The sequence below is a fragment of the Trichosurus vulpecula genome, chromosome 8, assembly GCF_011100635.1.
Source record: "Trichosurus vulpecula isolate mTriVul1 chromosome 8, mTriVul1.pri, whole genome shotgun sequence".
Classification (NCBI taxonomy): domain Eukaryota; kingdom Metazoa; phylum Chordata; class Mammalia; order Diprotodontia; family Phalangeridae; genus Trichosurus; species Trichosurus vulpecula.
In genome coordinates, this window is record NC_050580.1 from 82726297 (window position 1) to 83257039 (window position 530743).

The 530743-nt window shown below is 38.6% G+C and overlaps 5 protein-coding genes, 1 long non-coding RNA gene and 1 pseudogene across 11 annotated transcripts; 2 read left to right on the forward strand and 5 right to left on the reverse strand.

The window, feature by feature from the left end:
* Positions 1–47825: 47825 nt before the first annotated feature.
* Positions 47826–48788, reverse strand: LOC118830058 (annotated as a pseudogene).
* A 28555-nt stretch (positions 48789–77343) lies between these two features.
* On the reverse strand, positions 77344–81304 carry LOC118828947 (cytochrome P450 26A1). The gene is made up of 7 exons (XM_036735853.1): positions 81116–81304; positions 80651–80875; positions 80189–80479; positions 79921–80082; positions 79093–79227; positions 78305–78457; positions 77344–78067 (listed from the first exon to the last, which is right to left on the reverse strand). The coding sequence occupies exons 1-7, from the start codon at positions 81302–81304 to the stop codon at positions 77726–77728; spliced, it is 1497 nt and encodes a 498-aa protein (XP_036591748.1). The 3' UTR covers positions 77344–77725.
* An 8514-nt stretch (positions 81305–89818) lies between these two features.
* Positions 89819–102973, reverse strand: LOC118830178 (cytochrome P450 26C1). Its single transcript, XM_036737083.1, has 6 exons — positions 102755–102973; positions 102161–102385; positions 101530–101805; positions 99257–99412; positions 91142–91699; positions 89819–90193 (listed from the first exon to the last, which is right to left on the reverse strand). The coding sequence occupies exons 1-6, from the start codon at positions 102956–102958 to the stop codon at positions 89819–89821; spliced, it is 1794 nt and encodes a 597-aa protein (XP_036592978.1). The 5' UTR covers positions 102959–102973.
* Positions 102974–104958: 1985 nt separating this feature from the next.
* EXOC6 (exocyst complex component 6) lies at positions 104959–331623 on the reverse strand. 6 transcript variants are annotated; one of them, XM_036735134.1, is made up of 24 exons: positions 331476–331576; positions 267431–267602; positions 266084–266131; positions 265904–265994; positions 262632–262677; positions 251297–251501; positions 245645–245800; positions 238165–238233; positions 219411–219494; positions 219264–219310; positions 219022–219142; positions 217374–217445; positions 215582–215679; positions 214889–214994; positions 212727–212836; positions 198709–198820; positions 198012–198146; positions 187325–187504; positions 172396–172425; positions 163651–163792; positions 156857–156930; positions 107343–107455; positions 106532–106543; positions 104959–106210 (listed from the first exon to the last, which is right to left on the reverse strand). In XM_036735134.1, exons 1-24 carry the CDS (start codon positions 331574–331576, stop codon positions 106078–106080), a joined length of 2457 nt encoding a protein of 818 aa, XP_036591029.1. In that variant the 3' UTR covers positions 104959–106077. The 6 variants fall into 6 exon arrangements, with proteins under 6 accessions (XP_036591029.1, XP_036591031.1, XP_036591030.1 ...); XM_036735136.1 differs by lacking the exon at positions 172396–172425 and having other exon boundaries at positions 331476–331623; XM_036735135.1 differs by lacking the exon at positions 106532–106543.
* Positions 331624–377356: 45733 nt separating this feature from the next.
* Positions 377357–382385, forward strand: LOC118829567 (40S ribosomal protein S20-like). Its single transcript, XM_036736536.1, has 2 exons — positions 377357–377418; positions 381995–382385. The coding sequence occupies exons 1-2, from the start codon at positions 377357–377359 to the stop codon at positions 382383–382385; spliced, it is 453 nt and encodes a 150-aa protein (XP_036592431.1).
* Positions 382386–500441: 118056 nt separating this feature from the next.
* On the reverse strand, positions 500442–507993 carry HHEX (hematopoietically expressed homeobox). Its single transcript, XM_036736897.1, has 4 exons — positions 507531–507993; positions 504411–504589; positions 503642–503692; positions 500442–501540 (listed from the first exon to the last, which is right to left on the reverse strand). Exons 1-4 carry the CDS (start codon positions 507907–507909, stop codon positions 501316–501318), a joined length of 834 nt encoding a protein of 277 aa, XP_036592792.1. The 5' UTR covers positions 507910–507993; the 3' UTR covers positions 500442–501315.
* Positions 507994–508160: 167 nt separating this feature from the next.
* LOC118830026 lies at positions 508161–520916 on the forward strand. Its single transcript, XR_005009001.1, has 3 exons — positions 508161–508217; positions 510686–510749; positions 520876–520916. It is a non-coding gene; the product is annotated as an uncharacterized LOC118830026 (long non-coding RNA).
* Positions 520917–530743: the final 9827 nt, after the last annotated feature.

A 530743-nucleotide genomic window follows, 5' to 3' on the forward strand; every position in this document is an offset into this window, starting at 1 on the left:
TGAAAGGCCCAAATGCAGATGAAATGTTGAGTGAGGTTTATATGTGATGTTCTTTACAAGGCCAGATCTGTGAGGAAATTGGCTGCCTCTCCCATGGAAGGTGTAATGATTGCCCCTGTCCACCAATCTTGGAAAATCTAGATGGATTGTGCATTACTCTATAACTGTCTCAACAGTTTCACAAACAGATTTTTTTAAAAAAAATGCTTTGCTGGCTTTTAAAAAATAAAATTATTCTATTTAATGGGACTAACAGAAAGAAATAAACAAATGTGATGTTCTGATCAAATTTGGGTTATTCTTATACATTGGACAATAATACAAATTACTTAGCCTTTGACATGACAAGGTGATCTAGGCAAGAATCAAACCACCCTCTTCCAAAGGTAACTTAGATTGTAAATTCCTTGAGGGCAGGGATTCTTGCCTCTTTTTATAACCCCAGCATTTAGAACAGTGCCTGGCTCATAGTAGGTGCTTAATAAATGTTTATTGACCGCCTGACAGAGCTTTCCTAAACGGAAGCTGCAGGGTTTATAATCCAAAATGTCACCACAGTAGCCAGCATTTCCCAGTGATGACAGCTCCTCTGAAGGAACTTGATGGCAATGTCCCCAGTGGACAAGACTTTACCCCATGGTGTGAGGTAGCTTCTATTTGAGCATTTAGGACTTATGTGACTTACTGGGTCAGTAAGGCAAGATGACTGAGATCTTGGCAATCTTTCTGGAAAAAGTCATTCCATGAGGGAATGCTGATCTCATCACAATATCAGAGATGGATCTTGCTGACTATATCCACCAGAAAGAAGTATAATCAGGGCTTTTCTGGGCATGCCCAATTCTAATGTGGACAAGCCCTTGAATGGCCTTTTGAGCATGCCCAGTTTGCCTAACAGGGAGCCCACTTGCAGCCCCTACCACAGGGGTGGAGGTAGCTTCATTTGATTGAATGCCTGAATCTTTACAGCTGGCAAGGCTGAACTGTTCACTCTCTTTTCCACCATCTTTTTTGGCTGTACCCTTTTTGGCAACTCCACTATGCCCAATGTAGACACTGTCAACTGAACCAGTAAAGGGGAAAGACTTACTTCCCCTGCTCCCTGTAGTTTATCCCAGCTTCAAAATAAATTTTTTTAAAAAATGGGCCTGGGGAATGTTTGTTGCTGTTGTGTATTGTTTGTTCTCCTCAGTTTCAGGCATTGGAGCATGGGACTCAAGAGTTTAAGCCATGCTAACTCCAGCCTTGGAGCCAGGATAGCAAGCAAGGTGATCTGTATTACATTTAACAAATGAAAAGTTCACAAAATTATATCTTTAACAGTAAAGCAGTGGCCATTGTGATGCTCACCACTTGAAGGCCAGATGTATTAGATTTGATTATGTCCACCATGGTTCTCTGGGACCCTGAAAGAAGATTGGGGGAGGGGTATCTAGGCTCTCAGTAAATTGCTCCAGCCTTCACCAAGGGTCTTCCTTCCAACTGGAGGAGGTGGTCTCCTGTAGCCCAGTTACATAAGCCACTAACAGTTGGCTTTGCTTTCACACAGAAATATTTACTTCAGTAATCATAAATATACAAACTTACTCCCCCAACACATGGGAAGCTTAATCCCCTTCTCTTCAGGAGATTAGGTTCATAGCTTAGCTCTGTTCCTATAGAGCACAGTCCCAGTTCCAAATCTGAAACCCTTTGGCTTTAGTCTCAGACACTCTGGCTTCTCATGGATCCCATATTGGGCTGGCTTACTACAACTACCCTGACTATAATCCTACCTCCAAAGTTGAAGTCAGCTCCTGGGTCTTGTGCTCCAGCATCTGAAACTGAGGAACACAAACAACACAGAACAGAAACAAATACCCCCAGGCCCATTTCTTGGAAAATCAGGTGAAAAGAGAGGGAGCTCCCACACTTTGTTTCATGGTGTCTGTCCCCGGTGAGAGCAGCATATAGGAATTACTAAAAAGAGCACAACCAAAAATGATGGTGGGAAAGAGAATGAAAGGCTCAGTCCTGCTAGTTTTAAAGATGCAGGCAACCAATTAAAGGAAGTTACCTCCACCCCTATGGTAGGAGATGCAGGGGGCTCCATGTTTGGCAAACTGGGCATGCTCAAAAGGGCCCTCAAGGGCATCTCCGTGTTAGAATTTGGTGTGCCCAGAGAAGCCTGGGTTACAGAAGGAAGCAAGAAGAAATAAACATTTATTACGCTATAAATAAATAAATAAACAAACAAATAAATAGATAGGTAAGCATATATTATTACTCTGTGCCAAGTGCTGAGGATACAAAGACCACCAAAAAAGAAGACAGTCCCTGCCTTCCAGGAACTTAGATTCTGAGGGAGGGAAACTAACTTAAAACCAGAGTTAACCAGACTAACTTAAAAGCGAGTAATGGTGATCCTGAACCCAGGAATTTTAATGAAACTCTGATCATCCTAAAATCAAACCAAGAAACTTTAGCAGATTCCAGCCTGTCCCAGGAGGTTAGCCCATCTCCATACTCTCTGACAGCAGCCTGGGAGGGTACAAAGTGATTGACAGTTTTCTTTACCCTCATAAGTTTTCTCCAGGTAGTTTCTATCCCCTTCTCCACTTTAGGGTTTTACTCATTGATGTATGGAGCAGAAAATGGCTACTACCTGGTTTTCTCCTATTATTTAAAATTTTAATGTATTCTATACATTCTTTCCCTATTGGAGGGAGGGATGGAGCAGAGGTCAGACAGTTTCTATCATAAGATCAACAGGCATCCTCTGGTTGACTGTGAAGTAGATCACCCCAATTACATGGAACTATGAGATATTGTTTCTCTACAGGAAATATTTTACAACCCCTCTTAGTTCTAGTGCCTCCTTTTAATTATTTCCTATTTATCCTATATACAGCTTGTTTTTACATATTTGTTTGCTTGTTGTCTCCCGACACATTAGCTCCTTGGAGACAGCGATTATCTTTTGCCTCTTTTTGTATCCCCAGGGCTTAGCACAGTGCCTGGCAGATAGTAGATGTCTGATAAATGCTTATTGACTGATTGATTGACTGTCTCAGTCTGGACAACATTCCTTCCTATTTTCTGAAGACTAACTTGAACCCCAGACCCAGAACTCACTGACTATATACTTCCATGTTAACTGACTGTCTTGTTACCTGCAGGCCATACTCTTTGCCATGCCCCCACCTCATGGCCTCTTCCACCCCTCTGCCACACACATCCTGGGCTTGACCAGGAGAGGAACATCTGTTCTAAATATTCTGAATATTTTCTCCCTCCCTACTTTCACATAGGTTCTTAATCTTGAAAAAGTCTGTACTTGACCCTTTTATCCCCTTTAAATACAATCTGGCTTTCATCCCCCACATCTTCCCCACAGGATATTTGGACTCCACCCTGGGTTCCGTGAGTTGAGGTTTTTCTTTATTTTGCTCCAAAACCAAGCTTCCAACTCACTTTTAAGGGAGAACTACCCCACTCCTTTCCAGCTGTACTTTATGTTTTGTACTGCCCCACTGAATATAAGCTCCTTGAGGGTAGATCCATTAGCTTATATTTTTTTCCCCGGGACTCAACCCTGTGCTTGACTAGTGTTGTTGTTCAGTGGTGTCCAACTCTTCATGACCCCACAGACCACTGCATGCTAAATACTGTCCAAGGGGTTTCCTTGACAAAGATGTGGGAGTGGTTTGCCATTTCCTTCTCCAGTGGATTAAGGCAAACAGAAATTAAGGGATGTGCCCAGGGTCATGCAGCTAGTAAGTATCTGAGGTCAGGTTTGAACTCAGGCCTTCCTGACTCCAGATCTAGCACTCTATCCACTGAGCCATCTAGCTACTTGGCTAGCAGTAAATGCTTAATAAAAATTTTATCTATCTATCTATCAAATGTGACCTCCAGGCCACAGGTTCCCCACCAAGATCTATCTAATCTCCTTTTAACTACCAAATTTCCTATATGCATAATTAGCACCCATTATCTTTATGGCCTCATGGTTCACTCAATCCTTAACCTCTTGAAGTCTGACTTCTTCCCCCACTGCTCTACTGAACAAATCCTCTCAACACCAAAGGGGCCCTTTCTCGACATAATCAAGGGACTCCTATCAGACCTCATTTTCCTCTCTTTCTCTCTTTCTTTTCCTTTCTCTCAGCAGCATGGGATACCACAGGCCATCTACACTCCCCTCTGGCCTTACAAACCAGTGTATTTTATGTTTCTCTTCTTCTCTGATGACCCACCTCAGTCTTATCTGCTGGCTCCATTCTGTCTGGCACGTACCAAAATTTGGTTCCTATTCTCTTGAACTCCGCCATTCTTCAAAGTAACTCTGGGGGAAAGAGGCAGGTCCAAGTATTCACAACAGCTTGGGAAATGTCTCAGACTCAACAAGCCTAAAGTCAACTGAAGAATGGTCTGAATTATGGAGAAGGCAATTTGGCCCAGTGGAGAGAGTGCTGGATTTGGGAGAAGAGGGCCTGGCTCCATATCCTGGCTCTGTTACTACCTGCGAGATCTTGGGAAAGTTATTTAACTTCTCTGGGCCCCAGTTTCTCCTCATCTGTAAAATAAGGGGAGATTGGAAGAAAGGACCTCCAAGATCCTTCCTACTTCTAAGTCTATGATTCTTTTCCTAATGCCCTATTATGGGCATTTTCCAGACCCAGCCCTGAGTACTCAGTTCTCCAAATGCTCTCTCTTAAAGAAATCATCTTTTTTGTGGTTTATTATATTGTGCTTCATTTAATCTAACATACACTCACACACACACACACACACATATACACACACACATACTCATACACACATACATTATGTATGTATGTATATTTCACCTCTTATGCTCAAGGTACTAGAGACAAAAAGGTAAATAGACACCAATCCCAGGGTGGGGGGCTGGAGGAGTGGGAATGGGCGGGGAGGGAGGGCAGAATTCAACAGTTACACAATTAAATACAGTGTCCTTGTATTTACAGCTTTAGTAGATTTAAACTTCAAGCTACTATGTATCTTAACTAGCTGTTATGTATCCTAAGAAGTGGAAGGTAGAGTATTAGAGTATCAAGTTCAATGATTAGCTTACAGTCCAGTTTTGCTGGAATGTAGAATTCACAAAGGGAAGTAAGGCTAGAAATGTAGGTAGAAAACAGACTGTGGAGAGCCTTAAATATAAAGCAAATGAGTTTGCATTTTATCCTAGAAGTCAATGAAGCCTTTTTTATATATATAGATATAGATAGATATATAGATATGTTTCTTTATTTTTTATATTTTTTTGAATATTGGTTTTATTTTATTTAATATTTTAGTTTTCAACATTGATTTCCACAAGATTTTGAGTTACAGATTTTCTCCCCATTTCTACCCTCCCCCCCATTCCAAGATGGCATATATTCTGACTGCCTCGTCCCCCAGTCAGCCCTCCCCTCTTTCACCCCACTCCTCCCCCATCCCCTTTCCCCTTACTTTCCTGTAGGGCAGGATAGATTTCTACACCCCATTCTCTATATAACTTGTTTCCCAGCTGTATGCAAAAAAAAGAAAAAAACAACCTTTTTTTTAAGCATCTGCTTTTAAAACTTTGAGTTCCAAATTCTCTCCCCTCTTGCCTTCCCACCAACCCTCCCTAGGAAGACAAGCAATTCAACATAGATCACACATGTAAAACACTTCCACGATGCTCATGTTGTGAAAGGCTAACTATATTTTCTTCCATGCTATCCTGTCCCCCTTTATTCAGTTTTCTCCCTTGACCCTGTCCCTTTTCAAAGGTGTTTGCTTTTGATTACCTCCTCCCCCATCTGCCCTCCCTTCTATCATCCCCCTTTTTTTATCCCCTTCCCCTTACTTTCCTATGGAGTAAGATACCCAATTGAGTGTGTATGTTATTCCCTCCTCAAGTTGAATCTGATGAGAGTAAGATTCACTCATTCCCCCTCACTTGCCCCCTCTTCTCTTCCAACAGAACTGCTTTTTCTTGCCACTTTTATATGAGATAATTTACCCCATTCTATTTCTCCCTTTCTCCCTCTCTCAATATATTCCTCTCTCACCCCTTAAATTTATTTCAGTTTTTAAGATATCATCCCTTTATATTCAACTCATCCTGTGCCCTCTGTCTATATTCCCTTCAACTCCCCTAGTACTGAGAAAGGTCTCCTGAATGACACATATCATCTTTCCATGTAGGAACGTAAACATAACAGTTCAACTTTAGTAAGTCCCTTATAAATTCTCTTTCTTGTTTACCTTTTCATGCTTCTCTTGATTCTTGTATTTGAAAGTCAAATTTTCTATTCAGCTCTGGTCTTTTCATGGAGAAAGCTTGAAAGTCTATTTTATTGAAAGTCTATATTTTGCCTTGGAGCATTATACTCAGTTTTGCTGGGTAGGTGATTCTTAGTTTTAATCCTAGCTCCATTGACCTCTGGAATATCATATTCCAAGCCCTTTGATCCCTTAATGTAGAAGCTGCTAGATCTTGTGTTATTCTGGTTGTGTTTCCATAATATTCAAATTATTTCTTTCTGGCTGCTTGCAGTATTTTCTCCTTGACCTGGAAACTCTGGAATTTGGCAACAATATTCCCAGGAGTTTTCTTTTAGGGATATTTTTCAGGAGGCAATCGGTAGATTCTTTCAATTTCTATTTTACCCTCTTGTTCTAGAACATCAGGACAGTTTTCCTTGATAATTTCTTGAAAGATGATATCTGGGCTCTTTTTTTGATCATGGCTTTCAGATAGTCCGATAATTTTTACATTATCTGTCCTGGATCTATTCTCCAGGTCAGTGGTTTTTCCAATGACATATTTCACATTGTCTTCCATTTTTTCATTCCTTTGCTTCTGTTTTATAATATCTTAGTTTCTCAGAAAGCCATTAGCTTCCACTTGCTCCAATCTGATTTTTAAGGTGGTATTTTCTTCAGTGGTCTTTTGGACCTCCTTTTCCATTTGTCTAATTCTGCCTTTCAAGATATCCTTCTCCTCATTGGCTTTTTGGAGCTCTTTTGCCATTTGGGTTAGTCTATTTTTAAGGTGTTATTTTCTTCAGTATTTTTTTGGGTCTTCTTTAGCAAGTCGTAGACTTGTTTTTCATGGTTTTCTTGCATCATTCTCATTTCTCTTCCCAATTTTTCCTCTACTTCTCTTACTCGCTTTTCCAAACACTTTTGAGCTCTTTCATGGCCTGAGCCCAGTTCATATTTTCCTTGGAGGCTTTTGATGTAGGCTCTTTGACTTTGTTGACTTCTTCTGGCTGTATGTTTTGGTCTTCTTTGTCACCAAAAAAGGAATCTAGAGTTTGAGTTTGTGATTCCTCATGGCACTTGGTACAGTACTCAAACTACATGAAATAAAATTATTATAATGAACCATGCCTATAAAAGGCTTCCCACTCCATGGAGAAAATGATACTCTCACCTCATAAATATGCAACATAAATAAATAGGCTACTTAGGGAACAAATTACAGTCATACTACTATACAAGGGGATGGAAATAAGCATTTATATAATACCTACTATGTGCCAGGGTACCATGCTAAGTGATTTTTACAAATTTTAATCTTATTTCGTCCTCACAATTGCCCTGTAAAATAAGTTCTATTTTTATCTTCATTTTGCAGGTGAGCAAACTGAGGCAAATAGAAGTTAAGTGAATTGCTCAAGATTACATAGCTAGTAAGTCTCTAAGGTAGGATTTGAACTCAGATCTTCCTGATTCCATGCCCAGCACTCTATCCACTGCATCACTTAGCTGCCTCTCTCATGCTGTTTCTAAGGATCAACTATAATCTCCTTGAGAGTAAAGACTGTTTCAGTTTTATAAACCCCAGTACCTAGTACAACGTTTTGCACATAGTAGGTGCTTAATAAATGCCTGTCAAATTAATTTGGAGTCACCTCCCTCTCTGGGTAAAAATAAAAGTCTGTCCCAGAGCCATGGAGGCTAAGAATCCAACCCAGTTCTTGGGGAATGGTACAAAGAGAACAAATATCCCATGCTTGGATGTTTATTTGCAGTTCTATTCACAACCCTCTCACAGATTAAAAGGGAAGGTTCAGTACCAGGAGACAGCAAGCTTCTCCAAGCTCTGTGAACCGCCCCGATCACCTGGGAGACAGAAACTAGTAAGCATCTTCTAACTTGGTTACACTATAGGTAAATTCATCCACTTCCACTGAAGGCACAAGATGGCCTAACCGAAGGGGAAAGGGGAAAAGGAAAGGGGATCGCAGGAGCATCTCAGACACTCTTCTTTCTTTTTTATTTTAATAAATTTATTTTTTATTTTTAGTATATAACACTCAGTTCCACAAGTTTTGGGGTTCCAAATTTTCACTCCTTCCCTCTTCTTCCCCCTCCCCCCAAGATGGCATGTAATCCAATGTAGGTTCTACATATACCTTCACATTGAAATTATTTACATAATAGTCCAGTTGTAAAGAAGAATTATAACCAATGGAATGAATCATGAGAAAGAAGAAATGAAACCGAAAAAGAAGAAAAAAAAAGAGAGCAAAAAGTTTGCCTCCATCAGCATTCAGATTCCATAATTCTTTTTCTGGCTGTGAGATGCTCCTCTTTCACTCTTTCTCTTTTGCTATGGACAAAGGAAGAATAGGTGCTAATGGCAGAAGAATCCAAGTGTTAGTTATGTAGCTAGGTGGCACAGTGGGTAGGGTGCTGGACTTAGAATTAAGATGACACGTAGGGGCAGCTAGGTGGCCCAGTGGATATAGGCCCTAGAGTCAGGAGGATCTGAGTTCAAATGTGACCTCAGATCTGGGCAAGTCACTTAACCCCAGGTGCTCTCCCTCCCTCACCCCAAAGACATGTGTTTAAATCCTGCCTCACATACTCACCAGCTACGTAATCTTGGGCAAGTTTAACCTCTCTGAGCTTCAGTAAAATGGAGGTAGTAATAATACTTCATTCTCAGGGCTGTGATGAGGATCAGTGAGATAGCATATGTACAGCATTTACATATAAGCTATAGAAATGCCATATAAAGCATTTTTAAAGGCCTATATAAATATTCCCACGAGGCCTGCCCTGATCATGATCTGAACCCACTCAGCACAATGCGGAGGACCAAAGGGTCCTTCTTCTTCTAACCTTTCCTATAGGTCATATAGATCTTTCTTCTAACCTCATATATGTACATGTAACTGGTCACATGTACTTCTTTTCTAATTCTTATTACAATTATCTGCAAACATGTCCGATCTCCCCTCTTAGACTGTAATCTCCATAATGACACACCCTGGATTCTAATCATCTTTGTAAACTCCACCCCGATGTTTAACACAGTGCCTTCCTTGCTAATTCTCTTAATTTTATTTTATTAAAATTCACCTACTTCAGTTACGTTGTCAATTTTATTGGCATATTATTGGGTGAAATAGTTTCTCCTAATATCCTTTATTTCTTCTTCATTTGTTGGTATTTCTTCATTTGATTTTCCTTTTGAAAATGAAAGTAGGCTTTCTTGAAATGAAAATTTATTGTTACATATTTTGAATCCTCTCTTATGGTCTGCTATGCACATGGCATGCTTTTTTTCCTTTCTTACTTTGTATTTAAGTTTCAATATTTAAGTTTATGATATGTTTTTGTTTCTTTTCTCTATTCTGTATTTGTGTTCTGGTAAAATAAATTTTTAAAAATCAAAAAAAAAAAAGAAAATGAGATTGGCTAATTTCCCTTCCCCACCCCGCCCCCCAAAAAAACCCGGCTTCTAGTTTTACTCAATACCTTGCATGCAAATATTTGTTGGTTTTTATTCTCAGAGTAAATGCTAGACAGCTCCTCTCTATTTTAATATCCTAACACTACATGCAGGGAGCCATCCTGGGTCATCCATCCTTGGATAGGACAACTTAGTGTTATGATACCAGGATTATGTAGAATGTAGAATTCTTTGAGGGCAGGGACCATGTCCATTTTTGTGTTTGTATCACCCATGCCTTCCAGATACATTCAGGCCTTTAACAAATGTCCTGCTGGATTGTTTGTTGAACTGAATGCAAATAAAGGCACAGAACTACAAAAGAAGAAAGAAACCATCTAGTAAGAGATAGAAAAAAGAGAGGCAGTGGGTGAGTCAGCACTTCCCCCAAGGTTACAATTTGATGAGCAAAGAAAAGTTAGAAAAGAAGGGAAATGAAAACTATAGAAATGCAGACACAATCTCTGGGTGGTTTTTATCATTCTGAATAGTGGTGAATCTGCTTCCATTTCTCAGACTGACTCATTCAATTTGATTTTAATACAACAATATTCAGCTTCTAACAAATACGAACAGTCTAGTTGTTTTAGCAATCAAAACAACTGACGCATTTTGCAATTGGTCCAGTCTTTCCCAGTCCAGCTTAATTCTGGTGCCTTCTCTCTTCTGATTATCCTCAGTTTATCTTGTATATAACTCAGCACTTGGCACAGCGCCTAGCTCATAGTAGGTGCTTAATGTTTATTGATTGGCTGATCGATTATACATAGTTCATTGCATGTCATCTCCCCCCCCACCTCCCCATCAGACTATGAGTTCCTTGAGAACAGAGAATGTCATTTACCTTGCCTGGCACACAGTAGGGACTCGTTAATTTTAATTGACTGTCTGACAGTCAATTGTTCAACATTCCCTTTCAGCGCATTTATGGATAAATAAATATTTATTTAATTCCTTCTATGTTCAAGGCACGGTACCAGCTACTAGGGAGAGTTGGAAGACAGAGGATTAAGACAGGAAACTCGTTCTCAAAGAGTTTAAAATCTCCTTGGGAAGACATAGCACAAACTCATAGAAAGTGAGATTAAAACAAGTTAAATGATTGCGAGAATCTGCCCAAAGCACTGCATAGCTAATTGCCAAATGAGACAAAACCTGCAACGAATGGGGAGTGCTCCAAGAAGGGAGAAGTTACTAGAGTCTGCCTAAAGGCAGCATAGTCCATTAGAATATCGGCTCCTTGAGGTCAGGGATTGTCTTTAATGATCCTTGTATACCCAAGCTTAGCACAATGGGGGCCACAGAGAAAGTGGATAGAGTACTCGACTGAGAGATGGCAAGAGCAGAATTCAAATTCTCTCTCTGACTTTTACCATGTCACTACCCTGGGAAAGAAGACACTTCACTCCTTTAGCCTCATTTCCTTATCTAAAATGATGATAGTAACAGCCACTACCTTGCAAGGTTGTGGTACAGATCTAATGAAACAGTACGCATAGCATTTTGTAAATCTTTAAACACTATATAAATGTCAGCTATTATTATTAATTAATGCTTATTGTTGATTGATGGTTGAAAGCACACTGGATTTGGAATCAGAGGACCTGGGTTCAAATCCCACCTCTGATATTTATTGCCTCTGGGACCTTGGGCTTCACTTAAACTCCCTGGGCCATTTGTAAAATGAAGGAACTGAAGAAGATGACTTCTGAGATCCCTTCTTCCTCTAGCTCTGTGATCTTATGACTAATAGTACAATGGTAAGAACATTGGCTTTGAACTAAGAAGACAGGGACTCAAATCCCAGCTCTACCACTTACTAACTGTGCAACCTTACACAAATCACTCCCTCTCTCTGGGACTCAGTTTCCACACCTATACAATAGTGTCATTGGACTAGGTGATCTCACGAATCCTTTCCAGGGGTTGTTAATTCTTTAAGTATGACCTCAGAATTTCTTGGAAAAGATAAAGTTTTAGCCAGGCTTTGAAGGAGGGGAAAAATTTTCTTGGGTGGAGAAGAAAAAGGAGGGAATTACAGGTAAGATGAATGATATATCTGAAAGAATACACACGCCTGGTTCTGAGAACAGTGAGCTGACTGATGTCTGGCTGCAAGCATAGGTTTTTATAGGATATGAGAAAGGGACAAGTTTGGAAGAGTTTACTGGGATCACAATGTGGAGCCCCTCGATTGGCAGGCTAGAGTCCATGCCTTTTTCCCCCCTACCTTCGGTGTGACACAGTCCCAACAATCATTCCAATCAGAGCTCTCCTCAGCTGTTAAAGCCCAGACTAACAGCGTTCCAGAACTGTTGGTTGCTCAAATCCCATCGCTGTGTAAATGTCTTGGGCTTCCTGGTTTCTTTGATTCAGAAAGGTTCTAAGGACCTTTTGTTCACAAAGCATATAGAGAGCCTAGTCACCCGACAACATGACTACACACATGGCTTATAATAAGCACGTCTTAGGGAGGCAACCTTGTGTGGGACTTGGAGTTGTTAAGATCTGGTTACCGACCTTGTCCCAGACACTTAGTATGCTACCACCCACAAGTGGCTTGTTCGACCTGAGCATCAGTACCTTCTTTCACAAAACAGAGATTATTATACTTGTAGTTCAGGGCAGCTAGGTGGTAGAGATGATAGAGTACCCCGCCTAAAGTCAGGAAGACTCAACTTGAGTTCAAATCTGGCCTCAGACACTTGTTAAGCTGTGTGACCCTGGGCAGGTCACTTAACCCTGTTTGGTTCAGTTCTTCAACTGTAAAATGATCTGGAGAAGGAAATGGCAAACCACTCCAAGTACCCTTGCCAAGAATGGGGTCACAAAGGGGGTGACAAAGAGACAGACATGACTGAAGACTGAAATGATTGAACAACCACAAGTACCTAGCTCCCAGGGTTGTTGTGAGAATCAAATAAGATAATAAATTCAAAGCACTTTGGAAACTTTAAAAGACAATAAACACGTCAATTGCTGCTATTACATGTGCTAGACCAGTCTGAGCCTATGCAAGAAAAGTTTTCCCAGGTAGAGTTGACTGAATCAGATGACCTAAAAATTATCGAGCAAGCACTTCAGGAGAGTGGGCTCCTGCATTAGAGGAACCTGCGTGTGAATCCTGATTTGGACCCTTGTTATCTGTGTGATGCTGGGCAAGCTGGTCCTTGGGTTTCTCACCTGTAAAATAAAGAGATTAAATTGACCTCTACATCCCTTCTGGCTCTAAATCTATAACTCAATTCAGGCTCCTGGAGCCAATTAGATTGCTGTTTGCAGAAATAGTTACCTTTTAAGAAAAACACCATAAGATTAAAAAAAAACCACTCAACCAAGGAGAATGTTATAAGCATTCTTAGATTTCTTTAATGAAGATGAATGAGCCAATACCAACAGACAAAACTGGGCAACGGTTTAGAAGATTTTTCTGAATGCAAAGCATGGGATGCCCAGCTGGATTGTGAAAAAATAACCCACCCTAGAAGTGGGTTTGGTGCATAGCAGAGCACAAAGGTTTCCCCTTCATCTTGCTATAACTTACCAGATTGTTTGCAGTGCATAAGGCATGTGACAATGTGTTTTCTTTAGTTAATATTTAAATGCAAAATGTGCAGGGTTCTACTCTTCAATTTACACTTCCTCCCAGACACATTCAGCTGGTTAAGTATAGGCCACAGTTAATTGGGAGCTGCTGCAGACTAGTTCATCTCTTTCCTTTATAAAGGAGCCACCACCCCAACTCTCCCCCCACCCCATCCTCAACTAGGAAGGCAGACTGGCGGTCCTCCGACCCTGCGAGTGATCATCAGCCTTTAATAACAGCTTGTCTGCCTTAGGAAAATCTGCAGGCCAGGGCAGGCCCGAGTTCTGTGTTTGCTCATGACTTTCCTTCCCCTAACCAAACAGGCTTCATCTTATAACCCTCCACACTAGGCAAATAGCAGACACATAATGGTTTCCTTTTAATGAAACGAAGGGCAGCCTTCTCTCGGGTGCTAGAGCACATATGTTTAAAGGTTTTTTTAAATGAATCTTATTTTTATTGATTTTTTTTCATTTCACATCCCTTACCCAGTAACCTCCCCTTTGTAACAAAGATTTAAAAAAACAACAATTCTGCAAAACCAAACAGCACAGTACGTGCAATAGTCCATACATATAGGCCCCCATCTCTGCAAAGAGGGGAGCGAATCACATTTTCCCAACTCTTCTCTGGGGTCAAGCAGGTTCCTTATAATTATACATCATTCAGGTTGGAGTTTTTGTTCTTTCAATTTATATTTTTGTGATCATTGTGTATGTTGTTTTCCTGGTTCCACTTACATCATTCTGTATCAGTTAGAGTATATCTTCCCATGCTTCTCAGAATTTCTCATAGTTGTGATTTTTTTTATGGCACAGCGATATTCCCTTCTATTCACATACCACGTGGCTTTGTTTCACCATTCTCCAATCAGTGCACACCTACTTTGTTTTAAATTCTTGGCTACCACAGAAAGGACTGTTATGAATATATTGATATATATGGGATTTTTCTTCCTTCTGTTGGCCTCCTTGCAGTATATGTCTAGCAGGAATACCTATTACTTTTCCAAAGTATTTTTCCCTTTGCAGTAGAATTGCTCAACCTATGCCAAGCTTTGCCTCTAGCCCATGGTTCTCTCAAATCTCCATTCTTCAAGTGCTCAGGTTCAATGCTGGTCCTTATTGACAGACATACCATGAGCTCCTGCTGAGACCAATGGGAGCTATTCCAGTCTGTGGAAGAGAGATCAGGACCAGACTTTGAAGCCATTAAAAACAGCATACCACAAGTCTTGAAACCAGCAGGGGTTGTCTTTATGTGAGATATGAGAGTTGAGCCTGACCATTTATTATACAAAGTGCTGCTGTTTTTTAGGACTGGGAGAGGGGGTCGGTTGTGGGTAAAGAATGCACACATGTTGTCAGTTGCATCCATAGAGGGTAGTGTTTCACCGATCAAAATTCTCATCTACCAGCAGGATTTATGATCGCTGCATGTTAGTCAAAGACATAAGCCCTGTAGGGTCACCGACAAATAGACAAATAATTTTCTACATGAAGGCCCCCTAGTGGCAAGGCAAACCCAGTCTACTTAGCTGCTGTACCTCATCTTCAAGGAGAGCAGCAATGTTATATAGGCTTACCTTATTTTATTGTGCTTCACTATATGGCACTTCTCAGATATTGTGGGGTTTTTTTTTCTTTACAAATTGAGGTTTGTGGCAATCCTGCATTGGGCAAATCTATTGGTGCCATTTTTCCAACAGCATGTCTCTGTGTCACATTTTGGTAATTCTTACCGTATTTCAAACCTTTTCATTATTATTATATCTGTTATGGCAAACCGTGAGATCAGTGATCTTTGATGCTGTTATTATAATTGTTTCGGGACACCATGAACCGTGCCCGCGTAAGGTAGCGAACTTAATCGATAAATATTGTAAGTGTGCTGACTGCTTCACAACCAGCCTTACTCATCTCTTTCCTCCTCCCTGTTTCCCAAGATACAACAATATCAAAATTAGGCCAGTTAAAAACCCTACAACGGCCTCTAAGTGTTGAAGTGAAGAGAAGAGTCAATTAATGTGGCAAATTTCATTGTCTAATTATTTTAAGAAATTGCCACATTCACCCCAAACTTCAGCAACCACTACCCTGATCAGGCAGCAGCCATCGACATTGAGGCAAGACCCTCCACCAAGAGGGCAATTACTACTCACTGAAGGCTTAGATGATGGTCAGCATTTTTTTTAGCAATTTTTAAATTAAGGAATGTACATTTTTTTCAGACATGATACTATTGTCTGACTACAGCATAGAGTAAAGAATTTTCATATGTACTGGGAAACCAAAAAATTTATGCAATTCACTTTATTACAATATTTACATCATTGCGATCATCTGGAACCAGCCCTGGGAATATAGGAAGTTTATAAAATCACAAAATCCTCCCATTTGACAGAGGAATAAACTGAAGCCAATGACCCCCACAAGATCACAGAGATATAGTAAATGGTAGACTCAGAATTTGAATCCAGGTTCATTGACTCCAAAATCCACTGGCGTTTATTTCTGCTGTTAGTTCCATGTCTCTCAGAGGCCCTGGGGGAAAGAGGCAAGTCCAAGGGTTCTTGTAGGTTCTTCTGAAAGAGAGCTGTGTGTAGTCTACTGGACATTGGGGCAGAGGCCTGAGATAAGGAACTCCTCCTCCAGCCCAACTTTGTGTTTTGTTAAGCTCTACCCTGAGAAATGCAAATATCTTAAACCTGCTGGAATGGCCAGAATAGCTGGGAAAGCGACAAACTTCCAAGTTGATGGGGCAATGGAGGAATCAGGGCCCCAGGGCAGCTGGAAAGGATCTCAGAGGCTGGGGTCCAGCCCCTTATTTTATGGATGAAAAAACCGAGGCACAGAGAGGTTCAGTGATTCACCCAAGGTCACACAGGTAGTCAAGAAGCATTTGTTAAGCCCCTACTATGTGCCAGGCAACATGCCAAGCACTGGGAATAGCAGAAAGGAAAGAGATAGTCGCTGCCCTCAAAAAGCATACAACCTAATGGGGGAGATGACAAGCAAAGGACTATGTGCAAACAAGCCATAGATAAGACAAAAAGTGGGAAATGGGAAATATTTAATGGAGGGAAAGCACAAAAATTAAGAGGGATTAGGAAAGGCAAGATCTTATTGGGATATGAAAGAAGCTAGAGAAGCCAGGAGGTAGAGCTGAGGAGGTAGTTAATGTCAGAGCCAAGATTCAAACTCGGCCTCCTTTCACTCCAAATCTAGCATTCTTTCCCTATGGCCTCTGGCATTTAAAAAAAGAAGCTGGCACAGAGCCCTTTAAAGTTTGCACAACATTGCATTTTCTCCTCACACCACCTCACAAGCTAAGTGATATTATTATCCCTCATTTTATAGACAAGTAAACTGAGGCTTCTATTTGCCCACAGTCACTTAGCTAGTAAGGATGTGAGACAGGATCTGAACCCAGCACTTCCTGACTCCAAGTCTAAGTCCTCCACCTTGCCGGCTTTAGGTAGAAGTGCATGAAAATACTCAAGGATGGGAGTAGAAGGTCCATGTGGAAACATCAGGGAGAAGGTAGCGGGGGACAAGAACAGCTGGCATCCAAAGCAGTAAAAAGGGCAGCACTAGCCTCAGTGGAGGAGAACTGAATCAGGCAGGCATTGGGCCTGCTTCACTTGGTCTTGCCTAAGGCCAGCCCTGCCCCCCCAGCCCCCCACCCACCCCCGACTCCTCAGAAGGTTCAATAAGGCTCAGGAGGCCAACAAAAGACATTTCCTGGAAGCCTGGGAGCTGAGACACCTCTGTTGTTTCTCCTTTATTGGCAGTTACATCTGCTGGCTTTGAAATTCCCCCCACTGTATGCTTTGGTCCCCTGAAGAATTTGCCTTTAACTGCAGTAGGATATTTCACTTCTGAGCCTCCTTATTCCTCAAATGAACCCAAATGCATTGCTTTTCTTTTTGAGGAAAGAGCATAAAACATAAAAGGTGAGGCATTTTCCAAGGTGCTAGAGCATTACAAAAAGAACACACGTGTGTGAACTTTTCCCCTTGGCCGGCAAGCCAATCTATTCCGATGAGTCACTTTGACATCCCTATGAAAGGTAGGGCGCCGGCAGACCAAGGAAATTGCCTCTGAGGAAGGGAAAAAGGGGAAAGGATGTGGAATGTCTTTTTTCGGGAGCACCTCACACATGTTAATAGCAGTCATGAAAATGGCAAGGCCCCTGACTTTTCTCACTCAGAGGGAGAAGAGCCTTTTACCTCCCAGATCTGGGAAGAGCGGGGGGGGGGGGGGGGGGGGGGGGGGGGGGGGGGGGGGGTAGTCCCGAGGCAGGGGTTCTGTTTGATGTGGGGGCTCCCAGGCTGCAAGGCGAAAGCCCTGAGGTGCTTACAGCAGGAAGGCTCAAAAGCTATGTAATAGTGCTTATCCCATTGTCTGGACTTTTACTGGGAAAAGCAAAAGTGTCATTTGTCTGTGGTTTTCTGCTATCCAAACCAAAGGAAAACCACCAAAGGAAACTCCAAGGCTTTGGGATGGTAGCACAGGTAAATCTCTCCCAGGAGCCAAAGATCTTGCTGAAGCTTGAGAAAACCCAGAAGGACTTTGGGGGGGGGGGGGTTATTCTGCTTCTTCCACTGTAAAAATGTCACTGATATATTTGGAATCTTATAGCTTACCGGATTTCAACAGAAGCCAAGGAATTAGCAGTCCTAATACTAAGTACAGAAAGAGAAAATGTCAAAATCTAAATAAGGATTTGAATTTTGAATATTGAAGAGCTCTGAACTTCTACTATAAATATATATGGTATGTATATGTACATACATACAGTACTATGTATACCTAAAATATACTTTTACTATAGATACTATATTTCTACTATATATGCTATAAATATATACCACATTTCCATACATATATACAATTTATATATGTATATATAAATATATACATTTATAGCTAATATATTTATATATAATTTATATAAAAGTTATATCCACCATATTATAGGCTAAGGCTGTGATTTCACTGGCAAAACCAATATCCTCTTCTCATTTGGAGGACTGAAAAGAAAAAAAAAAGACCTTTCAAACCCAGAAATTGCCTTTTTTTAGATTTTACTAGCAGACGATGAAAAATTCATATTTTCAAGAAAAAACAACCTGTTCCACACCTGAGGTTATAGAATAGAATGAATACCAGGAAACAAAAGAAAATAGCTGACTGAAGTCCACCAGCCAGTTACTAATCTTAATTTAGTGTTGTTGAGTTGTATCCGACTCTTTGTTACCCTGGGGTTTTCTCGGTAAAGATGTTGGAGCGATTTGCCATTTCCTTCTCCAGCTCATTTTCACATATGAGGAAACTGAGGCAAATTGGTAAGTGACTTGCCCAGGGTCACACAGCTAGTATCTGAGCCAGATTTGAACTCAGGAAGATGAGTTTTTCTGCTTCCAAGGCCAGTGTTCTATTCACTGTGCCATCTGACTCTTTGACCAAATTCAAGTGTTAGAGTGTTTTAGGGGTACAGTCTTCATGAAACAGGTAACAATTAAATAATTCAGACTAATGACCTATCATTTTCATCTACTTAACACTAAACATGGTGGGGGGGGGGGAGAGACTGGAGGGGCGGTGTTGCCAATAGTCTGAATAATCCTGATGAAAACAGGCAAATGTGAAAAATTCAACTTAACCATCAAGAATTTTTGTCTACAAGATACCAAACAAACTTTGCGAGCCTGTATGTGTTGAGTATGTGTATTTTCACAGAACTGACATACTTTTATTGAACTCATTCACTATTTGCTCTGGTACCATATCCATGAGAACATGGTATCTGTTTTTGAAATTAGATTATCTCCAAGACCCCTTCCAGCTGTCATATCCTCCATTATCTGTTCTATGATTCTAATATATACACACATATGTATATAAACATACATAAATGTCTATATATACATGCATATATAGACATACACATATGTATATACATCTATGTACATATATACATGTGTATATATGTATATGTGTATACATACATACACAGACATATATAAAATTTTAAACCCTGCTGTTTTTTTTTGGTTAAGTTGAAATCACTGCTTCAAGAATCAGTGATTTTCTTCTACCTCTAAGAAAGGCAACTCAACAAAATACCTCAGTGAAATATACCTCAGACCAAACAAATAAGCATTTTAAAGTTCTGCTCCTATATGTTAATTACCAGGGGGACAAAGACAAAACAAAAACAAAAAAAAAACCCAGTCCTTGTCCTCAAGAGGCTTACCTTGGGGGAAGAAAACAGTCAGTCAACTGACTATGTGCCAGGCATAGATGGACAGACAGATAGACAGTTAGAAAGAGATCAACAGATGAATGAATGAGTAAACAAATGTGCATATATACATGCGTGCGTTCGTGTGAGTGTGCACGTGTGTGTGCATGTGCGTGTGTGTGTGTGTGTGTGTATGTATGTATATGTAAGGCTTCCCCCAGGACGTAGCGTATGAGCTAAGTGTTGAAGAAAGTTAGAAAATGTTAGAAATGAAGGTGGGGAGGGAATGCTTTCCAGGCCTTTCGAAAAGTGCAGAGACAGAACAGCAAGTAAACCATTTTAGCTCTACCAAAGTGAGCAAGTATGCAGAAAACAGTAATAATTTGTGATTATTACAATTACTTTGAATTGGCTCCATCTTTCCCCTCACCACCACTGCCACCTTTTCTCCAAAGAACATGTATTTCCCATCCTTAGAAGAATCCGATCCATTTCAGAAACAGACTCAGACTAATAATACAAAAAGCAAAGCTATGCTCATATTCCATAATTCTTATTCTCCCAACCAATAAAACACAAGGTCAGGATTCATAAAAGCCTCTTCAGTTTGACAACCTGGGTTTTATTTCTTTTTATTTTAGTTTGACCTTACTTCCTGTCATTGGTGAGGATGAAGCCGCTTTTATTCACTCTAATAGCCATATAGTATAACCCTTGCTGGGAACAACTGCTACATATGCCTTTCTTTGTAGACAGCTACAATCTTGGGAAGTCGTATGTCTGGTTTGAAAAGGGTCATTTACAACCTGTTGTTTGACCTAAGGGATGAAGGAGCCCATCCTTTCTGCCTTATATACTGTATTTCCTTCCTGGATTTTTCTCATGTTTAGCACTGCACAGGTGGTTCTGGGTTTCAAAACCAGGTGTCTAAAGTTAAAGCTATTTGCTGAAATATTTACCTCCTTATGATTTTTGGTTTGGAATTCAATGCTCATAAACTACAGAGACAGTATTGGCTTAACTTAATTTTTATTATATTTTTTTTACTGTTCTTTCCAATTTTTCGCCCTATGGTTTTATTTACTCCCTAAAAGTGCTGTAAAATCCCTACAGCTTGTCCACAAATGGTGCCTCAAAGAGGAAGGATATACAACACAAACAAGTGGGCTGTTTTACAGTTGGTTGGAATTTTTTTTTTCTTTTCAACTACTCACAGCACAATGGAGCTGGTTTGGTTATTTGGGTGGCTCCAAGGTAATCAGACCACATAGATTTCATCGAGGATTTGGCAACTAGCTGTTCCTACAGAAATCACAGATAGTTTAATTTGGCCACCCAATTCAATTCAACACATTTATATTAAGCTCCTGTACATATAACGCATGATGGAAGGCACTGCTCGTGTTAAACAGACACAGCGAAAATATCACCGCCCATTCCCACCAAACTATTTTGTGACTCCAAATAGAGACACTTGAGAAGAATCCAAAGTGAGGTCTTCAAATGAGAAAACATCTATGTAAAATGACCCCCTTCTTTGTGTTTTATGTCCCTCCTCTTTGAGGCATCATTTCTGAACAAGCTATAGGGATTTTGTAGCACTTTAGGGAGTAAATAAAACCATAGGGAGGAAAATTGGTAAGGAGAATAGTAAAAAAAAAAAGTAACAAAAATAAATTAAGAACCTTGCAAATGATTTAGTCCAGATAAATAAGCATTTTTAAGTGCTCCTCCTATATGTTAGATACTGAGGGTACAAAGACAAAACAAAAACAAAAAAAAAAACTAGTCCTTGTCCTCAAGAAGCTTACCTTCTATGGGGGGGGAAGAGTATAGTCAGTTAGTGGGCTATATGGCATAGAGAGACAGACAGATAGATGATAGGTAGATAGATAGATAGATAACATAGATAAGCAAAGAGATCAATAGATGAATGAATGAGTAAATAAAAAATTAAATGTGTGTGTGTGTGTGTGTGTGTGTGTGTGTATAAGGTTTCTCCCAGTACATAGCATATGAGCTAAGTCTCAAAGAAAGTTAGAAAATATTAGAAATGAAGGTGGGGAGGGAATGCATTCCAGGCCTTTCGAAAAGCACAGATAGGAAATGGAAGGATATATCTGAGGAACAGCAAGTAAGCCATTCTGGCTCTACCATAGTGAGTAAAAGAGAGTAATGTACAATAAATCTGGATAGGTAGGCTGAAGCAGATTGTGAAGGGTTTTAAATGCCAAGCAGATAAGTTGGTATTTTTATCTTCAATTACATAGGAAGCCCTTAATGTTTCTTGATCAGAGTCAGACTTGGGCTTTAGGGATATACTATTGAAAGTTAGATGGAGGATAGTATGGAGAGTGGAGAAACTGAGAGCTGGGTGGCCAGTTAGGAGGGTACGAGAATCCAGATGAGAGGGCATGGGCTAAGGTGGTAACTGAGTGAATGAAGCAAAGGAGATAGCTGGACAATATGTTATTCAGAATGAATTAGTGAGTGAATAAATTAATGAATTTTTAAACGTATCAGTAAAATTCCAGTTTGGGGTATCTGGACAAATTTCTTACTAAAAGTTAGTGATCACTAACTAGCAATTTGTCCTCTGCTGCTAAGGAAGATTTTTGGCAGAAGAGTACAGAACAGATTGCTGTTTCTCCTAGAAAGTGCATTCATTCATTCATTCATTCATTCATTCAATTCAATGAAATGTATAATACTATAAAAAATTAAAAGAGAGGCAGACCAAATACCTTTCACAGCTATGAGTAACTAAACAAGAGATAGAGGAAATTATAAAAAGATAAAAATAGATCATCCGCCCACCTGAAATTGAAAAACTTATACACAAAATATTAATGTTAAATGGGAAAAAATTGTTTGTATCAGAGTCACTGATAAGAGTTTGAGATTCAAGATATATAGACAACTAACAGAAATATAGAAGCCCAAAAACCATTTCCCAATAGAAAGACAAAGGACATGAACACTTCTCAAAAGAAGTACAAACTATTGACAATCATATGAAAGAATGCTATAAAATACTACTAATGAGAGGTTTCATCTCACACCAGCATATCAGAAAAGATGAGAATAGTTAATGTTAGTTGGGGTTTTAGAAAGACAGATACACTAATACATTATTGGTGGCATTATGAATCGGTATTACCATTTTGGAAAGTAATTTGGAATTATGCTAAGAAAGTGACTAAAATATGCATACTCTTTGATTCAAAAATGTGACTGTTAGGTAGATTCCCCAAGGAGGTCCATGGCAAAAAGAAAAGTCCCTTGTACACCGAAATTTTTATAGCAGCACATTTTGTGGTAGCAAAGAATTGAAATAAATAGGTGCCCATTTAATGGGAAATGGTTAAACAAATCGTTGCATATGGTATTACAATGCTTGAAAAAATGATAAGCATGATGAATGCAGAGAAACCTAGAAAGTATATGCTAACTGATACAAAGTAAAGTCAAGAAATCAATATACAAAGTGGCTACAACACTGCGCATGGAAAGTACAAGTGGACCATTCCAATGGCCTGCTGGTTGGTCTCCCTGCCACAAGTCCTTCACCACTCCAGTCCATCCTTTGCTCAACTGTCAAATTAATGTTCCTAAAGTGCAAGTCTAACCATGTCACTTCCCTGCTCAATAAACTCCAGTGGCTCCCTATTTGTTACCTGCAGGATCAAATATAAAATCCTCTATTTGACTTTTAAAACCCTTCATAATTCGTCCCCTTACTGCCTTTTCAGTCTTCTTATACCTTTCACCCACCTATGTATTCCTCAATCCAGTGACACTGGTCTCTTTTGCTCTTCTTTACACAAGACATTCTATCTCCTGACTCTAGGAATTTTCACTGGCTGTCCCTCGTGTCTGGAACTCTTTCCTTCCTCATCTCCATTTTCTGTCTTTTCTGGCTTCCTGCAGGTCTCAATTGTAATACTGCCTTCTCAAAGAAGCCATTCGCAGTCCTCCTTAATTTTAGTATCTTCCCTCTGACATTATCACTAATTTATCCTGTATCTAGCTTGTTTGTATATTGCTGTTCACACATCTCCTCTGTTAGACTGTGAGTTCCTTGAAAGGATCAATCCATCAACCAATCAACATTTATTAAATGGCTACTATGAGCCAGACATTGTGCTAAACACTGGCGATACAAAAAGAGGCAGAAGACAGTCCTTTGCCCTCAAGGAGCTTACAATCTAATAGGGGCAAGCAACTTGCAAAAAGTATGTACAAAGTAAAAAGTATGTACAAGCTATATACAGAATAATTAGGAAATAATTAACAGAGGAAAGGCACTAAAATTAAGAGGGGTTGGGAAGGGCTTCTTGTAAAAATGGGATTTTAGGTATCCCCAGCACTTAGGACAATACTTAGCTTTATAATATGCGCTCAACAAATTCTTGCTGACTTGACTTGACTTACAAAATTATAAAGACCAAGTATGGTTCCAAAGCAGAGATAAAATGACATCTCTCCCCCACCTCCAACCCCGTTGCAGGGGTGGGTTCTTATGGGTTTGGAATGTTGTCGGTAATGTCAGATTTTTTTTGGATGTGTAGATTAGATTGGGTTTGCTGAATTTGCTTTTCTCTTCTTTATTAAAAAAAATTCTTTGTTATAAGGGATGGCTCTCTGGGAGGGAAGAAAGGAAGTGTTGCCGGAGCAAATATAGGCAATGTAAAAACAAAAATATCAAAAACAATCGATTTTTTAAAAACATTCAACAAAAATTATTAATTATCTACTATGTACAAGCCACTAGACTGGGCAGTGGAGACAGAGAGAGAGAGAGAGAGACAGAGAGAGAGAGAGAGAGACAGAGAGACAGAGAGAGAGAGTCCTTGACATCAAAGAGTTCACATTTCCCTAAGGGTAAATTAAGAAGCAAAACTTTAAAACTTTGCCTATGAGGCATCTTTGTCTTTATAACCGATGCATCACGGTACACAAGAATATCACCTAGAAAATAAAATTGTGAATGTTTATGAGGTCATTTAATTGTAAAATGAAGAAAGCAAGCTGGTTGTGAATATTCTCTCTCCCACTTATCCCCTATTTAAAAAAAAAAAAGATACCACAATTACCTTTACCTCAATTACTTGTGGATTGCAGGCAAAAGCTATTTTTTTGCCTCAAATAATCTCTATGGTTCAACATGACCAAAGGATGAGTTTTCAGTGAGAAATGGTATAAAAGATATTACGAAAGTTATTTGGGACCAAAAAAGGGAGTTAGTTGTTCAACAAGAGTAAAGATTGGCATATGGACAGCCCAATTGCTATAGCACTACCCAAGTAATATTAAATGTGTTCAGAGGTCTCCATTGCTTTGGATGGATCCTCCATAGAGAATATATAGAATTTGAGCCCGAATAGTACAGGGAGCAATGACATGGATGGATCTGTTGGGATCTCAGATAGGGAAGGGAGTCCCCACATCAATGATTTCATGGATTCATTAAAACAACAAATCTGTGTAATTGCTTCAAATTTCCATCTTACTTTCCCAGGACAGACATGACTTAAAAAAATACTCTGATTAATTATTCTTCCCTTCCCTCATCCCTATCATAGCCAGGGAGATTGGGTAGGCAGAAGCGGATTTGGAAAATAATTTTCATTGTTTGTTTGACTACATAAAAGAAAGCAATCCAGAAGTAAATAAAGTGTCTTGGCCCTTTATCACTCAAAGAAACCCCCACAAAAATCTAATCAACTCATTTAACTTTAAGATACTATATCTTAACCTAATTATCACATGCAAATAAAGGTTTCCTTTCTATCAGCGATGGCTCAGCAGAACCCTAGACATAAAGGAGTATTAAGAATAATCCCAGGGAGCTAGATATTACTATAATTTAGCTCTACTCTTAGCAAGCAAATAAAATCTCTATTTTTTATTTTTGAAATAATTTTTGTAAGGTCTGGGAGCTGAATTCCCTAGTGAGAGGTAACATTGTGGAAAACCACATAAATGTAACGTGATGATTTTAGTCTGTCAACAAAAAGGCAAATGGTTTATTAAAAATCTAGGCTATGTCTCTATCCAGGATTAAATCTACAAGGTTAATTTGTTTTTTTTCTAGCATAATAATGGCTAATCATCAAACAACATCAGACAGTGATGCATGATGGATCCAATTCAGACTTTATGGGTATTGGAAAATGAGCCATAATACAAGCACTCTCTTGGTTATCTTTAAATTTATGAACATCCTTTACATATAGATAGTGAGTTGCACATGGCTTTCATCCTTCCTACACACACACACACACACACACACACTCATATGACTACAATCAAATTGTAGGGAAAAATTGCTGCCAGTATTATCTCAGGGAACTGTCTCCTCCAACATCTGTACTTCCTCTTTATTTTCATGAATACACCTGACTCTTCATTCATTCATCCATTTAAGTGTAATACGCTCCTTGTGGCTACTCCTGGGCACTGGAACAGGTGGGCTGGATCCCTAGGGAGTAACCCTGAGGGGCTTGGTGTCTAGTAACATTGTTTACAAGCTCCCATCCACACGCCTCCCAATAACAATCCATTAGGCATAATTAGCCTTTATAGAAGGGAGTAACTAAGAAAATATAGCAAGAAGAATTGAGACAAAGCATTCTCCCAAAAATTTGGGGTCCACTCTCAGAGTGAGAGAGAGAGGGAAGAAAGGAACAGAGAGACGGAGACAGAAAGAAAGACAGAGAGACAGAGACAGAGACCGAGACAGAGGAGAGGAGCGATTCCAAGAGAAGACTGGTAAGGAAGTACACATGTAGAGAATATGAATGGTAAAAGGATTACTTGCCACTCATACACTGGAAGTCCTTTTCACCTTTTGTGGCTTCCTCACCAAATTCCCCTTAGTTCTCTGCTGGGCAGGCAGCCAAGTTAGTCTCCAAGGGTCCTTACCTATATTGAGTCCATATCCCTCAATTCTGGATGGGTCCCACTCTCTGAAGCTGCCACCATCCATAAGTGCCTGTTTCCCACATCTGTCAATATCCACTATAGGCTTCTTGAGGGTAGGAGCTACATTTTTGCCTTTCTTTGAATCCCTAATGCTTAGCATAGTCCCTGGTACAGAGTAGATGCTTAATAAATATTTGTTGAATACAACAGCTGATTTCTACTACCATTCTATTAGATATTGCATCTGCTGGCATTTTGTGGTAGGAAGATCTGCTGCCACTGGAGGTGAGCTTCTCTTGATTTTCTTCCTCCTCCTCACTGCTTTCTCCTCAGCAAGGGCTACCAAGAATCCGCCAGGGATGCTTGAACACGCACATGGCTTGGAGAGATGGGAGTCCCCAGTTCTATTCTTTCCAGGGAGATGAAGGAACTTACCACCTGGTCTGCCACTATATCCTAAACTTACTATCTACCCTGACTCTGTCATGTGCCCTAAGGATCCCTGGACCTTGCCATCTGTCTGTAACAACAATGTGGCTAGCAGCTGTTGTGGGGTGTAAGACCAACGCAAACCCAGCAACAAGAGCGGCACTAACACAAGTTCTTCTGACCTGCTTTACTAAGGAAAGTAACTGTACGGGGTTAACAATCTTACTTTAATCACACGTACAATATCATTCACTTAGTTCAGGAGGAAAAGCCAGCACTCTGAACTTCAGAGCAAATACAAACAAATTACAAACACACACAATATAAACAGTCCAAATCACAATTCATAGTGACCAGGAAAGCATCAACATCTAGGTTTACAAGTGGGGGGGGGGCAGGGAAGGGCAGTTAAAACGGCTTGCCCAGAGTCAAGCCACTCTTCCAGTGACTGACAGTCCCAAGGAAAAATGCCAACCTCTTGAGTTTATATATTCTGTTCAGGGTCAAAGGGCCTCACCACATGCTACTCACCCACATGACCTAAAAGCATCACAAACATGCGACTTAAACCCATGTGGACTAAAAGCCTCTGGTGTCACAAACATGTCATTCAAACCTATGCAAACTAGGCTTTCTCTTGAGGCAGTCATCCAAGACTCCTAATTTAATCAAAGAAACAAAGGCCAAACTCTTCAAGGGCACTTGACTAAATAAGTGCTAAAAGCCCACCTTAATTACCGCTATACTGTCCCATATCTGTACCCTTAGGACTGCTAGGCTTTTCCATCTACACTGCAGCTGACCTTCCTTTCATGTGCCATCAACCTCAATTAGAGGGTGAGCTCCCTAAGAGAAGGGGCTTTTATTAGTAACTTCAATGCACATCACAGTACTTGCCACACAGTCAGTACTTAATAAGTGCTTTTTCCTTCATTTAAGTTGTAAATTTGGGCTTACTGTCCAGGAAAAACTTCCTAACAATCAGAGCTGTCTAAAGGTGAAATGGGATGACAAGGTTGGTAATAAGTTCCACCTCATAGGAGGTCTTAAAAGGCTGAGTCTGCTGAAGCAGGGATTCCTCTTCATATATGAGGGGGATTAGGGCTGCCCTGAGGTCCCTTTCAGATCTAAAATTTTGTGATTCTTTCCCCTGAATGGTTTTGGGAAACATTCATGAATTCTTAGTCCAATTTAATGTTTCAACATTTCTTACTGGTCATTAAAACACTTTCCTGTGAAGGCGTGTTACAGTTTCTAAGATCACAGCTCATCTTGCTTTAGTTACATTTGAAATAAATGTCTTCTGCACTTCAGAAAAACCTCAAAAGACTTACATGAATTGATGCAGAGTGAAGTGAGCAGAATCAGGAGAACATTGTACATAGTAACAGCAATATTGTGTGCAATGGCTAACTTTGAAAGACTTAACTCTTCTCAGCAATGCAAGGATCGAAGACAACTCCAAAAGGCTCATGATGGAAAATGCCATCCGCATCCAGAGAAAGAACTACGGAATTTGAATGCAGATTGAAGCATACTATTTGCTCTCTTTTGTATGTATGTGTGTTTGTTTCTTCTTTGTTGTGGTTACTCCCATTGGTTCTAATTCTTCTTTACAACATGACTAATGTAAAAATATGTTTAACATGAATGCATATGTAGAGCCTATATCAGATTGCATGCTGTCTTGAGGAGAGGCAGGGGAGGGAAGGGGAGAAAATTTAGAATTCAAAATTTTATGGAAGTGATTGTTGAAAACTGAAAATAAATAAATACATTTTTTAAAAAGTAAAATAAATGCCTTTTTCTTCAAGGGAAATTCCTCTTCCCTCCTTCCCTCAGGCTTCTTACTGAGAGCCAGGAAGCTTCCTAGTTTTATCAGTGGTACATTTACAAACCATCTCTGTCTCTTGCCGCTGGCTAATTTCATCTATTTCACATTGATTATTATTAGCATCTATCTTGCAGGGGGATATTTCTGACCTGCTCCCCAAATTTGGAAGGTACAGATGATTTAGAATCCACAGACCATAATGTACTGTCTACAAGATAGTTATAATATAATAAAGAATCTATAGGAAAAAAAATCTATAATAAAGAACCCAGAATGCTAGCTTCTTTAGAACCTCCAGAAATGTCTCTGGCTGCCTCCTCTTCCTCCCTTCTTTTACCTTCCTTTTTATTCCAGCACTGGCATCCAAGACAGTTTTTTACGTATTTCCTAGTCAAAAGTTGGTACTGCATATTTTATATTATTTTACAATGTAAGTAACTACTTCCCGAGGACAGAGCAGCCTGGGAAAAAAAACATGAGCTAGCACAACTCTAACATAGTTATCATTATCATTATTATTAATTAGGATGCTAAGAATACTGAACATGTCTGCTCAAGTTGGAAGTTGTTCTCTAACTAAACATGATTTAGTAAAACTTGACCTAAATTATTTTTGAGAGATAGCTCAAGGTGAGTATATGTTATGATTGTAAATAGAGAGTGGTACAATGGATGGAATTCTAGACTTGGAGTCAGAAAGATCTGAGTTCAAATCTGGCTTCAGACATTTACTAGCTGGGGGATCCTACTCAACTCACTTAACCTCTGTTTGCCTCAGTTTCCTCATCTGTAAAAATGAGGATTAAACATTGCACCTACTTCCTAGGAAGTTTGATCCTGAGTATCAAACAGGATGTTATTTGTAAAGCATTTTGCACACCTTAAATGCTAGCTATTATCATCATCAAATAAACATTTACCTATGAGATAGCATCAAAAGGCAGATTTTCTTACAGGCAAGCCAGATATATACCTTATTTTATTTCTCCTCTCCTCACATAACTTTGTCTCTTTCTTCCTGCCTCCTCTTTTTCAAAGCCCTCCTAAGGACCTAGCTACTCTAGAAAATCTTCCCTGATTCCTTCTACATAGCTCCTTTAATTTCAGCTTCCCCTTACTATACTTTTCCTAACAAATTTTGACTTACTGACATGTTTATTTGTGTGTTCTTATATTTGTGACTTTTCACAAATCCTATGTCCTCTTTAGAATTGCAAGAATTGTAGTAGTGGTGGTGGTGGTGGTGGTGATGGTGGTGATGGTGATGGTGGTGGTGGTGGTGGTGATGGTGATGGTGGTGGTGGTGGTGGTGGTGGTGGTGGTGGTGGTGGTGGTGGTGATGGTGGTGGTGGCGGCGGTGGTGGTGGCAGTAGTAGTACTAGGACTAGGACTAGTAGTAGAAGTAGTAATACCTAGCATTCGCATGGCCTTTTGGAGTTAAAAATACGCTTTCATAGTGTATAAAATGTCTATCTGCTTTGACCCAGAGATCCCACTGCTAAGCATATACGCTGAGAAAGTCAAAGAGAAAAGGGATGAAAATACTGATGGCAGCACTATGCACCAAATACTTATAGCAGCTCTTTTCTGTGGTAGCAAAGAATTGCAAACAAAGCAGATACACATCAATTAAGGAATGAATAGACAAATTGTGGTATATGAATGTAATGCACTATTACTACATAGTAAGAAATTACAAGTATAATGAATGCAGAGAAACATGGGAAGCCTTATATGAACTGATGAAGAGTGAAACAAGCTAAAGTAAGAAAACAATATACATGACTACAATTGAATGATATGTAATTATATTGCCCAAGTTAGACTCTCCTCTCTCTCCACCAGAGAGATTTTTAAAAATGTACCTCTCTCCCTTCTTTACAGAGGTGGGGGACTATGGGTATGGAACATTGCATGTACCATTAGAAACCATCAAAATGTTGGTTGGTTTTGCTGAATTTTTTTTCCTCTACTTTTTGTTTATAAAGGATGACTCACTAAGGGAAGAGGAAGCAACATAATTAGAGATGAAAGTGATGTAAAAACAAAAGACCTCCAAATACTTCAAGAAAGCAATTATATCTCTTCTGAGTCTTCTCTTCTCTAAGCTAAATGTCCCCAGTTCTTTCAAATGTTCCTCATATGATGTGGACTCAAGGTACCTCACCATCCTGGCCGCCCTCCTGTGGATACCCTCTAGCTCATCAATATCCTCCTTAAACCACTGAACACAATACTCTAGATGAGGTCTGATGAGAGCATAGTACAGCAGGACTCTTGCCAATAGATTGAAGTGTTATTATCTCTGTTTTTACAAATAGTAACTGAGGTTCAGAGAAGTTAAAATTGCTTTCCGGAGGTCACGTGATTGTTACGTGTTAAAACCAGGGCTAGAAACTAGGTCCGATTCCCATTCCATTGCATCATGTGGATCATGCCAACTGTTCGGTCCTATAAGCAGAGCCAGAACGAAGCATAGAGATTGTCTAATCTGTCGCCTTTGGTTTTTACATTGAGTAAACCAAGTCTTCAGAGGTGAAATGACTTGCTTGAAGTCCCACAGTGAATTAGTGGCAAAGGAGACTGAGCCCTGGGTCTCCTGGTTCTCTGTCATCTACTCTTTCCAGTATACTACAGACGAAGCAGATGGAGCTCATGGGCACATGCCCTGCCTAGAGGAGGTCAGCAGGGTCACATTCCTAGGAGACAGCACATGCCTCCAATCTCTTTTTTTATTTTTATTTTTTAATTTTAATTAATTTATTTTTAGTTTTCAACATTCACTTCCGTAAGTTGTAAAATTTTTCTCTACCTCCCTCCCCTCCCTTCTCCCCAGGATATCATGCAATCTGATATGGGCTCTACATATGCATTCTTATTAAACATATTTTTGCATTAGTCAAGTTGTATAGAAGAATTAGAACAAATCAATCTGCATTCAGACTCCATATTTCTTTCTCTGGATGTGAATATCCAGAGAATATCCATTATGAGTATTTTGGAATTGCTTTAGGTCCTTGCAGTGCTGAGAAGAGCTAAGTCTATCAAAGTCAGTCATCACACAATGTGGCTCCTGTTTCTGTTCACTTCACTCAGCTTCAGTTCCTGTAAGTCTTTCCAGGTTTTTCTGAAATCCGCCTGCTCATCATTTCTTATAGCACAATAGTATTCTATTACACTCATATACCACAACTTGTTCACCATTCCCCAGTTAATGGGCATCCCCTCAATTTCCAGTTCTTGGCTACCACAAAAAGAGCTGCTATAAATATTTTTGTTCATGTGGGTCCTTTTCCCATTTTTATGATCTCTTTAGGATACAGCCCTAGAAGTGGTATAACTGGGTCAGAGGGTATGCACATTTTTATAGCCCTTTGGGCATAGTTCCAAATTGCTCTCCAGAATGTTTGGATCAGTTCACAACTCTACCAACAATGAATTCCAGTTCCAATTTCCCCCATCTTCTCCAGCATTTATAATTTTCCTGTTTTGTCATGTTAGTCAATCTGATAGGTGTGGTGTGGTACCTAAGAGTTGTTTTGATTTACATTTCTCTAATCAACAATGATTTAGAGCATTTTTTTCATATGACTATAGATAGCTTTAATTTCTTCCTCTGAAAACTTCCTGTTCATAACCTTTGACCATTCATCAATTGAGGAAATGACTTGTATTCTTATAAATTTGACTCAGTTCTCCATTTTAGAAATGAGGCCTTAATCAGAGACACTGGTTGTAAAAATTCTTTCCCGATTTTCTGCTTCCCTCTTAATCTTGGTTGCATTGGCTTTGTTTGTGCAAAAACTTCTCAATTTAATATAATCAAAATTATCCACTTTGCATTTCATAATGTTCTCTCTCTTTTTTGGTCATAAATTTCTCCATTCTCCACAAATCTGACAGGTAAACTATTCCTTGCTCTCCTAATTTGCTTATAGCCTTTATATCTACATCATGTACCCATTTAGACTTTATTTTCATTTATGGTGTAAGACATTGGTCTTTGCCCAGTTTCTGTCATACTATTTTCCAGTTTTCCCAGCAGTTTTTGTGAAATAGTGAGTTCTTATCTGAGAAGCTGGGGTGTCTAGGTTCATCAAGCAGAAGATTAATATAGTTGTTGACTACCATGTCTTGTTTACCTAACCTATTCCACTGAACCACCACTCTATTTCTTAGCTAGTACCAACTAATTTTTTTAATTGCTGCTTTGCAATACAATTTAAGATCTACTATGGCTAAGCCACCTTCCCTAGCATTTCTTTTCATTAATTCCCTTGATATTCTGGACCTTGTGTTCTTCCAAATGAATTTTGTTATTTTTTCTAGCTCTATAAAATAATTTTTTGGTAGTTTTATTGGCATGGCACTGAATAAATAAATTAATTTAGGTAGAATTGACCTTTTTATTAGATTAGCTTGGCATACCCATAGGCAACTGATGTTTTTCCAATTATTTATATCTGACTTTATTTGCATGAAAATGTTTTGTAATAGTGTTCATATAGTTCCTGGGTTTGTTTTATCAGGTAGACTCCCAAATATTTTATAACATTTACAGCAAATTTAAATGGATTTTCTCTTTCTATTTCTTGCTGTTGGGCTTTGTTAGTAATATATTAGAAATGCTGATGATTTATGTGGGTTTATTTTATATCCTGCAACTTTACTAAAGTTGTTTATTATTTCAAGTAGTTTTTTACTTGATTATCTAAGTATATCATCATATCATCTGCAAAGAGTGATAGCTTAGTTTCTTCTTTGCCTGTTCTAATTCCTTCAATTTCTTTTTCTTCTCTTATTGCTAAAGCTAACATTTCTAGTGCCATATTGAATAAGAGTAGTGATAATGGACATCTTTGTTTCACCCCTAATCTTAATGGAAATGCATCTTTCTTATCCCCATTACATATAATACTTGCTGTTGGTTTTAGGTAGATGCTACTTATCATTTTAAGGAAGACTCCATTTATTCCTATGCTCTCTAGTATTTTTAATATGAATGGGTGTTGTATTTTGTCAAAAGCTTTTTCTGCATCTATTGAGATCATCATATGGTTTCTGTTAGTTTTGTTGTTGATATGATCAATTATGGTGATAGTTTTCATAATATTGAACCAGTCCTGCATTCCTGGTATAAATCCTACCTGGTCATAGTGTATATTCTCATGATAAGTTGCTATAATATTTTTGCTAATGTTTTATTTAGAGTTTTTGCACCTATATTCATTAGGGAAATTGTTCTGTAATTTTCTTTCTCTGTTTTGACTTTTCCCAGTTTAGGTATCAGTACCATTTTTGTATCATAAAAAGAATTTGGTAGGACTCCTTCTTCACCTATTTTCCCAAATAGTCTATATACTATTGGAATTAATTGTTGTTTAAATGTTTGATAGAATTCGCTTGTGAATCCACCTGAGCCTGGAGATTTTTTCCTAGGGAGCTCATTGATGACTTCTTCAATTTCTTTTTCCGAGATGAGGTTATTATTATTATAGTATTTTACTTCCTCTTCTGTTAATCTGAGCAATTTATATTTTGGCAAATATTCCTCCATTTCACCAAGATTGTCAAATTTATTGGCATATAGTTGGGCAAAATAGTTTCTAATTATTGTTTTAATTTCCTCTTCACTTGTGCTGAATTCACCCTTTATATTTTTGATACTGGTAATTTGGTTTTCTTTCTCTTTTTTTAATCAAGTTAACAAAGGTTTATCTATTTTATTGGTTTTTTCATAAAACCAGCTCTTAGTTTTATTTATTAGTTAGATAGTTTTCTTAATTTCAATTTTATTAATCTCTCCATTGGTTTTCAGTATTTCTGAATTGGTATTTAATTGGAGGTTTTTAATGTTTTTTTTTTCTAGCTTTTTTAGTTGCATGTCCAGTTCATTGATCTCCTCTTTCTCTATTTTATTCATGCAAGCATTCAGAGATATAAAACTTCCCCTAAGAACTGTTTTCTCTGCATCCTATAAGTTTTGGTATGTGGTCTCATTATTCCTATCTCTTTTTTTTTAATCTCCCTATAACATCTACTATAATAATATGCACATAGATACACATGGATGGAGCTCACTAAATACTACTAAATACAACTAAATGGGCAACACCTCCTGTTCCCCCTTCCATATAATTGGTCTTGTTGTGAGAATCAAATAAAACAATGTGTGTAACATGATCTATTTGCCCTTTAAAATCCTTTATAACCCAGTCTCTTCCTATTAATTTGGTCTTCTTATACTTCACTACTTTCCACTTACTCTATGACTCAATGATACTGGCCTCCTGTCTCTTCCTGGAACAAGACAATCCATCTCCTGATTCCATGCCTTTTCAGTGGCTGTCCTCAATCCCACCATGTTATACCTGGGAAGGCCAAGTTTTTTAGACTATGATTGTAAATGCAGAAAAAGTTCAATTCAATTAGCATTTATTATATGTCTACCATATGAAAAGCGATAGTGGCACAATCTTTTGATTTTGTAATATTGAAGAAGCAGCATGGTGCATTGGAATGAGACATGGCCTTGGAGTCAGGAGACATTGGATTCAAGATCATCTTCTGACACTTACCAGTTGTGTGACCCTGGGAGTATCTTTTCATTTCTTACTGTCTCTGGCACCTAAGATGATCCAATGTGAACTGCAAGCTGAAGAACAGTTGTGGATCTGCCCTGGTTTAAGGAGTTTTGTTACCAGTCACCGAAACCCGTGAAATTATTGGTTCAAACCAAAAAAATATTTAAAACAGGACTAGCCCTAGAGAATATGTGGGACATAGAGGTTGCAAAAAGAAGAGGGAAAAAGCACATGGTTTCACTTGTTTCTACTCTTCCCAATGCCATTTTCTTCCTAACTCAAACATGTTTTCATACACTGAGGCACCATAGCATTATGGACCAAGGGTTGGAATTGGAGTTGGGAATAAGACCTGGGTTCCAATCTTGCTTCTACTATTTAACAGTTCTGTGACCCTGGACAAGTTTATTAACCTTTCTCAACTTCAGTGTTCTTGGATGAAGAGGTGGCCCTTCTACTTGCCAAAACCAACCAACCCCTCTACCATGTACCCTTTTTTCCATCGCCTCCCAACTTCTTTAGCAGATTGTCCAGTCATTCTCTCTGTTTCTATCTCTATGTCTGTCTCTCCCTCCCTCTCATTCTCTCTCTTCTTTCTTTCTCCCCTCTCTATCTCTCTGTTTGTCTGTCTCATTTTCAATCTCTCCTTATCTACTGGCTCTTTTTATGCTCCCTACAAACATATCCATGTCTCCACAACCCTTAAAAATTCCTCATCTGATCCCACCATCCACACTACCTCTTGTCTCATACTACTATTTGAGAAAACCATCTACACACTCACTGTCTCCATTTATTCAACTCTTACTCTTCTAGTTCTCTGCAATTTGGCTTCTGACCAATTCTCCAGTTACTGGTAATTTCTTAATGGCCAAATCTAATAGGCTTTTCTCCATTCTCAGCCTTCTTGACCCATCTATAGCATTTGACAATGTTGTTCACCTCCCACATACTCTCTACTCTCTTAATTTTTGTTTAACTGTTCTGTCCTGCCTCCCCTTCTATCTATCCAACTGCTCCTTCTCAATCTCCCTTGTTGTTTCTTCAACCATGTCATGCCCACTTACCAAGGTATTACCCATGGTTCTATCCTGGGCCTTCTTTTCTCAGTGGATATTATCTCATTTGGTAATCTCATCAGCTCCCATGAGTTCAATCATCTCTTTATTGATTATTCCCAGATCTCTATGTCCATCTCTAGTCTCTCTCATGAGTTCCTGTCCCATATCAATGGCTGTCTTTCAGAGCTATCAAATTGGATATCCCTTTGGCATAATAAACTCAAAAGTCTAAAACACAACTCACTGTCTCCTATCCTCCAAACTTGCCTATTACTATCAAGGACATAGCTATCCTCCCTGTCACCTAGGCTAATAACCTCAGTATTATCTTTTATTCTTCCTTCACACTCACCAATCAGTTGCCAAATCCTGTTGTTTCCACCTTCACCTCTTTCATATACACTTCTCATTCACATAGCCACAACTCCATGTAAGGTGAATTTTAGTATAAGTAAGGTAGATTTTAGTGTGTGTAAAGTGGATTTTTGTTATTGTTTCTTAGTGTTCAGTTTCGCAGGATCCATGGCCATAACAATCTCTGTTTCCCAGGTATTAGATATGAGTTTCCAGGCCCATGGTTCAAAACATCTCCACCACGCTTGCGCAGCATTATATAAGGATAAATAATATAAACATGTGTGCTGAAACTGTAAACATCCACTGTGACTGCACAGTGAGATGTAGGGATGAGGTGATGTAAACTTGTGAGGCTATTGCTGGCAATATGCCTTCTTTGCCTGACGCCCTATAAAATAGGGGGCCAGTGGCCAGTGAGTTGGGGAACCTTTATGGTTGAATGCTCTAGCTGGGATGCTGTGTGCCTTGATCAGCCCCCATCAAGGATTGGGAGGGGGGAATCTGTGTTTGCCTCAGCTGGCCCACACTGAGGCTTGAGGAGGTTTAGGGGATGCACAAGTTGTGCCCATCTCGACTGGTCCCAACGAGACGCAGGGGTAGTTGTCCCCCCTTCTCTCCAGCCCCTGCAAGAAGGGTGATTAGGGAATACTCTAGGAGTTTGTAGTGCTTCCATTATCATCGATATTGTTAAAGAAGACTAGACTAGAATAAAGCTTATTATTAACCCCTCTGAAGCTGTCTTTCCTGTCTGACCAAATCAAGAGTGAACCTGTTAGAGGCTGGAGTCCAAACCTCCAGTGCTTCCTGTGTATTGTCTGTAACACCCCAGTACAGGCCCTTCATTATTTCTTGGGCTATGACAGTAGCCTTGTAACTGGTCTCCCTGACTTCAATCTTTTCTCACTGCCATTCATTCTCCATTAGGCTGTCAGGGAGATTTTTCTGACTGCATCACCCCCATGCTCAATGAGCTCCAGCAGTTCCCTATTACCACTAGAATCAAATGTAAATCCCATATTGCATTTAGAGCTCTTCATAACCTGAGTCCTTCCTATTTTTCCAGTCTTCTTCCTCTTGCCTGTCTCCTCCAAATTCTATGAGCCAGCAACACAAACCTACTTACAGTTCCCCCAATACGACATTCCATCTCCCATCCCCTGGCTTTGCACTGATTATCCCCCACACCTGGAATGTTCTTCCTCCTCACCTTCACCTCTTCCATCAATACTCAGCTTAAATACTACCTTCTTGAGGAGGCCTTTCCTCCTGCCCCTCCCCACCTGCTTGGACCTTCCCCTCTGAGACTGATTTCTATCTCATCTCCGTCTCTGTCTCATATGTGTGTGGATAGATAGATAGATAGATAGATAGATAGATAGATAGATAGATAGATAGATAGAGATTGTCATCCACATATCGTCTCCACCATTACACTGTGAGCTCCTTGAGAGAAGGGACAGGTTTTTTGTTATTTTTTTTATCTTTCTGTATATTCCCAATACTTAGAACAGTGCCTAGCACATAGTAGGTACCTAACTAATGCTTGTTGATTGACTGACTAATTCATTAATGGAGGTATTCATGCTGTGGAACCTACCTCCTAGGGTTGCTGTAAGGTTCAAATATGGCAAGGAATGTAAAGTTCTTTGCAGACCTTGAAAGTCAGCCATTGTTAAAAACAATTGAAGAACAAGAGGAAGCCTTGACAGAGAATAAAGCCATAAACCATGTGGTCTGGAGAATTTGGGTGGGAGAGAGAAGGGTGGTCTTGGGATCATAGACTAAGAGCTGGAAGAGGCCTTAGAGAAAATCTGGTTTGGAGATCATCTAGTCCAATCTTCTCATTTTGCAGATGAGGGAACTGAGGGCAAGGGAGGGAAAGAGCTTTGCCCACAGTCCCACAGATAGGAAATGGTTGACAAGTCACCCCTTGGTGAGGAGGAGTAAAGAGAGAGAGCTCCTGGGATGGCCTGATTGCATAGGTATTACATGGAAACTGGGGTCTTCTTTCTTAGCTCCAAATGGCACTGCTTTAGCTGCCACCCTTGACATTGCCAGTAGCCTCATCACCCCAGGACAGGAGCTCTAAAGGACAAAGCCCAATTTTCTAACCTAGAAGGACTGAACTGCTTACAGCTGGTGATCTCATCAGCTCATTCCCCTTTAAGTGGGGAAAGAGGGAACTTCCCAGCACAGCTGAATTCTTTCCTTTTCCTTTGAATAACTAGACCAGGTAGCTTGTTGGCTGTGTGGACAAAGTGCTAGACCTGGAGTCAGGAAGACCTGAGTTCAAATCTAAATTCAAATACTTACTAGCTGTGTGACCCTGGGCATGTCACTTAACCTCTGGCTGCTTGAGTTTCCCCTATGTGAAATGGGTACAATTACCTCCTAGGGCGATTGTGAGAATTAAATGAGATAGCTGTAAAGTTATTTGCAAATCGTAAAGTGCCATATAGACACTAGCTATTGTTGGTATCATTACCCTCCTCACTGTTGAGTCCTCAACATGCAGACCTTTTATGTGGCAGGCATTTGCTATCACAGAGAGTGAACTGGGTTGAAACCACTTCTTTATCTATAAAAAGAAGCACTTGGATTTGATGATTTCTAAGGTCTCATCAAGCTCAAAACTCTATGAGCCTTTTACCACCCCAAACCCCGATGCCTATGACCTCTCATAGGCATCTTGCTAAAAGAATTTTGGGAATTTCTCTTCCCTTGGCTCACTGGCAGTCATTTATCAGAATGAGGTAGATGAATCTCCATTCTAACCACAATAATAGTAATATTAAAAATAATAATGGCTAGCATTTATATAATACCCACTATGTGCCAGGCAGTATGCTAAGCACTTTACAAATCTCATCTTATTTGGTCCTCACAACAACCTTGGGAAGTAGGCGCTATTATTATCCCCATTTTACAGATAAGGAGACTGAGGCAAACAGGTTACGAGACTTGCCCAAAGTCACCCAGTTAGTAAGTTTCTGAGATCAGATTTGAACTCACATCTTCCTGACTCCAGACCCAGTGCACTAATCACCTAACCACTTCATGGGGAGCTATAGCTACGCAAATCTTTCTTTTGTCAGGGACAGTTTCCTTCAAGTCATAGAACATTCCTGGAGGGTCCCTGGCCCACTATAAACTCCTTCCCCCTCCTTCACCAGACTGGGTGACTAGTGTCTCACTTGGGAAATGCTTTCAGTGACTGGAAACCAGGTTGGATTCCTCCCTAGCCCCCCCCCGAACCCCCCTACCCCTTTTCTTTTGGGAGCTCAGTTGAGTTTTATGTTCTATGTTAAATCTACCTTAGGGTTTTATGTCTCTCCATAATGTCTGCACTAGGCGGAGAAAGCTAACAAGTGTAACTTTACTCCTCGGACCTTTGCAATTCTATTTAACTCTTCTAAGTCACTGACAGGATGGGGTATAAAACATCCTGGCAACAATAGGAGCTGGGCAGCAGTAGTTCTGTTGATTTACACTGGACCACATGAAGTTCAGTGGCTAGGAGAAAGAGGGAAGAGCCGAAAACCTTCGTTCCCGCCCTCGGGTGTCATAAATTCAGTCTATTGCTTCAGAGGTACTGGCTTACCACATAGCTGGTAACCCAAAGAAAGGGGAAGCCTAGGGTTCGTTTGTCCCTGCCCTGGAAAAGCTAGATTATGGGAAAGTTCTTCAGAAGGTGACCCGGGGAAAAGCTCACAATCTCACCTCTCCCCTGGCCTGAGTCTCCTGGACCCTGCTGAGATGGGAGGGAGGATATAAAGGTGTCATGGCCTGATCCAGTAAATCACACTGGGACCAACCCTGATGAACAGCAGCTAGGGTGACCTCCTTCCGAGATCTGTTTCTTCCCTGAGGTTGCACTCAGGACACCCGCCTTTTAGTGACCTTATGGCTGGGTCACCAAGTGTGTGTGACTTGGTCTTTCATTGTTCTGCTCACCAAAAAAGAGGTCTCATCAGGTTGGGGAAAGGTGAAAAGAGTAAAACCCGAGAACCCCACCCCCAATAAATTGATCTAAAGGTCCCTTGGGTTGGGAAATTCACTTTACAAAGGTTTCAAGAAAGCCCCACATATCGGTGCTAATAAGCATGCCAATTCTTCCTCCCTTTTTTGGATTACCAATGTAAATGCATGTGTTTTTCTTCAGGAAAAAAAGGAAGTGGGGTAGGAAGGAGAAGAAACACACATAAAAACAAGCATTGCTTGTATTTAATGAATTTTGAGATCAGGCTGACATTTGAATCTCATAGTATAAAAATTGGAAGATGTTTAAAAAATATGCACAATGAATCCCCAAGGTTTTCCTTTGTTTAAGAGTTTGTTTTGGAAAAATTATTGCTTTATTTATATATGTGATACTTCATATTAATATTTTGAAAGTCATTCCTCTAAATATTTTAAAGTGAGGACAAACACGTTGCCCCTAGCAAGAGTCACAAATTCAATATCGCAAAATCAGCACATTCATATAAAGAAAGATAATCTAGTCAGCTAGGCTTCAAGGAAAGGATTCAGCTTTTCTATTTATGTATCAAAAGCCCCTTTTAGTCCTTAAGCCACCATCTAGGCTAGGGTGACTATAGGTAGTCACTAGCAGAAAAAGAAATATATGTGGTTTTCATCGTTGTCTCCAGCCTAATTTCAAAGGCTCAACTGGTTTCTGCAAAACTTAAATGATGTTTTTGGCAAGCAAAGATTTCCAACCAAAGCCTTAGTCAGTCTCTGTTTTTATGACAGGTATTTTTAGAACAATACTTCATATTATGACTTCAGGAAACACCCACAAGCAGCCAAAGCAAAAAGATTATTCAAGTCAACGAGGTCTGTACTAAGCAAGAAATTTTACTATTAAAATTGACCATTAAATAAGGATCTTTCTTAGCAAGTGACTTTTCATTTATTAAGCTGAAAAATCGAACTCTAAAGAAAGCATTCCAGGCCCAGAGGTTCCCCTCACTATTCCCCATCTTTCTCTGGGAAGGAATCAGGGCAAGGAAACAACTGCTGTCAGAGAAACACTCTAGGGAACCTGTGCCCCAGAATGAATGATTGAATGAATTGATGAATGGAAAAAAAATATTTATTAAGTATTTGCTACATGCAAAGCATGAAGGATACAAATAGAAAAGCAGGGCATCCCCTACATTCTAGGAACTCACATTTCAGTGGAGAAGACAATTCACGTAAGAATCTTCAATCTGCAAGTCATACAGAAAGACCCAATTGTCCCTAGGGTATGATGGCAATGCAGACAATAAAAATGTTTTTCTTTATTTTATGGTTTCAGATATATAGTGTGCATTATATCTCTACATTATATTTCCATTGATAAAAACCACACTCATTTCTAAGGTCAAACCATTTAATTGTGTCAAAGATTTTGGGGGAAAACTTTCTTAGTTGTGGCTGCTAAGGAGGTAGGGGACTACCTGCAGACATGGTTGGTGGGTATTGTCTCCACAAAAGTTATTTCCATGGATGATGGCTTTGGGCCCCCAGCTAGAAACAGAGCCAGTAGTATGGTTACTTTGGTCTCTTTTCCATAAGGGTTGGCTCTCCCCTTTATAATGGTTTAAAGGGTCTGGTTAGGAGGATGACCAGTAGTTTGGGGGGGCACTGGCATTCCCAGGGCCACCTTAGAAAGCTCCAAGATTTCCAAGGGCCAAGATAAAAAGGGGAGAAAGGTACTCCCAGCCCTGGTCAGCTCCCAGCTTGAGGGATACCAGTGGATGGGACAACCTTGTAATCTCCTTGAGTCACTGTGTCACTTTGCAGGGAGGGCTATGTCTGAGGCTATTCCTTCTCCAAAAGAAGGCTAATTGTAAAGCAATCCTGCACCAAGAGAAAAGCCTCAAACACACCTGCAGACAGATGAGTGAAGGAGGAACAGAGGTGCATGGAAAGAATACTGGACTTGGAATCACAGGACCTGGATTTGAATCCTGGCTCTATTTCCTGTCTGTACATCATTTTTAGTTTCTCTAGCTCTCAGTTTCCTTATCAGGGAAATGAGGAGATCAAACTAGGTAATTTCCAAGACCTTTTTCCATATCCAAATCTATTACTGTTGTTCTTCAGTTATTTTCAGTCCTGTCCGACTCTCGGTGACTCCATCTGGGGCTTTTTTGGCAAGGATACTGGAGTGGTTTGCCATTTCCTTCTCCAGCTCATTTTACAGATGAGGAAACTGAGGCAAACAGGGTCAAGTGACTTGCCCAGGGTCACACAGATAGTAAGTGTCTGAGGTCAGATTTGAACTCAGGAAGATGAGTCTTCCCAGATCCAGGCCAGGTACTCTTATCCTCTCTATCCAGGGAATGCACCACCTAGCTTCCCTAAATCTAAATCTAAGGTCCTATATATATTTTGTATTTACTTATCTAGAGGCACATTGCTCCCCCAGTAGAAGTAAGGTCTTTGAGGATAATAATTGTCTGGTTTTGGCCTAGTATCACTAGAGTGCTGCTAACTCAGGGACGCTCTGGGCTTGGAATCGGGATGCACTTAATTCTCTCTTTCCCAGTTCATTTGATCCATACAGTGGCCCTGCAAAGTAGCAGATGAGGAAGCTAAGAGGGAGAAAGATTGAATTGACTTGCTCAAAACCACACAACTAAGAAACGGCTGTTCAAACTCTGAGTCTTTCTACTATTTCATAACACTAAGGCAAAGTACAAACACGCCACTCATGGCACGAAACAAGACTGGGGTATTTAACAAAATAGCTTTTTTTTATTTAATATTTTAGCTTTCAACATTGATTTCCACAAGATTTTGAGTTACAGATTTACTCCCCATTTCTACCCACCCCTGGCATATATTCTGATTGCTTCATTCCCCAATCAGCCCTCCCTTCTTTCACCCCATTTCCCCCCCCCATCCCCTTTCCCTTTACTTTCTTGTAGGGCAGGATAGATTTCTATGCCCTATTTCCCTATATATCTTGTTTCCCAGCTGCATTCAAAAAATTTTTTTTTACTTTTTCTAAGCATCTGCTTTTAAAACTTTGAGTTTCAAATTCTTTCCCCTCTTCCCTTCCCACCCACCCTCCCTAGGAAGACAAGCAATTCAACATAGATCACACATGTAAAGCACTTCCACAATGCTCATGTTGTGAAAGGCTAACTATACTTCCTTCCATCCTATCCTGTCCCCCTTTATTCAATTTTCTCTCTTGACCCTGTCCCTTTTCAAAGGTGTTTGCTTTTGATTACCTCCTCCCCCTATCTGCCCTCCCTTCTATCATCCCCCCTTTTTTATCCTCTTTCCCTTACTTTCCTGTGGAGTAAGATACCCAATAGAGTGTGTATGTTGTTCCCTCCTCAAGTTGAATCTGATTTAAGAGTAAGATTCACTCATTCCCCCTCACCTGCCCCCTCTTCCCTTCCAAAAGAACTGCTTTTTTGCCACTTTTATGTGAGGTAATTTACCCCATTCTATCTCTCCTTTTCTCCCTCTCTCAATATATTCCTCTCTCACCCCTTAAATTTATTTCAGTTTTTAGGTGTCATCCCTTCATATTCAACTCATTCTGTGCCCTCTGTCTATATTCCCTTCAACTCCCCTAATACTGAGAAAGGTCTCCTGAATGACACATATCATCTTTCCGTGTAGGAATGTAAACATAACAGTTCAACTTTAGTAAGTCCCTTATGAATTCTCTTTCCTGTTTACCTTTTCATGCTTCTCTTGATTCTTGTATTTGAAAGTCAAATTTTCTATTCAGTGCTGGTCTTTTCACTGAGAAAGCTTGAAAGTCCTCTATTTTATTGAAAATCCATATTTTGCCTTAGAGCATTATACTCAGTTTTTCTGGGTAGATGATACTTGGTTTTAATCCTAGCTCCTTTGACCTCCGGAATATCATATTCCAAGCCCTTTGATCCCTTAACGTAGAAGCTGCTAGATCTTGGATTATTCTGATTGTGTTTCCACAATACTCAAATTGTTTCTTTCTGGCTGCTTGCAATATTTTATCCTTGACATGGAAACTCTGGAATTTGGCAACAATATTCCCAGGAGTTTTCTTTTTGGGATCTTTTTCAAGAAGCAATCGGTGAATTATTTCAATTTCTATTTTACCCTCTGGTTCTAGAACATCAGGGAAGCTTTCCTTGATAATTTCTTGAAAGATGATATCTGGGCTCTTTTTTTGATCATGGCTTTCAGGTAGTCCAATAATTTTTAAATTATCTGTCCTGGATCTATTCTCCGGGTCAGTGGTTTTTCCAATGAGATATTTCACATTGTCTTCCATTTTTTCATTCCTTTGGTTCTGTTTAATAATATCTTGGTTTCTCATGAAGTCACTAGCTTCCATTTGCTCCGATCTAATTTTTAAGGTGGTATTTTCTTCAGTGGTTTTTTGGACCTCCTTTTCCATTTGTCTAATTCTGCCTTTCAAGGCATTCTTCTCCTCATTGGCTTTTTGGAGCTCTTTTGACATTTGGGTTAATCTATTTTTTAAGGTATTATTTTCTTCAGTATTTTTTGGGTCTCCTTTAGCAAGTCATTGACTCATCCTTCATGGTTTTCTTACATCACTCTCATTTCTCTTTCCAATTTTTCCTCTACTCCTCTTACTTGCTTTTCCAAATGCTTTTTGAGCTCTTCCAGGGCCTGAGCCCAATTCATATCTTTCTGGGAAGCTTTTGATGTAGGATCTTTGACTTTGTTGACTTCTGGCTGTATGATTTGATCTTCTTTGTCACCAAAAAAGGAATCTAGAGTTTGAGTTTGAGTCTGAGTTCATTTTCACTGCCTGTTCATGTTGCCAGCCAACTCCTTGACCCTTGAGCTTTTTTTTGTCAGGATATGACTGCTTGTAGAGAGTACTTTGTCCCAAGCTTTAGGGTCCAAGCACTGCTGTTTTCAGAGCTACTTCTACTCCACCATCACCCCAGGCTCTGTCACAGCAGCACTCCTCCTCCCCCAAGAACCACCACGACCACAATTCAGATCCAAGCAGGGCATGATAAGAGAATCCACCTTTGTGCCCACAAAGCACTTCTTGCCTTCCCGCTCTTATCTGCTTCTAGATTCCTCTCACCATGTGACCCAGGGACTCGGGAAGCCGCTGACACTGGAGCTCTGGAGGCAGCCTCAAGAGCTTCCTGCTGCTGCTTTGGCCCCCACTGCACCACTTCCTCCACCCCCAGAGCTGGCAGCCCGACCTCTCTGAATTTGATCCTGTAGTTTCCCCCTGACCTGCTCTTTGGTGTTTGTGGGTTTAGAAGTCTGTTAACTGCCTCAGCTCACTGTTTCATGGCCCCAAGGCCTGTTCTGGCTGGCTGACTCCGGGTCTGGTCTGTCCCAGCGTGCTGGCTGCCCTCCACTCTCAGCACCATGCAATAGACCCTTCCCAGTGACCATCCAGGCTCTCCTGGGCTGGAGATCTGTTTCCCTCTGCTATTTTGTAGGTTCCACAGCTCTAGAATTTGTTCAGAGCCATTTTTTACAGGTGAGCAAGTCTTTGCTTTCCTGTCACCATCTTGGCTCAGCCCCACCCCCAAAAAATAGCTTTTTAAACAGTAAAGTTACCTCACAGCAAAAATAAATCTGAGCAAGCCAACAAAGAAAAACATAAGGTTGTTCCTTTTTCAGTAGGAGGGAAGAAAATGGCCAGTTTATTTTATTTTGATTGTTTCCCCTGAAATTTTCGTATCTATGTATTATCTGTTTCTAAATTCCTTTTTAAAATTACATTTAATTCTTCTAATTAACAAAAACCTATTTCCCTCTCTCTCCTACCTCCTTCCCCTATTAAAACACACAGACACAGAGACACACAGACACACAAACACACATACAACAAATACTTGTAACAAAAACACATAGTCAAGCAAAAAAAAAATTCCTGCATTGGCCATGTCCAAAAGAATAACTCTCATTCTACACCCTGAGTCCATCACATATCAGGGATGTGCTTCATTCTAGGTCCTCTGAAGACACGGTTAGTCATCACTTTAAACTTAAGAACTTTTTCTTAAGTCTTTCAAAGTTGTTTGTCTTTACATTTCTGGTCCTATGGTATAAATTGTTCTCCTGGTTCTGCTCATTTCACTTTGCCTGAGTTCATATGAGTCTTCCCAAGTTTCTCTGAAATCATCCATTTCTTTAGTTTTCAGTTTGTCGCCATCACACAAAGAGCTGCTATAAATGTTTCTATGCATGTTCATCCTTAATTCAATTGCAAAATTCACTCTTAATCTCATTGGCTCAGGTTCAAATTTATTTTAAAATTGTCTTGAATTGGCTCTTTATACCCATTGTCTCCTGCAACTGCTTTCTTTAACTTTCCGTTCCTTAATGTATTCTGAAATGTGACTTATGACACAAACCCTTTGCCAGCCTACTAAGTAGGCACTGGAGGGGGCTTGCCTCTTTACATTTTACCTTGCCCCTTACTCCTCACTGAGCCTTTCACTTTGGGAGTCAGGAAGATCCATCAAGGACTCTGGAGCCATCCTTAGCTCATTTATTCCCAGATTTTTCTCTTCATTGTTGTTCATTGGGTAGCAAATAGAAGCCCCCATCACCTCGTTGGGTTGATGTTTACTTTTCCATGTGAGTGGGCCCTGGGAGGGCAGACTGCAGTTGGAAAGTGCTTCCTCTTCTTTTTTGCTGCTGCTGCTGCTGCTGCTCCTACTGCTGCTACTACTTTCACTACTGCTGCTGCTCCTGCTTTTGCTACTACTACTGCTATGCTGCTGCTCTGCTGCTACTGCTGCTGCTGCCACTTCCTTTAGTACTACTGCTGCTACTGCTACTTCTACTCCTGCTGCTACTGCTCTGCTGCTGCTACTACTTTTACTACTGCTGCTGCTGCTACTTCTTTTTCTTTAAGGCAATGGAGTTTTATTAACACAATAAACCACCAGGAAACATCCCCAGCAGCACTGGTTACTAGAGTCTTTTGGGAGTGTGGGTGACACTGAAGAGAGTGAGGTGTGCACATGCACTGTTCTTTCACTGTAGAAAGCTCTAAAGCATTTCTTCCATGGAAGGAATGGTAGCTTTGGCTTCTGGTTCAACAACTTCCCTGAAGAAATTATTAGTAGGTAATATCCTTGAGACCTAGGTTATTTCCACCTTTTGTTGCCCAACAAAGACAGTAATGCTGCATAAGTTGTTCAAGAAGCTCCATTTCATCAAGGAATTCAAGCGATTCTATTCTGCTCACTTCAGCTCGGGGCAGATTGCTATATAACTCCATCATGTCAACAGCAGAAGCTTTCTCCCATCCATTTGACAGCAGATGTCGTTTCTGAGAGTCTAAAGATTTGCAGGTTTCAACTCCAGCCAGGTCACACTGTTGCCTTTGAAGGTTCTCAACCATGATCTGCCCAAATTTATCATCCATATTAAATTGTTTGTAGTTTATGAACATCGCTGTTTCAAAGGTGTTGGCTGCCCATTTTATCAGACTTGCTGATTGCTCTGGTGTCATGTAAACCAGTACACATTCTGCTATCAGCAGAGTTGGAAATTGTGTATTCATGTTACATTTCTTTAGTTTCTCTTCCATGTTGTGTAAGCCTCTGAGATCTGCTCCCACAATGGCAGCTCTATTTGAATCCAAGACACGTCCATCTAATAGAAAAGATTCTTCTGAATGTAATTCCTGGATTATATAGTTTTCTTGTGACTATCGTTGGAAAATCAACTTCAAAATATTTTTTGGTAGAAGATTTTCACGCTTTAATTTCCAGAATGTAGTATCCATTCCAGCACCAAGATTTATAACTTGACAATTGCATTCTGTCTTCTTTAGGAAAGCCTTTAGCAGCTGATTGACACCATGAATCCAAGCAAAGTACCCTCTGTTAATTTCAAGAGCCTTCCTTTCTTTTGACAACCTCACAAAATGCCAAATATAAGAGCCATGCCAGTAGCCAATGCTTACAGCAAACCTCTTGCAGAGGGAGGCATCATCACAGGTGCCTCGAATGCCCTCATCTCCCATGTTGCTGTCCGAGCTGGAGACAGGGAGCTCCTGGAGGCTACAGGAGGCCATGGGAGACTCCCGTTTGGTCTCCACATTAGACTCCAGGGTGGGCTTCAGGGCACACTCACAGAGGCGCCCTCCCGGGTGGGGACATGGACTCCCAGACCGGGGTTAGCAGGTGGAAAAGAGAGCTCCTACTACTGCTTTTATTACTACTGCTGCTGCTGCTGCTGCCCCGTAGTTGTGGACAACTACTGATACGGAAATTCCCTCTACTGATACAGTCAGAAATTCTTCCATAATTTATAGCCTCGGTTCTAATACAACAATTAGTTATTAAATATAAAAGAGAAATATTCATTCCTCACATTCCCCCATTTGATTGAGAGATGAAATCTCAATGAATCATTAACTGATCCTACATACATTTCATCAAGGATTCTTAACTATAGGGCTTATAATGATAATGATGTGAAGGGAAAAGGGGAGAAACTGATCAATGGATTGACAAAACCAAAGCGGGCTACTGCCCCCTTTAGTAAGTAGACCTTACAGATAAAAGATACAAAGGGAAAAAGTAAACAGTAAATAAAATAAAATTGTCCACTTAAGACTCAGAAGTCTCATCTCCTGCAGGTGCCTGATTCTGATGCAGCTCTCTAGTTTGGGTGGGATCTCAGAGCAGCTTCCAAGCTGACTGTCTTCTTAGACTCGGGTCACTTCCAGAGATTCTCTTTCTCTGATCTCCTACAAAATTGGTCGTAACACAGATTTAAATTATTTTGCCACTTACATGTTGTTTTCATAATGATTTATAATAGTAGAGCACTTCATATCCACTATCTCATTTGGCCCTCACAACACACTTTGAGACGGGTAGTGCAAAGATCCCCCCTAACGGATCTCTGTTCCTCTCCCCAACTCTGCCCCCAGATGTCAGTTGATAGAGAATTCAGAGAGTTTGCCATATATTCTAGAGTATAACTGCCAGAGTGCTGGATACAAAGTTTACTAGGGAAAAGGCCTATGAGGCATGGTGATTTTGTTCCCAAGCACACCTTTTTATTATAAGGGAGGCAGGAATTTGGCTTTTTTCCCTTCCCCCCTCCCCTCATAGTTGATACAGTCACAGGAGGCAAAGATTAGATAATAGTGAACACACTCTTCGGACAAGTAAAACTTGACATCTCTTCATAGCTAAGCAATGAGTTGAGGGAATTCAAGAGTTTGGATGAGTGTAGACCAGGAGCTGCCTCTCAGAGAGCTCTCTACAGTGAAAAAGATTTCTCTTCTCTCCTCATTAGCTATGGTATCTAGCAGCAGGGCTACTCACCCAAAAGCAGATAGTAAGACAGTTAGTGTGAGAGAATGTAAAGCACAGACAGAACATTCCGAAAAGATACACATACAGAGAGGCAGTCACTCAAAGGAGGAAGCCTCTTGGAAGAGCAGAATCTCTGGCAGCAGAAAAGAGAGCCAACTGTGGACTTAATCCTAGCAACTGAGAGTCAAGCTATGGAGAGGGACCAGACCTTGGAGCCAGAGACACCATGCCCAGGGGAGAGCTTTGTGATGATTCTACTAGGAGAGAAAGGACTTTGAAGCCCTGTAACACTGGAGCAGTGAGTAATCTTGGCCACGTGTTTCCTATAGGTATGCCTTACTACTGTTTTACTCCTAGGTTTGTTTCCACTCTTTCCACAGATGATGTGAATGCACTCCAGGGAGAGAATGCACTCCAATTTTATGGAGTGTGGTTTTATAGATACTGTTTTTACTATGCCATCTTAGTAAATGCCTTTTCTAAGAGGCAATTGCATCTACTGGCTTATTATTAAGAGGAACCATACCAGTTGGGGCTTGTGAACTATAGTTTGAGTAGTAGCCATCCACAAGGTATCCTAGAATCTCAAGCTATTTACTGCCTTCTGGGAAAGTAGCCTAAATGGATTACTACACTAACATTAGACAACATATAGCACACAACCCTTTCCCCCTTCAGATCTATAAATAATCTAAGGCTCATAGAGGTTAGACAAGTTGCTTAGTAGGAAGTAAATGTCAGAACTTGAACTTGAACCTCAGCCTTTTAACTTCAAGCCCAATGTTCTTTCCACTACAGTGCAGCCTCCCATAGAAAATGAGACTTTTAAAAAGACTAAATCAAAGAATCAGAAAAGCATAAAATTTTAGAGTTATAAGGAACTTCAGGGATCATCGAATACTACTCTCACATTTCACAGATGAGAAAACTGAGGCCAAGAGACATTTAATAACTGGCCCAAAGTTATACAGGTCATACCTAAGTGGCAGAGCTGAGGCATGAACCCAATTCCTCTAACACCAAGTCCAAGTCTACCATACTGTCCTGCCTCCTTTGACTGCCTTAGGATACATGTACAATAGTGGGATAACTAGGTCAGTGGCTGAGGACAATTTTCTTGCATTATTTCAAACTGAAATACAGAATGATCAAACCACTTCACAGCTTCTCCTACAGTTTATCATTTGCCTTAGTTTTACAGATGGGGAAACTGAGGCTAAGCTAAAGAAAATGAGGTAACTCCTTGAGGTCATATGGCAAGTAAGTAGGAAGAGTCAGAACCAGAACTCGGGTCCAGGGATCTTACCACTATGTCAAGAAGTCCTCCGCCTACACAGAACAGAACAGCACAAGGGACTTGGATTAGCCAGAAAAGAGGTAATCATTAAAATGGGTTGCTGAGAAAGTATCCGTGTCTGGAATTTTTAAAAATAGGATCATTTTCAGTGATGAGAGGCCATTTATGGGTGGGTCTTCCTGAGACAGAGGAATGGAATAGAGATCCTCTGAGGTCCCCTCTAATGTCTTTCCCAGACCTATGACGCTATGTATTTAACTTCTTCGTTTTGTTTTTAAATGACTAATATAAATGTGGTATATGGTCCCTATCATATTTCCCACATTGCTTAGCCAATCCTTTTCATCTCCCTTCAAAGCTCGCAGCCTTGCCCTTACCCCCTCCCAACATACCCCTTCAGCATATGACCTCAGCTCCAATTTAAGTAAGATCAAACTACACCGTGGGGGGCTCCCTCAAGTCTTCCTGGCCTCCCCTCAAAAACACTATGTCTTCACCCATTGTCTCTTCCATTCGTTCTGTCTCTGAGGAAGAGATAGGCCAAGGCAAACCCCTCCCTCAATGCTCCTACCCTATTCCCTTCAGAGGATCCCTACAGCAATTGTCTCTTCCCTCTCTTTGCCTCTGAAATCTAACTCTACCACCTCTTTTTCCTTCTGTCCACAAACATGCTCGCTTGTCCTATCCCTAAATAAAAACAGATCCATCTTTCTTTTCCTTTTCTCCATGAAAATTCTTGAGTGAGTAGCCTCTATTTGCTATTTCTACTTTCTCACTTCCCTTTCACTCTGAGATGATCCCCAATACCATAATTGTGTTGAAAATGCTCTCAAAGGTCTCCGGTGACCTGTACTTAGTCCTCATCACCTTCAAACTTTTTGTAGCATTTGACACAATTGACTTCCTCCTCCATACTCTATTCTCAATGGTCTTTGGACACAGCATGTTAGCTTGGTTCTAGCTCATTCATTATTCCTCAATCCTTTTGTCAGCTCCTCTTCTGCTGCTGCCTCTCCCTTAACATAGATGTTCCCCAAGGCTCTGCTCTTACGCCTTTCTCTTTCTTTCTAAAGGCTTTTTCTTGGCTGTCTCAGCTTCTGTAGTTCCAGTGATCAACTCTTTGTGGACAACTACTTATCTATATTTCCAGCCCTTACCTCTCTCCTAAGGGCCAGATTTTCATTTCTGCCAGCCTATTCAAAGTTATCATGATTACCATCAAAATCAGCCTTTCTAAAACTGGAATTCATCACTTCTTCCCTAAACCTGCTTCTCTTTCCAGTTTTCCTCACCCTCTGTCAATGTCACCATAATTCTTCTAGTCAGCTAAGCTTGAAACTTCAGTCACATTTGACTCTTCCCTCTCCATCAAGCAATCCGCAAGCATTTCTTAAATGCCTACTAGGTGTCAGACACTGTGCTAAGTGCTGGGCATAGGGACACGGTCTCTGTAGGCAAACAGCTTACACTCTAATGGGAAGACCACATGTACATACTTAAGTATATACAAAATAAACCTGAGGTAATGGGAGAGGGGAGAGCTTCCCTGGGAGGAGGGGTTGCAAAAGAGCTTCATGTAGTAAGTGGCATCAGACCAAGTCCTATCCATTCTGTCTCCCTAATATCTTTTGCATCCCTTCCCTCCTTTCCATTCCAAGGGCTACCACACAAGTTGAGGACCTCATTACCTTTTCCCAGGACTATTAATATTGCCTTCTACTGGGTCTCCCCACATGCAGCCTCTCCCCTCTCAAATCCATGCTAACAATGCAGATTAACCCTCAATTCAAAAGTCTGATCATGTCACTCTAATGCTCAAAAAATTTTAATGGCTATCCATAAAGCCCAACTCCTTAACCTGTTAATCACAGCCCTCAGAAATAGGCTTCAATTGATTTTTCCAGCCTCACTCTATGCCCTTTCATATATTCTGTCCCCTTCCAAGCTCAACTACTCAACTGAATGTAGACCTGAACATATTCAATTCTTCCTACCTCCGTGTCTTTGCTTACACCGCTTGTTCCTCATGCCAGGAAAGTCATTCTCTGTTCTACACAACCTACCTTTCTTCATTTATTGACATGCCCCCCATCCTTAAAGAACCAGCTCAAATGTCATCTCCTTCAAGAAAATGTCCCTGATTCCCCACCTCCCAGAAGACAGAAACGACCTTTAATTGATCAGCTCTCAGAGCGACTAGGTGACAAAAGAGTATTGTATATGGACCACTGGAATGGGAGTCAGGAAGACCTGAATTTGACTCCCATCTAAGACACTACCTTCTGTGTGACTCTAGGTAAGTCACTTGACCTCAGTTTCCACATCTAGAAAATGGGGATAATAACAGGACCTACCTTGCAGGGTTGTTGTGAGGACAAAATAAAGATACTATATGAAACTTTAAAAGGTTATGATGTCGCTAGCAGCCTTGGAGCTGAGAAGACTTGTATCTAACACACCCTAGCTGCGTGACCCTGGATGAATTACTTAACCTCTCAGTGATCTCAACAACTCTCTAAGACTGTAAGTTACAGAGCAAGGAAGTGGCATAGTCACTTCAGAGCAGGTGCCAACCTGGACTGGTAGAGGGAGTTCCTCATCAGAGAGTTTTCTATCCATATCAGGAGAGTATTTTGCTTTCCTATTATACACCAATATTCTGAATTGGATTATATTTAATCTATGTACATAGCATATCACATCTACTGAACTGGAAACACCCTGAGGTCTTTATTTCACACCTCCAGACTAATGAACGATTCAATTTAACAATATAGCTTTTAGAATCCAATGGTTTTATTAGTAAATGACCACTGCTCTTCGGGTTGTTAACAATTAGAACCAAATAAATTATTTCAAGGGTCCAGCACTGGGTTACTGACTAAACGTACAGGCCCGAAAGGCCTACCCAAGGTTATAACTAATAAAGAGCAGAATTATTGGGAGAAACTACATATCTCACCACATGGTGAGGAAGGGGCTTTGCAATCTCAAAGTACTATCTAAATGTGTACTAATAGGCTTATTCTTTCTCCTATCCATGACTGCCATATGCCCACATATGTCTTGTACATACTTGTATATGGACATGCTGTCTCCCCTGACTAGACCAGACCATAACCTCCCTGAGAGCTGGGACTTTCACTCTTGTCTTCATATTCCCGGCATTTAGCACAGTGCCTGGCACTTACTAAGTACTTAATAAATACCTAATCGTTTGTTGATTCATTATCATTAATAAGTCTAGCTGACCAACTCACCCTATGTTCTCCATGAATTCTCAAAATGTTCCTACACCAACTTAGGGTTCATAATGGGACCCAGAATACAGTAAGTCCTCCACACATACTTTACATACAGCCCTCAGTCGCAGCTATTTGTGAGGTATCAACAAGAGCCCTGGCCTTGGAGCCAGGAGACATGAGGTCTTAGACTGACCTCTGCCATGAACTAGCTATATGACCCTGGATAAGTCATCTTGTTTCTTCTTTACCTGTAAAATGACAGGGTTGGACTAGCTCCTTCCAGCTCTAAAATCCCATGATGCTGCTTCTGAATGGAAATACAGAAAAAGTATTTGAGATAGTCAGGCCTTTGTATTAACCAAACCCAGTTACATCAAACATTCTCATTCAATTGCTACAAATGAATCTAACTCAAACATGTAACTACAACAGCACATTTACATAGCTATTCAACAAGTATTTTTGTTGCTGTTCAGTCATTTTCAGTTGTGTCCAACTCTCCGTGTCCCCAACTGGGGTTTTCTTGGCAAAGACACTGCAGTGGTTTGCCATTTCCTTCTCCAGTTCATTTTATAGATGAGGCAACTGAGGCAAACAGGGTTAAGTGACTTGCCCAGACTCACACAGCTAGTAAGTGTCTGAAGTTATATTTGAATGCAGGAAGAGGAGTCTTTTTGATTCCAGGCCTGGCACTCTATCCTCTTCACCACCTATTTTATTTATAAAGCACCTACTCTGTGCTCAAGCATTACGAAGCAATAGGAATTTTTAAAAATCATACCCATGATTAGTATAGGAAACTCAATGAAAAACTCCCCCTACCTTTGCAGGTCAGTATCTGTTCTATAACTTAGAGTCTTAAAACAGTTACCTGGGGCACTGAGAAATCAAGTGACTTGTCCAGGGTCACACAATGTAAGAGATAGGACCCAGGTCTTCCTGACTCCAAGTCCAGCTCATTATACCTTTGCTGTATCACTTGTCTGGCAATACAAAAATAAAAATGAAACTATCCTTCCCCTCGAGGACCTGATATTCTATTAGGGTTGCAGTTGGGGGCGAGGGGTGGGCAGAAGAAACAACATGGACATAATGTTCAAAGATCCATTATGATTTCCACAACTCTATGGGGAAAGGGTCTTCATTGTCTTTATTTATTGCACATATGAGGAGACCGAGGCTCAGATAAGTTGGGTGGCTTGCTGATGACGACTTACAAGTAAGTGTTGGAGTTGAGGTTTGAACCCAGATCTCCTCACTTCATGTTAAGTTCTTTTTCTACTCCATCGTATTCTACATCAGCGAAATCCTTAAGGCATGCAGAATTTTGCTATATTGAATGTTTTAGTTAATATTAATAGCTAGCATTCATATAGTACTTAAATAATTATAAAACACTTTACAAATATCCCATTTAGTCATCGCAACAGTTCTTCTGGGTAGGTGCTATCATCCTCTTTTTACAGATGAGGAAACTGAGGTTAATTGACCCGCTCAGGCAGTACTGCTAATAAGTTTCTGAGACAGGATTTGAACTCAAGAATTGATTTCTTCCTGACTGCTATCTACGTCACCACCTTGGTTACTCAGAATCATCCTTTTGTTACGATCCTCATTGTTAAAAATCATTTCAAAATGTACTTTTCAAAGTCCACTTTCCCGCCTAAGTGTAATGAATGCAATTGAAACTTCCTTGAATTCTGTGAGTGGCAGGAAGGTGTAACGAGAGGGAACAGTCACTCCAGTGAAAAGGGAGATTTCTAGTGCTACTGCCAATAGTATCTATCTGCAGCCAAAAAAAGCCGCTGCTTACTCCCTTAGGTCGCCTGCTTCAATAAGAGCACCGAAGGTGGTAGTCCTGCTAGATGCTGTCCTGGTCAGCCCACATCTGGAGGATTGCGTTCCATTCTGGGAGCTGTGTCTGAGTGTTTGGAGGGCTATCACAGAGGGGAGGGATTAAATCTATTAAGTATGGCTCCAGAAAGCAGAACTAGGATCACTGAGCAAAACTAATGGAAGTCAATTTCGGCTCAATGACAGGAAGCATTTGCTAACAATCAGAGCCTTCCCAAAATGGAATGAGCTGCTTGGGGAATAGGGAATAACTTGTCTTTCTAAGTATTCAAGTGGAGGCTGAAGAGCTCTTTGTCAGAGATACTACAGAACATATTCTTGCAAGGGCTGGGAGGTTCTGCTAGATAACCACTGGAGGCCTTTTTACTGGGCTGGGAGAGTGAAAATCTGAAAACCTTCCTTCCTTCCTTCCATTTCCAGCTCTACCATTCACTGGCAGTCACGTCTTGGACAGGTAAGCCACTCTGGCTCTCTAGGCCTCAGTTTACACATCTATAAAATGAATGGGTTGGACTAGATGACCTCGAAGGTCCTTGTTGCATCTAAGTCTATGACCCAGCATTTTTCAGAACCCAGGGCCATTGTTCTGAGCATTAATGGTCATGAAGAAGGTATCTTGTAGTTAGGTGAATGTCTACTGACTTTCAGGACACCCCTAGGAAGCATGAAGTCTTCGGGAAGGGAGAAAAAAGATATACAAAACAAACACAAGACAGAGCACAAAACCTCTGCTCCCAGCTCGAGGGAAAATTCTTTTTTTTTAACCCCATGTTCTCTCAGGAACTGACTGGTTTCTAGCAGTCTTTGCTGCCTCTTTCTTTTCCTTCCTTCCTCCCTCTCTTCCTTCCTCCCTTTTTTCTTTCTTTTTCCCTCCCTTCTTTCTTCCCTCCTTCCTCCCTCCCTTCCTTTCTCCCTATCTTTCCTCCTTGCTCCCTTCCTCCCTTCTTTCCTCTTCCCTCCTTTCTTTCCTCCTTCCTTCTTTTCTCTCCTCCTCTCTTCCTTCTTTCCTTCCCTTCCTCCTTCTCTCCCTCTCTCTAGAGAACCACCACCAATTTCACCCCAAAGGCAACATCCTAAAGCCCACCCAGATTCAGTATAACATGTTAAACACATGAGATTGATGCTTGCCCTAGTCAAGGCTTACCCCACACTAAGCCTACACTGGGAAGAAGAAGGGCCTAGGACTTGTCAAGTTTGGACTTCTCCCCCCAATTTCCTCACCCACAAAATTGCACTAGTAATGACCTCCCTTCCATTTCGGAGTTTCACTTGGACTCATGCCATTCAAAAGAATAGCCTCAGCCCCCTTTAAGGATATGGACAGGGGGCTGAACAAATGTATATAAACAAATAAAACCATTGGCATTTGATTTTGTATGCTCATCTTGAAATAATGAGCTCTCTGGATTCTCAGAATCATTCAGACAGCCATGGTGATTACAGTGACAATTTCATATTCTCCCTCTTAAAAAAAAAAGTAATACCACTGGAAACAGCCACAATCACCTTCCCTCTCACCACAATCCAATCTACCACATTTATTTCTGACTCTTTCCGTGTATGTATTTGACTCATGTCGCATATATTTATGTATTTGATATATTTCTGTTACAATGTAGCAGAGTCACTGGGGGGACACTGTGACAAGGCTGGAGAAGCTAAGAGGCACGGATTCGTAGACAAGGGGCTAGCACCAGGAAAGAGCCGGGCAAATGTCAGAATCCACTACAAATCAAAGCTCTAAAATCCAGGGGGATCGAGACAATGGGCCAAGGAGTTACTGGTTTCCTGTCAATGGGGAGCAGAAAGTGTAAGGGCTGAGAGGAAGAAGAAACTGGGTCTCAGGTCCTCTAGGCAGACAGGCAAACTGAAATCTCTCCAGGAAAATGCCTGGAATCTGGCCATCAGTGTATTTGAAGTTTGGGCACCAGTGAGCAGAACACATTTACGTGAAACTGATCCTTTTTACACAAAGCCTGTGGCCTCTTTTAGGGTTCCTAAGTAGGAAGTGAGCTCAGCATCTGGGTGTGCGGTATTGGGCATTAAGAGAACAAGGGAAAACAGCTATCAATAGGGTCCTGACCAAGGAGAAAATGCCTAATATTTTAGCTCCCACAATGTGAACCCTGGCTGCCAATACTTCTAGGAAGAAAATGTGTCCCTGGACAAACCGTGTGGCTGGCAACATCATAGTACCCCTAGCTAATCACAGATTCAAGAGGCAGTGATCACTGGCCCTGGGAGCCAGCAGAGCTCTGCTCTGCTCTGCAGTGCTAACATCATGATTGCCCTGATGGGTGATCCCATCAATGCTTTTAACCAAATTCCAGGGTGGAGTATATTCCTACAACTTTCCTGGATCACAAAGAAAACTGTGTTCCGGACATATTAGGATGCCATATGACCCATGAGTTACATAGGATCTTCAGAGAGGCTTCAGAGATCACTCATGCTAATCTCATTAAATGATAAAGAAACCGAGGCACTCAAAACTTACCCAAGAGTAGCAGAGCTGGTGCTGAAACCCAGGACTTCCATTCCCAAATCCAGTATTCTTTTTCTGCAATCACATTAACTCATTGGTTATTGGTGAGCTTCAGTTACATATTTAGGGTATCTCACTGGTGCTCACTTGGGCAGCTAAGGGCACCACAGTGCACAGAGCACTGGGCCTGGAGTCAGAAAGACATCTTTCTGAGTTCGAATTTGGCCTCAAACACTTACCTTAGGCAAGTCACTTAACCCTGTTTGCCTCCGTTTCTTCATCTGTAAACAGAGCTAGAGAAGAAGGCAAACCACTCTAGTATCTTTGCCAAGAAACCCCTCAGAAAGGGTCACAATAAGTCAGACATCACTGAAAAAAACAACACAACAACAACTAATGCTTGCTGATTGTAGGGTTTAATTTTTTTTTTACAAAGGCAAAGTTAATCTTTACCAAATCAAAAAAATCAATAGCAATAGCAAAGTAGACGAAATCTAAGTACAAGCAGTGTCCCATTTTGCCTATTCATTTCATACTAATTTACTTTGATATTCTGTTACCTATAGTCTCCTTTTTTTCTTTAAAAAAAATTTGTCTTTACCATTATACCTCCCTTACTTTCATTGAGCAAACAGACAAAAAACAACCTGAAAAATAAAGTCCTTGATACATAGCTATATAATCCAGCAGAAAAAAAAATCCCATATTAGTGCACATCCAAAATGTATGAGTCTCTCTGGATCTAAGGTATATCACTGCTCTGCCAGAAGATGAGTGGTGAGCTTTGTCCTCACTCTTCTCAACTCCCTTGGTTTGCCACTGAGTTGATCAGATTTCTGAAACATTTCAAAGGTGCTTTTCTCTACAATATTGTAATCATCATACAAATTGTTCTCCTAGCTCTGCTCACCTCGCTTTACATCAGTTCATAGAGGTCTTCCTCAATTCCAGCTTCAGAAAGCACTAAAAATTTCAGTTTCCTCTGAAATTGTCCATTTCACCGTTTCTTATGGTAAAATAAATATTCCATTACCTTCATAAAATTTACCTAGTCATTCTGCAATAGGAGGACATTCCCTGACCCTCCTCTCTCCCCTGTTTAGTTTCTGATTTTTGGCTACCATCAAAAGAACTGCTGTAAATGTTTGTGAGCATATAGATGTATTTCCTCTTTGTTTGATTTTTTTGAGGGGAAGGGTCTAAGCCTAGCTTCAGTATAGCTTGGGGACATAATTCCAGAATGACTGATCTGTTCTCAGCTCTATCAACAGTACACTAGAGCATTGATTTTCCCACAGTCCCTCCAACATTTCTCAGATTACTCTTCTGTCATTTCTACAGTCTGTCTGATAGGTGTGAGGTGGAACTTCAAAGTTGCTTTTGTTTGCGTTTCTCTAATTATTATTCTATTATCTCTAATTAATAGTCATTTAGAGCATTTAGCTTGGATTTCTTCCCCTAAAAGCGCTTGCTCATATCTTTTGACCATTTCTCTGTTAGGACATGTATCATAGTCTGATAAATAATCTGTTTCTTATATATCTTAAATATGAGACTCTTGTAAGAGAAATTTGCTGAAAACACTTCCCTCAACTATCCATTTTCCTTCTATTTTTTACTACACTAAATGTTTTGGTACAGAATCTTTTAAACTTTATATAATTAAAATTGTCCATTTTAGCTCCTGCAATTCTATCATTTGTTTAGTCATGCACACTTTCACAATTCATAGATCTGAAGGATAGTTTCTGCCTTGTTCCTCATATTTCTTTGCGATATGATCTTTTACATCTAGGTCACGCATACATTTGGAGCTTAGCTTAGTGCATTACATCAGGTGTTGTTCTAAACCTAATTTCTGCCAGATTGTTGTCCAGTTTTGCCAACAGTTTTTGTTAAAATCACGAGTTCTTTCTCCAGTAACTAGGTTCTTGGGTAGCGAGATGTGCCAGTGGATAAGAGCACTGGACTTGGAATCAGGGAGACCTGAGTTCAAATCCAGCCTCAAACACTTATGAGCTGTTTAACCTTGGGTAAGTCATTTACCCTCTTCAGCTCAGTTTCTTCATCTATAAAACAGGGATAATAAAAGTACCTATCTGACAGAGTTGTTGTGAGGATCAAATAAGATAACATATGTGTGGTGCTTTGCAAACCTTAACGTGTTATTAAATGCTAATTATCATCACATCATCATCATCGTCAAACACTATGCTACTATATTTGTTTCTGTATGTTGCATACATAATTGGTTTCACTGATCAAAGCAAAACCATTTTTACCAGATCTTGGAATCTATCATCCCATGGTTGAGAAATTCAAATCTCATTTCCAGAAATCACCTTCTTAGCTCTTTACTTAACAAATTATTTTTTACCTTCTGTATCCTTTGGACAACAGTGAGGAAAACATTGACTGTGCCCCTATGGTCTTCAATTCCTTGCCCAAGATTTCTTAATGACTGTCAGCACCTTTTTTATTCATCCTGGCAATATCACTTGTGTCCATATGTATCACAAAAAGTGAGTGAGAAGTTGTCATCCATTTTGGTAAATCATAAGCTATTCTTTATTATATCTTGGATTCATGTGCCCTAAAACACGATAGAACTCTCTGTTGTTATTAGGACAACAGATAGCTGCTCAATATCTAGATTTGAACCTTTTTTATCTTAGTTTGAACTTTCCAGCATTGTAGTGAGAAGGCAAGGTATTATTTCTTGACTCCATTCCCCAATGTATGCTTTGGTTGAAGAAAATAGAAGAAGAAAAAAAGTGAAAGAGAGAATGTAGATCAATCCCATGGCTTTGGACTAGAATGGAAATGACCACTTTTCAAAGACTATGCTATTAGAATACAAATTCATGGAAGTCCTATTAAGGCAGAAAGAGTTTTTAAATGGCCCTGTAGACTATATCTATATATATATAATATATATATATGTATATATATATATATATCCATGTGTATATGTATATGTATATGTATATGTACATATCAGCTGAGGACCAATCTAGCCAAATTTAGAGAAACTCATTACCAGAAGGTTAACCAGTAGGTGACAAAATTTGTTTCTTTGTTTGTTTGTTTGTTTTGGGCAAAGACACTCATGAAACCATCAGCTAGTATGTGGAAAGGATTGTGATCTGTATCAGGGAGGGAGAAGCCAAGTAGGTGATATAAGAAATACTTCAAAATCTTAAGGGAGGATCTCAGGGAGGCAGAGCCAAAATGGCAGAGTAAAGGCAGGGACTCACCTGACCTCTGCTAAATTCTCCTCCAAACGACTTTAAAATAATGCCTCAAAATGAATTCTGGAGCAGCAAAACCAACACAAGGACAGAGTGAAACAGGGTTATAGCCCAAGACAACTTAGAAAGTTATCAGGAAAGGTCTATCTCACTGGAGTAAGAGGGGAGTGAAGCACAGCACATGCTGCACCTAGCAAGCCAGCAGTGAGGCCGTGAGGCCCTGAACAAGGCAGCCAGTAGTGCAAGCCAGCACCAGCCTTGGGGCCAACTGAATCTTCAGCAGAGACTTCTGAAGCTCAGCCCCAGAGATGTAAGGGGGTATGACAACTGGCCTGAAGGAGATTATAGAGGACCCTTACTGGTACTGGATGTAGGACTCTGTTGTATTGCCCATATAGGGATTTAGGGCATAGTCCCAGGGTGAGGAGGAGCACGAATAACTAGAACTCTTTGCTGCAGGAGATTGGGGACCCTGGTCACAGTTCCAGAGCAGGAAACAGTACATGTAGTCACTCACATACCAGAGTACACACCAGGAAAGCAGTAACCACACCTCTCCTTAGATCATATCACCTCAGAAAAACTGAAAATTTACAGACCCCAAGAACTAGCTCTGAAAACAACAGAACAAAAAACCTGAAGCTTCAGACAATGCCCCCTCTACCTCAGGAGTGGAGACCAACTTTAACATAAGGTTAAAAGTCAAGAAATAAGCTGGATAAGTCAACAAGCAACAACAATAACCAAGAATCTGACTATGGAAGGTTACTATGGTGATGGGAAAGTTCAAAACACAAACTCAGAAGAGAAATGTCAAAAACCTGCAAAGCCTCAAAGAAAAATGTGAATTGGTCTCAGGTCCCCCCCCCAAAATAGAACATCAAAAAGGATTTAAAAATTCAAATAAGATGGGTAGAGAAAAAATTGGAAAAAGAACATGAGTAACGCAAGAAAATAATGAAAAAAGTAAATCATGCTAAAAGAGTCACCATCTTGGTAAAGGAGGCACACACACACACACACACACACACACACACACACACACACACAATACTAAAGAAAATAACACCTTAAAAAATCTTTAAAGAATGGAATTGGCCAAATGGAAAAGGAGGTACAAAAGTTCATTGAAGAAAATTAATTCCTTAAAAATTTGAATTGGGTAAGTGGAAGCTAATGACTCCAAGAGATATCAAGAAACAATAAAACAAAATCAAAAGAACGAAAAAATAGAAGAACATGTGAAATATCTCATTGGAAAAACAACTGGCCTAGAAAATATATTGAGGGGAAATAATTTAAGAATCATTGGACTACCTGAAAGCCATGATCAAAAAAAAAGGAGCCTACACATCATATTGCAAGAAATTATTAAGGAAAACTACCCTGATATTAGAATCAGAGGGTTCAAATCAGAAGAATCCACAAATCATCTCCTGAAAGAGATGCCAAAATGAAAACTCCAAGGAATATTATAGTCAAATTCTAGAGCTCACAGGTAAAAAGAAAGATTGCAAGTAGCCAGAAGGAAGCAATTCAAATATGATAGAGCCACAATTAAGATAACTCGGGATTTAGCAGCTTCCATATTAGAAGACTGGAGAGGTTAGACTGTAATATTCCTGAAGGCAAAGAGGCTAGTATTACAACAAAGAATCACTTATGCTCCAGAGGAAAAAAATGAATATTTAATGAAATAGAGGATTTTCAGGCATTACTGATTAAAAAACCAGAGCTGAATAGAAAATTTGATTGTCAAATACAAGACTCAAGAGGAGCTAAAAAGGTAAACAGGAAAGATAAATCATAAGGGATTCGATAAGGTTAAAATGTTTACATTCTTACACAGGAAGATGATACATGTAACTCCTAGGAACCTTTTCATTATTAAGGCAATTAGAAGGAGTTACATAGACAGAAGGCATAGGTACAAGTTGACTATGATGGGATGATAGCAAAATAATAATAATAATAATAAAAGGGTGAGAAAGAGGAATGCACTGGGAAAGGGGAAAGGGAAAAGTAGAATGGATAAATTATCTCACATAAAAAGAGGCCCAAAAGAGTTTTTACAATGGAGAGGAAGATGGGGGCCAACACTTAAATCTTACTCTCATCAGAATAAGAAGGAATAACATACACACTCAGTTGGTTTAGAAATTTATCTTGCTCTACAGGGAAGGGGATAAAAGAAAAGGGGGGACTGATAGATGGGAGAGTAGATTGGGGGAGACAGTGATCAGAAGCAAAACACTTTTGAGGAGGGTTAGGGTGAAAGGGGAGAAAGAGAGAATGATAAACAGGAGAAAATAGGATGGAGAGAAACACACAGGAAACATAACTGAAAAAAATTTTAACAAGTTTCTCTAATAAAGGACTCATCTCTCAAATACATGGAGAACTGAATCAAATTTATAAGAATACAAGCCATTCCCCAATTGATACATGATCAAAGGATATGAACAGAAAGTTTTCAGAGGAAGAAACCAAAGCTATCTATAGTCATGTAAAAACTGTTCTAAATCACTATTGATTAGAGAAATGCACATTAAAACAACTCCAAGGTACCACTTCATACCTATCAGATTGGCTAATATGACAGAAAAAAATGACAAATATTGGAGGAGATATGGGGAAATTGGGAGATTTTAGCACTGCTAGTGAAGTTGTGAACTGACCCAACCATTCTGGAGAGTAATTTGGAACTATGCCCAAAGGGTTAAAAAACTGTGCATACCATTTGATTCAGCAATACCACTATTAGGTCTGTATCCCAAAAAGAAAAAGGAAAAGGACCTATATATACAAAAATATTTATTGCAGCTGTGGTGGCAAAGAATTGGAAATTGAGCAGATGTCCATCAATTGGCTGAACAAGTTGTAGTATGTAATTGTGATGGAATACTATTGTGCTATAAGAAATAATGAGCATGATGGTTTCGGAAAAACCTGGGAAGACTTACATGAACTGATGCAAAGTGAAGAGAGCAGAACCAGGAGAACAGTATGCATGATAACAGCAACATTATAACGATGATCAACTGTGAATGACTTAGGTATTCTCAGCAATAAAATGATCCAAGATGATTCCAAAGGACTTATGATGAAAGATGCTATCCACATACAGAGAAAGAACTAATGGGGTCTGAATACAGAGTGAAACATAACTTTTTGGTTACTTTCTTTATTTTTCTTGAGGTTTTTTGTCTGCATTTTTTTCCTACAACATGACTAATAGGGAAATATGTTCTGCATGAATACACATTTGTAACATATATCAAATTGTTTGCCTTCTCAGTGAGGGGGGAAAGGAGGAGGAAAATTTGGAACTCAAAATTTAAAAAAAAATGATAAAAAATTTTAAATGTAATTGGAAAAAATTAATTTTAAAAAGAAAATCTTAAGGCAGATTGACATTGCTAAAGGACATTTTAGGCAAAAATTCATGATCTTATAAAACTTACCCAGTTTAGATATTCAGGGTCAGAAAAAACATCCAGACAACTGTGGTTGCGAAGATCTGGTTTTTAAAGGAAACAGAAAGAATTCACTTCTGTCTAGCTCTGTACCTCTGTTAACGTTGCATTTGGATGAATTCCCAATTCATATCTGAAGTCAACTTTGTTTTCAACTCAGCTTTGTAAACTACATTTCATCACATACTCTACAGCACTGAAACTCAATTTGGGATAAGCCCGGAGGGAGAAATGTAGCATCATACTTCATAATGGCCAAGTCCATTAGCCAGAGAACTCCATTGTCCTATGCTTCCCAGTTTACTTTGTGGTTCATTGTTTGACTTCAGCTCTGTAACAAGGGAAATTGAGAGCACTTGGTCATCACTTTTCTATTAAGCTCACTTTCCACCAAACTCCACAGGTGGCAGAGGGTGTGATACAATTACAATGAGTCTTTGGCTAACGTCATCCATGGGCCAAGTCTCCCTCTGATAAAAAGAAACAGAAAAGGGAGGCCCAGACTTCCACCTTTACCTGAATTATGCAGTGATTGACTCAACTGTGATGTCCCACTGGAGACCTGGTTTCATTTCATCAGTGGAGAAAAAGCTCCCTGGCATGTTGACAGGTATGACAATGAAGATACCAGTGCTGTGCAAATGTAGGGTGGGGGGATTCTGTAAATGGGGCTGATGGCTATGCAAACACAGGACAGAGAGTACAGTAGCATAGGCCTGGAAGAGACCCTTAGAGATGAGTTAATCCAATCCCTTCTTTTTTACAGAGGAGGAAAGTGGTAGAAGTAGTACTTCCTGGTCTCTTGGCTCCAAGCTCAGTATTCTTTCTATAATTCATTCAGTCATTTCAGTCATGACCCCATCCCTTCATAGAAAAAAAACAATAAACACTGTGTTTATGAACTAGGCATTTCAGCTAAAGTCTTCCTGAATGACTTTTCTACCTTGCAAAGGATATCCTCATAACCCAGAAGAATCCAGCTAGTCATCCATTTGTCCTTAAAAATATTTTCTCAGTGCTGCAGAGACAGGTATAAAAAGGTCTTCACCTCACCTGGTGGCCTCAACTGGTACCCTCCCCTTCAGTGGGATTTCAGTCATTCAACTCTAAAGCATCTTTCTCTTTTCTCTCCATTTTTCCTTCCTGTTTACCTCCTTTATTTTTTCTTTCATAAAAGAAGTGTTAAATTTTATTTTTTCATCACAAAGTATAAAAGAGCAAAAAGGATGTATTACGAACATTTTTTGTTCCAGTCAGAAAGGAGCAATACACCTGAGGACTTCAATTAGGTAAACCTGGGAGAGTAGGAGTAAAGATTCAGATCATCTGTGGAGTTAAACCCTTGAAAGAAGAGGAGGAAGGACTCTCTCCTTCCCATTCTTGGTAAAGAATCTAGCAGCACCTCACACAGTAGGAGATATTCAGGGATGTACTGGCAAATGTTTAACAATTGGCTCTCCAAAAAAAGTGCTCAACACACTTTTAAGTTTTATCTATGTTATTAACATTTGCTACACCAATTTCTTAAGTTGAAGGTTGGCAAACTATTGACCTGTTGGCCAAATAATGCTGACTGTTTTTGTATAGCTCTTGAGTTAAGCATGGTGTTTACCTTAAAATGTAAAAACCCTTCTTAGTTTAGGGGTCACATAAAAGCAGGCAACAAGCCAGATTTGCTGATCCCCAGACAATCAACAAAACAATAAACCAACCCTTGAAGTGTAGCATTTACTGATTTCTGAGATATAAAAGCTCACATTGAAAATTTGGCAATTACTTCTCATGAACTAGTGACCCAGCACACATTTGGAGGCATTCCATCCAGATTTGAGAGTTCATTGATTTGAGACAGCAGTGGACTGGGAAGCCAGCCCTTGAGATGGAAAGAGGATTCTTCTCTTCTCCCCTCACCTAGGTCATATCAGTTTGAAAGAGAGACGCTCAACCAGTAGGAGACATGACATCCAGCAGGGAGCAGAGATAACACATTATAGGCAGATAGATACGATTGCAATCATTCATTCAAGGGAGGAAGGAGCTTCAAGAACTTGACTTCTGGGTGCAAAAAAAAGAAAGCTGGCTATGGACTCATGGAAAATGGTTGATTTGCCTCTGGTCACACAGCTATTAGATGTGATGGGTGGAATTCAAATCTGGGAGTCAGGTAGTCCCACACACTTTCCCCTTCACCATGCAAATCTCAGATCCTTAAAGTACTAAACTATGTGCTGGGAACTGACCAAGACAAATATAAAATAAGTATTATCATCATCTCTGCCATTAAGTACCTTACAGCCTGTTCTAAGAAACAATTCTTTCATGCACATAGATAATGCAATAGCAAGTAATCATAATTATGCACTTCAGAATATAGTCAAGAAAGGAGGGGAATTATGGATGGAAGTAATCAGGGAAAGTGGCATGGATGAGGTGGAACTTGAGGTGAGCCTCGACAGAGGAGTGAATTTGGAGAAGTGCAGGCAGGGCAAATAGTTTGAGCAAAGACACAGTGTTGGCAGTGAGTTGGGTGCTTTGAAAAGGATAGGAAGAAGACTGGTATTGGCCAAAGGTTCCTACTGAGGTTCTTGGCTGAGGAAGTAAAGTGTAGCCAAATCATGGAGGATCTTGACTGTAAGACAAAGGCAAAGTTTGAAATTTGTGGGCTAGAAAAGAGGAAGCTATTGTAAACTCTCGAGCAGAGAACATAATGAAAGTTCCATTTTGGGAAAATTAGTCTGGCAGAGATGAGTGAGATGGATTAGAGGAGAAGGATGAGAATGAAAGAAGATAAACCAGAAGGCAGTGACAAGAATCCAAGTGTGGGTTTATGGGTGTCTCGATGAAAATTATGGCAGTGGGTGCAGCTCTGAGGTGATAGATTGGAACACTTCTAGAAAGCTGAATGGACTTGACTTCTGATCAGATCGATGGGATAAAGGGAAGTGAGGCAAGTCAATTCCAAGGCCTCTAGGCTGGGAGGCTAGTGGGTGACAATAACAGAAATGGTGAAGTTGAAAAGGAGAGCCCATTCTGAGAGAAGGTGGTGAGTTTGGTTTTGAACACGCCATGTTTATGGGGTTAGTGGGAAATCTGCAACTGATTTTTGAGACAGACCCCCATCATCAGGGAGAAATTTTCAAAGCCTCACTTGGTGGGTTTTGGTTTTTGTATGCTAATCCAACCCCCTCCTTTTATTTTATTTTTTAATTTCAATTTTATTGTATTTCCAAATTCTCCCCCTCCCACATACCACTCCCCCATTGGTAGGGATCTTCTTCCTGCTCTGACAACAACAGGAGTGCTGTGGTAGCAGCAGGGTTGGCAGATGTTTGGGGCAGCAATGGTAGTCATGATGTGCATTTAGAAAGAGAGAACAAGGAGAGGGAATGGGAGCTGGAGCAGAAGACTACAGACTGGGAGCAGATTATTGAAGCACAGCAGCCTATGGACCACCTGGGCGCCAGAGATGTCTCCACTTTCAACAGCCCAAGTGGGACAGTGATTGCTAATTTTCTACCAGGAAGAATAAGTACCAGACCATGAAGTATGGTCTCTCCTTCTACCCCCACCCCCACTTTCCACTCCCAACCCATTAGGCAGAAGCTAATTCCAAAGATTACTTTTTATGTTCAAGTAGTTTGAATTTTTCTTGCTGGCTAGATAAATTCTAAGTGTTGTTGGTCTATCGGCAAATTCTATCTAAGTATGTTACTATATTTGTGAATGAGGGATAGTGCAGAGAAGAGCAGGGTTTGTGTATTAGTATACAGAGATATGGGTGGCTAGGTGACACAGTGGACAGAGTGCTGGACCTGGTGTCAGGAAAACTCCTTTTTGTGAATTCAAATCCAGGCTCAGACACTTACTAGCTGTGTGACCCTGGGCAAAACATTTAACCCTGTTTGCCTCAATTTCTTCATCTGTAAAATAAGCTAGAGAAGGAAATGGCAAGCCACTCCAGTATCTCTGCTTAAAAAAACTCCAAATGAGGTCACAAAGAGTTGGACATGACTGAACAACAAATACAGAGATAGAGGAGCCCAAAATTCCTGGGCTTTCTTTTGGCCGGAGGCTAAGACTTTTTAGTATTAATTATTTTTAAATAAGTTCCCCAAAGTCAGAATTAAGCTTGGTCTAGGGTTTCTCTTTCCTTTACCTTAGACTAAAAATGAGTCAGAGTGCCATCTTTGGGTCAGAACAAGGCTGGGTCATAGGGACATTTGGCCTCATTCATTCCTTCCTCTCTCCCTCCAAGCAATCCCATAGAAAGCTCTATGTTGGAAAATGGAACCAGGGACTGTGACTAGGAAGAAGAAATCAATCAGTGGGAGGAGAAAAGGTGTGGCTGGTCCTGGCTGACATCAGCCACATTTTCCAAAAGGTGATGGTCAGAGAAGGGAGTGAATACTTTTCTCCTCTTGTCTCTATCTTTTACCTCCAGCCTATAACCAGACACACACAGAAGGTTGCACATCAAAATGGTAATATCCTGCCAGAAGTTGGAAATAAGAGAATGGAATACACATGAAAGCTTGAGGTGAGATATAACAGTCATCCAGATAGGAGCGATAGTCGAAGCCTCGAGAGAAGAATGAATATAGGGAACATAGCAGTGACTAAGACTCATTGAAAATCTACAGTTAGTGGTCAGGAAGAATAGACACCTGAGAAAGAGAAAGAATGGTAAAAAGAATGAGGATAGTATAGGGTCGTAGTGGTATCCTTGTTTGTCCTTCGTTCTCAAAGAGGACCGTGACATCAGGAAGGTGACGCCATGGCTTGCAAGTGAATTGGATTTAAGTGAGGAAGGGCTATGCAAAGTCACCAGACTCACTCTCTCCTCTGGAGCCATCTGGGGCCAGTGGCAAGATATAGATCAGGACGACTGGAGATGGCCCCACATAGGGTCATGGAAAACAAAGAGGAAAGAGTTTTCAAAAATAAGGTATCAGATAGTACAGAGTTGTTGTTTAGTTAGTTGCAGTTGTATCTGACTCTTTGTGACTCCATTGGGGGTTTTCTTAGCAAAGATACTTGAGTGGTTTGGCATTTCCTTCTACAATCCATTTTATGGATGAAGAACTGAGGCAGACAGAATTAAGTGATTCACCTAGGGTCATACCGCATGAAGATGAGTCTTCCTGATTCCCAGCCTGGTGCTTATCTACTGTACCACCTATACCACAGAGAGATTAAGAAAAATAGACTCTGAGAAGTCTATTGGATCTGACTGGAACAAATAACGTAAGCATATTTCTTCCTTCTCAAAGTGTAGTCGACAATATTTCAATGTTGAAATATTTGTCTTAAATGATTGACCTTAGAAGTACAGATTCTTCTAATTTGAAAAGGTAAATAATTTAGACAAACTTCCAATCCAAAACAAGACAAATGTGCCCTTCCACAGACTCCTTTACAGACCAAGCAGTCTCTGCTTGAACATCTCCATTGTTTGAAAGTTCACTCCCTCTCCTGGTAGCCCATTTCATTGTTGGACATCTCTAATTGTTAAGTCTTTATTATATCAAGACAGTATCAGCCTCTTGGTGACCTCTCCCCTTTGTTCCTAGTGCTGCCTTCTGAGACTAGATAAAACAAAATAACTTCTTTCACATGACAACCCTTTAAATATTCAATGACTGTTATGTCTCCCCTCATTCTTTTTTTCTCCAAGCAATATATCCCTACTTCCTTCAATCATTTCCCATATGTTTTCTTCCCTGAACATTTACCATTCCCGGTTATCATTCCATAAACACTTTCTCATGTGTTGGGATCTCTTAAAATATTTTCTGAAAGATTGAGCACAACACTTAGGAGTGGTTTGACTTTCAAACAATATAGAGATGTCACTGGATGGGGTGGATTAGAGCATAGATGTAAACCGAAGCCAGGTAATACAGAATATTAAATAAAACTCCACAAATACTTATTGTTTTCTGTGTTCAAGGAACCATGCTAGACACTAAGAATATAAACACAAAAACCTAAAGAGTCCCTACCCTTAGGGATTCTGCATCCTTCATGGAGAGATAATGATGGCTTCAAGAACAAAAGGCTAGAGACCAAAAAGAGCATAGGAGTGACCTATGTAAAGGATGCCAAGTAGTACTACACAAAGAAGGAAACTAAAAATTTAGTCAAGTACTCAAAATTAGGAAAATGCTCATCTTCTTTAAGGTAGAAAATACCTACTTTTCATTCTTCAAAACCTTTCCCCATCTGTAGTCGAAGTATGGTTTTTGCATGACACATTGCTAGTGTCTCTATGTATTGGATTTCCTGGACCTTGGTAGAGAAGGGCACAGGAAGCAACCCAGGGATGGGGAATATGTCACAGAAGGGAAAAGATTGCCCTCTTGTGGACTTCTATGTGGTGGCAGTGTGAAAAAGGGACCCAGGAATTCTGGACAAGAGGCTGGAGGACCCTATGGAGTGAGTAATGCATTCCTCCTTTGATTCTCTTTTCATCACAGTATAACCTATTTTCATCACTTGATAACCTTCAGGAGAATAACTAGAGCTGGAGGTGGAGATAGAAGCCAAGACTATTATGCAAATGAAAGGAGAACCAGGTGGCAAGGAAGTAAAAGCACTTTTTTTACAAGCAGAACATTGGAAACAAATTCTGTGATCATTCATTGGCTGAACAAACTGTGGCATATGAATAAAATAGAATATTTTTGTGCCGTAGGAAATGAGGAATTCAGAGAAACATGGGAAGACTTGTATGAACTGATGCAGAGCAAAGAAAGCAGAATCATGAAAAATGTGATGTAAAATGACTGCAATAGGATAGGGACCAGGGATTGAACCAGAGATAGCAATGAGGATAGGGACTAGACCTCCAAATTCATTGGGGGGACTTCCTAGATGAAAAGATTCTCTCTACCAATGTAGGTCGATTACATTATTTTAAGTAAAAACACTACAACGTACCTGAACTCAGATGAATTGTCATGACCAATCTTCATCATAAGGAACAAAGAATGAAACACACTTTGTTCCTCTTTGTAGAGAGGTAGGAGAGTAGATAGGTGAGGGACTATAGAGGCAGATTGTTGCATATTCTATCAGTCTTACTCACATTATGCTGAACTGTTTTTCTTTGTTATTGTGGAAAGTTCAGCCTAAGGAAGGGAGAACACATCAGGAAATGACTGTCATATAAAAAAGAAAAATCATCACTAAAACTTTTTTTTAAAGAAAAGTTGTAATTCTAAGATTATGAGTCACCTGGTATTAAATCTAAGGAACTGGTGTGGTCTAAGCCAATTAATCTCTTTATTAAAGCCTTTATGAGGACAGAAAAAAAAACCAAAAGCAGGAGGTGTGGATCACTGTCCTAATAGCCTGGTAACATTAGATAGGATGCAATGTTTGAAAACAGAAGGCTTGTAGATAAGAATGAATTCAATTCGGCGCTGTCAAGGAAGGGGATAGCCCTGAATATTTGCACTACATTGACAATAACTAGATGAGTGACCATTCAGGATACATATATAATATGTTTATATTCTATATAAATAATAGCAGACACTCATACAACACTTTAAGCTGCTCTACATAATTATCTCAACTGTGCCCATAGCAACCCCATGGCCTTAGAACTTCATCCCCATTATACAGGTGAGGAAACTGAGACTCAAAGAGGATGTGACTTCACCCAGTTAACATGTCAGGATCTGGGTCCACATCTTTTCTATTTCAAGCCCATAATTGTTTGCACTCTGTCACCTCCCAAATGCCTGGAACGTTCTTTTTCTCACCTTCACCTCTTGGAATCCCTATATCCCTTCAAGACTCTACTACATTATTGCATCTGCGTCATTGAGGTTGAAGATAATGTGAATTCTTGAAGGAATTTCCAACAAAGCACAAGATATTTCAGGTACACTCCCAGAATCCAATTGAATCTGATTTCCAAGTACCAGCCTCACTAAGTACAAGGGGGCTCATCACCAGTAGGCTGGATGCTTGGTGATGAATTCTTAACCCATGTAACCCAACAAATAAGAAAAAGGGAAAATGGCCTTCAGCTCTGTGTACTTCTGTAGTGACGGAAGTGGCAGAAAAGGGGGTAGAGGACATAAAGACCTACGCAGCTTTTAGATGTACTGTTTGTTAGCTTTAATTTTGGGGGACGCTAAACGTGAGTTCCCCACCTAATGACTAATGAGAAGATCCACTACTAGAGAAACTATATCATATTAACCTTGAATTCATGTTACAAATTAAACCAACAGAAAATCATAGCTAAATGGAAAGATGATTCACAGGTTCTCCTTAGAGAGGCAAAAAAGGAATCAGCAGAATTGGTTTTTACTGTGTGCCCCAAGGCAACAAGAAATATAATTTCCTAGGACTTGTGGTCATTTGTCATCACAGAGCTCATGATTAACACTTTCAAAGAGATCACCATGAAAATAATACAACTTACCATCAACATCTGTTGCAAAGATTGAAAAGGTAGAACAATTCTATGAAGTCCTTGATAAAGCCCTCCCTATTGAATCAGTATCAATCTTAGTGCCTCCGATGCAAAGGTGAGACTAGGTGAGGATAATGGGAAGTTGTCTTCACCTTAAAAAGGACTTTGACGAACTGGAGAGTGTCCAAAGGAGGGTAACCCAAATGATGAAGGGTTATGACATGTATGACAAATATTGAGTCTATGACATATGAGCGTTGCTTGAAGGAAATGGGCATGTTCAACCTACAGAAAATAAGATTCATGGAGCACATGATAGCTATCTTCAAGCATTCTAAGGACTGCACATGGAAGAAGGATTGGATTTTTTCTGTTTGGCCCCAGAGGACTGAATCAGAGCAATGAGCGGAAATGGCAAAGAGGTAAATTTATGCTTGATGTCAGGAAAATCTTCCTAATAATTAGAGCTGTCTAAAAGTGGAATGACTTGCTTCAAGAGGTGGTAGATTTCCCCTCTTCCTGCTCCTGTTTGAGGATAACACCATATTGGTTGTATGAAGCCCCAGAACGGAAGCCCCAGCAAACCTTTCTGAAAGAGATCTGTAACCACTCCAAAGAGTTTGACCTAACCATCAACTGAGGAAAAATGGGGTAGATAAAGAATACCTACTCTTCAGATTATTAAATGTAGTTAGACGGATAAACTACAAACCTTGTCCAATGCTACACAGTGCAAATCTGGCATAAACAGTACAAATAGACAATGAGTTAGGCCCAAAATTTAACAGGAGAAAGAAACTCGGCTGGATTGACTTCAGGAAATTGCAAAGCTCTTCTAAGGACTTCAAACTTCTCTCGGAAGCAGAGGCTCATCTTTTTAACATCAGTATTTGACGGGCAGTATTGTATATTTGTGAGCCATGAAACACAACTGTCTCTAAGGAATTAAAAATTGAGTACCACACCAAGGGCAACAGAAATGCAGAGCGGCTGCTTGTTGAATTGAAATGTGTCTCCGGAAAATGGAGAAAATGACTCTAGAGTTGCTAAGGGCAATATAAACTCTAAAATTTATTGTGTTATTTGTGGGACGAGGTAACAAGAGTTCCTATCCAGATTTGGTCCCACATTTACACTGTCTGTCTTTACGATTTGGTAACCAGAAGAAAGAGAATGGTGGGGTCTGAACATGATGCACAGATATTCAATTAAAAGACTTTTAAAAGAAGTATTCCAATTAAAGACATTTGAAATTTTATTCAGTGGCATGAGGGATAGGAATGGGGCACAGAAAAGGCTGTGGGAGACACAAAAAAAGATTACTTGTAGATTTTGCACATGGTCCAGCTCTCACATCACATCTATTCTAAGAATTGGAAGGGTTGTTTTGTCACAAGACCCCCAAGACTGGTTTGATGCAGCATGAGAACAAAGGATCATGGCATCGTAGACTCAGAACTAACAGGGACTTTAGAGGTGATCTAGTACAACTCCTTCAGTGAAAGATGAGAAACTGAGGCCTAGAGAAGGACTTGTCTATGATGGCAGACCTGGAATTTGAGCCTAGGTTTTCAACTCCAAATCCGTCATCTTTTTCTCTGTATCATATCTAACAACATAATGTAAGAAATACGTTGGGAATATTTGAACATTGGAACAATGCTCCTTGTGCCTGTAAATCATACCTATCATTGTATAGGTATGGCCAATGTGCTGTTTTATGTTCAATATATACCCACCTCTTCTGCAATACACACACACACACACACACACACACATCCCACCACCACCACCACCTTTGGTTAATCACTCCAACTTAATCATACACTTAGTTAATCATAATAAAAACCAAAGCCTTATACTAGACATAAGGTAGATGGCTCAGTTTACTATCACAGTTTTTTGCATGAGGCTATAAGTATTCTCCAGATAAACTCGGCCCCAAAACACTTTACCTTGGGAAGGAATAAAGCATGTTTGTGACTTGAACTATCTGCATAAATTGCTTTACAACCCCACTATACTTAGCACGTAGAGACACAACCTTTGTATCTGTGCATAGGACAAGCCTCTTTGAGGGGTAAGGTTGCTGATGAGAAGTCAGGCTCCATAGTGAAGGTCCATAAAACCATTGTCATGCGATATATGATATCATTACTTCAATTCTTAGGTTTTCTGAACTCATAGTCATATTTCCCCAAAGTGAATAATATTGAATATGTGTCTTGGTAAGCAATGACTCCTGCTGATAACTAAACTATTTTTTTTAAGTTTCTCATTCATATTTAGTAATCAGATTTATAGCCAGGTGATAAAAAGCAGAAAATTTCCAAACTGTATATAGAGCACCACCTATTTCTAAAACTTAGGTAGGATTTGAACCATTTGTTGCAGTAAAATCCATATCTTAGCCACCATATTTCTCTAGAATTACCTAACCCTATGATTTTAAAGGATGAGGGGAAAAGAAGTCTAAAATGGATTTTTAGGTAACCAGGGACACAAGTGCTTAAAAAAATTCAGTGAATTTACACTGTGCCATTTCAAATATCATCAGCTGCACTGTTAGGGATTTAAAGTTGGCCTGCAGTACAAAGTATGAATGTGCCAGGGTTAGAAAATGTGACCGACCAGAACTTTTGCTAAGGTTAGCCAAGGTTCAGAGGGTCATGACTGGGCCATTTTATCAGTCATGTCATGCATGCGCCCGACTGCCTGGGACAAATACAAACTTTATCTGTCAGTTCTGTAAATCGACCATCTTGCCTTATTGTGAATGAAGAAAAACTGAAATCTCACCTCTTATCTAACCCTAAGATTAAGCTTGCCCAGAGCTATTTCCACAGGCCATTTCTGAGTAAGGGTGACAGACCAAAGACTTTTAGTCTCATTCATTGTCAATGCAATGGGCCGCTCTTAACTTGAAAAGCAGATCTCTAATGTACTAGGACCTCAACTTCAAAAAAAAAAAAAAGATATTTCTGGCAGATCTACTTTACTGGAGAATATTATCTATTCTACTTGTGAAATCAACATGCAGCACTGGCTCAAGTTACTTAGATTACGGGTTATAGCAATTACTTTCAAAGGTTTTTCAGTTTGGACTTTCTCTACTCAATCTGAAATGATACTTATTTAGAAGTAATAAAAATCCCATTTGTGGGAGCCATTACTGCAAAAATAATTATGGACAACAGAATTGTTTCCAGAATAAAATACAATTTATTTTTTTTCACTGTTTCTCGATCTCTCTCACACATACACATACACCTAGAATCACAGTTTTCCACAGAAAACACATCTATCAATGACAAATATAAACATGTACACATTCTGAAATATGGTTTAATGGCACAATGAACACAAAAAATAAGTTCTCAAATATTCATTTGATAAGCTATCCAATAAGATTTTTAAATAATTAAAGAAACCTGCCACTTTCAGAAAGTTACCATAGTTAAGAATCATACAAACTCAAGATTTTAGTACTTTAAAAATGTAGCCATGGTATTTAGGATTAAAGACATTATAAATAACTATATGATATATATTTACAAATTAAATATTAAAATCAACAGGGGACATTATAAAAAGCTTTACGTATACTTCAAATAATTCCTAAGTTCTCTAGAGTTTGCACTAACTAAATTTCACCCTTGTAGTGCATAAATTTCGTAGGGAGATTGTCTACTGGGTACACAATAGGACTGGTTTTCATGGTAGGAGGTCCATTTAAAAGTTGCCAATCACAACGCCTGACCAACTCCACTGTAAATATTTTGAGAAGAATTTTTGCAAACTCTTTGCCTACACAAGTCCGGAGTCCCCCTCCAAATGGAATGAAACTGAATCTGGAAGAATCCTCTGGATAAGGCAACAGAAATCGGTCAGGGTTAAATTCTTCCTTGTTGGTGAAAATGTCTGCAACGTCATGGGTATCACAGATACTGTAGATAACATTCCAACCTTTGGGAATCTGGTATCCCTGTGAAAGAAGATGACAAACTAACTGTAACCTTCAGCTCAATCATGGCAAAAATAAAATAATAGTCCATTCCAATTTTAGAGCAAGTTATGAAAATGAGCCTCTTTCAAGCAAGTTGTGATATACAAGATAGACATTTTAACAATAGATCCATTGTAATCATAAAAGAATTTAACCCAATGAAGGGGGTTTAAGAGCAGATAGGGAGGGAGAGGAGAAAAAAAAAACACAACTTACATTTAACTCAAAAGTCTTGAGAGCAATACGAAAGCCCCCTGGAACAGGAGGATTCAGCCTGAGGGTTTCCTTAATAACACATCCTGTATACTTCAGTTGCTCCAAAATGTCTATGTCCAGTTTTTCATCTTTGCTGCTTTTGCAAAGTAAATCCTATCAAAAAGCAATACAAGGGTGAATATTACTCCACTAAAATCAGGATACAGTAGAAATCAACAGAGCATTAGTGCAGTGGAATCTTATAGAAATAGCTAGATAGATATGCATGTATTTTATGTATATCCACAAACATCAAACCTATATAAATATACACATATGCATATATGCAATTTATATCCTTGTGCAAGGAAAAGTCAGCAGTCAGCTGATGTGCTAAGGAGGTGAAGCTGGAGTAGAAACACAGAATATCAATTTCCCATTCAAGTTCAGAGAACGAATGCTAGGGTGGTGAAAACTGCCATGTTATTTTCCCTTCCTGAATTTGATGAAAGTTTGATATTATTAAGAAAATTTTACAAACCCAAAAAAGGTGATTTCTTACCAAAATTATCAAAGCTTGGCAACAGTTTTGCTTAAGCATTAGGTTCTCCAAAACTGAGGCAGAACATAAACTAGTTTAAACTCCACTTACAGAGTTCTATAATAGGAAGGTTGTAAACACCGCCCCCCCTTTTATGCAAAGCTGGTCAGCTCTCTTTCCCATGCTACATCTATTCTATTTTGTCCACAACTCTAGGTGAGAGGAGAAAAATGAATGAAATTGGCCATTACAGAAACACACATCTTACCTTACTCTTTAGTTCTTCTCTCACTTTCTGAAGCACATGGTGATGGAGTCCTAGATAAGTGATCAGAGATGTGGCAGCACTCGATGTCGTCTCATGCCCTCCAAAGAGAAGTTCAGTCGAAGACTGCTTCAGTTCCTATGCCAAGATTCAGGAGAATAAGCATATTGCATCTTAGGAAAGTACTCACGGAGAAACTAAGGTAGATGGAAGGTGTAGGAAGGGGAGAGAAATTGGACTTTGTGGAGAGGAAGGAAGAGGGGAAAGGGTCAACTTTCCTGAGCTACAACCACATCTTTATACTGGTTTCCCAGGACTTTTTTTTTTAACAGAATTTCAAAGACAGATTGTTTTCAGCCAAAGCAAGGTTTGTGATCCAGATTCCTTTAACATTAGAGACCTCTACATACTGAGTTTCTCATATCACCCAAGGTAGAAAGCACTTTCCCTTGGACCATTATAAAGGTCAACTAAAAAAAATGCTGGGAAAACTTTCCCTGGGGCTGCATTCAACTGTCTTTGCTTGAGGGCTGCTCCCTTTGGTAAAACGTTCCGCTTGATTCGATGGCTGTTTCAGTGGTAATAATGGCTGAAATCTGGCCAACTTCAACCAAGGCTGCCATCTCCAAATACACAGGTTTCCTCCCGCACGGTGCTTTAAGGATATGTAGCCCAAGCTATGAAAGCCGTAAGCTGCCCTTTGGCTTGAGCTAAATTTAGTAGAAGTTCCCAGTTTATGGACTCGAGTGCCTCTGCCTGGAGGAGGAGGGGAAAGACCTCTGGGTCTCTCTCCTCTCCATCTCTTCTCTAGGTGGCTTAGCGGCTACCCACCTGCATATCTAGCCTCTCGCCATTCTCCTGCGTGTGCTCTATGAGCAGCTGCAACGCGTCTTTGACAAGGTAGCCCTCGGCCTCGGGCTCCCGTTGTCTTCCCAGCTTGGCACGAATGTTCTCTTCGATGCGCGCGTGGATGAGGTTCCTCGCCTTCATGCCCTGTGCAGAAAGAGGCAACGGTACTCAACCGGACTCGCCATGGAGATTGGATCAGCCCCTTGCTCTGCCCTTGTCCAGCTCCACGGCGCCCACACGTGGCCCTTACCCGGTAAAGTCCGCTGAAGGGCATATCGATGGGCAGGGAAAACAGGTTACGGATCATCTCCTCAAAAGCTTCCACTAATTCTCTCTCGCTGTCCCCGCTGGTCGCGCTGCCGGACTCGCAACCCAACAAAATGCGCATGGCGATTCGGAACATGAGGCGCTTCACCTCGGGGTAGACCAGGAGGACGCGGTCGCCGTTTTGGAGCCACCTTTCCAAAGTGTTTCTTATTTCTTCATCCATTATTGGCACGTAATACTGCAACGCCTCCCGGTTGAAAGCCTGCATGATCAACTGTGTAGCGGAAGGCAGCTCAATCAGCTCAGGAGCCCGCCCTACCCATCTTCCCAGGACCACCTTCCCCTCTAGTCTAGCCGTGCAACCCCAGGTTTCCTGCATCCTGTGTGCGAACCACCGGGGCTGAGAATAGGAGACCCCGGGGGCCACGCCGCGGTGGTGCCTTACCTTTTTGCGCTTCTTGTGCAAAGAATCGTGGAGGCTGGAGAGGCAGGCGGAGCCCAGGATGGTCCGGACAGAAGCGGGCCAGTGCACAGACACCAGACGGTGCTCCCCCAGAAGTATCTGCCTCACGTTGTCCGCGCCCATGACCCGCACAGTGGGCCGCCCGAAGAGATGAGTCTTATAGATATAGCCGTACTTTCTGCGCTTCATCTCCAAAAACTTCCTGCGCTGCGAGGAAAAAAAGTAGAGAAACGATGTAAACGCCCGGACGAACGCGCATATAAAGGCAGCATCTCGAGATAGACCTGCTGCCTCGGAGTCCGCAACAGGAGTCAACCAGGCTTCCTCAAAGCTGAGCAGGGAGTCCTGGCAGGGTCGGGAAGGGGGAGAAGGGCGGCGGCTACCCAAGCGCCTTCCTGACTGCTCGCAGAGCCAAGGGAAGAGGAAGCGTCTCGGTTTGAACCTTACCTGCAATACCAGCTGCAGCGTCTCTCCGAAGAAGGGCAGGCCCATAGACCCTGGGGGCAAGGGGAGGCTGCAGCTGCGATCCCGGGTGCTTAAACAGTACAGGTTCCAGAGCTTGACCGCGGCCAGAAAGAGCAGCAGCGGTAACACGAAGGTGCACAACGCGCTCGCTAACAGGGCGGAGAAACCCATCGGTGCGGTGTTTCTACCTGCGTCTGCAAAGCAGCGTGGTTTGAGCCCTGTCGTGGGCTTTATATGCTTCTCCAGGTTGCGGCCCACTTTACCTTGGTCAGATAAATTAGTTCACCCAAAGTTCATCTTTAATTGTGGATTGGGGCCCTGGCTCCTCCCCCCACAAGGCGCTGCCCAAAATCTTTAACTGTTTGCTCTGCACAGAGGCGGTGGCTTCCCCGGCTGCGCCTCTTTGGCTGCCCTGAAGAGCCAAGGAGCCGCCCATCTCCCTAGGACTAGGTGTTAAGATTCTCCAAGACAATGGAGCGTAGAGCCTGGGAGCAGCGGCAGACGCCCGCGACTGGGTTTGAGGGCGGGCTGGGCAGTAAAAGAAAAAATGCCCCAGGTTCCAGGTCAGCCCCAGGTCTCTCTGTATGACTAGAAGCCCTGAGCCTCTTGAGGCTTGCTCACTCTGACCCGGGAGGAGATAAAGCCCAAAGGAGACTTTCCTTCCCTGTCACCAGTAACACGATTTGGAACCCAGGCTTACAAGTCAGCCATTTTTTTTTCTGCCCAGGAAGGGGGTATGACTGGTGTGAAGAAATTACCCTTTTACTCTTAGTGGAAATTGTATGCCATCATTAGTTTCATGAGTTTATTGTTATGTTTTGTTTGTGGTTTTCCCAGGTTTGTAAGGAGAGTTTGATGACTCCTGGACCATGGGAAACGGGGAAAGTAACAGGGGAGGAGGATGGAAGAGGAGACAGATTTCAACCCTTCGGGTTGTGGCGAAAGTTAATGGCAGCAGGAGAGATGGATAGAAGAAACCCTTTGGGGATGTACACTGGATTTCGGCTGGGAAGGCTGTTTCTGGCATCTTGGAGCCTTTATAGTTGGGAATTCGAGAATGCCACCCTTGCTTGACAGGGCCCAAAGGGAGGCGCTTCTTGCTGAGCTCGTTTAAGGGACCCAGGTTCTCTCCCCCGTTCCCGCATGTTTCTTGGTTAGAAACTACAGGGCGAATAGCTGCGGATATTCGATGGGTTCATGGCCGGGACATAAAGTAGAGAGGGTAGACGGGCCTTCTGTGTTTGAAGGAGGTTGTATATCATTCCTTCTCTCCTTGCAACAAACACTGGAACCCCGGGTAGGGCTCTGTGCCAAAAATGAACTCAGCCACTGGGTTAGTGAGGAACCGCAAGGGTTAACCACAAGATTAGCCAGTCAGCGCCCCATTTACCATCCCGAGTGCGGCTGGACTAAAACGGGGCTGCAGTGAGCCTAGATTTACACACCTGAGCCTGGACCCGACCAAAGCTGTGGATGTGCGGGTCCTGGAAAGAGGGCAGCAATTAAAGAAATGTTTGGTAGCTGGGACCGGGGAGCCCCTCCAAACTGGCCTTCAATCTGTCCAAAAGAGGTGGGGGAAAGGGCGTTCAGGAAGGGCAGCCACCTTCTTGAAGTCTATCCCTGAAAGCGTTTGCCCTGCCCCTCCTGTTCCTACGGGCCGCCCCACTCAGGGATTTTTCCTGTCTAGGTCGCCTCTCCAGTAGCCCCTGAGGATGAAACGTCCAATTTGTCTCCCCTGGGCGCCACGTGGGGATTCTCAGTGCTTGCAACGAGACTAGTTCCCAAGGAAACCTATAGGTGCCAGTGTGGGGTAGGTGGGTGCCTACTTTTTGCAACCACACCAGCAACTCGAATAAGCTGGAGCAAGAGATACTCCCCGCATCGCCATCTCCATCCCCAAGTCAGGCCAGGTTGCGTTGGACCCTTGCTGGCAAAAGCCGAAAGCTCTCTGCTAGTTTTGGACAATAAGTTGTGTAACGGTGCAAAAAAGAAAAGAATTTTTTTAAAGTTTATTCCAATGTTAAAACCCCACGAAGTTATTATTTCTTTCCCCCTCTAAGGCCACCCCTTAGCTAGGCACTACCACATTGGAGAACTCTTCTCGGCCCTTGATGACAAGCGTTTGGCCTAAATAAATTTGTCGTCTGGATGCTAAACTAACGCTCGCCAGCTGCTCGCTGGGCGGGGAGAGGTCTGTGGCCTTCTGTGCTCTGGCCCTACATAGAGTCCAACGCCTGAGCGGCCTCCTCGGGTTGATTCACCCCCAACGCTCCGCTGATTCCGCCTTCGCTCAACTCTTATTTAGCACATCAAGAATGTTTTCAGCAGTTATGCCTTAATACTTGGAAAGTACTTTTGTCCTGCAAAATCCTGAATCAAGAGACTAGATTAGGTGGGACAACGGACCCTGGGCAGATTTTGCCTTTTCTTTTGTTAACAGTAACCAACGCAGTACATCAAGGCAAAGAGAGATAATTTGGTCTAGTCAGTTATATTCCTAAACATTTCTTGAAATCTGCGAAGCATTTTCAGCTCCTGGGAACTGACAGTTGTACAAATTCAGTCCCAATCCATCACTTTCCGTCCTGAACCTCCCCTGCACAGGCAGGCAGGCAGGCAGCTTTGGAAGAGAAGCTAAAGACTCTTGCAGGTTAGCCTGCACTGCTGCTAATAGGGGTGACCATCTTCTGGTGTCTCCTGGCCAGGGAATTGAGCTGGTTAGCAGGGGCGTGACCTCGGGGCCCTCTCCCATTCCTCTGTCCTGACCCGCCGGTGACCTGTTCAGCCCCGGACCGTGACATCAGAATGAACTCTGCAGAGCTGCAACTTAGCCAAGTTCACCGGCCGTCATATAACGAGATAACGCTGGCTTAAACACTGATAATTGCCACAGGAAACCCTTATCTCCTGTGGCCATCGAGTGCACCGTGCGACCAGAAAGAATTGCATTGCAAAAGAGTGAAAGGGAACATTTAAAGTATCTTGGAAAGTGGTCAATAAATTACCGACCGGATAGAAACTGATCAAAGTACTGCTCCAACCACCACACTTCTTTGATAAGGCTTCTAGATGATCGGGAAATTAAAAAATATACCATTTCTCGGCTAGATTCCTAAGGTTACTATTGAACAAAATGGGGGGGAGGGCAGAAGGAGAAAGCTGTTTGTCGAGTGCTTGTGGTGGTGGTTGGGGGAGGGGGTGAAAGACTTTATTTGAATGGTTTTCTGCAAGATCGAGATTATTTCTTGGAGTCTGAGAATAAAAAGAAGCAGCCAAGAGGCCCCTCCCTACCCACTACAAATCCTCCACCCATACCCCCACCCCCCAGCACAAAACAAATCTTAACGTGGAGGGGAAATCTGCCCGACGGACGTTAAGGAGCTGCAGGTCTCGGGCTGGCTAGAAAGTCTTTTCCGCCTGGGGCGGGGGGGAGGGGAGATGGGGGCTGGGGGGAAGGGGGGTGCGGGGAAAGGAAGGAGGAGGAGGAGAGAAAGGATTACAAAAGCTCCAGTGGCGTTTGGATACGTCAGTTCGGTCCTTGCCCTAATTAAAGTTAGTCATTGACACTCATACCCACCGCCTACTGCTTTCCCCTCCTTTGGCTACAGAGATTTACCTTAAACGCAAGGTCAGAAGGGCAGGAGCTTCCTCCTGGTTCACTAAAGGGTCAACCTGCCCACAGCGCTCAGTTCAGACTTTTAGCCCGACCTTTTCCTGGCTTGACCTGTCACATCTAAGAACCATTTCAGGCCACTGGGTGGGTGACAGGTTGCATGTAGGATACTGTGAAAAAAGATTGGTATTAAATTATCTAGGGTGTGAGCTGGGCTGTGAGCACTCCTGAGCGCCTTTAGTATGGCCCCCAAGCCCACAGTCTAAAAGAAAGATTGAGCAGATATACATATACAGATATGTGCATGTAAGTATACATACACACATGTATACATGTACATGTGGGTATATACATACATGTGTGTATGGACCTATGTCTCTACAGTAGATGGTCTATTTTTAAAAATCTCCATTTAAGTCTTTCTTTAATGCTGCCATGGAAGGGTGAAAGAGGTTATGCCAGTATATCTCAAGCTCTGGTGGGTCCTACTAAGCCGGAAAGGACTGGACATCAGGCTCGATGATGGACTCATTTATTGTTCAAGATCAGCCTAGCTAAACTAAGAGAAACTCATCACTAGGCTGGGTGCAAAATGATGAATTTCTCATTCACAGTAACTTGTGAAGATTATTTACTAAGAGACGGAGGGGTTTCCAGCTACTCTGGTAGAATGAGCACTCATACATAAGAAATTATAGATCCTTTGAGAATGGGACAGGACGTTTAGGGGGAGAGGTCTGGACCTGAAGTTTCATCAATAACTCACATTTATAGGAGCACAGACTAAAGCTAGAAAAGACCATCTAGTCCATTCAGTTCACAAAGATAATAATAACACAGTGATTCAAGGTTTTTGAAGTGCTTCACTTCTACATTTCATTTTATCCCCAAGATGTAGAAGCTATTAGCATTCCCATTTTACAGATATGGAAACTGAGGCAGAGATAGGTTAAGTGGCTTGTTAAGGGTCACACAGCTACTAAGTATTGAAGGTTGGATTTAAACTCAGGTCTTCCTGATTCCAGGTCCAGCGAGGCACCACCTAGTTGCCCTCACAGTTCAGCAACTGAGGCTGGGGGAAAGTTAAGATTTGCTCAATCATATAGGCATATTATCTCCTTTGAAGAAGCTCTTCTGAGGCAGGTGCTACTATTATCATGATTTCACAGGTGAGGAAATTAAGGTTCAGAGGTTAATTGGTTTGCCCAGGGTCTGAAACATCTAGTGTCAGATTCAAATCCACATCCTACTGCAGTGAAGTGAAACACTCTATCCACCACCTGATAGTCTTTCTTGTGGCAATCACCTCTATAGATAAAGTTCAGTCTTAACAAGAAGTGTCAAGAGTATGGCCTGGGGCACTGGGAGACTGTGACTTTCTAAGTCACACTGCTAGTATGTGTCAGAGCCAGGATTTGAACTCTGGTCTTCCTGACTCCAAGGTCAGTCCTCTACCATTTAGGCCCTTCCTGCTGATCCTTACTTGAAGTGAATTTAATTACTAATGAAGTTTTTACATTCTGTTTAATTACTAATAAAGTATTAACATTCTATTTCGTTGCTAATAAAGGAAGGAAGGATGCTGATAAATGCTACAATCAGAGAAATCTCCATTATATCTGAATTGCCAGGCTCTTCCAGATCCAGGCCCCTCGACTTGGCTTTGGGAATGAAAACCTCATCCCTAAGATAATTCATAGGATGTGAGATGGAAGGAAGGTTCCTCAGAAATCATTTAGTCCAACTCCCTCTCTCCCTTTTTCGGGGTATAAAACTAAAGCCCTGAGATGTGAGAAGACTTGCCCAGGATCACACAACAGCTTGATAACAGAGCTAGAATTCTAAATCAGGTCTCCTGACTCTGAGGTAGTGTATTGTTATCATTATTATCAATAATAATATCACTTACTATGTGCCTGGCACCATGCCAGGCTCTTCACACTTATTACCTCATTTAGTCTTCACAAGAACCCTGCAAGGTAGATGCTACGATTATCCCCATTTTACAGATGAGGAAACTGAGGCAAACAGTGGTTAAGTGACTTGCCCAAGGTCATACTACTAGTAAGTGCCCAAGGCTAGATTTGAACTCAGGTCCTTCCTGACTCCAAGCCCACCCATCTAACCACTTCACTGCCTAGTTGCCTCATCACTCTAGAAATTTTAGGAAATATATTTCTAAAAGCCCTTTCCAGACTTTAGGGGGAAACCCTTAGGAAAGGTGGGTGGTACAGGTCCAAACAAAAGGGAAAAGGGTCTTTCATTATGTGAAATGATTAAAGGTCATAACTAGAAATTTAACAAAAAGTACTTCTTGTCTTTTTAAGAAATATCTTTTGCCTTTTACCATTTGACCAGGTATGTGACCAGGATATGGATCCATCTAAATGTCCCCTCAAGGGATTAGACTGAGATCCATTCCATTCTTTCCATAAAATAGGAGGCACTCAGACCTCCTCTATTCCATTTGTGTTCTTGACATAACTGTGTAGGAAAAACCACACTGATTCCTCAAAGAGAGTGATTCAGAAAGAAGGCAATAGATATTTTTGCTGAATTATGGAATTCTAACCCAGACCGTATTTTAACACAGCCCTTACCTGTACAAGATTCATATGAATGTTACCTAAAATTATCCCGGGGCCGAGTCAGATCAGAGGGCATGATGGACTTTGCTGGTTTGGATGTTTCTTTCTCTGAGCTAGAAATTGTTTGCATAGTGGATTAATGATAATAAAACTATTTCTGGAAGACTGTTGGCTAAATCCCACAGTATAGCATTAGCATTAATTTTGATTTGACAACTCCTAGTAAAAAGTTCTTCTGAGCAAAAGCATGGATGCTCTGCCCTGATAGAACTGAAATAAGTGAGTCAGGTGAATGAGGAATCTGAACTCCCTCCCACCTTCCCTCTCCCCCTGCCCCCACCGCCCTCTCTCTCTCTCACACACACATTCAATAAACTCCAATGGCTTCCTGTGACCTCCAGGATCAAATATAAAATCCTCTATTTAGCATTCAAAACTCATCATAACTTGTTCCTGTACCTTTTCTGTTTTCTTACACCTTACTTACCCCCACACACTCTGCTATCCAATGACACTGCTGTTCCTCACACAAGATACTGCATCTCCCAACTCTGTGCATTTTCACTGACTGTCCCCCATGCCTAGAAACTTCTCTCTCCTTATATTTTTTCATGGTTTTCTTCAAGTCCCAACTAAAATCCCACCTTCTACAAGCCATTCTCTCTCTGTCTCTGTCTCTCTCTCACTCACACACACACACACACACACACATGCACACACACACATGCGCACACCCTTCCCATCTTAATGCCACTGCCTTTATTGATCTGCAATTTATCCCATATATGTGTTAGTGCCTAGTTGTTTGCATGTTGTCTCTTCTTCCCCCCTCCCCCATTAGACTGAACTCATTGAGAACAAGGACTGTCTTTTGCCTTTCCTTCTATCCCCAGCGCTTAACACTGTGCCTGACATAGTAGGCACCAGATAAATACTTATTGACTTCACTCCAACTCTTTATTATAGAGGTATTTAATATTAGAACTGAAAATTACCTTAGGGATCACCTTATCTAATCCTCCCCCTCACCCTTTTCAGAGATAAGAAAAATGAATCCCAGGTGAAGCGACTTGTTGAAGGTCAGACAGCTACCTGATCAACACATATATCCCAGGTTTAAGGACAAGGCAAAGATTGCCTTTGGTTTGGTGCTACTTTCCAATCCTAGAAACAAAGCCTGGCAGATCTATCCCAAGGCCCAGTTCCACCTCTTCCCTCTGATTAAGCTCCTCAAGGTATGGTGAAGGTATCCTGTAGGTAGCTAAGAAGATTCTCAATCTGACCCCTACACTCCCTTTCCCTATTCCAGTCTCTGTCCCTGAAGGTCTAGAAGAATATCCCCCAATAACAGCACCTCTGTTTGATCTTTTGGCCAAAGCCTCTGTGACCTAGAATTTATTCCTTGACCTTTTAGCACAAATATCTAAAAACCATACTAATTATGGATTTTGCAGGGGTGGAGATGGGAGCAAGTTAGGCTGATTTCAGAATTCTGTCACCTGAGTTACTGAGAAGTGACTTGCCCAGGTTCTCACAGCCAGGATGTGTCAAAGGTGAGACTTGTCTGAACGGAGGCCTTCCTTACAAACTACCACCATGCTGTTTCTCAATTAATAGTGGATTAACATTCCACAAATTCTAAAAATATTAAAGCAAATCTTAAAGACTACTTATCTGTCTAATATGCTTCATTATTGTTTTGATGGAGGGAAGAAATCACCTTAATAAGTGGGGCCACCGTTGGTCCACCAAAACTCAAAATGTTGATTTTACTCTCCACACGCCAGTAGCTGGCTGCCTGTTCCGTGGAATAAATAGGACTGGAGTGGGACGGGGACCTGCAGCAGGAGGTTCCACCAGGGGCCCAGTGGCGCCAGCTAATAGACCTTCAGCTTTTCCACGTCTCCATCCAGATGGAAGGGTGTTTTCCATCCCCCTTTTTTTCCCTTTTATTCTCTTTCTGATTTAGCCTATGGGGAAATGTTGCTATAATGTGTCCCGCCAGGTAGGAAAGCACTAAGTGATTACAGTCTACCACAGCGGGCAGGAATGTTGCCAAGCCCGGACTCCTCGTCCACCTTGCGCTTTCGGTGTTTCCTCAGAGCTTTTCTGGCCCAGCCCCAGCCTCAGCCCCCCTTTGGACTGACTCTACGGAAGAGCTTGCCCTTTTTCCCCTGCAGTGATTCACTCTGAGGTACGATATCAGCTTCCTCTCCTCTAACTCCGGGAGTTGCTTGCTCTTTGGATTGCAGAGAGAGCAAACCATCCCTGCTCGAGAGCGCTGCCCGAGGCCCGAATCTGGGTGTAAATACCGGGTTCAGGGAATTCTCCTTCCATTTAGGCCTGGAACCAAGCTCAGCAGGGAGGAAAGGGGGAGGGTGGGATGTGTGGAATTAAAAGGCAGAGAGGAGATGGGCTGTCTCCGGTCTTATCCCAGGCGGGGTGAGTTGTTTCCTTGGTCCTGGTCCTGCCCCTGCAGACAGGTCAAAAGTTCACAAGCTCCTGGCCGCAGGAGGGCGGGAGTGGGTAGAAAAAGACCCGGAGTCCGTCCACTGGGTGCAGGATCGGTACGGTCTGCATGTCTGGGAAGCTGGCCGTGGCCAGCTCCCAGCGCACCGTACGCACCAGCTCCACCGCAAAAAGCTTCAGGATGGCCTGAGCGAGCTCCTTGCCGATGCAGCTCCTCACGCCGCCTCCGAACGGAATGTAGTGGAAGCGCCCAGCCCCCCGATGCTCTTCCCAAGTCGGGCCGAAGCGCTCCGGGTCGAATCCCTCGGGCGGGCTCTGGTATACGGCCGCGGTCTCGTGAGTGTCGCGGATACTGTACATCACACTCCACCCTTTGGGGATCTGGTAGCCCTGTAAAGAGGCGAGGGGGCGGAGGGTCAACGCCCGGGAGAGAGCAGAGGTGCTGGAAAACAATCAAGTTGCATAGTGGGCTGGTGGGGTTGAAGGGTAGGGAAGAGGACTGACTCCTTGGACCCCCCTTAGGGGCGGAGAGAGGGTACACACTGGGGAAGATCTGAACTCTGGCCTCGACCTGCCAGTCTGGAATTCAGCTTTCTGGCGGGAAAAGGGGGGAGACCTCCATCTCAGTTGGAGGCTGCAAAGTCAAAGGGCTTCACAATTCGCTCTCTCCCTCGTCTTAATGAGGGCATTAAATGGAATCTGATTTGTGAATATTAAACAATTCTAACCCCACTCCCATTCTTAATGTAACCTATTGTAATGTTACTTGGTGCTTCCTGGTCTCATAGATTTTTCATGGAAAAAGTCTAAACAGTGGTGTGCATTACCATTTCATATTAATGGAGTATCAGAAAATTTCATTACTGTGTCATTAACCGGTGCCAGGCGTCCCATATGGTACACCGTGCCCACACACCGCGATGTGGTTATAGATACCCTGAGGACCAGAGGAGCCTGTTTTCTAGGGGGTTAGCTACAGAATACACTCAGGCAGCAGAGACTTTTAGTACTGGCCACAGCGGGACGAATTCAACCAATCAACAGCTTCGTTCGTTATTAACGGTGATTTGGGACAGTCTGCCCGCTTGGTTGCCATATGGTGACGCATGCTACAGGTTCGCATTACGAGTGGGTGCAGGTGGTGCTATGAGTAAAGCGCTTAAAATCCAAGGGAGGAGAGTAGACAGGGCTGGCAGAAATAAAGCAGCCGCACCACGACCAGGGCAGACCCGGGATGGGAGAAGTGTGTGTTGGGGTACGAGACTAGCACGGTCAGCACGAAAAAGAGCCGAAAGCCAACAATGCAGCGTCCTGGGTTGCTAGGCGCGCGCCACTTACGTCCAGCTCGAAGGTTTGCAGCGCGGTGCGGTAGCCACCCGACACTGGCGGCAGGAGGCGCAAGACCTCTTTGATTACACAGTCCAGGTAGTGAAGGCGGCTTAGCTTCTCCAGGCTGAGGTCAGGATCGCACTCACATTCCGGCCAGCTCGATGCCTCCAGCTCTGGGGAGGAGCGCTCGCGGTCCGCTCGTGAAGGCTTGGCCTTCGGGCAGCCGTTCCCAGGTCTCGTTTTCTCTTGCGCCTCTGGGGCTAAGGAAAAGGGAGAAGGCTGCAGCGGAGCGCTGGTCTCTCCTGTTACTTCTGGTCTGCCCCCGGGGATCCTCCGTTTCTCTTCCTCTCTGCGAGTCTCGCTCAAATGCAGGTCCTTTTCCAGGCCGGGGAGATCTGCGAAGCCCAGAGGAGGCCAGCAGGAACATTGTCTGGTCAGGTCGTGGGAAGCCAGCTCCTGCCTGATTTTTTCTGCGGAAGCAGGGTATTTCAGGAGGAGGAGGAGAAGGGACGTGCTCGCGCTGGCAGTGGTGAAGAAAGCAGCGAAGATCAACTCTATGGCTGACTCCTGCAAGGCAACCACGAGAAATCTTTAGTTTCCAGTAACAGGTGTACTCCTTTAATGGGACCCATGGGTTCCAGGAAGTTAGTGGTCTTGGTGTTTCTTCGATGTGATGATTTTGCAACCTAACCAGAAGCCCTTGGGATCGGGTGTCTATTTTTACAAACTCCCGTCTATAAAATTAGCGCGCTTTGATATTCACAACGGACGTTCTTCACAACAGCCTAGTTGAGGGTAGGTCTTCTTGAAGAAGCAAAATTGAACCTGGCTCTTCACAACTACAATCCAATTAATTAGGGGGAAAAAGCAATTCCTAGGATTTTAGGAATTAGGGAAAAACAACAGATTCCCCCATTCTGTGAAGGACTCCCTTCTCATTTCCACCTCTTAGAATGCTTAGCCTTCTTAAAGACTTAGAGACACCTACACAAAACCTTTGAAAGAAGATCCCCGCGTTGTTTGTGCTCTCTCGCTCCTCAGATTACCTCGTATTTACTTAGCAGTGTACTGCTCGTATTTCCCTCACTTCGCCGCCCTTAGAGCTAGGACTACCCCCCCCCCCGCTTTGTATCCCAATTGAATTGAGATAAAAAATTGAATGCCTTGAGTTCTTACACCTCTACCAAATCTTAAGGTTAATTTAGCATTATGTCACCAACCGGGTCCTTAGAGTCCGTTTAATCCGCCACAGTGAGCTAATCAGTCTTTGCTGACCCCACTCAAGAATTAGAAATTCTTCCTTTTCCCCTCCTCCCAACAGTCAAATACCGCTCCCCTTCCCATCTGGGCTCAGGAAAGGGTGCTACATGGCAGGAGAACGGGGTACGAAGCTCCTTCACTTACTCTCTGTGTGTGATGTTGGACAAGTCATTAGGTTTCTAGGCTTCAAATGTTGGACTGACGGTCACTAAAAAAAACCTGTCCAGATCTAAATCTAGATCTATTTTCAGGGCATAAGAAAACGAACACTAAGTCAGGTGGACATGGGCAAGCCTGTTGGGAAAGATTCTTAGCAAACAAGAAAACAGAGCCCCCCCCCCAAAAAAAAGCCAAAGTCTCTCTGCCCAGTTGCTTCCTACTTACAGCTGGAAGGGACTAGTCCAATCTCCTCATTTTGCGGGTGAGGAAAGTGGCATCTGTATAAGGTTTTCCATATTAGGAAATGTTCTCATCCACTTTCTCTTTTGGTCTTCATAGAACCCTTTTAGAAAGGACTGTTATCTCTGTCTTACAGATGATGAAACTGCAGACTAAAGAAAGTGAAGAGACTGGCCCAAGAACACACAAATCTAGAAGCTGGGGAAGACAGTCTGCTATCCAGTGACACTGGCCTCCTTGCTGTTCCTCAAATGAGACACTTCCTCCCCCAACTCCACGGTATTATTCACTGTCCCCCAATTCTCTCCCTTTTCATCTCTGCCTCCTGGCTTTCCCTGGCCTTCTGCGAAAAGCTTTTTCTGCCTATTTCCCTCTGTTGGTTATATTCAAACATATCTTGTTTGTAGGTGAGTGTATTCCTCCCCTTTCCCCTTCCTCCTTCCCCCACCATATGAATTCCTTTAGGGCAAGGACTGTCTTTGGCCTTTCTTTATTCCCAGTGCTTATTCGCACAGTGCCTGGCATATAGTAAATGCTTAATAAATGTTTACTGCTGGCTGATATCAGGTCTTCTGGCAATATTAGTACTCTACACCACATAAGCCACTTCTGCTTGAACTGATTACCCATATTAGCGACCAGCCTCTGGGATCAGCCACCATTCCTTCATACTCAGGGGGAAAAAAAACAGTCCCGTGGGAGATCCAGTCTTTGACAGCGTCTGAACAAACTACGCTGGGGGAAGTCTAAGGACCATGACCAGGCACAACCAGCTTTTGAGGGGCCGTACTCTTCCCAGGGGCAGCTAGATGTCACAGAGTGCTGGGCCTGGAGTCAGGAAGATTCATCTTACAAAGTTCAAATCTGGCCTAAATACTTAACCTTATTTGCATCAGCTTCCTCATCATTGAGATGAGCTGATGAAGAAAATGGCAAAACCACTCCAGTATCTTTGCCAAGAAAACCCCAACTGAGACGATTAAATAATAACAAACCTTCCTTCCCAGGAGGTTCTCTGGGGAGAGAATAATGGGAGAACGTGTTTCCCATTATCTCTGTGGCTGATTCACTCATAAGCTTAAGCAGACAACAGGAAAAATTTCATTAGTCGGAATGAACTTAACACCCAAAGGGAAAAAGCAACTCAGATTCACCCTACATGAGCCTATCAAAATTCGGAAGCAGATGTATGGGGCTCACAAGGCAGAGTAGGGCAAAGGGCTTGTGTGAGGGAGCTTACTTCTAGACTCACTCTATGCCAGACAGTTCCAGGGTCACCTATGTCTTGGGACAGAGGCTCTGTGGTTCCTCTCCTGCCCAGACCACAAAAGGCACAAATTAAATCTCTGAGGAACTGCGGGCTTTGAATAGATCTGCCTATCAGGGTGGGGAACCTCCAGCCTTTGAGGCCACCTGGGGCCCTCTAGGTCCTCAAATTCAGCCCTCTGACTGAATCCAAGCTTCACAGAACTTCCTCTGTTCAGTGAAGTCTGGATTCAATGAAAGGGCCAAACTTGAGGACCTAGAAGCGCTTTGCTCTGTGAAGTTTGGATTCAGTCAAAGGGCTGAACTTGAGGACCTAGAGGGCTACAGGTAGCCTCAAGGCTGCAGGTTCCCCTCCCCTGGCCGAGGTACTAGGCAACCTGAGGCAATTTAAATTCAAGCTAGAAACACATTTAGGTTATTTGGAGATTCAGATGAATGTATGCAAGCTTAGGAGATAGTAAACCCCTTAAGGGCAGGGGGCTCTGATTTTTTTTCTTTATATATCCAGCACTCAGGCTAGGTCTTCCAATGAAGTAGGTACTTAATGAACTGAAACCAATGAGTAGACAGTCCTTGCCAAGAATTAGTCACACAGATGCCTCAATTACGCACTTCCCTTGGCAGGTTGGGAGCCAGGGTGGTACAGTGCCGAGAGCTGGCTTTGTTATCAGAGGCTTTTATCCTGCCTCTGCTAGTCACTGTGATTTTGGGCAAGACACTTAACCTCTCTGGGCCTCAGTTTCCTATCTATAAAATTAAGGGCTTAGACGAGACGACCTCTAACAGTTCCTTCTGGCTCTAAATTTCTGATCTCTGTGTTCAATTTAATTCAATCCAAAAAGTATTTGCTGAGCTATTGTGCTCAGGCTTCTGATAAGAACTGCGGGGGATAGAAAAGAAGCAAAATACTCAGTCCTTGCCCAAACGGAGTTTTAAGTCTGGTTTGGGAGTCTCAAAGACACATACACCACAGCTGAATAATAACATAAGGTTTACAATCTAGTGGGTACATCAATAGATTACCAAGGAGTTCAGAGGAGGTAGCCACAGAGTGGTAGAATTTGAGTGGGGATAAAAGAAGGGGGAGGACATGCTTTCTAGGCAAGGAAACTGCCTGAGCAAAGGAGGGGAAATAAGAACTTTGCACAAAACATTCCTGGAAGAGCTGGAGCAGAAGAGTTCCTACTGGCGAACAGTGAGAAATCAAGTCTAACAAGTTATGCAGAGAGCCATATGGCATGTACCAACTATCTAAGAACCACTGGATGTTAGCGCCAGAAGAGGTCTTGATTTTAGATGTCATCTCATCTACCATCCTGATTTTATTTGGAGAAGAAACTGAGGCCAAAAGAGTGAAATTAGCAGCAAGTATTCAGAGGAATCAGTACTAGAACTCTCTCCAGGGCAGAGATGGTGATCATAAAATCATTGATTTAAAGTTAAAAGGACCTTAAAGGTCATCCAACCCAACCCTGTCATTTTGTAGTTGAGGAAAATAGATCACAGAGAAATTATGAAGGTTACCTGGCTAATAATTGGCAGTGCAGGGAATTTCACTCACCTCCTCTGATCCCCAATCCACCATTGTCCCCTATCCTTTGAAATTCCAAGCAGAGAAGCACAGACTGTATCTTACAGGCTTTGAAGATTCTTGAGCTCCAGAGGTGACAGAGTAGACACTAAATCTATGCTCATTTGATCGAATTAAATTGAATGATGAAAAAAAAGCAGTGAGTTTTGGGAATATTGCAGCCAGCTGCATTAGAGAAAGGAGAGGTTAGAGTCTGAGAGAGTTAGGCTTTGCAGTTATCAAGCCACAAGGGTTTGGCCTAGGACAGTGGCAGTGGGAATGGGAAGAGATGGTTAAGAACCTGACTAGAGCTTTGCATCTTTTAAAGAGGTTTAAAAATTGTGCCTCTTGTGTGTTGGGTGTGTCTACTGGAGGCTTTGTACGTTTTCTGTAACATGTTACTTATCAAAAAATAATAGCAAGAGGAGTGGAATTTTCTGGCATTAAAATATATGCATTCATACAAAGTATTCTTTTTTGTATTATGTGCCCTAGGTGGGTACCTTCCCTTAGATTCTTCTTTGCTAGGATATGGTTATGGAGATTGATACTGGATACAAAGGGTGAAGGATACAGGATACCAATGACTCAAAGACTACTCTGAGATTTCCAGCTTGAGGAAATGGAATTGGTACACTGGAGGGCAGTTCAAATCTCAGTGTTTCCTCCCCAGATTCTGACCCTGGGTCACTTCTGATGACTACTAATGGTGACATCCGATGCTGGGTTTTGGCAAGATAAGACAGGAAAGAGACAAGATCCACATCCTCTCCTCATTTTGGTCTTAATAACAACCGTCACTACCACCTGCTCTAAACCCTGTGTGGAAGCATAAGAAAATAACCTTATGACAAAGGGTCCAGATTCCCAGATGGGCCTGGAGGGAAAGATGAGGAAAGAGAATGGTGGATATAACACTTAGGAAACCCACTTGGTACTGTTACCTAGTGTGTGGGGGTGTGACCTTGGCCAAAACATTTCTCTTCTCTGGTTGGCTTCCTCACCTATAAGAAGAGAGGGCCCCTCCCTTCCAGCTGTAAAACTCTGATTATGTAACCCAAATGGAGAAAAGGCAAATTAAGAGGGTAAGAAAGAAAGGTTCAGAGAGGTCGGAATAATTCTAGAGAAGTTGAGGAAAGAGCAATGGAAGAAAAGACATTGTCATCTCTGATTTTTTCCAACACAGACAACAAGCTAACACAGTGCTTAGCATACAGTAGGTGCTTAATAATGACTTGTTGCTCTCTTATTAGGCTCTGTGTGCTGCAATGGATAGATACATGGATTTGAAGTTAAAAGTCTTCAGTTTGAATACTGGCTATGTCCTTTACTACCAGGGTGACCTTGGAAAAATAATTTGTGAAATGCAGTTTATAGTCCTACTTGAACTTCGCATATCTCCTGACATAGTACCCAGCCTTTGCATATCTATTGGTACATGCCTCCCCCCCCCCCCCACACACACACTCCACTGTGGTAAGTGGTTTTTGAATTGCAAGAATAAAATAAACCAAATAATCCTTCTACATATCAAAAAGTCCATCTGAGAAATGTGCAGTTTTAGCTCGGTAAGAACTAGTAAAATAGTGTATTCCTGGTATAATACATTTAAACCTCAGGCTGTCGAGTCATTAAATTTATTTTAAAAGCATTTATTTAAGCACCTTAGCCAGGTGCTGTGAGACAAAAATTTTAAAAATAATGAAAAATAATGAAGCAATACCTGTCACCAAGGAGCCTGAAATCTTCAGAGAGAATAAAATCAAATATTATAGTCAAAATCCAACTATTAAACTTCAATTTTAAAAAAAAATTCTGATGAGTCAAATATAAAGAAAATGGGCTCATAACAGGAATTTTTAAAAAGTAGATTTATGGTGCACCTTGGGGTTAATCAAGAATAATTGTCAGGAACAAATAGTCCCTCCCCTCAAGAAGCTTACATTCTATCAGGACTATTTAGCCCGGTCCTCTCCATTCCTGGCAACCCAATACAGTGGGAAAGGCATGGGGCTGGCAGTTAAAAGACCTCCATCGGTATCTTGTCTCTGCCACCTAACTTATATAACCCTGGGAAAGACAAACGTACCTCTCTGAATCTTACCTGCTTTGTCTAACTCTCTGGGCTGTTGTGAGGATCAGTTAAAAAAACATCAAAAGGATAAAAGAAAAACTCCTGTGTGACAGTAAAAGCCCTTCACTCTCTGGCTCTAATCCATCTGACCATATTCATTTCATAATTCTCTCTCTCATGGAAACCATATTCAAGCCAAACTGACCCACTTGCTTGTCCCCACAAGGGGCATTCTGCCTTTTTATGGAGTATTCTCAGGGCTCAGAATGCTCTCCCTCCTCACCTTGGACTTTTAGATTTCCTTCTCTGGGGGTCTTTTCTGACTGTCCCCAGTGGTTAGTATTCTCTCCACTCCCTGAAATTACTTTGTATTTACTTTCTATGTATTTTTGTACCTACTTATATTAAACCTGTTGTTTTCTCCTCCACAGAATGCATGCTCCTTGGGAACAGGGGCTGTCCCATTTTTGTTCTGCATCTCCTGGAGCCTAACCCAGTGATTTATACCTAGTAGGCCCTTAAGAAAATTTGATGAATTGGATAGAATTGAATGGGGGCATGGGCGGGGGAGGTCCCTTCCAGTCTATGGTCCCGTGAATGTTGGATACCAGACTAGAAATGCTTATGCTACTTCTTTTTAGAGGTCTTGTGGTTTAATACAAAGAAGAAAGGACTTAGAAGAACATCTGAATTTGTGTCCCAGCTTCGAAACTTAACAGCTGCTACTTTGAGTAAATCATAGACTCAGAAACAGCTAGAGGGGTCCTGGGAGATCATAGATGCCAAGCCCTCATTTAACATAGTAGGCATATAATAAATACTCGATTGAACTGAATTTGGACAATCAAATGCATATTTCTGGGTTTGTGATGTAAGTAAGGCAAATACATACTTTCTGGGTACTGAAAGTAAGCCATTTTCTTATCTGTAAAATGGGAAGAATAAAACCTGTGCAATGGAACTTAGAGTTTTATTATGAGGATCAAATGAAAATATCTGAAAATATTTTATATCAGTAAAGCATTGTACTCATGTTATGATTACTCAGAATAGAGGACTTTTCACTTACTTGAGTGACTCCACATTCTCTGTCATCCCTGTGGGTTTATCTTAGAAATACAAGTCTTGAGTCTAGGTTCTTTCTTTGCCTCCAAGTTTTGAACCAGAAAGGCACAGATTATCCTTAAGAAAAGACCCACCCAACCAGACAGGACTCCTGGGATAGTTGGTATTTTCCCTTGATAAGGACTTTCAGGAACATAGAACCTCCTGGCACACAATGGCAACACAACTTTGGGAACTTCAGCATTTGTGTGGACAAGACTGTTATGGATCCTTCCCAATTTCCATTGGGTATACATGCAGTGTTTTCAGGGTGGGATGCAGTTGAGCTGAAGCCTGTTCTATAGTCAATGAGCTTTGTCTCCTGGATTTAAAAAACATTTAGCCTAAGAGCTCTTTCCCCATGCCTACATACCCAGAGGATCTCCCATCCCTTTCTTCTCCCCTTCCTTCCTTAGTCCCTGGATCTGTAATCCTGCAGCTGCCCCCATACCTTCAGTTCCTGCATGGTGAGTTCCCAGCCTTGTTCTTTGGCACTGTTGATGATGAAATCCAGAGCATCCTTCTGTCCTCCAGGCTCCTCCCTCTGCAATTTCTCCAAAATGGCTTTCTCCATGTGCTCATGTAGCAGGTCTCTGGCTCGGATTCCCTAAGGCAAGGGAGGTATGCAGGGAAGCCCTTTCTCCTTTGCCTTGGCAGGGGATCTAACCTACCCTCTCTCCATGCCATCTTTTCCGTGCCTGGCCCTTTGGGACAAGTCTCTGGCTTTGGTGACTATCCCATAGCTTTTTCTCCCAGGGAAAAAGAAGTCCCCAGGCTTCCTTCTTCCCCAACTCCTCTTTCATTCCTAAATTAGAGGCCCAGGGCCTGCCTCCAACCCCTCAGATCTTGGTGATTCCCAGGGAAGTCTGGAATAAAGAACTGGTACTGGGACTTCAAACAATTCCAAGAAAACAGAATGAAGAGGGAGGTAAATGAGGAGGGGTGAGTCCTGGTAGAAATTTCTCAGAAGACATCTTTTTGATAAAATCTCTTCTGATCTTACACTTGCCCATACAAAGAGCCCATCTCCAACTTGTGCTATTTCTCCAGCCTTTAAAAGATGAACAGATGAGAAGATTCCACACTAAGTCCTGATGTTAATAGACATCCAAACACTAATATGGTCCTAACTTTGAACAGTGGAAGGAAATCCTGACTTTTGTGGAAGAAGCATAACAATCCTTAGAAGGTCCTGTGGGAAGAAGGTATGCTGCTCTGTGGGGAGGGGTCCCTCCCGCAGTTAGGGGATAGGGCAATGAAACTGGCAGGAAAGCAGCTGAGAGAAAAGTACATTGCATAATTTAGATAAAGAGAGAGAAGATAGTGAAATGTGTAATTATTAAAGAAGGATGGCCTGGAAAAGTAGAATTGCTGGACTAAGAAGGGGTCTGAATCCCAACCCTGAGATTTATCAATATGTGACAGGAGATAAGGCAGTTAGACTGATCTACGTCTGGGTTTCCTTCTCGGTACAATGGGGATAAAAATGTGTACTACCTACTTCAGAAGGTCAGCTTAAAGCTCAAATGAGATAATATTTATAAAGTAATTTGCAAACCTTTAAAGACTCTATATAAATATCAGCTATGATTGTTACCATTCTGTCCAACCAGAAACCAAGCAAGTCACACAGTAGGAGTTAGGAGCCTATGGAACCATCTCAGGAAAAACCAGTTTAATTTTATCAGGTAATTAGCTGACAAAGGAGAATGACTAGGAGGGAGTGTGGTGGAGGCATAAAAGATTTTATTGTGCCCTTTATTGCTAAGAGATGAGATGTTTTTATATAGTGCTTTACTGGCAGTCCGCCAGTTCTGGGTTTGGGGTCTCAGTTACCTTGCCTCAGCTACCTGTGTCCAGAGGTCTTCACAATAGCTATGTGCCCCTGCTTCATGCCTGGGGAATTGCTCCCCACCTCCTCCCAAAACAAGTGAGATGGGAAGAAATTTCAGGTTCCTGACACTAACCTATCTGAGGAGCCCAAGGGAGAGAGGCCAGCTACAAATCTTCTAAGGGCAAAGGACTGAATGGACACCAGAAAAAGCTGTTAAAGAAGTCTAGCCGGAAGGGAATTCCCATACCTGAAGACGTTTTCTAGTAGGATGACAGGTTCTATTCTGAGATTATAGATTTAATTTTTAAAATAATAGATGTTTATATAGCACTTTAGTATTTTCAAAGTGTTTTACATGTTATCCTCACAGATTCTATTATCACCTCACTTCACAGATGAAGGGGGCTGGGGCTGAGGCTGAGAGAAATAAAGTGATTTGCCCAGGGCCATATTCCTAATTCCCAGTATGCCATTCATCTGCCTTCCCCAAATCACCAATTTGGAGCTGGAAAGGGCCAGAGATCTGCCCTTCCAGGCACCTTGGAGAGAACAGAGACCTCATGGGCTAGAGAGAAAATTCTGGGAGTGAGTTCTACAACAGAAAGAATCCAACCGGCTTGAGCTTTCGCAGAGGCAGGAGGGGAATGACCCAGCGCTCCCAGGATTGTGCCCGAGGAAGAGACGTGGGAAGACATCTCTCTCTCTCTCTCTCTCAGTCCTACTGCTCCCCCAAGTAATTTGGCTCGTGCCTTCCCGAGTCTTGGCGGCTAGGGACCTGCTTCCCGGCTACAGAGGCCTTCTCCCCCCTCCCCAGACTTCCCCAGACTTTCCCAACGCCCGCTACCGCGGGCTCCCTGACCTAGCCCAAGGAAAGACGGGTGTCTCAGTACCTTGCGCAGACCACTGAAGGGGACGTCCAGAGGCAGGGAAAAGAGATTTTCCACGAGTTGCTCAAACGTCTTGGCCAGCTCGTTGCATTCGCCTTCCTCCAAGCGCAGACCCAACAAGATCCGCGCGGCGATGCGGAAAGTCAAAGCCTTAGCGGCTGAGTACACCGAGACTGGTCCCGGGACCCCACACCAACTCCAAAGTTCTCGCCGCAGTGTGGTCTGGATGCGCGGCATGTAACTTTCTAGTGCTGCGCGGCTGAATACTCGGGCCAGAATCTATAGCGGAACGCAGCAGCTCTGAGTCCGTCAGCAGGCCCCTGGGCCAGGAGCGCCAAAGGACCCATTCCCTCCCCACGCCTCCACCTTAGCCCAGGGGCCGTCCTTCAGTCTAGCCTCTTACTATTTCAGGAATATAGAAGAGTTAAGCCGCCTCGCTAGTTTCGCTCTCTCCTAAGCCAGCCAAACTCCTTCGCGCTTGCGCTAAACTAGCAGATCTCCCCGAAGATGCCCGGCAGGGCCAGATCTACCCTGCCTTCCAGCTCTAAAGATCGGGTACCCTAGGATTCCACTATGACTGCCTACCCGGATGCGAAGCACATTAGCGTCGCCGACCGCCCGCCCTAGCTCTCACCTTGCGCCGCTGTCGGTGGGGCTCCCCTACTGCGCCCAGAAGCGTGTGAGTGCCCAACAGGATGCGCGCGCTCTGAGGCCATTGGCTGCTCACCAGGCGGTGCTCGCCCAAAAGGATGGTACGTACGTTCTGGGCGCCGCTCACACGGATCAATGGCTTGCCCAGCAGGTGCGTTTTGAATACTGTCCCATAGCGCTCCCGACGAGAGCTGTGGAACCTCGAGCCCTATGATTGGGAAGCGATGGGAACAAAGAGCATCGGAGAGGCCAAGAGGACTGGGGGACGGCAGGAGAGGTCAACCGCTAGGATGGGAGCCACCCCTCCCCCAATCCCTTGACTTGGGCTCCTGATTAGGCGGTGAGCGGGCTCTGAAAAGCCTATGCTGTGAATCCTACTGGGTGACTCCCATCCCAGGGGTAGAGGTAGGCTGGAAAGAAGAGGTTCCGACATCCGATCCAAGCCCGTGGGCTTGGTAAGGGAAATTGCAGCTTTCCTTAAGGAGGCAAGGGAGGAGGCAAGCTCAGAGGAGGAGGCCGAAAGGAAGGTGCACAAAGAACAGTAATGGATGCAGTGTAACAGGAAAAGAGTACTTACCTGAACTAGCCAGTGCAGCGTTTCCCCGAAAAAGGGCCATCCCATAGAACCCTTGGGAAGAGGCAGAGAGCAGGCCCGGTCTCTGCTTAAAGTCCAGCGCAAGGTCCAAAGGTGTTGTGCCAGGCTGAGCAGCAGCCCCAGGGACAATAAGGCGGTCAATGCAGCTTCCACCATTGATAGACTGCTCATCTCCAGTGGAAACATTTTCTGCTTCCAAGATTGAGAAGTCAGGAGAGGCAGGATCACGGAACCCAGACGACAGCGTGCAAAAGAACGGGGACCCTTGGAGCAGAGGGAAGGGCAGGGGCACTGGTCCCCAGGAAACTCAGGAGCCCAAAGAATTTTGCAAAGAGCCTTTACCAGATGTGATCTGTCTTTAAATGACCATGAGGCTTAGGTGACAACCTGTAATGCAAGGACTCTTGTAGGTGAGGGCAAACCGCATCCCACCCAAGGTTTTAGTTATTTCCTTTTTCATTAACTAGGTGATCTAACTGAAAGACTGCTTGACATACCCTGCCCTCCTTCGATGCCTCAAATGTCTAGCAATGCAAGTCAGTAATGAAAAGGTCCTACACATGCCTCTAAGGAGGAGGAGAGGCTATTACCAACAACACATTTCCCCCTCCCCCCCCACATTGGCCAGCCCTCTAACCCTCAACCTTGAAAAAAAGGTTGCCGAATTAACTGCAGGAAAAGTCAAATCCCAGAAAACACCACGTGAAATTCACCCGACTCAAAGCAACACGGGATAACTGAAAAGAGAAACTCACCGGTTGCCCACGATCATAAAGACAATGAATTGTCCACGAAAATTAATACACACCTACTAGCCTTTCTTATCTGTTAACCATACTGACTGTCTTGATCGCTCCTTACGATTCGATCCACCTTCACAGATGACGTCTTTATGCATATTTAAGGAGCCCGCAAAGTATAGTGATTGGAGGCAGTGGAACGAGTGTTTATTGATGAAAAAATAAATAGAAGGCTTTTGTGACAGCTCCCAAGCATGGGCCCCACAGGCGCCTGACTGGGCAATCAGGTAACAAGAACAGCAGATTGGCAGTTAGACTTTCCTGGCAGAGGCGGAGCTTTTCTGACTGATCCCTCCTTATACTCACTCAATGTGAATCAAGGAGGGTGGGGGTGGGAAGAGTCAGGCTCTCCCCTAAAAACAGAATCTCTGGCTTCCCAGATCTCTTGGATCTTCCTGTATCATACAACCTCAGTCAAACCCAGTCCCAGCTCTGGCCCGACCCTGGAATTTGGGGAGTAGGAAGTAAGCTAGTACTCCTAAGATACTGCTCAAAAATCTGAAGTATTCTGGAATTGGGATCAGGCACTTTCTCTTTTTGTTCCTTTCCTTTTTAGAAAAACAGGTAACTGGGTACTTCTGGTCCCTCTTTGGAGGTAGGAACTCCTGCCCCCAGAGAGCCTGCTCCTGGTGTTCTGATGACGTCCATCTGCTCCATACTCAGGACTTTTTTTCTGTACATTGTGTCTCAGATATCATTGAAGGAGTAAAGAAAGAAAAGTGGTGCTTCGGTTTCAGACAAGGAGGACTTGTTCTCATCCTACATTTGGCTACTTCTGTCCATCCTGTGCGCCCTTAAAGAAGCAGTGGAGATTCCAGTATTCCCTGCCTCCACTCCTGAGGGCCTTTAAGATCTCTAGCTATTCCCACCACCCACTAGGACAGGAATCAGATGCCTTCAAATGTCAGCAGGTTCCAGGACACTGTGCCAGGATACATTATGTGACACACCAGTCCTGAACCTCAGCTCTGAACCAAATCCAGGGTCCCTTTGTCTCAAATTATCTGGGGAATTCATTAGGGGTCAAAGAACCATCTGTGTTCAACTTCAGCCCCAGATTTCTGGGCAGGAGAAGTCAGAGAAGAACTTGAATCAGTGTCTTGCGTTTCTCCTTTTCTCGGGCATCTTCTTTTTTGCTGCTACTTCCCACCTCAGATTGCTATTCTATTGTTTAGGGGGATTTCCCAGCATAGTTCCCATTATATAAATTGTTTTTCAAAGAACAAAAGCCCATTTCTTTGATAATGATCCCAACTTCATCCTCACACAACTGTTGGAAAGGGAGCATTATTTTTGGATATCAAAGAAAAAAGAAGGCATTTCTTTAATTCAACATCAGCTATCATCTCATAAATGTAAATATTTCAGAAAGCAGTGAATGGGAAGAACAACAAGTTTTCAACAACCTGTTCAACATTTTTAATATTTCATCACAAAATCAAGAAATTGATTGTACATACATTTTACAGAGTCAAGTATGAGTTTCTTATAAGCATAAATCCAGAAAAATGCAAAGAAGAGTATATAACATGATAAGAAATGCAAGAAACATTCTCAATTCTCAAAAAATAAGGGTAAGATTTATCTTGGACCATAGATAACATAGAAAGGAAAATGCACATTCTTTTTATGTTTTCCATAGTTCATTTGGCTTTGTAATTTTTCTGTTCCCATAGGGAGAATACATTGCTGAGATCACAGTGGTGACTATTTTATGTGCAAACATATTCATACCAGCAGAGGCTGCAGAGTGTTAGTTCTTATTCTTTCTTTTATATTCTACCAAAAAACCTAGAGTGAGATTGGCTATAAATAGTGTAGTTAGAAAGATTAACCCTGAGGAACAGAAACAAAAATGCATCTTTAGAGAGTCCAAACAATTATTCTTCACATTCAAATACTATTAAATGAAATCACCCAAGTAGAACAAAGAGTATATAGTGTTACTCTGAGTAAATATCAAGTTTGGTTTCAAGTACCTTTAAAGATTTCTCTAATCCTCCTTAAAAATAGCCCAATTAGAAATTTTGCAATCTTTAAACATACAGTGGTGAAAATATAACAAAAAGTCATAAAATGACAATGAATACTTTGCTATCAGGCATTATCTATTACTGTAAAATCAGGCACTGATGAAAAACAGGTTACTCAAATGTAACTAGAGAAATATACTTGCAAGAAGGGTTACATATTTTGAAAAACATATTTACAATTCATTTGTTTCATGTACAACTTGACTAACCTAATTTTATATTTTACAGTCATACCTTTTTCTGATGATGAAAAAAGTCATCAATGTACTGTTTACCATATATAAAATAGTATTCAATTATTTAAAAATACATACAAATGATAGTTATTAGTCTTCTTGTGTAAGCCTTCATCAATATCCTTTTTCTACAGTATATCTGTAATCAGCAAGCCAAAAATGCCCAAAACATGACCAGTGCTTGTAAAGTAGAAGTATTGGCTAGTTGGCACCAATGGGGAAAAGTGCTATAAATTTTATGTATGCTGTGACATACCATTGACTAAACTTCGAAGTTGCCTCACAACTGTCTCTATTAGCTTCTGCTTGTCTCGATCATTCTTCCTGAACTGAGCAAATATATTGTTCTTTTTGTTGGTATCCTTCATCCTGCAAATATGTAAATTTTTTAGGAAAAAAAGGCAATTAAAAATTATTCTAATTCAAGTTAAACACTTGTCAGTGCTAAGTCAAAATGTCACAAACTAAGTGTCTTGCTTAACATGCTTTGAATTCTCTCACATTAATCCAAGTTTTAGGCTTAAAATATTCTTTTAAGAAAATACATGCTTCTTGCAAAAATGTTTTTAATTTTTGAGCCACTATTCATCATCCACATTAATAATTTTAAATGTTATAGCTATTATAAAAATATGTAAGCGTACTCATTCAATGCCAAAATAGTTCCATAAAGTATGCTAAAATACATACCCTCTATGGACTCTGCAAATCACATTCACAGCAAGAGAAGATGAAAGGAAAAATAACATTAGAAAATTTAAAACCACAAACTTTTGCTTTAGTGGTATGTCTTATATTGTAATTGGTTACTGAAGCAAATTTATGTTGAATATGAACCTTTCTATTTATTTTTCACAAATTAAATTAACTGTAAAAGTTTTAATTATGAGAGGATAAGGATAACTCCAAATTGATGATGTTTAGGATGATACCTAATAATGAAATGACAAAGCAAAAAGACAAGTTCATCTTATCCTAAGGAGAAAATAGTGACTAAAACTAGTATTTTTTAATTGAAAAAAAAGTGCTGCATAGATATTCTCATTTCTTACCATGCAATACAAACTCTTATTTCAAATGAACCATCAATTTTTAGACCTATAATCTGACAGCACTGATGTAAAATATTCCAATTTCTGTGTCATATTTGGCAAATATCTGCTTTATTCCGCGTTAAAACCTTTCTGAAAATATCTTCAATTCTTGTACCAGTTTCCTATGCCAGTTTGTAATAAAGATTAACATCTTGTTAAACATACTGCTGATCAGATTACAAGATGAGCTAATTTGCTGTTGATCTCAAAACAAGCAGAAATATTTAAATAACCACAATAGCACAAGAGAAAGGGAGATTTGCTTTTTGTTCCTTGATAAGGATTACATTTTTTAGTTTAGTTCAAACATATCCCTTTTATTGGTATAAATCAACCTGTTCTTAGCTTTGTCACCAAATCTGAAATGTTAAAATATTCAACAAAAAGTTTTCTGCACACATACTCACTTCTCCAAAAGAGTAAGGGCTGTATTTGGATTTACTCGAAGGTATTTAGAAGCTGGTTGTCCATAGTCAGCTAAGTAAGTAGACCAGTCCCAAACCATAAAGAGGTCAAGAAGCTGATGCGGAGAATTATAAAATAAGCAAAAAAAAAAAACCCAGACTTTTATCTATTTCTCAACAGCAGAACACACATAGTAAATACATTATCCTTAATCCATTGTACTATAGGCTTAATTTTACTGAAAATGAATGAAACAAATTTCAAACATTTTATTCACAATCTCTACTACACATAGCAACATGAGTCATTCTACTTTTAAAATTATTTAAAACTGACATGTTACTGTTCTTTAAGAGGTCACAAGAATTTTTTTTGGCTAAAACTCATTTAAAGTTAAGTAAAGTAATACTAGTTTACATTAATATACATTACAAATATAAAATAATTTCACGTTTGTATATTTTTCTATCAGTAACACAATATAATTTGTAAAGGCTCTACTGTGCTGACTATAGCTAATTAACTAAGAAATTTAAAATATTTTAATTGAATTTTATTTCTAGAAGGTAAGTATATTTATCTTTCAAAGAAACAGTTTGCACCTAGATTTTCTCCAAAGTAATTTAAACCAGAAGCTCAGATAATCTCAATTAAGTGCATTAAACAACCCCTGCTGGATTCTCCATGGTGATAGATCCTCAGTACTATTATGAAACTGAAGATTTCAAGATTTCGCCTGCTAACTCTGACAGATAATTCTGTATAAACAAAAGTTTAATAAAAAAAAACTTGTTTTCTATGGTATTTTTAAATTGACTATTTGCTTTATAAACTATAAACAGTTCAAACTGTTGTCAAATATGAAAGTAATCTTTTAAAAGCCAATGCAGTGTCTAACTAAAGCACCAAACTCTTTATCCAACTTTAAAACCCTAATCCCCTTTAAGCCATTTAAAACCAACTTCCTATCCCCATTTGAATTGTTTCAGTAAGCTAAATGCTTTACTTGCTACCTTCCTTCAGGTTTCATATTATTCTTTCTTTTTGTTTTAACTTACTTTATAAGTAAGAGGCCTGTCAGTTTTGTTTTCAAATGAAGAAAGGAAACGTTTGCATTTACTCACAGGATATGTGAGCTGACCCACTGATTTAGGGGATAAAAACCTCTGGTGTGATTAAAGACATCCAAAGAAGCTGCAAAGAACATGTTCTTCCTTGAGAAAGTACAGGAAACATTTTACAATTTTATTTTTCTTTACTGTCCTTTGGGTGTAATGTCTTGTAGTAATCCTTATGATAGTATAATATTTCATGATTTACAGTCATCTATCCAATTTGAAATTGATGATAGAGACATTCTTGCTAAACCAAATCTGTATAATGAGAGGATTAGATTAAATGACCTATGAGGTATCTTCCAGTTCAAAATCTACGAACCAAAGATCCTATGAACTAATATGATCAAGATCCACTTTATAATTTCTGTAAAGGAGTAAAATACAAATGCAAAAGCACTACATAACCAACAAAGCAGAAAGAGTGGTGTGTAAAAAACAAAACAAACCCAACAATGTGACCATTGCATTCTGTGGTGGATAAAGACAATCTGAATTAGAATCCTATCTCAGTCAATAATTTATGAGCTGTGTGATTCTTGGCAAATTATTTAAGTTCTGAGCCTCAGTTTACTCATTTATAAAATGAGAAGGTTTGACATGATAACCTCTAGGTCCCTTCCAGTTCTAATTCTATAATCCTATGATGAAGAAAAGGTGTGCATAGTAATAAGATGAGTTAACTGAAGTTACCAACTGCTTAACTATGGTAGTTTGACAGTGAATTTCCCTCCCTTCTCTTCCTTTCCTCTCCCCTCCCCTCCTCTCCTTTCCTTCTCTCCCCTCCTCTCCTCTCTTCCCAAAAAAACCTCCATACATAGGCATAATCAAAAGCCACAATTTAGAGGGTTTCCTACCAGGTATATTACATCTCTTCCATATCCCTATCCTGTATGTTTATGTGGAAGGGGGAAGGAGGTATTTAGAGGGTTCTAGAGGGGAGACAGGTGGCACAGTGAATAGAACTCCAGACCTGAAGTCAAGAATTGAGTTTGAATTTGGCCTCGGACACATTAAAAGATGTGATCCTGGATAAGCGACTTTTAACCTCTGTCTGCTTCAACTTCCTCAACTGTAAAATAGGGATAATAATAGCACCCACCCTCCAGGGTTGTTGTGAGGATCAAATGAGATAATATTTATCAAGTGCTAAGCATAGTGCTTGGCAGATACAGTAGATGCTTAATAAATGCTTGTCCCTTCCTTTTCCCCCCATAAGAGTGACTACACTGCTATTTTATGAAATATACTCTCTTTTATGACAATGTACCTTTTTGTATACAGAAGCCTGAAGGACATCTTTTTCAAAGGGCTTTCTGATGGTCTGATCTACACCCCCTTACCCCTAGATAGAGCAGGAAGAATACTACTCACTGAATAAGAATGTATACTAACTTTAGATGTAAACTAAGACCTTCTTTACAATAAGGAATTGGCATTTTAAAATTTTTTCATATACAGGAAGGCACTTATTTGCAAATTACTTGTAATTTCAGAAGTCTCATCTGTTTTAGTACCTACATTAATAATTTTATATATTTGTATATTCACATATATTTTATGAAAATCCAATGAATTTTGAAGATAAGCTTTTACCAAACTATAATTTCATTGGAGTGGGCATTCCACTCATACAGATTGCAGCCCCTTCTACTACTTCTTGCAATTCTTGCTCATATTTTGCCACAAATCTCCATGAATGATCCACCCACAATGCATCATAGTCCTTCCTCTCATCCTTTTAATGTTCCACTTAGACTGTATGTTGTTACATATTGTTGCTATATGACCAGCCCACCTCCTTTTCACATCAGATACATCTTTAATAGTGCCTGCTAACAAGCTGTAGCCTGCTTCCTCCTGTCATGCTTTTATTGTCCTTTGGGTATAACTGCTAATGGTAATCCTTCTGATAGTATGATATTTCATGATTCACACTCATATAACACTACCAGGAGAATACTGGTATCCTAGTGGGCAACATTTTTTGGTAATTTTGAGAGAAGGGAAGGTTTGATGGATAAGGTGTCATCTGGACTGGGTTTTCAAAGACAGGTCAGAATTTAACAGATGGAGGTAGTGGTAAAGGAGGGGACTCTGGGCACAGGGAACAACAGAAATATGCTGGCATATACAGAGGATGATGAGTAATCCAGTTTCGCTGGAAGACATGGTATATGGAGGCGATAACACTGGTAAGGTATGAAAGTAGCTCAATTCCTACCTGAAATATTCCAGGAGTATGTTGGTGATGGTATACCTTCATTAACAATGTCATTGACATGTATATGTTATTCCAACAAAGACTTTTATAGAAATGAGAAAGTAGTCACATATCTCAGTATTTACTGATACTCCATTATCGTTTTCAGTAAAAATGTCTGTGATTTTTCCCCCAGACATTTGGTGGTCTCTGTTTTCCAGATATCTTGAAAATCGATCCCTTGATACACTCAAAATTTTGTTAGCTCTAGCAATTCCTCTATATGTACTTGGTTTATTCAGCTCCTCTTTCCACCTGTTTTCTTTAATGCAATTTCTACTTCTTTACATAGCACATTGGAGACTATAATGACAAAATCTAAATGTAGTGGCTCCATTGTCATTGACAGAAAAAACTAAGTTGTCATAAACATCTTGACATATCTTTTCTATTTTTGCCTGTTTATTGTCCTCCATCCAGTTCTATCCTTAAATGGAACTTTTTTTTTGTTTCTGCTATGATCTGGCTTAATTAAGTTTCTTGTCAACTTTTCTATAAATTTATTTTTCCTTCCACTGCTTTTCACAGTTTAATGAAGTGATATTGCTCATTATCTTCTACCATAATTCTCCATAAGATTTTTTTTTCTTTTTTTTTTTTTAATGCAATTTATTTATTTAACATATTTGGTTTTCAGCATTGATTTTCACAACAGTTTGAATTACAAATTTTCTCCCCATTTCTGCCCTCCCCCCCCACTCCAAGATGGCGTATATTCTGGTTGCCCTGTTCCCCAGTCAGCCCTCCCCTCTATCACCCCCCTCCCCTCTCATCCCCTTTTCCCTTCCTTTCTTGTAGGGCAAGATAAATTTCTACGCCCCATTGCCTGTGTATCTTATTTTTTAGTTGCATACAAAAAGTTTTTTTGTTTTTGAACATCTGATTTTAAAACTTTGAGTTCCAAATCCCCTTCCCTCTTCCCTTCCCACCCACCCTCCCTAAGAAGTTGAGCAATTCAACCTAGGCGACACATGTATTATTATGTATAACCCTTCCACAATATTCATGTTGTGAAAGGCTAACTACATTTTGCTCCTTCCCAACCCATCCCGCTTTACTGAATTTTCTTCCTTGACCCTGTCCCCTTTCCAAAGTGTTTGTTTTGATTACCTCCACCCCCATCTGCCCTTCACTCCATCATCCCCCTGCCTTTTATTTTTTTTTTTTTAATCTTCCTCCCTCTTCTTTCCTGTGGGTTAAGATACCCAACTGAGTATGTATGGTATTCCCCCTCAGGCCAAATCTGATGAGAGCAAGGTTCACTCATTCCCCCCTCACCTGCCCACTCCCCTCCTCTCCTAGAACTGCTTCCTCTTGCCACCTTTATGGGAGATAATCCACCCCATTCTATCTCTCCCTATCTCCCTCTCTCAGTAAGTTACTCTCTCATCCCTTAATTTCATTTTATTTCTTTTAGCTATCTTCCCTTCATCCTCAACTCACCCTGTGTCTGCTCTCTTTCTTTTACATATATATATATATATACACATACATACACATACATACATATACACATAGATACATGCATACATACACATTCACTTATATATATACATAAACATATATATATGCATATATATATATGCATATTCCCTTCAACTACCCTAATACTGAGGTCTCATGAATCATACTCATCATCTTTCCATGTAGGAATGTAAACAAAACAGTTCAACTTTAGTAAGTCCCTTGCAATTTCCGTTTCTTGATTACCTTTTCATGCTTCTCTTGATTCTTGTGTTTGAAAGTCAAATTTTCTTTTCAGTTCTGGTCTTTTCACTGTGAAAGCTTGAAAGTCCTCCATTTTATTGAAAGTCCATATTTTGCCTTGGAACATGATACTCAGTTTTGCTGGGTAGGTGATTCTAGGTTTTAATCCTAGCTCCATTGACCTCCGGAATATCGCATTCCATGCCCTTCGATCTCTTAATGTAGAAGCTGCCAGGTCTTGGGTTATTCTGATTGGGTTTCCACAATATTCAAATTGTTTCTTTCTGGCTGCTTGCAGTATTTTCTCCTTGATCTGGGAGCTCTGGAATTTGGCAACAATATTCCTAGGAGATTTCTTTTTGGGATCTATTTGCAGAGGCAATCGATGGATTCTTTCAATTTCTATTTTGCCCTGTGGCTCTAGAATATCAGGGCAGTTCTCCTTGATAATTTCCTGAAAGATGGTATCTAGGCTCTTTTTTTGATCATGGCTTTCAGGTAGTCCAATAATTTTTAAATTATCTCTCCTGGATCTATTTTCCAGGTCAGTGGTTTTTCCAAGGAGATATTTCACATTGTCTTCCATTTTTTCATTCCTCTGGTTCTGTTTTATAATATCCTGATTTCTCATAAAGTCACTAGCTTCCACTTGCTCCAATCTAATTTTTAAAGTAGTATTTTCTTCAGTGGTCTTTTGGACCTCCTTTTCCATTTGGCTAATTCTGCCTTTCAAGGAATTCTTCTCCTCATTGGCTTTTTGGAGCTCTTTTGCCATTTGAGTTAGTCTATTTTGTAAGGTGTTGTTTTCTTCAGTGTATTTTTCAGTATTTTTTTGGGTCTCCTTTAGCAAGTCATTGACTTGTTTTTCATGGTTTTCTCGCATCCTTCTTATTTCTCTTCCCAATTTTTCCTCTACTTCTCTAACTTGCTTTTCCAAATCCTTTTTGAGTTCTTCTATGGTCTGGGGCCAGTTCATGTTTTTCTTGGAGGCTTTGGTTGTAGGCTCTATGACTTTGCTGTCTTCTTTAGGCTGTATGTTTTGGTCTTCTTTGTCACCAAAGAAAGAATCCAAAGTCTGAGACTGAATCTGGGCGCGTTTTCGCGTCCTGGCCATATTCCCAACCAACTAACTTGAACCTTGAGCTTTTCAGTGGGGTATGACTGCTTGTAGATTACAGAGTTCTATGTTCTACGTTTGGGGGGGAGGTGCCAGCTCTGTCAGAGCCGCACTCCTCCTTCCCCAAGGACCCCCAGTCCAGACTGGGCTCAGATCTTTGGCAGGCTGTGCACCCCTGCTGTGATCCGCCCCTTAATTCCCCCTACCAGGTGGGCCTGGAGCCGGAAGTAACAACAGCTGTAGCTGCCCCACCTCCGCTGCCCCCGGGGCTGGAAGCCGAACCACGAACTCCTTCCACTCCCGCAGCTTTTCCCACTAACCTTCTCCGCAGTCTTTGGTGTTTGTGGTTCGGGGGTCTGGTAACTGCTCACGTATTCAGGGCTCTAGGGCCCCCTCCGCCCGGCTTCCGGTCTGGATCGTCCACGCCGCTCAGGCTGGGCTCTGCTCCACTCCGTTCCCAGCTCCCAGCTCCCAGCTCCCAGCTCCGTGTGGAATAGAGCTCACCCAGAGACCATCCGGGCTGTCCTGGGCTGGAGCCCTGCTTCCCTCTGCTGTTCTGTGGGTTCTGCCATTCTAGAATTGGTTCAGAGCCATTTTTATAGGTTTTTGGAGGGACTCGGGTACGGAGCTCACTCTAGTCCGTGCTTACCAGCCGCCATCTTGGCTCCGCCCCTCTCCATAAGATTTTATAACTAAGTCTTTATTTCCAAACTGTATTTCTTTGTTGCTATATCTGTCTGCTTGGCAAAGAGAACATGTCTGTTGACTGAGGTAGTATCTAGGTTTTTTTTAGTCTGCTCATTATGAAGACTGATTCATACCAGCTAAGCTTCCTTTGAAGATACTGATATCTATTGTCTTATACATTCTCCACTTTTTAAAAAAGCATCAACAGCTTATTTAAACAGTTCAGGCTAGAACTGCTTCAATTCCACTATATACCTTCTCATTTTTATTCTTTGTTCGAATTTGAGATTGATTTGATTTTGTTCCAATAGATCAATGATCTGACTGTACAAAGACAACTGGACCTTGAAATATCTCCTACATCAATGTCTGTTATAATGTAATCAGTTTGATGTTTATTATGTCATTTGGTATTTGACACTTCCTGACTTTCTTAAGAAGAAAGAATTCATGTACTTGGTTGTGCATGTACATGTACATGAAGCATCTGCATTTTCAAGAAGCAGTCTTTGAAAATGATTATCATAAGCACTGTAACACGGCCAAGAGTTCCATAAAACTATGTTTCTTGCTCCCTTTGAGCACATAATAAAACCCTCTCAGCCAACTCCAAGAATAATCTTTAAGATATCCTTTCCTTAGCTGCAGATTTCTTTTGCTTTTTTATGGTTTCATCTCTTTAAAATGTCAAGATTGATGTGATTCAATTCTTTCACAATATTCTCACATAGCCACTAGATAAAGATTTCAATTTAAGAATATCAAGAGCTAATATTTATGGATAGTTTAAAAAATTGAGATTCTTAGCACACTCTGCTCATTTGTCCATCATTCTGCTATCACCACCATAGAATCAAAAGGAGGTTAAATAAGACTGTAAGCTTTTTGTGTATTTTTCATGGTTTTGTGGCTTATTCCTAAGGTGCAGGTTTGATTACATCACTCCTCTACATAAGAAATTTCAGTATATCCTCAATGCATTTAGGAGAAATATAAAATCCTCTGCTAAATATTTAAAGCCCCTTATAATCTGCTTCTGCTTCCCTTTACCAGTTGATTACTCATTATTCCCATTCTCAAATTCTATACTTTGGTCAAACTAGATTTCCTGCTAATCCTTGTATATGATGCTCCATCTCCTGCCTCTATGCAGTTGCACAAGCTATTCACCATGCTTGGAAGGCTCTTGCTCTTCACGTCCATCTCTTGGAACCACTACTGCCCTTCGAGGCCACCTTCTTCAAGAGGCCTTTTCTAATTCCCCCAGTTATTAGTGTCCTTGACAACAGTGTATTTATTTTGTACCTCTCCTATATTTACTTATATGTGACCATGGTATATCTCCCTGCCTGGTAGAAGGTAAGCTCCTTGAGGGCAAGAACTGTCTCTGTTCTATTTGTATCTCCAGTGACTAGCATAGGACCTGGCACATAGTAGGTACCTAATATATAGTTGTTGATTGTTGGTTAATAGAGTCCAGCCTACTAGTAATGATTTGGCCCTCAGAAAGCAGTGTTATTGAGACTCTACTGAGAGATGTTCTAACGTGGTAGAACCTGGGAGACCTTGCAGTCTATTGGTAATCTTTGAGAACCCAAGATCACCTGTATCACATGATGAGGCATCAAAGTCTTACTACAGGGTGTTCCTAAAGTCTGGACACATAAGCAAAAATGCATATTTTCAAGAAATGAAATGAAGAAATTGTCAACCACATTTTATTTAATTGGAATATTAACAAATAACATCTTCAATATGATTTCCATCATTTGTGATGCAAAGGTTGATGTGCTTTGCAAGATTCACGTGAACTCGATGCAATAACTCCACATTGCTGTCAATTTTCCTATGTGTCCAGACTTTAGGGACACCCTGCATCTCTAAAATAAGTAAATAACATTCAACTCTCTAGATTGCTTTGAGTTCTGCTTCAACATGGCAATGAATAAGGCATTAACTATCATTTATAAAATCTTTTTCATACTTTTGTTTTAAAAAATAGGATATATCAGCTTGTGCATAAGAAATTCATTAGAAAATGAAATTCAAAGATGAAGAGCATACCCTAACCAAAACAAAAATCTATCCCACCCAGTTTGAAGGCATTTAATATGACCCAAAAGCAACTAAAATTACTTAAAAACTGATAATGCTTTCATAATATAAAAAATAAGTATTAGTAATGGCTTATTTTTAATAACCAAGTAAAATAACCCATCTCAATTATTTAAAATCTTGAATACCATCTGAATTTAGTAGCCTAACTTTTCTCTTAAAGGATTCCAAAACACACTGGATATCTAATTTGATATAAACTGGATTTATGCCAATATTTTCAAGTTAATTGTATGTTTCAATTTCTTGATGCTTGCTGTTACGCTAGCTGCTAACAAAAGGATCAGCTTGAAGAAAGAAATGGTTGCATGGGTGGTCCCATTTGCATTTTCAAAAGAGCTGAATCAATGAGGAATCAATGTCTTACCATTCTGGGCTATGATGTCAACATGTTCACCTGGCTAACAGTTTCCTCTCTGTTGTATGGCTGCCAGTCTATATTTAGGAAACATGAGTTTTGAGGCCACCCTGGGCCCTAAGTGCACTTTTAGCATTTGGCAAAATGACTTTGTGGGGATTGGAGCCTTTAAAATTACTTTCTGCATTAGTAAAAGTCGATCATTTTTCCCTTCAAGTTGGTTTAACTTTCTTTGTTTTAGATCTTCTAAAGCACATCAGGGGCACTAACCCAATGCAAAAAATAAATACAGTTAAGCTAGCCTCAAGGGAAAAGCAACTGGGGAACACCAGATTTCCTCTAGCAAATGTAAAAAGTAACCTGGAGGCCAACCCAAGTCCCCTAAATTCATTCTTCCAAATATCAAATTGACCTGAGGTTTTGGGGTTGGCTTTTGCAGATGTCAAAAGTGAACCAGGAGATCATTTTTCCTGTGGCTTCAAAACCCAAAGGCAAATTGCTCCTAGGGTGCTTCAAAGGCAAACATGTCAATACCCCATACCACCTTCAAGTAAAACTGTGTCTCCCTGTCCAGACCTAAGGTAGTGCTCAGAAGGGTGGGGATGAGAACAAAATTAGTCTTAATAGGCCACTCTCCAGTCATTTGAGTGGGGAAAGGACAGCAGCTGATTGGTTCTGCTTTGAGCAGATGTTGAAATTAAATGCTAGAATCAATTTGATCTTGAAGGTAGCCATTTTTTTCCACTTCAAAGTACCTGATATCATATAGATCATGAATCAACAATCTATATGTACCAACAATAGCAAATAAAATGATTTTAACTGGCATGCAGAGTCCCCAGGCATAATTTCAAAAGGGGAAATCTCTTTGGCCTCTTTCCACCTCTCTTTCTGCCCTTTGGCTACTGAGTGCTCTTATGATTCCCTCTGGCTATCTAAAGCCCCAAATCTTGGCATCGCATATAGGCATGCACTTGCCTAGGGTATCCTATACGAAGAACTAGCCTCTTCCTCCACACATGCCACAACAGTAGAATTCAGCATCTTGGCACCCTGCTTCTTCAAGACTACTATGGTGATGGCACAAATGAATCAGTTCAGTTTGTTGAGCCACACAAGCAAAGTTTAAAAAAAACACCCAAAAAACTTAAGCCACATTTTGATGGTATAACAACTGTGCTTACTGACTAGAGACAAACTTTAATAAGGGCCCAAATGCTGAAATGGAAGGCATAAAAACAGATGATTAATTTTTATCTTTTCTTTAAATTGACATTTTTGTCATTAGCATGACTAAAATGCTATACATACAGAAGAAAGGTTTATTTTCAATATAACTTTCAGCTATGATTTTTTAAAATCTCACATTCTTAAACTGATTCTCTTAAACTAATCAACTTCATTTCTCATGAACATCATGCATAGATTATAAGCAGATAGAATATCCACAGAATTATGAAATTTCAGAGTTGGAAGGGCCCTCAAAGGCTACAAGCTCAACTTATATCTGATAAATGGCCTTTTATTGAATACTTTCATTGATAGGGAACTCATTACTTCTTGAGGTGGCCTATTCCACTTTTGGACAGGTCTGAAACTTCAATGCTCTTAGTTCTTCCACTTGAGATCAAAGAGAACAAAGATGAAAGCGCTGCACATTGTGGAACACAGTTGTAAGCACTACCTCCTCTACCAAATCTTTTCTTGAAGCTAAACATCGCTAGTTCCTTCATGTGACATAAACGCAAAACTAGCATTCTGGCTGCCCTCCTCTAGATACTGTTCAGCTTATCAATGACCTTCCTAAATTGTGATAGAACTGATCACAATACTCCAGATGTAGTATAACTAGGGTAAAAAACAGTAGGACTACCATACTTGCTTATTCCTAGAAACTATGTCTCTTTTAATTCAGCCTAAGATCACATTAACTTTCTTGGCTGCCATATCTAATTGTTGACTTTTACTTATTAAGCTTATAGTTCACTAAAACCTCAGATTTTTTTAAAGATAAAGTACTGTTCACCCACTCCTCCCTTGCCAATTTCTTTTTCTTCTTTTCTATTCATTTAAAAAAGCACTTCAGTGACTTTTTCTTTTTTCCCCAGCAGCCTATTGTTAGCCCATCTTCTCCTCCACAAAATGAAAACCAAATTTTAACAAATCTGCATAGTTAAGCAAATAAATTTCCACACTTGCCATGTCTGAAAATGATCTTTCAAAAAATATTGAAGAAACAGGGGGGTGCAGTAGGACTAAAGAAAGGCAAAAGTATTCCTGATTTTTGATAAAGAAGGAAGAGAGTGTACTTTGCAATCTATGACTTGTCACCAGTGAACCTCACTTCAAATACCTGGAAAAATTCTAGAATACATTTGTTACATTTATGCCCCAGGCGGGCCTGGGCAGTTTGCTGCAAGACTGGCTAAGTTCAGAGAGATGTGACTCCTGATTGGCTAAAAGACCACTGAGTTTCTGATGCTGACTATGTACATAAGAGAGACCTGAATCTTGATTACTAAAGAGCTTGAGAGAAAGAAGGCAAGAGTAAGGTTTGAACTTTAAATGAGTAATGGGAGTTCCCAGAGTCACACGCCCATATAGGGAAAACCAGCTCTAACCTATGCCTGATTCACCACAGCCTGTACTCCCAGACAATGTTAAGAGCAGAATTCTCCAATGGTTCTCTATTAGGTAGAGCTGAGATTGTATCGCACTCCCCCAAAGAGTCCATTTACTCTTGTCTGTTCTACCATCTACACAAATCTATATAACTTCCTGATTTCTATTTCAGTGGCTGTTTTGGGGTACTGATTTTTTGAGGGAAGGTATATTTGGTAGGGAATGAATAACAGATTAACTTAGTGCTTGGTGCAGGGGAGAGCCTTGGGGTGAAAGTGGAGTAAAGAACAAACAGCCACCCTGGTAATAAGTGGAAGAGGTAAATAAAAACCAGAGAGAGTTATATAGAACCTGCATTCACTCCTAGACACACAGGAACCCAATCTTATAAAGCCAGTAGTGAGAATCAAAGGGAAGAAGCCAGCAGAAGGTATGTGTAGCCTGCCTATATCTTGGGTCCCTCCTACCTCTTGGCACTTGGCCTGTATTTGTTACTAAGAAGCCATATGGAGCACACCAAACTCCTTTACATCATTAAAGGGATGGTTTGTGAACATTTAGACAATGAAATGATCACTAAAAGACAGGACGGCTTCCATCAAGTAGTCTAGTCATGACAGAATGATGTCATTTCCTAATTGGACAGAGTTACTAGATGAGACACCAAAGCAATGCTGTTGTTACAGCTTACTTTGGTTTCTGCAAAGTATTTGATAGTGTCTTTCCTGCTGTGTTGACAATATGGAGAGATGTGGACTATATGATAGTAAAGTATTCTTTAGTGGTTAAATGGCCTAGGCCCAGAAAATATTAAGTAATGGCTTGTTGTCGATTTTGAGGGAGGTTTCTAATGTGGTACTCAAGTCATTTAGTAATCTGTCCTTGGTCTTAAACTGTTTAATCTTTTTTTTCTTTAATTAGTGTCTCAGATGAAGTAAACGTGGCATCAAGGTTACAATGATACAAAAGGGAGAGCATATAAACAGATGGTCAGTACCAAAGAGATACGTATAAAGGGACTGGAGTGATGGCTTGAATCTAATAAGGTGGAATTTAAGAGAGATAAACATAAGGTCTTGCCTTTGGGTTAAACAAATCAACTATATAAGTACAGAATATACAGAGAAATAGCTAAAGGAAAATTCATCTGAAAAAAAATTGGGGTTTTGTGAAATACAAGCTTAATATGAATCAATAGTGTGATGTGACAACCAAAAAATGGCAATGCAGTATTAGGCTGCATTTAGATTCATGGTATCCAGAATATGGGAGATGACAGTCATGGTGTACTCTAATCTGGTCAGACCACATCTGAATTACTGTGCTTAGTTCTGGCAACCACATTTAGAAAGGACATTAACAAGCTGGAGAGTATCCAAAGAAGGGCAAACAAGATGGTGAAGGACCTTGATGTTCTGCCATATGAGGACCGGTTGAAGCAATTAGGGATGACTAGCGTGAAGACAACAACACTTAGTGGAAAGATGATACCTGTTTTCAAATATCTGAAAAACTGTCACTTGTTAGAGGATTAGGCTTATTCTGTTTGGCTACAGAGAGCAGAACTAGGAACCAAGAACAGAATTTCTGAGGAGGCATTTTTTTTGTCAGGCTTTAAGAAAAAAACTTAGTAACAGAGCTATCCAAAAGAGGAACAGGATGTATTCTCAGAGTGAGACCATAATAGAGGTTTTCAAGTGAAGATGGAATAACCACCTGTTGGCGATGCTGCAGAAAGGATTCTTGGGCAAATACAGGTTGAAGTGAGCTATGTAAGATTCTCCCAAACCAGAGTCTATGATTCTTTCATAATATTTGGAAACCCTTTTATGTTTGTTTTCAAATGACAAACCAAGACAAATAAGATCATCTGTAATAATAAAAGCCAGCACTTCTGGTGGTGGTACCTGCCCCTGAACTTAAATATTGCATCATGTGTGGACATAAAATATTTCTATTGTTGTAATTTCTCCCTGTAACTATGTGCCTACAATGCAATATTTTTTGTGAAACAACATTGTTAAGTGAGGTATACATATATCTACATCATGCCTGTGTTTTTGTGTTTATATATATGAATTCTTCCCTTCTCTTACCACCCTGACTTGAGAAGGAGTATATGGCTGAAAACTAATAAAAATATGGGTTAGTCTTTGGACAAGCTAGTGACTAGAAGAGATTGTTGATAACTTTGGGTGATCTACTGAGCTGTAACTAGAGTAGAGCCACCAGTGCTTAGTCCCATGGCACTGAAATTTAGAGGTTAAAAAAATTTAACACATACTCCTTCAGCAATGAAAGGATACGCCATTATTAACAAGGAACTTCGCATCTGGTTAGCAAGAATAATCAATTAAAATAGGAAGCTATCTCTTCTCTGTTAATAACTGCATTGCTAATAATATTATTATCTGTGAGTTATCATAACTAATTATCCAACATCCCCTCCCCCCAATTTGTCTCAAGTTGATTTGAGGGTGATTTTAGTGCTGTTAGCCTACATTAATAGTTGTTAGTTATGGCTTAGTTATGGTTAGTTCTACCAACACACTTAAGAGAATTAACAGAAGAGTGGGTGAGATACTTTCTTAAATCTTAAACAAATGGGAAGAGAAGACATCTATTCAAGGAATCCCAACATCAAAATCTGTGCTCACACTATCTGAACCTGGAATTCATGGAGGGGGTTCTCATGAAAGTAAAACATATATGAGACCCTGCTCCTTGGCAAATTATTATGACAGGCATAAAGCAGAACAACAGGAAATAGCTTCATTACCAAGTCTCTGATCTGGTATTGCATTATTAGACCTTTGAGGCACTGCAGTATGAATTCTAATTCCAGAAAAAGAGAAGGTTGAGGTTTTTCTCTTAGTGGTGAAGATAATGTGCAATGACAGAGAAAGTACTGCTTCACAGAGAGGACTCTGGGGCCTTGCCAATCCAGTAAGCTAGGGTAATACCTGGAGCTAAATGCTGTAAACAACAATGCACTGTATAAGAAGATAGAAACCATATCACTGAAGCTATCAGAGAGGTGGGGGGGGGGGGGAAGAGATGGACCATTCCTAAACAAAAGGGAAAGCTTGGAAGCCACCTTTGGAGCTATCATACCACAATCCCAATTCACAAATTTGGAGGATTGTGGCATCATAATTCCCTCTCTAGCTCTCCTGAGGTCTTGGTTGTCTGTACAGAATACTCTTTAATAAATCTTTAATTGGATACATAAGTCTCACTCACTCAACTTCCTGGTGAGGAGAGGGAAATTTCCATCTCTCTTGACAATGTGTGAACACCAGTAGATCACAAGAGCTATTCAATAGTAATTCCTCACTCTTACTACATGACCAGATAACTTCCTCCTCCAGGAATACACCTCTTTAGTGATATACTTTACCCTGCTTTTCTGGCAGAATTTTTAAAAACTGATAATATATTGCAACCTACTCACTCCCACCATGAGCCTTTTCCATTGCCCTTTGGGTGACCCACAATTTTACTTCTTTGGCTGCACAGTGTCCCTGGAAGAATAATGATATTAAAAAGATGGGCTTTAGTTTCAGGGAATAATTAGGGATCATTAAAAATACTGCACAGTTCTCCAAAGGCAATCTATCCAGTTCTGCTCCTGTTCAATTCTGTGACCAATTCCTTGTCCATCCATAGTGTCTGATAGAATAGGATGCACTATATTTCTTCAATAAGTAAAATATTAACTTCAGTTTATACACAAAGAACATGAAAAAAAGAATTCTTATTAATGTGTCAAATTTTTTATAAATATCTTATTGGGCATGAATGCATTTCTGTGATTATGTTAATTTCTGTGATTGTGTTAACTGTTCACAAGATATCTCTATTTAAGGAATCACTCATGATTTTTAAATATCTTTGTGATCTATGACAGTAAAAGGGAAATTAACCAAATTACTTAATTTATGTGTGCCACAGAAAATACCTAAAATTTTGCTTTGGAGATTCCATTTTTTTTTTTGTAAATAGGCAATGCCATCAAACTTTTTAAAGTAAATAGTTCCTAGTCGTATATTTCATTCTTTTTTCAGATCCATTACTTCATCAGTCACACTTACAGTAACACCACAAATGGAACCTGAAGTATCCCAAACCAGGGAAATCAAACCTTGAAACACACATGCTGAGAGTTGCTGGTATTCACTATAATTTTAATTGATTCAAATGAGTCATTTTGCTTTAATGGGCCCCTGAAGAAATAAGATCTGCCCATATGAATGGGCTTTGAATGAACTCAAGTAACAAAGAAAGAGTGAGAATGGATGAATCAATGAATACTTGAAAAGGGAGTCATTTAAGATGAGTTTATATAAACATTTCTAGACACTAAAGTATGGTCTTTACTTCATTAAAAGCAAATGATGCAGGTTGAAATATGTTTTCTGTTTTTGTTATGTTTTGCATTCCCTATGGCACAATTATACAGATATCCTGGGGGGAAATGGGCACTTTTAAGCATCTCAAGAATTTACTTATGTGGGTATGTTATTTGTTTTCTAAATTATTCAAATAAGATAACTGGCGAATTTAGGAAGCTAAAATCTAAGGCAAAGTCTTCTATGGATTGAGCCAAGTAATTTTTCAATAGAGTTAAACAGATTTGACCTAAGACACTTCACTAAGGATTAGAAACATCTCTGGTGACTATTCATTGAGAATCTTCTATCAATGTGTATTATGAAATGGAACTTACAAGATATCTGTATTAAGTTGAATAAACCAGGAATATCAAATTCAGTCTTTGTTTAAACGTGTCTGTGGCAGTAGTTAGGCAGAGAGGAACCAGAAAACCTTTAAAAAGCAGGTGTCACCTATGTAATATAAAGAAAACCCGTAGAAAATGGGTTAGAGCAAATTTAACAATCTTGTGCCTAATTTGCCTAGGTTGTATAGAAATAGTCATATTCCAGTAAATATGCATACATAAGTACATGCACACCAAGAGAGATGGATGAAGAAGAGAGGGATTAGGAGAAACTAAGTATAGGGATAATGCACTTACAATTCATGGTGCAAAGTGCTAGGAAAACACAAAGATAAATAAGGCATTTGTCCTTGCCCTAAAAGTCCCTAGAGAAATTTACAATGTAATAGAGGTGATAAAACACAACACTAATTAGAATATTAGAAATGCATAAGAGAATTTTATAAGATCTATTTTATTTTGGGTTCTTAAAGTCAGTTAAAGTCACATAACAGAAATACTAATACATCATTGGTGGCACTATGAATTGGTCTAACCATTTAAAAAAGCAATTTGGAATTATGCAAAGTGATTAAAATGGCCATACCACTTAACCCAGTAATTCCACTGTGAGGCATATGCCCAAAAATATCAACGACAAAAAGGGAAGCCCCATATACACCAAAATATTTATGGCAGCACTTTTTTGGCGGCAAAAAGCTGAAAATAATGTAAATTACATAAATGATGAATGGATAAACAAATTGTGAAATGTATAACAATGGAATATTGTTACTGTGCTGTGAGAAATAGCAAATATGATTAAGACAGAGATGCCTGGGAAGACTACATAAACTAATACAAACTGAAGCAAGTAGAACCAGGAAGTCAATATACATAATGATTATACCATAAATAGAACAAAAAAAGAAGATGAATACTAAGAAATTATAATAATGCAACTTGGACTCAAAGAAGAGATGAGAAGCCACCTTCCCTCCTACTTCTTTGCAAAGGTAAGGGGCTATTGGGTATGGAAAAACTGACTAGAAAGTCAGATTTATTTTCCTATATATTAGTGAGTCTTGCTGAATTTGTTTTCCTCTGTTTTAAGAAAGAGGGTTCTTAACATTTTTATGTCATGGACCCCGTCCTTAGGTGAAGTCTATGGGCCCCTTCTAAGTGTGTTTTTAAATGCATAAAATAAAACTCATAAGATTACAAAGGAAGCCAACTACTTTAAAATATATTTATCAAGACATTTCTAAATAAACAAGTTTGAGAATTCTTAAAGGATGGCTTTTTGGGAGCAGAAGGAGAATTGGCAAATGTAGGTGCTAAAAAACAAAAAATATCAAAAAAATTTTAATTTCAGAATATGAAATATTCAATGGACAATAAAAATATATAATGTTTGTATACAACTAGAACACGATACCTGATTAACAAGTGACCATATCTGTTAGTGATACAGGATGTTCTAAAGTCTCTCTTTGTTAGAATTTAAAGCGAGGGGCATTTCATACTTTTACTCCACTAAGCCTGTTGAATCTTATTAAGGTTTTTGTGATATTCATTCAAACAATTAGAAGGAAATGGATTTTAATTGACTTTAGATGACTTTGTTTGGACCTAAAGAGGCCTTCAGTTTTGCTAGACAGTTTATTAACCCCTAATCATCCAGTTATTTCCAGACTTGATTGTATGTGTAATTACCATTTTGTCAGGTATAATCTGCCTGATAAACATGTCAGAACATTTGTTGCTTAGTCTGTTTCAACCGATAAATGCTGTCTTTCCACAGCCTCAAGGCATAATTAACAAAAAAAGGCAGTTATCAAAATACACTGAAGCTGATTTTCCAAGAAGGAGTTCATAGCATGAAGCAGAGATCTACTTTGGAGCCTAGCGTTTAGTTAGTTCTATCCCTCTATGACATGGCAATAGTGGCAACATTGTAGTATTCTGGTTAATACAGGATTTGTTGATTAATACAGGCTAATACAGTTTGTCTTCTCACATAAACTTCAAAATGACCGGAGGAAAAGACCAAGAAGCAGCTATGGGTCTTACATGGTCATCAAACAGACCAATCTCACACACTTAGAAATAAGCTGAGGGAGGGAAAGCAAGAAGAGAAAAATTAACCAAGGAGACATAGGGATTTGTCTTCTTGTGGTTATAACTGGAGCCACTGAAGTTCAAATGTATTTTTATTTCAATCTCATAATGTCCGTGTATTGTGAATCATGTCCAATACTGGAAGAGAGAACCAGAAAACCCAAGATGCCTTTAAGCAAATTAGGTTGTGCCATCACGTTAAGACAAATTCTTCCACCGATGCTTTATAAATATCTCACATTGACTGATGAGAAAGGATTATTTTTTCACTGTTTACTATTTTAAGCACCCAGTAGATGCTCAATAGGTGTTTATTAATGATGTTAATGAAAATGAGGACAACAAGATGATTAAGGAAGAAGAGAGCAGGAATAAAAGGGAGTGGAAGAAGAAGAGGGAGAGGAGGAAAATGAGGATGAGCATAAATATAAAGAAGACTAGGAAGATGAGAAAAAGGAGGAAGGAGAAAAATGGAAGAAAAAGAGGAAGATGAAAAAGATGATGCAGATGAAAGTGATTAGGAATAATAGGAAGAGAAAAAGAAAAAATAAAGAAAAGGAGGATGAGGAGATGAGTAGATAAGGATGAACGGCAAGGATGGATGATGAATAGAAAGAAGGGAATGATGAAGATGATGGTGATTGTGAGGACGAGAAGGAAAAAGAGAAATCAAGGTTAACAACTAAATCAGAATACAGATCTGCTGAACTGTAATTCACAGAAAACTAAAACTTCCTATTTTGTGAGAATTAAGATATGGTGAATGAACTTTCACTAACTTTGAAGAGACATTCAATAAACAAATAAAAATAAAGAAATTCAACAAATATTCTAATATGATACAAAATTTATATTTATTTTGCTTTAGAATGTTTGAAAAATGTTAGAATTTTGAGTGAAAACATTTAGAATGTAAGGAAAGGCCAACAATTCTTAGCATGTAATGGAAGTAAAATAACTAAGCCCCAATGTTTCTTGTAATACTGCCATCAGTTTGGTGCCTTATTTTTAAAATCTTTCTAAAAGCTCCTTAAATTATTTTAATTTTTAATCAGAGATGTAAATAACCTTCCTTAGGTACTAAAGAAAGTCACAGACTATTTTAGCCATAGTTTCTGCATCAGTAAAATAGAGAAATTAGACAACAGGATCTCTTAGGCAGGGACCTTGCTTGCTGTAAAAGTTATTTGGCCTTTCATTAAGTAAACATCACATTCAAATATGAGACTGAAGCTAATGGATAGCTCTTTTGACACTGCTTTGATAGATCTATGGTCTTGCTGGGGTGTGTGTGTGTGTGTGTGTGTGTGTGTGTGTGTGTGTGTGTGTGTGTGTGTGTGTGTGTGTGTGTGTGTGTCTGTGTGTGTCTGTGTGTGTGTGTGTCTCTCCCCTCCAACAATAGGGCTTCTCCAGGAAGCCTTCTGATCTTGCCTGGCCCCTGGTCACACTGGCAATCACCTTGCTGGAGGAGCCTCCATTCTGAGTATCCCTGGGCATCTGACTATCATGTAGTTCTGAGGTGGAAGAAGTGACTTACTCTAGTTTCTCATGGGATCTCTTTATCATTATTTGGTCTGATATGAATCTGAGGATTTGCTGGAGTAGTTGTTGGGGAGGTGGGGAGCCTGTCTCCTGAAGTGGCCATTTTAGTAACTTTTCAACTTGCAACTTTAATACTTTAGAGACAGTGATATTACACTACTCACAGCCATATAGAATCACCATAAGACTACCAATATTTTTAAAAACTGGCCTTTTTCAAAGTTAAATTTAGAGTCAATAAGAGCACTATACAATTTCCTAAATGTAATAGAATCTGCTTTTTTCTTTTTTAACTTCTGGGTGAGTTCATTATCCATCTACAGTTACTATCATAAAAAATATATAGGTACAGCTATAGACATATATAAATATCCAGAAGGAAACACAAAAAGTTCAGAAGGTGGCACAGACAAGCAGGACAGATCCACTGAGAGATAAGACATATAGATGGATGGCCATATATACATATTTATGCGATGTATATACATATATGTATATATGTGTGTGTGTGTGTGTGTGTGTGTGTGTGTGTGTCTGTGTATACCTAGTCCACTAATTGAAGGTAGCTAGATGTGGATAGAGTGGTAGACCAAGAGTCAGGAAGACCTTAATTAATTTCTAGCCTCACACACTCACTCGCTGTGTGACCCTGGGCAAGTCACTTAATCTCTGTTTGCATCAATCTACTAGGGAAGGAAATGGCAAAACACTCCAGTATCTTTGCCAAGAACACTCCATACTGGGTCAAAAAGAATAGACATGACTGAATAACTGAACAGCAATATCTCTACTGACTGTCCATCCAACTGTATGTCTATTTCTTCCCATTCAAGTGGACAATAAGCATCCTTCAACCACTTAGTTTTTCCTATGTGGATAGTTAAGTAAAACTTTTGAATGATTATGGATCTAATTTCAGAGATTCTGTGATGTTTAATCTGCATTCAGTCAGGACACTATTTGAGACAAAAGGGAAATCTGGAGCATTCAACCACAGGAAATCACTTTTCCATTCGGGTTCTGTGTTGAATATCATCAATGACAGCAGTACACAATTCTCAGGTGGATGTGCATCCCTGTTTCATAACCTGTTTGATATTAATAATAACAGGACCATAGTATAAAGTTCACCTCTCAAGATATCTTGTAAAACGACACAACAACAACTTATACAACCATAAAACAGGTGCAGGAGATGCTCTGGAGAAGAACCTCTAAGCCAGCAATGGACCAAACTCTTTCAACAGAAAACAACACAACAGTGAAACCTTATTTGCCCGTACCTTTCAGCCACATGGGTAGCACTGTATCTTCTGCAGAAGGTCACTTTCAAAAGCTTCACTTCACTTGCACAAGCCTTTACTTTTGATACTCATGTTGATGATTCTCATCAAGATATTGTATAGATGAGGAAAAAAATAGTAAGAGAGATTGCTCCATAGTGCACAGAACACTGGAGCTGGAGTCAGGAAGACCTGAGTTCAAATCCAGCCTCAGATACTTCCTAACTGTGTGAACCTGGGCAAGTCACTTAATCTCTGCCTGCCTCAGTTTCCTCATCTGTAAATAGCACCTACCTCCCAGGGTTGTTGGGAGGATCAACTGAGATAATGTGTAAAGTGATTTGCAAACTGAAAGCACTATATAAATGCTAGCTTTATTATTATTATTATTAAAAGCAAAAGGAAAATTATAAACTGTCAAAATATCTAGGAAAAAAGGCAGCGTGGTATAGTAGATAAATACTTGGGTTCAAGTCCTCCCTTGAATAGATACTGGCTGTGTAACCCTGGGAGGTCCCAGGCAGAGTCCCAGGCAACTTTTAAAATTGAGGCAATGAAGGATTCAGCAGATAAAGCATTAGAAGATCCGAGTTTATATCCTGCCCAGACAGTAAATATCAGTGTGACTCTGGGCAAGTCACTCAATTTCTCTTGGTCTCTGGTCCCTCATCCATAAAAGAGGGTCGCAGTAGTACCCACTTCAAAGGACTGTGAGGATCAACGAATATAACGTGAGCAAATTGCTCTGCAAATTTTAAAGTGTTATATTAATGCTGAATGGTATTGTCATTGTTATCTAAGACTACAAATTGTAGAGCAAGTACTAATATGCATTGGTGGAGGGAAATTCCTCACTAGGAGTTCACTATTCTTATTTTACATGATCACATATGTATAATCTATACCAAAGTGCTTGCCCTCTCAAGGAAGGAAGGAAGGAATGTGGGAGGGGAGGGACAAAGAGAATATGGAACTAAAATTTTAAAAAAGAATGTCAAACATTTTTGTTTGCATGTAATTGAGAAAAAATAAAATAAAAACTAAGTGAGTTCTCTATCCTGATTAATTCATAGGTCTGACCAAATAAACATATAGGAGACCAAAATGTCACTAACTCTTAGGTAGAAAGTATTTTTATGTGTGAATATGTCTTTAGATTTAGATATAAAACTTTAAATGATAAATCAATTGATTCTAGTTTTATTCAGGAGTAAAACTATAGCCTAACCTTGTTAAGCAAGGCATCTATAAATATAGCTTCTAAGTTCAATGCTACCTAGGTTCACATGGGATTGCCCTACAATTTGGGCTACATAATAATATTGTGGTTATTGCCTATGTTTGACTTATTTTCTTCCTTTTATGTAAATTGTGACTTCCCACCTAAGTTATAATCCCTTCGAACACTGGCACCATGTTTTCTATTTCTTTTCCCCTCATGTAGCCTAGTATCATATCCATTTCCTGGCCATTCCTTCACCAGATGCTATGTCTTCTGGTAACAAAAAATCAGTTAAGTAAAAACTAAACAACAAGTAACTTCATCTGGTAACAAAGACTACATTCAGCACCTGTAGCATCCCACTTTTCTACTAAGACGAGCCAAATGCCTTCCATTTTTCATTTTCCAGGACTGAGACTAATTATTGTAATTAATATGAATTCAACTGTCTTTCAATAGGTATAGTCTCATTTGTAAAACATTACAGGGCAGGATGGTAAAAGGTCGTATCACCTCACAAAACAACAAAAAGCAACAGGAAGTATGGCATCATTACCCAACTAAACAACAAACAGATGGAAAATGCAACATTTGTCAGTGTTTGTATAATGATCTGTCCTTACCCTACTCTCAAGAGGTTCACAATCTAATAGGGAAGATGACATGCAAACAACTACGTACAAACAAGCTCTATACAGGATGAACTGGAGATAATTAATAGAAGGAAGGCACTAGATGGCAAGGTACTTCAGAATCATACAGGGCTTCTTTAAAGCTATCTAGGGCCACTCAAAAGTGCTCAGTCTAACAGCTAACACAGGAAAAAGGCGATGGATGAAAAACATTCATCACCCAGAGTATGACAGGCAGTCCTATGCTGACTACATATTATCTTGGCAATCACTAAGCTATATTAGCACTTAAAAATATAATCTTTAAATAATGTTTCCTCTGGGAAAAGGATGTAGTTGCAACCAACTATAAAACAGCTCTTATGTTTTACCATTGTTGTTGCCAGTCATGTCCAACTCCTTGTGATCCCATGGACCATACTGTCCACAGAGTTTTCTTGGCAAAGATAAAGGAACAGTTTGCCATTTCCTTCTCCAGGGAATTAAGACAAACAGAGGTTAAGTGACTTGCCCAGGGTCACACTGAGTGTCTGAGATCACATTTGAACACAGGTATTCCTGGCTGGAGGCCCAGAGCTCTATCCACTGAGCCACCTAGCTGCCTGAGTTTTACCCTTAAGCATTCTCAAATAGCTATATACCTAAATTTTATTTTAATAGTACCAAGTCATTTCTCTAACCTAAATGTTAAAGCAAAATATCTTACTTATTTAAATGTGTGAAATGCAAATCTCCCCAATTTATGATGGCTAGACCAGAGGATTTTTAATTTTTCTAAGAAAATGACAAAAGTCATTTAAGTTTAGACTAATCCTTTATAACCTAAACTTTCCCAAAGGGCAACATACTTTCCTAGTATCTGGACCTAAGGTAAAATTCTGTGAGATGCCTGGTCTTGTTATGTTTAGGAATAAACCACAATACATCTTTCTCTAATTCGTTGGCACTTCAAATGAACCTATGAATTGTCTGAGGCAAAAATGCTTGCTATAGGAGCTGTGTGAACAAGCTTGTTGTCCTACTACTATATCTAGACAAGCATTCAAATACTACAACTTTGGCAAATCTCATTAATACTTTAAGAAGCCAAGATCTTAAAAACTTCTAAAGAAACTTCCTGTGAAATAGTCATAGGGACAAGTTTAAGCAAGCAGGGTGTGTATACGACATAGTAACAAATATAATACAAACAAAAGAAGATTTGTTTAATTACAGTGGAAATAATCATTTTAATGAAGCGCCTTCCTCCTCATCATAAAAGAATAAACTGGACTAGTGGCAAAAGAAGTACATTATGATGACAAGATTAGAGAGACATTTTAAAGAAACATCCTAGCAGACGCCCAGGCTCCAGGAACGGTCTTGTGGACAAATAATTCTTTTAAAACAGCTTAGGTTATAAATGAAGTCTTTCTTGACAAAAATTAAAGTAGTGAAATTTGGGTGGATATGATTCCAGGGTGTTTTCAATCTTTTTGTGGTAAAAAAAACTACTGTATTTTCACTTATTACAATTAGCTCAAGTTGCATGTCATAACTAAAGATGGGAGACTGACATATAATTGGGGAATGCTGGAAAAGGGTTATTTGCTCTTGAAGCATTATACTATTTGAAGTAGCTGCAAACTGTGAGGAGGCTAGCATTTTGGCTCCCCATGATTTCTCATCATTTAAAGAGGCTCACTCTGGAATACTGGTACACAGAGGCAAGGGAAATAGAGGTAGCTACAAAACCTCTATAAACCTGGCTGATCTTTGTAATTATAGTCTGAGTACATTTATACATTCATTATTAATTTTTAGCTTTGAGAAAAATGCTCATTTCCGGAAATGGAATGTAGTACATCACTCAAAGAAAGTTCTGTTATACATACATACATACATGTATACACGTATATGTATGTTTCACAGAAATCTTTGCTCCAGCATTTACTAGTTGTGACCCTGAGCTCAACCTCTCACTCTGTTTTCTTATTCACAAAATAAGAATAATCCCCATACCATCTACTTCACAGGGTTGTTGTGAAACACTCTATTGCTTAAATGCAACTTTAAACTTTAAAGTGTAAACTTTAGAGCACTATGCAAATATGAATTCATATCATTATTACATAAATTTAACAGCAATTTATCTTCGGATATTAATAGGTAATATTGTAAAATTATAAAATTATATCTGGTGAAGGAATGGCCAGGAAATGGATATGATACTAGGCTACATGAGGGGAAAAGAAATAGAAAACACAGTGTCAGTGTTCGAAGGGATTATAACAGGTGGGAAGTCACAATTTACATAAAAGGAAGAAAATAAGTCAAACATAGGCAATAACCACAATATTATTATGTAGCCCAAACTGTAGGGCAATCCCATGTGAACCTAGGTAGCACTGAACTTAGAACTTATAAAATTATAAAATTATAAAAAATTTTTAAATACGCTATAAGGTACTAAAAATGCCAAATGCTATGATTTAAATGTATTCAATTAATCACCAGTTACTTTCAATGGTCAGTATTAACTAATTCTCTGTCTTCTATTTTCATTTTTAAGTTGAAAGTGGAACTGACACCGTAGTAGAAAATAGCAAATTCCATACATAACTTTTTGCAATACCAGTTTTCAGAGAAAATTATTCTTTAATTACCTATCCTGTCTTATCAAAGGAATTACCACAATAAAATCCTAGATGAGTTTGTCTTCTTGGTGAAAAACACAAGGACTCCTAGTAAGTGTAAAGGCTTACATTCATCCTTTATAGAAACAATTAGTTTTAATATAAGAACTTTCCTCAAAGTTCTACTCCAATGTTTTGCTGTGACCTTGAAGGTGACCTTAGGTTTCTCAAAGGCTACATCAGCAGAAGGCTTTGAAACTCTTTTGGCAAATCCTACCAAGCTGCAACAGCTTTGAGTACAGGACGAAGGCAATGGATCATGTGTCTTAACTTGACCAGTTTAGCTAGGTTTCAAGAATTTTATCATCAGAGCAATAAGGTGGTGAATTTTTTTGACTAGCAACTTAAAAAGACTGTCTCCTAAGACAGAGAGTGATTATAGTCCACACTACTGTAGGCAGAGAAGTACTCATGCAGAAGAAACAACAGATCCTTGAAGCAATGAAGTATTATATTTTTTAACTCCAAATATAATTTACGAGTTAACTGTTTTTTAAAATTTAAGTATATGGCCTTCTGCTTATCTAAAGAAAAAGTTAAAGAATAGTTAAAATTTCTGAGACAGAGAAAGGGAAAGTTGACAATTTTAATCATCAAAAACAATCACAGTTGTAAATATAATAATGCAGTGAACTACTACAGTAGATGGAGAAATGAAATTTTATGGTTAATTTCTACTCCAGCATCTACTCTAAACAAAAAAAAAATTAAAATTTTATTCAGTTAAGGAAGATGATAAAGTATGATTCATGGGAGGATATGAGCTTCTTTCAAGCAACTCTGTCACTGCAAATGTTTCTGCTTTCTCATGTTAATGGGGAGAAAGAAGCAAAAACAAAACTTTGGAATCATGCAAATAAAGTGACTAAAATGTCCATACCCTTTGACCCAGAGATTCTAACACTAGACCACAAGGAGGTTATTCATTCATTGATAAGTAGAATGTTCCCATATACACCAAAATTTTATAGCAGCATTTTTTTGGTAACAGAATTGGAAACAAAGTTGAATTGCTAAACAAACTGTAGTACACAAATATAATGAAATATATTACTGCGTGGTAAAAAACAAAGACAAGGGCGACTATAGAGAAATATGGAAAGATTTACATGATCTGATGCAGTGAAGTAAGAAGAGTCGAGAAAACATGTAACACAATGACTATAACAATGTAAATGCCAAGAATCATAAAACAATCAAAAGTAAATGCTGCAAATTTACAAAGAACAAGAACAGCTGTGAGAAGACATTACATTACTTTGCAAAGGCAGAAGGTCTGCAGGCATATATTTTTCAGACTTTTTGGATATACTGATCAGTTTTGATGATTTTTTTTCCTCTTCTTTAAAAAATATTGTTATATGGGATATCTCTATAAGAAGATAAAGGGAGAGATGCTGGGAGAAATTTTGGTAATATAAAACACAAAATATATCAATAAATTTTATTTTTTTACAAAGGCAACATAAATATATTAATGCTAAATAAATTATTGCCCAGGTTGGCTTTACTCATCAATCAATCAATCAAGAAGCACTTATTAAGTACCTTCTATGTGCCAGGAATTGTGCTAGGCACTAGAAAAACAAATGCAAAAAATTAAATACTTAGTACAAAGAGCTTATCTTCTATCAGGGGAGATAATATACACATATATAAATGTACCCAAAATAAGTAAAAGGAAGTTAAATAAAAAGTAGCTAGGTTGTAAGCATACTAGCAGTTGGGGAATCAGGAAAGAGTGTTAAGCTGGAGTTTATGAGGCCCAGGGGAGAAGGGAGTGCATTCCAAGGGTGAAGGATGGCCATAGGAAAGGCAGAGCGATTGGCAATGGAGCGCTGGGTATAGGTAAAAGCAAACAAGCCAATGTGACTGGATCATAGATTTCAGGAAGGGGAATAATGTATAATGAGGATACAAAGATAGGCTGAGGCCAGGTTGTGAAGGACTTAAAAAAACAAGCAGGAATTTGTATTTTATTTTAGAGACAATAAGAAGTCTTTGGAATTTATTAAGTAGGACAGTGATACGGTCAGATCTGCTCTTAAGGAGAAATCACTTCAGCTGGTGTGTGGAATGTGACTTGCAGAGGGCAGAAACTTGAGACAGAAGGCCAATGTGGAAGCTTTGGCAACAGTTCAGGTAAGAGGTGATGAGGGCCTGAACAAGGGTGGAGGCCATATGACTAGAGAGAAGACAGATGATACTGACACCGGAAGTGGAAATGACAAGATTTGGCAACTGCTTGGATATGTAGGGTGAGGAAGAGGGAGAAGCAGAGGATGATACTGAGGCTATGAACCTGGAAGCCTGGAAACATAAGTAGAATAGGAAGTTATCTAGAGGGTGTGTGCTAAAGGAATCTGAGAGGTCTCTTTCTGGGAAATATCCACCCCACAAGCCTCCGAGTCTGAATTCCATTTAACTATTTTCAATTGGCGTTGTCTTCAGATTACTTGTTAAATTTAAACTTAGTACAGTACCTGGGAAGAGTAACACATTAATCCATTAATAACTATTAATGTATTAACACTAATTCATTGAATATGTTTCTGAAGGAACAGAACAGAAGACAGATAAGCTAGGAAGCTGAGTTTCTTCATAAAACCAGGGTGGGGTGGGGGGGTAGGGACTGAACTCAATGATCTTCCAACTCTACATCTATGACTTTTGTGTTACTGCCTAAGGAAGATGAGAGTAGGCAGAAGCAAATGTAAGACAGCAAACAGAAGATGCCTAAGGTAGGGAGAAATCCTCAATAAAAGAAAATCAGAGCTGCTGATCAAAAATGGTCTACTTCACAATTTTAAGGTGGAATTGCTTACTAAAGCCACACTTTAATTTTCATTTGTGTATCTTCACTCTTCTTTTATATATTTTCATGTTCTTAGGGAAGAATGTTTCTTTGTTTGACTCTTATCTATATGAGTCTATTCATCTTTCCATTCAACCCAGGATACTACATGGAGAGGTGAAAAGAAGTCAGAGGACTTTTCAAATCCCACCAGTTTTGCTACTTAAAACTTCTGTAAACTTGGGCAAGTCACTTAATATCTCTAGGCCTCAGTGCTCCTCATCTGTAAAACTAAAGATGAAATCTTCACTTGTCATTAGGTATTCTGCGTGGTTTTCACTCCACTATCATCTTCATCATGAGCAATGCTAGCCTTTCAGATTCTTTTTGTGTACTGTTTTCCTCTGCTAAACTGTAAGTTCCTGGAGGGCAGAGATGGTCTTCTTATTTATATCTCCAATGTTTAGTATAGTGCCCAGAGTAGGTACTTAATATATATTTATTATATCATACTTGTAAGGTTTTTTTTCCCCAGTTCTAAATCTATGATCCTAATATAGGCTTGCTTTTTGTGGTTTCAATGGCACTCTTTTTTCTATATTTTCTGTATTTTCACTCTATTTTCTACAGTTTTCTATTGTAAGAATACTATGAAAAGTGATCTAGATTTGGAAACTCTATGAACACATTCTTCCCTCCATTACCTTACAATACTGAAATACAGTAACTTGGCAGAATACCTAATTTCATTTCCAGAGCTTTCTACTTCTTTATGTTTCTTTTCGATTATCATTAGACATAACTTAGGTCAAATGTATTGGTCTATAATGATCATATATATGTACTTCCTTTTGTAAATATTGGTATTATGGTATTTCCTCTACTCTGTGGACATCTTGTTTGATTTAAAAGAATCTTGATTTAACCTTTAAAACAATTCATCTTTGCTTTTCTTTAGTTAGCTAAGATCACATGATCCCCTTTAATCCCTGTGCTTTCCCTATTTTTATGTTATTCTTTATGCTAATTCCACTTTTATTATGCCTTTATCTACTTTGTTACAATTTCCTTTTCTTCAAGCTCTTCTAATTCATTCTTCTTACTTGCTATCCTTTCCTAATGGGCAAAATATATCTTCCCTTATTCTTGTTCTTTTCCCTTTTTAGTCTAATAATTCATTTTGGCCTTCTATCACCAAACAGCTAATATATGGGAATAACAGAAAGAAATGTTGGTTACAAATGCTTTAACATCTTTCAGGCAGGTGCCTTTTTATAAAACTCTACATAATTTAATTTTCACATTTCACAGGAGGTATTCTTTCAAAAGAAAATAATTTCACCTTGGTGGTTGCATCAGGTATGATAACCATGAAAAGAAAATGACCACATTTTCATCAGAATTCTGTTGCATCAACAGTTTTGTAAAACTACTTGGGAGAATGGAACTTCCATCTATGAAACAGAATTCATACAAATTACTTTGCCCTCCTACTAAATGGTTGGATGCATATTTTGAAAAAATCTTGAAAACATTAACTTTGTTGGCAGTGTTCTACTCTCAACATCTGTCAGGAACTATAGAATATATCAAGACAAAAGATTTCTAAAACTAAATTCTATTTGGTACAAGATTCAAAAGATTTATGAATTTCCTAGAGTATCAATTTGGATTTAATTAACTAACATTTAGTTATCATAACTGTCTATCTAAAGAGCACAAACTTTAAGAAACTATTATTAGTTTCTTATTATATTATATTTAATTATATAAAGAATTTTATATGGATAGAAGATTAATCTGTCAACAACTCAGTACAACTTCACATAGGCAACTAGGATTTGAACTCAACTCCATTTCCTTTAAGTAATTACATTCTTACCTTTTATATTTTCCTTATTTTATATTTTACTTTCAATTCACATTTATCAATTCTAAGTAGTAGTACTCTAGTAATTAGTTGTCTTAGTAAAGTAATTTAAATAGCTTCAACAAAACTTTCAATAAATGTTACTAATTTCTATACTTAATGCTTGAATTTTTTTGCCTTTTTTTTTCATCGCAGGATTTTTTTTTTATTTTTAGTTTACAACACACGGTTCTACATAATTTTGAGTTCCAAATTTTCTCCCCTCCCTCCTTCCTCCCTCCCCAAGATGGCATGGAATCTCATATAACTACCACGTATAACTTCGCATTGAATTAATTTATACACTAGTCAAGTTGTGGAGAAGAATTATGACCAATGGAATGAATCATGAGAAAGAAGAAACAGAATCAAAAAAAACCCCAAAAACAAAAACAAAAGAGAAGAAAAAAGGCGAGCATGAAGTGTGCCTCAATCTGCATTCAAACTTCATAGTTCTTTCTCTGGATGTAGATAGCTTAATGCTTGAATTTTGACATAGAATTTTTCCATATACAGTCAATCTTATTTCCTTGATATTATAATTTTTGGTTTCAATTACATAGACCAAGACCTAGTGGATTAAATATGACAGCAGTAGCTTTCCAAACATCGTAAAGGACCCTGGCCTTGGGAGTGAGAAGGCCTGGGTTCAAATCCTGATCTCTTACTGTGTGGTCCTGGCTAAGTGACTTCACTCCCTGGGTTTTAATTTCCTTGTATGTAAAATGAGGTTGTACTACATTGTACCCAGGATCCCTGCCAGCTCTGATAGTCTGAGATCTAATACATGCTCTACATAAGGTGTCGGCAGAAATACTTCAGGTGGCATACTTGGACCTTCAATATTTTCATGATTCTTTTCCTTGCCCTTGTCCTACAAATCCCTGTCCTTTTTAGAATAAATAGCCAATAGCCTCTATGCCCTAGAAGTAACCTACGTCACTAGGAACCATGATGCAGTTCATCAACATGTTTTAAACATTTCTTCTCCTCAGGCCACTTACCCATCCCTAAAAGCCAGCCCTCTTCCTAAAAGACAATTGCTTCATACAGACCAACACTAAATTACTTTTTAGTTTTCAGGAAATGCGACTTAGCAATCACTAGTGATTACCTATAGGAAAAAAATACAAACCATTAGCCTGGAATTTAAAACCTTCTACAGTATGGCCTCTCACTATCTTTCCAGTATTATTTCATTACTCCCATTCCTGCTAGCTGTCTCTCATATGTAACATACAGTCTCATGACTACTCATAGGTAGACCATCATTCCTGGAATCCACTCATTCCTCATCCCCAATCATAAAATCCCTAGATTCTTTCAAAGCTCAGCCCAGGTGCCACACACCAAACTAAATCTTACTTGATCCTCAGTTGCCCATGTTCTCTCAACCTCAAAATTATTTTGTCTTATTTTTCATGTATTTTTATGTACTTACCTACATTTATGTCACACCTGCCCATAAATCTAAGCTTCTCAAGGGCAGGGACTGCTTAATTTTTGTCTCTGTGTCCTCAATTCTTAATTTTTAGTAGGAACTTTTCCTATGTTCAATATGCTTTGTCAAAACCAAACCTTGTCCCAACCCACACTGTCTTCCCCATCATGTTCAGAATGGAGTTGGAGGAAGTCAAGAAACATGCTGACTAATTCCACTACAAATCTGGTATCTCTTCTCACCTGGGCCCTCACCACAGCAAAGCAATTTTTCTACTCAATTCTCTATCCCATTCACTAGAGTGGCTGTTCCATACCTTTTCATCTTTCCTCAAACCTTCCATGGGAAACTCACTACCCTCATTCTCTAAGAACCTTACCTCATAATTCATCAAAAAAAAGTTCAGGCTACTTGCCAAGGGATTCAACTTCTCTCCCCATCTCACATCCACCTGACATCATCCCACACTCTTTTCCTTCACGCTTACCGATGATGAAGAGGCCCTTCCTGTCACAGCAAACTGCTCAGTATCCTCCAAGGCTCTGTCCTGAGCCCTCTTCTCTTTTCTCTCTATACTAACTCACTTGATGTCTGAAATAAATTATCTCTATGCAGATCAATCTCAGACATAAATATACATATTGTAAGTATATATCCAGCCCTAGTCTCTCTCCTAAGCTCCAGTCCCACATCACCAACTGCCTGTAGTGCACTTTGAAGTGGATGTCCCACGGGCATCTTCAATTCAACACATCCAAAACAGAATTCATCATTTTGAAGTAATGTCCCACAGGCACCTTTAGGGACAGACAGGATGACAAGCAGGTCAAACCACCGCCTCACCTCAGATCTTGATGCAAACAACTCAGGACTCTGAAGCAAAGAAGAGCCTTGGGAATAGCAATGTCCCCCCAAAAGAGTAGGGCTTCTAGCCCAGCCCCCAGTGCTGTCATTGAGGAAAGAAATCATTACGAAGAAGGGAACCTACCTCATCATTATCACTCAAGAGTCCTTGAAGTGGCAGAACCACCTCCCCCACCACCCTCCCAATCACTAGTACTGCTCCCAGCCCTCACAGCCTTTACCTAGAAAAGCAACTGCTGCGGAGAAAGGGGCCAGTCGTCTCCACCAAATGCTAACCAATTACTACTCTAAGGGCAGGCAAACCAGCCTACCAGAAGCAGAAAGGCACCTTAAGAGAAAGGAGGTAGTATGTCCCAAGCAAGTCAAATCACTACCACTACTACCACCACCTACTATCTTCCCTCAAACCCTTGTGGAGACAATCCAGGACCCCAAACGCAAGAATAGCAATGCTTTCAGCCACTGTCCCTAAGGATGCAAACCCTGTCGAGATGCAACCTTGCAACCTCTCCTACAAGTGGTATAACCACATCAATAGAAGATGTAGAAAAAAAAAGTTCTTGCCACCAAAATCCTTGGCACCATAAAATGGTTTAACAGAAGAACATGATTTTGTCAGTTGAAATGACATTAAAGAAGAGGCATTACTACCTGCTTTGGCACTGCACCCTAAAGAACATGAGGCCATCTGTCTTAAAGCTGAAAACTTTCACATGTGTTTTCTCTCCTATTAGAAAGTGAGCTCCTGGATAGCAGCAACTGCCCTACTTTCCTTTTGTATTCCAAGTGCTTAGCATATAGTAAGTATTTAACAAGTGCTTCATTCATTTATTCACTGACATAGCCATCACCCTAGTTCAAGAGCTCTTTGATTCTCACCTGGCTTATTGCAATCGCCTCTTCCTTCCCACCTTTAACTTTTTTTATTCTAAACTTAACGAAAAATAAATAAAAGGGACATTTCCACGTACATAATATTATAGAAAAATAGGATTGTAAATGAAATTGTGGATCTTTATTATGGACAGCTTGGTTTCTAAATTCAAGATGCAACTTTCAAAACTGTCCTACTTGTCTATGATTCTGGCCCTTGTGCTTTTTTTTCTGTGCTTTTAAAAAGTGCTTTAATGAGACTCTTTTTTCATGGCTACCCTATTCCTACTCTTACCCTCAAGGCACTCCTACGGGAAAAAACAACCAAGAGCAAAATTCCCCATTGATAATGTCCAAAAATGTACACTTTATTCATATCTTGAGTCCATCACCTATGAGGAAGTGGGTAATATATTTCATCATCAATCCTCTGGAATCATGTTTATTTATTGTATTATTCAGAATAGTCTTTTAAAGGTTTTTTCTTTATATTGTTGTTATTGTATAAATTCTCCTTATTCTTCTCACCTTACTATACATCAGTTTATATCAGTCTTCCCTTTTTTTCTGAATGGTCCCTTTCATCACTTCTCATGGAACAATAACATTCCATTACACTCATATACCATAATTCATTCAACCATTCCTCTATGTAAGGACATCTTAGGTTTCTAGTTCTTCATTATAACAAAAAGAATCGCTAAAATATTTCTGTACATATAGGTTCTTCTCTCCTTTTTAAAAATTTCTTTGGGAATGAAAGACAGGCCTAGTGGCAGTACTATTGGGTGGAAGGGTATGTACAGTTTAGTAATTCTGGGGGATAGTTACAAATTGCTTTCTTTAAAATTTTTTTTCGATGAACAAACATTTATTTCTTCTCCTTCCCATTCCATACACCTTCCCTCTCTCCCCTGCCAAGTGAATGAAAAGAAAAATGAAATTTTCATCACAAATATGCATTATCAAGCAAAGCAAATTCCCACATTGGCCATGCACAAAAATGTATGCCCATTCTTCACCTTGAGACCATTACCTCTCTGTCAAGGGCCAGGTAACATTCGTCATCATCAGCCCCCTAGAACTATAGTTGGTCATGACCTTGATCAGCGTTCTTAAAGCTTTCAAATCTGGCTTTACAATGTTGTTATTTATGCATAGTACTTGACACATTTATTCATTATGAACTTGAGTTATACTGAGCTATAATATAGAAATGTCTTTAAGGGGTACTGGTGTTTCTAGGGGTATCTGACCCCATAACAGACTTAGATTGTTATACTTATTTAGTTCTTTTCGGCAGTTTTTCTTTCTTTCCTCATTTTCAGATTGTAAACCGTCACTTCTTGTATTTCTCCTTAGCCATTCAATATGTTTCCTCTTATCTGTTCAAGGATGAGAAACCAAATAGCCAAGACTGTGCAAGATTGTTAGGTTTGTGTCTAATATTAGAAGCTTTTTGCCTATAACAAACTATACCACAAGACATGATTCAGCTTGTTAGGGTAGGAGAAGGCAGAGGAAGCACACTTAATAACTAAATAACCAATCTTTTAATTAGAGAAAAAATTAATATTATAATCTTTTAATTTTGGGGTGCTGATGAACCTTAGTTAGCTGGTGGACATTAAAAATGACATCCTTGACATCACTATAAAAATGTGAAAATTTGAATTTGGTTAAGGCATTTAAGTTAAAACTGATGAATTTTTGCCAAATTTAAAGGCTATTTTAAATGGATCACAAACAATTGTATGTAGCACTAGAATATTCATATAAATGATGGCTTCAACACCATAGGTCTCTGACAGTAAAAATAACTGTCATTTGATGTTCTTATGTAAACTAAGCATGACTAGACTTTGCTGGACTTTGCTGTTTGTCTTAGTCCACTTCAACCCCTTAGGACTTCCAGTCTGTCCTCCAACTGACCTTTCTTTCGTATCTCTCTAAGTTAGAGTATGAGCTCCTTGATGACAGTGCCAGGGAAATGCAAGGCATCTTTGAGGAAGGATGGATGATAAAGCCTGGATAACCTGAGGAGGCAGTAAAGAGCACTACAAAGCTTGGTGGTCCTCCATGTTACTGGAGAGAAGAGAGATGTTAATTCCCATCACATCAAAAACAAGTGAATAATCAGCAAAGAGAAGGGTACCCCCAGTGGTGGCAGATCTTCCCACCATCTATCTGGCTGTCTCGAATAGATGCATAATGATCATAATGACCACAGCATCTTGCATTTTAAATGGACAATGGAGGTTATCTAGTCTGATCTCTCAACGAATTCTCCCTTCCCCTGACAGTTGTCTCCCCTGAGACAACACATTCTGCTGCTGGACAGTGGCAACTGTTAAACATATCTCCAATATGTTCTGTTACTTGACACCTGCCATGACTGGCATCAGCACCACCTCACTGAATATCTTCTATTGATATGAAATTTTACCCTGTAACTATCTGTAACCCATTTGACTAATTTTGCCTTCTCTAAGAAGAATGAGGAATATTCCATTTCTCATAGACAATTCCTTAAGTGCTTGAAGACAGCTATCAAGTTCCCCTTAAATCTTTTCTCTTTAACCAATTCTTACTACTATTCTTCATGTGACAGTTTTTAGACCCTTTACCATCCTCTTTACTCAAAACGTTGCCTAGTTTGTCAATGCTGCTCATAAAATGTGGCAGAATGTTACAATCTCACTAGAATAGAATCTGGGCAATAAATTTCCTCCATATGAGCTTTGTAACCAATTAAAATTCCCAGATCTTTTTTTAACATAAACAATTGTCATATCTTTCATATCTTCTATGTGTGCAACTGAGTTCCTGAGCCTTAATGGAAAAATGTTATATTTACCTGGTACATTTTATCTTCTTTCTTTCAATTCACCATTCCAACCAATTAAGATAATTCTGAATGTTAAATCTGTAATATGTTATCTATCCTGCCCAACTCTGTATCATTTGTAAATTTGATAAGCATAGCTTTTACAACTTCATTGAAGTTATACTCCAATACTCCAGGGGATCTATGATCTATCTCATTCATGTCAGGTACTCCCTCCAATGATATACCTAGCAATCCATTTATTCCTATGCATCTTGTGCAATTGTTACAGATGTTCTTCCATACAGGGAGCCCACTCAAAAGGAAAGATGCTTTCTTTTCATGCCCTTCCCACTGACTCTGCATGGATACTAATAGAGCAAAAAAAGTCTGTCTATGTATGTTATTACTCACTCTACTTTGTCGATCAGCAAAAATCAGCCCTCTCTCACCCCACAAGTGAGGACAAAAAAGAAAATTCCTGTTACAAATTACATATAATATCCAACTCTGTATGTGTACTTTGTGAGTTGCTTCAATAGTATAGATCCAAATTACATGTGAAATATCTGTTCAATAGCTCTACAAAGTTGCCTTAACATTCCAGGAGGGTATAATCGATATGACTATTACTTTAAGTAATTGTTAATATACAATAAATCTTTTGTGTTTTAAGAATTTTTTGGTGTGGTGGAGAAAATACATAGTTGTCCTATAACTGATATTTATTCTACACACTGAATATCTTTTCTAGAAGGGACCTTTTTTATGCCTTTTGGAGAAAACCTAGATGTAAGCCATACATAAGCATAGTTTGAGATTTTCCCCGAAGTTCTATTCCATAGTGGAAGTATAACCAGCCAGTGTGTGAGAAAAGCCTCATCCCCTCTCTTTGGGTCAAGTTCCCGCAAGAATGAACCTGCTCTGTGTGAGACCACAGTAAGAACTTTTTGTGGAAGAGGAAACCTCTAGGGCCAAGGGTAACATGGTGACATGAAATAGTATAGAAATCTACAGCAACAAAATAAAAATTGATACTATCTTTTAATGATGGGATTCTTTTTTGTTTGCTCATTTTTTTTCAGTCTATTTTCTGACTTTGAACTTAATGTTAAGGATAGGCTTTGTCCAATTCTGAAGGAAAAGTCTGGGCTGGTCCTCTTACTGCTTTCTGGAGAATAGAGTGTTGTCTTATTCCAGGCTCTCAAGGACAGTTTGCTGGTGACCTGAAAGCTTTGAGTGCTCCTAAAGTGGTCTCAGCTCAGCAAGTTCATGACATAGGTTTGGGTCTGAGGAACCAAAGACCTCTACGGGACTGTTTCTATCAGCCAGTCAGCTAGAAGGCTCTGCTGGTTCAGAATGACAGAACTTCAGACCTCTCTTTAGACTGGGATTCATGATTTATTCTGCAGAGTTGAGATTGAGCAAGAAGCTGGAACTGAGAGCCTGTTCTCTACCTGGGGGTCCAAGCCACAGTACTGCTGCTTGCTTCTGAACTTCCTCCTTGCTCAGTACACAGGTTAGGATCCCCAACCACTCCTCACCCCAGAATGCCACCCTGGGCACAGATCACTGTCTCTTTCAGATTTGTGACCCAAGAACCGGGTCATGGGTGACAAAGCTGTTTCTATACTCTGAACAAGGTTTTGTTATTCTGATAAAGGTCTGGAGCCTCATCTTGCCCCTGGGCACAATCCCCGGGTACTAGAACTGGACAGATATATCTGGACGCTGAGGACAGAATCTCTGTCTCTGTCTTTGTGTGTGTGTGTGTGTGTGTGTGTGTGTCTCTCTCTCTCTCTCTCTCTGTGTCTCTTTCTCTGTCTGTCTGTCTCTTTTCCTAAGATTTCCCAATTAGGTGTTGGTCTGGTACATTTTCTAAATCTTTCTGGAGGACTTGGAGGGGTTAGTTCACTGCACTTCTCCCTACTATTCTGTCATCTTTACTCTGCCTCCCTCCTCACTCTTACCTTGTGATGATCCTATATATTTTTTCTGATTACATATTTCTTTGAAGGCATCTTTTATACCATTTCTCCTTCATAATTCCTTCTTTATGAAGCATAGTAGCCTACTCACACCCACCATAAACTTCCCCATTATACTTAAGTGATTCTCAATCATAATTCTTTGAAGACTGTGGCATTTCAAGACTTGTAGCTAAATAACATCACTGGAAACTATTTGTGTTAAAAACTGTCCTTCTTCATAGAAAAGTTTGGAATCATTAAAATATGTGATTGCCCAACAGGTAACCCAAACTACTCTTCTACTTCCATACAATGTTGTACACCACTCATTTGTCTCTTTGCAGAGTCTATTGAAGATGCATGTATTGATGGACATGTCCAATGTGCACAATGGGATGGCTAGATGGTGCAGTAGATAGATTGTTAGCCCTGGAGTCAGGAGGACCTGAGTTCAAATCCAGCCTCAGACACTTAGTAGCTGTGTGACCTTGGGAGGCAGAGGAGGGGGAGGAGGAGGAGGAGGAGAAGAAGGAGGAGGACTCTTTATTATCTTCTGGAATTGAGGATGGTTATCATGAGATCTTAAGTCTTTCAAGGTTATTCATTTTTACAATGTTGTTATTATACAAATTCTGGTTCTGCTCACTTCACTCTGCAACAGTTCATACAAGTGTTTCAACCTTTCTCTCAACTTAACCCCTTCATCATTTCTTAAAACATAAGAGTATTCTATCATATCCATATATTCCCCAATTAATGGGCACAACCTTAGTTTCCAGTTCTTTGCTATCAAAAAGGACATCCTATAAGTGTGTGTGTGTGTGTGTGTGTGTGTGTGTGTGTGTGTGTGTGTGAGTGTGTGTGTGTCCTTTTCCTATTTGATCTCTTTGTGGAACACAGTGTCAGTGGGAAGAGCCCATAGAGTTCACAAGTGGAAAGTCACACACATAAGCAATACTGGTGGCTAACATACATACATGCAAAAAAATGCAAGTCATACCCCTGATACTATAGGGTTGCTGATGTCCTTGCACTGTTCCTATTGACTTTGGTGTCTCACTGTCCACTAGATACTGTTAGGCTATAATCACCACTACCTCCAGCTTCTGGCTCCACTGAAATCCTAAATTAGGTTATTATTAAACTCTTCCTCTGTTACCCTTTAGCCTCACAGCTGGATTCCATAGCAGGTTTGGCTCTTTTTATTTTAAATTCACAGTCCCTTCTATTTGTCTACACCAGAGAGTGGATGGAGAATAGAGAATAGAATAGTTGGATTAGCCCAGAATCAGGGTGGGGAACCTGCAACCTCGAGGCCACATGTGGACCTCTAGGTTCTCAAGTTCAGCCCTCTGACTGAACCCAAACTTCACAGAACAAATCCTCTTAGTAAAAATTTTGTTCTGTAACACCTGGACTCAATCAAAAGGCCTCACCCAAGGACCTAGAAGGCTACATGTGGCCTTGAGGCTGCAGGTTCCCCACTCCTGGCCCAGAAGCTTCTGTTTCAGGATGTCATGGGTAGCAATGAAGGGGCAGGAAAAGGTAGGAGAGGGAAGAGGAGAGATAATTCTCTTTATATCCTCACTGTACTCTCTAAGAGATGAAAAGAAAAAGCTATGTTCTTCCTCCATAGCTGACTCTCTTCTCAACTACTACAGCTGACTCTCCTTTTAACTGACCAGTTTTCCTTTTTATATAGGTCCAAGGAACACAGTAGATCCTCTCAGCTAACGACTTGACAATTCCCATGTAGCATCAATTGTCACCATCCAATGATCAAGGCCCTATAATCCTTTTAAGTTGATTAAAGAACTTCACACCTCCAAAGTTGTAAAGAAGTCTGGTTCACTGGTCAAGGCCCTTTCTCAGGTTAAGGAACATATTCACAACGTTTCCTGATTATACAGAAACTCATTATCTCCTTTAGAGGCCTTTATATTCTCAACCAATTTTACTCTTCTCTGCCATATTTGTCGGCTTGAAAGGAAGTAAAGTGTTTGCTGACATTTTCTAGACTCTTTTGATCTCCTCATCATAGCAACTGATTTACACTGACAAAATTTATTTTGGAATGGTTATAATTAACAGTGATTTCTGCTTCTCCAACCATTTCCATTTTTTAGCATCAATAGCTATTTAAATAAGTCAGGTTGTACTCATGCTCACTGGATAACATATCTTGTTCTCATTTTTTCTTCATGTTTTGTATTAATTTTAATCTTTGCTCTAAGAAGTCAGTGGCCTGACTGTATATAGATAGTGGATCTGGAAACAACTTCCTACATGGGCAATGAGTTATTTCTTACCTGTTAAATTATCAAAAAAAATTTTGTCATGTGGTACCTGCTATGTCCAGTGCCTCCTAATTATTTTCTCAAAGTATTTATATGTACATACATACATGTATACATCCACATATATGCATATGTTATTGATAAAATACATGATGTAATGGAAGTTATTGATAAAATACATGGACTAGAATATCGCCAAGAATAGAGCCCTCTAGAATGCTGCTAAAACTCTCTATGGATTGACATCAGCCCATTAATCAAATAGTATATAAGAATGTTACAGCTGGAGGAATGTTGGACATACTGTAATTTGAACCTCCTGGTTTACACATTAATATCTGGGCAAGGCTGTTTAGCTAGCTACAACTCTGCCTAACAGTATCAACATTGCCCTCTAACTGTAGGTGTCCCTCGGGGTATGCTCCTGGGGCCTCTACTCTTCTTCTATATTACTTTACCCAATGATCTCATCAGGTCCCATGGATTTAATTACCATCTCTATGCTGATGATTCTCAAATCTACCTATCCTGCCCCAAAGTCCAATCTCATAACTCCAATTGTCTTTCAAATACCTTAAACTGGATGTCCAATAGACACCTTAAACTTGCTATATCCAAAACAGAAATCATTATCTTTCCTCCTGAAACTTCCTCCCCACTTTCTACCTTCCCTTTTGCCATCCTCCCAGCTTCTCCAGGATCTCAACCTAGGAATCATCCTGGACTCCTCACTCTCTCTCGTGCCCTATATGCAACCTGTTGCCAAAGTCTGTAGATTTCACCTTGGCAACATCTCTCGAATACACTCCCTTCCCTCCTCTGACACTGCCACTACTGCAGTACAGACCTTTAGCACATCTCATCTGGATTACAGCAATCACCTGTTGGTGAGTTTGCCTGCCTCAAGTCTCTCCCTGCTCCAATTCATCCTCCATCCAGCTACTAAAGTAATTTTCCTAAAGCACAGGTCTGACTATGTTACCTCTCCCACTCAATATACTCTAGTGTCTCCCTACTGCCTCCAGAATCAAACACAAAATGCTCTGTTTGGCATTCAAAGTCCTTTATAACCTAACCCTCTCCTACCTTTCCAGTCTTCTTATACCTTATTCCCCAACATCTAGTCTTCGAACCAGTGACACTGGCCTCCTGGCCATTCCACAAACCAGATACTCCATATCTCAGTTCCAAGCATTTTCTCGGACTGTCCTCCATACCTAGAATGCTGTCCCTCAACTCTGACTACTAACCTCCCTGGCTTCCTTTAAGTCCCAACTAGAATCCCATCTTTTATAAGAAGCCTTCTCTGACCCCTTTTAATCCTAGTGCCTTCCTTCTGTTAATTATTTCCTATTTATCCTGTATATAAATTATTTTGTACATATTTGTTTGCATACTGTCTCACCCATTAGACTATGAGGTCCTTAAGGGGAAGGGACTGACTTTTGCCTCTTTTTGTATCTTCATTGCTTAGCACAGTGCCTGGCATATAGTAGTACTTAACTGATTTTGCCCACAAGAAATGACTAGATGCCAATATGTAAGACATTTTAGGATTAGCTGTCTATGTACAGTCAGAACATTGGCTGATTAGAGCAAAGGTCAATATTAATACCAAATTAAAAGAAAAAGCAGCACGTGTAATTATGACAGTTCCAACATGACTTATTTGAATAAAATCTGACAAATGAAAAATGAATAAATTAAGACACTGACTCTGAATATTACACTTTCTTAATTTAGTTTAAATTATTTCAGACACTGGTAACAATAAGGCCAAAATGGATTTCAGAAAAACCTGGAAAGACTTACATGAAGTGACACAGAGTGAAGTGAACAGAACCAAGAGAACACTGTACACAGTAACAGCAATGCTGTACAATAATCAACTGTGAATGACTTAGTTATTCTCAGCAATATAATGATCCAAGACAATTCCAAGAGACTCATGATGAAAAATGTTATCCACTTCAAGAGAAAGAACTGATGGAATCTGAATGCAGATTGAAGCATACTGAAAATTTATTTGTATTTTCTTCCTTTGGGTCTGTGTCTTCTTTTATAACATGACTAATATGCTAATATGTTTGGCATGACTGAACGTGTGTATCCTATAACAAATTGCTTACTATCTCAGGGAGGGGAGTTGTGAGGGAGAGAGAGAAAGAAAATTTGGAACTCGCAAATTTAAAAAAAATGTTAAAAATTGTCTTTACATGTAACTGGGGGAAAAAATAAAATAGTATTTTAAAATAAACCAGTAAGACCAAAGGATTCCAGAAATCATCCAGAACACACTTTATCTCCTTGACAAGTAGTGATATGTGAAGGCAAGGGTAATGCTGGTCTTATATAAAAGCTCATTTTCAAAATAATGTAAAGATACATGATGGGTTGTTACAAATTATATTGCCTCACAAAATGCCCAAAAAAGCAATGGAGAGGAAAATGAACTTACACAAAGCTTGATGTGAGAATATTAAAATAGGCAATTTTTTTTAAAAAGTATTTTATATGAAACTCTTACTTCTCCTACCTGCCTGACAGCTCCTCCACATTCTCCCTTCAGGATCGCCATCCATGTCCTACTCGTTATTTGTGGATGTACCCCAGAGCTCTGTCCTGAGCTCGCTCTCTCTTTCTCACTATCTAATCTCATTAATCATATGTCTACGACTCCAAATCCAACCCTCATCTTTCTCCAGAGTTCCAGGCTTTCATCACCAAAAGCCTGCTATATATTTTCCGCCTGGCTGTCAGAGGCATTGCAAACTCAAACTTATTTCCAAACTGAACTCATTATCTTTTCCTCTAAACTCAACCCCCTTCTCTTACCTCTCCTATCTCTATTGAGGCCCCCACCATCTTTTCCGTCACTAAGGTTCACAACATCAGATTCACTCTAAACTCTTTACTCTCTCTTACTTCCCATATCTAATCAACTGACAACAGATTCCTCCTCCACAATACCGCTTATAGTTGTCCCCTTTTCTCCATTTACATGGCAACACCCCAGTTGAGGCCCCAATTACCTCTTGCTTGGACTACTGCAACAGCTTCCTAATTGTTGCTCTTGCCTCCATTCTCTCCCCTCTACAACTGGTCTTTCATACAGCTGCCAAACTGCAATTCCTAGAGCATGGTTCTGACTATGCCACTCTCATCATGAAACTTCAGTGGTCCCCTATTGCTTCCAGGATAAAATGCACATTCTTCTGGCATTTAAAGCCCTTCCTAGGCTGGCTCCAGCCTATCCTTCCAAACAGATTTCACACAAGCTCCCCTCATGTATGCTACATTCCACCCAAATTAGTCTACTTGCTGCTTACCCATATATAACATTCCATCTCCTTCCTTTCTACACTTTGTATGGACTCTCCTTTCTTCTCACCTTTGCCTCTTGGAGTCCCTTCAAGGCTCAACTCAAAAGCCACTTCTCCTAGTAAGAGGACAAATTAGTGCTCCTCTCACAAATTACCTTATATTTATTTTGTATTTACTTTATCTATGAAATATTGTTTCCCTCAAATAGAATGCAAACTCTTTAAAGGCAGGGACTCTCTGTCTCTGTATTCTTGATGCCTGGCACATGGTAAGCACTTAATAAATGGTTACTGAATTGAACTGTATATAGTTTCACAAAACAAATCTGTTTTTCAAATAACAAGGCTTTCATATATAAAATACAATAAACCTACAATCTCCATCTGAGACCTACATGAAAGAAGAACATTTGTAGCAAATGTACCTGGGAAAGCCTTGGTTGGTCTGAGTTTGAGACGCTAAGAATGAGTATGGATAAATAAGCAGAACACAGTTCTGATCAAATAAGTGTCTTGAATTTTTACTGGAAGGGAAGAAGAGCTCTTTTTTTTAAAGTAAGCAATTTGATGGAAAAAAAATCTACACAAAAATACAAATTATGTTCAAAATAACATGTGTTAAAACTTCCTTAATGGAAATATATTTAAATAATTCACTTTTATCATTGCTTGCTAACTCCTTCACATTGTCCTGTTAGGACAGTGGGCCATAAAATGTTGAGATAACTGGCTTCCATTAGCAAGCACATGACTGGCAGGATGATAAAGTCTTTTCATTCACAGGTCACCTTTTTTTTTTAAAAGGGCAGTCCCGCTGATCCATCTTTTAGCTACAGTCTCTCATTGAGTCCCAATTCTCTTGCCTTTAAGCTTTGATATGGTTCTAACTTTTCTCTTGTATCAGCCCCTACTTGTCATCAACTCCTTTATTCAGAACAGCAAATATCAGAAGTTTGACCTCAGGGCAAAGTCCGGGTGGGCAGGTAAAACTTGACCACTGGACCTACTTCCTTATCTTTCATACCCCACAATTCATGAAGCAGTATCAAATTCAAACTAAAAAACAGAAGCATGACTTCCCTCCCATAAGAACCATGAGAAGAGCCTCTTTTGCTCTCATAAGTATACTTGAAAAGAACTGTCAACTATCCGATTAACACAGAAATGTATCACAGATTAGAAAGTGGGCTGGGTAGGGGTGGGGAGGTGGGGGATGAGGAGAGAAGGCAAAAATCTAACTAAGAGGTAAATACAGGTGTTAGAACCCTCTTTAGTGCTTGTGGTTTACAACTTCAACTGAAGGCACTAAAAGAATAAACTATGAATTGTTTGTATAAAGATAAGGGACTTATACTATTACTATAAAATCTCAATTTCTTCTTAGTTATACAATAGCGCTCATAATAAATATAGCAGGAAATATTGGTATAAGTGAACTGCATAGTTATATTAAGTCTTCCATATATTTCAATTTTTCACCAGTTTAAACATTTAGTATCTCAACATTTAATTTTTCATAAATTTAGTTTACAATAAAACAGGTACTTTTTCAATATTTTTTCTTTTGCTGACATTCTGGATCTAGGATTCTATTTTTTTAAAGAGTGAGGCCACAGTGGTCCAAAAGCAAAAAGTTGCCTGTTCTCATTTTCTAATATAAATACTGAAGGATTACAATTAAATTTCATCATTAACTATTAGGGGAAATGATCTTAAGCCCTTGTCAAAACTAGAGAAATTAAAATGCAGTTATTCCCATTAATTTCTATTGCATATTTCTCATCATATTTGATCATATTTCACATCTTGACAGCTATTTCGATGCAAACCACATATAAAAATTCTACATACAAAATAATTTGTGACCTTTTCATTTGCCATGAATATATCTAATATTTTATTAATTAATCACTTACCTGGACAATTAAAATCAAGAAAGGTGATAGTCATAAACATTATTCACTAAAGATTTATTAAAATATTAGAGATGTGAAAAAGAAATCATTTGGTCCCAAGTGGTTAAATATATATACTTGAACAGATAATGAAGCCAAAATGACATGATAATATGGGTGTGAGCTATACAGATTACATGTTGTCTAAGGATAGAAAGTACAACTTGTTTTAGGAAGAAAAAGAAGGACCTAGATTTTAGTACTGAGATAATTACTGATTCAAATATAAAATAGAGGTGTTACAACTTCTTTAATTTTAAGCAACATTTTTTAAGTATTTATAAGCTACATCCATAATCCTAACTTTGCAAATCCCTTGTGAAAATTCTATACTATGTTATTTATATAGTATATAGTTGACACAATAAAAACACAACTGAGGAAATGTTTCATAGTCAATTTCAAATTTCCAGCGTGCAAATTACTCATGCACATGAGGAGCCATTCTAAACTACTTTGTATGTTTCTGCTGGGTTGTAATGTAGTCTCATTCCTTGAAACAAGAAAATATACCTTAAGAAGGAAGGCTGGATTAAAGGTGGCTTTAATCTAGTTAGCAAAGCTGAGAGAGAAGATTGTACTCCATAAGTGGTATTCCTTTTTTTAAAATTTAATTTTATGATTTTAATTTAATGATCTTTTCATTTTTAAAAAATTTAATTTTATGATTTTAACAAGTAATATTCTATTTCATTCTCCTCTCTCCCTACCCCACTGAACAAAAAGAAAGGTAAGAAAATCTTCCTAACAAATATTAAGTCAAGCAAAGCAAATTCCCTCTGGCCATGTCCAAAAGGTCTACGTCTCATTATACATCTTGAATCCATCACTTGTGTATTAATTAAGATTTATGTAGCATGCTTCATCTCTGGTCCTCTGGAATTGTGGTTTATTATTACATCAATCAGGGTTCTCAAGTTTCACAGTTGTTTTTCTTTATGATATTGTTGCTATTTTGTTATTTCCTGGTTCTGCTCACTTGATGCTGCATCAGTTCATACAGGATTTCTCAGTTCTCACTAAAACTGTCCATTTCATAATTTCTTATGGTGAAATAAAATATTTCATTATTCATATGCCATAATTTGTTTAGCCATTCTCCAAAAGAAAGGTACCCTTCTTAGTTTCCAATGTTTTGCTACTATAAAAAGAGCTCTGTAAATATTTTTGTACAACCTCTTTTTTCAAATTCTTTAGAGTTTAAGCTTAGTAGTGGATTTAGTAGGCCAAAGGGTATGCATAGTTTAGAGACTTTTGGGAGCATAATTCCAAATTGCTTTCTAGAATGGTTGAACTAATTCACAGCTCCACTAACAGTGTAACATTGTACCTGTTTTTTCACAGCCCCTCTAACAACTGTCATTTTCCTTTTTTATCATCTTTATCAATATGATGGGTGTCAGGTTGTTTTAATTTAAATTTCTCTATTAGTGATTTTTTTATATGGTAATGGTATTTCCTTCTGTCCAGGATGAGATCCTATTCCTCACTTAGGAAAACTTGCTATAATGAGCGCACTTCTGATCAGCTGGAATCGGGGTATATCTTCACTTCCTCCATTGTTTCTTTGACTAGAGTTAGGGGACCAAATCAGCAAAGCAGATTACCCCTGGATTTTAACTGTAGGCTATTGTCATCAGTAATGACCAGTGTGTCATCTTCAAATAGAAACAATGACCACTACACTATACATAAGGATGCCTGTGGCTACATACTGACCTAGGAAACCATATATTAACCCTGTCTACATTTTATTGTATTTTTGTTTATTTTGTCCCAATTACATTTTAATTTGGTTTTGGATTGCATTTTGGGGTATGAAGGGCCACATGTGGCCCCAGGGTATCTGTCTGACACACATAAAGCTAATCATATATAGAAATAAACTTTATGTATTTTATGTTACTCAACTGGATCTGAAAGTTTCTTCCAGTGATAAAGATCACAACTCATCCATGTCTGCCCTTCTTGTGCCACTATTATTCATGTCCTCCTATAAATTCATCAAAGAAGGTCTACCTAACATCTTGGTTACCTTTCTTGCTTTCTCCCAGCATCGAAAGTGAACCAGTGAAGCAGTCTGGTTGTTTGCCTGTCATACAATGCACTCACCAGCCTATCTTTTCTTTCTATCATAATTTCTTTCATGATATCTTATATTTTTACAACTCTTCAAATTCCCCCAGTGGTTATGTTGCAGCCTCCTCACACCTACCAGGCAACTTCTCCATTGTCCTCTGTGTGATAATTATTTTTTTGTTCTTTGGAGACTATTATATTCCATATCTCACTGACCTACAACACCGATAAAATGTTAGCATTAAAAAATATGGACCTTTGTTCCCATAAGAATATTGGGGTAAAGAATCTTCTGAAGGCAATCCAGCCTATTTTCCTCTTCATATTCAACTCAAGGCCCAAGTCACTGTCCATCTTGTGAACTTGTCCATCTTGCCATGGACAAACGCTTTAAGTTGTCCATCCAAATGCATGTATGTCATAATCTGAACAACAAATATTCATCCATTTGGACTTTTCAGTTTGGGTGCTCAAGACAACCTCCCTCAGTAACAGATCCCCTCCAGGAAGTTCTTCATTGTTTCAAAGCAACCAGCACAACTCATTGCTTCCTCTGTATTCCTCCAACCAGGGAGGCAACTCAATGTTGATGATGTGGTAGGATTTAATACTACTTATAATAAAACATTAATGGTTTGGAGGCTGATCCTAAATCAATTATTCATGCCCTCCTTAAAATTAGTTTACTTTCATGTTAACTTATGCATCTAACCTTCTTAAGGTAGGTATAGCACCAGTTTTCTCTACCACCAAGCTGTCAAATTACCGTTCATATTTTTGGTAAGTGTTAACTAAACATCCACTGATGAAAATTCATCATGATGGGATATTAACAGGATGGAGGCACAGAGAAAAGTGACATCTACTAATTAAATCAGTAACAAGGTCTCTAAGAAAATACATTTCTTTTCAAATGTATATTATACACATAGTAAGTGTACATTGTAGGAACATTCAAAAGCGAAAAAAGGGGGAAGAAAGGAAAGGCATATTATTGCATCTTACTTGTCTGAGGTCAATGAACGCTAACTGCAAGGTATCCCCTTGGAATCCTGGCACAGGCTCAGAGCTAGCAAACACTGGAGAAAAAAAGAACAACATTAACAACATGGCTAAAATATTTGAAGATTTAATAGCTGAATTAATTTCTACTCATCATAAATACTGCTATAATGTATTCTAATTTTTATGCTTAACAATTTCATATGAAGGTTAACAGTTTATAACCAAAATTTCCACCTTTCAGAATAATTTCCCCGCCCATTACCACAAACATTCTAATAACTTAGAACTCCTGATCTGCTATAATTCTTTTTACAATATATTTAGAAGGGTTATAAGACAAAGTACAAAAGAAATAATAACTGCAATCATATGAAGTGTTTTGGATTTTGGCCTCAGGTGAATGATTACAGAGGCATTTTAAAATGGTACCAATTCCATGGCTGTCAACTTTTTTTTAATCTGCTTTTGTTACAGCATCTGTTCTATTTTAAAAAATCCCACCTTTAGTCAAATAGCAATAAAAGACAGACACCAGGGTACAGAGTCAGCTTTATATGCAGACAACAGGTGGAATGTTTTAAGCAGCAAAATCAGAACTAAGTAGGAATGTCTGTTCATGTCTTTTAATAAATTTTCTCATAAAAGCATGCTGGCTCTACTTTAAAGATTAAAAAGGTTTCAAAGCAGGTTACAAACACATTTCCAAAAATATCTTTTAAAAAATGATTACTATAGCACTAAAAGTTTTAACACTGTCATTTTAGTAACTTCTACTTTATTTAATTCTATCCAAATTTTAGTTGCTTTTAAGAAAACAAAGGCCTCAAATTTTACAAAAATAAGAATATACTCATAAATAACCTGGGAGTTATTATTGGATCTAATGTTGTCCACCTAGGCCTGTAACCAATCTCTGACTCTGCTATTAAAGAATTTTTAAGAATAGGAGGCAGCTCAGTTTAAGGAAGTTTTTGTGAGATATCAATTTCAAAAGCTAAAGATGTGCTCCACAACAGCCTAGCTTAGCTTACAATTCAATGGTGATTTGCCTTCTTTGAAAGCATCTCAATCTTTGTTGAGAATATTTTTATTTTCAGCCATTTTCATCTCTTGGGGTTGTGTTCTTGGGGAGTGGTGTTGGCCTAGAGCATTTCCTACAGAGCTTAACATGTGCTTCAACCCTTCCAGTGGTTTGGCTCCCTGCTAAAGGACATGTGCAACCACCATCTCCTGGTGGGTCCCCTGGTCACTGTGACTGATAGTTTGTGTCAAAGATTATTAGTGACTGAGGCAGGAAGAGCTGCTGGTTATAAGGGATATAGAAAGGTTCTACCCATATCTATTTGTAGAATGTGGTTTGGGACCATGCCAGCTCTCCCTTGCATTACCAGGAAGGAGCAGAGGGCATTTCTCTCCCCTCTCCCCCAGCAGCAAAGGAAGAGAAACACACAGTAGTAAAAACATATGCTTGCTAAGATGAGCCAGAAACTGGCCCTCAAGACTCTGGGGCTGCCTCTTCTGCTTTGGGTTTCATTCCCTAAGCACAAGTCTTTCATCAGTAACCACTAATGCTGAAAGATGGTTCCTTCTAACCTTTGCAGCTACCACATGAGTTTGAGAGGTCCTCCCTTCCGAGTGGGTTCCAGCTCACCAGGAGGAGATGCTTCCTATTACTATATCACTCTTCAAGAGAAGAAAATGACCAACAACAGGTTCATTCTAAACCTGTAGGTAATAAAGAGCCATTCCTAATTGGCCAGAAGATCTAGACTTTGCGAGTTGCTGCAACAGTATAGACACAAATTAGATGTAAAATATCTGCAGCAGTTCTAAAAAAAGTTAGCGGGTATAACTGACATGACAGATAATTATTTCAAATAATAACTGATATGACAGATTATTACTTTAAGTATTTGTTAACATATAATGAATCTTTTGTATTTTAAGAATTTGGGGGCAGGGAGAGAAAATAAATACCTGTCCTATAACTCATATCTATTCTATACAACTGAATATCTTTTCTAGAAGTGACCCTGTTTATCCCCTTTTGAGAAAACCTAGACATGAACTATACATAAGTATAGTTTTAGAGATTTTCCTCCAAGTTCTATTCCATAGTGGAGGTATAACCAGTCAGAGTATGAGAAAAGCCTCATTCCCTCTCTTTGGATTAGGTTCCCTCATGACTGAACCTGGTCTGAAACCATAGCAAGCATGGTGACCCAAAACAGAATAAAAATCTACAGCAACAAAATAAAAATCAAAGTACAGTAACACCTTACTTTTTAAACACATCATAAAAGAATGTAGTGATCGACATGAACGAATTTCACAAATAACTGAGGCTTAACTTTTATGAGTCAATTTTTAAATTGTTAGAAATCTTTCTAAACTGAATTACACTTATCTGTTTATAATTTAAGCTTTTAAAAATCTTTTTTTGATTAGTCAAGTTCAACATTATGAATATATCACTGTATACTATAATACAGTGAGAAACTCAATACTGAAGTTTTGCCCCCTATATTTAGTTGTCCCCAGCTGTCATGCTATTTGAAGTATTTTTATAATTTTTCCAGCTACTCACTCTCTTTAAGACCATAAGCTATCATTTCTGACTTCTAACAGTATATCAGCACTCCCCTTCCTCCTCTTCCACTTTGGCAATGGAGAAGCTTATGATGGGTGTAAACAGGCTTCAATATACAACCAATGAAGTTTGAAGAAGGGGGTAAAGGGGAATAAAAGTTGTCATCAAGAAATTATCTGATAGAGAAGAAGGGGTGGTTAGGTGGCAAGAATAAGGAATGATCTCATTCCTTTCCAGGCTACACTGCACTCCAAAATTTCTCTACCATGCCCCAGAAAGCTCTTCAATTCTGGAAGCTCACTCCAGTCAGAAAATTTATACACTGGAAGTACCTTCTGCCCTTTTGGCCTCTTCCTCTGATTGGATGGCTCTTCCCAGAACTTTTATTTAAGAAAGGTACCCAGGCCAGGCATGTCTCATTATTCTCCAGTCTGCACTGTACTCTGAGCTTTCTCTACTGTGCCTCTCTCTCTCCATATACATACTAGATACTTTCATTCCTCATCCCATTCCCCCTATCCTTTCAGCTTCTTTTTATATGTTGTCTCCCTCTCACCCCCATTGGAATGCAATGCTCTTTGGGAACAAGGATGATATGTTGGCTTGCATTAGTATTCCCAGTGCTTAGCACAGTGTCTGACACATAAGAAGTACTTCATAAATGCTTGCTTAGTGACTGATTAAAGGACAAGTGAACTACCAATATGTTCTACAGATACTCCCACAACGTCAGGAGAAATGGGAGGCTGACCTCCTTTGTTGAATTTACGGGATGATATCAATAAGAGTTACACAGGATAGGAAAGAATGGATGGGGTAGGATCTGCACCACTAGAACAAACTTCCAAATTGATGAGATCAGATACATTTGAATATTTGAGTACTTCTGTATACATTGTCTTCTTTGTTAATGGAGGTTTGTGGGTAATACAGATTTATGTTATAAGGCTTCTCAAACTCTACATAGCTTAATATTTCAGCAAGTCTTAATTTGGGCCTGCTAGGATAGATATTACAAGATCTGAATTTCAGTGTCAGTTTGCCACATATAATAATGAGTATTAGCAATAAGATAAAATAAAATTGCCTTAGCCCAGCATTTAAGGCCCCAGTTCCAAGTTGCCTTTCCAGTTTCATTTCACATAACTTCCTTACTAGTGGCCATCAAGATGCCAGTTCCAAGTTGCCTTTCCAGTTTCATTTCACATAACTTCCTTACTAGTGGCCATCAAGATGCTCTCTGGAAGGGACCTTAGGACAACAGGTATAACTCCATCATTTAACAGGTAAGGAGACTGAGGTCCTGAGATGTGAGGTAACCTGACAGAAATAATATCTAAGACTAAAAGCAGTGAGTTAGATCAGCTTTGTGATCACAGACTCATCACATATTTTCAGGATTTCAGTTTTCTCATCTGCAGAGTGGGGAATTTGGATTATAGGATGTCTAGGTTCACTTCTAGCTTTAAATCCTCTCATCCCTTGAAGACCAATTGCCTTCCCACTATTTGGCTCCCCTAAATACTCTAGTGGAGGTATTGGTATTAGCAGTCTTGACTAGACTGAACTGCTTCCCAATATCACAGCAGCATCCAAGTATCAAACAAGGTTTTCTGTGTCCTTTTCCATCTCATCATCTTCAAATACCCCACTCTCTACTATACTGACAGTCATAATCTTAACTCTATACTTCGATGCTCTTCTGCCTAGGATTCTGATCATTTGTTCCAGTTTCCTAGGCCTGGACTTCTTGATCCCTGCTGTCTGACTTTCCTGGAGTCTAGACTTTTTCTCTGCCTAGGGTCCAAACACCTGTCTCCAAGATCTTTCTGAACTTAATTTATATTACCTACCAATCCCCAACCTATCTAGTCAAATAATGAGTTCTATCCCTCCAACCCTTAGCTATCACTATTCTGTTGCAACAAATAGTATATTTTCTTTTTACTTTTGAGGTTGCCTCTTTAGAATTAATTTAATGCAGGCTTATGGTACAAAAACACTTAGGAAAACAGCAGCAGGAATTAACAGAATTAAAAAAACTAAGCACCTTAAGACACTGTCCCATTAGAGAAAATATATCATTTAAATGGTTTTGTATAATTCCTTAAGAATCAGTGCACTAGGATTCTTTTGTGCCATGAAGTTAGGAAAATTAAAATTAGTTACATGTACATTAAAACCCTGAGAGTTAATGCTCTAATTTGTTCATTATAAAGTATATACATATCTTTTGGTAGTCATGTCTCTACCAAATAACTTGTAGGAAAGTCGCTAGGGCAGGGGCACAGGGATTTCTCATTGGCCCTCTGCTGGTCAAGCCGATTTTTTACTTTAGTGAAAGAAAAGAAGTCCCTTGCAACATTAGTGAGTTCTCCCAACCAAAGGAGGTTGAGGATGTTCTAGAAGGATTTTCTCTACAAACACCAATTGGAGTGGATGGCCTCGGAGATCTCTTCCAGCTCTGACATTTTGTGATTCTCTGAATAAGTGTATCAGTTCTTTGTGTACATTTACAGATGTGAATTTCCATCAAGAGAGGATCTGTGGTTCAACAACAATAGTAAAGAGATCTGTTCCTTGTCATTTGGAACTAAAATAGCAGTTTCTACCTTAAAATAACAAATACAATGGACAAGTAATGATCATCTATCAATAACCTAAAGGATGCAACAATTTATCTGGACACCACCAACAGACCAATGAAAATTAGTAGGCATGAAAAATGGCTTAACAAATGTCTATGTAAGATGATTCTTGAAAAAAACAAGTCTTTAAATTGAGCTGATGAGGCAGCTTCTAAGGAACGTGAAGGAATTAGATGATAGATATTTATAGAGTAGAAATGATCTTAATTGTGAGCTGGACAATTTGCTGAAAGAAAAAAATTAAGGAAGAGTGAAGCAAAGATAGTTTCTGATTAAAGAGAAAAAATGAAAGTGTATCTAAGGGAACAATAATTCCCTCTAAAAATCTAGAATTTTTCCTTCTTTCTTAACCATTTATCTTTATTTTTTTGGAGAGACTCCTTTTCTTTCTTTTCTCTTTTCATAAAAGAAAACTTTCTGTTTTTAACTTCTTTCTTGAAAGAAATGAGCAGGTTCGAAAGTAAATAGGGCCACTCTTACCCTATGAAGAAATATATGGTTCTAATCTCTTAATTCTTTAAAAGTCACTCTCCAATACAGGATTTATTATCTCAAAATTTGCCTCACACAAGTATTTATAATCCCCCTTGTGCCCCACTGATTTTCAATTTCTCACCAGTGGTGCCTGACTAAATTGCTGACGACTTGAGTTTATGATGAGGTGGAATTTGCCAACCAGGAGTTTTCATCAATTTAAACAATTCTCTATTGAGTTGGTCCTATAAAGCACTGTTTGAAAACTGTTCACTTGTACACATGTCCACATAGTCATGCATTTTACCTATATTTCATGCTAATACAAAGTAACATCTAATATTGAGATCTAGGTTCCATCTATCAGCCTGTTACTCTGGCCATGTCAAGTAACTTCTCTGAGCCACAGTTTCCTCATCTGTAAAATAGATACTTTTTTATGGTGCTTTGTAAATCTTAAAGTGCCACACAATGTGAATGTTTGTTCTTGTTGCTGGGGGTACAACTAAGCCTAAGAATTGCAAGGAGGAAGGAAAAGATAATTCTACAGATTAAGTTCATTAAGAATGAAATGTTGGGGGAAACTATGTGACATCATTGAAAAGGTTGGACTACCTAGAGCAAGTATCCTTAACCTGGGGTTTGTGAACTTGGTTTTTTAAAGTGTGTTTTGATAATTCTATTTCAATATAATTAATTTCCTTTGTAATTCTATATCTTTTATTTCATTCATTCCAAGAAGGGGTCCATTGGCTTCATAGACATGATACAAAAAAGAACCCCCGATCTAAAGAAAGTAAAATATGAAACGTGGGAAGATGGATTGTCATTTTTTTACTTTCCCACTTCTACACCCCTCTCTGGCATCCCCTAGCTCTGTGGCTGATCTTATTTCCTCCCCTGAGGAGGAAGGCAGCATGCTTCCCAGAAGCTACGGCTGTTGGAAGTTTATTTTGAGCCTTGTATCCCTCTTGGCCCCTCCTATTAAATTTCTGAATTGTGATTAGATTATTTCACCTAATTAAAAAATAAGCTCCTGGAAATGAAATGGATTTAACTAATATTCAGAATAAGGTACTTACATTCACATTGTATGACATCTAAGTTAAACTGCTGAACAGCTCCCATGCTTATCTGTTTTAACTCACTGTCCAATAACATCTGCATTAAGGATGTTGACAGATGCTGGCAGGCTGACATGCAAGCTGTCTGGGCAACTTTTCCCTAATAAAGAGAAAACCACACATACAAAGACATTATAAAATATCAGTTAAATTAGACTTCATCAAATCTTAAGTATTATTTTTGTATTTATAATTATTAGTCCTTTAAATTTCAGAATATTCAATGCATTTGCCCTAGGACTAAGAATTAAACAGCGCTTCCATTTACTTTTATTTCTCAGATAACAACATTAAAATTATAATGGCACAAAGAGAAGCTAAAATAGATGTTAAATAACCATCACTCATTATTTTTATCTCCTGAAAAACAATAAATATTTTATAAGAATAAAAATTAAAATGTTATAAATACACTTTACTGATCTATGATCACAGAAATTTTGCCAAAAATAGGCATCCTTTATGCAATTAAAGTAAAAAATAAATAAATTTATGAATTATATAAGTTTAGCTGCATGAAATCACAAAATAACAATGACCTAAATTTGAAAAAGGACCATGGCTGAGTCATCATATATCACTTTCTTGTAAAAATGATCATTTATAACAACTTTTATGAGCACTTTTAAATGGCTCACCTGTCAACAGAATTTAAGTTTTTCATAAGTTATCTGTTAGTTTTAGGGATCAACAGAACTTAAAAATAAATCTGATTTCTTTCTAACATTAATTTTCCAAATTAGAATTTAGGAATGTATAACCAAGAAAAACATAAAAACTTTATCTTTTCTACAACTGGTGCAAACTGTTAAAACATTTTCTTCTATAACATTATTAAAACTTTTTCTATAAAGATAACTTAAAAGTCTGAGCGTCTACATTTCATGGCTGCCTCCAATCATAACACTATAATGATTTTAAACATAAATTTTACTTTTTAAAGTTGCTGAAAGCTGAAAATTTAAAACTTATTGATTACTTTAAGTAAAATGTTACAATATAATTCTACTTGGTGTGTTACAAATAAAATATTAACATATTATTGAATGAAGTAAGAGACAAGCATTGCTATAGTATACAGTTTACAAACCATTGTTTTTTCACTATGGTATGCAAAACCCCACTATTTAGTCAGAAATTTGTATTTTGGGGAGCATAAGAAGCTGTATTTTTGTCTTACTTGCACAAACAACGTGTTATAGTGAAATTCCTTATTTATTTTTTTTCCTATATACAAGAGTTAAAGATCAATAAAGCAACAGGAGCCTAAAAAGCATGTTCTAAATGACAAAAAGATTCCAAACACAAAAGCTAGAAATCTTGGTGCAAAAAACTTCATAATAATTGTTAGAAGCATAAAAATTTATGATATGAAAGCATATATTTTCAAATAATACTATTAAACATCATGCTTTTTTTTTAAAAAATCAGACACTTCAAGTAAGATTAGAAATTTTAAGTTTGCATGAACAAGCCATTAGCATTTAGACACCATGCACAATTTTTAAAAATTGCACATCTAAAGTGAGATGTCAATTTTTCAAACAAAAACCTTATAGACGAAAACAGATATGTACAACATATTTGACAGACACCGATGAACTGCCAAAAACAAATATATGAAACAGTACAGAAAACTCCAAGCCAACATGCATGCTTCCAGATGCCAAACCCAATAGGAATTAATCTGGTACACATGCAATATTATTCCTCAAGCAGCATAATATCAAAATGAATAGGGGGAAGATAGGGAAAGAGAAAAGAATAACTGGAAATTCATTTAATTACAATGGAATAGATCTAAAAATATGAAATAGAAATGTCATTTTGATTCAGTAAACAAGTATTTTAGTTGAATGTACTTTTTCATCAAATTAGCTCCATCTTCTACTTATGTTGTTACTATAATGTAATAACTGCATAAGCACATTTATAAGTTGTCAAAAAGTTTTAGCATTCAATTTATTTTATATGCAAATACTGCATATAAATAAGAGATAATTTTAATGAGCCTTTATGATCAAAAACATAGTTAGATGCTATGAACTAGTATATAATAATATAGTATTGGAGCAGAAAATGATGGTAATAGAACTAAAACATAAGATACTCAAAAAACCTGATGAAAATAAGTACTTCAAAAGCAAATACATATATATGTACGTATGTGTGCATTTAATTCTTCATTTCAATACAGCTGTAGCAAAATCTTGATATTTCACTTCTTTAAACTATGTATAGTAACTACAGGCTTATTGTTCTCAATGATACAATATTAAATGAATTATAAAGTACTTTATAAATGTGCAAATGAAATTGGAAGTTTTTCTTTCAGATATGAGTACAAAATCAGGATTAATAAAAATGCAGGTATAAAATTGTTTTAACTATTATTTTACTAGTTGTCTGTGTGGTGCTTTTAAAAATTCAATACTTCCAACTTGAGAAATCTATATATGATACTTACTAAATTGCTTTTAATATTTATTTTGAAATTAAAAATGGAAAAAATTTAATTTTTCAAATACATATACACACAGAATGTCTCTAGGAAATCACTTCTATCATCAGTATTTATAGTGAAAGCCACAGCAGAAGCCCTTCTTTGAACTGTGTTGTCATTACTGTTATGCCCTTAATAACATATTGCCTTCTACAATACAGAGGTAAGATGCTTTTCACATGGCAGGGCTTTTCATTTAGCATGTTCTACTTCTTTCATTATGCCAAACAAAAAAAATACATTTATGTGCCAAAAAGTGGAATAGCTTTCCAATTGCAAACTGTGGAATATCAACTGTTCTTATTTGAAAAATTAATTGCAATGTCATTAACTTGTTCTTTGGCTTTGACAAATTAAGTTCAAAAAATAAGGAATTAATCTATAAGTAAAAACACCTGCTAAACTTTTTAAGAACAACAATTTTTTAGCCCACCATCTAACATTTTGCTGAAATACATGTTGTAAAAGGAGAAAACCCTTAGATAAACTTCTTGTATTTCAAAGGAACTTGTAAAAGAGAATCTGCTGACATATTAGATCCTTTTTGCAGTACCCAAAAGCCTTTCTTTTAAGAACAATTGCAGTAAAGAGACATTTGGCTCCTAAGAAATTCCCAAAGGGTCAGCCATATGCATCCTTCCATGGCACCTTCACAGTGTTGCTTTCTAGATCCACACTAGCTGCCTCAAAAGCAGCTTTCATCATTTACTAGAGTGTCAGTCAATATGATTTATGGACTCCATTCAACAAAGTCAAAGCATATAGAATGAGAAATATGACTACAATCTGCTAATTTGTTTTGTATTGAGCCACTTAAGAGTCAAAGACCTGATGTCAGGCTGAGACCAGCAACACAATTAACCAGCCGGTGACAGATTCATCCATCCTCCCTGCCAGGCTGTGCCAATCAAAGACAGCATGAGACGACATTTGGTGAAACCAGTAAGAAAATGCATTCTCTAAGTAACCTATGTGAAGTCTTGATTGACACTTTTTGAATTTAACTTGTGGGACACAGCCACCTTTTACCCAATAGCTCCTCACTGCACGCTGTGAAATAAGGCTTTCACTGCCAATCACACGAACAATAACACCCAAACTCCCAACCCCCAATCTAAAAAAATAAGAAAATTCATTTGTTTATATGTTTAAATAAGCAATATTTCAAAGTTATTTTAGACTTATGGAGAAGGTTGCAGATTTTTTAAAAACATCATAGAATCACAAAATTAAAATGTGATGCATTTTATTTATAATGACATGAAAACAATGTTTTGTGTTTTAGCTATGGTAGGGATCTTCTATGCTTTGACAATTCCACTGTAGTAAAAAAAAAATATCAAATAAGAATGGACTACTTCAAAAAATCAAATTCACTGCATTTAAGGTAAAGCCTTAGTTTATTTTGTCATCTTATTTCACATCTCAAGGTAGTAAATCAAATGCCAAGTATTCATTTAAAAATAATGCGTAATTAGTTTTCAACTATTCCATTCTTTCTCTCAAGTTCTATATATTCATCATAAATCTGTTATTGAAAACTCAGCACTGGCAACCAACCATCCTTTGTGTGTGAGGGGGTGCAATCTATGTATGTATGTATGTATCTATGTATGTTTGTCTTAATTACAGATCAAAACTCTTCCCAAGAATAAACTGAGAGAACACTAGTTTATAATTCAAAAGTAAATCAACTTTTCATTATAAATTTTCTTACGAGGAAATAAAAATGTAATACTTCTATGAAGATTCAGAAATACCATATGGCATGTTTATTTTTCTTAAAATTAACAATAATATATTTTATAAAAATATGATTAAACATGCTCACTTATTATGGAAGAACAAAATGCAGTTAAATTTGTCCCTATATTAATCCTACTAATTCTGATTCTATGATGTGGTTTTTAGAGTTAGTCTTTAAAAGGAGGTGATACAGTCTTGTATTACACAAACCTTTGCCTCTTTGGAACAAAAGTTTTAGCTATGGGGCTGATTTAAATTTTTTTAAGGGAAGGCAAAAGGGGAGGAGAAGCTTTCTGATGAATTGGCTGGTCTCCTAGGGAGCCTGAATTTACAATCTTTTCATAGTTTATGCAAGCTTGAAGATTGAGCATTATATATTTCTTAATTAAAATAAGAAAAAAATTACAAAGGGGGTATTTTCATCTAAGAAATAATCTATCCTTCCTTATAAATAGGAATTCAATTTTCTATTTTGATTGCTATCTAAAATTTTATTTCCGATAAAAAATTAAAGCAGTCTCATCAAATATTTTAAGACCCAGAAAGTGCTACTAAATCAGAAGGAAAACTATATATGTCGTTGGTAAAGGCCCTGAATGATGACCTAAGTTGTTTTTTATAAAACAGATATCTATATTCTATAATTATGGATTTCTGTGTAAAATCTCCACATGCTACAATCTACTCCTAAACATAATGTTGTTTGTAAAATTTGTATTAATTTCCAAGAATAGAATATTGTGAATTTAGAATATTAGATATAAGAATGAATTTCCTCTAGTGAATTTCAACATATTTAACACCTATATAAGACCAGATTTTTAAGGATGCACCTTGAAATTCATGAGTCTACCAAAAAAAATTAACCCTCCAGTCCATTCTTGCTAATATTCCTTATATTACAATCTTTTGTAATTTTCAAACATTCTCCATAATCCTTTCTGGCTACCACCAGCCTCCATTACGATGGCTTACCATGCAAGTCCATCATAAATCCTGAATTAACATTACTCATTCTTCCTTAGAAGTTCATTCTCCTCCATGAAACTTTCACCCTTTCAATAGTTTCTAGCCTCAAAAGCATGAAGCATAAATACTGATTCCCTCTTTTGGTCAGATATACATGCATATTTGGAGTAGATTTACCCCACCCCCAATAAATCTTTCCCTAAAACAGGAAAACCAAGGCAACTTATACCTCAGTTTGTTTATTTATTTGTGTGCTTAAGATTAGGTCTCCCTATGTTGCACAGGCTGGAAATACCACTACTGACTGATTTGGAACCATGAACTGCTCCACTTTCTGACATATGACAGTTTGACCCTTCTTAGGTAAGATGGTACCCTTCCTCACCCACCTCACATATTAATGCCAAATTTAGAGCTCAGTACTCCTGAGCTCAAGAGATTTTCCAGCCTCCCCAGCAGCTAGGAGAACAGGCTTTGCCATAGCATAAGACACCTTGGTTGATGTATGCCCTACAATATATATGATACACTCATGCTTCTCCCTCATGCTCTTCTTCCTATGAGATTCATATATTTTACTTTCTTCCCAAAGTGATCCTAAATATTGTTAGGATTTTTTTCACTAGCTCTATATTAATATTTTTATCATTGTTATCATGGTAGAGTTGAAGCTCTGTTCTATTCCACCCCAGAAGCCCCTTTAAAACCTCTCCTTTTCTCCATTCCTCCTTCACAATCTCTTTGAGCTTGCTTCAAATCCAACAAGAATTAAGACTTCTGCAAATATGGCAGGGGCAACTTTAACTGCAGCAGAACAGAAAGTGGTACAGATACAGGACCTGGGTCTCACCAGATTAAGCTCCTTTATACCTTTCTGATGTTACCCATCCCCTATCCGTGCCTACAGGTCATTACATTTCTTTAATGTAGAAAAGGACACAGAGCCTGAATAGTGTTCTTTATTTACTATAATCTACAGATCTAGAGAAGAACAGTTATTGGGAATGGAAATATTGTCCATTTTCAGTCATTAATTATAAAGCAGGCCTCATTTATAGTTTTACCTCTTCCCATGTTTTCTGCTTGTCAGCAGATTTAGTTGACACACTGTTTTGTTCTATTCTAAGAGCCCTCTCAAATAACTATTTCCACCTTTCATAACTTTGCTCAAATCAGATGTTCTATAAGGTGTCCAAACTTCCTATAGTAAAGATTCCTTTCTATCCATGTCAATGATTGCCTGTTCTAGCCTCAGAGCAACACTTAGTTGTTAATCTGAGTGCTCACAACCAAAAGCAAATGTATTGGTACCCTTCCCCATAAGTTCCTGACTTTCACAGAGACTGAAAGAGTAAAACACTTGTTAATAGCTCTAGGATTCTGTAAACAATTGTTTCTGTTACTCTGAGGCCCTTTGCACTTATCTTTGGGCTTCCAACTGTATTCTGGAAGTTTGAGAAAAACTAAAAATATGACTTCTAGATACAAAGTGTGTTACTATTTGTTTTCACTGTGTTTATATTAATATTTACAAACCTCAAGCAACAAATATTTTAAATTTTACTCTTAATCTCAAATATTTTGCTGGCATCTTCTTCACTTAAAAACTTTCATTCATAAAGCTTTCCACTTCTTAAGGTACTATTTATTCTCATATACTCATTTGTCATGGATTCAAGACATTCAATTACAAAAATACGAAGTATCATACATTGAACTTAAAAGTTTCCTTCCTTTTTTAAAGGCTGATTTTGTTTTTATTGGCGGAAAGGCAGAATCATATAGTCAATTCTTTTCCTTTACAAAGGGTATTTATATTGTGCATTTTCTTTACTGATTTCTCCATCAAAATTTACATATTCAAAACAAAACTTCTGGGCCTTTTTAAGTACTGGATTGGATTTAATTTTATAACATTCCTAAGGAATTCCTACTTCCAAATTTAAAAGAATTCTTTCAATAATAGTAACAATAATCATTCCTATTGGCCTTAAGACAAGTTTATAAAAGATGGGATAGCTTAACTGTAATACTAATAAAAAATTTTTATTACTACCACCTCCTTTGGGATAGTTAGGTGGCACAGTAGATAGAGTGCCAGCCCTGCAGTCAGGAGCATCTGAGTTCAAATCCAGCCTCAGATCTTACTAGCTGTGTGACACTGAGTAAGGCACTTAACCCTGTTTGCCTCAGTTTCCTCATTTGTAAAATGAGCTGAAGCAAGAAATGGCAAATGGCTCCAGTATCCTTGCCAAGAAAACCCCAAAGATAGTCATGAAGAGTCAGACACAACTAGTCAACAAACAAAACAAACCTCCTCCAACTCTTTAATGCTTTTATTTTCCTCCAAACTACTCAGTAAGCTGGAGGCAGTATGTTTTTAAGTCGGTTTGGATTTTTTTAAGGATTCACAAATAAAGTCAGGATACCTGATTCAATACACAGCTTTTCCAAACCATCCTATATTGTTCTTCTGAGAAACAATTTTCAAAGGCAGAATGGAGAAAAGAGAATCATTCCTAACAACAACCATTTGAATTTTGAGGAAAACTGAACTAATCATTACAGTTTATTCAAAAGCTCCATAATCTGGAAATAACTGAGTCAAAAAAGAATTTAAAAATTAATCTATTTGAAGAGTATGTCTCAACACTTTAAAGTGGTCCCAAACAACATCTGAGAATATAATTCAACCGTCATTTTATATATAATTCAATGTCATTTTACTCTGAGGCACTTTTCACCATTTAACTTCATTCTCCTATGTACACATTTAGTTTCTGATGAAGGGATTACAGAGAATGGTTCCATTTCCTGGCTCTTTTTCCCATGGTGTAGAGCTAGGACACCAGTAGTGCCATATTGCTGGCAAACCTCAATATCATGGCACAAAGTTGCCATAGGAAGACCTTCAAATCACACAGTGATTCTATGAGGCCCAGCTACTTCTTTCACTCATAAGAGGGGAGAGTATTGAGGAACCTGAAGACTCTATATGTAGTTTGCCACTACCCCTAGGACATTTCCAGAAGTCCCTTCTTGGGATTCCTGGTATGGAGTTGTAGGTAAGGAAACCTTATGATGAGACTCTAAGACAAGCCTGGAAACTTCTTTTATTCAGTATATGCATGCTGCTATATACACTTCAAGCTCAGGGTTTCCCTGAGGAGGGCATCTAATTGCTTACAGCCCTACACATGACACTAAATCTCAAATCCAAGTGTTTTTTATGGTTGCTTCTGGGGGAATTTGTTTGCAAAATAATTTTAATTATAACCTGCCTCAGCAAGTCTTAGAATGCTGTGCCAATGACTGAAAACAATACTATCCTCAAACTTGAGTTCTCCACAAAACCACAAATATGATATCAAACAAGTTACCAAGAAGACTAAAATTTCTTTTAACAATTAAGCAGAGAAGAATAAGCCTGTAGGCAGTTCATAGTTTTTCAGGATACATGCTTTCTTTGGCTTTTATCTACTTACCGACATGGCTGCATGGTCATTGTTGTTATTCTGAGAAGGAAATCAGCAAAGCAATCAAATCAAAAGCAAAATATATTTTAAAATAGCAGCAGCAGTATTCATAGTAGCAAAATGTACAGAAATATACTAGTCTTGTGTCTTGTTCTAATTTTAAAGTATATTTTAAATATACCTCTGCTAATAAAAGTTATTTTATAATGTAAACTTCGCTATTACTTTTCTTTTAAAGGTTTGTATATGAATGTCTGTATATACAAAAATTACTTGGAAAATAAAACCTCCTTATTTTGTTCTTCTCATTAGTTATCAATCATCACTTTAAAAATGGCTACTGAAATACCTGAATTCCCAAGAGACATTTAAATGTCTGCTGAATGGGCACATCCAAAAAACAGAGAGAGCCCTAATAAGGAAGAATTCCTTCCTGCTGAGAAACAAAATGCCTATTCCATTCATGAGTAACAGAAAATTGTACTGTCTTTCTTTTAAGTACTGAGAAAAAAATTAACAAAAGCCCACCTTTTAACTTAATTTTGTAATACTCTTCTTTCTAGGCATCTCCCATCTGGTGGTCTTTATGTGATTATTAATGAATGAAATTTAAACAAGTATGAGAGATTTACAAGCAGCACTGGCTGCTTAATGACTAAGGGAACATAAATGAAATAGTAAGATCTTCTGTCTGTCCCTGTTATAGAAAGATAGCAGCCCAAATATACATAAATACTGACATACTGTTAAACACATGTACATACATGCAACTAAGAGTATTTTAATGATTTTCTCAATCATAAAAAATCAAATCAAAGTTACTGGTGAATTTTAATAACTTCACACTGTCAAAGCATTCTGCCATTATAGATGCAAAACAATAAGAGATTGTAAAAAATTATTTTGTGTTTAATTGTTAAATTTTATTTTCCTTAAGGAAATGGATAACAATCCAAAGGAATAACAAAAGCAACCAAGGTAAAGGGTATCAAGGTAATCAAAGAATGCTATAAAAATCTGGACATAATATAATTATACTTATATCAAATACAATGAATTTTTAAAAAGATATCTATCAGGCTTTTAAAAATATTTCAACTATTAACTGCTTTTTTTAAAATTTGTGCAAACCTAAATTATGAAAATACAAAATATATGCATAAATGCTATGTGAGATCTTCCAAAACAGGATTTATTTCTAGCTTTGTTCCATATTACTCCCCTTGATGCACTGTGTCCCAGCCAAATGAAAATCCAGTTGTTCTCTATTTTGTCCTGAATTCCCCTGCCTCTATATGAATGTATGCAGGTCATACCTCATACTTAGAACAAGCTCTCTTGACCTCTCTGCCAGATGAAATTCCTCAAAGATCAGCCCAGATACCATCTCCTCCATGAAGACTTTCCTGACTCCTCTACCACCTATGATAATGATCTATTTTCCCTTAAAACTTCTAAGAGTAGTTTTTCTAGATCATCTTCATCCCTATGACATTCTGTCTTGCATTTTACTTATTTGGGTACATATCTTATTCCCTTAATAAACTTTAGGTTCCTTGAAGGCAAAGGTTATGTAATTTTATTTCCTGGTAAACCCAGTGTCACACACTGTACCTTGGAGTACATAACTATAAGAACTGACGTTTACATAGCTTTTTAAAATTTGCAAAGCCTTTTACATACATTCTCTAATTTGAACCTCACAGAGATTCAAACCTTATAGGAGTAGGTACTCTGGTGAATGCTAAATAAATTGTATCTTATTTGGACATAGACTTTTATATTTATAATCACAATGAATAATCTTAGTCTGTTTTATTCAGATGAATACTATAAGACATATGATGTTTATTAAATATAATAAAGGCATCACATGTGCCTGGTTTTTTTTGCAGAAGTTACTTAATACTGCAAATTACTGACTGATCATTATTACCCTAATATCAGCATAATTTCTTATTTTTCTAATCTTTGAATATTTATATAGTTGTCTCCAATAAGTCATCTTGCAAAAATGAAAATACAGAAATTTACAAAAACTTTGGGATTATTCTAATCCGTGCCATGTTTTGTTCCAAAAAATAGGCGAAAATGTGGAAGTTCATTCTAAACATTGGGGGAGTTTATCCCACATAAATGCATAGATGCAGAAAAGAGCAGGACTAGATCAGAGAATAACTAGGCGTCTATTTATGATAGAAAACAATGAAGGGAGGACTAATGTGAAATAAAGCTAGAAATGAGTCACTTGTAGACGGTTTACATAATTGTCCATCTATATGTTTTGTTTTCCTTTCAAATTTATAAGCTCCTTAAAGGCAATAACTGCTTCTTACTTGACCTTTGTGTAATAAAGAGTTGCCCCTCTTCCTCTGAGTCATAGGATCCTGAACTGGGAACCCTGACTCCACCTTCCTTTTGGAAGTCTTTGAGAAACATCCTGGGGTAATTGGAATAAACCACACCAGATGCACCAAAGAAAGATAAGAAAAGGAAAGACAAGCAGAAAGAATTAGGAAGGCCTCTCCGAGGAGATACAAAAACCCTAAAAGACTCAGTTGGAGATGTTGACGCAAGTCTACTTAGCCATACAGTAGGGAAAGGATGAGCTAAATATTTGGGAACATCATGACACAAAATCCCCAGCAGAAAAACAGCAGTCCAACAAATAGTTGGTCCTAGAGCTGGCTGAAAAGAAAACTTTGTATGGGAGGTATAAAAATTGAAAAGTCTATGGGGGCAGTTAGGTGGTGCAGTGAGTAGAGCACCGGCCCTGGAGTCAGGAGGAACTGAGTTCAAATCCAGCCTCAGACACTTGACACATTTACCAGCTGTGCGACCTTGGGCAAGTCACTTAACCACAATTGCCCTGCCAAAAAACAAAAAAAAAAAGTCTAAATAGACCAAAAAGCCCTTGGTGCCATGGAGGCAGGAAAGAGCTGTAACAGTCTCCCGAAGTGCCAGTACAGTTGCTCCACAATCCAGCAGTTCAGCATCTGGTACCAGGAGAGAAGGTAACTAGGGCTAGTTGAGAAAAGAAAACCAAAGTGAAGTGTGACTAAGCAAAGTCGAAGACAGTGACAAGAGCCAGAAGGACCCATGGTGACTTCTAGGAGAACAGAACAAGGATGGGAGGGCTGCCAGAAGAAGAGCAACAAAGTGCAAAGCACTAAAGGGAAAGGAAGCACAATTTCTTTATTTGCCAAAGACCAACCCAGGGTAGGATGAAATCACTGGTACAGATTTAGGAGGCAATAAAAGATGAGGATAGAATCTTCTCAGTTCCCTAAAGGCTCAGATACAAGTCCTTTACCAAGTAAATAAAATTGTTCTACATTTTAAAGCCACAGCAGCAATATATGAATGCCTCTAAAGGGAGTCAGAAGCTACTTAACTCATCTTTACCCGCCCCCTAAGCCTCCCCTCTTCCTAACTTCCCCATTATTTCCAAGGGCACCACACCCTTCCAGTCCCTCAAGCTCAAAACCCTGCTTGACTCCTTACTGTCTCTCACCCCCTATAGTCAATCTATTGCTAAGGCCTCTCAATTTTACCTTCACTCCACATACCAAAAGACTCAGATGATGTATTGGTTCATTTTTCTAAACTCCTTCCCCCACCCTTTATTTTTTATTCTTTGTTACAAAAGATGGATTTTGGGGAAGGGGAACAAGTTTATAAAATGAAAGTGATAAAAATAAACTTTCTAAAATTACAATTAATATAATTTAAAATGAGAACAAAATTACTCTATTAATTCTTATTGTATATAATAAAACCAACATGTCAATGTTTTTACTTCTGAATTCTTTCAAAGTAGCAACAGAAGAAATATATTCTAGTCTTAGGAATATATTTATGTTTTCAACTGAGGTCTCCTGGCAATAGGATGCAATAGAAAGAGTGCTGTACCCAGGAGTCAGGAAAGACTCGGATTCAAATCCTGCCATGGACATTACTGGCTATAGGACCTGGAGCAAGCTACTTAAGCTCTCTAGGTCTCTTTTGTCCTCATTTGTAAAATAGGTAGAATACCACAGTATTGTACGCCAGTTTCAGGATGGCATGCTTGCACAGGTTATGAATAAAGGAAGCTTTTCTCACACTTTCCCAGTCACCAGCAGAGCAAAGCAAGGCTGTGTGCTTGCTCCCATGCTTTTTAGCACGATGTCTTCCTTAATGTTGTTAGACGCCTTCAACAAAGATGAAAATGGCATCAAGGTCAGCTACTGAACCAATGGTAAACTATTTAACTTGAAAAGGCTACAAAAGCCAAAACCAAAGTGAAGGGAGAGTTGGTGTGCAGTTCACAGATGATTGTGAGATGCCAAAGTGTATGGATCAATTCTTTACTGCTTGCGCTAATTTGGCCTGAAAATCAATTCTGAGGAAAAAGAAGTTCTGCACCAGCCAGCACTACACCATCCATACATGGAACCACTAGATGCAGCAAGTGGATTTTGAATGCTGTGGATAAGTTCACTTATCTTGGCAGTATACCTTCCAGGGATGTAACACAGAGATGATGAGGTTGACACAAACATTGCCAAAACTAGCTCAGAATTTGGGAGGTTCCAAAGGAAAGCACAGGAGACAAGAGGTGTTAGACTGTATACCAAACTGAATTGATGTACTGAATTTGTTGTATGCTTATGAAATCTGAACAGCCTATAAGCATCATGCCAGAAAACTGAACTGCTTCCATGTGAATAGTCTTAGGAAGATTCTGAAGATTACGAGTCAAACTTTCTCAAGCATTCAAACTCTACTGCAGAGAGCACAGCTCCAATGGGATGGTTATGTAGCCTGACCATCCATACGTTTACCTAAAAGACTACTTCACAGAGAACTCGCAAAAGGCAAGCACTCACACGGAGGCTAGAAGAAGCAGTACGAGGACACTCTCAAGGTCTCTCTGAAGGACTTCAGTATTGTGAGACATGGGAGACACTGGCACAGAACCACCCAGCATGATGTGCCCACATCAAAGAAGGTGCTGTGCTCTATGAGCAAAGCAGAATTGAAATAGCACAAATGAAACATGAGATGCACAGATCTAGAGACATCTTCATCCCAAAAGTTCAGACAGACTACTTGTGCCCAACCTGTGGTAGAGCCTTCTGAGTTCATATTGGATAGATCAGTCACAGTTGGACACACTGTACCTTGACTCCAACATAGTGACATCATTGATTCTCTTTGAGTATGAGGGATGAACAACAGAATAAAACCTATAGTGTGACTTCACAAGGTTGTTATGAAAATAACATGTGATAAAATGTGTAAAGTCCTTTCCAAAACTTGAGGTAGAGTTGTCATGATTAATGCAAGTTCAAAAGATGTGAAATTCAATTATAAATTATAAAATATCAGGTTGCATTTAATACAAGACAATATTCATTAATGTAACCCATGCGAGCAAGTCAAGGGTTTTAACATATCCCAGGCAACTGAGTGGTGCAGTTGATAGAGAGCTCTGAGCCTGGAGTCAGGAAAACATGAGTTCAAATCCAGTCTCAGACATTTAAACTTACTAGCTGTGTGACCCTGGGCAAGTCACTTAACCTCCAACTGTTTCTGTTTCCCTATCTGTAAAATAAGGATAATAACAGCACCTAGCTACCAGGTTTGTTGTGAGGATCAAAAGAAATAATAATTGTAAAGTGCTTAGCACAGTTCCTGGCACATAGTATAACATTATGTAAATGTTAGTTATCATTGTGATTATTATTACTCCAACATCTCAGTCTGCACTTGCCTACATCGACATGTATATAAGTGATCTGCCATATTACCAACAAATGTGCTCATTTTTTTTAAAAGAGCCCTTGACAAAATGTACAAAAGAAGAGTACTTTAGGTGGGTCTACTATTACATTAGAACAAAAATTTGATATAATTAAACAGTAAGAACATGATCATAGTAATTCTCAAATAGGACAAGATGTTGGAATGCCTTAATCTATGATACAGATTACAAATCATGAAGACAAAATAAAAGAAAAAGGCATAGTTTCAGCTTTTAATAGTTTGCAAATATCTACAAGGAACAGAAGTATTATGGATTGAAGAATGAAATAAAAAACACATTCCTCTTAGCAAAGCAACCATACAGACAAAAGCCTCAAGTTTATTTATGGCAGTGAAAGGAAATGGAAATGAAGGAGCCAGTGAAGAAACTTTTATGGCAAGCATTAGTTCCACAGCTTTAAAAATCAAGTTCAATTGCATAATGTGAAAATTACTGGAAAGGTGGCTCGTGCAGATGAGAACACAGTAGCTAAATGTCCTAATGTTTTGAAGAATATAATCAAAGAAGGTAGACACAGTGATCAACAAATTTTTTAGCATGAAACAAGATTATTCTGGAAAAGGATGCATTCCAGAAAGAAAAAACTCAACCTGGATTTAAAGTGTCTAAGAATTGCCTAATATTTTTATTTGGGAAGCAATGAAAGGGACTGCAAATTAAAACTATTATTTATTTAATTAGACTTGAAAATGGTTGCACTCTGGAAGGCTACAGGTATTGATCATTTCCTTTGGTAAAAAAGAAAACACAGGAGAGAAAAGCTATTTTCAAAGACTGGTCTTCAAGTTATTTTAGCCTGACTGCTGAAAATACTGCAAGGATAATAAAGTTGTGTTTAAAGCATTACTGATTTTAGTCAAAGCTGAAGGTTATCCAACTAAACCTGGTTCACTGTGTGAGAATGTGAGGATGCAAATTAGCTGAGAGGTAATTCACTACCATTATGAAGATTTAAAGAAAGAAAAAGGAGTTCAAACTATACTGCTAAAATATTTTAAATAACAATAATTATATTTTCTTCATATCAGTGTAGGTTTATCTTTCTGTACAATATGTAGTTTTTTCAAAATCTTTGTATTTTATAAATTTTGCTTTCTATAATTCTATTACTTCGTAATAACGCTGAATCAGAATTACATTTTTCTAATCCTTTAAAGTTTTATTGTGTTAAAAACAGACTAAATAAAAATTTTCACTGCATAATTCTACTTAGGCTTGAACCAAATACCATATTTTACATACAATTTCAAACAGTGTGGATTTAAACCATGAGACCGCTTAGTAGGGAATTCATTACTTGCACTAATGGGGATCTGGATGTGCACATAAATATCAGCTATCATGTGGCATAAAGAACAAAACAGCTTCTGACAAACCAAAAATGAGTTATCAAAGGATAATGAAGAGACATACGGGTATGATCAAGGTGCAACATATAACCAACAAGGAACTCTTAAGAGCAAGAGTAAAAGACATCATCAAGGAAGTGTATAATAGGAGAAAAGATGAGCTGTCACTTGGCAAGAATGAGGCATGACAGGTAAATAGCTAAAATGTTTCACTCATACTCTCTCAATGTCAGGAGAAAGTGGGGACAATCTCTAGGGTGAATCCCCTGTCACGAACTTATCAGAGGGAATAGATAAGAGTTGCACATCATAGGCAGGCATGGATGGGTAATGATCTGCATTACTGGAAGAAACTCATAAAGCAATGAGATCACAGACTCATTTCATTATTTTAGTCAGTCTCTTCAGATACACAACCTCGGTTTTGTCAATGACAGTTTCACGCTCAAAGTAACTTGTCTAGAGAAGAGGAAGGTATATTTAAGTATTACTTTCATGAATTGGTTTAAATTGACCTCCAGATTCAGGTTCAAAGTTTTCATTCTCTATTCCTTGACACACATTAATAATTTTACACTTACTAAGTCCAAAAGACATTATGAAATCATTGAAGAAAGTTTCTACCAGATGAAGTAGCTGTTTAATATTATTTTCAATAAATCATATAATTTGATAATATTCCATGTACTCAAGTGACAAATGTGATATTTTTGTATGACTCCTCTTTTGACTTGAAAGCCATACTCAATTCTGTATAGGAGTAACGACAGTGAATTTAGGCTAGGCAGGAAAAAAAGCAGGATTAACCTTTCCCTGGAGGTGTCATATTTTATATCAATTGTTCTTGACATTACTGTATTGCTGGTATGCTTCAAATGTGATCATCAAATACTTTAGCATTCTCATTATACATAGGGCTGTTTTATATATTTACAATTAATGACTAAGCCATGATTATGGAACTGAGTCAAAAGCTTTGCAATAATCAATAAAGGTGATAAAAATGTCTCAAAACTTTCAGGTGCCTAGTTTAATAATTGCCAAATCCATAACGAGTGGCTCTTGGCATCCTTGAGATGTCAAGCCTTTTACTCCTCAGTCACTATATTGTTTTCTAATAAGTGTGTGTGTGTATATGTGTGTGTATTCATAAGAGAGATACAAGCTTGAATGATTTCTATAAAGTATATGAGCATTCAAAGTGTCTATATTTGGAGGAGTCATTGGTACCCTATGATTTGGTAATAAATATGTGATATCTTCCGGTAACAAACATACAATCAGTTGGACATCAGAGAAGAAGGTGACAAACTCCTTTGATATTTTTTAGTATTACCATCATCATCATCACATTGGCATCCTCACTACAGTCACCACATCATCATCTTCTTTTTATCCTTTTCAATAGAAATGGTTCCCTGAACAAATTATCTTATTATTCTTTTACATTTAATGTTTTATAGACTATTGCAAGAGAAAGTAACTACTTTCTGTAAGTGAATGACTATTAGAATGAAAGCTCATCCTCTCTGCAGGTTCACTAAACACACTTCATGCAATACAAGTAGCAGGCAGGAAAAGAGGGATGATATGCACTTCATATTGTTTCTTCGTGATTTTTATTTTCTCTGCTAGTTCTCTGTATTTTTTAAGGTTTTCATTTCATATAGCTTGGAAAATGTGAGTACATGGAAATGCTGACAACTATAAAAACACTGTTCTTAAGTTTTTATGGATCAGTACTATACCCAGATGATTGTGGGCAAGAATTCAGTCTGCAATAATGGTCTAGTTCAAGAAGAGTTTATTTGCTGAGTTCTTCATGAGCTTACAAAGTCGTTATTTATAATGCTACCCCTCTTACAAGCTTCCACATACCAATGAGACAGCTCTGAGGGCAGGAAGGGGTGTTACTTATCACAGCTGCCCTGGGTAAAGGGACTTGTCATCTGTCAGTCCATGAAGAATAGCAAGGTTCTGATGCATAATTCTAGCTAGCAGATCACATCTTGCTAGATATTTGATGGGTGCTAAATTTTTGCAGTATACAATGACATGTTCCTTATAGATGCCTCTGTAAATGCTATAGCTCCCTCTTTCTTAGCATCTACAGATACTGCAAACTCAGAAAAGAAAGTTTTCTTCACCATTCTGGTGAAATGAATTTGATGCTGTTAAATTTTTCAAAATCAGAAATGGATGTTTTATCAATGGAAATGACATTAAAGAAGATGAATTACTATCTGTTTTGCCACTGCACACTGGGCCTTTCTATCTGACTTTCAGCTTAAACCTTATGTATGTGTTAGTAGAATGTGAGCTCATTAACAGCAGAGGTTGTTTTGTTTATTTGTATCCCCAGCACTTAGCACAGTGCTTTGTACATAGTAAGCATTTAGTAAATGCTTTTTCGTTCATTCCTTCATAATCTCCATTGATTGTTATGTCTCCTTAATAATAATAACATCCTTCAGTTCTGATAGGAATAAGTTTCCTTGAATTGTCATCATAAACACTTGTTTCCACAAATAAATCCCTATGAAGAAGGCATTTTTTTGATGTTTTTCATTCCAACAAATTATTGGCTAAGTGCCTGAAAAGGAACCCATGGTCACCCACGGAGGGCCTTTTGATTCCATCCTTTAAACCATTTCGTAGGATCCATCCAGAACTAAAGCACTTTCAGTTATATTTAATAAATCCAGTGATATGTGCCTGTTATCATCCTTTACTATTGTTTGATGAAAGGATGACTGCTTATTCCAGGAATATTTCCTAAGTTTTTGACCTGTTTATAATGTGCACTAAGAATATCTATCAATTCTTTCATCCACTTTATTTTTTAAAGTTTTTTTATAATTTTTATTTTTTTATTTTTAGTTTATAACACTTGGTTCTACATAATTTTGAGTTCCAGATTTTCTTCCCTCCCTCCCCACCTCCCTCTCCAAGACGGCATGGAATCCGATATATCTTCCACGTATAACTTCGCATTGAACTAATTTACACACCAGTCAAGTTGTGGAGAAGAATTACGACCAATGGAATGAATCATGAGAAAGAAGAAACAGAACCAAAAAAAACCCCAAAAACAAAAACAAAAGAGAAAAAAAGGGGGGAAAGGCGAGCATAAAGTGTGCCTCAATCTGCATTCATACTTCATAGTTCTTTCTCTGGATGTAGATAGTATTCTCCGTCGTGAGTCCTTTGGAGTTGTCTTTGCACCTTGTGTTGCTGATAAGAGCAAAGTCTAGCAGGGTTAGTCATCATAGAATCCATATATCTGTGGTTGTGTATAATGTTCTCCTGGCTCTGCTCCGCTCACTCAGCATTATGTCGTGTAGGTTTTTCCAGGTTGTTATGAAGTCCATATCATCCCCATTTCTTATAGTACAATAGTATTCCGTTACCTTCATATACTACAGCTTGTTCAGCCATTCCCCAATTGATGGGCATCTCCTTGATTTCCAATTCTTAGCTACTACAAAAAGAGCTGCTATAAATATTTTTGTACATATGGGTCCTTTTCCCACTTTTGTTATCTCTTTGGGATACAACCCTAGAAGTGGTATTGCTGGGTCAAAGGGTATGAACATTTTTATAGCCCTTTGGGCATAGTTCCAAATTGCTCTCCAGAATGGCTGGATCAATTCACAACTCCACCAGCAATGTGACAGTTCCAATTTTCCCACATCCTTTCCAGCATTTATCATTTTCCTGTTTTGTCATTTTAGCCAATCTGACAGGAGAGAGTACCTAAGAGTTGCTTTGATTTGCATTTCTCTAATCAGTAGTGATTTTGAGCATTTTTTCATGTCTACAGATGTCTTCAATTTCTTCCTCTGAAAAGTACCTGTTCATATCGTTTGACCATTTCTCAATTGGGCAATGACTTATATTCCTATATATTTGGCTCAGTTCCCGGTATATTTTTGAAATGAGGCCTTTATCAGAGACACTGGTTATAAAGATTTTCTCCCAATTTTCTGCTTCCCTCCTAATCTTTGTTGCATTGGCTTTTTTGTACAAAAACATTTCAATTTAACACAATCAAAATTATCCATTTCGCATTTTGTAATGCTCTCTATCTCTTGTTGGGTCATGAATTCTTTTCTTTTCCATAAATCTGATAAGTAAACTATTCCTTGCTCTCCCAAACTGCTTATAGTATCAGCCTTCATTCCTAAATCATGAACCCATTTTGACTTTATTTTGGTAAATGGTGTAAGATATGCCCAGTTTCTGCCCTACCATTTTCCAATTTTCCCAGCAGTTTTTGTGAAATAGTGAATTCTTAGCCCAGAAACTTGCCTCTTTGGGTTTATCAAAGAGTAGATTGCTATAGTCGTTGACTTCTCCATCTTGTGTACCTCTTTCATCCACTTCAATGAAATGTTAATCTTTCTATAGCTTTTGGGTAGGCCCTACGTTTCATTAATATCATGTGTTTTTGTTCAAATACTTTCCATTTGTTATGGCTCACTTTACAATTCTGAAAGTATATGGTAAAGCCAATTCATTAAATATGCTCTTCACGTTCATATTGATTTCAGGATGCCAGTAAGCCTCTTAACATATTCAATCTCAGCCGATTTTTTTGAAAAAATTATGTTTGCTGTGTCCTACCTGGAAAAACCCAAGATATCTGTACATAATGCCTCCATCCATTGGTTAAATGTGACTTTATATTTAAGCTCAAAGCTTTCAACTTCCAGCTTTCAATAGTGCACACTAAGAATTTTATGCTATATAGAATGATCCAAGATAATCCCAAAAGATTGCTGATGAAACATATTATCCACCTCCAGAGAAATAAATGATATTGTTTGAACACAGACTGAAGCATGCTATTTTTCACTTTCTTTCATTTTTTCTTTTATTCATATCTTCTTGTACAAAAAGACTAATATGGAAATGTTATACATAACTGCACATGTTAAAAAAGAATTTTTTATGCTCCCAAAATACAAAGAGTTTTATATAACTGAAGAAAACTTCTATAATATGAAGTAACTGTTTAATATGTTTTAGTAAAGCCTTCTACTTAGATATAATTGATTTATATCAAGTGATTAATAAGATATTTTGGTTCATCTTGGTCTTTAATTTTGAAGTTACACTTAATTCTACTTAGTAAAGATGATAATATTTTATTTAGGAGGTACAATAATGTATTTAAGGCTAGCCAGAACCATAATGGGTTTAAACTGTCTCCCTGAGACTGGTCATCTTCATCATCACTGTCATCATCGCCATCATCTTCTTCGCCATCATCTTCTTCCCCTTCTTTCTTCTTCCTTCTTCTTCTTCTTCTTCCTCCTCCTTCTTCTTCCTCCTCCTCCTCCTCCTTCTTCCTCCTCTTCCTCTTCTTCTTCTTCTTCTTACTATTACTCCTACCTAATCTGGTCATACTCTGCAGTTGGAACATTTTAGTCTACATTTTTCAAAATATGTACTATTTCTTTTGCAGAAAGTCATCTCTAAATGATCAAGCCAACAGAATTACATAAAATTTTACAGATAGTTGAGAAAATAGGAAGGTTGGAGAACCACACACACTCAGAACACTTGTGTTTTTGATTATTAATCTCTGTAACATATCAAATTCTATTTCAAAGTCACTATAACCTCAATTAATAATTCTTCATAAGAAGACAAATCTACAAATAAGCATATCACCAAATGCCTAGAACTGCTTAGAAGCCAAAAAAGAAAGAGTTTTCTCTATTACTAACTAAAAGCACAGAACTGCTTAGAAGCCAAAAAAAGAAAGAGCTTTCTCTATTACTAATTACAAGCACTATAATTTTTAATAGGAAATATGCTACTTCTAAAAATGAAGGACTACACATGAAATGATAAAAAGGAGACACAAATAGCGATGGAAATAGCTGTAAAACAGCTTAAGACCACAGTTTAACACTGTAAGTAGTGTAATCAGCATACAATTACACCATACCATAAGAGTTCCTTTCACACAAAGGCAAAATATTAACTATCTCTTTTCATGAAATAATTTTATATTAAATCCCTCCTAAATTGGAGTCCATTTGAGGTGTTACAGTTAGAGAACATTAGTTAGAATCCAATTTTTATAGAGACTACTATATGAAAACAACCATCCATGTAAAGCCTTGGCAAGGAAGAAGCATAAATGAAAGAGATCTTTAATAACTAAAAATAATGGTAAAATTAAAAGTAGGCTGATGATATTTTCATCTGGATAATGATGGTAATTGCTGTTCAATGAACACTTGCTGTGATATCAGTATAACCTAGTTTTATTTTACAAGGGATAAACATGCATTAGATGATTTGTAAAAAAAAAACCCTATGAAACATGAAAATCTATCTAAGATCATAAGAAGTGCTATATTATGTCAGAACAATGGTCCATTTGGTCCACCATTCCTCTCTAACAATGTTACCAAGGGATGCTCTCTAGGCAGCACAACTGCCCTACCAGATACCAACAGGGAAAGGTATGTATCACAAACATTCATAACTTCTCTTAATAATATTCATGCATCTATTTAAAGCTTAAAGCTTTTTAAAAACTAGTTTAACACACATAATCTCTAACCCTCCTTTTAGCAAAAACTTGACATTAAAGAGAGAGAGAGAGTGAAAGAGAGAGTGTGAGAGTGTGAGTGTGAGAGAGAGAGAGAGAGAGAGAGAGTGTGTGTGTGTGTGTGTGTGTGTGTGTGTGTGTGTGTGTGTAGAGGGAGAATTACATAGGTAAAATGCTCCCAGGTGGGAGCAGAGTGAATTCACAGTGACCAGAGAAACTATATACTTCATTAAGTAGCATGATATCCTCCCTTAAAGAGCTGTTAAAGCCTTGATCAGAGCAGTTAACCCTCGTTAGCTCTCTTTGAGTACTCTTTCTCTACTTTTAGAAAAAGCCTTCAATTTTAAAATGTCTTAAACCGACCAAGTCTTCATCAAAGCTCCTACACTTGGTGGTACTTGTGAGGGAAAAGAAAAAAATTCATATTTCCTCTTTTAAAATGGGTGTTGAATGAAAATAAGAGTGCAAATCCATTATGTATATTTCCTGTTAATATACTCTCTTGGGATAAGAAGTTCAATTAAATTTATTGACCATTCTTTAAAGTAGTTCTTTTTATTCTAAAATACTTTTTGTAAACTCTAAGACTAGTTCTAGTCTTTGGGTAACAAATTCATGCTCACCATATTTATATCCTTCATGATCTCCATACATTCAAGTAAGATTCCTTCTTAGTCACTATCTTTCTAGACTGAAGAGTCTATCCTTTTTGATCTATGCTCAAATAAAAGACTCCTGTTCACTTTAGCTACTCCTCTCTGGACCTTTTCCAGAGTATTATGTCTTGCCAACCATAAAAATCACACCATATTTTATACTGAAGGAGAACAATGTCTTCTGCTTTGTTTTTAAGTCATTTATTTATATCACCCAACTTTGTTTGCTTTTCAGGCAAGAAAAGCCATTTGTTTTAACTTTTAGCTATAGATAGATATAGATATATTTAGTATTATGCTATAAATCCCAAGATTTTTTTAATATCCAAAATTTCATAAATTTTTTAAAAATCTTTCATAAAAACTAAGTACTGAGCTGAAAGTATACAAACTGAATTAGATAATAGAAAGAAGCTGGAAACAATCTAGCAAGTTATTTAAAATAAATTAATTTCTATTCAACTCCCTCATTAAAATTCATCCCTTAACAGCATATTACAGAGAGCTCAACTTTAATAAAAACAAGTCATTTTTAAATTTTCATACTTACAGGCAAATGAGTAAACACTTGAAAGGTGCTTCGTAAGAAATTAATAAGATCCATTAAATATCCACTGGCTCTTCCATCTGGCTCAGACATTGTCCAGTCATAGTCAGCAAGCTGAACAAATTCATCAATTTTTTGGTTGAGCTTAGTATATATTTCACCTTCAGCTGAATGTCTAGCATCCTAGTGTTAAAAACACACACAGACACACATACACATTGAGTGCAAAATAAATGATTAAAGAGAATACAAAAAGTTTCCCTGGAGTTCCAAATTTTCTTTTATCATCTACTTTTCAGTGGCCATATTTATTTCAAGTGCAGGATAAAAGTCATTAGGTAGCTAGCTAGGTAATGCAGCAGATAAAGCACTGGACCTGTGGTGAGGAAGACCTAAGCTGAAATCTGACTTCAGACACTTACTAGCTATATGCCTCATAACAAGTCACTATACCTCAGTTTCCTCAAGCTATAAAATGTGGATAATAAAACCTAACCCGCAAGGTTGTCATGAGGATAAAATAAGAAAATAAGTGCTTTGCAAACATTAAAGCACTATATAAAATGCTATTTTTCCTAGAGGTATAATGAAGGACTTAAATATCTATTTCATCCTCTGCCCCGATGCTTTCCCTTTCCCACAATACTTGCTCTTCTTTTGCTTTTTGTACTCGAGCTCTCATCTTAAATAATAATAAGCACGTGGATTATACATCCTTCCTAGTCACCAACTATGTCCTAAACTTTGACATTCTTATCATTACATCCATCTTGGATTGTTTTAAGGGAGTAGATTAAGAATCGGCCTTTTCTTGGAATACGATATTCCGGAGGTCAATGGAGCTAGGATTAAAACCAAGAATCACCTACCCAGCAAAACTGAGTATCATGCTCCAAGGCAAAATATGGATTTTTAATAAAATAGAGGACTTTCAAGCTTTCTCAGTGAAAAGACCAGAGCTGAATAGAAAATTTGACTTTCAAACATAAGACTCAAGAGAAGCATGAAAAGGTAATCAAGAAAAAGAACAAGAAAAAGAAATTGCAAGGGACTTACTAAAGTTGAACTGTTGTGTTTACATTCCTACATGGAAAGATGATGTGTATGATTCATGAGACCTCAGTATTAGGGTAGCTGAAGGGAATATGCATATATATATATATATATATATATATCTTATGTATATATGTATATGTGAGTGTGTATGTATGTATATAGGTATGTGTGTGTGTATATATATATATATATATATATATATATATAGAGAGAGAGAGAGAGAGAGAGAGAGAGAGAGAGAGAGAGGGAGGGAGGGAGGGCACAGGGTGAGTTGAAGATGAAGGGAAGATATCTAAAAGAAATAAAATCAAATTAAGGGATGAGAGAGGAATATGTTGAGAGAGGGAGATAGGGAGAGATAGAATGGGGTAAATTATCTCCCATAAAAGTGGCAAGAAAAAGCAGTTCTGTAGGAAGAGAAGAGAAGGCAGGTGAGGGGGAATGAGTGAATCTTACTCTCATCAAATTTGATCTGAGGAGGGAATACCATACATACTCATTTGGGTATCTTACCCCACAGGAAAAAAGGAGGAAGAAGATAAAAAAGTGGGGGATGATAGAAGGGAGGGAAGATGGGGGTGGAGGTAATCAAAAACAAACACTTTCAAAAGGGGACAGGGCCAAAGGAGAAAATTCAATAAAGGGGGATAGGTTAGGAAGGAGCAAAATATAGTTAGTCTTTCACAACATGAGTATTGTGGAAGGGTTATACATAATGATACACATGTGGCCTATGTTGAATTGCTTGACTTCTTAGGGAGGGTGGGTGGGAAGGGAAGAGAGGAGAGAATTTGGAACTCAGAGTTTTAAAAACGGATGTTCAAAAACAAAAGAAAAAGTTTTTGCATGCAGCTAGAAAATAAGATACACAGGCAATGGGGCATAGAAATTTATCTTGCCCTACAAGAAAGGAAGGGAAAGGGGGATGGGAGGAGAGTGGGGTGACAGAAGGCGGGGCTGACTGGGGAACAGGACAACCAGAATATATGCCATCTTGGAGTGGGGGGGAGGGTAGAAATGGGGAGAAAATTTGTAATTCAAACTCTTGTGAAAATCAATGCTGAAAACTAAATAAATTTTAAAAAAAAGAATCGGCCTTTTCCTGCAGGCATTTGTAATCTAAAAGGGGAGATACAAACAGATAACTGTAATACAAAGTATTTCATGTTAGAGTTGTAATATTCATATTATAACAGGGAATCAATGAAATATGAATAAGAGGTCTAATCAATAATACAGAAGGTTAAAACTGGAACATTGTGAATCCATAATAGGCCAAGTCTACAGAGCTGATCAAGAATTAATGTGCTACCCATCAAACTAACAAAGATGGTAAAAGATAGAATAAGCCAATATTAGGAGAACTGGGAGGATAAGCACATTAATACACTTTTGAAAACTGAATTATTATTGATATGTTGTTTCTGTATCACTTAAGATTTCTCAATATAAAAACTCAATTCAGCAAAATTAAACAATCATACAGAAAAAAAAATCTGTTATTATATGTAGTACTCTATACACATAGTCCTCAACTCTTCAAAGGAGAAGGGGAAAGAGGCTGACATAGTTGTGAATTAGTTTGACACTGGGGAAAACAATGTAAACTTATGCAAAAAAGTCCCCAATTATTCATACCTTATGATCCATCCTCCTAATAAACCCCAAGGTTGAAGGCAGAAAGGAAGGCCTAATACACACCAGGATATTCATAGCCAAGATGTTTTGTGGTAGCAAAAAAACTGGGGATAGAAGTCAAATGTAAAGATCCATGGTGCATTAGCAAATTGGATGGTAATGCATTTCATTATACATACATGTATATGTATGTATATATGCATGTGTGTATACATACACATACACATTCATTTATACATATATACACACACATACATATATATGTAAAACTTTCACTTCTGGTTAAGAAGGCAGTATAAAAAGTTATACAGGTACGCATCTCTCTCATATATGCCCCTGAAAAGATAAAAAGGTCACCAGAATGAATAAAGATGGAGAAAGGCAAAGAGAAACAACAGAAAGTTCTCTCATCTAGATTAATATTACACACAAAGACAGTAAGAAAATTATGGGATCCTCTCCAGGCAAACCAACTGCAGCAGAGGTAAACAAGTTAGAAACCTGGCAGAGTTCATATCACAGACACCCAAAGGGAAGTAGAACACAGCAACAGTGGAAAATCTCACCCACAGACTCCCTGAAAATCAGAACAGAGCAAATAGAATTCAGTGACTGAAAAAATAGAAGAAAATGCAAGATAAGGTATCTACTATCAAAAATAATCTGGGGAAAAGGTCAAGTAGAGATATTTTAAATATCAATAGACTCCATGAAAACCATAACAAAACAAAAATCCTGTATACCACATTTCAAGAAATCTTAAATAAAAACTAGCCAGATCCATAAGAATCAGCAAACAAAGTGAAAAGAAAAAGAAGCTACCAGTCACCACCCGAACAAAACTCAAAATAAAAACTCCCAGGAAAAATATAGCCAAAATCGAAGGCTGGGGGGTGAGAAGGGGAGCAGCTAGGTGGTACAGTGGATAGAGCACTGAGCCTGGAGTCAGGAGGACCTGAGTTCAAATCCAGCCTCAGACAGTGGACACACTAGCTGTATGACCTTGGGCAAGTCACTTAACCCCAATTGCCCTGCCTTCCCCTCTCCAAAAAAAAAAAGAAAAAATCTAAGGCTCCAAGTCAAAGAAAAAATACTGCAATCAGTCAAAAAGAAAGAGTACAAGATCCCACAAGACCTGGCAGTAACAACTACTAATAAGAGAAAAAAATTTTTTTAAACGGCTAAGTGATCAGGGTTTAAGTGATTTGCCCAGTGTCACATAGCTACTGAAGCTAGATTTGAACACATGTCCTCCTGACTCCAGGGCCAGTGCTCTATCCACTGCACCACCTAGCTGCCCCTGAAAATGTTGCTTTTCCAAAAAGCAAAAGATAAAGGCATACAACCAAGAATAATTTGCCCTAAAAACTGAATACAATTATGAAGCAGAGTGGGGAATGGGGTGGGGGTGGACCTTTAACAGAATAAAGAACTTTCATGTATTCCAGATGAAAAGACCTAAGCTGAGGAAAAATTTTGAAATGCTAAGACAGGAGCCATAAGAAACATAAAAAAAAAAATTTGCATAATTGAAAGATGCTGAATGATGATTATGTCCTTATATTCCAAAGTGAGGATAAGTAAGATTCCCTTCAAAACATGAAGAGTTAAAAAGGGTTAGTTAACTAAGACAAATAGAGAAAGAGTGGTCTTGTTCGTTCTAATGGTCTTATAGAAAGAAAAGAGAGGGGGGAAAAGACCATACCACAAAAGAAATAAGGGAGAAAGTGGTAGAACTTACTCTTTTTCATAATTGGGTGATCTGAAAGGAAAAAAATATACAAACATGAAAGGGGCAAGAGGAACAAGTATCATATGAAAACCTCACTCTCATCTATACTGAACAAAGGAGGACTGAAAATACAAACATAAAGAGGTGAATATAGAAATACAGTAGACTCAAAAGAGAAATAGGAAGCTACAGACAGAAAGGAAAAAGGAATTTAAAGAAGGTGGAGTCAGAGGAGAACAGTCAAGTGACAGAGACTTCAATTTAAGAAGTTAGATTAGAGAGAAAGAACAAATCAATGAACTGGGCGTGAAACTTTTTTTTTAAAAACCCTAGAAAAGCAATAAATCAAAAATCTCCAACACAAAAATAGGAATTCTGAATATAAAAGAAAGGATACACCAAATTAAAAGCAAAATAAATTGAAATAAGTAAAACTAAGAGCTATTTTTTTAAAAATATGAAATTAGATAAACCATTATGTAATCTGATTAAAACAGCCACAAAATAAAATCGCCAATGTCAAAAATGTAAAAGAAAAATTCACAACAAATGGAAATGAAACAAATGAAATTATTAAAATCTATTTTGCTTAGTTACATGCCAACAAAACTTATGTGAAATGGATAAATATAAACAAAAATACAAAGTACTTATATTAACAGAATAAGAAATAAAAGAGGTAAATAACTCAGAAAAAAGAAATTGAACAAGCCATAAAGAGGAATAATGTATAAGTAGACTGGAAAAGTAGGAAAAATTCCAGAATTTCAGGTTGTTAAGAGCCTTAAATGACAAAATTTATGTTTGGTATTAGAGTTAAAAAGTCAACAGGAAGTAAACAGTCAACAAGCATTTATTACTGTTATTATTAATAGTATACTTACTATGTACCAGGTACTATGCTAAACACTGATGATACAAAAGCAGGCAAAAAACAGTCCCTCCTCTCATGGAACCCACAATGTAATGGTGGAGGTGTGGGAATGGAGTAGGAGGGAGAATAGATGACTAGAATTTACTAAATGGTGACCCTGACTTTAGGAAAATCACTTTGGTGGCTATGTAGAAGATGGGCTGGAATGTGGAAAAACTTGAAGCCTACCCATTCACCAAAATTCTTCCTCTTTCATAAAATCTGATCATGGCAGCTAGAAGAGATTTATCCTCCACAGCCATATGGCACTTACTCTATATGCCATGAATGGGTACTAATCATTTACCACCTTGTAATATGTATGTGTATGTACGTGTATAAAAACCTCCAATATCTGATTATAAACTTCTAGAGGAAAGAGGTCATGTGTTCTATATGTTTGTATCCAGGGGAGTGCTGGTAAATATTTAACAACCAGCTCTCTGGGGGGAAAAATGTACACATGGCACATTTTTAAGTTTAATCTGAATTATTAACATTTTATCCATTGCTTTCTTAAGCCTGGACAACCAATAAAAAATAAATTAACCCCAGATTTATAGTGTGTGCTGATTACTAAGGGGTAAATGATCACACTGAAAATTTAGCAATTGATTATTTCTGGCCCATCACTTTTTGTATCCCTCATAACACCTAGTAGAGTACCTTGCACCAAGTTAGTAATAGGCAAATATTTGCTGAATGATCATTCAATATTATTATACAATCTCCAGGCTGACAGCACTGACTCCTTGGTCACCTTTATGTGTGGCATTCCAACTAGTTACCCACCTACTGAACGGCAGTAAGGGTTAGGGATAGTTTGTTATTTGTTAATGAAAATATAATTTGCAAAAAAACTAAAAGCTATACTTAAGTCCAGATTATTTCCATTGCATCTTCTTTCTCTAAATAATTTGACACTACTATTGAAGAAAGGTAAATTAATATAGAATGAATCAGTCATGTTACCCAGTAACTAGTAGGAAACTGCAAAGTGATTTATCTTCCCAAGTTAATAATGACTCAGGTTGTCTTTTTCCCCACTTAAGAATATAGGTGAGTACTGGCCGTGGAATCAGGAAGATCTGAGTTTAGATCTGACCTCAGACACTTGACACTTACTAGCTGTGTGACCCTGGGCAAGTCACTTAACCCTGATTGCCTCACCAAAAAAAAAAGAATTTAGGCATTCCATTTGCCCTTTTCTTATTTCTATACACTTTCTCTATTCTGACAAATTTATAAGTGTCACTGTAATATGTATCATTCTCTTTAAAGTCTTCATTAGATTTAAATAACACTGACACATTCAGCTTTTACAATACTCTACAATCATTTCCTTCCCTGAGCTGGTTTCGCTAAACTTTCATTACAAGTGACATTAATTTTAATTAAATTACTAAGGTTAATATAATTCATCATCATGGTCATAGAAGGTATTTATACAGTGCTTTAAGATTTGCAAAGTATATACATATTTGTATGTGTATATAGTATATGTCTATGTCTCCTGCCTTCAAGAAGTTTACAGTCTAACTGGGCAGACAAGGCACATGTGACACAACAAAAGTGGAATTTGGCTCTTGAAATCAGGAAAACTAAGAGGCAAAAGTGAAAGGGTAAGGCATTACGGTGTGGAGGACAGCTAGGCCAGGAGACAGGAGATGTAATGTCATGTTTGAGGAACAAGTAAGCCAGTTAAAGAAGATCAGAAAGGCAGAACAGGCCCAAAAGAAGACTTTATATTTGATAAGGAAGAACTGAGCAAGAGAGGCAGTGTAAAAAATGTCATCAAAGAAAATGTATGACTCAAAACGGTTGGCCAATCATGTGCTAAGAGTGAATGATAAACAAAAAGAAAGTTCAAGTATTCCAGTGGCATCAACATAATGTCAAGAAAGTAAGCTATAAATCAATCATTAATAAGCCGTTAAGTACAAACATAAATATATACAAAATAATACAAGGTAATAGAGGAGGGAGACATTAGCAAATGGGGAGAGCAGGAAAAACCTCATACAGGAGGTGGCACTGACCTAAGCTCTCAAGAAAATTAGGGATTCTAAAAGGAAACGGTGAGGAGGGAGTGTCTTCCAGGCATAGCTTACCACCAGCAGAAAAGCAGAGAGACAGGAGATAGAATGTCACATGTGAGGAATAGCAACAAGGGCAATTTGGATTTAACACAGAGCACATGAAGGAGAATAATCCATAATAAGGCTAGAAAGGTCGGTTAGAGCTAGATTGTGAAGAGCTTTAAATGCTAAACCGTAGTAAAAAGTAGTAAACAGGAGTAAAAGAGAAGAGAATGAGAAAGATGATGTGTGTCATGTATTTGCTTCTAGTGGCAACACACAACCACTGGGGCTTATTAAGGAAGAGAAAGATAGCCATCCTTGTGCTTTAAGAATTTCATTTTGGCAGTTGTATGGAGAATGAATTAAAGGCAAGAGAGACTTGAGCAGAGGACACCAATTAGAAGGTTGCTGCACTAGTCCATGACAGAAGTGAGGAAGGCCTAACTAGCATGACGAACATGTGAGAAGACCTAAGTAGACAAATATAATAAATGCTCTGAAGGTAAAATTTATATGACTTGGCAACTGATTGAGTAAGTGGAGTCGGGGACAGTGAGAAATTGAGGATGACTCAAATTACAAACCTGGCTAGCTGGAAAGACAGTGGTGTCCTCAGCAAAAACAGAGAAGTATGGAAGAGAACTTTAGGGAAGATTTCGGAAAAAGATTATAAATCATAGTTTAGATATCTTGAGTTCAAAAAGACTTGCTTGAGTCTAAAGGATTTCCCATTCAAAGTATCCACTCAGCCACTGGTAATGTGAGGTTGACCTTAGGAGAGAGACTAGATCTGGATACATAGATTTGGGATTCATCTACATAGAGATGATAATTAAATCCATGGAAACTGATGATATCACCAAGAGAATAGAGAGAGAGAAGAGAACAAACATAGAGGACAAACATATAGAGCAGTAGCCAGGAAGTAGGATTTTGATTAAGACCCAGAAGGGAAGAATGAAAAGGATCCATCAGATAGAAGAACCAAGAGAAAGTGATGTCAACATAGCCCAGAGTGGACAGGTGGTCAAGAGTGTCTAATGCTGCAGAAAAGTCAAGAAGAATGAAAAATGAGGAAAAGCCATATGATTTGGTATATTTTCAAAAATGCATAGAAGAAAACAGAAGAAACACAAACAGGGCAGTTTTTAAAATAACATGCAGAATTAATCATGTGCTTTTTTTAAAAAAGCAAACAATATAAAACATATTTACTGTTTCTTTAAAAATCCTTTTTTGTGTTCTTACATGTATATAGAAAGGCTCTTTTTGATGTTTTAAGTTCAAAATGAATTTCTTTTTTAATTAGGAGATCACTGGAAACTGTGGAGACAGCAATTTCACTTGAATGATGAGACTGGAAGCATAATGCAAAGGTCTGAATGAGTGACAGGAGAAGAAATAGAAGCAACAAGTATAGACAGCTTTTTCTGGGAGTTTGACTAGAAAGGAAAGAGATATATATAAGATGATGGCTTGAGGAGAAGGTAGTGTCAAGTGAGGTTTGTTTATTTTTAGGGATGGAGGAGACTGACTTATTTGAAGAAAGACAAAAGGAACCAGTACATAGAGATGGAAAATAAGGGGGGAAAGAAGAATGATCACGGGGGAAATCTGCTGGAAGAGGGGATGGGGTCAAGGGTACACATTAGAAGGGTTGGCTGGGATAAAGAAAAGGGCTTTAGGTGAGGCTGGAGTGAAAGAGAAGAGACAGAGAGATGATGTGAGTCATGGAGTTTTGAGATAAAGAAAAGAGGACAAGACAAACCTCATTGCAAATGTCCTCTATTTTCTCAGTAACGTATGACGCAACAATGTCTTCACCTGAGACGGTAGGGGGAAGTGGAAGTATGGAAGGCTTTAGGAGAAAAACGAAGGTCTGGAATGGATGCTCTGGGAAATTCAAAAGAGGAACTTTTCAAAGTCTGGCTAAATTTTAGTCATCAGATTTGGAACTACTGATATAGCTGCCACCTTGCATTGTAATCAGAAGGTACTAGGATCATTGCAGGGCGCTGAGATATTTAGAGTTGTGAGATGTGGTAATGGAGGGAATTTGTTAAAATTATCAATTTCTATTAAATCCTAGACTTGATTACTCTGGGTCCCACACATACTTTGAGAAGCTGACCCTTTATCTGTTTACAGAGTTTAAGTGGGTTTCTTTCTCTAGTAGTAATTTTTTTTGGGGGGGGGGGAAACCTAAGTATGCTTGAAATGACACCAAATTTTATGGGTAATTTAGCTAATTTATATTCCAAAAGTATAAAGGTATATACAGCTTTAAAAACACAAAACATTTAAAAGAGACTTAAGTAGGAACTCGAAAAAACTGACAAATATGTGTGTATTTATATGTGTGTGTAGTACCATTTATATAAAATTTCTATAAGGCACAAAGTTTTACAGGGGAAAATGTGAAACTTATTATTAGTCCCACTGAAAGTCAACATATCTCAATATAAAAGTGACTTCCATAACTAGGTAACGTTATTGTCCTATATTCTTGGGGGAAAAACACTTCATAAACTAATGTTTGCAAACTTGCAAAATGTTTTTATTCCAGCATAATTCTAAATTCTAAAGTACAATTTCAGAAAACTTGTTCTGCTAAAATGGCTTTAATCACCTTGTAGTGATTGTATAGTTACAATATATAATATGGTATATTTACAATATATAATACAGCATACAATATATATTGTATACAATATACATACAATGTATGTAGTGATATATATTTACGTATATAAATATACAGATAACAACTATTCCATTCCAGCAAAAGTAAAAGTTTTTAATGTCATATAAAAAGGTAATTAATTATTTTTTCAAATCATTGCCAATAAAAGATACATAATGGTTTTTACCATTCATTTATGTAATCTTAATTTTAGAGTCTAAATCTCTTCATTCCTCTGTGTATAGCAATACATGTTCTGGATAAAATGAATATAACTGTAAAAATTTAATAAAAATCTAATTATAATGATAAACATATTAGAATTTACTATGATCCTCTAAAATGTGACCATAATGTGACATCTGCAGAAAACACACATTTTTCTTGATTTTAATAAGATGTTTAAAATGCCAAAAAGGAAATTACATTTATCTGCTCACTGTTGATAATGATTATCTTTAATTCTCAATTCTTAGGAATTTGCTGGCATTAAGCACATAATAAAAATTGCCTTTTATTTTTAATAGTTTGCTTACAGTGATTATAATGAAGTTTTTGGCCTGGTAACTAAGTTACACTTTACATACCTTAAAAGTAGAAAGTCCATAAAGCCTTGTAGTATGAACTGTTTCTTGGGAAATATTTGTTATGTTAGTTATAAAGTCTTCAAGGTATTTACAGGCTTGTTCCAGGTGTGTTGTGTTTATGATGATTTGCACTAGCTACAAAACACAAAATATATCCGGTAAAATGCAGGGTACATGACCCAAAGCCATCTGATTTTAAAAACAGGATTACTGCTTCCGACAACTGCACCATCACTACATAATTATAGCATTACAGGATATAGCTGATTAACTACTGATTTTGAAAGTCTGTTACAAATAATGCCTATGAAGGATACAACAATGAAGAATAAAAAAGTTAAAAATAATCTAAGCCCTGTCAATTAATTTAAAATAATTTTAAGATATTTTTTCAAGTCTTTTTTTCAATTACAAAGCAGCAAAATGTAACTCTCAAATTTTGCCACTGAATCTGTGGCAACTGCAAACATATAAATTCTGATCTCTTTTGTCATCTACTTTCCTTTATGTAAATAATTTCCCTTTGTATATTCTTTGACAAACCCTTGGTTTGTTTTTAGCTTAAAACATACTTTGATATTTATTAACTGATACAAAATGAAACGAAGCTAATTTTATAATGCCGTGATCAACATTAGTAGGTTTTTATGACAACTATTCCATCGAAGAAACCTTAAGCTTTACATATTAAACCTACCTCTGTCAGACCTATGTGAGGCTTTTTAATAAGGTTCTGTAAACAGCTACTCAAAGTTCTTGTCAGCAGCAGATTTGTTGATTTTCTAAGCATGTCATCAATTTCTGTTGAACTAAAAATAAAAGTTATTCTAAAGCTTTCCCCAAATTAAGAATATCTTAGTAAGAAAACTTAATACATAAAAACCAAAGTAAATTATTCTTTGGACAAAGAGAGGAGTAAATAAACATAAATTCTCCAATGGGCATCAAAATTCATCAATACCTACTGATGTGCAAGATTACAAAACTAAAAGTTCTTACCAAAAAATCTTTATTTTTCTCAAATTCACACAAGTTTGGGTAATGTGTCATCTAATTCTTCTCAAAGAATTTGTTTATAAGTAATTTTAAAAAATATCTATCTTATTTACATAATTTATTCAAGTCATCTCTTTGTTTTCCAAACTATTCCTTTATACCTAGAAATGACTGTAATCCCAGGTTTATGAAATGACAGAAACCAATCACAGTTATATTTAACTTATAAAAGTGCCATTTTCAATGAAATACAATATTTATATATGCTATGGCCATTATCCATTCTTGTTTCATTCAATTAAAAATACTGACCAACTAAAGGTTACATAACGACTATAGATGGGGCAGAGAAAAGATCTATTTCTTAGAGTTGGAGGAAAGAGAGAAAGTAATGTCTGACAGGCAGTTATATGGTACAGTGGGTATGAGTACTAGACTTGGAGTCAGGAAGACTGAGTTCAGATCCTTCATTAGACAATTACTTGACTGAATTATTTATTTCCAATGATGCTCTTCAATAAAAAAATAGATTCCAAGAAAAATCAAGGAAATAATTTTGTGTTAGACATAGATATCTTGACTTAAACATCAGATAGCTTAGTGCAAACTAATCATATGATATTTGTCAACACTTCACTAGTTTTTAAAGCTAGCTCTCCAAAGATTATTCATTCTCAGATACTAACCTAAAAGTTGGCTAAGTTGTAACCAAGATTATAATGCTTTGGTTATAGCCACATGGTCCAAATAGCTAGGATTCCTATAGCTTTGGTCAAAAATGACTACACATGTTCCTACTACTCAAACTTATTATTTAACAAAAAATGTTAATTAAAACAACTAACTACAAATATTTACTACCTACCAAAAGTATTTTTAAATACCCAAAAAGAGAAAAATTTAAAGAAAGACAAATACTTAGGTGCTATTAAGTACTAATCTCACTACTACATGACATTTCTCAGTTACTGCTTAATTTAACCCTCTTCTCTTCCAGATTTTGTAGAACTAATTCACCTTGAATATTAATATCTCAAGACAAAACTTCCAAGGCATGTGCAAGATTCCAGTGTTGCTTTGAGGGCAAGTTGACAGCATAAAGTTTTTACAAAAGGCTTTCCTTATTTGCTAGTGCCATCTTAGCTACAAGCAATCTCTCTAGGGGTGGGGAACCTGTGACCTCAAGGCCACATGTGGCCCTCTAGGTCCTCAAGTGTGGCCCTTTGACTGAATCCAAACTTCACAGAACAAATACCCTTAATAAAAAGATTTATTTTATAAAACTTGGACTCAGTCAAAAGGCTGCACCCAAGGATCTAGAAGGCCACATATGGCCTCGAAGCTGCAGGTTCCCTAACCCTGTTTTGCCCTAAATGAACAAAGGTCTCCCCATTCCTTCTACTCTCTTCCACTTGATGAAATCCCTAGTTCAGCTCAATTTTCACTTAAGAGTTAAAGACCATGACCTGTGACTTCCTTTACTGAGGAGAGTTTATCTAAAACAGTTTTTGCTAATCCTGAGGAGACATCTTAGGTCACCTTCCTTAACCCCTGTAGGTAGGTTTTCTGATCTTTCAGGGATCCTGTACCTTTTTTTCTTCCATAGGCAAAAGAAGAAAAAGGAAAATCATAACCACCAACATCCTACATTTACTAGTGTAATCCCTCCCCCCCCAAAAAAAACTGTCATTTTCCCCACCAAGAAGAAGCTTTGGCACCTTTCTGCCTTTAGTTTGTATTATTTCTGATCTTGAAATCATATTCATTAAACATTATCCTGTAAATCCTCTTGCAATTTTTTTTAAAGACTAGCCTTGTTGATATCACCCTTTTTCAAAGAAGCCATGACACTCTCCATAGACTTTAACACGCTTTGAGTAAGAATTCTGAAACAGAGAAGATTTTTCTAAAAACCTATTACTGATAAAAACATTACTGGTAATACAAAAATATTTTAATATAGGGATATACGACATATGATGTACACGTTTATGTGCATAAAATAAACACATATGATGTAGATAAGTAAATGAAATAATATTTAAATCTTCTAAATAACTATTTTTCATTCTGAATTCTTCTACATTCCCTCTAATAAAGTAGCAAAACACAGACAAACTTATTTAGGAGAAAATTATTTTTAAACTATAATAAGTATACTATTAAAAGTAAACTAAAATAAGTAACAGAACATTTTTATCTAAGATGGAAAAATAATTTGAAAACCTTTTCTTCTAGAAAACTTAGCAATGTTTTTTCTCTTTTGAAATAATTAGATTTTACATATAACGAATGTAGTGAGATAACAGTTTTAAGAAATGGGGCCTTAGGGAGGATTACAACCATGGAAATATATTTAATTAATATTCTCTCTATTTGTGATATGTTTATAATTCAAGTGGCAATTATTCTTTGACTCTCCCCTGTAAACTGATCAAAACTAAAGTCCCTTACCTATGTAACTATATCTATATACATTTTATAGGTTTGTTAGTATCTTAATTATCAGTCCTGTGATTGAGAAGTCAACACTTATATAAAATGTTAAAAGTTACTTATTAGTACTTGTAAATTTACACAGTACAAATAACAAGGTATTAAAAGTAGTTTACATTTAAATAGAAGAGAATGTGGTGAATGACAGTATAGATTCACAATTCCACATTTAAGAAATTATTCTACTCTAGTACAGCCAAATTATAGTAAAAATTTGTCTCATGTTATTACATCTGAGCCCACATAAGAGATTAATGCATGTATTCTGTCCATTTCCAAACCATTACAGAACCATCCCTATTAGGTATACTGTTATCTGGTATTTTCAAAAATGGCACTAGAAGTCACAACATCTATATGGAAGTATAGAACCATCATTCTTTACTTTACACATTGTTTACTTATACAAACATAGACTGTGTAACAAAGATAAATACAGATAAGAGATAACTGCTTTATTTGATAAGTTCAAGTCAATAAGCCCAAACAAACTCTGTCACAGAATACTGAAAGAATTAGCAGCTACTATTGCTAAGCCATCCATTAGTAATTTCTGAAAGACCATGGAGAGTGAGAAGAGTACCACAGGGTTGAAGAGAGACAAAAATATTTGTTTTCTCAACTTTCAAAAAAGGAAAGACAAGAGTCTGTAAACTACAGAACACTGAGCTTGACTTACACTCTTAGAACGGTTAATGAGCACCCAGAAAAGGAAGCGGTAATCACAAAGTGTCATAGCTTGATCAAGAACAAGAAATACCATACTAATTTCAGTTCCTTTTTTAAAAGGGATACTAAGAGGTTAGATGAAGGGTATACTACAGTTTGCCAAGATTTTAGTGAAGTTTTTAACAAAGTTTCTCAATCTATCCTGGTAAAAGAGATAGAATTGGGTTAGAGTACAATTAAAAGGATTCAAGGGTGGTTGAATAGCCAGGAAGTCATTAATGGTTTACAGACAACTTGGAGAGTTTCTAGAAAAGTGCCACAGGGTTCAGTCCTTGAGTATGTGTTATTTAACATTTTATCAATGATTTCTATAAAGGTAGCCATAACATGCTTGTCAAATTTGTAGATGACAAAGTTTAGAGTGACAGTTCAAATGCCTGTCATTTATCAGATCCATTTAGTCAGCACAGAAAAGGAAGGACACTAGGATGATAAAGGGCACTTTGATCATGTCTATGAGGATTGGTTGAAAGAACTAGGGTTATCTAGCCTAGAGAAGACTTTGGGGAGACATGATAATTGTCTTCAAGTATCTGAATGATGGAAGAGGGATTAGACTCTCCCCTGAGGGAGAGTTAAGAGCAATGGAAAGAAGTTTCAAAGGCACAGATTTAGGCTCAATGAAAGGAAAAACAGCCTAATAATTACAGCTGTCCCAAAGTAGAATGAGCTATGGCCAGAGTTGAAGGGCTCCCCCCTCACTAGAAGCCTTCAGACAAAGGCTGAATGACTAACTTGTTCGAGATGTTGAAGAGGGGATTCTCATTCAAATTCAGATTGGTCTACATGAATATAGGGTCAAAGATTTGGAGCTGGAAGAGACCACTGAAGGCAACTATTCCAAACCCCCCATTTTACAGATAAGGAAACTGAGATCCAAAGAGTTTAAGGCCACACAAATTCATAGAAACTCCCAACCTCTTTTAGAAATGTTAGCAATAAAAATTCTTAGTGTCTTGATCTCACTTGAGTCGAAGATATAAAGATATAAACAGTTTTCCTTCGAATAAAAGAAGAGATAGTGTCTTGGTCTAAAGTCCTCTAATTCATTTTTATCATTTAGTATCCCTTGCTGGGTCTTCGTTCATGTCATATCTTGAGCCCACTTGTCTTTTCTATTTGTATTATTTCACTTGGTAATCTCACCACCTCCTATGTGTTCAATAATACCATCTCTATGTACATAAATATCAGATCTATGTATCTAGTCCTGGTCTCTCTCTTGAGCTAGTTACACATCACCAACTACCTCTTAACTATTTCAAACCATAAAGTAGCTTGGAATATGGTATTCCCAAAGACAAAGGACATAGGCTAACAACCAAAAATAACTTACTGAGCAAAACTGAATATAATCCTGTGGGGGGTGGGGAATGGATTTTTAATGAAATAGAGGACTTCCAAGCATTCCTGATGAAAACATCAGAGGCTGCTTAGGAGATTTTTAAGTTCAAATACAGAATTCAAGAAACATAAAAAAAACACAAATGCACAATGATAAAGGATTCCAAACCAGGATAAACTGCTTACATTCAAATATGAAAAGATGGTACATGCCTCCTCTGAGTTCTATCATCATCAATCTAATGAGACTTGGAGTCTAATGAGACAGAAGGCATTGGAGTAGTTCTATTTTGCACTGATAATCTTTTAAAAAGAACAGAAAAAGAGGGGAAGGAAATCTTTGGAGGGGGCAGAGAGAAGAAGAGAAAGTAAACTTATAGAAAATTATCTCGCATAATTGGGGAGCATAAATACAAGACTACATGAACAACAAGGAAGGTGTGGAGGGAGCAACTGACACTTCACCTCTCTTTCATCTGAACTAGACAAAGGTGAGAAGAATGCACACAGTTGGATTGAGAAAGATATTTCATTTGACATGGAAATAGGAATAGGAGAGAGAAGGCAAAAGGGGGAATTAGAGGGAGAGTGAATTAAAGGAATTATTGGTCTTAGCAAAACAAACTTTAAATAACGATGCACAAAAATACTTAAAGCTTTTTTGGAGGTAGCAAAGAATGGGAATCTGAGGGAGTGCCCATTAATTGGGGAATGGCTGAACAAGTTATGGTATATAAATTTGATGGAATACCACTGTGCTGTAAGAAATGATGAAGGAGTTGGTTTCAGAGAAACCCAGGAAGACCTGTATGAACTGATGCAGAGTGAAATGAACAGAACCAGTAGAACAATTTATATAATGACAACAATATTGTAAAATACAAACAACTCTGAAAAACTTAGGGACTCTGATAAGCAAAATGATCAACCATGATTCCAGATGACTAATGATTAAACATGCTACCCACCTCCTGATAAAGAGGTTAAAGACTCGAGAGCGCGAAATAAGACACATATATGTATGTATGCATATATGTCTATATATGTATGTGTATATATACACACACATACATACACACAGAGACATATAGACATATATAATTTTTCTTTTTTACATAGCCAATGAGGAAAAATGTCTTGTTTGACTTTAAATGTTTGTAAAGGGTTGTTTTCATTCTCAAATTGGGGGTGGGGAGAGGACAGATATTTGCTGACTGAAAAAAATAAAATTTAATATAGAAAAAGATAAAGTTCTTCTTACCTGGCTCTTTTCTACTTGAGTAGGAGATGGGGGTGTTGAGAGGGTCATATCTATATTTTAGAAAAATCACCTTGAAAGATGAGTGGAAGATGGATTGGACTGGGGATAGACTTAAGGCAGGAATACCAGGTAAGCGTTAATGAAGATCTGAATTAAGGTTATTAGCCATATGAGTGGAGAGAAGAGGATATATACAAGAGATATTGTGAAGGTAGAAATGGCAAGATTTGGCAGTGGACTAGATGAAAGGAAGAGAGCGAAGAGTAAGAAGTTGAGGATCACATTGAGTTGATCTGGGTCAACTAACTGTAGGTACTATCCTTGACAGGAATAGAGAAGTTCAAAAAAGGGAGAAGTTTGGGGGGGGGGATATAATAAATCCTGTTTTGGACATGCTGAGTTTGAGATGCCCAAAGGATATATATATTTTAGATATCCAAATGGTAGTTGGTGATGATTAACTCCAACTCATGCAAGAGATAAGAGCTAGATATTCAGAACTGGGAATCATCCACATAGAGACAACAATGGAAGCCATGGTAGCTGAAGAGATCACCAAGTTAGAGAGCATAGAAAGAAAAAAGAAGGCTCAGGGCAGAGCTTTGAGGGACTCCCACAGTTAGTAGGCATGACATGGATGAAGAGCCAGAAAAAAAGACTGAAAAGAAGTGGTGGAACTAAGAGAATGATAACCAAACAAGAATAGTATTGCAAACACCTAGACAGAAGAGAATATTCAGGAGGAAATTATCAACAGTGCCAGATGCTATAGAGAGGTCAAGAAGAATAACGACTGAGAAATGGCCAATAGATTTGTCAATTAAGAAATCAATGGTAACTTTGGAGGGAGCAGAAGCCAGATTGCAGAGAATTTAAAGGAGAATGAAAATAAGAGGAAATAGGTACCACATGCAGCAGGTACCACATGTAGGAGGCTTTCCCAAGGAGCCTGGCCACAAAGGAGAGGAGAGATAAAGCTAGTGGGAATGATAAGATCAAATTAGTTTTTTAAGGATAGGGGAAATATAGGCATATTTGCAGGCAGTAAAAAAAGGAGCCAGTAGATCGAGAATGAAATTCATAGAAAATGTGGAAGGTTATGAAGGCAAACTTCCAGAGAAGTCAGGAGAAAAACAGGAGCAACTGTGCATGTAGAGGTCTTGGCCTAGATGAGGAGGGCTCTCTATTCATAGGAGACTGAAATGAAGGAGGAAATAACTGTAAACAGATCTAAATGATCTGAAATGAGGAAGACGGAAGACAGAAAAATTCATGGGAAATGGCCTCTACTTCTTTTCAGTGAAGTATGAGGTTAGATCTTCAGCTGAGAAGCAGGAAGAAAGGGGAGAGTTGGAGAGAGATGAGAAGGTTTGGGATAGCTGCTGTATTAAGTGGGATAGTGAATCAAATCAGGAGAGACAGAGTCTTTGCCAACTGATAGCTGAAGTAGAAGGAGGGCCATGGAAGACCTGAAGAGAGAATAAGCATTTGTATAGTGCCTACTGTGTGCCAGGCATTATACTATGTACTTTTTATGAATATTATCTCAGGGCAGCTAGGTGGTGCAGTGAGTAGAGTACCAGCCCTGAAGTCAGGAGGACCTGAGTTCAAATCCTCAGACACTTGACACATGTACTAGCTGTGTGACCTTGGGCAAGTCACTTAACCCCAACTGCCCTGCCCCCCCAAATAAAATAAACAAATATTATCTCATTGATCCTCGAAATAGCCCTGCAATGGAAGTAGTATTACTATCCCCATTTTCAAGTTGAAGAAGCTAAGGCAAACAGAGTTTGCAACTTGCCCAGGGTCACACAGCTGGTAAGTGTCTGAAGCCAGATGTGAACTCAGGTCATCCTGATTCCAGTTCCAGTCTATCCATTGTGCCACCAGCTGCCTCTAGCTGAAGAGAGATGAGGTCTGGAACAGTCACTGCACAGGATGGGATATAGAATTAATCCAGGACGAATAAAATGTTTGCCCTGATAGAGTGAGGACTCAGTTGAGATTAGATATATTTATAGTGGGCCCAATCATCACAATTTTGTGATTTTTTTTCAGCTCTGTTCAGAAGCACATGAATAAGAGGAAAGGAAATAGATTATGGGAATAATCTAGGGTTGAGGTTTGGCAAGTTGCGATTAGAGATGGTAGAAGGGGATGACGGGTTAAAAAGTAGTATGGAGTGTAGAGCTGAGTTGATTCAACAAGAGCTCAAGATGGGGAAGGGAAGAGAATGTAGCTAGAGCAAGGATGATGATGGTCTGGGAAAGAACTGAAGGGTGGAGGAACTGGAGATTGTGATGAGGATGAAAAATGAGGTTCTGGGTTGTGAGGCACAGAGTAAGGCAGAATGATAAACATAATCAGGAAAAGGAATTTTGGGGTTTGTAAACAAGGAAGGGGTATACTTTTGCTGATATATTGTTTAACATGGAAAATGTGTGTCAATGTAATGTATCATGTAAGTGACTGATGGCAAAATCAAGGGTATGACCATCTCTATGGACCAGAGTAGTTCATGGGAACTGAGTAGACCAAGGAACTCTATCTGATCAATGCAATGACCTATCATGATTCCAGAGAATGAATGAAATATGCTTTGCAGCTCATGATGGAAAGTTAATGGACTAACAGAGCAGAGGGAAATATACATTTTTTAGTCATGGTCAAGGTATGGCTTTGTTTTGCTTGACTGTTTATTTTTTATCAGCACAGCTTTTTTAAATTTTGGGGATGAGGGAACATTAAAGAAGGTGGTAATAACAGCAATGACAAAAAGAAATAAATAGCATCAATGAAACATTTTAAATGCATAGGAGAGATACGACGTTTCAGAGGGAAACATTCAAGTAGGACAGCTTTGGAGCCAATGCACTAAATATATTACATACTTCTGAAAAAGCAAGCTATATATAATGGGGGACTTGTAGTTTCATATGCAATCCTATTTTTTGTTCTTTGTACATGGAAATGTTCATTTTTGTGTATGTTCATCAAGTTCAGAATAAAAAATTTATAATTTTTGAAAGAAAAAAATTTTAATTACTTAGTCATTACCACCTAATGTTAATAGGTTAACATCAGATTCATCTAACACAAATAAATACTGACATATAAACAAAGTATTCTCCACTATAATTCTTTTTGATGTTCCATCAGTGCATGGAAAGGACCTTAGCTTTTTAAGGCCATCTCTTTGAGTGATTTTGTTTGAGGACCAGCCCTGCTTAGTTTAGAAACCCTCATTACCAGATTTAGCCAATAGGTGATTTTCTTTTTGTTTTTATTTTTGCTATATATTCATTATGGAATTAGAGAAAGCATGGACTAGTGGCTAGAAAGTTGGCCTTAAAGTCAGGACAACCTGGGTTCAAATCTTACCTCTGATTCATTCTAGCTATGTGACTCCATGAGAAAGTCATTTATTTTGCCTCAGCGATTTAAAACTGTAATTAAAAGTTGCTGATTTGCATGAGTAATGGGATTTCCATACCAGAATTTCCCCATACTGACGAAATCAAAGGTACAAACCTCTGACGCCTCCCAAACAAATTCTATAGCATATAGGGAGCATAATCAATGCAAAGATGAAATTATGGATCCTTGAAGTACTGATATATGATATTATAGCGTAGGTCAAAATTATCAAGAATAGGCAGGATCCAGATAGGTAAACATCCAGATATTCTGGAGAGAAATTACTACTGCACTACACAGGAGACGCACCATAGAGATCAAAGTTAGTTAAGTATAAAACTTAAACTATTCTAGAAAATAATCCTCTGTCCATTTGGACAGAGGCTTTGGGAATGTCTATATACATACTACTTAACATTCAAGATCCAGGTTAAATCACATTCTCCTGAATGAAGCCTCTTCCAACTATTCTGTTTTATTCTATATTAATTTCACCCTCCTATGATCCCCCACTATACCTTGTGGGGAAAACTATATTATTATTATGTGTTCATTTTATCATTTCGTTCCTACTAGTCATAAGAAAGAATAACTGGTTTCCTGGAAAGTGATTTGCCCACTGGCTTTTAAAAAAACAACAATAAGGTTTTAAAATAACTATCATTTTTATAAAAAGAACACCTAAAATAACACTGCCATACATAGACTGAGTGTTTTTAGGAACCCAGGAGGCATCAGAATACAGTGGAAATCATTAGTGATTTGAAGTCAAATGACCTGGGTTCAAATTCTGACTATGCTATTCATTATCTCTGTGAGAAGAGGTAAACAAATCACAACCTCTCTGCACCTCAGTTCCTCATATCTAAAATGAAAGGGTTGAACTAGAGCCCTCTTAAGATTCCTTCCAGTTCTAGAACTTATGAGTTCTTTAAGTTCTTGCCCAAAAGTTCTCTTAACTATACAAAAGAGTCTGAATCAAAGTAAAACTAAGGCACAAGCTTGTTTCACAAATAAATTTACCTTTGGGAGGAGGGAGGAGGGCTTAAAGGACAATCTGTGCTTATGACCAACCTAGATGAAAAAAAATAGCCCAATTTGAAGAGGGGAAAAAACAACCATTAGTCAAATTAGTTAAAAGAGTTTAGCTTCAAGGCAAATTCAGATAATCTGTAGCAAGAGGAGACAGAACTAGACAATTAGACAAAGGGGCACTCAAAAAGTTTGAAATGCAGTTGTTTTATATTTTAAGTTATTTATATATTTCTGACTGAATTTCAGAGGTCATGTTTAAAGAAAGTCTAGATAGAAAACTTCGTAAGCTAACTTATTTTTAAGATGTTCTAAAGAATAGCTGTAATGTTATTAATTTGTTGTTCAGTTGTTTCAGTCATTTCCAACTCTTCATGACCACATTTGGGTATTTCTTGGAAAAGATATTGCAGTGGTTTGCCATTTCTTTCTCAAATGCATTTTACAGATGAGACAAAAAAAGGTTAAGTGACTTGCCCAGGGTCACACTCCTAGTGTCTGGGTTGGATTTTAACTCAGGTCTTCCTGAGTTCTGTCCACTGTGCCACTTAGCTGCCCTGATGTTATTAATAAAAAGTATGATTTGTTAAGAAGTGATGGTGCAGTGTGACTCATGTTGGATTTGGGGTCAGAAAACTTGGGTTAGAATCCTAACTTTGCTACTTACTATGGGTATGACCTTATTGTAAGTCACTTAACCTCACTGGGATTCAATTTCCTCATCTTTAAATGCAGGATCTACAAGACTGGGTGATCTCTAAGATCCCTTCTGGCTCTATTATCCTTTGAAATCCTAAGATCTTATGTCTCTTTCCAATGAGAAGTCAGTTGTCTTAAAAACAACTAGAGACACATAAGCACCATCTAGTGGTAAAATCAGCATACTGCAGATACAAAGAGAAACAAAAATTCATTATTCACAGGTGTACAAAAAATTCAAAAGTTCAACCAAAATGGGTTTCACACAAGCCAAGCTCCCCTCCCTACATCCAGGCCTTTTGTTTTGTCATTCTTTCCACATGAAATGCTTTATGGCAAGTTTTTAACCTGAGGTCTGTGAACTTGGTTTTCTTGTTAAATATTTTGATAACTGTATTTCAATATAATTGGTTTCATTTGTAATCATATGTATTTTATTTTACATAGCTAAAAACATTATTCTGAGAAGGGTTCATAGGCTTCACTACACTGCCAAAGCTGGCAGATTATCTAGCTGGCTCCACGAGGAGTGCTAGAGTTAGGAAGACCTGAGCTCAAATCTGGCCTTGGACAGAACTTTCTATGTGATGTTGCGCAAGTCACTTAACCTCAGTTTCCCCAATTGCAAAATAGAAATAATAGCCTCTACCTCCCAGAGTCTTTATAAGGATCAAATGAGACGATATTTGTAAAGTGCTTGACACAGAGCCCAGAAAACAGTAGGTTCTCTATAAATGTTAGTTATTATTATTAATTACCTGTGAACTATCAAAATCCTACTAATACTTTGAATGAAGCCAAGTTCAAATGCTACCTCCCCAAAGAAGTGTTCTCTGATTACACTCTGTTGAAAGTGATCCCCTTCTCCTGTATTTTCTCATTAACCCTCATTCATGTCTCCTATACTTATTATATTCTAGCTTGTATTCTAGCTACTTGCTTATGTATCTTATTTCTTCTACTAACTCACAAGTACCTAAGGACAGATAAGATGCTTTACCTTTGCATCTTCCCCAGTTAATCATAATAGATACCTAATAAACATCTGGTGAATGAGTAAATCAATCTATGAATTTAATATATCTCTTCATCTGTAAAATGAAGATAATACCTGCCCTACCAACCTATCTCATAAGAGTGATGTAAAGATCATATGAAATTATGTATGTGACAGCACTTTGAAAACTGCACTCAAATATATGAACAGATTTCAAAAGGAAGAAATGCAAACTATTAACCACATGAAAAAGCCCCAAACATCTTATAAGAGAAAGTACAAATTAAAATAAATCTGAGATTTAGTCTCATGCCCACAAAATTGGCAAAGAAGATAAAAGATGAAAACAATCAATGTTGAAGAGGCTGTGGGAAAATAGACACATTAATGAATTGTTGGTAGAGATACAAATGGCCCAACCATTTTGGAAAGCAATTTCAGAATTCTTCAAAGAAAGTGACTAAAATGTTCACACTCTTTCACTTAGAGGTTCCACTTACTAGGTATATTCCTCAAAAAGAAAGTCCCAAAATATTTATAGCAATATTTTGTGGTGGCAAAGAAGTGAAAGCAAAGTAGATACCCATCAACTGGGTAATGGCTAAAGAAACTGTGATACAAGAATATTAAGGGAATATCACTGTACTGTAAGAAATAATATGATTACTTCAAAGAAACATGAAAAGACTTACATGAACTGATGCAAAGTAAAGTAAGCAATGAAAAAAATATGCACAGTAACTATAATGATGTAAATGGAAAGAACTATAAAATAATCAAAAATGAGTGTTGCAAAATTAAAAGGACAAACATGGCCCCAACAAAGAGATACGAGAAGAAACCTCCCTCTATTACTTTGCAGAAATGATAGGTCCATGGGTATGGAACACTGCAGATATTTTCAGATTTTTCCAATGCACTCATCAATTTTGCTTATTATTCTTTTTTTCTCTTAAAAATATTCTTTGTTATATGGGAATGCTCTCTGGGAGAGAAGAAAGGGAGAAATATGGGGAGGAGGAATTAGGCTACAGAAAAATAAAAGGTATGAATAAACTTTTATTTTTATAAATATGTCCATTCATTTAGTTTAACTGCACTTCCTAGTTATAAAAAAAGAATTCTCTGGGCTGTGGGAGTGTAATGGGAAGTGACAGAGATATTTTTTAAATAGCATCAAAAAAACTTTCTAAATCATAGTGTAAAAATATAAGGAGTAATGATTACAAGATAATACCAGCCTTTACAATCAACCTAACCACAGCTACCAACAGGTGCTATAAGTTGCCACAACTGTTTTCATGAGTTGCTTGATCAGGCTCGTTTGCTATGAAAAGACCCTATCAAGAATGCTAGACTCCTAGAGATACAGCCCCAAAGGTAACTGAATTAAACAAGTCTCTCCACCAAAGTGAAAGTCCCTTAAAGAACTCTAATCAAATAGTAAGACACAGCAAGTACTGGTGGAGAGAGAGCCAGCCCTACCACCTAAGAGCTGTATCACCCTAGACAAATAACTAAACCTCTTAGTGCCCCAGGAAGGTGCTGACCTGCACTGGTAGAGGAAGGCCTTCATCAGGAGCTCCGCACACCAATAAAGTCATAGATTATATAAAGTCACAAAATATATATAATAAAGTCAAATATATATACATACACATATATATAGTCAAAAAATCATAATCTTCCAGTTAAAAAAACCATAATAAGCATTCATTTATTGCTCATTATTAATACTTACCTCCGGTGAAGTGACTCTGAAAATTTAAGGCTTGCATAAATAAATTCTTTAACTTGAATATAAATATGAGGCACTGACTGAGACATTGGGAATTTCTTTGGGAAAGAATGCTGTGGAAGAAAAATCAAAAATTAATGCTATTCTTAAAATTTCAGAAATATTTAGGCATTTTTACTGCTTATCCCTCTCAAAAATCAAGGCTGACACAGTAATAATTTTAAATTATTACAAACAGCATCGCCAAAGTGCACTACCATTAAAATTACACAGTATTTCAAAGTGTGTTATATGTATGTACACCTATTTGCATCTTCATATGTAAAAGAAACTATACAATTTGTCCTTTCATATATCATGCTTTGTCAAGCCCCATGGATTACTCTCACCATCTGCTGCCTCTGCTCCTATTCACAAACTGCTAAACAGAACTAGAAAAAATTATTAACCATACTGAGTTCACTACAACTTTGTTACATAATCTCAACTGGGCTCTCACTGCAGCAAGGCAATCCTTTTATAATCAATTCACTCTTCCTTTTCACCCTTCCTCAAGTCTCCTACGGGATCCTTTCTCCCCACTCTTTGTCCCTGTCAGGTGAGGGCTTTGCCTCATAATTCACTGAAAAAAACAGGTCACTTACCAAGAGCTCCTTCTTTTTCCTTCCTTTGATTCAAATCTAGCTATCTTCTCCCACTATTTCTGTCTTCATCTCTGTCTCACACAGAGACACAGCACTCCTCCTTACCAAGGCAAACCCCTTTACATGAACCCTTGATTCCATTCCATCATCTTCTCCAGCAGATTTTCCAATTTTTCATCTTCATTCTCATTAATCTTTGGTCTCCATCTATTGGCTTTCTATTGCTCATAATTTCCCCACACTTAAAAAATACCTCACTTACTCCATCCAATCCCCTCATCATCATCCTAAACTTCATCTTCATGGTGAAATTCCTTGAGAAAGTCATTCATAATCAGTGACTCCAGTTTTCCTCTCACTCAAAACTTTCTCCTGACTTCATCATTCAATGGAAATTGCATTCTCTCAAGTTACCAAAGATCTTTTAAATGACAAATCTCATGGCCTCTTCGCAATCCTTTTTCTTCTTGACCTCTTTGTAACCTCTAAAACTGTCAAACACCATCTTCTCCTGGATACTCACTCTTCTCTAGGTTTTAATGATACTGCTCTCTCCTAGCTTGTCTCATATCTGTCTGATTGCTCCTCCTCAATCTTTTTTGCTGGATCTTCATCCAGATTGCATCTAAGTTCGAGTGTCCCCAGAGCTATGTCTTGGGCCCCCTTCTCTTCAGTCTCTATACCATATTGCTTAGTGATCTCATCAACTCCCATGGATTTAATTATCATCTTTATACTGATGACTCTGAGATCTACTTATCCAGCCCTAACCTCTCTCCTGACATCCACTCACACATCAATAATTGCCTATTGGACATCTCAAACTGGATGCCCCACAAATATCTCAAATTCAACATCTCCAAAATGGAAATCATTATCTTTTCCCAAAAACCATCTCCTTTTCAAAACTTCCTTACTATTGTACAAGGAACTACTATCCTTCCTTTCAGTCATTCAGGCTGTATTAGCAAGGCAATAATCACAACATAGATGATAATTGTCATTATGCCCATATGGTTCTATATTGCAAAATATAAGAGATTCTCCATATAGAAGGTAGAAGAAGTAAATCATTTATTTAGACACCAGAGAACCAGATCCCAGAACCAATAAGCCCAATCCATCACAGCAGCAAAGAATTCAGTACACAATATCATATGTTTCTGCAGTGAATATTTACTGTCATCTGTCTAGAACAAACATAGTAATGTACATTAAGAGTAGAGATATTCATTCATCCATTTAGCTATTTATTAAAATATTCATCAATTACTTGTTTTATGCACAGCAATGTCAAGGACACAAAAAATATAACACAAAGCCCCGCCTTCAAAGGGCTCATCATACATGAGTGCCATCAAAATGGTGATTCCATTCTGCATTAATTTTCAAATACAATTCAGTAAATATAAATGCTCTGGATTCAGAAGCCTTTGTTTTATTCAGTTACATTCAAACTTTTATGGTATAATCACATGAATTTATTTTAACAAAATTCTTGTAACAGAAATTAGCTCTTACCTTTTCAAGGTCTGGATCTTGAAAGGGAAACTTACTAATGATTATTTTGTATTCTTCTTCATTTGCTACTGGAATGGGACTACAATTATCTTCTTCAAAAATTTCCCTGTTAAAAACAAAGTAAGTATGTTTTCAGTTCTTACGAAGATTTTTAAATGCCAAACAGAAGAGTATAGGTGCAGATATAATTGGGAACAAATGGAATTTGTTGAGCAGGGTTGACACAGTCATGATCTACACTCTAGAAAAATTACCCTGTCAGCTGAATGGAGGATGGATTAGCATGGGGAGAGATTGCGACAGTGAGACTAGCTAGCAAACTATTACAGTAGTCCAGGGGAGAAACGATGAGAGCCTAGAAATAAGGTTGTGGCTATCACTTGAGGAGATGGTTACAAAGTCAGTTAGAGTTAGGGAAACTGAAGCCCCCAGGTTCATGTGGCTAGTAAGGAGCACAGTCAGGATTAAAACACAGGAGCTTTCATTCCAGTTTTCTTTCCACTATACCATAATGCTTCAATATTAGGCAAAATGCACTAATTAAAAGTAGAATTTAAAATGAGAATTAAATTAAATTTAGAATTTAAACTGAATTAGAAGATGAAGAAATTTTCTTTAAATAATGAGAATTATTAAGCATTTAAAGTAAACCTTACTAATCACATTAAGGTACTTTGGTTTAGTTAGACTAACCGAAACACTCCAGCCCACTTCTTCAGCAATGTTTCACTGTATTGATCCCTTATTTCAAATAACAGGTCAAATAGTCGATTCACTGGAAAACCATAACCCTAAAAAACATTTTATAAAGTGGTTAATTTTAATTCAATCTGATTCTACAAATATTTGTTATACTCCAACTATGTGCAAGACACTCCACTAGGCACTGAGAATATAAGGACAAAACTAACAGGATGGCGTTAGTACCTGAGGAGCCTGTGATTTAACTGGTATAGTGAGGAAAATCCCGCAGTGGATACAGATTAGCAACTCTCTTGCTATATAACAATTAATCTATGCCAGGCACTGTACTCTGAGTCTTAGAAAGCTGTGTGGGGGACTGAGGGTAATCTGACCACAGTCACACAGTACCTATCAGAGGTAGGAACTAAACCAAGAACATCCTGATCCCAAAACCAATGCACTATATTGTGCTTTGTCTCCACTAATACTATAAAAAGGCTACAGTTTTATGACTGCAAATTTACCTTACTAATTTCTCTTTTACTTAGACTGATGTTAAAATCCACTGAAGTCCTATTTCAAAACCTTATGGTATAGAAGTGAATGTGTGTTCTTGAAGGCTATACCTTGAGTACAGCACAAGTCCTAACAGGTAGCAACAAATTTTGAAAAGCTCTGAGTACAGGTATGGACTGACTGCTGCCTAAGGACAGCCTAACTAAGTACCCAGCCACTTAGCCTCCTGGAAAGAACTCTGAGGTATATAGCTCAACCTCATCTTTTTTTGGCAGGGAGAGGGGCAGGGATGAAACAGTAAGGCAATAATAACAATGTAGATGATAATTGTCAAAATGCCTATGTAGTTCTTTATCGCAAAGTATACGAGACTCTCCACATAGAAGGTAGAAGCAGTAAACCATTTATTCAGACACCAGAGAACCAGATCCCACAAGCCATTTATCTGGTCTACCAGAGCAGTAAAACATTCCACACGCAATATCACAACATGGAGCCTCGCCAATCCAAAGCCTCTCTGACTCCCTGCTGGGGTCTCCCCCAAAACAAACTCACAGTACAGCTAAGTCAGCCTGTTCAGTTCTAACAATCTCGAGGGAGGCCAATAGCAGCCACCAGCAGCCATAACATCTTTCTTTCTCTTTCTCTCTCTCTCTCTCTCTCTCTCTCTCTCTCTCTCTCTCTGTCTCTCACTCTCTCTCTCTCTTCCTCTCCCTCTCCCTCTCCCTCTCAGCATTTTCCTGTGATAACTCCCTGTCCCTGTCAGGAAGCTCCTCCCACCACATGTAACTTAGGCTTCCTGTGACATAAGCAGGTCACATGGCCTATTAATGGGTCAGAAAGATCTTCAAATCTAATTGCTACTACAAGGGCAAATGAAGAAACTTAGCCTCAAAGAGGCTATAAGCAATAAGCAGTGGAAGCAAGATTTGAACCCACATCTTCTTACTCCACTGTCTCCTAATCATCACCAAAGTTTGGCCATCAAGCTGTGAGTTTTTTAGTCACAGTAACTCATCAACTATAATCTGTATCAATGGTGAGAGTATCTCCATCAGGGAATTCACAGATTTTTTTGAAATGCCAAAGTAAAATATTTAAATGATTTTGTATTCCCTGAACAAAATTTACAATGTTATATAGAGTAGCAAAAGATAGCTGTCCTGAAGTTTACACTGGCCACAAGTCATCTACAAAAAGGTTAAGCAAACATAAACTACATTTGTTTATGAATCTTTAACTTTTCAACATATGTCAATAACTTGCGTGTCACGACATCACCTACCTGCAAAGTATCTGCGAATACAACAATAAGATTCTTCAGTTCCAAAACAAGATCAGGATCAGTGCAATAAGACTAAAAACAAACACCACCAGTCAAGGAATATTTAAGAAATAGAGCTCTGATTTTTTTATACATTAAAAAAATGCCTCATAATACTTTCAATAAATTTAAAACTTTGGCTAGGCAGAAGCAAATATGCTCCATAACTACCAGTGTACTAAGCAAAAAGTTTCAATGGAAAAAGATAAGAAATATTCAAACACATATAAGTACTATGAGATACAATATTATATAAAGAAATCTGTGGAGAACTCAAATGGATTAAAATTCAGAGTAACTCGTATTTCATAGTTTTCTAATAAAATGCCACACATTTCATAAAGGAAAAACATTCAATTAGAACATTTAGATGATTATAATTTTATTTACAATAATGAAAAAGTTATATGTAACCTATAATTTCAATAATTTTTCCCCTTAAAACAAGGATTCAAGTTTTGGCTTTTCTTTTTAAAAAGAATGCTTAAATTTAAAAATTTTCCAGTAAAAGAAAAACAACCAAATTTTTAAATCATCAATTTAAATTTCATATTTTAGAGTTGATTTTTTTACACGAATGCCTTCAACAATACAATTTTTAAAACTTATACTTCTTTATATACATCTGACATTTGTGGTCTCTGAAACAAAAGGAGTTTCAATCATAACTTCAAAACCATCTTAGTTGTATGCAATATAAACATACAAAAATCCTTTCACCTAGAACATCTTTTAAAACATCAAAGAATAATAAAATTATAACAAAATTATAAAATTTAGCATTTTCATTGTAAAAGGTTTTTTTTCTCCCAAATATATACAGCCTACTCTTTGCAAACAGTTGAAAAAACATCAACTTTTAAAGGTAGGAAGACATTTTATAATAAAGAAATAGTCAAAACAAATAATTACCAATTCTGTGTAAAGTTCACAAGAATGCAGACTGAGTAAATATACTCACAACTTAAATTTTGTTATATTATGTAACATTCAACATTTTCCAAAAAAAATAGTAATTTTACCTTCAATTATGAAGACAATGGCAATCTGACATCTGAAATAAACATGTTTGTGACTGGACCAAATTTCACCATTTTATATATTTTCAAGATTAGGATTATAGTATATCACTGTAAACAAGCTATTTCTACAAACACTGAAAGACACTCTAATGGGTTTTACTGGTGGAGTTTATTTTGGAAACAAAGATTTTGGAATGATAATTAGGAACTATTTCCTCATGATGCTCTTAGAGCAGAACCATTCAATCTGATTTAATGAAGAGGTCAGTTGAGACTAATGAGACCAGATTGCAATAATAACAACAGATTAACTCTGCATATTCTAAGGGGCTAGAATAAGAACATGTGTGGAAGGCCTAGTCAGTTGCAAATCAATGGAGGATTATGCTAAAATCACAGCCTGATACTGCAGTGAAAAACAAAAGGCTCACATGCCTTTCCTTCTATACAAAAGCAGTTTTTTAATTTTTTAAGATGCACTATGGTGGAGACATAAATTTTCTCTTTGATATTATCCATCTTGTACAACTACAAATTCTTTAAGTAAATGAATTTATACACTAATACAGTAAAGTCTTCTCACTTACTGAATGAGCTCTAAGAACAGCAATTATCTTTGAAAGTGCCATATTCCAAAGTTCATCGGTATATGTCCTGGTTACTAATCCTTGAGTCACATGCAAAATGTGATCCTCCACCACAAAGAACCTAAATGAAAAGTAGTTGTCAACAAAACACTTTTTTAATTAAAAAATACATGGCAAGTAATTTCTGGTCTTTAATGCAAAAATAATAAAATGATAAAATTGAACATTTCCATATTACATACCCTACAATTTGACTGAAATATCTTCTATAACCATCAACTGTTTCATGCTTTAAAAGGAAAAAAGAAAGTTTAAATAAGGGCCAATGACATAAAAGCAAACGTGTATTCAAGATCACATAACTAGGTACAAAATCCTCATGTATTTACCATACTTGGTTGGGGCTGCAATACTAGTCTTGCCTGTTTCTTTCTTTGTTTTCGATAATAATTTTCAAATGTCTCTTCATCACCCTAAAATAAAGTTAGTAAAAAAACAAGATAAGAAATCTACCATCAAAATAGATACTTCGTTTATGAGAGACAATAGCATATGTGTATCTGAAAATTGGGGCAGCTAGGTGGCACAATGGATAGAGCACAAGGCCTGGAGTCAGGAAAACCTGAATTCAAATTCAGCTTCAACTTACTAGCTCTGTGTGACCTGGGCAAGTCACTTAACCCTGTTTACCTCAGTTTCCTCATGTATAAAATGAGCTGGAGAAGGAAACAGTACTGCAGTATCTTTGTCAAGAAAACCTCAAATGGGGTCACAAAGACTTGGACACAACAGAAATAACTGAATAACAAAACAATATCTGAAGATTAATTCATATATTCATAATTATACTGTCAACATATAGTACAAAACACAAGAACTTTCTTATTCCAATCTATGACAATTAAGTGAACAAATTTCCTAGAACAAGTTTAAACAATGAGATCTGACACTTATTCATCTACCTTAGACCTAACAGATTTATGACTCAACCATGAGTCAATGAGAAGAACTGAATGATTAAACATGCCAGTTTGTCTAACTCATCATCATCTTCTTGCTACTTTCTTTACTAGATCTGTGATTTCATGGATGTTTGGAGATGCTAGTAAAGAAATACCATCTAGAAAGTTGTGTGGGGCCCTAGGGTCACACAGCCAGGACATATATAAAAGAAGGGACTTGCAATCATAGGTATTCCTGGCTCTAAGGTCAGCTCTCTGTCTTCTATGCCAAGCTGCCTCTCAATTTATTATTACTATATGCAAATTCATAAAGGATCTATTCTTAGTATGAAAATGTCTTCCACCAGCGTAGCTCACAATTCATCTCTGCCTTAGCATATAAGTTCTAGGGACCTGCCCAAGGGTACACAGTGCTTGTTGAAGCTAGTTCTGGAAATGGATCCCCCAAGGGCTGCATATCAACTTAGAAAACCACAAAATAACATTATCTATGTTGTGCTGTATTTTTTTTTATTTTGTTAAACATTTTCCAATTACATTTTAATCTTGTTTGGGCCATGCTCAAGTGTTGCAGGCAGTGAGTTTGACACCTCTGTTCTAAGCACAGCATTTTCTCTACTTCCTGTGGCACTGGCAATGGGGATGATGACAATGGCTAAGATGACAACAATGATGACTATATTCTTAATAAAAAGAAGGCACTTGGCACCTTCTGGGACTCCCCTGCAATCTCTAATCAAAGTATCATTTTGGTTTAAAGCTTTGGTCCTTGGAAGATAACTACAATAACTAATTATATATGAAAATCTAATTCTTAAGAAAAATTAATACTTTTATGAATTAAAAATCCAGATTCTACTTCAAGCTAAATTTGCCCTTCATAACAAGAGTAATGATTAAAAACAATAATTACCCATCTCATATTTAGAAAACATTGACTTAAACTTCTATGAAAATCTTCAAAAATTAAGATAAAAAATATTCTCCACTTTTGTTGTTTATACTGTGAAAAGATCAGATTAAGATCCTAGCATTTTCATTACAACAGTCTAGTAAATAAGCACTTATTCAGTGCCGACTATGTGCCAGGCACTGTGCTAAGTGCTGGGGATACAAAGAAAGGCAAAACACCATCCGAACTCTCAGGAAGCTCACAGTCTACTGGGGAGACATTATATGTACTGCAGGTCAGAAAATTCCAATCTATAACATATCACTGAGAACTCCAAACATGATTAATTAATTTATTAGGAAGTCCCAGGTCCCTAATTAATTGGGTCTAAGATCTTCCTTATGATTAGAGATCTCTCCCGTTAGGTGCCTGCTACTTTTATACACTTGGGAAGACACCAAAAATAGAGAGAGATCTTACAATTCACATCTTATGACTGGCTAAGGGAAATGTCCATTAATCATAACCAAAAGTGTCATAATCATAACACAAAGTGTCAATAGCCTTTCACAGGTCATGAGAACTTCCACAGGTCATCAACTCTAGGTCATCTCCGCTGGGACTTTCCAAAGGACATAAGACCCTTTCATTTCAATTCATAAGACCTTTGTGTTTGGCCAAGAGGATCCTAGAGTCCAAGAAAGTTGTAGTTTTGATGCAAAGATCACTAGGGAGTGGATGGTAATGACCCATAATAGCACCAGCAAATGAATCTTATTACAACACCTAAAAGGGCAGGGGTGGGGGGGAGGGTAGTGCACTAATTACATTCTTATTACATTTCTATCTAACATTATGAATCTAGCTGATAAATCAATACAAGTAATATAATCATCAATACATGGTAGATTAATTATTCATAACTCTTATCCTAACAGCATTAACATACATAACTAAAATTTAATCCTGTTCTGTTTCATTCACTAATACAATCACTGATACTAAACCACAATGAACTGAATAAATGCTGATTAATTTGAGTAGAGTATCAAAATTATCACAGTACAAACAAGATACATACAGTTAAAATTAGAGATAATCAACAGAGGAAAGGAACTAATATTAAGGAGGATTGGGAAAGGCTTCTGGTAGAAGCTGGGACTTTAACTGGGACTTGAAGGAAGCCGGGAGGTAAATATGAGGAGGGAGAGAGTTGCAGGGATAGAACTTTTAAAAGAGGAACATGCTGGGCGAGCAAAACACTGGGGCAGGAACAGGCCCAGGGCAGAAGTACCGGCTACGGCCAAGATCAAGCCCCAGGCCTCTCAGCCCAGGACAGGAGTCTGTCGGAGCTACAGGAGACATCAGCACAGAGCCTGCGGCTGTGGGAGCAGCTACCCCAGAGGCCTCCAACACACAGTCTAAAGGTTTGAAACTTGCCTTCTTGAACTTCATAATGGCCAGGTAAAACAGCTTTCATCCCTCCCTTGAATAAACCCAGAGAATATTACCTCAGGAGAAACAGAGGAGCCAGAAGTGGGGCTTCAGTAGTCTTTTAGTGAGAGAAGTTTGGGAAAGGGCCCTTCCTGTAGTGGTGGAAGGAGACTAGTGGAGAAAAAGAGGTGTCCCAGAAGCCCTCACCTCAGCAGAACGAGAGTAACTGAGCCCCAGCAGGGTGGAACTAACAAAAGTCAACACCAGGACCTGAGACACGGCTTTGCATGGCCAGGGGAAGTGGCAGACACCAGCACAGGCAACAGCTGAGAACACCCATGCTGTAGAAAAGTCCTGGGGAAGAGGAGACTCCCAGCATCCAGACGACCCCTTCCCCACACCTCACAAAACCAGAGGCTAGCCCCCAGAAGCAGAGATCCACTTTAGAAACCAGGAGAGGAAAAAAAAAACAGGAAAAAGAACACAAAGAAGCTTTCAGAGACCATTGATTCCTATCATGGAGACAGGGAAGATCAAAATACCAATTCAGAAGAGGACAGCATGGACACTATACCCACATCTGAAACCTCAAAAGGGAAAGCGAACTGGTCTCCAGACCAAAAAGCATTCCTGGAAGAACTCAAGGAGGACTTTAAAAACCAAATTAGGGAGGTAAAAGAAAAAATGGAAAAAAATTCACTGAGGAAAACAAATTTTGAAAAAGTAAAATTGGCAAAATGGTTAAGGAGAATCAGAATACAAATGGAGAAAATGTCTCATTGAAAAGTAAAATCAACCTAATGGAAAAGGAGATAGAGAAGCTAAAGGAAGAAAACAGTACATTAAAAATTATAATTGGGCAAGTGAATTAGAATTGGGCTAATGATTCTATGAGACATCAAGAATCAGTCAAACAAAATCTAAAGAATGAAAAAATAGAAGAAACGTGAAATATCTGATTGTAAAAACAACTGACCTGGAAAACAGATCCAGGAGAGACAATCTAAGAACTGTTGGTCTACCTGAAAGCCATGATGAAATAAAAGAGCCTGGGCAGTATCTTCCAAGAAATCCTTAAGGAAAACTGCCCCAAGGTTCTAGAACCAGAGGGTAAAATTGTTATCGAAAGAATCCACCAATCACCCCCTGAAAGAAATCCCAAATTGAAAACTCCAAGAAATATTATAGACGAATTCCAGAACTACCAGGTCAAGGAGAAAATACTGCAAGCAGCTAGAAAGAAACAATTCAAATATCACAGAACTACAGTCAGGATCATGCAGGATCTTTCAGCTTCTACATTAAATGACAGGAGAAATTTGAATATGATATTCCAAAAGGCAAAGGAGCTTGGACTACAACCAAGAATCGACTACCCAGCAAAATTGAGCATAACTTTCTAGGCAAGGAGATGGACATTCAATGAAATAAGGGAATTCCAGACCTTCCTGATGAAAAGGCCAGAGCTCAGTGGAAAATTTGATCTTCAAATACAAAACTCAAGAGAGACATAAAAAGGTAAACAGGGAAAAACCCTAGTTAATCAATAAGGCAAATTAGTTACATCCCTATATAGGATTATTTTGTTTTACATATGTTTTATACATATGTCAATCTTGAGAATAGTACAGTTATTATGACAATTGAAAGAGATATACATAGACTGTGGGTGTCAGTATAAAATAATTGATATAGTGATAAAAAATATAATTAAGAGATATAAAGGGATGGTTCTGGGAGAAGAGGTAAGGGGGTAGTAGAAAAGGGTAAATCATATCACATGAAGAGGCACAAAAACATATTATAGTAGAGGGAAAGAAGAGAGGGAGAAGAGCAGTATTTAAGCTTTATTCTCATTGGATTTGGTTCAAGAGGGGAATAACATACCCTGATAAGCACAGAAATCAAACTTGTCCTATAGGCAGTAGGAGGAGAAAGGGAAAAAAGGGAGGGGGTGGTCAGAAGGGAGGGAAGGAATAGTGAGGTGAAAAAGGTAAGATAAGGAAGGGGAATCAAGAGGGAGGGTAAACTGAGGAAGGTGGTGGTCAAAAGCAAAACTCTGCTGAGGAGTGGAAGGGAGAAATAAAAGCATAAACAAGGGGGAAACAGGATGGAGAAAAAGACACAGACAGTAATCATAACTGTGAATGGGAATGGGATAAACTCTCCCATAAAACAGAAGTGGATAGCAGAATGGATTAAAAACCATAATCCTGCAATGTACTATTTACAAGAAACACATTTGAAATGGGGGGGGGGGGAGGAATACACACAGGGTAAAGGTAAAAGGCTGGAGTAGAATATATTATGTTTCAACTAAAGTAGAAAAAAAGCAGGGGTAGCAATCCTAATCTCAGACAAAGCAAAAGCAATGACAGATCTAATTAAAATAGATAAGGAAGAATACTATATCCTGCTAAAAGGCACTATAAACAATGAAGCAATATCATTCTTTAACATATATACACCAAGTGGTACAGCAGGCAGATTCTTAGAGGTGATGTTAAGGGAGTTACAGGAAGAAATAGACAGCAAAACTATAATAGTGGGGGACCTAAACCTCCTCCTCTCTGAACTTGATAAATCTAACCTCAAAATAAACAAGAAAGAAGTTAAGGAGGTGAATAGAATTTTAGAAAAGGCAAATATGCTAGACCTCTAGAGAAAACTGAATAGGGATAAAAAGGAATATATTTTTTTCTCAGTGGTACATGGCACATACTCAAAAATTGACCATGTAATAGGGCATAAAATCCTCACAATCCAGCGCAGAAAGGCAGAAGTAGTCAAAGCATCCTTTTCAGACCATGATGCAATAAAAATTATCTGTAATACAGAACCATGGAAAAATAAACTAAAAATTAATTAGAAACTAAATAATCTAACTCTAAAGAATGAGTGGGCCAAAGAACCAATCATAGAAACAATTAATAACTTCATTCAAGAGAATGACAATAATGAAACAACATACCAAAACTTATGGGATGCAGCAAAAGCAGTTCTTAGGGGAAGTTTTATACCTCTAAATGCTTACATGAATAAAATAAAGAAAAAGGAGATCAATGAATTGGGCATGCAACTGAAAAAGCTAAAAAAAGAACAAATTGAAAATCCCCAATTAAATACCAAATTAGAAATAATGAAATCAAAGGAGATATTAATAAAATTGAAATCAAGAAAACTATTAAATTAATAAATAAAACTAAGAGCTGATTTTATGAAAAAAAAAAACAATAAAATTAATAAACCTTTGGTCAATTTGATTAAAAAAAAAGAAAGAAGAAAACCAAATTACCAGTATCAAAAATGAAAAGGGTGAATTCACCTCCCAAGAAGAGGAATTAAAACAATAATTAGGAATTATTTTGCCCAACTGTATGCCCATAAATTTGACAACCTTAGGGAAGTGGATGAATATTTACAAAAATATAAATTGCCCAGGTTAACAGAAGAGAAAGTAAAATTCCTAAATAAGCCCATCTCAGAAAAAGAAATTGAGCAAGTCATCAATGAACTCCCTAGGAAAAAATATCCAGGGCCAGATAGTTTTACATGTGAATTCTATCAAACATTTAAAGAACAATTAATTCCTATACTTCATAGACTATTTGGGAAAATAGGTGAAGGAGTCTCACCAAATTCTTTTTATGACACAAATATGATACTAATACCTAAACCAGCAGGAGTCAAAACAGAGAAAGAAAATTATAGACCAATTTCCCTAATGAATATTGATGCAAAAATTTTAATTAAAAATATTAGTAAAAAGATTGCAGCAACTTATCACAAGAATAATACACTATGACCAGGTAGGATTTACTCCAGGAATGCAAGGCTGGTTCAATATTAGGAAAACTATCAGCATAATTGATCATATCAACAACAAAACTACTAGAAATCATATGATCATCTCAATAGATGCAGAAAAAGCCTCTGACAAAATACAACACCCATTCCTATTAAAAACACTAGAAAGCATAGGAATAAATGGAGTCTTCCTTAAAATTATAAACAGCATCTACCTAAAACCATCAACAAGCATTGTTTGTAATGGGGATAAGCTAGATGCATTCCTAATAAGATCAAGGGTGAAACAAGGATGTCCATCATCACCCCTATTATTCCATTTGGTACTAGAAATGTTAGCTGTAGCAATAAGAGAAGAAAAAGAAATGGAAGGAAGTCGAATAGGCAAAGAAGGAACTAAATTATCACTTTTTGCAGACAATATGATGATCTACTTAGAGAATTCTAGAAAATCAATAAAAAGGTACTTAAAATAAAATACAATTTTAGTAAAGGATATAAAATAAACCCACATAAACCTTCAGCACTCCTAAACATTACTAACAAAGCCCAACAGCAAGAGCTAGAAAGAGAAATTCCACTCAAAGTCACTGCAGACACTATAAAATATTTGGGAGTCTATCTGCCAAGACAAACCCAGGGCCCATATGAACATAATTATGAAACACTTTTCACACAAATAAAGTCAGGTCTAAATAAATGGAAAAACATCAGTTGCTCATGGTTAGGCCGAGCTAATATAATAAAAATGACAATTTTGACTAAATTAATTTACTTATTCAGCACCACACAAATAGAACTACCAAAAAAGTATTTTACAGAGCTGGATAAAATAATAACAAAATTCATCTGGAAGAACAAGAGGTCCAAAATATCTAGGAAATTAATGAAAAGAAATGCTAGGGAAGGTGGCCTAGCCATACCAGATATTAAACTGTATTAGAAAGCAACAGTCATCAAAACCACTTGGTATGGGCTAAGAAACGGAGTCGTGGATCAGTGGAATAAGTTAGGTACACAAGATGCAGTAGTCAACGACTATGGCAATCTACTCTTTGATAAACACCAAAGAATCCAACTTCCGGGCTAAGAATTCACTGTTTCACAAAAACTTCTGCAAAAATTGGAAAATGGTGGGGCAGAAACCGGGCACAGACCAATATCTTACACCACATAGCAAAATAAAGTCAAAATGGGTTCATGATTTAGGAATAAAGGCTGATACTATAAGCAATTTGGGAGAGCAAGGAATAGTTTACCTATGAGATTTATGGGAAATCAAAGAATTCATGACACAACAAGAGATAGAGAACATTACAAAATGCCAAATGGATAATTTTGATTATATTAAATTGAAAAGTTTTGTATAAACAAAACCAATGCAACAAAGATTAGGAGGGAAGCAGAAAATTGGGAGAAAAATCTTTACAACCAGTATCTCTGATAAAGATCTCATATCTAAAATACACAGGGAACTGATCCAAATTTATAGGAAGTCAAGTCATTCCCCAATTGAGAAATGGTCAGAGGATATGAACAGGCAGTTTTCAGAGGAAGAAATTAAAGATATCTACAGGCACACGAAAAAATGCTCTAAATCACTACTGATTAGAGAAATGCAAATCAAAACAACTCTTAGGTACCACATCTTTCCTGTCAGATTGGCTAACATGACAAAACAGGAAAATGATAAATGCTGGAGAGGATGTGGGAAAATTGGAACACTGTCACATTGCTGGTGGAGTTGTGAAATGATCCAGCCATTCTGGAGAGCAATTTGGAACTATGCCCAAAGGGCTATAAAAATGTTTATACCCTTTGACCCAGCAAATACTACTTCTAGAGCTGTATCCCAAAGAGATCACACAAGTGGGAAAGGGACCCATACGTACAAAAATATTTATAGAGGCTCTTTTTGTGGTAGCAAAGAATTGGCAATCAAGGGGATACCCACCAATTGGGAAATGGCTGAACAAGTTGTGGTATATGAATGTAATGGAATACCATTGTGCTATAAGAAATGGGGAAGATACGGATTTCATAATAACCTGGAAATACCTACATGATAGAGAGCCAAGATGGTGGCTGGAAAGAAGGGACTTGCACAAGCTCCCTACCACGTCCCTCCAAAAACCTATAAAAAATGGCTCTGAACAAATTCTAGAACTGCAGAACCCACAAAATAGCAGAAGGAAGCAGGGATCCAGCCCAGGACAGCCTGGATGAGCTCTATCGCGCACGGAGTTGGGGGGAGCAGAGCTCAGCATGGGAGGCAGCAGGACCAACCAGACCAGGAGCCAGGCAGGACAGACCCTAGCACCCTGGATCAGTGAGCTGCGGCAGTTACCAGACTTCTCAACCCACAAACACCAAAGACAACAGAGAAGGTTAGTGGGAAAAGCTGCAGGGGACAGAGATCACGGTTTGGCCACCACCCCAGGGGCAGTGGGGGAGATGCAGCTACAGAACTACAGCTGCAGTTACTTCCGGCCCCAGGCCCACGTGGTGGGAGGAATTAAGTGGCAGATCAGAGCAGGAGTGCAGAGCCTGCTGGAGATTTGCATCAGGTCCGGGTTGGTGGTTCTTGAGGAAGGAGGAGTGCTGGTGTGGCAGAGCTGGCTGTATAGAAATAGCTCTGAAATCAACGGCATATCCCCTCAAGCTTGGAACAAAGTACTCTTTGCTCTACAAGCAGTCATACCCCCACGAAAAACTCAAGGGTCAAGTAAGTTGGCTGGGAACATGGCCAGGCAGCAAAAACACACCCAGATTCAGTCTCAGACTTTGGAATCCTTCTTTGGTGACAAAGAAGACCAAAACATATGCCCTGAAGAAGTCAACAAAGTCCAACAGCCTACACCAAAAGCCTCCAAGAAAAACATGAACTGGTCTCAGGTCATGGAAGAGTTCAAAAAGGAGTTGGAAAAGCAAATTAGAGAAGTAGAGGAAAAATTGGGATGAGAAATGAAAATGATGCAAAAAAACCATGAAAAACAAGTCAATGACTTGCTAAAGGAGACCCAAAAAAATACTGAAAAAATATTGAAGAAAACAACACTTTAAAAAATAGACTAACTCAAATGTCAAAAGAGCTCCAAAAAGCCAATGAGGAGAAGAATGCCTTGAAAGGCAGAATTAGCCAAATGGAAAAGGAGGTCCAAAAGACCACTGAAGAAAATACTACCTTAAAAATGAGATTGGAGCAAGTGGAAGCTAGTGACTTGATGAGAAATCAAGATTTTATAAAACAGAACCAAAGGAATGAAAAAATGGAAGACAATGTCAAATATCTCATTGGAAAAACCACTGACCTAGAAAATAGATGCAGGAGAGATAATTTAAAAATTATTGGACTACCTGAAAGTCATGATCAAAAAAAGAGCCTAGACATCATCTTTCAAGAAATTATCAAGGAGAACTGCCCTGATATTCTAGAACCAGAGGGTAAAATAGAAATTGAAAGAATCCACAGATCGCCTCCTCAAATAGATCCCAAAAAGAAAACTCCTAGGAACATTGTCACCAAATTCCAGAGCTCCCAGGTCAAGGAGAAAATATTGCAAGCAGCCAGAAAGAAACAATTTGAATATTGTGGAAAAACAATCAGGATAACACATGATCTGGCAGCTTCTACATTAAGGGACCGAAGGGCTTGGAATATGATATTCCAGAGGTCAATGGAGCTAGGATTAAAACCAAGAATCACCTATCCAGAAAAACTGAGTATCATGCTCCAAGGCAAAATATGGACTTTCAATAAAATAGAGAACTTTCAAGCATTCTCAGTGAAAAGACCAGAGCTGAATAGAAAATGTGACTTTCAAACACAAGAATCAAGAGAAGCATGAAAAGGTAAACAAGAAAGAGAAATCATAAGGGACTTACAAAAATTGAACTGTTTTGTTTACATTCCCACTGGGAAAGATGATGTATATGCTTCATGAGACCTCAATATCATAGTAGCTGAAAGGAATATGCATATATATATATATATATATATATATATATATATATATATATATACATGTGTGTGTGTGTGTGTGTGTGTGTGTGTGTGTGTGTATACATATATATATACATATGTGTGTGTCTATGTAGGTATATATATATATGTATATATATATATACACACACACACATACACACACACACAAAGAGCACAGGATGAGTTGAATATGAAAGGATGATATATAAAAAAATAAAATCAATTTAAGGGATAAGAGAGGAATATATTGAGAGAGGGAGAAAGGGAGAGATAGAATGGGGTAAATTATCTCGCATAAAAGTGGCAAGAAAAAGTGGTTCTGTAGGAAGGGAAGAGAAGGCAGGTGAGGGGGAATGAGTAAATCTTGCTCTCATCGGATTTGACCTGAGAGGGAATACCATACACACTCAATTGGGGGGGAGGAGGTAATAAAAAACAAACATTTTCAAAAAGGGACAGGGTCAAGGGAGAAAATTCAATAAAGGGGGATAGGTTAGGAAGGAGCAAAACATAGTTAATCTTTCACAACATGAGTATTGTGAAAGGGTTTTACATAATGATATGCATGTGGCCTATGCTGAACTGCTTGCCTTCTCAGGGAGGGTGCGTGGGGAGGGAAGAGTGGAGAGAATTTGGAACTCAAAGTTTTAAAAAGAGACATTCAAAAACAACAATAACAAAAAAAAAGTTTTTTCATGCAACTAGGAAATAAGATACACAGGCAATGGGGCATAGAAATTTATCTTGCCCTACAAGAGAAGAAGGGAAAGGGGGATGGGAGGGGAGTGGGGTGATAGATGTGAGGGCTGACTAGGGAACAGGGCAACCAGAATATACGCCATCTGGGAGTGGGGGGAGGGTAGAAATGGGGAAAAAATTTGTAATTCAAACTTTTATGGAAATCAATGCTGAAAACTAAATATATTAAATAAATTTTTTAAAAAAACCTACATGATATAATTCTGAGTGAGCAGACCAGAACCAGGAGAACATTATACACAACCACAGATATATTGATTCTGTGATGACTAACCTTGATAGATTGGCTCTTCTCAGCAATACAAGGTTTAAAGACAACTCCAAAGGACTCATGATGGAGAGAGCTATCTACATCCAGAGAAAGAACTATGGAGTCTGAATGCAGACTGAGGCAAACTCTTTGCTCTCCTTTTTTTTCTTTTGTTTTTTTCTCTTTTGTTTTTGTTTTGTTTTGTTTTGTTTCTTCTTTCTCATGATTCATTCCATTGGTCATAATTCTTCTTTACAACTTGACTATTGTGTAAATAGGCTTAATGCAAAGTTATATGTAGGAGATATATAGGATTCCATGCTGTCTTGGAGAGGAGGGGGAAAGGGAGAGGAATAAAATCTGGAACTCAAGGTCATGCAGAGCTGAGTGTTGTAAACTAAAAATAAAAAATCTTAATTTTAAAAGGAAGAACTTTTAAAAGAAAACACCTCTGCATTTGAAAACAACTAAAATAAGATTTTCTCTGACCTATTCAATGCTTCTTAGTTTGAGTACTATTTTAGTAAGTCAGCTACTTTTCATATTTTGCTTTCATTTTAGAAAATTATTTCTAAAATAAAATGAGATTTCATATTATTCTATTTAACTCGTTGAAAGAAAAGTCAAAAGTTGTCAGTGCTTCCTGAAAATGTTAAAAAAAAAACCTAGAAAGTCCCACATAGACTAATACTATCCCAAACTGCTTAACACAAGGTACACAACAGAAAGACTGATGTATTTGTCTGTGTACATTACATTCAAGACACAATTATTCTAACTATGATTTACAGGCCTATTAACATTGTGAGCCATTAAATCAGTCTAAACATGCGGGGGATGAGGGGAGAGGTGGGGAAGCCCTCTCAGGCTGAAGCTAGCCAAATTACAGTAGGGCGGCTTCCCTTGACTGAGTTCAGGTAAAAATTATTTTCCTATGCTACACTATTATTTTTCTTCCACCTCTGTGACAGTAAAATTAAATTATTTTAATAAGTGATTTAAGTCAAAAACGAGAGAAGTGAAGCCCAGAAATTTTAAGTGACTTATGCAGTCATACAAGTAGTAACAAAACCCAGATTTCAAAATCTAGTCATCAGATTTCAAATCCAATGGTCTTTTCACTACACCACACCATTTTGAGCTTTCCCTCTCCTGTAAATTTCTTTATAAATATCAGGGTAGGAAGGCCCCATGTCTTATAGGAAACATGGAGGTTATGGTAAAAAAAAAAATGTATGTATATATACATACATACATATATGTATGTGTATATATATGTGTGTGTATATACACACACAGGTGTATTTTTTGAGACAAAGGTAAAGAGCAGACAAAAAAAGTCAGTAAGCAAACATTTATTAAGCACCTATGATATGCCAGACCCCATAGCAAGTATTGAAGGTACAAGAGTCAAAAGACAATCTCTGTCCTCATAATCTAATAAGGGGTACAACAAGCAAACAAATAAACACAGAAAAGCTATACATGGGTTAAATAGGATATAATTAAAAGAAGGAAGGCACTAGAATTAAGAGAGATTGGGAAAGGCCTCCTGTAGAAGACAGGATTTTAGTTGGGATTTGAAGGAATCCAAGAAAGCCAGTAACTGGAGATGAAAAGGAAGAGCATTCCAGACATGGAGGACAGCCAGAGAAAATGCTCAGAGCTGAGACATGAAGTGTCTTGTTTGTGGAACATCCAGGAGGCTAGTGTCACTGGATGGAAAAATATGTGTCAGAGAGTAATGTGTAAGAAGCCTGGACAGGTAGAAGGAGGCCAGGTGATAAAGGGCTTTGGATGCCAAACAGGGCATTTTGTATTTGATCCTAGAGGCAATGGAGAACCAATGGAGTTTACTGAGTGGGGGAGGTAACATGGTCAGACCTGCTCTTTAGGAAAATCACTCTGGTGGCTGAATGGAGGATAGACTGTAGCAGTTCAAAACAAGGCAGGCAGACCCACTAGCAGGCTATTACAATAATTCAGTTGTGAGGTGGTAAGGGCCTGCTCTAGAGTGCTGACAGTGTCAGTGGAGAGAAGAGGGGTGCATTTGAGAGATGTTACAGAGGTGAAATCAACAGGGATTGGCAGCAAATTGAATATTGGGAGTGAGAGAATAAAGAATCCTAGGTTGGGAGCCTGAGGGACTGCGAGGATGGTGTTTCCCTCTATGACAACAGGGAACATAGGAGGCAGGGAGAGTTTGAAGGAAAAGATAATGAGCTCTGTTTTGGAAATGTTGAGTTTATTATGTCAATCCAGCGTGAGATGTCTGAAAGGCAGTTGGAGATGTGAGATTAGAAGTCAGCAGAGTCTGAGGCAGGATAGGTAGATCTGAGAATCATCAGCACAAAATTCCTAAGAAGGGCTAAAATGTAAACAATGAACAGTGAAGCTTTTTGAGGGGGGAGAAGACAGGACCCACAACTGTAATTTCATCGGTATAGGGAACTCGGAATGAGTTCTCTCTCTTCCAATACAAATCAGCACTTGCTCTACAACTAAAGTCTAAGAGACTTGCCTGGGAAATTGAAAAGTTACATGACTTATCTAGGGTCAAATACTACAACTAAGCAGATTCTATTAAAAAGGAATCTTAGCCAAACTCAACAGAATCTGCCTGAGACTATAACTGATATTCTCCATGCCTTGGCCAATTGTCTTGACTAGATGGTGAAAAGAAGGGCCAAATGGCAAATATATGAGCTAGATCAAGGTTAGACAGCAAAGTGACAATAATTTGTATTTGTGTTAACTCTTACTGCTGTTATTAGTACCTTTTTTCATTTTTATTCAACTGTACTTATTTATTTACAAGTATGTTATTTAAAGTACGTTACTAAAGAGATCTTTCTCCACATTGAACATATAAAAGGCCATACAACATAATTTTAAGTGCTAAATGTTAAAATCAAACATCATGGAAACATTTTTATTCAGAATATGCTGATATGCAGTAATATAATTTGTTGTAAATGTGGTACTCTTTGTTTCTAATAAGAAGTTTAAAGTTATACTTAATGCCAAAGAGAACTATACTGATAAAATATCTATAAGTATCACACAACAAATCAAATATCACACAACAAATACAAAAGAGAACTACCACAGTGTTAAAATCACAACAGACCAGGTAGAAACATTTCAAAATGTTTATATTTTTCTCACAACAAAGGTCAGAAAATACTTTATTCCCCTACTTATATATTAAAGTATCTGATTCACAATACGTAAAATATAGGTGACCACTGTCTCCCTTGGTCAAATTTTATTGGTTTTGCCCGTTTTCAATATTTACCACTAGAGGGTGATCTTATTTCACCATCTTAAAAATCTAGAGAAATACTTCTAATCAACAACATAGTAATAATATTCTCTTAACAAACTGTTTTGGGGGTCAACTTTGTTATCTATCCTCCTTACTAGGCTAGATAACAAGTAGTAAGTTCAGATGAGATTAATAGTTGTAAGTCGAAAAGAAATAAAAAAAAATGAGATCTATATCTCAAATATACAATATTCCCTTATTTCCCTTCCCTCTTTATTACTCCCTTCTCCCCTCAATTTTGAAGAGGCAATAATATATCATTTCTTTACATAAAATTCCTACCTCAGAAAAATCTTAAAGTATGTCTTCAAGTTCACAATGAGATTTTTAACATTTTAATAAATCATTTTAAGATTTTTCCATTTGTATTATATATAAAATAGTGTTGTTTTTGTATGAGAAATTTATCTCTGCCTCTAAGATCTCAGCATATGTACCAGCAGGCAAAATTATTCTGCTGACTTTTCCTGGTGTGATGTGAATTGATGGCATTGGAACATTTTAAATGTCCAGCTTCATTTCAAGGCCTAACTCAGATACTACACCTCCTCCTTGAAGTCTTCACTGATCCCTCTGTTCTTAACTTTCTGAAAGTTTCCTAGAACACTTTGTTCTCTATTTTGCCCCCTTCAGTCCCTACCCATAGTATAACTACTATGTTCATATCACATCCCCAGTAGAATATAAACTCCCTAAGGGTAGGAAGTATTTCATTTCCATCTTTGTATCCATATTATTTAGCAAAGTGGCTCTTGTAGAATTACAGGATTTAGAGCTGGAAGTGACCTCTGAGGTCATCTACTCCAATATCCTCACTTTATAGATGACGAAACTGAGGGCCACAGGAAGGCCTCAGGGTAACACAGGTAGTAAATGTTAGGATGAGGACCTGAACTGAGGACCTCTAACTATGAATCCAGAATGTCACACAGTAAATGCTTAATATTTGTTCAAGTGAAGTGAAAACATATTGAGGCAAGGGACCAAGCAGTTTATTTGTGTGTACCTGCAGCTATCGAAGAGGAAATCAGGTGGGTTTTTCTTTTATTCTTTGGAGAAAAAAAAAACTGAGAAGAAAACCTAAAAATCCTAGTCCTATCTTAACTAATTAGCAGGAAATTAAACAGCCCACCTATTTCATTCATTGCAGTGTTAGGTAAAGTGCTATGTAATGGATGTTTCTACAATGAAGAATCACCCTGGTATAGGCCTTTCAAGTACTGACAAGGGAAAATGGTGAGACACCTGGGAGTAGAAGGATCTCTATGTGGAAGTACAGGTCCTAAGGTCCCCTATTTCCTCTTCCTCTTCACCTGAGATGTCCAGTAAGGCTATTTGTTCCTTTCAATGATGCTAAAAGCAGAGACAGAAAGCTGCTGCAGACAAATGGCCACTGTTGGCTATTTGTTGCTACATACCACCTAATCTAGGAGAAGCAAAGATCAAACTGATTGAGATCCTAGAAAGGTTCAGAGGAAAAGATGAAGAGGTGCCTTGATCTAGGTACTGCCTAGATCAACGAAGAAACAGAAGACAATACGGAGTGGAACTGGATTGTAAGCTGCCATGAAACCTCACTACCTGGTAAATTCAGGCCAGGAAATAGATTCCTACAACTAACACATTTTACACTCCTCTCCACCGTTTGCAGAGCTAACCCAGCAGGGTGAAAACACAGAATCCCCTTCCCTTAACAGTTCCCATGGCCTATGAGCTGAAAGGAACTTTGGGGAGATAACTGAGAGAAGCACCCCAAAACAGCTTGATGATTTTATTTTACTATGTTTTAGCAAACCACGCAGCCACAATATGGATTGCCTATATAATCTCCCAGATACAGTGAAAAAGGTGGAATAACCACTGTGGTGAGTGGGAGAGACCTATGTCATGGATATAGTGTGAAAAAAAATTATTTTTAAATATGGAAGTACTTTGAAAACAAGAGCACTATAAAATTTCAAGTAATTATTATTTGAGCATAAGAAAGACTAAAAAGTTCTGGCATTTTCTTCTGATACAGAATGATATATTTAAATTATATTAAACCATCTTATTTCCAGATTCAGTTAATCAAGTTCAGTACCTTTTACTCTTCTTTCCTTTATTAAAATGATGTACTCAACTAATTTTACTTCTTAAAGGACAGGATCAGTGCCACTGATAATCTCTAAATAATCTATACTATATTCTAGAATTAATTTTAATATTTGAGATGACACCTAACTCCTTAATTTTTTCCCCTCAGATATGCTTTAGGCATTGAGGTGACCCTAGATTTTGGTATGTCTAATCAATCTGGAAAGGCTTAAGATATGGGAACAGACCATATAAATGTTAACAACAATGCTACTAGCAGGTGCTGTGGTAGTGTAAGACCAGTAACACCATCACACAGGAGGGCTGCTAGCACAAGTTCTTTGATCTACTTTTCTAAAAGAAAGCAATTTTAAGGGGTTAACAATCTTGCTTTAATTAAACATACATATATCATTCACTTAGTTCAGGGGGAAAAGTCAGCACCCTGAACTTCTGATCAAATATAAGCAGAAATTACAAAGGGAGAAAATAACACAAATCAACAGGCTTCTGTCTGACCACAGCAATACATACACAATTACCAGAGAGAGAAGCACCAACATCTGGGTTTTCAAAGTTGGGGGAGCTCCTTAATGGCTACGCAGAGTCTCCTCTGGCCAAATCACTCTCTTCCAAAGAGTGAGCCCCCAAGCAAAATGCTAACCTCAGAGTATGTATACCCTTTTTAGGGCCAAAGGGCTTCACACCTCTCATGACCTAATTAGCAAAAGGGTGTGGGCCTTCCTACAAACAAACCTCCCTTAATCGCTGCCCTTAACAAGCTCCACCTGAGGCCCATTAAGGGGATTAATGAGTGGGGAAGATCTTTTATCATATTAATACCACAACAAAAAACCAGCTAATTTCAGAGAGTTCATTATTGAAAGGTTGGCCACAAGAAGATAAAATTTTTCAGTCATAACCATTTACAAAAACTACCTACCAAGGCAAAAAAGAGACACTATATCAAAGGAAAAAAGTACCCACACTGACAGAATACATGGATACTTGAAATTTAATGTTAAAATCAGCTGACATTTCTTAAAGGAAGACCAAATGATGACAGAAGAAAGCCATATAGAAGTGTACTAAGTAATAGAAGGATGTCATTTTGATTATTTAAAAGTGACACAAAAAATCCACAGCTGAATAACAAAACTGTTTCCTTACTTTATAAAATTATTTTTTCAAGTTCCTATTATAAATACAATAACACTCTAAATAAATACAAATAATCATATGGAACTGAACTCCAAATAAAAAGAAAGCATCATAGAATTCAAGACTCTTAGAGTTGGAAGGAACTTATTCATCTAGTCCAACCCAAAACTGAACAAGAATCCCTTCTACAATATATCCAATCAATTCCACTCTTGGTAAGATGTTTTCTAAACTACTTACGTTTTTATTTAAAATAAGATACATTTTAACAAAATAATAGAAACAACTATTTGTTCTCTGTCCCCTTCCACACTCTTTTCCACCTTTGTACTTATAAAACTATGCTTTGTGACATAGGAGAGATATTTCAATGGACTATGATATTATCAGCATAGGCATTAACTGACTAATTCATCTTAATTTACTAATATAATAAAACAGGGGTGATGAATTTTTAAAGACAAATATATTCATCAGAAAAGTACTTACCAAAACAGAATAAATGTGCAAACACCTATAAACAGGCGAAAAATCAACAAGATCCTGTACAGTTAATATCTGAAAAAGGAAAGACATTTTAAAACATTACAAAATACTATATTATAAGGGAGTTGATCAAAAGAATCCCTGATTGGACTGGTTCTAGGAAAATTATCAATATGATTGACCATATCAATAACAAAAGCAACAGAAATCATATGATTATCTCAATAGATGCTGAAAAAGTTTTTTGACAAAATATAGCACCCATTCCTATTAAAAACATTGGAGAACATAGGAAAAAAGGGAGCATTCCTCAAAATGATCAATAGTATCTATCTAAAACCATCAGCAAGCATTATCCATAATGGGGATAAGCTAGAAGCCTTTGCAATAAGATCAGTGGTGAAGCAAGGATGCCCATTATCACCACTATTATTCAATATAGTACTAGAAATGTTAGCTATAGCAAAAAGAGAAGAAAAAGAAATTGAAGAAATTAGAATAGGAAATAAAGAAACAAAACAATCACTGTATGCAGATGATATGGTGGTATACTTACAGAACCCTAGAGCATCAACTAAAAAATTACTTGAAACAGTTAACAACTTTAGCAAAGTAGTAGGATATAAGATAAGCCCACATAAATCATCAGCATTTCTTTACATGACCAATAAAGCCTAGCAGAAAGAGACAGAAAGAGAAATTCCCTTTAAAATACCTGTAAACAATAAAAAATACTTAGGAATATACCTGCCAAGACAAACCCAGGAACTATACGAACACAATTACAAAACACTTTTCACAAAAATAAAGTCAGATCTAAACAACTGGAAAAATATCAATTGCTCATGGTAGGCCGAACTAATATAATAAAAATTATAATCTTGCCTAAAATTTAATTTACCTATTTTAACTATTTTTACCTAATTTACCAATTCAGTGCCATACCAATCAAATTGCAAAAAAAAAATTTCTAGAGTTAGAAAATATAACAACAAAATTCATCTAGAAGAACTAAAGGCCAATAATACCAAGGGAATTAATGAAAAAAAAATACAAAGGAAGGTAGTCTAGCAATACCAGATCTCAAATCATATTAAACCATATCTCAAACCATCAAAACTATCCAGTACTGGCTAAGAAATAGAGTGGTGGATCAGTGGAATAGATTAGTGATACATTAGTCAACGACCATAGTAACTTAGTGTTTGATAAAGTCAAAGACCCCTGCTTTGGGGATAAGAACTCACTATTTGACAAAAACTGCTGGGAAAACCGGAAAACAATAAGACAAGCTAGTTATAGACCAATACCTCACACTGGATACTAAAATAAGGTCAAAACAGGTGCATGACTTGGACATAAAGGGTGACACCACAAGCAAACTAGAAAAGCAAGGTCTAGTCCACCTGTCAGAACTATGCAGAGGAGAATTTATGAACAAACAAGAGATAGAGAGCATTACAAAGTGTAAAACAGATAATTTTGATTATATTAAATTTAAAAAAGCTTTTGTACAAAACCACTGCAACCATGGTTAGAAGGAAAGAAGAAAGTTGGAAAACAATCTTTACAGCAAGTTTCTTTGATAAAGGCCTTGTTTCTCAATTTTATAGAGAACTGAGTCAAATTTATAAGAATACAAGCCATTCCCCAATTGATAAATGGTTAAAGGATATGAACAGGCAGTTTTCAGATAAAGAAATCAAAGCTATCTATAGATATATTAAAAAGTGCTCTAAATCACTTTTGATTAGAGAAATGCAAATCAAAACAGCTCTGACATACCACCTTACACCTATCAGATTGGGTAATAAGAGAAAAATATGAAAATGATAAATGTTGGAGAGGATGTGGGAAAATGGCGACACTGATGCGCTGCTGATGGAGCTGTGAACTGATCCTCCATTCTGGAGAGAAATTTGGAATTGTGCCCAAAGGGCAACCAAACTGTTTATACCCTCTGATTCAGCAATACCACTACTAGGTCTGTATCCCAGAAAGATTGTAAATAAGGGAAAAGGACCTACATGTGCAAAAATATTTATAGTTGCCCTTTTCATGGCAGCAAAATATTGAAACTGAGGGGATCCTCATCAATTGGGGAATGACTGAACAAGCTGTGGTATATGAATGTAATGGAATCCTACTATGCAATAAGAAGTGATTAACAGGCAGATTTCAGAAAATCTTGGAAAGACCTGTACAAATTGATGCAAAGTGAAATGAGCAGAACCAGAAAAACATTGTATACAGTATCAGTAACACTGTGTGATGATCATCTATGAATGACTCAGCTCTCAGCAACACAACAATCCAAGACAAGTACAAAGGATTCATGAAGGAAAATGCTATCCATATCCAGATAAAGAACTGATGGATTCTGAATGCAGCCTGAAGAATATTTTTTCCACTTACTTTATTCTTTCTCATGGTTTGTTTTTTTAATCTATTTCTTTTTTAACGACTGCGACTAATATGGAAATTTTTTTACATGACAGCACATGTATGGACTATGTTGAACTGCTACCATTTTCAGAAGAGGAATGAGGGGAGAGAGAAAATTTGGAACTCAAAATTTTGTAAAAATGAATGCTAAAAATTTTCTTGACATGCAACCCCCCCAAAAAAATACTATTATACTTGAAAAAAATTAAATGAAAAAATAAGAATCCCTGATCAATTTTATGAGTTCCCCAATCGACTTCATGAAATTACAAGGAATGAGTCTTTGATATAATAAGCAAATCCCAATAAAATTAATGAAGTTTTAAACAGGCATTAAGAGAGCTATGATCATCAAATATTTAACATCACATAGGATATCCTTCTTTACTTATATATAATGGTATTATCATACTTTGCTTATTTTTTTTGTTTAATTCACTGGCTTGATCTTCATAAGTTCACTGTCCCTTTTGTTTTAGATTACAGGATATATACATATACATATATATGCATATATATGTATATATACTTATATAATATGGGGGCAGCTAGGTCGCACAGTGAGTAGAGCACCGGCCCCGGAGTCAGGAGGACCTGGGTTCAAATCTGGCCTCAGACACTTAACACACTTACTACCTGTGTGACCTTGGGCAAGTCACTTAATCCCAAATGCCCTGCCTTCCCCCCTCAAAAAAATATGTATTTAACTTAGTTCAGCTCCTATACAAACATCATATATAAAAGGGTACTTATTATTACTTTGGATAATGGTGATATAGAATATATATAGTTGGCCATAGACACAATTCTTGCTCTTAAGAAGATTATAATCAAATGAGAGACACCAAAAATAAACTGGGGTACTTTAAATGGGAAATATATACATATATACACATATATGCATATAAGATGTAAATATATCTGTATTTTTGTTTTTGTTCAGTCATTTCAGTCATGTCTAACTCTTCATGACCCCATTTGGGGTTTTCTTGGTAAAAATACTGGAGTGGTTTGCCATTTCCTTCTCTAGCTCATTTTACAGATGAGGAAACTGAGGCAAAGTGGGTTAAGTGACTTTCCCAGGTCACACAGCTAGTGTCTGAGGCCAGATTTTAACTCAGGAAGATGAATCTTCCTGACTCCTGGACCCTCTCCACTGTACCATCTACTTGCCCTATATCTGTATTAAATTATTGAAGAAAGAGACCCAATCATCTATCTTTGCGTTTGCCCTAGCATGCAGTTTAGTGCAGTTACTAAACAGAACAAGTACTTAATAGCAATTTATATTTGTATAGGGTTTTACAATTTACAAAGTGATTTACACAACTTAGATTATTTGATAATAAAAACAAACTTGTGAGATTGATAGTACAGATATTATTATGCTCAGTTACTGAAAAGGAAACACAGTCTTAGCGAGGTTAAGTAAGTTGGTTCAAGGTTATACAACTGATAACATATGGTGATTAAGTTATAACTCAAACCCATGCAGATCTCTGTCTAGAAATTCAATGTTCCTTCAACACCATGTTTTCTCACTTAATAAATGTTGGAAAAATGCAGGGAGATAGTACAAATGAGAATTAGATAACAGATACAAGTACCATGATGTTAAATTGAATGTGAAAAGGACGATGTTATTGTTACTGTTAAGTTGTTTTCAGTCATGTGCAAGTTCATTTGGGGTTTTCTTGGCAAAAATACTGGTTTGCCATTTCCTTCTCCAGCTCATTTTATAGATAAGGACACTAAGGCAAAGAGGGCTAAGTGGCCTGCCCAGGGTCACGTAGCTAGTAAGTGTCTGAGGCCAAATTTGAACTTAGGAAGATGAGTCTTTCTGACTCCAAGGCCAAGACTCTCTCTACTGCGCCACTTAGCTGCCCAAAAAAGATGAGAGAGTACCTTAAAGTTCACAGATGAGATTAAATAATAATTTATTAAATAATGAGGTACTGAAATGACATGGTAAAAATTAGTGTGCTTACTCAATCATTCTGGCTACAATTTATAAGAAGCACCATAGTGTAGGATGGAGAATTAGGCTTGGAGTCAGAGAGATCCGAATCTGAATCACACGACCAATACTCAGTAGCTATGTGACCGTGGTTAAGTCATATATCATCTCTGAGTCTCAATTTCTTCATCTATAAAATTAAGACGATAGTACCTGCAGCATTTACCACCCCCCCCCACAAGGCTAAAGTGCTATACAAATCTTAATTTAAAAACCTATAGGGCAAACTGAGGATGGGATGTTGAAAGCAATAGTAAATAGGAATTATTTAAGTTTGGAAACAAGTTAGCCAGGACCTGACCAGGTCTTTAATAGAAGCATAGAAAAGGAAGGTGGATTCAAAAACAACCCATTAGCAATGAGATGCTACTAACACTGAAAGAGATACAAAACAATATGAGGAAGATTTCAGAAACACTCAAGAGTTCATTTTTGCCCTGCTAACTTTAAAGTGGCAATAGTATCTCTAGGAGCAGAGTTCACTGGAGCTATTGAACTGAAAGAAATATCAGGAGCAGAAAGGCAAATTATTGATGTACTCACATATAAAAACCATTTAATTCATAGTAGTGAGGGGAACCTGAATATGACCCACCATATTCAAACTAGGAGTAAATTAAACTGATACTATCAAGTTGTAAGGCATTCAGGATAATCTGCAGGACACCCACTTGCATGTGCATATATATATATATATGATAATCTCTCCTCTCCCCTTCTCTCATTCTGCCTTCCTTTTCTTCTTCCCCTAGACACATCCAAGTATAAGGCTCAGTTATCACATTGCCTCATCAGTGGTAAAGAAGACAGTAATCGTGTACTTTTATTGTCCCTTCTATCAATCAAAAATATCTGAGTGCCACATCACACCTATCAGATTGGCTAACATGACAAAAGAGGAAAATGATAAATATTGGAGAAGATGTGGAAAAGTCACAACACTAATGCATTGCTGGTGGAGCTATGAGCTGATCCAACCATTCTGGAGAGCAATTTGGAACTAGGCCCAAAGGGATATAAAAATGTACATAACCTTTGACCCACATGTACAAAAATATTTATAGCAGCAATGTGTGGTGGCCAAGAACTGGAAATTGAGTGGATGCCCATCAGATGGGGAATGGCTGAACAAGCTGTGGTATATGAATGTAATGGAATACTATTGTGCTATAAGAAACGATGAACAGGTGGACTTCAAAAAAGCCTACAAAGACTCATATGAACTGATGCTGAGTGAAGTGAGCAGAACCAGGAGAACACTGTACACAGTAACAGCCACAGTGTGCGATGACTGATTTTGATAGACTTAGCCCTTCTCAGCAAGGCAAGAACCTAAAACAATTCCAAAGGACTCATGATGGAAAATGCCATCCACATCCAGAGAAAAAACTATGGAGTCTGAATGCAGAGTGAAGCAGACTATTTTCTTTTTTTTGTTTTGTTTTGTTTCTTTCTCATGGTTTCTCCCATTAGTTATAATTCTTCTATACAATATGACTAATGTGAAAATATGTCTAATAGGAATGTATATGTAAAACCTATATAAGATTGCAGGCCATCTTGAGGTGGGAGCGGGAATGGAGGGAGAGAAAACTGAAAACTTATGGAAGTGAATGTTGAAAACTAAAAATAAATATATTAACTAATAAAAAATTAATAAAAAATCTGAGTGCCAACATGTCTGGGAATTCTATGGGAATTCTGGAAAAAAAAAGTGTAAGACATAATTATCTGCCCTCAAGGAATTTATAATCCAGTTAGGAAGACTAAACTAAGACACAAGAAATGATTTTTAAAACAATTAAATTCAAAATTATGTGGTGATAACAAAGTATATCATTATGCACATGTATCTACATATAATTATGTATGTAGTATATACAAAATATATACATGATGTAGTATATACGCGTTATATATAGCATAGAGTACATATGCATAATTTTATATATACAAATTACATGTATACGTATACATAATTATGTCATGATGACGAAGTACTTAAAGGAGAGATCAGAGCAGGCTGAAGCAATCAGAAAATACCAGTTTCATGTAGAAGATAGGACTTGATCAATCCCTTAAAGGATAGATGAATAGAGAAGAACAGCATGAACAAAGATGTGGATGCAAGAATGGGCATGATATGTACAAAAATATCTATAATAAATCTTTTTTTGGTGGCAAAGAATTGGAAATTGAGGGGATACCCATCAGTTGGGGAATGGCTGAACAAGTTGTGGTATATGAATATAATGGAATACTATTGTTCCATAAGAAATGATAAGCAAGCAAATTTCAGGAAAACCTGGAAAGATTTATATGAATTGATATTGAGTGAAGTGAGAAGAACCAGAAGAACACTGTACATAGTAACAGCAACACTGTGCGATGATTAACTTTGACCAGCAAGCAAGGATCTAAGACAACTCCAAAAGACTCATGATGTAAAATGCTATCCACATCCAGAGAAAGAACTATAGAGTCTGATTGCTGATTGAAGCATACTATTTGTTCTCTTTTTTTTGTTTTGTTTCTTCTTTCTTGTTCATCCCATTAGTTCTAGTTCTTCTTTACAACATGACTAATGTGAAAATATGTTTAATATGAATGTATATGTAGAGCCTATATCAGATTTCACACTGTCCTGGGGAGGGGGGGAAGTGAGGGAGAGAGAAAATTTAAAACTCAAAATTTTATGGTGAATGGTGAAAACCAAAAATAAACTAATTAATTTAAAAAAGGAAAAAAAGAAAGGGTATGATGTAAATGAATGGAAGATTCCATGTAGAGTGAGGTGAATGATGTGACTGAGGTGGAAAGTAGGTACTAGCAAACAGTGAGAAATAAAGTTGGATATTTAGAGTGGGGCCAAATCATTTACAGCCTTCCAATCAAGAAAAAAATTAGACCTGATGCAGCAGGCAAGAGGAAACCATCATAGATTCCTGAACAGAAGACTGACATCCTACCCATATGCAAAAAGGTACTCAACTGCAGATGTGAAAAAGGAAATATATTCACCTCCTCCTCATTTTCATCTTCTTCCTCAAATGCATATGTTGATGTTACTTCATTTTGTTCTTCTGAAATTTTGCCATTAGTTATATACACGTTTCTGCCCATATTTATATTATTTTGCTTCTGTAGAGCAACATAAAAGATTTTCTGTTGCTGAGCCTATTTCAGAAAAAGAAAAATTCGTGTTAAAATGTAGGTATTTCAAGTTTCACTAATGGTCCAAATACTTGCAAGTATCTGAGTAAATATTCTATTTAATAATGATGATGATAACTAACATGTATATAGTGCTTACTTTATGCCAGACACCATGCTAATCACTTTGCAATTTTCTCATTTGATCCTCACATCAACCCTAAGAGGTAGGCCCTATTGTTATCCTCATTTTACATATAAGGAAACTAAGGCAAACAGAGATTAAGTGATTTCCTCAGCATCACACAGAGAGTGTCTGAGTCTGGAGTTGAACTCTGGTCTTCCTGACTCTAGGCCCACTGCTCTATCCACTGTACCACCTAGCTGTCTCTATTTATACCTTACAGAAAGAATCAAGGGCCTTCCTATAGTTCAATCCAATGGAGGGTGCATTGACAACAGTTCTCGTATCAGCCCCAAGGGATGAATTCTGAGAAAGACAGGTGCCATCCCTGATATCAATTTTAAAGATCAAATATAACCAAATTTCTCTTAGGAGCCACATATGGTTCAACAAATCACAAACTGATCCAAGTGTTTTTAATTAATTTATATTTTCTCCTCCAATCAATTCTAAGCTAAAGAGTCGGTACAATGTAATATAAAGAGTATTGGGTTTCAAATCAAAAGACCTCAGTCTGAATCCTGGCTTTACCACCTGCTGTGTAACTTTGGGCAAGTTGCTTCATTTGCCTGATCCTCGGCTTCCACATCTTTAAAAAGGGGATAATATTTACATGACCCAACTAACAGAGTTGTTATAAAGAGCAGATGAGATAATATATATATGAAATGCTTTGTAACTCTGTAAAACTTTGAAAAACTTTGTAACAAAAAGCATTATATAAAAGTGAGTTTTTGTTAATATGTTTCAAAAGTGTAATATGCTCTTATGAAATACTTCCTTTTATTTGTGTTAAACATTTAAGTTCCAACAAGAACTTCATCTTACTATTTCAGGATTCAGTAAACAAGTTCATGTTTATTTAATCTATACCATTTATGATCTTACAGATTTTGATCAAGTCTTCCATCAGTCTCCACCTTTTTGATCCTAATTTTTCAATTATGTCTTCTTATAGGTGCACCCCCCACACACATTTCCTATCATTTATTCAGATGTTATTGGAGCACATAGTTTTCCCAATCTGTGAGACAAGTCACAGCTTTACTACTATAATTAAATTAGATTTCATGTAGAACATAAATAATATTTACATTCATTAAGCTGTAAATATCCCTATGCCCAAATCCTTCATTACCTATAGTAAAAAGCAATTGTACATTTGACCTGCATGAGGTACTTTGGATTTCTTATTTGATCAGAAATAGGAAAAAATACTGAAAAGGCTGTAATATGAGAAACACAGCAAGGGAAAAGAAGTACTCTCTAAAAGGCCCCTGTACGATGGTAACAAGAAAAGGCCCCAAAATCCAACAATAGAACAGGAGATCTCTAGATGTAAAAAAAAAATAAAAAAATAGAAGCTCCTTCAACTCTCATGTTATCAGGGAGAATATCTTGCCTTCTAAGTGTCTGGAGTCCTAAACAATAGAAAATGAAAGAGGTAATCTCAAAACAGGTTTTGAGATGAAGGTTCAAAATTAGGATTTATAAAAGTACTCAGTCCACTCTATAACCACAGATAAAAGAACCTCTGTACTCTCAACCTCCCACCCCCTCATCTTACATATTTGTGGTACTATCTCAATCAGAATCAAAAGTTTTGAGCATAAATCTCCTGATAGAGCTTCCATTGAATGAGGTCTCTTAAATTTTGGTTTCCTTAGATCTCTTCACTGGGCCCTTTGTTTCTTCCATAGTTACATTCTTAGACTTCAGGTCTCTCTATTCAGAGCCTTCTAACCTACTAGTCTCTGCCTTGAACCACTCTCATTTCTAATCCACCCACAAATACCCACACCCCAATCTTAATGAGAGGAAACACACTGTGCTGGTCCCAGAAAATAAAAGCTTCACTTAGAGGACAGTAAACTTTTAGGAACTACTTTTTTGCCTTAAGTTCTTCTTTCCTAGTCTCATCTACTCTACAGACATCAAAGATAATGTGTCAATAAAGTACTAATTATTCATATTATATAAAAATTTTGAAATAATGTTTGCCATAATCCACCCAAAATAAAACTAAGGATTAACTATAACTGAAGAAACATCACACTTAAATTATGGCTATATATTAAGTATACCAATAAATTGTTAATTTTTATTGTTTTCTTAAAATAGTGGTATCTAGTAAAGAACTTTGAAAATTAACTGCTTTCCCAATGAAGACATTAAACAAACATATATCCTTACAGGATTCTAGTAAGAAAAATGCTTTGCAAAGTACTATACAAATGTGAGTAATCATCATTATTATTCACAAAGGGGAAAATAAAGGAAAGAATGATTTAGAAAACTGATCTATAAACTATATACATTCCTAAAAAGTAATAATAGCAAAAGTTTTATTTTTAAGCCTATTTTCCACTAACATACTCTAAAATTGAAATTATTCAAAAAAAATACTCAAATAGATTCTTCCTTCCTAAAATTTTCTACATAACTGAGAATCTACCAAGACATGATAAGCTCCAGATGTTCCACCAGTAACATGCTTCCTATTGCTCACCAACAGTTCACTTTTGAGAATCTTAAATTGTGCTTCTTAAAAATAAAAAAATCAAGCTTCTACAGGAAAAGATTCCAGCTCTTATTTCCACTTGATCCCACATCTGAACAAACTATTAAGACATAAGAAGCAAAATTTTCTAATTGTAAGGATTCAGTTTGTATAACTGATTATGTATGTAACAAATAGTTATGCATATAACTAATTAAATAAAATAGAAATTTTAACAAATTTTAAAAGAAAGAGCATAAGGGTGAAAGGAGAGGTAGAGTCAGAAATACCTGGGTTCAAAGCTTATCTATGACGTATATTTATTAGCTGTGTGACTCAAGCAACTCTCTAAGCTATAATTTAAAAAGAAATTGCCAATCTACATCAATAGAGGGAAGTTTAATATCAGGGAACTCCCTACATGGATGAAATCACAGGTCCAGACTAAATAAATAAGTGCGAACAAGATATAAATTTTATTATATTGATTTTAGCTTATCTTAAACAGTCAACTTTCAAGTTGAAATGTGATATGGTACTGACAAGCACCTGAACCAGCTGGTCCTGTTTCATCAAAGGAAACTCAAATGATCCTCAAAGGCATATGAACAACTCTATGCTAACCTTTGTCTACATGGGTTTATTTTAAGGGTACCTATTAATTCCCAATACTTCAATTATATTTACAACAATGAAGTCCTTCAGAAAACAACACAGAACTGTATACATTTTAAGTCTTTTCCTTCATCTCCTTGCCAAGGACAACCCCTCTATTTGTACCCCTGACCCCATCCCCTCTTCTCTAGAAGACTGTCAATCATTTCTCTTCCTCTAGCCTTCAATCTCTATCAATAGGTTCCTTCCCTACAGCCTTCAAATATGTTCAATAATTCCCTCATAAGTAAAAAAAAAATCACTAGAACCAACCATTCTCCCCATTCTACTTCTTTCCTCGCTTTTTTCTCAGCCAAACTTCTAGAAAAAGCTATCTGTACACTCATTGCTTCCACTTCCCCTCCTCTTACTCACTCCTCAATCCTCTACAAACTAGCTTCCAGCCTCATTATTCAAGTGAAACTGCTCTCTCCAAAGTTATAAAGCATTCTTAATTGACAATTCTGATTTCTTTTCTTTGCCTTCATTATTCTTGACCTCTCTGCTGCATTTGACACTATGGACCACCCCTCTTCCTAGATTTTATCCCTCTCTGGGTCTCTCCTAGTCCTCCTGCCTATCTGATTTCTCAGTCACCTTAGGGCTGGCTCATCATTCATATCATGTATCCCAACTACAGGTTCTGACTTGGGCCCTCTTTTCTTCTCTTTCTATGCTCTCTTATTTGGTTATCTCATCACACAGATCTATATATCCAACCTCATTCTCCCCACTTAGGTCCAGTCCTAAATCATCAGCTGCCTAATGGATATTCCAAACTCGTTATCTTGGAGACTTCTCAGATTTAATGTGTCTAAAAAAGAATTCATCATCATTTCTCCAGCCATACTAAAACCTCTACTGAACTCTATTTTTCTCAAGGGCACCACCACCACTCGCTTGTCACCCAGATTCACAATAACCTTGGCACTCTCCTCAACTTCTCATTCTTCCCATCTCACATATTCAGTAAATTGCCAAAATCTAACATATCTATTTCCACATCATTTGCATCCAACCCATTCTTTCTATTCATATAAGCACTGCCTTGGTTTGGGCCCTCATCACCTTTTGTCAGGAATACTACAGTGATTTCCTAGTTGTTCTCCCTGCCTCAAATCTCTCACTACCTTAATTCATTCTCTACACAGGTATCAAAAGGTTTTTCCCTAAATGAAGGTCTGACCATGTCACTTCCCAACTCAAACTACAATGGCTCCTTATTACTTGTAAGATAAAATATCAACTCTTCCACTTGAATTTTAATGCCACTCACAACTTGGTCCCAATCTATTTTTCAACTTTCATTACAAATTACTCCCACTCCTGCACTCTACAATCCAACCAAACTGGATTTCTCTTTGCTCCTCATTCACAGCACTCCATCTCCTGTCACCTCTGCTTCATAGACTTCTCACTTCCTTCAAGACAACTCAATCATCACCTTCTATAACAAGCCCTTCCTGATTCTACCTACTGCTAGTGCCCTCTCTAATTACCTTGTATTTATTCTGTGTATAATTTATATGCATATGTGTATGTGTGTGTATACAAAGTATTTATGTGCATGTATATATATGTACATATATAAAGTATTTATATGTGGATATATAGATATAGATATAAATCTGTATATACTTTATATGTGTGTATATACTTCATATGCATGTCTCCCCTACAGAATATAAACTCTCTGAGAATAAGAATTGCTTCATTTTTGTTTTTATGCTCCTAGCACTTAGCACAGTATTGGCACATAGTAGGTGCTTAAATGCTTGCTAATTAAGTAATTAAGTACTAAGGAACAACAACAAAAAAAAAAGACTGATAAGAATCAAGCCTAAGATTGAAGAGCAAGATGGAAGTAACTTACTTTACAAAAATATTTTTGGCTATAACACCATTTTCAGAAGGTGGGGAGAGATGAGAACATCATAGTAATAACTCTCATAAGAAATAAAGCTTTAGAAAATGAGATGGATTTTTCTAGAATTTATTTTTAACTATTTATGCAAATGTTGACACTCTTTGGTTTTCCATTTTAAACATAAAATATCAGAAATTTTCCCATTATTAGAGAATAACATTAAAAGCTTCTGTGTAGAAAAAAAGAGAAATAAAGCTTTAAAATATCTGACTTTAAAACAACATTAGATGAAAATTATTTCATTATTAATCTCACCTGTTTCATTGCTGTTTCACCTATTTTATTGGAATGTTTTCGAATGCTCTCTAAAAAGTCTTTGAGATCAGACATGGAGATTTCTTTTATATCCTCCCTGAGTTTTGGAAGATTTTCTATCATTATCTGACAAAACCGGTATTGACTAACCCAAGGAAAATATATGTTTTCTAATTGTTCCATAGTTTTTAGAGCAGAGTAGTACCTACAAAGAAAAAAAGGAAGCTCTATGAAATGTTCTAATTACAAAAACTTTAAAAACAATTCCAAAAAATACATCATCATAATTTATTTTAAAAATAGCCCTCCCTTCTTTACTGAGAAGGATCCAATAAAATAAGCATTCTTTTCTATTTGCTGCACATTATAGTGTCCTGCACAAGTCCAAAGACAGCTATTTACAAGGCTATATCACAAAAGCATAACCTCATTATTGGTTATCTGATTTATTCATTCATAGCATTATTATCATCAGCATAATTTACCTTTATGTAGTACAGTGATTTTTCAAACTATTTGGTGATTTCAAGTCTTACTTTTCCCTCCTAAATTATGAATGGCATTTTAAAAAATTAGATTAAAATGAACTTTTTAAAAAAAGAATTTTACAATATCCATACTTAGGTAATTAGGTTTCTCAAACCAAGTTTGAGAAACACTGATACAGTGGTTTTTTTTTTTACCTTTCAAATTGCTTTTTTGTAAATTACTGCATTTTAACTCACTATTTTAGCTTCATTATCAACTTCATAATCAAAGATCATTTTGCCTAAGACAATAAACATATGAAATAGGTAGGGCAGATGTTATCTAATTGTTACCTAATTTGGCCAAATTGTACAATTAGTTAGTGGCAGGACTGGGACAAGAAGCAAAGTTCTATCAGGCCATAGTATATCACAGGATCATGAAATTTAAGGGCAGAATAGACTTTTGAAGTTATCTAGTTCAACTCCCCCATTTTACTGATTAGGAAACTAAAGCTCAGAAAAATTTAGTGACTTGCCCAAAGTCACATTGGTAATGAACCGCTTTTCCTAACATGATAAATTTGCCATTTAAAATAAAAATAAAATGATTAGTCCTAGACCGCTGAATATCTGGTTTGAAGTAAAATGAGTAGGGTAGATAGGAAGCAAGCTAATAACCAGTTTCCCTAAAAGCAATTCACCTATTGGTCAATTTGTTTAAAACTTTTTGCCTATGTTTAATACTTTCAATAAGAAGAAACTGGCCTGCTGGGAAATGGTTACAATGTATTTAACAAATTTTTGGTTTTTACAATCTCCTAAGCATTTTCTTTTGGGTGCTTTTTTCCCTACTTTTCCCAGTTAACTGCCAATTTGTATAATTTAAGTCATTATTTTAAGAATCTTATTTTAGTGCCCTCCACTACTTCTGAAAACAGATTTTTTTTCAGCATAACGTGCTCCATCGCCTGTCAGGAGTCAGGTAGCACAATTCAACATTGGTCATCTGGAATCATTAATGGTCATTACATTAATCAGAATTTTCTTTCAGAATTGTATGTCTTCACTGTTATTATATAAATTGTTCTTTAGGATCTACTCACTTCACTCTGCATGAATTCATATAAGCCATCCTAGATTTCTCTGAAAGTATCCCTTTCATCTTTTCTTATATGGCAATAGCAATCCATTATATTCATACGACATAATTAGTTCAGCTATTTCTCAACTGATGGGCACCCTCTTGGCCACTACAAAAAAAGAGTTGTTCCATATATTTTTGCATATAGGAGCTTTTCATCTTTCTTTGATCTTCTTGGGATACAGGCATAATAATGGTAATGCTAGGTCAAAAGTTATACAGAATTTGGTCATTTTTAGGGAATATTTATAAATTGCTTTCCAGAACTGCTATATCAATTCACAGCTCTACCAATTGTAAATTAATGTACCTGTTTTCCCATAGTTCTACCAACATTTGTAATTTTTCTTTGTTACCAATTTTGCCAATCTGATGGGTGAGAGATAGAACCTCAGACTTGCTTTAATTTATATTACTCTAATTATTAGGGATTTGGAACAGTTGTCCATATGGCTGTCAATAGCTTACATTTCTTCCCTTGAGAACTGTTTGTTCAAGTCGTTTGACCATTTATTAACTGGTGATGGCTCTTACCTAATACATCTGAATCAATTCCATATATGTTGTATAACTGAAACTTTTATACGAAAAACTTGCTGCAAAGATTTTTTTTTCCCGGTTGTTTCCTTTCTAATTTAACCGCATTGGTTTTGTTTGCGTTCAAGCTTTTTCATTTTTGGTAATCCAAATGTTCATTTTATCACCTGTGATCATTTCTTTTCCTATCTATAGTTATAAAATGTGTTCTTCCTTGCTCCTCTGATTTGTTTATAATACAAAACATTTGCACACCATTCTATTCCCACTCAGTAATTATTCCCACTCAGTAATTACCCGAGATCTATCATATCTAACTTTTATAAAATTCTATTCAGGTCCTTAACTTCTTTCTCATTTTTTTAGATGTATTTAGGTCTGAAAGGGATACACTTAAGTCCCCAACTATTTGTAGTTTTATAATCTATTTCTCCCTGTAAATAATTTGCTTTTTCATTTAAGTGTTGTTTGTTGTTTTTCAGTCATGTCTGACTCTTCATGACCCTATTTGAGGTTTTCTTGGCAAAGATACTAAAGCAGTTTGCCATTTCCTTCTCCAGCTCATTTTACAGATGAGGAAACTGAGACAAACAGGGATAAGTGGCTTGCCCAGGATTACAAAGCTAGTAGGTGTTGGAAACCAGATTTGAACTCAGGAAGATGAGTCTTCCTAACTCCAGGCCTGGCACTCTATCCACTGCACACAACTAATAAATGTCTGAGACTGGATTTGAACTCAGGAAGATGAGTCTTCCTGACTTTAGATCTGGTATTCTATCCACCATACCACCTAGCTGCCCATTTCCTTTAAGTATTGAAATGCTATTCCATTAAGCACTATGTGGTTAAGTACTGATATTAATCCATTATCTGTGGTACCTTTCAACATAATGTAATTTTCCTGGTTATAGCTTTTAATTAAGTCTATTTTTGTTGTGGTCTTGTCTGAGATAGTATTTGTGACCCCTGGATTTGTTTGGTTTCTTTTTTTAGCTGAAGCATAATAAATCTTGCTCTAATCTATTATTTTAATGCTCTCTGAATTTTTTGTTTCAGGGGTGTTTCTTATAAACAACAAATTGGATTCTGCTTTCTAATTCATTCTGCTATCCTCTTCCATTTTATGGGTGAAGTTATCCTTTTACATTCATAATATGGTAATTAATTATGTGTTTCTCTCCATTCTATCTGATTATACTTTTTGCTTCCTACCCTCCTCTTTACAAAGAAAAGGATGACGACGAGCATGCTTAGCACCAGTGCTCTATGCCAGATGCATTATGCTTCAGCTCCCTCCCTGCCTTTTTTTCTTCCCCCTTTCTCTTACCAGACTCCAATCTCAGGTTCCTATTCTTTCTTTTTAAAGTCTCTTTTCATGATCCACTCTATAGGTTTGAGTTTATTTTGCTTATGACTAAATCTACCTTCTATTCTCCTCTCTCCTCTATTTAATTGTTTCTCTTTTGAGGTGAATATATCTCTATACCAAACTCTTAATATGTGTGCAGGTTCTACCTTCCTATGACCAGTTCACATGAAAGTGAGATTCAAGGGATTCCCACTCCCCTACTCCTTCCTTCTTCTTTGTACGGTCTTTTACACACACACGCACACACGCACACGCGCACATGCGCACACACGCACACACGCACACACATAAATATACACACCTTGATTATGTGAGATAGTAGTTCCCCCACTCACCTTCCCTAATGTACTGATTTTTCCATTTCCTTTCTTCTTTTAAAATAATTGGAACATAACAAAACCATTCCTAAGCTCTCTGTCTTATTTAACCCTCTTTTGCAATTTCTGATGAGATTAAGGGACATTTGTGTCATATGTTCCTAATAATATCAGAATGTAAATACTTCAGTATTGTATATTACTGTTCCCATCTCTCACTCCTATTTGTCTTTTTATGTTTCTCTTAACTCCTATGTTTGTATTTCAAAGTTCGACTCAGCTCTGGTTTTTTTGTAAGGAATGTCTGGAAGTTCTCTATTTCATTAAAAGTCTATTATTTTCCCCTGTAGAATAGTAATACAGTTTACCGGGTAAGTTATTCTTGGCTGTAAGTCTATATCCTTTATTGTATTGAAGTCTCTGCTCCTTTGTGATCCTGACTATGGATCCTTTTAATTCTTTCTAATTTCTTGTAACATTTTTTTCTTTAACTAGAAGCTCTAGATCTTTTCCTATAATGTTCCTGGGAGTATTCATTTTGTAGCATTTTTTCAGGAGGAAACCAATAGACTCTATCTCTACTTTTCTCTTCGGTTTTAAAAGGTCTGAGCAGTTTTCCTTTAAGATTTCTTGAAATATGATGGGATGAAATCATCCTAAGAGAGGATTCTGGGAAGATGGCAGAGTAGGTCAGAAAGCTTTCGGCTCTCCAAGTTTCTTCCACAAAAAAAAAGAGAGTATTGCCTTACAGCAGCAGAAATAAACACCAGGCAAAGCAATTGTCCTCCTAAGACAATCTGAGAAGACCCCAGGAAAAGACTCAACCTCCAGGGGCAGAGGTTCTGCCCGAGTGAAGTACAAACACCTCAGGCTGCCTCCACAGACTCAACAAACAAGCCCTGGGGGCAGCTGGGGTGAGAGGCAGCCTCAGCCTTAGAAACTTTCATCTCACAAACAGTGTGGGGGGTCTGACTGCTGAGTAGGAGACATCTGAAGGACCTTCCACTGTCAAAGGACGCCAAGCACAGCAGTTCTCACTAGACAGGTCCTGGGCTGTGTCTTCGGGGAAAAGGAGCTGGCACACACCTGGTGAGTACAATATTGAGGGGCAGGGACCCTGTTGGCTGTGAGCACTTGTAGGAGAGCAGAGTTTCAGTTTAGGGCAGAGATGACAGCTGTAGTTTGCAGCCACTGGAGGGACTGCAGGAAGCACGATCATTTGCAAGAAGGGAAGGTGATCTAGCTATACCAGATCTAAAACTGTATTATAAAGCAGAAATCATCAAAACTGTTTGTTTGGTACTAAGAAGTTGAGTAGTCAAGGACTATAGTAATCTACTGTTTGATCAACCCAAAGAGTCCACCTTCTGGAATAAGAATTCACTATTTGACAAAAACTGCAGGGAAAATCAGAAAACAGTATGGCAGGAACTAGGCATAGACCAACACCTTACACCATATACCAAGATAAGGTCAAAATGGGTACACAATTTAGACATAAATGGTGATACCATAAGCAAATCAGGAACAGTTTACCAGTCAGATCTATGGAGAAGGGAGGAATTTATGACCAAACAAGAGATACAGAATATTATAAAATGCAAAATGATAATTTTGATTAAATTAAATTAAAAAGTTTTTGCATAAAGCCAACGCAACCAAGATTAGAAGGGAAGCGGAAAGCTGGAAAACAAGTTTTACAGCCAGTGTCTCTGATAAAGGCCTCATCTCTAAAATATACAGGGAGCTAAGCCAAATATATAGGAATACAAGCCATTCCCCAATTGAGAAATGGTCAAAGGATATGAACAGGCAGTTTTCAGAGGAAGAAATTAAAGCTATCTACAGGCATATGAAAAAATGCTCTGGATCGCTGCTGATTAGAGAAATGCAAATCAAAACAACTCTTGGAATATGACAAATGTTGAAGAAGTGGGAAAATTGGAACACTAATGCATCGCTGGCAGAATTGTGAACTGATCCAACCTTTCTGGAAAACAATTTTTAACTATGCCCAAAGGGCTATAAAACTGTGCATACCCTTTGATCCAACAATACCACTACTAGATTTGTATCCCAAAGAGATCATAAAAAATGGGAAAGGACTCACATGTACAAAAATATTTATGCAGCTCTTTTTGTGGTGACAAAGAAATGGAAATTGAGAGGATACCCATCAATTAAGGAATGGCTAAACAAGTTGTGGCATATGAATGTAATGGAATACTATTGTTCTATAAGAAATGATGAGCAGGTGGGACTTCAGAAAAACCTGGAAAGACTTATATGAACTGATGCTGAGTGAAGTGAGCAGAACCAGGAAAACATTGTACACAGTAACAGCCACAGTGTGCAAGGACTGATCTTGATAGATTTAGCCCTTCTCAGCAATGCAAGGTCCTAAGATTTTTCCAAAGGACTCATAATGGAAAATGCTATCCACATCTGGGGAAAGAACTGTGAAGGCAGAATGCAGAGTGAAACAGTCTTTTTTTTTGTTTTGTTTTCTTTTCTTTCTCATGGTTTCTCCCATTCCTTATAATTCTTCTATGCAACATGACTAATGTGAAAATGTGTTTAATAGGCATGTATGCATAGAGCCCATATCAGATTGCAGGCTGTCTTGGGGAGGGACGGAGGAGACAGGGGGAGAAAATTTAAAACTTGCGGAAATGGATGTTGAAAACTGAACGTAAATAAAAGATTTAAAAAAGAAGTGATGGGCAGTTTCTCAACAATGCAAGGATCTAAGGCAACTTCAACAGATTCACAATAGAAAATGCTATCTACATTCAAAAAAGAACTATGGAGTCTGAATGCAAATCAAAGCATACTATTTACTCTCTTTTTTCTGTTTTTTTCTTCGAGAAAGATATAAAAAGAAAGTCAACCAACAAGAAATAGGGAATCAAAAACTTAAGGAAGAACATAATCCCTAGAAAACTAGAATTGGGCAAGGGGAAGCAAATGAATCATAATATATCATATTATATATCATAATATATCATAAAACAAAATCAAAAGAGTGAAAAAATAGAAAAGAATGAAACATCTCATCAGAAAAATGACGGATCTGGAGAACAGATTGAGAAGAAATAATATAAGAATAGTTGAACTACCTGAAAATTATGATTAATAAAAAGAATCTTGATACAATATTACAAGAAATTATCAAGGAAAATTGAGTTGAAATTCTAGAACAAGAAGGCAAAGAAGAAAGATAAAAAATTCCTCTGATCACCACCTGAAAGAAATCCCAGGAGGAAAACTTACAGAAATATTATAGCCTAGTTTCAAAGCTGCCAGGTTAAGGACAAAATATTGAAAGCAACAAGAAAAAAAACAATTTAAATATCATGTAGCTACAATAAGGATTACACAAGACCTAGCTGCTACTACGTTGAAGGACCATAGGTCTTGCAATACTATATTCATACAGCAAAAGAGCTGGGATTATGACCAAGGGTAGCTTTTCCAGCAAAGAATAATATATAATAAGTATATATAATAATATATAATATTATATATGTATAATCCTGAATGAAAAAAAATGGATATTTAATGAATTCAAAGGTTTTTGTGACAAAAACCCTGGAACTTAAGGGAAAATTCAACATATAACATCCAGGAGAAATACAAGGTAAATATTAAAGAACAATTATAAGGGATTCAATAAGGTCAAATTGTTCACTTCATATATGTGAAAACATTAGCAGTACTCTTATAAGCATCACCATTATTTGGGTAGTTTGAAAGGAAGGGATGGGCTGAGCTGAGTATAATAGAGTGATTCTTAAAAAATAAAACTGTAGAAAGAGATAGAAAGGAGTAATTATCTCATACAAATGAGGCATAAAAGGAAAAACTGATACAGACGAAGCTGGTGGGGAAAGGGCAGGTAGTGCCAGAACCTTACTCTCATCGGGAATGGGTTAAAGAAGGAACAACATTATAAATACAGAAAAAAAATAAGAGGGCAAGAGGATAGGGTGGCAGGGGAGAGGACAAGGGAGGGACTCTTCCAGGGGTGAGTAGGTTAAGGAATAGGAGGGCAAGGTAATGGGTAGAAGTAAAATAGAGGAGTAAGGAGAGATAGGGTAAATAGGGTGAGAAGGATAGTGAGGAAAAATAGGAAGGAAGAAAATACACAAGTAATTGTAGCTTAGAATGTGAATGAGACAAATTTGCCCATAAAAGTGAGAGCAGATTAAAAATCTGAATTCAGTAACTTGGATATTCTCAACAACACAAGGTACTCCTAAAGTCTGGACACATAGACAACTAATGACAATGTGGAGTTATTACATTGAGTTCACATGAATCTTGCAAAGCGCGTCAACCTTTGCATCACAAATGATGGAAATCATGTTGAGGATGTTATTTGTCAATATTCCAATTAAATAAAAATTTCATTCATTTCATTTCTTGAAAATAGGCATTTTTGCCTATGCATCCAGACTTTAGGGACACCCTGTACAATGATCCAAGACAGTTCTGTAGGACTTACGACGAAAGGTGCCATCCATCTCCAAAGAAAGAACTGGTAGAGACTAAATGCAGATCAAAGATATTTTTTCTTTACTTTCTTTATTTTTCTTGGGTTTTTTTTTTCTGTTTTCTTTCACAGAATGACTTACATGAAAATGTGTTTTGCCTGACTACACACGTATAACAACCTATGTCAAATTGCTTGCCTTCTCAGTGAGGATGGAGGTGGTAGGGAAAGAAGAGAGAAAATTTGGAACTCAAAATTTGAAAAAAAAATGTTAAAATTGTTTTTACATGTAATTGGGAAAAAATCTTTAAAAAATTTGAATTCAACAATATGTTGCTTTCAGGAAACATTATAAAAATGAGATACGTACAAAGATAAAATAAAGGGCAGGAGTAGAATTTAGTATGCAAAAAAAGCAGAGTTAGTAATAATGATCTCAGATAAAGTTAAAAACAAAATAGATTAAATCAAAAGTGAAAAACACAGAAACTATACTATGTGTCAGCAATACTATTCGGTATTGTTTTACACCATTTAAAATACCTACACAGTATAAAATACCTGAGTATATACCTGCCAAAGCAGACACAGGAACTATATGAACATAAACATAAAACATTTTTATGCAAATAAACAAGGATCTAAATAACTGAAGCAGTATTTATTGTTCATGGTCAGGTAAAGCCAATATAATTTTTAAAATGATAATTTTACCTAACTAATCTATTTATTTAATGTCATCCCAGTTAAATTACTAAAAAAAATTTTACTGAGTTAGAAAAAATAATAACAAAGTTCATTTGGAAAAAGTCAGAACTTCAAAGAAATCAGGGAGAAAAGGTGTAAAAGAAGAAGATTCAGCAATATCAGATCTTAAACTATATTATAAGATGAAAGCATTGAGAAGTATGTAAAGGGTAATTTCAATTATTTGAAATTAAAATTTTCTTGTATAAATAAAACCTATAAAGCCAAGAACAGAAAGAATGCAAAAAATTGCAGGGGGTGGGGGGTGGGCGGTTCTTTAATAGATGATCTCTCATAGAGGATGTGACTGGGTTGGAATATCGCTGTGGCATAGTAAATGATGAGCTGGTTGATTTGGAAAAACATAGAAACACTTGGACTTATGAAGAAAGATGTTATCCATCTTCAGAGAAAGAGATAAGGGGCAGCTAGGTGGCGCAGTGAGTAGAGCACCAGCCCTGGAGTCAGGAGGACCTGAGTTCAAATCCAGCCTCAGACACTTGACACATGTACTAGCTGTGTGACCTTGGGCAAGTCACTTAACCCCAATTGCCCTGCCAAAAAGCAAAAAAAAAAAAAAAAACTGAGAAAGAGATGACAGGAGGAAATAAGCACAGTACAGTATTATATATGCATATGAGTGTACATGTGTAAGTTTATAGATATCTATGTATATGCATATATATCCACACTTAATTGTAGCCTTCTTTAGGATGGTGGGGGGAGGGAGGGGGAAAAAATAAAATAAAAAGTACACAGAAGAGAACAAAAGAAAACCAAAAGAGAAGCAAAGAAAAGCTGGGCAGCTTTAAAAAAATGTTTAGCATTTAATATATAGGTTTTCTTAAAATGGAAATTTATTATTTTATATTGAATCCTCTCTTAGGGTCTGCTGTGTACACGGCAATGTTTTTTTTTCTTTTCTCATTTTGTATTTAAGTTTAAAATAACCTAATGTGATGCATAAGATCTTTTTCAGTTGCCTTTCAGATAATACAATGATTATTAAATTATGTCTTGTCCCTGTTTTCCAGGTCAGTTGTTTTGCAACTGACAGTTTATATTTTCGTCTACTTTTGACTTTGTTTTAATATTTCTGCTGTCTGAGGAAATCATTAGCTTCTAGTTAGTCTATTCTAATTTTCTGGGAATTTGCTGCTTGTTTTATACTTCTTGTGCCAAACTGCTAATTCCCTTCCCAGTTCTTCCATAACACTCATTTCTTTTCCAATGTTTACCTTTAACAGTTTCATATCATTTATAAAAACATTTTTTTAATTATTGCAGCAACTCTTTCAGGAATTTGAGTTAAACTTGTACCCAAGCTGATTTTCCCCCTTTTGAAACTTTACCTTACAGATATTTTGGAGTTATTCTCTTATTCTTGATTTGTGTCTTGAGCATCCTTATCATCATAATAGTTTTTTTGGTAGGATTCTTTTCCTGTTTGCTTATTTTTCTAGTCTACTTTCAGACTTTATATTAGTGCCAGGTTCAGCACACTTCTGGGGGGAATTTGTGAGCTAATCCTGCTGTTGTTTTCTTGGAGTACTAAGCATTGTGCTATTCCAAGATCTCAGGGATGCTCAGGCTGGAGATCTGCAGCTTTTAGTGCTCCCTAGGTAGTCTGATCCAGAGCAAATCTGATCACTGCCTCTCTCATCTGAGCTCTACGAGTTCCTCACCGTGAGTTGCCTTGGCTAAAAAATTCATCACTTAGTGGCCAACCTTCTGGTGATAAACCTCTCCAAACTTACAAGAACTTACACCCCCTTGCTTGGTCCATATTCAAAGCTTTTACAGTTTACTAAAACCCATGTGGGCTTGTGTTTTGCCAGCATATTCTTCAGAAACTAGGGTCACCTCCACAGCACAATAAAGACTAAAGTTACAAAACGGTTTAGTAAAAGACATTATTAACTGGCCTAATTTGTATCATTTTTCATTCTTGTTCAGTTGTATGTGAATTAATTTTATGAATAATATTAGCTCTCAGATTATAAACTCATAACAGTAAGGGGTTAGAACTATCTATGTAAATTGATCTCTACTGTGCCTTATTAGTACAGGTCACTACGGGATGGAATTTTTTTGAATGATGATGATTAGCATACATAAATAAAACAAATAATGGTGAAAAGCAGAAAGAGAATTCCATACATGATGAGTTAATGTTATTTTTCTCCAATCTTTCAGTTGCAAAAAAAAACCCCTCAAGTTAGTGTATTAATTTAAAAACAATTATAAAGCTCCACTCACCTTTTTGCATTCATCTGTTCTTTTAGTTTACTGTACATTTCCAAGACTGTATTAAAACAAAATTAAATTACCATAATACATTTTGGTTTAAAAATAATACTTTATGAGATTAAAACTATAATATGTAGACAGGGACCAAAAAGAAGAACACCTAAAATGCTCATTAATTGCCTGTCTTATTTCAACTATTGTTTAATCTTATCCTTTTTAAGTAAAATTCTAAGATTTTATATAAACAAAATTGGTGTTTGAATTTCAATATACCTATGTTTCACAACAGAGACCTAGGATAATTCATTTCTATGTTCTAACATCTATAACCAAGGCATAATAACCTTCTTAAACTAAGAAAAAGTTATTCTTTACAATAAAAGTATAAACATAACACTTATTCATTAATTCATTATTTATTAATTATAATATTTTATATATAATATAATTATATAATGTAGTAATATATTATTATAATTGGTCATTGATGTTACTAATTGATATTAGTATTAATTCATGATTATAATATTATATTATTATATCTCTATTATGGATCAATACACAAATATAATCATATAAACTAACAAGTTTTTAAAAACAAAATCATAAAATTCTACTAAGAATAGTGAAAGTTTTATTCCAAAATCATAAAAAAAATATGAAAATCTATATTTACAGCAGATTACATGAATTATATTAAAGGACTGATTTAAAAATGAAGAGGTTTATTCTTTTCTATCATTAAGGACATAGGGTTGTTAATTATCTGCTACAATTTTCACAGGGTTTAGTAAAAGGACAGTGTTAACAATATAGTGTTACAACAAATATTTTAGGCAATCATATAAATAAATTTTCATCCAAATGCCTGATTAGAATCCAAAATATCTCAAGAAACTGATTAAGTGGCTACAGAGCATCAGGAACTCTTATGGACCAAGTAAATAGTGTCTCTAAAACCAACAGGTTTGCTAGTCCTTGGTCTAAGAGCAATCTTGCTTCCTGGCCTCAATATTAAAAGGTGATATAGGACTCACATTGAGTAGAGCTGATTCCCTGTTTATGGCTGCAGCTTAGTGGCTATAGTAGGCTAGAGGGGCACCTTGCTCATTCAGACCCAAAAAAATTGTGTCTTAGCCTGAGAGTGGCAATAGCAGTGTTAGTATTGAGTTTTGTTTCCCTTCATTCTTCTACCTCTCTCTCCTGTAGGCCACTTTAGGACCAGAATAAGGCTAATACAGCAATTCCCTCATTATCCAACTTTTCAGGCTTATGCCTACAGGCAGCAAGACTGCACAATGGATAGGGAGCTAGAACTGTAGTTAGGAAGAGGTGAGTTCAAATTCATTCTCAGACAGAAATCTATATGACTTTGGGCAAATTACTTAACCTGTGTCAGCATCAGTTTCCTCATCTGTAAAATGGGGATAATAACAGCACCTACTTCCTAAGGCTGTTGTTAGGATAAAATAAGATCATATTTGGAAAGCACTTTGCAAACTTTAAAGTGTAATATAAATGCTAGCTATTATTGTTATCACTATCACCAACCATATAACCAGGCATCTAGGCTTTTAAAAGACCTGCCAGTATGACTCTTTCAATTTATCTGATGGTGTCAGGATGTATTTTCAAAAGATAGCATTATGACCAAAAAGGTCATTTTGGTAGTTTTTTTTAAATCCCAAAAATCTAACCTGAAACCAGAAACCATATTCTCATAGCCAAGAAGTTAATCTTCCAAAGCAACATAACCTAAACTAAAAAGAATATGAGAGTAGCTAAGAAAGATCTAGAAACCCCTCTTATCATGTGGAAGAAAGAAGTAACTTTTTTTGGTCAATGAAACCTGGTAACAAATTTTCTCTTCTGTTTTAGATAACTAACCATTTTTAATAAGGCCTCCATTTAAGAAAGTATATTTGAACCATGGGACATGGACCATGGACAAGAATCCACAATGTATATTTGCAATCTACATGGCTAGTCATAACATGTGCTGTTGAAAAGAATACTCACTTAAATGAGATCACAGCTCCATCTGGCTGTTTGACTCTTGAACCCCTGTCCCAAGGGCCTAGGTTATAACCCTTTTGGTATACATTAGAAAGGCAAAGCAAGATTTTCAGACCACTGAAATATACCCTATATATGGAACTTATTGCTTTCTTGGTAGTATTCTCAGTATTCTCAAATCACAATCAAGATTTAGTGGTCTGGGGGCAGCTAGGTGGGGCAGTGAGCAGAGCACAGGCCCTGGAGTCAGGAGGACCTGAATTCAAATATGGTCTCAGACTTGACATACTTACCAGCTGTGTGATCTTAGGCAAGTAACTTAACTCCAATTGCCCTGCCTTCCCCCCTCAAAAAAAATTTAGTGCTCTAAAAGATACAACGTCCCCCTTGGAGACTTATCAATGTCACTTGGGCACTAGAAAAATTTTTGGTCTAATATCTTAAAGAATATAATATCAGATATTCATATAATAGGTTAGGATTTACAGAGTGCTTTTCACAAATCACTTCATTTCATCCTCATACTAACTGTGTAGGTTAGACAAGATAAACATTTTTCTCATTTTACATTTAAGAGAACTAAAGCTCAAAGGGGTTAAGACTTGCCCTCTATCACATGATGGTAGGGCTAGAATATTTAAACAAAAGTCATTGGAATCCAAACCTGGAGCTCTTTCTACATATGACAGCTGTTAATTCTTTTTCTTGATTTCAATTATAGTCAATCTATGATTTTGTCAATGAACAGAAGGAAGCGTTGAGTCAGGTAATAAATGAGAGTAATCCTCTTTGGGCTTTACTTCTTTACGAAACAGCACCTGAGGCTCCAAACTAGGAAATTTAAAAACTCATGGTTCTATAAAGAGTCTTCTCAAAGGATTTCAAAGTGAAGGAGGAGGAGTATTTTTTGATGCTTCTTCACCTTTTCTTTCTTGCACTTCTGGGAAGGCAAAGGCTTGAGAAAAGAAATTCTTAAATGTGGATTTCTCTCCCTCCTTTGGAAACTGGAGGGTGAGGCCACCCTAAGGAATAATTGGACTCTGGGACAGTAATTAAATAGATAATCAAACAAAGGCTTTGTAAGACAGCTAGGAAAACAACAAAAATTCAAGGAGAATAATAGTAACACAGAAATAGTTATGGGGCTGTGTTGGGGTAACTGCCAGATAATCTGTAATTTAAATTGTAGAGGTGAATAACTACACCTTAGAATTTAATTACTATGTTATCAAGACAAACATCATAATAAAGATAATTTTACTCACCTGGAAGACAACACTGCAATTTTTCTACTACAGTTGTAATATTTCTCTGCTGAATTCTACATCGAATGATGTCTTCTGTTTGAGCTATCACCTTAGATACAAAAAAGTTCACATTTTAAAATAACAATTTAAATAAGCTCCATCTATTCACTACACATAAAGGAGTCTCCAAAAACTTACCTCTTTTCCAGCATCTTGAAGCTTGCTGTTGGTATCAGTAACTTGGACCTTAAAAATAATTTCATCTTTGTTAGAAAAATAAGCACATATTGCCCTGATGTAATTGCTCACCCTTGTAATCAAATCATGCTTCTTGACAAACTTAGAACAAAAGAATTCAAATTAACTCTACAGCTTGAACTTGAACTTTTTATTGGAAAGGGCTTTTGTTAACTTCAATTACTTATGACAGTTCTTTTTAACAGATTCTGTGGCAAACTTATCAAATTTACTCAGGATTTTTGATCTTTACTTGTTTCTCTAAGTCTGTCAAACAATTCAAATCAGTGACCCAATTGACCACTGGTCCCTTTTTGATAACTTCAATGAGCTCTATGTGCCATTCATTGTCTGTAGGAAATGGTGATTGCATTTTACGGTAATTAAACATTCATACTTTGGTGAATGCAAACACTGGGTGGTTGATTAACATTAAATGTACAAATCTCCAATCCATAGCAACATTTTAATACTGCAGGTGCAGGCAAAGCTCAACCTCAGATTTTCCCACATATTAAGTAACTCATTAGGTCATCATAGCAAGGAAGCACATTCTGGTTTATTAAAAATCTCATTAATTTCCAAACAAAAATGTTCAGTGGCCTCACTGATGTTTTATTTGGTCTCTTGTTATCTGAATATCCTTTTTAAAAAATAGCTTTCTAATTACAACCCTTGGTAAACTAGGATCATTCCATATGCCATGCTCTCAAATGTAAAGGATGCTTTAAAAAAGCATTTGTTAAGAAGTATTTAGTATCCTGACCGAAAAAAACCTAATTTTTAATAATTTGGGGAATATATGACAGGAACTGAAAAAACTTCTTAAAGGAAAACATGAATCTATTGAAAAAAGGTCTCATTTCCAAATTATACTGAGGATTTTATGCTTAAGTTATTTTAATTAAATATTTTTTGAAGTTTCAAAAAATAGCTTGTTAAAATCTCTCATCAACTGTAGGAATTTTTTTAAGTCAAACTATAAACTGAGTTTTCAAATACATTAAGTTTTTAAAAGCTTCCATGAGCTCCTTCAAGGAAAGAAAGCCTATTAAGTTAATGTATTATAAGCTATCCAAAAAAAAGTGGTGGGGAGAAGGGGAAGAAATGGAGGGATTAGCCCAGTCATTAGCATGACAACTGTGTTAATAGAGCAGAAAGAATATCCCCAAAAATATATACTAACTCACTTCTATGACAGGATCTCATTCAGTACTGATGTGTGCATATACAACATGAACTAAATTAATATTCTAATAACTAACTTACTGAGGACAAAGATAAATACAATTTTAACAGGGTTCTTACCTTGAGTTTTTCTGCATCAGTTCTTACTTTAAGGAGTTCTGTAATAGCATCTACAAAACCCTGATGATGAAAATTACACATCTTTTCAATTTCTTTATCATGATTGCGGATACAAGCATCGAGTTTTTCCATGAATTTTTGGTGTGCATTTGGTTGGTCATCATATACAGACCTGTATATATTTAAAAGAAAAATTAAAATTATTTCCATCTTACCAAGTTCTCACTTAATAGTCTATTCCTATGCTACTGTTAAGAACTTTACTAAATCTCTGGATTTTTCAGGTAATTTATCTGAATTTAGTGTTATAATACTACATTTTAAAATACGCTAAGCCCCTGTAATTTTCAGCAAGTGGGTAACCTAAAGTATCCAGGCTTATTTTTTTTAACTGTCTACATTACAAGTCCTGATTAAGTTATTTCTCTTTCATAAAATGGAAATAAAAGAATAAGATCCCCTTTCTATAGTCGGTCCTCCCTTTCCTTTCAACTAGTTAAATCCAAAGACGCATACTTATAAATATTGGGTGGAGAATCTTTTGTGAAAAGTATCATAACTCCATTAATACTTTTTGCATTAGGTATCATTTAGTAAAATATATATGAAAATATGGCACCCCAAAATTAGGAAAAGCAAAAAAAACTAAATTTCCTGAATGCTATGAAAATAATTATCCCGCAACATGCAAGAATGCCACAATATGTACCGCCATTGTAAACAACCTTAAAATTGATTTTCAAAAACAACATTATATATACCTTATATACACAAGTTAATTCCTGTCTGGCCCCACAAGAAGAACTGTATTGACATAGGAAATAGTAGTACAGTTAAACATAAAGAGAGAAATGTCGCCTAAGTTAGGTGAGGAGCACATTTTACTGTAAATATACAGCTCTATAGGATAACTAATGCTGAACAAAGATGACAATAGCTCTAATATCCTTGATCTTTTAGAAATTATGGAAAAGTGATATACCAGAAGACTAGAAATAGCAGTATTGTAATACAAGGAAAATTAGGAACCCCTGAGTAATCCCTAGCTACTGACAAGCCCCCCCCAGAAAGAATAGACTCAGATATCTTTGGTATTTAGCAAACCCCCTGGGACTCCATGGCTCCTTCCTGGAATGTCAATAGACAGGACAATCCCACTGAGAGATAACCTCGCAGATCCTGTCTAGCAGATATCCCTGGGACTCCTTGGCTCCTTCCTGGAATGTCAATAGATAGGACCATCCCACTGAGAGATAACTTGACAGACCCTTCCTGGGAGATATCCCTGGGACTCTGTGACTCCACCAAGGAATGTAAATGAGATTATCCCACTAGTACGATAACCTGACTGAATCTTTTGATCAGCCAGGACCTTTGTTCCTCTTCCCCCCTACTCTGTACCCCCATATCCTATATAAGCCAAGCCATCACCCCAACACATTTGCCATTGATTTGTGGTGCCGTACCCCGATGGCCGCCGGCTAATAAATTCTCCACTTAAAACTTATACTCTGTGGTGTGTCTCGCTCGCTTCTGGTACAACATTTTGGAGGCCCCAGCGAGATGCAGCGGTATTTCCTGTTACCGCCCTGGAGACACACACAGAATTCCGGACCTCAGCAGGGAGTCTCTGCCCCTGATCCACCTTCTCTCACTTCAGAGGGCCGGCTCCTGGGGATTTCTTTTCCTAGGACTCTGATGTGGAGTGATGGTCTCGGAGAATGGACTCTTTGCTGACCTGTCCCTTTTCGGCCTACGGAGAATTCTGGTTTTGTAGACCTCTAGAGGTAAGGTTTTTCTGGTTTGGTTTCTGGTTTGGGGCTAGCCATTTGGGTCTCTGATACCATGCTAAACCCTGACGAGGCTGTGGTACAGAGCTAGGGGGGCTGGGACGCCACCCTTCCTATGGGGGTGTGGGAAGATTGGGGTGTTTTCCTTGAAGAGGGAACCTGGTTTATTTTCTTTCCTCTGAGGGGACCTGCTTAGCCCCAGTTAACTCATGCCATTGGTTATGTGTTTTGTGTTGGGTGTGGGAAGATTGGGGTGTTTTCCTTGAAGAGGAAATCTAGTTTATTTTCTTTCCTCTGAGGGGACCTGCTTAGCCCCAATTAACTCATGCTATTGGTTATCTGTTTTGTGTTGGGGTATGGGAAGATTGGGGTGTTTTCCTTGAAGAGGGAACCTGGTTTATTTTCTTCCCTCTGAGGGGACCTGCTTAGCCTCAGTTAACCCATGCTACCGGGTCTGTTTGGGGTGTGGGAAGATTGGGGGTGTTTTCCTTGAAGAGGAAAGCTGGTTGATCTTCTTTCCTCTGAGGGGACCTGTTTAGCCTCCAATTAGCCCATGCTGTTGGTCTCTGTTTTGTGTTGGAAGTGTGAGAGAGATTGGGGGTCGTATCTTTGAGGAGGAAATCTTTCCTCTGAGGGGACCTGCTTAGCCTTCAATTCGATCCACACCGTGAATTTTGTTGCGTTTTGAGTTTGTCTCTGTTCGTGTGTCTATGTCAAAATTGTGAAATGTCTATGTTTTGTTAAAAAAAATCTGAAACATAGGCAGCCAGAGATATCAGGCTGCCACTAGGGAAACAGACTCCCTTCCTTGTGGCTCCCGTTTGGCCAGTGTGGAACTATGGGGAATGGGTTAAAATTTGGCAAATTCTGGGTTTTAAATTGTTAAAAAGTTTGGAAATTGGTTAGTTGAATTTGGGAAGAAAGAACTCCTGAAATTGTAAATCCATTCCAGGAGCTCACTCTTGCTAAAAAACATCTCCTCCCAATGAATGCCTTCTGGCTAAAACCTAAAAGTCTTCAGCGGGACTCTCGCATTTGTCTTAGTCCTGGATTCCCTTAGATTCAAGTACAAAAGAGGTTTTTGGGAGTGAGCAAGGGGGTGAAGTTTTACTTGAATTACAATCATTGAGATCTTTTCACTAAGGCTGCAGTAAAAGTTAGAGCAGTTAAATCAAACTCCTCTCCTCCCGGATCAGATTAGAAGAGAATGCAGGAGAACTGTAGGGAAAAACTTGTGTGGGACGAGTGAAGACCTCTCATAAAAGGGAACAAATTAGATAAATAGAAATAAGTAGGATAGTGAGTCCCATTTCTCTACTTAGATATTTTCCTTTCTGTAAAGCCATTTCTCTACTTAGATGTTTTCCCCTCCACAAGCTTAGCTAGTGACCGTAAGACCCCCGAGGTTAAGAACAGGACACAGGATGCTGGCATCCTGTGTATTTACCTAATGGCGAGAGGCCTGAAAGAAAGAAGGGTTGAGGTGAATAAGTCAGCAACCATAAAATCCTCTGAAAGTAAGGATAGGACACAGGATGCTCACCCCCTGTGTGTTGACTCCAGGATAAGGGACCCTCAGCTCAGCAGAAAAATGAATGAAAAGCCGGAAAGCCAGGTGCAATGTAGACGTGCAAGACCAGTCAGGTATGAATGATGGGAGACAAGGTGTAAGGGTGCTGGGGATATCTGTCACAGATGTAAGGGTGATGGGAAAGGCTAGTTTGCCACAGATGTGAAGATGAGGTAACCAACAACTAATTCCTGCCTGTTACCGATAACTGAACTGTTTGTTCAATCGTCATTGTCATTGTTATTAAGACAGATTTACTACCTTGAGGTTGATAGTAGAATGAAATAAGAATGGTGGGAAGTTCATGTTCATCACCTGCTTGTCAAAAATAACCATACTGTTTGTTCCTTGCCATTATCCCTGGGTAGATTTATCGCGTCCAGATTGTACCCTCAAAGCTTACGTCTGCAAGCTGAGAGGAAGGAGGTTGGGAGGGGGAATTGCTGTTAGGGACCTATATAAACACCCCAATTTTCTGTGTCCAGTGCGCTCTGACACTGAGAGGACCCCCAGTCCTTTCGGTATCCGGGTGGCCCTTTCCCGCGGGATCGTAATAAATTTTCCTTTCTACTTTCACCTTGAGATGCCTCTGTTTTAATTTCTGGATTCGTAAAATCCATCCCACACAGTTGGGGGTTCCACCGAGATTTAGTCCTCGCCTGGGAGGAAGCTGTCTCACCGCGACCCTGGGGCAGGGTACCCATCGGATTTATTTTTCCGGAGGTCCCAGGGTTTCGCTGGGGAGAGCTCCTCCTGGCAGGACAAAAGATCTCGAAGAGAGGAACTCGGAGAAAGTAGAGACGAAATAGAATGGAGCTCCTGATTGTGCTAGCGAAGACTGCAGAGACTGCAGAGACAGCTGAGGAAGCTGGGTTGCTGATCGGTCCGTAAGTGGTGTGCACACGGCCCAGGGCAATGGGGCCTTGGGTGACCGGGAGGGGGAGGAGAGAGGGAGAACCTAGACAGTTGGTGTCTGTACAGTCCCTGTCCCCCGGGGTGGGGTGGACGAGAGAGGGAGAACCTAGACAGTTGGTGTCTGTAGGGTCCCTGTCCCCCCGGATAAGACTTTGGGAAGTCTTGAGAAAGGAACAGTGTAAGACAGCTAATATCCCTGAAGGTAGCTCTCTGGGAGTAGGCTTAGAGATGCTGGGATAGAAAAAGAGAAAAGAAAAGAATCCGGGGATGTCTGACAATCCCCTCTGAGCTTTTGGATTCTTTCTGTGGATTTCTGTCTGTAGCTGTCTGTGTTTCTGTGTGAAGAGAGTGTGTTATCTCTAAGAGCAGCCCTTTCTTTCCCCTTCCTCTCTGACTGTGGCAGCAGGCAGCATCAGAGGGCAGGAGGGGGAGAAAGAGAGAGAAAAGTATTTTTAGGTGGAAAAGGGAAGTTGAAAAGGAAGTAATTAACAAAAGAAAGGTCCCTGGAAGGCTGGGGAGAAAAGGAAACAGGTTGAGAGACTGAACAGTCATTAAAGAGGGTAAGAGAAGTGTCAGGAAGATATGATCTATTTGCATGGACAGTGTGAATAGAGGTTTTGAGAGTAAAAGTTTTGGAAACTTTTGGGAAGTTGTAGGAAAAGTGCTCTTTCTTTTTCCCTCCATTCCAAGTTCTGGCCAAATTTGGGGTGAAGAGAAATAAGAAAGAAAGTGGGAAACTTTTCCCTCAGATTTAAGTGAAATGTGTTACTCCTGATTGGATAAAGAAATTTTTTTTAAGGAGTGAACATAGAAGTGAAGTTTACTTGAGTGAAAGCTAGTTGTTGTCCTGTCTCTGACCGAGCCAGGGCTGCAATAAAAGTTAGAGCAGCTAAAACCTTTTAGCAGATTCCCATCTTGGATCAGATAAGGGAAGAAAGTAATGGTAAGGAATTTGAGATTATCCTCCTGCGATTGGGAAAAGGGGGGAGGCAAGCAGAGGAACCTCTCCTCTCAAGCCCCCAAGTTCCTGCTGCCACACAAAGGGAAGTGGCTACACCTCTCAAATTCCTGGGGCATTTTAATTTGGCTAAAGCTAATATTTAAGGTATTGATGTATTAATATATGTATTTATATATATTAACACATTAATATATATAAATACCAGAAGTAATAGGATTAATTTCTATATGTGATAATCTGAAAATGTAATTGAAGTCATCTTATTTCTAAATTGTATTTTTATAGTTCTCTTAAGCTGTAAAATTTGAGAAACCCTTGTGAGGTCTAAATTTTGTCATGTACATGAATTGACCTTTAAAAAGGGGTGTGATAAAAATGTGATAGTTTGAAACTGTTATATTTGGTTATGAGCAAATAATATTACTTTTAAATCTCCATGTGTTGGTAATGAGATTAATGATTAGAATTGTATTAGGTTAAGAAGCTGGATAATTGTTGTAACCAAAGGAATTATAAACTTCCAAGTTTTGTCTTTATCTGAAAGGAAGTTCAGTTAAAATTGTTTTTGCTATAAGTCAAGTATTTATACAGGCCCTGTTCAAACAAGAATCTCCTCTTGCAATTTCAGTCCATTCAGGATACGTTGTAAACTGTTAAGAAATGTGATTTTATAATCTTTTACAATGCTAGGAGTATTGGGCCTTAGAAATTAAAATGTTACCACTAGTGATTTTGACTCCAGATTTGATTTGCTCATATATTTCTAAATTTTCTTATATTCTGTAACTTGAAGACAATTGCTTTTATAATCTGGATGTTGTTAGATTAAGAATTGTACTTAATTAAGAAATTGAGGTTTAACTGAAACAAAGATAAGGATAATTTAATTGGGTATGTTCTTAATTTATAAGAAACTAAATGTCCTCCACATTGCAACACCTTTTTAACTAAGGAACTTTGTAATATCTAGGAATTCTGTATAAATATTTGAGAATGAGGACATCTTCCACCAACTTAGTTAATGAACTCTAATGTTTAAGGGTTAATTTGCTTTAAGGAAAAAAAAAAGAGATGTTATCATTTTAAAAACTTTCCTAATAATTTTCTTCAGAAAAGTTTAGTGAGTATTCCTTTTAACATCAGGATGAAAAGTATTTTTGTGATTTTAAGCAAGTTAGAGCTTATCAATGTGTATAAGATTTAATTCCTAAAGTGTCCCTTTCCTCCAGAATGAGTAAGCAGGGACATAAATCCATCAGCCTGTGAGGTTGGTCATTAACCTCTTTGTTTTGTTTAGGAAGATGGAATGGGATTCCAGTATAGACAGTTATGTCAGTAAAGAGTATTAATTTATGAACTATTTTGTCTTATGGTTGAAACATAAAGGAAAGCTGAATAATGGGTTTGAGAGATTTGGAAAAGATAAATAAAGGTTTGATTGGAAATGCAAAAATCATATAGGAAGGTCTGGGGACAAATGGGAGTTATTCAAGCCTCTCCTGTCCCCTACATAGTTGTTATGTTGAGAAAATATGAGGAAGCATTTTAGAAGACAGAAAAGATATGTACCTTGATTTGATAATTATTAGCTCAATGAAATTTGGGACAGTACTATCTGAAGGATATTTATTTGCTATTTAAGATTCTATGGGACTTCAATTTACTATTATTTTAAGCTCTGATAACAGGGACAGGTGCCATAAAGCCAATAGTAGAATGACATGCACTACAGGTTGAGAACTACTCCTAAGCCCTGCTTTCAGCATCTAATGACTATATGATCATCTGTCAGGTGTGACTCATGCCTGGAATCAAACAGAGCTAAGGAGGTTCTTTCCTTCTGTTAAGATATATGACATTGTCCCTCTTTTCTTTCATAGCAAATTTATGTTGTCAAGAAGTTTTGTAAACAATGCTATATCTATTAGATAATAGATGGATATTGGAACATCTCTGAGTTACCATAATGGGATGCAAGAATGAACAGCTTACAATTTTGACCTATATTCCCCAAATAAATATCATATAGAGATAACATCCTACAAAAGGAGGAGATGATTAGACAAAGATGTAATGTGATAGATGTCTAATTAAATAGGAAAGCAAAATTTGAGAAAATTAACAGGATCAGATTGATTTTTCTAAGAATTATATACAGATGTATATTATTGGTTTATGCTTTGATAAATAGATTTTAAATTTGGATTTTTGCACAAAATTGTATAAGATAATGGCAAAAGCAAGATTATTTCTCCTTTATTAAGATATTGGTCTGATAATTTAACAAGGCAGATGAGCTCATTTCTAAAGATTCTTATACCAGGTACAAGGTCTAGGTAGGGATAGAAAACAACAGATGATATATATATATATAAACTGAAATTCTCTGAAGTTTCAAAAATGGAAAACCAAATTTGAGTGATTGTACTAAGTTATATTAAGTAAGAATTATCTAGTAATTTCAAATGATTGGGTAAACTGGTGCTCTTGTATAGTCATACAAAAGATAATATTCTTTCTAAATATTAATGGGAATAATTTAGAAGTTTGTAAAATAAAGATACAAATGTAAGGTTGAATCATTATCCCATAGATTAAGGCTGGGATTTAAAGTTACTCTGTATCTATGTGGAGTAAGGCCCTTAAATGTAAAAGCAATTGGATATTAAGACAAATGGTGTAATCAATTACTGGAATTAAATCAGAGACATTCCCAGTTTGGAGGGAAAGAATTTCAATATGTAAATCTCTTTAAGAGGGATAAGTTGTAGAATATTTTTGCATTGATGAACAAGTTAAATGTGGCTGTTTGAATTTGAATTCATTCCATGGTCCAAAATGTAAAGATGAAGTTAATCTTTGAACCCATCATATTTATATGGTTCAGTTCTTGAAGAATATCTCATTCTTTCAGATCAGGCATAGTTGGAGGAGAATAGAAGAGTCTGGGAAACTGATGCAAATGTGTTAGAACAATAACTTATGATCTTAATGGGAAGATTTTATGAACAAGGGAGAAAATGCACGCAAGCTACTTAAGACTCACTTTAAGGATGTTCCTTAAGAAACTGACTGTTAAAACTTGCCATTCAGAGACTTAATGGAACTTTTAACTGACTGTTTTTCTAAGTCTAACTCCAGGTGTGAATATCAAGGAAGGCTGTCTGAGCCACTGATCTATGATGCAGCAGCAGCCCTGTGAAGGACAGGCGTGGACTGCAGGTATGATTTCATGGTAGAGTTAAGAGGGCAACTGTTCAGCCTATGCTGAGGTGGGACCCTCTTGACTTGATCCCTTAGCTGAAGCTTGGCAGACTTTGAGCCTGGCTCAATGCAGCTTGCAGTTTGACATAACTTCTACCTGGAGTTGACAGGAAACTAGACTATAAGTTCCTGATCTCTTGGTGGCAAATTTCTATAATCAGAAGGTTTTGTAAGTACAATAACAGATTGATTAAAATAATTGATTAAGGAACATCTTAGGTTACTATAGGACTGGGACTAGTGTTCCTGGGTGTGGTCCCATATAAATTAAGGGTAGTTTATAAGGGCCTTGTATAAAGTCTTGTAGAAGTTGGGGTCTTTTAATTCTTGGAAGAAAGATGGAGTAGATCAAGTGCTTGTGAGAATATTATTTGGTTAACATCAAGCTTGTCTAAAGTTTTGTTACAATTAGTCATGTTAAAGGAATGGTTTGTGATTTATTTTGTAAATGCCATCAAGGAAACATGGCATGACTAAAAGGTTATAGAAATGATAACTCAAAGTTGTGTTGAGGTAACTTTTGTAGGCGAATGGAAGAAAGCTGGTTCCTACAAGAAGACAAGAAGAAGAAGATGCTGACAGGATGCTGTGCTGGAGACGGGTGGAACAAATACCAAGGGCCAGAGGACTTCGTTGATGATGCCAGACAGCTGTATAGGAAAAGACTTTTTGAATCTTAAAGGGACAATTGCATCATTATTTTCTTTTGGGTGTCTGTATCTGTATTGATAAAGGGGACTGCCCCTTTGATTTGTCAATGTGTCGATCAGTCCTTCCCATACTTACTTAACGGGGTAATGAGTGACTCCCAGAAAGGATCATTCAAACTTATAGAACAGCTACTTGGGCTCAAGATGGGAGCCGGGGGTGTAGAAACCCAATTTATATCCTCAATAGGCTAATTAGACTCAAGGAGAAAATACATCAAGATTAGTGTGAGAGGTCTTCATTGAGCAAATAAAAGAGGAGGGTCTGTGTGGGATGAGTGAAGACCTCTCATAAAAGGGAACAAATTAGATAAATAGAAATAAGTAGGATAGTGAGTCCCATTTCTCTACTTAGATATTTTCCTTCTGTAAAGCCATTTCTCTACTTAGATGTTTTCCCCTCCACAAGCTTAGCTAGTGACCATAAGACCCCCGAGGTTAAGAACAGGACACAGGATGCTGGCATCCTGTGTATTTACCTAATGGCGAGAGGCCTGAAAGAAAGAAGGGTTGAGGTGAATAAGTCAGCAACCATAAAATCCTCTGAAAGTAAGGATAGGACACAGGATGCTCACCCCCTGTGTGTTGACTCCAGGATAAGGGACCCTCAGCTCAGCAGAAAAATGAATGAAAAGCCGGAAAGCCAGGTGCAATGTAGACGTGCAAGACCAGTCAGGTATGAATGATGGGAGACAAGGTGTAAGGGTGCTGGGGATATCCGTCACAGATGTAAGGGTGATGGGAAAGGCTAGTTTGCCACAGATGTGAAAATGAGGTAACCAACAACTAATTCCTGCCTGTTACCGATAACTGAACTGTTTGTTCAATCGTCATTGTCATTGTTATTAAGACAGATTTACTACCTTGAGGTTGATAGTAGAATGAAATAAGAATGGTGGGAAGTTCATGTTCATCACCTGCTTGTCAAAAATAACCATACTGTTTGTTCCTTGCCATTGTCCCTGGGTAGATTTATCGCGTCCAGATTGTACCCTCAAAGCTTACGTCTGCAAGCTGAGAGGAAGGAGGTTGGGAGGGGGAATTGCGGTTAGGGACCTATATAAACACCCCAATTTTCTGTGTCCAGCGCGCTCTGACACTGAGAGGACCCCCAGTCCTTTCGATGTCCGGGTTGCCCTTTCCTGCAGGATCATAATAAATATTCCTTTCTACTTTCACCTTGAGATGCCTCTGTTTTAATTTTTGGATTCGTAAAATCCATCCCACACAAACTTAAATCGCCCTCCCCACCGGGCAATGAGGAGAGGGATAGAAATTCACAGACTGACAGTCAGTCCTGTGCCTCTGAGTACCTTTGTAGCCCGTCCTTGTGGTGAAGTTTAAAAAGTAAAATTTGTGAAAGAGAGAGATAGAAAACCTGTATAAGGAATTTAGGAGGGTTGTAGAATAGCAGCTTGAGATTACCTGTCTAGTCAGGAGTCCATGTGCTCCTCCTGGCTGCCATGTGCTGCTCCTGGCCTCACCCTTCCCCCACCCTCCACATTGAAAGGTTATCAGAGCTGAAGCTAAAGGAAACTTGTAAAGAAACAGGGCTGGTTAGTTAGTGCTTGGAAGGGTAGGCTCCTTGCCCTCAAGGGGCTGCCAGGCCCTACCTAGGGAGGAGCCCCTTTAGAAAACTAAAAGGGATTTTTTCCTGCTCTTATCTCCCTTGGGAGTCCAAAAAAAAATCCTTTTAGGCATTTTTGTATAGATGAAGCTTGGAAAAAGTGGGTGCAAAATTAAGTTTCTCTTTCTTTCATAAGTTCATTCATGGCCAGGCAAAAGTTCCTATACCTGGGCCAGAGGTAGTGGTGCTGAAGAATATACAGCTAAATAAAGTGTATTTGGGATGTTAATGTATTAATATATGTGATACATGTATTTATATATTAATACATTAATATATAATACCAAAAGTAATAAGCTGAATAATTTCTATATGTGGAAATCTGGAAATGCAATAGATGTCATCTGAAAATTATTGTTTCTGTATTTCTAAACTTGCATTGTGTTCCCAAAAATTCTCTTAGATTGTGAAATTTGAGAAGACCATTGTGTGGTAAGAAATGATATTATAGCAATTTTAATCTGATTTTGATATATGTGAATTGGGTTTTTAAAGGGATGTGATAAAATTTGGAACTGTTATATGTGGTTATAACAAGTAAATAATTAATAATACTAATATTTAACCGTGAGAACAGACTTTTTGTGTGAAAAAGTTTTCTATTATGAGAATATATCTGGTGATTTAAAGTTATAGTTTCAAATAATGATATGAAAGATTCTCCGTGCAAGGAGATTTAGAAATGTGATCACCTAAATTGATAAAAGGGTTGTTTCAAGTTTTAAAATGCATAATTATGTTTAGGGCACTGGTACATTTCTAAATTGTGTAATGTGACAAACAGATGTATCAGCAATATTGAAAAATGTGGTAATCTTTTATAATGCAGAGAGTATTGGGCCTTAGAAATTAAAATGTTACCACTAGTGGTTATGAATCATTTGATTTGCTTATCAAACTCAGTTATGATCACTAGATTGGTAATTAATTGGAATCTGTTTCAAGTTTTAAGTACATGATAATTGCTTGTGGTGTACTTATTTCTAAATTTGTTATTATATACAAATTGGTTAACATCACATTACCTGTGCTGTTAGAGAATAATTTCTCTTATAATCTGGATGTTGTTAGATTAAGAATCGTAGTTAATTAAGAAATTGAGGTTATTAACTGAAACAAGAACTTTTGAAACCATCTAGTCATGAATTCTTATCAATCTTGTGTGAGTTTTCTGTGTAGAGGAATTCTTATGGAAAAAGGTTTTTTAAGTCCTGGTAAACCTTATTATTGTGATAAGGCTAATTAATTGAGTATATAATTTATAGAAATTAAGTGTCCTCCCATTATAACACTTTTTGATTAAGGAACTTTGTAATGTCTAGGAATTCTGTGCAATATTTGAGAGTGAGGACATTTGGCACCAACTTAGTTAATGAATTCCAGCATTTAAGGGTTAATTTGCTTTAAGGAAAAAGGAGATGTCTATCATTTTAAACCTTCTAAATAATTGTGTTCAGGAAAGTTTAGCGAGCATGCCTTTTAACATCTGGATAAAAAAAATCCTTATTAGAATTATTAGAATTGATGCTTATCTATAGAAGCGCCCATTCAATGTCTTATTCAAGTTTTTTTTTGAGTAAGGAGGTTCCAAACGACAGTCTGAATTCCTTACTCCTCCCTGCCCTTAGTTTAGATAAGAAGAAAAGAATTTCACCTTAGCCCACCTGTTAGAAGGGAAGGAAAGGAGAGGGGCAGCAATAAGAGGATGGTAGGGGCCAAGAAGCCTCCAACCTGGCTTTTTAAAAAAACTGTTAAGATTAGACTAAGACTTGAGATGGGTTTGGCCTGGTAGTTAATTAGTGAAGTCTGTCAACTGATGGAGAAGAACCCACCCTCAGGGGGAGACGAGATGGCAGATCTTTTTAATAAGTGTTCCCTTTTTTAGAATGAGTTATCACGAAAAACAAATCCCCTTTTTTTGTGTCTTTGTGTGTTTATGAAGCTGGAATGGGATTCCAGTATACACAGTTATGACAATGAAAAGTACTAACTTATGAGTTGTTTTGTCTTATGGTTGAAATGTAAAGAAGACTTAGTCCTAGGTTTGAAAGATTTGGAAAGGTGAATTAAGGTTGAGGGAAAATAGGAAAGGCAGATAAGAAAGTTTGGGGACAAATGGGAGTTAGCTAAGCCTCTCCTGTCCCGAGAATGATAGTTTCAGATGGTCAAAGTAAGTTGGAGATGAGTGTGAGGAAGTATTTAGAAGATGGAAAAGTTATGTAGCTTGATTTGATAATTATTAGCTCAATAAAATTTGGGCAGTCTTATCTGAAGGATATTTATTTGCTATTTAAGATTTTATGGGACTACAATTTAATATTGTCTTAAGCTCTGATTACAGGACTAGGTCACATGAAGCCGGTAATGGCACACCAGGTGTTACAAGCTGAGAATTTTTTAGGTGGGTCTGCCTGGGAGCAGTCGTGAAGACGACCTTGGACACAGACTAGGTAGGATCTTCCTGACTTTATTTCCCAACTCTGCTATTTCCTTTCTGAAAAGGAAAGTCCCCACCTGGTTACACCTAAGCCCTGCTTTCAGCACCTGGTGACTATAAGATTGGCTATCAGATATGACTCGTGCCTGGAATCAAACAGAGCTAAGGAAGTAAGTTCTTTCCTTCTGTTAAGATATATGACATAGTCCCTCGTTTCTTTCATAGCAAATTTAAATTATCAAGAAGTTTTGTAAGCACTATGCTAAATCTGTTAGGTAATAGATAGATGAATACTGAAATCTCTCTGAGTTATTATAATAGGATACAGGTATGAATAGCTTACAATTTTAACTTAGGTTCATGACCAATAAGACATTGAAATAATATAGGGATAACATCCTCCAAAAGGGGAAAATGATTAGGCAAAGCAAATAAGGCAAAGATGTAATGTGATAAATGTCTAATAAAAGGAAGGGATAGCGAATTTTGAAAAAAGGCAATTGATTGATTCCCCTAAGAATTATGTACAGATGTGTATGATTGGCTCTAAAAATTTATCAATCCTGGAAATTCGAGCTGTTAAGTGTGTTTTGGTAATAAGATCTTAAATTTGGATGCTAATACAAGAAAATTGTATAAGATAATGGTACAAGTGAAAATATATCCCCTTTGTAAAGTATCTGTAAGTTATAGTAAGTTAAAATTGTCTGAGAATTTCTAGATCTGAACCAGAGAAGCAGAACTCTCTTTTACTATCAAGGGACCAGATAACTACAATCAGGCATCTGGGATTTTAAAATACTGCTTTAAATGAACATTGTGAGGAGTGGACATCTGGGCCTATAGAAGACCTCGCCCTGCGGTTCCAAGAGCCTGGGAGGGACAGCACCGGACGCGGACGGCTTTCTCACGGGATCCGGAACCAGAACCTGAGCAAAGACCTGTTTTTTTTCCCTTCTGCGTCCTTGTGTTCCCAAAACTGTTTTTCCTGAACTTTTATTATGTTCCCTCTGCTTACTTACAATTAGTTTACAATTCCTGCCCGTCCCTGGGGATGTCCAAATACAGAAAAGGGAAAACCTGACTCCACCTAGATAGGGATTTTAAAACTTCACCTTGTGGAAAATAGAGTTTTTTCCATACCTTTAATTGGTCTTTAGGCGAAACTTTCAGTTTGCCTTTGACCAAAAAAAAGGGGGAAATGTGGGATGTTTTATACCATTTTTAAATTTCTGGAGTGCAGTACCCGGGGAGGCTCCTTGGACTCTCCTTGAGTCTTCCAACTAGGTCTGGCCTTCCCCTGGGGCCAACGACCTAGTGTTCCTTTTATTGTCACCCCTGCTTTGCGTTTTTGGTTGGCCTCCTAATTTTATTGCTATGCCCCATCAGGTCCTTCCTTTTTTTCAAGGATTTGAAATTCCCATGAAGAAAAAAAGTGGGGAATGTAATACAAGGAAAATTAGGAACCCCTGAGTAACCCCTAGCTACTGACAAGCCCCCCCAGAAAGAATGGACTCAGATATCTTTCGTATTTAGCAAACCCCCTGGGACTCCATGGCTCCTTCCTGGAATGTCAATAGATAGGACCATCCCACTGAGAGATAACTTGACAGACCCTTCCTGGGAGATATCCCTGGGACTCTGTGACTCCACCAAGGAATGTAAATGAGATTATCCCACTAGTACGATAACCTGACTGAATCTTTTGATCAGCCAGGACCTTTGTTCCTCTTCCCCCCTACTCTGTACCCCCATATCCTATATAAGCCAAGCCATCACCCCAACACATTTGCCATTGATTTGTGGTGCCGTACCCCGATGGCCGCCGGCTAATAAATTCTCCACTTAAAACTTATACTCTGTGGTGTGTCTCGCTCACTTCTGGTACAACAGTATGTCCCTGGTTTTTAAAAACTGGAATAATAATAGATCCTGAAATGGGTAAGCTTTAATATCATGAGTTGAGTTATCAAGACCAGTTTTTTTTTAATCATCAAAGCCAGAGACCAATCTTCTGGTGCTGTGTCTCTCCACATTTAAATCATCCTCAGACAACAGACACAGTCTGCCACCAGGCTCTTATAGGAGCCTTTCCAGCTTGACACAATCAGTCAGAGCATATGCTCTGTTGGCATAGCTCCTGAAAACACAGAGATACTTCCACATCAAGAGAAAGTATCAGAGAAGGAATTAAATGGAAAACAATGTCAAGTCCAAATGTCAATCATTCTGGGATGAGTTACTGAGCATATGGTCTGTTGACCATTTTTCCATATATAGTGATTATTATGATTTATTAATAAAAAGTAACTGAAAAACTAGCCTGAATAGTGTTTCAAGGGTAGTCAATCAAAGGAATGCAGCAGCAACAACAAATCCTGTATCTAACTTACGGCAAATTAAATGAGAAGAAAAATCACCCATGGTGTCATTATGGATAAAATAGTGAGATTGGCACTACACATGATTTCCCTGGTAAGGAAACTCCCTCTACCAATGCTGCTTGATAATATTCTGCAATGTGTAATCTTAGAGACTGGTCTGGAACACTGAGAAGCTAAATGACTTGCCCAAGATCACACAGACAGAATACATCATAAGTGCAACTTGAACATAGATCTTTCACAGTTCTCTATATACTATACTACAATGCTTAATGGGCACTCAAACCCAATTAACATTTGCCTGATAGCCTTCCACTAGAGACTTAACTCCTAAGTGGCAACACAGTTCTTTTTTGGTCCTGTTTAATGATTTGAATGTAGACACAGAAGGGACACTTTCATATTTGTAAATATCCACAAAAGTACAAAATGGTACAGGACCAAAAGTAAAACCCCTTGGCAATCTAGTCGAAACCTTTCTTCCTGTTGACATTGATCCATTAGTCAAATATTCTGCTGATTAAATTAATAAGCTAACCACTGAGAATTGATTATAAAAACAAGTACTCAATCATCCTATAAAGAACACGTAATTTATATCTTTGCAATGCCCTTCTCTTTTCAAAATTATTTTATATTCACTCTCTCATTATATAGAAGCATTTAAGTGTCTACTATGTGCCAGTCACTGTGGTAGGTGCTGGGGATATGAAGAAGGGCAAAAGACAGTCCCTGCTCTCAAGGAGCTCAATCTAGTGAGGAAGACAATACGAAACAACCATGTACAAACAATATATTCATGATAAAGTGGAAATAATCAACAATGGGAAGGCATTCGCAGGTAGCTTCCACTTTTAACCAATTATTTTTGCTACCTAGGTGCTAAACAATCGTTTCGACAGGTTAAGGGAGAACAGTGTTGGTAATACTCTCCAAGTTCTATTGCCTTGAGGTCAAGCTCCAGTGATGTGTACCATCAGTCACAATCACACTATTAGTCAATCTTGCTTAAATGTTTTCAGGAAATATACTTTAGGGAGATTCATTTGGCAATTTGTAAAAAACTGCTGTTTCAAAACAAAATTTATAAATAAAAATAAAGACGCAATTAGTTAATGCCTAAGGACTAAAATCTAAGTCTCTTAACAGCTAGTCTAGTATTCTTTCCACTATTAACACAAATAATGTTTTAAAGTAGCTACACGTGCTACAGGTGCAGCCCCTTAACATACTGCTCCCAAAGCCAGTTTTTCCTGATGCTACTCTGACCCTATGATTATACACTACAACCAAAGAATATCTGAAGGAATGGAAACATGAAAGTCTACTTATTTTTACAGCAGGGTTTGGTGATAATATATTCATGACACTATTAAAAATTATTCTTGGTCGGGGCAACATCTTATACATATATATGAATATGTATGTGTGTGTATATGCATTCATAAATATGGCAAGCATACATACATATACATATACACATACAGGATATGCCTATGTTAATTTTTATCACCACTCAACCCAAACACATCTGGCAGGTGAACATGATCTTGAAACATCTTGGACAGCACTAGATCTATATCATGCCAGAAAAAGATGGGGGAGGCCTTGAACGTATAAACTTAATTTATGATCCCAAAAGACAGATGGATATGGATGACTGAAAACTTGTTCTCCCTCAGAACTCGTGGAAAGGTAGACAAAAAGCCAAAACTCCAAATGCTAATATGCAAAGATGTTAGATTAGTGCTTCCCAGACAAGGTTAAGTGAAAAAATATTAATACCACTAGATAATTTTACTTTCTTAAGATTTTGCACATTACTTTTGTTTTAAGTCTTTTGTTTTTTTTATTTTTGCTCAATTGCTGATAATGCTTTGGTTGGGTTTTTTCAACCCTGTGTCTTAGTTTCCTTAAAGAAACAAGACTAATAGGTCTGCAGTGCTAGTAGAGAGAATAAGGAAAATCTCATAAAAGACAGTCATGTTCTAAAAGTGCTGTTCCCTTTTCCTGTAGAGTTGTTAATTTACAGCTATAAAGGCAAAGGATAACTACTAAATCAAGTACTCTATGGAGGGATGTGTGAGTACCTTAAATATTGGACAGCAAGCCAAACACGGAGTCTAAAAGGACTATGAAGTCAGAAGGAAACAGGCAGGAAGCAAATTTAAAGTAAACCGGCTAGAATCAGCATCTAAAGGTTCAGACTAAACAGGAGGGGATGGGCAGGAAGTAGATTCCACATAGCAACTCAAGGTTTAGAAAAAATAAATGGGGCCACCCAAATGTTGTTTGATCCAAGGAGCAAGGCTGGCTGCCATCTTTCTGCTAGGTATAAGTAGACGAGCATTCATAAGTACATGCTGTGAAAGTAGTGGTGGCTGACAATGACAAAAGCTAAGCTTACACAATTCACGAAAATCCAGGTCTCTCGATTCCCAGTCCAGTGGCTCTTTCCACTGTTCTAGGTGCCAGGCAGATTCACTGGATAGACCAGGAATTACTCAATAAATATCTACTAGTTAACTACTGAGCAACTTAGAAAGCTGGTTGTTGGGGAAATACTGATTAGAAAATAAGACCATATGGAGGCATTAAAAAGAATGAGTCATAATCTTTTTTATTTCTTTTTTTCTATGGGTTATAAAAACAAGTACTCAATCATCCTATAAAGAACACGTAATTTATATCTTTGCAATGCCCTTCTCTTTTCAAAATTATTTTATATTCACTCTCTCATTATATAGAAGCATTTAAGTGTCTACTATGTGCCAGTCACTGTGGTAGGTGCTGGGGATATGAAGAAGGGCAAAAGATTACACACAAGAAGTTTTAAGTATCTTCTAGAAGTGAAAGATGAAAACCCTTGTTCTGGCTTTTGGTACAATGTTGCTATGAAACCGAGTCAAATGAAGTATGCTCCCCAAAGAGCTCTGGGCTATCAAAAAAAATGTTAAACCTAAGTTAGAAGGTCATATTCTTTCTCGGTCTTAAGGAAGGCCAGAATTAGACTAAAAGGTCACTTAAAACAGTTAATCTTGCTCTAAAACTGTTGTTCAGTTGTGTCTGACTCTTCATGACCCCATTTGTGGTTTTCTTGGCAAAGATACTGGAGTCATTTGCCATTGCCTTCTCTAACTCATTTTTATTATCCTTCAAATCATCAACTTCCTTGACTAAAATGTCCATACTCCTTGACCCAGAGCATCGCACTGTAGTCCCAAGGAAGACAAATAGACAAATGTCCCCTATACACCAAAATATTTGTAGCAGCACTTTTTGTGACAGTGAAAAAGTGGGCAAAAACAGATGTCATCTCAAACTGCATTACAAAGCAGTAATCATCAAAACTATGTACTAGTGCCTAAGAAATAGAGTGGTCTATCGGTGGAATAGATTAGGTACACAAGACACAGTAGTAAATGACCACAGAAACCTAGTATCTGATAAACCTAAAGATCAAAGCTTTTGGGACAAGAACTTATTATGACAAAAAATGCTGGGAAAACGGCAAAGCAGTTTGGCAGAAACTAGGCATAAACCAACATCTCACACCATATACCAAGATAAAGTCAAAGTTGGTAGGTGATTTAGGTGATTTATCGTAAGCAAATTAGGGGAACACAGAAAATTTTGCCTTTCAGTATGGATAAGGGAAGAATTTATGACTGAACAAGAGATAGCATTTTTCGGTTGCTATTCAGTCACTGTTCAGTTGCATCCGACTCTTCATGACCCCATTTTGTGGTTTTCTTGGCAAAGATACTGGAGTGGTTTCCTATTTCTTTGTCCAGATCATTTTACAGGTGAGAAACTGAGGTAAATGGGGTAAAGTGATGAAGTATCAGGCCAGATTTGAATTATGGGATGTAAAATGAATAATTTTGATTAAATTTAAAAGGGTTTATACAAACAAAACTATTGCAGTCAAGATTTGAAGGGAAATAGGAAATTGAGGGGAAAAAATTGTACCAAGTTTCTCTAACACAGGCCTCATTTCTCAAATATATAGAGAACTGAGTCATATTTATAAGAATATAAGTCATTCCTCAATTGATGAACAGTCAAAGCATATGAACAGGAAGTTTTCTAAAGAAGTAATTAAATCTATAGTCATTTTAAAAAAGCGCTCTAAATCACTATTGATCAAAGAAATGCAAATTAAAGCAACTTTGAGGTATCATCTCACATCTATCAGATTGGCTAATATGACAGAAAAGAAAAATGACAAATGCTGGAGGGGAGGTGGAAAAATTGGAGTCCTAATGCATTGTTGGTAGAAGTGTGAACAAGACCAACCATTCTGGAGAACAAATTGGAACTATGCCCAAAAGACTATAAAACTATGCATATCCTTTACCCCAGCAATACCACCACTAGGTCTGTATCTCAAAGAGATCGAGGAAAAAGGAAAAGGTTGTATTTGTCCAAAAATATTTATAGCAGCCCTTTTTGTGGTAGCAAAAAAACTGGGAATTGAGGGAGTGCCCATCAATTGGCAAATGGCTAAACAAGCTGTGGTATATGATTGTGATGGAATATTATTGTGCTAAATGACAGGAAGGCTGATTTCTGAAAAACCTGGAAAGACTTATATGAACCAATGCAAAAAAAAGTGAGCAGAACCAGGAGCATTGTACACAGTAACAGCATTATTGTATGATGATAAATTGTGAATGACTTAGCTATCCTCAGCGCTACAATGACCCAAGATTCTGAAGGACTTAGGATGAAAGATATTATCCACCTCCCGAGAAAGAATTGATGGAGTTGAAGAATACTTTTTTTTAACTTACTTTATTGGGGGGGAGGGTCTTGGGGTTTTTTTGTCTCTGTTTCCTTTTGCAACATGTCTGACATGGAAATATGTTTTGCAGGACTTCACATGTAAAATCTGTATCAAACTGTTTGCCTTCGCAAAGATGGGAGAGAGGAGAAAGAGGGAAAGAATTTAAAATTCAAAATTTTTAAAAACAAAAGTTTAAAAAAGAAAAGAAAAATATAGATATTCATCAACTGAGGAATAACTAAAAAAATTAGGGCATACAAATGTCATAGAATGTTACTGTGCAAAAACAAATTATTATAATAACTAATAACAGCTAACATTTATATAATGCTTATTATGTGCCAGGCAGTATGCTAAGCACTTTACAATTATTATCTCATTTGATCCTCACAACCCTACAAAGTAGGTGCTATTTTTGTCCTCACTTTGCAGATGAGGAAAACTGAGGCAAATGAAGGTTAAATGACTTGCCCAAAGTCACATAGCTAGTAAGTATCTGGGGTCAGATTTGAAATCTGATCTTCCTGATTCCAGGCCCAGCACTCTAACCACTGTACCACCTACCTGAACATAAAGAACACAGAAAAACAAGGGAAGACTAATAAGACCTGATGCAAAGTGAAGGAAGCAGAATTAGTAACACAAAATGTATAATTACAATAATATAAATGGAAAGAAGAATTTTTAAAAACCCACAAAACTGAATACCATGCAATTATATGACCAAATCTGACCCTAAATAAAGAATGAAGAAATGCACCAGCTTCTCTTCTCCATAGAGAAGAACTAATTAGGTTTGGAGGACAAAGGCAAGGTATTTAAAAATGAAGAGCCAAGAGACAGAAGCCAAGATGGTGAAGCAGAAGGAACAAGTATGGCCAAGGTGTGTCTAAATAGATTTAGAAAATGTAGACAGAATTCTGATGGGGAAAATTCAAAGAAAAAGTCACAAGAGTCATTTGTCCAGCCTAGCTTGGCATAAAGACACATTGGGAACGGAGTCAGGCCAAGAGGACTCACATGAAGCACTCCAGCACCCAGGAAGAGGCTGTATACCAAAGGAAGAGGAGGTTCCAGACTCAGCCTGGGTCTCTGCCAGCCTCGTACCAGGGCACTTCAAAGATGACAGGTGTGAACTGGCAACTCTGTTACTTACTACCCAGTTTCAAGTCACAGACCGAAGACAAACTGAAAAGAGATCTGCAGAGGAGTTGGCATTACCACACAGGGAGACCTTGGACTGTGTACAGAGAAAGGAGGAAGTTCAGAAGCAAGCAGCAACAGTTTGGCTCAGACCCCAGGGGCAGAGCAAGGTCTCGTTTCCAAGAAGGGTGGGAGGGAGCAGCTGACACTTGAACCTCACTCTCACCTGAACTGATCAAAAGAAGGAAAAATACACAGAGAGAGAGTTAGGCACATAAATACATTTCACTGAAAAGAGAAATAGGAAGGGAAAGGGAAAAGAAGGGAAGGGGACTTTGAGGGTGCATAGATTAAAGGAGAGATTAGTCCTAATCTCTACAACAAACGCTAATATAGAATGCACAAAAAAATATTTATAGCTCATTAGGTAGCAAAGAATGGGAATCTTAGGAGATACTAATAAACTGGAGAATGGCTGAATGAGTTATGGTGTATAAACGTGATAGAATACTATTGTGCTAATCTCTTATCAGCATAACGATCGACCATTATTCCAGAAATCTAATGATGAAACATGCTACCAATTTGGAACTATACCCAAAGGACTATAAAAATGTGCATACCCTTTGATCTAGCAATACCACTACTAGGTCTGTATCCCAAAGGGTTAATAAAAAAGGGAAAAAGACCCACATGTACAAAAATATTTATAGCAGCTCTTTTTGTGGTGGCAAAGAACTGGACATAGATCCCTCAACTGGGAAATGGCTAAACAAGTTGTGGTATATGAATGAATGTAATGGAATACTATTGTGCTATAAGAAATGAGGAGCAGACGGACTTCATAATAATCTGGAAAGACTTCATGATCTGATGCTGAGTGAGAGGAGCAGAACCAGGAAAACATTATACATGATTACAGACACATAGTATCTGTGATGACTAACTTTGATAAACTTGGCTCTTCTCAGCAATACAAAGACAGCTCCAAAAGACTCATGATGGAAAAAGCTATCTCTGGATATGTCCTGAGAAATAATTATGGAGTCTGAGTGCAAAATGAGGAAAACTATTTGCTCTCTTTTTTTTCCTTCTTTTTTGGTTTTGTTTCTTCTTTCTCATGATTCATTCCATTGGTTATAATTCTTCTTTACAACTTGACTATTGTGTAAATAAGTTTAATGTGAAGATATATGTAGAACCTATATGGGATTACATGCCGTCTTGGGGGAAGGGGGGAAGAGAGGGAGGGAGAGAAAATTTGGAACTCAAAAACTTGTGGAACTGAGTGTTGTAAATTAAAAATAAAAAATAAATTTAAAAATTTTGAAAAAATAAGAAATGATGAGCAGGCAAATTTCAGAAAAATCTAGAAAGACGTACATGAACTGATGCTGAGTGAAGTGAGCAGAACCAGGAGAACACTGTTATATAGTAACAGCAACACTGTGTGATGATCAACTTTGATAGACTTAGCTCTTCTCAGCAATACAATGATCTAAGACAATTCCAAAAGACTCATGATGGAAAATGCTATCCACATCCAGAGAAAGAACTATGGATGAATGTAGATCAAAGCATACTTTTTTCTCTTTCCTTTTTTTCTTTCTTATGGTTTTTCCCTTTTGTTCTGATTCTCCTTTCACAACATGACTAATGTGGAACTATGTTTAATATGATTGTACATGTATAGCCCATATCATATTGCTCACCGTCTTGGGGAGGAGAGAGGGGTAGAAAGGAGAAAAAAATGTGGAACTCAAAATCCTACGAAAGTGAATGTTGAAAACTATCTTTACAAGTAATTGGAAAAAAATAAAATACTATCAAGGGTTGGAAGGGGAAGAAACATGCTACCTCTCTCATAACAGACAGGTGAAGAGCTCAGAATGCAAAATGAGCCAGTGCAGAAATTTGTTTTAATTGACTATACATGTGTAAATGGATGTTGTTTTTCTTTTGTTCTCAATTTTGGGGAGGTTGAAAATGGGTAAAAAGGAAGATTTTATCTGATTAAAACAAAATATTTTAATGAAAAACATAAGACAATACTTCAAAAGAAAAAAATGTGAGCGTATGAACAGCCAAGGATGACTACTAGATTGCAAACAGGGTGACTGGAAGAATGGTGTTCTTGTTAGAAATACAGAAGTCAGGAGGAATTACAATGAAATCTGTTTTGGACATCTTAAGTTTGAGGTGACTACAGAATATCCAAGGGTAGATGCCTAGCAGGCAACTGGGAATGCACAACTGGAATTCAAGAGAGAAAAGATTACTAGATATGTAGACCTGAGGCTAACTGGCATATAAATGACAGTTGAATCCATGGAGCTGATGAGAGCATCAACAGAGAATAGAGATACAAGAGGGCAGGGTCCAGGACGGTCAAACAGCCACATATGAGATATATGTATCCATATGAGATATGGATTATCCTACAAAGGAGACCTTGAAGGGTAGTAAGAAAGTTAGGAAGAGAACCATGATAGAGCAATGTCACAAAAACCCTGAGAGGAGATCATACACGGCAGGGGTAGAGGGAGGTAAAAAAAATTAGTATCAGATACTGCCGAGAGGCCAAGAAGGATGATGTTTGAGAAAAGACCATTTGATTTAGCAAGAAAGAGCTCACTGGTGATTTTGGACAGAGTAGTTACAGCATAGGGCTAAGATCAGAAGTCAACTCTAAAGGGATGAAACGTGAGTAAGAAATAAGAAAGTGGCAGCAACTAGCTTTTTCCAGGAGTTTTGACTGTAAAAGGGAGGGGAGATACAGGCAGTAGCAGTAGGGTCAAGTAAAGATTTGTTAAGGGTGTGAAAGATCTGGGCATGTTTGTAGAAGGCAGGGGATGAAAATGTCTTATTGCTCATAGGGCTCTTTGCTTACATATTTCTTGCTTTTAGTTTAAGTTCTCCTACTCGACTACAAGTTTCATGTGGGCAGAGGTTTTTCTAAACTTTGCATCTCACACACCACCTAAGAAAACTCTGCCTACAGTAGATACTTAATAAATTTTTACTAAACTGAATTGAAAGTGAAATAAAAACCAATGTCTATTCAGTGGAAGTGTAGTACTTGAGCTATTTGCAGCAATTAAGAGCTCAAATGTATCCATGTATTCCTTTAAACAATGGAGATCACAACCTAACCATTCCTGTCCATTTACTGCAACTCTTTGACCAGGTCCACCATAAGTTCACCACAGGTTGTCCACCCAACATGTTGGAAGCCCTTCCTTGATTTCTCAGCATATCAAGTATTCTCTGCTCTTGACATATGTCCAACCTAACTCCTGCATTTCTTTTTTGACAACATCCATGCAACTCTCCATTGCCTTTTGAGTGACGTTCTAATTATAAATCTTTGGAGTCTGTGGTGGTGAGTGGAACACACAATAACACTAGAAGAATACTAATATCAAAAAGACAGATCTTCGTTTCAGGAAGAAACTCTTTTCACCATAAGGGCAACAGAGGCACCACATTTGGGCTCTAACATTACAGCAACTGATTTGCTTAGAAAGAAGATAGAAGAGACAATGAAGTCAACAAAGGTGGGAAAAGCAGCTAGACTAGAACAACTGTGCACAGAGGGAGTCCTACTGGAAGTGACATAATTTTGAAGGTGTTAAGAGACTGATTCTCAAGGTATTTGGAAGATTTAAAATGAAAAGCACATAAAAAAGTCTCAGACAATATTACCCAAAAAAGGCAACCAAGAGACCATTAAAAACTACAAATCATCTGTCTACTCTCCAATCTGTATTATATTTTAGCAAGAATGATCAACAGATGCATTGAAAGCACCCTTGATAAGGTTATTAGAAGGGGACCAGGCAGGTTTTTATAAATGATATTACACATTAGACAACATCTTTACTATTTAAAGCAAATAATAGAATTAAAGAGTGTATGTTTCTAGTCAACAGCATTATTCCACTTTATACAAAATAAAATATTTTAATCAAAAGAAGAGCAAAATCCTAGACTATATCTTCCCACACATTTGCTAAATCATCTGTAAGGTCTGGCAGAAAGAGCCCCACTCTTTTAGGTATAATGGACACCATCTAGTGGAAATGAAAAGAATATCATTTTAATGAACACTAACGATTTCAAGTTAAAAATTAGTTTATCTAAAACTGAAAATTTCTTTACAAATATCCTTTATACTAAAGCTCTTTAATAGAAAAAAATATTCTAGCTTTGGCAGTAACTAGGGGCAGTTTAGAGAAGAGGCTTGGGCTAAATATTAGACAACCACTAGGGGAAAATTTGGTGTCCCACTTGCTCAGAAATTTTAGCAAAGATAGGGTTATATCTGTGATTTCATTGACATACAGAACTCTCAGATAAACTCCTTCTATCACAGCAGGTCCCCACTTTCCCTTCAATTTATAGTCTTAGAGAACTGTCTACAGCACTAAGAAGCTAAGTGGCTTGCCCAAAGTCATACAGGCAGTATATGTCAAAGGCTGGATGAACCCTGGTCTTGGTCTAAGGTCCATTCCCTATCAGGTGCACCATGCTGGCTCTCAAAGTTAAATAAAGGAAAGAAATAAGATAGTAGAAGAAGAGTTCAAATGGATCAAATTTTATTTCAAAATGGAGGAAACCTGTTCATGTTTGATGGTAGAGGAGGAAATAGGAGTAGTATGAAATGAAGATATTTATAACCTCATTTTTAATGTATTAGTATCTTTTGTCTTTTATGTCATATTCATTTCCCAATACATTCTTCCTGCTACTTTACTCCATATAGTCATCCCACAAAACAAAAAATAAAAAGTGGGGGAGGGAAAGCAGGTAAGGAAAATGGACCAGCACATCAATCAAATCCTATATGCACTATTCCAAAATCACATCCACAGTCCCTACCATCAACCTCTATAAGGAAAGAAGAGGTGTATTTTCTTATTTCTTCTTCCAAGCCAAACATTTAGTTTCAATTTTGTTATTGTTCTTTCCTTTACATTACTAGAGTCATTATGTATATCCTGGTTCTTTAATTCACTTTTCATCACAAGACCTTAGTATTATAAAAGTAAAGTTAGAAGGAACCTCAGAGGCCATCTAAACTAAGCCTCTTATTCTACACATGGAAACTGAAGTCCAAAGAAGTTAAGTGTCTTGCCAAAAGGTCACAAGGGTAATAAGCATCCATTCATGTAAGTCTTTCCATGCTTCCCTATATTCTTAATATTCATTATTTCTTGTAGCACTGTAATAATCCATCACATTCATGTACCATAATTTGTTCAGCCATTCCAAATCAGTGGGCAGATATCTATTCTGTCTCCAATTCTTTGATACTACAAAAAAGGAGTCCAAAAATATTTTTTAATGTACGTGGGGCTTTTCTATCTTTGATCTCCTAGCAGTGGGAAATCTGGGTCAAAAGGAAGGAATATTTTAAGTCACTTCTTTTCATAATTCCAAATTAGTTTCCATTATGGCAAGACCAATTCACAGCACTACCAAGTCAAGAACCATGGTGTCTTATACCAACAGAACCTAGCTTTGCCCTTAATAGAAGCCCAATTAAATATTTGTTTACATGATCTTACATTTTGTGACATTTCTAACCCCCTAAATCACTAATGGGTCTTTTTATTTAAGTGAACAAAATTACATTTTTATAAAAACACCAGCATCACATTTCAAATTTAAAATACTTAGTTTCTTGGCACCTATGATTAATACAGCAATTAAGACAAACTCACAAAGTTTAAAAGTACTGTTTAGACCTCAACAAGAGGCAAATTTCTTGCACCTTTAGCAATATGTGGAAATAAGGACTTCTCAGTTGTGTCTTGGTATCTTGCAAGATACTATATTAAGCACATTTAATACAGTATACTCATCAAAAACTCTACTGTGTTTTTTAATTATCTATTTTCATAGCTATACTGCCGTTAACTTCTAGCACACTAACCCTCTCTCCCTCTAGTTACTTTTTTTTCCTTCTATCCTTTTCTCCATGATGAATTTTTCCCCTACAGCTAAAATTCCACCTTTGCAAGAAGCCTTTCCTAGTCCCCTTTAATGCTAGTGCCCACCCTCTAACATTACCTCCAATTTACCATGCAGGAACTGGTTTTGCCTTTCATCATATTCCCAGTGGTTAGCACAGGGCCGGGCATAGAGTAAGCACTTAATAAGTATTTCTTCTTGTGGCTGTTGTTGCTTTGTTCAAAAGAAACAGATCTAATTGAAGGGAATCAGAGCAGTACCATACATAATGTACCCTTCTTTACAATATATACCTACCTATCAACATTTTTGCTTATATGCCAAAGCTGGAACTCTAGGGAAGTACTCATTTATGCCTTAAACAAGTGAGGACTAGGCTGGTACTGAAATGAGTGATGCTTTTAATATCAAGTATAGGGATTGGACTTGTTATTCAATTGGTTCAGTGAACTCCCAGATAAGAAACTTTGTCTTACCAATGCAGGCTGGAACATTCTCTTCAACTTACAGTCTTAGAGAGCCACCTAGAGACTGACAGATTAAGTAACTTGCCCAGAATCACAGAGGCAGGACTTGAACCTAGCTCTCTATTGTTCCAAGGTTGGCTCTCTACCACATAACAAATGTACATATTGTGAATACTGGAAAATTCTACTTTCCGTGGCATGTAAGTATATGTATTTCTTTTGTGATGAGTTAAATCATGTGTTTATGCCTCACTTTACAATGCCTTCAGTTCACTGTAATGTATAGAGTATACCTCAATGCCTACAATTCACAGTAACATACAAGGGCATAATTTTCAAACTGTGTAGAAAATAAATAAATGTCCTTTCCTGGCTCTGTCACATCTATACAGAGATACTATCAACCTGAAAATGGAAAGATAGTGAAGAGCAGTGATGTCAGACATAAATAGAAAGGATCTCTGTAGGCAGAATATTAATTCAGAAAACCACAAATTAGGATTATTTTTGTTATGTTGTATTTTTATTTATTTTGTTAAACATTTTAATTACATTTTACATTTTAATCTAGTTATGCTGCACTCAGGAGTTTAGAGTATATGGATAAAGATAAGGAGAAAGATTAAAAAGATGTGATAATATAAGAGTCTAATGAAGACCACTCTGAGGATACGCATAGAGGCAGGCTATGTAATACTAACCCTTCTCCCAAATGACAATCTTTTAAATACTCGAAGGAAACTGTCATGCTGCTAAGTCTTTTCTTTACCAGATTAAACATCCCTAGTTCCTTCAGTAGACCTTCATGAGATGGTTTCCAGTCCCATTACCATCCTCTCAACTCAGATAAGCTTGTTCATAGCATTTCTAATAATCTTACTGGGTTTTTTTGGTTTTATTTTGTTTTTTGGTTTGTTTGGTTTTTTTTAATTAATGGTCATGTTTCTACTCTGCCACATGGCCTCTCACTGAATTGAATAGAGAGGACTGTACCTAATAAAGAAAACATGATCACTAGATGGCGCCTCTTGGTTTAAAGTTAATTTCTTGAAAACCAAGCATTTGATTCTCTGGACCTCATATTGAGAGAATTAGGTTCTATGCTTACATGGATCCATGATTTCAGGGGGATAGGGAGTCATCATCGGTGCATATTAGAACCTCTCCACTCTTTCCCAGCCTGTGTAATTCTTATCAATGTCTTTCTGTAACTCCTCCATAGAAGATTCACACAAAACTCTACAGACTTTCCTCTAATTCTTTTACTAGCTCAAAGGTACCACTTTAGTATTCAAAATAAAACATAAATTAAGATTTTTTTTTGTGCTTCTGAAGTTGTTTCATTAGTTGGTTTATTTTATCAACAGTCAAAAATAGCACAAGATTACAAATCATACAGAACATATACCATAGAAATTTCTCAAAAGTTACAATAAACCTTTTATTCCTGTGGTAATTACAAATAACCTCTGACAATTGTCATAGGGTATATTTTTGAATAAAGACAGTAGGAAAGTAAATCTTAAGAAGGTTATTGTTTAAACTTACAAGTACATGCACATATGTGTCAAACTATGCAAAAAAGCAGTACTTCATAGGCCTAAGGCTGAAAATAAAATTTAAATAAATTTAAAATCTATATTAGATATACACCAACTTCTTACACCATATGCCAAGATAAAATCAAAATAGGCACATGATTTAAACATAAAGCATGATACCATCATAAATTAAAAGAGCAAGGAACAGTATACCTAGTTTTTCTGGAGAAGGGAAGAATTTATGAGCATTATGAGATGTAAAATGGACAATTTTCATTATGTTAAATTAGAAAAAATTTTTGCACAAACAAAATCAATGCAACCAAGAACAGAAGGAAAGCAGAAAGCTAGGAAACAGTTCTTACAGCAAGTGTCTCTGATAAAGGCCTCATTTCTCAAAATATATAGAGAATTTATTCAAATTTATAAAAATACAAGTCATTCTACAATTGATAAAAGGTCAAGGTTTCTTCAGATGAAGAAATCAAAGCTATCCATAGTCACATAAAAATCATTATTGATTAAAGAAATGCAAATTAAAACAACCTCACACCTACCAGATTGGCTAATACGACAGAAAAAAATAACAGAAAAAATGATAAATGTTGGAAGGGGTGTTGAAAAACTGAAACACTAATGCACTATTGGTGGAGTTGTGAACTGATCCAACCATTCTGAAGAGCAATTTGCAACTATGTCCAAAGGGCTATAAAACTGTGCATATTCTTTGATCCAGCAATACCACTTCAAGGTCTACATCCCAAAGTGATAAAAAAGTGGGGGGAGGGAGGATCTATTCATACAAAAATATTTATAGCAGCTCTTTTAGTGATGACAAAGAATCAGAAATTGAGGGAATGCCCATCAGCTGGGGAATGGCTAAACAAATTGTGGTATATGATTGTAATGGAATATTACTATGCTATAAGAAATGATGAGCAGGGTGATTTCAGAAAAATCTGAAAAGATTTATATGAACTGATGCAAAGTGAAGTGAGAAAAACTAGAAGAACATTGTACACAGTAACAGCAATACTGTATGATGATCAACTGTGAACAACTTAGCTGTTCCTGGTAATACAATTATCTAAGACAATTCCAAAGGACTCCTGATGAAAAATGATATCCACCTGCGGAGAAAGAACTGATAGTCTGGATACAAGTAAAAGCATACTATTTTTCATTTTCTGTATTTTTGTGGGGCTTTTTCCCTTTGAGTCTGTGCCTTCTTTCACAATATGACTAATATGGTAATATGTTTTGCATGATTAAACATGGATAACATACAAAATTACTTGCTATCTCAGGGAGAGAGGAGGTGAAGGAAAGAGAGCAAAAAACTGAATGTTTTTAATGAATGTTAAAAATTTTATTCTCATGTAAATGGGGAAAAATAAAATATTGTTTCAAAAAAATCTACATTAATGAGGGTTTTGGACATTGTATAAATTATTTATATCTGTTAGCCTTCTCCCCCAATAAGCATAAATAATCTGGAAATGGTTGAATTTTTCTAACGTTTGATCATAACTGATGTATTATTTGGAAATAAATACAGCTAGGAATAGTGGAGTAGGCTTGTAATCCCTCTTCTGTGGTGAGGCTCAGGGTGGTGGATCACTTGAGCTCAGGGGTTCTGAGCTACAATGGGGCTATGGCTGATAAATGTTCCTAGTAAGTCTGATGCCAACATGCTAAGTCTCTAACATAAGCAGCCCACCAGGTTATTTAAAGAAAGGCAAACCAGCTCAATTCTGAGCAAATCTTCTATGCTCACTAGCAACGAAATTGGGTCTGGAAGTGACTATCACACTTCCAGTCTGACTGAGTGGAGAAGAGAGATAAGAAGAGGAGAAGGAGAGGGGAGAAAAGTATGGAGTTTGTGAAAATTAAATGGTATAATTTTTTAAAACATATATTTTAATTGAATATTTACTGATTAACATATGATTTCAACTAGCATATGTCTAAACAGATCTGTTACAGGATTAAGATTTCTATGGGGAGAAAGTAAAGGATAAGCAGATAGGAACAGGTACTGGACCTTGGATTCCACCTTTACAGGGAACTCTCAGATGAGAAAACTTACCAATGCAAGGACACAGCCTATGTGATATTTGCAGTCCTAGAGAGTTACACCTAAAGTACTGAAAGGTTAAGTGATTTGCAAAGGATCACATAGCCAATGTATATCAGAGGCAGGACCTGAAGCCAAGCATCCCTGGCTCCAAGGATAGATCTCTTATCGACTACCCCACACTATCTCTCATCTTACCTGACATCATGAAATATATCACTATCCTTCTATGTGACTTTTACATCTGGTAATCAATTTCTGACACAGATGCATGGAATGCATTCACTTCATTATTAGATACAAAAGGCCACGAATACTTTCACTAACAGGTAAATAAACTGAAGAAGGAAAGATAAATTAACTTCTAGGTCTTCATGCTTATAGTCCAAGGCTTTTTTATCAATTCAATTCAATTACTTCTTATTGGGCACCAACTATGTTCCTAGCAATGTGTTGCTTGCTATGGGAAAAAGTAAAGTTATTTTTCATATAAATAATCTCTATCCTCAAGGAGTTTACAATCTCATCGGGAAGACAAGACACTCACAAACACATTCCAAGGTAGCAAAAAAATACACGATAAAATGTAAAAATAAGTCACAATTAAAACATGCTATAGAAATTCAGAAAAAGAATAATCTGAGCTATACTCATCTGGGAAGAGAAAGGTTTCAGAGAATAGTAGGAGGATCTGAAATAATGGCTTGATGGTTGGGTTACTGGGCACCTACTATGCTCCTAGAAGCATTCCTATAAGGTTCCTATATAAGAGAATCTCTGCCCTCAAGAAGTTTATAGAATGTCTTCACTGGGAAGACAAGATACACTCACAAAAAATTTCAAGGTAAGAGAAGCATGGAGAATATTTCAGACTGAGGAAGCAGCATGAATAAAAGTCTAAGGAGAGAGACAAATATGTGGTAGAATAGTAAAAGTTATACTGGAACTCTCAAAGGCAAAAAACTTAACAATTTGAGAAGTCTCACTCTCTGGGCCCAGATTATCCCGATAACAACCAGGCCAAAATAAGTCCCCCATACAATAACCAGGTAGAGAGTTTGTTACCAGGGTAGGATGTAGGCCAAAATACATCCCTCAGATAATAACCAGGTATAGAATTGTCACTAGAGTAGGGTGATCTAGGCTCCCACCTAGGAAAGAAAGGCTTCTTTGGGGGATAGGAGCCACACTCTGGAATGTAAGGGAGAAGGTGTCTTTCCCCTGCCACCCCAGGAACAGCTTCATTCATCCTCAGCAGCTTAGAAGCCTATCACTGACTATACTTTGAGTGAGCTTACCTTTCCCCTTCTCACTATCATTTGCCCCAGGTATGGATATTGACAGTTATGCTTCTGATTATGTAATAATAATACTCAGCTTTTTATAACATTTATAACATAAACTAACATTTATGTAGCATTCAAAAGTTTATAAAATGCTTTACATGTATTATTCCACTTAAATCTCACAACAGACCTATGAGGGAGATACAGGGAAACTAAGGCTCAGAAAGATTAAGAGATTTGCCCATGGTCTACATAGCAAATGGATGTCAAAGGTCGGCTTTGTCCCAAAGTTCTCCCAATTCGGGTTAAGCACTCTATTCACTACACTATACTGCCTCTTCATTCTATCAACTTTTTGATGCACTTATGCTGCCCTATTTCAGAGTGTAGGGGAGTACTAGGACAGGTGGCCAACATTTTACAATACTGCTAAGTTATTATAAAAGCTACTGGGCATCTTAAAATTAGCTTCAGCATACCAAAGCTTCCACCAGCCCCAGAAAAACAATTTGTAGACACAGAATTCCATTTCTTTTGTCCCAAAATATTCAAACATATTTTTTGTTTATATAATATTCAAACTTCTGTGTATTTTCCCATGAGCATTTCATGTAGTTTGCTGCATACACTCTTAAAATGCTTTATAAAATAATGTCCAGGTGTTTCCTGTAATTCAATTGAACACATTCCAACACACATATTTTTAAATTACTAAGTTATCACAAAGCATTACCTTAATAAAAAGTCCTTATAGGTGAATGTGTTACTTAAAAGGGCATGTAGTCCATCAAAGAACTCAGATCAAGCAAAGGTTAAGCTGCAGGATAATTTTTATTATAGTTCTGATGTTATATTTTACTTGCCTTGTTTTCCTGTATGTGCAATTTCTGTGAATTGTTCTCACTAATAGCATCCTGTTTCTATGAGTAGGAAAGAACCTAGTACAGTTTGTTAGTTAACATTACTTCCTATAACTAGGGTCAATATTCTGTAGTACTGCCACTAACATGGTCATTGTTCTCTCTGGATAAGCACTGCAGCACATTGATGGTCATTAATGGACATCCTCTTTTGTAAAACTTGAATTGATAATCAGTTAACACAGATTTGCAATAGACTTCCTCCTTCCTGTTTTTACACTCCCAACCGAGATGTCTCTTCCTGTTGACTTTGTATTACTTGGTAAAATGCAAAATAAGAAATGGAAAAGCATAAACTAGAGGATTTTACAACAGTTTCTTACATTCATAATTAGTAATAATAGCTAGGATTTATTATATAGCACTTCAAAGTTTGCAAAGCACTTTACAAATATCATCTCTTTTGAGCCTTACAAGAACCCTGGGAGGTAAGTGCTATTATCATCTTCATTTTACATATGGAAATTGAGGCAGAAAGAGGTTATGGGTCCTATAACAAATAAGAGTGTGAGGCTGAATTTGAGCTGAAGTTTTCTTGACTCTAGGTCCAGAGCTCTAGACACTATGACCTAGTAGCTTTCTACATAAATTCATAATTTAAAATGCTAAAATGAATTTTAGTCTAGAAATTTTAAATGCTAATGAGTGTGGATATAAGTGCTCCTTCCTTATAAGTTTCTGCAAAATCACAGAAAAATAGCTTTAGCACAAGTTAGGCATAATTCTACTTCCCTTCCTGCCAACCAAAGAATAAAACAGAAGTTCTATGTCAACTTGATTTTCTTACAGACTTAAAGAGCTAAATATAGGAACTAAATATAAAAAATTTTTACATTTACATATTTCATTTGTTTTATTAATAATAGCAATATAGGTCTAGGAATTGGAAATTGTGTTCTGCCATCAGTTATAAGTATATGTAACAAATTATTTAAGTATCCTTTCCCAGTTTGCTAAACCCCTTGAAATTCTCACTGTCAATGTTGAAAACAATATCCAGTGTATGAGTGAATGAAATATAGAAAAGCAATAGATCAATTGAAAGAAAAGATACTCTAAAGATTTCAATGAACTAGAAACTTAATATGAGGCAAACATAATGATAAGAGAGCCAAAAAAGCTAACTGAATTCCTTTAAAAGGAGTACAGTGTCCAAGGGAACAGAGGGAGCCAAATAGTCCCACATTGCTCACTGTTGGGCTGTACCATTATAACAAATACAACAATACTACCTAAATTAATTTAGAGATTTGGTGCTATACAAACTACCAAAGGGTTATTAGATATAGAGCTAGACAACACACAATTAAATTCATTTGAAGAAATAAAATCTCTAGGATCTCAGGGAAAATAATAAAAAAATATAGTGGTGTCATTAAAGGGGCTTTGCAATTTCCAGAATGGCAATCCAATCTGCTCTCCTCCTTAAAGGAGTTTAAGTCAAATGTTTGCTGACTAAGAAACTTAGACTCTTTGGGTCTTATTATTATAGCAATTAATTTATATGTTAATATCCTTTCTACTATCCATTCATTATCCCCTTTTCATTATTTTTGTTTTAATAGGTCAGGATTGAGTTGTTTCAGATGAAAACCACATCACAAAATGGTCAAAGCATCTCTTTGTTTCTTTGCTGCATTCAAATGCGGAAACAAAGAATGCTATAAGCCTCTAGGTGGGAAAGGCCTTGTGCTACCACCATATAGCCCTGTTTTTGCTTCTTTCTCTGTGTCTATTCTTCCCTGCTTTTATTGTGGAAGGCTTCGAATGTCATTAAAGACACTAGGATCTTTAGCCTGGAGAAGAGAAGACTTGGGGAACCACAGTAGGGAGATTGAGGCGAGGGACATAAGAGCTGCCCAAGCATTTGAAGAACTGTCATGTAGAAAAAGGATTAGACTCATTATTCAAAAGGCAAAATTAGAATCAATAAACGAGAGTTGCAAATTGTATCAATCCATACATATAGCTGAAAGTTAATTTACAGTTGTGGTCCATTTGCTGAAGCTTTATCATATAGTAATAAAACACTTAGGAGATAATTATTTACATGAATAAAGGATTCTTCTCCAAAAGACTTCTCTTCATAGTTCCTTAAGAAAGGGTTTTCTTGGGGCAGCTAGGTGGCGCAGTGAGTAGAGCACTGGCCCTGGAATCAGGAGGACCTGAGTTCAAAACCAGCCCCAGACACTTGACACACTAGCTGTGTGACCTTGGGCAAGTCACTTAACCCCAATTGTCCTGCCTTCCCCTCCAAAAATAGAGTTTTCTCCTAAAGCATAGCTACTAAAGCTTCAACTATCCAGCCTGGATGAGGAATGAAATATTTCAGATAACCTGAGGTTAAACTTTTAATGCCAAAATATTTGGGAGTTTTAATTTAGGCGGGAGAGAGTTTGCTACTAGTCTTTCTAAAATAATGGTGCAGATGTCTCTGAGTTACAAAAATGATTTTTATAAAACCCAAAACTAGTAGAAAGTTCCCCTGAAGGATCCCAGGTGTTTAAGACTCTTCACAAGTTCCCTGAAAAAGTCTAAGCATTTTCCTTTTCCATTTTCCTTAAATGATTCTGAGAGGTAGCATGTAATAAGCATCTACTTAAGGTTACTCTAACAGAACCAAGGACTGGTAATAAGCTACCTTCTAAAAACTGAGATTTTTTTTTTACCAAGATGTTTTAACATGTTAAGAGAGGCAGCATATGGATACTAGAGAGATGGCCTCAGAGGCAGGAAGATTTGGGTTCAAGTTCCACTTCTGACACATACTAAATACATAACCTTCTTCAAATTACTTAACCTCTAAGCACCTCCTCCCCAAAGAAGTTCCTTACTGAAAGGTCACCACACCTAAGAAACCACAGGTTCCTTCTTTGCTCTAGCCATAGGTTCCCAAAATGGGTCATATTGCCCCCCACGGGTGCTGAAACATCCATGGGGGTGGTATTAGCCTCAGGTGCAATGGGGGGGGGCCTTGAATAAAAATAAGGGGGCAGTAGAAACATAAGGAAGAAAAGAAGAAAATTTTGAAAAATCGATCATACATATTTCATCGGTTCTGTAACAGAGTTAAAGTCATAGCGATTACATTATTTTCCAAATAAACACACAAAATGCAAGTTATAACTGATCTGTGGCCAAGTCTGCCAACAGGTCTTAACAAGCAAGTGTTGGCAGGCAAGCATGTTGTACATTGTCAGGAAGTCCAGCATGTATCGGCAGGAATATGTGCATGTAATGACTTTTTCACAATTCGATACTATATAACTAATATGACACAATATTGCATCATCAAAATGTCAATGCAGGAAAAAAATTTACAATAAATTATTAAATTTAAGATGTATCATTTTAAAAATATATACATATTTTGTATTTTTTGAAATGATGCAAATTTTTAAAAAATGTAAAAGGGCTAAAGAAAGTTGGTTTCTAGCGGGGCACTGAGTGATTTTTTTTTAAAGGCCAAATAAGTTTAGGAACCTCTGCTCTAGGCAATTCATTTAAGTAGTTGCAGGGGAAGTACTGACCTGCATTGGCAGATGTTTCCTAAAACTGGAATTCCCTATACCAAAGAAATTACAGGCCTAGCCCTATCCCTATGCTACTGATTCCAAGAGTTTTTGTGACCAAGGCAGTATTCAACCAGAGAGTGGAGATTCAGAGAGTGGCAAAGGGTTATGATGAATGAAAATTAGAGTGAAAATTTGAAGGATGGGAGAGTACTGGAAAATCAGGGAGTACATGAGTGCTAATGTCATCACTGGATTCATGTAAGGATATTAATTAGCACTTCCTGAGTTTCCCTTTTTCTTATTGACAGGGCAGACAGGAAACCCTTAGGATCCTCAAATTTCAAATTAACAGTTACAAATATTCACTGTTTACTATACTCCATGCAAGATTACGACTCTTTACACCTCATTCATGATCATTTCATACTTAATATCTAAAATTTGCTCCATATTGCTACAGTGTATCATTTCTATACATCTTCAGCTTGCTCTCAACATTATTCCCCACTTCAACAACTAGCTCCAACAGATTCTAGGTATTTTTTTAAACTTATAAAACAAGCTTTTCTTTACTAGTTCATCATATAAAAAGGAGGCATTACCTGACACCTTTACCTTTTAGAACCAGCTTCCCCAGGCCAGCTATTTAGTCTTTTTTTCTAAGAATACCAAATAGCTCAGCCTCAGTTCTCTGACTTTATTTTCTTCCCAAGGCACAAATTATACTAACATTTTTCTTCCCCACACAGAAATAGAATATTTAGCTCCATGCTGACAACAGGATAACGCTTATATTTGTTACCATAGCACCCACTGCTAATTGCTTTGTCATTCACTTTTGAAACATTATTTTATATAGAATTTAACTTATTAATCAGAAGGAACTTTCAGCTCCCTCCAAGCCTCACCTTTGCCTTTTTTCTCATCAGACATTTTTATCATTGGTATTATAGGAATTCTCCAATCACTATTAATTCTAGAGGATGGCAATAGAATCTTTGGATCAACTGGAAGAAAATGAGAAACAGGAAAATTCACTTTCTATCTCACTGTGTATATACCTGTATATAGAACACACAATCAAAGCCCACTAGTTATATACTATATTTTAGTTATATTTTGACCAGTAATCTAGCTTCTTTCTACATTCCCCAACCACTTTCTCCCACTCATCTACCCTCACTGATCTGATTCCCCAACTCAATAATAAAAATTCACATTTCTATACTGCTGTAAGATTTATAAAGCTCTTCCCTCTGGTGAGGTAGAGGAATACTTATACTTCCTCTCCATTGCTTACTCTTTCTTTTGGTCTTTCACCAAAACATGCATCACTCACTTTTCCTTGTCCTCTCATTTTATCACTATTCTCATCTCCTTTCTTCTTGGCCTTTTTAAACTTATTTTTACACTCTTTTCTGTTTTATTTTTCTTTCTCCCTTTCCCCCTCTCTTAATTTCACTTATCAGTATCAAAATATCAATGATCAATAACAAAGTGCATACAGGTACATGTATGTGAGAGATGACACCTCTGTAAAGCAGCCAAATATCCTGAGGAAGAGAAAGAAGGTAGTAAATGCCAGGCAAGTCAAACCACTACTATTTCAATGATCATCACTGACTACCATCTCTGCTTGGACCCCAGTGGAGATAGCCCATTACCTAGAGTCTAAAAGCTACTGGAATAGCAGTGCCCCTTAGATCACCAACTTTACTACCAGCCTGGTCCTATAAGCTAGAGGAGCAATCCTTATAAAGACCATATCTATCAAATGCTTCTATAGGTGCCGTAGTCCCAGCCTCCTCAGCAGCCAAAGCCACTGAAGTTCTGAAAAAAAAAATCTTTGCCACCAAAGATCTTGGCACTATCAAGTGTTTCAATATCAGAGGCAGAAATGGTTTTTATCAATGTAAATGACATTTTAAAAGACGCATTACCATCTACTTTGCCTCAACCCCTTAACAACCATTTCACTTACTGATAAAGCTTCCCAAGTGCTGTCCCTGCCATTAGAATGTGAGATCCTGGAAAGCAAGTAATACCTTGTTTTCTGCTTGTATCTCTGGCTCTTAGCATGTGACTCCACATATTGCAAGCTCTTAATCAACAAGAAATAGGTGGAAATGGCAGAGGTGAATTTAATGTACAGAAACACTTAATAATTGTAGCAATCCCAAAATAGAATGTTCTACCTAGAGAGATAGTGAGTACCCCTTAATTAGATATTTTCAAGCAAAGTCTGGATGACCATTTGTCAAATATGTTATGGTGATGTTCTTTTTCAGTATGAGTTAGGCTAGATAACTATCCTATCACAAATAGGATAATAATAAGAGTCCAACCTTCAAGAATCTCCACCCTACCTTTCCAGGCTTACCTCATATTCTTTCCTTCTGTGACTTCAGAAAAAGAGGTGGGTGTGAGAAAGGCTACAAGGGTAGAACCGATAAGATCTGGCAAATGACTGAATATAGAAAGTGAAAGAGAGGGAAGAGACAAGGATGACTTTGAGGTTGTGAACCTGGGTGACTACAAGGACGGTAATGAGAGATGGGTTTAGAAGGGCGGGAAATACTGTTTTGGTCATTTTGAGTTTGAAATACTTATGGAACATCTAGGTAGAGATTTCCAAAAGCCACTGTTAACAGGAGAAAGAGCGGGACTGTATATGTATAGATTTAAGAGTCTTCTACAGAGAAATAATGATTAAGCCAATGGAAGCTGATAAGGATCACCGAGAGAGTATAAAGAGAAAAGAAGAAGACCCTGGACAGAACCCTGGGGTACATGCACATATAAAAGGTGGGACCTGGATAATCCCATAAACATAAGTCTAAGAAAGAGTGATCAGATAAAGAGGAAGAGAACTAAGAGAAAGCAGTATCACAAAAACCCAGGGAGAAAAGTATCCAGAAGGAAGGGGGTAGTCACCAAAACTACAGAGATTTAAGAGATCACTGGTAAGCCTGGAGAGAGAAGTTTCAGTTGGGTAATGAAGTCAGAAGCCAGATTTCAAGGGGTTAAAAAGTGAGTAAGAAATGAGAAAGGAAAAGCACTAAGGTAAGAAGCTTTTTCCAAAAGTATGACTATGAAAGAAAGGAGAAATAACAGGTAAGCATTTGTGGAGATGGCAAGGTCAAGTAAAGGCTAAAGACAAGTTTATAGGTGGCAAAGAAGCCAGGGGATAAGCAAAGGTTAGCTGTGGATGAGAGATAAGAAATAACTGAAGGGGCAAGGGGCCAGAGAAGACAGGAAAGGATGAGGGCTGAGAAAACAATTGTGAAGTAAGTCTTAACAAGGATAAGGGTCACCTCTTTCCCTAAGACTAGAGCAAAAAATACAGGTACTGGGAGTAGGAGGTGATATTGAAGGCATATGAGGTATAGAATCAGGGGAAAAATGGAGCTCAGGATGAATATCCTCAATTCTTTCAATATATGGCAAAGCGCCTGCTAAGGGGAAGGAAAATGGAATGGTATAGGTGGTTTGAGGAAAGAAGAAAAAGCTTGGATCAAGTGTGAGGAGAGAAGTTCAATGAAGAGTAAGTCACCTGAGAATTACTGGGAAAATGGAAAAGTAGTCAGGCAGAAATTGGGCTCAGAGCCTTAGACCAACATCTTACACTCTTCCACAACAAATTCAAAATGAATACATGTCCCAAATATTAAAAATCATACCAGAGAAAAATCAGAAGAGAAACAGATTAGATACTTTTCACACTTAAGGATGGAGGATGAATTCTTAAACAAACAAGGGATAGAGACAATTACAAAGATAAAACAGATAATTTTAATTATATGAAATTTAAAAGTTTGCACACAAACAAAAGTAATGCATCTAGAATGAGAAGGAAAGCATTCAACTAGTAAAAAAAAAGTTGTACCAAAAATCTATGTAAAGTGTGTTATATAGAAGATATATAGACAATTTGCAGAAATATTTAAAGCCAAAAACATTCAATGCTAATATAGAAGTAGTCCAAAGATAGGAACAAATAGTTCAAATTATGCAAAAAAAACTATATGAAAAATGTTCACTAACATATACATCAAAATAACCCTTACGTTTTACTTCATACCTAGAAAATTGGCAAAAATGACAAAAGACAAATTAGTGTTAGAAGGCATATGAAAAGAGGTACCTTTTGCAATGTTTGTGGAGCTGTGCATTAGCACAACCATTCTGTGCTGTAATTTGTAATTATGCATAGAAAGTGGCTAACTTTGACCCAGAGACTCCACTGCTATGTGTATCCCCTGCCAAGAATGTCACTGGCAAAATGTACCAAAATATTCATAGCAGCACTTTTTATGGTAGCAAAGGATAAGAAACAAAGTAGATGCCCACTGAAAGAAAAATAGCTAAATTAACTGTGGCAAGTAAATGTAATGGAACATTACCGTGCTGCAAGAAACAATGAACACAAGTAATACGGAGAAGCATGAAAAGGCTCATATGAATTGATGTAAAATGAAGTAGAGTCAGGAAAACAAGACACAATGATTACAACAATGTAAATGTAAAGAACGACCACCATAAAACAATAAAAACTGAATTTATGAAATTATAAAGAAGCAGCTTGTTCCCAAAGGAAAGATACGATAGTTCTCCCCACTCATTTGCAGAAGTGGGTACCCAGGGATACAGAACACTGCACATACATCAGATTTCTTTAAACTGGTTTTGCTGATTTTTTTTCTTCTTCCTTTCCTTTTCCTCTTCCTCTTTTTAAAAATTCTTTTCTTATAACAGATAATTGCTCTGAGAAGCAATGGAGGGAAACAGAGGTTAATGCAAATGATATAAAAACAAATTGTGAATAAAAATCTATCATTTTAAAGTCAGACAGGGGAGAGCAAAAGGATTGCCAAAAAGCAGTAAGGAATCCCAGTTAAGGTAATAAAAATTTCTAATGAACCCAATATGGTTATGTCACTTCCTCCAACAGGTAGATAGGCAGAATAATCCACTTTGGAAATTTTAAAAGGGAGGAGTAGTTACTTTGAAAGGGAATGTGGCTTAGTGAGGTGTTAGGGCTCTGGACTTAGAACTCAGGAAGACCTAAATTCTAATCCCACCTCATCCACTTATTAGATGTTTATCCTAGAGCAATTCATTTAACCTTTCCTCTAAGGTCCTTATTATGAAGATGTAGGAAGCAGAGGAGTGCTGTCAGAAAGTCGAATTTACCAGTATTTATTAAGCACTTAATATGCACTATGCTTAGCACTGGGGATATAAGAAGGGTAAAATCAGTCCTTGCCTTCACGAAACTCAGTCTTACAGAAGAGACAACATGCAAACAACTATATACAATGGAGATATATTCAGGATAAAGTAGAAGCAATCTCAGAGGAAAGGCACTAGCATTGTGGGAAACCAGGAAAGGCTTCTTCAAGGTGGAATTTTAAATGAGATTTGAAGGAAGCCAGAAGACAGAGGAAGAAGATAATTCCAGGCATGGGGATATTAGTGAAAAGGCATGAAATCAAGAGATGTCATCTTGTGTGAGGACTAGCAAAGAAGCCAGTGTCACTAAACAGAAGAGTGCATGGAGAAGAGTAAGTTGTAAGAAAACTGGAAAGGCATGAAGGTGACAGGTAATGAAGAACTCTAAGAAGAGGGGTATAGTGAGAAAAGGCTATTATAATTGTCAATTAGGAAAACTTTAGTAACTGTGCAGAGAACAGTTTCAGATGCCTGGGGGTAGAAACCAGATAACAAATACTGAGAAGAAGAAAAAGGGGAGATAATAAATATCAGCATTTTTTTCTAGGAATTTGACAGTGAAAAGCAGGAAGATATATAGAGGTATAACTTTATGGGGTTGTAGGTTCATATGAGGGGTTTTTTTAAAGAGCTTTTTACTTCTGTTAAAAATGTTTTCAGTTAGTTAAAAAAATGTAAAAGAAGGAGGTTTAGCAGTATCAGATCTTAAATTTCAAGTAATTATGAAAAACTATCTGGTACTCGCTAAGAAATAGAAAGGTGGATCAGTAGTAAATGAATACAATAACCTTGTGTTTGACAAAAGTAAAGACTTAAGCTTTGGGGATAAAAATACACTATTTGATAAAAATTGTTGGGAAAGCTGGAAAGCAGTCTGGCAGAAATTAGGTATAGAATAATATCTTACACCACTTACCAAGATAAGGTCAAAATGGACACACAACCTAGATGTAAAGGGAATTAGAAGAGTATGAAACATATTACCTATCACACTTATGGAGAGGAGAAGAATTTATGAATAAATAAGAGAGAGACAGCACTGAGAAACGTAAAATGGATAATTTTGATTATGTTAAATTAAAAAGGGTTTGTACAAATAAAATGAAGGTAGCCAAGATTAGAAGGAAAGTAGAAAGTTAGAGAAAAATATTTAAATAGACAATTTCTCAAATGAAGTCTTCATATCTCAATATATAGAGAACTCTGTCAAATTTATAAGAATGTGAATCATTCCCCAATTGATAAATAGTCAAAGGATATGAAGAGGCAGCATTCAGAGGAAGAAATCAAAGCTACATGTAAACATATGAAAAAATGCTCTAAATCATCATTGATTAAAGAAATGCATATTAAAACAACTTTGAGATATCATCTCACATCTATCAGATTAGTTAAAATGATAGGAGAAAATGACAAAAGTTAGAGGGGATATGGAAAAATTGACACACTATACACAGTTGGTGGAATGAATTGATCCAAGCATTTTAGAGACCAATCTGGAATTAACGCTCCAAGAGTTATAAAACTGAGTATATATACCCTTTGACCCAGCAATACCACTATTAGGTCTGTTTCCCAAGGTGATCAGGGAAAAAGGAAAAGAACCCATATGTTCCAAAATATTTATAGCAGCTCTCTTTCTGGGGGCAAAGAACAGGAAATTGAGAGGATGCCAATCAAATTCGGGAATGGCTGAGTAAGCTGTAGTATATGCTTGTGATGGAATACTACTGTGCTCTAAGAAATGATGAGCAGGTTAATTTTAGGGCAACATGGAAAGACTTACATTAAATAATGAAGAGTAAAATGAGTAGAACCAAGAGAATATTATATACAGTAACAGCAATATTGTTCACAGAGTAAATGTGAATGACTAAGCTCTTCTGTTATATGAATATTCAAAGCAACCACAAATAAACTATGAAGAAAGATGGTATCCACCTCCAGAGAAAGAACTGATATATAGCACTATGTATTGTACAGCTTCACATATATATCTGCGTTAAATGGCGGCCTTCTCTAGTGCTGGGTTGAGAGGGAAAGGGAGAAATAGCTCGGAATTCAAATGTAACAAAAATAAAATAATTTTTTAAAAAAGAATCACTATACTTCCAGAAAACAATAGGAAACAATACATTTGACTCTATTTCAAACATCATAAACGAAAACTGCCACGATCTATTAGAACTATAGAGCAAAGTGATAGCAGAAAGAATCCACAGATCACTGAATTACCCCTGCAAGGGAGGTTGGGGAGGGAAGGAGAAGAGGAAGCATAGCAATAATGATGTCCAAAAAGAAAACCATTAAAACATTTTCTTAAAATTAAGAGGACAGAAGGAAGTATAGAGAAGCAGGAGTTTTATAAAGTATGAAATTTATTATGTATATTTTTAAAGCAAGAAGTATGAAAGAGACAGTATTTTGCTTTATATATGCAAATGTTCTGTTTTGGTGTTTTAAGACAGGAATTTTTAAAAATCGAGTTTTTTTTATTCTATAATATTTTACTTTTCCCCAACTGCATGTTAAAATAATTTTTTTAACATTTGGGTTTTTTTAAGTTTTAAGCTCCAAATTCTATCACTTTCTCCCTCCTTCCCTTCCTTGTCCTGAGGAGGTAAGCAATTCAATATAGGTTATACATGTCCAATCATGCAAAACATTTCTCATTTTATGAGAGAGAGAAAGAAAGAAGAGAGAAAGAAAGAAAAAAGAAGGAAGGAAGAGAGGAAGGAAGGGAGGGAGGGAAAAACAGCATGCTTCAGTCTGTATTCAGACAGTATTGATTCTTTCTCTGGAGGTAGAAAGCATGCTTCATCATGAGTACTTTGGGATTGTATTGCTGAGAATATTTAAGTCATTCACAATTCTTCATTGCTGTTACTATGTACAATGTTTTCCCAGTTCTGCTCACTTCACTTTGTTTCAGTTCATGTAAGTCTTTCCAGGTTTTTCTGAAATCATCCTGCTTGTCATTTCTTATAGCACAACAGTATTCCATTGCATTCAGATACCACAACTTGTTCAGCCATTCCCCAACTGATGGGCGTCCCCTCAATTCCCAATACTTTGCCACCACAAGAAGAGCTGCTACAAATATTTTGCTACATGTTGGCCCTTTTCCCTTTTTAGTGATCTCTGTGGGATATAGACCTAGAAGTGGTATTGCTAGATCAAAGGTGCCCTTTGGGCATAGCTCCAAATTGCTCTCCAGAATGGTTGTATCGGTCACAATTCCACCAACAAGCATTATTGTCCCATTTTTCCCACATCCCCTCCAATATTTATCATTTTCGTTTTTTGTCATATTAGCCAAACTGACAGGTGTGAGGTGATATCTCAGAGTTGTTTTAATTTGTATATCTCTAATCAATAGTTATTGAGAGCAAAACAAAATAAAAATCTAATACAGAGTAGCTGTGGTCTACCTATCGAACCCCTCCATGCCTGGCCTGATTCTGGGTTTAAGGGACCCCTTGCTGGCCTTCAATTTCCTCACTGTCTATATATTCATTCTCACTGTATTCTCCAGCAGATGCACTACATCTAGACAGAAAAAAGAGAATAGAGAGAATAGAAGGCGCTCCAAATAACATTGGGCTCTTTGCTAGTCCTCATACAAAATACCATGTCCCTCATGTCTGGTATTATCATCCTTCTCACCTCCATCTCCTGGCTTCCTTCAAGTCTCAATTAAAATTCCACCTTCTGCAACAAGCCTTTCCTGGCTTCCCTTATTCTAGTGCTTTTCCTCTGAGATTACTTCCAATTCATCATATAGTTCCTTGAGGGAAGGTAATATTCTGCCTTTCTTTGGCTCCTCAATGCTTATTAGAGTGCCTGGTACATATTAAGTACTTAATAAATGTTAGCTAACTTGACTTTTGCATCCTTCCCCTTCTATCCTCTCACATGACCACCAACCTAGTTCAGGCTCTTATTACTTTTCCCCTCCTAACGTCTGCTGCCTGCCTCCAGCTTCTCCCACTTCAAATACATAGTCTTCACAGCTTTTCTAGCAATATTCTGAAAGCACAGATCTAACCACATCACTTAGTGGCTCAAGAGGCTGCAATGGCACCCCACTGTCTCTAGAATTAAATATGAACACCTATGGCATTTAAAATCCTTCACAATTTGATTCCAGTCTACCTTTCTAACCTAATTAGACCTTATACATTCTATCATACAGACAAACTGGCCTACTTAACTGTTTGCTATACGTTTAACATTCTACCTCCCAGTTCTGTCCTTTTGCAAAGAAGGCCTGGAAAACACCCTCTCCTTACCTATACCTGTTGGCACCTCTGGTTGAAGCACCACATCTTATATACAGGAGGCCTTTCCAGTTGCCAGGGGCTTTCCTATCTCCCCTGCCAAATACTTTGTATTTGCTTTATATATATTTTGTACCAATTATATGCATATGTGTTGTTTACCCTAATAGAATGTAAACTCCCTGAAGGCAGGTATTATTTGTCTTTGTATCCCTGGGAGCCAGTACAATAGTGGGCCCATAAGTGTTTGATTAAACTTTTATTTAGTGAATGAAGTAGATTTTTCTGAACATATAGAAATAAATTTTTCTTTCTTTTCCACTAATTGAAAAATAACTGACGAGAAATGAAAACTCAAGGCCACTTGTCTTTGTTGCTGTATAAATAAAGAGGAACACAGTGACTACTGGGTTATACATATAACCTAAAATTTATAGTTTCTCTGGCATTTCTGGATGAAATATTATATTTAATTTGGGTTTTTTTATTTGTAACTAAAATATGAAAAGCAGCATGACATAATGGATATACGGATGGCCTGAAATTAAGGAAAACCTAGGTTTCAGTCTCACTTCTGACACATAGTGGCTATGACCCTGGGCAAAGTGACTTAACCTCTCTGTGCCTGCTGGCCCAACTCTGTGATTACAATATGCAGAGAAGTTGCTGATCTTCAACAGTACAGGAAATCCTTCAACAAAAACTCCCTATACCAAAGAAATTACAGTGATGGTCAAAAGAAAAAGTAAACAATAATTAAAATAATCAGAAATTCCAAAAACCATGCAGATGCATTATGTTAAAATAATTATACTTTTGCTGTAGCATTTTTAACACCACACTCTTTTCCCGTTGCTGTCATCTCTGCTGAAGTGAATCAAGATTAGAGCTCTTAGGACGGTCCAGAAAACAAACGCATGCTGTTCGCCAGGACACTGTGGGCTTATACTGATGTTGTAACTAGTTGATTTGGAACACTGGAATTCCATTTTTTCCTGTCTTGTTCTGCCACCTCACCCCTCATTTGCTTGTAAAGACAGTTATGTCCCAGAAAGGTTCCTTCAGTTACATAAAATTCTGTTTGTGAAATGATATCATTGCCTCATTCATAATTCTTGTCTTGTTAGGGTTCTTCCAGTTGGTAGACTGAACTTTCAGAGCTCTTGCTTTTGAAAAGTGGAAGGATCTCAATTTTGGATATTGTCATGTTTTCACCGTTTTATTTTATTTTGGTTTTTGTTGGGTTTTTTTGTTGGTTTTTTAAAATAAAGCTATATAAAGCTTGTGGATTAAACAGAATAAATTTCTAAATTTAAAAAAATTATACTTTTGCTGTTGAAGAAAGTACTTAAAATAACAAATCACACTTCTCTTAAAAAAAAAAAACACCAAATTAATGGGCGATGTTCTAATTCAGTATAACATAAAATGACACCCAAATATACATGATTAACCTCCTGTACTGGGCTTGGTTCCCTTCCAAACACTTAAAAAGCACAGTAATACCTTGACTTATTTAGAATCATTATGTGAGAGATTAGTAAAAGTTAGGGAAAGTTAGGTTTCCACAGAAGAATTAATTAAGTTCCACAGAATAACTGTCGACTTGAACAAAGGAGTAAAAATTAACCAGGATAAGGGTCCCTAACCAATCTGAATAAAGCTTGTAGTTCTGCAAAAACCACAACTCAGGATGTTAGGAAAATTGGCCTAAACAGGCCAGATAATGGTCAGGATTGAAAAGAGAACTGGGTCAAATGGCTATTATGCATGCTTAATTGACTAATTGAACATTACCTTACATACCCACAGGAAGGAGTTTTCCACCATTTTTGAACATGGGACATATGACAAGGGGAGACTCAGAAGGGAGCAGACCAATTGGTCTCTGAGGTGGGAATCAATCCATGCCCTGAGGGTGGGAATGTACTGAATTAACATTATAAAACTGATCTCATTTTTGTGAACAGCACTTCCTCTTCCCAAAGAAGAGCCAAGTCCACTCCTGGCCAAGAACGTTTCCAATTCCTTTGGATTCTTCTAAAATAAATTGTTCTTGATACCTGCATTTCAGTGTCAAGCATATTTCTAACAATTAGTAAAGGTATTCCATCTGAGTAGAGAATAACAAATTCATCCCTTTAAAGGGTCAAAATTTATATTTGCAATTTTAACAATTTTATAAAAATTTTGCTAAAACATTAGAGGATTTTATTAAAGGAGCAGATTAGATACACAACACAAAGAAGCAAATGAAGAACAGATCTGAGCTGATATGCCAGACATTTCACTTACTGGTGCACTCTGCCCATAGTTGCTTAATCTGCAAAAAATGTCTCACAAACCAGATATAATTGAGATTAAGAAATTCGATAAGCTGAATGTGAAAAAGAGAGGAACACAAGATAAAAACACATTACCTTCAAAACAAAACAAATGAATGGAAGAGGGACAATCGTAATGAAGTCTGCCCTGCTGAAGTGCACTATATATTCCACAAGCACTGCCTTTTTCACTTCTTTTTTTTTCTTTAATTTTGTATGATACAAAATTAAAGATTTGATAAAGTTTAAATGACTGCACTGTCCCTTTCAGTATTAGAAGGCTGAATTGTGAGACCTTTCCATCTGCATATCTGACTAATTTGGGGCCTGGCGGCATACAAAGAGCTTACAGGTTCATGAAAGAAGAACCTGGGGGAAACCACGGTAAATATAGTTTAAAAGGTAAAATGCAAAGCTGTACCAAGGTCCTGGAAAACTGTAAAATACAAAAAGAATACCAGTTTTTTGTTCAAATGATTTTGGTTATTGGAATGCACAATTTTTTAACATGCAAATGAAAAGTTTTAAACCCTGGGAAAAGAAGCAACTGAATATGGTAGCATGTTCAAGCATTTTCAACAAAGTCAAGGATTCTTTGGGAAAGAACCCACTGAAGAAGAACTATTTGACAAAAACTGGTGAGAAAATAGGATAGCACTTTCAGTGGAAAGTAGGCTTAACCACAGTGGGCAATGACTGATTTTGACAAACTTAGCCCTTCTCAACAACGCAAAGACCTAAGACAAGTCCAAAGGACTAATGATTGAAAGTGCCATCCACATCCAGAAAAAGAATTATGGAGTCAGAATGCAGAGTAAAGCAGACTATTTTCTTTTTTGTTTTGTTTTCTTTCTCAGGATTTCTCCCATTTGTTATAATTCTTCTATGCAACATGACTAATGTGAAAATGTGTTTATTATGAATGTACATATAGAGCCTATATCAGATTGCATGCTGTCTTGGGGAGGGCAGGGGGATGGAGGGGGAGAAAATTTAAAACTTATGGAAGTGAATGCTAAAAGCTAAAAATAAATAAACTAATTTTAAAAAAAGAAAGCAGGCTTAAGGTAGGCAGAAAATAGATTTAGAGCAATATCTCATACCAATGTTACAATAAACTCCAAATGCATACCTGACCTAGATATAAAAAGTCATACCACAAACTAGAGGAGTAGAGAAGGAGGTATCTTTCACAAGTATGGATAAAGAAAGAGTTCCAGACCCAAAAAGGCATAGAGAAAATAACAGGAAATAAAATGGACAATCTTAAGTACGTAAAATCAAAAAGTTCTTGCACAAACAAAATCAATATAGTTAAAATTAGGAAGGAAACTGGTAAATTAGAGAAAATCTTTGCAGTAAATTTACCTGATATGAGTATGATATCTAAGCTATACAGCTAATCGATAGGCATATACAAGAACAAGAGCCATTTCCCAATAGATGGATGAATACTTAAAGGATATGAACACGCAGTCTCCAAAGAATCAATGCAAGCTAACAATATGAAAAAGTGCTCCAAATCACTAATGATAAGAGAGATGCCAATTAAAAATAACTCAAAAGTTCTATCTCATACCCATCAAACTGGCAAAGATGACCAAAAAGGAAAGTGACAATTTTGGGTGGACAGGCACCCTAATGCACTCCTGGGGGCCTTATGAACTAACCCAAATATTCTGAAAAGGAATTCTGGACACTACTCAAAAAAACCATTAAATTGTGGCTACTAATAGTACTACACTACTACTCATACATTGTTGTTATTGTTTGTCCTTCATTCTCTAAGAGGACCATGACATCAGGAAGGTGATGCCATGACTTGCAAGTGAATGAGATTTAAGTGAGGGAGGGCTGTACAACTAGTCATACATACCATTAAGATCAAAGATAGAGGAAAGGGAGTCATATGCAAAGACAAAAACAAGAACAAAAAAAAACTATAACAGCACTTTTTGCTGCAGCAAAGAACCAGTAACAAAGTAGGTGTCAGATCAACTGGGTGACAGCTGAACAAATTATGGCATGTGAAAATTGATGGAATATTATCATGTGGTAAGAAATTACAAAAGGGATAGAGTCCAAGAAATTTGAGAAGAGTCATATGAACTGATAGTGAAGCAAATTGAACCAGGAAAGTAACTTGTGCAATGATCACAATACTACAAAGGAAATCTCTAAAAGCCTTAAAAACTATAACGCAATGACCAACCACAGAGTAATGCTAAAATACAGATGCCAAACCACAAAGTGATACCAAACAAGATAGTGATGCCAAAACAAAGAACATCAAAGAAACCGTTAAAAATACTCAAAAAAAAGCAGAAGACACATACAAGCAAGGTAGTGTTGGAACTGTCACATTAAGTTTAATATATCCTTTGAAAAAAGTAATCTACAAATAACAGAGATTTAGGTTTCATGTATAATGTTTTTCTCTCCTTTGAATATGAAAATGTTCATGTCTGTTTATGTTTATCAAGTTCGTAATAAAAAAGAATATATATAATCTTTACTTATTTTCAAAAATAAAATATATTGAACACGCTCTCAACATGGGTACATGGCCACAGCCCCAATCAAAAGTGGCAAGAAACAATTAACAAGGTATACAGGAAATTCACAACCTGCACAATCAAGAGCTGATGGTGCCTGGCCTTCCTGCCCATTCAAGGGATGCAACATTCAGAGCTGAATACAGTGAACCAAATACTAGCAGAATCTGAACTTCCTATGTTAATCTGACTCCACCTAAATCCTTTTCTTTTGAATTAGTATAGTGTTGGCCTAGGACCTCAAGTGTGGCCCTTGGACTGAATCCAAACTTCACAGAACAAATCCCCTTAATAAAAGGATTGGTTCTATAAAACTTGGACTCAGTCAAAAGGCCCCACTCAAGGACCTAAAAGGCCATATGTTGTCTGCAGGTTCCCACCCCTAACCTAGGCCATTTCCAGAGATACTACTCCCTCTGTCAATTCCCCAAAACTAGCCCTAGAAAATCCTTGACCTAAGGGAAAATAGAAAATAGGTCATTTCTAAACAATCAACATATACTTACTATGTTCCAGTTATTGTGCTAAGTCCTAACGGTACAAGAAAAGGAAAAAACAAGTCCATTCTCTCAAGGAGTTTACATTCTAAAGAGTGATACAACTTATATATACATAGGTATATGTCTTCAGTAGATATAAGGTAATCTGAGGGGAAGAGCATTCTAGGCATGAGAGATAGTCTATGCAAAGGCTAAGAAGTGTAGTGTCATGTGTCAGGAATGTCAGGATCGCCAAGTAGGCCAGTATGGCTAGCCCATAGAGTATGTGGAAGAGAGTAATGTGTAAGAAGACTGGAAAGGTAGGCAGGATTCAAGTTGTAATGAGCTTCAAATTCTGAAAGAAAAATGTGTATTTGATTGTGGAGGTAACAAGGAGCTCCTAAAATTTATTGAGTAGATCTATGCCTTAGGAAAATCACTTTGACAGGATAGATTAGAGTGAAATGAGACTAGAGGCAGGAAGCCCAATTAGGAGGCTATTGCAATATAAGTCTGAGAAGTGATGGTGGCTATGTGAGTGGTATGAATGAGAGCATGGAGATCAGAATGACACCAAAGTTACAAACCTGAGTGACTGAGAGGATGATGGTGCCCTTGACACAAGGGTGAATTTGAGGGTAAAGATGAGTTCTGTTTTGTACATACTGAGTTTGAGATGCCTGGATGACAACCAGCTCAAAATGTCCAAATAGGAAGTTAATGATACAGGAATGAAGCTCAGGAAAAACTAGGGCTGGTTATAAAGACGTGATAGTCCTCTACATACTGATGAAAACTAGACCTATGAAGGGTAATGAGTTCATCAAGTAAAAGAGTATAAAAAAGAAATGAGGGCCTAGGACAGAGTTTGGGGAGGAGGGGAAACTTGCAGTTACTAAGTAAGTTACTAAGTAAGTGTTATGTACTAAGTTATGTACTAAGTAAGTAAGTGTTATGAATGAAGATGCAGCACAAGAAACCAAGTAATGGTTAGACTGGTAAGAGGAGAACTAAGCGAACAGTGACAGGAAAACCCTGAGAGGAGAAAATGGTCACCAGTCTCAAAAGTCACAGAGAGGTCAAGAAAGATAAGGACTGAGAAAAGGCCATAAAATTTGGCAATAAAGAAATAATTTTTCCCAACTGATAAATGGTCAAGGGATATGGTCAGTTTTCAGACGAAGTAATCAAAGCTACATATAAACATATGAAAAAATGCTCAAAATCACTAGTGATTAAAGAAGTGCAAATTAAAACAACTCTAAGGTACCACCACACACCTACCAGATTGGCTAACAGGACTGAAAAAGAAAATGACAGGTGCTAGAGGGGTTGTAGGAAAATAGGTATACTAATGTGGAGCTTCTTAAACTTTCCACTTGCGGCCTCTTCAGCTCTTCTTAAACTGTGGGTCAAGACCCAGTTTCAGAAGGCTGAATGCACTGCAGGTGGAGTTATGAACTAGTTCAACTATTCTGGAGAATAATTTGGAACTAGGTCCAAAGGGCTATAAAACTGTGCATACCCAGCAATACCACTACTAGGTCTGTATCCCAAGATGAAAGAAAAAGGAAAAGGACTTATATGTACAAAAATATTGACAGTCTCTCTATTTATAATGACAAAGAACTGGAAGGACAGCTAGGTGGTGTAGTAGAGAGCTGGGTCTAGAGTCAAAAAGACTCTTCCTAAGATCAAATCTGACCTCAGACACTTAACTAGTTCTGTGATCCTGAGTAAATCACTTAATCCTGTTTTCCTCAGTTTCCTTACCTATAAAATGAGTTGCAGAAGGAAATGGCAAACCACTCCAGCATCTTTGTCATGAAAACTCCAAATGGGATCACAAAGAGTTGCACACAACTGAAAACAACCAAAGAATTGGAAACTGAGGGGATAACTACCAACTGGGAAATGGTTGAACAGATTATAGTATATGAATGTGATGATGGAAGACTATTGCACTTTAAAAAATTATGAAGAGGGTAGCAGAGCCAAGATGGTAGAGAAAAAGTCACCTGAGCTCTCCCAAATACCCCTCCAAATAATTTTAAATACCTCAGAACAAATTCTAGAGTGGCAGAACCCAGAAAATGAAAGGGTAAAACAGTTTTTCAGCCCAAGATAATTTAGAACATCAATAGGAAAGGTCTGTCAAACCAGAGGGAGAGTGGAGCACACTCCAGTGCAGACCATACCCCAGCAAACCAGTGGCAGGCCTTGGGGGATGACTGAATCAGCAGTGGCAGTAGCATCTTCCCAAGTTCTCAACCCAAAGAAGGGACCAGACAACTGGTCAAAATTAGATTACAGGGGTCCTTTTGCTGGCACTGGTTGCAGGACTCTGTTGCATTGACTATACATGGATTTGGGTCACAGTCCTAGGTAGCAGTCCCAGAGAAAAGAGAAATACTAGCACACCAGAGCTTATGGCCACAGGAGACTGGGGACCCTAGTCACAATTGAAGTGTGGAAAAGACTGCTTGTAGTCACTCAAAGACCAAAGCACAGGCCAGGAGAGAAGTGACCACACTATCCTTAGTTCATACCGCTTTGGAAAAACTGAAAATTTACAGACTCCCAGAACTAGCTCTGAGAACAGAACTAAGAAAGGACTAAAACAGAGTCCTCTCCATCCCAGGAGAAGAGCCCCACCCTTTAACACAGAGTTAAAAGTCAAGAAATAGAAGGGAAAATAAGCAAACAACAAAAAAAGAACTTGACTATAGAAAGTTACTATGATGACAGGGAAGATCAAAACAAACTCAGAAGAGTGCAACCAAGTCAAAACTACTACAGCCAAAGGCAAAGAAAACTGGCATGTGGTCTCAGGCCCAAAAAGATTTCCTAGGAGAGCTCAAAAAGGATTTTAAAAATCAAATATAAGAGGAAGAGGAAAAACACAGAAAAGAAATGACAGTGATGAAACAAAAATCATTAAAAAAAGAGTCAACAGCTTGGTAAAGGAGGCACACACACACACAAAAAAAAAAAAACTAAAGAAAATAACACCTTAAAAAGCAGAATAGACCAAATGGCCAAAGAGGCACAAAAATCCAATGAACAGAACTCCCTAAAAAGGAGAACTGGCCAAATGGAAAATGAGGTACAAAAATTCACTGAAGAAAAGAACTCGTTAAAGAGTAAAATTGGCCATATGGAAAATGGCCCACTGAAGAAAATGATTCCTTACAAACTGGAATTGAGCAAGAGGAAGCTAATGACTCCATAAGACATCAAGAAACAACAAAATCAAAAGAATGAGAAAAAAAACTTTAAAAAGTGAAATATCTCATTGGTAAAATAAGTGATCTGGAAAATAGATCAAGGAGAGAGAATTTAAGAATTATTGGACTACCTGAAAGCAATGATCAAAAAAAAGAACCTAGACATCATCATTGAAGAAATTATCAAGGAAAACTGCCCTGATATTGTAGAATCAGAGAGTGAAATAGAAACTGAAGGAATCCACCCATCACCTCCTAAAAGAGATCCCTAAATGAAAACTCTCAGGAATATTATAGCCAAATTCCAGAGCTCCCAGGTCAAGGAGAAAATATTGCAAACAGCCAGAAAGAAACAATTCAAATATCATGGAGTCACAGACATGATAATATAAGATTTAGCAGCTTCAACATTAAAGGAGCAGAGGGCTTGGAATATGATATTCCAGAGAACAAACCAGCTAGGATTACAACCAAGAATCACCTACCCAGCAAAGCTCAGAAACTGAGTATAATCCTTCAGGCAAAAAACATAAGACATTCAATGAAACAGAAGACTTTCAGGTATTCCTGATGAAAAGATCAGAGCTGAACAAAAAACTTGACCTTCAAACCGAAGATTCAAGAAAAAGTATAGAAAGGTAAACAGGAAAGAGAAATCATAAGGGATTCTATAAAAGTAAACTGTTTACATTCCTAATGGGAAGATGATACTTGTAACTCCTAAGAACTTCCTCATTATTAGGGCAGTTAGAAGGAGCATACAGAGAGAATACAGGTGTGAGTTTAATATGATGGAATAATATCTAAAAAACTTGAGTGAGGAAGAGGAATGCATTGGGAAAAGGGGAAAGGGAGAAGTAAAATGGGGTAAATTATCTCACATAAAAGAGGTACAAAAGAATTTTTACAGTGGAGGAGAAGATGGGGGGGGGCACTTGAACCTTACTGTCACTGGTATTGACTCAAAGAGGGAATAACAGACACACTCAGTTGGGCATAGAAATCTGTCTTACCCTAAAGAAAAATAGGAGGGAAAGGGAATAAGAGTGGGGGAGGGGGCATGGACAGAGGGGAGGATGGATTGGGAGAGGCAGTAATCTGAAGCAAAACACTTTTGAGGAAGGACAGGGTTAAAGGAGAGAAAGCAGTATAAACAGGGAAAAATAAGATGAATGGAAATACACAGTAATCATAACAGTGAAAAAAATTTATAATAAGTTTCTCAGATAAAGGCCTCATTTCTCAAATACATAGAGAACTCAGTTAAATTTATAAAAATAAGAGCCATTGCCCAATTGATAAGTAGCCAAAAGATATGATCAAGCAGTTCTCAGATAATGTAATCAAAGCTACAGTCATAAACCAAAAAATGCCCTAAATCTAAATCACTATTGATTAGAGATATGCAAATTAAAATACCTCTGAGGTACTACCCCACACCTATCAGGCTGGCTAATTATGACAGAAAAGGAAAATGTTGGTAGGAATATGGGAAAACTGAGACACTAATGCATTATTGGTGGAGTTGTGAACTGATTCAACCATTCTGGAGAACAATTTGGAACTATGCCCAAAGGGCTAAAACACCATGAAAACATACCCTTTGACCCATCAATACTGCTACTAAGTCTATATCCCAAAGAGAGAAAAAACAAAAAGGAAAAGGACTCATATACCCAAAAATATTTGTAGCAGTTCTTTTTTATGGTGGCAAAGAATTGGAAATTGAGGGGATGCCCATCGATTGGGGAATGCCTAAACAAGCTGTGGTATATGATTGTAATGGAATACTATTGTACTATAAGAAATTATGAGTAGAGAGGAGCAGAGCCAAGATGGCAGCTGGAAAGCAGGGACTAGCATGAGCTCCCTGCCAAGTCCCTCCAAAAACCTATAAAAAATGGCTCTGAACCAATTCTAGAACTGCAGAACTCACAAAACAGCAGAGGGAAGCAGGGCTCCAGCCCAGGACAGCCTGGATGGTCTCTGGGTGAGGTCTATCCCACATGGAGCTGGGAGCTGAGAGCGGACCAGAGCCCAGCATGAGCGGCACGGACCAAACAGACCAGGAGCCAGGCGGAGCGGGCCTTAGTGCCCTGCATCAGTGAGCTGCGGCAGTTACCAGACCTCTCAACCCACAGACACCAAAGACAGCAGAGAAGGTTAGTGGGAAAAGCTGCAGGAGTGGAAGGAGTTCGAGGTTCAGCCACCGCCCCTGGGGCAGCGGAGGTGGGGCAGCTACAGCTGCTGTTGCTTCCAGCCCCAAGCCCACCTGGTGGGAGGAATTAAGTGGTGGATCAGAGCAGGAGTGAAGAGCCTGATGAAGATCTAAGCCCAGTGCGGGTTGGAGGTTCTTGGAGAAGGAGGAGTGATGGTGTGGCAGAGCCGGCACCTCCCCCCCAAACGTGGAACACAGAACTCTTTAGTCTACAAGCAGTCATACCCCACTGAAAAACTCAAGGGTCAAGTAAGTTGGTTGGGAATATGGCCAGGCAGTGAAAACACACCCAGATTCAGTCTCAGACTTTGGATTCCTTCTTTGCTGACAAAGAACACCAAAACATACAGCCTAAAGAAGTCAACAAAGTGCAAGAGTCTACACCAAAAGCCTCCAAGAAAAACAAGAATCAGTCCCACGCCAGGGAAGAGCTCAAAAAGGATTTGGAAAAGCAAGTAAGAGAAGTAGAGGAAAAATTGGGAAGAGAAATGAGAAGGATGTGAGAAAACCATGAAAAACAAGTCAATGACTTGCTAAAGGAGACCCAAAAAAATACTGAAAAATACACTGAAGAAAACAACACCTTAAAAAACAAACTAACTCAAATGGCAAAAGAGCTCAAAAAAGCCAATGAGGAGAAGAATGCCTTGAAAGGCAGAATTAGCCAAATGGAAAAGGAGGTCCAACGGACCACTGAAGAAAATACTACCTTAAAAATTAGATTGGAGCAAGTGGAAGCTAGTGACTTCATGAGAAATCAAGATATTATAAAACAGAACCAAAGGAATGAAAAAATGGAAGACAATGTGAAATATCTCATTGGAAAAACCACTGACCTGGAAAATAGATCCAGCAGAGATAATTTAAAAATTATTGGACTACCTGAAAGCCATGATCAAAAAAAGAGCCTAGATATCATCTTTCAAGAAATTATCAAGGAGAACTGCCCTGATATTCAAGAGCCACAGGGCAAAATAGAAATTGAAAGAATCTATCAATCGCCTCCTCAAATAGATCCCAAAAAGAAATCTCCTAAGAATATTGTCGCCAAATTCCAGAGCTCCCAGATCAAGGAGAAAATACTGCAAGCAGCCAGAAAGAAACAATTTGAGTATTGTGGAAACATAATCAGAATAACGCAAGATCTGGCAGCTTCTACATTAAGAGATCTAAGGGCTTGGAATACAATATTCCAGAGGTCAATGGAGCTAGGATTAAAACCTAGAATCACCTACCCAGCAAAACTGAGTATCATGTTCCAAGGCAAAATATGGATTTTCAATAAAATAGAGGACTTTCAAGCTTTCTTAGTGAAAAGACCAGAACTGAATAGAAAATTTGACTTTCAAACACAAGAATCAAGAGAAGCATGAAAAGGTAATCAAAAAGAACAAGAAAAAGAAATTGCAAGGGACTTACTAAAGTTGAACTGTTTTGTTTACATTCCTACATGGAAAGATGATGTGTATGATTCATGAGACCTCAGTATTAGGGTAGCTGAAGGGAATATGCATATATATATGTTTATGTGTGTGTGTATATATATATAAGTGAATGTGTATGTATGTATATATGTATGTGTGTGTGTATATATGTATATGGAGAGAGAGAGAGAGAGCGGACACAGGGTGAGTTGAAGATGAAGGGAAGATATCTAAAAGAAATAAAATCAAATTAAGGGATGAGAGAGAAATATATTGAGAGAGGGAGATAGGGAGAGATAGAATGGGGTGGATTATCTTGCATAAAGGTGGCAAGAGGAAGCAGTTCTGTGGGAGGAGGGGAGAGGGCAGGTGAGGAGGGAATGAATGAATCTTGCTCTCAGCAAATTTGGCCTGAGGAGGGAATACCATACATACTCAATTGGGTATCTTACCCCACAGGAAAGAAGAGGGAAGAAGATAAAAACAAGGGAGGGGGGGGATGATGGAGGGGAGGGCAGATGAGGGTGGTGGTAATCAAAAACAAACACTTTTGGAAGCGGGACAGGGTCAAGGGAGAAAATTCAATAAAGGGGGATGGGTTGGGAAGGAGCAAAATATAGTTGGTCTTTCACAACATGAGTATTGTGGAGGGGTTATACATAATGATACACATGTGGCCTATGTTGAATTGCTTGACTTCTTAGGGAGGGTGGGTGGGAAGGGAAGAGGGGAGAGAAGTTGGAACTCAAAGTTTTAAAAACAGATATTCAAAAACAAAAAAAAAAGTTTTTGCATGCAACTAGAAAATAAGATAAACAGGCAATGGGGCGTAGAAATTTATCTTGCCCTACAAGACAGGAAGGGAAAAGGGGATGGGAGAAGAGTGGGGTGACAGAAGGGAGGGCTGACTGGGGAACAGGGCAACCAGAATATATGCCATCTTGGAGTGGGGGGGAGGGTAGAAATGGAGGAAAAATTTGTAATTCAAACTCTTGTGAAAATCAATGCTGAAAACTAAATATGTTAAATAAATAAATTTAAAATTTAAAAAAAAATAAAATAATTTTTTAAAAATTAAAAAAAATTATGAGTAGAATGCTCTCAGAAAAGCCTTGGAAGACTTCATGAACTAAGGCACAGTGAAATTAGCAGAACCAGGAAAAAATTGTACATAGTAATAGCAATATTGGACAATGATCAACTGTAAATGACTTAGCTATTCTCAGCAATGCGATGATCTAAGACATTTCCAAAGGACTTATGAGGAAAAATGCCATCTACCTCCAGAGAAAGAACTGATTGACTCTGAATGCAGATCAAAACCTATTTTTTCTTACTTTATTTTTCTTGGGTTTTTTTTGTGTCTGTTTCCTTTTGTAACATGGTTAATATGGAAATTTGTTTTGCATGACTGCGCATGTATAACCTATATCAAATTGTTTGCCTCCTCAATGAGTGTGGGACAGAGAAAGAATTTGGAACTCAAATTTTTTAAAAACGAATGTTAAAAATTGTTTTTAAGTATAATTGGGGAAAAATAAAATATTTTCTTTTTTAAAATGATGAAAAGGATGGTCTCAGAAAACCCTGGGAAGACTTACCATGAACTGAGGCAAAGTGAACAGAATCAAAAGAACAATTTACACAGTAACAGCAACATAGTGAAGATAATCAACTGTGTAAAACTAAGTACCTTTGATCAATACAATGATCTAACATGATTCTAAAGGACTCATGATGTAATAGAAATGCTATCTACCTCCAGACAGAGAACTGATGGATTCAAAGTGAAAACTGAAGCATATTTTTCTCTTTATTTTTCTTTTCTTTTTTTTGGAACATGGCTAACATGGAAATGTTTTGTATGACTTCACATGTATAAGGAGTATCATACTGCTTGCCTTCTCAATGGGTGAGGGAGGGCTGAAGAGAGAATTTGGAACTGAAAATAAAAATAAATTTTTTAGAAAGAATGAATTAGTAACTTTGGAAAGAGCATTTTCAGTTAAGTGACAAAGGTGGAAGCCAGGATGCAGAGGATTTTCAAGAGAATGAGAGGTGTATAATGTAAGCACCAAGTATAGATGGCTTTTCAAGGAGTTTACCTGAGAAGAAAAAGAGGGATATGGGAAGATAGCAAGCAGGGATATTAAGATTAGCAAAGGATTTTTGAGGATAGGAAGAGACCTGGACAAAGTCAGCAAAGAGAGAGAATCTGAATATGAGAAAGAAAAAGGTATGATAATGGGAGCTGTCTGCTGGACAAGATCATCCGTCATAGGTTCGCAGGTCCAATGGGCCAGAAAGAGCGGAATTCAGTTCAGGCCCAGAAAAACTTAGGCTTGCTATGAAACCATCTAAATCCTCCCAAAAGAACTCAAAACAAAAATTTTTTTGCCTGGGATACCACTAGGATTTTGTGGAGCCAATCTAGAGGCACAGAGGATGCCACTATCCAAAGAAACTCCCTACACAGAGCCCACAGTCCAGTAGTGAACCTCATCCAAAAAGATTCATGCAGAAAGACGTCAGAATAGAAGACTCAAAAAATTTTAAATGTATTCCCTGCTTTTTAGTTCATTATTTGAAAAAGCCTTTTAATCATTAACTTCCCAAGACTTACTTTCTAGGCCTGCCTAGAAATCCAAACTTCAGCAAAAGCCCTCCCAATTCCAGGCCTTGATGCTTTCAAACTGACAACTTTCTCTTTCACTTTTCTCTTACTTCTCTGACCTATAGGTATTCCCATAGGTATTCCAGTTAATCAAAATACCACCCAACCACTTCTAAAATCTCTTGAGAAACACACCAAAGTTCCAATAGCAAAGGGTAGTTATAGGACAACAAAGAATAATAGATAGCAAAGGAAATGAACAAAATCCCAAAGAACCAATATTCTAGAGCTAATGAGAATGTCTGTGAAAAATGGATTAAGGTTAACTAGGAAATGAATGTGAGGCACTAACAAAGAGCAGCATTAACATAAACAAACACTGGAAAAAAGGGAAGAAGAGAGCTGGAATGAAAAAAATACTGACAGTTTAAACACCAACTAAAGTTAAGGATGTACAAATTGTAGTTAGCTGTGCCTATATGTGTATGTATTGAAGGAGAATGCTGAAAGGAAAAATAATAAATTGGTAAATAGATGATGGATGAACTATCTAGCCCTAACCTCTGTCCTGCAATCTAATCCTGCCAAATTACTAATTGCCTATAGGACAAGTGGATGTCCCACAGGCCTGCCAAAAACTGACAGACCTCTTTTGTTTCTTCCCAAATCCACCTCTCCTCCAGACTTTCCCATTTCTAAGGATGGCACACAATCATTAGAGTCACTCAGGTCTGCAACCTTGGAATCATCTTTGATTCTACCCTTTCCCTAACCACCCACATCTAATCAGTTACCAAAACCTTATTCTAACTTGATAAGGCCTCTTTTATCATCCCGTTCTTTCAATCCATATGGCCTCTACCCTAATTCAAGTCCTTTCCTCAAAGAACTCAACTGCATCCAGATTGATTCATCTGCTTTCCATCTCTTCTCTCTCAAGCCATTGGAAAGTCACTTGACTCAGAAATCCTACTACTAGGCATATATCCTGAAAAAGGTCAAAGGTAGAAAGAAAAAATCCCATATGCGACAAAATATTCATAACAAACGAAAAGAACAGAAAGGAAAGGAGATTCCTATGGAATGATGAACAAAGAAATTGTGTACCTTAGTGTAATGGAATTGTACCTTAGTGTAATGGAATGCTACTGTCCTGTAAGAAGAGTATGAGGATTCTGGGAAGCAAAGAAGAGGTTTATCAACAGATGCTGCTAAGTGAAGTAAGCAGAACCACATGTTTTTTTTTAAATCACACTGACAATAATGTAAAAACAACAAAAACAAGAAACTGAATGCAGTGTGATGATAGCAATCAAGTTGGCCCTAAAGAAGATTTGAGAAAATAGAATAGTTGAGAAAATATCACTTCCTCACTTTTTCTTTTGGGGGTAGGGGGGATAGGGAATGAAAGAAGCATTAAGTGCTTACAATGTGCATGTACAAAAAAAAATGGATGCAGAAAATTGCACATGCTGTCAGGTACAGTAGATATGTTGATTAATTTTGTTGGGCTGGTTTTTTTTTCCCTCTTTTTTATCATTAAAACAATGGATGCTATGCTGGGTAAGGGAAAGAAGAAGTATAACCAGAAATAAAGATGACTTTAAAAAAAGTCAACAAAACAAATTGTTAAATATCTGTGGCTTTTACACAACGGTGTAGATTTATGGGAAAGATAATGCCGCTTTTATCTTAAGTTAAATAAATTAAAATTCCAATTCAGTGGCCCAATTCTGTGCATGCAGAATATGCTAATACACAGTCTTTACAGCACCTCTCCCCTCCCGCTCCAGTCTACACAGGCCCAGGGTGATAACAGTAATGAATGTCAGCCGCCCAGCCCCACGCCGGCACCTCGGCCACCAGCCTTCCACCGTAGGCTGCGCCGGGCAGGGCTGAGGTTCGCAGAGGGCGCCTCAGCCAGCCAGCCCTCTGCCGCACCCCCACCCGCCCCCCCGCCGCGACCCCTCCCCCGCAGGAGCGGGCGGGGCTGCAGGGGAGGGGGAGGGGAAGAGGCCAGAGTGTCAAAGCCGCCGACGCCGCCGGCCCCTCCTCCCGGGGAGTCCGGTGACAGCTCGGGCTGTTGCCGGCCGCGGGCCGAGCTGGCAGGTGCAGCCTCCCGGCCCAGCGGCCCGCCCACAGAGCCCCGCGCCCCCGGCCGACCCCGTGTCACCTGTCAGGGCCGGGCTTCCCCGCACGCTGCCCCCTCCCTCGGCGGCGGCGAGGACCGGGGGGGAGCGGGGGCGGGGGGAGGGCAACGGCCGCCACCCCCAGTCCGGGGCCCTTGGAGATCAGGAAAGACCGGGAAGCCGCGCGGATTTACCGAAGGGTAGGCCCTACGCAGGCAGTATCGGTGCTCTCGATCTCCTGCAGGATCCGCTCGTGTTCGGGGACGGCCGCCAGGCCCTCACCGCCCTCCGCCATCTTGGACTGAGGCAGAGCCAACAGCCGCGGCGGCGCGAGAGCCGGAGAGCCGCGAGCTCGGGAGCGGGCGGGGCCGGGGAGTGGGCGGGGGGGGGGGAGCGCAGGGGAGCGGCGCGCGGGGGCGGGAGGAGCGCGAGCGCTCGGCTCCTGCCCCCCCCCCCCGCCCCAGTCCCCTCCCGTATCGCCCCCTCCCGGCCTTCCCACGTGGCAAAGGGCCCGTCTGGGCCCCGCCGCCGCATGGGTCAGGTGGCGGCCGTTTTGGCCTCAATAAAGTGGAGGGAGTCACCTAGGTGACTGCGGTGGCCGCTAGTGACATATCCTGGGCTTGAACGGTTTTCTGTAAAGAGCCAAAGAGTTTCACATCACAACAGGTTGCCTAGTGAGTGAAGACCTACTGTGCGATTCGAAGATCCTAGCAGCGGCCGAGACCTGGGGTGCTCGGATTGCCTCTTGGCCTAACGCCCTGTAATCTTCCGCAAACCACTCCTGCCTCCAGTGACTTAAGATGTAACTAGCTCCCGGGCAGGGACAGTCCTTACCATCTTCAATACTATTAAGCGCCTACTATGCGTACCGCTTAGCCCCCTGCACCTAGCACAGTAAGCACTTAATTATACACTTGTTCACTTAACTTAGTTTCAATTGAGCTTCCGATACCTCACCTGTAAAATCAGGATGTTTGGGTGTGAAAGAAGGTTCCAGATCACAGTAAGAAAAATGCAAATCAAAACAATTCTGAAATTTCACTGACACCCAGGAAATTAGCAAAGATGACAAAAGATAGTGTGGAAGGGGGTCCTGAAGAGAGACAACACCGCATGGTTTGTGAATCGAACCAACTATTCTGGAAAGGAATTTAGATTACCAGACAAGGGAAATGACTGAAACGTCCATACCCCTTACTTAGAGATCCCACTATTAAGCATAATGTTACAAGGAGATCAAGGACAAAAAGAAAGTACTCATAAATGACAAAATATTTATATAATGTATATAACCACTTGTATACTATGTATACCATACATGTTATATACGTATATAGTATCACATTATAGTAACTTTTTTGTGGTAGCAAAGAACTGGAAACAAAGTAGGTGCCAGTCAGTAGGGGAATAGTGAAATAAATTGCCATATATGAATGCGATGGAATATCACCGCACTGTAAGAAACTGTCACGAAGAATAAAGAAAAGCATAGAATGTATATGAACTGATACAAAGTGAACTAAGCAGAATCAGGAAAACCGTGCCCAATGACTACAACACCACCAATGGAAGCAGTTTAAATAAAAAAGTTGGGTTTTACAAGGACTAAACTTGGTGCCAAAGAAGACATGAGAAAATGTACTTTACAAAGGTGAAAGACTGGATGTGAATTTTACGCATACTGCCTGGGTCAAGTTGTTTTCAATTGTGATGAACTCATTTTTTTCCCGTTTTCACTCTCTGTTACAAGGTATGTTTCTCTAGGTAGAGGAGAGAGAAATATATTTGGAAACGGGAGGTGACATAAAGACAAATGTAACCTCAGTTCCAAAGCATTGGGGTTACGTGCAAAAAAAAGTCAATGCTTTAAAAAAAACTGAGGGGATTGGCTAGACCAGTGGTTCTCAAAGGAAATGCCACAGGAAACTATTGTGCCATCCCTAGATATGCCACGAAATTTTGAGTGTTACTTTACTACAGATACCTTGTACTTGTAAAGAGAGAAAAAAGACTGCTCTTGTTGAAGGGAAACTGCACATGTCCAAGTTTTAATTCCCTACTGCAAAGAAAGTTGTGCCATGAACAAACAAAATTTGAGAACTTAACTAGGTATCTCCAAAGTCCCTTCCATCTCTAACCATATAATTCTTAGATAAATAAGACAGGGAGTCTGGCCTCAAGGAATCTGTCCTCTAATTGGGAAGACAAGGGCTAATCTTCTTCTATATGAGGACTCCCCCTGCCCATGACAAAACACAAGTCATCTGAGTAGATCAAAGCCTTCAGTGGTACCTGAAACTGGGGGAGGTTGTAGCCTTTGTCACCAGTGAGGTTAGCTCCCTGGTTCTAAGTCCTGCCCTTCTTCACTTGGCCACAATCGATACTCTCAAATAACAAATGAAGATTAAATTAACTTCAGGACAGTAATAGGAGTTCTGTTACTAAGCAGCCTATAATAAATACCAAATAGTTGTTATAGAAAATAAAAGCTATAAGACTTCAAAGACAGGGAGAGACACTGTGGGTTGGCGTGGTAGATAAAGAAAGGCTTGACTGAAGAAATAGAAACTAGATGAGGAAAAGGCATCAGGGAGAAATAATGGGGGTAGAGAGGAAAGAGAGTAGCTCAGAAATAACAAAGTACAAGGCTAATTAAGGAAAAATCAGTAGACCAATCTGGCCATAGCAGAGACATGATCAAAGATTTTGAAAAAGTAAATTAGTCCCGAATTCTGGGGCACCTTAAACAACCAGAGAGTGGGTTTGGGTTTTATCCTGTAGGAAGTGAGGATAAAAAAGTTTTTCAGGAAGATGAGTTTCCAGATGCAATAGGACAGCTCATACATTGAGTTAGTACATTAGTGTGTATATATATATATATATGTACATATATGTGTGTATATGTATATGTGTGTATTATATATATGTATATATATTCATATATATATATACGTATGTATGTATATATGTGTGTGTGTGTGTGTATATATATATATATTTGGAACAGGCACCACAGATGGACAGTTATTTGGTCCTAGAATTAAATTGGAGAAAGTAATTGGACTGGATTGCATTCGGAGATTATGCAGCACTTTAAATTTTCTTTTAAAGTTTTATTACTTCCTTTTGGTTTTATAACATACCTTCTTCCAGATATATCCTTTCCCTACCCTTCCACCCCTTCAGTGAAAAGGAAAGAAATTCATTTTCTCATCTCTGCCCCATGGCCATGCTTGGTCATCATAATTACACATTGCCCAATTTCTTTTTATTTCTTTTTATTTTTTTTTCATTTGCATTGTTGTAGTCATAAATATATATATATATATATACATATATATACATTTTCTCTAATGCCACTTCTTGAGTGTAGACTATCATGAGAAGTATTCTATATCTTGCTTGCACCCATCATCCATGTTTTTTGGCAACAGGGACGGTTCCAAGATTCGCAACTGTGTGGCACCACCATATATATTTTATATATGTGTGTGTGTGTGTGTGTATACATACATACACATATATACATATATACATATACATACATACATATATCTATTTCCTGATTCAGCTTACTTCACTTTGCAATAGTTCAAGTAAGTTTTCCCAAGCTTCTCTTAATTATTCATATAAATCATTTTTGCAGTGTACTAATATTCCATTACATTAAAATACTACAATTTGTTTAGTTATTCCCCAAGCAATGAACACTTTCTTTGTAGTTCTTTGTTTACTCCCCCCCCCAAAAAAAATACTGCTATAAATATTTTGTTATATATGATACCTCTCTTTCTAAGATCTTTGACTTCCTTGGGGGTACATTTGATCTAATATTTGTAAAAAGCACTTAGCATGTAGTAGGCAATATATAACTATATATAACTACATATATATGTATATATACATATATATAAAATACTTGTTGCCTCCTTCTCTTCCCTCTTCTCTTACTTTCCTACAAGTGAGATCTCTGCATCAAAAGATCTCGGGGCATTTTAGTGAGAATGCCTGAACCAATTCACAATTCTACCAACAGTGCATTAGCATCCCTGTCTTCTTGTAGCCCTGCTAATATCGACTATTTCCATCTTTTTTCATCTTTGCCAAATATGAGGTAAAATCTCATTAATAATTATAATTTGTACCTCTTTTATTATTTGTGATCTGGAATAATCTCTCATGTGATTGTTAAGAGTTTGCAGCTGTTTTTGAGAATTGTTTGTTCATATCCTTTGACCACTCAACTTCTTTTCTATTGATTTTTTAACCTCTTCCTCTTTAAAATCTGCCCTTTGTCCATGCAGTTAGTTTTGCCTACATTACTTTTATGCTGAACTGTTCCCATGGGTTCTCTCCCCAACATACACACCTGCCCTATCCCAAGTTATATTTACTTAAATTGTCTATTTCTTTATTCTTAATTATTTATCTATGTGTGTCCCCACACACCCCCTACACTTGACCCTTCCCTTTCCATGCCCACATGAGTATGGTGTTCAAAACCTTCCCACTCCATCTTCAACTACTTAGGTTAAACAACTTTTTTGTAGCATGTTTTTTGAGAAAATTTCCACTGATTTTTTTCATGAGATACTTTTAATAATCCCAAATTGCTCCTCTAAGAAAAAGACCTTTTTTCCCCAAAATAAATGTCGTGGTGGTGCCACACAGTTGCAAATTTTGGAACCGTCCCTGTTGCCAAAGAACACGGATGATGGGTGCAAGCAAGATATAGAATACTTCTCGTGACAGTTTATACTCAAGAAGTGGCATTAGAGAAAATGTATGCTCTGATCCTACATTTGTCACTTCTCAGCCATTTCCAAAACATCCTGTACTCTGGCCATCCTCCTGATCCCAGCCTCACCAGAACCTGGACCAGCCTGGGACTCTGGGCTCTAATAGATGAGCCTTCACTTGATCTTGGCTATCACAGGCCTCCTTGCCATTTCCCAGCTATTTGTAAACCATAACACTGCCGATATACTCCCAGCCCTCTCCACTTCTTACTTTATAATTCCCTTTTGTCATCTTCCTTCATTAGAATATAAGGAGAGACTTTCTTACTTGTATTTATATACCCAGGATATATCACTATACCAAGTACATAGTAAGAACTTAGTAAATGCTTTTTTTTTTCATTTTTTTTCAGAAGAGATCTTACCAAGAATATTTGTAGAAGAATCTAGAAGACTAAAAAGTAGGTCTGAAATAAAAACAACCTGCTAATATTTTTGTAGTGACCTATTTGCATCAACAAGGATGTTGATCAACTACGTAATGGTACCTGATGTACTATGCAAGGAAGAGACCATGACATTGAAGAGGAGGAAAGACTGACCAGACTTGACCATTTCCATACAGAATAAATCCATGCTGATGGTAATACCATTTTAAAATAATTTTAATTCATTTTCAAGATATCTCAATGAAAGGTTTTCCAAAATAAAAGATAAGAACACAGGGGCGGAGCCAAGATGGCGGCTGGTAAGCAGGGACTAGCGTGAGCTCCCTACCAAGTCCCTCCAAAAACCTATAAAAAAATGGCTCTGAACCAATTCTAGAATGGCAGAACCCACAAAACAGCAGAGGGAAGCAGGGCTCCAGCCCAGGACAGCCTGGATGGTCTCTGGGTGAGGTCTATCCCACACGGAGCTGGGAGCTGAGAGCGGACCAGAGCCCAGCATGAGCGGCACGGACCAAACAGACCAGGAGCCAGGCGGAGCGGGCCTTAGTGCCCTGCATCAGTGAGCTGCGGCAGTTACCAGACCTCTCAACCCACAGACACCAAAGACAGCAGAGAAGGTTAGTGGGAAAAGCTGCAGGAGTGGAAGGAGTTCGAGGTTCAGCCACCGCCCCTGGGGCAGCGGAGGTGGGGCAGCTACAGCTGCTGTTGCTTCCGGCCCCAAGCCCACCTGGTGGGAGGAATTAAGTGGTGGATCAGAGCAGGAGTGCACAGCCTGATGAAGATCTAAGCCCAGTCTGGGTTGGGGTCTCTTGGGGAAGGAGCAGTGCTGGTGTGGCAGAGCCGGCACCTCCCCCCCAAACGTGGAACACAGAACTCTTTAGTCTACAAGCAGTCATACCCCACTGAAAAACTCAAGGGTCAAGTAGGTTGGTTGGGAATATGGCCAGGCAGCGAAAACACACCCAGATTCAGTCTCAGACTTTGCATTCCTTCTTTGGTGACAAAGAACACCAAAACATACAGCCTAAAGAAGTCAACAAAGTGCAAGAGTCTACACCAAAAGCCTCCAAGAAAAACAAGAATTGGTCCCAGGCCAGGGAAGAGCTCAAAAAGGATTTGGAAAAGCAAGTAAGAGAAGTAGAGGAAAAATTGGGAAGAGAAATGAGAAGGATGAGAGAAAACCATGAAAAACAAGTCAATGACTTGCTAAAGAAGACCCAAAAAAATACTGAAGAAAATAACACCTTAAAAAAATAGACTAACTCAAATGGCAAAAGAGCTCAAAAAAGCCAATGAGGAGAAGAATGCCTTGAAAGGCAGAATTAGCCAAATGGAAAAGGAGGTCCAAAAGACCACTGAAGAAAATACTACCTTAAAAATTAGACTGGAGCAAGTGGAAGCTAGTGACTTTATGGGAAATCAAGATATTCTAAAACAGAACCAAAGGAATGAAAAAATGGAAGACAATGTGAAATATCTCATTGGAAAAACCACTGACCTGGAGAATAGATCCAGGAGAGATAATTTAAAAATTATTGGACTACCTGAAAGCCATGATCAAAAAAAGAGCCTAGATATCATCTTTCAAGAAATTATCAAGGAGAACTGCCCTGATATTCAAGAGCCACAGGGCAAAATAGAAATTGAAAGAATCCATCGATCGCCTCCTCAAATAGATCCCAAAAAGAAATCTCCTAGGAATATTGTTGCCAAATTCCAGAGCTCCCAGATCAAGAGGAAAATACTGCAAGCAGCCAGAAAGAAACAATTTGAGTATTGTGGAAACCCAATCAGAATAACCCAAGATCTGGCAGCTTCTACATTAAGAGATCGAAGGGCTTGGAATATGATATTCTGGAGGTCAATGGAGCTAGGATTAAAACCTAGAATCACCTACCCAGCAAAACTGAGTATCATGTTCCAAGGCAAAATATGGATTTTCAATAAAATAGAGGACTTTCAAGCTTTCTTAGTGAAAAGACCAGAACTGAATAGAAAATTTGACTTTCAAACACAAGAATCAAGAGAAGCATGAAAAGGTAATCAAGAAACAGAAATTGCAAGGGACTTACTAAAGTTGAACTGTTTTGTTTACATTCCTACAAGGAAAGATGACAAGTATGATTCATGAGACCTCAGTATTAGGGTAGCTGAAGGGAATATGCATACATATATGTTTATGTATATATATATGGGTGAATGTGTATGTATGTATATATCTATGTGTGTATATATATGTATATATATAGAGAGAGAGAGGGGGAGGGAGAGAGAGAGAGAGACACAGGGTGAGTTGAAGATGAAGGGAAGATATCTAAAAGAAATAAAATCAAATTAAGGGACGAGAAAGGAACATACTGAGAGAGGGAGATAAGGAGAGATAGAATGGGGTGGATTATCTCACATAAAGGTGGCAAGAGGAAGCAGTTCTGTGGGAGGAGGGGAGAGGGCGGGTGAGGGGGGAATGAGTGAACCTTGCTCTCATCAGATTTGGCCTAAGGAGGGAATACCATACATACCCAATTGGGAATCTTACCCCACAGAAAAGAAGAGGGAAGAAGATAAAAAGGCGGGGGGATGATGGAGGGGAGGGCTGATGGGGGTGGAGGTAGTCAAAAACAAATACTTTTGGAAGCGGGACAGGGTCAAGGGAGAAAATTCAATAAAGCGGGATGGGTTGGGAAGGAGCAAAATATAGTTAGTCTTTCACAACAATATTGTGGAAGGATTATACATAATGATACACCTGTGGCCTATGTTGAATTGCTTGACTTCTTAGGGAGGGTGGGTGGGAAGGGAAGAGGGGAGAGAATTTGGAACTCAAAGTTTTAAAAACAGATGTTCAAAAACAAAAAAAAAAGTTTTTGCATGCAACTAGAAAATAAGATACACAGGCAATGGGGTGTAGAAATTTATCTTGCCCTACAAGAAAGGAAGGGAAAAGGGGGGGGAGGGGATGGGGGTGACAGAGGGGAGGGCTGACTGGGGAACAGGGCAACCAGAATATACGCCATCTTGGAGTGGGGGGGAGGGTAGAAATGGGGAGAAAATTTGTAATTCAAACTCTTGTGAAAATCAATGCTGAAAACTAAATATGTTAAATAAATAAATTAATTTTAAAAAAAGAAAAAAATTTAAAAAAAGATAAGAACACAAATAGTACTTTAACACAAAACAGACAAGTTTCTTCAAATACTTGTATTTTTTTTAATAATTGCCTTAACCCTGAGAAAAGTACAAAGTCTTCTCAATGGAAATAGTAGTCCTTTGAAAGAGATACACAACCATCCACATTAGAAAGGAAAATGGGGGTTGGAGGAGGGGAATATTGCTCAGGTTATAATGTGCAATTGGAAAGAGCCTACTGAGTTAATCTATGTGTGTACATGTGTGTCAGCTAGACATAACACATAGACAATGAGTTGTGTCCAGAACAGAAAAGGGGAGGACACTCCAGCTAGATCACATTAAGTTGTTGGCAGGACTATAGACTGGTGTAAACTTTTTAGAGAGGAATGCATCAATCTACAATAAAAGACAAAATTGATAACATCCTTTGATTCAGTGATTCTATTGCTGAGACTATCCTGAAGATAACTAGAAAGAAAAAAGGGAAGATTCTATGAAAAATATTCATAGATTCTTTTGTAATTAAAAAAATCAGAAACAATCTACATGCCTAACAATTATGGAATAACTAAATAAATCATGAAGTATTAATAAAAATGAAATACTAGTTTACTCAGGTATAAAATTAAAGAATTGGGCAAGATGATCTCTGAGGTTTTATCTAGTTTTAAAACCAAAACTACAGCTCAAGCCCTCTTTACTTCTCTTCTGAACTAGTGCGGTTTTTAATTAGCCTCACTGCCTTTGCTCTCCACCCTCTCCGATCTATCCTCCACACAGCTGCCAAAACAATCTTTCTGAGGCACATGTCTGACAATGTGCCTGTCCTCCTCAAAAAAACCAAAACAATCTTCAGTGGCTTCCTTTTGCCTATGCAACGAAAGCCAAACTCCTCAGCGTGGCTTTTAAAGCCGATTAGCACAATCTACCTCCAATTTACCTCTAGTCTTATTTCACCTTATTCCCTTCCTGCCCTTTGCATTCTAGTCAAACTGGTCTACCAGTTGCACCCCATAATCAACATTCCATCTACCCACTCCATGCATTGTAAAAACTGTTTCCTATGCCCAAAACATCCTTCTTCCTCTCAGAATCCTCATCTTCCTTGAAGGTTCAGCTTGGGTGTTACCTCCTCCATGAAGCCCTCCTTGATTCCCTTGTGCTCAATCCCTCCTCAAGTTACTCTATATTTATTTATCTGTATAGAGTATGTGTGTATGTAAAAGAATGTAACACAGATAAATAGGAGGAGTACAAATACAACTTAAGAAAGTGAAGACGAACAGAAACAGTGGGTCAGAGCAGGTACACATGGAAGAGCTACATGCTGAACAGAAAATAATTTGATTGCTTTTCAAGATATCTGGAAAAAATGCAGAGAAACTGGCAAAGACAACATGGATGGAAATAGTCAATGCTGGAAAAGTTGTGGAAAGATAGCAGCAAGACCTCAGCTTGCTGGCTCTTAAATCCTCTCTGAAGGATTTAAGGAAAGCCATGGAAAAATGAATTTATAGCATGAGAAGGCATGGGTGGGTTACAGTCTTCACCTTAGGAAGGGGTGCCTCCATCAGTGAGATCACAGGTCCTTAAGTATTGTATTTATTGTGTCCCCTTAGTAAAATATAACCCACTTGAGAATGGCACCATCTGTTTTTGTCCTTTTATCTCCCAGTGCTTTGTATATACTATACTAGGTACCTAATACATATTTATTAAATTGAATTAAACAGGAATACAGACTGGCTTAGGAGGCTCTTGAACAGTAAGAAAGAAGACTACCAAGTCAGAAAGTGTTTTCCATACCTCCTTCCCAATAATGCTGCTACCATCCCATTCTCTGATATGAGCACTAGGGCTCAGTGAATTCTGTTTCTCTTTTAAGTTTTATTGAAGCTTTCTGTTTTATATCGTAGCTCTTTCCTTATATGCTGTCTCCATTGAATCCCTACTTGAAATATCACAGGTTTTTCCATTTCCTCTCCTCCAGCAGCCAAAGGGGCCCTTGGGTCAAAACCATGTGACTATCTAGACCAGAGTTCACTACAAGGAGTCTGAGATTATAGTTCAAAACATGCAACCTTTGGAAATTCTGTGTCCTGATCAGCATATTCCCCTATTCTCCTGCTACCTAGTCTCAAGGAAAGGAGGGCTCTCAGTTCATTCTTTGAGAAGAGTCACTGATTGCCACTCTACTAACACAAGGCCCGAGGGCCACCAACCCCGAGTAGGACATATGGATTAGTGAAGGCCCAAAATTGACCCCCTGTTTCTAGGAGGAAAAAGATAATGAGACAACACTGCCCTGAGCCAACAACTAAATTCAGGGACCCCTGAGGTTTTGTCCTTGTTCCTCCGCTCTTCCCCTAAGACTCTACTTGAATAATTTGTTTCTATACAGTTAAGGTAGTATGGAGTTGTAGACAGAATTTTATCCTGAGGCAGAACACATCAGACACACCCCAAAAGAAGAGGGGGCAAGTTGCACACTGTATCCTTGGAGCAGCTGCCAGTCATCAAGCCAAAGATGGGTTTGGTTGTGGGGTGGAGGAGGAAGGGAGTAAAAAAGTATGAGCAACTTAGAAAATTACCAGAGTTTGTAGTCTGCTGGCATCACTCTCAAGAACTCAGCATCACCTCCATGCCATACACTACAAGCAATAGCTCTGCAAAACAAATTATAGCTTGCTTTTGGAGGAGGACGGGGAGGGGGCGGTGCAGGGAAGAGCTTTATTATTACAATGCACCTTCACAAACATTACCTCTTTTAAAAAGCAGCATAGAATAGTGAGGGGAAAAAAGTGATGATTTAGAGTCAGAAGATTTGAGTTTGAATCTTGCCTCTTTCTTTCAACTTGTATGATGACCTTGGACAAATCATGCACCCTCTATGGGCTTCAGTTTCCTCATCTGTAAAATGAGGGGGTTGAGTTTAGACAGAAATAATAATAGTATTTATATAGCGTTGTCAAATTTGTGAAGTGTTTTACATGTATTATCTCATCTTATCCCTAGGAGGCAGCTGCTATTGTTATTCCCACTTTATAGATGGGGAAACTGAGGCAGAGGTTAAGCGACCTGCTCAGGGTTGCACAGCTAGTAACTGAAGTAGGATTTGAACTTAGGTCTTCCTGACTCCAGGTCCAGTGCTCTACCCACTGTGCCACATAGCTGCCTAGATGATGACATCTGAGGTCATTCTTCCAGCTTGAAATCTATGCTCTTATAACTTTAGTGGAATACAGTTATCCCTTCCACTTTGTAATTTTCCCCATTGCAAGTTTTGATATATCGTGGATCGACGTAAGAAATTAAATGAGAATTTTTGGAGAGTTTTGCAGAAGCCACAGACGACACACGAAGGCCCATAGACAGCACAGAAAAAGTTTAGAAATTCAGAACTGCATAAAATATATGCATATATAATATATATGTGTATGTGATATTATTGCATAATATCAACCCAAATTTTACAATAAGGCACTGTAAACACCTCATGAAAGAAAAAGACAAAATTCAGACTTCTTCTCTAGTATGAAGGGACAGCCAAAATTTGCAGGGCGGGGGGATTTTCAGTTCCTGGAGGCACCACTTCCCTAATGTCCATGATGTGGAAAGAATAACTATATTGTAATAGCCTTTTCAAATATAAAACATTAACATATTTTCTTTTCTCTTTAATTTAATTTTTTTGGTTACATTTTAAGTTCCAAACTGTCTCTTCACCTTCCTCCCAACTCCACACTAGAGAAGACCGCCATTTGATACAGATATATAGAAATGGATATATGTAAAACCATACTACACATACTTTTATTTATCAGTTCTTTCTCTAGAGGTGGATAGCATCTTTCTTCATGGGTCCTTTATAGATGACTTGATTATTTATAATACTCAGAATAACTTAGTCGTTCACAGTTATTCTTTAAATATTTTTGCTGTTACTGTATATGACGTTCTCTTGGTTCTATTCATTTTGCTCTTCATTATTTCATGCAAGTCTTTCCATGTTTTTCTAAAATCAACCTGCTTATCATATCTTACAGCATAGTAATATTCCATCATAATCATATAGCACAACTTGTTCAGTCATTCCCCATTTGATGGGCATCCCCTCGATTTCCAGATCTTTGCCCACACAAGAAGAGCTGCTATGAATATTTTAGAACATTTGGGTTCTTTCCCATTTTCCCCAGTCACCTTGGGAAACAGACCTAATGGTGGTATTGTTGGGTCAAAGGGTATACCCATTTTTATAACTCTTTGGGCATAATTCCAGATTGGTCTTCAAAATGATTGGATCACTTCACAGTTCCACCAACAATGTATGTGTCCCAATTTTTCTACATTGCCTTCTAACATTTGTCATTTTCCCCTTCTGTCATTTTAGCCAATCTGATAGGTGTGAGATGATATCTCAAAGTTGTTTTAATATGCATTTCTCTAATTAATAATAATTTAGAGCATTTTTCATGTGACTATGTAGAGCTTTGATTTCTTCCTCCAAAAACTGCCTGTTCATATCTTTTAATCATTTATCAATTGGGGAATGACTGATCATCTTATAAATATGACAAAATCCTCTATATTTTTAAGATAAAAGGCCTTATCTGAGAAGCTATCTATAAAATTTTTCCCTAATTTTCTGCTTTCCTACTAACCTTGGCTATATTGGTTTTATTCATACCAAACCTTTTTAATTTAATCTAATCAGAATTATCCATTTTACATCTCACAATGCTCTCTATCTCTTGTTTATTCGTAAATTCTTCTCCTATTCATAAGTCTGATAGGTAATATGTTACACGTCCTTCTAATTTATTTATGATAGCTCCCTTTATGTCTAGGTCATGTATCCATTTTGACCTTATCTTGGTAAAAGGTGTAAGATACTGCTCTATACCCAATTTCTGCCAGACTGCTTTCCAGTTTTCCCAGCAAATTTTACCAAATAGTGAATTATTATTCCATGAACTTAAATCTTTACATTTGTCAAACACAATGTTATTATTTTCATTTACTACCATGTACTACCGTGTATGTCTACTCTGTTCTACTGACCCACATTTCTATTTCTTAGCGAGTACCGAATAGTTTTGATAATTACTGACTTATGATGCAGTTTAAGATCTGGTGCTGCTAAACCTCCTTCCTTTACATTTTTTTTCATTAATTCCTTTGGTATTCTTGAGCTTTTGTTCTTCCAAATGAGTTTTGTTATTATTTTTTTCTAGCTTGATAAAATAATTTTTCGGTAAAACAATTTCAAAGCACATCCACTCTCCCTTCTGAAGAGTATGCAGATAAATAGTGCTGCCTCTGGAATGAAAGGACCTATGTTTGAATTCTTCCTCTGTTTCTTATGACTTATGTGACCTTGAGGAGGCACTAAACTTCTCTGGCCTTCAGTCTCCTTATCTTTAAAATGAAGAGCATGGAGCAAATTATCTCTAAGGTCCTATCTAACTTTAAATTATGAACTGTGACCCTAAATTAACAATATAATTGTTACCTACCATCACATTATTTACCACCTTGGTCAAAACCTATGGTGTACACCAAAAGTACCAAACTTTGCCCTGCAAAACTCCCAAGTACAACCTGAACCAGATTAAAATGTAATTGGGAAATGTTTAACAAAATAAATAAAAGTATAATACAATAAAATGTTAATTTGTGATTTTCTAAATCAACATGCCACAGGCAGGAATTCATTTCTATTTGATTTTGACACCATTGGTATATCCCTGGGGTAACTAGGTGGTGAAGTAGATAGAGTGCCATCCCTGGAGTGAGGAAGAAGTGAGTTTAAATATGGCCTCAGACACCGAGTAGTTGGGTGACCCTGGGCAAGTCACTTAACCCTGTTTACCCGAGCTCCTCATCTGTAAAATGAGCTGGAGAAGGAAACAGTAAACCATTCCAGTGTCTGCCAAGAAAACCCCTAAATGGGGTCAAGAAGCATCAGATACAACTAAAATAACTCAACAACAACAACAAAAGTGTGTCCCTATTTAATTAAAATCCCACTCAAAAGTGTTTCTGGATTACAGGTTTCTTTGTTTTTTAATTATCCTATATAGAAAGGAGCAAAAGGAAAGAATGGCAATAAAACTTAGCAAAGGGGGATGGATGTCTCACGCTTTTGAAGAAACTAACGTGAGCCAGAATATTGGCAGATTTGTTCCAGTTACATATATGCTCATTCAGGACTTCCCACGCTGGAGCTTTGTGTGTGGAGGACTTGTTTTCCATAGTATCCAACTGTTCCCAAAGGCACACTATCCTCATTCCTGAAGACCCAAAAGCTAAAGCAATAGAATATCCTGTTTGCTGATGAAGTGCTGAAGCTTCAGGGTCAGCACTTGGGGGAGGGCCAAAGAGTACAAATGTAGCACAATTCGGCCACCAGAACACAATTCGAAACATTACTTCTGCTGCGTGATCTTGGACACTTGAGTGTTCCTTCCTATTTTCCTGATCCCTTCTCCAAAGACTCATTTGGATTCATCTCCTTTATCTCCCTCTAACTGCGATGGTCCCCTGAATTTTTGCCCTTAGTTCTGCACTTTTCTCCCTAGTCTCTCTGCCTGAAGTAATTTGTTTCCATTGTTCAGGTAGTTTGGAGTAATAGATGGAATTCTGGACTTGGAGTCAGAAAGACCTAGCTTCAAATCCCATTTTTGGATTGTTGTGCGACCCTGAGCAAGTAGCAACTTAACTTCTCTGGGCCTCAGCTTCTTCATCTGTAAATGAGGAGGTTGGACTTTGTGGCTTCTAAGGTGTCTAGTCTTCACAATACTTAGCCTTAGCCTTCAACTCAACTCCCAATGTACTTGTTAATGGACTGCTACGTACAATGCCTAGTGGGAATTAGACACTTGTGATTTCATTGTTATAGGAACTCCCAGTTAAGGAAACTCCTTCTACAAATGCAGGTAGACACCTTCTCTCTAGCTGATGGGCTTAGGATGTTGCCTAGAACACTGAGGCACATAGCCAGTATGTGTCAGAGGTGGGACCTGTGTCTTCCTGGCTCCAGGTTTATCTCTATCCACTGCATAGGGCATGATGCCTCTCATGGAGAGTTATAGAGCTAAATATAGTAGGGGACCTGCCCTCAAGAAGCTAACTGGAGTAGGTAAGCAATGAGGTGGGGTAGGACCGAGTGTGGGGAATATGAGAGCAGGACACCACTGAGAAGCAAAGGAGACGGGCATGGGCCTTGGTCTCTGCAATCTCCGGTGCCTCCCCGGAGGCCCACTGCAGAGTCATTCTAAAATGACAGGGCTGCTGGGCCCCACAGAGATGAAGAAACACTAATCTAGAATGAAAGCCTCTGCAAACAAGCAAGATCCTCGGTACTTTCAGAAAAGAGGAATTTGTTCTTACACCACTCAACAACCTTTGTAGAATCTGACTTCAAAGATCTGCACACTTGATAGCCATTATTATTCCTCTCTCACCCCTCTCCTACTCCCTTAAAAGTATTGTAGATAAATAGTTAAGCAATATTGGGGGGTGAGGGGGTGGGAGGGGATGTTAACTTCCCACGCTCCATTCCACAATTCCGTATAGGTGGGTACAGGCAAAGCTTGCCCTGGGCAAAGTTTATGTGCTCTTTCTTCACCCCCTACCTTTGAGTGTTCTGACTGATCCTATCAGAGGCACACCCTTGGTGCCTCATGCCCTACTCAGCCCTCGCTGTGGCCCTGGCCCTGATCCCTCCCTGACCCCACAGTCCTCCTTTGTTCCAAGTTTCCTCTCTCTCCCACCCGCCCCCCTCCTACCTTCCCACTTTCCTTAAACACATACATACAGTTCATTGGTCACTCTTTTCACACACACACACCACCACCACCACCACCACCCCCAACCACCCCATGAGCTCTTCAGGGCTAGAAGATGTGTCTCAATCTCCCAAGGTGACAGTTAGGTCATCTTTTAAGCTAAGCTGCACTAAATTGTTAGTGAGATCAAATTGGGAAAGATCCTAAGCCTTTCTCTTCATTTCCAGCTGATATTTATGTGTCTTAAATGTGAACTTTGGAAGATAAAGCTCTGTCTTAGTTGTCTGACCCAGAAGTGACAATAAGGATGAGAATTACAGGCTAAGGGGAAAGAAAGGTGGTATCATGACAGGTTGGTGGAGGAAAGTCCCTTAAAACACCTAGGGCGCTTAGTAGGGGGTTGTGGGCAAAGTACAGCCAATGTGTTGAAGCTGTCAGAAGTAAACTTTACTTTTATTTTAATGAAGTTTCACGGGCTTGAGAGTTGGTGGGTATCACAGAAATCATCTCCTAGACCAGGGGTCTTCACCTGGGGTCCATGGACCCAGAAGGGGCCTATGGATAGATTTCAGAGGGTCTGTGAACTTGGATGGGAAAAAATTACATTTTATTTTCACTCACGTCCAACTGAAACTTAACATTTCCTCCAATTATTTAAAAATGTCCTGAGAAGGGGTCCATAGGCTCCATCAGCCTGCCAAAGGCAGCCAGGATACAAAAAGGGTTAAGAATTCCTGGTCTAGATCAACCTTTTTATTTTGTAGATGAGGAAACTGGGACCCAGAAAAGTGAAGTAAGTCACACAGGTGACTTTTGATAGCAAGGCTCAGGTCTTTCAGTTAAAGATCCAGCACCCTTTCTCCTATGACATGCGGTTTCTAAATATGAGATGAGCAGATTCCTGAGAAGTAAGGGTCAAGAAAATGCAGAGGCCACTCCAAGAAGTTTAGCCCATAGCCAACATGAAGCTGGCTGGGGAGGAATGCTTCTGAGGAAGGAAGGGATCTGTAAGTGTTAGCCAAGGTTGTGAAATTAGAAGGGGAAAAAGGGTTTTAGGACTCAGGATAGAGAGACAGGTAAGGACAGAAGGAATGCGGCAAAAACTCAGCCAGCTCCTAGTCACCAAGTAGATTTTTTTTCTATTCTCTCCTTCAAGAAGGAGGACACCAGCAAATGCCCACGTTCCAAAAGGTTCTAATACGCAGTCACAGTATGTTTCTACAAGAGAAAATTCTGGAATTTATTCTTACAAGTAGCATTTGTAATTACTTTAAACTCATTTACAAACTCATTAGTCAAGATAGGGACTCAAGAACTCTGATCAATACAATGACTAACCATGAATCCAGAAGGGCAATGAAGCATCAGAAGCATCAGTCCTGTTGACAGAGAAGTGATGGACTAGATATATAGAATGAGACACACATTTTTCAGATATGGTGAGTGTGTGGATTTATTTTGATTGACCATGCCAATCTGTTATAAGAAAGGGGTTGGGGGAGAGGGAGAAAGGGGCACTGGTGGTGATGGCCCAAAAAAAAAAGAAGAGAAGAAGAATAAAGAACATATAGGGTACCAAGCACTACCAATGCGAGAATTAAAAAGAAGTATAATGAAGCTTTTCCTGATCTTGCAAGTTGCTAGTGTATTTTTTTCTCCTCAAATTATCGTGTATGTACCTAATCACATGCAATAGAATAGAAGCTCCTTACTTTTGTCTTTGTACTCCCTAATATCTAGCACGGTGCCTTATTAGTAAACACTCAATGGTTTGGGGTTTTTTTTAATTAAATTGACTAATAGCTTCTCCACCCTGGGCCTGAGCTGCCTTTTCTTTAAAATTAAGAAGCTAGACTAGATCAGGGTTTCTTAACCTGGGATCCACAGATACTCTGCAAAGTATTCATGGATAGATTTCAGGGGATCAGTAAACTTGGATAGGAAAACATATATATATATATATATATATATATACACATACATATACATATACACACACACACACACACACACATATATATATATATATATATATATATATATATATATATATATATATATATCTTTATTTTCACTAACCTTTGGTTTCCTTTGTAATCCTATGAGTTTTATTTTGCACATTTAAAGGCATTATTCTGAGATGTCCATGGGCTTCACTAGACAGCCAAAGGGAGTCGGTGATATACCCACACAAAAAGATTAAGAACCCAGTAGACTAAATGGTCCCTAAGGTCTTTTACAACTCTTATATTCTCTGGTTCTATGATTTTACAGCCTCTTTACTAAGTAAAATTATAGCCCCATTGAGGTTTAAGCTGTTTTAAATCTTATTTTAAAAAAAGCCATGGATGGTGGTACCTTTCTTAGAAAGCGTAGGAAAAGATGTTAGCAAATTTATCTTTGTATAAGTTTTAAGAAGGGGAGTCTAGTACTTTGGGAAAACATTAAAATCCTGTACACTTTCTACTTGGTAGTTACAGTGACAGATTTCAAATAGACACATAGACAGAATGGCATTTTCAAAGCTTCTTCTTTTACACTCTAAATTCAGTCCGATCCTTGAATTGAAGCAAATTGACACCCACATTATGAGCACAGTTATTTTTAAACCTCTTATGTGATATCAAAAATACACATCTAAACATAGAAACAAGTTATCACTGACAATGAAAATAAATCCTCTTTTGTGCCTGTTTACATAGGGAAATTACTTCTTCACTTTGAAAGATTTTCTAATGCACTTCCCTAAAAGTGGTGTTTTTCATTAAACTTAATAGAAACAAAAAACACCTGAAACCTTAAAGTACAAACTGTATCCACTGAAATTCTGAAGCTGTTTATTTAGAAAGTTAGCCTGGTAGAAACAAACCAGAAGACAAAAATACTTCTCGCAAAAGAATAGAATGTTGTTGTCTGTAATCAACATGCAAAGGTTAGATTTCTTTCTCAAAGTAAAAGATTGAGTATGGGTATAGAGTTACCTGTTTGTCTAACATGTTTTATTCTGGTATAGTGAAAGGTAGAAGCAGAAAAACTTCTATAAACTCTCCAGAGAAAATGATGGGATGTGGACGATACTTACCTTAAAGTAGTTTCAATGGGTAACTCAAACAATTCGATCTCAACCAGGGCATTTTCATATGCTTGATCTTTGTCTTCTTCCAACAGTACCCCATACATATCTGATTTTCCAGCTCCAGGCATCAAATCTGCATGTGAGAAGCTTGGCAGAGTTCTTCTATTATAGTTACAGCTAATGGAGGGATCCTGTGGTCAGTGAGAAAGAGGCAGCACCCAAACCCAAGCAGAGCCCGACTTTATGTCTACCAAGGACTTTGCTTCTAAGAATGTTTTACAGCTGTTGCTGTCCTGTCTCTCCTTATAACATTTTACTTATTATTAACCTTGACATAGTTCACTAAGTTCCTTCTTCAAGTCTGTTACATTTAATTTTGTATTTTCAAGGGGAAAGTGTACTTTTTCAAACATCATAACAACTTTGATAGGAGTTCCACCATCATTGGAATATGAAACTTGACCAAACGCTAACAATGTGATGGGCCATGTGTTTGTATGTGGCATCATGATAAACATTCATTCATTTATTCAATAAATATATTGTAAGTGCCTGTTAGGTGCAGATGAAATAATCAAAACTATGCTTTTAAATAGCCACATATTGGTCCACCTATCCAAGGAACAGGCCCAGAGCTGGTCATAGAAATGGGAAGATAATGATAACAGCTTATATTCATACTGTGTTTCATAGCTACCTACCAAGCACTCTCATTTGATCCTCTCAAACACTTTTCATAATTGTGTACCCACTATATAACTTTGCACTTGATAAATGACTGCTGAATTAGAGTAGATAGTAGAAGTATTATTAGCACCATTTTACAGATGAGGCTTATAAAGGTTCAACAACTTGTCCCAGATTGCATGGCTGCCATGTAGGTTAGTTAGGGCTCCAGACCTTGAAACTCAAAACCATTACACTTTCTTGCCTCTGAAGAAGTAAACAGCTGCATACGTGCTATGATTTCAGGAATACTGGGAAGATATTTCTGCCCCCAAAATATGACCATCCACCCTACTCACTAATGCCTGAAACAGCATAATTATAGATTCATTACTTTAATTTCAGCTTTTCTTCAGTCTTCTAAAATGTCTGTGATTTCATAGGTATGGGCATTCTTTCCACTGATAGAATCACAGCTTTAATCACAAATTTACAACTTTATAAAGTTCTTAGCACAATGCCTGTTACAGAGTAGACAATATGCAAATGCTTATTCCCTTCCCTCCCTTCCCCTTAGTAAACCTTTTCATGAGGGGCCATGTCCAAAAAAAGTGACCACATGGTAGACAACTGTCTGGTGATGAACATCTCCAAATTTAGGCTGAGCCTTGAATGACAACAGCCTGTGGTCTGTCCTGAAGGCTCTCTGGTCTAGTAGACCTGGCAAAGCCCATGCTGCATTGGCATCCCCTTGGAAAAGCCAAGGCCACCTCCGCACCACAATAAAGCATAAAAAGTGCAAAGGGAGGTGCTCAGAGTCAGGAAAACAATCTACACAATTAACTACAACCATGTCAAGGGAGAAACAGCAATAAGATGATTGAAACCAAATGCTATAAAATTGTAATGACCAAGTTTGGCCAAGAAGAAGAGAGGCATCTATTCCACTTCCTTGCCAAGGATGGGGGCTATGGAAAAGAAGTATTGCATATAATCTCAGACTTCTTTGATTGACTTGGTTAGTTAGTTTTGCTGAAGATTTTTGCCTCTTTTTTCTTCTTTGTTATAACAGATAGTTCTCTGGGAAGGGGAGGAGGAAGGAGTATATTGGGAAATGCAGGTGATCTAAAAGCAAAAGATAACAATAAAAGTGTATAAAAATAAAACAAAAAAATAAAATGAGACATCAAAGGAGGACGTTTTCCCCCCATTAAAATGAAAATATTCCTGGGAGACATAACACGGTAAGCGTTACCAGTTATTGCACTACAGCAGCAATCAAATTAATTACATTTTAGAAGGTTTGATGGAGGTACAGTACAGAAAGTATGAGGGCATGAAGAGTCAGAAGGGAAAAATAGGATGCCAGAGTAGTCTGAAGAAAGGGTGCGGAAAGTAGAAGTTATATATGCTAAAGATTCTCAGTCTAGCAGAAAATAAAATGAACTTGAAATCAGAAGACCTGGGTTCAAGTTCTGGCTTACCCATTTTAACCTATATATAACCTTGGACAAGTTCACCTTCTCAGCCTAATGAGAGTGATAATACTGGAACACTACAAACCTTAAATGGTATTGTAAAAAAAAAAGGAAGTACAGATGAACATGATGGTTTTGAAAGTAATTTGTGGAACTATATAGTTTTGTGTTTTTTTTTAAGCAAGCAGTATGAAATGGAGATTCAGTTTTATCCTATTTTTGTGTTCTGCTGTGTATATGGAAATGTTTGTGTTCAAAACAAAAGCAAAGCAAAATTTTTAAAATTTAAGATATTGTAAGGATCAAATGAGATTGGTGACATGGAGAGTAGAAAGAAAAGTGGGCCAAGTTCAAGTCAGGAAATCCCAGCTCTGCCTCTACCACATGCCTAAATGTTACTAGGTGATAAGAGTGGATGTTTCCATCATATACATAGCTCCTACTAAACCTGAAGGTATGAAGTTACTACACACGGCTTCAAAATGGTGCTGTCAGAGGAAAGTGTCATCATGGCCCCAGATACAGGAGACACTGCACCTTATACACACTGTTAACTATCATGGCCACTTTCCCAGAAAGATCATTGCCCTCAGCAGAGTGCACTGACATCCAAAAGGGCAGGCACAGGACCATTCATCCCATTAGTAATGCCTTGCCAGGGTGTAGGGGTGTTCGGGAAAGACTAGCACCTCTGGTGTGAGGGCTACCAAACCCATTTCAGGGCTGCTTGCCACCTTTGGTGTCCACCTATCATTCAACTCTCACCCATGGCTCCAAGAAGCTATAGCATGTGCAGTAACCACACCTTGGGAAATAGTTTAGGCAAACAGGCTAAACTAGGTTGAGGGTAACCAAGGGGTCTCAAACCAATCAACGAGTTAGGGGGATGCCTACCCCAAGCATGTGAAGACTTCCGCCCATGGAATGGGCAGATGGGAACGATATGTTTCAACAGCCATGAAGGCAGGTGTAAATAGGCCCTGTGGAGCACTTAGAGCTTGGTTAAAGATGCCAAGGTCATACCCTGCATCCCAGACCATCACCAGTCATCTTGACTTTTGTCTTGCCACTGGACTTCACTGACTGTGGAAGAGAGTGAGACTGGCAACTTCAAGCTACTCTGCCTCACTTAAATCCCATTTATGCATGAGTCAAAATATAACACCCATACCATCTTACCATTTTTACCCACCTCAAAGTCCTGTGCCTGTGGACAAGTGATGAAGCAGCAGGTACGGATACACTGGGAACTGTAGTCACAACCCAGCACGCAGGCAGCCCAGGCCATAGGGTCGTCTGCTCACTGGAGGCAGCAGTGGGATTTAGCAGCCCCCTGGTTGTCTGAGCAACCTTCTTGAAGGAACACACAGCTCATTTCCTGGTGTGAGGAAACCCTAGAAAATGTGCCCTAAAAATTGTTTGTTTCACCTAATATAACCTTCACCTGCTGACTGAGGCAGGTGGGGATCTTACCCTGCAGCTGAAACACTCAAAAAACGCACAAAAACTTTTGCAAAGATGATTCTACTCTCCATTGGCACATGGAATGTGTGTGTTCTTATGGACAACACAAAATCCAGTAGATGAACAGCTCTTGTTGAGAGACAATTCAGCAGGTATCACATCTAAATAGCAGCCCTAAGTGAAACAAGGCTGTCAAATGAAGGCCAGCTTACTGAAGTTGGAGCCAGATACACATTTTTCTGGAGTGGCCACAGTGGCCACAGTGATGGGGAGCATCACGAAGCTGGTATAGGTTTTGCAATCAAAACTAGTCTAGTTAATAAGTTTGTATGCCTCCCAAAAGGAGTGAATGACAGACAATGTGATTGCCAATTGTAGGAAAGTGATGCACCACCATCATCAATGTGTATACTCCCATCATGATGAACTTGATGAGATCAAAGAAAAATTTTATGAAGACCCGGAGACCCACATCATTAATGTACCAAAAAAGGACAACCTTTTAATTCTGGGTGACTTTAATGCCAGAGTAGGCAGAGGCCATCAGACATGGCAGGGAGCCCTAGGTCCTAGGATTCTCAGACTAGTCCTATCTATTACCTGTATTATCTGTCTATCTATTTACCTATCTATCTATCTATCTATCTATCTATCTATCTATCTATCTATGTGTATACACAGACATACATATACATATGTAGATATATGTGTGTATATATATCTATATGTAGACATATATACGTATGTGTGTGTGTGTACCTATTAAATGCAAGTCACTGTGTCAGGCTCTAGGAATAGATGGATAGATACCAAACAGGAAATATAACTCTCAAAAGACTTGCAATCTAGTAGGGGAGAATAAGATATGTAGATCAATGACAATGTGCAAGAGACACTGTGATGAATCCAAAGGAGAGGTCCAAGCAAAGTGTATGAAAAATATGAGATTACTCTCAGGATTTTAAAATAATATTTATAATAATAGTGGGCAGCTACATGGTGCAGTGGATAGAGCGCCAGGCCTGGAGTCAGGAAGACCTGACTTCAAATCCAGACTGAGATACATAGTAGCTGTGTGACTCTGGGCAAGTCACTTAACCCTGTTTGCCTCAGTTTCATCATCTGTAGAATGAGCTGGAAAAGGAAATGACAAGCCACTCCAGTATCTTTCCCAAGAAAACCCTAAATGGGGTCATAAAGAGTGGGCCATGACTGAAATGACTGAACAACAAAATAATAATAACAAATAATTGATTTTTGCATAGGGTTTTTAAATCTGAAGAGCACTTTGCACACATTTTCCAATTTTAGCCTCACAATAACCCTATAGTATCTCATATGCACTATCCTTCTCAATTTGTAGATAAGAAAATAGAAAAGTTAAGTGACTTACTCATGGTTATACAGTTAGTAGCAGGACTTGAACCCAGGTTTTCCTGACTCCCAGCCAATATAGTGAGAAGGATGTGGAACCCTTGGGGAAAGGGAAGGACTTCAGCAGATGGAAATGGGGCAAGTCTATTCCAGATAGAAGGGACAGTGTAAATGGAGGCATGATGACAAGACAGGGCAAGGTGAGAACAGGGAGGGGAGAAGAGTCATAGAATTGTAGGATGACAGAATTAGAACTGGAAGAGACCTTAAAGAGCAAAGTTCAATTACTTCATTTTTACATGTGGGTAAACTGAGGCCCAAAGAGAGGGACAGACTTGGCCAAAGTCACACAAGTAGTAAATCACAGACCCTGAATTTGAACCTAGGACCTTCAATGCCAGGATAAAAAAAAAGACTACACCTTATTTGACAGGCAATAGAATGTCCCTGAAGGTTTTTGAGTAGAGGAGTAATAATTACTAGTGGTGCATTGGGAGGATTATTTAGGCATCAGAAGCTATTAATATAATTATTATGATAAATAGGTATATCTTTGTTTTATTTCCACTATCTTCTCTATACACAGTTCAGTCTTAGAATAGGTAGGTCCCCATTTGCCTTATCATCTTTTCCCTTCTACTCTTCTAACTACTGTCAAGGAAATCATCTCTCTGGATTATACTTTTTTCTGAACTGTTCTGAACACATATAACAGCCTCCTACTTCCACCTACGAGATCAGTACTTTCCTTTTATTCAAAACTTTCCCTAAGTGCCATTTCCTGTAGGAAATCAACTCAGTCTGAATGAGATGGACGAGAATCACATTCTGTCCCAAAAGATGTCAGAAAAATAACCATCACTTTCTACAGGGCTGACAACAAATCAACAGACTGCAAATGAGAGAGAAGAGAGAATCACAGTGACAACAAGAAACAGTATCCCAAATGCCTGTAAAATAGAATTGTAAAATTGATGACTCCTGTCTCATTTGAGTTCATTTCAACAAATCTCTATTAAGTGCTAATTTAGTGATATTTTAAAAGTAAATAAAACATGTAAGTGCAATATGAGATACAAACGTGTGTGTATATCTGTATATATGGATATATATATATGTACACTCACACAGAAAAAATGAGCCTCAAGTCAGACAAACACAGTCCTCTTGTCCTCTTGACAGGAAGGTAATGAAATAAAGATGCAGAATAAGACAGACATTTTCAGACATGATCACTGTGTCCATTTGTTTTGCTTGATATACTTATTTGTTACAAAGGAGGACTTCTGTCTTAGGCATAGGAGAGTCAGTTAATGGGTAATGACAGATTTAAAAAAAGAAATAAAAGAAAGAAGGAAAAGAAAGACAAAATGGAAAGAAAGAAAAAATCAATAAAACATTTAAGCCACACAAGGAAAAAAAAGGTCAGAAAAGAAAAAAAACAGGGCAATTTAGTTACTGTAATGTTAAATTTAATATATACTTTTTAAAAACACTAATATAGGTTTATAGTTTCCTTTACAATTCTTTTTGTCCTATTTATGCTGAAATGTTAGACTTGTTGACAATTCCCAAATTAGAATAAAGTTTATAATAAAATTTTAACTTGTCACATAAAATCATAAAAATACATCACATTTATATAGTGATTTTAAAATTTCAAAATACTTTACATAATAATAAGTCATAATGATTTATGGTTCTATAGATAATAATAATTTGTATAGTGATTTAGGGTTTATAATGCACTTTACAAATATTATCTCATTTTAGCTTCACAATGACCCTAAGAAGTAGGTATTTCTCTTATTCCCAGTTTACAGATGAGTAAACTGAGGCAGATGGTAGTTTAGTGAATTGTTCAGGGTCACAGAGCTAGTGAGTGTCTGATAGATTTGAACTGAGTTTAAAGGTCTTCCCATCTCTAGGTCCAGCACTCTATCCACTTCACCACCTAGCTGCCACCATTCATTAGTTCCTTGGATTTTCACAACAATCCTGTTAGGGAAGTACTGTTATTATCTTCATGTTACAGATGAAGAACTGAGATTCAGAAAAATTGTGACTTGCCCAGAGTCACTCAACTAGAAGGAGTCTAAGGCAGGATCTGGCCCAGGTCCTTGGTCGTCCTCTATACCTTGATGCTCTTCTATCATGTAACGCTACACAATAAGTCCAGGGTCATGACCACTGGTAGAATATTTGAGGAGCATTGCCCAGTAACACCCAAAGCTCTCTAATGTCACTCTCTGTTTGCTACTCCCCAGTCCATGGCCCTTAGCATATAATTATCTGTCCCCAGCCATAGTACACATGATCACATTTCCATTGAATCTTCCTAATCGATCCAGAATAAAATACACGACATCAGAATGAAACAAAGGACAAACTGTATGTGAGGTAAATGTTAAAGAATTAAATGAAGCAACAAGTACTCTAATTGACCATTTCTCAAATCTACTATCTCCCATGCCCATAGGGACTGGGCACTGGCAGTCCACTCACTATTTATTCTTCCCATATCTTTAATGCATGAGGGGAACACAGGAAACTTCACTCACAAACAGGTCTTTTACAAAGCATCTGCATCTGCAAGCAGTGTCACTGGATCACTTCCTCTGTCTTTCATTTCTGTTCCTCACACTGGGAAACCTGACACAGAAGGCTAAGGAACAGAAAAGGGGTTAAATACTTAGCAACTAGACAAAAATACTGATGCCTCCATGTCTGGCAGGAACAGTTTCTTTGTAGGGGAACTGGAGCATCAAAGAGTCACATTGCCTTGTTGGAAACTTGAGTGAGGAGAGGAGAAAAAACCTCCTATAACCATTTCTACCAAGGAGTCATCACACCAGCATGGTCCTCCCCCTCCTCCTCCTCCTCCTCCCCCTCCTCCTCCTCCTCCTCCTCTCTGTCCCTCCCTCTCTCTCTCTCTCTCTCTCTCTCTCTCTCTCTCTCTCTCTCTCTCTCTCCCTCTCTCTCTCCAGCTCTCCCACCCCAGCCTCCAGACTGCATCTTGTCCCTGACAAGAATTCTGTTATTGCTAGAAGCATATTTTTGTTGTACCTACCACACTACATGCAAAGTCCCTTGCACAGTGACAAGAAGCTGTGCTATCTCTTCAAAGCATCTAGTTCATTGTTCTATTACCCATCTTTCCAAAGGACAATTCCCTTAACAATCTCCTACAAATGAGGGTCTATACTGTTCTGATGCATAGATTTTGCTACTACAGAAATCATATGCATTTGGGGATTTTGTAGAAATAAATATAACCATATCCAACTTTATGAAACCTAATATGGAAAAATCCATATTAATTAATAAAGAGCTGAACACATTATAAAAGACTTAAATAAGTCAACAAATATTTTTTAAACAAGGCCAATTTACTGTAAGGAAGATATAATAAAATACTGACTATAGTCTCATCTCTTGAGCCTTACAGTCCATTGAGGAAAAGAAAATTCATACATAGGTCATTATAACATGGTGACACATTGATGTATTGCTAAGTATCATGGGATAAACAAATATTTTGCACTCTATTTTTAAAAAAAATTTAATTTACCATTTATTTATTTTAAATATTCTTTTCTCTTTAAATTTTGAGTTACAAATGTTTAGTTACACCCCCTCCCCTACCCTCTGAGAAGGCAACCAATATCATAAATTATGTATGTGGAATTATGCAAAACATTTTTCCATACTAGCCATATTTCCAAAAAAAGCAAGAAAAAGAAAGAAAGTAAGAAAAATTATTCTTCAGTTTGCACTCAGAGTTCATCATTTCTCTCTCTGGAGGTGGATAGCATTTTTTCATCATGAGTCTTTTGGAATTGTCTCGGATCATTATATTGATCAGAGTAGCCAAATCTTTCATAATTGGTCATCATTACAATATTGCTGTCACTGTGCACAATGGTCTCCTTGTTCTTCTTACTTCACTTTGCATCACTTCGTACAGGTGTTGCCATATTTTTCTAAAACCATCTTGCTTATCATTTCTTATAGCACAATAGTGTTCCAACACAATCGTTAACTACAACTTGTTCAGTCATTCCTCAATTGATGAGCATCCCTTCAATTTCCTGTTCTTTGACACCACAAAATAAATATTTTGGTACACATAGATCCTTCTCCTTTTTCTTTGATCTCTTTGGGATACAGACCTAGTAGTGATATTGCTGGGTCAGAAGGTATGCACAGTTTTATAGCCCTTTGAGCCTAGTTCCAAATTGTTCTCCAGAATGGTTGGACCAGTTCATTACTCCACTAGCAGTTCATTAACGTACCTATTTTTCCCTCATCCCATCCAGCATTTGTCATTTTTGATAGACATGAAGTGGTATCTCAGAGTTGTTTTAGTTTGCCTTTCTCTAATCAATGGTGATTTAGAGTATTTTTATATGACTATAGATAGCTTTGATTTCTTCTTTTGAAAACTGCCTGTTTATATCCTTTGACCATTTGTCAATTGGGGAATGGCTCCTATATTTATAAATTTGATGTTAGAGTATATTTAAAACATGTCTTTCTAACCAGAGTCCATGTTAGAGCAACACCATCACCTGCCGAGACAACACTGGAGACCCCTAGGAATGTCATTCCTGAAAAGAATATGACACTTGTGTCTACCTTCTAGTCCCATTTGGAGGTTCTTAGTCCCTAGCTAGCAGTCTGCTTTCCCTTCCTCAGTTATTTAGAGTCTCATGTGCAGCCTAAATATTTCTAGAGCCCAATTCATATAGTTTTACGTACTTTCCTGATGAAATCAATTGACACCCTTGGTCATGAAGGGCCTCCCTCTCATGTAGTGAAGATAATAAGGAGCACACCTGGAAGGCAGGGGAGGGGCAAAATGAAGAAGCCCCAAGAGAAGTTCAGAAAAAGAGATGTGAGGGCACCCATGGCTAGCCCTGCCCACTTCTTTCCTCTCAGGGACCAGAAATTGTCTTTAGAAAATGTGTTCAGAAGGAAGGAGCAGCTTCACAACCATTACTATTCCCTTGCTGTGCCCTACCAGAGTAGTGGCCAGCAGTAGCTAAGGAGTATGGATGAGAGAAAGGAAATCTCACGTTCAAAAATACCCCTATAATAGGGATTCTTAATCTGGGGTCTGGGATCTATGTAAAAATGTATATGTTGTTAATTGTATCTCAATATCTTTAGTTTCCTTTATAATCTTGTGTATTTAATTTCTGCATTTGAAAATGTTATTCTGAGAAGCGGTCCATAGTTTTCACCAGGAATTACTTTTTTTTTTTACTTTCTTTGTATCTCCAGCACTTAGCACAGTGCCCGGCATGTAGTAGGTTCTTAATAAATGTTTGTTGATTTAACTTGACCAGATTATGAAAGCGGCAAAGGACACCAAAAAAGTTAAGAATCTTAGCTGTATGGAATCTATAAATTATAAAAGCATAAACTCCTCTTTTAAAGTGTAAGCTCCCCCTGGGAAGATGAAGAATATAATTCGTATCTTATTCTTAGTTATTTTAATCAAATAATCAGATTTCTTAAACCCTCATCTCTGAGGGAAGGACAATTTTAATTGAGAGGAAAGAAAGAAGAGGAGCAGTTCATTTTGGAGTATTGAGTTTTTAAGGAAAAGGTAGATTTGGCTCACTGGAAAGAGGACAGACACAGTCAGAGGGCCTCCATTCAAATATCCCCTCTGACATGGCATTAGAAAAACACCTAAGAAAGGCCAAGGTCACCCACTGCATCCTGGGCTGTTGCCAGTCATCTTGACCTTTGTCTTGCCTCTGGACTCTGATAACTGTGGAGAAGAGAGTGAGGCTTGACAACTTTGTGCAGCTCTGCCTCAGTCAAATCCAATTCACACATGAGTCCTTTTCAAGAATGAAGGATGAACAAAAAGAAAAGCACCCTGACAGAGAGACAAGAGGCAGCAATGGACCACATATGTTAAACTAACACTACCACTTGAACCACCACCTCCAGCTCCTGACCTACTACCACCAACTGACAGCTACTTACAGTCCTCATCCTCAATAGCTGAAAGTTGCTGGAAAAATAAAGTTCTTGCCACCAAAGCCCTTGGCACTGTCAAATGGTTCAACTACAGAACTCAATACAGTTTGGCAGTGGAAATGATAGTAAAGAATTGGCTTTGCCAATGTGCCCTCAGGACCAAAACCTTTCCATCAGACTTGCAGCTGAAATCCCCTATATGTTCTGTCTTCCCCGCTTCCTTAGAATGTGATATGATGACGACAATGATAATGATGATGATGGTGGTGGTGGTGGTGATAGTGGTGTTAAAGAATAAGAAATTATTCTCCCACTTAAGTTCTTTTCCCACATTTTTGGGAGGGGTGGAGTAGGAGTTTTCAAAATCTTTACCAGCAGAGAATAAACTCTGGCAGATGCTACCAAATGGGAAAGTCTTCAATTAAAGTTAGTTGCAGCAAAATAATGTATTTCTGTTATCCAAGGATCAGTTCAGCTATATTCAGAAAGACTCATCCCCAGAGAGGTCCACAACATGATTCATTTTTTTGTCCATAGCAATGCAATGGTTTCAGTCTCAGAATATTTTTACAATTTTAAACATTATTGGGGATCCCCCAAAGAGATTTTGTTTATGTGGTTTATGTCAATAAGTATTTACCATATTAAAAATTAAAATATCTTATTATTGTTATGAAAATAGTAATAATCTTGTGGACCCAGAATCTCAGGACTCTCCCAGGGGTTCCTAGACCATAGTTTGAGAACAGCTGCCTTAAATAATCTGATAAAGGACAGAAAAGTTGTGATTTGCATGGAGAGAGGGAGTGTCCACGCTGATAAAACCACAACTACTCAAGCATATAAAGTGAATGTTGATTGTATTACAAAAATTTTAAGTGGACTTTTTCCTGGTTTTCAACATCCAATTTGAGATCCTCCCATACATGCAAATAGTTCTGTTGCCTTCCTTTTCCACCTTGCCCACCCTGAGGCCATTCTGGACAGAAACTAAGCTGTCCTGAGTCAAAAACACTCCCCCTGGTGGCCAGAATAAGGAACTGTCTTCATGCCCCTCCCCCAAAGTCTTTTCTTCTTCAGTAAGAGCATTAGGCACATGGTATGCCTCCCAAATCCTTTTTTCTTTCATACCTCATGCCTCAGTTAACACTACTTGATGCAACCACATTCTAACAGGTATGTATATGTATCCCTTCTCCCCGTACTGCTCTTCAGAGAATTTCTCCCTTTTTCTTCATTCTATTGATAATCACCCAAATATCATAATCATAACCAATAAGCTTAAAAGTAAGTACTAGTGCTATACTGTTATCAAAGAATATAAAATCAGTCCACTTTGAAATTAAATTCAATATAAGAACTGATGCCCTAAACTTCTAAGATCCTTGAAAATACCCAGACTACCCCTTTAAAATCTGCCAGTTGGTCAGTCAATATACATTTATTAAGTGCTTACTCTAGTAACTGCACTAAGCACTGGGGCATACAAAGAAAAAAAAAGAAAGATCCCTACCCTCAATGAACTTACAGTCTAAAGGGGGAAGAAAGCACATAAAAGGAAGCTGAAAAAAGGAGAAAGGAGAGAAGGGACCCAGCCCAGAGGAATTATAGAAGAGAAATCAAGCAAGCCATTACAAAAGCCTATGGTGGTTTGCAGTCTTATCACTCTTTTGTGGGAGAATTGCAAATATGAAGTCAAAACCATAGGCCCTTCCTGGAGATACAGAACTTCAGTATTATTTTAAAAAACAAAACATGTGCAAGTATTCTATTAAGAAAGCAAATAAAACATTAATCTACATGTCCAGGGAATTTAAAAAAATTATTGTCTGTGTGATAACCATCAATAAAACTGAATAATCAAATAAACATACAAAATAAAGACTGAAATATTTTATAAACCCTTAGCATTTAAGTAGAAGCAAACAAATTAACAGTTAACAAACAAAATGTGTTTGCTCTGATCTTCTTCTGGGATAGCTTGGTGGAGCACCAGGCCTAGAGTCAGGAATACCTGAATTCAAATCCAGCCCCAGACATTTACTAGTTGTATGACCCTGGGCAAGTCACTTAACCCTGCTTGCCTCAGTTTCCTCATCTGTACTATGAGCAGGAGAAGGAAATGGCAAACTACTCCAGTATCTTTGTCAAGAAAACCCTGAGGTCATCAAGAGTTGGACATGACTGAAATGATTGACCAAAAGCAACAACTGATCCCTTCTATGTCTAAATAAAGTAATTACCTTTGGCTTTAGCTTTGTATATATGTTATTCAAAGTCTCACTTCCTTTACAAAATACAAAAAAAGAGCCACTGAGATCTTAACATTACATTGTCTCTGTTACCTCTCCCAACTCAGACTAGCAGGTCAGATTGGGTCCCCAGAGTAAGGGTGCGTCTCACATTGATTGTCAGTTGACATCAGCCAGCCAGACTTAATAAGTTTTTAGAAACAAGTTATTTACTGAGAAAGTATGTCCAAGACCAAGGTATCACCACCTCTGAAACCAGAAACCCACTCTCCTCTAACATGTTGGTCCCTTGGGAGAGTGGATTCAAATTTAAGGTGCTAACTACCAACATTTCCCCCACCAAGTTCACTTCTGGGTATGGCATGTGATATATAAGAAGCCTCCTTACCTGTAGGACACAAGATCTCAGCAGCCAGGTCTTGCCCTCAAAGAGCATAAATCCTACTGAGGAGATAAAACATGTACAGAGTATAATGTAATACAAAGTAATTTTGACAGAGAGAAAGAAGATTTGGGAATAAAATAGGGTAATAAGAGAAAAAGCCAAAAAGTCAGGTTGAACCAGACCATAAAAACTCTTGAATGCCAGAGTAAGATGCAAACAAGTTCTTGTTTTGTCCTTTAGAAAGTCACTAACTTTTTTTTTTGATAAAGGGAATAATGAGTTATGGGATTGTGTATAAGGAAGGTAGCTTTTGGCAGCAGTCTAAAAATCAGTAGAAAAGGGGAGAGATGGGAGATAAGGAGACCAGTCAGGAGGCTTTTGTCTAGGTGAGGTAAGCACTGATTCAGACCTGAACTGGGTGGATGTCCTTGAATAGGGAAGAGGGGATGATTGCAAGAAATATTGTTCTGGGAGAATGAACAGGCCTGGGGAGCTGATTAGATGTAGAATTGAATTAGTCATTGTAATAGGGTTTAGGTAGAATATTATTAGCTAGACCTTCCAGCTAATTTCGAATATTATTAGATATACTTATTCATATCTTATTCAGTTATTTTAAGTACAGGTCATTTCCAGTTTTAAATATCCTTTTACATGTTAATCTCCACCGTGATATTTGTAGGCTAAAAGCCCAGAAATAGAACTTCTGAATCAAGAGGCAGGATCAATTTTGTGATACTTATAGAACATTGTCAGACCACTTAGCCAAAAGTTTGCAATAGTCCGTGGGTCCACTAACAACACAACCATATCCAGGAAAGTCAGACAGAGAAGTACCTGGCATCCCGGGGCCTCTGCTTCGACTGAACAGAAGGAATGAAAAAACTGTTTCACCTGAACAGCCTTTGTGCAATATTCACTTCAAGGAATTAGATAACAGCTCTACCTAGTGGTCAACTTTGGGACAGGGGATTCATTGAAAAAGATCCCTTAGAATAGCCTGTTTTTAAAATGATATTGGTCACTTTTAACATTTCTAGAAGATTGGTCCCAATTGAGGTTCTATCTCTCTTTCAAAAGGAAGATTTCAGTACTTTTCTCAATTCACTCTATTCTCTGTGATAAAATGTGTTAACAAGATCAAGATCGTTTTTTTTTTTCATTTTCCTAGTCTTCTGGATGTCTCTCCTGTGTCATTGGTCCTCCAGTTAGCTGACATATTCCCCTTGGACATTATCAGAAAAATAATTGGCATAATGCTAAAAGAAAACCCTGGTCTTCTAATAAAATATCAGATCATTACCATTTTATCAGATTGACTGACGTCTTGTAGCAGTTTATTTACATTGGTTAAACTGTATAAAATTATTATAAACCATGACGATATAATTTCTCCTGACCATTTCCCATTTTTCGTTATCAACTACTTGTTTAAATAGTTTGAGATTGAGTTTTTTCAAAAACATATTTATCTTTTTCTCACTGTTATTCTTCTAGCTTTTTACTAATTCTGATCTTTGCTCTGACAAGGCAGTAGTCTGCACACAGACAGATTGATTCCACATCAGTGAATCTTTCCCTGTCTCTTAAAATACTATCAGTATTTTTGTGATTTTATTTGGTGCTTAATATCTACCAATTCTTTTCTTTAATAATAATAATAATAACTAGCATTTATATAGTGCTTTAAGGTTTACAAAGCCCTTTACATATATTATCTCATTGGATCCCCATGACAACCCCATGGCGTAAGGGCTATTATTAGCCCCACTTTACAGATGAAGAAATTGAAGTTGAGAGAGGTTGGGTGACCTACCTAGGGGCACACAGCTAACAAGTGTCTGAAGTAGGATTTGAATAGGCCTTCCTGACTCCAATCGAGCATTCTATTCACTACACCACCTAGCTGCCTCCTTTCTTTAAGTAACTCTTTGTGTTGTAAAGGCATGAGAATTCTGTATAGCTGACAAGTCTTTGGCCTCTTTCATTTTTTTTTTTTTAAAACATGCCTTCCTGTCTTTTTCTCACAATCCTCCCCTTTCCCCACCTTTATACTGAAGTCATGAAGGATCAGAATGTCAGTTGATTTCATGTACATGATCTTGTTAAGTTCCTCACAGAATTTCTCTACCTCTACCTCTCTATACTCTGCAACTTATTTTGGTGCATAAGCTGCAATTATTTTCATGGGGATCTTTTTGCAAATACTTTTAAAAAATAATATTTTATTTTTCCCCAATTACATGTTTAAACAATTTTTAACATTTTTTTTTCAGTTTTGAGTTCCAAATTCTATCCCTCTCTCCCTCCTTCCCTTCTCTCCTCCTCAAGATATTAAGCAATCTGATAAAGTTATACATGTGCAATCATGTAAAACATATTTCCATATTAGTCATTTTGTGGAAGAAAACTTGAACCAAACAAGAAAAAAGAAGAAAAGAAAGAAAGAAAGGAAGGAAGGAAGGAAGGAAGGAAGGGATGGAGGGGAGAGAGAGAGAGAGAGAAAGAGAAAGAGAGAGAGAAACAAAGAAAGAAAGAAAGAAAGAAAGAAAGAAAGAAAGAAAGAAAGAAAGAAAGGGAGAGAGGGAGGGAAGGAGAGAGGAAAGGAAGGAGAGAAGAAGGAAGGAAGGAAGGAAGGAAGGAAGGAAGGAAGGAAGGAAGGAAAGAAGGAAGGAAGCAAGGAAGCTTTGGTCTCTATTCAGACACCATCAGTTCTTTCTCTGAAGGTGGATAGTATTTTTCATCATGAATCCCTTGGGATTGTCTTGGATCATTGTATTGCTGAGTATAGTTAAGTCATTCACAGTTGTTCATTGTACAATATTGCTGTTACTGTGCACAATGTTCTCCTCGTTCTGCTAATCAAATATCTAATGAAATAATGGTTGGTTTTACCTTTGAATGTATCATAAAATCAGCTTTTTGCTTTCTCTCTCCAAGGAATGTCTATGAACCAATCTATCACTCAATTGCAACATTCTGCTTTATTCTAGTTTTATTAATGATAAAAATATCAAGATTGGGATAATTTAGCTCCTCCAAGGGTCTGTCCACTCATTCACCATTGCATAAATGAATTGACTTTATAGATGGTCACTAAGTCAGTTAACACATTTATAAAGCACTTACCATGTGCCCAGCAGTGTGCTACACTCTGGGAACACAAAGAAAGGTAAATGTATGATCTTTGCCCTCAATAAGAGCATTCTAATGGGAGAGACAGAATGTAAACAGCAAATAACTATGTACATCCGTGATATGTGGCATAAATGGGAGGTAATCTCAGGCACAAGGTACCAGAAGGGGAGGGTAAGAAGGAAGGTGAGATTTTTAACTGAGCCTTGAAGGGAGCTGGGGAAGCCAGGAGGCAAAGAGGAAAAGGGAGAGCATTATAGGTCTGGGAAGCAGGAAGTGAAAAGTCACAGAATCAAGAGATGGAGTGTCCTGACCGAGAAGAACAGCAAAGAGGTCAGTGTAATTGGTTCAAAGAGTATGTGGAGGAGAGGAAGGTGTAATAAAACTGGAAATGTAGAAAGGGGCCAGATGGTAAAAGGGCTTTAAAAGCCAAACAAAATATTTCGTACTTAATCCTAGAGATAATAGGGAGTCAGGAGGTTATTGAAAGGAGGGACTGACATGGTCAGACCTGCCCTTTAGAAAGATGATTTTGACAGTCGAGTGGAGGATGGACTGGAGTGGGGAGAGACTTGAGGCAAGGAGACTACAAGAAGGTTGTTGTAGTATTCTAGGTATGAGCTGATGAAAGCTGCACTAGGGTGATGGCTTTTCAAGGCTGAGAGAAGGAAAAATACATAAGAGATATGATGAAGGTAGAATTGGTAGCACTTGGCAACAGATTGGGTGAATACAAGTGAAGAGTTGAGGATGACATGAAAATTATGGGCCTGGGTGCCTGGGAGGGTGATCATGCCCTAGCCAGGTGTAGGAAACCTGCAGCCTTGAGGCCACATGTGGTCCTCTAGGTCCTCATGTCCTATGGCCCTTTGACTGAGTCCAAGTTTTACAGAACAAATCCTTTTATTAAGGGGATGATAGCTAGCAGGAATGGTTAGACCAAGTGAGGGTTTTTTAAGCAGAAAGCAGAAAGGGTCTCAGTAGGACTTCTGACCATTTGTATTTTTCTTCTTTCGTGTGTTCCCATGAACCAAGAATTCCTCATAAGTTATTGGCTAGCCTGCCTCTCCATAATTAGCTAGGTAGATTTGCAGAAAGCAGACTATATCTGTCACTGGTGCCATTTGATATAAATTAATTTCCACAACTCAGCGATCAGAAGAGCTAAGAAAATAGTTTAGTCAACAATTAACAAACAAATAACTTGCCACGAGACTGTAGTGGAAGGCAAAACTGGTTTAGAATATAAATTAATTGATAAATTGTAAGAAGAAGGATAATAGATGATTATGAGCAGTATCACCCCATGGAGAGAAGCAATGAAGGGTAAAACCAGTTTTTTCATTTAATTTTTATTATTTTTTCTCTCCTTTCCTTCCTTGAACAATAAAAAAAGAAGAAAAACCTCTCATAGTAAACACATATAGTCAAACAAAACAAATTCCCATATTGGACACGTACAAAAATATATTTTATGCAGCATTTTAAATCCATCTAGTAAGTGTACTTCATCTTGGGTCCTCTGGATTTGTGGTAAAACCAGTCTAATGAAAGCTTAACAAGAGAGCCAACTAAACAGAGTCATCACAAAGGCACCTAAGAACAATGTAAAGAGGATTTTAAAAAGGAAGAAAATATTTCTATAACAAACTCTTTTCAACATCAAGGACAGTGGAGATTCCTCGCTGATACTGTGATATCAGAGGTCTGTAAGAGCAGAGAGGTAGAAATGGTGTTAAAGAAAACAAAGACAGGAAAGGTATCTGGATTAGACTGATTGTATTTAGTTGTTTGTCCTTCGTTTGTGATAAGGACCAATGACATCACAAGGTGATATCTTGACTTGCCTGTGAATTAGATTTAAGTGAGGCAGAGTTATGAAAAGTCATCAACCTCACTGTCTCATCCAGAGTCAGTGAAGTCCAGTGCCAAGACAAAAAGTCAGGACAATCAATTGGCAACAGCCTGGGATGTGGTCTATGAATTTGGCATCTTTGATATCTTGCCAAGCTCTAATTACTCCACAGATCCTACTTCAGTTGCCTTCATGGCCATTGGAACAATTATTCTTAACTGTCCATTCCACTGGGAGGGGTCTTCACATGCTTGGGGTAGACATCCCCCTAACTCACCAATAGGTTTGAGGCCTGTTGGTTATCCTCAACCTGGTTTAACCCATATGCTAAGACGGTTTTACCAGGATGTGAAGGCTGAGCATCCTATAGCTTCTTGAAGCCACAAATAAGAATTGGGCGACAGGTGGACACCAAAGGTGGGTGAACAGCCCTGAAAAGGTCTTGATGTTCAGGGACGACTAGCACCTCTGGTGTGGTTATACTTAGTATATTCAAAATGTGGGCTATCCAATTGTGAGGGCATTCAGGGATTGATACACAAAATATCTGAAGGAGGAGAAGATACTAAAAATGTAGAAAGATCTTGGAACTTATTAATACTGAAAAAGATGACAAAGAAAACATCATTAATTACTGACATCTACTTTCCCACCCATACAAAATCTTTATCAGAGTAATTTATATACGTATTGAGAGAATCTTCAACAAGGATATTAGATGGGGATAAGCAGGCTTTCACAAGCAATAGTCAGCAATGGATCACACCTTTACCATTTCACAATTGACTGAAAAATGACAATACAAAGCCTCATTATCCTTATTTTTTGTTAATTATGAAAATGCATTTTATTTGACATAGCAAAATGTCTTCAAAATTTCCTTCCTACAAAGTATATTCCATAGGTACATCAAAAATCATTCAAAATTCTTTGAAATACATAACATAAATAACACTATTGATTACCCTTTGATCGTAGATTAAGTGAAGTCAAGGCATAAAACAAGATGTATGCTTTCCAACTGTGATAGAAGAGATCCAACATAGAGTCCAAGTCAAAGAGGGACTTTCTGTGGGTGATGAGGTCCTCCTGATACTCCTGTTTGTGACTGTTTGTGAACATTGCAGAAACTTTTAGAAGAGAACCTCAACAATTTGAAAGAGTTTGGCCTGACCATCCATACAGAATAGACTAACTGGATGAAGAACGTCTACTGCCCAGATTATGATATTCATTTGGACGGACTACCTATAAAGTTTGCCCACAAGGATGCACATCTGGGACAGACAATGTAGATGAACAAATTGAGCCCAGAAAGAGAAGAATGGATTGGACCAAAGATGGGAAGTTGCAAAGCTTCTTCAATAACCCCAAGCTTAAGCTTCTCTGATAAACAAAAGATCAACATTCTCCTGGTATTAGTGTAAGGCAACAAAACATAAAGTAAAACAGTCTTCAAAGAATTAAAATTGAATATCATACAGAGGATAAATGGAGAGGCATACGGTGAGTGTGAATGGGCTGTAGCATATAACTAATGAAGAGCCCTGGAGAACAACAACAGAATGTCCCCATGGAAATGTATAGTAGGAAGAGAAGATGGGTAAGAGGGTAAGGGATGTCAGTGCTCTACTGATATCCAAAAAAGGCCTCTAGAACAGGCCTGCTCTGGAACATTAGACACTACCTCCACCCTCTGTCTAATTTATGGGAGGCCATAGACAAGAATCCACTGGATCAGTAAGCATGAAGGGGTCTTCTATCTGCATCATTGCATGGAACACCCAAATCAATGAATTCACAGATCGCTTTGAGTGTTTGAGTAAGCTACATCAGCAGCTTGGGATAATGCTTTTTGGGAAAATGTTTCCTGAGACTTCTCCAGGCAAGACTTCCTAGGACAAGTACAGTGCTGCACTCTAACCGGATCCTGAGGCAGCAAAGAAAGCCGTTATCCAAATGGGTGACATGTTTTTCAAAAGTTCCTAAAAAAAATCCTTTTCTCCCCCTATTTTTTTAAACCAAACAATTACCTCAAAATATGGTTTGGGTCGTGAAATAGGAAATGGTGCTCAACTAAAGGAAATGTTTTGTTTTAAATCCTAAGACCATTTGTTTATATTAAGAAATTGTTTGCATTCAAAGGCCATAACTGAAAACTACCCTGAATCATGGATCACAAGGGGGACTCTCTAGATAAGAAATAAGTGCTGGGCTAAACAATTGTATTACACATTAACAACTTTCATTAGCAGCTTTTGCTGAGTCATTCTGCAGGAAGTGAGCGAGCTGCAGAAGGAGATTTCTCTGGGAGGAACAATCAACAATATTTTCATATTAATAACCTCCAGTTTCTTTATTGTTCTCAAAACTTTTGTTAATGAGTATTTTCCGGTCTTGTGAGAGAGGAAAAAAAAAACATTACTCTAAAAACAAAGCCTGTTCTGATTTATTTTTATGTGTTTTTTGTTATTTTGTCCTGTAAGAGATGCTTGATGTATTTAAATAGGGGTTGGATAATTATATGTGCTCCATCAAAGAGTATAGAGATATTAGTAAATATTTTATTCTTTTAAAACTGCTATTCTAGGTCAAAGGAAAAAAATCATCTGTGTGCTCTCAAGGATTTGACCCCCTAATTAACGTATCTAGCCCACAGATAAACTTCGTCACAGACACACACAGGTTTGAGCTTAGGGAAAACTCTACACTGGTATATACCTGTTAAAGACAGAAACTTAACTAAGGTGGGATGATCAGAGCTTTGCCCCAGGGCATCTCAGAGCTAAGAAGACCTGGAATCAAGTTCTGCCTTTGACATATTAGCTATGAAAAAGTCATTCCTATCCTTACCAGATAGCCTCTACTTCCTCTTCCTGGGTACTTCACCACCAGTGAGCTCTCCACTCTGCATCCCACCAATATGGAGTGGCCCTGACATATTCTAATATCTCTGTCTCCTTTTTTTCAGCTAAACTAAATAGGTCTTCAAATATTGATCTGAATTTTTGTGTGTGTGTAGCTCGAAACTTGGTCCAAGCAAGAAAAATGCTAGGTACAGCTCTATCCAAGGAATCTCAAGCATACCTTCCTTCACCAAGACCCCCTCATGTATTGTGTAGAAAGTACTTCTGTCTTCTGACCTCATCAGTCAACTGAAACTATTCTCCCCAAGGTCACCAATAATTAATAGCCAAGAGTCATGTCCTCTTCTTGGGCCTCATTCTTTCTGACCTCTCTGACACTTTTGATGCTGTTGACTGCCCCATCATTCCGGACACTCTTTCTTCTCTGGGTTTTTGTAGTACTGATCTCTCCCCAGGTTCTTTCTTTTCTCTCTGGCTGGTCCTTCTCAGTCTCCTTTGTAAGATCACGTGTGGGCTACCATGGGGCTATCTGCTCTTCTATCTATGCTCTCTCCTAGAGAGCTCATCAGAACCCCTGGCTCATCTATCATTTCTCTGCCAATGATTCCCAGATCTACATATCTAGCTTTAAGCCCTGTCCTGAGCTCCAGTACTGTTTCACCAACTGTCTATAAATATTTTGTATATATGGGTCCTGTTCTTTCTTTGATCTCTTTGGGGTAGGTATAGGACTAGTAGTGGCATTACTTAGTCAAATGGTATGGGCATTTTAGTGAGTTTGGGGGCACAGTTCCAGATAGCTTTTCAGAGTGACTGGGCCAACAGCTACACCAGCAGTGCATTAATGAGCCTGTTTCCTAGTGGCACCTCTAACATTTGTCATTTTCCGTTTTTGTCATCTTTGTCAACCTCATGGGTATGAAATAGAAGCTTAGCCACACTTTAATTTGCATTTCTCTAATCATTAGTGACTTAGAATATTTTTATATGGTTGTTGATAGACTGGAAGTCTTCCTTTGAAAGGTATCTATTAATTGAGGAAGAGTAGCAAAAACTGTTCTTTGTTTTCTTCTTTCTTCTTCTTTCCACAATCTATATGCATGATTCACTATAAATTGTGGCTGTAGCCCATACATAGAATTTGTGCATTTAAATCAGCTCAAATGCCACTTCTTCCATAAAGCCTCATCTTGATACCCATAGCACAGCCTAAAGTGATTTCTCCCTCATCTGATCTCAAAGCCCTCTGTGCCCCTGTCAGCTGTATATTACATTATATTTTCATTTGTATTAAATCACAGAACCTCAGAGATGGGAGACGTTGGAGTTCACCTAGTCCAAAATATAACTGAACAAGAATCTCTAATATCCAACAAATGGTCATCCAGCTTGTCTTAAAGAAATCTAGTGAGGAGAAGCTCTGTACCTTCCTGGGTAGCCTATTCTTCTTTTAAATAGCTCTAATTGTTGGGGATTGTTTTCCTCACATCTACCCTAAATCTTTAAATCTCTTTCCAATTTCCATGCACCTTTCCTAGTTCCCTAGTTACTCTCTGGAGGCAAAGCAGAATACGATCATTCCTTCTTCCACATGAGAGCCCTTCCAATAATTGATAACAATGGTTTACATTCATAGCTTTTTAAAAGTTTGCGAAGTGTTTAACAACTATTATTTTATTTGATCCTTACAACAACACTGGTGGGGGGTACATAGGTGCTATTATTATCCTGATTTTACAGTTGAGGAGACTGAGGTAGACAGGCTAAGTGGCTTACCCAGAGTCACTCAGTCATTACGTATTATAGGGGGCACTTGAACCTAAGTCCTCCCTGGTCCAGGCCAGCTCTCTAGCCACTACACCACAATGTCCCTTAAGACTTTATGTTACTCCTATTAAATTTCATCATATTAGATTCAGCCCAAAATTGTAGCCTGTTGAGATTCTTTTGGATCCTGATGCTGTCATTCAACATGTGAGCTAAAGTCTTCTTAAAAAAAATATGGAGAACCCTGATGCATCATAGTTTAGGGTAAAGGGCAGTGAACCGAGAGTCAAGAGCTCTGTGTCATCTGCACATTTGATAAGCCTGACATGGACGCCTTCATTCAAATCACTGATAAAAATGTTAAACAGCAAAGGGCCAAGGACAGCTCCCTGGGGACTGTCCATTAGACAGAAATCTCTCCCTAAGCTGACATAGTCCCACTAATGGCTGTTCCCTGGGTCGAGTCAGTTAGTCAGTTCTGAATCAACTTAATTGTACTGCTTCCAGACATCTTTCCATCTTGTCTACACAATGCTTTGCTAAAATCAAGGTAAATTACATCTACAGGATTCCCCTCAGCTAAGTTATTCAACTAGTAACCCCATAAATGGGGCAGCTAGATGGCACAGTGGATAGAGTGTTGGCCTGAAGTCAGGAGGGCTTATCTTCCTGAGTTCAAATGTCTGGTTTCAGACATTTACTAGCTATATAACCCTGGGCAAGCTGCTTATCCCTGTTTGCCTCAGTTTCCTCAACTGTAAAATGAGCTGGAGAAGAAATAGCATATCTCTCCAGTATCTTTGCCAAGAAGACCCAAAATGGGGTCACAAAGAGTGTGAAATGACTGAACAACACAGAGCCAAAGCCTGGGCTGTGCACCTATGATTCCAGGACCAGACCAGCTAGTTTTGGGAAAGATTCATCAGCAAAGATCTAGCTACCAGGTCAGGATATTTTCAGCCACATAAGTACTACCAGCTAAGACACAGAATGATTGGGCTCTGAAATTGCGGAAAACACACATTGATGAAAGCAGATTTGAAAATTCCAGAAATATTTTTTAGGTACCTACTAGGTACAAGGTAGCTTGCTGGAATGGATAGAAAACTGACTTCATTCATGAATCCCTGGGCTCAAGTCTGCCTCTGACACATGCTGGACTTCTCTCTCAGTGCCCCCAGGCAACTCTCTGCCTACACTTCAAAGCAAGTGTCTCTCTGCACTGGTTAAGAGAGTTTCCTCACCAGGAGTTTCCTATATTTATGAAACTGCAAGTTCTCATAAAAATAAAACAAACCAAAAAAAAAACCAAGACACAAAAACAAAACAAAAATAAAAGACACTCTGCAACACTCCGCTAGGAGCTGGAAGTTAGGGATACAAAAAGAAAACCAACCCCTGTCCTCAAAGGGTAGGGAATACACAAGAACACAAATATAAAGGTAGTAGAAGGGAAATTGAAGGGCAAGACACCATTGGGGGAATCAGGAAAGGCCTCAGAGAGGAGGTGGCACCTAAATGATTCTTTGAGAAAAATAAGGATTCCTAGAGAGGAGGGAATGCATTCTTGGCATGGAGGATGGCATGAGTTTATGTATGGAGGCAAGAAGTGACATGTCAAGGTAGGAGAGTAGCTAGAAGTTCATTTTGGCTGCATTTAAAGTTTGTTAAGTGGAATGCTAAAGAAGGCTAGAAAGACAGATAAGAGCCAACTTTGGAGGGGCTTAAATGCCAGGCTATGGAATTTGTAGTTTACACTAGAAGCAAGGAGAGGGATGAAAGGTTGCCTAAGTAGGCTAAGGTTGAGTTCTAAAAGTACTTAAAAGACAGGTTAAGTAGGAGGAAACATGGTGCAGTAGAAAGAACACTAGCCAGAGGATGAGGAAACCCAGATTCTAGTCCCAGGTCTCCAAAATATTCACTGTGTCATCTGGGTCCAGAAAATTTCTTTGGGCCTCAGTTTGCTTTTACAATAAAATGAGGGGGTTGGATTAGATGACCTCTAATACCTCTACTAGTTATGAGATTCTATCTTGTGGGCTTCAGGACACAACTTGACACTTTACAAGGACACCTATTATAGAATAAAAAAAATGGCTGAGTGACTAATGCAAATTCCTTCATTACAAATTCAATATGATGAAAAACACTTTCCATTTATAATCGGTTTTACAGGGTTAGGGTTCAATAGGTACATTTCCTTTTTTTCTTATAAAACACGTGTTCCTTTGTTTCACAGGAAGTAATCATAGTGTAACCATAGAAATTAGGGAAGGCAAAGGAAATGTTGCAGTGGAATGATGAAACTTGTTAATTTAGCTTCACAGAAGTTAGCCACATCCTAAAACAATTAAAATGCAGTCAGCTACCCAATGATTTCTCAGAGGAAGAGGAGCTGATGGGGGTGCAGTAGTATGATAATAATTCTCCTATTTTTAAAAATATGAAGTAATTTGTTTTCATGGGTTGAAACCAATAGAGAGGTACATGGTAGGCATGAGCAAACTGTAACACACTATAAACAAGGAGTCAGAGAGAAACTGTGTAAATAACGTCATCAAAGAGAGATCTGTTTGAAAAAGAAGAGGGACTGGCCAGAGTGTTGAGAGTGGAGGATAAATGGTGGTTAGTCTGTATGTTCCACTGGTATTTTTGACATTTCAATTTAACAATCATCTATTAAGTACCTATTTGTTCTGAGTAGTATGACCGGTAATGGGAATACAAAGTTTGTTTTTTTAAAGAAAGAATCTCTACCCTGAAGTTTTTACATTCTAATGAAAATGGGAACCCAAGGAAGGCCTGGGAATGCAAAGATTTAAAAAAAAAAAAGGAGAGTCTCTGCCCCCAAGATGCTTACATTCTAATAGAAAACATGAACTCTAGGAAGGCCTCCAGCACTGTGCACGTAATCCTACTGTAAACTTAGGAAAGGAGTGGTCAAGAGTCACATGGTATAACCTGTATCGGTTTGCTTGTCATTTTGGAGAGGAGATAGGGGAGAGAGGGAGAAAAAATTTGGAATTCAAGATCTTACAAATGTGAATATTGAAAACTAAAAAAAAAAAGTCACATGGAATAAGGATCTTGATATGTTGAATACCATTATCAAAGAGAATACAAGTCACGTTGGTTTTTGTGCATTCTATCTCATTACTCTATCATCATACCTCCCATCTGATAGAACTTAAGAATCCGTTATTTATTGAAAATTTATACTATGTTTAACATATGTCAGTAATTTTCCTGTTTTATTTGAGCCAGATATAGCTTTTCCTCAAGACAAAAGAGGATGGTTTGGAGGCCTCGGTCAAATATTCCAATTTTTAAGTTAAAATGTATTAGGAACAGTAGAAATTGAAATGCATTGTGGAGGTAACTCTAGGGAAAGTGGATCTTGCCCTGCTATTAGGAATTAGTCAGCTAATCAGTAGTTCTTTCCTGAGCTAAGTGTTATGGGAGATATAGATGTCTAGGACTGGTCTTTGCTCTCAAAAAGCTTGTGTTCTAATCAAGAAGAAAGGATTAACACACACAAAACATGAGCAAATAATATGAGAGGGTTTGAGCAAATGTTCAATACATGGGTCGTAGAGGCTAGAGAGACTCAGGAGAGAGGAGAATGAGGGTCAGGGTAGACTTCATGCAAGAGATGGGATTCAGCAAGGCCCCAAAGGATGGCTACGTTTTGAATAGTGAAAGGAGTGGGGGAAGGTAAGAGGAGCAGCACAGAAGGCAATGAGGCAATGAGCACGGTGTGTTTGTTAGTGGGATTTGCAAGAGCAAAGGAGACACATCAGGGACAAAAGGGAAATAAGATTGACTGGGTAGAATGGGGCTATATTTGGGATATTGTGAAAAGCAGGAAGTGGAATTTAGATTTCATACAGTATGAAGTTCAATTTCATTGGTTTCATACTTTGACATCTCCATTAGTCTGTAATCTCCTTAATGTGAGTCCTGCATCTAAGAATGCTTCATTTCCCATTCATCCTTCTCATCCTGTGTAGCTATTGTCTGTGGCATCCCATAAATCCTCCGCAGCAGATCTACCCCATGGACAAGGAGTCTTCCTCTTGACATTGTATGTCAAGCATGTGGGCTGTCCTTTAGTTATCCCTCTTCCTTGTCACATGACCAGCCCACTTTCTTTACATCCCTCTGATGACCTCTCTAATGCTTCTTCTCTTACACAATTCTTGGTTGTTAACATATTGCAGCCTATTCATGCCCATCATGTGGTTTTTTCCCCTTTGCCCTTTAGGTGAGCCTCAATTTTAATTCCTCAGAGATTGTGGTATTTATGACTCATAGCCATATTACATCAATGAAAGATCAGTCAGTCAGTCAAAAAGTATTAAGCACCCACTATGTGCCAAGCACTGTGCTAAGTGCTGGGAATACAAAAAAAAGGGCAAAAGATAATCTCTGCCCTCAAGTAGCTTACAAAGTAATGGGGGAGACGATAAGCAAACAAATATGTACAAGTAAGCTATATAAAGGATAAATAGGAAATAATTAAAAGAGAGAAGGCACTATAATTAAGAGGGGTTAGGAAAAAAAGATCTGTGAATTTGTAGGTGTGGGAAGTACCTCCATCAGTGAGATTGCAACATATTTCTTTTTTAACTTAGCTAAGGCTTAGAGACTTAGGGAAGTTAAGAGACTTGCCCAGAGTCATTAGAGGGTAAATTTGAACCTAGGTCTTCCTGACTTCCAGTCTAGCATTCTACTCACTCTACTCTGCTACCTCTTCTCTCTTTTCTCACAGGAGAATATTACCATTCAATAATAGACCTTTGTTTTAGGGATAAATTTGAGGGCATTATAAATTCTATGAAATTTCCCAACAGCAGTCAAGGCCAATTCCCTCCTCATGGTCAATTCTGAGCCCAGCTCAGTGTCCTTGTACAGTGTCTGTCCAAGATAGATGCACTGATAGACAACACCATGGGTTTGTTTTTAATAGGTAGTTAAGCTCTTAAGTAGAAAGCTATTCAGTGGTCTGGGGATTGACACAGTCAGTACAATGCTACCTGCGAACAGCAGTATCTAGAGCACTTACATTTGGACTCTGAGATGGATATCTCCCATGACATTGGATAACAACTCTAGTGAGTCTATATCCCTTTGATATCTGGCTTGACCAGTATGAAATAATTATGTCGATTAATGTTAAGCTACCTCTGGTGAAGGTAATCATGAAAATAATTGTATGAACACTTTTAGCAAAATAAACCATTTTCTATTATTGAGTATGGAACTCCATGGTCAATACTGGTTTTCTTTTTATTGAAGTCAAAATGAAATCATTGGTTGATCTCACAATGTAGTCCACAGTGGCTGGGTTCTCTATAATGTTCATGTTTACAATGTGGCAGTATTTATGCCTTGGTTTCTTACATTAATTAAATAATTCCCTTGCAAGATCCCTCATAGATGTCTAGTAAACAGTTCCATGTTTTCCCAATAATTCAAATAAAGTGGGTTTTTGTTTGTTTCTAGTTAAATGGATGGCCCGTAAATCCTCTTGTTTTGCTGAAAAGTCCATAAACCAAAAAGGGTTGATAAGGACTATAAGATTTAAGGAAATGTTGAATTGTCTGACACGAAAAACTTCACTTGATCCAATCATTCCCACTAGCTCTTATCCCATCCCTCCTTCCTAACTATTTACAATCCAACTTCCAACTTTATTATTCAACTGAAACTGCTCTCTCCAAAGTTATAACTGATCTCTGAATTGTCAGATCTAACAGCCTTTTCTCAGTCCTTATCCTACTTGACTCTTCTGAAGACTTTGACACTATTGGAACACCCTCTGCTCCCTCTCTAGGTTTCTGAGACGCTACTCTTGTCCTGTTCTGCTTACCAGTGTCCTGCGCTGCATCTTCATTCAGGTCATACCCACTAATTGTGGGTGTCCCCTAGGGTCCTCTTCTCTTCTCCCAGTATATTATTTCATTTGGTGATCTGATCAGCTCCTATGCATTGGGGGTATCATCTGTATACTGATGAGTCTCAGATCTACTTATCCAATCCTAACCACTCTGCTAACCTCCAGGATTCCATCTCTAATTGCCTTTTGGACATCTCAAACTGGATGTTTCATAGATACCTTAAAATCAACATGTCCAAAACTGAACACATTAATTTTTCCCCAAACCCCCCCTTCCTAAATTCCCTATTGCTATTGAGAGTATAACTGTTCTTCCAATCATCCAGGCTCATAACTTAGGTAATCATCCTCAATTCCTCACTTTCTCTCAGCCCAGATATACAACTTGTTGCCAAAGCCTATCACTTTTTCCTTAGAAACATCTCTTCAATATATACTCTCTTCTCTCCTCTGACACTACCACCAGCCTGACGCAGGATCTTATCATATCATGCCTGGACCTTTGCCTGCTAATGGGTCAGCCTCAAGTTTCTCCCCACTCCTGTACATCTTCCATTCAGTTGTCAAAGTGATCTTTCTAAAGTGTAGGTCTGACCATGTCATCTCCCCCCACCCATATTCTGTAACTCCAATGGCTCTCTATTACCTCAAGGGTCCAATATAAAATCCTCTATTTGGTATTTAGAGCTTTTTCATAATTTATTCCATACACATACCTTCCCAGTCTTCTTATACCTTATTCACCTCCACATACTCTGTGATCCAATAATACTGGCCTCTTTGCTGTTACTCACTCAAAACATCCCGTCTCATGACTCCATGCATTTTTGCTGGCTGTTCCCAAGCCTGGAATACTTTCCCTCTTACCTCTACCTCCCAGCTTCCCTCAAATTCCAGCTAAAATCTCACCTTCTATAGAAAGACTTTCTCAGTCTCCCTTAATTAGTGCCTTTTCAAAGGAGCTAGGATTACAGCCAAGAATAATCTATTCAGAAAAACTGAGTATAATCCTTCAGGGAAAATGAATATTTTATGAAATGGAGGGTTTTCAAGCATTCCTGATAAAAATATCAGAGCTCAATAGAAAATGTGGCATTGAAATACAAGAGTCAAGAGAAGCATAAAAAGGTAAACATGAAAGAGTAATCATAAAGGTCTCAGTAAAGTTAAACTGTTTACATTCCTATAAGGGAAGATGACACATGTAACTCCAGAGAATTTTTGTCAGTATTAAGGCAGTTAAAAGGAGTTTACATAGACAGAGGACATGGATGTGAGTAGATTATGGTGGAATAATCTCCAAAAATAATGAAGGGATGAGAAAAAGGAATGCACTGGGAGGAGGGGGAAGGGAGAGGTAGAACAAGGAAAATCTTCTCACATAAAGAGACTTACAAGGAAGAGCTTTTAGAATGCAATGGAGGTGGTAGGGGGTTGTTGAGCAATGCTCAGCAGAATTGGTTCAAAGAGGGAAGAATACAAATATTGGTCCAAAGAGGGAAGAATATACAGATGCACTTGTGTATAGAAATGTAATTGACTCAACAGGGAAATAGAAGGAGAAGGGGATAAGGGAAAAGTGGGGGAGATGATCAAAAGGGAGGCAAATTAATGGAGGCAGTGATTAGAAGAAAATAGACTTATGAGGAGGGACTGGATAAAAAGAGAGAGAAGAAGAAACAGAAGAAAATAGGATGGAGGGAAATATACAGTTAGCAATCACAATTGGGAATGTGATTAGAATGAGCTCACCCATAAAATGGAAGCAGATAGCTAAATGGATGAGAAACCAGAATCCAATAATATGTTGTTTACAAGAGATACACTTAAAACAAAAAGACACACACAGAGTTTAAATTAAGGGCTAGAGCAGAATCTAATATGCTTCAGCTAAACTAAGTAGGCAGCTAGATGTCTCACTGGGCCTGGAGTCTTCCTGACTTCCAGAACTTCCTGAGTTCAAATATGACCTCAGACACTTGCTAGCTGTATGACCCTGGGCAAGTCATTTAACCCTGTTTCCCTTGGTTCCCTCAGCTGTACAGGAGAAGGAAATGTCAAACCATTCCATATCTTTCTCAGGAAAACCCCAAATGGGGCCATGATGAGTTGCACATGACTGAAGCAACTGAATAAGGACAAGAAGAACTAAAAAAAAAAAAAAAAGGCGGGGGTAGCAATCATGATCTCAGACAAAGAAAAAGCAAAACCAGACCTGATTAAAAGGGATAATAAGGGAAACTATATTTTGCGAAAAGTTACCATTAGACAATAAAGTCATATCAAAAATTTTTACAAGTCCTCTTTGGTGAAGGTATCACCGCTACAGCCATGTGGAGTCAGCAGTCCTTGCCTCTCTTCCTCCTGACTCGTCGCTGTTTGCTCTCACAGAGGAATAAGTCTGTCAGGAAGCCGCTCCACTGCCACAGCATTCATAGACACTGGCAAGACCCTTGTGGAGGCCGAAGTGGCCATTCACTGGATCCGGATCACCCTCACCAGCTGCAATGTGAAATCACCCGAGAAAGTGTGTGCTGACCTAATTAGAGGAGCCAAAGAAACGAACTTGAAAGTGAAGGGGCCTGTTCAAATGCCCACTAAGACACTTCGAATCACAACCAAAGAAACTTCTTGCGGTGAAGGTTCAAAGACTTGGGATCCATTCCGGATGAGAATCCACAAACAACTTACTGATTTGCACAGTCCTGAAATTGTTAAACAAATCACTTCTATCAGCATTGAATCAGGTGTAGAAGTTGAAGTCACCTTTGCAGATGCCTAAACAATCATCTCTTTCAATAAATTGATTGCAACTATCAAAAATTTTTTACGAGTTTCTCTGATAAAGGCCTCATTTCTCAAATATATACTGAATATAGAACTAAGTCAAATTTATAAAAATAAGAGCCATTCCTCAATTGATAAGTGGTCAAAAAATATAAACAGGCAGTTTCCAAAGGAAGAAATCAAAGCTATTTACAGTCATGTGAAAAATGCTCTAATTCACTATTGATTAGAGAAAGGTAAATTAAAACGACTCTGAAGTACCACATTATACCTATCAGAAAAGGTAATGCTGGAGGAGATGATGGAAAAATAATGAATTGTTGGTAGAGTAGTGAACTAGTCCAACCATTCTGGAGAATGCCACTGCTAAGTCTGTATCCCAAAAAGATTTTTAAAAAATGAAAAGGGCCTATATATACAAAAATTTTTATTTTTGGTGGCAAAGAATTAGAAATTGAAGGAATGCTCATCAATTGGGGAATGGCTAAACAAATTGTGGCGTATGATTGTGATGGAAAACTATTGTGTTATAAGAAATGACGAGCAGGATGGTTTCAGAAAAGCCTGGGAAGACCTATATGAATTGATGTACAATAAAGTGAGCAGAACCAGATCACAGTACAAAGTAACAGCAATATTGTACAATGATCAAGTGTGAAAGACTTAGCTATTCTGACCAATGCAATGATCCAAGCCAATTCCAAAGGACTCATGATGAAAAAATGTTAGCCACCTTCAGAGAGGGAACTAATGAACTCTAAATGTAAAATGAAGTATAATTTTCTTACTTTATTTTTCTTGTTTTTTTGAAATATGGAAATGTTTTGCATGACTTTCTATGTATAACTGATATCATATTGTTTGCCTTCTCAGTGTGTGGAGGAGGGTGGGGAAGGAGTGGAACTCAAAATTTAAAAAGAAAAGAATGTTTAAAATAAATAAATAACAAGTTGAAAAATTTAAAAAAATTCTAGTACCTTCCCTCTACTGATTATTTTCAGTTTACTCTGTACATATCTTGTTTGTACATATGTAGTAGTTTGCTTCTCCCCCATCAGATTGTGATCTCCTCAAGAGAGGACTGTTTTTCATCTTTCTTTGTATCTGTCAGTGCTTATAAGACAGTTCCTAGCACATAGTAGGCATTTAATAAAAGTTTATTGAATGACGGTCAGTAGCAGCAGCAGCAGTACTGGTGATAGTAGTAATAATAATCATAGCTTATGTTGATACTGTACTTTACATTTTATGAAAAGCACATTGCACAACTTCTCCCACGTATAACCACAATAACCCTATGAGTGAGATCATTCTCATTTTACATGTGAGGAAACTAAAGTTCAGAGAGTATCATGATTTCCTCAAGGCCACACAGCTTATAAGCAGCTACCAGAGTTTTACTTTTCAATTAAAATCCAGACCTTTTGCCTCCAAGGACAGGGCTCTTGTCTCTACATCATGGGCTATTCAATATAAAACAAAACCATGCACCAAAACATATTTCTATGTACTGCTTTCTCATTCCAATCCTCTCACTTCCTGCAAGGCAAATGGAGATTCAAAAACAAATCTCCCTACTCTTTAGAAGAAAGAAGGCTTGAGCTCAGGTAGAGTATTCTGGAAAGAATTATATTAGAAAGCAGTTTTAAAAGCAAACTACTCCATAAGGGAAGACTGGGTAAAGGAATCATTCTTATTGGCTGCAGCTCATTTACACAGCCTCCTTAGTGGCTGGACTGCTTTGTCTTAATCCTTGATCTTCCTTGAACTGTGTAGATGCCTCCTAATGTGTTTTGTTTTTACATTGCAAACATTTACAGATTACTCTCACTTTATGAGTATTCTCTTGTAACAAGGCAAAACAGTCAAGTAAGACTAATAATTGGAGAAAGAAATAGTAAACCATTCTAGTATCTTTGCCAAGAAAACCCCAAATGGCGTCATAAAGAGACAGACATAACTGAAACCCACTAAACAATACCAACAAAAACTAATGATATGGTGACCGTATCAGAAAGTGCTCATCACATTTCATATCTATAGCACACACACACATCCATACCTCTCTATTTTAAAAAAAAATACAGAAAGCTATTTTCTCTTTCTCCTATCCTGCACTTTTTTGGAAAAAGAAAAGAAAAGGAGAGGAAAGGAAAGGAGAAAAGAGAAAGGAAGAGAAAAGAAAAGAGAAGAGAAGGGAAAAGGGGGAAGGGAAGGAAAAAGGAAGGGAAACAAATTTCTTATGACAAATATACATAGTCACAAAAAACAAATTCCCTCAATCACAGTGTACATAAACATATGTCTCATTCTGTAACCATTACCTCCCTGTGATGGATAGCATGTTTCCTCATCGATCCTCCAGATCTGTGCCTGGTCATTATATCGACCCGAGTTCTTACAGCTCTCAAAGTTCTTTGTCCAACATTGTTGTCATTGTATGAATTGTTCTCCTGAATCTGCTCATTTCATTATTCATCTATTTATAAAAGTCCTCAAAATTGTTTATTTTTAGAATTTTAATGCCATATTGTATAATTTGTATAAATTTGGATAGTTGTATAAATTGTTTTTCTGGTTCTGCTAACAGTGCTCTGGATCAGTTCACAAAAGTCTTTCCATATCTTTTAAAAATCATCGATTTCCCTATTTCTAACATTACAATAAAATAAAGCAACTCGATTTTTGGAGCAGTTCTTGCATCCTGGCATCATCTGCCCAACCTCTTCATTTTACAGATGAGGAAACTAAGGCACAGAGACACGAATAGTTGGCTGTGAAAGCGTAAGATACATTTCTGAGGTAACTGTGACTCTAGACCTGAATGAGAGTTAAATCAGTGCCCTGAAAATCAAATATCCATTGGGCAAAATAATTCCCTCAGTGTAACGTGTCAATAGCTTTTTATTTATCCACAAATGTACTCCACAGCATTTTCTGTCTATTTAATAATTTTGTTATTGTTGTTCAGTCGTTTCAGTTGGGTCCAATTCTTTATGACCCCATTTGGGGTTTTCTTGGCAAAGATTCTGGAGTGATTTGCCATTCCTTTTCCAGCTCATTTTACAGATGAAGAAACTGAGGCAATCAAGGTTAAGGGACTTGCACAAGGTCACACAGCTAATAAGTATCTGAGGTCGAATTTAAATGGGCTCTTCCTGACTCCAGGCCAGGACTCTATCCTCTGCTCCACTTAACTGCCCTCTTTAATAATCAATATTGCCCAAAGCCTGCAGACTCAAAGAGGCCATCATGTTGATATTATAATTTTCTGAACCATTTAAAACCAAGAAAATTTGTTAGGTCTTAAGCTTGGTGGTGGGGAAAAAAGGCATAAGCCAGACATGCTAATTTATTATTTTAATTTTTCTATTTATGATACCCTAATTAAATAGTTGTAAGCTTATCCATTGCAAAATCCTTTCTGGAACACTTGAATGTATAACAAAGTCCTTGTGAAGCCCAATATTAGGGAGGTAGTTTGGTGTAGTGTGTATTCCATGATGGAACTGGGGTCAGAAGGACCTAGATTCAAATCCTAACTGAGCTACTTGGTAGTGTTTTATCTCCAAGCCAGTCACTTAACCTCCCGGACATTCATTTACCCCTACTGAGAGAGAGAGAGAGACAGAGAGAGAGAGAGAGAGAGAGAGAGACAAAGAGAGAGAAGATGAGGGGAGGGGAGGGAGGGAGGGGAGAGAGAGACAGAGAGAGACAGAGACAGAGAGAAAGAGACAGAGACACAGAGACACAAGGACACAGAGAGAGAGAGAGAGACGGGTGGGTGGGGGGGAGAAACTTCTAGAATGTTAAACTTAACTCAAAACTTCCTTGCTCCCCACTGAGTCTGTCAAACTCTTAATGATCATTTTTAGTGTCAGGTTTAGGGATGAATAGTATTGAAAGCTCTAACCTGTCTCTTCAGTATTTGAACGAGATTAGGGTTAGAGTTCATTGTGTTGACCATCTTGTGAAAGATTAGATAGCTCAGTGAGGCTCCTACTGGCTGTGTAAATGTCTCTGTATGTATTGACTGTCTGGAGTCATTATCAAAGCTTCCAAACACAATCCACACCTTGTAAACAGAAATCCCATTATTCTAGTGGTTCTGATAAGATTTACTAAGAGCTTACATTTTTGTTGTGATTGATTGACCTGTTCTAGATAGAAAATAACAGTCAAATGAGATATGAGGAATGGGTATATGTACAATAAACAGTCTAACACTTGATTGATTGGCAAGTACAGCCATTTTGCATATGAGTGCCTTGTCAAAATTAGCTGGATACACAAGACTAGGTTGCAGTCTTTCATGAAAAAAATATTTCCTAAGAAGTCTATTATGTATTTTTGAATTGGTTGAATTCATTTGCATTAAGCCCACAATGTCCTTTGAAGAGAAAATGAGAAAAGGTTAATGTCAATAATTCTTGGCATTGGGATCTTCTTTGAAAAGGAATTTTATAGCTCTAAGGAGTGAATAATAATAACGATAATATAACAATAATAATGCTTGACATTTACATAGTAATTTAACAATAAAAACAGCTCCTAATTATATAGCACTTGAAGGTTTGCAATGTGCTTTACATCTATTATCTCATTTAAGCATTATGACTCTCCTAAAAGGTAAGTGCTATTATCATCCCCATTTCACAGGTGAAGAAGCTTCCACTGAAAGTGATCATAGGCTGGGCTCCTCCTCATCCTCCTAGCTTTGCTGAACTTTAACTTGTTACATACAGAGTGGGAGGGAAAGCTTTTAGCCTCCTTTGGGGCTAACCTAGAAAGGCCTCAAGTAGGAGGGTGAATTTTAAGAAATCCTCGAAAGAAAGGAGACAGCATGACAGAAAGAGGAGAGAGACTGTCCCAAGCTTGAGGAAAACCCCAAGTAGGAATGATGCTGCCTGAGAAAAGGGAGAAGGAGGACAGAGAAGTGAGTTAGCCCTCATTTCAGAAAGTTGGTCAGAAAGACATAGGTTTGAATCCCATCTCCGACGTTTACCAGCGGTGTGATCCTGGATGAGTCATTTAACTTGTCTAAATTTTAGTTTCTTCTCCTGCAAAAAGCAGACAATAATAGCTCCCACCTCTCACAGCTGTTAGGAGAATCATGCAAAATAACATAAAATGCTTTACAAACTTTAGTATATAAATGCAAGCTATTATTATGACTTATCTTGCCTTCCCAACTTGACTGAAAGGTTTGGGAGCATAGGAACTTCATCTCATATACTCTTTGAGCATCTCCTGGCTCCAGGCATATTCACTGGCTGTCTCTCATACCTGGAATTCTCTCCCTCCTCAGTTCTGTCTGCTGGCTTTTTCTGGTTTCCTTCAAGTCAATAGTCAATAACTGTTTGTTGAGCATCTACTCTGTGCTGGGGACGCAAATGGAAAAGAAGAAAGACTGTCCCTTGGCTCAGGTAAGGTCTCATCTTCAGCAAGAAGCCTTTCCTAATCGTCCTTAATCTTAGTGCCTTCCCTCTGAGATTATCGCCAGTCCGTTCTGTATGTAGCTTGTTTGTCCACAGGAGTTTGCATGTTGTCTCCATCATTAGGGGTGAGTTCCTTGGGAGCAAGGACTGTATTTGCTTTTCTTTGTATCTCCAGCACTTAGCATAGTGCCTGATACATAGTATGTGGGGGAAAAACAAAAGTTCATTGACTTGACTTGTTTTCCCTGCCACAGCCTACTCATAGTAAGTACTCAATAAATACTTCTTGTTATGACTATTGTGATTGATTAAAGAACAGGATAGCAGGGTCCGAGTGACAGGGTTGGAAGACTATTTTGGCAACATCAGTGATTATAAAGTGGAGGAGAGAGAACAAAGACTGGGGGACCCATAAAGGAAGAGTTCCACATAGTCTAGTCATCAACAGAGCCTGAGTTAAAGCTATGGAAACCCAGAAAGATCTACAGGAGATATTGTGAATGAAAAATCAGTGAGATTTGTCAGTTGACTAGATACCCCTCACCTTGATACTGAATTTAATTCCTTCATTCCCCTATTGGCTCGGAATCTAATTACCTTAGGCATACACTGGCCAAGAGGATGTACTCAGAATAGCAGAAAGAAGGGCAAAGGTCAAGTACCAATCAGCGACAGGCAGACTGGCCCTTGAAATCTTCGAGTCTACAGAAAGACTAGCATATCGCATCCATCCTGCAATTACCAGGAATGAAATCCACTGTATTATAAGCCCCGCAAAAAGGTAGGTGCAGAAGTAAGTGAGGGAGGGGGAAAAAGAAAGGAAGGGAGTAAAGAAAGGAACAAAGGAAAGAAGAAAAGGAAAGAAAAAAGGATGAAAAGAGAGAAAGGGAGAAGGAGGGAGGAAGGAAGGAAGGAAGGAAGGAAGGAAGGAAGGAAGGAAGGAAGAAAGAAAGGAAGGAAGGAAGAAAGGAAGGAAGGACTAAACAAAGATAGAAAAAGTGGCAAATATTAAACTGATACTTATTAAATGTACTCAGTACTCAGGGACATAAAGAAAAAACATAAAAGGAACAATCCCTGTTCTCAAGGAGCTCACAATCTAATTATATCCACAGGAAAAGTTAAATGAGCAATTCAAGGCAGAAATGGGTGGATTGTCAGTGCTATAGAAATTCAGAGATTAGGGCAGACTGGGGAGGTCATGGAAGGCTTTGTGAAGGCAGTAATACCTTAGCTGGATCTTGGAGGATGATTAAAATGGATCAGGGAAAAGAGATGAAAGTATTCCATTCTGGGTGTCGACAGAAGTGAAGGCCAAGGAGAATAAAGATTTCGGGACTGCTTCAGTTGCTGGTTCCTGATGCATGTTTCTGCTGTGGCAAAATCTGATTCATGATAACCTTACCCTGGTCTGATATGGTAAACTGATCCTGCCATGGGTTTACTTGGAAAGAAATTAGGTATGTCATTAAAGAAACCTGACAGTACCCTGGGGCCAGCCCTTATTCAGAACTTGACCTCTTTGGATTCTCTGCCATCTTAATAAGGATGCCCTGATCAGTCACCAGGTCTCAGAGGTGTGCACAAGACAAAAAGATTCTTAAAGCTTGGAACAGATTCCATAACTGCTCCAGGAATCAAGGTGTGCAGACAAATGAGATTGTAGAAGACAAGACCTGGTGGAAGTCATCTCCTTCTCCTCCTTTTCCTTCTTCTTCTCCTCTTTCATCTTCCTCATTCATATAGGGCCTTTAAGGTTTACAAAATGCTCTTCTCATCACATCCCTGTGATGCAGCTGTTATTATCAAGAGTTTACAGACAAGGAAAGTGGAGATCTGAAATGGGAAGTGCCTTGCAAGTGGTCACACAGGTAACTTCCTTAATAGCCTAGCTAGGATTAGAACTCTGATCTCCCAGTCCTGTTTATGCCACACGAGGTGATGAAGTTAAGGGAAGACATTTGGGTCCTGTCATATGAAGAGCAGCTTCCACAGACTGGTAGGAGCAGAAGCCGAAACCAAGGGATTTAGGAGGAAAGGGGTATTGAAGAAATAGAAGAGATGGGTGAAGTCTGTTCATTCCAGGAGGCCATCTGTAAAAGAAACAGAAGTTGGGAGGGGCATCAGGATCAAACAAAGGATTGGTTTTGGTTTTGGTTTTTCATTTTGGTTCTGGCACAGAAGGAGGTTGTGCATGAAGGAAAGGAGACAATAGAGAAAGAAAGATGGAAGTTCGGATACCCCTGTGGTGGAGTGTAAAGGGCACCAGTCCAGAGCCTAGGAGAGCTGAGTTCTAGTCCTCACTATGCCATTTATTAATTGTGTAACCTACAGCAAGTTTCTTCTCCTTATGCCTCAGTTTCAGCATATATACGTTGAGAAGGAAGAACTGGGTGCACTCTAAAGTAACTTCCACTGCTAATATTCTATGAGCCTCTGTATATAGTAACAGCTAACATTTATACAGTGCTTATTATAGGCCAGGCACTGTGCTAAGCACTTTACAATTACTATCTCATTTGAACCTCACAACAACCCTAGAAGATAACTGCTATTATTTATCCCTGTTTTACAGATGCAGAAACTGAGACAAATAAGGTTAAGTGACTTGCCTAGGGTCACACTGCTACTAAGTGTCTAAGGCTGGATTTGACCATGAGTCTTCCTAACTCCAGACACAGCATTCTATCCACTGGGCCATCTCGATGCCCCTTGTATGGGGAAAAAAAAAAGACTATAAATGAGTATCCTCAGAGTTGTGCCTGGGTTGGAGAACACAAAAATTAGAGAGCTAACGACCCTTGCAGGCCTTCAGCTTGGAGGTGACTTAATTAGCAAGAAAAATGAATCAAAATAGCAAGCTACTGCCTTCCCCCAGCCCAGACACACTCTTCTCTAGCTCAGGCCCAGCCTAGTCACCCCATGCCCTAGTCCATGACACCTCCAGACCAATTTCTACATCTCCCTCTCCGGGTGGTGTCTCAGGCTCTCCTACCCAACCAGTTCGTATTATCAAGCTGATTCACGGGTATGTTTTGTGCCATTCGTTTGCCCAGAGAACAAAAATTTCTAGTCACAGCTTTAGGTATGTTAACATAGCATCCTGTTGGTGGGTTTTGAGGACAAGTGACTGAGGACCAGTGAAAGGTGGTTTTTGCTTAGAGAGGGAGTGTCTTTGAGCTAGTGCCTTCTTTTTCCTCTCCTTAAACCAGCCCTTTGTTCGTGGTGGTATATTTAGCTGTGTTTAAACTCCGTGTTTCAGGAAAGACCTTCCCTACAAGCTTCATTTCTCCAAGAATTTATAACCTTGAAGGTTAAGGTCCCCGTAATGGGATTCTACCCAGGACATCTCCACAATGGCTCCATTAGAAGCACTTCAGTTACATTTATGTCCCAGGCCTGGGATTTATTGCAACGCTGTAAAGCCTCTTTTCAGAAAACACACTCTTAGCTCCACTTATACAGAGGACTTTTCCAGGAGGAGATTAGGAGTAAAATAATTTGAGATCAAATCAAAGAATTCCATCTTTTTAATTAGTGTGTTAAACACAGGAGCAGCTAATACAAATATTTGACTCTGCAGTTACCCACTGGTGCTCAGGCCATTGAGGGAAAATTTATAGGGAGCCCTAAAGTCACCATACAATGATTTTCTCTGGTTATGACTTCTTAAATTGCTCTTCATTGCCAATAGTACTACATTGGGACATAAATAAAATCTACTGAATTAGGGCACTGTTCTTGTTAAAATGTTTAATCTTCACTTTAAATGAGTTATGGTAATTAAAGCTTTTTTGTTTTGTGTAAGAAGTACTTTTAAACAAAGTTCACTATTTTTACAAAGAGTAATGAGTCACTGATTAAAAAACCTTTTTGGGTAGATGCCAGATTTGTCTAGTTACCTGTTTTAAAAAATCATCCTCCCTTTTACATTGTATGATTTACTAAACACAAACAGTGCATACATTCATTAAATACCATTGTAGGAAAAGTAGACACTCTTCGCATTTGTCCATTTATTAAACAAATATCCATTAAGGGCCTAGTCCCTGCAGTGCAAGAGGCAGCAGAGTCTAGTGACTAGAAGGTTAGACTCGGAACCAAGAAGACCTGAGTTCAGGTTCCATCTTTGACACACACCAGTTGTGTGACCATTGACAAATCACTCAGCCCTCATGCTCCCATGCAATTATATAAGACCTTGAGTTACAAGTTGTAACTGCATCAATAGAGAAAACTTTCCACACTGAGAGTTTCCCACATTAATGAAATCAAAATCTAGACCACTCCACTCAAAAAAATCGTACAAGGCATTCTGCTAGGCTCTAGAGATAAAAGGATGATTAAGACTCAGGCCTTAACCTTGAATAGTTAACATTCTGGAGGGGCAAGAAGACCCACAATATGATACAAATATAAGTCATCATCCCTTTCTCATATCTCCAATCCCCTTTCTGCCTGTTTGTTTTCCTTCTCCCAGAGTCCTTCCCCTTTCTTTCTCCTCCCAATTCTTCTGCCTTTCTTTTCCCTCATTTCTACTTTCTCTTCTCTACACCACTTTTAACTAACCAAAATGAGGTTTCGAAGTATCATTTTTACTCTTTACTACGCTTATTGAAATTGATTTTCCTTTCTTCTTAATTTAAAAATTAGTCAAGTTGAACATTCTCTATCTTATAGTCAACTCTTTAATAAGAAAAACTAAATTTAGTTTCTTTTTGTACGTGGGCCTCAACTGATTTTTTCCCCCAAAGATCAGTGGACCTTGAAAAGGAAAAAAAGAAAGTTTCCTATTGCTGTTCTAAAGGGGAACAACTCGATTCAACAAGCATCTATTCAGGGCCTCCTATGTGCAAGGCCCTGTGGACAATATATAATTACATGTATGTCACGTACACATGTAACATGTAGTATGAAGGTATACGTGATCTCACTTGATTCTCACAACAACCTTGTGAGGCAGGTGGTACAGTGTTATTATCATTCCCATTTCATAGATAACAAAACTGAATCTCACGTAGCTAGGAAGTGTTAGAGTTAGGATTTGAATCCAAGTATTCTTGACTCCAGGTCTAGCCCTGTATTCACTGTACCATGTAACCTCCTCAAAGAGGAAGATGATAAAGCCCTGCCCTCACGTGGCTTATAGTCTAACAGGGGAAATAAGACAGGACACAAAATTACTCTATAAATTAGAATGGGGTACATGTGTTGTTATTGTTCTTGTTATTCAGTCATGTCCAGCTCTTCGTGGCCCCATGGACCATAGCATGTCAAAACTGTCCATAGGGATACTGGAGTGGTTTGTCATTTTCTTCTCCAGTGGACTGAGGCAAACAGAGGTTAAGTGACTTGCCCAGGGTCATACAGCTAGTAAGTGTCTGAGGCTGTAATAGCAAATTAGCAATTTTAAAGATCTTTCCCACGCATTAATAGGCCATGTGACCTGCTTACATCACAGGAAGCTTAAGTTACATGTGGCAGGAGGAGCTTGTTGAGAAGGAAAAGGAAGTTGTGTCACAGGAAATGTTCAGTGAGCAGCTATGACAGTTAGAGCTGAGGGAAAGAGCAGACTTGGTGGCTGTGCATGTATTTGTAGCAAGGCCCCAGGAGGGAGGCAGATGGTTTGGGGATGGTGAGGCTCCATACTGTAATGTTATGTTTTATGTTCCTTGCTGTTATGATAAAGTGGGCTTACTGGTTGTGGAAGTTGGTTATGTGGTATCTGAATAAAATGTTTTACTTCTTCTACATGGAGAGTCTCTCATATTTTGCAATACAGAACTACATAGGCATATTCATGATTATCATTAATATTGTATTTATTGCCTTGCTGATACAGAGGCCAGATTTAAACTCAGGTTTTCCTGACTCTAGGCCAAATGCTCTGTCTACCAATACTTCCTGATAGATTTATAAGCATAGGCAAATTCAAGAAGGCATTGAAAACAGATCTTAGGAAGCCCCGTAGACCAAGGTAAGGAGTTTAGATTTTATGTAATAAGCACTAGAGAGCCATTGAAGCTTTGGGTTCAAGTTAGTCAGTGTCCAATAGATACCTAACTTCTGTCAACCAAAGAATTAGTCAACTCTTTAAGAGCTGAAATGATAGAAATGATATTCCTTAGAAATGATAGTACACGAACAGGCTTCAGGACTACAAAGGGAGCAGAGAGAAATCACACTGAGATGTTACCATTTTATTTCTTTATTTCAAGAAATAGCCCCTATAGGAAATATATGTGTATTTTCCCATGAAACTTACAAGGAATGCCTAGCCTTACCCTAAACTAGGTAGATAGATAGATAGATAGATAGAGATCTGTAATCATCTCTGTCTATTATGGGAGGGGGGGGTGGTGTATAGTGTGTGCACACAGTTTCTGACCAAAATTTCACTTAATATATAAAGCTGAATATATGGATTCTTCTCCAAAAACAAGTTTTAGACACATTTTTTAAATCATGTACCTGTCTTATCCGTGACTAGACTATAAAATCCCTGAGGTCAGGGACTACCTTGTTTTTCCTCTCTATATCCTCAGCAGTTAGCATGGTGCTTTCTTTATACACCATAGGTGCTTAATGAATGGTGGTTGGAGGAATGGAAAGAATCTCAGAGCTGGAACGGATATCAGGGCTATTTCATCTAATCCTTTCCTGATATAAAATCCTCTTTCCATATCCTACAATTGGCCATTTAACATTTCCTGAAGTTCTCAAGGGATGGAGAACTCCCCATTTTTAACACCCCCCAAATTTTTTTAGCTCTGCCATCTGGAGAAAAGCAGACTAAGTCTAGCCTTCTTTCCACATGACAGCCCTTCAAATACTTACCGGTGTAACTGTACAAAAATTGCTTCGTTTCTCTCAACCTCTCCTTCCTCGTCTGTAAAATGGGAGCAAACATATCTATAGTGCCCACCTCACAGGTTATTTGTGAGAGTCAAAGCACTTTGTAAAAAGCGCTTTGCATACTTTAAAGTGTAATTTGGGGTCTCCTAAAAGTTAATGCAGTTTTAAGCTATTAAAAGGTTACATTATCTCACATGGCTGACTTCTAAGCTATTCAAGCTTAAAATTGCACTGACTTTTAGGATACTTTGTATAAGTATGTTTGAGAAAGACAGAGATGGAGACAAAGAGACATGGAGGAAGACAGAGAGACAGAGACAGAGAGACTCGGGAGTGAAGAGAAAGAGACAGAAAAAGAAAACAGACAAAATTTGATCTTCTCCAGTCCCGAGGCCACTTCTATCAGTTTTCAGTCTTTCAAAGATCACGGAGAGTGGCCTAGCAAACACATCTACCAGTTCTTTGGCTAGGCAGAACGTAGATTAGCTGGGCCCATCACTGGCAGCTAGACATTCTCTTATTGTCTTCTCTTATCTTGGGTTTCAACTCTCCACTAGCCTTTTTTGCCCTCTCCTTTTCAGTCCAAAGAGCATTCTCCTGGACAGAGAAAACAGAATCAAAATAGCAGGTGATGAGTGCCATCCTCTCTCCATCTGCTATCTGTTATCACATGCCCATCCACCTGGAGCAATCCTCCTATTGCTTCTCTGATCTTCTTTGCCCAATAGAGCACTTTAAAAACTCATTTTTGTTCTTTCTGGTATTGCCTCCTAACCCCAGTTCATTCTAAGATTAAGCGTCTCTGGCTCTATTCTGACCAGATCATTACATTTGATCTTTTCATCTTCTGAACATTTTTTTAAAATCTGTTAATGAGTTTCCTGTGTCCAGTCACATTAATTTTTATGAGCAGCACCCCTTCTTCCTTTTAACAGGCATCATTTCTTTATATGTCTTAAGAATTTTGTTTTGGAGAGCCTCCTATCCTTCCTAGACAAAATTTCCCTACAGAATTTTAGTTCATGGAATCTTACTTATTCTCCCTCCAATCTCTCTAAAATTCACTCTTTGAATCCTCCTGAATCTAAGAATGAAACCATATACACTCTTTCCCTCCCTCCCCCACCTCCTCTCTCCCTGTCTCAGTTTCTATCTCTCTGTGTCTCCGTCTCTGTGTGTATTTCTGTCTCAGTCTCTGTGTGTGTCTCTGTCTCTCTATCTCTGTTGTGTGTCTCTCTTTGTTTCTGTCTCAGTGTGTATCTCTGTCTCTGTTTCTGTCTTGGTGTGTGTCTCTGTATGTGTGTGTATGTCTCTGTCTGTCTCTGTGTATGTTTCTGTCTCTCTGTCTTTGTCTCTCTTGTCTCTCTGTCTCTATCTCTGTTGTATGTCTCTCTGTCTATGTTTCTCTTTCTGTCTCAGTGTGTCTCTGTCTCTGTCTCTCTCTTTCTCCATTCCCCACTCTATGAGTTATAAGATGGAATGTTCACTTCCTACCAGTAGTCTCATTGCGCCCAGTTCCTCCTTGTTGATCAGAATCAGGCAAAGAATGGCCATCCCTCCCTTGCTTTCTCCACCTATTGAAGAATGAAATTATCATTAAGGGAAGCCAGTAATTAATTAGCTCTCTGCTTTTGGCAGAGTTCTCATAAGTCTGGAGAATTTCAAGTTCCCTGTCACTACCAAATAATGTCTCTATGCCCAGCTGATGATCCTAAGCTTCTCGCCCATTTCTTCCATCTGTCCAGTTATAATCAATCCCACAACAACATCACTTCAATTTCTCCCTCTGGCTCCTGGATTTTCTCACATGCCAGATTCTTTTAAATTGATTGTGGTATTCTGTCTTCCTTTTTATCTATTCTGTTCCTTTTGAAAAGGTAGACCATTCCAGAGCTATATTCCCCTTCCATCCGGCCTCAGTGATACTTAGGAGGAGATCACTGTGTTAGGCTCTTCTGCTCATCTTTCTTGGTGGCCATACTTTGTGCATTTGTATAGATATCAGAAGCCAGGGCTTCACTGCTCACTCCTTTCTCGGATTTTGCCTCTTGTAAATTTCCGAAAAGCTCTATTGCTTTCCTCCTTTTGGGGTAGCTACTGTCTGTGGTATATAACTCAGTGAAGACAGTTTTACTATGTTCTTCCTCAGTTTTCAGTTTAATGGCTTTGGATTGGCAGGAGTACCTATTTTGTCGTTGTTCAGTCGTTTCAATCATGTCCGACTCTTCATGACCCCATTTAGAGTTTTCTTGGCAAAAATACTAGAGTGGTTTGCCATTTCCTTCTCCAGCTAATTTTACAAATGAGGAAACTGAGGCAAACAGGGCTAAGTGACTTGACCAGGGTCACACAGGTAGGAAGTGTCTGAGGCCACATTTGAACTAGTCTTCCTGGCCCCATGCCTGTCAGTCCATCCACTTCCGCACCTAGCTGCCTAAGAGTGCATATACATATGCACAATAATTTAACGGTCAAGTTCTTTGTGGTTATTATTGACCTTTCAGTTTTAGGAATGCGAGAAACCCTCCTAATTCACCATGTTTTTTTTGTTCACTGAGGGCTGCGGCTCAGAGCCCATACTGCTAATTGATCTATTAACACCTTGTATTTGGTCCTAAATTAATTCATTCAACTCTTAACACCTATACAATAGGTGCTAATCTCTCTTTTTAACACCCTGGAGTTTGGGTATCTAATGAAGGAGTTTTGTTTCTACCTATCTCAGATAGGTGGTATAGCTTAATATTTGAAGATTTTGACCTTGTTGGAGATCTCTAGAATATATCTTCCACTTCCCTGCCTCTCTCCATTATAGTTATTATAAAGTAAGACTATTATACCTAAGGTGGCAATGTTTCCTGAGGATAGATAGATAAAATGGGACCCATATTCTGTCTGGCAAAGGATATGCTTTTCACAAAGGCTTGTGAAAAACTCACTTTCTTTTGTTGAAATCAGGATAGTCCTGGAAAATCCAGGAATTATGGTTGCCACAACTATCTCATGATGCTACACCATGTCCTTATTAGCCAATTACAGGAGATGCAAGTAGCCAATGGTCAGTCAAAGAGCATTTATTAAGCATCCACTATGTGCCGGGTACTATGCTAAGCCACCAGGGACACGAAAGACAGTCTCTGCTCTTGAGAAGGGACCATCTAATAGGGTATGAATGTTCTGTAGTAGAAAATAAACTCATTCATCTATTTACTCCTTAAGTAAACATTTCTCAAATGCAACATGTGCCGTGCACGTGGTCCAGAAGAAAGAATGCCCAGATTCAATCCCTCTACTCTGTCACTTAGTGTGCCATGGGCCATGGGCAGGTCACTCTCCAGACCCCTGTTTCCCCAAGTATAAAATTGGAAGATTGTACTAGAGGACCTCGAAGTTCCCTCTCAGCTCTGTGGACCTTATGATCAGTGTTGCAAACTAAGTAGGAGTCAAAAAGGTAGATTCTTCAATTCTAGGTAGGAAACCAAACTTGAATGAACCTGTAGAGGGCAGCCCTCCCCAGGCTTATCCCGGATGAGGGGTTTTTCCTCATTCCTCATCAGGAGGGCTAGAGTGACACTGCGGCCATTTAGTCCGTTCCCCAGTTTTGCCAGATACATAACTGTCTGTGTTTGAATAGTGGGTCTTTTTCAGCAGTTTAGTGTATATGACAGCAGAGGAGAATCTGGGTATTTATAGTCACCAGAAAGTAGCCAACCCCAAAAGTCCTTTTCTAGCCTTGATTGTGTACTCATGGAGGAGTCAAGGGAAGAAAGAGAGATGCAAGAATGAGTATACTTCACTTTTTCCCTCTCTCAGTAGAAAGCTGGGGGAACTCCCAGGACGTAGTGCCTAATATACTATCAGATGTAGTCATTTTGTCAGTCAGTTTTGCTTAACTGTTTTTCTTTGTTACAAGAGAAGTGAGAAGAGGTTTTATCGAGAAATGACTGTGATGTAAAGAAAGACATCAATTAAAAATAATGGATGCATTTTAAATATAACCCATCATTTTTTCACTTTTAAATTGTTCTTACTTCACAAGTGAGGAAACTGAGGTTACTATGAAATGATTTTCAAGAGTCACCCCTAGGACAGTCTAAAAAAAAATATATAAATTCAACACTTTGGAGTACCTTCTATATGTGAGGCACTGTGTTCCAAGCTGTTACCTGTTCACGAGGACCCCTTTTTAACCCTGAAACATTTCATAGGCTCGTAGATATAGAGCTAGAAAGAACCTCAGAAGCCCATGAGTCCAAACCCAAGGATCTGAAACCCAGAGAATTCCAATGACTTGCCCATAGTTACACAGCCCCTAAGCATCTGAAATAGGATTGGAACCCATGTTCTTGACTTTACCTTCAGCGCCCTATCCACTGAACCAGAGATGGCTAGACCAGACTAAAGTATAATTGAGAAATACTTAACAAAAGTAAATAAAAATACAATAGAACATAGATGAGGTTAACATGTGGTTTTCTAAGTCAATAGGCAGCCTGCAGGAGTGGCTCCTGTTTCTATCTGAGTTTGACATCACTGCACTATACCATATCAGTAACTGTTAATTGAAAAAAAATAATCCCAAAAGGCTATGAATTCAGCAACATTTTTTCAATTAATTTTTATGGTATTAATCCAATCACACTTACATACATTTGAGAAATAGTAGTGTGTGTGTGTGTGTGTGTGTGTGTGTGTGTGTAAGACACAATTCCTATTCAGTCTATAGCTGGTGTTTTTCCTATTTGTGGTTTTCCACGTAGATTCACAACTTCACCCACCCCCATCCCTGCATCCCTTACTCACAAGCTAGGAACCACTGCAGCGAGCTAACATAGGGAGCTAACCCTATCACTTTCTATATAAGGCAACCAGGGCCCAGGGAAGAAAAGAGACTTGTTCCAGGTCAGAAAGCTAAGTAGCAGAAGCGGCACTAGAACCCAGATTTTCTGAGTACAAGTTCAGTATTCTCTCTCCCACACAAAACTTCAAGTGATTCTCTTTTTGGCTCAGAGGAAAAATGCCTCACTCTTGGTTTAATTGCAGGTAGTCAGTATCTGGTATTTGAAAACTCAAGTTTCAACCATTTTTTATATGCTTCCTATTGAGACATTTCTCCCCAGGCGCCCCCAGCACTTAGAAACCACTGGAGGGTTCAGATATCTAAGAGGGAGTTAGGAACCTTGTGGTTTCCAGGAGGCAAATACAGGGGAGTTGGGTTTTCCTTTTGTAACAACTTCCTACAGTGTTTTGGTGAGATTAAAAATAATTGCTTCCAGTGTCAAGGATTGAGCAGTTACTAGCAGGGGCCAATGGCAAAACTTGAGACTCTCTCCCTTCAAGTCTCATGGAGCCCAGGAATATGCCCTAGGGGCGTGGGGGTTAGGTTGGCCAACAGAAGCCATGCTCCAACCCCAAAATCTGTCTCACTCCAGGTCTGTCCTCAGGATAGGAGCCTAGGCACAGGGCAAGGCACATGATTTAGCCTTTTTAAAAAATGTTTTGTTGATGCCTTCATTTTTTTACATCACAATCATTTCTAGATTATCCTTCCTCTCCCCCCTCCCCGCCCCCGTCATTTGACTTTCACTTGAAACAAAGAAAAACAAATAAGTAAAACCAATTGATGTTGTCTGAACAATGTATGCCACATTCTACCTGAGTCCCCTATCTCTCTGCCCAGACCCCTAATGGTTTTTCAATTACTCAGAATGAGACCTTCTCTTAGTTAAGCTTTCATCTGTATTGTTGTAGTCATTGTGAACGTCGCTCTTTCCAGTTACTCTGTATCAGTTCACAAAAGTCTCATCAAATCAAAGATTTATAAGCAGGAGAGACTTTAGAGGACATCCAGTCCAACATCCTAATTTATAGATGAGGAAACAGAGACCAAAAGAGCCTAAGTGCGTTTCCCAAGGTCACATACCTAGTAAATGGCAAGGCTGGCATTCACACCCATGTCCTCTGGCTCCAAATCCAGGACTCTTCCTCCTGCGCCACACTGTGTCCACTGTTGACCACATCCTGCCATATTCCTCTGAATTCCTCCATGGTTGAATATTAAACCAAAACCAAAACATTCCCTATCTGTCAGGCTCACTGATGCCAGCCCAGGTCCCTCTGTCTACAAACTCAGAATCATAGACCTGCCTTAGAGATTGTTGGGTCTAAGCCACCTCAAGTTATGGATGAGTTCCATGGTAAGGAAATGGTTAACTAGTCTAGGATTACAACCATATGTAGTGGAAGACCTAATGCTAGAGCTTAGCACTCCTAAGTCCAATTTACTGTTTTGCATTCTGGGGTGTTAGGCTAAAGCAGAGTCTGTCGAAAAAGGTCAAACCACGACAAAGATACCTTAGAACCAGTGGGGCGCTGAAAAATGTTTAACAGGTGGCTCTCCAGGAAAAAAATGTATACGTGACATATACTTTTAAGTTTAATCATCATCATTATTATTAACATTTTCCGCATCACTTTCTGAAGGCTAGGCAATAAAACAGTCAATCAAACTCTGATTTGGAACATTTGCCACTTTCCACAGTTCAAATGCCTACACTGAAATTTTAATACACCTGCTTATAACTCAGTCCAAAGAGAGCTGGCAATGAAAACTGTGGACAATACCACATGACATAATGGAAAGGGCATTGCGCCTGTCCTTAGAAGATCTGTTCTTAAATTCCTTCTCTGCTATGTATTAGCTGTGTGACCCTGGGCAAGTCACTCAACCCCTCTAGACCTCAGTTTCCTAATCTATAATAATAAAGTTTGAGTCAATGGTCTCTAAGATCCCTTATTAGGGCTGTGCATAATAGGCACTTAATACATATTTGCTATTGAACTAAATGATCCTCCAAAGGTGAATGAAACACAATCCTTGCCTTGAGGACTTTATAATTTAACGGGGGAAAAGAAATGTGCTTAACAAGTGACTGTCATTCAGCAGAGAATATGGTGAATGCATAAAAGGCATAAACAAAGGTAATGGGAAAGATCTCTTTTGGCTGGAGGAGACAAGAAAGGCTTCATGATAGAGATGGCGTCCGACCTGAGCCTGGACAGACAGGGAGGAAACTAAAAAGGGTCGTCTCTTGGAGATGACAGTTGCAGAGACAGATACTGGTCTCTAGAACACATCTCTCCCTTGAGATGTCTCCTCTCCTCCCTGGCCCTCCTACCCCCTTTAACCAGAGTCCTATAGTCCTCTTAATTCTGTATAGAGATCTCCAACAAGGAAAGAAAAGGAATATTTTTGAAAGATTTGCAAAAATCTAGAAAGACACCTCAATACTTGTAGTGGATCTGTGATCTCATCAACGTGGGTATTCCCTCCAAAGAAGCAGATAGTAACCTATCCTCGCCCTCTCATCCTGAAGGATTTTTTGGTCCACATGCTAAGTCCTCCTCAGGGAATCCAGCCAATGTACTGAGAAACTCCATTTAATTCCCTAGAGACAGGAATACCCTAAGGCTCTCCTCACGGATAGAAAGCTCTGTGCAAACCTTAAAGCCCCATATAAATAGCAGTTGTAATTGTAGTAGCTGGACAGCTAGGTGATGCAGTGGATAGAGCACCAGGCCTGGAGTAAGGAAAATTCATCTTTCTGAGTTCAAGTCCAGCCTCAGACACTTACTAACTGTGACCCTGAGCAAGTCACTTAACCCTGCTTGCCTCAGTTTCCTCATCTGTAAAATGGGCTGGAGAAGGAAATGGTAAACCACTCTGGTATTTTTGCCAAGACAACTCTAAATGAGGTCATGAAGAGTTGAATACTGACTGAAAAAATGACTAAACGACAAAAAAAGTTATAATATAGTTGTTGTGATTAGCTTACATTACGGTCACCGGGTTTCCAATCTGGTAAAAACGTCATTCCGTGAGCCTTCTCCTGTGTTCCTGCTGAGCTCAAGCAATGTTTATAGAGCAATATAAGGCGTGCTAGTAAATGTTTAACAACCTGGCTGGCTGGGGGGCAGGAGAGAGGGAGAGACTAACTGTGCGCACACCTCCTTTTAAGTTTAATCTGCATTATTAACACTTTCTTAAGTCTAGACAATCAACAGAACAATAACTCAAGTCCTGATTGCCTATTTCTGAGGTGTAAATCCTCACACTAAAAATTTAACAGTTCGCTCTTGCTCCAGCATGCCCCCGACCTCAATTCTTTTTCCAATCTTGTAAAAGAGAAATTTCAAATTAAGTTTTAGCCAGGACTAAAAATGGTTCAGGAAAGAATGGTATATGGGAGACTAGGAAAAGATTCTATTTTTAGAATGGAACTAGAACATACTAAAGTGTACAAGAAAGCAACAAAGGAGGGGAAAAGAGATGGGAAGTAAGCTCCCTGAGGACAGGAACTATATACCCTTCCTTTATTCTTTAAGGGCTGTATCTCCAGGCACTTTACATAGTACCTGGCACACAGTAAGTGATGAATAATTGCAGATTGGTTACTTATAGGGGAATGTTTTTTTTTAAAGGCAGAAATAAGGAGGTGAGGAAATTCTTCTTTAGAATTATAATAACTATATTTACTTCCCTTCCCTTCCCTTCCCTTCCCTTCCCTTCCCTTCCCTTCCCTTCCCTTCCCTTCCCTTCCCTTCCCTCTATCCACATAGGGTATCATACCCTTACCTGCAGGTGCTCTGCCCAAGGGATGTAAATTTTCATCGTTGAAACCCCACAAGATATCTTTTGGTATACCAGCTAGATTTTTTTTTTCCTTAAGGACCATGCCTTAAACCCAGATCACTCTGGCTTTTATTGATTGGCCAACAATAGGTCCTAGGCCAAGCCCCATTTGGTCATAGTTTGGGCCCTGATTGGCTCAGGAAATAGCAATTGTTTCTGTTTTGGCTAGAAACCCTGAAGGTCTTCCCCTCATCAACTAATTTTTTTTTAACTAGGCAAAAGAGGCCATTTTCGGCCTTATTTCTTACCTAGTATTAATAACTGAATGAAATGTTGCCTCAGTCAAACTGAGACCTGTTAAAGACCTCTTAAATGCTTAGCCTAAAAAGGTCAAGGTCTCCTACTACATCTTGGGCCATCTCCAGTCATCCTGATATGTATCTGGCTACTGGACCCAGATGGCTCTAGAGGAGGGTGTGAGGCTGGTGACTTTGCACAGCCCTCTCTCACTTAAATCCAATTCACTTGCATGTAGTGGCATCATCTCCATGATGTCATGGTCCTCTTCGAGAATGAAGGACAAAACAACATTGGTCACAGGATAGAGATTCAGGAAAGGGAGGGAAGGCTTTTTTTTTTCCAGTCCAGTTTCCTGCTATTCCCCACCAATGTCCTGAGCTTTATGACATTCTCTAGTGTCCTCTCTTAAGCAAAAGGAGAATAAGAATTATACAGTTGTATCCCAGATGCCGAATCTTCCTTCTGATTACCCTCTCACTGACTCTGTCCCTCCCTCTATTCTTCACCAGCTACCGGCCCTCCTCTGCCATTGGCTATCTCTTGCCACTGATTGTATATCCTTAAGCAGCTACCATTTCCTAAGTTGGCAGAAGGGAAGAAGGAAGGAATAGAAAGACAACAAGCCTACACATTTTCCTCCATTTTACAGCTAAGCCTTAGGGAGGTTAAGTGACTTCCTCCAAGGTCACATAATGAGTATTAGAGCCTAATTTCAAACCTGGGTCTCCTCATACAAAGTCTGGTATGTCATGCTGCCCCTCGGAGTTGAAAGGGACACTGGAGGTCATCTAGTTCAACCCCTACTTTGATATGAATCTGTTAATGAGCAGACAAGCAGAACCGGAAGTTGGTGGAGGTAACTCTCATGACTAAGACTAGAAACATGTTCATCGAGGTTCTCTATATTTGCTCCTAGTTCTAGGAAGCAATAGGAGCGAGCAATAGAAAGTCTTTGGGTGAAAATGAAAAAAGAAAATCACAAGGGTGACCTCATAGTAGTAAATTGCTTTAAGCCTCCAAACAAAGAGGTTAAAACTGCCCTAGCTTTGTTCTCTGATGCTGCCTGGACTCTGACCTCCAGTAATGACAGGAGCTTTAACTACCTGAACCTCTGTTGTATAACTAATAAAGCAGGTCATGCATTGACAAGCAAGTTCCCTTTTTGAGATGGGGAAGGAAATCTGACAATAGATTACAACAAAAAGGAAGCAGTTTTAAATTTTCTTTTAACCTCAGTCTTGTCTGAAAAAAAAATGACCTCAGAACAGGTAGGAGAAATGCGTGGTTTGGGAAAACAAGAAATCCCTCTGAGGCAAAGGAAGACCTGATAAAATAAAACTAAATAAAGTGAGATGTCATATTCACACGGGAATGAACCCCTTTTACTTCTATTATCTCATTTGATCCTTACCACAATTGGAAGAAGTAATAAAAGTAGTGTTAGCCCCATTCTACAGATGAAACTCAGACTCATTTTAAGTGAGACTTAGGTTAAGTGGCCTGTGGAGATGATGGAAGAGAAGTATGAGGCAGAAGCTGCATTGATTTTTACTACTCTGTCCTATACACCACAATTTGGGGTTGGGAATGATTTAAATGAGATGCTAATCTGATGATGGATCTGCTCTTGGTCCTGTCCTGCTCGCTGTTTTTATCTATGTCTTGAACAAAGGCAGAAACACTATGTTTATCAAATTTGAAGATAGCAGAAGTTGGACAGGATAGTTAACATGCTGGATGACTGAATCAGAATCCAGAAAGATCTTAACTGCCAGAACACTGAGCTAAGTCTAATAATATGAAATTTTCTAGAGATTAATGTCAAGTCCTACCCCTAGGTTCTAAAACTAAAATATATGAGTGCAAAACAAAAGAGAAGTCTAGACAACGGTTTGTGTGGAAAATATCTGGGGATTTTAGTGAACAGCAAGTTCAGCATTAGTCTATGGTATGACATGGAAGCCACAAAAGCTAGTGCAATCTTTAAAAAAAAAACCGGGGGAGGAGGGCAAGTTGCAGACCTGTGATTTCATTGGCCACAGGTGGAAATTCTTTCTGCAGATGTAAATCATCAATTTGCCTATAACTTAATCTTAGAGAGTTGCCTGGGTCACTGAAAGGCTAAATGACTTGTACATGGTAACAAACCTAGTTTAAAAAAATGTCATGGGCAGTACTTGAACCTGACACCAAGGCCAACACTCTTGGTACTACACCATGCTGCCTCTCAGTATACTTGGGCTACATTAACAGAAGCATGATGTTCTACTGCCTAACCAGAGGCATCAAGGTGACATTGTAGTGCATAGAGCGCTGGGCCTGGAGTTGGTAGGACCTGATATTCAGTTCTGACCTCAGATACTTGCTTAACTATATGACTGTGGGCCAGTCACTTAACTTCTGTCTGCCTCAGTTTCCTCAGCTGTAAAATGGGGATAATAAGAGCACCTATCTCCCAGGGTCGTTGTGAGGATCAAATGATAGGATTTTCATAAAATGTTTAGCACAGTCCCTGGAACATAATAGGTGCTTAATAAATGCTTGTTTCCTTCTCTCCACTGTATTCTGCTCTGGTTGGACTACCTCTGGAGTACAGTGTTCAGCTCTAGGTGCTAGATTTTAGGAAGGATATTGATGAACTGGAATTTAACCAGAGGAGAATATTCAGGATGGGGAGGTACTGGAAACCATTCTATATGAAGGTGAAATTAAGAATCTGGGGATGTTTAACCAAGAGAAAAGGAAAGCTGAGGTTGGCAATGGAGAGATGGGGTGGTGAAGAGACATGATAACGGTCTAAAATTTGAAAGACTATCCTACAGAAAGGGAAATTGTTTTTCTTTGCTTGTTCCAGAGAGCAGACCAACTCTAACGGTGGAGTAGGCATGGTAAAGAAGATCTGGGCTCAATACGAGGAAAAACGTTGGAGTAATGAGAGCTATCCGAAAGTAGAACGGAGTCCGTTAGGAGGTAGTGAATCCTCATTAGTGCAAATCTTCAAACAGAGACTGGGCGGTGACTACTTGTTGGGGACATTGTTGAAAAATAGATTCCTGTTATTGTACCATAAGAAATGATGAAATGCATGGTTTGGGAGAAAACTGGGAAGACCCATAGGAACTGATGGCAGACTAAAGTGAGCAGAAACAAGATGCAATTTATACCATAACAAACTTATTAACAACAACAACTTTGAAAGACTTGAGAACTCTGACCACATAGTGGCGAACCACAATTCTAGATGACAAAGGACAGCAAAGCATGCTCCCCACCTCCTACCAAAGAAGTGATGAACTTGGGATGCAAAATCAGAGATATCTGGAAATGACCAATACAGGAATTTGTTTTGCTTGGTTATATAGCTAAATTATCTAACTATGTTGTTTATTTGACTATTTATTATGAGCATTTTTTCTTTTTTGTTCAACTTGGAGGTAAGTTTGCTCAAGGAGGGAGAGAGAGAGAATAAATGCTTAGTAATGGAAAAAATAACAAAGATATATTCCTTTTTAGATGCAGATTGAACTAAGATCACCTCTCAGGTTCCTTCCAATATCTATAATTCTGTGACTATTTCCTTCTCCAGCTCATTTTACAGATGAGGAAACTGAAGCAAGCAGGGGTTCAGTGACTTGCCCAGGGTCACACAGTTAGTAAGTGTCTGAGGCCAGACTTGAACTTCTGTAAGAAGTTTATGTGAGAACTAAGAAGTTATTTGAAGGAGTTATTCCTGGATCCAAAGTTATTTGACATGCTTATCCACCTGGATTATACACTAGGAAGCAGTTTTACTAACCCAGAAGTTGAGGTTATGCCACAAGCAAAAAAGAGAAGTGATAATAATATTGAGAGAGCTGTGTGAAAAATATTGGGTTAATAAGAAGCCCCAGCTCTTCAACATGCTTAGGATGTGTGTTGACCCCCGCCCCCATCAAGATCCCTCCCAGAATTGAGAAACACTCGTCTAGAATGTTGAGTACCAACCAAGTGCTTGGCACTGTAGAGGGGAAAGAAAGAGTGGGAAGCCCCTGCCCTCAAGAATCTGTAAGTCTAATAAATAAGCCACATAAACAAATACATACAATGCACAGGAATGTGTAAGTGCAGTAAGAGAAATACACATTCTTCTATACAATATGATTAATGTGAAAATATGTTGAATAAGAATGTATATGTAGAGCTTATATCAGATTGCCTGCCATCTTGAGGAGGGGGAGGGGGAGAGGAGGCAGAGAAAATTTGAAACTTATGGAAGTGAATATTGAAAAACAAAAAGAAATAAATCAATTTATAAAAGAAAAGAAACACATGATGGAAACTCCACTGCTAAGGGACATAAGGAAACGCAACATGGAAGAAGTGGCATCTGAGTCAGATCTTGAACAAACAGGTACCAGACAGGTGGAGCTGGGGAAAGGGACATTCCAGGCAAAGTGAACAGATTAAAAAAAAAGTCTGATTTCTTAAAGCTATTTCATACTTTATCACCCTTGTCACCCAAGGAGAGAAGGAAATATATTCCCCTTTGATTTAACTCTTTCCTCCCACATAGCCACAAAGGTCACTGGTCTTTCACTGAATTCCAGACGATTGGTTCTAGTCTTTTCAAGCATCAAAATTATGCTGAGCAGCTGGTAGTTCTCCCAGTATCCTTTGTCCTTTTTAAAAAGATTGGCATTTTGGACATGGTGATGCATACCTATAACCCCTGCTATTGGGATACTGAGCATGGTGGATTGATTGATTTCGGGAGTACTGAGCTAAAGTGAGATAAATGTATCAGGTGTCCACACGAAATCCAGTAACAATACGAGGAGACCTTGGGAAGTGGGAAGGACCATCTGACTGCCTAGGTGGGGGCAAACTTCCAAGGTGATTAGCAGTGGGGTCTGCCTGAAAATGGCCGCTTGACTTCCAGCCTGGGCAAGATAGGAAGACCCCATCCCCAAAACAAACAATGGATGAATGAATGAATAAACAAGTAAATAAAAAGTAGGCACTAATGTAGGCATTTGGTTTTTGTGCATATTTGTTACAAAGGCTGGTTTTTGGTTTGGTTTTTTTTTTTTCAATTAAGGGAACTAGGTAGGAGAGAGAAGATGACTAGAAATAGGGTTGACAAAAAAAAAGAAAGGACTCTTTTCCTCATAGGTGGAGATGGATACCCTGCCCCGAGTGAAGCTCAGGGGATAAGTTGGGAACAGGAACAGGAGAGTCTCTTCAGTCTTCAAGGAGTTACTCTGTATGGCTGCAGTAGATTCAGGCCCTGCTGGGATGCTTTTGGCTTCCAGCTTCCGGAGGGAAGGTGGAGGAGGTCAATCCCATTTCGTGTTGATAAAGGAAAAGACTGGAAAGAAGCCAACATTAGGGGAGCTAGCAGTCTCCATAGCATCTCTATCTCCAGCTTGCCACACCAGAGACTTCAGGGAGCTTCCCCTTGGTCGAGACCCAGGATTTTCTCTCTTTGTTGAGCCATGGTACCTTGTTGCCATTGGGAGATGTTCTTCCCTGTGTATTATCTGGTACACATTCTAGGTATACTTTCTCTGATTTCTACTTTGCTACCAATTTGGACAAACATCTCTGCTTTGATAATTGCTATGTGGGTTCATTGTGGAACTGGTATTTGGTGGGAAACAGATCAAGCCTTTAATATGGAACTTGGAATCCTCCTTCCCAATCCCACCCCCCAATAATTAAATGGAGATCAGAAGTTAGCTTGAACCTGAACTCATATTCTCTAGACTAATAGTATTTAAGGAAACATATAATCCTAGCCTGGTACCTCTCTCTCTCTCTCTCTCTCTCTCTCTCTCTCTCTCTCTCTCTCTCTCTTTCTCTCTCTCTCTCTCATCTCCAAATTCTTATTTCAACTCCTGGTAGGAATTAAACTCTCCTTTGGAGGAGGGGATGGAGGAAGAAGCTAGAGATGTTTAGTCTGCCTCCCTTTGAGTCACACAAAGACACCCCTATACCACATTCGTGGATGGCCCTCCACATATATGGACCACCCTACACAAAAGAGGCTCACTATATTTAAAACGGAACAAAACAAAACTGGGTCTCCCTATCTTGCACAGGCTGGAAGCGTACAGTCTTCTCATGTGTTAATCCCACTATCGATTAGCACATAAGCTTCAATCAAATCAATCAATAAGCAAACATTTATTAAGCAATATGCCAGGCACTGTGCTAAGTGCTGGGGATACAAAAAGAGTCAAAATACAATCCCCACTCTCAACCAGCCCACAATCTAATGGGGAAGACAATATGTAAAACAAATATATGCAAAGTAAGCTATATTCAAAATAAATAGGAAATAATTAAGAAAGACATTAGAATTAAGAGAGTTGGGAAAGGCTTCCTGGAAGGAGGTTTGACCTGCTCCATTTCTGCCACGGGTTTACCTTTCCTTAAGCATCTGGGTGGCCCCTAACCTCATCTCCTGGGGCTCACCAAATAAATGCTAAATTTAATGCAGATACCTAATTGGCTTAGCCCATTGCAACTCAGAACTCCTGAGTTTAAGTGATCTACCAGCCTTATCTTCTCCAGTAGCTAGATGGAAAGGCAAATACCACCATGCAGTCTGAACCTGGGTTCTTGAAGGTAGTGCTATCAAATATGTCTCTAAGAAGTTCAACCAAGCTGGAAAAGTTTCTGTTGGCAATCTATTACGGTCTCTTCCAATAGCCAGGGTGACCAGCCTATGTCTGGAGAGGCTAAGTAATGAATTTTTTAGTCACAATAACTTGTGAAACTAAGATGGCCTAGAGGTGTTGAAATTGGTAAGAATCAATCAATTAATTAATAGCCATTTATAAAATACCTAGGATGTGCCAGTCACAGTATTAAAAACACAAAGACAAAAATGAAATGGTTTCTGCAGAGCATAACTTCTAAAGAAAGTACCCACATGGAGATGAAATCACATTTTGAAGTACAAAATATTTATAAAAGCCTAGTATAGCCTGAATACATGTATCAGAGTCCAATTGTTGGTTTGTATCTAAGTCGTGTTGAGAAAACTTAGTTCTGTGCTATTCACAGGATCATGAAATAGCTGATTTGGAGCCAGAAGGAATATTACTGACCAGTAAGGCTAACCTCCTAGCTCAATACCTTTGTTTCAGAGTTCAGAAACTGAGGTCCCCAGAGGTTAAGTGACTTGTCCAAGGTCATACAAATAGGAAGCGGAAGAGCCAGGATCCAACCACAAATACTCTGGCATCAAATCCAGCCTATTATTATTCTTGGGCATTTGGCATATCTTGTTCTGGAGTTGATAAGAACAATTTGCTCACTGATTTAACAAATATTCATTGAATGTCTCCTAGTGCACTCAGTAAGAAGTACCTGTACTGTGTACATAGCATCATCCTCTTTATTTTGTTAGTGTTTGCATTAGGAGAAAAGAAGGACCACAGCTGCACTTTTCCCATGGCACTAAAAGAAGCCTTCCTATGTTATGGGTAAAGGAAGGAAGGTTTCAGGCAGAATCTTCCAGAATATTCCATGAGGCCAGATGTGAAAATATAGTAAGAGCAGGTTGGTAGCAAGACACACAAGTTTCAGAATTGAAAAGACCAGGCAATCCCATTGACCAAAGCAGATGTCCCAGTCAATAGCCAAATTACCAGCCCAGAAGCTAAATGCTAATTCCAAAAAGGCCAGACAGAAACAAGGATCCCAATCAAGTCTAGTGGGTCTATCAACAAGGAGCAGAAGACAAGGTAAGAAAGAGGGTATTGAGCTAAACAAAGTAAAATCCAATTCATCACATTTGCCAATACAGGGGTGTGTGGGAGTTAACCCTTGCCATACAAATTGGAGCCCATCCTGTAGCTTCTGAATTTCCTTCATCAGGAAAGCTGCTGGAAATCTCCTCTCATTAACTCTCCCAGCTACTACAGAATTTAAGAAATCACAGCAGGGAGTGGGACCACTCTGGCACTTGGACCTTCTTTTCATTGAATCCTCCTCTTTCCCTAAACATGTTGAAACTCATTCATTTCCTGAAATACAAGGCTCACGATTGTGAAATAAGAGGAAGGATGATCATTGATGGTTTGGTTGGCTTACAAGAAGAAGTAAAACACGTAAGAGGAAAAATGTGATGATGACGATAACGACAGCTGACCTCTATATGGTGCATTAAGGTTTACAAAAACACTGTACTTCACAGCCTCGATGGAAGGAGCTAATTGGCAGAACTATCAAATCTCAAACTTGGACGGAATGTCAGAGGCTCTCTAGTCCAGCCATTTCCTACATAAGAATGAAATTAGGACTAGTGAAATGGAGGGAATCCAAGGATATGGCCATTCCTATTGGACACAACCCATTAAGAGAGCCTTCCAAGTTACAAAAACAGAATTCAAGAACCAAGACTATTGGTAAGTCTATATGAGTGTGCTAGTTACCCATGGGTAATTAAACTAGCCAACATGGGTATTTAACCCTTTTCCCAGAGATGCTTATGGCAAAGGAGCCTGAGTAGCCTTTGGGAGGGTTAATTATTATATAGCGTGTCCCAGAAGTCTTGGTATAGTTTTAAGCTGCTAAAGCTTAGCAGACTAAGACCTTTCAGACACCCTGTACTTATATGTCGGAAGTCTAGCCTGGCATGAACTCTTCCCTAGAAGGCCTGTTGGGTGCAATGTGTCAACAGGAAGTTTATTTAAAAGAAAGGGGGAAAATAGATATTATGCAACAAGCAATTCACAGTAGAGATAAGTTCCTCAATATCTTTAAGAAGGCCCTCACATTATTGGAGGAACAATCCATTGCTACTTTTCCCGCCTTGGACCTCACAACAAAGTGAGTTATCGAACTGTGATTAGAACCAGGACTTCCAAATCAAGGACCCTATGCCCTACACCAAAAAATAATTTTGGTAACAGAAGAAAAGGTAAACTTCTGCTTTTAAACTTCTGACAATCATGAACTTCCAAGACTAAAATGAATAAAAATGGGTGCAGAGTTACAGGATTAAGAAGAGAAGAGGAGAGAGAAACCGTAAGAGTGACCAGGCTGAACTGTTTGCTGTTGCTGGCACACAACATTCTATCCCCTACCTCTGCACCTTGGCATAGGGTGTTCCTCATGCCTGGAATACTGTCTTTTCTTACTTTTACACTTATCTGCCTTCAAAGGTCAGTTCAAATCCTTGCCTTTAACCACTTTAGTCTTATTTTGTATGTATTTTGTGTTGTTTTGTCTAGATACAAATTGTTTCCTTCTCCTTCCTCTTCCTTTCTCTCCCCTCTTTCCTCCTCCTAACTCTAGGCATTAGACTGTAAGGTCCTTGTGGGCTTCATATCGTCTTTGATCCCCAACACCCACCATAGTGCCTGGCACATAGCAGATGTTTAATAAATGCTGATGAAGTGAATGTTTTCAAACACATATAGATGCTATTGTGATGAATAAAAATATAATTTCATTTAAAAGCATTTTTAGCTTTTTATCATTAGGCATTTTCTCAATTAACTAATGCTAAGGCCATGGTTATCATGTAAAGACCTTCAAATTTTTTCTTGTTAAAAATGGATTCAAATAGTGAAAAAGATCAGGAACCATTGTTTTAAGATTTTAAAACCTAAGCTAATTAGTCAAGGGACCTCTATAAACCAGTTTGAAATTCTCAGAAGACCAGAAGTTAAAATACACAATGGCAGTCCTCCCTTGTTTCTCCTTCTACATCTCACAGAGACCCGGCAATGGTGACAGAGAATCATGTTAGCTGGAACTGGGGAGAGTTGATTATGGGGCATGCTCATATACTAAAGATTACTCCTGTTCTTAAGGGTGTTGAAGAGCAAGGGATTGGAAGTCTTCTTAGCTGTGTGACCTTTAGCATGCTCCTTTACCTATCTGAGCCTGCTTCTTCCTCTGCAAAATGAGGCCATTGGGCCAGCTACCAAGAAGGCTAAGGCTAGTGAATTGTGTGAGCTCAGGAGTTCTGAGCTGCAGTAGGGTTAAAGCCAAGCCGGTGGCTACATACGCCAAGTCCAGCACCAATATGCTAAGCCCCACAGGAACAGGGAGTCATCGGGCTATCTAAGGGGGGACAAACTGGCCCAAGTCAGAAAAAGAGTATGTCAACCTCCTCTGCTGGTCACTGTTTGGGATCTGGCTCATGGGATCTCTGCTCTTCAGGCTTGGGCAAGATAGAGCAAGCCAGTCTCCAAAAATTCATAATAGTCAATACATATTTATTAAGTAACTACTATGTGCCAGGCAAAAGACAGTCCCTGCCCTCAAGGATCTCACAGTTTAACTGGGGGAGATGACTCATAAAGTGAAGCTGAAAAAGACTGGGGGGGATTTGGGGAGCTTAGGGAACATGCCAGGGCCCCCAGGGCATAGCCAAGTTCTGTAACAGCAATGGGGAATGATTTGAGGAAGTGTGAGTTATAGTGTTGATTTCCTGCTACAGAATGATGAGTTTCTGGAGACCATGAAATCCAGGTCAACTGGGTAGGAAATTAGTAATAATAATAATAAGGAGGCAGTTGGTCTAGATAGCTTTAGAATCAGAAGACCCGGGTTCAAATACCTCCTGATGCTTACTCCTTGTGTAACCTTAAACAAGTCACTGATCTGCCTTGTGCCTCAGTTTCCTCATCTGTAAAAATAGGGAGGGGTAGATTAGATGGCCTCTGAGGCCCCTTCTAATCCTAGATCTATGATCCTATAATAAAATTGATGAATACTGAATGGCATCAGGGCATAAGAGAAAGAATATTGATCTAGGAGTCATCAAAGGAACTAGTGAATTAGTTGAAGGAACTGGATATTGAGAGAGAAATACTTAAGTGAGGCAAGAGCTGTCTTAAAGTAATTAAAAAGTTATCACGTGAAAACGGGATTTAAGGGTTTTCTGCTTGACCTCTGCTAGGTGGTTAACTGACTGACCAAGGGTCACATAACTAGTAAATAATTGAGGTTGCATTTGAATTTGGGTCTTCCTGAGTGCAAGTCCAGCATTCTATCCACTGTACCACCTAGCTGCCCCATTTAGTCTTGAGGTCAGGAAAAACTTCCTGACAACTGGAGTGTAAAGCCGATCAGTAAGGGAAAGATCTTTCCCCTACCATTAAATAGGCTTCAGGTGGGGCCAGCAAAGGGAGGTCTGATTAAAGACAGGCCCACAACCTTTCACTAATTAGATGTGAGGCCCCAGGCTAGTCAGCAAACTAGTTTGCTAGTTTGAGAGAGGCTTGAAGCCCTCAGGGCTCTAAGGAAGTTGCTAAGACTAGAGCCAATGGTATGTGTCTCAGTTCTAGTCAATCAGATGACATCTAGGACAGTATAAAAAGATAGAACAGAATTTGGAGCAGAGCAGAAACAGAGGACTGAGAACAGAACTGGACACAATGGAGCTGGAAGCAGCCGAGTAGAGAGCGGCAGGATTCAGAAGCAGAGGGCCAGCATCCAGAGTGTGCAGAGTGGAGGGTGCTGAGAGAGGGAGTTGCAGAGATCAAAGAACTCAGCGTCAGTAGGGCTGCAGGAGAGGGTGCTGAGCAGAGTTAGGATTCATGAGTCGTCTTCTTATAAGAGGGCCCTAGCACTGAGGGGAAGCACAAGTATGGTTTGGTTTCCTGCCATAATATTTTGTTATAATTTCCTTGTTACTATAGTAAGGTGGGCTTATTGGTTTTGGAATATTATTGCCAGAATATCAAATTGGGGGCATTGGTCCTTGAATCTGATCCTTTGGAGTCTAAATAAATGTTATACTTCCGCGGCTTTCTACCTAGAGAATTCCTTATAATTCGTGATTCCAAAACATTCAGGCATGCCCATGGTCCTCCCAGAGGTCATGAATTTTGCCTTACTGATATATAGAGCTATTCCAAAGTAGAATGATCTATGTCAGGAAGCATTAAAGGCTTTCAAGAAGAAATGAGTTGAGCCCTTGGGAGATACTATTGAATGGCTCCCAGTTGAGGCAGAGATTGACTAGAGACTACCACTAAGATCTGTGAGACACCATGTCTCAGAGTTATAGCACTGGCTTCATCATTTTTCTTGTCTTTTAAAAAAAAGTTATGACTATCAATGCAATAATGATGACAAACAGCAGTGAGGCAACATTAGATCCAAACACAGGATAAATGTCCAACTGAAAACCCAAATCTGGGCAATTATTTATTTCATCTTTAACATGTCGGTTAGACAGGAAGAATTAAACAATATTTCATCACATATTTTAACAAATGAAAGCCAAACAAAAGCATACTTGCTCTGTGTCCCATTCCAAGTTCCGTTTCTTCTTCCTATATGGATTGGGATTTCTCACCTACTTAATTCAGAAGCAGTATTATAATTTCTGTATATGGCAGTTCTGATTCTACTGCTCTCCAAGGAAAGGATTTTAGGAAAATTATTTCATTTCTCCTGGCCTGTTTGTACATGTGTAAAATGAAATTATTAGATTATATAATGTGCAAGTTCTCTTCCAGCCCTAACATTCTGTAACAGGCAAATTCATTTAAACAACCATGGATTTAATGCCTGCTATGTGAGAGGTGCTAGATTCCACGGGTACAAGGATAAAAACAACACGGTCCTTGCCTTCCATACGCTTGTGGTCTAGAGAGAGAGAGTACATGTACACAGGTTTGATACAAGGTAGAAAGTAGTAGAAATAATGATAGAGCCAAAATTGGAGAAGGGAGCAGCCACTAACAGCTTGGAGAGGGAGGGGAAATCAAAAGTTTAATGCAGGAAGTTGTGACCTTATAGGAAGGGGCTTTTAATAGGTAGTGAGGAGGAGGTAATGCATTCCAGGCATGGGAATGGTATGAATGAATGTATAGATGAGGGAGCATAGGTGTGGCATATAAGGGATCATGAGTAGAACAGTCTGGGGTGGCTAGGTAGCACAGTGGATAGAACACTGGGCTTGGAATCAGGAAGATTCATGAGTTCAAATCCAGCCTCAGACACTTATTAGCTGGGTGACCCTGGGCATGTTGCTTGACTCTGTTTCCCTCAGTATCTTTGCCAAGAAAACCCCAAATGGGGTCATGGAGGTTCAGACACAACTGAGCGATGAACAACACAAAGTTAGCAAGGGGGAGATCTAGGACTAGAACCCAGATTACTACTGTCTCCTAATCTAGTACTATTTTGACTATACCCCAAAGGGACCTTAAAGGTCATGTAATCCAGACCTGTCATATTTGGGCCACAGGGCTGGAGTGGAGGTGGAGGGGGGAGAGTGGTCCTCTTCATTGATCCTGAGGGCTAGTACAAAAGAAAACTATCCTATCCTAATTTCTACTGGAAGAAAACCAAATGTCCCAAGCATGCACATAAGTCAGAGATTTGCCTCTCCTGCTAACTCTAGGCAGTAACCCTTAATGAGAAGTCCTTTTTAGGAAAGGAATTAAAGGAGGTGGCTGAAGTGGCCTTAAAAAAAATAGCCCACACAAGGCATCAATAAGGTGGAGTTAGTGCTCAGAACAGAAGTATTACCACACAGTTGCATAGGCTTCCTGTAGCTGCCAACATAGACTAGCATCTGGCTACACACAGCAATGCTGAAAAGAGAACCCTACTCACTGGGGATGGAAATAGAAACACGGCCACAGAAGGTGGCCGCACACCCTGAGAAACTCCAGCCAACCTTGGATGGCTCAACTGGCGAATTGACTGAACAAAAACACTTCCTCGCGTTCTTTCTATTTTCTGGCTGGCAAACGATGGGCTTTGCTTTTCCAGTGATTTACTTATTTGTCACTTTTTAAGGCAGAGCATATTAATGAGATCTAAGTAAAAGGGAGTTTTGGGTCGAGCACTCCCCTGGGAGAATCAACAAATGACACAAAATGAAACTCTTTTTTCCCCCTTCACGTAATATTTTGGTTTCCCTTTCTTACACAGCAACCAGGCAAATGATAGCAACTTTAAAAAGTGATAAATATAAAAGGAAGAAGTGAAACCCTGCAGACACCTGAAACTCTTCAAGCCCGGCAGCCTGAGCCTGGCCCACTGCAACACAACAGAAATAGCCGTGGCCTGGGCAGATAGACTTTGTTTTTTACATGACTGCTTATGCAGCTAAGTGATATCAGGTCCTGAGGGTCCCCTCCTTTGATGAGTTAGGCGCACAAAGGACTACATTGGGATGTAATCTGATCTCGGGTTGTTAAGTCCTAGACAAACTGCAACTGGGAGGAAGTGATAAACAGAACTTCCTGCACACAGCTGCCTGAGATAACACTTTCCATGGCATGGAGAGACAGAGACAAAGAGAGAGACAGAGACAGAAACAGAGACGGACAGAGAGTCAGAGACAGAGAGACATGAAGACAGAGACAGAGAGAAAATGAGAGACCCAGTTACTGCAGAATTGGAAGGAAACTGGTCTGCTTCTAATAAATGACTGTTTGTTTTTCCCATGGCCACTGTGAAAATTTCTTCAAAGCCAACTGTAGTCATACACTTACCACTGCTGAGCAATACTTACATTCAGCACTGGCTGGTTGTTTTCGTTCGTTTATTGTTTTCTTAAAGGAATAATATGCTTATTCTGATTCTGAATCTAAGTCTCAGGTATCTTCTTGGCAATAAATGCTTCCTTTATTAAACATACAAAGGCTCAGATTGAGTAGTACTTTATAAGAGCCATTACAAGAGAGTCTGCATGGTGTAGAACTGGAATGATGGCCTTGGAATAAAGAGTAACAATCATTAGAGCTAGCCTTTTCATGAAGGTTTGCAAAGCACTTCACATATACAGGGGGTCTCAAAAGTCTTAGGGCAGTTTAAGCTTGTAATAGGGGCTTGAAGCTTTTATTAGCTATTAAATAGTTTAATAGCTATTAAAAGCTTGAAACTGCCCTAAGACCTTCAAGAACCCTTGTATTATCTCATTTGATACTCACAGCAACCCTGGGAGGTGGGTGCTATTATGACCCTCATTTTACACAGCCTGAGGCAGAGGGGAGGTTAAGTGACTTGGCCAAGGCCACCCAACTAAGAGGTGTCTGAGGCAGGATTCACACCCAGGTTCACTGCATCAGTAAGGAAGACCTCACTTTAAGGCCACTTCTGACCCATATGGCAATGCGACCCATTTGTTGGATCTCATTTGTTGTTATTCAGTCACTTGCAGGTGTGTCTGACTCTTTGTGACTCTATTTGGGGTTTTCTTGGCAAAGTGGTTTACAATTTCCTTCTCCAGCTCATTTTACAGATGAGGAAACTGAGGCAAACAGGGTTAAGTGACTTGCCCAGGGTCATGCAGCTAGTATCTGAGGGCAGATTTGAACTCAGGCCTTCCTGACTCCAGTCTTGGAGCTCGCCATCCATTATGCCACCCAGCTGTCTAGTGTGACCCTTAGGCAAGTCACTTAACCTCCAGGCGACTCTTCGAGACTAGGCTATCTAGAAGGTGCTGCTGTGCATGGGCAGAGGAAGTTCCTCACCCTAGCTACACCCTAGCTGGATGAAATTCTGCTATATAAATAAATAAGCAAATAAAGCAGTACAAGTGTTACTTCATGAGGGGATGGGGAAGTGCACTAAGAAGGGAGGGAATCAGAAAAGGCCTCTTAGAAGACAGATGGGCCACTTGAGCTGAGCTTTGAAGGGAGCTAAGTATTCCAAGCAATGGAGGCTTAGAGCAAAAGCATTCCCGGTGTGGAGGATGCGCAAAGGTAAGAAGCAAGAGATGGGATATACTGTATGAAGAACAAGTAAAGCAGAGGAGTCAGACTACGATACAGAAGGCATAAATTGCCATTAGCCTATAGAGATAGAGTGGAAACAAACTGGAAAGGTTTTTAATGCCAGAGGGGAGTTTGGATCTTATCTTAGTGAAACTAGGGAACCACTGAAGCTCCATATGCAGTGGAGTAGCACAGTCATACCTGTGCCTTAGGAATACATATTGGCAGCTGTGTGAAGGATGGATTGGAAAGACTAGAAGCAAGAATAGATGTTAAGGGGTTGATGGTGAGAGTTGATTTGAAGATCAAATAAAATAATGCATTAAAATACTCTGCAGATTGCAAAGCCTTACATAAATGTCACTTATTAAGAGCTGACATGGGCACTGACTGGGCTTTATGATTATAAAGAACTTCACATCCATGACCTCATTTGATCCTTACAACCCAGTGAGAGAGGAGGTATAGGTATCATTATCCCCATTTGACAGATGAAAAAACTGAGGGTCTGAGAGACAATGGAACTCCTCTGAGCTCATTGGATTAGCAAATAATGATCCATGGCTTGATTCATGTCAGTGAATTTTAGCTTAGCATCTACTATGTAGAAAGTACTGGAAATACAAAGTTGAATAATTCAGTCGCTGCCCTTGGGAAATTTCCAGTCTGGTAACACTACTACCTTCAAGTCCAAGTCTTCTGTTTCCTTGCCTAGCACTCTTTGCATATCATGGTTGGTACTTGCCTTCCTGAACCAAGGAACTAACGAGTGATGTTTTCTGTCATTGGCTCAGGAAAGCTACCAGAGTCTAACTGAGAACTCCAGATAATTAGTTTGAAAAGACATTGCTGCAAATTCACCAAAGCGCCAGTGATTGTGCCTTTACCATTCTGAAACATGAGAGGGAACATTCCAAGCAACCATCCTGAAGTTGTGCTTCTATGCCCCGAACACCTGGATGAGGCAGCTAGGTGATGTAATGAAAAAAGCCCTGAGCCTGGAGTCAGGAGAACCTGACTTCAGATTCTACCTCAGACATTTTACTAGCTGTGTGTCCCTGAACAAATCACTGTCTGCCTCAGTTTTCTCAACTGTAAAATAGGGATAATCATAGCACCTACCTCCCATGGCTGTTGTGAGGACCAAATGAAATGTTTGTGAATTGCCTAATACATAGGAAGTACTATATAAACGCTAGTTATTATCATCACCATCATCATCATCATTAGATTTTGGAATGGAAATCTCCCTAGACTACCCTTCAGCAGACACACCAATAATATCAATTCTCTACCTTTAGAATGTCTTTTATCCAGCAACCTCAAAGAGAACTCACTAACTGACAGATTATGAGGAAAAAGGGAAGCCATTGTCATTCCTTCTTAACAAGAGGGAAATGGAGACCAAAGTGGTTAAAACCATTGGGCTAAATTCATCCAAATAATTGTCTGGATAGAGAAAGAGAAGTCAAGATTCTTGCCCTAACCTTCTTCTCAGATCTTAAATTAACTAAATTATTAAATCAAATGTTGCTTTACCGTTTTAACAGGACAGCAAGTCATAGAACCTTAGAGCTGGAAGATACCTTAGAGATCATCTAGTTTCTAGTCCACGGGTTTTCCATCTATTTTGTATAATGGATCCCACTGGCACAGTCTGGTAAAGCCTCCGGATCCTTTCTCAAACGACTGTTTTGAAATGCACAAAATGAAAGCCACTAGATTAGAAAGGAAACCAATATGGTTATTAAAATCTTTTCCAGAAAAACAACTTTGGGGACCCCAGATTAAGTAACCCCAATCTAATCCAACTCTCCTATTTTGCAGATGAGATGTGTCTAAGATCACACAAGGTGCTAGTAACAGGGCTAAAACTTCTGACTTCCAGCCCAATTATTTCCACTGCACCATTAATAAAAAGTTACCTCTCATTAACTAAAAATCAGTTCACCCACATTTCCATCTCAGCTTTAGGGTGTAGAATTCTGGTTCTCTTATAGGATCTTGGACATGTCATTTAAGAGTTCTATCTCATTTTACCCAACCATGAGGGAGGGAAGGAAAGGATCACTTAAGTTTTGTCAAGAACTTGATGAAAAAGATTATTTTCTTTTATTTTTAATCTTATTTAGTCTTAGTACTTAATATATCCCAATTACATATAAAAACAATTTCAACATTCTTTTTTTTCAGATTTTGACTTCCAAATTCTCTCCTTCTCTCCCTTCCCCCCATTGAGAAGGCAAGCAATTTGACATGGGTTACACATGTGTAGTTATGCAAAACACATTTCAATGTAAGTCATTCTGTAAAAGAAAACACAAACAAAAAAACTTCAAGAAAAATAAAGAAAGCAAAGAAAAAGTATCTTTTATCTGCGTTAAGATTCTATCAGTGAAAAAGATTATTTTCAAGTACTTGTCTAGGAGATTTATTGGACTTTGAGGGTGTACTTCATGAATTCCAACAAGTTCTCAACAGACAAAAAGGGAAGCAAAAGTTGAATTTTCAGAGGGAAAGAGACCCATTGAAAGACTAATGAAGAATCTTGCCAATTAAATAAATACCTCAAAAGCATTAAAAATTACTTCATCTTGAAATTCAGGGGTCTGAAGACTCTAGAGTGGAAAACCAGGGTGGAATGACTAGATAATTTCCCCTCAAGATTATTAAAGAGTAGCTTTCCTCCATGACTTTGAGGGTTTTGAAAGGTAGAGGAGAAGAAAAAAAGGGGAGAGGAAGGAGGAAAGAACAAAGATACAGTAAGGAAGGAAAGAAGAAGAAAGGAAGGAGAGATGAAGAAAAGAAGAAGAGAAAGGCACTCTTATTCATCCCACCTCTGAAGATTTCCAAACCCCTCTGTCTCTGAATCTCCCTTTGAGATCTTGTGAGAATCTACTCAGTTTAAGCCCTGCTGATTTATCTCTACTCCCTAAACACACTTAATTTAAAATAGCTAGTTACTGATTGGAGGTTTGCTCTCCATCTTGAGGCCAGTGGGGACAAACAACCAGAAAGCTTCTGGGCTCAAGGGAGAGGTAAAGGGGTGTCTTCCGTTGGTTTTAAATTAAGTGAATCACCAAAGGAAAACACATCAGGAGCCAATTAAACACTGCATTTGACAACTTTCCACCTCATGTTGATTGGATTTTTAGTAACTTTCCAGGGAATTTTCATCTTGATAAGATATGACTAATGGGTTTGCTCAGATCAGATCCTTGTTCTTGGAAGGAGGAAAAAAAAAAAAAAGGAAATTATTCTGAGATCTTAATAGCCCTGCCAGATGTTTAAGTGGGCTTAGATTTTCATGTCCCAAGTAGGACATGTCTCATCAAGGTAAGCGCAATGGGCCAGAGAAAGGCTTTGGGGGAAGACAGTCTGGGATCCACAGCTCCAGTTCATAGAAACATAGGTTATATCTGGGAGAGACCTTAGAGATGATCTAGTTCAACCCTTTCATTTTGAAGAAAAAGAAACAGGCCCAGAGAATCTGGCCCAAGGACATGTAAATAGTAAAGAGTAGAGCAAGGCTTGCTGATAGCAAGGTCAGCTTTCCTTCTGTTATATCACCACCTCCCAAGCCAGCAAATAAAACATCCCTTGAAAATCCATTCAGAGTGTGTTTAGGAAGTGTGACAGTGGGCAAGTCACAATCTCTGCACCTCTATTCCATTCCATTCCATTCAATAAACACTTATTAAGCACCTAATAATATACACCAGGCACTGGCACACAAAATGGGGGTGATATTGGCAGAGATAAAAAAAAATGTACAGAAGAGGATTTTCAAACTTTAAAGCACTATATGAGTCAACTATTATTATTTTTTTATTTGAAATTTTAATTTTCAATATAAATTGGACCCCAGGCTTACTGTGTATGTATGGGAGGACCTTTTTCTGTGATTCCTTGTGGGTAGAAATCCATCTCTCATGAGCCATTTTGCCTCACATCCGAATTAAACTGGGACATCAGGTGGGTTATTTTAATGAGAAGCATTTCCTTCCTTGGTCATTTAGAAAGTACTTTGGAGAGCATTCCTCTTCCTTCCCTTAGCTGACCAAATTTCACAACTTAAAAATGAGAGGAAAGTAAATGGGATAAACAGTTCCTTTAAATGACTCCAAGAGGGCAAACTTAAGCTGGGTAATTAAAATGCTAATCCTATTAGAGGTTTCTGAGGGGTGGCTAAGAGCCAGTGTAGAGGTTAGTGGGAAAAGCACTGGATTGGAAATCAGAAAAAGTGGGCTTCAAATCCATTGCTTTCTGCTTGTGTGCCCTTGGACAAGTCATATAACTCTCTGAGACTCAGTTTCTTCATCTGTAAATGTAAAATGAGGAGGTCAAATTAGCCAGTCTCTAAAGACCCTTCCAAATCTAGCTCTAAGTGCTAGAGCCAAAAGAAAAACCAGGATCTCATGAATCTAAATGTAGTGACTTTTTGAGAGGATCCTGGAATTAGGACATTTTTTGTTGACTATGAATGATATAAAAGAAAAGAAGAACTGACTTGTTCATGTTGCTGTTGTTCAGTCATTTCAGTTATGTGTGACTCTTCATGACCCCATTTGGTTTTTTGTTGGCAAAGATACTAGAATGCTTAACCATTTCCTTCTCCAGATCGTTTTACAGATGAGGAAACTGAGTTAAGTGAGTGACTTGCCTAGTAATTACACAACTAGTAATTTACAAGAGCAGATTTGAACTCAGGAAAATGAATCTTCCTGACTTCAGTGGCACTCCTTCCAATTCCCCACCTAGTTGCCCATGACTTGCCTATGGTCACCTAGCAAATTCACAGCAAAGACTGGGTCACTTATGATGCAGGTTGAAAGAAGAAAGCCTAGTAGGTGCCTGTTAGTGGATGTCAGACACATAGGAACTTTCTGAAGTAATATATTGGACATATATGGGCAAATCGGGTCTTTTTTTTTCCTTCAGATTTTCCCTTTCAACTGAAGTTTTCAAATGTTATCCTTTTCTGACTCACAAAAGGTATCTGTTCTCACGTATCTTGTAAACCTGAAGAGGAAAAGTAAAAAAAAATTCTATTGTATAATGAAAAAATTTTGGCAAATCTTGAGCAAGCGAAATCCTAAAACATCCTTTATTGGAGAAAAACAAAACTAAGGAACAGATTGTTTTGTCATGGATGACTAACAAGGTGATTCATATGTGAAAATGAATTGTTTGGACTACAACACATCTGCTGGAATAGTACAAATAGAATTTTCTTTTTTTCCCCCAGTTAATAGTATTTTATTTTTTTCCAATGACATGTAAAGATAGTTTTCAGCATTCGTTTTTATAAGATTTTGAGTTCCAAATTTTTCTCCCTCCCTCCTTTCCCCCTTCCTAAGACAGCAAGCAATCTGATACAGGTTATACATGTAAAATCATGTTAAACATAAGAAATAATATTTTCAAATCGCTCAGGTAGTCCTGTGATGCCATGAAACACTTCCAAGGCTATGAGTCAGAATATCTGGGTTCTATCCTTGGCTCTGCCACTCATTAGCCATGTGACCTTGGGAAAATTACAGACCTCAGTTGGCTTCAATTTTCTCATCTGTATAACAATAATAACTACCATTTATATAGAACTTGGGGCAGCTGGGTGGTTCTGTGGTCAAGAAGTCAGACACAACTGAAAATGACAGAACAACAACATATAGCACTTACAATGTGCTAGGCACTATACTACCTAAGCATTTATAAATATTAGCTCATCTGATCCCCACAACAACCCTGGGAGATTATCCCTGTTTTATAGTTGAGGAAACTGAAGCAAGCAATGGTTAAGTGACTTGCACAGGGTCACATAGTTAGTGTCTGAAATTGGATTTGAACTCAAGTCCTCCTAACTCCTGGCCCCATGCTTTAACCCCTGCACCACCTACCTGCCTCTTAATGGAAACTGAATGATCTCTAAAGTTCCTTCCAGTTGTAACATTCTTTGAGATTGTTAACTGTGGCTTATCTAGTAAATTGCCTTGTAAGGAAAGGATATTGTCACTGCCAAAGAGCTTCCTGGATCCTAATCCACAGGGGATTTTTCCATGCTTTTACCATCTAAGAGTCTGAAGACATAGCTTTGGAGCTGGAAAGAAACTTGGAAATTATTGAGTCCAGTTCTCTCATTTTACAGGAAATTGAAACCCATGGGGGTTGAGTGTTTTCTCTGAGATCATATAGGTGGTAAATGACAAAGCTAGAATTTAAATCCAGGTCTTCTGACTCCAAAAATAATATTACTTTCCAGTCAATATATACTTTGTCCTCTTTTTCTAATACTTTTTTTTCCTTTTTGGAGGGGGGAAGGCAAGGCAATTGGGGTTAAGTGACTTGCCCAAGGTCACACAGCTAGTAAATGTGTCAAGTGTCTAAGACTAGATTTGAACTCAGGTCCTCCTGACTCCAGGGCTGGTGCTGTACTCACTGCACCACCTAGCTGCCCCTTTTCTAATACTTTTTGACAGTCCTCTTGAATGATTTCCTGAAGCATGGCATCCATGGTGTGCAGTCAAGTAATGTATTGAATTTGGAGACAGAAGCACCTGGATTCCAATCCAGCTTCAGATACTTACTAGCTGTGTGACCCTGAATAAGCCACTTAAACTCTAGACTTCAGTTTCCTCATCTATAAAATGAGAATGTTTCACTCCGTGACCTCAAGGGTTCCTCCTAGCTCTAAATCTATGATCCTTTTGTAAGATATGGGGATATGATTCCCACTTCACAGTCAGTTGATTTGGCCACAGAATGTAATCATATCTGTTCAAGTTTTCATATGTAAACAAGAAGTGCTTACATCCTGATCCCTTTATGATGTGCAAATACTTCTCAAATTGGGTGAAGAAGAGAATAGTGCAATTATTTGAGCAAGCAGGCTAGCCACACTTCTAGAAGCTTTAAGTGGCTGGGCTCTGGGTGAGTTAGAAGTTGAGAGTGGGAAAGATTGAATGCCAGGAGCTGTCTATGGAGGTGACTTCTGCTGGGAAGAGGAGGGAATTTTCTTTTCTCTTTCCCCACATCAGTCATGTAGTTTTGAAGAAGTAGTATTGGACCAACAGGAACCACTGCATCCAATGGAAAGAAGAAACAAACACTCCAGATAGAGTCCATAGATCCAGAAAGATAGTCATTTGATGGAGGAAGCAGTTTCAAGGAATATGATTCCTGTCAGAAGAAAAGAAAGCTGGCTATGGAATCAAGAGAGGAGCAAAACCTGTGAACCCAGAAAAAATAATACAATCAAGGGGAATTTTTGAGGAGATTACACAAGGAGAGAAAACTTCTAGGTCCTGCAGTACCAGGAATTGTGAGTTGCCTATATATCCCACGCGTGTGCTTCACTCCCACCATGATCTAAACTTGAGTCCATTCCTGTAATAAAAGTTGTATGTATTTTGTAGGATGTATGCCCTATGCTTATGGGGTCAATACTTTGTACCTATTGTTCTTGCTGTTCTATGGGCTAATTATGCTACTGGCTGATTGTTCATGAGAAGCACACTGGTGGGGGCTCATGACCTATAGTGTTAGAAATGAGGTCCTAAAAGGTTACTACTAGAAGCTGAGTTAGCAGCTGCCACCTGGATATCCACCCAGAGAATATAATTATAAGTTGAGAGAGTATGCCAGAAGACATACTACACTATAATCCTATGATCATGTTTTTCTGTAAGGTCTTAGATTTCCTCTCTCACACTATCTTCAAATATGGTTTTATTGTTATGGAGAGATCTCATGAGTTCTTCCAATCTTGTTCTTGTCATTGTTTTTCTGTTGTCTCATTCTACATTTGTCCTCCATTTTACCCAAAGCATTGTTAGGATCTTTCCTTTCAAGATCCAACTTAAACTCTGTGTACTCAATGGAGCCTTTTCTGAGATAAGAAAATGACTACTTTTCCCTAGAATATTTCCTAAAACTCTTGGCTTATCTCTCATACACTTATCATGTTCTAATTTTTAATTAAGCTTTTTAAATTAACAAATGTCTATTTACTCTCCCTTTCACCTCTCCTCCACATTGGAGAAAAAAGAAAATTAAGTTAAATTCTTGTAATAAATATGTATAGTCAAGAGAAAGTAATCTCCACACTGTCTAGGTCCAAAAAAATATGTCTTAGTCTGCACATTGAGTCCATCACATCCTTATCAGAAGGTGGGTAGCATGTTTTAACATGAGTCCTCTGGACTCATGATACATTCTAAATTGAATTGAACTTATTCATGTCCTTACTAGTAGACTGCAAGCTCCTAGAGGACAAGGATCATGTCTTTTTTTGTCTTTGTAAAAGATGATCCAGCATGTGATCTTAAAAATCACAAAACCTCATAAATGGAAGAGACCTCGGAGGCCATCTAGTCCAAAATATACCTAAATAAGAAATATACCCTTCTATAATATAGCCAAGAATTTATCATTACCCTTCCTAGAACATTGCCCTTTAGACTATATTTCCACAGACCGTGTGCCTCCTCTATAGAGAAGCTGATCCACTCAGCTTTGGAAATCCATTTTAGGCTAAACTACCCTGATTGGTGAATGAGTACAACTATACCTAGCACACTATACCCAGGGTCCAAAACCATCCACCTTGGACACCTTGCCAACTGCCAACTAGTCTGATATTTCACATGCAACACCTCTACCGTCATCCTCTATTTCCACCTCCTGCTCTTGGAGCAGTCATGAAATCAATACTATCATTGCTTCTAGAAAAGACATGACAGTTGACTGACAAAATGGCTCTATTCATCATCCCTGTGACTTGCCAGACCAAAATTCTGCTGCCTGGTACCCATTCCCTATATACATCCTGCCTTTCCCTTTGAATAAAAGCTCCTTGTGGGCAGAGACTGTCTCACTTTTGCATTTGTACAACAGTGCTTGGCATTTAATAAATGCTTTTTTCACTCGTTCATTCTTCATTCATCTTACTCTTCTCTAAATGCTCTCTAGCTTCTCGTTATCTTTCCAGAAATAAGCAAAATGCTACGGATATGTCCTGACAAAAGCAAAGTAAGGTGGGATTATCATCTCTCTAGTACTAGACACTGCGCCTTTTTTAATGCAGGCTAAGATCTAGATAACTTTATTGGCTTCCACATCATGCTATTGATTCATACTGAGTTTATTCTCCACTAAAATATCCAGATCTTTCTCAGATGCACTTCTGTCTAGTCATGCCCTATCTTATACTTGTGAAGTTGGGTTTTTTAACCTAAGTGTAAAACTTGATATTTATCTGAATTACATTTCATCTTATTAGATTCAGCTCAGTGCTCTAGACTGCCAACATGTTTTTTGGATCTTGAGTCTGCTGTCTAGTATATCAGCTATTCCTCCCAGCTTTAGGTGACAGCTAAATTTTATAATATCCATGCCTTTATTTAGGTCTTGGATAAAAATGCTAACTGTCATAGGATCAAGCACAAATCCCTAGAGCCCTCTACTAGAGAACTCCTTCCAGTTTGACATCAAAACACTAACAACTAACAAATCAAGCTGTGTGTACTATCCTCTAGTCTATATTTCTCCACCATGTCTACATGGTCAAAGAACTTCAACCAAATGCTTTGCTAAGTTATAGCTATGCCATTACTTTGATCTATATATCTTGAAATTTTGTGGGAGGAAAAAAAGTAAATGAGATTAATCTGACATGACTCACTCTGGATGAAGTCATGTTGGCTATTGGTGATCACTTTTTTCTCTAGATGTTCATTCACTATCACTTTAAAAACACCTGCTAGAATTTTGTCAGGACCTCACACTCATTGGCCTAGAATTCACATTTTCCCTTATTTGGAAAACTATGGCAGCATTTGCCTTTTTCCGGTCCTTTAGGTCTTTCCCCATTCATTAGCCATGATCTTTCCAAGATTACTGCCAGTGGCTAGTAATCATATCCTGCAGTTCATTTAATATCCAGAGATATAGTTTGTATGGGCATGATGACTTGAACTCATCAAGGGCGGTCAGTTGAGTCTTCTTTTACTGTCTCTATACTTAGCTTCAGATTGAACTTTCTATTAGTCATTCTTGTTCTGTTCTTTTCAGTCCAAAAGTTATTATCCTTGGTAAAGGGAATAAAAGTAACAGAAGATTTAATCAGCTCGGTCTTTTCTCAATTATCCATTCATCATTCCTTTTACTTCAAGCAATCATCCTATTCCCTTCTTCTAGCCACTTCTTTTCCACAATATAGAAAAAAATCATTGTTGTCAGTAGCTTTTCTTGCCAGCGTCAATTCCTCCTGATCTTTAGCTCTTCTAAAACTATTCCTATAGGAGATTGCCATATGCTTGCATTCATCCCATTTTCTGCCTTTGATTTCCTCTTCTGTGTCTTAAAAATCTAAATGGGTTGATGAATCGCTTGTACAGCCACATTGCTCTCTTTAGACAACTATTTCTTCTCCTCCTCTTGGGAAATGTTTCTCTTTGTGCCTTAATTTTCTCTTTTTCTATGTCACAAATTATAAAATGGAGTGGTCACTTTCACCCAAGGTTCTCATCATTTCTACCCCAGCGATCAGTTCCTCCTTGTTGGTGACAACCAGGTCCAAAACAACAGTTCCTCTTGATGTTTATTTCACATTTTGAAGAATAAAATTACCACTGAGGCAAAATTTGAAAAATTCTATTCTGCTTTTGGTAGATAAAGAGTGTTTGTAGATATCTGAATAGTTGAATTCCCCTTTATTATTATGGCATGGCCTTGTGTGAACTGTTTCACAAACTCCTCATTCATGTTTTCTTTCTGTGCTGAGGAGATCTATAATATGCTCCCAGGACAATATTTCATCATCTCTGCCTCTGATCTTCATTTGAATGCTTTCTACAATGCTTCCCTCATTTCCTAGCTATCCTCAAATGAGCAATCATATATCTAGAATTGGTAGGGACCTCAGAAACCAACTAGCTGAAGCCTCTCATTATATAGGTAAAGAAACTGAGACAAGAGAGGCTGACTTGATCACACAGGTTGGGGGCCTCATCTTCCTCAAGCACATGTATGACCATAGCACCAACCTCACCTGACTCACCCATTGAATAAACTCCGTGGCTCCCTATAACTTCAAGGATGAAAAATCATTCAAAGCCCTTCATAACCTCGCTCCCTGCTCCCGTTCCACTCTTTGGACATTTCAGTCCCTCAACCAACCATATTCTCTACTATTCAGTGACCCCCACTTCTTTGCTGCCCCTCAAACAAGACATCATATCTCCTAACTCTGCATTTTCTTTTGGGGGGGGTACTTATTTCCCTGATTTTTTCTTTTTTTCTTATTTTATTATTATTTAATACTTATAGTTTTCAACATTGATTTCCACAAGATTTTGAGATACAAATTTTCTCCCCGTTTCTACCATCCCCCCCACTCCACTATGGCATATATTCTGATTGCCCTATTCCCCAGTCAGCCCTCCCTTCTGTCACCCCACTCCCCCCATCCCCTTTCCCTTCACTTTCTTATAGGGCAAGATAGATTTCCATACCCCATTGCCTGCATATCTTATTTCCTAGTTGCATGCAAAAACAACTTTTTTTTTGAGCATCCTCTTTTAGACCTTTGAGTTCCAAATTGTCTCCCCTCTTCCCTCCCTACCCACTCTCCCTTAGAAGGCAAGCAATTCAACACAGGCCACACATGTATCATTATGCGAAACACTTCCACAATAATCATGTTGTGAAAGACTACCTATATTTCCCTGCATCCTATCCTGTCCCCCTTTACTCAGTTTTCTCCCTTGACCCTGTTCCTTTTCAAAAGTGTTTGCTTTTGATTGCCTCCTCCCCCTATCTGCCCTCCCCTCTATCATCTCCTTTTTGTTATCCCCTTCCCCCTATTATCCTGTGGGGTAAGATACCCAATTGAGTGTGTATGTTATTCCCTCCTCAAGTCAAATCCAATGAGAGCAAGATTCACTCATTCCCCCTCACCTGCCCCCTCTTCCCTTCCAACAGAACTGCTTTTTCTTGCCATTTTATGTGATATAATTTACCCCATTCTATCTCTCCTTTTCTCCCTCTCTCAATATATTCCTCTCTCATCCCCTAATTTTATTTTATTTTTTCATATATCATCCCTTCATATTCAACTCACCCTGTGCCCTCTGTCTGTATATACATATATATATATATGTATATATATACACACATGCATATGTATATATACATATATATACACATACATACATATATAAATATGTATATGTATGTATAATATATGTATATTCCCTTCAATTACCCTAATACTGAGAAAGGTCGCATGAATTACACACATCATCTTTCCATGTAGGAATGTAAACAAAACAGTTCAACTTTAGTAAGTCCCTTAAAGCTGACCTTTCATGATCCTCAGAAACATAAACCCCAAGATTTCTGCCTTCTTATCCATTTTCTATTGCCATGTGGAGGATCTCAACATTTCAGACTTTGATTTTTCTTTAATATGCAATCATGTTCCTGACATAATGCAATTATTTCTTAAAAGGATGACATAATTCAGTAATCTGGTCATTCTAAATGTGGCCAGTGAGGATCATACATCATTCTAGGGTTGGCTGTCTTTGGGCAAAGCTGATGCTTCTGGGCTTGGTACCCAAGTAGAGACCTAACTGACTATGACACATATTTAACTGAGTCATCTGTGGGATCATTCACAGAATCACAGAATTTGAGAGTTGAAAGGGCACTCAGAGGCCATAAGTTCAACTCATACATGAAAGGACTCTGCATTATAACATACCTAACAATACCCAGATTCTGTTTCAAGGGTTCTTATCTTTTTTGTGTATCACACACCCCATTTGGCAACATGGTGAAACCTATGGACCCTTCCTCAGGAGAATAGAACAAATGTACAAAATAAAATGCATATGATTGCAAAAGATAAATAATTATGTAAAAATATAGTTATCAGGGGTAGCTAGGTGGCAGAGTGGATACAGCATTGGCTCCAGAGTCAGGTGGACCTGAGTTCAAATCCAGCCTCAGACACTTACTAGTAGTTATCAAAAAAAATTTTTAAAAAATGTTCATGGACTCCAGGCTAAACAACTCTGTTTGAAATTCTCCAATGAAGGGAAACTCACTGCCTCCTCATTCCAGATACCAGCTCATTCTACTTTTCGATAGCTTTAGTTGTTAAGAAGTTTTCCCTAACATCAAGCTTAAATTTTCCTCCTTGCAACTTCTACCCATTGTTCCTGGTTTGACCCTCTGGAGCCAAACACTCCTCCATGTGACAGCCCTTCACACACTTGAACACAGCTGTCATGTGCCCCTGAGTCTTCTTTTCACCAGGCTAAACGTCACAGCTCCTTCAACCAACCTTCCAAAAACGTAGAATGAAGGCCCTTCGCAATCTTGGTTACCTTCCTTTAGACACTCTCCAGTTTTACAACATCCTTTTGCCCTTAAGTGGTGCACTAGATAGACCTGGGGCCAGGAGTCAGGAAAACCTGAGTTCAAACTCTGTAGCCTCACACTCTTACTAGCTGTGTGATCTTGGGAAAGCCAATTAAATTCTCTCTACCTCACTTTCCTCAACTCTAAAGGAGGGGTAATAACAGCACATTCCTTACAGGGTAGTTGTGAGGATCAAATGAGATAATATTTGTAAAGAACTTAGCATAATGCCTGGCACATAGTAGATGCTATATAAATGTTTATTTCCTCCCTTACAGATGAGATCTGATGAGGGCAGAATGCTCCTCATTCCTTAAAGCCATGTTTCTCTTAATGCAACCTAAGATCTCATTAGCTTCTTTTCTCTGATATATCATACTAATAACTCATATTGAGCTTGTAGTCCACTTAAAACCCCAGATCTTTTTCAGAACAACTGCTATCTAACATGCCTCCCTCATGCACCCAAGCATAAAGACTTTACATTTATCCCTATTGAATTCATCTTATTAGGTCAATCCTAATGCTCCAACCTGTCAAGATCCTTTGGGATCCTGACTCTGTCCTCCTTTGTGTTAGCCATCCCTCTCAGATTGGCATCATCCGCAAATTGATATGCACACCTTCTATAAGAAGCAGATCTATAGTCAACACTCTTAGGTCAGGTTCAGTTTGGGGACAAAATGAGGCACTTCTAAGTCATTGAACAGTTAACAAAAAGATTTACTTTAATACAGCAAAGATAGACAACAAAGCTATAGTGGCACTTAGCTTTCTGTGTTGGTAGAACCAGCCTCCCTCACCTCACTATGGAAATGCTTTTGGTCTGTAGGTCTTCAGGGTAGGCAATAGCAATTCACATGATCTCAGGCACCCACCAAGTCTGAGAGGCTCAGACTCCTTGTAGCTGGGACACTTTTATGACCCTAGATGGCCAAGCCAGGGCCAGGGCTAATCAATTCCTGGAACCAAGTTGTGTCTTTTTAGGGAAAACTCATCTCTGTCACAGAAGGAAGGAAGAAGGGTGGGCCTAACCCATGTTGCAGATAGATATCTGTCCTATCATAACATTTATGCTTCATCAAAGTGTAAGGTGTGTGTTTGTGTGTGTGTGTGTGTGTGTGTGTTTGCCATGTGGGTAATGTGTATCAAAATGCATCTTTCTAGGTGTGGCTTGAAGGAAGACATGAATAGAGAGCTTTTCTGTACCCCACCCCACCTTCTCTAAGGCACACTCTGATTCTTGCCAGGAGGGGAAGCAGGAGACGAGGTAATCATGAGCTCAGTCCCTCTCCCCTCCTCAGAGAGGGTGTACTGGGCTAGACTTATATTTATGTATCTCCTTAAGTATTGCTATTCTAGAGAAAATAAGCTCAGGTTCAAACTTTGTCCCCGATTGCTATCTCTGAACAAGGAAAGAGTACCCCAAGCTATATGTCCAAGGCTTGACTCCCTTACCACCAAATGCCATTACACAAAGACCACATATAGCCAATGGTAAATAAACCCATTTATTCAAGTTGATGGCAAGAAGAAATCAAAGAAGTAATAGAGATAAGAATATACTAGATAATGTGCCCTTCCTCTGGGAGCAAGATATCTCAATTCAGCTAAGAAAATCCCAGATCTTCCCCAAGAGGAAAGACCTTGATATCTCTAGTGTAGTAAGCTGGGGAAAGGAACATGATGAAAGTGCTGACTCCTTTAAATGTTGGCTTCTTCCCAGAGTCTTTCTTTCTCCAAGGAACTCTTTCTGAAGAGAATCTGGAACCACATGCTTCCTATCTTGAAGCTGGTAGTCAAAAGACCAGGATCTCTACAGTTAGCTCTTACCAACTTTACCCCTTATGTTAGCAGTGAGCACTGAGCAATCAATCTCCATGAATGAGAAGAGTCTTAGGCAACTGGGCTTCAACCTCTGTTTACACAAGTCTTTGATAAAAATGTTATACAGGACAAGATCCCTTGGATATTCCACTAGAGATCTCCTGACACATTGACAATGAACTATTAACAAATACTCTTTGAGTCCAGTCATCCAACCACTTCTGAGTTCATCTGATTGTGCTATTACTAATTCAAATGTCTCCATCTTCTCTGTGAGAATGACGCAAGATACCTGATCAAAAACTTTGCTCAAATCTAAGAAACACTTTGTATAGCATTCCCTTTATCTTGTGCTTTAGCAATACTATCAAAAAAGGAAATGACATCTGGCATGGCCTCTTCTTAATGAAACCATAATGATTCTTTGTAATCACTGCTTCCCTTTCTAGATGCTTGCCAACTATCTCTTTAATGAGCCATTCTAGAAATGCACGTCTTTTTCTGAACCTTGAGTTCATTACTTCTCTATCAGGAAGTGGGTAGCACACTTCCTCATAGGTCCTCTGAAAATGTAATTGAGCATTATTCTAATCATAGTTGTTGAATTTTTCAGAGTTGTTTTTCCTGACTATTTTGTCATAGAAACTTTTGTGGTTCTGCTCACTTCATCACTATGAATCAGTTTATACTTCACAAGAATTCTCTAAAGTCATCCTTTTTTATCATTTCTTATGACAGAATAATATTCCCTTACATTTGTATATCAAAATTTGTTCAGTCATTCCTTGATTAATGGGTATCTTCTTAGGTTCCAATTCTTCACTTTTCTCTTCCTTGCCCCCCCCCATTTTTTAATCCCTGTTTCTGAATCAGGGAGTCTGTTTTGTTTGTGACTTGATTTTGCTTGTGATAATACCTCTCCAGAATTATCATCTCTCATAATAACAGTAATGATGATGATGATGATGATAACTAGCATTTAAAATTGTGTTTTGATGTTTACAAAGCACTTTATATATGTTATTTCATTTGACCCTTACAACCCTGTGAGGTATGTTCTGTTATTACTCCTATTTTAGAAGGGAATTTGAGCAAGATTAAATGACTTACTCAAAGTCACACAGCAAGTAAGTATCTGAGACAGGATTTGAACTCAGGTCTTTATCACTCCATCTCTCTGTGCACTATGCCACCTACCTGCCTCTCTTCCCTCTCTGCACCTGTGTTCCTGTTAAATTAGATGTATTTCTATACCAAATTGTGTGTGTATGTGTGTGTGTTATGAACATTTGTACACAGGCACACACCCAGAGTTGCAGACATGCATAAGACTTGCATACACATTTGTTTCATCCCTCTTTCCAAGGTGTCATGCTGCCTCCATAGTTTCTCACCATGAAATTGTAAGATCATAGAGTTAGAGTTGGGAGAGACTTTAGAGGCCATCTAATCTGATCCTCTTATTTTACATATAAGGAAATTAAGGCCCAAAGAGACTGATTGACATGCCCAAAGTTGGACTAGGAGTAAGATGCAGAAGGTAGGATTTGAATCCAGATCCTTTAACTCCAAATCCAGAGCTCTTTCAGCTACATCATGCATGTAACACATATCTTTCACATGAGTATCTAGAGGAAACCTTAGAAATCATCTACCTTCCATTTTAGAGATGGGGAAACTGAGTCCTGAAGAGGTGAAGGGACTTGTTAAATGTCACTCTGTAGCACTTTAGTTAGTAGCAAAAGAGGAACTAGGAGTGGAGGGAGGGAGCCTTGAATTTGGAGTGGCAGAACCAAGGTTCAAATCCCAGCTCTGCTACTTACTGCCGATGCAACCTTGGCCAAATCTCTTAACCTCTCTGGTCCTCTGTCTCCTCCACTATAAAATGGCAGATGAGGAGGAAGTAGAACTAAAGCTCTTAGGACTGTTCCAGGTCAAAATCCTATGATCCTGAGGGTTCTTATGGAATATGCCACATTCCTTTCTTGTCCTGAGTATGCTGATAAGGTGGGTATTTGTCCTTTTGCCTAGTTCCTTCCAACATCTGAAATTAGGCTATTTGCCTAGATCAAGGAACCCTCTGAGAAACAATACCAGGAAACTCTCGCTGAGCTGTGTATTTTGGTCACAAAAAGAACCTAGGGATAAAGAATGAATGAACCAGTGGACTGATCATTATTCCTGGGCAGACAATTGAAACTCTACTCACAGTGAGTGCATCCTCACCTGCAGAAACAATGTGGTATCTACTCATGCAAAATTCAACCCTTTCTGAGCGTGTGTTTGTGGGGACCACTGAACATTTTTAGCAACTTCTTTCTTCAGAAAGAGTTTTACGTCTTCTCAACACCCCAGATGGTATGACCTTCTGCAATTTGGGGAGTAGCCTCTATTCTCTAGGGACCCAGATTGTGACATTAGTCATATGGAAAATGTTCCCACAGGCCTCCCTCTGAGAACCCTACTAACAGGAGCTAGTTAGACTTAATGATAGACCTACAAGACCTAATGATTACAATAGGCTTTTAAAATACTCGTTTTTCTTGAAGCTGGAAAAGCAAAGCCAATTTCTCTAGCACCAAACAGCCTTGTGAACTTGGAACAGAGTTGGCCAAAGGAACTTTTGCTGTTCAAGAGGCCAAGTGGTATAGGGAACAGCAGGCTGAAAGAACTGGGGTTCAAGTCCTTCCTCTGACATATACCAGTTATTGACCTTTCAATGCCCCTCTAAGGACTCTTGAGTTACACATGGGTTACTGATCTGCATTGGTGGATGGTTCTTCACATCAATAAATTCACAGCTTCAATATTGGTTGTAAATTATAGATCTGTGATCTCACTGATTTGAATATTCTCTTTAATTGCTCGAAACAAAGTTTATTCAAATCTGCCCATCCTGTGAGACTCTTCTCCAAACTACAAGCAAACTTTTAGAAATTAATATAATAATAACAGCTAGGTGGCACGGTGGATAGAGTGCCAAGCCTGGAGTCAGGAAAACTCATCTGCCTGAGTTCAAATCCAGCCTCAGACGCTTACTAGCTATGTGACCCTGGGCAATTCACTTTACCCTGCTTGCGTCCGTTTCTTCATCTATAACATAAGCTGGAGAAGGAAATGACAAACCACTCCAGTACCCCGAATGGGGACATGAAGAGTTGGACATGACTGGAAAATGACCCAAATAAACATAATTGAAAAAAATAGCTAAATAAGATCAAGATTCATCATTCTCTCCTTTGGATAAGTGATGAAGGGAGATGAATAGTTTCCAAAAGAAGAATTGAAAACTATAACTGAGCATAGGAAAATATACCCCAAATCACCAATAATAAAAAAATCCAAATTAAAAAACTCTAAGGCCTTACACTTTCTCAAAGGTGGCAAAAAAAGGAACAAGTATACAGTTTGTTGGAGGGGCTGTGAGAAGATAAGGACACAATTTATATTTGGTAGAAGGATAAATTGATGCATTTTTTCTGTATAACAAGGTGGAACTATGCAAGAAAAGTAATTAAAGTGATGCAACTTTTCAGTATAAAATTTGGGATTTTACAAGAAAAATGAGTAAGCTGTTTGTCCTTTGAGCACAAGACCTTAAACCCCAAGGAGGTCAAAGGAGGTCAGACATAGACTTAATCTATACCAAAATGTTTATGCAAAGAATTGGAAGCCCACCCTAAAGGTGCCCATTCATTGGTAAAGGACTCAACAAACTGGGGTATGTGAACTCCATGGAATATTATTATGCAGTAAAAAATGAAAAAAAAAAAGATTGTAAATTGACTAAACTATTCTCTAGGCATTTTGGAACTATGCCCAAAGGGCTATAAAACCATGCATAAGCTTTAACATAGCAATACCACTACTAGGTCTGTATCCCAAGAGATAAAAAACAGAAAGGAAAAGGACCTATATGTACCAAAAATATGTATAGCAGCTCTTTTCTGGGGGGTAAAGAATTGGAAATTGAGGGGATGCACATCAGTTGGGAATGGCTGAATAAGTTGTAGTATGTAATTGTGATGGACGATAAGAAATGATGAGCAGGATGCTCTCAGAAAAACCTAGAAAGACTTAAATGGACTGATGCAAAGTGAAATGTAATGGATACAAAGTAGCCGCAATATTGTAGGATGATGAGCTGTGAATGACTTAGCTATTCTCAGCAATACAACAATCCATGACAACTCTGAAGGAGTTAAGATGAAAAATGCTATCCATCCCCAGAGGAAGAACTGATGGTGTCTGAATACAGATCGAAGCAATTTTTGTTTTTGTTTTTTTCACTTTCTTTATTTTTTTTGAGTGTTTTGTTTTCGGTCTATGTTTTCTTTCACAACATGCCTATTATGGATATGTTTTGCATAACTACACATATATAACCTATATGCAATTGCTTGCCTTCTCGTTGAGGGTGGGTGGGGAGAGAAAAAGGGACAGAATTAGGAACTCAAATTTTTAAAAACAAATGTTAAAAATTGTTGTTTACATGTAACTGGGGAAAAATTAAATAATAAATACAAAAAATACTTAAAAATGAAAAAATATGAGGACTATCAGAGGAAGCACGAAAGAATGTGTTTGAATTGAATCAGAATGAATTAAGCAGAAGAAGAACAATGGATACAATGACTACGACAATGTAAGTGAAGAGGACCATCAAAAGGAAGTCAAACTCTGAGTAATGGAAAAACCAATAATGGTCCCAGAGGATAGATAATGAAACATACTTTCCTCCTCTGGGCAGAGAGGCGTGGAACTGCTCAAGCAGAATGCTCCATACATTCTTGGATTAGGTCACTGTGTCAGTTATTTTCACTTAACTCTTTTTCTTTGTTAAGGGGGGACGGGTTAGTTAGGGAAAGAATTCCTAAAATAACTATGATGTAAGAACAAAAGGCATCCAAAAAATAAACCAGAAAATGAGTTAATAACAAAAAATAAACACCAAAACAAAAACTATAGCCAAGAATCTAATCTCTGCATGGCCAAAATCTAGACATTAAAATGAACCACTTCCCCTCCTTCTCTCAGATGTGAGCTGTTCTTTCAATCATTCAACAAATATTGAGCAACTACTGTATATATAACATGATCATCCTTGCCCTCATGGACTTTCCAGTATATTAAATGCCTACTATGTGCCAGGCACTGTGAAATTTATTCATGTGAAAAAATATAGTAATATGTATTCATGTCATAACACTAACATTTATATAATGCTTCAAAATTTACAAAGCCTTGTTCATCTCTTTTGATCTTTGGGACAAATATTTATGGTGAATACTAGAGGTATTATTGCTTCCATTTGCAGGGAAAGGAGCTGATGCTCAAGAAGGGTTAAATGACTTGCCACAGTCACATTGTTAGCAAATATAGGAAGAAGGATTTAAGCCCAGGCCTCTCTTTACATTAAGTCAATTGCTCTTTCCAGAAGGCCAAGGTGCTTTGATAAAGCAGTGGTTTATCAGTGTGCTTACTACCCATAGCTTCCATATTTTCTCATCCTGTGATGGTTTTCTTGTAAATAACTCTTTAGAAGATCTGCCCAACATGCTAGGTGTATAGTAAGCATGGGTTGCTGTTGCTTTTGCCTTTCCTTGTATTCCTAAGGCTTAGAATGGTGCTGGTACATAGTAAGCAATTGCTAAATGCTATTTGACTGACTTGCTAAATATTTCTTATATGTTATCTCTTCAAATAATAAAGTACACAGAGGAATCATAGCATGATTGATGGAGGGTCTGGCCTTGAAGTTAAAAAGACCTAGGTTCAAATCCTTCCTAAGATACAAATTAACTACCCACAAGACCATGGGTAAGTAAGTCACTTGATTTCCCATTGTCCCAGGCTACTCTCTCTGACTATGTGTTAAAGACAAGTTGCTGATTTGCATTGGTGGAAAAAAGTTTACACACTGGGAGTTACCTAGACAGACAAATACACAGTCCCAGACTCCTTTCCCTACCCTCTCCCCAAAAGAAACTGGTGTAGATTAGGGCAAATAATGGATCCTCTTAAGTAGTTACATTATTTAAAGTCACACTCTGTATTTTCATTGAACTAGAACCAATTATCATATTTTTACATAATTACAACTTCAAATAGTGTGAATTCAAATACAGATCACTTCACAGGATTCAATATTTTGTACTAATTGGACCAAGCTTTGCTTAGACGATGGGAAAACGTGGACAAAGCTAACAAATGCTGAGACTATTCTAAAGATACTTAAGACATGTTTTACTTACAACTAAACTTGCTTGAAACAAAATCGAAATCTCAACACAATTATTAAAGTATCAAAACATGCTAAAAAAAAGAGTTTTTCATTTTGTTTTTTGTTTGTATGTTACAAATTAAGTATAAATGAGATTTGACCTAAATATATCCCCATGATATTTGGGAAAGTAAGAATGGGAGGATGGGAGGAAAGGGGTGAAGTAATACAATACTTATTTCCATATACGAGGGATCCCTAAAGTTTGGACACATAGGAAATCTCATTAACATCTCATTAACCGTTTCACCAAAGACTCTGTGTTGTTCAGCGACTTCTTTTTCTGGGATAGGCTAAAGGAGAAGGTGTACTCAGTGAACATCACAGATGCAACACACTTGATTGAGTGCATAAAGAATGAATGTGCTAAAATTGATGGCAATGTGAAGTTATTGCATCGAGTTCACGTGAATCTTGCAAAGCACATCAACCTTTGCATCACAAATGATGGAAATCATATTGAAGATGTTATTTGTTAATATTCCAATAAATAAAATATTGTTGAAAATTCCATTTATTTCATTTCTTGAAAATATGCATTTTTGCCTATGTGTCCAGACTTTAGGAAGACCCTGTATTATAAACTGACCCTATCTGTACTCCCAGAATTTAGCACAGTGCTTGATACATTGAATCATAGATTCGTAGCTGGAAGGAATGTCAGAAGCCATGTAGTCGATCTAACCCCAATTTTACTTCTTTGTGTTTATATTTTACCCAGTAGAATGCAGGCTTCTGGAAGGCATTTATTTTTGGTTTTATATCCCCTATACAGCAGGTACTTAATAATTATTTATTGAATTGTTGAATTTGTAGCAGTCCTTACTGTATGTTCAGACTAGAATATCTAAATGATCTAAAGTCTAAAATCCACTTGTTACTTGGTCATAAAGATTAAGGACTTTGTACCCTCTGACATATCTGCAAAGCTAGGTATACATGTATGGACAGCACACAACCTTTCTTTGTGTTTGCATTCACTTTGTTCATTATTGACTCATCTAGAAGACATTGCAGCTGTCCACCCTTCCAAAATGGTACATCACATCTTTATGTCCCTGTCTGCTCTTCCATGACAGGAAATGTTGCTCTTCTATAGACATAGTTCTGCTCCATTTCAGGCCCTTATCGTCACACACTTGGATTATTACAACAGCCTCCTAATTGTTGTATATTGGCCGTCTCTCTCCACTCTAATTCATCATGCACACCACCATCTGACAGATCTTTCTAACATACAGCTCTGATGGTATCACTCCTCTGCTCACTAGATAGTTCCCCATTGTCTGTTTATGCACAAAATCTAAACTCCTAACCTGGTATTCAGTATTCCACAATCTGGCCCAAGTCTATCTTTCTAAGCCTGTCTTTCTGTGTTCCATTACACTTCCTCACATGTACCCTATGCACACTGGACTACTCACTATTTCTCATAATACGTCTTTCCTACCTCCACACTTTTGCACGTGCCATTCTTTCTGTCCTCCTTCCTCCCAATCCCTACCAGTTGAAGTCTTATTTTTCCTTCAAGGGTCAGCTCAAATGCCATTTCTTCCATGAAACCCTTTTCTTCACCTAGTTATATACTGGTGATGCTTCCCTCCTCTGAACTCCTATACTTTGTGCCTTTCCTAGTTATGTAAATGTTGCTATGCTAAAATCTTTACTAACATAGATTTATTAATATTGTTAACATTTACGAATGTTGAATTGTAGCCGACTGTGTATGTAACAATCGTGCAGAGCCCCCATCTGTGTCATCATTGTTTCTGTGCACTCTAAGGATAGGGGCCGTGTCATATACATACTCCTTTGGATTTCCAGCACAATGCCGTGCAAATAGTAAAAATTTAGCTACTGTTTATTCAACAAATAAATGAATGAACAAAGGATAAACCAAATCTCATTGCCGACATGTGCAAACAAATCAGTTGAGTTTGTAGCTACTTCCCCTCTTCGAAATCACTTGCTTGTAAACAGGAAGTGTTTATTGCTCATACTAAATTTGATGTTGCATAAATGTAATTATTATTAGAACAAACTGTTTCTGGTGAGATCTCACCTGGTGTATCCTTCAATCTACAACAATAAAAGCTAGGTTTTCATCAGAATATGAAAATATGGAAAGATTCAAGTAATATTATATTAATAGCTCACATAGTGTGTAGTCTGATTCTTATGAAGACTGTTGAGACAGATAGTTCAAGTGTTATTATCCCCAATTTTTTTGGAGGGGGAATGCAGGGCAATTGGGGTTGAGTGACTTGCCCAAGGTCACACAGCTAGTAAGCGTGTCAAGTGTCTGAAGCCAAGTGTCAGGTCCTCCTGACTCCAGGGCCGGTGCTCTACTACTCACTGTGCCACCTAGTTGCTCTTTATTAGACCCATTTTACAGATGAGGAAACTGAGGCTTGGACAGGTCAAATGCTTTGCGGAAGATCACACAGCTATAAGTGGTTGAATCAAGATTCAAATTCAAGTATGCTGACTTTAAGTCCAATGGCATTTACCACTATGCCATCTTGTCTCTGTAATGATGAAAACTGAGTAGATAAAAAGCTGTCAATCAAATAATTAACTAATATTTATTAAGCACCTACTGTGTGTTCTGTACTGGTGCTATAAGTACAAAGAATGAAACAACCCCTACTAGAAAGGAACTTGCATGCTAATGGGAAAGATCAAACACACACACACACACACACACACACACACACACACACACACATATATACATATATATGCACACGCGCACACACATACATATATAACATATACAGCATAAATATGAAGTTAATAAATACAAATATATACAAAGTAGTTAAATACAAAGTAGTATGGAAGGGGAAAGACACTATCAGTTATGGGGAAGGCTTAATGCAGAAGATGGCACCCAAGCGGCATCTTAAAGGCAGTGAGAGACTCTGAAGCAGTGGTAAGGAAGGAGTATATTCCAGGTAATTGGAGTGAGCAGAGATAGGAAGTGGCATGTTCTATATGAGAAAGAGAAAGAAGGCCAGTTTGGCCAGATCAAAGAGTGTGGGCAGGGGTGGGGGGAGTAATGTCCAGTAAAGTTGGGGTTTTTAAATCTACCCAGAGGAGTTTGTCTTTTGTCCTAGATATGAAGCTCTGGAATTGGATAAGTGTTAAAAGATATTTATAGACTGCTACATGGTTGGGGGTGGGGCAGTAGCAAGATCTGTAATACCTATACACAAATCAGCAAATATGAAGCTCTCATCAGTTTTTGCCAAATTCTAATAATGGTCATGTTTTCCTCTTGTATTGATTGCACTGAGTCTGTTGTTGGCAGAAATGTCTAATAAATCTAAGAATCTATCTCCACCACCTCCATCCAACTCTTTTAGCCTTGCTCCCAGGTTGATTTGTATGGCAAGCAGGAGCATTTTTGGAATTGAGATGCATCTAAGCATCCCAACTCCACATGGTTCCTTTGCAGTTTTACTGAGCAGAAATAATTCCCAGATTGTTTTAGAAAAATACAAATTAATGACCAGGGATATAATAGGAATTTAAAGAAATTATCTAACCTAATCAAATAGAAGCCTGAAGGAGGGAACCTGAAACCAACAAGAGGAAAAATAGCTCAAAATGACATGTTTCAAGATGTCTAAGGACTTTTCTAGCTAGCTGATTTGGTGAGGCTGGCTGGGGTTTGTATCAGAAATAAGCTAAAGATGACCCTTGGGCTATCAAGTTAAAGAATATAAAAATCATGTCCCCTGTGGGGATGGGAGGAAGCCATATAATAGCAAAGTATCACCATAAGGTAGCAGAGAGCAACTCAGCAGAGACACTCAGGAGCAATGTAAATAGATGTCTAATAGAAAGCAGTATAGAAGAAAGAACAGCGACAGAAAAACCCCACTGAGCATAATGTTGAATAACATCAACAGATGACATTAGTGACTCTGCAGTCTCAGAGATACAAACTGTCCAGTATAAACATGTTCCCTATACATGTGCTCTGCCGTAGATTTTCTCCTTTCAAATATATATTTTTTTCAATTACATGTGAAAACAATTACTGTGAATGAATGTGAATTACATGTGAAAACAATTTTTAACATTCGTTTTTTAAAATTTTGAGTTCTAAATTCCCTCCCTTCCTCCTTTCTCTCCCCCCAATTTGAGAAGTCACGCAATTTGATATAGATTATACTTATACAGTCATGCAAGATATATTTCCATATTGGCCATGTTGTGAAAGAAAACACAGACCAAAAAACAAACAAGAAAAATAAAGTCACAGTTTTTTTTTGTTTGTTTGTTTGAAGCATGCTTCAGTCTGCATTCAGACTTCATCAGGTCTTTCTCTGGGAGTGGATAGCATTTTTTACCATAAGTCCTTCAGAGTAGTCTTGAGTCATTGTATTGCTCAGAATAGCTAAGTTATTCGCAGTTGATCATTGTATAATATTGTTGTTATTGTGTTCACTGTTCTCACTTCACTTTGCATCAGTTCATATAAGTCTTCCCAGGTTTTTCTGAATTCATCCTGCTTCTTATCATTTCTTATAGCACCACAGTATTTCATCACAATCATATTCCACAACTTGTTTAGCCATTCCTCAATTAATGGGCATCCCCTCAATTTCCAGTTCTGTGCCACCACAAAAACAGCTGCTATAAATATATTTGTATACATAGGTCTTTTCCCTTTAAAAAAAAAATCTTTTACAGGTACAAACCTAGTAGTGGTATCGCTGGGTCAAAAGGTATCCACAGTTGTGTAGCCCTTTGGGCATAGTTCCAAATTGCTCTCCAGAATGGTTCTGCCATAGATTTTTCTCTAGCCGTAACTGTTCCCTATGTGTGCCCTTCCTCACTCAATGGTATGATAGGCAGGCCAAAATTGTACCCTATACTTATATGGGAATAGCTTTTACTTTGAACTGTGTTCTCCGAGTGGGTAGTAAAAGGCATACATTGACGGAAGTTCACATACCATGGTCTTGTATGGATAGTAGTCCATACCCATTATGTATTTTAAACCTCTGAATACTACTACTGGTGTCTTCTGGTAATGTTATTGGTGAGTTACTTTCTCTGCTCAGCGGGGGTCCCTCAGCTTCTATCTTTTTTTTCTACCATACCTCTCTCTACTGGACATCTTCACTGTTGTTGGGTGTCTGGGTGTTATGACATGCAGAGGGCCCTAAGTGTGAGTGAGGCTCCAGATGCTACCCTCTCCTTGTAGCATTGCTATACTTTGTACAAGTGCATTCAATTGAATCCTACAGTCTAGTAAGTTGGTCTGGAACATCATGATCCAAACCGTATTATGGAATGAGGAAATCCGAGCTGTGTCTACATGATGTCAAAGTATATGATAAAAGTACATGGCGGGGAAGGAGGAGGAGAAGTTGATGGAGCGATAGTTTCCATAAGTTACATGAGTAATTATCTAGCCTTCATAAAGTAACCAAATATTGGACAGTAGACCAGATTTTTTCATTTTTTGATTTTATTGGTGTCACTTCATATGTTTAGCTTGACATATAGTCTACGTAAGATCTGAGGCTCCGTTACTCAACCCCCATTGACAAGTTGGGTCCCAGAACTTTACTTCTTCCCCTGAAGGTTCTAGAAGTCTCCTTGAGGGGTGATTCCCTAATGCCATTAGATTAAGCCCACACCTATGTGCTTCCCCACCCCCACCTCCAAGATTATCAGTACAGAATCCACTTAGCCAACCTTTAGTGGCTTTTATAAAAGAGTGTTTACTCAGGTGGCACGGTAAGAACAATTAGCATAAAACACCCCCTCAAACATCTGTGACATACTCTATCAGGAGTACATAAGTATTAGAGTAGAGTGGGCTCAAGCTTAGAAAGCTCACAGCTCCTGCTTGATTGATGTCTTTTTCTCCCATTCCTGGAGTCCTTAAGAAGATCCCCTTAAAGGACTGTATGTAGTTTCTTAGTTGGGCTCCCTATTAAGCTGAGCATCCAGTCTGTCCCTGGTTCTTGACATAAGTCTGGCCCCTGCCATTCTGGGTATACCAATAGAGCACTGAAGGGAAAATCAACATACTCTGGATAAATTAAATCACAAGATCCCCCTCCAATCAAAGGGAAGGGAGAAGAAGGCATGGCCAAGGTCAAAACCCAGGCATCTCCTTCCTCCTCTCCCCCAAAATGGTTCCTCTTCAGAGATATTCTAGAAAGCCACAATTGCTCTAATTTCTGGGATTCGATCCCATTTCAATTCAAATGATAATTTATAGATGATTCCTGGGGCATGGCCAAATTTCCTCCTCCTATCTGAACACAATTCTTGTGCAATTCATTCAAGTTCAAAGGCCTTTTATCACTTAGTCAAAGGCCTATGGATGATTGATTAATTGATTGAAACATATTCACACCTAGTTAAGATACCAAGGCTTACCTGGGATTACTGTGTTTCTATCCCATCCTTACATATACCTTCAGCTTTTGAGATTAAAGAAGTTGAATCAAGCCTCAGATTTGATCCTACAATTGGGATACATAACCACCAGGTGGCATTGGTCCATCAGTCTGACCAATAAGATTTATGGCACAGGTATGATTTCACTAAAAATAGAATGATATTCCTACTTTTAAAACAAAACAAAACATAACAAAAACAGACCCTCCATTAAAACAACTGAATCTAAATAATACCCAATCCCTTTAAAGTATAAGTATGTACATAGAGTAAATTATTTAAGGAAATAAACAATTACTTTTAATCCTTAAATTACCCATCATAGCTCAAACTAATCTTGCTCTTGCCCCATACTTAAATGCTTCTTCCTAAATGAAATCTAGAGAGATTGTTCATAGAATTATTGTTAGTTATGATAAGAGGGAGTAGGACTACACCTATGATTTCATAGATTTAGGGAACTCCAGGTGAAGAAATTCCCTCTGCCAACGATGATTGATAGTTTCTCTATAATTATAGTATTTGAGAGTTACCAAGAGCACTGAGAAGTTAAGTGACTTGCCACAGGCTGTAAGTACATATCAGAGGTGAGACTTAAATCCAGGTCTTCCTAGTTCAAGACCAACTGTCTATACACTACACCATGAGATTTACAAAGCTTTTATATACATTATTTCATCCTAGGTTAAATAAGTTGCCTTTACTAATCCATAAAAATAAGCCACGAAGTAACCAAATTGTTTTTACTAGAATGTAATAGAATATTGCTGCAATGTAAAAACCACCAAATATAAAGAATTCAGAAAAGCATGGGAAGACTTAAATGAACAGATGCAGAGTGAAGTAAGCAGAACCAAGGAATACTATATACAAAATGATTACATCAATTTAAAGATTAAAGAACAGCAAATGAAATCTAGTGCTAAGTAATTAATTATGTTGCCTGGAGCTTAGTTCCAGGGAAGAGTGAAGAAAATGCATTTTCCTCGCTTAATTTTAGAGGAGGGACTACGGGTCTGGAATGTTGGATGCACTATCAGGAAAGGAAAGTGTTTTGATTGTTTTTTCTTGAACTGCTTTTCTTTCTTTTTCTATTTTATTCTTTGTTACAAGGCAGAGGAGACAGGAGGGAAGGGATGTATTTTAGAAATGAATGCAAGAACAAAAAAAAGCAACAAAAAGAAAAAAATTAAGGAAAAAAGAATTCATTAGTTTTATTAATTACTGATTAATAAATTATTAAAAATACTAATTAATTCATAAAATCATTGCTTGATCTAATCCAATTAAAATTCCTTTCTATGTGAGGCCCAGTTAAGTAGGCCTAATATCACACCATTTGTTTTAACCAATTCAGGACTAAAATCCAAGTACCCTAAATTCAGTTGTCTTCCTATTACGCTACATAACTTGACCCAAATGTTCTCAGAACCAAAGCAAATTTAGATAGTCTGTCTCTGTGACTTTGAATATATCACTTTACGTCAGTCTCCATCTTCATAAAAATAAGGGGACTGGATAACTCCCAGGGTCCCTTTCTGCTCCAAGGTTCTCTTGACCTAGAACATCTCAATTATTTTACATGCAATTAAGAATAACAAAAGAAATTATTTTGGTCTTTGGATCCTAAGTGATTATTTCTTTGGGATGTTTATAAGTTTCTAAAACATCTATGAACAGGGTGGTTGTCAGTCAATCAATAAACATTTACTAAGTGCCTACTATGTGCCAGACACTGTGCAAAGCATTGAGAACAAAAAGAAAAGTAAAAAGCAGTCCCTACCTTCAAAGAGCCCATAGTCTAAGTGAGGTGGCAACATGTAAAAAGAAGGGAGACGGGAAGAGAGCATGCTATAGTTCCAGATGCAACTTGTAATCCCTCGTATACCCAGAAAGCTAAAGCTGATGCTAACTGAAGGCCCCAGGGAAAAGTTTTCAATTCAACTCTATAAATATTGGTTAAGTGTGCAAAGCACTGAAGGTGTGTTTCAACAATCTGGCTAGCAGCTGCTTTGGGGGGCGTAAAACCAACAACAAACAGCTCACAGAATACTGGAAGCCCAAGTCCTTTTGATCTGCTTTACTAAGGAAAGCAATGTTGAGGGGTTAACAATTTTTCTTTAATCTAGCATACAAATATCATTCACTTAGTTCGGGGAAAAAGTCAGCACCCTGAACTTCAGAGCAAATACAAATCACAAACATCAACAGACCAAATACAATTCATAGTTACCAAGAGAACCATCAACATCTGAGTTCAGCTGGAAGGCCCTTACAGCGGCTGCCCAGAGTACCGCACCTCCAGGAGTGAGAGTCTTAAGCAAATAGCTCTGTTCTCCCTTTTTATACAGTTTCAGGAATCATCAAATGTCATCTGAGCCACCAGAACTTAGGCTGCTATGATTGGCTCTGGTGTTAGCACCTCCCTTCATTGGCCCCACCTGGAGCCCCACCTTAGTTACCAATTCACACCCACATAGGCTTAGCACCTAACAGATAGGGGTTTGGGCCTATGGCTTAACACCTTGTAAGACTCAATTAAAGACACTGAATTAATCAAAGGAAACAAAGGCCAAACTCTTCAAGGATCCTCAATACACTCCACCCCAAAGTGGAGGGTCTTGCCACCATGGCAAGGACAAAGCAGGCAATCAGGCTCGACCTGGGCTGAGTTGAAATGCACTCTTGGCTTACTTGGCCTCCTGTTGCTCCTAGCCACATTAATGGAAAAATTCTCATTTGAGTAAGTAGACTCTTGAGCAACAATTTGTTCTCCTGCCATCTGAAATTCCCCTTCTTGCCATGGCATAGGAGGGTCCCAATTTCTTTCACTTAATCTCAATCTTTCATATACTAGCCAGTAGGCTGATAACACTATCCATCTTTGCCTAGATAGTGATGCTCCTGACTGAATTCTAACCTCTTGTAAACATCTTTCCAAATCCCTAGGATCTCCTCTCTGTAGCCTTGGTTCCCAGTTTTCACAGAGTCCAGCTCTTTTAGCCCATTCCTTTGCTAGGAAGGAATAAAATGGATCCTCCCACCCTGGGATATTCATCTTTTCCTCTGAAGTTCTTCTGCTTCTAAATAGAGATCTTATACCTAGCGATCCTATCTACGTAGTTGCCAGATAAGTGTATTGGGGATCCTCGAAGAGTTTGGCCTTTGTTTCCTTTGATTAATTCAGTGTCTTTGATTGAGTCTTACTAGGTGCTAAGCCCCAGGCCCAAACCCCTATCTATTAGGTGCTAAGCCTATGTGGGTGTGAATTGGTAACTAAGGTGGGGCTCCAGGTGGGGCCAATGAAGGGAGGTGTTAACACCAGAGCCAATCATAGGAGCCTAAGTTCTGGTGGCTCAGATGACATTTGATGATGCCTGAAACTGTATAAAAAGGGAGAACAGAGCTATTTGCTTAAGACTCTCACTCCTGGAGGTGCGGTACTCTAGGCAGCCACTATAAAGGCCTTCCAGCTGAACTCAGATGTTGATGATTCTCTTGGTAACTATGAATTGTATTTGGTCTGTTGATGCTTGTAATTTGTATTTGCTCTGAAGTTCAGGGTGCTGGCTTTTTCCCCTGAACTAAGTGAATGATATTTGTATACTGGATTAAAGTAAGATTGTTAACCCTTTAACATTGCTTTCCTTAGTAAAGCAGATCAAAAGGACCTGGGCTTGCAGCATTCTGTGAGCTGTTTGTTGTTGGTTTTACACCCCTCATAGCAGCTGCTAGTCAAATTGTTGCGACAAGGTGGTATAAAGATAAAGACCCAAGGAGTTAAAACAAGAGGCATAAGCAAACATAATACAGTTAAGAGTTCAGGATATAAAAGTCACTCAAGAGGATATAAAAATCAGCTCAAGAAATGTTTTTTAAGTAACTATACTGTGGCTAGGCCCTAGGAATACAAAGAACACAAAAAGGACCCAGTCCCTATCCTCAAAGAGATTACATTCTGTGGTGGGGGATATGCCCTGAACACAGGGAAGTACAATAGAAAGTGGGGATAGAGAGGAGAAATGGGAGCTCCAGGTAAAGAACAGGAAAACTGAGGATAGGTAAAATTTTTACAAATGGAAGGATAAGAAAAGGGTTCAATGGTTCGAGAAAATAGAAATGGGACTGGAATGCACTGAAGGTAGGGGTTGGGATTTGTAGTACGGAGGTCTTATGAGCACAACTAGTTGTCCAATTTGCCAGAAAAGTGAAGTACTTAACGGAGAGAAATGTGAAATGAAGTTGGGCAGATAAATTGGATCCATACAGTGGAAGGCCATAATAATAGCTATAAAGCACTTCAACGTTGGCAAAGCACTTCATGTATGTTATGGCATTTGCTCCTCACAACAAACCTCTGAGGTAAGGGTTACTATTATCCCCATTTTACAGTTGAGGAAACTGAAGCTTAAAGAGGTTAAATGACTTGGCTAGAGTTCACACAGCTAGTGTTTTAGGCAGAATTTGAATTCAAGACGACTCCGAGTTATTGTTGTTTTTGTTACTGTTTAGTGATTTTCAGTCATGTCCACCTCTTTGTGACCTCTTTTGCGGTTTTCTTGGCCAAGATACTAAAGTGGTTTGCCATTTCCGTCTCCAGTTCATTTTATATAGATGAGGAAACTGAGGTAAATAGTGATTTGCACAGGGTCACACAGCTAGGGTCTGAGGCCAGATTTGAACTCAGGTCTTCCTGACTCCAGACCCAGCACTCTATCCACTGTGCCACCTCGCTGCCTTAAATGCCAGTCTTAAGAGTCTGTATTTTAGTCTAGAGGCAACAGGGGACTAATGAAGGCTTTTGAGCAGGGAACTGGCAGAGTTGGGAGTGTGCCTCAATACAACAATCTTGGCAGCTGTGTTAAGGAAGAGGCTGGAAGGAGGAAGAACAATTTGGAAGTTATTAAATAGTGTAAACAAATAAGTGATGATGATGGTCAGAATTTGGATGGTGGCTATATAAAGGAAGAGAAGGGAACAGATGCAAGAAGTATTATGGTGCCTGAATCAATGAGGCTTGGCGGCTGATTAGATATAGCAGGAGGTGAGGGGAGAAGGATGAGTCAAAGCTGATTTTAAAGCTTAAAATTATGTGAGATGGGAGGATAGTGGTGCCTCAACAGAAATTGGGAAGTTGCGTGGGGGGAGGGAGAAAGGGAAGGTAAACAGTTCAGGTTTAGACATATTGAGTTTGAGATACCGGCCCAATATACAGGCAGAGATGTCTAGAAGGCAGCTGCAAGTGTGTGAATGGAGTTCAGGAGAAAGAGTGGATCTTGACATATAGATTGGGAGTTGCCTGTGTAGAGATAATTGAAGCCATATGTATAGTTAAAATCACTAGTTGAGTTTAGAGAGATGGGAACCCATAATAGAGCCTTAAGGGACCATTCACATTTAGAAAATGGGAGGAGGATGAAGAAACAATGAAAGAGACTGAGGAGGAATGGCCAGAATGGTAGGAAGAGAGTGAGAGATGGAGGAGAATGTGGGCAGGGGTGGTTCTATAACACTGAAAGCTGCAGAGAGGTCTAGAAGGGTCCAGAATGAGAGAAGCCATGGGCTTTGGCAATTGGGGTCTTTGTAACTTTTGAGAGAATAGTTTCCATAGAATGATGGAGTCAGATGCCAGGTGGCAAGAGCTCTCAAATGAGAATGTGGAGGTATTGAGGGAGAAATGAACCCCAGGGATGTAGGAAGCCCAAACCAAAGTTCCCAGGTCACCTGGAATGAATTCACGGATGCAAGCATTGTTTAAGTCAGGGAGGCAAAGATTTATTACGCTTTACGTAAATGAAGTGAGCAAGAGTTCTTAGGGAACCTGCAACCATACAGAGCTACAGGAAAAGTTTAAGTACAAGATTTAGGGATGAAACCTGTCAATTAGGTGTTTTGGGGTGGGATTAGGGAGTGGCTAAGGCGTGACTAAGGGGTGGTCAGTTCTTAAAGGAACATGCACTTTTTGTATCTACTGCACAGGTATCTTACCCAGAGTGCACTGGGACATATCCTGGGGGGAGGGGGGACTACCTGTGGGTGTGGTGGGGCGGGGGCTACCTGTGGGTGTGGTTTTTGCTGTGAAACATCACTAAGTCACCAAAAGTTCATGGCTAACTGGGAATGTCCAGGTGGACTCCATCACGTGTCTCATTAGACAAGATTAATGTAAGGGAGTATACATTTGACTATTTCTAGGATATATGTTAGATTCAGTGTAAAGTCAGTTATCAACACCTGGGACTCAAACTATAATTGGGCATAGCTGGTTACTGAGGAAGAAGCAGAGATAAGTTTGGGGCACGCTACCCTTTAGCTAGAGAGAGAGAGACTGCCTGGGCCAATGCTTTGAAGCTAGGGAGAGACATGTTTTTAAAACTGGAATTCAGGCACAGGCACCCAAGCAGAGGCTAAAGGGAAATGTGATGTTAGAATCAGGGTCCAAGCACAAGCACCCCATCATAGGAGGTGAGAGAGCATGTAGGAGCTAAGGAAGCAGAGAGAGCCAATGAAGGTGACTCTCTCTAGGAGTTCAGTAGTGTATGGAAGGAAGGAAATAGGATAATAGTTTCCAGGTATGGTGGCACCAAAGGAAGGGGTTTTACAAGCATGGGATAGATCTGAGACAATAGAGAAGGAGCCTAGAGGTAAGGAGAGTTTAAAATGATCAGAAGAAGACAAATGGAACAAGCTTCTCAAAAAGGAAGAGTTTAGGACCAAGGCCACAAGTCAAATTAGCCTTGGCAAGGAGAAGGCTCACCCCTTCCTCTGAGCAAGGAAGAAGAGGATGAATGAACATTTAGAGAGGTTTTGAGGTGTAGAGGAGGGGAGACTCAGGACAGATGAGTATCTTCTCACAGTAGGAATTTCTCATAATAACATATTTATAGGGCACTTTTAGGTCTGCAAAATCCTCTCCACATGACTTTTCCAAATAGGCAGGATGAGCACTTCTATGCCCACTTTGCAAATCAAGAAATAGGCTCAGTCTTGTCAATGTGTACAAAGCTAATAAGTGTCAGACATGGAGATGGAATCCAAGTCTTCTGATGCCAGTTCTCTTTCTATTATGCCTCCCCAAATGAAAGGATGGCCAAGAAGCAAAGAGGGCCCGATTGAAATTGGCTAGCATGAATCTGTAGAAGACTCGGTTACCATATTTTTTTAATAGTAGCTGAGAAGGCAAAAAGTGGGTAGTAGGAGTGGCCTAGGGTTGAAGGTATTTCTCTAATCAAGTCACTACTTAATTTAGAGAATAAACCTTAGGCTACTGGCTGGTAAGTTTGAGGTAAAAATCAAGCAATAGTAAGCCATCTGCACAGCCCAAAGATCTCATTAATTTAATATGGAATCATGGGACGTTAGAACCAGAAGCCATCTCAGGGGTTACTTACACTTAAGAGATGAACTCACAATTACATAGCAATTTAAGGAAAGGCAGTGCAGCATGTTGGATAGACAACTGCTCTTAGAAGCAGGAAGATCTCCATTCAAATTCTACCCCTAAGTCAGCGATCCTGGACAAATCATTTAACCTTTCCATGTACCTGGCATGTACCTAAGACTGTAAGTTGCAGTGATGACCAGTGGAAGGAGCTTCTTCACGTAGAGTTCCTTACAGAGATTAAATCACAAATCTAGTCTGAAAAAAAGACTGTCTCACCCTAAATTTATGAAGTAGATAGTATAAGTATTATTGCTAAAGAGAATGTAGTGTATGTATGTATTATATACACATATGTATACTATAAACATATGTATACATATGTACATATTATTGATAAAGAGAATGTGGTATGCATATGTCTGTACTATATACACATATGGATACCATACACACATACATGTGTATGTATATATATGGAATACATATACATATATGTGTATATATTTATATACATATATTTGTTTAAATTAAAATGTTTAATTTAAATTAAAATTTTAATTTTATCTAAAATCTAACCAAATGTTAAGTAATTAGGGTGAGCAATCTTGGCCCCAGAAAAGAGTTGAGGAAATAAAGCTCCCTCCTTTCCTTGGAGAATATGGGTATGGAAAATTGCTCACATGGTCAGACTAGGTCATAGTGTTCATTGGTTTTGCACAAGTGATTTTCTTTGTTACAGGAGCAGTTACTCTGAGTTGAGAGAGAGGGGGGTACATATTCAGGAAGGCTATAGTGGAAAAACAAAAGGCTTCCATAAAATTTATTTTTTTAAAATAGTGGGTTCATCACTAAGTCATCAACAGAGAGAGATCAAACTTTAGAACAAAACAATTTTGATGCAAACTTTCTAGTGGTTGCACTGATTCCTCCTTCCTGAACAGCCCCTGAGCAGAATGGGGATGGGGGGGAGGGAGGTGAGGGAGAAGGAGGGAGAGAGGAGACAGGTTACAGTAGTGGAAATTCCAAGAGGAGACCTTAGACTGAGTTTTGAGTGCACTGGAAGGGAAAGTGACTCGGTTGTGGCCACCAACAAAGCTTTCAGAGAGCATTTTGAAGGCATGCACGCATGGATGAAGTGGGGCCTCAGCAGCCGCTATTGAGGGTTTCTCAGCTGGATCCAAGGATCAATTAAAAGCACTTGGGAGACTGTGTTCTCGACTTCAAGGCCAGAAACAAAGACAACTTTTGGAGGAATGACGCACTCAGGATGGAAAGGGTTTTTCTGAGTGTGCCATTGGTCCAATTTGGCCTTACCTTTTCATAACTATGATGATGTTCTGGGGAAAAAAAGGAAAAGGGTTATTAACCAAATTAAATAGCAACGAATATGAGATTGTTTATTTTACTTAGTTTGACATTTACCATCCTGCCTATTGATAAAACAGGATTTTAAAGCTTGGGAACATCAAGTTCAAGGGTTCATAGTCTAGAGTTCATGAACTTAATTTCTTTTTAATATTTTGATAACCATATATCAGTGAAAACAAAAAATCACAGCATACGGGGAATATTCCTAGCTTTGGAATCAGAGCACTTTCTTTTTTTTTTTTTTAGTTTTTTTTTTTAATTTTATTTAACATATTTAGTTTTCAGCATTGATTTTCACACGAGTTTGAATTACAAATTTTCTCCCCATTTCTACCCTCCCACCCACTCCAAGATGGCGTATATTCTGGTTGCCCTGTTCCCCAGTCAGCACTCCCCTCTGTCATCCCACTCCCCTCCCATCCCCTTTTCCCTTCCTTTCTTGTAGGGCAAGATAAATTTCTACACCCCATTGCCTGTGTATCTTATTTTCTAGTTGCATGCAAAAACATTTTTTTGTTGTTTTTGAACATCTGTTTTTAAAACTTTGAGTTCCAAATTCTCTCCCCTCTTCCCTTCCCACCCACCCTCCCTAAGAAGTCAAGCAATTCAACCTAGGCCACATGTGTATCATTATGTATAACCCTTCCACAATACTCATGTTGTGAAAGACTAACTATATTTTGCTCCTTCCCAACCCATCCCGCTTTATTGAATTTTCTCCCTTGACCCTGTCCCATCGGAGCACTTTCTAGCTCTTCCTGTACGCCAGTGGAAAATAGAGATAATCAAATAACCAACCAGCACTTTTAAAGCATCTATTCTGCATCAGGAGTTGTGCTAATGCTACCTTCCTCAAAGAACTATGGGAGACTCAAATGAGAGAATTATGTAAATGATATTGTGGACCATAAAATGCTATATAATTGTCAGCAATTATTATCCATGAGTACCCTGAATATTTGCATGGGCCTCAATCACTGAAACTTGGGGCAGGTAGGAGTTGACACTGCCTTCCTGAAAACCTTTTGGAATTGGGTCATTTTCCCATTGTTTATTTAAGTTCTTGTCTGCCCTCCCTGGATGTGCTGAGGGGACAGAGATAAAGTAGTATCAGATCCAGGGTAGAGGGAATCAACAAAGGCTTCCTAGAAGAAGTGAGCTTCGATCTGGGCCTTGAAGAATTTCATAGGCATGGATTGGCAGAGGAAGAAAAGGGCATTCCACTTTGCCCTAATTGTATAGTGTAGCTTCAGCTCAATAAACATATAAGTGCCTACTTTGTGACTTAGTGGCTAGAAAGCTAGCCTCTGAACCAGAAAAACTAGGTTTAAATTCTGCCTCTGGTGCATATTGGCTGTGTGACCCTGGGCAAATTATTTAACCTGACAGTGCCCTAGGTTACTCTCGGAAGCAGGGTTTTTAACTCTTGGTACGTGAACTTGGCTTAAAAAAAACTTTTTTTGATGACTAAATTTCAACATAATTGATGTCTTTGTAGTTATAAGTGTTTTGTTTTATGTATTTAAGTATGTTATTCTGAGGAGTCCCTAGGCTTTGTTGTTGTTGTGTTTTCAAAGAGGACCAATGATGTCTTGGAGTGCTGTCTTGCCTTGAGAGTGAATTAGATTGAAGTGAGGTAGAGATGCACAAAGTCATCAGCCTCATTCTCTCTTCCAGAGTTGGGGAAGTCCATCGGTAGGGCAAAAGTCAGAATAACTGGTGATGGCCTGGGATGCAATGGATGGCCTTGACATCTTCAATGTCGGACCAAGCTCTAAGCCCTCCAAAGCACCTGCTTCAGCCACCTTCATGACCGTTGGAACAGATTGCTCTCATCCACCCATTCTGACAGGGGAAGTCTTCACATGCTTGGAGTAAACGTCCCCCTAATTCACCTACGGGTCTGGGGCCTGCCAGTTCCCCTTAACCTTATTTAGCCCTGCTGAAAGGGTTTACTGGAGTGTGGCCACTGTGCCTACTGCAGCTTCTTGGACCTACAGGTGAGAAGTGAGTGCAGGTGGACACCAAAGGTGGGTGAGCAGCCCTGAAAAAGCCTTAGCAGCCCTTCCAACAGAGGAGCTAGTCCTCCCTGAACACCCCACATGCCCCAGGCTTTACCAGACTGCCAAAGGTCCATAACAAAAATGGTTAAGAGCCCCCGCCATCTGAGGCTCTAAGTTACAGAAAAGATGAAGTGACAGAGAGAGTTCCCTTCTGTGGGGGTTGCCTATGTCAATAAAATCACAGGTCCCCTCCATGTCCATGCTCTATCTTCCAGATGCTAGGGATACAAGGACAAAAATCAAAACTGCTAGGTGGTGCCACAGGACACAGTGCACTGGACTGTGTCAGGAAGCCCTGAAATCAAATTCCACCTCAGACACTTAATCAGATGTGTGATTCTCAGCAAGTCATTTAACCTCTGTATGCCTCTGTTTCCTCACCTGTAAAATGGGGATAATCCAAGAATCATTATGAGGAACAAATGAAAAATATTTGCAAAATCCTTTGCAAACTTTAAAGTGCTATGTAAATGGTAAGGGATAGCGAGGTAGTAGCGAGGTGGCTCATTGGATAGAGCATCAGGCCTGGAGTCAGGAAGACTTATTCTCCTGAGTTCAAATATAGCCTTCAGACACTTACCACTTACTAGCTGTGTGACTCTGGGTAAGTCACTTCACCCTGTTTGCCTCAGTTTCCTCATCTGTAAAATGAGCTGGAGAAGGAAATGGCAAAGCACTCCAGTATCTCTGCCAAGAAAACCCCAACCGGGGTCACAAAAGAGTTGGAGTTGGACATGACCGAAAAATGAGTCGACAACAGCAAAATGATAGCTATTGGTGTTGTCATCGTTCATTGTTATTATTATTCCCTCAAGAGACAATGCAACATATATATAGATAAAAAAATACAAAGTATTTTACAACCAGCATCTCTGATAAAGGCCTCATCTCTAAAATATACAGGGAACTGAGTCAAATTTATAAGAATACAAATCATTCCCCAACTGATAAATGGTCAAAGGATATGAACAGGCAGTTTTCAGAGGAAGAAATTAAAGATATCTACAGGCATATAAAAATGCTCTAAATCACTATTGATTAGAGAAATGCAAATCAAAACAACTCTTAGGTACCACATCTCTCCCATCAGATTGGCTAACATGACAAAACAGGAAAATGATAAATGCTGGAGAGGATGTGGGAAAATTGGAACACTATTGCATTGTTGGTGGAGTTGTGAACTGATCCAACCATTCTGGAGAGCAATTTGGAACTATACCCAAAGGGCTATAAAAATGTTCATCCCCTTTGACCCAACAATGCCACTACTAAGTCTGTATCCCAAAGAGATCACACAAGTGGGAAAAGGGCTGGATATACAAAAATATTTATAGCAGCTTTTTTTGTGGTGGCAAAAAATTGGAAATCAAGGGGATGCCCATCAATTGGGGAATGGCTAAACAAGTTGTGGTATATGAATGTAATGGAATACTATTGTGCTATAAGAAATGAGGAGCAGATGGACTTCATAATAACCTGGAAAGACTTGTATGATCTGATGCTGAGTGAGGGGAGCAGAAGCAGGAGAACATTGTACACAATTACAGACACATTGTATCTGTGATGACTAATGCTGATAGACTTGGCTCTTCTCAGCAATGCAAGATTCTAAGACAACTCCAAAAGACTCATGATGGAGAAAGCTATCCACATCCAGAGAAAGAATTACAGAGTCTGAATGCAGATTGAAGCAAACTATTTGCTCTCTTTTCTGGTTTGTTTTTTTTGTTTTTGTTTTTGTTTTTTTTTGGTTTGGTTTGGTTTTTGTTTCTTCCTTCTTGTGGTTATCTATTGGTTACAATTCTTCTTTACAACTTGACTATTGTGAAAATAAGTTTAATGTGAAGGTATATGTAGAACCTATATCGAATTACATGCCATCTTCAGGGGGAGGAGGGAAGAGAGGGAGGGAGAGAAAATTTGGAATTCAAAAACTTGTTGAACTGAGTGTTGTACATGATAGAGAGAGAGAGAGAGAGAGAGAGAGAGAGAGAGAGAGATAAATTTTTTAAAAAAGAAAATACAAAGTAATTTGGGGGAGAGACCTCCTGAAAGAGGTGATGTCTGACTTGTACCTTTGAAGAGAATAAGAATATAAAATATAAGAATAAGATAATAGAAACAAGTGGGAAGAGAGAGCCTGTACGAATGCACAGAATTAGAAACGGAATATTGGGTACAGTGTAGATCTAATGAGGCCACTGAGATTTCAGAATGAATATACTAAAAGTATCTTAATTATTTCCTTTCTCTAGTAAAAGGATAGGGACCGCACTTGGTGTGGGGACCCCCCCCCCCCATAAATACTTCTTCCAGTAGATATCAGTGCAATTTTCAGCTCCCAAGAGCTGATAATTTTGATAATAAGTCTACCATCTGTCTTTTGGGGTTTTTTTGGGGTTCAGACCTGAGATTTTTTCGGTAAGAGGAGCTCACCAAAGGAAACTCCCTCTACCAACAAAGACAGGCAACCGTTCTGCAGTTTACAGCCTGGTGCAAGAAGGAGTTAAGCGATTTGCCCAGGATCACACAGCTAATAGAAATCAGGGGTGGGACCTGAGCCCGGGTCTTCCTAATTTTGAGGTGGGCTCTCTATCCACTCAGCGAGGTTGCCTCTCTTTGCTGCTTAAAAGATGCCTATTCATTGTAGCCCATTGGATCCTGTGGGGGAACGGGGAGGATCTGTTGGGAGAACAGAGACAAGACTCACAGGAAGATGAAGTGACAATGGGAATGCCCAAGTGGTGAGATGGATTGAAGGAATTTTATAATTAGTACTTTCAAACATTTTTATTTTGAATAATAAAAAGAAACCCCTCCCTAATACCCTGCCCTCCTAGCATCCTCACCTCCATTACCAATCAATGTCTGTAAGTACAGGTGAAAAAGACAGTCCCTGCCCTCAAGGAAAGTACGATCTAATACACCCACTTTACACTCACTCCCCCAGTTTATTAGGCCAGAAATTTCTCCGGAAGATAAATATCAAAATGAAGGCAAGAAGTAGCAACATCTATTAGAACTTAAAGGGCACCACCCCTTTGTACTTATGTTCAATACCCTATATCCACAAACTGCCAAGGTCCCACAATCTCCAACCCAGAGACACCCAAGGAAACAGAGAAGGGCTCAGAAGGTTATATGAAGGGCACAAATGCCAGTGACCTGGGACTCAGAGTCCTCAAGGCAAAAACTTGTTCATGAATATGCATGCAGTGCCAAAGACCTCAGGTGAAGTATTTAACTCTTATCACATACATTCTCCTGTTCCTCTGCTTATTGTTAAATCAACCAATCAACAAGCATTTAAGAGCCATGCTCTTTGCAAGGTACTGAAGATACAAAACCAGAATGAAATAGTCCCTGCTCTGTTAACAGAGAGAATGTTTCGATAAATATATCTAAAACAAGTACAAGGTACAGTCAGTTCTGCTATAAAGAGACACTTCTTTAGTCATTTTTCAGTCACTCTTCATGGCCCCATTTGAGGTTTTCTTGGCAGAGATACTGGAGTGGTTTGCTATTTCCTTCTCCAGCTCGTTTTGCAGATGAGGAAAATGAGGCAAACAAGGTGAAGTGACTTGCCCAGCGTCATACAGTAGTAAGTCTGAGGCTAGATTTGAACTCAGGAAAATGAATCTTCTTGATTCCAGGCCTGGTGCACTAAATACTGCACCACCTAGCTACCTCAAGATGTTTGCACTCCTAAAACTCACTTACAGGCACAAAATTCAAGAACTTTATCAGAGATACATTTAAAAAAAGATAACATAATAAAACTATTAGCATAATTTTATACGTGTTAAATGGTTAAGAAATACATAAATGCTACAATAAATAATGGCAGAGTCCACAGCCTTGGCCAACTGCTCAGCCTGAATCCTGGTTCCCACATGAAAGCCACTCTGGAACAAGGTTGGGATGGGGGCTATGACCATTGGCAGAAGGAAAAGAGGGGAGGGAGAAGAGCATGGTGCAGACTAGCCCTTCCGAGAGTTCCTAATGCACCAGATCACCCTCTACCTTGAGAAAGACTAGAAGTGTGCTGGTAGAAGGGTTGCACCTTGAGAATCGCTGTCTGCAATCAGATGTAAAGTTGTAGCACCAGGTGTGGATGGGTGTGGCTCGTTGTCTTCTTGTTATCTCTAGGGTGAAGTCATGCATAAGCAACTGTTTATGCATTATGCTCAGATTGTTCCCAAATATAACAATAGCATCAGAAAAAAATGTGTTTTCAAAACAAACATTGACAGTGTCCTTGACTTGGGATCTTAGATAAGTCAATTAGCCTCTCTTATTGCCCCAGGCAAGTCTCTAAGAACATACAGTAAATCACAGATCGGTTGCTGTTAGGCTGTATAGAAAGTTTCCACAGGTCCAGATGTTCTCTTCCCATCCAAAAAAAAAAAAAAAAACCAACAACAACAAAAAACTCTAACTCTATCTAGTTATCTTTTTGCGTTCTTAACGAATATTTTGGAAATTTGAAGGCTGATCCACCCACTGATTTCTAAATCAAAAACCTAAATTGAAATTAACAAGCCAAGGTACAACTTATCATTTATAGCAACAGGGCCCTTCTACTAACACATAAAAGGGTCACCATCTTCATTAATGGAGCTGGTGAACCATAGGTTGGAAGTATTGGAATAAATATTATAATAGCAGCTCACACTTATTTAGCACTTTAAAGTTTACAAGGTAGCTCAAGGTCACATGACTCCTACTAGCTGAGCCACGACTTGGATCCAGCTCTCCTGGGTCACAACCCAATTTTCTTGCTACCAAGTACTATCCTGCACCCTTGAGCAATTTTCAGGAGAGTGAAAAGCCAGAGAGTGCACCTAGAGAATGATTCTTCTATTCATACAGCCTACTTATCTATGGACTTCTGCAAGAACCATATCTAAGTTATTTTGAGAAGATGGTGACCTTCTCTACCTAAACGTGAAATATGAGCTTCTTGAAGGCAGGGAATATTTCATTATTTTGGCTTTGTATCTTCAGTGCCTAGCACAGTGATTGGTCCTTAGTAGGTACTTAATAAATGTTTGTTGAATTCAATTTAATTGATTATCATATAGTCAAAGTCTAGTCCCTTTGTTAGAAGGGTACTCCATTCCCAGGAAAGCACGTTACTAACACTAACCTGGGTGTAGCTATGAGAACCAGACTCAGGAGAATAGAGATTCCCTTTTCATTGGGGGTGGTGGGGAAGGGGCAAAAGGCAAATGGTCTGTCGTAATGTGCTTCCTGGGTTCTTAAATCTGGAAACTGATTAAAGAACAGTCCTTTTATGACTCTGTTTCCAATTATGAAGTCAGAAAGAGATCTGAACAGGACTATCAGTAGACGTGGGTTCAAGTCCTGTCTGTCATTTGCCACGGGCAAATCATGTCACCTCTCTGAGCTTCAGCTTTCCCCATCGATAAAATGAGTACAGAAATACTTGTACAACCTACTTATCAGAGTTGTTGTGAGATAATGTAGATCATAGACTGTAAGTAATTAGTAAGTAGATGGTAGGTAGATAGCAGATCATGATGTGGATAAATAGTTGTTGTAGATTACCAAATAATGTAGGTAAAGTGCTATTTAAGTCATAGGGTACTCTAGACATAAAAATAAGCTGTTGTTATCTCAAGGGAAATTCACACCAAAATGGAACAAAAAATATTTTTACGTTAAAAAACAAACACAGGCAAGACATCTGAGGAAGTTGGAAACAAACAAGGATGAGCTCATTCGGGACTAAAAGAGATCAGTGACAATATGAAAACATCCCTAAGAAGAAGAGATATGCACATTAAAACAGCACTGAGATTTCACTTGGCTTCATGCAAATTGGCAAAGATGAAAAAAAAAGATTCAAAGAGTCAATGTTGAAGAGATTGTTCAAAGAAAGGCTCATTGGTGATGGAGCTCTGGAGAGGGCAAACAGACAGTTCTGAATTTCATTGTGGAGTTATGCAAGAAAAGTGAGTGATCTATTCATATCATATGGCCCACTACCAGTTTTATACCCCCAAGGAAGTAAAAAAGAGAGAAACGAAGATCCAATATAAACACTACAATATTCATAGTAGAATTTTTTGTGGTAGTAAAGAACTGGAAACAAAATGAATGCCCATCATTTGAGGAATGAATGGCTGAAGGATTTACGGTATAAGAATGTAAGGATATGTTGTTATGTGGTAAGAAATGATGAAAATGAGGAATTTAAGGAAGCATAGGAAGTGTGTATGAACTGATGCAGAGCAAAATATGCAGAACTAAGAAAAACAATATACACAATAACTTTGACAATGTAAAGACCAATGAAGGGAAATTGAACTCTGAGGAATGGGGAAAAAAACCAATGGAGGGCTCAGAGAAGAAATTACATACCTCTTCCTTTACAGCAGAGAAGCATCCTACTAAAGCAAAATATTTATAAACATTCTCAAACACAGAATCAAATGTTTTTGCCTAATTGTTTTCTTTGTCATAAGGGAAAGTTTGATCTACAGGGGGGTGAGAAATAAATGGTTGTGATCTAAAGACAAAAAAGTATCAATAAAACATATCTCTCTTTTTTGGAGGAGAGAAGGCAGGGCAATTGGGGTTAAGTGACTTGCCCAAGGTCACACAGCTAGTAAGTGTGTCAAGTGTCTGAATCTGGATTTGAACTCAGGTCCTCCTGACTCCAGGGCAGGTGCTCTACTCACTGTGCCACCTAGTTCCCCCATAATAAAACATCTTTAAAAAATAAAACTAAAAAGGATTAGTGATGAGTCCAGATTCTTACCACCTTTCGTTTGGTGTGTTGCTACAGCTTCCTAACTGGCCCCCCTGCCCTGTCCATCTTCCCCACAGAAGGCCGTCCAATACACAGATTCCTAAAATACTACTGTCTCTTTGTTATAGGGTCATACAGCTGGTAGAGACTTCTGAGGGCACCTAGTTCAGTACCTTCATTTTGCAAAGGAAAAAATTAAAGCCTCAAGGAAATTGAATGATTCATCCAGGGTCACACAAGTAAAAATGTCAGAGGTAATATTTGGATCTAAGGCCTTTGATTCCAAAGGCAATGCTCTCTCTCAAGTACCTTCAAAACTCCACTCAAAAATTGTAAATGACTCCCCAGTTAATTTGCTGTGCAAGATATTCCAAGTTGGTCCCTGCTTCCCTTCTCAGACTTATCTCCCACACTCACCATACAAATATTCTATTCCAGCCATATTGACCTTCTGATATCTCATGTATTCTGACCTTCTTGCTTGGCTTACATCATTTGCCTTGAACGTCCTCCCCTGTGCTCTCGTCTTTATACCTCCTACCCATTCTTCAAGAAGCCTTCCCCAGCCACCTCTGGCCACAGTTACCTCTACCTCCTTTGAACTCCCTGTGCACTTCCTGTCTGAACCACTCACAAAGAAATTAACATGTGCTACTTTGTATTGCTAGGATTTGGGGTTTTTTATATGTACTCTCATTATATTCTGTCTGCCCTACAAGATTACGAACTCCTTGAAGGTAGGGACCAGACTTCCTCAAAAGAGATGCCCAATAAATGTTTATTCTTTGAGTAATTCATGGGAACTCCTGATCTATACCCTTCATGGAATCCCACCATTGATTCCCTCCAGCCAAGATCAGGCTTAAGGATGAAGAGTGAATCATACCAAGAAACCAACAGCCCAGATGACAGGAAGGAAAGAAAAAGAAACAAACCTACCACCGTCTCAGCCCAGTCTCCCTTTCTGAGAAATCAGCTGAAATGTTGCCCCCAAATGGAAGCGACACCCCTGCTCTGCTACTAGCAGGGAGAAACAATTGTCTATAATCCTAAATTCTTCTCAGCATGTTTCCAGACTATGCGTGCTATGAAGGGTCACTTGTGGTAAAGCAGTGTAACTGATTTCACCGCATAGCATCACAAGAATGGAGAGAAAGCATTTTATATATGGAAAAACTGAGGCACACAACAGTTAAGCTACTTACTTTCATTATAGGGTCAGTTAGCTCTAGAATCAAGTCCAGGCAGATCCTCTCACCAGGTATTTAAACAGTGATAATGGCCTCACAGATTTAGAGCTGGAAGGAACCATAAAGGTCATTTAGTCCCACCTCTACGTTTTAGAGATGAGAAAACCGAGGCCAGAGAAGTTAAGTGATTTGCCCAAGGTGACACAAGGTATATTCAAGGTGATACAAGGTATATTAAGTGTCAGAGATGGGATATTGTCCAAGGTCACACAAGGTATATTAAGTGTCAGAGATGGAATATCGCCCAAGGTCACACAAGATAAGGATATAGGTGATAGGATACAAATCCAGGTATTGTGACCCTAAACTTTATATCCTCTATTTAGTTTCTCCAGGTCTAAGTTTGGACCATGTGGTCTGCTAGTAGTTTCAGAACATCTGCTAGTGGTTTCAGAACCAATCCCCAAAGAGAGACCTTTATCACACCCTAACCCTTTTCATTTTTTTTTTGGAGGCTATTTTTTTGGAGACACTCCAAAATTGAACTCAGGTCTTCCTGACTCCAGAGCTAGTTCTCTATCCACTTTGCCACCTAGCTGCCCTATCCTCTTCATTTTTAAAAGCCCATGACTGTGTCCAGCACTGAAGTTGAGACACTATCCAGTAAGTGTCTCTCTTTAAGAACAACACATTGTGGAGGGGGGAGGGGAAAGATGCCTATACTTCACTGATCACGTCTCTCCTTAATAAAGCACTCCTTCCATGATCTTTGCCAAGTTTTTTCTCCTAGCACTTAAAAACAGGTGATTTTTCTGTTTCATTCTAGAACAAGATCAGCCAAAAATCCACATTAGAAAAGGAAAGTGTTATTCAGATTAAGTGACTTGACACTTAATTTACTAGTTAGTTATACTGTTGTTACTTGCACTTTGTTTTCAAAGACTGATGATCGTGGGGAAGTCTTGACTTTTGTGAGAACTGCATTTAAGTGAGGCAGAGTTGCACAAAGTTGTCAGCTTCACTCTCCCTTCCTGAGACATCCTAAGTCTAATGGCAAAACAGAAGTCTAGCTAGTAAGCATCAGAGGTAGTAAGATTTGAACACAGGTCTTTGGAACTACTCAAGTTTTTTTCTCTGAGGACTTTCACTAACTGAATCTATGGTTGCAAAAATCCTGTCCCTTCTGCCCTGATCCACAGACTCCCTTGCAACTGTACAGTGCCTCTTTCTTAAGAGGAAACTCTTGTTAGCGCTGAAAGTTACATGCACTGCTGCCTTCGTCAAATGTCCAAAACTCACCACAAAGTTTATAAAGGAAATGGCAACTGATCCTTAACTCTGATAGTGTGACTGGGCACCTCGATAATAGAACAAATGGATTGTTTATCAGCTTTCTATCTGTGTCTGACAAAACCATGTGAAATGAGCCATTAAGCCACTAGTTGTTTTTTCCCCCAAAATGACAAACACTGGCTCATTTACTGCAATTGAGCACATCAAGCCAAATGTTTAGTTTTGCATTAAATCTCTATCTGACAGCTTCATTAAAAGGAACAAAATGTAGCTTTTATTGATGCTCCACTGCTCAGCTCAAATTAATGCCTAACATTCAAAACTGTACATGATGTTGCAAATGTATCAGCAAACACATGAGAAAATCCATGCTTAGAGAAGTGTGCTTATTCATAACCCAGCATTTCTAGGAGCTGCCAATATGGGATTGCAAAGCCTATTTGCCCACACTTGGCTTGCCAGTGAATGGCTAATATCCCTGATTGTTTAGATAAATACTCTTTCCGGCAGGAAGGTAGTGGACTTGCAAGAAAGGGGTACCATATCATTTTTGTGCAATTAGCAATAAAATAGTGCTATACTTCTGGATTCACAGTTGACATTTGCAGGGTAATTAGATGTGTGTCCTTTGGGAAAGACTTTCAACATATAAAAGAACACTCCAAATCTCTAGTGATAAGAAAAACGAGATTTCATCTTATACCTTTCAGATTAGTAAAGATGAAAATGACAAAAGGTGAAGATGGCAAATGTTGGAAGGTCTGTGAAAAGATAGGCACATTGACATACTGTTGGTGAAGGTGTGAACTGGTCTGACCATTCTGGAAAGTAGTTTGGAATTATACTGGAAAAATCACTAAATTGTACATATTCTTTGACCCAAGAAAACCACTACTAGGCATATAAACAGAGGAAAAGAATGTAGTATAGTAGAGTATTTAAAATACTGTGTGTGTATAATGCTACAGATACACCATACTACAAACACACACACACACACACACACACACACACACACACACACACATGCACACACGCACACACGCACACACACACTCATGCATACGGCTTCCTTTAAGTCCCAACTAAAATTTCATCTATGTCTGACAAAACCATGTGAAATGAGAGACTAGTCTTCTCCAACCCCTCTTAATTCTACTACCTTTCCTCTGTTAATTATTTCTTATATATCCTATATATAGCTTGCTTTGTATATATTTATTTACATGTTGTCTCCTCCATTAGATTGGAAGCCCCTTGCGGGCAAGGACTATCTTTTGCCTCTTTTTGTATCCCCAGCTGTTAGCACAGTCCATGGCACATAGTAGAGTCTTAATAAATATTTGTTTGAGGTCTGTATCCCAAAAAAAATCAAAGAAAAAGGAAAAGGATCTATATGTACAAAAATACATATAGTTCTTTTTGTGGTGGCAAAGAATTGGAAATTGAGAGGATGCCTGTCAATTGGGGGATGGCTGAACAAATTCTAGTATATGACTGTGATGGAATACTATTGTGCTGTAAGAAATTATGACCAGGATGGTTTCAGAAAAACTTGGGAAGACGTATATGAATTGATGCAGAGTGATGTGAGAAGTACCAGGAAAACAGTACACAGTAACAACAATATTGTATGATGGCCAATTGTGAATAGCTTAGCTACTCTGCTCACTACAATGATCCAAGACCATTCCAAAGGACTCATGATGAAAAATGCTTTCTACCTCCGGAAAAAGAAAACTGATGAACTCCGAGTGCAAATAGATGTATAATTTTTTTCACTTTCTTTTTTCCTTTCTTTTTTTTTTTTTTTGCAACACGGTTACTATAGAAATACTTTGCATGATTTCACACTTAGAATTGATTCATTTTGCTTGCCTTCTCAATAGGTGGGGGTAGTACTGGAGGGAGGGAGAAAACTCAGAATTCAACATTTAAAAAAAAATACTGCTGTGACTGAACATGGATAAACTCTATCAAACTGCTTGTTTTCCCATGAGGAGGAAGGGGAGGAGAGAATTCAGAACTCAAAATTGTAAAAACAAAGGTTCAAATTTGTTTTTACATGTAATTGGAAAAAACAAAATATTATAATTTTAAACATGAATGCTAAAAATAAAATAATTTTCAAAGATAGATTTTTACTATGTATACAAATGTGTTTATATGTATGTAACATATATGTATATATACATGTATACCCAAATATTCATAACAATATTTTTATGGTAACAAAGAACAAAAATCAAAGTGGGTGCCCATTGATTGAACAAACAATGATATGTGAATGTAAAAAAATATTATTGTTACACAAAAAACAACAAATTTGAAATATTCAGAAAAACTTGAGACTTACATGAACTGATATAAAGTCAGCAGAAACAGAATGATGTACACACTGACCACAATAATACAAAGAAAATAAAACTGAAAGACACCAAAACTCTAATTACTGAAATGATCTATTTTGACTTCAAAGGTGAAACATTCCTCTGTCCTCCCTCATCAGAGAAATATATGTAGAGAATAAGGCATACATTTTCATACGTAGTCAAGTGTTAATTTGTTTTTCTCATATGTAATTCTTTGTTACAAGGGATGGTTCTATGTGGGGGTGGGGAATGAAGAATCATAGGAAAGTGACAGAAATGGAAGAAAAGATTACCAAATTTTGGGGTTTTTTTAAGGCTATGAGCTTCCTTAAAACTCATGAGTGGCCGGAGAAGGTTAATGAATTGGGCTAGGGTCGGTGAAGAAGTAAAGACCCCCACGTAACCTCAAATTTTCCTGTAATACCAGAAAACCTTATCATTTGCCATAAAATTTGAGATAATTTGATCTCAGATTTGTGATTCAAAATTATTTCTCTCCTTTTAGACATAAGGCTGGATTTCATCCTTGTTCTTATTTTTTAAAAATTATCTTCAAAGATTAGGGCCACTTCTACATGAAGTTATCAGATCTATTCCTTTGACTGAATTGGAGTCATTTTAACAAGCTGGTTTAACTAAATTTCTGGTGGACTTTACAAGTACCCACTATGTAGGAACCAAGGTACAGATTGAGCAGCAGCCTGGAGGTCATAGACACTGCCACTATTTATTATAGTATTTATGTATTTCTTTTGGGGGGGGGGTACTTTTCATATCTGTGGCTAAAGGTTAATTCTTTTTTTAAACTTTTTTTTTAAGATTTTTTTATTTTTAGTTTACAACACTCAGTGCTGCATGATTTTGAGTTCCAGATTTTCTTCCCTCCCTCTCCCCCTCCCTCCCCAAGACGGCATGGAATCTGATATATCTTTTACATATAACTTCACATCAAACTTATTTAGACAATAGTCAAGTTGTAGAGAAGAATTATGACCAATGGAATGAATCAGGAGAAAGAAGAAACAGAACCAAAACAAAAACAAAAAGAAAAGAGAAAAAAAAACAAAAGAAGAAAAAAAAAAGGAGAGCAAAGAGTTTGCCTCAATCTGCATTCAGACTCCATAGCTCTTTCTCTGGATGTAGATAGCATTCTCCATCATGAGTCCTTTGGAGTTGTCTTTGCATCTTGTGTTGCTGAGAAGAGCCAAGTCTATCAAGGTTAGTCATCACAGAATCAATGTATCTGTGGTTGAGTATAATGTTCTCCTAGTTCTGCTCCGCTCACTCAGCATTATATCATGTAGGTTTTTCCAGGTTATTATGAAGTCCATATCTTCCCCATTTCTTATAGCACAATAGTATTCCATTACATTCATATACCACAACTTGTTCAGCCATTCCCCAGTTGATGGGCATCCCCTTGATTTCCAGTTCTTTGCTAATACAAAAAGAGCCGCTATAAATATTTTTGTACATACAGGTCCTTTTCCCACTTGTGTGGTCTCTTTGGGATACAGCCTTAGAAGTGGTATTGCTGGATCAAAGGGTATGAACATTTTTATAACCCTTTGGGCATAGTTCCAAATTGCACTCCAGAATGGCTGGATCAGTTCGCAGCTCCACTAGCAATGTAACAGTGTTCCAATTTTCCCACATCCTCTCCAGCATTTATCATTTTCCTGTTTTGTCGTGTTAGCCAATTTGACAGGAGAGATGTGGTACCTAAGAATTGTTTTGATTTGCATTTCTCTAATCAGTAGTGATTTTGAACATTTTTTCATATGCCTATAGATATCTTTAATTTCTTCCTCTGAAAATTGACCATTTCTCAATTGGGGAATGACTTGTATTCCTATAAAATAATAACAAAATTCACCTGGAAGAACAAGAGGTCTAGAATATCTAGGGAATTAATGAAAAGAAATGCTAGAGAAGGTGGCCTAGCCATACCAGATATTAAACTGTACTATAAAGCAGCAGTCATCAAAACTACCTGGTACTGGCTAAGAAACAGAGTGGTGGATCAGTGGAACAGGTTAGGTACACAAGATACAGTAGTCAACGACCATAGCAATCTACTCTTTGATAAAGCGAAAGAATCCAGCTTCTGGGCTAAGAATTCACTATTTCACAAAAACTGCTGGGAAAATTAGAAAATAGTAGGGCAGAAATTGGGTATAGACCGATATCTTACACATATACCTAAATAAAGTCAAAATGGGTTCATGAATTAGGAATAAAGGCTGATACTATGAGCAATTTAGGAGAGTAAGGAATAGTTTACCTATCAGATTTATAGGAAAGCAAAGAATTCATGACACAAGAGATAGAGAGCATTATAAAATGCAAAATGGATAATTTTGATTATGTTAAATTGAAAAGTTTTGTATAAAAAAGCCAATGCAACAAAGATTAGGAGGGAAGTAAAAAATTGGGAGAAAATCTTTACAACTAATGTCTCTGATACAGGCCTCATCTCTAAAATATACAGGGAACTGAGCCAAATTTATAGGTATTTATGTATTTCTTAACCATTTAGCATGTATTAAACTGTGCTACCATATTTATTAGGTGCCTATTTTTATGTGTCACTGACAACATTTTTTGGGTGTTGTGCTCCTAACTTCACTTTTCCCATAAGCCCTCTAATTTTTATGATATGATTTTTCTGAGTTCGCTCAGACAGTTCTCTTAAACCACAAATTATAGATGAGTTATAAATCTGATGCTGGTGGAGGGAATTTCCTCACTGGGGGTGTCCTAAACTCAAGAAATCATAGATGCAGACTTCTCCAACCAAAATGAATCCATGTATAAGTCTTATTTCCCTGACTAGATTGTAAACTCTTAGAGGATGGGGACCGTGTCCCCATTGTACTATCTTCCCCAGCATTCACAAAGTATTCATTACACAGAAAAGGTAGTTAATAGATACATGCTGAGTGAGTGAACTAACTGGTTTGATTGAAAAGATGAAATAGCTGGACAAAAAAATCAGTGAAACCACTTGTTTGGCATCAGGTGGATAAAATAACCCAGTCAAGTCGCTGACTTTTTCCTTTTTTTCTTTTTGTACAGCAGTGTGCTGCCAAATATTCCACAACAGGCTTTCCAAGGAAAAACAACGTAAGCAGAACACACTTTTAAGTTTAATCTGTATTTATTAACATTTTTTTTCACTGCTTTCTTAAGTCTAGGCAATCAACAAAGCAATAAATCAAGCCCTACTTTATAGCATTTGCTGATTTCTGAAGTAAAAATGCTCACGTTGAAAATTTAACAATTAGCTTTCTGGAGCTGGCATAAGCCGGCTCCAGCACAGCCTGGTTTTGGTGTCAAGTATGCAAAACTTGGCCATCAAAGATTTGGACTCACAGCCAATCCTAGACAAAGTGTTAAGTAAACATATTGTTTCTCAGTCTCCCTCTGACTCAAAGTATACCAAGCCTCTGAGAGCTCAGGTCCCCTCCCTAGGTTATAGTTCCAATGATAGTTCCTCATGAATCTGGAGGTAGTCCTCCCCTTCTCCCAATGGCAATCAGATCTTTTCTATCCTTTATCGCCTTCCCTCTCTGTCATAGTCCCCATCGTCTAAAGGGATGGCTGGTTGATCCTACAGATGAATGGGTTAACCAAAGTGTTAGCAAATGTTCATGGCTTAAGGCATTATCCCTCTCCCACTCACATGTTTGCATTTTTACAAGAATCTTCTCAAGACTCTGCCTTTTAATTTCAAAGAAAGGGAATGTGTAGGTAGCAAGCAGGCTTTTTGACACCTCTCAAATCACATGAAGGTAAATGCTTAATACACATACACCCTGCTTGGACTATAATACTGATTTTGACACTAATTAACTGTGTGGCCTTGGATCAAACTCCTTAATCATTCTGTGGGTCAGATTTCTGATTTATAAAATTTCCCCATGGAGAACTTCCTTGAGATAAAAGATAAAGTTTTTTGTTTTTTTTTTTTAATGAAAACTCAAGCTATTATAACAAGAAGGAAAGGCATAGTGGATAATGAGTCCATTCAGGTGTCTCAGACCCCATGGGGGTCTCCACCTACAGTTTAAGAAGTGCTAAAGGGGTCGAGAGTAGAAAAAGTTGGGGCAGTTAGGTGGCGCAGTGAGTAGAGCACCTGCCCTGGAGTCAGGAGGACCTGAGTTCAAATCCAGCCTCAGACACTTGACACACTCACTATCTGTGTGACCTTGGGCACGTCACTTAACCCCAATTGCCCTGCCTTCCCCCCTTAAAAAAAAAGTTTAAATCATGCCTTAGATACATACTGGCTACCTAATTATGGATAAATCACTTCTCCAGGGAGCCCATGAACTTTTTTTTTATATTTTGATTATTATTTCAATATAATGGTTTTCCCTTGTAATCCTATCTATTTTATTTTATGCATCTAAAAACATTATTCTGAGAAGGGGCTCCTAGGCTTCACCAAAGCGACCCATGATGCAAAAAGTGTTAGGACTCTCGCTCTGAAGCAGTACATTACGGACCACTTGCTGATCTGCTTGAGAGGTGGACGTTCTCATAATGGAAGATCCCTAGCACTGATGAAATTATAAGTCTGGGCCAAATGGTAAATTAGGTCTCAAGAGTAGTAAAGTCAGAAATCAACTTGGTAAGTGGTGAGCTCCAATATGCTCTGTCTCTTCCTTCAGGGCCAGCCCACTCTCAATCCTCCAGGGCTGTTTTTCAAAATCAGGTTGACCTGGAAAGTAAGGAGCCAGAAAATCAGAAGCTACAATTCCAGGCCAGAAGGAGAGGCTTGTGTCTGACTTTTTAACTTCTCTGGAAGTTTTGCTTGCAGGATTAGCCACAACTTTACCAGGGAGGCAGAGTGCTTGCACTTAGGAAAAGCAGTGCCCCCTCCGTGCCAAGAGCAGTCTCAAAACCTGGCCTTGAAGAAATATACCCCTGATGTCACTAAAAATTAACGCCCAATAGCTAGTGGCCTTTGGAAACACATTCATCTGCTCCCTAAACTCCATTCAACAAACACTCATTAGGAACGTACTGTTTGCAAAGCTAGGAAATGAAAGCATCACTGCCCTCAGGTAGCTTATATTCTACCCAGGTGATACATGCACACAAATAGGTAAATCTAAAGTATGTGCAAATTAGTATAAAATCATCTCACGAGGCAAAGAATGCTAATAATCTGGGAGACTGGGGAGAGGAGAGCTCAGGCCTAGTGTAGGAGGTGGCTAGGAGACCTGCAAGGAGAGTGAATTCCTTTGGAGTCAGTGTAGTATTATGGAAATACTCTGGATTTGCATTCAAAAGACTCAGCTAAGATGCTTACTAGCCCTGTGACCAAGAGAAAGTTACTCATCTCAGCCTCAGTTTCCTCATCTGTAAAGTAAGGAAAGTACTTGCCCTACTTACCTCATGGGGTTGTTATGAAAGCATTTCTAAATTTTTTTTAAATAAGTTTATTTATTTTTAGTTTTCAACATTCACTTCCATGAGTTTTAAATTTTCTCCCCCTCTCTCCTCTTCCCCTCCCCAAGATAACGTGCAATCCAATGTAGGCTCTACATATACATTCCTATCAAACATATTTTCACATTAGTTATGTTGAATAGAAGAATTAGAATGAGTGGGAGGAACCATGAGAAAGAAAAACATAGAACAAAACAAAATAAAAAAAGAAAATAGTCTGCTTAGATCTGCATTCAGGCTCCATATTTCTTTTTCTCAATATGGATGGCATTTTCCATCATAACTCTTTTGGGATTGTTTTAGGGCCTTGCATTGCAGAGAAGAGCTGAGTCTATCAAAGTCAGTCATCACACACTGTGGCTGTTCCTGTGGACACTGTTCTCCTGTTTCTGCTCACTTCACTCAGCATCAGTTCATATAAGTATTTATGAAAGCACTTTGTAATCGGATATTATATATTATTTATTCTTCATCCCCTATTAATCTTTTAAATATTTACTTCTGGTCATGTCACTTAACACTTCAGAAAACTTTCAGGGGTTCCCTTGTCATCATTGTTCAGTAGAGTCTGACTCTTCATGACCCTGTGGACCACGACACACCAATGCTGACCATGGGGTTTTCTTGGCAAAGACTGGAGTGGTTTGCCTTTTCTTTCTCCAGTGCACTAAGGCAAATAGAGGTTAAGTGATTTGCCCAGGATAACACAGTTGGTGTCTGAAGCTACATTTGAACTCAGTCCTTCCTGACTGCAGGCCTAGTGCTGCAACCATTAAACCACCTAGCTGCCTCTGATCAGGGATTCCCTACTGTCTACCAAATAAAGTTGGAACCCATCACTCTGACATTTGAGACCTTCCACAAACTGGCTCCAACATGCCTTTCCAGCATCATCTCACACTGTTCCCTGTCGTATACTCTACCCTCCAGACCTGCCGGCAGGTCGCTTATTTGACATATTTCCAACAAGCTCTGTGCTCAAAGACCTGAGTTTGAATCCTGCATGAGACACCATCCATATAACCCTGGGAAAACTCATTGACTCTATGTTTCAGTTTTTGCATTTGTCAAATGAAAACAAAAAATAGCATCTCTCTCACACAGTTGTTGGAAGCCTCCAACGAAATAATACGAATTTGTCCCAAAAGTTTTAGTTTTAAGCCATAAAATGAATATTAGCTATTAGTAATAGCTACTAATAGTTTAAGACTGTGCACTAAGACTTTTGGGACACCATATGTAAAGCACCTTGCAAATCTTCAAGTGTTATGTAAATGTTAGCTATTACTATTTTCTCCCTCCTCTAAACCTCGGTTACTCCGCCTTCCTAAAATGCCCTTCCTTACCTACATCGTTATTGTTAATTTGTCCCTTGTTTTCTCGGAGGACCAATGACATCCCGAGGGTGATGTCTTGACTTGCTAGTGAAACGGATTTTAGTGAGGCAGAGTCGTGAAAAGTCATCACCCTCCCTCTCTCCTCCAGCGTTGATGGAGTCCAGGGGCAAGACATAGGTCAGGATGACTAGCAATTGCCCAGATATAGCGGGAGACCTTAACCTTTCTAAGCTAAGGTCTTTTCCCAGGTCTCAGATTTTCTGGGGCAACACCCATTCAGTGATTAAAGGGTAGGTAAGAATTGAGGCAAAAGATGGCCTCATTTGACTTCACAAAAGAATCCATCTGGGAGGGGAAGACCTTCAGAGTTTCTGGATAGAACAGAAATAATCACTATCTGCCCTCACTCTGAGGCATCGAAACCCCTCCTTACCTACAAGATTCAGCTCAAATGCCCCTCCTTAAAGACTCACTTCCTGGATGCCCCTCCTTGGAAGCGTAATCACTTCTTCCCATGAACTCCCATGGTATCTTGTTCACACCCCTTTTGGGTATTATATTTAATGTTATTATATTATAGTTTTATTATATTATAATTATTTGTGTACATGTCTTATTTCCCCCACAAGGTAGTAAACTTCTTGAGAACAAACAAGGCTTATTTAACTTGACATTCAAATTTAAATTCAGCAAATATTTATTAAGGGTCTATCATATGGAATGCACTGCAGTAATCTAAAGATAGTTCTTAACCTGGGGTTTATGAACTTTAAAAAATATTTTTAATATTTTGAGTACCACATTCCAATGTAATAGGTTTCCTTTGTAACTCTGACTCAGTATTCTATTTTGTGCATTTTAAACATTATCCTGAGGAGTTTGTCTTCACCAGAATGCCAATGGTATCCATGACACAAAAAATAGTAAGAACTTCTGACTTAGATTCTTCTCTCCTGAAGCTAGAATCTAATGGGGAAAGAACATAAACACAAGTACTTACAATACAAGAGAAGTTTTGTTAAGTCATTGTTCAGTCATGTTAGACTCCTTGTGACCCCGTTTGGGGTTTTCTTGGCAAAGACCCTGGAGTGGTTTGCTATTTCCTTCTCCAGCTCATTTTACAGATGAGGAAAGTGAGACAAACAGGGTGAAGTGACTTGCCCAGGGTCACACAGTTAGTAAGTGTCTGAGGCCAGATTTGAACTCAGAAAGATAGTCTTCCTGACTTCAGGCCTTGTATTCTATCCACCACACCACCTGCTGCCCCAAGGAACTTTGCATAAAGAAATGGTCCAGGCAAAGTGCTAAAAGAAATAAATGAATAAATAAATAAATAAATCATTTTCCTTCAGGAAGGAGAGAGGAAGGTGGGGAATATTTTATGGAAGAAGTGGTACCTGAAGTGAAGATGGGGGAAATTCCATCACAAGCACAAGAAGGAATGTTGTAAGCAAAGGTTGGATATAGGAAGGGGCAGGATGAGAATGGAGGGTGAAGGGGAGGCCAGTGTGGCTTAAGTGAAGGGAAGTAGTGTGAGAAAAGGCTGCAAAGGAAGGTGGAAGGCAAATTGAAAAGGGCCTTGACATGATCACAACTAGGAAGCCAAGCTAGCTTGTCTGCAGAGCAAGAAGGTAATAACTGTTGGCAAGACATCATCACTTTCTCTCCTACTGTAGGGCTGCTAGAAGCAGCATTTCAAAATAAGGAGACACTGAATTTCTGGGCTGATGTTTGGGCTCATTTATGTACACTCTAGCGGTTGCATTATATGTTTCAGAAAGAGGAGAGAGGAAGAGTCAGATGAGGCTTCTTTGCGGCCAAGCAATGCAGCTCAAGAGTTTGTTTACTTAGTTGAATTTCCCTGTGACTGGGTGTTTTTTCCCCCTAATCTATTGTGTCCTGTCCTTGGAAAAAGTCTTGTGTGTTGGGACTATTCTATAGGCCAGTGATATCAAACTCAGATGATCCCTCTGAGCTGCACACGGACTTTGCGATTCTGAGTATTCTGTTTTGCGCATTTTAAACATTATCCTGAGAAGGAGTCCATTGGCTTCACTAGAATGCCAATCATATCCATGACATCTAGGCATTACTTTTAAAATGCAATATTTTCTACATCTTATTATATATTTTTTTATTTTATTAAATAGTTCCCAGTTACATTTTAATCTGGTTCAGCCCATCCTCCGGAGTGTTGTGGGCCCCCTGAACCCCATGTCTGACATTTCTCCTGTAAGCTGCTTGAGGTACTAAGCACAGAATTCACCAAAAGGCTCAGAAGTCGTGACTCTCACAAAGTCAGTGACATTTGCATTCTTCAGCACAGATGGACTCCTTTTCCTTGGGCAGGCCAGTACCAGAAGTTTTGTGATCTTGGCTGTCAATCAACAAGCATTTATTAAGCACCTAATTTGGTCAGGTACCACTAGATATTCAGGACAAAGAGATATAAATGAAGTAGTCCCTGCCCTCAGTGATCATTCCATCAGTTTTCATAGGATTCTAACACTTGAATGTAAATATCAGGAATGTATTGTTTCTTTGATGGGCAATGGGGATTGACTGAAAGCCTTCAATTACCAGAGTGAAATAATGAGGATGGTGCATTAGGATGACTGCCTAAGCAGTAGGGTTGAAGGATGGATGAGAGAACATATAGACTATGCACAGAAATCCACTAGAACAGCCTGAGCAGGAAGAAATGAGGAGGTGGATAAGAGTGATTACAGTTTTAATGGATAGGCGGGAATTGATGCAAAAATATTGTAGATGTGATGAAAAGACATTGTACCTTTCTTTGTATCCCCAGCAATGAGCAAAGTGTGTGGTACATAGTTAGCACTTAATAAATGCTTTTTGTTGAATCAACGGGACTTGACAACCAATTGGATACTGGGGATGAGGAGGAGGGAAAAGTCAAAGATGGCTCCGAAACTTTGTGCCTGGGTGACTGAGAGAGTGGTGGTCCCCTCAACAGAAAAAAGGAAACTAACGGGAAGGAACAAGTTGTGGGGAAAGATGATGAGCTCAGTTTTGGAGATTATGTATTGGATTATATACTCTGGCCTGCCAACCGGAGGGAGATATCCGGTAGGCAGTTGGAAATATGGGACTGAAGCTCTGGGAAGAGGCAGTAGATTAGGGATATAGATTTGTAAGTCAAATATATAAAGATGATAATTAAGTAAAGCCACAGGAATTTAGGAGATCATCAGTGGATAGAATTATATATGAAGAGGTCAAAAACAGTTGTGGGGGAGGGGGCAGAATGTAGATTCAGGAAAAGGGACAAAAGAATGGTCACTATCTTTCCCAGGGTAGCACCTTATACATAGTAGTTGCTTAATCAGTGATTGTGGAATGAATGAATGAAGAAGAATACAAGCTTCTTTCCTCAAAGGGTATAGGAAAAGAAGGATGAGAAGTGGCTAGCAGATCTCTCATTAGCCTTGGGTTTGCTGTAGACTCCAGACCCGTTCCTGAGGGCTTAGCTGATCTTGAGGATGATTCCTATGTTTAAATTTGTTCTAGAATCTCCAGGGTTTATGGGCTTTGCCTGAGAGTGAAGAAAACCTCAGAAGCACTTTTTTGATTGACATGGGCATCTAGGTGGCAAAGAATGGCATAGAATGCTAGGCCTGGAGTGAGGAAGACTGATCTTCCTGAGATCAAATCTGGCCTCAGACACTCACTAGCTGTCTGACGCTGGGCAAGTCACTTAACCCTGTTTGCCTCATTTTCCTCCTTTGTAAAATGAGTTGGAGAAGGAAATGGTAAACCACTCCAGTGTCTGCCAAGAAAACCCCGAATGAGGTCATGAAGAATCCTACATGACTGAAAATGACTCAACAACAACAACAACTTGGCATCTTTTGGATCAGAGAGGACCTGGAACTGGTTTGGACATCATATAACTGCTTGCCAAAATGGACCCATCTGCAATAACCAGCATTGCCTCTAAATAGACTGACCACTGAATGAGAAGTCTATTTGCTGCTTAGTTCTCTTTTATTCCCTACTCTTCCTTTGTTTAGGCTTCCAGCACAAAGTCCTTCCATTTTTTTTTTAAATATTGTAGCCTGGTCCTGGAGAAGGCAGGGATCATACGACATCTCCAAACCAGCACAGGGCTCAGAAGCAGGTGTCCTCTGGAAGCTCTGCTATTCACTACTCAGTTGCAAGTCACAATTCTAGGGCATTGAGAAGCAATCCCAGAAACAAACAGTTGTTGTGTGGCTCAGATCCCAGGGACAAGTTGGGGACTCATTTCTAGCCTCTGGGCCATGGGCCACAGAATAACCAGGGCCTACCAAAGGGGAGGCTGAGATCCAGTGGCTCTGAACCTGCAGAACCAGCGGGCTAATCGTGGTTGAGTCCAGTAGTAGTAGTCCTTGAAACTCAGTCACAAACAAGCCACAAAGGCCACACCTGGGTCAAGAACTTGGGAGAGCTTGGAGCAGTAGGACAATGGGCCCACATCACGGGGAATCCCACCATTGTGGTGGCACTGAAAGCTTCCAGGTCACTCCCCCACTCTTCTGCCTTGAGCTATAAAGGCAGGGAAGTGTACAAGATGACAGGAGTTCAGGCCAAATATTTCCAGCCCCTCCAAATGTGCAGAGCCCAGTACTAAGAGAGAGCCCGGAATAGAAAAGGAGGCTGGAAGAATAAACAAACAAACAAAATCCCCCCCCCCCCAAAGAGCTCTTATGGTTCAAGACACGAATCCAAAAAGAGAGAATGATTTCCTGATCTTATGCTGAATGCATGACTCAGGTGTTTAAAACTTCCCTGGGGATTTTTGGTTTAGTGGAGTGAGGAGGTTGCTAATGGTCTGTAATGACTAGGGGGGGTGACCACCAACAAATACCTTTGTTTCTTTCCATCTAAAAGAATTCCCATTAAAATTTAAAATTTCTCTGAGGATCCAGAAAAAACCAGATCTGTCAGTCCTGGGAGTGGATCCAACAATCAACTGGCACTTTAAAGCACCTACTAAGTATTGGGTAGGGCAGGTAGGTGGTGAAATGGATAGAGTAGGGGGCCTGGAGTCTGGAAGACTCCTCGTCCAGAGTTCAAATTCGACCTCAGACACTTACGAGCTGTGTGACCTTGGGCAAATCACTTAACCCTGCTTGCCTCAGTTTCCTCATCTGTAAAATGAGCTGCAAAAGGAAATGGCAAACCCCTCCAGTATCTTTGCCAAGAAAACCCCAAATGGGGTCACAATGAGTTAGACATGACTGAAAGTACCGAACAACAAAAAAGTATTGGGCATTGGGGGTGGGGAAGGGGATGCAAAGACCACAAATGGAACAATCTCTGCCCTCAAGGAACTTACTTTCTTTCCAAGGGATTGACGAGTTTGAAGATAAGTAAATACAAAGATATCTGCCAAACAAACATAAAGCAATTGGAGGGGTGTCTTTAGCACCTGGGAAAATCAGAAAATTCCTGTCCAAAGAGATGCCTGGTAAACTGAGACTTGAAGAGAGCTAACATTCAGAAAGACTGAGATGTGAGGAAGGGGAGCAGTCTAGGAATGGGGAAGAGACTGTACGACAGAGGGAGATACGACAAAGGTATGAGAAACAGCAAATAATTCAGTTTAGCTAAAAAGAACGAATGAGGGCAAGTAGTGTGTAATCAGCCTGGAAAGCTAGGTGCACACCAAATTGTGAGGACTTTAAATGCCAAATGGAGAGGTTTTTATTTTGTCCTAAAGGCAACTGGAGTCACTGACACATCTTGCATAATAATATAATATTAGCTAGCATTTATGTGGCTTAAGGTTTACGAAGTGCTGTATATATGTTAACTCACTGGATCCTTGGATCTTTCCAACAAATGCTGCAAGATAGGTGCTATCATTGTTATCCCCATTCTTACGGAGAAAGAAACTGAGATCGAGAAAGGTTAAGTCATTTTTGTAGGGTCACACAGCTAGTCTGAACAAATCTGTTAATTTATATAACATAGGAAAATTACTTAGAGAAAATTTTATATAGAAAAAAAATTCATTTATTTTATTTCCCCTTGGCAGAAAACTCAATTGTTGTTGTTTAGTCGTTTCAGTTGTGTCTGACTCTTTGTGACCCCATTTGGGGTTTTCTTATGGCAAAGATACTGGAGTGGTTTGCCATTGCCTTCTCCAGCTCATTTTACAGAAGAGAAAATTGAAGCAAACAGGGTTAAGTGACTTACCCAGGGTCACACAGCTAGTAAGCATCCAAGGTCACTGACTCCCAGCTTGGTGCTCTTTTTTATTTTCTCACTAAGCTTCATCACTGACTTTGCACTCCTGGGCTTAAGAGCCCAAAGCATTTGCATTAAGCTTTGGGGGAATAATTGCCACACAAAACAAGTTTTAAAGGCCAACTATGAAAACATTCAAGAAATGCACAGGGAGCTCTTCACTATAGCAGGGTGAACAACACTAGTAAAGCCCTAGGATACCAGCGGCTCCACAAACTTGCACACATCACACCTCTCATTTTTTTTCTCTGCTGCCCATAGCACCAAATGTTCAAGGTTGCCAATGCAGAAATGAAAATGAGATTACTAAAATCTCAGGAATGCTTGAAGCCATGGAAGTTAAATGTTTAAATGTTGAGGACTGACTGTATATAGCGTTTTAAGGTTTATGAAGCACTTTAGATATGTTATGTCATTTGATCTCCACAATAACCACAGGAAGAAGGTGCTATTATTAGTCCTCATAGATGAAGAAATTGAGACACAAAAAGATTAAATGACTTGCCCAGGGTCAGTGTCTAGAGACAGGATTTGAACTCAGGTCTTCCAGATACCCGAGTCCTACATTTTTTCCGTTGTGCCACCTAGCTGCTGATACACTATAATGTTTTAACATAATTATGGGGGAAGATAGGAAAACCTTAGTTCAAGTCTAAGCTCCAGCATTTCCTAGTTACATGACCCTAGGCAAGTCATAATCTCTTTGAAACTCCGGCAACCCTCTAAGACTATGTTGTAGAGAGACAACATTTGTGTGAGAGGAGAGAATCCAACACTGTTGAGATCACATGTTAATATAATTTACAGGTAATATGGGGAAGAAAATGAAGGTGGGTGGAAAATGGAATAACCATTTATATGGCATTTATGTGTGCCAGGCACTGTGCTAAGTGCTTTATAAATATTTATCTCATTTAAGATTAATTTGATCTTCATAACAAACCTTAGAGGTAGGTGTCATTATTTTTCCCCCTTTACAGTTGAGGAAACTGAGGCAGACAGACATTAAGTGACTTGCCCAGGATAGCACAGCTAGGAAGTATCTGAGGTTGGATTTGAACTCTGGTCTTCCTGACTCAAGGACCAACAATCTATCCACTGTGCCACCAGCTTCCCTAAGGCCTCCCTAGCAGAAGAATGGTTCAGACTTAGATCTTCTGACTCCAGACCTCCTCCACCATGTAATAAGAAAGCTTTACTCTTATTCTCTCTCTTCAGACATCTTAGGGTTATGTGAGCAACAAGATGGAGGACTGGACATTTTTTCTGATTCCCATGACTTCTCAAACCTCTCTAAAACAGAAATTATGCACTCAAGATAAAGCAACTTCACCTGTCTCAATGGTCTAGGTGGATATCCAGAATCCAAAGGATTAAAAAAAATAACCAAACCCAAAACCTATGAACTGACGTTCACTGACTTTAAGCTCACTTGGTATCCCTCCCCTACTTCCTAAGCTACTTGCTTCACCAGCAGAACCAAAGACATGACAAGGGGTTTACAACAAAACTCACTCCTACACCCTAGTCCCTCTTCCCTCTTTCCAGTGCCTCAGAGACCCCAGCTCCAAATTGTAGACATTTGCCCTGGCAGTGACAGAGAGCTAGGCAAGCTGCTTACGAGCCAAAGTTTGCTTCAGGATTCAACCCTGTAGCAGCAGTGCTGCAAAACTCTGAACTGCTGGTGCTAGGCCAAAGAAATAAGAAATAGAGGGAGCAGAAGAGAACACTGGGACAGGGCACTATGTGTGTTCACAGATATTATGTGTGTGTGGCACTCCACCAAGCCTGAGGGAAAGGGCATAACATTTAGCTAGGTCTAATTATGACCACCCACAAGTCACTTGGGGCAGAGATCTAAGCTGGTGAATCAAGAATTGCTCAGTGTGAGAGAAGGCTAAGAAGCTTTGCAATCTACAACCCAAAGAAACCATAATCAGAGGGGGGCAAGTCAGAAAGTGAGTGATAGGAAAAATGGGGGGAGGGGACTGAAATTGCCAAAGATTTTGGGAAGAACAAAACTCTAAGACTTTGAACATAAGCAGATAAATCAACAGGAAAAACAATAACAACAGAAGAAAATATGTCCTCCAGATCTAGTAAATTAGTTCAGGCATCTATGAATAATTACTATAAAACAAAGGAAAATTACATAACATTTGATGAGACAGAGGACACTGCAGAATTTGAGGAGAACATAGAACCATCATAACACAGTGTTTCTGAATGGTTAAAAAGAGAAATGAAAATAATGAGAGCAGAATTTCTGTCCTACACAACAAAAATAATGAATATAAAAACTGGAGTCTGCAATGGCAAGCCTCATCAAAGAAATAAAAAAGAGAACAATGGGTTGAGAATGCAAATACACAAAAATGAAAGGCAATCTAGAAGAAAAGAAGCAAAAAACAGTAACATTAAAAGAAAATATGCTCACTATGCAAGTAAAATATATTAATTTTGAATATAGGATGTATAGAGACAATCTAAGAATCATAAGTCTCCCAGAAAAACATGACAAGACAAAATACTAAAGGAAACAATAGAAATGAACTACCCAGAACTTAGGAACATAGAAAATTAAATTCCAATAGAAAGAATTCATGGATCTTCCCCAGAAAAGCAAAAACAAGAAAACTCCAAGACACATAGTGGTTAAATTGAGCAATTCAATTAAAAAAACAAGCTCTTTAAGGAATCAGGAGAAAAATCTTCAAATACAAAGAATTCAAATCAAATTCAAATAATTCAAAACTATTCTGTGCCCACTAGAAAATATTGGACATCGTGTATAAAAAGTCCGCTTATTTCAATATTTCAAGAGTCTTTAATTCCATCATGGTAATAATCTCTTCCATAAGCACCTATTCCTTTTAGTAGACAGCAGCACAGTTCAGCAGAAAGATTACAGAACTTAGAGTCAGGCAGACCTGAGTTCAAATCCCACTTCAGGCACTTAGTAGTTTTGTGACCCTTGATAAGCCACTACTTTCACTGTGCCTCAGTTTCTTTATTTGAAAAATAAGGCAGTTGGACTCCATAGACTTTCCAGCTCTAAATTTATGACTATGATAGGCTTCTTGAATTGTCAACCTATATCAGCCTATATCAGACTGCATACCGTCTTAGGAAGAGGGAAGGGGAATTTAGAACTCAAAATCTTATAAAAGTGAATGTTGAAAACTAAAAACCAATCAATCAATTAATTATTTTTTTAAAAGAGTTATCTGGGACAAGGAGAGGTTAAGTAATGTCTTGCCTGTGGTCTCATAGTCAGTATGTTCCAGGAGCAGGATTTGGGGGAAAAAGCCATCTCTGAGTGTCCAGTAGTGTTGTAATAAGGTTCTGCAAATTGAGCTAGGCTAGTCCTCAGATGACAGAAGGCTTTCCATCTTGGGAGAACAGGTTTGTGCCCCCCTGTTATATCTATGAAAGATCTTGGGTCACCTCCTGACCAAAATGAAACCTGGGAATAATATGAATACGTGTAATAAAATTTCAGCTAACACTAAAACTTTGAAAATAATTTTATTTAGCACAAAAATTTACATTTTGTAAACACAATTTGGACTTGATAATCCCAATAAGACAAATTCAGAGTCACAAAGGTAAAATAAATCTGAATAGCATGTCATAAAAAAAGTGGCACATATATTTTAAAAAATAGCACAGGTTGACAAAGGCTAATCACCATTAGCAAGATGTTTTTCCTGCTGCCTGAAATAATATGATAACAAGGGGCAGCTGCTTCAGTAGAAATGGTACACAGGTGATTCTGAAGAACATAAGGAGATCAGGTAATTGACTAGTGAAGCTAAAAATTTTACCTTCAATTAAATAATCAACAGCTCCATGCATCACCATAATTCTCTCGCTCCCTCTACCTACCTACAATCAAATCAATATGTGGCTGGCAGTTGTCTAAGAAACCATTTCCTCTGTCCCTTTAAACTAGCACTCAGTGTCCATTTTTTAAACATTTATTCAATTAGTCTAGTATAATTTGCAAATAATGGCAAGTCTGTAGTAATGCAGATTCCGTAGGCAGCTAAGGAAAAACAAGACCTTCAGTCACTGTGTTGAATAAACACAATTTAGCCTCCTGTTGAGAAGGTCCTCCCTCCCATCAGTTTGATTCTGCGCTCTTAATAAAAAAAACTTTAACAAATGTTTTAAAGCATTAATTTTTCAGCTTCCATTGCCAGAGTGGATGATGACAAGAACAATGATAATATTAACTATCTTAAAGTTATTAAAAGGCAGGGTAGTATGTGGGCAGATGCTAGGCTGAAAAGTCAGGAAGACGGCTGTTCAGATTGCACCGCTGGCACTTATTATCTGTGTGAGCAGGGACAAAGTCTTTTAGCCTCTTTGAGCCTCAGTTTCCTCCAGGGCTGGTACTCAACCTACCTCACCACCTAGCTGCCCCTAAAGGTCAGTTGTTACTATTTCCTTAGCAGGGTTGTCTCTGCTTTACTAACTGATGAAGAATACCAGCGCATTCAATTCATAAAGACAACACAAGAGCTCAAAGGCACTTGGGCCAGTTCACAGATTTTGCAGATCAGGAACCTAAGACTCAGAGAAATGAAACATTGATTATAAACTCACCCAGCTGGTTAGAGACAGAACTGGAATTAGATCTCTGGTTTCCTGGCTCCTGATGGCTACCATTCACTCTCCATTATATGATGCTGTCTTCTGAGTCTTTGCTTACTTGTGCTTACTTATTCTTGTGCCCTGAAGGGTCCTCCCCACCTTGATTAGTTACAACTTGCTCATCCTTCAGGGGAAGGGAACAAGCACTTATTAAATATCTAATATGTGCCAGGCACTTGAAGAAGCTGCTATTGTTATCCCTATTTTTACAGTTGAGGAAACTGAGGCAAACAGAGGTTAAGTGATTTCCCGGGGGTCAGACAGCTAGTAAATGTCAGAGGTTGGATTTGAACCTAGTCTTCCTGAATTCAGGCCCATTCTATCTCTATCTGCTGTTACACATAGCTGATTCAAGAACTGGTTCGAACCTCATATTCTCCATGAAGCCTTTCCTGATTCCTCCAGCTAGAAGTGATTTCTTCTTCATGTGATCTTTTATCCCTTTTTATGCTTCTTTAAACTTTATTATATTGCAATGGGCATGCCATGCCACACATATCTTATCTCCCTTACTAGAGTGTAAGCCCCTTTAGAAAAAGGACCATGGCTTACTTATATCTCTTATATCTCTTCTGAAGCCCAGCTTAGTACATTGTACCCATGAGGCATATGTATGTGTGTGTGTGTATGTATATACACATACATTATAGGCTATATATATATATATATATATATATATATATATATATATAGGTACATATACAGACACATATTTAAATGAATGAATGAATGCAATTACTGGATCCAAGCCTCCTCAGTTTGACAAGTAAGGATGGGAGACAGTGAAGAGAGTCATCACAAGTGTCCAGAAGAACAAGACCTTCTCTTTAAGCTGGGGAATGAGTTCTTTCACTGCTTCCTGAAAGCTCTAAACATTTTAATTTTCATTCTTTGATATTTCATGCTTCCCAGGGCCAGGGTTTTTACTCTCAATGTTTTTAAACAGTAGAAAATCACTGTATTCTACATTTCTAGTATGCTCAGGCAAAGGAGAGCACACATCATACAACCCCATGGAATGAGACTCATGGCAAGAGCACCTGCTGTTTGAACCAGTAAGCTCCAGGAGAGATAGTTGGAGGGAGCAAAAATTGGGAGGATCCTTTCTTTTCTCCACTCTCATTCCCAGTTTCCCATTCCCATTGGGAGCACTTGAAAGTTCAAAGGAGAGAACCTCATTCAGATTCTGTTTCCCAATGAACCAAGCAATGTCATCATTGTTTAAAGAGAAAATGGTTAGTATCACAGTGATGAGGAGCATGCTGGACTCTGCTCAATGGACCCAACTTTTGATTCTAGCTGTGTCCTTACTGCCTAGGTACCTACTGAATCTTGAGCAAGTTACTTTCCCCCTCATTTTTCTCGTCTGCCAAATAAAGGGCTTGGAGTAGATCAGTAGTTCTGAAAGTTTGGTCCAGGTGGTCCCTGACACCCTTTCAGAGGACCTGTGAAATCAAAACTATTTTCATGGTAATACTAACATGTCTTAATTTTAATATGGTAAATATTGCAGTTGTCCAGTTGTGTCCAACTCTTCATGACCCCATTTGGGGTTTTCTTGGCAAAGATACTAGAGTGGTTTGCCATCATTTCCTTCTCCACTCATTTTACAGATGATGAAACTGAGATAAACAGTGCTAAGTGACTTGCCCAGGGTCACATAGATAGTAAGTATCTGAGGCTAGATTTGAACTCAGGAAGAGGAGTCTTCCTGACTCCAGGCCTGGAACTCTATCACACTACCTAGCTACCTAGCTGTCCCTACTGACAGATATAAATATTGATAGATTTAATTGACAGCTATAATTAATAGAATATGAACAAAAATTCGGGGGGGAGGGTCTTTGATAATTTTTAAAAGTGCAAAAGAGTCCAAAAAGTCTGAGAATCACTGGACTAAATCATCTCTAATTCATTTAATTCTAAGTCTATGGTACCTCATAATGCTTCTCCAGGCAGGTTGTTGGGTTTTGTTTTTGTCGTTGTTATTGCTTTAAAACATACTCTGCAGACAAACTTTTTCTTCAGGACAGAAAAATTTTCCAGTATTCATTTTCTCAGTATTTTGCGCCCTATCAATTCATTAGCCCCACAGTCTAACATAATGAGATCTTGTATGTTGACCTGGGGGAGTGAGGTGGAAGGTAGCTCAGACTGGAAATTTTATAGGTGGAGGGAATTTCTAGCGTGGGAATCATGCGGATCAGTGTTTAAGAGTTATCTGGTGGTGAGTGAAGTGAGCAGAACCAGTAGAACATTGTACATAATAACGGCAACATTGTGTGATGACCACCTTTGTTAGACTTAGCTCTTCTCAGCAATGCAATGATCTAAGACAACTCCAAAAGACTCCTGATGGAAAATGCTATCCACGTCCAGAGAAAGAACTCTGAAGTCTGAATGCAAATGGAAGCCTACTAGTTTATCTTTTTTTGTTGCTTTTTCTTTCTTGTGGTTTTTCCCTTGTGTTCTGACTCTTCTTTACAACATGACTAATGTGGAAATATGTTTAATATGATTGTACATATAGAGCCTATATCAGATTGCATACTGTCTTAGGAAGAAGGAAGGGGAATTTAGAACTCAAAATCTTATAAAAGTGAATGTTGAAAACTAAAAACCAATCAATCAATTAATTTTTTTTAAAAGAGTTATCTGGGACAAGGAGAGGTTAAGTAATGTCTTGCCTGTGGTCTCGTAGTCAGTATGTTCCAGGAGCAGGATTTGAATTCAAGCCTTCCTGACTGAAGCCTATTTCCCATCCTCCAATCCATGAAGCTTCTCATTGATATTTCATTTCACTTTTAAAACAATTTTTCTCTAAATTTGCTTTTTTTGTATGTAGAACTTAATATTTTCTGTGGGTTAGTGGTAAAAGGGTTTTTTTCCTTTGGAGAGGGGAAGGCAGGGCAATTGGGGTTAAGTGACTTGCCCAAGGTCACACAGCTAGTAAGTGTGTCTGTCAAGTGTCTGAGGTCAGATTTGAATTCAGAGTCCTCCTAACTCCAGGGCAGGTGCTCTACTCACTGTGCTACCTAGCTGCCCCAGGTGGAAGGTTTTTTTAAAAAGGTTCTCAGCCTTAAAGTCCCTTTATGCTTCTATTTCATTTCACTATTTCAAGGATGTATGACTGGGTTAGGACCCTTCGCTGATACTAATTACAATTTCTCTGTGGTTTAATAGTCTTCAGGAGTTGCCATGACCAAAACAAATTCATTACCCTTTGGCCAACAAGGTAATGATCCTTCCTCAATTAGTTTATGATATTTCTTGAGTGACAGACATACATTCTGTTGCCAGGCCCATCCTTGAAGCTTTTCCAGCTTGATAGGTGCTTCCATTCAGCTGAAATAATCTTTATAAATCCAGGGCCAAGTCTTGGCCTCAGAGAAGAGACAATGAAATATACCTTTTGCTGGAAAGGTGGAGAACTATGGGCTTGGAATGTTGCATACTCTGTCAGATGTGTTCAAATGCAGTTGCCGTGTTAGTTTTAATGTTTTTTCTTTGTTGTAAGAAAGCTCATTCTGTGTATTAAGCAGGGAAGAAAAAAAAAGAAGAGAATATCTGGAAATGGTTTTGATATAAAAACAAAAAAGAAATAAATAACATTAAAAATAAATTTGAAAAAAAACTTAAAAAAAAATCTGCCTTTCTGCCACATATCCAACAAATAAATGGTCATCCAACTTCTGCTTGAAGACCATTAGTGAGAAGAGACAACTACCTCCTGAGGCAACACGTTCCATCTTTAAAACACTAATCTTTAGGTATCTTTTTCTGCCATCAGATTAAATCCTCCTTTCTGCAAATTCCACCCACTGCTTCTAATTCTGCCCTCAAGAGCTAATCCCTATGATAGAATTCTTCTTGAACTAGACAGCCCTTTACACATTGAAGATAACAAACACATCCCTACTCCTACTCCCAGTCTTCTCTTCTTTAGGCCAAACACCCTCAGTTCTTTCAATTGATGGTCTCAAGGCCCTTAATCATCCAGGTAATCTTAATCAAAATGACTATTGAAGTCCTTCCTAATATGTGGTACCCAGAACTAAGCACTATTCTAGGTGTTTTCTGATGGGGAAGAATTAAGTAGAATTATCACCTACATGACCCTGAACACTGCACCTCTATTAATGTAAACTAATGTTATATTAAGAGTCTGGAGATGCCAAATAAGTGTGATAATCCAAAAAAAATGAAATATTTATTGTGGTAAGAAATAATATTAGTGTTCCTGTCCAAGAGAGGGAAAAAGTCTACTGATAGAGACATCCTTGATGTCATATTAAAACAGATATTATTCAGCATATTTTAAATCTGTGGAAATAAATGCACATCTATACCACATTACAAAAATATGCATATTCTTTAATCTGACCTACCTATTGCTTCCAATGCTAGCCCCTAGATAAAAACCATCTATCTGTAACAAAATGCTCCTAGCAATACTGTTTGTAATAGCAAAATCCTGAAAATAAATTAGATGTCCTTCAATTGGAGAATGACAAGGATATATCATGTTATATGAACATAATGAAATATTATTATATTTCCAAACACATACAAAGTGATGCAAGCAAAAGAAAGCAAGACTAAAAGGGCAATACATACAATAACCATAACAATCCAATAAAGACAATAACAACAACAAAGAGTTCATGTCATACACATGGTAAAGAAAGTCAAAAAGCATCAGGAAAATAAGGACATATTAGGTACTACTCTGTTCATAAACACAGCATTGGGTGGAATGAATAAGTACGTAATGGAAAATTAAGACCTACAAAATGATTTACAATACTTTGTTGGTTTGCCTCAGTTTGCATGGTGATTATTTTCTTATGTACTTATTCTTCCATTGAGAGGTAGCATCATGCAGCGGATGACAGCTCCCTTTGGAGTCACTAATGACCCATTCTGGCTGAGTACCCAACTTCAGGTCACTTGGCCTTACAGTACCTTGTCTTAAATGTCAAACAAGTTGCTAATCTGCATCTATGGAGAGGATTTCTACACCTCAAGTTCCCTACACTGATGACATCACAGGTCCAGAACCACTCCCTTGTTCATGTATTTGAATGCTGGTACTTGTTGATGGAAGTAAAAACAAAATTTATATTAAAGAATTATAAAATGAATAAAACATGAATGGGTTTTTAAAAATTGAAATATCTGACTCGGATGAATCTATGACCCCAGGAGATAAAATGTGACCTTAAGTGTTGTATAAATATCTAAGGTTAGTCATCTCTGTCGTTAAAACAAAAGTATTGGATAAAGAATGTTGTGACAAAAAAGAGAGAGGATGAGAAAAGGAAATGGAAGAATAAGAGAAAGAAGGAAAGCAAGAAGGGGAAGGAAGGAAGAAAAGAAAGAGAAACAAGAAAATTCACATACTGACTGAAGTGAGGAGGAATGAAAAGAGGAAGAGAGGAAAAAGGAGAAAGGAAGAAAGCAAAGGGGAAGGGAGGAGAAAAGGGAGGAAAGAAGGGCATTATTTAATCCTTAAAAAAATAAAATGTTATAAAATGGCTAGCATTTATATAGCACCTACTGAGTAGCACTGCGCTAAGGTGTTTCCAAATAACACTTGGGCCAAGCTATAACGAATAGTGAACAGAACTCAGATAAGGGCTTTAGACTTAACTGAGATTGGGGTTCTCAAAACTTCAGATTTCCCAAAGACTTTCGTTCTTCCTCTCCCCTCTCTCTCATCCTCTAACTCGTTTCTGGGTTATGAGTCTGTGTGGAAATAGAAAGGATAGTAAGAATATGTGTGGGAAAATCACTGACAAGATGGACCCTTTGGTCAGAAAGATCTCTCTTCGAATAGGCAAAACTTCTTCCCACCCTCAGAAAGGAAAGAAAAGAACTAGATCCACGGTGAGACAGATTCGGCAACCCAGAGGCCGCTCAGCCATGGGGAAATGCCTCTGACACCTCCAACGTCTCACCCCTGCCCACCTTTGTCCTGACAACCTCAACATTTAAGGGATGCCCTATCCCACATTTGCAGTCTAATCAGAGGGAGACATACCTTCCCTAGCAACCTGGCTTCCTGGGTGCGTCTGCCTTACACAGGGAGGCGGTCTATCAATGTCTGGAATTGGACTGAATTAAATTTAAAAAGCAGCCCCCAAAGAATCTAACAATTGGGGCCACGGAAATGCTTTCGTTTATATCCGTCACCAGGTTTGTTTCCAAACAAAATATTTTCTGCTCCTGTGTAGACCTAGTTTTCAATTAGATTTCCCCATCCCTCCCCCACCAGAGGTCAGAGGTCTTTACAGGCATTAAAACTGCCTCATTCAAGTGTGCATCTCCGTCAAAGGAACAAATAACAATAATAATGGCCTCATTTAATTAGTGCTTTTAAATCCATCCTCATTGGCCCCTCACTTCAAACTTGTGGTCTAGGCAGAACAGGTATTGTGTATCTGCCCCTTAGTCACACATCTGGTGAACTCTTCTGCTTCCAAACTCCTAGTCCTGGGCCCTCCCCACTAATACCGGCTTTTCATAAGAAGTAGCAACTTCTTGGTCCCACATCTGCTAGATGCTTTGGCTTTGGTTTTCTTTGGGTTGGGATCTTTGATTTCATTGGTGTGGGGCAACTCCTTCCTTCAATACAGATCAACAGCTTGCCTGTTATTTTATTATCTTAAAGAATCGTCTATTTCACTGTGCCGTTAAATGACTTAATGACCCATTCATGGTAATGCAGCTAGTGTGTGTCAGTCAGCATTTAAAAATACAGGTCTTATGGATTCTAAGGCCAGCCCCCTGAGAGAGACAGAGACACAGAGACAGAGAGAGATGTCTCTATAGAGATAGATCTTATACATAGAATAGATGTTATGTCTTATGTCATATAGAGATGTCATATATATCTTATATATAGATCTCTCTATATAGATATCTTTTATAATTGCATATAGACCTGTCTTTTAAATTTGCAAAGCCCTTCATACACATTATTTAATCCTCTCAACGATCCTATGAAATTGCAGTTATCACTCCCATTTTGTAGAAGAGGAACTTCAACCTGAGAGAGGTTAAGTCATTTCCCAAGGTCAGAGGCAGCGTTTGCTCCTCATTTTTTCTGACTTCAAGTGGAGCATGCTAAGAAAAGCAAATCAGCAATGTCTCTCCCAGAAGACTTCCTATTCAAAGCTATCGTCAATAAAGTTGGCTTATAATTTTCATTCACTCCAGTTAAATCTTTAGGAGAGGATGCCTATATCCAATCATTTGCCCAAACTCCACAACTGCATTAATATCTGTACCCATCTCTCGACTAAAACTCTCCACTTAAGTCATTGCCCTAATTCAGGCCCTCAGCACTTCTTCCCTGTGCTATCATGATAGTTTCATAATTCCGTCTACCTTATTCTGGCCTTTCTCCAACTCATCCTCCCACTTCTATCCAGATTGATATTCCAACTGGAGGTCCTGACCAAATCTCAAACTCTAGATCTAGTCTTGTCACATACATGCTGGAGAAGTTCCACTGACTTCCAATTTCCTATAGGATAAAATTCAAATTCTTCTGGTATTTTAAATCCTTTTCAATATGGCTCTAGGCTATCTTTCTGGGTTCATTGCACATTATTCTCCTTCCCATATGCTAGGTTGCAGCCAGACTCACCATATCTGCCCTTCCCTTTTCTACTTCCTTGCCTTTAAACAGTCTGTCCTCTCCATGCCAGGAAGTCATTCCCTCCTTGCTTCTGACTCATGATTTCTAGCTTCCTTCAAGGGCCATTTCCCACCAAAGTCCTCTTCCCAAATATCTGTATATTTCACACAAGAGGGTAGAAGCTCCCACCATTGCCGCTTTTTTGTCTTCACACAGGGTCTGGCACAAGCACTAAATCCTTGTGGGCTGAATAAATAAATGAGTGAAGGGACACACTTAAAGCATTTCAGAAATGAACATATCATAAGCAAGGGGGAGAGGGAAAGCAAAAAGAAAACTCTTTGACTATTAGGAAGCTATGTTGGAGAGGAAGCTATGACTACACAACAACAAACTTGGAATAAAACCTGATCAAACATCTGTATATTTTAATTATAAGGTTCTAAGCATCTGAATGACTGTCAGTCTGTTTTCCCCATTTTCCCATACAATGACACCCCCAGCCAGGCCCAGATCCATTGTGTCTGTGCATTATATGTGAAGTCTCACTATTCAATTTTGTAGGAAAGGTACATTCTTGGCATGCAGACATATGACAGCCCAGTTGAAACCTGCACCTGCCTGAAGGGTTCTTATCCCCGGGAGAAAGAAGCAGCTTAGAAAGAAAAAGAAAAGCATTGACCTTGGAGCCAGAAAATCTCAGTTCCATTTCTAGCTTTGCAAACTCAAGCAAATTAGCTCTCCTCCCCGAGTCTCAGTTTCTCCATCTGTAAAATGAGGAACATTGGGTCTCTCCCATCTCTAGGGGCCCTTCAAGCTCTAAAGATGACCACTGAATCTGAGTTGCCTTTCTTAAAATCTAAATCCATTTCCTTGAATACAACCCTCTCCCCCAGAACAACTGAAACAAATATTCATAGTTGTGAAGCCAGGAAAGAGCTGGGTGATGGGTTTGAAAGTGAATAGATCCTTTTGGACTCATTCTATCAACAACCTAGTCTATCAGAAATGATTTCCTCTTTTCCCACCAGAAATGGTACCTTATCACCTTCTCTGAGTTGGAGAGACCATAAAAACTAACCAAAAGAAGTCTTAGGCAATTATTCTTCATCGAAAATCCTCCCCACAGAGCTGGCAGTCCCTGAAAGTGAGGCTGTTTATAGAGTCAAAGTACATGGTGCACCGAAATCAATACCCTATTAAGTGAGCGAGGGCTTTGAATATCAAAGAACGATGGACTGGATCGTTTGGGCTATAAGAACATGACCCAGAGGATTAATCACACACTGTCATGTAGAAATTGGGGCAATTCTCCCAATCATTAACATGCTGCTTACAAAAATGTGGTCTGCTGTTTGTCTTTCTGCTAAATGATAACCGTTTTCAAGTTGGATCTCCTGATAAAAGAGTTAAAAACAAGACCAGAACTGTGTTGTAAAGGTCATACATGCTGATTCAACATTAAATAGCCAGGAGGCAAACAAATAAAAAATGCTTGGATTGTGGGCAGGATTCATACATTATTAATAATGCAGCTGAAATGTGGGCACGGAAATGGATGATTGTCAGTATCTTTCCCACCCAAGTTGGGAAAACCAAAACCAGGTGTGGGTCCTCCATTTGTGTTCAACACAAATGCTTATGGACCTGATGGAGAACTAAGTGGGGTGCTGGAATCTTCCTCATACCTGCCCTGAAGTTCCATAATATCTGTGTTCCAGACTCCAGCTCTGTCATAACCTTAGGCTAGCGGCTACCCCGCAACTGGCTTCAATTTCCTCACTTCTAAAAATTAAGTCATAAAAATCATAAATGAATAAGGTCACCTAGTACCAGAGAGGTAATAAGTGCCAGAGAAGGGATTCAAACCTGTGACCTGTAAGGACAGCAGGACTAATCTTATGCCATATCACACCTGCTCCCTGCTTCTTCCCCAGCATTAGTCCAGGTCTAGGAAATCTTTAAGATCCCATCCAACCCAAAGTAGCAAACATTTATTAATGTTTATTAATGTCTACCATATGCAAAAAACTGTGCTGAACAGTGGGATTACGCAGACAAAATGAAAAATAGAACCTGCCCTCAATGAGCTTCCATTCTACTGTACAGTGGATCTTGCCTGGTTTTGGATATGCTGAAATAGGTAAATGTCCTTGTGTGATAGAATAGCCTTCATTAAAAACTAGATTTCACTCGGCTGAGTTTCTATTGACAATTGAGAGTCCCACAGCCTTTCTTCCCTCCCCCCCCCCACCCCAATTCTCATGCTGAAGCTATTTGTGAACCATAAACATTAACCAGGGGTTATCACCAGGAGCAATGCGCACACACTGATTTTGGAATTGCTTTAATTCAGTAATCAGCCCACAAGCTTCTCATTCCCTAAAATCACATACAGATTTTATTTTCAGCCTAAAACCAACTGTGACCTTTGAAATCAGTGATACAACCCCACTCAAAGGGTTAGTCAGTGCATCTGGGAGGGTGGGATTGGGCAAACACCCCTAGGGGTCCTGATGGGTTCTGATGTTGGGTCAGGGAGACTACGGGCTGGGTCACAACCAGGAAAGAAATTTGGAAGAAGGGCATTTGAAGGACCCAGGGGGTAGGGCGGTGAGGGATCCTGGACTGCTGGTTGGGAGACCTGGGATCTAGTCTTAGCTCGGCCGTTAAGCATTGGATAGTACTGGACAAATCATTACATCTCTGACCCCTGGTTTCCTCATCTGTTAAATGTGGCTGAGCTCTAAAGTAATTTTTAGCCCCCAAAACTCTCTGTGCTAACCTTGAATGCTGCTTTAAAAGACTTCAAGGCTTGACCCCCATGAGGAAACCTAAGGAGATAAGACCAAACCATTCCAAACAGACCCATCACCCTAACCCAAGATGCCCACTATGTACCTATCCCCTAAAGGAATCTCAGTAGACCCAGGGGGATCTCAATGCTCACTCTTCTCAGTTCTCTTTAAGCCAAACTATTAACTCTCGCTTAGAGAGTCAGAGCTTTGTTTCAGGAGAAACAGACCCAGAGGATCCCAATGCTGAGATGCACCATGAGGTAGGAGGAACGGGGAATTTCCCCCATCCCATCTCTTGCAATGCACCCTCCCAGTCAGTGCCTGAATAACTACAGTCAATCGAATGGAATCTTGATCGCCTCTTGTCTAAGACTAAGTGGACTAGATTGAAGGGAATAAATTGGGCCTTCTTAAAACTCTTCGTGACCTAAAGCCAGTCAATTCTCCCAAGACTACCGGTCTCAGTCAGGGCACTGATTCCAGAGACTTCCCTCTTACTGGCCACCTGCTCCAAATCACTTCGGCCCTCATCAGCATCCTGAATTCAGCTCATCATCTCACCCACATATTCATTCTTCCTTTTAGTTTACATGTACTTTTTACCCATTCATCTTCCTGTCCTTTATGACTGATCATTCAACTAAAAAGCAAAGCTGGTAAATTTAACTGAAAGCTTCCAATGCCAAGATCTTCATTTCTACCCTCTGGGCTGGTATCCAAAGGACACTGTCTCCTACCCACAGACTCAGAGGAGAGAGGGAAGGAGCATTTATTCATAATAGCACTTACTATTTACACTTTATACATTTACAAGTGCCAAGCACTTTACAAATATCTCATTTGATCCTCAAAACGATCCTGGGGGGATGCTATTATTATCTAATTTTACAATTAAGGAAACTGAGACAGAGGTTTAAATGACTTGCCCAGGGTCACACAGCTGAGGCTAGATTTGAACTCAGGTCTTCCTGACTCCAGGCTGCATCACCCTACTGAGCGCATCAACTAGCCACCTCTAGACATAGGCCAATACCCCTGTTGCTGAGTTTCTCTGTCCAGTGACCAGCTTTGGAGAGAAAACCATGTAGTGGTCAGAAAAGCTGTTATGATCTTGGACTGTATTCACAGAAGCCCAGCTTCCAGGAATGAGGCAGTCCCCTGTGTACTCTGACCTGGTCAGACCATAGCTGGAGTATTATGTTTAGATCTGGACACCGCAAAGCATTGATAAGCTGGAGTGTCCAGCTAGGCAGGCCAGCCAGGATGGTGAAGGGCCTTTAGTCCTTTTCCTGTGAGGCCTTTAGCTTGGAGAAGACAGGGAGAGGAGACATGATGGCTGTCTTCAAGTACCTAAAGCATTTTCATGGGGAAGAGGGATTGACTTGTTCTGTTTGGGGCAATGGAAGTTGCAAAGAGACAAATTTGTTCTTGACTTCAGGGGAAAACTTCCTAAGAATAACAAGTGCCCAAAAATGGAATGGGTTTCCCCTTAATTGCTGCAGAGGCTAGAGGACCTCTCTGAGATGGGCTTCCTTTCAGGTTGAACTATACATTGGCTAAGGTCGCTTCCAACTCTCAAATTCTGCAATTCTGTGAAGTGATGCTGCTGCCCCTCCTAAAGGTCCCTGTTTGTTCACCCACTCACTCTGGATCAGGTCATCTGGCCTGTGTATACCTAGGTCTAGCCCATTTTTTTCCAGCCACATCTTAAACACCTGGAACTTAGAGATCAACTGTCAGAGAGATACTAGGATTTAGCATTTAAGGACCATCACTAGCCCAGCTCGCTCATTTTACTGAGGAAGAAGCTGGGACCTAGGGAGGTTCTGTGACTTGACGAGGATTATAGAACCAGTTTATGGCTAACTTTTCTTCCTCATTAGTCTTACCTTCTGTCTTATAGAAGCTAGTTTCCAGAAGCCTCTAACTGAAAATTGTGAGGGGGATTGGAAAGGGGGGCACTGTTGACTCAGGCAGGTCAAGGGCAACCAGAGACCAGCCAAAGGCTCCTACTGCAAATCAATCAATACAACCTGGGTAGCTGCTGGGGAAAGGGGTGGGGGTGGGGGACTCCTAAGGGCAAGCCCACTTACTTTCAGTTCTGTTCTTCGACTTTCTCTTTCTAAACAGACTGACCATTACTTATCTGAAGGTTCCCAGAATTGTAGCTCTCACTTTCCCCAAGACCCACTTTCTCAATAATAGCTATTAGCCTTGCCCAGGTAAAGTCTCCCCCAATAGCAATTAACATTAACCTGGAAAGGTGCTAGGCTAACTAAACTCATTCTCATACATTTGCATTAAATGTCAGCAAGGACTAAGACTGAGCAAATACAAATCCTCCCCCCCCCACCCCCACTCCCCTTGCAACCAACACCCCAGCACCAGTAAAAATTCAGTCCTAGACCAAGCTCAGCTCAGCCTGGTCAAATAGAGTCAGAGAATTTTACAGATTTTGCAAGTTCTGACACAATGAAAACGGAAAGCTGTGGAAGCTTCCAATTGATTGATCCATCAATGAATTTGTTTTATAGACATATTTGTCTCTTAAAAAAAAAAGACACTGGCTTGTCAGGTTGTCATGGATTTTTTTTTGACAGTTAACAAGTATGTACATGACATAAACAATGTACAATATAAAACCACAAAGAATTATCTACAATCTACATACATACATATATATATAATTCAACCTGCTACTGCGAGTATATTTGAGATTAGTTTTGGTGACTGATGTGTCAGTTTCTCCTCAATGGCCTATCACCCTTTATCACAGTTTCTTGTCAAACAGCTACTGGAAGATAAACAACAGTGCAGAAGGCATCATCTTACCCAGAGTATTTTACGGACAAAAGAGCAGGATTAACAGGCAAATCTCTGAAATGATTCCAAGTTTAACCAGGTTTAAGACAGGTGCTTTGAGACTTTTAGATAAAAATAAAAAACAGTTCACTTTTTAGAAAGTGACATCCAGGTAACCTGGATTCGGGACCTGGTCCACCCTGGGAGACTTCACAAACAAAGAATCTCCCATGGTGTTAACATAGATCATAGATCTAGATTAGGAAAAGCATCAATACGGAAAGTCTAATTAAACCTTTAAAGCTACAATTTTTTTTTAATTAAATCAAGAATTTGGTAAGCTGGCTGTGGCAATTTGCTTCGGGAAGTACGCTTAATCATTGCAAAATCAATTTTAGCATAACAACTTAAAAATCAAAACTTATTTCTTTAGTTAAAAAAAAAAATCAAGGTTAACATGTGTATTTGTTAACTAGCCAAAGCACCAAATTGTTTAGTTTTTTGATAAGAGAGAAAGTAAATTCCCTTTGGTTCATTTTTTTTTTCCTCAGCTCTTCCATAGAGATCTTCCACTTAAAAGAAAATAAAGGTCATTATTCCCAAGTCCAGTTTTGCTCAGGTTCCAGGTGTTCACTCATCATCATCCTGCCTGGTAATAGCCTTTATCCCCCTCAATGTCCACTTCCTGATCAGAATCCTCTGAAATCTCTGAGTCCAGGTCTTCCTGAGAAGCAGGGGAGGGAGAACACTGTGAGCTATCCAGAGAGAGGTCTTTTGTCTGGTCGCTGGGCAAACAGCTATCTTGTCTCTGATCACAGTGTCGGTCTGGATTTTCCAAATCTTCTTTTTTGTTTTGAGGGTTCTCCTATATAAAAGGAACAAAAATGGTGGTAGGATATGGAGTAATGAAAAATGCGCCGTCTATAATTTTGGCTTTAGAACTCATATCTGGTCATTAATACCACCAGGTCTTTTTAAGAAGTGTTCAGTTATTCGTAGCTTAATGAGGCAGATTATCAAAAGCTTAAAGTCTCAGTTTTGGGGTGAAAAGGTTGTATTTAACACATTCATTTCTCCCTAGTACCTCCTGCCCTTCTGATGGGAATTATTCTGTATCTACTCATCTATTTACATTTCGGTTCCCCTCGCAGGCTGGGACCATTCTGCACCTCCACCCTATCACCTCACGTAGTTGTTTAATTAGTGCTTTTTGAATGAATGAATTTTAGGGGAAGAAATCATTCTTTCCACACCAAATCGAGATTAAAATCCTCCAAAGACTAAAGAAGCCATCAGGAATACACTTTCATAACGAAATTATGCTAATTTAGTATTTAATTCCAGCCCAATTCAATGGTTTCAAGATTGTCTGAAGAAATTTTTTTTTTAAAGTACAGATCGTTGTAGCGTTCCCCCCACCCCTTTTGCATTCACTAGATGCATTAACAGAATCTTCCATTAATACGATTTTCTAGACTTAAAAAACTATACTAGCACTGTAAAATGAAATAAAGAATACTTTCAAATTGATTAGAAGTTCAATTTACGGTCTCTTCTATGGAGTGAGGTTTAAACAAGCAGGAGGTTTGACCAGAGAAGTTTTGGACACGGGGAAGGTGGGGGTGGGGTGGGGAAAGACTGCTCAGCTGTGGCGCTAGCAGTCTCAGAGGAAGGCCTTCAGCATTACAGAAAGATTCTCCGCAGAGGAGCCGCAGAGCCCGCCCACATCAATGAGAGCCTATCAGTTATTAAAGAATATACAGAGATTTGGTAACTTCCACCTAACTGAGAAGAAAGTAGTCCCTGTTTGTTTAAATCCAAAAAAGAATAAACAAAAAAACTCCAGGGGGAAAAAACTGTTCAAATTACTTAGGCACTATTAAGATAGGCAAAAATAACAAACACTGAGTAAAAATTGGGATGAAGATATTTCCCCTCACTTGGAACCAAATGATAAAGGAATTAATTTTGCTATCATGCATACATGAAAGGTAACTTTTAATATTTTATTATTGAAAATTTCCATTTTCTACTAAGATGGAGGCCACATATACCCAATAAAGAAGAATAGAGAGTTCAGCAATTAACCAGGTAACTCTGATCGGTGCAGATTGCCACAAATCGAATCCCTGATTCTTAACGCCAGAAAAGCTTTAACAAACTTTGTAACCGAATTAGGGGGATTTAATTGCCTTTCAGCCCAATTCAATAATTCCATTCCATTCAACAAACATTAATTAAGTGACAACTATATGTCAAGCATGGCATAGGCTTGGAGACAAAAAGAGACCAACCCTCTTCCTCCGGTTCCCTTCTCGTCACCCGCCCCCCCCCCTCCCGCCACCCTCAATTTTGCAGACCCGAGCTTTACTCTCCCAAGGAAAAGCTTCAATTGCATTTGCAAACCGGATAAGGTATTTTCTCGTATTTCAGAACCTCCTCTTCATTTACAGCCTGGACTTAAGCCGGGGCTAAGGTACGGGAGTTAAAAATAGTTGATATTTTCATTGTGTGTGCAGCCGATCAAATAGACCCTAAGGTGTTTGTTTCTTTCTACTTATCTACCAGTCCTGCCTGGTTTTATTATAATTGTGTCAATAGAAGAAACAATATTCTCCCAAAGATAACTGCTTAAGTCATTTACTGGCAATTACTTTATCTTTCCTGCGTTAATTAGATAAACAACATATGGGTTTATAAAACAATTAGCGTGGTCCTTTAATAGCCAGTGTGTGAAACCCCCACGGTAATGGCCATCGGAACTGACTGCATTAGGTGCTTTTAGCGTCAGTGCCGCCTGGCCGCGTCCTACAGGATTCCAAGAAGACTATTTGCCTTTTTAATCAAGGTGAAGAGGCTAAATAGCCCGGGGGATGACTTTTGCATACAACCTCGAATAGGTATCCAGTTAGAAGATAAGATCATTAAAAGAGTTATTGCTATAGTAACAAGACCGCGCCTCGTACCTGCTTTAGCCTTCTCCACTTGGCTCGGCGATTCTGAAACCAGGTTTTGACCTAGAGAGAGCGAAAGAAAGTGACCCGTTGTCACGTGCTCGGGATGCAGACCTTCGAGAAGGCCCTTTCAAGGAGTATTTGGAAAGGGGAGCGGTAGGACATTTGGATCCGAGGATACAACTAGTGGCTGCAGGGTGGGGGCGGGGGAGGGGGCGGTTAACAAGTTTTTAAGGCGCACTTCTGCAAAGCACTGTGCTCGCCACAGCTAGTGCTAGCTTTACTGTCTCCATTTAACAGATGAAAAATGAGGTTTAAGAAGTTTCTAGAGAGCTTCAGATAAGTTCAATTAATGACAGGGTACAAACTGTACCCAGGTGGTTTCCTTTTTGTCCTTCACATCCGCCAACTAATGTATTTCGTGGTGTATATGTAGGAAGCCAAGTTAATTGATTTATATGTCATCTAAGGAAACAATTGTTTAACAAAGAAAATGAGGCTTAAGTGACTTGTCATTTAAAAAGCAAGAGTCAAAGTCACAGGTGGTCCCTAAGATCTTCCACTATATCATAATGCCTCCCTAGTCATCTAAGGTATCTTGAAAATGTCAAAATAATTTAAAGATTCCATGTAAATCTTCCTTCAACGTTCACTTAAATAGGGCCTAAGAATCTTAGATTAGGTGCTCCCAGCCTGGCCCATGCTTTCCTGCTCCCTCATCTACCCCACTCAGACACACTGTTTTCACAGCAGTTCCAAGGAATTATGTTTCCCAGCTCACCTGCCTCTCACTGAGTTGTAGCATCTTAGCAAGACGCTTCCTCTCAGGTGGGGAAAGGTATTTCTGAGTCTCAAACTTCTTTTCCAATTCGATGGTTTGGTCATTGGAGAACCTTACTTGTCCTCCCTTTCTTTTGTGTAGTGGCCTCTGCATGAAGGGGCCCCAGAGAAGAGGTTTGCCTGTTGGTGAGGAGGGGAAAAGATAGGGTCAGAGTGACCTTGACTACCCAAAGCACCAAGACTCCAGTCCTTTAGATTGGGATGGTAGACTCATTGGCCCATTTCTTCAGTGGTCATAAGGGAAAATAATAACTACAACCCATCTACACAGTACTTTAATTTGTACCGAATGATTTCCTCACAACAATCTCACGAAGTAGGTAATTCATTTGAGCAGTATTACCATCATATCAAGGAGAAATCTGAGTTACACAAAACCAAAGCAACTTGCCTTAACACAGTTAAGTGTGGATAGAGATTTCAACTTATGGGTCTACCCACTCCAAATCAGGGCTCTCCCAGATGACAAGCAGGGTACACACATTTTTCTGATTATTCAAGGAAATTCTGTGGATTTTGAATGACAAGTTATTCAGATCTTTAGCTGCAACTTAATGTCATTCTTGACTATACACACAAGATGATTAATCATAGCTTATATTTATATAGAAATTTTATATCTGTTATCTAATTTGAGTCTTGGAGTCAAAAAAGTTGGGTTGGGGTCCTGACAACGTCACTTACTAACTAATGTTAATAACTAACCCGATTTCTTTTTAAGTTCCAAATAAAATCCCATCTTCTGCAGGAAATCTTTCCCTGTCACTCAATTCTAGTGCCTTCTCTCTTTCAATTATTTCCTATTTATCCTGTCTGTATCTTGTTTGTATAAATTTGTTTGCTTGTTGTCTCCCCCATTAAACTGTGGGCAGGGACTATCTTGTGCTTCTTTTTGTAACCTCAGCAATTAGCACTGTGCCTAACACATAGTAGGTGCTTTGTAAATGTTTACTGACTGACTGGCTATAATATCCTTGTTTGGCAATTCACCACAATGCAATTAGGAAAGCATTACACTTCTTTCCAAGTCTCAGTTTCCTCATCTGTAAAGAGGGAATGTGAGTGTTTGCAGTACCTACTTCTAAAGATAATTTGAGGAACAAGGTTGTATAAGATATTATTCTTACTCCTCCGCAGGCCCACACCATCATTCATCTGCCAAAGACCCCCGGACTGGGAGGAGTTCAAATGCACTGGTAGGATTGAATCTCATACCAAAAACCACAGAAGTGGCTCCTTACACTATTTCTCTATAAGCCGACGTGGAGCTAACGAAAGTTTTCGTTACCCTATGAGGTCCCTCTGCGATTCAGGTTTGGCTCGCCTACGTTCCAGGGTGCACCAAGAATTTTCAATCTTCTGTAAGTGTGATTCTTCTGGCTCCTCTGATTTCACACCAGGCTCTCTGAGGAGGCCAGTTAAAGCCACCCCCAGGGCTATGGCAACATTTCCGTCAATGTGTTTCCTGTTGGTCTATCTCGAAAAACCCCATGCTTCCTTCTGCCCTTTCACAGTCGTAACCCAAGGAAACTCACTGCATTCTCTGTGCAAACGTCCTCCCCGAGTGCCAGCCTCAGAGATCCTAGGGAGTCAGTTCCAGCGAGGCTAGAAACACAACGTAACCTAACTTAACCTGCTCTAACCCAGAAGCTTTCGCTGCAGCTGCTGAAATGGGAAGGGGCGGGAGTCGCTTGAGGCAGCTATTTATGGATCCACTCTTTTAATCTTTCTTTTACTGGAAAGGGCTTCAACACCACCACTCACTCCATTTGCGAAAAGTTAGTCAGTTTGTGTCCCCCACCCCCCGCGGCCTGATTCTGAGTTTTAACCACGTATCCACGAAAATGTACATAGACCCGGGGAAAACTCAGGCAAGTTTCCTGGGACTAGCGCCTGAGCTAGAACTCAGTTGCAATCACTGCCCAACCGGCCAGCAAAGGGCACTGGCTAATGACCAGCCCAAATCAAACGTAGCGTGCTCGGGAGCGCAGGTTACTGGGCACCCGCCCGCTCAGGTCCAGGGATTCCTGCACTCTTTGGTCTGTCCGTCCCGTCGGTCTGAGTCTGAAACCTTTGAAAATCTAGTATTGTTTTTCGAGATTTTGCTTGCGTCAGCCTACAGACTGGTGCAAAACAGCCTCAAAAAAAAAATAGGAAGCAACTGGTTATTTTAGCTGCCATAAAGTCACATCCCACACAGAGGAAATGAACAATATCAGAAAAACGGATCCCGGCTATCAGAAGTCGAGTGTTTCCTGAATTTGTCTGTATTGAGGATGTCGATAAAATAATCAGCAGTGTGCACGACTCCCGGGGAAGGGGCTGCTCCATGCAGCCAGGAAAACACTTAACAGCTTCTGAAACCAGATTTACTCCTATCGAGAACTCAAGATTTCCTGTATGAACGGAAAGGGTCAGGCTCTTTTCGCTGCACAAACTTGTTGAACCAAGTCCAGCCTTGTAAGCACCACGGCTGCCTGAAGCTATCAGTGCCACAAGGGGATCGGGGTTCCTTTGAACCCACTTAATTTCGTGCACCCCTTCCCTTCTCCTGAGCCCTCCTCACAAACTGGACCCGCCGCCTCCCTATACTGCTTCCCCCACAAAGAACTGACTCTACAACGAATGCGAAACAATGTTAAGCTCTCGGTACCGAAAACGCACAGCTATGCCCAAGTCCAGTGGCTACCCCGAGGGGTCCCCTGTGGGCACCCAGTCTGGTTCTGACCACACACTTCCACAAAGCTATTTATCATAGGGTCACTGGGCAAGGTGCAGGAAAACCAATCTGAGTCACCAATGTGGTCAGAGTCCCGACTGAGAAGTAGCAAGACTAGAGGGAGGGTAGTCCGAGTTGGGCCAGCCCTTGCTCCTTTCGCTGGGCCACGCACTCCAAGAGGCCGAGGCCGGCGTTTTCTATGGCTTTTTCTATAACTTTCAATTGCTTGCTCCTGCCCGCCCACGCCCTCGCCAAGGACCAGCGCCAACGCCCCAGCGCTGCAGCCAGCGGGTGTTACACTCCCCCCGCCCCTCCCCGCCACGCTGCCCTCGGCCACCTTACCCAGGGGGTCGTGCCGGAGCAGGGCGTGCGTGTAGTCGTTCACCGTCCGGGGAAACGGGTAGAGAGGGCCCGCGAAGGTGCCCGCCCCGTAGGTGGCGGCCAGCGCGGCCGGGTGGTGGGAGAAGGCGGGGTGGATCGGCGTGGGCTCGTAGATGGGGGTCCGGTAGGAGGACACGAGGCTGGTGAAGGAGGAGTTGGGGGAAGGCAGGGTGGGAGTGGGGGTTGGGGTGGGAGCGGCGGGAGGCAGCGGGGCCCCGGGCCCCCTACCCAGGATGTCCTCGATGTAGAAGGGCGTCGGGTGCACGGGCTGCAGCAGCGGGGTAGGCGCGTACAAGGGGACCCCCACGGCGGCCCCGGGCCCGGGGTGCGGGTACTGCATGGCTGCCGCTATGCTGGCTGGCAGCCCCTCTGTGAGCAGCCCTCCCGCCTCTCGGCGCTACATTTATCCGGGCTTCGCGCTCCCGGCGATAGGCTCGTCCGGCTTGGGGTGGGGCCGCCTAGTCCCTGTCCCCTTCCTGCCGCAGGGCCCGATGGCCAATGGGGCTGGGCCCCGAGAGCCGCCTCCCGCCCCTGCCCCTGGACCGCCCCCCCTCCCCGCTCCCTCCCGCAGCTCTCCGCCCCCCGGGAGCAGAGGGGTGCCCCGGTCCTTGGTCCCCAGCTTCTGGCCGCTTCGGGCCTCCAGTCCAGGTGAGGGGCTACGTGCAGTCCTCCCGGGCAGCCCTAGAGGAGGCGGCCCCAGGCTCTCCCAGACTACATCCTGAGCCCGTGCCGTGCCTCGAGGGGAGAGCCCAGGAGGGCAAGCGGTAAAAGGGAAGGGCTGGGTGGGGAAGAGCCCAGCTGTAGCTCCCAGCCCTGCGGCCCGGGCGGAGCCATCTACCTCCGGGCCTCGGGGTGGACCATTTTTACCCCGACGGATTCAGGGCCCGACACTGTCGAAGCTTTGGGTCTGGAGCAGGAGCGGGAGCGGGAGAAGATGCTTCCAGAACCGCCCAGATGTCTTGGGCCCACGCTATGGGACCTCCGCCCGGAGGGGTACAAGCCACTCTCCTCAGCTGAAGTTCCCACAGCTGAGAGCTCCTGGTGGGGGAAGGAGGCCTGTTGGGCCCCTGGTCGGGACGGGGGTGTGGGCAACGGTCCTGAGCAGGCGGGGCTCAGGTAGCGCCTTGCCAGGACTTTTCCCAATCAAGCCTTGGCTGGAGGAGTGGGGTGGAAGGAAGGGTGAAGCGGGGAGGTTTAAGCGAGAAACACTAAAAATGAGTCAGAAACGCCTTGAACGCCTGTCGGATCCAACCGCCTGCTACTACCTAATGCCATTAACAGTCTAGATTCCTGGTCCTCAGTCACTTCATCGAGTGTTCAAAGGGAAAGCTGGGCTTCTTAATCAGGGGGTTGAAAATGCCCAACTCTTCCAAAGGGGATTTAAAATTCTAAAATGTCTTTTAAAAATATTTTTTTAATTATGAAATCAATCGTCTGGACGATGCAGTGTGACATAATATGTGAATAGAGAGCTAGGGTGAGAAACTGGAAGACCTTCGTTCAGCTCCAGCCTCTTGCTCTGAACGAGCCGTGGGACCCCCGGCAAGTTAACAAACTCTTTCAATCTCAATTTCCTCTTCCATAAAATGGGGATAATAATAGCACCTGCTGCAATAGCCACAACTCGTGGAGCTGTTGTGATCTAATTAGATGATGGCAATACAGGCAAAAGATTTGACAAACTGAAAGAGCTCTATAAATGTTAGTTATTGTTATTAATAATAATTACGATGCAAAAAAAGAGGATGTCCTACCATACCCTTGGCTTTAAACAAGGACAAAAGATCATAAGATTGAGAGCTGGAAGAAGGCATAAAGACAGTCTAGTCCCTTTGACATCTGGTGAAACCTAAGGACTCCTCAGAATTCTTAATTGAAGGAAATAATAAATTTCATTTAGAAGTTCGTGAGAACAAAGGTGTGATTTTCCCCTCCATGCAACCAAGTTCATGGACCCCCTGAAAGCTATCCATTGATACTGGACTCCAGGTCCTCATTTTTCATATCTGCAAATAAATGTGAGAGGAAGAGATTTCACTAGAATAGTAGAAATTAAAAGCTTCAAGTATTTTTAAACATTATCTAGTCCAACTACCTCACTTTACAAAGTTGGAAACTTTGGGAAGGAAGTCCAATAACTAGTTCAAGATGACACAACTACCAATTAGCAGACCTAAGCTTTCGGACTCCAAATCCAGGGTTCTTTACATTTCGTTCAGCCTTCTTTGCAGGACCCCATTTTTCCAATCTTTTTTTTTTTTAATCCCTCACAGCTCTCCGGAACTCGGTCCTCTCCCTTTCCAGATGTTTTTTATTGAAATTTCTTTCACGGAAATGCTTGGAAGGGGGGCAGTTTGGAAAAAAGACTTAAGGTCCTCCTAGACTTTAGAACAAGGAGGCGCTTTCCTGACCAACGCCCCTCTGCAGAGACTTGACCGGTCTTTGGCCGCATTCCCGGGAGGGCCCTGGTGGCTATTCATCCGCCTTGAAACAACGCTGCCCCCCTTATCCATACGGAGCTGTCTGGATTCAAAACTCCCCATCTTCGAAACTGACTTATTGAGTTTCCCTCACCTGTGGCAAGAAAGAAAAGAGCGTATCCTTCTACCATCCTTCTGAAAACCCTCACTCCTGGGACAGAGGCGAGAATTGGAGACAAGATAAATAGATATAGATGTAGATATACATGCATATAAGTGTATACGCACACACACACACACATATGTGTTTGTAGCTAAGCTGTTTTTAAAATTACGAACATAAAGCAGAAACAACTTCAAACGAAGGGTGGAGGTGTTTTGGAAATCAACGAATTAAAAAAACTCTATCAGCTTGTCCTTCAGATAGTACTATATTTTAATTCCAGCCCTTGAGAAAATCTCTTCCTCTCTTGTGTTGTTGGTTTCATCTCTTAAGTATAAGATTTGTAGAGTTTTGGGGGTTTTTTTGTTTTTTTTTTTAACGTAGTGGAAAGAAGGAGGGCTGAACCTAGATTCTAATCTCACCTGTGCTACTCTGTAGCAGAGGTTGCGGAAGGCGGAGTGATTGGCGGCTATTTATGTAGGACTTTAAGATTGGTAAATCGATTTACATACATTTTTTCATTTGTCCCTCAGCTGATTCGTGAGATAACTTCCACAGATACGGTATCCATTTTGCAGATGAGGCACACAATTTCAGGTAAGCCACTTCACCTCAGTTTCCTCATCTGTAAAATAAAGTCGTTGGACCAGATGATCTCTAAGATAGTTGCCAGATCTCAAGCTTATGTTTCTCATTTTGCCATATACTTAATAGCAGTGGCCTTATCTGTAAGACGGGGGCGATATTTTTATTACCCGCCCCCCCCACACACACACACCTTCAGGGATTTGGAGGGAAAGTGTTTTCTAAACTGTGAAGCACTCGTAGACTGGCTAACTGGAACACAGGATGGAGTTAGAAGAGACCTTAGGCTCAAATTCTGCCCCTGGTTCTTGCTACCCATGTGACCATATGTGAGACGGAATGGGACAATAGTAATGACTGTAGTCATGACCTACTAGAGTGGCTATTCAAGGTCTTTTTTTTTTCCCTCAAGGCTCATCATAGATGACACCTTTTTTTTTTTCTCCATACTCTACTGATCCCCCCCCTCCCCAAAGTGTTGTCCTCTTAAATTTTCCTAGAGGTTTTCATCTAAATCTCTCTTCCTTTTTCTCTGCTCCCCTTCTCCGTCTCCCTCTCTCCCTCCTTCTCCCTCTTCTTTTTCCTTTCTCTCCCTCTCAAGTCTACCTTATATAATTTATATCTATGTATCATTTCGGGCAGGGACCAGCCATCTTTCCTGTTGGTATCTCTCTTTACTACAATGTTGTAGACATGGGGGCATTCTCCTGAGGACCAAAGAAGATAAAGTTCTCTGCAAAGTACTTCAAAGTACCCAAATTATACACACACACACACACACACACACACGGATTCATATTCACATATATGCACACGTATACACAATATATGCATATACATATATACACACATATTTCTATATCATCTCTTATTAGCCTGTTTACAGTAACTTGGTGACCGCCCCCTTTGCTCTCCTCCATAAGAATTGGGTAAACACTGTAGTCACTCAATAAATTGGTCCAATGAATAGAGTTTATGACATAAATTCACCCCACTCCACCCCCACCCCTACCCCCACCCCCCGAAAAACGTGCACACACTTTTTATTCTCTAAGATGACACAACCCATTGTTGGAAATTATCTGAAATGAAATAAATGTTCAGAAAATATATGGATTGAAACATTGGGAAAATAGAGACAAACACAGAGGAAAGACTTTTCCTGCCTTATAGTTAAGTAATTGGTTCTAGTTGAAGTGAGAGGCTTAGTGGCCGGATTTTGGCATTCCAGCACAACTGCATAATCTTGACGGGGACATTGAAACACTTAATTCTCCTAAGTTATATAACACCATTTCTTTCAAATTCAATTGTTAGACCTGGGTCGACTTTGCTAAAGCTTGAACACTATTACATCCACATTCATGAATGTCACATTTATTGAACAACATAATTTTTTAATATCACTAGTGTAGGTTTTATAGTTTATTTTATTGTTTTAAAAGTCATTCGGGGCTTTAAAAAAAACCCTGGTTTTTTCAACAGGGTCCTTATGATTTTTTTCACACAGTCAGAACTAATAAAAACAGAACTGTTGTGGCTATTTAATACAAAAGGTCTTGGAGTTTCAATATTTCTTCTCTGCTGGATACTAAAACCAATAAAAACTACATGAGATTTTAATTATATTGTGAATTAAACAAGATGCTTTTCCAAAATTTTGGCAGCATTTATTTTCATCACTCCTGTTGTGCAAAAGGCTAAGCTGTATAGTAAGGTGGTTCTACCTACAATTTCTTCCATTAGAGACTAAGATAAATTTGGGAATTTGGTTTATTTCTGATGATGAAAAACTCATGCATGTGGGATTCAGGATTAACTGTTGCCTGAAAATAGTAATAGCTGTAAAATGGGGATAATCATAGCACCTACTTCCCAGGGTTGTTGTGAGGATCAAATGAGATAATATTTGTAAAGTGCCTAGCACATAGGAGATGTTTAATGAATGCTTAGGCCATTCTATTCCCTGGGCCAATGAAATCACACGTCCACTTCCTATCCACTAACATCATTATCATATAACAACTAGCTACCAGTAAACTTCAACAGAACTAAGGAGTGCTAAAATGGAGCTTTGGAATGTGGTCCAGATCTAGCCTTGGGTCTACAAATTGAGTTGAAATATTATCCTGTCTGGTTCTCCCAATTTCATTCCTTTTCCCTGGATCCTTGAATTCATAGGGTCATGGATTTAGAGCTGAAAGGGATTTAAGATGTTATCTAGACTCTAGACCAACCAGATGAAGAAACTCTGAGAACTTAAGTGACTTACCCAAGGTCACACAGGTTATGAGTGGATGATTCAAGATAGGAATCCAGGTCCTCTGACTTCAAATCCAACCTTCTTTCCACAAGTTTTTTTTTTTTCCTTAATTTCTTACATTATGCTTTCCAGTGCAACACTCAGCCCTCCCCAACTCCCAGAAAGTTATCCTTTACAATAGAGAAGAAAAGAAAGAAAGAAAGAAAGAAAGGAAGGAAGGAAGGAAGGAAGGAAGGAAGAATCAACAAAACTTACCATATCAAAAGGGTTTGACATTATCTGCAGTGTTCCAAAGCCATGGTCCTCCCACTTCTGCTGCAAAGGAGAGAGGGAGGTACCTTCTCACATCTCTTGTTTGGAGCCAAACTTAGTCATTATAACCTCAGAGCTTTTAGTTTAATTGTTGTGCTGGTTTTCTTCTTCCCATTTACATGATTGCAGTCATTTTTCTTGTTATGCTTCTCTGAATTCATCCTTTTTAAAAAAATGTTTTATTTCCCTCCCCCAATTACATGTAAGTTTTGAGTTTCTGAATTCATCTTGCTCATCATTTCTCATAGTACAGTAATATTTCATTATATTCATTTACCAAAACTTGTTTAGGCATTCCCCAATTTCTTTCCTATTACAAAAGGGCTGCTATAAAGATCTGGGTGCCCATGAGATCTCTGTTCCTTGATGGGGTCTATCCCTTAGGCCAGTGGTGTCAAACCCAAATAGAAATGGGAGTCATTGAGCCATACAGAAGGATCCCTGCCAGCTGAGTATAGACTTAGAAAACCATGTATTAACATTATCTGTGTTCTAATGTATCTTAATTTTGTTAATTATTTCCCAATTACATTTTGATCTGGCTTTGGTGGTGTTTGACACTTTTGGTCTGGGCATCTTTCATTTTCTGTTGCAACTCTATATTATGTTTTCAGAGAGACCCAGACTGTCAGATGCCTTTTTAATCATTCAGCAGGTAGATGAAGAGATATTTTTTATCATAGGGCTGCCAAACACCTGAATGAAAACAAAAAAAAAATCATTTCATTACCCAGACTCTTGAAAGGATGGAAGGAGGGACACAAACATTTATTAAACACCTACTGTGTACCAGGTGCTGTGTTAAGCACTTGACAAATTTTATCTCATTTGATCCTCATGACAATCATGGGGAATAGATGTTATTCATTATTCCCATTTTACAGTTAAGGAAACTGAAACAGACAGAAATTAAGTGATTTGTTAAGAGTCACACAGCTAATGTAAGGCTCAGGTCTTTCTGACTTCCTGACTGGACAAGACCCTGATTTTGGGAAAGACTGACAGCAAAAAGAAAAGAAGATGGCAGAGGATGAGATGAATAGATAACGTAATGGAAACAATGAACATGAACCTGGACAGATTTTGAGAGATAGTGGAGAGACAAGGGCATGGTATGCTATGATCCATGGAGTCATGAAGAGTCACACGTCACTGAACAACAAGAAGAACTTCTTGACTTTAGGCCCAGGGCTCTATCGCACCTCTTAGCCGCCTCCAAGGGACTAAATCTATTCATCTTCATCCTGATGTTTGACATTTTGTAGATAGAGCCAGAGCCCCTTTACTTTCTCAAGCTGATCAAAGAAGGCACTTGCCCTGGAGGAGAAGCAGAAAAAAACCAGAGATATTAGAATATAAAGAAGAGAATACAAAGCTAGCTAGCATTCAGTCAGAGCTGTTTGTGTGATAAAGAGAACTATCATTCAAAAAAAAAAAGATAGAGGTTCTAGGCTTCAACCTAGGTTGAACCATTTCCAACTAACATGGGGGCTAGGAAAGCTTTGTTTAGTCACCCATCAGGGAAACTTGCAAAGCTGCTGAGAGCCTGATCATTATTCCAGGCATGATTTCTAGCTTGTTAACTGCTTTGCTTAAAATAACTTTCTAAAAATATTTTTAAACTAACTTTAAAAAAATAACCTAGCTTGTGTGACATATCTTTGCTCACCTGTATAGTGAGAACACTAAATATCCTGAATTCTTGCTTTTCAGTCACATCCAACTCTTCATGATCTAGTTTGGCATTTTCTTGGCAAAGATACCAGAAGGGTTTCTTAGGAAAGGACCAATCTGTGAAGTCTGAGCCTTTTTGGAAGAGAGGGAAGAGTGTTAATTCTGTAATACTACTGACTTGAGAAGGAAAAGACTGCCTGAAATTAGGATTGAACCCAAGAGAATATCCTTATTCACTACAATTTTGACTGTTGCTTGAGTTCAGTGGGCCACCAGTTTGAAAAAGTGTTTGCTTCGTTTGAAGGTTTGGGTTTGTTGTTATACAGGTAAAATCCTATTAAAATAGATTCTAAATTAAGTCTGAAAGCATTTGTTAAGCACCTACTAGGTTCTGGGCACTGTGCTAAGCTGTCTGGATACAAAGGAAAATAGTCCCTTGCTCTCAAGGAGCTCACAGTCTTGTGGTGGAGATAACATGCCAATGACTTGTACAAACAAGATGTAGATAGAACAAATTGGAGAAAATCTCTTATCGTGAAAGGGGATTAGGAAAGTCTTCTAGCAGAAGGTGGGATTTAAACTGAGACTTGAAGGAAGCAAGGGAATCCCAGGAGGCAGAGAGGATGAGGAAGAGTATTGGGGGAGGGGAGAGTAACAGCCAGTGGAAATGGCTTGAGTCTGTTAATGCAGTATCTTGTTCAAGGAAAAGCAAGGAGGTCAGCTTCACTGTATCACTAGGTAAGTGGAGGAGACTGGGGTGTGAGAAGATTGGAAAGGTGAAGGGGGTATGAAGTTATAAAGGACTTTGAAAACCAAACAGAGGATTTTATATTAATTCTGGAAGTAAAAGGGAGCCACTAGATTTTATTGAATGAGAGGGTCAGAGTAGGGAGAGCAGGGTTTGACATGGTCTGACTTATGCTTTAGGAAGATTGATTTGACAGGTGAGGGGAGGATGGACTGGAGTGGGGAGAGATTTGAGGCAAAGAGACCAACCAGCGGGCTATTGCAGAAGTTCAGGGGTGAGGTGATAAGGACCTGCACTGGAGTGTTGGACAGTGTCAAAGGAGAGAAGGTGGTACATACTAGAGAATAGTAATAGCTAGTATTTATATAGTACCCTACTATGTGCCAGGGCAGCTAGGTAGTGTAGTGGATAGAGTGGATAGGGTCAGAGAAATTCTTCTTCCTAAGTTTAAATCCAGCCTCAGATGCTTACTAGCTGTGTGACCCTGAGCAAGTTACTTAGCTATTTGCCTTAGTTTCCTCAGCTGTAAAATAAGCTGAAGAAAAAGGCAAACCACTCCAGTATCTTTGCCAAGAAAACCCCAAATGGGGTCACAAAGCACAGAGCATGACAGAAAATGACCGAACAACATGTATCAGGCACTGTGCTAAACAATTTACAATTACTATCTTCTTTGATCCTTACAACAATCCTGGGAGGTAGGTGCTATGATTATTCCCATAAAGCAAACAGAAGCCAAATGACTTGCCGAGGGTCACACTGCTAGTTAACATCTGAGAATGGATTTGAACTCAGTTCTTCCTGACTCTAATGCTCCAGTGCTCCAACCAATTGGATTGGATATAGTGAGGAGTTGAGGATGACTCTTCAGCTATAAGCCTGGAGGATGGTGAGCCTATTAAGACAAACTCTACAAGATGGTTGATGTTTTACAGCAGAGCTTAATTATTAGGGCATTGCCAGGAATCTCATTCACAGTCTGTAAGAACTGGAGATCAAATGAAGCTAATAGCCAGCTAGTGAATTAGCAAGTGTAAAGAAGCGCTTTGTGTCCACTCAGAAGAGCAGAAGGGCTTTCTAATCCAGGGGTGAGTTTTCCCTATCCCCTCCCTTTCTTTCTTCTTTACCATGGCATTTTTCATCGTATGCTTTGTGAATACAGGCAGGGAGGGATGCGGGGAGCTGAGGGTTGACAAATAATCTTTTTTCCATGACTGCAGAAAACATTTTTATCTGAGAACAGCTCAGTTCTGCCCTTCATTTGCTGTCCCCAACTTCAAGGCATTGTCTGTCACCAGCTGTAGGAAGTTGAGCAAGTCTCTTAAACCCTTAGGATTTCAATTCCTCTTCTGTAAAAGGAAGGGATGAGACCAGATGAATATAAAAAAGGCCCCCTTTGGACCTAAAACTTATGATCCTGCAACATTGTACTTATATGTGATTTCTGTGCTTCAAGTCTCTCCCTTTTCCAGTCTTTCCTCCACATTAAGCCACCAGAGTGATATTCCTAAACACAGGTGTAGTCATGTGACTTCCCCACAGCCAACCTAGTGCCTCTAGAACCAAATACAGACTCCTCAGTTTGGCTTTCACAACCTTGCTCTAACCTAGCAGTTTCAAAGTGTGGTCTAGAACCCCTCAGGAGTCTCCATATCCTCTCACGGGTATCTACAAGGTCAAAACTGTTTTCATAATAATACTGAGACATTGTTGTTCTACTAAAATACCTCCTTTGTTTTCCAACTAAAGATCTGAGTAAGGACAGATTTTCTTCATATGCTTCAACAACAACAAAATCCCAACAGATAATTGCACAAGCTAATATGGGAACATAGATGTCTTCAATTAAACCAGATATTTAAGAGATATGCAAAAATATGAAAACAGTGTCACTTCTCAGTAAAGTTAAATATTATTTTTCACGAAAATATATTATTTATATTAGCATGTAATAGGTTTAGGCATCTAGGTGGCAAAGTAGATAGAGTGCTAGACCTAGAATCAGGAAGACTTCAGTTCAAATCCAGCTTTAGACACTTACTAGCTGTCACTTAGCCCGGTTTGCCTCAGTTTCCTCATCTGTAAAATGAGCTTGAGAAAGAAGTGGCAAACCACTCCAGTATCTTTGCCTAGAAAACCGCAAATGGGGTCATGAAGAGACAGACACAACTGCACAGTAGTATCTTTATACAGAGCTTTGCTGTTTGCAAAATGCTTTCTTATTCAACAAACATTATTAAATGTCTGCTATATGCAAGGCACTTTAGTAGACACTGATAATACATAGTTTAAAGAATATAGAATCAGGGCAGCCAGGTGGCACAGTGAGTAGAGCACCTGCCCTGGAGTCAGGAGGACCTGAGTTCAAATGTGGCCTCAGACACTTGACACACTTACTAGCTGTGCGACTTTGGGCAAGTCACTTAACCCCAATTGCCCTGCCTTCCCCCCTCCAGAACAAACAAACAATACAGAATATAGAATCATTAAGGGCTTCTTGCCTTCAATGAGTTGATGTTCTGTTAAGGATTTCCATACTAAGATTTTTAGAGGCAGCATTATTATCCTCATTGGTAGATGAGGTTATTGAATCTCAGAAAGATTAAAGTATTCGTTTAAGGTAAAAAACTAAGAAACAGCACAGCCAGGACTTGTGATCGTCTTCTACCTCTTAATTTTTTTTAATTTAAATTTATTTATTTAACATATTTAGTTTTCAGCATTGATTTTCACAATAGTTTGAATTACAAATTTTCTCCCCATTTCTACCCTCCCCCCCACTCCAAGATGGCATATATTCTGGTTGCCCTGTTCCCCAGTCAGCCCTCCCCTCTATCACCCCTCTCCCCTCTCATCCCCTTTTCCCTTCCTTTTTTGTAGGGTAAGATAAATTTCTACACCCCATTGCCTGTGTATCTTATTTTCTAGTTGCATGCAAAAACTTTTTTTTTTTGTTTTTGAACATCTGTTTTTAAAACTTTGAGTTCCAAATTCTCTCCCCTCTTCCCTTCCCACCCACCCTCCCTAAGAAGTCAAGCAATTCAACCTAGGCCACATGTGTATAATTATGTATAACCCTTCCACAATACTCATGTTGTGAAAGACTAACTATATTTTGCTCCTTCCCAACCCATCCCGCTTTATTGAATTTTCTCCCTTGACCCTGTCCCCTTTCCAAAGTGTTTGTTTTTGATTACCTCCATCCCCATCTGCCCTCCCCTCCATCATCCCCCCCATTTTATTTTTATTTTTTTTATCTTCCTCCCTCTTCTTTCCTGTGGGGTAAGATACCCAATTGAGTATGCATGGTATTCCCTCCTCAGGCCAAATCTGATGAGAGCAAGGTTCACTCATTCCCCCCTCACCTGCCCTCTCCCCTCCTCCCACAGAACTGCTTCCTCTTGCCACCTCTATGTGAGATAATGCACCCCATTCTATCTCTCCCTATCTCCCTCTCTCAGTATGTTGCTCTCTCATCCCTTAATTTGATTTTATTTCTTTTAGATATCTTCCCTTCATCTTCAACTCACCCTGTGTCTGCTCTCTCTCTTATATATATATATATATATATATATGTATATGTATATGTATACACACACACATATATCTATATATACATATAGATACATACATACATACACATTCACCTATATATACATAAACATATATATATATATACACACACATATGCATATTCCCTTCAGCTACCCTAATACTGATGTCTCATGTATCATACACATCATCTTTCCATGTAGGAATGTAAACAAAACAATTCAACTTTAGTAAGTCCCTTGCAATTTCTGTTTCTTGATTACCTTTTCATGCTTCTCTTGAGTCTTGTGTTTGAAAGTCAAATTTTCTATTCAGTTCCGGTCTTTTCACTGAGAAAGCTTGAAAGTCCTCTATTTTATTGAAAGTCCATATTTTGCCTTGGAGCATGATACTCAGTTTTGCTGGGTAGGTGATTCTAGGTTTTAATCCTAGCTCCATTGACCTCCAGAATATCATATTCCAAGCCCTTCGATCTCTTAATGTAGAAGCTGCCAGATCTTGGGTTATTCTGATTGGGTTTCCACAATACTCAAATTGTTTCTTTCTGGCTGCTTGCAGTATTTTCTCCTTGATCTGGGAGCTCTGGAATTTGGCAACAATATTCCTTGGAGATTTCTTTTTGGGATCTATTTGAGGAGGCGATGGTGGATTCTTTCAATTTCTATTTTGCCCTGTGGCTCTAGAATATCAGGGCAGTTCTCCTTGATAATTTCTTGCAAGATTATATCTAGGCTCTTTTTTTGATCATGGCTTTCAGGTAGTCCAATAATTTTTAAATTATCTCTCCTGGATCTATTTTCTAGGTCAGTGGTTTTTCCAATGAGATATTTCACATTGTCTTCCATTTTTTCATTCCTTTGGTTCTGTTTTATAATATCTTGATTTCTCATAAAGTCACTAGCTTCCACTTGCTCCAATCTCATTTTTAAAGTAGTATTTTCTTCAGTGGTCTTTTGGACCTCCTTTTCCATTTGGGTAATTCTGCCTTTCAAGGCATTCTTCTCCTCATTGGCTTTTTGGAGCTCTTTTGCCATTTGAGTTAATCTATTTTTTAAGGTGTTGTTTTCTTCATTCAGTGTATTTTTCAGTATTTTTTTGGGTCTCCTTTAGCAAGTCATTGACTTGTTTTTCATGGTTTTCTTGCATCCTTCTCATTTCTCTTCCCAATTTTTCCTCTACTTCTCTAACTTGCTTTTCCAAATCCTTTTTGAGCTCTTCCATGGCCTGGAACCAGTTCATGTTTTTCTTGGAGGCTTTTGTTGTAGGCTCTATGACTTTGTTGTCTTCTTTAGGCTGTATGTTTTGGTCTTCTCTGTCACCAAAGAAAGAATCCAAAGCCTGAGACTGAATCTGGGTGTGCTTTCGCTGCCTGGCCATATTCCCAACCAACCAACTTGACCCTTGAGTTTTTCAGTGGGGTATGACTGCTTGTAGACTAACGAGTTCTATGTTCCACGTTTGGGGGGGAGGTACCAGCTGTGTCACACCCGCACTACTCCTTCCCCAAGAACCCCCAGTCCGGACTGGGCTTAGATCTTCAGCAGGCTGTGCACTCCTGCTCTGATCCGCCACTTAATTCCTCCCACCAGGTGGGCCTGGGGCCAGAAGCAGCAGCAACTGTAGCTGCCCCACCTCCGCTGTCCCTGGGGCTGGAAGCTGAACCGCGAACTCCTTCCACTCCCGCAGCTTTTCCCACTAACCTTCTCCGCAGTCTTTGGTGTTTGTGGGTTGAGAAGACCGGCAACTGCTGCAGCTCACCGACACAGGGCACCAGGGCCCGCTCCGCCCGGCTCCTGGTCTGGTCTGGTTGATCCACGCCGCTCAGGCTGGGCTTTGCTCCACTCCGTTCCCAGCTCCCAGCTCCGTGTGGGATAGACCTCACCCAGAGACCATCCAGGCTGTCCTCGGCTGGAGCCCTGCTTCCCTCCGCTGTTCTGTGGGTTCTGCCGCTCTAGAATTGGTTCAGAGCCATTTTCTATAGGTTTTTGGAGGGACTCGGCAGGGAGCTCAAGCTGGTCCCTGCTTTCCAGCTGCCATCTTGGCTCCGCCCCCCTACCTCTTAATTTTAAAAATTAATAAATTTCATTTGTGTGTGCCTACCATGCTAGACACTAGGGCAGGTATAAAGTTTTGACTAGGACAAGATCCCTGTCCTCATGGACCTTGAAGTCTAGTAATGGAGTAAGACACAAATATAGTTAACTGCAGTGTACAATATTACATGATAAATATAGTACAGAGTTGCTAAAAGGTTACATGAGGTCCACAGCGGGATGTGGGGAGAAGTCAATACCAACAAAATGGAAGGTACAGGGCTTCATGGAGGAGGTGACATTTGAAGTTAGACTTTTTAAAAAACGGCTAGGAATTCAGAAGGTGAAGAGGTAGAGGGAGAAAATCCTAGACAGAGAACAATATGAGCAAAGGTACAATGTAGGCAGAAAAATACAGGTCCTACTCAGGAGGCTGAGAGTAGCTATAGTACAGAGTGACAGCAGAGATTAATAATATGAGAGTAAACTAGAACGGTAGGGTGACCAATCAATCAGTAAACATTTATTAAACACAATATGCTGAGCACCTGCTAAGGTCCGAGCATACAGAAAGAGGCAAAAGACAGTCCCTACTCTCAAGGAGCTTACAGTCTAATGAGGGAGATAACATGCAAACCAATATATACAAAGTAAACTACATAGGAAATAATCAACAGGGAGAAGGTAGTGGAATTAGGAAGGGTTGGGGAAGGCTTCCTGTAGAAGGTGGGATTTTAGCTGGAACTTAAAGGAAATTAGGGGAGTCAGCATTTGGCACAGAGGAGGGAGAGAGTTCCAGACATGAGGGACAGCCAAGGACAATAACTAGAGCAGAGATGGGGTGTCTTATTCATGGAACAGCTAGGAGGCCAGTGTCACTGGATCAAAGAGTATATGTCTGGGACTAAGGTGTAAGAAGCCTGGAAAGGTAGGAGGGGGCTGGATTATGAAGGGCTTTGAATGCCAAACAGAGCATTTGTATTTGATCCTGGAGGCAATAGAGGGATGCCAGATTGTGGAGGGTCTTACACTCAGGCGAGGGCATCTAAACTTTAAGGGAGTCACTGAGAATTGTCCAGAGAAGTGGCATGACCAGATCATTACATGAATAAATGGATGTATGAAAAAACATTATTAAGCGCCAACTCTGTGCAAATAAGTGTGCCAAGTACTAGGGAAACAAAAAGCGAGATAGTCCCTGATCTCCTGGACCTTCTGTGTCCATAAGGGGACATAATGAGGGGGTCCTAGCTGGAAGTCAGAGGGAAAGGTCCATTAGTTTGTAAGGTACAGTGGCAAAGTAGCTGGTAGTCTACATCTTAGTGTTATTTTCTTTGATAAAACTCCATGTTTTGTTTTGGTTTTTTTTTTTTTGCTTTTTGGCAGGGCAATTGGGATGAAGTGACTTGCCCGAGGTCACACAGCTAGTACAAGTGTCAAGTGTCTGAGGCCGGATTTGAACTCAGGTCCTCCTGACTCCAGGGCCGGTGCTCTACCACTGCATGACACCATCTGTTTTGGGTATTTGACTGGGCAAAGGGCTTTGGTGGTAAGAACTTTCTTTTTGGGGACTTAAGTAGCTATAGCTTGGAAACCATAGGATTTCCAAGGGTGAGGGATAAGAGTAGATAACCCCAAGGTTTTGAACATAGAATTGAACATATCTTTCTAATATACCACAGTGCCAAACCAGTTAAGCCCTTAAATAATTTCTATTAATGGTAAAGGTGTCACTGAAGAAAATGTGTTATAGCAATATGTTCTTTTTGAAATTACTATTATCTAGTCCTTTCATTATAGAGTTCAAACAGGGTCATTGCCTTGTAGATTTTTTTAATCACCTTTTTCTTTTTGCTATGATTCCTTGTTTTAAAAAAAATTAATTTTTAAAATTCCAAACTTGAAAAATACCTGAAAAGATGGCACTTCCATACACAAAGCTGGTCAGAAAAGAGGACTGCTCATGTAGTCATGAGTCCTGTACCACATGCAGCTTGCTTCTACCTCTAAGTATACAGTATAATGAATTCAACATATTATTTTCAAAATGATCCTACTTCTCTGTTCTTACTTTCTTCCTGTTCTCTGACATAATTTTTAAAAGATACTTCAATGACTCTCTTCTTTTCTTTTTTTTCCTTGTGGCAACCTCATCAATAGTCCAATGCTCCTTGGTCAACCCCACTCTCCTTTTGAAAAAAAAAAATCCTCTTCTTAAAACCAGTGTTTGGCTGTGTTCAAAAATGTGTCTCATTTTGCACCTTGAAATGATAACCTCAGTGTGAGGAGGTGGGAAACATGTTTTTATCAGAGTATTTTTGGAATTGTGGTTGGTCATTGATCAGACCTCTTACTTTGTTCTTAGTTATTTTTCTTTATAATGTTATTGTATAAATTTTTCTCTAATTTCTGATCACTTTGCACTGTATCAGTTCATAGAAGTCTTCTCAGGTTTGTCTGAAATGATTCCTTTTGTAATTTTTTTACAGCCCGATATTGTCCCTTATATATACCTACCCAGCTTGTTCAGCCTTTTACCAATAGGCATTCCCCTTATTTCCAGTTCTCTGCCATAACAAGGATTCTATTAATATTTTTATATGTATTGGCCCTTTTCCTTTAAAAAAAATGACTTTGGGGTTATAAACCTAATAATGGTATCTCTTAATCACAGTTTAGTTGGGTGCAGAGCCTGCCTCAAGACTTCCATGTGGCCTTGAGGCCAAAGGTTCCCCACCCCTGGTCGTGACTGTAGGCAGAATTCCAAATTGCTTTCCAGAACGGCTGGGCTAATTCATGGTTCCCACTGAAGCATTTGAACTAGAAAGTAGCATGAACAGATTTGTGCTTTAAAAAAAACAATTTGGGCAGCTATGCAAAGAAGGGATTAGAGACAAAAATGACTGGAAACAGGGAGACCAATTTGAAGGTTATTATTACAATATTTCAGGATACAGGTGGTGAGATTCTATGGGTGGCAGCCATGTGAATGTCTTGAAAGAAAGGAGCTGATGTGAGGGAGATTGTGAAGGTAGAATTGACAAGACTTGGCAAATGATTAAAATAGCATTGAGGGAGAGTAAAGCATCAAAGATAACACTTAAGTTGCGTATTTGTGTGACTGGAAAGATAATGATGCCCTCAATAAAAACAGGAAACTTAGGGGAGAAGTAGCTTAGGCAGAAAGATCCAGAGTCCCATTTTGGACATAGTGAATTTGAGATATCTATCCAGGTGATATCCAGTAAACAGTTGGTATTGTGAGTATTCAGGAAAGAGATAAAAGATGATTATGCAGATTTTGGAGTCACTTTCATAGAGATGAGAACTGAACCCATGGAAGCTGATGAGATGATCAGGAAAATTTAGATAGAAGAGAATTCAGAACAGAGTCCGAGGAGATGCCTGCACTTAAAAGATAGGATATAGATTATATCCCACAAAACTAGGAAAGAGCAACCATTGGGCATGAGAAACACCAGAAGGGAGCAGTGTCACGAAAAGCTAGGGAGTTGAGAGTGTTCACGGGGGAAAAATTGGTCAAGTGTCAAAGCTACGGAGAAGTCAAGAAGGATGAGGACTGAGAAGAGGTTATTGGATTTATTTATTTTTTAACTTTTATTTTATTTTCAATTAGAAGCATTTTGTCTTCCCTCCAACTGAACCCACTCCTGGGGGAAAAAGAAAAAGAAAAAACAAACTCTTGTAGCAAGCATGTCAAGTAAAACAAATTCCCACAATGAAGGCCATTGAATTTAGAGATCCAAAACTCGTCCATAGCCTGGGAAAGAACTGTTCCAATGAAGTTCAGAAGCCAGACTGCAAGAGATTCAGAAGTGAATAAGAGGTGGCAAAATGGAAGCAATGAGTGTGGCCAGCACTTTCTAGGAGTTTGGCTCTGAAAGTGAGAAGAGAAATGGAGCCACAATTTGATGGGAGGAAGAGTCAAGTAAAGAGATGGGTTTTTTTTTTGTTCTGTTTTTAAGAATGGGGCAGTTTGTAGGCTGGGGGAACCAGAGGATAAGGTAAGAGAGATCAGAGATAGGGCGCTGCACTCAGTGATTTCACTGGTATAGGGAACTCCCTGATGAGGAAAGTCCCTCTTTTGATGCAGGTCAGAACCTTTTCTAAAACTTAGAAGTCTTAAGAGGGTTGCTTGAGATGTTGAGATGTGAAGTGACTCGCCCAACTAGTATATGTCAGAGACAGGTCTTAAAATCAGGTAGGTGTTCCTGACCCTGAGGTCAACTCTATCTACTCTGCCACGTTATCAAAGTCCTTTAGGCCGAAGAGTGATGGAAAATGTTTAACAACCAGCTCCCTGGGAGGGAAATGTACACAACATGCTTTTAGGTGTTACCTACATTATTAACAGCAGTCATTCCAAGAACAGAAAGTGAACAAAGTAATAAATCAAACCCGATTTCTCTTTGCTGATTTCCCAGATGTACATGTTCACACTGAAAATTTAACAACTGGTTGTCCCAGAGCTGGCTCCAGCACACCCCTCTCTTAGGATGCCTAATATACTGTATTACACACAGTAAACACTTTAGCCAAATTCCCTCAATTTGCAGGTAGATTAGGGCTTCAACAGAAAAGAAAGGAGATGAAGGGCACTTCAGGGGGCTTTAGTGTTACTGTTCTTTACCCTTCACTTTCTCTCATTATCCTTGTACAATCAATACAATTAATTGCCAAATCCTGCCCTTTCTACCTTCCCAACTTTATGCAGGTATATTTGTTGCTCAATGTTTCAGTCGTGTCCAACCCCTTGTGATCTCTTTTGGGGTTTTCTTGGCAGACACTGGAATGGTTTTACCATTTCCTTTTGCAGCTCAGTTTACAGATGAAGAAACAGGCAAACAGGGTTAAGTGAGTTGCCCAGGGTCACACAACTGTTAAGTGTCTGAGGCTGGATTTGAACTTGGGTACTCCTGACTCCAGGCCTGGAGCTCTATCCATTGAGTGATTATCTGTCTGTCTGTCTGTGTCTGTCTATCTATCTCCTCAGTGTCCTTAACATAGGACCTACCTCCTAGGGTTGTTGTGAGGACCAAATGAAATAATATCTGTAGAGCACTTAGCACCCTACCTGAAGCATAGTAGGTGCTTGATAAATGCTTGTTTCCCTCCTGGCACCCTTTCAAGTTGATTCTTCACAGCCCCATGGACCACACTGTGCATGGGGTTTTCTTGGCAAAGATCCTGGAGTGGCTTGCCATTTTCCGTGGATTAAGGTAAACAAGTTAAATGATTTACCCAGGGTCACCCCCATTAGTCAGAGGCTCCATCTGAATTCAGGTCTTTCTTCCTGACTCCAGGCCCAGGGCTTTGTCTACTTGAGGCTGCCACGTGAATGGGAGGAAGGCCGATTTGGAGGCTGTCAGAACAGCCCAAGGGAGACGAAGAGGATCTTAAGAGTGGTGGCTGAGTGGAAAGTAGGGGACTGATGTGAGGTTGTGAAAGTAGAATTGACAAGACTTGGAACCTGATTATCAAAGAGTTCTATGGTAGGGGAACTACCTGGGAACAGTCACCTAGCCACAGGGTTGGGGAACCTTCAGCCTCCAGGCCACGTGTGGCCCTCTAGGTCCTCAAGTTCAGCCCTTTGAACCCAAACTTCACAGAATAAATCCCCTTAATAAAAGGATTTGTTCTGTAAAACTTGGACTTAGTCAAAAGGCTGCAGGTTCCCCACCCATAAGTCCTAGCAGATATCCCAGTGGGTCAAAGGGCATGGATTTTTAGTCACTTTTCCAGTTTTATTCCAAATTGCTTTCCAGAATGGTTAGACTAATTCACAGGTCCATCAATGGTGTATTAAGTGTGAGCATCTTCCAGCAGTATTTCCAATATTGTCCATTTCTATTTCTTGTTTGCCAATTTGGGTATAAAGTGAAACTCTAGAGTTGTTTTAATTTGTATTTCTCTTATGTTATTTGGGGTGGTATTTCATATAGCTAAGTTTCAACAATATTTTTTCCAGTGATACAATGTAGCCACAAGTTATGGAATTGCAAACAATTAAAGTTAAGGGTTGTCTGATGAGCAAGAGACATGAATGAGACCTGAATTGGAATACATTGCCAACAAAGAAGGGTGTGTAAATGGCATAAGGCTCTTAGAGATGTATGACTGGAAAAGGTGACCCAGTTACAGGGTGACAGCAAGGGAAAGCTAATGGCCAAACTGTGTGCTCCACTGTTAACCATGCAACAAGAAGAAATCTAGAGGAAGATCGCCCTTCTGGTGGGTAGACAGGGCCAAGAGGCTCACAGGATGGAGAGTCATGGACAGGGCACAGGCTGTGGACTACATTGTTGGAGAGGCTAGCTGATCTGTGAGAACGTAGCTCCACCAAAGTATCAGTCTGTACAGAAATCAAAATGACTAAGAGATAAGCACCCTTACCTAGGTGTGGAGCAACTTTCAGACCTGCCATTTGTTAGTGGCAGTATAGATTGTGCACAAACATACAATTGTACAAAAATTTCCTAAAATTAACAGTTATTTTAAAAGAAACATTTCATATATAGCTTTTGTTCTCAAAATCTGTAACCTATTTGTCGACTGTTACCAGATAATGTAAGTTGTACTTTCTGGTATTGACATTACTTATCTCATTGGAATCACTAAGAGTCTATGAGAATTGGAATTATAACCATTGATAGATCAGTAAAATTAATTAGAAAAAGTTACTTGAGTTATACCTAGGTGTTTGTATTTAAATGTATAATATATGATGCTTTATGCTAAAGGAAAAAAGCAAAGTGACAATATTGATCACAGCGAACTTATTTTATTCAATCTAAGTTTATAACAGCTTACACAGGCATAATATAAACAGATACAGGAGAAGTGATTAACTGGTTAGCACCTTGCAAACTTAAATTCAATTTTTTATCACTTTTTTTCCTGAAATAATACATATCTGAAGATAAAATACAGCATAACTGGTCAAGAGCTCCAGCTGTTCCCTTCTCTCTCCCCCAAACCCTTTGAATCTAAAGTATTTGAGTTATTTAATATATTAAGTTATTTAAATGCATTTCTTCCCTCAATGGGAATAGGCTCAGGAAAAAGTAATTTGGTTTATAATTTTACTCCTTCCTATTGACAAGTAAGCTAAGAAGCAGGCTGATTTGGCTGCTTATGACATTTACTTTGAACTGCTGAACCAACATGCATACGTAGTAATCCATACATCAAGTTAAATCAGCTTCTACTAAGACTGGGGAAGTTTCAAGTGGAATAGATCACCTACTAATGCGGCTGAAACAGTTTATATATCAACTAAGGCTGTGTAGCAAGATTTAGTTTCTTTCAAGCAAAAGTTTTGAATAGATTCAATAAGCTAAAATCTGGTCAACTTTTCCTTGATATGTGGCAGTGTCTTTTTGAGGTGGGCTTAATGGTTGGAGGAAAAGACACTTTTGGCTAGCATAGGGTGGAGTATCTGGTTTCTTTGAAAAGAATTCGGGGGGGGGGGGTTAGGATATTAAAAGAAAATGAAAATCGGGGCAGGAAATTGCTCTTGGAAATATTTCTATGGTTTTTCTACCAAGTTACTAAGTATTTGAGGGGAAAACTTGAACCTAATAGAAAAAACCATTTCAGAAGTTAAGGAAAATTTGTACAAATCATTTGTCCACTGTTACACAGAATTCAATTACCCATTTCTATATTTAGAATTTTTAACAGAAGTTCACTTCTAGTTTGACAATGAAAAACTATGCTCAGCCATAAAAGTCTGCAACTGTGTCATTCATGGAAGTATTATTATTATTATTATTGTTGTTGTTGCTTTAGAATAATGAGCATCTTAGCTAAATATTCCCTTCAGGAATATTTGTCCTTTCACATATATTCTACTAACCAGATTTTATGAAGAGTGAACAATCACTGCTATGCTCTGCATCAAATAGAGAAAATAAAAGGTCATATTTTATGATAGTGCCTTAACTGAGAGAAAATAGGCACTGAATTTTTGGGGAGTAACGTGTCCCAATAGCTATGTGATACTACAAGGTGCCAAATCTTTTTCCATTTGCCATAGAAGTTTAGTTTAGAAAATTCAATCACTTGCTTAACCCTGAAAACATAGATTCAGTGCCAGAAAGGAAATATCATAAGGAAGATAAGTTAATGTTGAAACAAATCTTATTAATCATAGATTTACTAAGGGCAGTTCTATTAAGAGTTTATCTGTAGCTTATATTGACAATCGATTTTTATTTCAGAGCAACAAACTTTATTATTAGCAATCTAAATAAATAAGATAAAGATGACTTCCTATGAGTTTATGAGGTTAATTAAATTGACTTTACTATTGCACATACTTTGTAGGGTATGTGAATAGCACATATTTACAAATAATAGACTTGGTTTGGTTTTTTTTTTGCCACCATGTTCAACTCTTTCTAAACTTTTTGAACTACAAACCTATTTTGAACTACCTCCTCCTTCCAGTCTTGCTTAGCTATTGAGCCACCTCAATTTTCAGGTATTAGACCATAGGAAACTGAATTATAGTAGGGCCAAAGTAGAGAACAAGATGAAAGGGTGAAGATTCCAGTAAAAAAGATTTCAACATACAAGAAGAAATTATTTTATAAATTTAAGAACACAGAAGATAAATAAGTCATTAGTCATAATTATAGGATTTGGAGGGGTAAAAAAGATTGTCATTGTGGATCATTGTGCCCCCACCCATGCTGAAGAAAGAGTCCCTAGAATAAAGCCATGTATGACATATATATGACATATATATTGTAGCTTGATTGTCCCACTCAACCATCAAGGTTCGTTCACCTAGCAGCCATTAACCAAAGTTCTATAAGTTGGAAGACTTAGGTATATGCAGTAGGTATACTAAGGAGGCTTTCCAAGGTCATGTTTGCAGGTTCCATATAGCTTGCTGAGCCCTGATCTAAAGAAAAGTTCTCAAGATGAAGTATAACAAAAAATATTCAAGTGGCTAAGTGAGAAACCTGAAACTGTGAAGTCGTTCATCCCTCAACTTAGTTTGTGTGTTCCAGTAACATTTATTGTCCTTGTCACTCATTGGCACTTACTTTAAAGCTTGATTTTATAAATTGTGTTTCCATGTGGATATATCTTATCCCTGCAACTAGATTATAAGCTCTTCAAGGGCAGCGTTTATGTTTTAAGCTTATTCATTCAACAAGCATTTGTTGATGCCCCTCAATAAAATCCTTCTCCAGTTTCTTGCTGTGGCATGAAGGTGATTATGGGTTCTTATACACTATGCCAGTGGAAAACAAACTCTGGCAGGCCCTATCAAGACGGACAGATCACGGGCCTGGAGGAAGAAGTACAGAGGCTCACCCAGGGAAGGTGGACCACCAGGTGTTCAGCCACCACTCACAAAGGCTATCCATGAGGGTAGAGAAGGGTTTGA

Coding starts and splice junctions, on each gene's coding strand:
- LOC118828947 (XM_036735853.1), bottom strand. CDS start 81,304: ATGGGTTTCTCCGCCCTGTTAGCGAGCGCGTTGTGCACCTTCGTGTTA. Junction 78,458..79,092: donor GAGAAGAACTAAAGAGTAAG/GTAAGATGTGTG, acceptor GCTTTTTGATAG/GATTTACTTTGCAAAAGCAG. Junction 78,068..78,304: donor TCAAGACTTTTGAGTTAAAT/GTAAGTTGTGTT, acceptor CTTCTTTCACAG/GGATACCAGATTCCCAAAGG.
- LOC118830178 (XM_036737083.1), bottom strand. CDS start 102,958: ATGTTTCCACTGGAGATGAGCAGTCTATCAATGGTGGAAGCTGCATTG. Junction 99,413..101,529: donor CCTTCAGTGGTCTGCGCAAG/GTACTGAGACAC, acceptor CCCTTGCCTTAG/GGAATCCGAGCCAGAGACCT. Junction 91,700..99,256: donor TCACCATGCAGGAACTGAAG/GTATGGGGGCAG, acceptor GTTGCCTTGCAG/GAGTCAGCCATAGAGTTGAT.
- EXOC6 (XM_036735134.1), bottom strand. CDS start 331,576: ATGGCGGAGGGCGGTGAGGGCCTGGCGGCCGTCCCCGAACACGAGCGG. Junction 265,995..266,083: donor TTCAAGATGCTGGAAAAGAG/GTAAGTTTTTGG, acceptor TTTGTATCTAAG/GTGATAGCTCAAACAGAAGA. Junction 219,495..238,164: donor TGCACATTTATTCTGTTTTG/GTAAGTACTTTT, acceptor ACTTTATTTTAG/GGTGATGAAGAGACATTTGA.
- LOC118829567 (XM_036736536.1), top strand. CDS start 377,357: ATGGGATTCAGCAAGGCCCCAAAGGATGGCTACGTTTTGAATAGTGAA. Junction 377,419..381,994: donor AGTGAAAGGAGTGGGGGAAG/GTAAGAGGAGCA, acceptor TTGCTCTCACAG/AGGAATAAGTCTGTCAGGAA.
- HHEX (XM_036736897.1), bottom strand. CDS start 507,909: ATGCAGTACCCGCACCCCGGGCCCGGGGCCGCCGTGGGGGTCCCCTTG. Junction 504,590..507,530: donor GCTCCGGCACGACCCCCTGG/GTAAGGTGGCCG, acceptor CCTCACCAACAG/GCAAACCTCTTCTCTGGGGC. Junction 503,693..504,410: donor TACAACTCAGTGAGAGGCAG/GTGAGCTGGGAA, acceptor CGCTCTCTCTAG/GTCAAAACCTGGTTTCAGAA.